The following is a 576,716-nucleotide window of genomic DNA, read 5'->3' on the forward strand; positions in this document are numbered from 1 at the left end:
CCTTACCCCTCTCAGACCTTACTTTGGCATTCCTGAGCTGCAGTGATCCTGCCCTGCTCACTTTCGCACGGCTGCTGCTGTACCACTGGTTTTGGGGGATCATTTTTGTTGTTCTGGTTTTGATGACAGGTTTTGTCCCATGCAAGAGGACCTCTTTGGCTGCAGAAATGCACAGCTCCTCTCTGTCTGTCAAGAAGATGCATGAGGAATAGGCAAGACTACTAAATACAGTTTACTACCTGTAGTGACTAAATGCCAAATGCAGATATAAATTGTAGTGCACTTGGAAAGGTGGTTAATTAAAAAAAAAAAAAAAAAAAAAAAAAAAAACACAGACAAATGCTCTAGTTTCGAATGTTACTTTATCAGCATCATCTTAGTCTTTATAGACTCAGGGCAGATTACCATCAGGTATTTTCCTGCCTCTTCTAGTGAAGCTCTCTTTACCATTTTGATACCTTGAAACAATTCTCTTTCTTCAGCTCTGTTTTCTAACTGTACCAACACTTAGTCATGATTTTCCGTGGTGTTGTATAAAATTTCCCCCTAAAGAAGACTAAAAGGGAGTAAGAAAAAGTAATATACATCTTCATACACTATTATATTCCATGCTTTGTATTGTGAAGCGAAGGCCGCGTGATGAATGATACCACACGGCTGTGCAGTTTATCATTTTACCACAAACCTGCACAGCTAACGTTTGTACTGCAGCACACCTCTGGGCCTCTGGCGGGCCCGGCCCCCTGCGCTAAGTGCTGTACACATACAGTGAATGGCAGGCCATTCTTCAAAGGCCTTACGAGCTAGAGACACGAGAGAGATTCCTGCTGACCAACGTCTCCTACCTCCAGAGGGACAAGCAGCACATTTTGTTTCTGTGGCTTTTGTAGCCACAGATAAGCTGGGAAGGAAAGCAGGGTAATTCTTATGATGCCATTTGTAGCAGCCAAAGAAAGAAGCCTTCTTTCACTCCCAGATGTAATTTCGAAGAATCTGGAAATATTCAAAGGCAACCTTCCTGGGCTGTATGTAGCACACAAACTTCCATAGTGCTGCAGTGGGATTTTACTGGCCTTCACTTGGGATAACTTACTTGCCTGCCTCTACCGCTCATAAATAATTTTGTCCTGAAGGTTCCAGCTGATAAATGTATGATATATGTCGAGAGGTACAGGATCGAATATACAACATACAAACAGCTGTTTGAGTACTACACATTCTTTTCATATAAATAGTTACTATGATATGGTAATTTATGCAAGATGGATGAAAATACATAGCTGTGTAGCATGTGCATTGACTAATTAATGTTAGAATATAACACTTGATCTCAGCTCCAACATTGTCTTTTAAAAGTTTGACCAAATCTGATGCAATTTGGTACTTTCCTCTTGATTAAAGTACATCATAACCTCCTCTGGAATGAATGGAAAAATTTGGAAGACTGTCAGAAGGTTCTTGTTACATGTAATTTATACATCTAGTTGAAATCCAGGCCACTTTCCATTCAAGGCAACGTGGACGCTGTCATTGATTTCAAAATGGATAATATAACCTCCAAACAGAGCATTACTGAATGGTTAAGCAAGTGACAGATACAAATAGGTGGGCTGAAAATTAATCATTGGACGGTTCTTCTGGGGATATACTTCAGATTTTCTTTTTTTACACCTTGAAGTACTGCGCTGTAATGAGAAAACCATCCTTACTCCGAGGATTTTGCTCATACACAAAGCACAAGGCATGGGAAGATGCACACGTAACAATAGCAGGTCATGTCAGGAGCTGGCGTAAATGTCATGCGTACTTTGGCTTCAGATGCTTCTAGCTTCCATGGCTTCATTTGAGCAATGAGAATTTCTACCACCAAAATGTTGCTCATTACATTTTTGTGAACAATACTGGATACAGTAAAGTTACGAGATCTGGCAAAAAAAAATAACGTGGCATTTTGGAGAAAGAAGCTGATAACAGGAGCCATTTAGATGTCTAAATATGAATGTCTGGTGCCACTTCAGAATACTTTAGGAATCTGAGATGTTTCACAAGATGATGGCCAATGTGACTTAAGTGATCTATATCCGTTTAGAAGGGATGTAAAGGGAGGACAGGCGATGTCTCTTATCTACATTAGCACTCAATAGCTGCCACTAAGAAACAAAAACCTACTGCTCACCTCTCATGGAGAAGAAAGAAGAAGGTTTCTAAATGTTAAGCAGGAGCTCAGCAAAAGCATGCAAACACGAGCAGCAAGAAATGATATATAGGAGGAATATTTAAGTTGAAAGAACAAAGACTGAGAGCGGGAGGAAATGAGAGAGGTGGTTTGGGGGAGGAGGGAATATCGTGGAGCAAATGTTTCCTTTGTGGTGCAATACCACCACTAAAAATCTGTTTCAGAGAGGGCCATGGCCTGGCACTAACAGGGAGCTGCTGCTGTTGCTGCTGCTGATAGCAGTGGCTAGCAAATAAAGTGTGGTAAGGGGGCAGAGCACAAGGAAATGAAGCAGCAGCAAGGAATGAGATACGGTTGGAGAATGAGATATAAGAGGTTTAAGTCCATCTCATTTTGTACAGATTGCAGTGGGAGCATGGTGTTTTCTGATGATATGAGCCAGTACCCAACAGTCTTGCCTGATGGACACCAGCCCACTGTCGCTGAGGGGGGAAAAAAAAAAATAACAGCCTGACCTTCTGCCTGTGCTTACTCCTATGATTCCTGGTCACTTGTATCAGTTCTCTTCATTACTTTCCAGGCAGGAGACAGCAACATGAAGGTGACCATCACTTTTTAAAAGTTTTTAAACTGAGATCTCTTCTATTAATTTCAGGGAGTGCATGTGCATATTGCTTTAGACAGAGATGCTCCGTACCATGTAGGACCATTCACACCCGTGAATCACAGGCTCCCTGTGAAGCAAGGCAACCGAACATGCTAATAACAGCAAGTATCCAGCACCACAAAACATTACCTGAGACTCGTACCTCACTTCTAACTGTATTACCACTAAGCTCTGTAAAGGCTACTGCAAGGTCCAAGATGATATAAAAATCTTCTGACATGGTTTTACTAAAAATATTAAATCTTTTGTACTGCTACAACATTTGCCTATGAACTAGAAAATTGTAGGTCAGCTTAGCACAGGGTGATTATATACAATAATTAACATTTTTACCAGAGCATGTCAGAGACTGATAAATAGGAGTGAAATCCTGATCCTACTGAAACCAGTGGCAATATTCTCAGGGACTTACAGGGTTGGCTTTTGACGTTCTACATTCTGCATCATTTTGATAAATAATTTCCAATATGATTGCATTAACCATATAACTGTATTGTTCTTGTGGCAAAAAAAAAAAGTGTTTGTTTATACAAATCACCGTTGAAAGAGTCAATAGTAGATGTTACAAACAACACACAACTGTTCTGCAACAGCAAACCTGTTTTAATATCCCACTTCCTATTAAGCAACCGTATTTTTTCCACCCTTACTGTTTATGATTGTTTTCCAATTCATTTGGTTTCTAAAACTGCTTTGAAACCAGTCTCAGGACTTCAACAATGTATAGTTAGTTGTTGTGGCTGGATCTTATTCGGTCTGGTGAGAAGGTTTCAGAGAGCTGGACCCTACCAGTGACCTCAGCAGTATGGGCACCACTGTTGAAATTCTGCAGTCTGGCATGACACAGCCTAGCATTTGTACTCCTGGCCCAGGTTTCCCCCAGAGGCTCATCTTCTTATGTTCTTCTGAGATGTGGCTTGCTGAGACGCTCAGTAGAAACCAGCCAGAATCAATGTATCTGGAAAATTCCTAATAGCAACACTCCCCACACACAGACATATCTCATCCCACCAGGAAAAAAAAAAAAAAAAAAAGAAGAAGAAGGAAAAAAAAGACTGAAGTGAATCACAGAATCATAGAATGGCTCGGGTTGGAAGGAACCTTAAAGATCACCCACTTCCAACCCCCCTGCCATAGGCAGGGATGCCACCCACTAGATCAGGTTGCTCAGGGCCTCATCTAACCTGGCCTTGAACACCTCCAGGGATGAGGCATCCACAACCTCTCTGAGCAGCCTGTGCCAGTGCCTCACCACCCTCTGAGTGAAGAATTTCCTCCTAAAGTGGGCAGCAAAGCACTCTTACAGCTCAAATACAAGCAGACAAATTGGGCTCCAGTGTAAATACAAACTGACAAGACAGAAAACTATTTTAGAAATAGCTTCCAACAGCAAACCTCTACCAGCAGGGAAAAGTCATTTGTAAGGTTTGTTTAGAGCAGTGCAAGACTAAACATTATGCAAAGTCCTTTGGCTTTCTGAGACAAAGAGGTTTTCTGCAGGCCATGGATTCCTTCTTTGGGAAACACAGACGAGATATTTCAGCAGTCCTGTCTAAACACCTGCAGTGAAGGATGTAGGACGTAACACAACAATGTATAGAGTCAAAGATGGGTTGTAACAGGAAAATTTCATCACCTTCCTCAGCAATAAAATAGATAAATATATCTACAAAAGGGATCTTAGAGACATCTCACACATTTTGAGAACTGCAAAACCAAGCTGGCTTTTTTAGCGTGTCTTTGCCAAGTACATGGATGGGGCTCTAGCTCTGTGTTTTTACTCCATATTCTGGAATTAGGAAGCCTCTTCAGCAGCTGCCTCTTTTGAAGAAGAGTTTCCTTTCCTCCCCGAAGCAGGTTCTGCAAACACAGGGAAGAAACATCCAAATGTCATCTTGCAGCCCCTCCGCAGCCATTCATCGCTCCCATTGTGCCCCTGCCACACTTCCCTCACCTGCCCGGGGCTCCGGGGCTCCCCTCCAGCACAGCATCCCCTCTGTGAGCACATTGGCAAACACAAGAGCTTACTATGAGGGACATAGCTGGCATGGGTTGTAACGTGACAACTGCTACCTGATGCCATCTTTTTGTGTTGCAGAATATATACCTAAAGCACTGATAAAGCATGCTATCTCTCTGCTGGGGGGCAGTACTCAAATACCACTCAAAGCAGTCTGTGCTGTGCAGTGCATATAGCCAAGGCCTTAATTTTTTAATCCCTCCTCCATAGACTCCAGTACACAAGATACGTAACACAGATCATTATTTTTTCCACTCAGTGCTCAGCCAATTTCAGCTCATTTTTGTTCCTGGAGATCTCTAGTGTGCGTCTTATAAGTTTAAAATAAATACACCATGTGTAATTGGATCTTGACCAGACAGCATTAAACAAACATATTTTTCGTTGATATTTGATGGTTGTATCTAATATGAGTGGAAGGCTCTTCTGTATGTTTTAGCCAACAATTAATAGAAGGCAGAGGACTATTTGTAGCCTCATTCCTCAGACTCCCCTTTCTGTGTGAATTGTAGATGTATTATAAACATGTAACAAGCAAACCTTACCAAGAAAAATAACTTTCATTTCCACTGTAACCCAGCTGGAGAAGCTACAAATAAGCCATGCCAAGAAAATGTTCAGAAAAAATAGCTACTCAATAATTTCCCATTTATCATTTACTTAGGCACATTAAAAAAAATGAAATCTGTAATATCTTTTGCTTTAGTTGAAGTGCCACATTTTTCTAAAAGGCTCCTCGTTTGCTCAGGAGGGCAAAGCCATTGTATTGTTAGCCAGTTGGTTTACAGTGGCCTCATGTTTCAGGATATAAGTTCAAATAGGGAAAAAAACAATTACCTGGGCTAAGATGCAGCAGATTTGGAACCTGTTCTCACCTACTATTTCTCCTTCTCTTAGATGAATGATGAAAATGGACAAACCAGCTTTGTGCTCTGCTTATTTGCACAGAAGGAAAACTACCCAAGTTGAATTCACAAATTTTCTGAGCAGGCTGCAAATGGTAAAATATCCTCTAGCCCGTTTTTGCCCCTGGTCTTTGACAACCAGATTAATGAATTAGAAATACATGTAGGTGTTTCTGGTTATTTCATGGACATTTCTGAATTCATATTCTGGACATTTCATGCAATTATTATTTTCTATTATATAAGAACAGGAAGACTATGTTATGTACCATGCTATGTAAATTAGTCACCCAATGGCTTGACTGACCTGTTGTATTTCTCCTTTCTATTCTGTTTTTTTCTGTATTGCACTTATATGATTTTTTTTTCTCTATTTTTGCTTTCTATATATTTTGTGTACAAACAGGCCTCATTGCACAGAGGCCTGCCACCTTCCCCTGTGGATAGTACCACACCACCTTTGTGCAGGTCTACAGGAAGAGATGGGGGCTGCATTTCATCAAGAATACCTTGTGCTCAGGTATCCCCTAGTAACTCTGTCTTTCTTACTGGACATCCTCTTCCATGGAATAAAAGTCTTTTAATTTCCTTATCAGGATGTAGACTTTGGTTAATTCTTCCTATATGCATATTAACTCCATTAGGAGAAAGCAGGTTAGGATGACTGGGGAAATAAAATCTTGAGAAATAGACTGAGGAAAGCATCTGAGCTGGAACAATGCAAAGAGGTGCTCTGGACAGAGGGGTTGTTAGGACACTTGTGACATCTATAGATGATGCTTATCTTCAGCCAGAATCCAGCACCTGGTCTTCCAGTGGACGCCACAGTCATCCCGCCTGGATGCTGTCCTGCACAAAGTGCTTTAGGTGATCCTGCTCGGCAGGGGGTTGGACTAGATGATCTTCAGAGGTCCCTTCCAGCCTCAGCCATCCTGTGATTCTGTGATTCAGTGCTAGAGAAAGAGGGTGAGGTTCCCCTGCTGGCTGGCTGCTGTTGAGCAGGGAAGGAATCATTTGCCACCTACTCATGTTTTAGACCCCTGTGAGCACCAAGTTCCAGCATGGAGACCAGGAGAAAAATCCGTCATCTCTCATGACAGAAAGAGAAGAAAGACTTTCTCAACACATGGTCCAGTCACATCACCAGCAAACCAACATGGACACGTGGTACTGGGAAGAGTATGTTATATTTTCTGTTTGGGTTTGGAAACTTGTCAGCCTAAGTATTTAATTCTGTCTCACAACACTTTTATGCATACTTTTTAAATAAGTTTTATCAGAAGCCAGGCTAATTTCAAATGACCTTTCCTCTTGCGTTTTTTGTTGGTTTGTTTGTTTTCTTGTTTATAAGCATTAGAACTTTTGTATGAAAGCAGACGGCCAGAAGGAATAATAATAATAATAATATTAATAATAATAATAAAGCTATAGATTAGCATGCCATTTACCCTCCAAAGAACTTAAAAAAATTCCCTTGTGCAAAGTTAAAAAGAGGAGGGAGCCAGACAAGCAGAAAGACTTCAGTATTTTTCTTTTCCTTTTCCCTCTGCATAGTCAGAGAAATAAAAGAGGTTGTTTGTGAAAAGCCACCATGGACTGAGCCTGCAGTCTGATAAACAACAATAACCTTTTTCTTGACACTAATTCCTTTATTATATTTTTAGAAGAATTTAAAAGCCACTTATTTTTGAAAACTATGATTTCAGAAAAAAGTATAATTTTCACATTTCCTCTGATGTGTTGTGTGCCCTGCTGTGTTATGACATTTCAAGTTTCATCAAGTCACATTAATTTACATTCTCACATGTTTTCTCAGTGGAACCTGCTCTTTGGGTCAATTTTCATTCATTGCTTGATCACTTTAATGTATTTGTATTACTGAATACTTGGGCCATATTAACTGATCTTCCCATACCCCATGCTTGCAATTCATTAGCAATCATTTCTCCTCTCTGCACGAAGAAAGGAAAAGCGAAATGAGAGCGAGAGAGGACATGAGAGGAAGAAAAAGGCTTGGAAAGAAAGTGAACATCAAATTAGTACAGAGCCGGGGATGCAGCCTGCTCTGTCGCTCAGAATTTGTTTATATTAGGGAATTTTCTCTGTACTGATGTAGGTTGGTGACCCAGTAGAAACCTGTATAATAAAAAGAGTTGACTGGTTTTAAACCTTCCTTGATTTTGACCTTCTGCGCTTTGGCAAGTGTTTAAAGCAGCGGAAGCAAACCTGTTTTAGAGATTTGTATTGGCATTAGGTAAACCAGAGTGTTGGATCCCACCAGTGCAGGAAGCACCTACTGGGCACCCCGTCACGTCTGTGGTGGTGCAGCCCGCAGTGCCGCTTGGGGTACCTGTGCCTCTCTCACTGACTGAGGCACGGCGAGTGCAGGCAGGGCTCGGAAAGCAGTCGGGGACACTCGCTGTGACCCTGACACAACCCATGGAGCCCCGCTGCAGCTGGTGGTTATGGTCTGGGGTTAGAAGTTCCTTCTGTCTGGGTTAACGTCCAAGTCCAGGCAGTCAGATGTCTGCTGCCCCTCCACAATTCCCCAGGTTGAGCTTGAAAAGAGGCCCCAATACCCAAATACAACCCCCCTAAATTCCCAAGGGGAACTGGCATGGGAAGTGTGCCCAGAGCCACCAGCACAGCTGAGGCACAGTATCACTTTTCTCCATTTCCTCACATAGACAAAGGTCAAGTGATAAAATATTAAGGCAGGAAACAGCCAATTTTGTCTACCCTTTCCCTGTATTTATTAAACTAGCTGAACTAACCCTGGTGTTCCCCACCCTCTGCTGGAAGGCTGGGTGCAAGCACTCAGGAGGCTTTCCAGCCTCTTGGGCAGTGCCTGTTCTCTCCTCCATATGGGACCAGTACCTCCTGTACTGGTCACAAGCCCTCACTGCGTGCCGCAGTGGAAATGAGGTAAAACAGGCTCTTGCGGACTGTGCAGGCAGCTGCTAATCACCTCGTACATAAAACTGGGGCGTGGGTTTCAGTTACTGTCCAAAGTTTGAGCCTTTTTCAGCCATTCTGCAGCCCAAACAGTGAGGTTTGGAAAGCCTCCAGCTTGGGTGGAAGGGGGCAACCTGCACTTGAAGTCGTGCTCCCTGCAGCTTTCCATCAGCAAGAAGTCACACACGTCTGACATGGTCACGCATCCTATCTGTCCGCTCTGCTATTAATACCCTCCCGACTTACCCCACACCAAGCTCTTGCCAGAAGCCCCATCTCTCAGTTTGCAGCCAAGCCATGGGATCTACAGGAAAGAGAAGCCTGCAGCATCACAGCAAATCGCAGCTCGCATCCCCCCTCTGTGTCCCTGTGGATACACACCTCCTCCCCACTTACCCCTGGCAGTGGAACACCACTCAGAGCCCAATAATCTCAAACTGTAAAATTCCTTTTCCTGTCCTAGAAGCAGCTCCACCTGTGGAAGGAAAAAAAGCTGGGGATGGGGACTGGTCCAAGGCAAGTCTTGACCAGAGGCACAGAGAAGCCAGCCTGCCCAGTGCAACAGTCTCCTCTCCCCGAATGAGCCCGATGATAAAGCTTCCCCTGGAGAGCTGGCTGAGCAGCCTGAGTTATCACAGCCATGGGAAGGGGGCAGGGAAGGCTCTTCCTGGCCTTTATATCACTGATGGCAAATGAGCCAGCGCCACGTGCTCCGCAGGAGAGCGATCGGCGCAGCGGAGGGAAAGCAGCACAGCACGCCCGCTATCCGCCGGGCGCTGGTGACAGCGAGGAATGTAATCTGCACGGCTCTGCTCGGGGATTAAAGACACCAGCCGGCTCCAGCAGGACGCGCTGGCCTGATACGGAGAGCAGAAAAGGATGCTTACGTAAAATGGCCTGGCAGCGGTGCGCCAGAGGTAGAAGCGGGCTCATTTTCTCCTGCGGGCAGCACAGGAAGGGATTACTCTTTGGTGGGGGCAGGGGAAACAGGGAGAGTGAAATTAGGAGTCCAGATGTTTATCTATATATAGATTTCAAGAGCTTTGGAAATAAACTAGAAAAAAAACGCTGTGCCACAAAGTCAGAAATGCATGGAGGGAGTCCCCGTGTACTTGGCACTGAGGTTGTGTTACATGACCTTAAGCAAATCTAGTCAGCTGGACTGCATCTCCTCAGTCTTCTCCAGCCCCTGTGGATGTGAAGGGCAGACTTTGCAGAGCTAGCTTCCAGTCAGGCTACTGGGATGCAAATGTCTTGGTCCTTCTTAAGAGATCCTGAAGTAGAGGGTGGGTGGGAGGACTGCACGGACAGCTAGGGCTGCTGTGATCCCCTCATTCACGTTTTTGGCAGCTAAGGCCAGTATTAACCCTGCTTCAGAAATCAGTGGCCATGAATAACTCAACACATGCTGGAACCTAAGCGTTAAAAAAAAAAAAAAAAAAAAGGTTTGCCACGATATAGTCAATCAGAATATAAATTGTACTGTAAATAGTATTCAGGCTTAATTAGGACTGAGGGAAGGGATGTCAAAATGCCAGAGGATGCTTGCCCCTTCATGACACACACGATTTCTGGCACCAGAAGACCAGAAGAAAGCAATAACTTAGAAACATGATGCTTTCCAAACACCAGGTGCAGCACCACCAGTATCTCACCTACACCACACAATTGGCCTTTTTGCTCTTTTTTGTGTCTTTTCTCACTAGTTACGGGAGGTAACAGCTATCCCTGCCATGGTGAAAATAGAGAAGCTGCATGCGACCAACCATTTATGAAATAGAGAAGCGTATAAAGCCCACACCTCTGTTCTTGCTGTCACCCTCCTGCCCCGTGTCTGCACCCGTACAGTCGCTGCCCTCCTGATGCGGCCGAGAGTGGTAAGCAACGAGGTGGGAGTTTTTGGGGGGAGCCAGGCAGGAAGGTGTGCCCAAGTTCCCTATTTTGCTCACTGCCAGTTGGCAGCATGACCAAAAATCACCCCCAGCCCGCCAGCAGAGGTGAGTTATGTTTTAAGTGATGTGCACCACACAGTACAGGGAGACCGAGATCAGTGGAGGACAGCAGAAATCTCAATTGGCAGTACCCTAATAGTTGTGGACATTAACTAATCAGATGGGGTTTTAAAGTTCACACTGTGAACACTGATATTTGCTGTGAAATGGGAAGACAGTTTGAACTGATATTTTTCCTATTAGTAAGTGTCTGAAAGGATGTTAGAAGAAATTATTGCTGTAGCAATCAGAGCTCTCTGTGTGAAATCGCTTCACGGGCTTTGAGTTCAGGGCAAGGCTGCTGAATAAATTTTGGGAGCTATCTGGAGAGGACCCAATGCAACCAGCACTGTGCCTGGGCGCAGAATTGTTATCATGGGAGTATTTCTTAGGTCTGTGTCTTGCACAGTTTTAAATTCACTCCGATGGCATTGTCTGCACAGCAAGACACAGGCGAGGCAACAGGACTCCGCACCGCCCTGCCCGCGGGTAGCCTCCGCCTGGGTGCTCCTACCTGCTTTTCTTTCAGACACTATCCATCCCTTGCCAATCTGGCAGCACGCTGGAAGCCATCCGACATCCTCTGGCTGTTTGCCTGCCCCTCTGCCACCCTCCAGTGACCAGGATCGCCCTGTTCTCCTGCCCAGCCCCCTGCACACACTTCCCCAGTCCAGGTTGGGGCAGCCCGTGCCGAGTGCCCCCAGCACGTCTGCTGGGACGAGGGGAGCAGAGGACACCAGCCATGTGTCTCCCACAGAGCTGCCAGATGCCATCAGCTTGCATGCCTGCAGCCCTGAGGAAATCCCAGTCAGCACGGAAGTGGGTGCAGTGATGTTTGTTTAACCACTTTTCTCACTAATGAGGGTCAAACCATACCAGATTTGGTGGCATTTTTGGAACACAGAGCGCTTTGGGTTAGACATTTCCCTGTGTTTCCTTGGGTGTTCAGTACATCCCCTCGGGTGTATTGGTTCTTACGTACACGTGGTTTGTAAAGGTGAGGCTGTTCTTCACAGTTTCTTCTGTTTCTTAAGCATGCATCAGCTTTGTGATTAGTGCACATAACTTAGCATCAGGTGGCTACACACAGTGGCTTCTCTCTCTTGCTTGGGCAGGGAAAAATGTTATTCCCTTTTCCCAGGATGGAACTGAGACAAAGACTGCAACTTGTACTGATGCTAAACAATGCTATGCTAGCTCCTGCATATGAGAGCCAAACCAACCTTCCTTTAGCCAAATAATTATATTTATGACATAATACACCTACAATACTACACAAGAAAGAGTCTGGCAACAAGCATTTGACACTCAGTCCAAACCAGAAAAACCTTCAGTCAAGGAAAAAAAAGCAACTGTTAAAACCTTCTGATATTCCTTCCCATCAGCCTGCTGCAGGGGGAAACAGATTCACTCTTCCTTCAAATCAAAGCCTTTTGTTTTCTTCCTGCGTTTCCCGCTCTCCTTTCTGCCTTTACATCATAATCAATACCGTCTAAGCTTAGGGAATATTATCAGAGCCATGATTGCAGCCTCTAACATTATAATCCATAGGGTTGCTGGGAGCATTAAAACATCCAGGATAAATTAATTCAGTGTAAGTAAAAGCTTTGAAGCTAGGAGCATCACCAGGCTTTTGAAGCTTAAGCCCTGTTTAGATTACTTGATTAAAGTAGGTCCAAAGCTTCACCAATCAATATATTTTGCTTAGGAGCAGTGTTGATACAGAAGCATATTTAATTGGATCTGCAGCACCCCGCCCAGAAGATAGTCCTTGAGAACAAGATAACGTGCTGGGGAGGAGAGGGGCAAAATCCTCCCCATGCGCTGTGCACGCCCGCACAGCTCACTCGCAGCGGTGGTACGGAACAGCCTGGGTAAGGGAAAAGGGAATGACTAGGGAAATGACTAGGGAATGGCAGGGAATGACTAGGAAATTACAAGCTTGGAAAAGTAACTGAACCTTCTGCTAGCCTAAAATACTAAAAAGTGACCTAATGTAGGCAGATGTACCTACATCCACGCGTTAATAAAGGCACAGCCCTGCTCTGCAGCCAAGGTTTGCCTCCACCTTCAGAGGAGGCAAGGCAGGTGGTTTGGGTACGTGGCTGGCAGCATCTCTGACACCATTACCAACATCACACCTGCTGGCCAAGGCGGACCAAAAGGCAATTCTTCGTGCTAAAATGAAGAAAACGGTTACAAATGCTACCTGGTATTTATGGAGTATTATGGGTCCCATAAAATTATAATATTATCGTTGCCTGTTTAAAATACTACAGTTTTAACAGACTAGTGAACTCTGCTGGGCTTTTCACAAAACTGAGAGAAGAGGGTACAGACATTGAATTTTGCCACCAAAATCTAAAACCTTGTACCTGTCATAAATAAAACTTTTCAGCAGTTCAAGGTCTGGCCTTTAACCTTATTATCTGTGAACAGGTCATCTGGAAAAGCCCTTAGCCTGAACATTAGCTCCTGCTTTAGAAAAGCCAAAATAACATTTTATTTTTTTTTTTGGTCACCTGAGAATATGAATATGCTACAGGTACTCCCTATTCAGACTTACAGTAAGGGGGAGAGCACACTTACTTTTGCTCCTCTTGCGTTACCTCCTGAGTTAGTTACACTTGTCGAATGTAAATTCAAAATTTCCTTCAAGTGAGGATCAAGGAAGGACAAAGGAGGAGGTCAAGATAAAGCAAAGAACACCCACAAAAATGCTTTGATTTCTTCGGAGAAGGGAATAATAGCGTTGCAGTCGGCAGAACTCAGGGCAGCTCTCTGCTTAAGGGTTGCTGAAGTCCCAGTTGTGTGGGGAATGGTTTGGCAGAAGTGCTTGAGGTCCTAAGGCCACGTAGCAGAGATTCGAGCTCACCCCGGCTCTGGGCAGCCCTGCAAGGAGCCGGCAGGAGGTGGTCCCAGCACGGAGCTGCTCTGGTTAGAAAGAAGCAGTGAGCGCGCGAGGTGCTCAGTCCTGGCTGCGGGGAGCACCAGGCGATGGCTTCAGCGCCAGCACTGGTGATTGGAAACAAGGCTGCCTTCTGTACCCCGATGGAAAACATGATCCATTTAGATTTCTAATTGGACCTGATTAGACATTTGGACAACTTATTTGCAGCAGCAATTTAAATGAATTAGTTGTATTTTCCAGCCTATTGAGTAGCCGTGTCACTGCATGGCACAGCGCGCCCCACCTGCAGTTCTTAGGAGTCCTGGAGCTCTTTAGGGGTCTCCGTGACGTGCTGAAGTATTTCCACAGGTAGCTCATTTGGCACCATGTGTGCTTGCACCCAGGTCTCACAGCCCCCTATTCTCCCCACAGCTCGAGCAGGGTTAGCTCCAGCAGGCTGAAGGTTTTCTCACATATTTCCGTCAGTCAACAGCAGAAAATGGTTTGCGTGTTGTCCCATGTCCCCACATGTCTCGCTGGCTGTGCAGCCAGCTCCACATTCAGACTTTGGGTAAGAGTGAGCCACAGCACAAGAGAAATCACAAGTTTCTTTTGCCAGAGGTGACTAAAATGCAGCTGTGAAAAACTCTAAGGGGGATGAACATTTTGCAGCCTGCCCCTTCCTTTGGCAGCCACTTTTGAGCTTCTCGTTTGTCCCAAAATCTATATTTCATAGTCAGTGCCTTAAAATTAAATATGCGTTTGTCTTTTTACTTCAATGTACATCAGACGGTTATCCTGATAGTGAGCTCTCGTGTATTTCAGTGGCATCTGCACTCTGCATGAATAAACAACTGGAGGCACTGTGAGGGATACAAGCTTTTCCTGCCTCTGAGCACATCTTTTCTTCCGCCCCTGAACCCTGAACCAGAAATGATTGTAATTTTTCCTTACAAATACAGATAGGCACAAGTGATTACTTGTCTGTTTCAAGATGAATTGCCTTAAACATAATAATAATAAAATTCTCCCAAGTCTCCAAGTCTAGGAAACAATTAATCCACTTTTTTTTTTTTAACTTCCACTGCCACTAAGCCCTGAAAAGAGACCACTCGGTGTGGCCTTCAGAGCCTGGGCACCCCGTGAGGAAGTGAGGCCATGGCAAGGCCTTGCTTCATGGCCAGCGCGTTGCTCCACAGAGTGGGGTCCCCTGTGATCCTCCCGGTTGCTGTGAACACCACCGGGGATTGGGATGACATTATCCGCCTGATGGAGATGAGTGATTTGCTTCCAGTTAGATCCATTGTCACAGGCTGTTAATTTTACTGTGGGCTCATTTGAAGGGAGTGGCGAAGCAGCACGGCAAGCAAACAGCTACTGCCTGTGTGGAGCACCGGATGCCCAGGCAATTAGGCCTCCCGTGCATCGGATTTAAGCAGCCCCCTGTTTTCACAATTGTTTATGCTCCAGCTTACTAAAGCAAACACAACGCCTATGCAAGGCTAGACGTTTCTAAGGGGTCAGACTGGGTTAAGTCGGATGGCTCTCTGTGTAAATAGCTGGTGTTATAAAAAGAGAGATAAGAAAAAGCCATGAAAGGTACTTGGTACTCAAATTCTGTATCAGAGGCTGTCAGCCTGCCACCACACAGAGTATGGTTCAGTTGCCTGAAATGAAGAAAAACAGGGCAGTGAGGAAGAAGAAAGGAGGATGGAGACGTGGCTTTGCAGAAGCAGAGATGCATCCTGACATGGTACCCAGGAATCGGTTGGTAATTCTCTTCCAAGTCATTTAACAAGTGGAATAATTTCAAGGCAGTGATTTTGTTCTCACTCACATCAGCATTCATCAGCCTCCAGTCCACTAGATGAAGTGACGTTTAGGCTAACTGGTTCAGGAAAAGCCCTCCAGGCACTATTTTAATATTATTTAACTTTGGTACCTGGGTGAGCAACTCAGCCTCCCTGAGCATCCCCAGAGCCTCCAGATGGTGATGGAGAAGAGCCAGGTCACCCCTATGGAGGCTCCTCCACCATCCAGGGAGCCTTTCCTCCTCATGCAAGCACCAGTTTTAGATGTTTAAAGTTAGGAGATGTTAAAATGGCTCTCACTTCTCCCTGTAGAAAGTTAATACTAAAATTGGTCCTGTGCGTTGTCATTTGGGGAATAGTCTAGCAGAAATATTAAGGGATGCCCTGTCACTGTAATTGCATGTTACTGTTCAGACAGTGGCACTTCATTACTCAGGACAAAGACAAGGCAGCAGGGGCCTGGATCACCAGGAGCAGCTGCAGTGCTAAGACAGTGGCTGTGGTGGCACAGAACAGGCAGCCACAATGCTTTAGAGCAGATAAAATGCAGTGAGAAGTGGTGAAATCAAACAGGAATGCCTGTCTTGCCTGGGGTGCCTGGGCTCTACCTGTATTCACCTTTGTCCTCAGAAATCCCTAGCTTGATGAGGAGTGACATCAATGGAGTCCCTGCATGGAGAAGGGTTTGTAGCCAACACTGGCCAGGCAAACCTCCTCAGGGTACATTTGCACGGCTTCAGGCAGCCTGAAATGTGGTTCACGTCACCATTCCTGCCATTAGGGAAGTCTCTCAAAAGCAAAGGGTCTAGCAGAGACAAAGCCATGTTGGTTTCCTGTATGAGATCCTCAGTACTTGCTTCTGACAGGGCTTCCTTTCCCCAGGGCTCCTGGATGTCTCAGCACCAGGAACCTCTCGTGCTGCCACCTTTTCCTTCTTAGCAGTTGGCGAGCACTTTCCTTTCCCTCCTCTTCCCCCACCTTGCTTGCAAACCTCAGCAATTCAAAGCAGCTGACCGGCTGCTGTTTGCAGTCTTTTAGATAATATTCCCCAAATCCGTTTTATGCATGGTGGATCAACAGCTCTGTCTCACTGCAGGCACGGCTCCTCCCCACCGCTGTGCAGGAGGGGACAGAAGGCAGTGCCCACCAGGAAGAGGTCAGGTCTCCTCCTGGAGGCTGGAGGTCTCTTCCTCCAGTTGAGGAGGATTACTGTACTGCATTACACAAACCCCATTGTATTTGATTACACCCCAGGTAGCGTGGCTTCTGTAACTGAGATGGTGAATGAACTAGGTTGGAATAAGCAAGTGTATTAATTAGTATGCCGATAGCAGAATAAAGCTATTTTTAAAATCACTGAACAGCACTGCTCTTTACTATGATTGCAGAGATTATGTAAGATGATGATTAAAATCAGGTCCCTGCATCGCAGACTGATCCTCGCTTTAGAGATGCAAAAACAAAGCTGCAGAAGAATGAGGAGACCGCATTATTTTATATGTCTCTCTCTGTTTGCATCTCCTAACAAAGGGCAAAGCAGTTATGTCATCAACCTCCAAGTCATCATCCTAACTCATCCTACTTTCTATAAGCAATATTTTGCCAATAAGCCACTTATTTTTTAAGAATGGGTGTGTATATATGGGAATGTCGGCGCGGGAGAAAACTGCTGTGTCACCCACCAGCACACAGCGGAGTTCAGGGCGTCCCCAGTGCACAGCGCCTGACTTGTGCAGTGCATCTAGCAGAAGGGTTTCTCGTGTTCGTACATCACTCTGTTGATGTACTAACATTAATTAAAAAAGAAAAAAAAAGAAAAAAAAAAGCAGGAGAAGAAAAATGTCTGCACTATCTTTGTGTATTTTCTAACTCATTGAAAATAGACAGAAAACAAGAAGCATCTCAGCAGTAGGAAGATACTACACTTCAGGACCAAGAAAAGATGCTCTTGTTTTCAATCATGGTTACTTGGGAAAAGCCTCTAGAAATTGATTGTCATTAAAGACTTGGCGAGAACATTGCTTATGATGATAAGCAGAGATTTAAAAATTTTGTGTTTACAGCCTCCTGCACTGTAATGCTTAGATTGTTATATATACAATAATTATTTGATTTCTTACACCACAGTGGAGAGCAGCACTGCTGATCAAATATAAAGAGGCAGCCAATCCTAACACAAATAGAAATATAACAAAGCCTGCAGATTTATAAGCAATCAGAACTATGTCAAAAAGCATAAGATAAAAAGCACGGTATATGTTTGTTGTTAACTCTGACAAATGTTTGCCTTACAATGTTTTCCACAGAGTTTCTCACTATTGTTAATCAATCATCAGCTGTATTTTTAGATGAAGTTTTAAAATGCTTTAATTATCTTGTGTGGGGAACATGCCCAGTCACGGCATCACATTGTACTAAAGCTGAATATTTAGTCATTCATAGTAGTCCTTTAAAGAAGCAGATGTCACAGAAAACATCATTATTTGATTTCCTGGCATAATGAAGGATCTCCAGTTCATACCTTGAAGCCATTTGCCATTACTTACATTCTCTTCTTTCTTTCTAGTCACCTCCACCAGACAACGTACACAGGCAAGCACAAGCGTCGAATGCAGCCTTCTCTGCCGGGGTGTCGGTAGTAGCAGATACTGTTGTAGAAAGAAAGAAATTTAACATGGAGACCATATTGGCTTAGGCATTTTGGGCTTATCCATTTTGTGAAAGACATCCTCCTCCTGCAAACAGCCCAGGCGAGCCTGGGCTCCCACGATCTCCCACCAGCACCTGACCACTGAGGCCTGTGTTGTTCTTATGAGGGCCCCCTCAGCCTCGTGCAGGAGCTCAGCTCCAGTGAGGGCCAGAGGGCCTGGATGAGGACATGCTGCAGCTCTGCAGTCTCAGTGGAAAAAGTAGGAAGTGCCCAGCCTGTGCTATCTGGGTTGTTTGGATGTTTTTAGCTAAAACTGGCAATATAAAAGCTCGAAGTCCTACACATGCCTCACATCCACTCTCACTGTCTCTTCACAAAGTCCCTGAAGGACCCTGCCGCCATGCAGGGAGCAGTGGGCAGCAAGGGCCCCCCTGGAGGCTTTTGGTGGGCAGGTGCCCCTGCGTGGAGCAAGGCCCAGAGGGCACTGATGGCACTTCATTCAGCCTGCAGACATGGCCAGGCCTGGCACCCTCAGGTGGCCAGGAGGGCCCAGGTTTCAGCATGGGGGTGGTGGCACCAGCACCCGCTGAGCTGGTCGCAGCCAGATCTGGTCAGCACAAGGCTGAGGTCGACAACAGGGAGGAACCTGCTGGGCACCACCACTGTGGGCGGGCAGAGGAGGACAGGGTACTTCTGCTTGAGTGTATTTATTAAAGGATCCAGCAAATAGGGGGCTGGAGACCCACTTCATGTCAAAAGGGGCATGTGCACTTCCTAAGGAGGGACTGCAGCCTGTGGGCCACCCATGATGGAGCATGGGCACCTCTCAGGGTCTGCATCCCGTAGTAGCCCTTGCTGGAGCAGTGACAGCCCTGAAGAAAGGGCAGCAGAGGAACTGGGTAGGCCCAAAGCAGCAGGACAACCAGTAAGCACCAAAGAGCAGCAAAAGAGCCCCACACAAGTCATTTGGACTGCTCATGCTGCCCAGTGGCTTGCTAGAGGCATTTCAACAAACTGATTGTAACCTGTGGTGAAAACAGGGATGTTGAGGCTGGAGAGGAGGTAGGGCAGGTGTTTATGCAAGTGGTTGATTGTTTGTGTCCTTTCTAAATACCCGAATAAGCAATCAGCAGCTTGTGTTAATTGGCAATAAAGTAAAATTTGTAACTGGAGACCGTTTTGCCCATGACAGGCAAATTTCAAGGTTGCACAAAAAGCTGCAGCACAGCTGGGATTCTGCCTGCCTCAGGGTGCCTGAGGTGAACCAGTTAAGGCCTTCTTGCAATTCCCCTGCAAAGCAAGCCCAAGACCACGCATTTGGCACGCCTGCATCTAAAGGCTAAAATCTCCTGTGCCGTGGCCGGGTGGGCTGGGTTCCTCTTGTCCAGCAGCTCCCCAAATGCCCCGAGGTGTTGCAGGGCGCGACATGAGGGGGAGCAGGACAGGGAGCTGCAGGCCTCCTGTCCATGGCACACAGCACTGCCGGCCATCCGCAGAGCGTGGCACGGTGGTGGCTGTGCGGGGAGCCACCAGAGGATGGCCCAGAGCAGTTACATGTTTTTTCATTCCCGCCAGTCTCCTCTCCTCTCATCGCCTTGTCTGAGCTATTTTGTCCTCGCCTTCATTCTGTCACAGCAGCAGCAAATGCTGAGAGCAGGTTTCAAAACAAAACTTTGGTGGGCAATACGTTAAAGCACCAATTGCCTGTTCTGACATCAGATCTGGGCATTTTCATGCTCTTCTACACCTATCTCAGAAACTCGTTTCTTCTGCCCTGTGCCCCCAGGTGTCCACATCTACCTGGTCCTTGAGATGCCTGCAGTGGGGTACCCAGCACCAACCGCAGGGCAGCGAGGACTGAGGGGTATTTCTGCAGCACGGCCTCAGCCGCCAGTGCACGGAGCTGCGGGGAACCACCCTCCTCTGCCAGCACCGGCTCCACCCAGCCACAGAAAAGATTTCCATTTGACAGAAAAACAGTGGAGCTTTTCTTCTTTTTCTGCTTAGCCCTATTACAAGTTAAATCTATAAATACACAGGGCTCGTCACAGAGCCCATGTTCAAACCACAGTACTTGGGGAATAATTTGTAAGATTTTGCTCCTCAGATGCAAAGTGGAGACAGCTATGAGGCAACTACATTGTTTTATATACCCTTTATTATTCACCCTCTGAAGAGACGACTTTTGCACTGTTTCCCCTGCTCTAGCCTTGTGTTTTATTGCTTGGACTATACAGAAAGGCATCAACCAGGTTGGGTTTTAGCAGCACTGGTCCCTGTGGCAGCCTGGGGCGGCTCCAAGGACTTGAAGAGTAGGACATCTACTAGACGGTGAAGGACTGATTCGCTTTAGGCAACTGGCTTTCAAGTTCTCAGCTTTACACTATTTCTTCCTACAGAGTCTCTTCATACAGCAATGCACAGGAGTAACTTGGCAGAAGAACTGGGAGTCCTGTTGCTGCAGAAATAAGAATAAAGCCTGAGAAGGGCTGATGCAAAGATTAGAAAGCAAGGTTTTTTGGACTCTTATATGCATCCTGTTATACCCGTATGATTACTGAATCTCTTCTGATAGCTGATAAAAAAAAAAAAAAAGAAAAAGATACAATTCCCAGTGAAATCAGCTTTGTTTCCAGGCTGTGAAACTGATGACAAAGGAAAATCAGACCCTAACTTTAACAGCAATTTAATATTGTCTACTCATTTGCATATGACAGCAAATTAACATGAGTTGATACCTACTGCAGTGAAGATACAGGTAACGTCCCACTGGGGCTAGAACTATTTAAAAATGAAACAATTAATTTGTAAAAGAAAATCACTGTTGTTCCTTCTTAGTATCTGAGCATATTTTGAAGCCAATATTCACAAAACTACAATTGTTCAATTGATGCAACTCAGTAATTTTTATTGCAACTGGAAGACAATACATCACAGAAACTTTATGGTAGGTTTTGGGAAAGTGTTATTTACAATAATAATTGATGAAATAGTTTGTCTTTGGCAATATGATTACACATCAAGAAAATGTAAAATGCAAGTATGCCTCTAAATCAACATTTTCATATTTCCTAAAGATCAGCTGATTGCACTTGCCTTCGGACTGCTCATTTAGGTAAACACAAATACAACTTAACATCACTGTTCATTCCCCATCACAGTTCGTATTTTAATATTGATGAAATTGGCAGTTTCAGACGCCAAGTACAGGAAAAAAAATTGGCTTATCACTGTACTAAATTAACTTATTGGCCAGTTAAGGTCCTGTGACCCTTAAGCATCGATATTAAATCTCTTGGTCTTTTGATTGCTTTATCACTTTTTTTCTGTAAAACAAAATATTTCAGAAATTACAGATCAGAGTATAAAAAAATGTACAAGTCCATAATGCTTTTCATACACACACAAGTCATTCCCCCCAACATTTTACATCATGGCAGTTTTAAGTAGTGAGTGTGAATGATGCAGGCATGGAACTGGTTATCAGATACAGGTATTACTTTCAGTTGTTGAAAAATCCCACACACATACTCAAGAAATGTACAATGCTCTCAACTTAAAAATGTACTGAAGTTTAATGTCATCTGAATGAAAAAAGAAAGTCTTGGGATTTTAGGCCACAGTAAACGAAAGAGAAAGAATCCCATTTCTAGATGATGGCCGTCATAGAGCACAACACGTCATTTTAGCACAAGTTGTCATTTATCCCTTAAACCCTCAGACAATGAGCTCTCGTAACTGCTGGCCTCATCCAAAGCTCAGTGAAATCAACTGAAAATGAAAAAGTGAAACAAAAAAAAAAGCCTTCCATTGACTGTGAGAGGCTGTTACATCAGGTCATTTTCCCCCCTCTGCAAAACGAAATGTGATACAGTAGAAAAACCATTACATAGCTTCAGATAAATATTCCTTGTTTCAATGCTAAAACAAAAACAAAACCCAAGCTCCCAAAACCAGGAAAGGCTACTTATTAGAACAACTCAAAGTGACCTTTAGATCATTTCTGGTTTTAAATGTACACCAGCAAAATACAGCACCATAGACACATTAGGTTGAGACTTCTTTTTGGTCAGTGAAGCTAGTACTTGTTGGCTGAACTGTGGAAGAATCGTAAGGTCATATACATGATAAAGCAACCCAGCTGACAAGTCTCTGCTTAATTCAAGAATAACCAGTACTAAAAATAAAAATGCAAAAATAAAAAACCCTAATAAACCACCATCAATTAATACTTTCTAAATAAAAGGGGGTTAACAGATGAATTCACAAATGTATGCAGATTTATACAGAACACCGAATGTTGTGTGTAAATCCTTATAAACTCCAGCTTAAAACAGAAACACACAAATGTATAGTTCGACTTACACATTCCATTTCAAAGGAAAAGAGACATCATTACAACTCGGTAACTGTGCTAACTGCAATATAAACCAAACAGAAAGTCAGAGTTTGGCAGATAACTAAGAAGAGGGTTATCACTTAGGTTATATAGCAAAGTGTTGATGTATATTACATAGAGTAGTATAAATAATAAAAAAGTATTATTTAAATTAGATCACAGTGCTGCATTATGTGCATAACAGTGTTTGATATATTACTGGAGGGCTGTGAAGAACACTAAAACTTAACTGGTCAAACAGTCAACACTGATACTCTGTTACAATCAAGAGGATGTATGGTTCAAATGCTCTTTTGGTGGCAAAGTCAAGAAAAAGTTTTAAAACATTTCCTACAAAGTACGCCAATGAGCTCTTGAGGCAGCAGTGGCATACCTGAAGGAACCTGTCTGCATTCTCCATGAAGTGAAGTAAGTCGCGTTGCCTCTGAAATTGTAAATGCACTCTCTCTGTAGTTTTCTTCTAATCCTGGAGGTATAGGAGAGGAATGTTTTAAAAAATGCCTAGGGCCAGATCAAAGGAAAAATGGCAATAATACTAAAATAGATTTTCAAGAGCACTTGGGTGTCCATAGCTCCACCGACTGCAATGGAGATGAGACACCCAGAGGTTCTAGAAAATCTCAGACCACGCCTATCTACACCTTTAGATACAGAAATACTTCAAGAAAAATCAGGGCCTCAATGATCTGGGAGCCAATATCAACTGTGGCTGCCGAGAAAATAGGACGAAGTGTTGTTTTGGTTATTTTATCCGTATGCTGTTTGGCATACACTTTGGGATTTCGTTCTTTGCTCAAGTACATTGACATCCCACTACCTCACTCCAGTGAAGAATGCAGCCCACAGGGTTTCATTGTATATTTTGCAAAGGTAGACGGCAATTCAGTTGAACACTGGGAGCTGATGCACCTCCTTTGGGACTCCTTTTTCCCATTTTAAGGTAAGACAGGAGTCAGCCTATGGACATCAACTGAATTACCAGTGAGAATACAGTCACAGGCTAGTTCTGTAGTCCTAAACAGCACGTCTCATCACTCCGCAAAACTCTAGTGACCTCGACAGAACTACTGCTGGTTTTGCCAGGAAAAGATCAGCATCAGATTGCTTTCAGAAACAGCTACAGATGATGCATTAAAGCTGTTCAAGACCTGTGCTTGAATTTCTAAATGCAGGCAAAATCTGCATCAAAATGACTTCTCAGTAGAACATCCACCTGCTTGCAGCATGCAAGCACGACTGACAGACTTCACCTCCCTGCAGACTCCAGTGAAATCTGCTTGTGGCATTACCTCTGGCCTGCAAGAGCCTCTCGCTGCAGAAGGCATATTCCAAAGGAACGCGTGGTGAAGTCTGAGCGACCCTTAAAACGCACGCCCGTGTGAAACCTGCCACTAAACGCTTGCTGACCTACTGGGATTCCCCGAGCCCCCACCTGTTTTGGAGAACCATGAATTTGGCAATACTGATAGGATGAGGAAAATCGAAAGTTAGAGATTCTATGACTTCTCACCTAAAAATGGCTTAGTAAGGAAAGCAAACAAGCAAAACCAAACCACCTCATGTCTGGCAAGTGAGAGAGTTCGTAATACAGTGCAATTACCACTCAGTTTTTGGCATGACTTGGTGAAAGGAGAGACACATGCATTGAGAGGCTGACCACATACTTTTTTTTGGGGGGGGAAAAAAGTCTCAATTCTTATTAAAAAAGAGAACTTTTCTGATGGAGCATTATTACCAATTCTGACAAAGCTGACATTGTTAGCCAGGCACAAAACGTTTTAAAAGGTGACTCATAAATATTTTATACAACTCCCAATCATATACTTCTCATCAATAGTTAGAGGAAGGGTCGGTAGGGACAAGTTGTTTTAAACTCCAGAAATCATCTGTTGATGGCATGAGCACTCAGCCAAACTGCTGGTTCCTGAACAAAACTGTGTAAATTCCTACTGAACACCACCTCCTCAGCAGATCAGACTAGGAACAACACATTTTACATGAAAATAGATGTTTGCCAACATTTTAAGTTTACCAGCAAGTATATAAAGGAGGTGTTGAAGTTGTAGATAGATTATATATGTGTATATATATAAAAATAACCTGCCTAATTAGATATTTATGCAAAATGACCATTTTCTAAGATAATACTAGAGGTAATTATATATCTAGCCACCAAGAGTCCACATTAATGTATGGTATGTGTACAGCAGATACTGATCTCACCTGCACTGCAATCAGTGAGGTTGCTCTGGAATTAGTGTTGTGTGTGACTGGGCAGGAGCTGGCCACTGACACACCAGCACATCGCTTTCTCTGGAGGAAAGAAATGGCTGAGCCCCGTTTTAAGTGTATTTTCTGCCACTGAATTTGAGTTTTAAATGTGGCTTTTTGATAAATATTAGAGGAGCTCCTCAATGGAACAACTTACGCATTGAGTGAAGGTGGCAGCAAGCTGGTACTGTGCTGTCTGTATTTCCAATGACTCTCCCAAAGTCCGTAACAGAAAGGACCAAGCCGACTGACCCAGTGCAATCACACCGGGAGGGCTCTGGCCAGAGGGAAGGATATGGCTCATTCATCTCCGTGCTGCCTGGCCGACGGAAAGCTTCCCGTTTTCCCCAACTTTATCTCAAGGGCCGTTGGCAGCCAATGGATTTAGTATCTACGTACTCCAGCTTTAGCTTATGCTGGCCATCAGCCCCAGGACCAGCAAAGAGGGGAGCACACAGCTGCTCCTTCCACCGTCCTTGGCTCTCTCCTTCCTGATCTGCATAGCTGGCAGTTGTGCTGGGCTCCAGCAGCTGTCAGGCAGCTCCTGGATGCCGGGACACACGGGTGAGATGGGAGGAGAGGCACAATGTTGTGTGCTGCCCCCAGCGTGGTCCTGGTCTTTGCATTACAGAATGTCTGTGGAGCACGGGAAGGCTGGCAGGCCCAGCCCAGCCTGCCCTTCAGTCTTCCCACTTCCTAACTGCACATACAACAATTGCAGTTTTGATTTCACTTCACAGAGTGGGAAGTCAGACCCTTCTCTAACTCACTCTCCATAAACTAGCTCCACCTTGGTGATGCTGCTGCCTGGAACAGCTGTCAGAGCTATAAACCTGTGTTCTTTTACAGAAACAGACCGTTTCATTCCGTTAAGTGGTAGGGTTTTTCAGTCCCTGGGATTTTCTTTTTGCCTCTAGGATATTCTACATGTGGAATTTTTCATGCCAAACTGACGAATCCAGGTGAGAGACTGTATTATTTATTTCACAGCTTCTCTCGGCTGTAGGGGTCTCCAATCTAACAGTCGTCATGTCAGGAGAGGAGCACTATACCTGAATCACACCCTCTGTAGCACTGGTTTTTCTCGGGACACCTCAGTAAGGCTCTTTACTAACTTCATTTTCTCATGGCAAATTAGCAAAGCTATTTTCTTGTCTACTTATTCCTGAATCAAATCAGCGAGTCTTCCTCAATTAATCTCCCATTATTCTCTTGATTCTGTCATACACACTCACTACTAAACTTGCCCTCAGATTATTGCGTCATGTTACACATGTACAGACGAAGAAAGGACACACTTTTAACTTTTTTTTTTCTTTTTTTTTTTTTTTTTTTTAAACAGAAGTAGGGAGAGGGGGGCTGAATGTGCAGACAAGGCAGTATAATTCAACCATCCAAGCCCTACCAGAGCATGAAGATTTTATTTTTTAATATTGCAGAGTAAGTTCCCCAACAGTCAGTGTTTGTCCCTGAAGAAGGTTAAACCTTAAACACCTGCTTCAAAAAAACCCCAACAACAAAAAAGAACCAAAACAAAACAAAAAACAAAACAAAAACAAAACAAAAAAAAACAACAACAAAAAAAAATCAAACTCTAAGCCTAAGGGCTTAAAAATTAGAGGCATAGCCTTTTTCTCTATTTTCTATATTTATATGAAAATAATTCATGCTTCATGCTAAATACATTATTTACCTTACAAGAACTTTGTCATCTTTGAATAAAAAAACATTGTTTGCTTTTTGTGTTCCCCCCCCCTCCCAAAAGGAATCCATGCAATGTGGATCAAATTTTTTCTGCTGGCTTACGCTGGTTGAATCTGGAAATCTGCTGTTATTTTTGCACAGACGAATCCTGACTGACATTAACTGCACACTCACTTCTGAGGGCAGTGTTGGAGCTGTTTTGTTGAGCTTAATTTCACTGCTCACCAATATGCTGTCTTGTTTTGTGAATTACAGAATAATACTAATGGCAGGTTTTGTAGCTTTTTTCCCCCAGTTAGATCAAGTATTTGATCCACAGAAAAAGATTCGGATTTATTTCCTTCCTTAATATAGCTGTAATTTCTTAGACTTGATTGCTTTTCACTCAGGCAGTTTAGAAGACATAGCTTGTTTTTCCCTATCACTATTATTTTTTGCACGCAGTGCCGATTTTCAGGCTTATGGCTTTTTGAATACTTAATTTAATATAGAAGACATAATTCAATGATTAGCGATGCTATTGACAGTGCCCCTCCATTTCTTCTCATCGTTTCACTGAAACCCATTGCATACATAGTTTCACTTTCCCCAAACTTAAGGCTACCAGTCTGCACGTTATGAGCCACGTATAATACATGAAGCACTACAAGTGCATTACGGTATGCGCAGTTGCCACCAGTGGCTGTCCAAAGACTTCTACGGCACAGTATCCGAGTGCCTCTAGATGGTTCTTGGTTTGGTGTTGAGAAGTACGTGCCTCCTCTTTCCCCCAAATCTCTTTATTCACATTCACTTATAACCCAATTGTAAGGCCGTTAAAAAAAATTCTTAAGGGCCAGGCCTGAATGACTACTAAATTATGCACATCTCTTCTAGTGTAAGAGGGATTTCCAAGTGCCCAATTTCACTCCCATCACAATAATGTTGATGTCACTGCGTATTCAACCATGCATTTTTTTGACAAGCCGGAGAAAGCAATGGCAATTTTGGCTTTTTCTTGTTGTTAACTTTTTGTCTTCAGGTAATGAAAAGCTTTTGTAAATTAGCTGAGTGTCAGTATGAGTTCTATGGCTTCAATCTCCTTTAAAATTAAAAATCTTAAGGGTCCAAAAAAAAAAAAAGAAAGAAAAAAAACAAAACCAAAAACAAATAGAAAGAAAAAAAAAGGAAAAAATTTCTGATATTGCCACAAATCATTAGAATTCACCTGACGTGCTGAAACAAAACTTTGTAAGTTCAAACAAATCATTGATTTGTTCTAATTTTTTGTGGTTTCCTTTTGCTCTTTCTGCCCCTTTGCCGTCCGATTGGTGATGTTGTTCAAACAGGATCGAATTCCTGCTAAATGCAGGAGAGATCCTGCCGCTTCTTTCATCTCCTCATCGTCACTCTCAGGGGGCTTTTCCGTACGTCTCTTTTTAAGAGGCAGTGTGTCACTTGGTACTTTTTTCGCCTTCATTAAATGTTGCCTTTTCTTGTGCTGGGATGCATACCCACTGTCAGCTAAAGAATCCTTGGTCTCCTTCCGATTTTGCTTTTTGTCCTCCTCTTCCGTTTCACTATGGCTCTCGTGGCTCTGGAAGCTAACTTCACTTCCTTCACTGCTGTCTTGGCTACCTTTAGTTGCAAATTCATACTGGTCATCAGCAGAGGAAGAGGAAACGGAGTCACTGGCAGGTGATGTGCTCCTGTGGTTGGAAGATTTGGCACTGCTGTAGTTGTGATCCTCCTTCGGGTCACCGCTAACAACTGGAGAGCCACACGACTGTTCGCTTTCTGTCCGCATCCGGCAGTTTGTTATCCCATTCCTGTAACAACAAATCGAAGCGGTCTTAAAAACCACACGGAAGTAATCCTGCTTCCGAGCAAAAGATACCAAGGTAAAACCAACTGACAGAGAAGCTAAAATTATGACCATCAAAGTAACGCCCATGCAGGCCACTTTCAGAGCCTGGCTTTTTACAGACTCCAGTTGCTTGCAGACTGGACTCTACACGTGTAACAAGGCAAGAGAAAGGCAGCAGCAGTACAAGAGATGGGAGCAAGGAGGACGGCCACAATAAACAATGACTGAACAGTTCTGCTCTAAGTTTAAAAAAAAATAAAGAAAAAAACAACAACATTGTTTTATCTACTAGTTATTAAACAAGCTCTGATGAGTTGCATCCTTTTCCCTCCACCCTTTCCATATAAAATTACACTTCAAAAAATGTGGGGAAAAGACAACACCGTTCTGGTGTACTGCTTTTGCCTCCTCTCAAAGACTCTTCCTACTGTTCCTGGGGTAGCAAATGTTTCAGCTGGAATTAGCGTGGCTCCCAGACAGGACTTCTCCTGACAGTGTGTGCACCCGAGTACAGCTCTCAGGTAGTACCCCAGTTGTGTTTCTGACTGAGATCCGTTTACTGACAATCTTAAAAACAATATAATATTAAGACAATAGCTGTCAACAAAATATTATGATGTGCTTAAAACAAACAGTAGAAAAAAATCTGGGTTTGCTCTAGAAGTTGTCATTTTCCACTTTGGTTTTATGGTGCTCAGCGCTGCGGGAGCTACTGCAGCACGATATATTAAAACTAATAGTGTCCCCTTCTGCACTGGAAAATATTAGAGCATTGCCACTGACTTTACAGTACAGAACACAATGCCTGAAAGGCTGTTGCAGAATGGACTGACCCTGTGCAGTGCATAACTCCTACCGAAAAAACGAGAGGAGGATGCTCATCACTGAGTAAAGGCATCGTCACTGCCCCTGCCAGTTCACTAGCCTTGAACCTCTCCATCAATAAAAAGAAAAAAAACAAAACAAAACAAAACCAAGCAAGACTGTTGTCTGTTAAACTATCACATGACGAACTGCTTTAAAATCTGGTCCTACTGCCTCCATGCTATCGCCACGGTGCCTTCACACATTTACAACTGTGTTGGATAAGAACCTTTTCTTAAATGCACGCTGAACACAGGTATTTCTTAGGAGGAATGGCACAGTGGCAAGCCCAGAGTATTACTGTGCCTCTACTTAAAACACGGGAAAGTGCTTTAAGGTTCAGGGGGTGGACCTCGGGTCTGGTTTCTTTACAGAAGAAACAGCAGAGTATTACCCATTTCAGAAAGGTAAGGCTGAAAGGTGGGAAATATAAGAATGGTAGGTAATCCCACAGCTCCTAGTCATCTCAATGCTCTTGTCTGTGGAGCTTACTGAAATAAGAAAGAGGCTTTTGAGAACCAGTGACAGGACAATGCTAAAAGGCAGTGCATTAATCAGTTTCTCCAAATGTTCTTATTTACAGTATTTTCAAATAAATGTATATAATGGAAGGGCTGGTTATTAGCAAAGAAAGTCTCTTGCCAACCTCTTCTGCTCAATAGAATTATTTTCCCCTAGATTTTCAAGTAGCTTTATGATCCATAAATTATATACAGAACCCAGAAGGAATACACAAAGCTCCTTCAATTATTAATAGCTAAATGCAATGTCATTCATGATTGTGCAGCAAGCCAGCTGCATTTACTCTGTGATGGTTTGCCACTGCAGGGGTTGTCATTAGAGGATGCCAAATGCTTAAAAGAAGAAATCATCCGTACTAAACTAGTTGTAAGGTGAATTTATAACCAGCTCCTTAAGATCAGTCATTACGAAAAAGCATGTGATGCATTTTAAGTGACAGATTCTTCATTTTTAGGGTAAATTTACATTTAAAGATGTTCAAAATTATCATAAATTATCATAAAATTAAAGTGACTTGATTTTACTAGGCATCTAATAGTCAGAGCTATGTGGCTCAGTAAAAATCACATGCCACTGATTTTCCATACAAAACCACCAATAAATTCTTGCTCCAAGGGAAAAAACACAGGACAAAATAGGCAGGAACTCAAATGGGATTCTTACTGACTTGGTTATTAGTGAATGAGACTTCTGACAGATGGGATTTAAAGCAAGATGCCCATTTTCATGTGATTCAATCTACCCCTATTTGTTCCCAGAGAGGATCAATAAAAGAAAAGCAACAGTTCCATGGAGCAGAGCAACCATGTGCCAAAAGGCCTCCCTGGTTTGCCCCCCTCGAGTCTTCAGTGTTTGCTTTTCCATAAAGGGGATATAATTTGGATTCAAAAGCTCTGCCCAAGGGACTTACTCCAGATCCCAATCCTTTCAAAAAAGCACAAAAACAGAATGAAAAGGCCTGGGGATTACAGAAGCAACGTCCTGGGGGAAGGTGTAGTACTATGGGGTTAGGATCCCACAGAGAGTGACTGCAAATAGGTATGATGGCAAAGGAAGACAGAAAGGTGAAAAAAAACCCACAAACTTAATCACCTAAAAAATGGGAGGAAATAGGAAATACCAATACACTTCAAAAGAAAGGGATCTATGGTGGAACTGGTCAGGAAATGGACAGCATTTGCATCTCAGAAAAATCTTTGTTTTTCACTTACATTTTGAAAGATTTCCAACCAGTTCTGCTTGGGGAAATAAAAAAGGAAGAGAAAGCAGGTCAAGGAGAGAATTAGCAAAGGATATCCACAGAAATGAAAATGAATTATACAGGGTTTTAGGATATACATCAGGTCAAAATTCATGTAGCCTGGAAGTAAATTAATCTGATAGGCAATAGCTCAAACATAAGATATGAAGAATTAGTTATAATTGATATTACTACATAAATAAGAGTTGAATAAACTAATATCTAAACCATTCATGTTCCACACATGCTTCTGAGACATTCTAAAGCTTTATATTGCTCTTATACAGTTACACGCTCACTAACAAATTAACCTGGTGATCTACAAAGTTCAACATACATCATCAGGAGACAGAACTCCCCTGTGTTTCGAGGGATAGATTTTGGCCAGCTAAATCCATTATTGCTCGTAATTCTGGTTGTAATTCTAACTTTATCACTACAACAATAGTGATAAACAATAGATTAACAATCTATATCACTACAGTAAGAGTGATAAACAATAGATTAACAATCTAACAATAATAGAGTTTTAAAACCGGCAACTGCTCTGATGTTTGGATTATTTTTAAATTACGTAGGGGAAGAAAAAGCATTTCAAATGCTGTGCTTAGTATAACAGTGAGGGAAAAATTATTTAAAATACCTTACTTTCTTCCCATTTTCTAGTTCAGCATTTCATTTCAAAATTTCCAGAAACTGACATTTTCAAATATTTTAAAGCAGTGGCTTCCTCTGTCAGGAAAGGCCAGGGGACAGTCGCTAGAGCTTTTCATCCTATACACATGGACTATTTTATTTGCTTGACGGACCTTAACCACAGTTACACAACCGAAAGTACCAAGCACAGCTTCTTTTAAAAATATTTCAATTTGGCTGTAGCACAATTACACAACTCTCAAGCACTTCAGGGATAAGTTTGGCCTTTTGAAAGCCTGATTCCGTTCCCATTGTTAATTGATAAGAGTTCTGTTACTAATTTCATCGGGAGCCAGATGGAGCCCACAGGAGCTAGATCTCAAGTTAGCCATGAAGCAATTTCCTTTGCACCATGGTACCACCTTTGCCTTTTAAAGGAGTTTTCCTCAGGATTAGACAGGAATAAGTCTCCATCCTTCTACCAAGGGCAGACATATCTTCCTTAAATTTCTCTGCTGTCTTTAAAAAAATGATATGTAACCACATTCTGTTTGCAAAATGGCAAGAAGTTTTGCTGAAAATACTTACTGTATTCCACACCAGAGGCAGGTACATTCCTTTGATGAACAACACAAACCTATGTAGAGTTTAAGTACCAGCTTAACTACCTGCAGTCCTTCTGGATGACAGATATTGTATACACGTAGGTGACAGTTTTGGAAACTGTCAGTTAAAAGATATGAAGAAAGCAATACAGTTTGGTAGTGTAAGTGTGGTTTATGCATTTTGACAGGTTCCAGGTTTGCTAAAACAGTAAAGCACTCTTTTACTGTATAGGTAGTGTAATTCCAGACGAAAAATCAGGAAAGCGAGAAGTTTTAGATACAGGTAGTTGAACTGTTATTTAAAAATACTACACAGGAGCAGATAGGCTGATGAGCAAGCACATAGAAGATAACTGATGCTCACTTGCTGCATGATGAGATTCTATCAGTGGTTATTGAGTCAAAAGTCAACAAGCTGGTTACACTATTGATAGAAGCTCTTAGAGAGAGACTTTACAGCATAATCCTATGCAAAGGACCACAACAAATATGAGTCATGAGCTGTTAGCAGAAAGAGCACTTTGTCAATATCAACAGCAAATCTGAAGTTCAGACAAATGCAGTGCTCTTTTCTTTGCAGGAAAAGTCATTGTCAGACAGTTCTTCTGTCCTTTAGTTACTAAAAAAAACCCTTCAGCTAGCAAGGATCCTGCCTATTACAGGTGGAAAGGGGAATGCAATGCAACAAGGGTGACTTGGGGCTTGTTAAGCTGATCACACCAGTAATAAACAAGAACATGAAGAATATACAAGTAAGAATTTATGAAAGGAAGCATCTACCAGTTATTTTACCTAAGCTGAAGTAAACATTCATAAATAATGACGGTATGTAATTCTACTTATGCTTTGGCATCTATGCTGCCCATGTTACTTATGTTTGGTTTATTTAATCACTGCTTGAATGGCTGACTTGAGGGAGAAAAAAACAAAAAAAAACAACACAAAAATAATGCCAGCATGAGGAACAAAGCCACCATAATGGAAGTTAGGCCTGAGGTACACTCTTGTAATTGCCCTATAAATTTGAAGTTAAAATAATCATATATAACAATCTTGTCCCTTCAAATAAAGTTAGGCACAAAACCCATTGTTGTCACACACCAATAATGAAGAGCTACAGAGGAACTGTAGCATTAATGGTGAACAAAGAACAAATATTTTAAAATCTAATCATGCTGAAGTAGCTTGTTAGTGTTGTATTTTTGTGTGTTGTGGTTTTTTTTCCAAAATAAAGGAAGTGCAGTAGCTCTATTTGTGTGGATGCACTTGCTTTCTCTAGGAAAAGGGAACATACTGCATTGCATTCCCTGGGAAACTGTGCTTGCAATTTGAAGATAACTGTGAAATTCCTTCAGAAACTAGAAATATTCTGTGAGAAAAGAGAATTTAAAACAAAAAAATCTTATTAATTTCCCACTAGATTTTATTTTTAACCTGTATTAATGTAAATAATTGAGTTTTTTTTTTCTAAAAAACACTACCAAAAGCAATTTAACCTGTTACCTAGGCATAAGTGGCATATAAAACAGTTTTGCTTAAGTTTTCACCTAGCCTGAAACATACCTTGTATTCATCCTAGTGAAATATCAGCTAAAAAACCCCAAATAGTTAAGCAAAGATGATCAATACTCTCCTCCAACCTGAAATTTCTGACTGTATCAACAAGGGCAATGCCAAGTTCAGCCACAGCATCTTTACTAGGACTGTCCCAAATCCTAGTGGTTTTACCTGCTCCTTAAGATTTCCCACTGAGCTAGCTATGAACTCTGCTTGCCTCTTTTCTACCTGCATCTCATGTGAATTTGCTAGCTAGTGCTGTGGGATGGGGCTGTCATTCGGCCTTCCCATCAGAACAGGCTGTTGAACAGACCATGAAGCCCTGTGCACCAGGATGAACAACAAACTGTCCATACAGTGCTACAGCTCCAAAGGTAAAAAGAAATCAGTGGGAGTTAAAAGCACCTGCTTTCCTCAGCTATCTAATTCAGTGGGAGAAGCAGGATTAGGGCAACAGGTTAGGAATTAAGAATTCAGACCCACCCTGGACACCCTGGGAGCCCGTCTGAACACTGTTCAACAGCCTCTGTAGCACAGTGAACATTCAGGGCAGGGGAAAAGAAAAAAAGGCCTATTACAGAAACATTACCAAGGATATTTTGTAAAACACCTTTTGCAGACTACCCTGGACCGAGTAACAAGGCCTATGCCACACAGCTGGTGAGGTTCTCTGTGGAGAGAAACTCCACCAACCTCACCTCGGTGGGCCTGCCCACTTCAGGCAGACACAGACACGAACCACTCGTGCACTGAGGAAAACCAAAGAAAATTACAAACGTCGTGGTGAGAGGCTTCCTGCTGACTGCTCTGAAAGCACAGTGCAAAGAGCTCTTCCAAGCTCGTGCTCTTCCACAGGGTCTGTGTAACTGGTAACGCCTAACTAATTTGGAAGGTGATTATATAGATAGAGCTTCTTGCATCTTGCCATGATGCACACTGCAGATGCACCGGCCATTTTGATAAAGACTACGCCTGCTAAACTGTCTACGGAAGTCCTCCTAAGTAAACACCTAAAGGGTATTTTCCAACTGTATACAGAAGAGCAAAAGCTCACCTTTGAAGCACAGCCAACTCCTTGCTGCATGGAAGGCACTGCTGGCTTTGCTGGCTTCCACTGAATACCTTTTTAACTCAGTATTTTATTTTCTACATATTCAGACTATCACTGCATTTGCTTTTAGATTCACTCAGGGAACTGGATAGGGATATGGTCTGCCAAAAATATCTATGATGGATCTCGTGTAAGAGACATGCTACACGCTGTGCAGCTTTGAAGCGTTATTTTCCCCTGCTGTCTTCGGGTGGGTCTTAGACTTGTCAGCCACAACATGGAAAGTATGGATGATAAACAAGCTAAAAGTGGTGGGAATAAAGTAAATAAAAAGCTACTGTCAAAACACATCCAATTATGCTCTGCTGTGGAGATTTAACACCAGAGGATGATTTCAAAGTAAAAAATAGTGTGGGATGCCTTTTCCATTTGTAGATTAGTTTGGAACGAAAGGTCTTATTTGTGCAGTTTAAGCCAAATGCACTACAACATAATGATGCTCTCCTCAATTGCTATTCTTTCTTTGTGGAAATGGGTGGATTTGTTGTTTTTAAATACTTTTCAGTAGGTTTTTTAAATTCATCCCACTTAAATCCACTGTATTTTACTTTATATATAAAAGATAACATAATTGCACGTAATTACATAGGAACAACAACACATCAATACCTTGTGCAGGAACAAGGTGTGCTAATACATTGTCACACTGTTGAAAAGAATAGCACAGCAAACTTTCCACCTAATGGGAGCTAACATAACGGAAATCACTGATTTCAACATCTTAGTTCTGTGTTGTGGCCTCCCTTCTGAATAACAGAATACCACCTAATTACAACTGCAAATTTAACCCAAGACCAACCTTTTTGTTACTTTATTTTGACAAGAAGAGCAGTCTGCACGACAGGGTAACGTACTGCAAGTTATTTGCACAGTCTGCTTGATAACAAATCTTTCGGCTGGCTGCACAGACATTTATGTTTCACTTTGCTGCATTCTCCAGCATGTGACATGGACCTGAACTGTAAGTGCAAGCGATGGGCAGTGTAACAGAACTAACATGCTAGACCTGCAGAGGGGAAATGAGAGGGTTCATCAGGACAGAGAAATACAGCAACTTTTATGTCTGCAGAGACTCAGTAGCAGCAGTACCAGAGTATGTCCTAGGGCACTAAAAGGAAAAAAGTAGCACAAAAAAAGAAAAAAAATAACTTTATACAGTCCCCAAACTGAGGAACTCCAATGATGGTACAGAAAACAGCATCTCCTTCAGGGAGGGAGCTGGCAGACTCCATCTGCAGCACGCCACTTGCTTTAGTTACCTAACTGCCAGCAAGAAAAAAAATACACGACCTGATAGCACACGTAGATACAGACACTGTGCAAAGAGTGTCTGAAAATGTTCTCAGGCATTTCTGTTTCACAGCCTATATGAAAACTAACAGGAAAGTGGTGGTCTGTGGTCTGGCCTGGTTTTTGAGAGAAACTAGTGGTTTGCCTGACAACCACGGAAGAGGCTGGGTACTAAATAACTCTAGGATCCTAAATATTTCCCAAAGCATTGAATGCATGAGGTGAAAAAGGGGAAAATACATGCTGTATCTGTGAATCATCCAGGCAATCCTATAGAGCAAGAGACTTCACAAGCATGGACTGTGGTTTGAGGACAGGCTCTCACAAGCAAACAGTATTTCCCCAGTTTGGGGGACAGCAAGCCCAAAGACCATTAAGATACTGAGGAAATAAACACAAAATGAAATAAACCCCTCAGACAGCAAGGAAGGGCCAACTGAACACCAGCACCTTAGAGAAGAACCAGTAACTTCTACATTATGTACAGTAATAAAGAAAAACAGTAAGAGGTTTAATTTGATATGCAAGGATCCACGACCAAGAAAATGCCAGAGGTCCCCTAAGTTAAAATGAGAAACACATCGTTTTAGGCCTTTCACTTAGGACACCAGAGGAACTCTCAAATACCTATTGTAATAAAATCTTGGAAAGAAGCTGTCTGGCTCTTCCTGAGTATACAGGCTGAGGGACATAACTTCTGCAGATAACTGGAACAAGAGCCTGCACCACTCCTGGTGAAAGCTGGAAGGGGAAACTGACCTGAACATGCCTGAAAATGTCCCCTGCCAGCCTGACTGGAGCATCTCCCTCTGTGCAGGGATGACAGCTCTGTGTGAGCAGTACTCCTACTCGTACTGCAACACAGGAAGGCTGCGTGGACACTGTGATAAACTCCCTCTGCTGTACACGATAAGCAGAAGCTGTATGGATTTTCATGAGATGCCATGAAAGCTCTACAGGACAGGCCCCATTTAGCTCTGCGTATGTGAGGAGAGAAGCAAGCACGAATAAACAGGATCTCATTTTCACAATAACAGGTAACAGAAGTATCCAGTTTTGAGAAGACCAGATGATGGACTAAAACGTACTGTGCCTCCAGGCTGAGCTTCCCAAAGAAATTCTGAATTTTAATATCCCCAGCAGGCACAAGACAAAACTGCCTTCTGAACTTGCTCTACTGAAGAGAGCCCCCTAACTTCTCAAAATCACTTCTCAAATTCACAGCCTCCCTGTCCATGTTTTTTTCCAAGAATTAGGAGAGGGGATATTGCAGGAGCCCTTAAATATGAGCAGACATCACGCAGACCAGCAATATATTCATAGCAAGCTATTTCTAATACTGCCTAAGGCTGGAGAAGAGAATAAAAAGAATTAGAAATATGTCTGCATTAACGAATTATAAATGCTTTTCTCTGAGACAGAGCAAGAAGCACATAGGCAAGGGAGGTGTAAAATCCCTTATTTCCCGAATTTACATTAGGAAGTAGCTGGCAAAGATCCTGTTCTACCTGCTGAAAAAAAACACAAGAGAAGAGTCCTCAGAAAATGAAGGTTAACTAGGCTGTGTAAGTTAACTAAGGCTGTAAAAGTTAACTATATACAGCCTTACAGCAGCATAGCAGTTTGGAGATGTCTACATAGAAGGAAGTTTCTGAGTGGCCTGGAAGGAAGAGCAGACCTATCTCCATCCTAAGTCAACCCTGATTACAAAACAGTCTCCTCTGCTTAAGAAATGGCCCTGAGCTGGAAATGCAGATAAGCTCAAGAGAGAATATTCAGACCATTGTGTCCTCCATTTAGCTTGGACACTTCATAAATATAAATATATAAATACATATATATGTAGAGAGAGAATTAATGATCCAATAGTCCCACAGCACTGCAATCCCCACTGGAGCAGAATGCAAGTCCTGGCCAAGCCAGCGGCAAAGCTAGTGAAGAGGGCTGACCTCCACTGCTAGCAAGGCCAGGCTGGGGAAAAGCGAGACGGAAACAAACGGCAGACTTCTGGAGGATGACCCTCAGGGTTGTATCCCTACAGCGCAGCAAATGTGAAAAACAGTTGAAACAGCTGCCATCAAAAATCTGGATTTTATCCCAATTAGTGTCTTCCCCTCTATGCATTTTTAAGCATCAAGATTACATGAATGTCATAGGTTGTCTCTCTCTCCCTCAATTTATTGGATGTAAAAACTATCCAAAGGGCTAGACACTAATTCTAAAAAGGGATAAAAACTAAAGTGCAAATGGAAAAAAATCCCAAGCAAATAATGATGGAATAAGTAGCTAGCAAGCTACTTTATTTCACTGCTCTGCAGCCACTTGCTGAGATCAGAGGCTGCAATTGGAGCAGCCCAGCAAAGCAGGGGCAGTGCTGATTATGAAACCCCACCCAGAACACCCAACTGCTTGAGCTGAAATGGCTTTTACTGATTCTGAGAGCTGTGAAAGAAAAGAGCACTGGCAGCACACTTGACCAAATTAATCTCTGTTGTGACTGACTGCAAATGGAGCTACACCTAAGGCAAATTGTTCTTGCAACAAGAAACCATCACGGCTTCAAGTGAAGCAAAGCACTGACGCACAGTTCTTATTACCATCACTAGATGTCCCTTACTGCCCTGCTTTCTGAAAAAAGTTGAGGATCTTCAAACAACATTTTACCCTTGAATGTTGCAGTATAACCTTGAAATAGAACCTGTAATGAAAGAAACCACCTCACGAAGACCTACATTAATAACAAAATGACAGCTATATGTTTAGATATCTTTCAGAAATTGCTTTAAAATTACTGATATGCTTCTCTCTCATATTTAATCCCTGGAAAAGGTTCAGGAAATTGTCTTTAAAAAAGTGGCAGAGGCAGGGGGGGAGCAGGAAAACACATCTGCACTTAGAAAAACAGGTCACCCAAGGAGCTTCTCACCGTAAACTGCCTGCAATTTGCTAGTGAAAACAAAACTACGTTTTTTATAAGCCACTATGCAACAGACAGATATGCTATGACTATCCTGCAAAGAATGATAAACCACACATTTTAGATGGCAGAGGTTTTTTTTCATTTATAATCTCTGAAGTATTAGCAAGCAGTAAAGCTTCTACTGATGTGAGCTTACATATACTTTTACTTTCTCTGCAAAACACTAATTTATTTCACAAAGATCTCACAATGAACCACTCTTACCTTACTGCAACAGCCATGCTTCCTATAGGGTTGATTGGCAATGGCCTGGCTCCAGGAAATATTCCTCTACTCAGAACTCGAGCTCCATTTTGTATCACTCCTGGAGGAACTAAGAAGAAGGAAAAAAAAAAAAAGAACATTTTTCCTTTTAAAGAAAACATCAGAAAAGCGCGTGAGCAAAACGTGGAAGTTAAGCTTCTCAAAGAATTGAGAAAACATCAGAGAAGTAATACACTTCGTGTAGTACGCTGCTTACCTTTTAGCTTCTCAGTCTCAACTCTTGTGAATGTCATCCTATTTTCAATGCTATTTTCATGGCAACAAGTTTAACAGCAACCAGTGGTAACGTGGCTTGTGAAAGCCACTGCCTGACCTAGCTGCTGCTGACCATTCCCTGCACAATTGAATCACTGGTTTTATAATCACAGTTCTGCTGGGAAGGTATGTGCTTAGCGTCAAAACCAGCTATGAGCATGGATGTAATTGTTTCATCTACAATAAGAAAGAATGACCCTTTGCAGATAAACAGAATATAAACAATTTACTCGCAAGGACATAAGTCACAGCTTGTTATCATCCTGGCTCACTTTCTGAGCAACAATCTCTTGGCCTCTGTCTCCTGCAAGATAAAATATTAACTACAAATGCGGATTTACGAGGCAAAGAGAAGAGGCTGAAAAGGCGTCAGCTCCACACCACTTCTTAGCTCCCCTCTTCTGCACCCAGCGACCTCTGTCACCCCACCTGACAGCAGCAAAGTGCCCCCAGCAGGCAGCCCGGGGACAGCCTGCTCGCCCCCGCTCACCGTGCTGGGCTGATGCCCCCAGCACCCGGAGGTGCTGCGCACGGGAGGCTTCACGGGGACTTTTACCTTGGCTGCATATCAAAAACTGCAGCTCTGCCCAATAAGATTTTAACCAAGAACTGAGTACTCTGTTTGCATCCAGGCACTTTTCTGTGTCCTCAGCATTTTCTTCCTCCACCCAGGGCTGCAGGACTACCGAGTGCAGCACTGAGCAGTGACTTAGGCACAACGCCCTTGGTCTGCACAACTGTTACGTCCCTGCAGGCTGCATTGACAACGTCCAGCAGCCTCCACCTGAATGTCCACAGCTAGCCAGTTTGCTCGTTTTTGCTTTACCCTCGCAACAAGTCAACATTTCTACCATACCCTCCCCCGGTGGGGAGTGTCCAAAAAGACAGTGATTACCGTTACTCTGTGTGTCATTTTTAAACATCCAGGTATTATAAAAATACATATGAGATATATACAAACCCCGTCACTTCATATACAGCTACAGATTTTTACTTTTAAAGGTTGTACCTAAGCAAATTACAGAGAGACTGGGAAACTCATTCACCCTAAGAACCAAAGCATACCCAGCTTCAAATGCTGACCCCTAAAACTGTTAGTGTATTCCGAGGCAGAGAAATACAGGCTTAGAAGTACATTATTTTTAAGCTGCTGAGGTACATTGCTATCAACACCAAGCCAGATCCACGCTCGCCTTCTTGCCATCCTGATGCTCACCTTGCTTCACTCCAGACCACAAAGATTAGTTCTGGGAAAATAATCTTCTTTCTGCTGCTGGTGAGAGCACATCACCCCTAATCAAATCCTGCCGCCGCGTGATACCCACCCTTGCATTTGAGCACCTCTTAAGAACAGGTCATTTATATTTAGGTGCTTAAGTACAGCCTAAAATGGCTAAAATTACAGAATCTACTTTATAACAACTAGGGTCAGCTTTCAATGACCAAAATAATTTAAAAAATTGCTTTTTACTATTTATACTTCACTGCTTTGTGCATTTTCTTCCAGCACTAGATTATGAGAAATCGATTGTGGCCATTTCACTCAAGGGACACTATAAGGCTTTAAATGCTCCAATGTTTGGGTTCGTAGGTAGTACAGAGGAATGTTCTCTTGCTAAGAAATTCAGACTTTGGAGTTTTTATTATATTTGTTTCAACACCATGGCCTTAAGAAGGCCAAAATAACACTGCCATAAAAGTGAAGTACTCTGCTCAAGGATATGGCTAACCAAATGCACAGGTAACAGGCAAACTCAAAGCTACAGATAGATAAACCTGCTAAACATCGAAAGATCAATAAAAAGACATCATTTCCAATGGCATGGTTTTTCCATCAGGCTTACAAGAGGGATAGATATCATTTTACACTACACAGTACAGTTTCTTTGTATTTACAAAGCTCCCTTAGAAGAAATGAACCAAGAAATTTGACCTAGAGAGATATGGTAATTTCATCTTTACTCAGATACAAACCATAGGGTTTTATTCTGAAATAAAACATTTATGCATAAACGCACACAGTCACTTGTCAATTAGTTATGTGTGTTGCTTAAATAAATATACATACACAACTTCAAAGCAAACACACTGACAATTCTACTCCAAAAAAAGAGCAACAGGCTCCTTGATGCCCAAAGTCTTCTCTCCATAGTTACCTAATTATCCTGGTCTGTTGGCAAAGTCAGCTGATGCTTATCTTACCCTGGCTTCTCTCCTCCTGCTCTCTCTTTCTGCCTTACTGACAACTCTGTTGCTTCTTTAAAAAAAGCCTGATCACTCTTCCGAATCAATTCTCCCAAAATCTTGGCTCATTTCCTTCCATCTTGACTTTCTCCGAGTTTCATTTTTCTGCACTGCTATGTATATAAAATACACCGTAAAGTTTCATAGCTTGGACTTTCTATGTATCAACATCCCCACTCAAACCATTCCTCCATCTTCCACCACCCCTTGCTCTTTGCAGGTTTTTAACTCATGGTGCTCTACTTGGAAGCATTCTCTTCAAAAGCTTCATGTTTAGAAATATCCCCACCTCGACACACACACACAGATCCCACCTCTGCCCTTCAGGAATGTACAGACCTTATAGAGAAGAAGGAAGAGAAGGGGGAGGAGAGGGAAGGGGAGGGAAGGGGAGGGAAGGGAAGGGGAGGAAGGGAAGGGAAGGGAAGGGAAGGGAAGGGAAGGGAAGGGAAGGGAAGGGAAGGGAAGGGAAGGGAAGGGAAGGGAAGGGAAGGGAAGGGAAGGGAAGGGAAGGGAAGGGAAGGGAAGGGAAGGGAAGGGAAGGGAAGGGAAGGGAAGGGAAGGGAAGGGAAGGGAAGGGAAGGGAAGGGAAGGGAAGGGAAGGGAAGGGAAGGGAAGGGAAGGGAAGGGAAGGGAAGGGAAGGGAAGGGAAGGGAAGGGAAGGGAAGGGAAGGGAAGGGAAGGGAAGGGAAGGGAAGGGAAGGGAAGGGAAGGTAGAAGTTTGTTATCCGATGAAATTATCCCCAAAGAGACACCTTGACTGTCCAGTACCTATGTTCCCACCTACGAAACTCACTTCAATTATGCCTAGTCTGTTCAGTGTGCCACCACTCATTCAAAGACTTCAGTTAGTGCCAAAAGAAGCCTTCATTTTTTTCTGAAGTACGCCACAGCTTTGTATATTGAAATCAACACTCAGAATCCGGTAACTATTTCAGCTTGCAACAGCAGTGGTTTTGGAACCCGTTTTTCTTTTTGTTTGCCAACACAGCAGTACCACTACATAGGTAGTTAAGCCATGCAGACAGAAATACGGAAAGGTTGTATGCAAGAGATCTGCTGAAGGAGGACACTGGACATGGCAGTGTATCCTTTCCGCAAACATCTGGAACCAGCATGAGAAAAACACAGCTTACTGGTAAATGAGCTCCTGTAGCATCATAACCTCACATGAAAAGCAGCGGTGATCAAAATAATTCAGTGGTAAACGTTATTTATTTCTAGATTATGCACAGAGCCGGTGTGCCACTGTAAGACTGATACCTATTCGTCACGCGTCTCTGCTTACAAACTAGCATTTCAAGCAGCAATACCCATCCCTCCCCAGATGACAGTAACTAATTTATATTACAATTTTTGTATCTAGAAACTGCTAATATGCATGTTATCCCGGGTTCCTAGATACTATCCCTGCCTTTGTGCAGGCTGTATGAAGAAGGTTACTGATTATCCAAAGAACTGTTTTCCAGCGTTGGTACTTTTGAAGGGCTGTGGATTATTTACTGGAAAAGATGTAGTACTTTTATTCCAAAGATACAGTTGTGCCTTTCCAGCTTTAATTAAGTTTTGAAACCATACTTTGAGGTTAGGTGCTTACACTTTAGATTGAAGATTCACGGTGTGGAGGTAAAATAATTTAACCTAAACCGTATCAAAAATCAGTGCCAGTCTGGACTAACACCTTACAGCCCAGACTCCTCTTTTCTAATGCTGCTTTAACCAGTAGCACAGGCAGGTTACATGGTTCCCCATTCCTAGGCAGAAGTGTGAAATGCAATTTACACCTTTTCTGTGCAAGTGCCTACAGACATTTATGTCTGAGAAACTCAGCTCTAGAGTACAATGCAAAAAGATCAGTGCACCTCTTTGATAAAGGTTTCCTCTTTCATAAAACGTTCTTAGTGAAACTTGAAGAGTCTGAAACAACAAACCCATTACTCACCTTTCAGCTTCTATCACTGCTATGTTTTGAAAGAGACAATGGATCTCGTTTCTCTCTCAGAAAGCTTAAAACCCAAGAAATACTTCAACTGCAGTAAACAGAGGTAAAAAATCTAGAGAGAATCTGCCTTTAATCTTTTGCATTAAGAAGGAAATGATTTGGGGATCTTACACTGCTCTGATGAAATTCCACAACTGGAATAGGATTTGATGGAATTTCAAGCCTCTGGTGATTAACTGTGGAGAGAAGCAACGCACATAACATCAAAAAATCAAAACTACATCTCTGAAATTCTCCAAGGGGGAGAATAATCCATCTTTTATACTCTATAGCAAGCTTTTACATTACAGTTTAACAGACAATAAAGTGAATGCCATGTTGTAGAACACACCATAATCTGAATCCATTAAAGCATTGTGTTCGGATAATGTTAGAAAGATCCAAGAGAAGCCTACAAAGATCCAGTGTTGCACTGCAGCCTGCACGCAGCAGCTGGGGGTGGAAGGTAACTAGAAGGCCATATGACCATCTGACATCTGATGCAGGACTATCTGAGTTCAGAGCATATTCTCGAGTAGAGTATCCCTAACTATGGGGCTTCTTTCATCACAGCCCTTGGCACATGGCATCCATAACCTCTTCCTCTCAAGCGTGCGTGTGGCGGTGAAGCAAACTTCACCCAACCAGCTAAGCTAACAACCTTGTCCAAGATTTTTTGTAAATCAAGGAAATTAAAAAGAAAGGGAGTAACGAACGAGTACCTTATGCCATCTGGGAAAGCAGCATACTCTATAAAACTGTCTAGGTCAAGATAACCAAGATTTAGACCAGTGAGGAAGAATGAATATTTACTGAAAATGAACTTCTCAAAAGTGAAATATTAAGAGCGTGAAGGTATCCCATAGGGACAGACTGGTCCTCTGCCTCTCTGTCACCATGTGGCACATGCATTTATGTCAGGGCTCTCTTCTGTGACCCATCACGTGTAGCACAGAACAAATCATTGCAGGCAAGAGAAAATTGAGTTTCTGCTAATATCTGTCAGCTTTAGCTTCTTTTTGCCAATTCCTCTTCCAGGACAGTGTTTAGCAGAATACTTTCTCTCAGGCTACAAGGACTGAAAATAGGAAATTGTTGATGATGTGTAATTGATGGGACATGAGAGGTTGCCAAAAGCAAATGTTTTCTGCCAAATGTGTAACTTTATTCATTTCAACTCTCTTATCTCAGCCATAAATTTGATACCATCTGCCTAACTTCTTCAATTTTACTGTTCAAGAGTAATTTCACAATTACTCTTTTAATTTTCTTAAATTCCATAGTCTGCAGCCCTAACAAGCTGCAAATCAAGAATGCATCCGACAAGCTATTTACCCTAAGCAAAAATTTGAGAGGGGAGGGAAAAGTATATCCTGATAATCCCACCCCACTCATACCCAGTATGGACATTTTATAAAAACAGTGTGATCTTCAGAGTTATTTTTTTGCATTAAGTAAAAAGCCAGCGTTGCTTATTTTGGAGAACCCAGTAGTAAAATATCTTGTGTTCAGAAAGAGAATGAAAATTAACAACCCCCAATCCCAAACTTCCCCCCAAAAACCAAACAAAACCATACTGCTAAATCAGAATACAAGGAATAGGGAGAAGGAAGTAGAAAGTATTTCAGAACAGTAAGTTTTCTCTCCAATTTCATTTCTTCACTTTAATGACATAATACTGAAAAACTGAAGTTAAAAAAAAATCCACTTAAATACAAGTTGAGGATGCCATTCCCTGCAAATCGCCAACAAATGGAATGGAAAGTTTCAACCCAATGAAAATGTTTTTCCAATTTTCACTTTGCTACAGAATTGTCAGCAAAAATAGCTTTATGAAACATTTCACTGTCAATGATTTATCATTTTCTGATATAGAACGTTAGGCTGGAAGCCGCTTCATCAGGATAGTAAATAATTTGTGCACAAGCAGTACAAACACAATACTGCACTTAACAAATTTCACTTACAATAAAAATGCACCAGGAAGCAGCATTTTCTATTTGGTCTGTTTTTAAGGCAGCTTTTTGCCTTCATTTCTCCAAATATATCTCCAATGCGTACAATCCACCTGCATTCACTTAAAATGTAAATTTCATTGGGGTACAGTTTTAGAAGCATAGAAGTAATAGTAGATCTCTTTCAGGAATTTCTTCTTATCCCACCAAATTTAAAACATACGAAATGTATGTATTCCGCATTATACATAACTTGAGAAAAGAAAGACTTCCAAAACAGAGATGCTGGTCGCACCCTTGAAAAGCCTGCTCTTTAAGAAGCACCCAGAAAAACTCCATTCTCCTGTCTTCCCAAACATCCTTACCACAGGGCTTCAGTCTCCTATACGGAATGATCCCCCAAAACAGCGTTGCAAAGTATCCTGAAGGCCACCACTTTCCAGCTCATCTGGAGGAGTAGTAACAGAAACTGAAGAAAAATTTGGGGAGCTGAGGAGACTTTCCTGGACTTTCCCGGTTTCCACCCAAATCCCTTCTGCAAGCATTGTTTACAGCCAATGCTAGTCTTAAACTTCAGCTTGAGCAACACACACACGGTTGTGTGCAATTCCCAAATTATATAGCAACGGGCACAGGCCTCCTCATGAATGTGAAGCTATGTGTAAGATCTCTGAGTTAGGAGCTTCTGACATTAAATCAAGGTTTCCAGCACACTGCTTTGACCACAGCGTATTTCACCAGCGTTTGCATCAACAACAGGCTGTACGGGCTCCCTTCACGCCCGTTCTTGCAAATAGTTTCAGGTTCACTACGATCTCACTAAGCAGAAAGGTATTGCTACCTAAAATGCCAACAGCGACTTGGACCTCTGGAAGTCCAAACACACTGTGAAACCACCAAATTCAATCCCCAGTTTGCTCATGGCAAAACTACGGCTAAATGACGTGCCCAGGACCATACCACTCTGGAGTCAGGAATGCTCTGCTGGTGTGAGTACCAGCTAGTAACATTCACATTATCACTGGTAAGAAGCAAAGTACTGAGAATCTTAACAATCGTACAAAATAACCCATGGGCTTGACTGAGTGAGTAGCCATGACCTCAAAGCAGAGCGTTACCACGTATTTGGCATCTTTTGCTTTCTCCTCTCTGCGAGCTGGGTTCCACCAGAGCAAACGGGCCCAGCCACTGGACACGACTTGCCCATGATGGCCCAGCCACCATGCAGTCCCCTACAGGTAAAAATGCAGCTTTCAATGGAAGTCACGTATTTTGGAATGAATATTCATGTACTGCTACTATTGAAATCTGAAGTATTCATAAGCTCTGATAGTTTTGACTACAGAAAGCAGGTGTTCCAGGTTGTTTTTTTTTTTTTAACATAATCAAACAATACAAAACTTGATGAAATGCAAGGACTTCCACAAACTCAAATAAATAAACCTTTAAATCTATGTCTATGCCTGCCCTTAGCATATCACAGTATTTTAATGCTTTATTCTTGGTGCCAGCTGGTGTGTTTCAACAGAGTCCTGCACAGACCTGGCAACTCTTTAACTTCTGCATTTAGTTACACTCTCGAAATATTTAGTCTGTGAAAATAGTGCAAAGTGTTAATATTTGGAAATTGTTTAGAAATTTCTGACGTCACCAACCCAACTATAATTGCACTATTTCCAACCTTTAGTGACAAAATGAACAATCAATTTAATGAGTCTATAAAGTAACCCCCCCCCTCAATATCCAAATCATGGTATTTTATTATTTTGTGATTTTTTGCATGAAAATTAAAGCATGGTGTGATTCGAGCGAATGGTAAGCAATGCTTGTGCCAGTTCAGACACCATTTCATGATTTCATATAAAAGCAAAAGCTGATTTTAAAATTCATGTGCGGCTGTTAGCAGCATTGAAGATGTCGGTATGGAATTTTAAATGGCCATTTAGAAATGTAAAGCTAATTAATCAGTCTGTTATAAGGAAGGACTAGTTTATTCTGGATTTTCTCATGCCACTGAGATGGGATTCCTTTCTGACAGACAATACTAAAAACAAAACAAAACAAATTTTAGTAGGACTTTGAATGATGGCTGTAGCTAACTTTTATCCTGAAGATGCTTTTAGCATCCACATTGCCCAGACAAGCACAGATTTTCACCCTGTTGGAAAGGCAGCTTTTAATTCAAGAAGATGCCTTCAAAGTAAAAAGCCAGCGTGTGCAACCATCCACACAAGCATGAGTTTGGACTGTGCCATAACCTCCTTGGGATATATCCATGGTTCACAGTGATGTTTACATACTTTCAGGACATTTTGCAACCCCGATGGCTTGAGCGCATGCTTGATACCACAGTGTGATACGACGAACAGAATCCTAAATCTTCAAGGCGCCAAACAATATCAGCATGCTTACTGCACTGATAATTTACAGGTTGATTTACAGAGCACTGCAGTCACTAACAGAGAAAGAATGAATTGTGAGCTTCCATATGATGCTCAGGATTGCTGTGAAACTTTTATAGCCCACTTGCCTTTTATTCCAAAATGAATTTAAAATGTGATTTTTCATGCAATTGTTTCTTAATGTGCACTAGTAATTAATTTGCTTTAAGTTGTCTAAGATTTTCCTAACATGGTAAATAAACTAGACTCTACTGCAATTTGTACAATAGGCTGATTTATTTCCTCAAGGGTCCATTCTCACACACACAGAAATATTTCTCCTTCATAATTCAGAGGACCTCTGATGTTATGATCAACCCTCCCGCCTTTTCTCATGGCTCCAGCCAATTCTACCCAACATTTGGAAGGATTCATGAACTTCTGAGTAGACTCAGCACGTCATTGTAAAGGCACAGAAGAAGACCTCGTTACTATTCGCTGGCATCGAGGAGGGAGCAAGATGAGCGAAGGAGCCACCTTCCTGCTCTCATCTCCCTCTCACTTCTGACGTTCTGACACAACAGCCCGTGGGGAAGGTGACATGGAGGAGAGACATGCCAAACTCACAAAAGGTTACAATTTCCTTCCTCAGAATGACCTCTACAAACTGAAATGGCAATAAGCCATTTGCCAGTCCACACTCTAAGATCCCCATGACATGAAAGTGTCCAGGTCACTTCCATGCAAACAGCTACAGTACTGGGAAACATGTACGTGACACAAAAATCTGCCGTGTGTGTTTAGCATGTGCAGCTTACTATGCATTCTCTCCCTTCCACGGCTCTCCAGCTCCTCCAGAAGTCTGGATTACTGTGTTCTCTCCCCATGCTTTTCTGTGCACATACTGCTGCATTTCTTGTTTGGTCTCTCACACACCCTGTCTTGCACTCTTATTCTATGCCACTCTCTTCCTCTTTCTTTTTTTTGCCCACAACTCTGACATACTGAAATTTCTGATCCTCTAAAGACCTCTCATTTCGTTCTTCCCCCTAACCCCACCAATAACCTCCTCTCCCCGATAAAATCCTTCCTTTTTCCTATCCACACATTGCGGGAATTGCTCACTCTTTTACTGCCCACAGCTCCTGAAGGCTGTGTAGGAAAGGAGGGCAGAGACCAGCCTCTCTGGTACGGACTGTTTCTTGGTACATCACACTTTCCCCCCACAGGAGCTTCTCAACCGATATTTCTCTGGCAGGGTCACAAAGCAGGCTGACAATAGCTTTCCTCGGCTGCGCAGGAGATGCTTTGATGGTAATTGACTCTTCCCCAGGCAGAGTATCAAAGCGCGAATCAAGGCTTCCCTGGAATTTGGATTTGGTTGCCTGAGCTAGAACAATAGCAGTGAGGCTAGACAGGCTTCGTAATGGCTTCTTCTTTAACTTCTGCCTTGATTTTTTAGAGCTGCCTGTCACTTGGCATTACTACCATGCTTGCTGACCAGTGATATGTTTGTTTTCTTGCACTCCCTGCTTTTGTGCAGCTGTATTCCTCCATGGATTCCTCTAATATCTCCGCTGTAAGCTCTCTGGGGCAGGACGATTCTCCCACCATGTGCGCAGCTCAGTACAGTGGGGGCCAGAGCCTCTTCAGAGCTCTGCTAATGCGCAGCATCAAACCCTCAGGTCTGGTCCCAGAACAAGAAGGGCTGTATTGGCAAGAAATCAGACTTTTCCTTACTCCCTGTTGCCTGCCTACCGCCTTGCATCAGACAGTGCAAAAAAGGGAAGTGGGCAGGATGCGTGCAAGGAAGGAGTTGAAATGGTGCCCAAGTGAATGGAAAGTATCCAGATGGCTGTGGTAACTCACACGATGGGAGTCAAATCAAAACAAAATGAAAACAAAACCATATGCTGTGTACCCTCCGCTCTCTTGCTCTCTTTCTCTCTCTGCCTTTCTCCTGGCTGTTGCCCCAGGTCTTGCCATCAGTACGGATAATAGTGTGTTACTCAATTACGTGTATGTCATGAATAACAATAACCCCTCTTTTACATTAGAGATTAAGGATTACTATTATTCATGTAACAATGACTGTAACATGAACCACAAAATTATACTCATGTAAGGGTCAAGAAAGTGTAAGGGTCTAAAAGGGAAGTTGTATTTCTTCATAAAATCCTTCTTTTTATCTGGTACGCTGTATACTTATAAAAGAGAATATTAACTTTACATGTCTATGTTGCTATATGCTATAGAAATATCTACTCACAACCTGCTTGTATCTCAGGGGGAGTATTCAAAAGCATCATGGCAGTGGCAGCATCAATGTCAGGATCTGGAAAATCAACCAATAAATACATTATTTACAACTGGGCTAATCTTTTCGCCCCCGTTGCTAAACTATAGGTTCAATCGAATCTCTGCAGTGAAAAGGTGTAAGAGTTCATTATTCAGATGGCTCTTTGATCCCACATTGCATTCACCCCCAAACTTCCATGTGATCCCAATACTGCTGCTGAGCAGAGCACAGTGATGAACTTCACCACACCATCCTTGTGCGTGCACGATAGCACATCAGCCTCTGTTAGCCTCACGAATTCGCTGTTTAATTTTGTGACGAGTATTTAGATTTCATTACACAGGATCTGTGAAAGCAGGCACAACATCACAATTTGGAATCAGCACAACGGGATGAGTCGACAGAAGAGAGGGAAAGCGTAAGGACACACCTTCACCTGAGCAAGTACAGAAGACGATGCTTGGTCTTTTTCATTTGTCAGTAAGGATTTCAGTGATGTCTGAGAAAGTGTTGGGAGCAAAACTGCTACGATTTAGAGAGAGAGAGAAAAAAAGAAGCTAGCATTTCATTGAAGCACCAACTTACTTGCATCCTTATCCATTGTCACTTTAATATAAGCAAAAATCATCAGCCGGCTGCTGTTACTCTTAAATTGGTTTCTGAATCCATCTCCAACAGTCAGTTGACAGATGGCAAGTTATAGAGACAGAACAAAATATGATCCTTTTATAACTATATTCACTTGCTTCACACACAGCAGCACGGCTGCTATGGAAATGTGGGTAGCTATGACAACAGTAAACAACCCAAGAACGGCCACTGAATAAGCTGAAAAGAACATCTGCCCCAGCAAAGCGTCCCAGCTGCCCTGGGGCGCAACTCGCTAATCGTGCCGCGATGCCGTGTGACAGAGAAAGCCGCCTATGCCATGTCCAAATAAATGAAGTGTGCAATTGAAGCAGACATAAAAACGCACACCCTTGCCGACTGCTGCCTCCGTGCTGCTAAACTGAATGACTAATGAGTACGGGTTTGTTGTTTTTATTTTTATTTTTTTCAGCTTGTTATATTTATGCTAAATTGCATACCAAAAAATTCAATTTACTGCTAATAGCTTCGTGGCACTTTATTTTGGCTATTATGTCAGAAAATTACTTTTCACTGTTAAAAAAAAACCACCATATTTTGTACATCTATATATTTCAAATCTGTTTCCAGGAGAGTAACAGGATGTGGAGCAAAAACCTTGCAAGTTATTAACAATACAAACGGTGTAGAGAGGATTTCACCCATTAAGAATAAAAAGGGATTTTTTTACTAGTTTAAGTATGTACTATTTTGCTGTGATAACACAGCTGGAAATACAATCCTAATACGGCTAACTCTATTATTTAATTGCTAAAACAGTAAACAGCAACACTGTAGTACATGGAAAACTAAAGTCAGAGTAGCAGCAGACTACCAGTATAAAAGGTGCAAAAATACTGAGGAGCAGATGCCTGTCTGTGTCCTGGACAGCTGAGCATATTCTTTTCCAAAAGTCACCAGCAGACTCCTCAGAAAGGCAGCTTTACCGACTTACGTTAGTTTTCAACTCTGAAGATACATCAAAAGCAATATTCCTGCTGCAAGCATCTGTGCTGCAAGTGTACTCCCGAACAGTTTAACCCCTGAACGCGTGCCATTTTGCAGCACTGGGTCCAGACACCACACAGACCACACAGCAAAAGTTTCCCTTCAGTCAAACTGAAGAGGGATAATTTGCCTAAATTAAAAATAAAAGGGAAAAAAAAACCAACAACACAAAGAAGCCCAAGATAGCAACGCCAAACTAAACCAGAATTCTTCCATCCCTTTCACAACATAAAGGACAGCTAGAAGTTGAATTTACTGTCATAATTTGTACAGCCAACTTCAGCATTTGTTTATAGACCGTTCCTGGATTTTAATTTTTTGTTTTACTTTAAATAAAGTCCCACTACTTGCTAACACTGTAGCATAAAGTTAGTTTTGCTGCTGAAAGAATAAAAGGGCACAGCAGAAAAACAACAACAACAACATTTCCTATTGACTTCGGGTTTTGTTTGTGCAACAAGCTTCTGTGTTTTCAGATAAAATTGATGCAACCAGTCTATCTTGAAATGTGTATTCTTAGCCTTCGGACCACTAATGGCACCACCAGGTTTCTGTAATGACTTCATGACACTAATACGAGCTGTTTACAACACACCACTGCATCCAGAGCAGCTGCTTTCCAAAGCACACCCGTGATTCAAGCCCTTCCGCACGTGCTGTGGTGCCTAGCTATGTTTATATCGGTATGCTCCGGAGGACACCAGACAGCTCCATGAAGCCTCAGCAGAGCCAGGCACCTGTGGTGGTGTCAGCAGGACCGAGGACAAGGTGTTTTGGGTCGTCCTTCCACAGACAGAGGAGAGAGGAGGGCCTGGCTGCACAGGAGGAGGCCTCAGCCAGGTCGGAGAACGAATGCACCAGATTTGCTCAGGGAAGAAACTCGGGCACTAGCTGAGGCCGAAGACAAGGGCCAAGGCCGAAGAGAGGGGCTGAGGTCAGGCACAGCACTCAGCAGCCACAGACCATACCAAGAGGTGCAGGAGTAAAGTCCGAGGGCAAACTGAAGGGCCAGTTCATTCTCACACAGCAGTTACGCCCGCAGTCTGGAGACGCGCTTCTGAGAGGGATGCCAAGAAGACCAGAAAAGATGCGGTCATGAGGAGCAGCACTGAAGGAAGGCGAGGGCACGGTGCCCTTCCTCAGACTGCTGCTTCCCGCTCAGCCCCGACCCCCACCAGTGCCCTCAAGCCACCAGCCCCTTCCCCACAGGTGGGGTCTCCATGAAGTCCCTTCCAGGCCGACCATCCTGCTTCTAGTAGCAAGGGCTGCCCTCGGGGGGCACCCTGACCAGCACGGTGACGAGGGTCCCTCTCTGCATTGCTGAAGCCCTGGATTTCCTAGCTGACTTCCCTACCCCACCTGAAATGTCTGGGATCAGCACGAAGGCTTTTGAAGTTATTAACAGTGGGTGGTGAGTGAAAAATGATTGCAGGAACAGCTTTCCCTAGGAAACCGGGTTAAAAATAACTACATCCAAAGTTTTGGAGTTTAGAAAATTAAATAAATATTTAAATGAATGCATTTGGGTTTCTTTTTGCTAATTAAAATAAGTGGAGAGACGACTCGGTACACAAACTGCGTTTTCACTTTTTGCTAGTGGCAAACAGAAGAGGCCCAACTTTCCCAGTGAAAAAGGGAAGTAAAGAACAAAGAAGAAGGACTGGGGATGTTTTATGAAGAATGAAGAGTCAAAGTCTCAAACAGGCAACATCAGATAGTGACAAAAATATAGTGACAAAAATTTGCCAGCAGCCACATCCTCCCTAACAGACAACTGCTGTCTCATCTCCTCAGTGCTTCGCGCTACACCCTGAAGTTTCAGAGCTCGGTGCCCCATCCCCAACGTGCCCTTTACAGGCTATCAGAAAGAACCTGGAAGAAACCTTAAGCACTTACATGAACTCGTAAGGCATGAAAGCATACATCCCAAGGCGGTTCAAAGCCAACGTGGTGCAGGAACTCCGATACAGATGTAATACCCCCACTAGCAGTGGAAGCCTAGCATTACTTTTGCTAGCATTGCTTTCAAAGACAAAGCTTCCTTTGATGAAGACAACATCAAAAACGGGTAAGACACAAACCTCATAGCAAGTGCATTTGTTGCATTTTAGGTTCAAGGCCCTATTTGGCGAGGTGTTGAAAAGTGAACACCAAACCTGTAAGCAGCATGCAGTTCTTTTTACTGAGGAAAATGCATCACTTCGTGGAATTACGATCCAGTGCATGTTGTCAAGAGGTGTTTTGAGCCAAATCTACACATTACCTGTAAAGATTAGAATCTGTCCTGCACTGACATGAGTGGCAAAATAGTAGGCCTGAATTATTTTGGCACGAGGTTATATAAAAACATCCAGCAACACAGAGGATAACCTTTGGGTAACAGACTGTTTATTCTGGAATTGACAAAAAATAATTAAAAACAAATAGGGTACCTGAGAAAGTTGGATGTGACAGCTGTCCATCTATTATGTTTGTGATCTCTGATTTGAGTTCATTTCATAGAGAGAGGAAGTGTTTTATAAGAATTAATATGATTTTCATTATTTGGTGTTTTTTTATTTCAAGCTTTTATCTGATTTCACTGAATGCTTCAAATCCAGCCCCTTCCAACTAAGCCACAATAAAAATTAGAGTAACACGGTCCCTCTTGATTTTGCTAGAAGGTATTTATTTTTACAGCTATACTATATGGTTTTAAAGAAAATAGCAGTTAAGGCAATTCAAAGCAACCACGACCTGAATTTTCAAGCACAGATGCCTACTGAGAGACACTTAAGATGCATATTTAGGTAGTACTAAAATGTTACTGCCAACTGATGTAAAAAATACAGTTAGTAAACAAACTGCACCATCTGTACACCGCAACCATTGCCATGTTATCTCATCAGGAAGGAATTTATAAGATCTTCTTTTAATTTAAGGTTACTATATCTAAAATAGAACTATTTTTGTAAAGAATTTCACTTCACCGTTCAGTATTGTAGCTTTCAACCCCTTCTGTTTCTGCAACAGCATCCTCCACTGCTTTTTTTCAATTCAAATCCTCTACTCTAGCTGGCATGCATAATAGTTACAGCCACTCTATTCAGAATATAAAAGTCCAGTTTATTCCTTTTCTACAAGATCAGTCTCTTTATTCCCTGCCTCAATTCCTAGTACAGCCCACTCCTATACCTTTTTTTGTGGTCTGATTCTTTGATATTTTCAGTTTTCACCGGCAGGAAAATGTTGCAACAGCAACACTGTCTCCCACCTTTTACCTTCGGGCTTATTAAATTGCAGCAGAGTGAAAAGCAGCTTGGCTCTATTAAACTTGTCTGTTAATAGATGTGCCTATTCCCTTCCCACATCATGATGGTTAACCTTGGTATTAGTCAGGTTAGGTCAAAGATATGGAGATAATTAATAGGGTGAAGGCTTTTTATATATATATAAATTTTTATATATATATATTTTCTCCGGACACCCAGTGCCCTGAGCTGGTGGAAGGGGATGGGGAGCAGGATGTGGCCTTCGCTATCCATGAGGAAATGGTTGGCGACCTGCTACGGAGCTTGGATGTGCGCAAGTCGATGGGGCCGGATGGGATCCACCCAAGGGTACTGAGAGAACTGGCGGAGGAGCTGGCCGAGCCGCTTTCCATCATTTCTCGGCAGTCCTGGCTATCGGGGGAGGTCCCGGTTGACTGGCGGCTAGCCAATGTGACGCCCATCTATAAGAAGGGCCGGAGGGCAGACCCGGGGAACTATAGGCCTGTCAGTTTGACCTCAGTGCCGGGGAAGCTCATGGAGCAGATTATCTTGAGGGTCATCACGCGGCACTTGCAGGGCAAGCAGGCGATCAGGCCCAGTCAGCATGGGTTTATGAAAGGCAGGTCCTGCTTGACGAACCTGATCTCCTTCTATGACCAAGTGACGCGCTTGGTGGATGAGGGAAAGGCTGTGGATGCGGTTTACCTTGACCTCAGTAAGGCTTTTGACACCGTTCCCCACAACATTCTCCTCGAGAAACTGGCTGCTCGGGGCTTGGACTGGCATACGCTTCGCTGGGTTAGAAACTGGCTGGATGGCCGGGCCCAGAGAGTTGTGGTGAATGGAGTCAAATCTGGTTGGAGGCCGGTCACTAGTGGAGTCCCCCAGGGCTCGGTACTGGGGCCGGTCCTCTTTAATATCTTTATCGATGATCTGGATGAGGGCGTCCAGTGCACCCTCAGTAAGTTTGCAGACGACACCAAGCTAAGTGCGTGTGTCGATCTGCTCGAGGGCAGGAAGGCTCTGCAGGAGGATCTGGATAGGCTGGAGCGATGGGCTGAGGTCAACTGCATGAAGTTCAACAAGGCCAAGTGCCGGGTCCTGCACCTGGGCTGCAACAACCCCAAGCAGAGCTACAGGCTGGGAGATGAGTGGCTGGAAAGCTGCCTGGCCGAGAAGGACCTGGAGTATTGGTGGATAGTCGGCTGAATATGAGCCAGCAGTGTGCCCAGGTGGCCAAGAAGGCCAACAGCATCCTGGCCTGTATAAGAAGCAGTGTGGCCAGCAGGTCGAGGGAAGTGATTGTGCCCCTGTACTCGGCTCTGGTGAGGCCGCACCTTGAGTACTGTGTTCAGTTTTGGGCCCCTCGCTACAGGAAGGACATGGACGTGCTCGAGCGAGTCCAGAGAAGGGCGACCAAGCTGGTGAGGGGTCTGGAGAACAAGTCTTACGAGGAGCGGCTGAGGGAGCTGGGCTTGTTCAGCCTGGAGAAGAGGAGGCTCAGGGGCGACCTCATCGCTCTCTACAGTTACCTTAAAGGAGGCTGTAGAGAGGTGGGGGTTGGTCTATTCTCCCACGTGCCTGGTGACAGGACGAGGGGGAATGGGCTAAAGTTGCGACAGGGGAGTTTTAGGTTGGATGTTAGGAAGTACTTCTTTACCGAAAGGGTTATTAAGCATTGGAACGGGCTGCCCAGGGAGGTGGTGGAGTCACCATCCCTGGAGGTCTTTAAAAGACGTTTAGATGTAGAGCTTAGCGATATGGTTTAGTGGAGTACTTAGTGTTAGGTCGGAGGTTGGACTCGATGATCTTGAGGTCTCTTCCAACCTAGAGAAATCTGTGAATCTGTGAATATATATTTATATTTCTGATTTTTTATTTATTTTGCTTAATGACAGAATAAGAACTTAGTTATTAAAATAGAACAGCACAGTACAAGATAGATAGAAAGAAATACCTGAAGAGAACTGTAAATACAGTAACTGTAAATCTCCTTGGTGTAGGATGCCATTGAGTCCACTTCTGTGTTATTTAAATAAGGTTAAGCAGCACTCTTATAACAGAGTACTTGTGGCAGCATACTGTAAAACAATAGGATTCAGAACCAAGAGCTTGGGAAGAAACATGAAATTATATTCATACCTCAACAACAGTGCACGAAAAGAGCAAGAACAGGAATTGTGAAAGCTTACAGTAGAGGCCAGGAGGAAGTTATTTCACTAGTAATGCAAAACTGGTCTGGCAGTTAGTGGTTCTCCCTCTCCTTTGAAAGGATCTAGTATGAAGCACAGAAGACAAAAGGTATGGGTCTAAATGAACCATTATTTTTTCCTGTTTTAAGTTCATTTCTGGCACTGCCAAGTAAGCTACTACATAAAGAAACCTGAGAAGACAGATAAAGTCCAATTTTAAACAATACAGCGCATTTAAAACAGAAACCTTCTTCCTGCTCCTCTATTTTGTTGAATTTATATCATCACAGATCTACTGAGGCAATTTCCATTTTCTAACAATACCATTTTATCAGCTGAAAAACTTTACAAACAGTTACCACATATATTCTCATTAAAAACACTAGTTTAGTATAAAGAAAGATACGAGAAAGAGTTAAAGGTCTTACAAATGCCCAAATTCAGCAAAAGGTTCATCTATCGCTTTGAAAGCTGTATGAAAGCAAAACACATCATCATAACTTTTCATCTCTGCACTAAAGATTAAGATCAATTAACTGCTAAAAGAAAGACTAACAACACTGATACGTATATTACCAGTGCAAGATAAACATCTTCTTAGAGACAGCTGACTATGGAGATATGAGAAATACATTTTCTATATAAAAATGGCACATTACAATACATCCTCTGCTTAAAAACAGGAGAGATGTTTGCTTTGTTTTTATTTCTTTAATTTTAAAAGCACTTTTCCTTTTGCTGTGCATTACTGCAAGCTTCTTTTTCTACACTGAAGGATGTGAAAGTAAAATCTACCCATTGCAAAGGCAACAGTAAAGACTTAGTTGACTCCATGCGGCCTGTGCAGCTGGTGGGACTGAAGAGAAAACATCAGCTGGAGAAAGCACTAGCCATGAGCCTAGCACAGAAGAGAAGAGAAACAATTTGCTGTTCCATCATGTACTTACCTAATTCGTGATCAGGAATTTCAACCATCTTCTTAACTGATTGCTGCAGCCTCAGCTTCTACAGTAGAATACGGGATTGTGAGGGCTTCCAGCTCCTTGCAGCCTTACAGGTTGCACACACATTTTTTTTTCATCAAAGGATACACACACACGCACACTCTTTGTCCCCAGTTATACAGATGTGTTATCTCTAACTGGGACATCAAAGTGATCAGTGCTCGAGCTTTCATAATGTCCCTGCTGCTAACAATGTTTTTTTCTTCCAGCAAAGCTGGAAGACAGATGGCAGGAAGAAGCCCTCTACAGAACTCAGACCATTTAAAACCAAATAAACCATACCTTACTGTCACAGACAAGTGTTTTTTGTAAGCACCCATTTTCCTCTCATGCTATTTCAAAATCACGTCCGTCCCAAGCCAGCCACTGACCTTGAGAACCGCTCATGCCTTCCAGCCCTGCAAGTGCAAGGCATGCCGGCTGGGAAAGAACCGCCACTTCTTGCACAGCTGGAGAGACCCTCAGGGAAATGCTTGTGAACTCCCTCCCCCCCCTCAGCCAACAGTTGTGCAGGAAAAGGTGGCTTTTGGGTACTTCTCAGCAAGGCACGTCTGCAGGAGGGCTTCACCCAAGCATCCCACCTACTGGAATCATGAGGGTGCAACCCATGAACACAGCAGAAGAGGCAGATATAAATTCCACATGGGATTCAGGATCCACTGAGCAAACAGAAAAACATCAAATCAACACGAAAACAACAATGAGAAAGGTTTTGCAGTGATTTGAAGGAAAAAAAATGCTACTAATGATGAGGAAAGGGGTCAGACATGTGACACTGTCAGCGAAAGGACTGAATATATTGTAACTAGGGAGCCAAATGCGCCAAAAACAACAGCAAAATGATGAAAAAAACCCAACAGCTAAAATAGCGGTGTGCTAATAAAGCGGGCAGACTGACAATAAAAGAGGAACTCAAGGTACTAGTGTTGTTACAGGAAAATTCACAAACAGGGTGGAATAGCAATTACTATTGAAACAGGTGTCAAAAGGTCTGCGCTTTTCAGGGAAAAGAAATGCAGGTTTTATACGGTAGGATACTGTCATGCAATAATGAAACTGCAGACTTCTGAAAAAAAACAGAAGAAAATGGGAAACATTGAGATTAAAATCAGGCTGTTGCAAGATGGTCAAAGAAGTTTTCTAAGAGAGTGACGCTGGGCCTACTCTTGACTTTTTGCACCAGATCTAGATGTGGATAGAGCTCTGCATCATTAACGAAATGGGAATTATGTCAGCACGGGAGACTAACTCCTCAGTACAGAGTAGAGAACAAATGCTATTAGCAATGGTAAGGCCAGTTATTCCTGAATGTGACAGCTGACAAGTTTCTTTATCCATGTTGCTGAATGAACAAGAATAGATTCTTTTCTGCTCATTTTCTTAGGTAATAAGGACAACTTTGGAACAAGGGACCACAAATTGATTCAGCTTATATTAAGTGGGAAGAATAACAGCGAGCCTAATTTTGCTGCACAGCTATGATTGCAAGAGAAAGTTTTGCTGAAGTAAAAATGGCTCCTCTGGAACCTCTGGAAGACACTGGCTGAGGAACCCTCAGCGTGGAGGAGATCTGCAATTTCCGAAAGTCAGTGTACAAAGACCTTGCTCAAACTTGTATCCTGAAAAAAGTTGGCAAGATTCATTCATTCAAAAAAAAGAAAAAAAAAAAAAGCTGGACAACTGAAGTGACTTGGAAACCGACTTGAGGAGAGAAAATAGAGCTTGGCTTCCTTCCTTACCTAAGCAAAACAAGCAGAAAAAAAGTAAGGCTCTATCAATACAATGAGGTGAACAAGGAATGCAGGGGGAGGAAGCTAGGAAGAAGAAAAACTATTAAGTTTAAAGATAACATCAGTGAAGCAACTTCAGTGCTGAAGAGAAACTGATAATTGGAACGTTTCTAGACATCAGAGCAATGACATTCTGGAAAACTCTTCTAATGTGAGCTTGAACAAGGTAAAAAGATTGAATGTGAGCTTTCATAAGTATTTATGCAGTGATAGGGCTTAGAGTGTGACCCAGGGAACGGGACTCACCAAAAGCAGCCTTCCAGAAAGTGCTTCTCTACAGCACCTCAGCCGTGACACTACGAAGGAAAGCCAGCGAGCAAGCTGTGTGAGATCTGGCTTCCAACAGGTCTCACCTCTCCCACTGTGCACCCATGCCTGCAGAAAAGCTTCTGTGCAGACTCTCTCGCCTTCTCTCTTCTGCTTTCCTCAGCAGGGCAGTGGAGCAGGTCCAGGCAGGAGGTGCTGGGAGGTGCCAGCAGGCACAGCCTCGTATGCAGGGGACGTGGAGAATCGAAGGTTTGGCTCGGTGACCTGCAGCTTAGGTAAGTCTGCGCAGAGTGGCTTCTTCAAGAACCTAAGAAAGGCTGGGAAAATTGGCTGCAAGCCCAGGAGTTCCCTCTCTGGTATACACTGTGCAGGCCTGGGCTACGAGGTGTGGATGCAGACAGCTAGAATTGCCACCAGAAGTATGTTTAAAATAGCACACAACAATAAGCAGAACCGACAAGCAGGTACACAGAGGGGTGGGCGTGCAGTCTGCCTGGGCTCAACTCACAGAATCGTGAATCCAACCCAGGTTTGCCCTCTAGCTCTAGATTAGATGTCTTTTCTTATTTTTTTTTCCCCCGGGGAGGGTTAAGAGAGGATAAACGGAGGTTAGTTAGCGCTAGTTCTTGAGAAGTGTCACACCTTAGAGAGCCGATCACTTTCTGTTTGTAGAATCTATGTCCAAGACAGGCACAGTATAAATAAATCAAATCCTAGTCAGTACCATTTACTTCCCTTCTTCCTCAGATTATGATCAATGAGCGGCCATGACTGTGACTCAATCAATAAATAAATACATCAAATTACTAGTTCTGAAAAATGATTACTAAACACACTGAAAACCCTGCTTGGGTAACTCTTTCTCCCTTGTGATTGTTTTCAAGTGTATCCCCATTAAAGACCAACAGGACTAGACATCCAGCCACACCGAAGCAGACTAAGGCCGATTTTCCACTAGAGCACTTGACAATCGATAGCTTGCACTGCTGCAAGCCAGCCCCAGCCCGCGTGTGCAGACACTACAGACTCGCACAGGTCCCCGGTGACGACTGCGCGCTCCCTGCAGGGAGCCATGTCCAACACGGCTCCAACAAGCTGCTCGTCTGCCCCTCAGAGGTAAATCGATGGAGGAGGGAAGGCAGTCCCAGCAGCAATGCCATCCTCTGACAAAACCGCTTCCACTCTTCCTGCGATACTTGCTCTTCTACAACTCGTCCATTTTGAAATAAAGGGAATAAGAGAAGAGCGGGAACCTGGTGTTTAGGACCTCTTAACGTTTTTGGCTGCATACCCAGGGGAGTTCAGGGAAGAAATGCAGATCAATGGGAAGACAAATGTGTTTCCTGACAATAATTTTGAAGAATTATTGTCATGAAACATGAAAACAAAGCCTTTGAAGATATCGACATCTCTGTTGTTGCAATATGATGTAATATAACCAATGAATTAGCAGCAGTATTATTTTCTAATTCCAACAGTGAATATTCTGACACCATATTAGCCTTTTTTTAATGAAAGCTCCTACTGAAAGCAACGCACTGAACACAGGCTGGCTGAACAGTGAAGAGACTTTAGGAGTGCAATTAGTCAGCCTTATGTAGGGCTTTAACTTATCTTAATTAGCATACATAATAATAGTTTTTATTCGAAACAACTGCAACACATTTTGTTCAGACTAAACATTACAGCGTAGTTACTCGTTTTTTGTGTTTCTTACTTTCAGTACTTCGTAGATTAGGTTTTGTAGAAGATGCACTACAAACCTGAAAAAACTATAAAACTTGCTTTCGCTTGTATTTTTAATTCAGTTGCTTGTGCATCTTGTATCTTCCAGTAAACACTTTGCTAATGCAAAGATCTAGTACCATCTGTGCTATACAATATCAAACACGTAAGTGAAAATTGGCTTTGCTGGAATACTTTATGTAAACATTTCAAAACTAGAGGAAATAAGAAACGCTATGAACCAAACCGTTGTGAGAGAAGAATTCACTTGAGTCACTAGAGAGATGCGAGGCATGGCTTTGCATCTAAGTTGCATTTACAGGCCCTGGGATGGTTCCAGCAGGCCAAACTGCTACCAAGGAGCTCCTTTCTAACCAAAGGGGTTGAAACAACCTTCTACTGATCACTGAGAAGGGGAGGCACATGAGCCCACTTCTGCCAGCCGCCGGTTTGCTGTGAATGGTCCTGCTCAAACTCCTTGGGCTTTCTGAACTGCTGCTAGCTGACAGGCGAGGCTGTCAGAGGGGTAAGTAATGGGCAGAAAACAACACAAAGTCCTTTGCAAGCTTTCAGATCTTCAGTGGAGAGACGTAAAGCGTATTTACTTCACAAAATGGAGTGGGTAAGCTAAGGGGCCTTACTTCACAAAATGGGTAAGCTAAGGGGCTCTTGTCCCGTTCTCTTTGTATAAAGAATGGAGAACCAAACTGACCACGTACACTGGCTGTGCCTGAAAAAAGGTGCTGGATGTTTAAAAAAACACACCTGAAATGAAGCTTTATCCAAATAGTAGCAAGAGCTGTGCCTGTAATCGAGGAACGCACTCAGATGTGTATATGAGCCAGAGGAGGAGCAGTCCCTGTGGAAGAGGAGCGCAGTGCCAGCATCCTGCAGGGCCGAACCTGGGACTGGAACAGCTGTGCAGCTTAGCTACAGCTCAGGACAGTTTTGTAAAATATTAGAGCTTCATTAACAAGAGTCACAAATGTGTTTCTGCACCATTCTCATGAGAATACAGCAAGGCTGGAGAGGAAACAACCGCTTAAATTGTACTAGGTCTCATTACCACTGCAGCTCTACCACGTAGCCCCTGACCTGGGCTGGAGGGACGGCCACTGCCACAGCACAGCGGGTGGGTGACGAGAGCTGCTACGAAGAAAGAGGCAATTTTCTTTTAGCAAATATCAAGTCTTCTCATCGATATTATTTTTACAACTGAACAGGAAAATGCCCTGCTCCAAAATTTTTGTACTCCAAAATTTCAGCAAATTTCAGTGAGGCCGTGGTTTATTGATTTAGCCATAGATCTCTGTAATGTCTGTCGGTAGTATAGCATACAAGTACCTCTGGCCTTTTAGAGAGTTCTTCACATACATACAAGTAAACAGTTCACAGCAACTTCAACTTAAATTTACTAGCATGATCGCTGTGTCAATGCGTGTGTTTGTGAGAGCAAAGCACTGTCTGAGGAAATAAACCTTAATAAAGTTTGGCAATCGTACTGATTAAATCAAAATAAACCAGAACACATTCATCTTGCCCCGCTCCCCATCTCTGCGTCTCTGAACACCGACCTTCACTGATCACCTGCCCTCTCAAAGGAGAGCCACATGGACTCAGTAATGACCAACATAAAAGGCTCCCTGGACTCATCTCCCAACCCTTCCACAACCAGAAGATGCAAAGTGTCTATGTACCCCAGCATCTCATAGAAGATCGCCCTCCCCACTGTTCATCTTCCTGTTTCTCTTCTTTTTGTGTCCAGTAGGGGGTAGAAAAATCTTAAAGTATATGGCTGGCAGACCTCAAAAAAAGCATACTCAAAAAGAAAAAAGCTTCTATTTATTTTTCGTTTTAATTTCATCATTTATAAGCAAACATCTGTCTTGCACACAGTCAAGAATAGAACTGAAAACCTTATGGGGATTCTCTTCTCTTCCTTCCCATAGCACATTCCCGATGCCCTGGTTTGAAAATCATTTTTCATAAATCTAGCGCAACACTTCATCTGCTACAAGAAACATGCTAATGGCGTGCATTATAGTCTTTGTAGAACCTTAGTTATAAAAGCCACTAATATCCTTGCATTGGTAATATACCAATGAAAATACTTCTATTTCATGCAAAATTGTCAGTGAAATTCCAGTAAAACCAGAGACCTGGGAGTTATAGGTAACCAAGGTAGGTAACCAAGTGCTAGATTTCACAATAACACAGTAACAGAAAACAGTATAAAGCCTTAAAATGGCTAGAGGTAAGTTGTCTCTCTCCCTTGTTTCACAGACCAACCAGGGGCAGCTATTGTCAGATCAACAATCAGCGTCACTGGACTTGATGCTGGCCGGGAAGGGCCTCCTTTCTCAGGGATACATCTAGGCACCTACCTTCATTTCAGTTTCAAGGCAAAATATTGGCAAACACATTTGAGGTTTATTTCCGTGTCATTATTGGACATTTTGGAAGAAGTGTGGGGATGTATTTGCAGTTTATTTATAAAGTTAGTTTTAGAAGTGGGAAAACTTCCTTTTCTTCTCCTCCTGTCTCAGACAGAAACATCAAATCTGGTCCGGTCCTCAATCATGATAATGTAACACAGCTTGCTTAGGACTTTTACTGATGGGACTGCTTTGAGATTGCTAGAAAGGATGCTGATGAGTATTAACTATGATGTCTGTCATTTTGTATCTCTGGGTAATCCTACAGTTCTAGCATTATAATAGCAGAGTGCCTCTCAAGAATTTAAACACAGAAATTCCCCTTTCTCATTCCAAACTTTCAGATTAAGTAGTTTGATTAGGAGTATATGTGTACAAAGAAAGACAGGACAGACAGATGTGCATGTACAAGGTAATGGAGAAAAAGGGCAAAAGGTAGAAAAATGAATTTTGTAGCAAAACCTCAAGTAAAACTCTGACTTGGCACGTATCCAATGTAAAATCCACCTTTTATGGCCTTCAAAGTCAAGGCAGCAATTGGATGTAATTGCTGATGGAGGTCACAATTTTTCAGGGACAAAACTGGAAGAAATCTCTTGGAAAGCTTTGACTAGGCTTTCCAGGCTGGAAAGTTAAGTAGATACAGTCACAAGAAGCTCTATACATCACAGAAGGGAATTTTCTTTTAAAATCAGCAGAAAGATTCTCTCCGAGTAGCAAATTTTCGGATGTACTAACAAGTTATGTGAGAGTTTACATTTTAGACCAGAAGAGAGGTTGAAAGTCCACTGGTACAGATGGATGACAGCAGATACTTCTTGCTGGTGTAGTAAAATGGCGAATCAGGATCTCTGAAAAACTGACAGGTCCCCAGAGCAGAGGCAGAAACAACTGGTCTGCTGCAGGAATGACATTGCTTTGTGGCTGTCCCATCTTCTCCACTGCCCACTTTTGTCTCTTGCTCACAGAAACTTGGATTTCCTAACACAGACCAAAGCACAGATCTGAAAGAGCTGAAGGCTCTGTGCCATGTTGGCTGATGCCATCACCTCCACGAGAAGAGACACACAAATCTTACATCTCCACAGTGCCACCAGCTGACCAAATCCAGAGGAAGCTCCTCGCTGACCCTGCATGGTTATTTGGTCTTCCCTAATTTTGCCTATTTTCACATGTTCTTAACACGCTAAACCTCATCTTGCTTTACAAATCTGGCTAGGGAAGAGCAGTTGACTGTAATCACCTCCGAATTTCACAAGCTGGCCAAATGTTTTTCCTTTCCGATGCCCTAAATGTATTGACAGCTGTTGTCATTAGTGACTTCCCCTGCTCACCCTGCAGAACAAAACTGAAAACAAGTTACTAGTCAAAAGCTTTCCTAATTCTTAAAATATGATTCCCTTCCAATTTTCCTTTCCGTCTTCCTGTTCCTCTTTGTCACACGTTAGTCCTCCCAACACTTTTTTTGTCCTTTTTCTATGTGGTGCCTGTCGCCATGGCACCAAATCTCCTCACCACTGCCAGCTCCAGCCCCAGGCCTGCCCAGACACAGCCATCACTTGTGCTTCCCAAAAGCAGGACTCAAGGCCAGGCCTGCAAAATGACTTTTCCCAGGAAGCTGGTGCTGGAGTTTAGGTGGGGTCAGAAACGAGCTCCACACTCGGCAGACAGCGATAGCTGAACACTGAAATCCAATGCTGTAATAAGTAGGTCAGCTTGTTCCTATAAAAGCAAAGGGTTTAACGCTGACCGTGCCTGCCAGCAGGAGTAGGAAATGACTGCAGCCTCCCACTGCCCATGTTCACCCCCTTCAGCGCCACGGCTCTCCTCCTCCTCTTCTTCCTCCTGCTCTTCCTCCTGTTCCTGCTCCTCCTGGGCCGCTGCGTGCAGGTGCCGGGCCTGGCGAACCTTGGCCGAGCGACTCCTCCTGCGCAGGGCTGCGGCCGGAGCCACCCCTGAAACCTGGCAGCAAATTCCAAGAAAACAAACACCATCGCTAGGCAATTGAAACGGGGTTGGTAGCAACAAACAAAACCCGGTGCAATGAGGATCCAGGGCTCTGTTTTTGCCAACAGGTTCAACAGGTTTTGAGTATGAAGTCACAACGAGCTTTATTAGTGCCTAGAAGGGAAACGCCGCAAAGATCTCGTTATCTGGGGTTTCACCTCTGTCCTTGCTCGCTGCCTTGGCACACACTTCAGTGCTTCAGTGCTTTGCAGCTCTGCTGCTCTGTCCCCACTGCAGGCCTGGCCCCGGCAGCCTCAGCCCCTGCTGCCTGTCCCCCTCCCTGCCTCCCGCAGCACAAAACCCCAAGACCCTTCCCAGTACAAAACCCCAACAGCCTTCCCATTTCCTTGCACGAGTTTCCAGTTGTGTAAGGAAGCGGTGCTGAGACAGCAAACTCACACTTCACACAGCAGGACTGAAACTGAACTGCTCCTGGTGAGCACTGCTGCTGGCCCTTCTGAGGAGACTGCTGCAACCTCAGGGGAGAGAGCTCCATAAACCCGCGGCAGGATCACACCCACATACCTTCTTAACATCCCCACAACTGACAGAGAAAGCTCGTCTCGGTGGTAGGATATCGCTTGCAAGGGACGCCAGGTTATTCCAATAAAGGCTCCGATCTACCCTTTGCCATTTTTCTTTAAATAGAACAACAGTCAATGGTGTTTACTAAGTATAGCACAAAAGGCAAGAAAGTTCATTCAAACATTTCTTTTCCTCTCAATGAAAAAGACCACGATGGTGCCTCTGGAAATGTTTCTATGAATCAGACCAGCATGGCACTGCACGGACTGGGAGAGCACAACACGATGCCAAACACCACCTACTCCTCCCACGAGCTGCCCTGGAAAGCCTTCAGCTTTTGTCAATAACCGCCGGTCCATTTTATTTTGAGATGCTGCACAATGTAGCAGAACACACAAGCTGGCTGTAATCAAAAGCTTTATAGTCTGCTAAACTTGTTTTAAATAATGCATAAATACCAAAAAAGACACACTGTACTCTTCATCCATTTTCACGTGAACTCAGTTCCCTGTTTGTTGCATTTTCTGTTTTTAGCAGCGTGGCTTTAAACCACAGAATAAATAAAATTACTTTCCACCCCATTTTAGCTCTATTCCAGAAACGTACGCTACATTTAATTACTGTTTTGGTAGAGTCCACCTACACAGATGAGCTGTGCCTGCGTGAGTCAACCGGTGTGTCTGCATGCAAAGCACAGAAGAGGTTAAAAAAATGAGGGCACTTATGTCAGCCCCTCCTTCCTCTCCCCTGCATTTCATCACACTGAAAGGGTTTAAAAGTAAAAAATTCCTTCCACATCATATAATCCTGGCATCTGCTGTGCAGCAAATCAAGCTCACTCATTTTGCGATGTTATTCCCAAAAGTAGCTGTACAGATTCAGGTCTAGAACTCCATTTTCCATTCCCCGAAGTTTCTGAATACCTGCTTTTCCTATTTAGGCACATCAGAAAAAGCAGTAAACACAGCTAGTAAATACAAAGCAATCTTCTCTGTCTAAGTGCAATTCTGACTGCATTACTTAAGAAATATAATTTCCTGAGGCTTTTTACTACCTTGCTTTATGATACACATGATATGGTATCAATCTACCAACTTCCTTCTGCTGCCCCTTTCTTCAGCAGCTCGCAGCTCACCCATGACATTATTTAGTTCAAATACTAAGCCATTACTGAGATTAAGGCACAGAAGGAATGCAGTCTAGAGAGCGAGTAGGTCGCTGTGGTCATGTTTATTATTTAATAACAGTGGGAATAATTCATATCACAGCAACAATTCTCTGTGACTCCATTTATCAACTTCAAAGCAAAGCACATCAGACCGCCAGGCAGGGACAGGAGACCAAGAGGCTCAGCTCAGCTGCACTCCCTCTGCCAAGCCCTGGGCCCACATTCAAGGTTGGACTCCAGAGGAAGACTTTCGGGATCAGTCCTTCATCCCATGCCCAGCAAAGCTGTGTCAACAGAATCCTGAGAGTAGCACAGCCTCAAATAAATATCCCAGTTCACTTCCATGCAGCCACTGTGGTTTCAGGTGAGGAGTTCCATTTTCCCTTCTAAATGGATGAAGTTTAATTTCTCAACATTGCATGGGCTGCCTGTATTCTGTAGTTACTCGGCAAGCTGTTTGAGGTAAAGACTCTCTTACTACATGCGTCTTTGATGGCAGTAATTGCTGCATTTGTCCTGAAGTGCACAGTTTCTCAGAGTTTTAATGTGATTGAACAAGAAACCTAATGTCCTCACTAACAACTTTCTGATACATCTCTGCCACACAGGGCAACGTCTCAGTCACCGAGCTAAGATAACCATTAATTTCCTACTTTAACATACTTTTCTCCACACTCGCTATTTGTTGGATGGGATTTTCAACATATATTGAAGCTACAATGAAACAGAAACAGGAAAGGAAAGGAAGAGAAGACAATAAAACTCAAAACTTTATTCCAAGAATTCCCTGATTCCTAGAGACGGCACAGATGAGGTATTTTATTTTCAGCTTGCTTTTTCTTAAATGCCTTTATTCTGAAGCCTCAACAATTGATGAACTACTAGCTGTGTTTCCAAATCCTTACAACAGGGCCAAGGTTTTTGCCTTTTTGTTTGGCTAATCTTTTCACACATCTATTTGCCTTGCTGCCACGACAACTAAACAGCAAATAAGTGATTTGGGTTCATTCAAAAGATTCCAAATTGGGAGCCTGCCTATTTTGTTTGCTTTAGGGCAAAAGGAGGGAGCAAACAGCAGCTTTGTAAGTGAAGTTGCTGATATTCTTCTCTCAATTATGGCTCTGAAAAGATATAGAAATGCAAAGTACTCTTTACAAACAGAGTTGGTTCATGCTGATCCAACTTGTTTCAATTCACTTTAATTTGATTCTGCCTCTAGAGGTAGTTTAACTGTGATACCTACCATGGATTTTTGCATTTAGACAGATTGTTTTCAACTCAGCAGGACAAAATAATGTTAATAAGTTCCATTTAGTTTTGAGTATTTGCTTAAAAGGAGGGTGGAGACTCAAAAGCAACAAACTCCGAGGCCATAACCAGCGTTCAGGGTGCATGATCCCATTTTCTGATTTGTTTCATCTTACCATTTCCCAGGGCTGACATCGTTTAATATTTTTCCCTCTAAGGTGGAAAAGAAAAGCTACTTTATAAAGTTAAAAACAAAACAAAACACTAAAAACAAAAACAAAACAAAACAAAATAAGCAAGCATTTTTGAATAACTGCTTGCCAAGGATGTAATGCTGCATAATACTTTTGCAGAGTAGCTGCAGCAGGAGTCAGGTCTGGCACATGGCATTTGAGCTGCAGTTTGAAACAGGTACGGTTGTTTTGCTTTGAAGCACAACTTTACTGCTCTATGACTTTATGGCAGTAATTTGAAGACTTCTTATCCAACTTAAAAAAAAAAATCAAGAACCCACTGGAGTCAACATATTCTTTAATAAAATTAAGGCAATTTTAAACTTTCAAAGTTCATTCAGCTTCTTCCCAGCCTGGCCTGGCAACTAAACAAGTACAACACACACCATGGCAAGAGGCCAGAGTAATATCACAGCTAGGAATCTCCTTTCTTTAAAAGTCCGCAAAATGTCATGAATGAGATTTGGCATTTTTTTTTACACGGATTTTAAAAAAACAAACAATTCCTGCATCTTCACTGAAAGGGAGCCCTCTCATGCTATTCTGCAAGGAGCAGAGAACAAAAGCAAGGGACACAAAGAGCATAACCCACTGGGCTCTGCCAGCAGAGCAGGGGCATCTCCGCTTCCAGCTACTCCTTAAGCACCACAGGCAATCACAGAAAACCGTTTATTCAGCAACATCATGCTGGGAAGTAAATCCCCAATGCTCCCAACGCACAACTTTCAGAAAGTCCCCAGTGGTGCTTTACTATTCCAGTCCCTATTTACTGTGTGCTCAACAGAAGTCACATGTATGATTAAAAGTAAAGCTGCTCCCAGTCAGGGTGATCTACTGAGTAGAGAAGAATAACTTCACTCAAGAAGTGAGATTGTTGTTGGGTGGGGGGAGGATGGAGGAATGAAAGGGGAGAGGAGGAACAACAAATTCCTCACCTGGTTACCCCACCTGGAGACACGTGAGAAAGGAACCAAAAAGATGTTACCTCAGAGGCACAAGAAATTCAAAAACATATGACTGCTACAAGATTCACAGACCTGGAGAAGGATGGAAATCTGCTCCTTTGTCAACTGAAGGTAGAAAGTCAACCAGAAAGATGTGAACAGCTCTCCACAAAGTTCACAGAAGCACATAAAACCCCAAGTTGGAAGGGACCCACATGGATCAATGAGTCCAGCTCCTGGACTCGATGTTGACCCAGCTGTAGTTTCTGCTGGCATTTACAGCCCCATAGACATCCACATCCCCCCTCCCTCTCCCATGTGAAGGTTCTCGCTTTACACAAACTCTACAAATGATTAAAAATTACACAAAATTTTATAAAATTACACGGTATGCTTCTGCTTCTGCTGCCAGCCCCGAAGTGCCGAGCACACTGTTATGCTATCAAGTTCTGTACTCTGTGCCAGTCACTCCCCAAGGTGTTTATGTGAAGCACTCAGGCAAAATGAACAGAACATCTGTATTCTATTTGCTAATGAGCAATCATCATTTCTACAATTCTCCAGCCAGGGATTTTGCTGTTTGGAATACTAATGCCATTTAAAAAAATTAAAGGAAAAAAAAAAATGTTCTGCTCATTAGTACTACAGTTACTAAAATACTTTTGCACCATTTACAGTGCAACCAGGCTTCTACTGGAGTTGCTTTCCAGTATTTTTAACAAAATAAGAGCTTTCAGAAATAAAAACTTTGATGATATGTACTTAATGTATTTTCAGAATTAACATCATTTGCAATGTAGTTCTTGCTTTAATTACTTTTCACCCACACAGAGGTAAGAATTTAAAATAAACTATTATAAAAGCTTTTCAAACACACCCGTCTGAAGATCCCCTTCATTGCTTGCTTTTTGTATTCTGGCAGCACCCACAGCAGGCTAGAACAGGTTAAAAAAAATAAAGTTATAAAAATACAGGCCAAGGTCTACCAACTTAATTATCTGAGACTCTGGGTGTGCAGAGACAGTGAGGGAAGACAATAGCTTTGAAACGTGGGACACGTTTTGTCTGTGGGCAGAAATGTCTGGCAGTTTCCCTGCTAACCATGGGTGTTTGCACCACATGAGGGCCTGGCTGCTGCTCTGACAGAAAGGCCATATCCTAAAATCACGCAGCACTCGGGCGTTTCAGTGACTGGGTGCAATCCTCCTTTATCATGCCGGGCATCAGAAGTAGTCCTGCTGAAGTCAGTGAAGAGCAGCAAATGAGATCAGAATAGGATATTAAAGTTGACAAACATAATTAAAGTGGCTTATGTAAGAATTGTCTGTGTATTTGCTCATGGCTTACTGAAAAATAACTTAGCAATCAAGAGAAAAAAGACTAAATACAGGGTTTGATCAACCTAAGAAAGCCCAATGTGGTACTCGTGCTGTGGTGTGGCAGCAGGGGAGGGGAACACAGCCCTGCGAGGCACATGGAGCACAGCACCTCAGAAACGTCTGGTTTCCTACACCGGGGCACAGATGTATTTCAATATGCTGTCATGCCCTAAAAATAACCACCCTTATCACACGACCCACCACGGCACGGGGCACGGTCAGGACATTTCAGTCACTGACAAGACTGCCAGCAGCAGCTCTGCTCCCGAGAGGGACGAGGTCCCTGCCGCCGCCACAGGGTCCCCTGGCAAGGCCGCCCTGAGGTGTGCATCCCGTCCATTGCCATAGCAGCCATGGCAGCCGGCAGCACCCGCAGCCCCTGTCACACGGAAGAGGGAACGCCATACCACGCTTAAAAGCCACCTTCCTTGGAGGCAGAATGAAACGAAAGACAGCAAGCAGACCCTCACTCCTGCGGATGCTGGGTGAAACCATCTGTTCAGCACAAGCCTCGCCCTCGCCGCGCATCCTCGGCTTCGCATCGCTTCAGAGGTGTTTTGTTTGCACACAGCTGGCCGCATTTCCTGTGTTTCATCCGGTCAGGCAGGAGGAAGTCTTTGCTCTTCAGCATTTACCTGTGATTTTAAGCAGTAACCAACCAATTCCGACAATATGTCTCTCCTTCTTACAGGTCTTCCAGCTCCTGACAAAACCAGAACCAGAGCCTGAACCGAGAAGCCTGCCCCAGCTCTCGAAGCAAAAGGCCCACCAAATGTCCTCATCTGAGCCAAGTATTAGGACAACCAAAATTAAGGCTACATGACACGCAGAAGTGAGTAACTGCTTCTTGTGCCATGACAGTAACTTCTCGTCTGCCTTCAGTGCACAGTCTGCTCTTCCCACCGAAGGAAAAACACAGCGCAAGGCCTGCTGCCATTCTGCAGCCTTCTAGGTCTGCTTAAGGAAACAACAAAACCCTATTCTAATACACAGATGACCACAAATCATAACTCTGCCTCACTTCCCCAAAACTAATTATATACATGTCACCAGAATGTCATACATCTCCCTCCTTCCACCTAAAGACCACATTTCTTCTTGTCACAGCCTAACACATTATATACCGAACACTATTCTCCATGCAACAGTTTAGGGGAAAAAAGCCCTAATCCTTCAAGTGATGTGTGTTCTTTTATAAACTTACCTAAAAATAACACTGGAGTACAGCAGTTATTATTTAACAACACATCCAATGGGGAAAAATAAACCACACACCTTATATAAATATCGATAAAAACCTTTCTTCTTACTGTGTTACTAGTAGCCCGTACCCACACCAACAGCAAACATAAAGAAACAAGGTGTACTTGCACTGAAATATCCAGCACGCCTTTACTGTGAAAGTAAAGCATGAACCACTTTTAAAGGCAAACTAAATAAAAATCTGTTACATGCTGAACACAAGTTGCAGTTCGCTTTAAGGTGCAGAATTTGCTACATCTTAGTTTGAGCAAAGCTGCAAAATTACCTGTGGAGGGACAGAAGATTCTTTTAAAGGGAAATAAAAGAATAAGAACCAAAAGGAAGCAGGAAAACCTCAGAAAGTACAAAAGGAAACCGTTAAACTGAGCAAGTATCAGTGCCTGTGGTAAAATAACAGAGGTGGGTTGTGGGAAACACAAGGCTGAAAGACCTGAAAAGTTCACACAAATACAGAGCGACCGTCATTTGCACGTCAGGATTCCCTGTTTCAGTGTGAATCAACTGGAAACTCAGAGGCAACATTAATTACCCTCATCATGCAATGCCTACACATTTTTGCTAGAATATACTAGCAAACAAACAGGCCAATTGTTTCAAAATCTATCAGAATCACAAATATTGATGTGTTTCTTTGACTTGAAGAAAAGGAAGACAAACAAAAAAAAAACAAACAAGCAGTGGAAGTTGAATGGCCCACACTTACTAAAAAGCAATGAATTAGAACTGAACAAAAAAATCCCATACAAACATGAAAGAGTACAGAGACCTTTGTCTCCTCAAATCTCCAAACGCCCCCCTCCACTAGTACAAGAGCACACAGCACTGGGCAACGTACCAGCGACACACTGCAAACAGAGCAGGCTGCATTACTGAACCAGCAGCAAGACACGAGCTCTTAAAACTAGATTTTAAAGGAAGTACTTTCATGAAAATTGAAAAATAGAAGGACACCAAGAAATCTGATGGAATTCAGTGTAACACAAGTAAGTCTGATAAAATTTTCAGTTTCTGTTTTAAGTCAAAAAGCCAGCTCTAGAGGATGTTCTCACAGTAATCCCACTAATGAGGAAGTTTGATATTTTGAGCATAAAAAGATAACATATTCAAATGTTAAGCACGGGAATAAAGTCACCTACCTTCAAAGTACTTGTGACCAGCAGAAGGCAAGGGAGTTGGATCTTACTTTCTTCTTACACATTAATGGAGTCATGGTCACTCTCATCATTAATAAACTAGTTTTAGCAGTGCAAGATTGTAATTAGAGGAGAAAATTCATATGCCAGTCCCAAAAGGAGATGCATACAAAGAGCATCAAGCAGCAGGACTGTAGGAAACATCTGATAACCAAATGTGTGCACACAACATAAAACAGAGACATTTGTTTATCGACAGTTTCAAACTAGGTTGAACATTTTATTTACTGTTATCTCATTTTCAGTATTACACAACTCATTTGGGAGAGGGCAACCAGGATGCGAGTTTAACAAGCATGAATCACATTCTTATGCATGTGCTTGTGCTAACAACTGTGGGGAACATCAGCTCTTTACCTTCTGCTTTTCCCTATGCGGGGCTACGGCAGCAGAACAACTTCGAGGCACATCAAGCACACGGCACGCAGCATCGTCCCTCGTACCAGTGTCTTCGGGCAGCTGCTGAGCTAGGTGACCCGCTGCCAGCCGGGCCGTTCCCTCCTTGGCAGCAGCACTGCCTGCTCTAGATGGGGTTTAGAGCTCTCTAGCTTCCTCCCTCCACACCCCGCTGATGTGAGTCCAACTCTTTTTCCCAGCCAAATCTTGTCTCCTGGTGCAGAGATCTGGCAAATGCCACTTCTAGCAGGAGAAGACAGAGCCAAGCACTTGGTGGTTTACAGTCAGACTTTTCGGGATGGGACAATGTTCTGGTGGGACATCTGCTATGGATGAAACGGTTGAAGTAAGAAGTCCCTGAAACATCCAGCCCTACCACACTGTTTGGATTCCTTTTGGGATGGTGCATTCAACTAGGTTACTGGGTGTAAGTTCAAGGAAAGAAAAACCAACCACATTTTAAACTACCAGGGTTTCGATACAGACATGCTGACAAAATCACAAGATAAAGTCTACAGGAGTGCCGTGCAAGTTATTTCTCTTACTCCTTCCTCTGAGGCAGCACACAGCTGCACAGACCCAAACAGACAGACAGACAGACAGCCCTGGTCCTTCCAAGCAGCTCTGTGCTAGGTTAGCCTCATCCTCTAAGTGCACGTTAATGTTAAATGATGCCATTTGAGAACTACCCACTAAAGCAATTCTTGCTTCACAATTCACACCAGCGTGAGTACAGAAAATCAGACCTAGGGCTTTAGCCCAGTTCCAGTCCTCCTGTACTGAGTCCGGGACAACGATTTCATAAAGCACTGCAGTATCCTGTACAGCTGTGTCAAAATGGCGTAACACTGATCGCCTGTGACAGGAGGCATTTGTACTAAGAGATTTCTGAAAGCAGTACAGTATTTCTTTGTGTGAAGTAGCTGAGAAATCATACTCGCCACCCCCCCAAACCTTCTTTGCCTTTGTGCACTGCCAAGCAAAACGGGCCCAAAAACATGCTCTCTTTATTCTTTAACTGATGGAAATTACATTAGAGAGAAGCCCAGCACAAAGGAAGTTTTGGCAACGAATATGCCTTTTATGTTACGTTCCATGAAACACTCAGAGATGTATCGACTGATATTTACAAAAGATGTTCTTCATACAGCTATACGTGGTCGCTGCTGCAATGCTGACTTGATCTCCACTTCAAACTGGCAATATAAAACAAAACATTCGGTATAAGCACTTTTTAAAGAAAGCAAGACCTGAAAAACAAAACTCCTATTCCTTTATGCCAATTTTTTAAACTAATGTGTGCTGCACATAGGAAAGAAATTCCAACTTACCATGCATTTCTGAATATTACACAAAATAGAAGTGACCTGCATTATAAGCAATTGGTAACAAATGTATATGGAGTCTTTGTTCCTACTTGAAAATAACCCTAACTAATTTCACAATCCAAGCAATCTCCTCTTCTGAGCCTTCGAGCCAGTGTTATTCCCCATTTTGTTCTTTCCCACTGGCAGCACTGATTTCCTGCCTTCCTCTGTGACTGCTACAACTTGAAAACCAGGAAGACTTCTAGTTTCAAACTTGTGCTCCATTTCCAGTGGTAGCAACAGTGGTCTGGAATAGTTTTTGTTGGGAGACAGCAAAGAGTCAACCAACCACACGAATGTGGGCAAGGTGTGCAGCATGGTGCCAGAATAAACAGTCCTTCCCGGCAAAACCTTTCCATCACAGAGGTGTGCTCCAGTTTTTAGCTACAGAGTTTTGCTTAGCATTGATGCTGTCACTGTGCTCTGAAATGCTTTATTAGTGGCAATTCTTCCCCAAAAGGCACTCTTATCTGCACAACCGTGAAGCTGTTTAGCAGTAACAACGCTAAGAAATTTTCCAGTTTTGATAAGGATAAATAACACGCTGAAACAGTCTCCAGTTTCAACTTCTTGCCCAAATACTGCCAGAACATGATTTGAAACACATGAGAGAGGTTAGGGGGTGGGAGGGTGAAGACTGCTTTGAATACAGCAGAGTTCATTTTTGTAGCCACAGCCCACGCTTGCCCATACCACCGTGTCCATGTAGAACCACGAGGAAAGCTGCCTTGGTTTGCTCTGACTTGAAAGAGCAACAAACCATTGTGGTGGCAGAGGTAACACACGCCTTGAGGTGCACGAAAGCCATCTCTAAATAACCGCTGGGGCCTTTCTTGTACCTGAGGAGGCCAACTGGCAGCGGAGCTTGGAGGTCTCTTCTACGCCCAGGGCCTCTGGGGCAAGGGGAGCACTCAGCAGCGGTGCTGGAGGGGTCCCCTGGGGTGACACTCGCCCACCCCGCACGTCCCATCGCAGCAGCATCCTGCTCCTCCACCATCCGGACCGGCAGGTCCACGTTTCAAGAAACCAGCGGCTGGCAGAGCACAGCTGGGATGATGCTGGTGTGCACAGCCTCACACTTCCAGGGAAGCAGATCACAGCCCGAGCAGGTACCAGAGACCTGCTCTCACCAAGCCCAGGTACAACACTCATAGAGCCAACGGGGGCAGAGCTTTTCATGGACACAGCTGTACAACTCTTCTCCATGACAATAAGCTGTCGTTGCTCTTCTGAGTTCCCAGAGCTGCAGCTGCCGTGCAGTGAGGAATTCAGCTGGGAGCACTGGTTTCTCCTTGTGAGAGGATGATGAGGCTGAACTGGCAAAACTTGCTGGTGTAAACCAGAGCTAGGTAACATTTGAGCCAGGTCTGCACAAGGAATTCACTGACACAGCGATGCTGACAGCTGGAATTGGTGATGCCTCAAAAGAAATACTTCAGTTAATAGGAGCAACTATGCCAACAAAAATGCTTTCGAGTGGCCCGCCGTGTTATTAAGAAGAGAGTTTACCTGTAAAATCATATTAACAAACCCTCCTCAACAAGAAGTTCACCCAAATTTAATGCTCAGGAGGTAGAGCCTTAGTTCTGCATTTCTGGTCGAACGAAACACACCACAGCCCGTCAGGCAAGGAAAAGCTCTCTCCATTGTTTCTAAATAAATACTACTTTTAAATACAGTACTTGCAGCAAAGCTCTCAAAATTTACTTGTATTTCAAGATCTTGCTGTTTTTCATATAAAGTCATTTTCACTGCACTTCTAAGAGTTAGACGCTTAAATGTCTGGAAGGTCTTAAAAGAAACGAGTTTTCAAAACACTATAGAAACTTAATTTTCTTTATTTCTTTTGGCAAATTGAATCAGAACTGTAATATACTCTCTGTAACTTTGGTAAATTACTCGTTTCCCTGAACAAAAGAATATAACTGGCCCAACATTTGGGAGGAGTTTTAGGTTACAGACAAAATAAACATTTCACAATACAGAAACTGAGCTGAAGCAATGACTCAACACCCATTGTATCTCCTTAAATTTACTTCCCAAATTCTATTACTTCAGTTTTTGCCCGTCATTTCTGGAAGGAAGGGAAGTGCTTAATTGAAAACTTCAACTAAGAGCCACAGGAGTCTGTCCTGTTACTGCGCACGTGTTGCTCTCATTAACGTGATCATCCCTCAGACACGTGAACCCGGATGAGAGAATTGTATTCAAAGAACATATTTTAAGTTGATTAGTAATCAAAACGCCCCTTGAATAGCATGGTAGCATTACTGCCAGCTTTTCAGAGGTTCAGTCTATTTACTTTTGAACATGTCAAAGCCATGCCCAAGCTGTAAAACGTACCTGTGTCTATGTGTGCCGCATGAAGGTCCATGAGTCACTGAGCAGAAAAGCTAGACTGATAGGAATCTCATTTCTTTGATGTCGTCCAAAACCACAATAAAAGCTACACTTCTTGAAGTGAAGTTGAGTTACATTCAGTAAGCACCGTGTATGTAATGAAGCACTCGTCAATACCGTGGGCAAAGCCAAGCCACCGGGGAAGGCAGAGCTCACGAACACCACGCTGCCACAGGATTTGCCTGGCACAAAAAGGCCCACAGAAATTCAGGCGACGCATGAGCTGCTTCCCTACACATCCCCCGAACATTAAACTGCTAGAGCAAGATCATTTCACTTCCAATTGCTCGCCTCCTCCCCCGTTTATCACTCCGTACACCTCTCGGTGTTAATTGCTTTTTAAACAGTGCTCACACTTAAAATTCAGACTCAGCCTATACCATTTATTTCCCAATGTAACACGATGTTCAGAGTAAAACACGTAATTACTGCATAAAAAGTTGTACAAATATAATTAAAAATAAGGCGGCAACTTTTTTCCCGTTGCAACTCACTTTACAACATCCGTCCCCTAACTGAGACTAAAGCTCCCAATTCATGCGGGTGTTCTGGTAGGAACACGCGCAGTCCGAGCCGCCCGGTGAAGGCCACCCTGACTCCACAGACTTGCAGAGCTGCACGTGGCGGAATCGGGAGCCCCCGCTGGGGTCTGCCTGCAGCAGCTCAGCCTCCTGCCACCAGCCCCGGCACCACACGTGCGGTTTGGGGCCAAGCCGCCACACACGGGTGACAAAGGATCACAGAAATCATTAAGGCTGGAAAAGAAGTGGCGTTAGCATGAGCACTCATAGCCAGCACATGTGGGAGCCTTTATGAGGCTGTATCTGCTGATACGCTGCTCCCTTAAGCTCCACTCTACAAGGAGAACAATTCAAACCTAGATTCAGGCATGGCAACATAAGAACCCTGTTCTCTGCATCAGTGCTAGTAAATACACACTGCGCATTTTTTTTTTCTTTATTCTGGTGTGAAATCAGGATTACCAAACTACGCAAACTGTCAAAAGGCTAGGTGGGAAAACGTCGGATTTTCCTCCTAAAAAGAAATGCTAAACATGTGCCCCAAGACTACTGATATCAACACCCAATATTACTTGCCATGAATGCTTGCTCTTGCCACAGGCTCAGGTAAGAGGAACCTGTTTGGTTTTATCCACTAATGGACACAGGAGAAAATGACTGCAGGAATTAGCATTGACCCTGGAGCATCCTTATCCCCAGCTTACTTAACCTCTCACGAAATGTAAACTTTCATTCATACCTCTGACCAACAAGAAGCTCTGGTCTTCACTGCCAAGTTTGGGATCAATTATTCTTGCAAAATGAAGATTTTCAGGAAGAACTGAGGTTCTAAGATGTGCTGGTTTGGGTCCTACAGGATGGATAGTAGTGAATCTCCTTCCTTTTTAATTCTCTCCCATGTAATGTTTTTGGGTCATTGCTGGTTTTTGTTTTTTACCTCGCAGCTCAATTACTAACTCCTCCTTCTCCACAACACTTGCATCTGTTCCCACAACCTCTTTTCCAGGACAGGGCTTGGAAAGTGTAAATACAAAAAGCCCATTCTCCTGTCTTGAGTCACAGGCAGTGGTTGCTGCAGCAATGGAGGCAATTCAAAAGTTTGTGCTTTTTGGAAGTACAAGCCTACTTCTTGCTTTGGAGCAACAGCTTCCCTGCGGATAAGGCTGCCACAGTGCACGGCAGATTCATATGCACAGCAGACAGGTGGTCCCAAACTTCAAGTCGCCGGTACCTTACTGAAGCTTTTTATTGGAGATCTTGATAGCTACTGATGGAGCACTCTGACAGCTACAGCAGAGCAAATTAAAGTATAAATGACCTACAGAATCATCTTTTTATAACGCCGGTACAATTACGTGTGCCTTCTCTACAATTGCTTGATTTAATTGGTAGGGATAGGATAGAGAGAAGAAAAGGAAAAGCGTGGCTAGGAAACCATCATCAAGACCAGCGACGGTGGATCAGTCCTTCAGCTCGTCCTGAGCGAAGGGGTCGGTGTCTCATGGAGTGGGCACACACCGATCCCCCCCAACAAACAACCAAGCTGGGCTGAAACATTGCCAATAATACGCATGTAGCATCAGTGCAGCAAAATACTCCAGCAGGGAAGAGAAACTTATGCTTGCAACAGATGTTGTGATTAAAATGAAAAGGGCTGCACAGCTACTCCTCATTTTGCCCCAGAAGCAAATTACCGAACTGTAATTAACGATTGGTTTATTAAATAAACACAGGGCTTTTACGTCATAATTCTCCTAAAATCCTCAGCCGTTACATAACACGTAAGGCTGAATTTACACGGGCTACTTTGATTCTGAAACATCAGTGTTCATTCATCCCGCAGAGGCGCAGCAGGACAGAGTTTACCATCCCTTTTAAAGTCAAACACAATGTGATTTTACCTGCTCTTCAAGATTAGCTCAGTGTTTGCACTTTTGTGTGTCAAATCAGTTTTAAAGGCTCCCTTTCAGAAGTTCCTGGAACCCACTGTATTTATCACAGCGACAAAGCCACAGGAAAGGTCTCTTTGTTTTTGTTTTTTTTTGTTTATGTTTGCTTTGTTTTCCTTTGTAAAAGTACAGTACTTTCTGGTATCCTTTTCTTTTCACAGGCACTTTTAACAGGCCAGCACTGCCAACAAAGGCAATCTGTTTCATCAGATTTACTGAGTCCATATTGTGAAGAGACTACAGATTTGTCAGGGCAATGCTGAAGTTGTTATCCTCTGCTAATAAAACTTGCTGTAATATGCTGCAATGCAAACAGTTAATTCTAGAAGCTACTTCACAGAAAACAGTAAAAATATCAAAGTTCCTGGAGGCGACATCATTATGCTTTCTAGGTGCTACCAGACATCTCAGCCTCAATACTACTAGAGAGAAAAAATCTCCAGGTTATGCTTGAAAACCCCTAATCCATCGTGGAGCAAAGAATCACAGGTTTTATAGCCCTTTCCACTACCTCCAGAGAACACGAGCAAAGAACAAAATACCATGCTGTCAGCTTGGAGAGAGCCGTTCTGCTCCGCTGCCCATCAATGCGGGGCATGATTAAGCCTTGATTCCTGGTGCCAAAGACTTCAGATACAGAAGTGAGCCATTCATTTCCAACCATGATCGCACTTAGCAGAGAAAGCGAGGGAACCAACAGTGAACTCTGCTCGGCTACTGAAGTGTATTCTGAATCACTTGGAAGTAAGATTTCTTTCTACACTGATGTATAAAACTCCATTACGTGGAGGCACCAGCAGATGCTTATTTATCGAAGGGCAGGCTTCACGAAGAAGCAAGAAATACTTGGTTTGGACAACAAATCATTCCGCAAACATTATTAATCCTTAGAGCGGTAAATATTTCAGGTTTCAAGAGCCAATTAGAAAGGTCAGCATTCATCTTTTTCTGTTTCTAGCCTTAATAACTTTTGCACTCTGCCTGTAGATTAATCATTGAAGGAAAAGTTACAGAGTTTTACAAATAGGAAAAATAACCTAGGCATAATAAGAGGGTCCATACTGGATACAAATTCTCTCTACCTGTTTTGGTTCTGATGACTGTAGCCTACCTTAATCCAAAATCTAATTATTTGGATTAGATTAGGAGAGTGGATTTTCCTGAAATGCCCAGGCAAACCACATGCAATTTCATATTTGGGGCACAGGGTTACATTTCATTTCCAAATCCCTTTTAATTCCACACAGGCATCTGTAACTTCTTTTTTTTCCATTTCCAAACAGGAAATATTTGTTCTTCTGCAAAAGTATAAAAACCAAAATCCATGTCTCTAAACCCTGCAGAAGACTGTTATTTGGCTTTCATTACTATTCATTTGCTACACCTGAGGTCATTGCTATTACTACGAATCCAATAAATTCGACAGTTTTTCAAGTGAGAAATGTCTTACGGGGGATTGGCTTGTTGTTGGTTTTTGAGGTGGTATGTGCTTATGTTCCAGAAAAAGGCGAAGTAGCAAATAAAATACCAACACTACCCATGTCTGCCAGTGCATGAGATCATTCCACCCGAGATGCAAAATATGGGATGTTTCGCAGAAGCAAGGATGCAAACAAATCAGTCATGAATGCACAATAAGACAGCAAAGAAAGCAAAAGTGACATGGTAACGAAAAGCATGCCTCCCATGTAAACACTTTCTGATTACAAAATGGGAACCTTGTTTCCACGCTTAAAATAAATACAAAACCGGCCCCACCTATAACTAGCTTAACTCATCCAAACTGGTTCCTGGCTATGTTCAAGTAGTCTTCATGAAGAAGCATCATTAAGAAACAAGTAAAATCTCTTCCCTTAACTGCTGAGTGAATCAGGATCCCAAAAATGCATTAGTAAGTACAAAACAAAAAAAGACTCCTCCAAAACTATCCACGTACGTACAAACCTCTTGCTTGAACAGGGCACATAATTTGGATCGCCTGCTTCTGCGCCGTTCTTGGAGGCTGCACTGAGTAGACATGTACAACTCGCAATTTACTTCCAAAACACCCCCTTAGGAAAAGATCCTCCAAAAGATTTCCTAAACGCTCGTTTGTACACTATGTGTTTTAATTAACGTACAGAATAGAAATTACCATTTAGATAAGATAATGCTCCCCAGCCACCCCACCCTTGCTTTCTGAAACTCTGCCAGGTTTATCAGCCCCTCATCTGCTCGTATTTGCTAGCAATCCTCAGGCCCCAGTTAGCATTAATTCAGCTGCAGTTTGAGAGTTTCTCCAAGGCACTCTCTTCAATTCCAAAGTGCATGAACTGCTTAATTTGAGTGCTCTGTGATTCCAGTACTTTAAATAGAAAAAAATACTGCAGGAAATTACTGACTGACTTATGTGACTGCTCCAATAGCTGTGCAGATGAAGTGAGCTACATGCATATGTGCAGCTCCAGCCAGCAGTAAGGAATGCAAAGATACCCAGTAAATCTTCAGTCTCCTGGCTGAATTTCGGAGTTCATGTGCATGAGTTGTGGAACCCAAAATGGACAGGGTCAGGGGGGGTTGTTACATGAGAGCAGGCCCAAATCTTGCACAGCAGCCATACCTGCAGTGAAGAGTCACGAAGATCATCAGAGATAGAAAGATGCTGTCTGGCCGTGGAAGTACTAATGGGATTTATAACCACCTCACCCGGCCAATCTTTTTCCCAGTTCCTTTCCCCACTCCTTGTTTGGGATGGTGGCCAAGTGCTGAATGCCTCTGCATCCCCTTAACCACCTCCTCTGTCTAGCCTCTTGTGAAGCAACCTCGGTGTGTAAATGTCCACCACAGACAACAAAAGCCTATGGCAGTTTTCTTACCATGCAATTTTTAATTCAGGTCTCCAAACCTCATTGTCCAAAACAAAGAGGAAGATACGTAACCATTCTTCAGCATGTTTCTTGACTATGTTGGGAATCTCTTATGAGATGGATTCTAAAAAAGGACCAAGGAATCACAGTGGGATCAGGGATCCTGAGGCTCTTGCCAAACCTGATGGGCTCAAACTCTCCATTTAAGTTTGTGGTGCTGGTACTCACCCAAACCTGCTAAAAAGGATGCTGGGCAAATTAACTAGATAATGCTTCAAAGTACTTTGAAGATGAGAAGTGTTGTATGTGGTAACTGCCAAGTTATTAGCAAAATCCAAGTAATTCCATAGTTTCATAGAAAATATTTGGTAGTTTTTGAAGGCTAGACATGCTGCATGTATACATGAACATGTCATGTTAGATGTTGCCTATCGTAGATCTTTTGATTTTCTTTTTGGCCTTTTGGTTTTCTGCAAAGTACCATGCACACCAGAAGTATGGGCTTAGTTATAAACTTAGTTATCATATAACGTATTTCTATTACAGTGAGCAGGTTGTGAATTCCTAAAAAATGCAAGTTTTCACTGACAGCAGAAATTTACCCAGAATTTCAATTTCATCAAATGAAATAATAAATTATGAAGCCAGCGTGCATAATGGGCAGAGGCAAGGGGAATAAACTCCTGACTAAACAACTAAGTAAAAGAATAAATTTGTGTTAATTGGAAGCCTTAGTCCCTAACTGAGAAAATTCAAACTTTTACAATGGCTGCGCAAAAGTTTCTTTTTTTTATTTTTTGAACAACCCTGATAATAAAATAAGCAAACTAATTCCATCCCATGCAGAACTGGCATGCAGCATGCAAAAACATGGCATAACCAACAGTCTAGATTTGCTTATATACACAAATAACTAACTTAAACAAAAGTCACAAAGGTGGCTGAATCCCCTCTCCCCACCCAAAACAAACAAATAATAAGAAAAAAAAAAAACACAAAACCAAACACAAATCCCACTATGAAAAGGCGAAGCACTTAAAAGCTAGGAAGAGCTAGGAAATGCTAAATTTAGCTAGATTTACAGTAACTCACCAAATCTGTTTCCACAATTAATTCACAGAATAGAGGAGGAGAACAATGCAAACACACATATCTACATATAAAGTGATTACAAAATAAGAGGAACTGCATCCTAAAGTAAACAGGAGAGATGAATTAAAATTATATGGAGAGACATAAAGACGTAAGTTGTTTTTTTATAAAAAAACTGTCCTCTGCTTATAGTAGACACATCACTACCAATAGCTAATTAACGTAACTGACAGTCAGCTTTGTAAGGAGAATATATTGTGGCAGAAAAGCAGTCTGACGTGGTTCAGCAAGTGCAGAAGAAATACGACTTGTGAAACCACCACTACACAGCAGGCCAGCGAAAGCCGGGTTGACTCTTTGTGTTGGTATAATAAGAACAGCATGTCAAAATCTTCCCCAACCTCAGCATTTGTCCTGAGTTCATTAGAATCAGCTAAATTGTGAGTCATTTTGCAAACTTAGTACTCCATGTAAAACTGTTCCCTTCCACCTCGCAGAACCCAAGCAGAGGAAAACGTACATTGACGTTCTCAGCCAGGTGAGTCGGATGCAATGGGGCATTTCTAAAGATGTGTTTAATACCAACCATAATTGACCCCAACTAGGTTTCTCCTTTCACGTGTCCAAATGTTTTTCAAATTGCCTGAAGCGGGGAGGCTGTTTCCTTTTGACGAGGCCACCTCGCTCTGCTCTTCGCAGGGGCCTCCTAGCACTGGGCACAACCACTGTCCCCAAGCAAGGCTGACCGCAGCTCCCAGCTGAAGCTGCCAGGCTCCTGCCCAGGGCAGCCTCTGCTTTGGAACCAGCGAGAGGACATGGGAAACTCTACATCATTATTTTGCAAACAGTTTGCATACCTGGAGCGACTTACTGCAGGGGCTTTTTTGCTTTGGGAGGACCAAGCGCCTACAGGGAAGAAGTTCCGCAGGTGTCGGCTTGTTGGTTTCCTGTGTAAATCCAACCACATTTCGCTTCCCGATTTTTAGTTAATAAATACTGAGGGAACATCTACATGAAGACTCCAAGGAAGCTGAGGTGTTGAAAAAGACACCTGTACTAAGACAATGCCCAAAGAGCATTGCGTGCTGCACACTACCACGACAGGCAGCCCCACAGAGCAGTACAGGGTATTATTTTAACTGGCACAGGCATACAAGCAGAGACTCATGATGCTAATTACAGCTGCCACACAGCGATTCACACAATGCGGGTACTTTGAAAATAAAAACTCGGATTTTCATCAAATTATTTTTGATATAACTTGAATAACCTACAGTGTGTGAAAAGAGAGGTGGAGGGGTTATTAAACATTTACAGATATGGTTGCTCATGTGAGTTAGCATTTAACACAAACCCACAGATAGCCATTTTCAAATCAGAGTGTTTAAAGAAGTCATAGAAGCAGAACAAACTACTGAAGCTCACAGCTCCTCTTTCCTCTTGGGTCCTTGGCCAGCCTCCGCAGCACCCAGGTGTGCCCCAAATTGCAGGTTGCAGACTGCTCCGAGAAGCAGCTTTAGGATTCTTGCGTATTGTCTCGAGTCTGTAAAGCTGCACCTCCTCCTGTCAGGCTTACAGAGTGCTCTCCCCTAGGATATTATCTGGAAAAGAATTTCAGCTTATAAAACAGGTTAACCAGCTGAATAATACATCTAGAGGAACTGTATACTTTAGGATTTGTTTTCACATAACAGATCTGCTCTAAGGTACATTTTTTTCTCTTATTATTATTTTAAACCAATCTTCTGTGGAAAAGATTATTTTTGAAGTGCTCTAAGTACTGCCACAACATCTCCATTTGTTCAAATAAACTCAAATAAAAAGTGAGAGAAGCCTGTAGTTAGGCTGGTAGTTCACTATCATCATCTTAAGCCATTATACTCCATCTGTGGATTGCTAAAGAGCTGCTTAACGGCCTTGTATACTAGCACATTTCATTCGGGCCCCTTACATTTCATTTTCCTCCTCTTGCACAATAAATACTTAAGATCTCTTGTCGCAGTTAATCATGGAGAAAGTAAAATATCAGTCAAAAACTCCGCAATGTTTGTTGTATAATTTTTGCTCGCTGTCCTCCCAAGAGTAGAAACTAAGGGCTACCTGGGAGAGTTTAATGTGTGCTGGAGTTCATGAAAGTATCTGCACACAGGCAGAAGGGGCATCTCTACAGACAGCTGGCAAATCATCAAATGTTACAACATAAATTACCATGCCACCGACCTATTTGCATTTGCAACTCCGATAAGAGAGTAGCTGTTGATCCTGGCAACACAATTTCAGAAGATTCATTTCAGAATCTGCTAGCAACTTTGGACCCTGTTCTTTAGCTGTAACTGGAGCTCTGCTAGTCCGTGGTGACTGAACAGAAAAGCCACGGAGTCATGACCTTGGAGTACTGCCTGTTCGCTAGATTTTGTAGCCACCAAGTTCTGCCCCTTGTCATTTCTGCCTTCAAGCATTAAGCTGTTCAGATGGTACTGGGAAGTCAAGGGTCTGCTGGGTGTCTAAAGTATTAATTTGAGCAGACAGTACCAAGCTGCTTCTCTTGTCTTCTGGTACGAAACTGCACTCTGAGCACTCGCTTGTACTCAGGTTGCCTTTGCAGGGATTAATTCTGGTCAAAGCATTAAGAACAAACATCACTGTTGTTCACCAGACCTGGCCACATTAAACCCTTCCTCAGACGTCAGGTCACATCCTTCAGGCCTCGTTTTCTTACAGCTACTAGGTAGGCTTCCTGTGCAAGTAACAGCAGAAACAGCAAGATACTGTAACCTAATAAAAGCAGCAAAGTTACTGACACAGTGAGAACTATATCAAAAAGCCAAAAAGCTAGAACAAATAGATCACCTCAGAGACCTGACTGGATGCCAAACTAAAACAAACAAACAAAACCAAAACAAAACAAACAAAAGAAATGTACTCACATTCTTAAATGATCATGCATCTTGGACAGCATTTGCTATTTTCCAACTTTAAGCAACTAATTTGATTCTACTACAAAGAGTTTGAAAATGCAGACCTAGTAATGCTTCTGGTCCATCAGTGTGACCAAGACAGGTTGTGATACTATTAGAAACAAAAAATACCTCATCTCTCACTAGCCACTGTAGCAAAACCTCAACAGACAGATCCAGAAGTATACCTTCACCTCGCTAAGGATCATGCAGTCTTCTCCCTTAGACACATAGGGAAATATACCCTGGTTTGGTAACAGAGTAAGTTGTTATTGACATAATGACATTGAGAGGAATTAGGGGGGAAAAAACAACACAAACTGATGGTAGGGTAAGAATAACAAAAGCAAGTAAACAAATAAAATGAAACAAAACCCAAACAACTTGATCCTACACCTAAGTTTTTTTTAACCCCAAACTGCGTTGAGCATTAGCAATGTCAGATGCAGTGATCAAAACTGGAACTGCTTGAAGAGGTTAAAACAAACAGGGGAAAACTACTAAGGGAACAATCAGAAGACCTGCTCCAAAGGACCAAAAGGGATAACTGTCAGAAACATGAGGTACTATAAAGAAGAAAATATGTATAGAGAAAAAAATAGGGAAAAAAGGAGAACCATGATATACAGTGGTGGGAAGGGCAGTATTTGTCACAAAAAATTGTGAAATGTACGATTTTGCCATATTCATACCTCAAGTCTAGCATCTGGCTGACACAGAAACCACTGCCTATCAAGAGTGGAAATAGCTGGGTTTCCCAGAACAACATTAGATTACAAAGGTAATTTTTCCCCTGTGATTGGGTTTCACAATTTATGAGAACAGGGCAGATGACCAAATCTACAGCACAAAAAGGGGGAGTTCTCTATGTAAATGCGTATTTATTTGTACATGTTCAATATATTTGATAATATACATTTATATTTAAAGGTAATTGTTTAAATATACAGACACATGTATTTGTGCACACAGTTATCGGGCTGTCTGGCCTTAGCTATTTTATCTTTTCATCCCAGGAGAAACATTTTATTGTTCTTATTTCAGGAGGAACAACTTATATGTTAGTACCATAAACTGAATGATGAAACTCAACACGTGTTTCACAAAGCAACATCTCCTATTATAAAGAAAAACAATGCATTCATTCACATGAAATAAAGAACCTCTGTTAAAAAGCTGCAGTGCAAGGACGTACTGTATATATAATGAAAATAAAAGACATGCAGCAAGTGTTCTTAGCATCTACATTCAAATTGTGCATGTATGTAAAATTCAGGACTGGAGTTTCCCATTATTCTGTGAGAAATTTTTATTTTATTTCACCTTATCCTTTTTGTGCACTAGAGAGCAGTATGATGGGCCAGACAAAGAAATAAATATTGTCAGAGAGAAAGTGAACGTACTTCGTTTATTTTATGCAATTGCAACTACTGTGAGACTTTGACATTTAAAGAGAAGGAAAACCTGAGAGAAAAAAGCACGTGAGATGAAGCCAAGGATCTTATAATGGTACTTCCAAACTGATGGAAGCTGTCCCAGAATAGTTCAAATATAAACTCATAGTTTTCTTTGCTAATTTGTGGTCAGTATTAAATGCATTAACAAGACCAGATCAATTCTTTCACCAGCTTAAAAGTCTTAAGGACTTCTGCCAAAGATCACTTTTGTAAGAAAATGTGAGTTTATCTCATTCTGCTGATCTGAGAGGATTGTTCAAAAAAGTTCTCGTCCAGGATCCAAATGCTACTTATCTTTCCTTTAAAAGGGAGGGGAATGGGAAGAAGTGCTGTATCTACAGCAGGCTCATGTTCACAGTCTTCTACCCTGGCAGGTGCAACTTCAAGTAGATGGACATGGACAGCATGAATGCCTACTCACCCCAAAAAGAGTCCCAGTTTTGTTTCTAGGGAGTTGTGAACACACTGTACTTCTACTGATAAAGGAAAAAAATCCTTCTTTCCTTCTTAAAGTCCTAATTCGGTTTGAAGTCTGTTATAAATTGCAGCAAAATAAAGCGATGTGTTCATAGCCGTAAGAACGAACTTCAGCTATCCCAGAGCTCTGCATACTCTCAAGTGTACAGCTGAAGAATTCCTAGTGGTTCCGTTTTATTCCAATGTCTGAAACCAAATTTTTTTTTTCAACATTTAGCTTAAATAACACTCAGCATGAAATGTGCGTACTGCTAACCTCCCTTCCAATTTAAGATACCCTCTAGTTTTCTCAAGTATTCAAACAACGTTAGGCTCACTTAGTAATATGCCCTTTCCATTAATTTGCCATTTCTTGTAGATGTTTAAGAAATGCCTTTTATGGAACCAAAAACTTACCAGTCTTTAACCAGCAACACAGGGATCTGCTCTGACCAGCAGGGAGAAATTCTTTGTGTGTTAGAGAGGAACAATTATTGCCAATGTTAACCACAGACACCGCTAACACAGCATACAAAAAACGCAAGACATGAACATCTCTCAGACTTCATCACCATTGCTGTTTTTCCCATAATTTTCCTCTGTTTGCTAGTTTGGAAGCTTTGGTCTGCCCAGGGATCCAAAAATGTGTTGCTGCCCATCACACAAGCAGAGTCAAAGCGAGAGAGCTTCTTGAAAATTCTCAGAGCTTCTGCTTTAATTCTCCCAACGCAGTTCTGTTTCAACAAGCCTGACACGTCCTCGAGGATCAGCCCAACGTGACAACAGCTTTCCTTGTTCGTGGCAACCTATACACCACCACAACTGCTCAGAGCAAAACAACTGCAAAATTGTTCTGATTTAGCAACCTCCACGTAAGGCACAGACGTACGCCTCTCTTGTGGCTGTACTCTTTAACAGAATCTACAATTATGAAAGCCAAGATTACTTCTGATATGAACCACCTTCAGATTTTAGGAACGCCAAACAGTCGCAGGCTCTCAGCATGGAGCATATGCTGCAGCTCATCAGCCCAGAGATCCTGATGGCAACAATCACAGTAATTTTACAGTTACGGAAAAGAAATCTTCGCATACTCCACTGTTTTCCACATTACTGCTCCCATCTTACTGCCAGTTTCTAACCAGGACCTGTCAGAGTACTGCCGTAAAACTGGTGGGATGTTATGTCCCTGGTGTAGGCCGCCGAGCTTTCCTGCTCCAAGCCCAGCCCAGCCAGAGGGGGACTGGGCCCAGGGGCCACAAGATGGACACGCACTGCTGCCAGACGTCTCGCTGTGCCTACAGGGCTCGTGTCCAGCCACCCGACAGCCCCTCAGAAGCCCCACCAGGCCCATGGAGATGCTGGGCATGGGCACACAACCCCTGTGCTCTCGACAGACAGCAGCTCTTGTCAGGGAACGGGAAACACTGGATGAGCCCTGGGTGTATGGCAGTGCTGGCACAAGAGAAAGGCACTGCGCAGGAGCTTGCCAAGAACACATTAAGCCATTTCGGGGTATCCCTGGGGCAGAGCTACCTGTGGGTGACCTCAGCACTGAGCGGGGCAAGGACCAGCTGCTCCTCGCCTCCTCCAGGCTTTGGGCAGCCTCCCCCTGTCCCTTCCTACATGGGGCTGTCGGGCCAGCACTGTGGGGACTCGCAGCGGAGTTACCTCTCCCCTCAGCGTGCACTGCAAAGCGCCTTCTCACCACCACTGGGCATGCTGCAGGCGGGCAGGGGCAGGCAGGCCCTCTCCAGTGCCCAAGGTTTGCCTCACAGCAGGCACCCACACCCTCTGTTTGCCAAGGAAAGCAAACAGCAGCGGTACGCTCTGTCCTGAGGCGCCCAGGAGCTTTAGCTTCCACGGAAGTCACTCTGAGGGACGGTTACAAGACTTATCTGCAAAGATAGCACGAATGTCTATGCGGGTCTAAAGTCACCGAGTTTAAACAGGGCGGGAATTAAACTTATCTCGGTATGCTCCGCAACTTGAGCTAACACGAACGCGACCTGCCTGCTGCACTTCAGCCTTCCTCCTCCTCAACGCCAGGAGCCAAAGGTAGCTCGGGCATCTTGGTCACTGGGAGTACAAGCAGCCAGCGGTCACACTTCCCTCCCAGTGGCTCTAACATCAATGTTAACATGACCACGCTTCAGGCACTTAATAAATTACAGCTTTTGCTACCATCTTACATACTGAACTAGAAAAATAGGAATAAAAAGACTACATCCGTAGTGTAGATAAAAGATCCATACTGTACAGCCAACGCATAGCACCCTGTATACAGCCGTGCCACACAGAGCACAGAGCTAAAAACATCATGCCAAAGTGACCATTTCTGTCAGAATCTCTTCAAAATGCTGTCTATGGCTGGTATCTTTTATTGAAAGCACACAGTGTTTCAAAACCCTCTCACAAACACGAGCCCCCACCAGCACCCTCAGGACTCTGGCAGCCCAGCTAGGGCTCTACCCACTTTACCAAACAAAGGCGAGCTCTGCTGTTCAAATTACTCCCTCAGGGACACGTTGTACAACCCCTCCGACTTCATTTTACTTCTTCAGTAATACCACTGCAAACACACTGAATGCTAATAATAAATAAATTATTCAAATATTCTGTCTCCACAGAGGCAGCACGTGAATCATCTTCCTGAAAGGAAACTCCTGAAGAGACTGTCAGGTACCCTTCATGTGTGGGGGGGAGCCAATTTAAATAATAATGCAATATGAATGAAAAGTGATTTATCATAACAAGATAGCAGCTTTGCTTTTAATTCAATGGGTTGACTGAAGTCAAGTCATCAGCAAATGCAGAGCATGGCTGTTAGTACATTTTCAAGAAGGGTGGGACAGGTCCTCGGAGAAGCAAAATTTGTGAAGACAACAAGGTGAAGTCAAAACATTTGATGCTCTTCTGATGAAGGCAGTAAGCTGGTGAACTCAGCTGGACACTCAAAACCACCAGATCTTTACAAAACAGTTATTTATGGAGTTAAAAATCAATTTCCAGATGTACCTTTAAAAGTAAGTAGCGTGACTGAAACTTCAAGAGAAAAAACAACACTAAAATACACTTTTTGTTAGTAAGAGCTAACAAACAGCACCATTGCTTTTTACAATTAGATTCCTCTCTGTTTAAGGTTATCCCATTAGTGGAGCATCAAAATATGATACAGAGACAGTATTTTGTAGACTGACAGCTCTGGGCAGTGAGAAGCACTGTTATCATCATTCACGTTTCAGAGCAGAAAACCAAGGAATTATAACCCCAAAGCAAAAAAGAGTCGTCATTCTTGGGGAACATGAGACTCCCAAATATGTGTTAGGAAATGACTGTTCAGTTAGATTAGGGCATTAGGGTCTTGCCCAAGGTTGTATTATAGATCAGAGCACCTAAATCAACCTATTCTAAGGCTGGACTATCTTGCATCCCTTTTATACTCCTGTGTGCCTCTCTTCTTCTGGTCATCATTACATTCAAGCATTATACGACATTAAAATATTTGTAATATAAATGCTACCTTGCCTTGTTTTTTGTTTTCTTTGCACATCTAGGTAGTAGAAGAAAACAGAGTGATTCTCTCAGAACTGGTTTTCTTATGAGATGTAAAGACATACAATTCTGAAAACTACATGTACATTAGACTTACTGACTTCTCTTACTGACTGCCTATGCAGTGGAAGGAGCAGATGAAATGAATTTCCACCTCTACAAGAAGCCCACTGTGCCTGCAGTGGCCCTCTGGTATTTGCTGGTGGATGCTGACCCACGCATCCCAGTTTTTCACAGTATCAGAGGGAGAACGTGGGCACACGCATGCACACTGGCACCTCCTCTGTGAGCCTGTTGCCAGCTCCCATCCTGAAGGCACAGAGAACAATTCCCCCCACACCACTCCAGAGGAAAGACCAAGCAGAGCGTGTTGGCAGTACATCTCCAGAGAAACTGGTCCCTACTTCTGCTGTATTTGTACTTCGGTGTCACTACTAACACAAAAAGCAGGCTGAACATCTTGATTTATAAGCATGGACAATTCTAATTTAGCCTTTATAAGGGAAACCAGTAACAGTTGCACCCCTTCTCCCTCCTCCCTGCTGGCTTATTTCCACCTCCGCAAGTGCTTCTATTAATAGCCAATACTTGGAAACGTGAAGTCCCAAATCTGCTCTCTCATTTCTTACAATCAATCACTCAACGGACAATGGATTAAGTGGACTGTTTGCTCATGTCAAGGATTCTCATGCTTATTAAAGGAAAACATCTCTGTGTGAATGTGTGCCTGTTCATAAATGAGCTGACTCCCATCTTTAACACAGGACTTCTCAGGCCTGGTTTGTACACTTATTGCACAAAATAAACTTTCTAAATAAGGGATACAGTTCTTTTTGTTCTCTCAAATAAATTCCAATTCTTATCCAAGAATAAAGTGAGCTGCAGGCTTTGGCCATCTCCTGAAAATCTCATGTTATGGTCAGCTACCAGATGGCAGTACACTGAAATGTGAAATCCACCATCTCGGACTGACGGCATCACGGGCTGGTATCTTGCCTGCAGCAGTAGTGCCCAGATTCATCATATCCACTCTGCAACAAATTCCAGTCACTGTCTCCTACCAGTCTTGGCGATTGATAGCTGACCCTGTGAAGACAGAGTCATCCAGCTCTTTCCTGCAAGAGCTCATCACAGGCGGTGCCTGCCACCTCCAGCTACAGCAGGGGCAGCTGGACCACGGCAGATTATGCCCACGTGGTCAGAAGCATCAGTGAGAGATGGAAGGGTCTTACAAAACGCCTTCTCAGAGAAGAGGCTGAGCCATCCCCATGTGAGCATCGTATCTCTTGCTCTGTTCTTGAGAATGAGGATGCCTGTTCCCCAGGGCTGATGGTACAGAGCAAACAAAGCAACGTGTGAGCTCCAGGAAAGACAATCCCTCCTTTCTAGGGCTTCCCCAGCCAACTGGGACCAGAGGCCGTGCAAGACTCCTCACTCCTCCTCTCCCATCCTCTGCAAATGGGAGGGGATTTTTGCCAATCTTTTTTTTCCCCTTTCATTAAAAGGGAATCACGACTTTAAAGGAAAGCTGGGCAGTCTAAAGTCAGTTCACTGACTGCAGCACAAATGCAAGTCCAGGTCTGCAAGAAACATTTTTCACATCTCTGGGGTAACAGTTCATACCTTTAACATCTGCAGGCAGCAGATTTAAACTGCACTGATCATCAGCGAAGCAAGCAGAGGAGCTTGCCCACAGAAGAAAGGAGGCTGTACGGCAGAGATCACGGCTGTACCTCTGGCTGACCAGGAACTGCTGGAAGCAGTAATCCCAGGTGGACTATCCAGTCACACTGAGGAGGATCATCTCCATCTTTAGCTACAACCGCAATAGCAGCCAGATGACCCAGGCTCATTTTCCTTCCCTGGATGACAAAGAATCACTCACCATGCTATCGCAAGGGTCTTCTTCTGCTGGGCTTTGACAACAAGCTCGGAAAGCTTACCCAAGAACCCCATTATGCCTGGCAGACATGCACTTGCCTTAAAACACAGGGAAGACACTGTGTTATGTCAGCGCTGTCCTGTCAGTCATGGGGCTCCTGCATCTTCTGGGGCAGCTTCCGCATCTCCTACACTCCTATTTCAGTCCCCACTGGAGCAGGAACAGCATACGCAAATCTCTGCTTTCACAGTACAGCGTTCTGTTATCTTGCCAGCTTATATACCCACAAGCACCATCTATGTACACTTCCTTGAAACTCAAGACCGAATAAATTCGATACAAGAAGACATAGTAATATGTTGCATTTAGTTTTATTGAAGTGTGAGGGCAAATAAAAAAACAAAGAAGTGTTTTTTTGTTTTTCTCAAAAAGAAAGTTTTATCTTTAAGAAACAAAACAAAACACCTCCACAGTCCAGTTACATCTTACAGGTGGTACGTGGCAGCTGAAATTTATATATGACTGCTGCTAAAAGTTAATTGGAAGATGTATTTTTAATTTATTCAAGGAGAATGATAGATATATCGCAAAAAACCTTTTGTTATTGCAACTGATTTGTGAGCAACTGCATCCTCAAGACAATATCATAAGCTTAATACTCAAGAGCAGTGCAGAAGAAACAACACAGATTTTATTTGAACATGATGCATTAGTTTCAAAGCTTTGAAGTTAATGTGAATGTGTCCCCACCTATCTCACCCAGCACAAGGTCCTGAAGAGTTTTGTATTATGTCCACCTTAAAGACTTTTTCCCGTCATGCATTTTATTAAATGAAAATGCATGTGAGAAGAGAGCTGAAAACAGAAAGAAAGAAAAAAACAAACACAGTGGGAACAAAGGCTCTCAATACAGAAGGTGTATTAAGCAATGATTTTGAAACAAACAATACAATATGTACAATAATGAGTTACAGACACCTACGTAGCAAAGGTAAAGCAGTAAGAGCAGAACACTGTATTTTTGTCCTGGGAATCCTGAAGGCTAGAACGCAGCAGTCTCCTTGGATATAAAAATTAGTTTTGAGAGAAGGTATCCAAACCTGGTAAGGCTGAAGGTCCTACCCATTTCACATTCTGAATGGGATTTCATTAGAAGACCGAAGAGCACAAGGATATAAGGTGCAATCCTCACCTAACAGAGGGAGCTCAACATTTTAAAAAGCACCCGTGTAAGTGACTTACTCAGCCTCAAAATTAAATTCATCGTTTGTTTGTTTTAATCAGAAAGTTAATGCTAGAAGCCACAGTACCGCAATCCTCAAAAAAGAAACTGAGGTAGCCATCTTGTATCTAATAAAACAATACGTAAAAGGAATAGAGCATAGATATTTTAGGAGGTAAGTTCAAAATTCTTCAACAAAGTACAAGCAAAGACGGAAAGGAACAGAGAATTAATCCCACTCACGTCAAAGACATTAAGGACATAGAATAGCTACAATTAATTTTAACTTCCCTTTCTCTTCCTCTGCTATTTTGAGGTACACAGATAACTGGTTTCTCAGTTGCTCTTTCTCTGGAGAGGTACGTTAAATGCTTTACAATGGTTAAGATCACTTTGCCAAACAGTTCAGGTATAAAATGAATGGAAACCAGGAGCACTTGCTAGTCTTTCTTGGCTCAAAGTAGTACTACTTACATTGCAAAATTTTTTCCTCTTCATTCCCCAAACCAAAAAAAAAGAACATTATCTTTAACAACTCAGAAGAAATGAGGTGTGACAAGTGCACACAAATATTACATTTACTAAAATTCCAGAACCATTCAGTATTATTGTCTGTAACACGCACTGAACATTCTTTTCACGTATAGCAAAATATTCATCAAGTAAAGACAGTTTAAAATCTCTTTGTTACGTACACTTTTGCCAATTAAATGGCAGTGTTATAACCAGCAACAGATATTTGAGTCAATTTTTCATTCCCTCATTTGAATTAAGCTGGATATAGGCACTGGCAGAAGGCACTTAAGATGGTCATGTAAGGTAGGACTTGATAAACCTCTCCACCCCCTCACCTCCAACCTCCCTGCAGCTGCTAGCATTCCTCCACACAGGTCTTATGGAAAAGAAAGAAGCAGCAAAGAGGTGGATACACTATTTCCATGCAACCTGCTGAAGCCTGTGCATGAAAGAGCTCATTGTCGGGAAAAACAAAAGAAAGAAAGGAAGAAAGAAAGGCTTTGTTATTTTGTTGTCTTAAAATCAAAACCAGTAAGTGTTAGAAGATAACCTTAAGAAGTTTTTCTTCACACTCTCATCCTTCAAACCTCATTGCTGGATCGTGTATATTAGAGTTCAATTTGGCTGGCTTTTCCTCTTGTAATAGCAACACAGGATGCCAACTCAGTTAAAGGTCTGTTAGGCTTTATTAGCTGCTTGAAAAGGCAGTCATCTCTCTTTTTTTCTCTATTTCTTTAATATGAAGAAATGTTTTGCATTTTTAAAATTTTTTTAGCCCCCCCCCCCCCCCCCCCCCCCCCCCAAATTGGAAGCCAGAGGAGGACAGAGGAGAAGAGAGTGGAGAACAGTGCACTTTTCTTTATTGGCAGAAGGTTTTAAGCCAAGGCAGGGAGGACTACAAAATAGTTGATTTTAGTTCCTGGATATCTTGCATGAAAGGAAGACATAAAACATTTACGCCATACAGACTTGACAAAATATTTTACATTCCATAAACTAAATTACAAAAACTTTATATGTGCAGGTAAACGTTTAAAAACTGAACTCTTGAACAAATGAAAATGAATCAAGCCTATCTATTCACAACAGTGTTAAAAACAACAACATTCCCAGACTGCAAAGACTGCAGATCTACCCTACTGAGACCAAATTCAAAAGCTGCCAAGCTCTACAATTTATATTGTCTCTGACTGTTAAGAAATAATCTAAATGCTTTAATGTATTTAAAACGTGTATGAGCAAATCTCAGCAAAGGTATTAGATAACAGAATGATGCAAACTCTCGTATGTGCAAGGAATCAGTTGAAAAACATTCTCAGGTAAACTACAGATGTTGTGTTACATTGGTGGGTGGTAGGTGAGCACTACTGACTGCCAATTATTCACTTGTGGGCCTAGCTGTGAGTAAGGCTTCAACCGAGGTAATTTGGATAAATGTTCTGGAGGATGTTACACAGCATTTTCTGCCAGAAAGAAAGCCATAGAACTCTTGGTACCACGTGAATGAACACAAAACTAAGACACTTCATGGACAACTGATTGCAAAGACCATAAAATCATCTTAAATGACTTAAGTTACTTCTGCACCATACACAAACATATAGAGTCTGGGCAAACAGCTTTCTGTGCTCTCAAGACACTTCCCTTAAGAATGACGGCAGTTCCATGTGCACAACAGCAGAAACATAAATACATTTAGCAGTCAACGATGATTGCAAAAAGTCCGCTAAGACAGACTGAAAATCTTCACATATCAAAACTGCAAACCTGTTTATATTGTCCATCTAAAGTAAAGAAAATATCTCAAGTTCCTCTGTGAAGATAGGCACCCTTAAACACCATTTACCTGTTATAGCTCTGCTACCTACCTTTGGGTACACTTAGGTATCAGCACAATTAGGGAGCAAAAGAAAGGACATCTCACAAAGAACAACCCTGCTTCATCTGCACAGCTAAAAGCAGTGTTACTGGAACATTTTGTTCTAGGCACACTTTATTCCACACATAGGGGAAAAAAAACCCACACTTTTGTCATAATTTACTGTAAGCAAATTAATAATCTGAGAAAAGAAAAAAGAAGCAGCAACTTTTATAGACTACACTCACTTTATGCAGTAAATCGTCATTTTCAAGGCACCAGATGCGCAATAAAGGAAACAGATTAAAGGAAACAAAAACACTTGGTTACTTCTTGCCCAGTGAATATTACAAAAGCTGTGCAATTTGCAAGAGGTATTTGTTAAGTAGAACAGTTACTCCGAGATGTAGCATCCATCACCTACCTTGTAGAAGGGCTCCATTTCTCTTGAAAAAGGTGCTTCCTGGCCAAATGGGTGGACCTGATGTGCTAAAGGTAATAAGAAATAAGTGTAAAGAAAATCTCATTTACATTAAATAATTGTAAATTACTATTTATATGAATGCTATTTTGTTTTTAAAGCTAATGCTACTTCATGGCATTTTTGCCTTCAAGCAAGAGTCTCAAATCTCACTTTAAAAATAGGTTAATTTGATTCAAGATGCATTCTCTTCACAAGAAGAACAACTCCTCAGCACAGCACACACCCACACTCTCATTTAGAGGAAGAGAGAAAAAAGCAATTTGGCATAAATAATAATATACAAAACGCAAATCAACGTCAAAAATATTTACTGAATTCTCGGTACAGCAAAATATATGCCTTTTTTCAAAGCCATCTGCTAAAAACCCAAGCGCTTCATGGCTGTTACTCAGTCATAACCACCCACCGTTCCAGCTAAAGTACTGACATGAAGAAACCCTTGGCCAAGCACCACCCGGCTCCTGTACCTACACACGACTACAGCCACCAGCGTGCCCTGTGTGAAGAGATTCACCCACTGCACCAGGAACCACTGCAGCAAACAAGTTGTCCTGGGAGCGCCAGAAGGAACCAAGCTTGGTTTTGCTATACACACGGGCTAGTGACCAGGGCTGCCCGCTCTCGCCTTTTCAGCAGTCGTGCCCATGGCAGACCCTCGGGTACCCAACGGGTCCTTCCCTGAGCTCCCAGCTCGCCTCTGACTCCCAACAGCGCTGTCCGCGGAGATGCACGGCCAGCACCTCTCCCGCAGCAGCCCCGCTGCTCCAGAAGGGCCGCTCTCTTCCACCACGTGCCACGCGTTTGGCAGAAGGATGGGTGGTTGTTTCTTAACAACAGGCTGCTCCTTAATGAAACAGGCTCCAACATAGGCCCTCTAAGACAATCATACGCGCTTCTACTATGCAAGGATTTTATTGAAATTACTATCACAAAAATAAGCTGTATCAGTAATAGCTGTACATCCAAATTCTAGCACAAATTAAAAGCAAGAGACTAAATATCCTTTGGTAAGGCAACTCTGCCTTTGTAGGTAACCCATCTTCCTCTTCGGATGCAAGACGTGAACCAAACCCCACACGCCATTCTTGTTCAAAGTTACCTTTGTCCTGTTTGAGTTGACTGCTGCTACAATGCAATGAAATGGAAAACAGATGCTGTTACATTTACAGCAGGAGCAAAGTTTTGATAAAATGCCATATATAAAAGAAAAAAACGAACACCTACTTTTACAATTATTCTGCAGAGACTCTTGTGCTAACATATAAAAACTTCACTGTGTGGCTTATTTAAATAAAGTGTTAAAATACAGACCATAAAAGGATCCAAGGCAATTACACAAGTAATAAAAGCCTTCAATACTCCTAAACAAAAAGGGGAGTTGAGAGACACAGAGACCAAACCGACCAAAAAGAAGTTAAGTACGTCTACATTCATAAGTGCTCGAGTGCACTGGGGCATGCACTTGTCTGAATACACACGCTCACTTCATACGGCTTAATATAACCAATTGTTTGCATTTCCTATAGCAAGCGCCAGCTCCTCAAGTGTAGCTCCTCAGCTCAGATGAAGGTCAAGGGCTGTTGAGGGCATTCACACTCCTGTCAAACAGGCTCGCCTCTTTGTATCGCGGCACAGTCCAGGTCAACCTGTAGGACAGGAGCCATGAGGCTGCGAGGGGAAAGCCGCGGTGCAGCCCTCATACTGCACCGCATTGCTGCCACAGGAATCGGGATCCGCAGTGTGGCAACTCCGGGCGTCTCAAAAACCCAAGGAAAAAGGTGGAGCTGAGAGATGGCGCTGTAGCAAAATGGCACTGCCGGGCTGCTGTACGCTTCTGTCTGGGTGAAAGAGGGCTATAAAGGGAAGAGAGGGAAAAACTTATATATATTTGAATAGACCAAATGTCTCCACTAAAGAAACAAAGCAATAGTGATTTATCTTATTTTCCAACTTGAATAAAAGCCCAAGGCTCTCATAAAAAACTCCATCTGATTCAGCACAAACCCACAAGAACTGAGAAAATTAACTGTGCCTTCCCAGGGAAGGAAGCTGAAGAATTCAAGCATGTAAATAATGTACCACAGCGACCGGTCAAGCCTTTCAAACAACAAACTTCTGTGCTTGCGGGGCTTTGCTGGAGCTTAGTTAAGCCTGATCAGTATTGGAGAAATTGTCTTTCTGTTCCCAAACTTTTGCCTGTGAAGTTTCAGATGGTATTAATTATTAAAACATGTTTCAAGTTAAGAAATGAGAGAGTTAAACTATCATCTCTCACTTTAAAGTGTTCAAAAGCTGCTTCTCCCAGCTCCAGATTAGGAAACCATTTTTAAAAGTTCATTCTTCTAAAGATCGTCCATAAAAAAAAAAAAAAAATTTGGCCCATCTCAGGCATTTTCTCAAAGGAATCGTTTCTTCAGTTTAGTCTGTAACAGACTGGAGAACAGTGACTGGTTCTCCTATAAAACAAAAATAGGAAATCTGTTTTATGAACTAGCATTTGTAATCAATACATGTTGTAAGATTAACGTTTATGCAATTAGAATTATTAACAGCAGAGTTTCTCCCTAACTTATGAACTAAGCACACTGACTAAGGTCAAATTTCATTTCCAATAAATCCCCACACAACTACTGAAGAAAAATGGAAACTAGTTTGAGCTCTTGTATCACTCACTGCGAGAACGCTAGTGACCTGATATATCGCTGCCATGCACAGGTCTGGTTTGACTTAACCTCCCAGCAGCAGACAAGCACAGAGTACTTTTTCTGGGTGTGGATCACCAGTAAAGAGCTGAAATTTCAAACGATCGTATTGAAAGAACACTAACTAGCACAGTTTTTGGATAAGAAGATGCGAAAACCTCAACGGTTACCCATCTGTCAAGGGCCACTGGTTTGATTTGCAGAAAACACGGTCATTTCAAGCACACCTTTAGCCAAAGGGATATCCAGAGTGCAACAGTATTTGTTGCAAACTCATCGAATTTGTTGCACATGCATCAAGTGACAAGTGGGACTGGATTTCCCCTGGAGCCAGCTTTTCTTCTGGCGACACGGCCGGCAGGAAACTTCGCTGTGCTGGGCCCTGGGCATGGGAAACTGCATGACCCAGGAGGGGAAGCAGGGGTCTTTCGGAGGGAAGGCTTTTCCCCAGGAAAATGCTGCTTTGCTGAAATCTAAAACATTCCCTGGGAATGTGTGGATTTGGACACCGCAGTGCTGGAAGCCAGAGCTGTGGGACAGCCAGCGCGGCGTCCTGGTGGCCGGCCAGCCCCAGAGGCCAGCCCATGCCCAAGCCCCCTTCAATTACTGCTACCAAAACACATGCCACGTGTTTTACAAGGTCTTTAAAATGTGCACAGGCTTCGAGAGACTTAAAAAAAGGAAATGTAAAGCCTTTGTCTTCTGGAATTCACATCGGAGCAAAGAGACTGCAGTTCCTAAAGCCAAGCACTAAAACAAACAAAAAAAAAGCCAGGGGCTTTCACAGTTGCAGTATTTCGCAACTATGCCAAAAACTCTCACAGGCCTCTTTGTCAGAAAGGCCTGATTAATAGATTTAAAAAACCCAAACAACTGAAAATTCAAAACAAACTCAATTGTGTGGGCCGGCACACCACAATTAAGGGCTGATGAAAACAGAGAGGAAAGGCAGTAAACAGAGGCCAATGACTGCGTTATCCGATGTGCCCAGAGGCTGAGGGCAGGCAGGAGGACGCAGGCAAGGGGGGAAACAACCAACCTGCCCAGCAGATCCCCCACAAGGGGGGCTTCCCAGGCCCCTGAGGTGGGAAGCTGCTCTGCCCCCTGCCGGAGGGCAGCTGGTGCCAAAGCATGGCCTGGCCTGGCCCTCGCAGCAGCACCAGGAGCGCGGGGCAGGACACTTGGGAAGGGGATGAAGGATGCGTGGTGCCAGCTGTGAGCCAAGAGCTGCTGTACACTAGGCTCCCACACCAGGCACGCAGCAGCAAATGGCTGCGGGACTGCAGATGGGCTGCAGCGACATGGGGTGCTGTATCCAGCCCCTACTAGCGGCCAACACGATGGGCAAAGGCAGCAGTGATGACTGAACGAAGAACCTCTTTTGCAGAAAGCTGGAGGAGGAAGAAATGCAGCTCTTTGCCCCAAGACCAGCACAGGCAGTTCCCAGGGATATGAGGAGTGGCTGGGAAGGCACCAACCCCTGGCGAATGCTGCCCTTGTGCTGGGGCCACTGGCATTTTTCAGGACAGCAACGATGCAACAAACTCCAGGAGCTGCAGATGTCAGGTGAAGGGACAATAGGCATCATTGCCCCATGCTGCAGGTCCACCCTCACCAGCCCATCCCACAGCGTAAAATTCCTCACCCACACCTCCGACCAACAGTGAACTAACTGAAGGATACATCGAGAAGGACATCAAACCTGGAAACTGCAAACCACTTGTCAAAGAGCAACCAGCAGAGCATCTTGTGGGTAGAGAAACCCACCTCCAGAAGTTCTGAAAAGCAATAGCAACACCACCATTTTTACATTCAAAGGTGTGGAGATAACAATAGCAATAGGTGCTTTCATCTGGCTGCGGTCCATGAAACCCTGCATCTAGTGGCAGCAGGGAACGGTGCCCCTGAAAAGTGCACGCAGCTCCTGAGGTAAGCTGGACGCAGCCTGCTGCCAGAAGGTGCTAATGGATGCCCAGCTAAGCTGGAAGACTGCAATTTTTACTGTTCCTTGAAAAATAATTTAGGATGGGGTGGTAACTGAGAAAAAACTTTGGTAGTGTATTTGCTGGGAATGCGGTATCTTTCGATGCTGGAAGATGAACAGCACGTCCTTATGCCGGCCACCTCGGGTCCTCACGTGAAAACAGCCAGAGCGTGGCGGGGGGCCTGGAGTGCGCACACAGCCTTAACCTGAGGCAGCTGCCACCACACACTGGCCGAGGGCTCTTCCAGCGCTGCTCAGCCCTCCTGCGGTCAGCCCTCCTGCTCAGCCTCCTGCTGAGCCCTACACTGCTCAGATCCCTCTGCCACCGACCGAGCTCGGCTCTCTGGCCTCGACCCGAGCGCCATCGCCGGGCCTCCGGGCCTAGAGTAACATGGCGACCGCACCGCCGAGCGCCTGCCCACAGTACCACAGCCGCACTAACGAAATTGGTCCCTCGCGTTACAGATTTGGAGCGACATGGAAGCATTTATATACTGCTGTACCTCCAGCACATGCGTTTTGTTAACAAGGAGAAAAAAAAAAACACACACACAATCCCTGCCAGCAGTTTGCTGGCAGTTAATATCACAATTAGCTATCACCTAGCAACAGTCAAGCAAGCTTCCTCTCAAATCAAAGGAGAAAAAAAAAAAAAAGCTCTACTAAATTGGCTAATGACAATACATAAAAAATATCTGGAAGGTACGTGTTAAGGTATTTCCTGATTTTAATGAAATCTGATTACTTTAGAGATTTTAAAAATACAAAACCATTACTCTATCTGCTCAGATTTTCCATAACTGACACAACATTATTCTTAAAAAGATTTATGAATTCACAATACTAGTTTCTAATTTATGAAGACTGATCTAATATTCTGGTAATGCTCCTCTTTCCTCTGCAGTTCAGGCTTTTATTGTCTCTCGGTATCTCTCACTTACTGCGACACGGGGGATGGAGACTTTAAGCTCCTGGATGGAGTCTTTGCTGGTTCCTCTAGGGTGCCTAACACATTTTCGGGCAAGTAATATCATTCTGATCTCCTGCGCACTCTAAATGAGTTTTCTATATGTCATGACCGCCAGAGGGATTACATCTGAATTTTTATTAAAGACAAAAGGAAAGTTGCACAGGAAAGCTATTCATGAACAGAACACCAGAAAAAAAAAATTGTGGAAAAAAAAAGTGGAAAGTTGGCCAGATCTTTGTATTCTCCAAATAGCCAAAGCCATTTTCCTGCCACTGTCTTCACTTAAAAGAAGAAATTATGCAAATAAATAAATAGAAAGGGAAAGAAATTGGGATCTAAAAAAAAAAAGAAAAAAACAAACACAACACTCATATCTCCAGAATTTGGGATAAAAACGGTGATTCCTATTCTCAAGAAAAACATGGCCATGTGTCCTTCGGAGCCCATCAATGACTCTGCTGTGGTGTTTAAAGACCGTTCTCACTGCTGAAGTGATATATGAAGCCTTCTTGTCCCCTGGTGAGACGCTGTAGCCTTCAGCAAGAATTTCAGTCTTTGCCAAGAGCTGAATATATACTTGTGGACAACAATGAAGGAATTGTTCTTTAAATAAATTTTACAAATCCTGATTTCTATGGAGTTGTTTCAAAAGAAATGGCTATTTGAAGTATGACACATGGAGAAAATGCAAACTTGCCACTAATCTGCTTTTAAATGTTTTAACATTTATTGTGAGCACATTATAATTCTAGGCTGAACATTGAAATAGGAAAAAGTCCATATATAGCTAGAAGTTTATGGTGAGACAACTGTCCCACATTACTTTTAATTAAAAAAGATTTGTCTCCAGTGGAATCAGGAGATGCTGGCTATCGGCCTCAAATTCTCATTCTGCCTCTACCAGTCAGTGAATCACACTGTGACTGCAGGCAAGTCACTTCTTCCTTCCTCAGTTTCATTTTTGTTCTTTTGTGGTAAGTACAGGAATATGTTCTTACCGACATAGTCTACATATCTCTGGGAGGAATAAAGAATCGTTAAGTAACAACACATCAGATGAGGAAAAGGTGTTTTGAAGCACATGCAGTTAGAGAAGGAACACCACAGTACACTTCTACTAGAGGACGGGTTGTTATTTTTCCTGATTTTGAAGGAAGGAAAAACACCGCAGGTCACTTCACACACCGTAGTGCTGTCTCTCCTTAATCCACAGCTGTTATTACCTGGCTCCTAGGCTATATATCACTGGATGAAAAACTGGTGCTAGTCAGGCTGGGGACACTTCAGAGTTGTCTGAACTTGCTCATGTGCTACGAAGCACATCCGTGCCAGCTCCTGCAGGCACCACAGGCCAGTCCCCTGCTGCCCAGATGAGCAGACGATCCTGTCCAGGGCCGGCCAGCAGCCTTGAAGACCACAGAGGGCCGTGGCCTCTTTTGGACTATAGCAGCATCAAACGCTGACCTGGCCAGCTGGGAGAAGTTTGGTTCTCTTCTGTTCTACAAAATTAGAAACGGAGCACTCCAGTTTGCTGATGATAGCCTCTGTTGCAAAACAAGTCAGGGGGAAGAAGAGCTTCATTTCAGTTTTGTTTTTACTTGAGTAGAATTGGAAGAAGGAAGTCTTTAATCTCAGATTCAAGAAAATAAAGCAAGTCCTAACAATCGCCTATACCTAGGCACACCTTAATTTTCAACTTGATGTAAACAAAGAGTCTACTCTGATAGTTAACGCTAAGAAAACAGACAAAGCTTTGGAGAACTTTGATGCTGAGCACCTGGTTCACTATGAACCACCACAGAACAGCAGAGCCACCAGCTAGGCACAGTGCTGTAAAGTTGTACCAAAACCACCGTTTCTCCCAAACTGAAACCCATCAACAATTTAAAAAGCCCAAGGTGACCCGATTTACTTCTGCTACTCTAGTGCTGAATTCTCCATTTATTCTTTCTGCAGCAGTCCAGGAAGCCCTGCTGGTACACTTGGCTGGATCTCACAAACGCTTTCTGCACAACGCTCCCGCGACATTTCTAACCATGGCCCGTCAGACTTCAGATAAACGATATGCACGTCTCTGCTAGAAATCCATTAGGGAGAACACGTTGCTGGTTAAAGACACTGATGTACCGTGAACATGCACGAAGTTATAAACATGTGCGCACACAACAGAGCAAATCTGATCTCCAGCAAAACAGAAATAAATGGCAAAAAGGAAGACGGAGTCTTCAAGTCACCCCCCTCCCCAAAATGTTTCATGTCACTTGCTGAAATTTTTATTTATCCGGTGTGGTGTGACTCCTCATTTCATGAATTTCAGTACCAGCAAGACTCAAAGCCAAGCATGACCCGCAGGCGGCTGCCAATATGAACTCCTCCTCTATTACTTGCTTAAAGCCAAGGCGCTTACCAGCTAAAATTTTCCATACTTGGTTTTTCTCATTAATCTTGAATGAATGTGGTTCAGATGATTCAGAACTAATCTGGCTTCTGGAATTACAGAAGCAGAGGACAAAACGAATGTTTAACCTCTCCCCTGGAACGTTTAACCTCTCCCAGATGCCGAGGGTATTTTTCCCTGGGAAGCTTAATGTGCTCACAGGCTCGGCAGTGCTGCACACCCCTCTGCAGCGGGGACTTGCAGGCACTGGGCTGTACAACACACTGATGCACACATCACAAAGTTAGGCAAACACAGAAAATGGGATGATAATAATAAAACAGAAGCCAGGTAGTCACATATTTGGAGATGTGATGATGATAATAAAACAGAAGCCAGGTACTCACATATTTGGAGAGTCCCAATTACATTTTTTGATTCTACCTCTTCACACACATCGGCTACAAGAACCCTGCGTTCAATGGTCACAGACCCTTCCTATCCCCAAAGAGATCAGTGCCTGAGGACTGTACTGCACGGTGTGAAAGGTGCTTAAAAGGCAACAGATACAGAGTCTGTGTGTGCATCTAACACCAGCACAGAAGTTTAATGTATAAAGATCAAGTTATTGTTAGAGTTACAGTTTTAGAAATGAACTGCTAAGGCATTAAAAAAAAAAAGTATCAAAATCTGTCTGGTTTCACTCATTCACAATGCTCAGTTCGAAGAATCCAGAGCTCTGTCTTAGGGCCAGGGAAGGGACAGACCAACACACACACCCCGAGGCTACAGCACCTGATGGTGGGCTGTTCCACCCCACGGACTGGGTCTACAGATCTATCAGAAGAGGAGAGAGGTCTACAATCTACCAGAAGATGAAAGAGAAGACTATTTTTTGCATTCAAAGGGATTCTCGAAACCTCAACTAAATTGATCCTCCCACCCACAGAACTACAGAGATACCATCTACATGCATAGAAAGGAAAACACACCCTCAGAGGTGATAAGGTACCCCCAAAAGTGCCAGCAAGCCCGAGGCAGCCCAGGACCAGCCTGCGGACACCCCAGCTCTGGCTTCGGGCCGCTCTGTGCTGCCCTACGAGGGCTCCTTATCACCAACTGGTGGTGTTTGCACCCATGAGAGCTCAACGCTTCCCGTAAATGGATCCCAAATGCCTCAGGTCAGGACACAGAGGAAATTAAAACAATTATCACATGCTCACCACTGTGCAGTCAGTTTAAACCAAGTGGCACCAGTCTGACCGAATTCAGTCCTATCAGTCCAAACCAATCAGGAGAAGATGGGAATTATCCTTTTATTCCAGAAAAGCCTCAAAGTTAAGGGCCGGGGCAGGTGAGACCTCGCATGTAATTTTACTTCCTCTTTACAGCCTCTTTCAAAAAGAAGAACCAGAACTGAGCTCTGGTTAGGAGCTGTAGGCAATAGCCACAGCGCCCAACTCCCAGTATCTTCTACTGGAGATTTTCAAAGCAGAGCTATGAAATAATGAATTTCACACGTTCTGCAAATCTAACTGTAAACAAATACTCAGAGGACTTCATTTTTACTCATTTTTAAATTATCTTTAGCCACTTTCATCCTAGGAGAAAAATAAACCTCCCACCTGTAATGGGAAACACCATTCAGGGTGCGCCTTTATCCCTAACTCTTAGCTCTGAGAACAGCTGTTCTGCCTGTCAAGAACACTAACATTGTACTTAATAGCATTATAATAATTTTCTCGAGTTACAGTATTACCTGCACGAATGAAGAACGTGAAGAAAGTGTGAAGGAAAAGAAAAGCTGACCTTTCCATAATTTATAACAAGAAGTCACCCTTCTACTTTTAAGTCAGCAATTTTTCATATGACTGATGAAGTTGCATCCTTACCAAAAAGGAGACTACCTTTCCAGAAAATGTCTTGTAGCATTGTTATTTCAACAAATCTCAGCTTCCACAGTGGAATCTGTGATCTGGTCTATGCTTCCCTTCGTTTGTTGCTGCTTCTCAGGTGTTTGTACAGAAATTGAATGTGACCCGGTAAGAAACGGCTTAAACCCCGTTCTTCGCTCCGGGATTTGCAGCAGACAAAGCAGAGGTACAGAAACGAAGGCTGTATGAGGAAAGGCGAAGGTGGGCAGGCAATTGCTTGTGCTCTCAGGTGCAGGTTTCTATGAGATACTGGTTTCTACATCTCTGCTTTATCAGCTGCAACTTCATGTAGGGAAGGTTGAAAAAAACTGTTGCAAACATGAAAAAAGCAACAAAGCTGCAAATATCTAAATTTACTATTTCTGCGTGGTATATTGAGACAGCAGTTTGGTAATAACCTTGTGTGAAGACACAGAAGCTTAGAGAGAGAGAGTCTAGGCCATTTAACTCTCTCTTGATAAAGCTCGAGAAAGCTACACAAGAAAACCGACATGACAGTTCAGCCACCCACTGTGCCCCTTGCTGAACAGCTCTTGTTTAACAGCCAGGAGAGGAGACCGCAAGCTCTCTCCTCGATGAGCCAAGAGGCCCTGGAAGCTCCACCTGCTTGTGGGCAACCCCAAACCAGAGGTATTTCACTAACGACGAGCACCAAAAGCAGCTGTTAGGACGGGCATGGCTATCTGTCAGATACTGTAAAATTCCCCTTCCAGTTGACTCGGGATCTGCCATGCGGTTGCAGAAAAAATCCTCATTAGAATTAACTAGCAAAAATATGTTCCTAAGTGTATGTGCACTCTCAGTCTCTCTCTGTAATTAATCCCTGGAGTAAAGCTGTTCCTCGGATCACCTCAAATATAGAAAATCAATGAGTTAGATTACAGGAAACAATTAATTATGGTTCACTGGTGTTTAGAAAGTGACACTGACACCCTGACATCTCCAGATAGCATTCGTGCCCTCTAAAGCAGCAAATCACAGAAAGTAACAAACTGTGCTGCTCAAACACCAGATGACCTCAAGCTTGCTCATTCTAGTGAAATGATCCTAATCAGTCATAAAACGAACGGGACATAACCTCTTAAACATTAAAGACACGATTAATTTACAGAGCATCCGTTTACTACAACCAATTAGGCAGAAATATTTTCTTCACGTGCTGAAGTAACTTCTGACAAGTCACGGGGGGAACTGGAACAAGTCGCTCTGCAACACCTTGCCAGCTGACTCTCGTGTTAGTGGCCTCACTGACAGCTGAGGCTCTTTTTTCAGCGTCATATACAGCACATCGCTGCATTTCCCAGCCAACACACAGATGACTGAAAGCAAACACACACAGACTGGAGCAGCACATCCAGCTGTTGGTAGCACCGACCCCTCAGCCACCCACCTACACCAGGTGCAGCCGGCACCGCCTGTGGCTCTCCGTCAGCCACAACGCACTGCAACACCAACTCCTGGTCAGAAATAATGCACCTAACGTTTGCACCACAGAGAAGCATGAAGGGATGCGGGGTATTAGCAGGAATTGTTGTCATCTCACAGCACCCGTTGCCCTTTTCAAAGCGTTTTGCTCTCCTCCTTGTAAGAGGCCTTGCCATTCTCTTGTCATTGCTAACCCCTGCCTCAATGGTCTCCTCCTCCGTGTTATCTCCTCTCCTGAATTGCTTTTTTACATCTTTATCTTATTTCAGAAAGTTTGTGGTACTGTGTGCCACAAGATGCCTTTAGCATCATCAGCTTTACCATGGAAGCCTTATTAAGCCAATTAGGCAAATCCCATGGGCAGTACGAGAGCCTGTGTTCCCTCACCAATCCCCGTTCTCACTGTCCGTGTGGGAGCTCTGCTGGTGGGCTCCTCCCTCAGTCCCCTTCCCTCTTTTCTTGGAGGGACCCTACAACAGGTGTTGAGGGCTAGCCTGAGTGGCGAGAAGCTGCCCACAGAACTCGGTGCCACACAGGATGACAGCTTTAAGTATTTGCCTATGAAAGCAGATCTAACACGGGCTGCTGTGAAACCCAGCAAGTAAGGGAAATCGAGAGCACGGCAGCACCCACTGCTTCATGCCGAGAGACTCCCCAGGACTAGCGGGCACAGGGAACTCGAAGCAGGGCTTCCAAGCATGCCTGCATTGGTTTATCACACTGAGAAGTTCTACTGGAAAAGGAAAGGAAAAAGGCTGGTAACAGATAAATTCATGATCTCTACAGGCCTTTTGTGTTTAAGCCAGCCCAAGAGAAACATCCTCCTTCTTGGGAAGGGCAGAAAACGTTTCAGCACTTCACCCAGTCTTGCAGCCATTTAATATACTAAGCCAAAACACTTCACATTAAACCCACAACGCCTGCAATTCTCCCTTTTGTCATTCTCTTTCTGGAAGGGGAGGGAGGGGACAGAGCCCTCTTTTTCTGCTGCCTCCAAGCAAGCTCCAGCCTCCAGTCCCAGAGACTCACGTGTATCGTGGGCGCTTTGAGCAGGGCAGGAAAGCTTCGCGCCCTTTCCTCCTGGAGGAGGAGGACTACACGCACCGCTACTGTGCCGACAGGAGGCTGCTTGGAAGGCGAGCAGGAGCTACAGGACCCGCATCTCTGAGCAAGCCAACAAGCGGCACCGCCACTCATCTCCGCTATGGGTGGCGAGAGGGCGACCGGTGCCGGTCTCGTGGTAACCACCGGGAAAAGTTTTCCCAAAGAAAAAAGGAGTTCAATCTGCCTCCTTCCCTTGGCTCCCCTTTCAAAGAATACAAATAAGCTTCCTGAAAAACAACAGGCCTTTTGATGAGCCAGTAGCTTTCCTCCGTTTTTGTTTGTTTGTTGAAAACACTTTGATTTTGCAGGAAGCGCTAACAAATGCGACTGGGGATCAACTTAGCTAAAGAACCTTAAAAAGCAACGGGACACAGCTCCCCTACTTCAGCCACGAAACGGGATTGTCTCACTGGCTCCAGCAAAACTGTTGAATTATTTCCGTAACAAAAGAAAGGCGCTTTTAGGTCCCATAATCTCATTTCAAATCCTTTTACCCACTCCCTACTCCTTTTGGCCTTGAAATTGCAATCCTCTTTCAGTAATCTGAGGACTAATTGGTGCCAGCGCTCCAGTTCCTCTTGCCATTTCTTCCCCCTCCCTCCCGCATTATTCAGGTGCTGAAAAGGACGGCGGGCCAGGGCTCAGCGCCCCTATAATGAGTCTGTTCCTACAGAGTAACTGCTCATAATTAGCAGGAAGCATTTTGCCTTTAAACCGCACAGCGTGCGCGGCAAGGTCTTGCAGAGCCAAGGAACCACCCCGGCGTTGCTCGAGGAGCTCCAGAAGCTTGCAGGCCATCTGCACGCCGGGCACGCCGAGGGCTTCGGGGCTCAGCCGGGAGCAGCAGCGGCCCCGAGAGCCGCGTGTCGACGGCACGGGATTTAGCTGGGGTGGTGCAAAGGCAGCCTTTGTTTAAGAAACGTTCGAGAATAGGAGTCCCTGAATAATAATAAGCAAAGAAGAGATTTAAGCAAGCCTGCTACTTTTCAGCTAATGACTGTCTTTGCAGGTAGTGCCAGAAAGGAACAAAGACTTCTCTTACCAAGGTACTATCAGTGTTGACCGTTTCCCAGCCAGATTTGGAAGCAAAATTAGTTTTTCTGTAATTGGAAACTTCAGCCTAGCAAGGGCATTAAAAACAAACACACAAAAAAGCTGGCTCCAACTGATATTCATTTCCAGCAAACCTCGGGCTAACCTTAAGCTTTGATTCAGGAAAAATAAACCAAAGGCTTCAAAAGTTTTTCAAGCTGGCAGGATTACATCGCTGAGAGTCTGCATCTAGTTTTGACACTGGGATTGTAATACAGTGTTGTGTACTGTATGGAAGCTGAAGGACAGCAAGAAACTCATCGTCTGATGGGATGTACATCGCCTCCGTCACACCCCCAAGGAGTGCTCTGAAGTACGAATGCAATTGCCAGGCTACATCCATCCTCACGCTCACTAGTACGCGTCCTTAGGCATCGGCAAAGAGGTACGCTATGAGGAATCCATTAGCGTCAAAAACCAGAGGACACAACCCAACACCCTCCTAAAGGAGGAGCCCTTCGCATGGAGCACCAACAAGTGGGTGGCCGGGGGCCGAGCCTCCTACAGAAGATAGCGCAGGGCCACATCATCTCACTCCATTTTGGGAACCTGCCAGCGCAGAAAGGCAACCCCGGCGGTTTCTGTGCAAAAAGGCTTACACTCGAGCATCCTCCTCACATACAGCCAGCATCGGACTGGCACTGGGGGAAAAAGCACAAGTTGTTACTTCAAGTATCCCCTGGGGACGGTGTGGGTACACAACAACCGCACAAAAAGAACTCATGATTTATTTCCAGCCACGGAAATCGATAGCAGGCTTGCACACAAAGCTGAAGTTACTGATGATTTTTCTTCCTTCGCACCAAAGTGAGATCAGCCGGTGTCTCAGTGGCCTGTGATTTAAGGAGTATGCTCAGCTTCGTGCATACTACTGCCTTCTGAACATTAGGATCCCCCACCAAAAAAGCAACCCCCAGCGCGACACCTCGCTGAGGGAATCGTGCTCCACCTCGGCTGCAACAAGCGCATTTAAATTCTCATCCCCTGGAAATGCCATTTGCAACCCCATGCGCAGGGTCTGCCGCCGATTTCTGTTTGCCTCTGTGTCAGAAATTCAAGACAGAAAGACTCTCCTCGGGTCATCCAATTCTGCCTTCTGCCAACAGAAAACTGCTTCCTACAGTCAATTTCCTAGGATTTTATTGAGTCTGCTTTTCAGTACTCTACCAGATGGATTTCAAACCATTTCCTTTAAGAGATTAATTCAGTCTAATAAGTTCATTATTTGCGCCTGGTCAGTGACCAAGACAGGCCAGAGCCTGTGTGCTTGTTTCTTCCCCACAAGCTATTAAAGCGGCAAGTTTTCCATCCAGGTGTCAATGTCTGTGCACAACAGCAATACAGCAGGCCCAGAGAGACATCCCCATGAAAACTGGGCTCCTGCCTTCACAGAGGGATTACTGTTAACTTGTTTGTTCCCTCCAAATCACCCCCCTTTTCTGCCTTGCAGTTTGAGGACTGGAGATCAGAAGGCAGGCAGCGAGGAGCAGCCCGTGCCACCAGCTGCCTCTCCCCGGGCCCGAGTCCCCAGGTAGCATTTGCCCGCTTGGTGCAGTTCAAACTCCCATGCCAGCCCAGGATTAGCGAGGAATTAAGTTACAGATTAATTAGATTAGGAATAACCCTACTGATACCGCATCTGAGTACAGGCAAAGATGCAGCAGGCTGCTAAACTGTGCCATGCGAATTACCCTACCTCCACAGGCTCACCAAGACTGGGGAACCGCAACGTTGTGGTAAGGCTCCTCTTTCCCCAGCTGCTGCTTTCCCCAGCACTGGGAAACTTCCCTGTGGCATGGAAGTGACTTGAGAACACGGGTTTGCAAGTCAGGAAACCTTTAAGGCAGCTGTAGAGCACTAACCTCCAGAATACACCGAAGTACGATGATGCCTCCATGCTCTTCTGCGCTTTGGGAGCTAGACTTGAGCATTATTTTCCTATCACAGCACTGTGCCATCCAACCAGCCTCAGGGACATTGTGGTTCGGTGGCACGTTCTCTCTGGTAGGAATGTTTTAAGAAAGCCCACATCCCTCCTTGACAAGCCCCAATCCCTGAAAAATAAACAAACAACCAGGACCGAATTTATGGTGTGGCTCCACGAGCTTCATCCGCACAACTGAGAGGACAGCTTGCTACCGTGCAAGGGCAGTGAGAGCATCTTAAAATGACGTGGCAAAGGACAAAAAGGAAACACAAGAAGAAGAAAAAACACCACAAAAACCAACCCTCTGCTGAGCAATCAGGAGATGCTGCTCCCAGGACCATGTGGCCAAAACCTAAGCATGCTTTTGTTGTGTTAGGTTAGCCCTAAGGCAAACTCGGTAACAAATCCAAACAGCTCGTCACGAAGTGTCCCCTGTTAGTCCGGGGGGCTTTAATGATCAGGCACAACTCTAAGTGGGGCTTTTAACTGTAGACCTTGAGAGTGCCACCCGTGGAGTGCTGGCCGCCCGTCTTCAGGGGCATCCCAACCCCCACAGAACAGAGAATGGCAAAGGACATGGAAATAAGCAAAATGTTTCTTTTGTTGTTGTGGTTGTTTGGCTGTGTTTTTTTTTGGCAGTGCCACTCAACAAATTCAACTCCTGAACCTCTTGCTCCAGAGCTCATCAATGCAACTTGCTGCCGTGCCTTTTCAAAGCAGAGTTTGGATGGTAATATCCCCAGGGAGATGGAAAAAGACCAGTTCTAGCATTTCCAGCAGAATTTTCCGTTCTCTTTTTCCCCAAATCTCAGCAATTCTATTTCTACATCTGAAGCCAAAAGCAGCAAAAAGAAAAAAAAAAGGCAGCAAAAGAAAGATCTGCATTACTTTAGCAATACATCTGATTACGGCTCTTCAGCTACCATGGAAAGAATGCGTTTGTCTAAAGTCTTCCTTTTACATTATGTTATACTTGCAAGTAGGAAAATAAAAGCTGGCTGCTCCAGAAGCTTTGTTTGTTATTCATTCCCTTAAGTATAGAAAATGATTTCATTTTAATTAATTGTTTTATTTTTTTTTAATCTCACGAGAAAAATGGTTGTCTTCATCTTTCATATGCAAAACAGCTAACCAAGGAACAATGTTTCATACAGAGAAGGAACTCCAATTAATAGAGATCTTAAATACTTGGGGAGCTGCTATGAATTTTGCCACTGATCAGACAGCTGGCTGGAAAAAAAAGCCTTTTCAGGAAAGTTACATAATTAAAACTAACCTAATTTATTATTACTATTATTGTATATTACTTTTATTTTTTTACTTTTTTTTTTCTCCATCTGCTAATCCCGATTAAACAGTGAAATGAATGAAACCCAAAGAAACCCCAATTTGCTAAGTTTACATCTCTTTTTTATATACTGGGACCTGCATCCAGCCTAACCGTCTGATACGAATTCCCAACGCTGCTTGGACATTTTAAAGAATCACTGCATTTTTATTAGCTCAATCCTTGTTATCTGCATTATTATGCTATTAGTTTTGCAAATTTCACATACTCTGGCTTAAGAAACAACAACAACAACCACACACTAAACCCGAGAATTATATACACTTTTAGACACTGAAGTTAAAGTGACCAAAAAAGAGTCTATTCTGATCATCTGAGTTTTTCAAACTAATCTTAGGAAGTTTCCCAAGCAGTCTATAACTACTGTTTGAACAGGATTTCTTTTAGTAGGGTATTTAATAAAATCCTGATAAAAATAGCCACAGAAAAAAATAGTGAGAGGTGTAGAGCTCTGCAAAATGTGTAGGCAGACAACACAGACAGCCGTCGGCGAAGTCAAAAACTGCAGCATGGACAAACACGGACAAGAGCAGTCAGGGGAAAGGGGCCACAAGCAACAAATAGAAACATCAACCACCAGCTGTAGGGAGCTGGACACCGGCTATTACCTTCGGAAAGGGCTGAACAATAAACTGCAGTTATTCCACGTTCACAAATAGAGTCCATGTAGCACCAATTCCAATACCAAAAATATGTCATACAAGCTAATGAAAAGAAAATTTAACAACTGCACGCATGCCACAGCAAGCCAAGAAAGAAATAAATTTACATTTGTATTAGAGAGACCCTTTGGCTGTGCAATCCTGGATGCCTGACGAGGGGAGCACTGAAAAATTACGGTACGTAACTGAGGCACGACACGAGCCTACGGAGAGCGCTCTGCCAGGTAGCGGGAGGAGAGTGCCAACAGGGCAGAAGTGAGTCCGAGCGGAAGGAAAGGAACGAGACAGCTCCGATCCACGCTGGTATTGGGCCGGCCCACTGCTCACTCACTCCCCTTTCACGAGGAAGACACGATCCTGAGGCACGGAGGGTTAAGTCCTGTGCCTTTGTGCCCTCGAGAGCCGAGCCAACTGAGCCGGTTCTCCTCTCCTGCTCCCCGCCAGTCACCGCGCAGCACAACCAAGTCCCCCGGTGTGTTTGCCGGGACCAACTGCCTGGACAAACCCACCGCAGGCTAGTTTGCTCAGGCCACCCGCCTATTGCTGTTGCGCTGGGTTTCTGTAATGGAAATAGTTCACCTTCGGTAAACCAGCACGTTTTGTTTCCAGGCGCAGAAGAGAGCAGCAGCCTGGCAGCCGCAATGCCTTTCGACATAAAAGGCACCCGGTACACACAGACACACACACACACACGTGCACTCAAACCCCCAGAGCTTTACACATTTATCACTAAAATACGGCCATAGGGAAAAAAAAAAAAAAGCCTCAGACTGAAAACATGGAATCTCCCCAAAAGCCTAACGACATCAACCCCACCAACCTGGCTGAAACCAGCAGCCCGCTGGGGACAGAGCCCCCACGAACAGATGCCAGAGAGGGAAGTTTCACAGAAAACCTGAGAACGGCACAGCAAGGTACACCTGTGCTTGTTACCACAGCACGTGCTGGCTTGAATTATTGGCAAGAGGGGTTCCAACCTAGAAAGCCCATGGGGTCCAGCATCCTCGTCCAGGCTGCATCTGTAGGAGCTCTGGAAATGGCAGCTGAACAGAAGCCCTCTTTCTGAGGCCTATTGCTTAACATCCCCCTTTCCCCCCGACCTTTAACTCATAGCAAAAACAAACTAACGAACCAAACCAAACCAAAACCAACTCCCAGATTAGGTATTTTACAAAGCAGTTTTATGATTTAGAAATGGAACGAATTCCCCCAACAACCAAGCATACACATACACCCCCACACATGCACACTGCCTTCAGGGCCACCTGGAATTTAAGGAAACCGAACAATACAATTTTTCAAAACATACCTAAAACAACCCATTAATTCTCATTTATGTTTAGATGTACCAAAATTGCTTGCCAGATTTTCTTTGAATGGCTACGGGGTTGCCAAAATTAAGTTCAAGTATCTGTGAAATGTGGTACAGATAGCCAACCTATCACCTTCACAGCTTCATTGTAGCTTTTTCACCACAGAAAAAGAACAAAATGAGCCCTTCTGATTTCACGAAGGGAAAGAACGTTTTACCAGGCCACCGTAGCACAAAACACATTAGCCAAGCAAAAAGCAGCAACTCTCAGCTCAGGTGAATGTGCGGGGAAGGCGGCCTCTCTTTTCAGCCGTACACGGCCCTGCTGAGGATGGAAATTCCTCAACTAAGGACCCCCCACGGCCTCCTGCAAAAGGGGTTTTTAGATAAGTAAACTTAGTTCTGATGAAGCTAGCAGCTTCATTTTCCAAGTCAAAATTCAAAACACAAAAGTGCAAAAAAGTTTTGGTAAGAAAAAGGACTCCATACTTTTTGTTGCAAAACTTCAAAATGAGACATTTTAATACACTTCAAGCTCTTTTAGTTTTTATTCCTCTGAGCCATGGAAGTTCCTATGAAATGAAGCAACTCTATCACAATATTTTTATTTGAGCAAAAAACAGCCCCATGAAAATCAGAGGAAGAGGATCCACTTTTACATAGCAGGATCCTACAATCAGGTGTCGTGGTGATGAGCCACAAGAGCCACAGGAAACGTGGTCACGGATCACCACCGGCAAGCCCCGAGCTGAGTTGTGTGACACCAGAAATCAAGTCACAACTGGCAAAGGTGGTGATAAAAATCATAATTCAAGCTTTCACAGATTAACAGACAATCCCCAAGCTTCCTTTCTTGCAACAAATAAACAAACCTTCTTCTCCAAAATATACACAGAGACTATAAATGGCACGTACACGTATCCATATGCTGGGATACCACATGCATCCCTGAAAAAGCCTGCCAGCTAATAAAGATTCAAAAAGCCTAACCCTCTGAAACTTGTTTTGAGCTTTTTATCTGAAAATAAATATTTACTAAAGAAATAGCTTTGAAGGGAAACTTTGCCTTTCATTTTAAGATTTATGGCCATGGGTACTGCAACGTGATACTGGAAATGCTCTGAACATTTAGGATGTTTTTTAAAAAAACATTTGCAGAAACACCGATTGATACCTTGGGAAATACTGGCTCAGATACACAGGCAAGGATTACATGGATACACGACACAGGTACAAAATGCAACTGCACCTCTCATACTTTAAATGGGATCTTTATTCCCCAATATTCATTCAAAAATTAGGCAAAAAGGAGAAAAGGTCCACACAGTTGCTTGACAGCAAATACTGCAATTCTTGGAAATGGTCAGTGCACCTTACTTGGAGTCTAACACAAATATTAAGTAATTATTGAAGACTTAAACTACAGAATTCCTTAGAATCACAGCAGTAACTGTTACAGAAAAACCATCCCTTCCCCATTGTTTGAAAGCCTCTGAAAAGATCTTCATTGCTTTTTTCCTCATAGAAGGTCTGTTACTATTAATATGACATTAGAAACTGTCCTAAGAATGTCGGGCTAACAGCAGAGCCACAAATAAAGTGACTTTCCCTAAAATCATTCTTACTAAAAGAACCAAAGGAAAAAAGTTCAACAGCTACTGGAGAGTGAAGTAAAGAAAATCTAAAGAAAAAGGAATAATTAAATATAAAGTTTAAAATTTAACGTAATTTATGGAAAACCTTTATTAATATATGGAAATTAGGAACCTTTTCTGAATATAATATCAATAAAATACAAGACACTATGCTACTATTTGCAGTCTCCCAAGCTTCGTGAATCTGTTTTCATATGCAGAATTCAAATCATTTCCATTGCTGTAATACTGTATGATTAACAAACACAATAACTCATGTCGGCCACTGTTCATCACACAGACACTCGCTCCCAACTCCTAATTTTCAGTTCCTAACAATCCAGTGAACTGTTATTGAATTGCACGACCCAGGCTTCCCCACCCACGCAAGCGCCGCAGTTGTAGTAGTGATGCAACGGCTGCTAATGGGGTGACGGGTGAGAGATGAACCGAACGCCACCGAGTGACCAAGGGAGAGGGGAGCCCCATGCCCTCTGCTTTCTGCACCACCACACGGCCCTGCGCCGCACCAGGCGTGCCCTAAGTGCACAGCTACACAACGGGGACAGCCCAGGGAGGGATGGGGAGTCGCAGGCGACCACCTCGGAAGCACAGCACCCATGTGCGGCCCAGTTCCTGCAGTCACCAATTCACAGCTCTGTCAGAGGCTACTGTAACCATTATTCATAGCCACGGAGCTAGAGCTAGAGAGGGATTTACAAACAAGCTAAAAAAAATGTTAAGACACATCCACAGACTTTCCTTTTCCCATGAACTTAAGTGGAAATATCTATAGTACCATTTCAAGCTATCTTTGGAAGATGGCTATATTTATCTACAGAACAGGGGAAGGAAAAAAAGCCTAAAAAGCCAAGTAACTGGGAAGACTGCTCAGCAAATGAGGCTGTGAATAACAACAACTTAATGAAAGGAGTTGGTATTTGCCCAGCATCTACTAGAGAAGAATGACAGGCCAAGGATGCTGCTTTACAGTTCTTCACCAAAGGCCTTCAAACATGCAGCCAAAACAAAGATGTAAAGAACCAAATCTGCATGTATGTAGCAAGTGGGAAACGACATTTGTGCTATTTTGGGGGTACAGGTGAGAAAATTTAAAACACCTCAGCTGAGAAGGCTCAGAAGCATTAATCTGATTTTGAGAGGTACAAAGATGCATTTAAAGGGTTATTTGTATTTCCACCAGTCGTTCTTGCTGAGCACAAGGGTGCCACAGCAAGAATTCATGGAACTCTGTTGTACGAAGGAGGACACACTTCATTTTCTATTCTTCTTTTTCTGTCCATGATCTGCTGCCTGCTTCCCCCATTCATCTCCCTCCCCTCGACATCCCTTATACTGTACAGGACGAGAAAATTCCATTTAAAAGGTAAGAGCTGATCTTATTTGTTTTATAAAGCCATAGCCAACAGGATACTTCCCATACCACAGAAGTCTACTGGCTAGAGAACTGATAAGAATATAATAGAAAATCGGTCCTGGACCAGCAAATCCTCAAATATTTATGCATTGATAGCATTAGAGGCATTCACTCAAGCAAAAGTTATTTTCCTTGCTATTCCTACCTGGCATCAGACAGAACCAATGTTCTTTCATTTGCCAGAAAACAGAAAGCAGCATAGTCTCAGAATACAGATGACGTTCAAATCAAGACATATTACTGTGTCAGAGGGCACAGTTTGGAAGAACTTGTTTTCCTTGTGATCTCTGAACTACAGAAACAGCAGAACAAAATTCCCCAAAGACTCCGCCTTGACACCATACCAAGGGAAGAAAACTCATTCTGACTCTACCCACAAAGTAAAATATTGAGATCAATCTTGATAAAGGGGGTTGTAGCATGCACAGAAATAGTAGACTGCCCTATGGTCAGTTTCATATCCTACCAAAAGCAGAAAAAGTGATACAGAATTAAAGCTGTGCTTCTAGATTGCAGAAGACAACCAATTAATTTCTTCTCTAAGTCCCTTTCTGCAGGCAGATACCCCACAGTGTCTGTCAGTGTTTCAAAGTACTCAATGAATAGAAAAAGTTTATTTCACCAGCTTCACCAAATGGCCAGAAAAGATCATTTCTGATCTCAACACATAAAGCACTACAGATAAAAAGAGTGCTTATACACTGTCCAGAACAATAACCTTCAACATGGTCACTTCGATGCAGGTTTAGTTTCAATAGGCAACAGGGAAAGTCTGAAGCTTGTGACAGTTTTAGGGAGGAAGCAGTGAAGCCAAAACCAGCAAAAAAAATTGAACGAGTTGTTCCAAATCCAGTAGTTTTGTAAGTGGCTAATCTACAATAGCAGTCCTTGTGGTGAGGGGAAACTATTTCCACAGCAAGGTGACAAACTACCCTGTGCAGAGAGTTAATGATTGAACTGTCCCGACTGTACCAGCACGGCTTCAGACCCGCTATTTGCACTGTAGGACAGGCCCAAACCTGAGGTGGGAATGGCTGAAGAACCTTCTCCCTCAAAGAGCAGAGGAAAAACAGAGGCACTTTTAAGGGTCCCCTAAATGAGACATGAATATGGGTGCATGCTGTAACAGAGCAGCACTGAAACTGACCCATCACATCGTGGGTGTTCAACAAATACCGACCACAAAGCTTGCTAACAGCAGCCAACAAATAAAAGCTGGGAGCTGGGTATCACAAGGAAAACAGAACATTTGTTCATTTAGCATTTGTGCAACAGCTTCAAAGTGTCCCATCCTTAGCAGGCTGTATGCAGACTATGCACACAGTGACTGCTCAAGTCTCTTTTTTTTTTTTTTCTTTTCTGTAGCAGTGTCCTGGGTGTCCCGACGAGAGCTGGGGCCACCAGAGCAGCAAGCGCTGCGCACGCGCTGCTGCCTGGGGAGCAACCTGGGCACCGATCAGAGCCACCGCTCTGCCTCCTCCAGGTGCGGCAGGAGGCTTTAAACCAGGGAAATGGAAGCAGAAAGCTGGGATTAAGAGTGGCAGGACTGCACGTTTTCAGTCTCGAAACAGGAAAATGTGATTTTTTTTTTAGTTCAAATGCAAAATGAACAAGCAACGTCAGTGTCCCCCAGCCACCATGCTCCCTGTTCACCACACAGCTTGCAGTGACAGGTATCACAGAAGCTTGATATCCAATTTTCACCAACTTTTGCATCTTACTAATAAATTTCAGAAGTCAAACAGGGGCTCACGATCACAAAGAGCCCTCTCCTGTGCTACCCATCTGAACAGGGAGCAGGGGCCACTGCGTGCACCCAGTGCTACCAGGAAGTCGCGCATGAAGCAAACCTGTGTGGCCACAAACTCAGCACGCCGTAGTCAGCTCCTTGTTCAGCCTAGGAAGAGACGTGTATATGGGAGCATGGTTATCTTAACCTGATTACCTCGCAAGAAAACCTGTAACACGCACCACTCCTTTTACAGCAGCAGAAAGAAATGCGGCGTGCCACAAACACGCGTCCCCATGGAGACGGGCCACCACCAAAATGGAGGCCGCGGGAGGCCCCTCAGGAGGGCCGCCCTCCTGAGCCCGCTTCAGACCTTTGGCCAAAATGCGCGAAAAGTGCTGCTTTGCAGTGGGCTTCTTCATAATTTAGTCTTCATAAAACGCCTACGCTTGGGACAGGTCGCTGGCTGAAATGGTATGAATTAAGGGCAGAAAGAAAGAAAAACATTTTTAGCAGAAACAGATATTGAAGGACATGACACCGGGGAGAGAAGTGATTAAAATTTAAGGAGCTCATAGCACTTCTAGAAAGCCAGCAGCTGCACGGAAGGCAATAGTGATAAGAGACACTAAATTCAATAAAACAGAAGCCACTCCTCATTTTTCAAATTCCCCACCAGTAAAGTTTCATAAAATATTTGGTCACTAACATACCCCCTCCTACATCATGCACTTCCAAGAAAGGAAGGGAAAAGGAAGACCAGGTCAAGCAGCAGTGCCATTTAAATGAAATACGCTCTGAAAAGGGACTTTACACAGAAGGCGGTCGCTGCAGAGGTGGCTCTGTGACTTGTTGAGCCTGGACTTCCCCAGCTGCTGAGCCGGGAACCCAAGAGCCCCACTAACACACAACGCATCAACCAAGCTCACCCAAGCTGCTCCTACAGGAGAGGTGCAAACAAACCAGGGACCAGATGCAGCCTTTCTGAACAGGTGGGCTGGGGCAACGCAAGAAAGAAACCTCTCTTCGGTTTCTATTTCAGGTCAATTTGCAATTTCGTCAGCTACACGGCAGCTTAGCCCAGATGTGCCAATGTTCACCACTGGTTTAGCAAACTACAATTAGCAAAATACACTGGAAAAATGAAAAGCAGAAAAAAATAACACTCTACACATCATATAGTCTATAAAGTGGTCTAGCCAAGATTCCCAGGTCACCCAGATCTCCAAAACATTCTTAGCCATCTGTGAAACTACTAATTTCTGTTATTTTACATTACATTTCTTGATAGCATTTCTCCTTCTGCTGATGAAAATAATTGAGAACTATACTGATATGTCACATTCAGAGAAAAGAAAAATCCATTTCAAGACCTCCTCAAAGCACTACCGGAAGAGAAAAATCACACCTATAGTTCAGTTAGAGTCAGAAAACTGAAGGTAAAGCATGCAGATAAAATATCAGGGCACTGACTTACATAGTTACTTAACAAAGTTTGTGTCTGTAAATACATCTCAAGGTTGCTATTGCCAACACAACTGTAAATATTTAAAAAGAAACACACCGTAGCCCTTGGACTAAAGCACTCATTTTTCCACACCCAGGAGAGTTTTTTCTTTATCACACTGTGTATCACTGTTAGTTAACCCTTGAAATTCATCATAAATGACATGATATATGCCTCCATCAGAAGAATTAGAAAAAAAAGGTTTCTTTGTCAGGCATGAGTGTTGTTTTTAAGAACACGTATCCAACCCAATTAAAATTAAGTAATTTGCATTACTATATACTTCCTCTTAAAGCTTACGGATAATCTTCTTCACATTCAAAGAAGCAGTAGCAATTCAGATAATAGTAGTCTGAAGTTCCTTCTTGTGTACAAACACTGCAACTTGTTTTTCCCCCAAAACTACGGTCTTGTATACATGGATCCCAGTGTAATCCAAACTTCCTGGTTTGAGTCAGACGTCTAATCTAAAATGATACTAGTGTAATACTGAGTCAGTCATCTAAACGTGTGGGTTCACATTATAAAACTCCTTCATAAAAAGTCTTCCCTGTTATGTTTATGCAGCATGTTCTGTTGGAGTTGTAAAGCTAAATTATCTGCTGGAATTAACTCTGCTCAGAAAAGGAGCATTTGTACGTTCAGTGATCATCTTGCTTGGGATATTTTTACAATACATTCCTCCACTCCATGCTCAATTCACCCCTAAGCTGCTTACGCAGATACTAAACTGAACATGTGATTCATTTGTGTATCCTTATTCTTCCAAAACATCTGATAAAGACAAGCAATAGGTCAATTTGCCCCCTGTGGAATCGCCGCAACTGATCCTTTTAAACCTTACAATTCCTCCGATTAACCCAGTTCCTACAGGCGTTCTAATATTGGTGAATTATCTTGTTCCAGATGTATTTCATTAATATCAGGTGACATAGTTTCTCTTAGTTGTGGGCTTCAGTTATGTAAGGCTGACGGACAGCGACAAAACTCTGCCATCCAAGGATTTTTTCTAAACATATCATCTCCACCATCAGAAGAATTTCCCTTGGAATTTGTTACTATGACAATGTATTGCTCGGGAGATATGGCGATGGCAGAGCGGATTTACATTTTTCTACCCGCTACCAAAGTCTTTGTACACATGAGAAAGCAATCACATACATATGGGATTAATGTTTTTCCAAACGCACAGGGAATGTTCAACTACTTGCGAATGTATCAGAAATATATCCAAAAACTGACTTGGCCATGTAACTGCCAATGCATAATGAAATTAATTCAACAGTCACTGATGGCCTAGATAAGCCTTATGCTGATGTTCCGTCAGTCAGTAGCAGGTGACTAAATGAATATTTTAGAAGACCACAGGAAGATTAAGTTTTATTTGACAGTGGAAGTGCTGAAAGACACCCAGCTGAAAATAAGAGCAAGACCACAATATTTTCATGCAAAGCCCAGCCTCCTTCGGGCGTCTATTTGTGAGCTGTTTGCTCCTGCAGCCCTGCAAGCTCTTTGTTTTATGATGCAGCCATTATCAGAAGACTCGATGCTACTGCGCGAGCGCTTGGCAGCAAAAGTGGCGTAGCAGCAGCTCTGCCATCTCCCTCTTTCCGGGAAAGGCAAGTTTCCCTTTCGGTCTGGGGACTTCCTTGAGGGTGTTTTGGTGGCACCCTCCCACCCCTCGCTCAGAGGACAGCTCTGCCATTTGCCCAGCTACATCTGGACATGGGTGAAGGCCGACCTGGAAAAGCCATCATGAGCCCCTGCAGGTGACAGCTGCCAGCAACACCACCGGTTCTGGCCAAGCCGCCCCGCTGAGCGAATACCTGCTTCGGGCATCAAACATCGGGGCTCCTGCTTGCGGCTGCGTGCGTTTGCCGGAATGTTTTGCTCGTGGGGATTAGAAGGGATCAAAATCCCTCCAGTTGTGTGTCAAATGTGCTGTACACTTTCACTTGATACGAGAATCTCTGCATAAATCTATACGGGCATAATTAAAATACTCTTAAAAATGCAACAGAGACAATAAAATGAGGCTCTGGAAGCAAACCTCGTTCAAACACACGAATTACCGTTGTAATGCCATCACTCAAATTATTCATCTGTCCTTCTACAAAGCGCAGTAGCGGAGGAATTGCTGGGAGCAGGGGGAGCGTAAAAGCAAAAAAATCCCACGGAACAGTGGCACTACGGACCATATTTCTCTAAAGCTCCACAGGAAAGATAGGATGCAGCGAGGCCGTACGGTGGATGCTGCACGGCTTGTGGGAGGCCCGTGCTCCTGTCACCTCCCGGCGCCGGCTCGCCACAAGTCAGCAGCTCATTTCGTAACAGGGGAAGGGGAAAAAAAAAAAACACATGAAAATAAAAATAAATAAACGCCACAACCCTCCTGCCCCAGGCGGAGGATGCCGATTCCCCCAAAAGTTGCGGGCCGGCTGCGGTTGCTATGCAGGATTCCCCGTCGCCACGGCAACGGCGCGGCTGCGCCCCAGCGGGCTGTCCCCGCGGCAGGCAGCGCAGGCCCTGTGCCGCCATGCCATGCCATGCCATGCCATGCCGTGCCGCCATGCCCTGTGCCGCCGTGCCCTGTGCCGCTGCACCTGCCGGGCTACGCGGTGCCATGGTGACGCCCGTTGCCATAGCGGCCGTCAGGCCAATCCGGCACCCGGGGCAGGCGGCCGCTGCTCCCGCACCAGCATCACCGGGCCCAGCGCTAAGCGCAGGATCCGCTCTGGAAAAATCCGCCCCCCCGCCCCAAAAAGCACTGAAATCCACAGGGCGTCGAGAGCTGCCGCTGTCACGGCTCGGTCGTGGTGATGCCGCTGGACGGGTGGTTTTGTAGGGTGGGCTGCAGGCGGCTGGCGTTTCCGACCCAGCCTTTGGGGAAAGCGAAGCGAGCGAGCTCCACGTCAGCAGCGAGCAGAGAGCAGCTGTGTCCAAACCCAGTGCCTGCGTCTCTGCTTGGCGGTTGTAGGTTTCCCTCTGCTTTTGCTAAGGTTCGGCATAAGCACCGGCCCGCGTGAGAACAAACGCAGAGCACACGGATGGCCACCACCCCACGCCGATGTCGGCGGAGCGAGGAAGGCAGGGGCTGCTGCTCACCCACCCGGGGGCTGCGCGGGCACAACGCAGCACACCCCGGGGAAAACAAACCCGCGTCCTCCGAGTGCGGGTACCCTGCTGGCCCCTAGGGAGAACGGGGCGAGCCCTCCGTTCGCCGTCATCGCGTGGGTCAGGCGGAGCAGGGCCGCCACCAAGGCACGGCGTCCCGACGTCCCGGCCCCGCGCACATCTGGCTCCTGGCTGCCCGGCTTCACCACGCTTCGCGGCTCAACCAAGGCTCATACGCAACGCTGGAGGAAAACATTTAGAGTTGTAAAATGCATCTAGTGCTTACCTTTGATATGCCTGAGGAGATGTGGGAGGTGTATTGAACACATGCGAATATGGGTGATAGGGTGTCTTTTTCAAAGCCTGAATAAGATTTTGTCTATATTCTGGGTCTATACACCACAAGGACCCCTTTCCAATACTCTGCAAAGAAAAAAGAATTAAAAAAAAAATCAAATATTTGATCTAATGGCATAGCCTTATTTATTCAGCAGTATTTGTCAGGAAAAGCAGTGGGTTTGGGTTTTTTGTCTGACAGAAGTGAACACAGCTTGCTTGCCAGAGATTATTGCTCCATTAATAACGTACTGCGACTGTATGATTTAAATCACACTTTCGGGGAAAAAAAAGTAAGAATGCACGTTCAGTTGCTCTTTTCCCCCCCTCTCTCAATACTAGTTAATACAATTTAATATCTGGCAACGTCCCCATCACCCCACACTGGAAAAATAAGAAGCTACAGTTACTGTTAAATGGAAACTCTGAAGAAAGCTAGGTTCTTTTTGAAAGTGCTTTTCTTTTCCTCTTGCTGTTACGCTAACAAGAAACAGGGCTAAAAAGGAGGGGTTTAAACACCCTAGCAACTGTTTTAAAAATAAAAGGATTTAGTCCCTCAACCACATGACATCAGTGCCATTATACTACAAGAGAAAATTAATCATCTTTTCTCCCCGAAGGGGAAAAAAGAAAAACAACAACACGAACCAAAAACCACAGTAAAATCAGAGTTTAAACCATTTCAGGGTGTTGTGAAATTGTGATCGGTTGAAACAACAGTTACCCTTTCTGGACACACAGAGCAGCTCAAGCAGTCGATCTGTAATGGGAAAACTACACTGAAATTCAGCGTTATTCTGCGGTTACGAGCAGCACGATTTCGGTTCTTGTCTCAGGATGCAGACACTTGGAACTGTTCTGCGCGAGGTCCACAGCAAGCAGACGCACAGCCCTCCCTCGGCCCCACTAAGAGCGCACGCAGAGCGACCCAAGAGCAGCCTCGGTCTGCACCAGTCCTCGTTATCGACTGCGCTGCACTGGCAGGCTTTCAAGGCATTAGGACGAGCTTTTTGGTAAACGCTGAGGCTTTCTGGAAGCGGCGGGGAGGCGGTGCTACCACCTCTGGCCGCCCCTTCTCCGAACTCCCCTCCTCAGCAGTGGAGCAGGGCCCTCGGGGTCACGCAGCAAACGCATACGGACAGAGTCAGGCTGACGGGGAGACTGCTTCCTAAAGCCACACGGAAGACCAAAGCCAGACACTTGGTTCCTTTCGGAAACTTGTCATCTCTGAGGAGCCCCACCAGCTCCTACGTGCTCCTCTGCCTTACGGCAGCTTTAGGATGTGTGTACAAGACACTAAGTGCTTGCAGAGCTCCTTCTCTAACCTGCACTGAAGCCTCTCCCAAGAAAACAGAAAAATAGAAAAAAGGCTTCCCTAACGTCACTGGATTGCAGTGCGGGAGCACCCAACAAGCTGGCAGCACCGCCTGAGACTTGGTGGAAAGAAAAGGAGAGGAGCTGGCAGGACCCGCAGCAGCCAGGACCGCTTCTCTTCAGACATGAACCCGTCGGCTGGAGGGACGACGGGGAGCCATCTTCTGCACGGCGCTCCTGTGGGACCACGCCATCCCTCCCTGCCCACACGGCCACTTGTGAACCAGAAGGCTGCTGAGCAGCCTCGGGGGAGACAGCCGCCAGCTCCTGGGCTGAGGCTGGGCCCCTGCACGGCCACAAGGCCCAAGGGGCTCGAGGGAGGCAGCCAGGCCCCTGGCTCTCCTCCAGGCACGGCGCAGAGCAGATGACCCAACGCCCGCTGCTGGTGTCACCGGGGAAAGCTGTGTGCCGTACATCCCAAACCGGTTTGCACCAAGGAGGCTGTGAGGTTTAGCTTCCAAATCCGGGACAATACGCCAGAGCCTTCACATGACAGGGCTAGTAAGTGACTTTTTAGGCAAAGGACAGAGTCAAAAATAGAATCCAAACCTCTCAAATTCCACTTCCACACTCCATCCAAGAGCCAGAGCAAGAACACCACAAATTTCCTTTTAAGCAAGCAACATGCAAGGCTAGGAACATTCTTCAGGAGAAAACCTTTGCTGGATTCCTTACTCTTGACAACATGGGACAAGGTTTAAAAAATGCTGCACTTAAACACTATGCATCTTACTTGTTCTTGCTGGAACACAACATACTGCTTCCAAACTTCAGGGTTTTTTCCTTCACATGCAAGAAAGAGTTTTCATCTAACCTGGAGGAGATCAGCCCCTAAAACCCTCAGAGCTAGTACAAGTTGAGGGGCTTACAAGAGGAAGTCACTGCTGAAGACTAACTTCAAAACCTTGCATAGCTGTTAAACTACATTTGTTTCACTTGCAGATACTCTCGTGAAAGCCAAAAATAATCTCACTGGAAAACAGAAACTCTCACACAAAAGGTACTGAGAAGAGTTAGACTCCTTGTTAAAATAAAGGCTGGGAAGGCAGATTTGCTGTATTTTCACTGGAAGTGAGCTGACTTATACTTTAGCAACAATAACAAACACAATTTAAGGCAAAGCTCTCCAACCACGCGAAGTTCTTTTTTTTTTTTTTTTTTAAGATATTTACCTTTGTTTTTCCACAATCACACAACAGAACAGAAATAAAAAGAAAACCGAAGTGTCATCGGTTAAGAATCCTTCCTGACAGCCAGAGGTGTGAAGAGCTTCGTTAACTGTTTAGATGTGTCATTACTCTTCCCATATACAGAGCAATCACAGGAAAGAAAATCTTTGGAACTCAGACCAATCGGTTAGTGATTAATTTCCATCTTATGACACTTGGCGTGCTGCTTCACTACCTCCTCCAAGCCAAAAGTCAATAGTGTCTCCAATCAAAAACCAGCAAGAAAGGAAAAAAAAAAAAATCCTTGGATTACATCTGTCTCCCAGGCAACAAGTGACTGAGGAGTAGATAACAGCCCCTGATAATCTCGGCACTGGAGTGCTTTCAGACTTCACGACAATGCCTCCTCCTCCCCGGCCTGAGCACTGATCTCCCTCGCTCCTGCGGTTCAGTCCGTGCTGCTTCTGTATTGGCATTTGAGGTTATTAAAAAAAAAAAAAAAGAGTATTACAACGAGTCCCCTTCACCTTCTCCAAGAGCAGACTATAACCCCAGGCAAGCTATTTCAAAGGTACTAACAGGGAGAGAAACCAACATGTAGAAGTTACCCCATAAAAATTTACGACTGAGTACTTTTTCTTCAAAAGGCTTCCTGATTATGCTTTCTACTATCATTAAGATATTGTTATGCCTTTTTTCTGTCATCTAATACACACGCAAGCTGTACCTGGACATTGTGTGCTACATTCCAACCTTTCAATTCATTCTTTCTTTCTGATATCTCAAGTACACAAAGCTGATTTCCCCCAGCAATTAACACTGGTGCACTACCATGAAAAAGGTTTAAGATATTCGCTGTCCAATTTCTTCTCCCTCTCAGAACGAACTGGATATTGAAGTTTTAAAATCCTATTTACACAACCTAGCAGGATCCAAACCAAAAAAATGTTTGGCCATCTTTTAGTAGAGTGGAAAAAGATGCTTGAAATTTAAAAACAAACAAACAAAAAATGCTGCTTACAATTGTTATAGTCAGGAATAACAGCATTATCCACATTAAAACTCCTCATTATAAAGATTCTGCTTCCATATACCTCACCACTGACTGTCTGGCCCTACACGTTACTTACTGTCTGCCCAAAGCTCAATAAAAAAAAATGTGTTGAGCTCCTTCCAAGACCGACGGCTGGGAAAAATACATACCCTGTCTATATAAAAATTCTGGCAAATGCTTATTTGAGGAATTTCGTTCCCTGGTTATTTTAGCACTGACTTGAAATTTGCTAGGAACGCAGCTTGTTTCCAGGGTGGTTCTTTTCACCGCCGCACAAACAGTCTGCCCAAAATACAGCTTTGGGAAGAGAGTAGATGCAGGAGCCACAAAACACACGGGCTCAGAGAGACTTGGGCAAATTGCTGCTGCACCTTCTGCAGCTCCAGCCCCACAGTCGCTCGGAGCCAGCACAGGACTGCGCTGAAAGCAGGGAGCAGCATCTCTAGGTCACCCATTTTGTGGAGCAGTGCCTAGGTACCCCAGGAGCAGACCTGCCTTGCTGCGTTGTCCTCCCTCACCTCTTGCATGTGCCAGGCGCTTCTTCCACAAGCCTATGAAAGCAGAAATCTGGCTGGGAATGGGAAACCAGGCGTGACAGCGAGTAGGCACACGGGGGAGAAAGGGGATGAGCTGGGCAGTTGACTCCTTTGAGTTGAGGAGCCTGCTGCTTCAAACAAATAAGTAAAGCTAAGCCAACAACTCCCCGCTGAGTAGACCTGCCAAAACAGAAAGGGATGAATGCCCGGAGTTAGACACTCCTAAACTAAAATTATCAACAATATGAATTAGGAATGTGGCTGTTACCCAAACTGAAACAGCGTGCACATACACCATCCTTGAGAATTATTCCGCACTGATTACTGGGGCACTTCAGGAACTATTAAAAGCAAGCAAAGAAAACAGAAAATTCCTGTGACTCGAAAAAGGAAATGTCCAACTAGCAACTGCAGTCCCAAGTTCTCACACCTTGAAATCACACCACTGTGACACATCACTCCCCGACTAGGTCAGCTTAAGTCGGTGCAGTCATTAACACAGGACCTGTGAATAACACTAATGACTCTTTCTAGCAACGAGGAGGAACCTTTTGGTGTCAGCAGTCCCCATTACCCATGTAATGGTTTGTTCTCAGCAGGGATGAAACCTACTATTGTTACAGCAAATGACCTCTCTGCAAGTAATAGTAGAGAGATTATTGGCTATCAAAGGTTCTTATTCTAAAGAAATATTTAGCCTGTTCTCATCATGCCCAGTTACCTTGCAATAGCCAACTCCAAGCAAATCTTCACACAGATTTGCCAACGCGTTCACCCACAGGAATGCTGTACAGCTTTTCTATAGGTGTCCGAGTGTGCCACGCCAGCAGAGGTGTTCCTACAGGATCAAGCTTTAGTCAACCCGTTTTTGTGAAGCTTCAATTAAAGTTTCAGTTAAAGAACTGGAAGACAGAAGTACCACACGATGCCACCACAGAATTTAAAGCAATCACTTGAGCAGCCACAGCCATGACCAGAATCTGAAAAAGTAACTGTTTTTCAGACCAGAAACAGACCTCTGTGCTCAAGGCATGAGAGGGAACAGTGTTTCTCAGCTTTTACACCTAACGTCTCAGCCTCCTCCTCACAGAGGCCACATCCCAGGAGCCACCGCTGACCGCGCACAGCGGTATGAAGAGCCCGGCCGTGCGGGTCTGTGGAGAGCATGTCCCGAGTGGTCAGGCTGTGAGGGCCCGTACGAGCTCCCAGAAGAATAGGATGATGGAGACTTTGAGGACTCCAGAGCCCCTGGAAAGAGCAGGCAGGTGCACTCACCACCCAAAACACACAGCAGTTCTGGAAACCTTACCTAAACCAGCTTTCTGGTGAGATCCTGCGGAGAGCAAACTAACACCAGGAAACACAAATGCCCCTCTTCTCACCTTACGAAAAAATCTACTTCATAAGGAAAGTGAGGGATTTTTGTGAGGAGATGTAATGACAGGAGGAAGGGAAGTAAAGCACTTTGGGAATGGCTCCTCGTGACACCTTTAGCTCCGAAAAGCACAAAGAGAAACCAAATCATCACTCCAAAACGCACCTCAGCAGAGAATGATTTGTTTAAATAACTTTTTTTTTTTGCACTAAGCAGAGATGCCTGCCAAGTGAGTTAAAAACCATCCTGCAGTACAATGTAATCACAGATCCTTCACGAAATGCGCCGCTGCTCTTGAAGCTTTGCAAATGTAGCTGCAGACACAATGGGAAATAAGCAGCTCACGCTACAGAATTCAGCCCAACTAGGGAACTGAAGCCTACAGCGACCATCGGTGTACCTTAGGCTTCTCAGCACTCCCGAGAATTTGAGCAACCTCCAACGCTACCCACAGGCCAGCTCTGTGCCACCCACCTGGACAGAGCGCTGCCGAGCAGCACCTTGCCTTGCTCCCTCTGCCAGCAGCCCGTCCCTCGCCTCGTGCCACCCTCCTCTGCACCACGGGCTGCCCTGCTGGCGCGGGACCAGCTCAGGATTGTAGTTCCCTCGTTTACACGAGGTAGAAGCAGCATACTAATGCCAAGATTGGGGAAGAGATTGGGGAAAGATTGAGGAAAAAATACTATATAAAATAAAAATTCTAAACCGTTGACCTGGAAAATGCTCAGGAAGATTTAGCTTTAAGACGCCGAAGTTGGTCTGCTGGTCTTTTTAAAACTCCGTTGGTTATTCTTTACTCATCAGTATTTAAAGTTATCAGGACAGACTCAATGTTGCTTGCTCTGGTCACCTACCAGAGTTCTCTAGTTTTAAATAGTTTTTATGAGTGGTCACAAATAATAGTAAACCTTTATGCTCTTTATCAGCTCTGTACCTTGCAGATGAGGTTGGTGAGTTCTCCAGTTACTTCACTGTTAAACAAATGAAGTAATTCGCAGAAAGACACAGAGCATTAGAATCATCTGAGGTCAGCTAGTTTAAAAAAAAAAAAAGAATAAAGAAAGAAAGAAACACAACTGCTAAGGAATTCTTAAAGAAAGAAAAACAAACCCACTGCCAATGATTGCTATTATTATAAAAAACATTCCTTAGATCTACTGTAATCTCACATAAAAATTACAAATAACTATTCATGCAGTCTAAGGGTAAATTTTCTTCATTCTTTTCAAGCATTTCTAGCACAGACTAGTGAAACTCTATATGGCCAGCTTTAGAAAACTGCACTACAGACCTTAACAGCAATTTTAATGACAGTAACAACTGCATGGTAAGCATTTAATTTTCATAAAACCTCACACAAAATCCCCCCAAACCTACAAACTCAGAGGAGTTAGAAACTTCCCTTGCCCTTCAGAGGAAAGTTCGGCATTGTTATACGACAGTTTGACACAACACAGAGAAAACTGAAGTCATATCTGCATGCAACATGACAAAACCCTCACACCCATTTCTCCTGCATGTTTTCAACTCTTTTCCACTAAACACACCACCACAGCTTGGATCAAACACAAAGCTGAAAAAGAGCTTTGACTAGTTACACAACCATAAATATGTGCTCATTTAATATGTGAAACTAAATGTTTGATGGGAAGGTTTGCTGAAGCACAGTGTTCAACTCTGAGTAAACCAGTTACATGGAGAAATCACCAGCTGTTCTCAAGAAAACAAAAGGTTGGTGCTTTTCAGGTCTTATTTTGCTCCGAGTAAAAACATCCATTAGTTCAAATCACTGAAGTCCAGGTCTCTGCTGGCATGCTCATCTCATGATATTTTAGCTTATATGCTCAGTGAACTACCAGAGACACCAACACGGCCATCAGTTGTTAAATTCCTGGCCTGCCTTTAGGAAAGCGGCCTGCTTCTTCCCCTGGTAAAAAAACATCTCCGTATCTGGCGTCCCGTCCACAACATGGGCAATCTCTTTCAGACGGGAGAGGTAGGTGGGTATATCTCCACCAGCCAGCAGCTTCACTTCAATGAGAAGCATGACTACAGCGAGAAAGGGCCACTTAGCCTTGAAGTAACATAAAACAACGCCCCCCCAACTAGATGACACCACGGGCGCAGCAGAGCCGGTGCTCCTCCTGAAGGCCCTCCATGGCTCCTCCAGCCTGCAGGCACCCGTGTCCCGCTGGTACAGCCTCACTGTCACCAACCACAGCCGCAGCAGACTGCTACGCCACACCACCTTCCCACTGCCCTCCCAACAAAATGGCTGCTCCAGCAGGCTTACGGGTGTCGCGTGGTGCCACCCAACTCTGGAGTCATACTGCACCTCACCACCGCCTCGCTGGGTTCATATGCAAACCACCCTATAAAGCTACTACACGGCCATATGGAAATCTTGCAAGCTAACGAAGAAGCGCCGTCGTTAGCCGCCCCTGAACAATGCCTCCCTCACGCAGGGTCCGTGCTGCTCCATGGCAGCGCCTAGCAACCCCAGGCCTTCCCAAAGCCTCCCCCGGCCCGGCAAAGCGCAGGCACCAAAGAAGAAAGCCCGTGACACCGTTAGGGAGGAACAAAGCCCGAGATCAAACAGGCGCGGGGAGACTGGGCTGGGAAGTCAGGAGAGCCCAGCAGACAAGCCTGTCAGCGTGAAGGGCCATCACACGGCACACTTGAGGGGGATTAGGTAGCAGGTAGCATTAATAATGCTGTTTCAGCCTATAGAATTTCCGTGTATACACGGAAAGCGTAATTAGCCCTACTCTGTTGAAAGGAAAATTGAGGAGACACAGAAACAAAAGAATAAAAAAGAAGTTAACTGCTCAAGGTCACCTATAAAGTCAACGGCATAAGAGAAGAAAAAAAACCACCCTGAGGCTGCAGACCAGTAGCTGTTTTAGTGGGACGTGCTTTCATGTCAGAGGGGCACTGGTGTAACACCCACCGGCCATCCGATACTCTTCATGGCTTGTACAGCTGGGGACAACACGAACTGTCTTTTCTTACAAATAGATAGTTACACAGTACGTGAAAACCCAGGACAATTTTAAAACACAACCCTTCACCCGACAGATACTCAAAAAATTATCCAACACTTATATCCGTGCTAAAGGTTTGGGGGTCATTTCATGTCTGCCAGCGCATTAATGATGAAATAAGCCAGGGAGAGGATTTCCAGGGGAAGGGGTTAACAGCCAGCAGAGATGGGTGGGAGGGAGTAGGTTGAACTAAATCCATTAGCAGTGACAAATAAAAATAGAAATAAGGAAGACCTGACAAAAGCTAATGGATTGTCACCATTTTCCCATATAACTGTTTGTTTAATGTAGGGTTTTTCCTTGCTTAGTACTTAATACTGTTTCACACGATGAATTGAGGGGAAAAACCAGGCACTTTGACAAATGTTTTGAGAGGCTGCCTAGATGTGGTGTTTTGAAGTGTCCCCGTGCTCTGTAAAGGACCGCAGCTGTGCTTCTCCCTGCGCCCCGCTCATCCCGGGCACCTGCAGTGGGCACGCACTGACCCCGGGCCCTTCTCCGCTGACAGAGCCCGCTCTGTTGTGGTGCATGCATCAACATGCACGTTGTTTCTGCTGCTCACACACATACCCTGATCTTTCCTTTGTCCCACTGCTACACCAAGTCCAAAGACACTGATTTTCTGCCACCATTTATCTTTTTCTCTCCTCTTTCTCATGGCTGGATGATGAACCCCAGAAAGCAAAACAAAGCACTCCCCCCGGCACTGCAAACATCCTCCAAAACAGGGCCGCTTTTCAGCTGCCCCAGAAGCCTTCACCTCACTTGCCTAGCACAGATCAGCACCAACTCACGGGGGCAGGGCCTGGCTTTAGGAGCGTCAGCAGTGGACGTGCCGTAAGCCCACACTGCGCCACCCGCTGAAGTTTGGGGATTTCACCGCGACCGAGGAGCTTGTTGACAGCCCATACAAACCCTTGTTCCTCCCAACCACCAGCCACGAGGCTCTGGAGAAGCACCTCATCCATGAGCTAGTGAGGGTGGGAGCAGGGCAGGGTCGCCGCAGCGGCGGGCATCGCCAGCTGGAGGGGGGGCGTCCGCAGAAACCGGGCGCCGTGCCCTCAGCAGGACCGCTCAACCTCAAGGAGCAGCCAGGCCACTACTGGGAACCTTCTGCGTCCATCCAGGAGGTGGGAACCCACCCTGCCCTGCAGGCACGCTCCCTGGCAGCAAGGATGGCTCCCTCCTGGGTCCTGGGGCTGCTCCACACCTCCTCACGGGGCCTGCGCAGCGGCACTCTCTCGCCCTCCATCCCCAGCTCACCAGCACCAGGCTTGTAAAAACACCAAGAGGAGACAAGAGAGGCTTAGTCTTCAAAGTTTTGTTGACAGTGAGATTAATGAGAACTGCAAGAAGACAGATATCATTTAGGTTTCAGTTGCCTAGGGTTTTCAGGTGCCTGTATTTTTATGAGCAGGGCTACATGGGTTGCAAATGGAAAAACGCGAAAAGCAGCAGATGCAGCAACGCTTGGCATGAGGGACTTTGCAGCATGAGCCACTCAATCAAGCGTGTTTCAGAGTGGATTATTAATACTGCATTTCAGCTTCCCTGAGCACCTCCACCAGTAAAACAGATTTGAAAAGTGTGCAGATAGTTTATTAAACATGGCAAAGTGATTACATTAGACAAATAAGACAGACTCGCCGGTGTGTGTGGATTTAAAGCAAGAAGATGAATATTTAAATCCAGATTTTTTCCAAGGAAGGTGGCAAGTCCTTGATCAAAACCTACAGCTTGGCAAGAGCAGGGCTCGCAGGCTTATTCACGGTATTTCCCGGGCAGACTAGTTCTGCATTAGCACAACATTCATCAAAGTCCAAATAATTAAGGATCCTGACTCAATATATGTTCTTCCTCCATTTAGAGTCCACTTCATTTTATTTCAAATCCCACAGTGGTTTTGCTATGTCACACAAAAAGTAAAGGAAAAGCAGGTTTCCTCTAATTCACAAAAGAGAATCGGAAGACATGCAACACAGGCAGCAGCAGCGAGCCAGCCTGCGAGCTGTGTGAAACAAAACCCAACAGAAATAGAAACGTCACTTTTCAGGGCGCTCTTTTGGCTAAGATGGTAGAAAACAGGATGTGAGCATCAGTTGCTGTGTGCAGAAGAGAGGTTATTCAGAATAGCAAGTTCACGCGCAGACTGGGTCTTTTACCCTGTAAGGAAAGAGTGGGAGGAAGGGGGAAAAAGCTTTCAACCCACGCACCACTGCCCTGCCTACTTGGGTTTTCCCCGGTCTTTTTTTAACACAACTCGCAAGCAGTCGTTTTAAAGCGCGATGCTCACACACAGCCACCCATGAAACAGGACCGCGTGGGAAGCCCGCGCATGCTTCGAGTGTGCCAAGGAGGAGGAGAAGGACACCTTCCTTGGGAAGAGGATCCGCGGGCAGCCAAAGGAGTGCCCGCAGCCCCAGCAGAGGGACTGGTGCAGCTGCCGATGGGACAGGAGCCCATCTGCAGGAAGGGAGGGCTTGAACACCAGAACAAGAAGAAAAGTAGAGCCTGAGGCAGGGGAGGGGAAAGAGAGAAACCGATGGAGCCTAGAAACCTCTGGAAATTAGAAAAGCAGCATCAACTGCGAGACAGGGCTAACCCACCGCCTCCACCCCTCCTGCCCCGTGGTATTCACTAGCGAGCTATCACTCATTCTAATCATAGTATACAAAAAGGCTGCTGATCAATATTGCACAAGGGTGATTAGTGCTCAGTGATTAAACATCACTGTATGAATTTATCTGACTCAACGTGCCTGAAGTGGAAGGAAACAGGGAGAAACACTTTCTGAGCGGACTCCAGTAATGAAAATTGACAATTCATCCACCATCAGATGTTAATGCTGCGAAGAGTTCAGAAGTAGCAAGGCGGAGAAGATTTATGATATTCTCAGAAGGACAGAAAATTGTTTTCCTCCAAATTATTCAAGATGAAATGTACCTTTGAACAAATCTACCCTCTAAAGGAAAAGAAAATCTCATTTAAGGATGCCGAAGTGAGGCTATTTTGATGACACAGGTGTCACGCAAACCGGCCTGCTGTGACCTGAGTCACTGCTCCAGGTCCCCTGTGATCTTTTTCTCTATCGGTTTCACACAGGAAGCCTTCATGTTTGACGCACCAAAAATAGCAGACGTTTTACAAATGAAAATCTTGGTTCAAAAAAGCTTGCAACTTTTTTTCTTTTCTAAAATGCAAATGCACTCTCAGCACAGCGCGACGATGAATTAAAGCCCTCCACCCGGCCATGCTGTCCTCGGCCAGACGTACGCGAACGGCTCCCCTGCTACATCATGCAAGTTAGAGACGGCTAAGAGAAAAAGAAACAAAACTATCATTAGGAAACGAATACCTAAATGTGAAATGCAACCAAAAATAACACACACACTCCCTTGCAGAGAAAGACATCCAGCTAGAGAACAAGGTCCAAATCGCTGAAGGCCCTATGCAAAGGCTGAGCAAAAAGGAAGGGGCACCTAAAAATTAACTGCATTGATCCAAAGGACAACTAAAAACTTCTGAGAGCACGCATCTCACATTTCCGATCTGCGTAGCAACCCAAGCCCTGCTGAAAAAGCAATGGCTGGCCCTCCAGCATGGGGGCGGTGTGAAAATCTACCCGCAGCTCCCGCCAATGCTGCAAAGCACAGGATTTCTCCAATTGCGGTGTTTTCTCTGCAAAAGGGTCTCCAGGGAAATGCCAAACATACCACCAACAAAAGTTTGAAAGAAGCTCGACATATTACAGCTTTATCGTAACCTCCAGAATCTGGCTTTAATGCTGCTAATTCATGGCATTTTACCATACTGGGATTTTAGGTGTTTTTATTAGAAAAGTCATGAGATGGTGCAAAATCATGAAAACAAACTGAAAGAAACCAAAATGTTTCCAGCTGTCTTCATGTCTGTAAAGAGCCTGGAAAGGGATCTAAGAGGTTCTAAAATAAGACATCCCCCATTACTTCAAATAACATCACGATTTTTAAGCCAATTTCATAAATGTCAGGGCCTAAATCTCTGCCTAAATAATCCCCCCCAAACCCATCGTATGCATCCACACCTTTACACACACCCCCACCTGGACACCAGCACTACTTCACCTAACTGAAAAGCCACCCGACACTCATTTGGATAATTACAGAAATCCCTTCCTTTACAAAAAGAAGTGTCTATCTGTATGAAGGGTGAGAAGGAATCCCACCCCATTAACAGAGCTCAAGTTACACATGGCTTGAATTGAAAAGCCACTCAAACAAGCTGCGGCACCATCCTATTGTTTAAACTGATGCCAAACAACAGGAATCGACTGTCAAAACAGGAAAAAACAGAGCTGCCTGATGAAGCAGGCTCTTTCCCTTTTTAATGCATGCCTGAATTAGAGATTCAGAGTGCAAATCCAAAATCAAGACGGTGACCCCTGCTTTATAAATTGTGGGGGAAATAAGTCGAGGCTGACGTGACACACACATGGGTAAGTCCACCGCAACGAAGCCGCGGCCGCCTGTCCCGTCAGCTCAAGCCCAGCCAAACAGATTTTTGGCATACTCGACACTGAAGGGTGAGAGGGACTCGAGTGGTGGTGAAGGAGCAGATGTTAATTAGCAAAAGTGGGCAGATCACAAGCATGTTTACTTTGAAACTAAAATAATGCAAATATTTTAGCTGGGGGAAGGGGGCCACATTTTCCTATTTTTTCCCCAAGTCAGCAGAAAAACAGGATGAGAAAGCAAAATCTTTCCTTCGATTTCAATACTACCAATTAAAATCAAAGCTTTCTAAATGAAAATTTTGTATTTCATCTCAAACAAGAGGAGTGACAGAGAAGCTTGTCTCTTCGTGGAAACGGTCATAATTACATTTCTGGTTTTCCAAATTCACAACTGCTCAGCTCTGAAAGCCAACAGCAAATGACACATCAAAGCAGACTTGTTAAGCCAAGAACAAGGAACTTTATCCCTCCAAACAAAAGCAGCGCTGCCTAAAAAGGCACCCAAGTCTTACAGGTGTTTTAGCAAGACCCGGCAGAACAACTAACAGAACTGGAGGCTTTTTACTAAATTTTAAGGGCCGGTTTGTTTGGGGAAAAAGAAAAAAGAAGAAAAAAAAAAGCAAAAAAAACCACAACCACAAACAAATGAGAGAGACAGTTCAGGTTAGTATCGTGATTTACTGATCTGTTCAGACTAACTGGTAACCATTTGTGGCAAGAGAACACTTCTGTCCTAAGGAAATTTTGCCCAGCCATGCCACTACAAGCAGCATATTGGTTCCTAATGCAGAAATACAAGGAGGTAGGAAGCTCTGTGTGACAATCCAAATCCATGCTGCTTTTTGCTCCCATTTTACCTTAAAAGCGTTTTGATGATCTAAAAACCAAAGTGGCTATGTAGTGTTTATATACATACACACACATGCTCACAAAGGGATAGAGAGATACAAAAATAAATTAATTTAAGCAGAAGAGGAAGTACAGCCTGAACAATAAAATCCCATTTGTCTCAATAGCTGGGAGCTAGCACTGTGCTGAGTCTTCAGTGCAATTTGTCTCTTTATGACAGCTTCTTTCCTCTTTCTCTGCCATGCATCCAAACGTCTAAAAAGCATTAGAACTTGATATATAATTGGAAAACAAAACAAAAAAAAAACACCTACCCTTTTACAACAGCGAGGTTTGCATATTTAGCACTGAGGGAAAACACTGATCTTTAGAGATGGGGGTAGGAGAGAGAAGAGCCGAATTAATTAGTGCAGCAAGGTAATTAGGTAACAATAAACACATTATATCAGCTGCCAAAACAAGAAGAACATTTTGGACAGGTTCGTTCGACTACTTCAAAGCAAAGAAGCTCAATGCTAGAACTGCCAGCGTTTGTCGGGCGCCCAACCAGCTCAGCCCCGTAGCGACCCCCGAACTTCCCTCCTGCCCAACAAAGTGCCCCAAACCTGCAGCTCCCGGGGCACGCCCTGGCTATGCGGGAAACCAGTGAATCATTTACAGTCCTCCTCTGCTGAAGTACCTCAGGAAGGGTGGAACCATTCGGGCTCCTGTCACCACCTTCCCTTACGTTCATATGTGACTGTAGTCTATGAAGGTGAGCCCTGCAGGACCAAATGCCTCTTGACCCAGGAGCTCCCTACCATTTTCTCTGAAAGCCTTGGTGCAGCTGCGGCTCAGCCAGCTGCATCTAATTCTTACATCCCTCCAACATCCCTCTCCAAAGTGCTGCACGTGGTCAGTAGGATCAGGAGCAGTAGGATCCCCGGACGTGCAGCGTTCCTCTCGTGCAGCAGGGCCGGAGGAGGCTGCACACGGACAGGCAGTACAGGACAGGGGTACTGAAGAGAATCTTTGCAAACAGTTTTTCTGCATGGCAAGGACTTTATTCCAAAGATGAACCACGTGAAATATTTAGCTCTACCCAAAAATTTAAGAACAGACCTAATGGCAAAACTGCTACTTCTATTACATTCTCTGTTGCCCATAACCGTGATGTTCATCCCCTTCCTCCTAACCTAAAAGCATTTCAAAATTTTTTTTTTTTTTCCGAATTTAAACGGAACCACGTAACCTTCGGAGACGTGTGTTCCCACTCTCCACCCTTCAAATAAAAGGGTGAGGAAAAGAGTAGGAAATACGGAAATGAAAGCTTGAGATAAGGTGTGTCAGTACCTAACCCCAGTCTTGCACTAACCCCTCATCCCCTGCGTGTCACACTGTAGGCATTTTCTGCCCACTGTAAAATCAGAAGACCATTTACAATAGCTGCCTCATCCCAGTGAGCACCCTCCCACATTAGGCAGCGTTGGGATCTCATAAATACAGCTCTGGAGCAGAGCCTAATTTTCTGCTGATAGCTTGAATGAGCGTGAATTCTACTGGTAGCATTAAGCCTGCTTCTCTTATGCAAAGTCCCATAAGCAAGTTCCTGCTCCGTGCGCTGCCACAGACACTTCTCCCCGCTATTCAGACTTCCCCATCCAGACGCCCATTCACTCCTCCGCCTACCAACAGGCGTCTTTCTGCAAGGTACACTGGTGTTTCAGCATCCTGGTAGTACTCAGCTAGTGGCAAATTGCTGCCGTTCACCGCTGCATTGAAGCACAGCAATTCGGCGTGCTGGAGATAGAGTTTTGGTATCATAAGTCACTGGTCGAGGACAGCAATTTGGGCTCTTTTCTACTGTAGGAAGGAAAAACCCACTCGCATTTAAGATCCTTGGAATGAGTCCTCTCACAAATTCCTACAGCAGTTCCCAGGGCAAAGTTTCCATAACACCCAGCATGGAATTTGAAGAACATAACTAACAAATTAAAATGTACCGTCTCCAAAATGACCTATGGATAACTGAGTAAGAGCCACAGACATCATTTATGGCTACAACTGCTACTTTCCACACAGCCCCCAGTCCCAATCCTGCTGTACCCAAGAGTAAATCCAAAGCAGCTCCTCTGAAGTCACGAGTCCAGCCTGGTGTGAGAACAGAAGGAAAACAAGTAATATTGCAGGGCAAAAGGGGCCAATAAGTGACCTACCAAAAATTCAGGAGGAATAAAAACCCTAAAGCCGAAGTAGTCACCCCGCTTCTTCCTCCCTGCCGGTCTGCACCTTACGTGACCTCCGTCACCGATGAGCCTGAGACCACTTGAGCCACAGGAAATTTAGGGCTTGGGGAAGCAAGCTGAGCTGCCAGTGACTATATATAGATCCTGTCCGCGTCCAGACTCTTACAAAATGCTTATTCTCCAAAAAAGATAGCCGCATTTCTATTGCCATTGCAATAACCTTTACTAGATGTCCAGATACTGCAGCGAGGAGCATGGACACTGGTTTTGCTCCAAGGGAAAATACCTCGGGAGCCTCTCGCTCACAGCGGCACAGCCGAGGAAGGTGCTCCTTGCCCTCAGCCCCGAGGCCAGGCAGACTGCTGGAGTCAGAGCGTCCCAGCAGCAGGTCACAGGCCCCTCTCCAGCAGCAAGAGCACTGCTGCACTCCTAGGGCAGCACAACCTTCCTCTCCGCGATTTAAGATGCACGCTATTCCCTCCATGCCCGAATTCTTCCAGTGCAGAGAAAATACACAGAAGTTAAACCAGAAAAACTAAGGCATAAACTGTTACAAACATTCAAGCAGACGCACAGGATCTATTTAACCTTCAAAGACTTCATAATGCAAGCTTCAAGGACAGGGACTCCTAAGTGCGCCTGGACAGACTGCCTGGGTTTTTCTGCTGCTTGTCAATTAAGCACTGACAGGCGATCGATTCTGGCACCTCCTCTCCTACCTGTAATAATTTCCAGTCCCTGAAACTGAGCAGGTATCCAGCCCATTTTTGGCTAGCTCTGAGGCACCAGAGGAAGCAGGGAACAGCTGGGCAAGGGGCTGAAACTTACTGGGAATTAAATCGAGTGACAGGTGTTAGCAAGGCAAAATTAGCCATTGTTTTTTTACTTGAGAACTAAAACTGAAGGGCTGAATCATGACAAACCAGTTGCCGCTGGTGAAGAACGCAAAGTCTCATAGTTCTCAGCAAATTTCTTCTTTGTAACAAACTGACTTAAGCTACAAGTGCCAACAAACAAGCAAGATCTATTCATGCTTCATTAAAGCAAACTTTCTTCACTATCTTCTTTACATAGAAAGCAGAAGACTTAACGCTGCTTCAGAACACCATATGATGAATCAAGTAAGAGCAAATACTTTTACAGGGAGGGAAATCTTCATGAGCTTAAAAAACTCAAACAAGCGTGCAGCGCAGCCTTTCCCTAGGTGCTTACTGAGCAATACCTCACCAGAGGTAGCTATATGGCTTTTTCTTGAAGGAAATCTGTGTCCACAAGTCTAGCTGCATCGTAACGCGTTGCTTTGTTAGAGCTACAGGCGGTGTTTGCATGACACCCTTATCTAGCAGTGCTCTGCCCAGTCTCTAAATGACACAAGTCACTTACTGCTGAACACTAAGCCACCACCCATCAACACACAAACACCAAAAAATTTAAAAACAGAGTCCCGCTGGGCTTCTTTTTCATAAGGATTTTAGCCTGTGTTACCCTGGCCCATTCGTTTAACTACATTTATCATGAAGACGCAGCAATAAGACAGCAGAAAATGATCCAGGAGGCGCAGGTACGAGCAGCCAGAGGCCGCTCCGCAGACCCCGGCGGGCCAGACGTCTGAGTAACGTGCGGAGGAACGCGGAGCTGCCGCAGCGCTTTGCTGCGATCCCGGCCGCCCGGGTCAGCGAGCGGCGCGCAGCATCTGCGTGGCACCGCGGCGAGGGGAGGCAGGTCCCTCGGCAGCTCAGAGGCTACTCCCGGCTGCCAGAAGGGTCTCTGCGACTGCCGCTCGGTTACGGCCGGGCCTCTGAGCGCTCTGTCAAGAGGTCCTTGCCCAGGAAGCGACGGCGCGCAGCACGACTCGCTGCTCGGTTTCAGCCAACCTAAAAGGCTTCGCTTCCCCTCGAGGAAAGGAAGGAGGAAGTCTAAAGGACACGCGTTTTGTAATTAAAACGGATGCTTCGATGTGTTGGTGAAGAACTGAAGCGCGAGACAAAAGCAGCGAATGCTGGGCAGGACGAGCAAACCCCCCAGATCCGCAGGTCTCCTCTAACTCCCCACGGAGCAGCCTTCGTTAGCGACACGTAACGCGCCTCTCCTCAGCCGTCCCCTTCCCTAACTGCTCTTCGGAGCATCCCCAGCACAGCTCCCCTCGGAGCCACCTCTGCTGCTCGTATTAAGGCCTTCGGGCAAAAGAAACGAACAAACCTTACAAAGGTGAGAAAACATCTATGCGTGTGTGCCCACGCTCCGCACTGCAGTTTTCTTAGGACCATTTTCAGCCCAAGACCCGTGCTGCCGCTGGCACCCGCCTGACCCCGACGGCCATGAGCTAAGCAGGGAGCTAAAAATGAACCCAACTGAATTAGCCCACTGAAAAATAACCCAACTGAAAATGAAGTTTTCAGCCAGCTCGCCGTGCAGTGACACGTGCTGGTAAGAGCTGGAGAGGGGCTTGCAAGGCAGCCCCGGGGCCATTTAATCCCCCAGCAGAGGGAAGGTGGCCAGGCCGCGGAGGGGCCGTGCCTGGTGCTGGCAGCCCAGGCTTTGACCAGGTTAACCAGCCATAAAGCACCCCAAAAAGCTGCTAAGCACAGGCCGCTTGAGCAACAAAGACAACAGCCCTGCTCCTGGAGAAAACCGAAAGCCAACTTCTTCAGCAGAAGAAAGCCTCCAGCTGTATTTGAACTTCTCTCCTTTCATCCCAGCTGTACCTGGGGGAAGCGTCTGGTGCTCCAGCCTCCAGCAGGTCTCTCCCCTCTGGCACTGCCCCTCGGGCAACCCAACCGAGGGCATTCCCCATCCATCCTGTCACCTGTGGGCTGTCAGCTGGACTGTGCTGTGGCCTGAGCCGGGGAATCAGGCTGAAAAGCAACTCAAGAATTAAAAAAGAGGGGGGAAGATCTAAGAGCAGATCCACAGTTTGCCACTGGAACGCAAAGTGCGTGTGTCAGCAAGGTGCTGGAGCAAACAGCCACCAGCAAGGGAGGAGCGACCGCGGCGAGAAATGGCAGCGCTGCTTACCACGCTTCTTGTCGTGTCAGCAAAGGGTGAGGAGCACACACGCGGCCAGTTACTCCAGTTTATTTAGCCCAAGCAACCAGTCTGCTCTGGGAGGTCAGAGCCTGCCAACGTGGTTAGCCATCCATCACAGAGCTCTTCCCCGCGAGCAAGGTACGGCAACCACCCGAGATCCAGGTTCAGAGGACTCTCCGGTACTGCCAGCTCTTCACGATCATTGGGAGGAGAACCGATGATGCACTGCACAGCTCCAAACCGGTTCATGCACCCAGTCACTACCGCAAAGAGTGAGCTACGGTGTAAAGTCAACCAGTTGGTGGAAGCCAGTCAAATGGAAGAATATTATTTCCATGCAGAGCTTAGGAAATATATTATTTACATGTTCTGTATGATTTCTTGGTTTTGCACTTCAAAACCAAAACTGAAAGGGTTCAAGAAAGCTCTCCACGAATTGTGTGATATCTGGAAATCCCGTATTAGGGGAAGGTTCTAGAGACCGCTATGACTTCTCTGGAAGGAAATGACCCTCATTTCTTCAAAAAACAATTTGAGGAGAAAATTTCTGAGAACTAGACAGCTTTTTAATACGACAGACCGAGGTAAAAGAAAATGGACTTCAAGTTCAACAAGACTTAGAAAAACACATTTCCTTTTAACAATTTGGGAAATTAACAGCTGGATCAGTTTATTTAGGACATTATTTTACTAATGGAGCCAACATCATCTGAAGTCCTTGACGTGAGTCTGAGGGTTTTCTTTAACACTTTAGCTCCACCAGATGTTACAAACCTAGTGAAATTCTGACATCTGTGCTATTTGGGTCAGTGCAGGTGACAATATCAGAACTGGAGGAGATCATTTCTATCCCCAGCGTGCCACACAGCTCTCACAGGAGATCTTCCTGAATAAGGTTAGAAGAGGGAGGAGACCATCACCGTTGTGTATATGCAGACTGGATTAAGAGATCTCAATAAAGAACAACCAGGCTCATTCACCTCTTGCTCCAGCTGGCTCTTTTCTTTCTGCAGGACTTTAGCTGTCAAAAGCCCGGCGGTTACCACCTCGGAGGAGAGATGCTCGCAGGAGGGGTTCCTTACTGGGAAGTCCCCCGCGGCTCTCACCGCACACCCAGCCACAGTGTGATGCGGCGTGTAGGAAAGGTGTGCGTGAGCCGGGGACAACTTAGAGGCCGGCTCCCTCGGAGCCCTACAACCACTCAGGAGCCCTCAGACCTCAGAGCCCGCTCCAGACGGAGGAGGAGCCTGGCTGGATCTCCATGACCCAGTTATGGTCCACGGACTTCTAAGAATAACTCCTACATCAAGCGAGGAGAATTTTCTTCTCCCGTCCCCATAAACATATCCCTTACCCTCATTACATTTTTATTGAGACGTCCCTCAGCACAAGTGCCAAACAAACCTTTAAGTCTTGAATTTCTTCGGCGTGCACGCGGCCGGGGGCACATGCGTGTTTCCCTGCCTCGGACAGCACAGGGCGCTCACAAAGAGGAGCCCGCTGCGAGGAGGGGTGCAAGGAGCACGGGGCGAGAGCCTCAGCTTCTGCAACTGGGTGCTGCTGTGACAAAACAGATCGCAGAGAAGCCAGCGCTGTCCCTTCCCCTCCTTTCACAGTAACGATTGAGAAAGTTTGCGTTCACAGAAGGCACAGACGGATCGCATGCCCTGAAAACACACCCTCACCCGCCTTTGTTCAAAGCGGGAATCCCTACGCGGGTAACACAAACCTTCAAGGGGGGGAAAAAAATAAAAATGGGGCTTTAACAAAATTTTTCAGCAGACCCTTAGCTCCAGCAGCACTAGTGGGCGCAGCTATAATTACAGCAAACCTACATAATGCGTCTGAACTAGCTGAGCCCTTTCCCTGCGAGCAGAGGAGCTGCCACATCAGTAACTCTGTTGCTAGGGCAACTGCTTACTTTCCATATCAACTGCACACTCGTTGCTGTGGAGACACATATACAAGAAAAATTCCTCTCCATAGCCAAGGACCAGATGGTAGGGAAGTCAGGGAAGTCATGGGCTAGCGGGCTGTACTAAATGGGACGTACGCTAGAGGACATTCAGATCCCTGCGCTCACAAAGGGATTACTCTGAATGGCTGGGCTCACAAGTCCGGCAGGACAAACAAAGGCGGGGAACCCCGCTTCTGCCCCCATCGCGTGACACTTCACACCCTGGCCAACTGTTATTAGACCGCTGAGCTCAAGGCAGAGAGGTGTGCACAGGCGAGGGCTCAGCATTTTCCCCTCTCCGGCCCTTCTGCCCGTCTGCACCCCGAGGTCGGCCTCGTGGCCGAGCCCCGCGCACAGCCGCCCTGCCGGGTGAGCCCCACAGCTCCGCAGCCGAAGGGGATGGTGGTGGTGCCCCCATAAACCTGGGGGACGTCCACAGGCCTGGGGGGACATCCACAGGCCTGGGGGGACGTCCACAGGCCTGCGGGGACGTCCCTTCCCAGCATCGGGCCCAAGAGCACCAGAAGAGGCAGGCGGAGCGACGCAGCCTGCGAGCCCTTCTTTCCGTGACAGGGATCTCAGGCCAGGAAACGCACGCAGGAAAAGCTGCATGTATTAAATACATATTTAGCCCCATGAATACAAATCAGGGGAGCCCAAGACTGAGAAAACTACCAGGCGGAGGGAATTCGAGAAAGAATTAAGTGTTCAGCAGAACTTTTTTTAGAAAAACGATTACTGAAAGGCTACGCAAACAAACACTGGAAAGCACAACTATGAGAGGAAAAGCTTCTAGCTTTTCACAATGTGTCAGCGCACATCAACTAGCAAATGCCTGCAATTCCCAGCACCGATTAACTCCTTCCCCCCATCCCGCACGTTTCAGAGCCTCGCTTGCTGGCGTTTCAGAGCAAGCCGTGTGCTAAATGCTCTTTACCCTCACATAAAAGCAGAAGGACAGGCAGACTCCGAGCCTGTAGTCTGCAGAACCTGGCTGCAAACTGGGAGAAGCAGCATGAAATGGTTCCTTGTAACGGGGTCACCCCTTCCCCCCCGGTCCCAGGGACCCCGCTCAGATTTACAAGCCACCTTCTGAACACGGGAGATGCTTGCTGTAAGGCACTCGAATCAAACCTCAGGGTGCAGGCACGCACATGAACATATTTCAACGCCAGCAGTTGAGGTTTACTGCTTTCCAAGTCCACAATTAGCTGTCAGGCACCTGATTCAGCAATCCTGACCGAGCGCCAGCTCTGCGCCCAGGTCTCTGCCGGCCGTCCCTCAGCCAGGACACGAGATAAAAGCAGCAGGGCACTTAAACGGCCCGAGTCTGTGCTTTCTAACTTTCAGATTTTCATCTCAATTACATTAATGCTGCCAACCAGCAGGGTGACCGGGTAGTTATTAAGGGCTCAGGAGCAGGAAAAGATGGAAGAAAATCCCTCTCATAACCTGGGCTTTTCCAGGGAAGCACAAACCCCACCTTGTCACTGCTATAGGCAAGGACTCCCACCACACCTTATCGTCGCGCTAGGTAACCATGGATCTAATCGTGGATTCGCGACGTAGGTGACTAGTCATGCATTGTGCTCCTCCACTTCCCCGTGGAGAAGCGCTTCGTGGTATTGTTCATATGATCTCGGAAGGCTGCCGGATATTTGACAGATATACATGAAGACAAGTTCCTCATAGGAAGGAAGCTGTAATCTAAATAGACAACTTGTAAACAGAGGAAGAGGGATAGAACAAACGGCAATGCTAAGCATACGCCTTGCTGGTTACAATATTTTTTTTTTTTTTAAGAGTATTGTGTTAAGGCTTCTTATGGTCTGGGGCAGGGTCATAAAAGCCTGGTGTGGCACTTATTATTACAGTCTCACTTCCAAACAAGAATTTAAGACTGGTTTGCATGAAACAAGATCCAGTCCAGGCACAAGTTTTTTAATCTCATACGCAATCATTCACAGCAACTGATTTGTAAAATTACCAACGTACAGTGTGTCAACTCCAACATGTGGACAGTGGATTTCAGGGAACGACATTAAAAATAAATAAAGTCAATCATTTAAAACGGCAAAACTGCTGAGAAAAGAAAGTTAATTAACCTAAAATGGAAAGCTGTTAGCTTAGGGTAATGTAAGATTCTTCCTCTAGAAGAAGAAAGCTTCTATTCCACGGCATTTAAAGTTAAATCGCACCCAAAATAGGGAGAACAGCACCACCAACAGAAGTCTAGCTTCAGGGTAGCCAGTGACGAGACAATCACAGCATTTACTTAACCGAAATACAAAAGCAGAGTGCATCTATTATTTCTGCCAGCAGAAAGCCTTCACTTTCTGATCTTCAGCCAGCTGCAGAGACAGACTGTCAGCAGTGTGATTCTACCTGCTATTTATTCCGCCAACCTGTGAGAAGGACTGTGAAATTAATCTGCACGCTGGGGTTTTTATCGGAATACTCGTACTTGGCCAAAGGTTCACCCAGACCACTGCTTCTGGAGGCCGTCCCCTTCCGAAAACGGTATCTGCTCCCAGTCAGATTTATGCAATAGAAGGTTATGCAAAGCACTGCCTCCGCCGCTCGGCTCGTTTCCCCATTCCCTCACACACAGCCTCTTCCTGCAGATGCAGTTGAGGATCCAGCAGTGAAACCAGACAGCAACTACAGAGACCCGAAAGCAAAAAATCTGTTCCCCAGACTTCTGCCACTGCACTGTTCCCAGAAGCTGCAAACGTCCAGAGAGAGAACAACCGAATTTTCGGTAACTTTCACCTGCGATGCCAGACCTATCTCCTCTGTTTGAAGAGTTTCTCTAAAACCTGCCTGAAACAGACTAAAGCTTCATCACCAAAATTCAGAACTACTTCTGCTTGGTTAAAAAAAAAATTAAAAAAAAAAGAAAGTTTTTTTTCTGATTACAACACAGAGCAGTAAAAAAAGAGATGGACTCTTACATAAGGCATACCCTTTCACTATACATTTGTATAAGCCAAGAACAGCAAGCGGCCTATTTATAACATGATTACATTCATCTAGTATAGCTGGAAACCATTACCACAGCATGGTAACTAAAAACAATATTTAACCACTATGCATGAAGACACCAGCTGGGGGGAAAAGAAAAAACACACACACCGAGTACTTTCTTACAGATGTCTAGACAATGAATTTAATAAAATCAGAATGAGCCATGCTAAAGAAATGTTGGCTCTCTGAATTTAATGAACTACGTTACCAGGGACAGCATTGCGTATTCTCCATTTTACTATTACGAATTTATTTTAGGACTAGCAGGTGAATTTTATCAGAGCCAGACAGGTTTCCACAGTTCCGAACTTACCTGACTTCTGTCTTTGTCCACTTTCTTAAAACACTTATTCAAGGATAGATTATGTCTCACAGAATTTTTCCATCCAGTGGGCGCGTTTGCAAAATATGGAAAGTGTTCTAAGATCCAGTTGTATATATCCTTTACAGGCAGTCTTTTGGTTGGCGAGTCCTCGATGGCCATAAATATGAGGCAGCTAAAGGAGTAAGGAGGTTTGCAGTTGGGGTTCTGCTTGGCATCGTAGGGCATGTCAGAGTGGGCAGGAGACGGAGGCGTGTCGTCACCGATGTCCTGAACGGGGCTAACGCTTCTTAAGACCGAGTCCCCAAAGCTTTTCAGCAAGTTCTTGCTCTCGTGTAACCAGTTCAAATTAGTTAGTTCTTCATCTTCCATGGCCCCTTTATCTAATCTGATGGCAGGCAAAGAGAAATCTAGGTCCTCGTCATCGTGAAGTGCCTTTGATAAATCGCTATCTTGGTAACGTTGGCTCAGTCCGCTGGGCACGCTAATTCCTGAGCCCTCTGGCTTCTTACTGGGCGGCATGACTGGACCCATTTAGGCAGAGACTCCTGGGAGAGCGAATCCAACGCAAGGGGAAAAAAGAAACAGAGAAAAAAGTTAGCTCATACGAAGATACTGCATAACATGTTGACAGCTTTTCCCCAACCAGTCACTTGGCCTTTTGCGATCTGTATTAAAAATGACAGACTCACATAAACTGGCATCCCCAAACGTTGAGTAAAATAATCTAAAGTCAGGAAAAGGAAAGAAATTTCAGTGAACGGAGTAAGATGATAACCTTGATATGCCTCAGTCCTGCGTGTACTTGACGCCCCACACAGAAAATCCTAAAGGCACATTCCTCTAATGATGAATACGTGTATCAAATCATCGAGTACTCTGAACATATCACTTTAATAGGCATGTAAACTTAAAAAAAAGAAAAAAAAAAAGAAAAAGAAGGGGGGGGCTTACGGCAGTTGCTTCAGATTAAGTTCAGCTGTTTCACTTTTGAGGACAATACAACAGCATTGTGAGTAAAGGCGCTCTGGCTGAAGGCTCAGGCAGCCGAGCATCCGACCCAACTACAGTCACCATTGCAACAGAACTCCAAAATTACAGCAGAGCTCCCAAAACAGAACGGGCGAGAGCAGGGAAGGAGGCAAGCAACGCACAGTAGTTTTGGGAGCGGGGCCAAGACACGGGGAAACAAGCGCCAGAGGAATAGAGCACTTTAAAAATGTATGTAAACAGAGACAGCTCTAACACAAGCTGAGCTGTCTCTCAAACATGGCAGAAAATAGAGTCGGGAGGGAGGCACGCTGCGATCCTCAGCCGCGGCCTGGGAGAGGCGGGACGGGGAGAGGGGAGCGCTCAGCAGGCCCCCGGGGATAGGGGCGAGCCGGGGGGCTCGGGGGGCCCTGGGTGATTCGGATGGCGGGTGAAGGAAGCTGTGGATGGTGGGTGAAGGAAGCTGTGTGAGCACTCAGCAGAAGCAGGCAGGAGTGAAACAGCTCTGCAAAAGCAGAGACAGACTCCCTTGGCTTTTCCGTACAGTAAAACTGCCAGCGTTTAGGTCTGGAGAGGCGAGCAGAAGCAAAATAGAATCGGTAAGGGTTAGCAGCGTACTTGAAGAACAGGCAGCCTCCTGCACAAACGCCGAGAGCGGGAGCGGAGGTTCCCTGCGCTGGGGGGCTGCCGGAGACACATTTACACGTCACGCGGGCACTCGGCACCGCAAGCGACGGGCCAAGAGACCAGGGGATGAAGCGCACAGAGGAAAAAAGGCAGGCCAGCCATGCTGGCGGAGAGCAGCCGGGGTTATTTTAGGTGCTGCGGGGGGGCAGCAACGCAAAGGGACGGCTCCGCGCACGCCCGCCAGCTGCGGCCGCTGCTCAGAGTCACGGCGCGCGGGGCCGCCACGCAGGAAGCCCGGCAGCGCTCACGGTCACCGAGGTGCCCGAGCGCCTGCGGGCTCGGACGAACGGGCGCGCGGAAGGGGAAAAGGCACGGGGCGGGCCGCGGGCAGCACGGGGCCAGGCTCCCCGGGCAGGGGCCGGGCGCGGGGCGCTGCCGCCGGCCCAAGTTCGCCTCCCGCGGCAAGTTGCGTCCCGGAGCCGGGCGGCTGCCGGCGCTCCCTTCATGGCGCTGTTGCCATGGCGACACGCTGCTGCTCCCCGGGCACCGGGCGCTCCGCAGCCCGCCCCGCCGGGCCCTCGCCCCGCGGCGCTGCCGGGGCTCGGCGCGGTGCTGCCGGCCCGGGGGGGGGGGGGGGGGGGGGGCGTGGGATGGGGGGCACTGCCCCACGGGGAGGGGTTCGGCCGCTGCCCGCCGCCAGACAAAGGCGCGGTGGCCACACGGGGCCGGTGACCCGCGGCCGGGCTCCGGGCGCGGAGCGGGCAGGGGGGCGCGGGGCTCCCGCAGCGCGGCCGGGCCGGGCCGGCACAGCCCGGGGGGGGGGGGGGGGGGGGCGGCACCGGCCCCCCCGCCCCGCTCCCTCCGTACTCGCCGCGCGGCCGGGGCGGCGGAGGGGGCCGCGCGCCCATTGGCCAGCGGCGCTGCCGATCGGCGCGGTTGCCAGGAGACCGGCGGTGCCCGGGGCGGGCGGGGGCGGCCGGCGGCGCGCACCCCGCCGCTGCCGCCCAGATGTCAGCGGCCGGGCCCGCGGCGCCGCTCCCGGCCGGGCTCCGGCCTCACCCCCCCCCCCCCCCTCCGCCGGCCCCGCACCCCCCGCGGCAACTCCCGGCCAAGTTGCGGCCGGGCACGGCCGGGCCGGACCCCCCCGGTGCCCTCCGTCCCCTCTCAGCCCCGCCGGTGCCGCGCGCGACCCCCGCTGGCGGCGGGGGCTGGGACTCACCTGGCGGGGGGCGGCCTCGGCGCGGCCCCTCGGCGGCTGGCAGCGGCCCCGGCCCCGCGCTGCCCCCCCCCCCCCCGCCGCCCGCCGCCTCAGCCCGAGCCCCGGGGGTGCCGCGGGGGTCCCGGCGCAGGGGGCGCCGCCGGCAGCATCGGGGCCCGGGCCGCGGGGCCGCCCCGCAGCGGGTCCGCCTGCGTGCGAGCCGGAGAGCGAGAAATTGTTTCCACCGCAAACAAAAAAAGGCGACACATGACCAGGGGAGGGAGGGGAGAGAGGGAAAACGTGGGCTGGGCCAGCCCGGGCGGGAGAGCCGCGGAAGGGAGGGAGGGAGGCAGGGAGGAGGGCCGCCGGCGGGCGGGGGGGGGGGCTGGGAGGGCGGCGGCGCTCCTCGGGGCCGGGCTCGGGCACTCGGCACCCCGGGCGGCAGGGGCGCGATCCCCCCGCAGGGCCCGCGGGCCGTGCCGCCTCCCCGCGCCGCCGCGCACCGCAGGGGCCGCCCGCCGCTGTGACACCCGGCGTGGCGCCTCCGCTGCGGGACCGTGCGGGGGAAGCCGCGGCGGCTTCCCAGATAAAACGACCCAACGGTCAGCCCTTAGCCTAAGGAGACGTCCTTTGAAATCAGGCCTGACTTCAGTTAGGAAGAACGGTGCCTTTTCTCCCCCGTTAACATATCTTGACATAGCTGGTGTTGACTTAATTAAAAAAATAAGAAAACCCTCACCATCAGTTGAGTTAGATTAATTGGAGTGAGCTAACTTGATTTAAACACCAGAGAGAAGTTGCCCGGTCTAGGCAGCTCCGGTTAAATGGGATCCCCTCCTATGTGCAAAGTGTTTGATCTTGGGTAGCTTCTGTGATCCACAGCACAGAATGAAGGTACAGCTGTCTGCCTTCGAAACAAGTACAAGAAATTGTTCTGTGGCTCAGCCCAGGATTTTCTACTCTGAGGAAGCAAGGCTTGCACCTTTAGCGTACTTCCAAAATTAGTTTGCCTTCAGTATAGAAAAGGTCTGCTGCAGGAATCTATAAGCAACATAATACGTGTTAGAAATACAGGAATGTTGGTAGAGCCCTGGACACAGAAATTATCCCTAAGCCAAGAAGAAAAGTATTTTAGCAATTTTATTTAGAAAAGTTAGGACAGCTGTCTCAAGACCTTGCAGGAATTCTCTCCTGGCCCACACAGTCAATATTATCCTGCTTAAGCAGGATCACCACTGTATTGTACCACGTTTCTGTGCCCGTATTTAGCCATTTTCTGAGGCATCGGTTACCTTTTTTAATCTCTACAACATCTGCCAAATTCTCATTTTTAGGCAGGAGAGTAGCGACGACTTAGTTCTCAAAGTGCAGGGCTGAGAAGTGTTTCGCTTATTCTCTCAAACAAGAAATTCCTGTCATAACTCGCTAAGACCTCCTTTTGCCGATAGCTTTCCCTCCCCTACCCAGTGAACTGCTATTTCACATTCTTGCATTTTTCAAAAAGACACGCCAGCAGGATTTCAGGGCGAAGACAGTACCTGTCAGGCAGCAGGACTGCGCTGTTGCCGCTGGTAGCCGTGCCCTGTGACCGTGCTGCTTCCAGCGCTAAACCAGTCAGCAGACCATTAGTTTACACAGTTCTTATCTCATGGCCATTTTGTTCCAGACCCAAACTAAATTAGCAAGTCATAACTCCACCCACCTAAGTTTACTCCAAATGCTGCAGACGTTTCTCTTTGTGAATCAACACGTCTCTTTGCCAGACACCGAGGAGATTTATCACATTTATCTTCACTTGTAAAAGTCAAGTGTCTTCGGATTTGGAGAATCCAGCTAATGAGAAGTATTCCTGAAGTGAGAAGGGGGAAGCCTGGCGAGACACAGGGGGGTATATAGACAATATTGCACCTTGAGTAGTGCCTTACTCCGTGTGTATCCTATTCAGGTACACAGCACAGGTCTGCTCAGAATTAGGGGAAAGATTCCCCGTTAGTACTGGGAGAACAAGGTCGGTTTTACCCCCTCCCCGTGGCAGGGAGGAACTTCCCCAGCGCACACAGTACGGATTACAGCAAAGCACCGACGTGAGGCATTTGACGAGCACACAGAAAAGCCAGCGCAGGGGTCCGCCGCTGGGGACCGAGAGGCCTCGGGGAGCAGGGGGACGGATCCTGCAGCCCCGGCCGGAGGGCTGGCACGGGGCTACGGGCTGAGGCACCCTGCGGGAGGCAGCGGCGTGGGTGCCTCCTGCTGCCTCCCCCTCACCCTGAGCTCAGCAGCAAGGAGCCGCTGGCTGGCTCCTCCAGTGAGACAACTCTGATACCTTGCCTCTTGGGATGAGGGCGTCCCCCAGCTTCTCCTGACTCGTTAATGAGATGGTTAACTAACTTAAGAGGGCCTGCCGCTCTCTCCAAGCCATACAGTTGGCTTAGAAACTAGCAGCATCAGCACATCCAATACACGGCCATCGAGTAACTCACCAGTCTTAGGCAAGCCACCAAATTTACTTGGGTGTTGATGCCTCCATTTGTGAGCCAGGAATAACACGAACTCGTTTCGCAAAAGATTGGCAACACTGAAAGATGAAAACTATTTGTACATCAAGACCAAAGCATATGCAGCACTAAAGGCTGACGAGAAGTACCAACAGTGCAGAGCTGCACTTTAGCCCTGTGGGCTAATATACAACAGCCTAATCTTTCCACTCAGATTTCAGAATACCAACCGCAGATGTTTCAGTATCTTATTTAATGAGGATTTCCACCCATCTCCCTGCACTCCTTCATCTCTTATCCTCCTCTAGATTGGAATCCCTGATAACCCCCTACAAGCAAACGTTGCAAAATGAGCACAGCAAGGGTCACAGGCTCTTTACCAACCCTCCGAAGCTCAGCTACCCGCCTCCATTCTCCATCTCAGCTGCGAACACCTTCCTTTGCTACTATTCCAACCATGCCCCATGACCTCGCTAAATATTTCCATCTGCTGCCATCTGACCCCACCAATCTCACCATTCAAGAGACCTGCACTTCTTACACTCATCCTTAAGCCCCCGTTCCTGACCTGATCTCCAACTGCAACGTCCTCACTGACTGGGATCCCTGTCAGTGTTTCTTCTCCCTGCATCACAGTCAAGTTTCTTACCTGAAGTCTGCTGCAAGTTTGCTAATTGTTCATTTGGATTTGTAATTGGATGTAGAGCTGTGCCCAAAAACCACCCAATTCTGAAAGGCCCCTGATGCGCATGTACCTAGCAAAGACAAGCGGACAGGGCTGCTGCCCTGGCTTCCCTGTGACCGTTGCGATCAGCCTCTTGTACAGGGACCTCTCAGAGTCATAACATCATCCGCTGACCATCTCATTTGTTCCCATTCTTCCTCCATGCTGGCTTCCCCTATCAGTCTTGCCACTTCCAAGTTTCTGTTATCTCTGAGGCAATGGATTTAATCTTGCATGGAGCTGCTGAACACCTTCAGGCACCTTTAAAAACTAAATCATGAATACAATATGTGTTTGCTTGTTTCCTCTTTCACAACTCCCATTACCAGCGCCCTTCTCCAGTTACCGTTCTGCAGCCTTGGACCCTTCCTTCATGCCACCAGCGCTGCCCAGCATTGCCGTTTGTTGTTCGCCGCCCACCATTCAAATACATGTTAATGCCTCCGTCTGCCCCAGCTGTAACTGGGTCCCCTCGTTCCAGGAGCAGACACTCGAAACTCTCACCGATGGCATACCAATGAGTAGTCTCATACAGAGATCCTGATCCCGCAGTATCAACACTTTGTTATTTTTGACCGTGGCAGACCAACCTGGTTTTGTTGTTTGCACCCATGCCCACTTCTGGGGCAGAGAAACAGCTGTATCCGAATTCCCACATGAAGTCACTGCCCCCCGCAGAGGTAGGAGAGCTAACTGCCTGCCTGCTCCAGTGCAGCTGCACCCTGCCTCCGTGCCCCGTGTCCCCTGGCTTCTCCCACTTCAAGCACTAGCTAAGGATGCAAGCTGCACACACAATGGAGACCAACCTTACTCCAGCTTCCTGAGAGGAGATCTATCTTTTGCTTATTCACTTGAGACATGCGGAATCAGATTTAGAAGGCATTTCCCAACCTTTCATTTAATTATCCCTCTAGTTCTCATTTGCCCCAGCTGGAGAAATCCAACAGAAACAGAAGTGAATCGGTGAGAAAAGGCGCACCGAAATGGAGCTTCGTCAGAAGTGAGAGGAAACAAAAATATTTACAGCATTTCTGCTTCACAGTCTGAAATACACTGACTTTATTATAAAATGCACAGCTTTTATGAAATAGTTCCTTTATAAAATAATGTATGCACATTTACGATGTTATTGTAGTAACACTTGCAGCTTCTGAGAAAATGAGTATGCTTAGCACTAAAATTATATACAGCTGACAAGCTACCAGCAAGTGTGTTTCTGTACATGAGTGCAGTGGGAGGAGAATATCACGCATGCTAGTTTGTCCTACACACATTTATTAAAACAGGTCCATATGAGAGATGCTTTACCAGTGTAATTACACCAACACACAAGGATCCCAAGCGTAAACCTAGCTTTTACTGGTAAAGGCAAGCTCCTGCCAGTGCGGCTTATTTTAGTAGCCCAGCCAGTGGGAACCAAAATGTTGCTGGGATAAACATAACTAACTGGAGTCGTCAGCTGCAATGGCTATAGCGCTCTGAAATCACATCTAACATAGCTGGTAAATTAACTGCAATATAAGACAGTACTTCTACTATTGTTGTGGTGTTTGCAGAGGCTGAAAAAAAAAAAAAACTAAAATAAAGAGCTGTTTTCTGGGATTCATTGCACAGACTCTGCTATCTGCTGCACAGGTGTAATGCAGCAAAATTTGGCCTGGAGTTATCTCAACATCAGTATTTACCACGTGGCAGCTGAAGTCAAACATACAAGTAATCAGCAAAACCAGAAATCAACTGAATTTCTATTCTTAAAAGCAAGGTGGAAGAAAAGCAGCAGCCAACATTGCATAGAAGTAAAGATCACAATCTGGGGGGGAAACTATAATGGAGGACTAAGTTCTTTTATAAAGTTTCTAAATTGTATTGCCAACAAAATTTCTGAAACTGAGACAGAATTATTTCTGGACATCTTGAGTCCTGCCTCAGTTTTTTCTGAATACAAGCTGTTAATTTCATCAAAGACTTCAGGATTTTGTCCTTTATTTGTGTACCTATACATGCAAAATTAAGTTCCATCAAGACTTCACTGATCGTGAAGTTTGTGTTCACAACTCACAAATTGAGGACCTCATGAACTGACATTAAACTCAGTTTGCTATCACTGGTGTTGTAAGCTAGGAGGTGATTACTCTCCTCTGACCACTTGCTTGCACTGGGTGGATTTCCTAGCCATGATTGCATTGATTCCCAGCTTGATTTCCAGCTCATTGTACAACAGGATATTCCAGAGTGCTTTCCTCTGCTCACCACTCAGCACTACTCTTCCTGTACATTTCTTGAACACCGTTCCCAGAGGAAATCCTGTGAGATGCAGGTCCAGATTCCCAGACTGCATCAACACGGAGATAGCCTCTATTAGGTGATGCAGTGCTGAAGTACAAGCAAGGATGACCTACAGTTGTGCCTGCCAAGCGCTGCTGTGAGGACGCAGGTTGGGTAAACAAGCAACGTGACATAAAATTATCAAGCAGACCTCTATCCTTGATGTGTTTTCAACGCTACGTACCAGTGCACCAAACACATCAGGGAGCAGAACAGAAAGCAATGAAAGATTGCAGTGGAAGGAATGAAAAAAGAAACAAATGATCAAACAAACAAACAAAAAGAAACAAAAAATTAACAAGCAAACAGACAAAACAAACAAAAAAACTAAAAACAACCTAAATCACCCACATCTCACGAGAAATTTCTGTTTCCAGCAATGGCAAGAGAACCACTCCCTGGCCGCAGCACTGATGTTCGGTTAGGTGGGCTTCCCTGCAAGCAGCTTTTGGCTGCTCCCCAGTGACAAGGGATCATTATGGTGTGGGCTGACGTAGCACTGGGTCCTTAACATACTGGGTCCCTCAGCACTGCTCCGGTCTTTCTGGCAACAAGTAATGTCAGCTAGCAGAGGTAGTGAGCCACTAGATACGGCACGTCTGACGCCTCGCAGATTTTTGCAGACAAATTTCTCATTCCACAGGTTTTGCACAACCATGAGGATAAAACGGGCCTGGATAGCCAAAGCAGTCGCAAATAATGCTGGGGATTTTGTTTCTTTAAATCCCCGGCCCTGTAAAGGGGGATAGTTATGGTTACTTCTAAGGTTCAGGCAGTCCCAGCGCAGTGCAGCACTTCCACAAGCATTTCGAGGACCAGAGACAAAGAATGCAATGGCCATAACAAGTTTTGAAGCATGTTAGAGGAGAAAAGTCATTTTTATTGTTTGTATGCATGTGTAGGGTTTCACTTATTCCTCTTATCATCGGACCAATAATTTCAGTGCTTTTTTCCATAAAGGAAAAAAGAAATACAACAGGAAAACAGAACAGTGTCAAACCAAATGTAACGTATAACCCCCAAAAGCAGAGGCTGTCACCAAAGAAGGCCCTGAAGGCTACAGGCCAGCACTGGGCAGCAGAAGGGGGGTTTCGGCAGAGCACAAAAGCCAGCCCGGCCGTGACAGGAGACGGGCTGTCCTGCGACCGCGCGGCCAACCGCCAAGCTGCCATCTCGCTGTGCCGCTGAACAGAAGGCCTGTGTAATGACAACCGCAAAACTCATTTAAGCTCTGAAAAGGTGACTAATGAGCTCATTCATGCTGCCTATAAATTATTCACTACAACACTGACCCCACTTAAGACAAACGGCAAAGTAAACTTTAAACACCGGGATGCGGAGCCTGCTGTGCCGCCGGCTTCGGCCTGTACAGCCTCACGCCGCCGAGCGGGCACCTCACTATGGCGCCCGGGCCTCTCCTCTCACTGCCCTCACAAGAGCGGCCGCAGCTGCAGCAGATACGTGTTTATTTCTCTGCTGCCCGATCTTTTTCGTTAGTAGTTACAGGTGATCATGAAGCGCTACAAATAGCTTTAAATTATAATCTTCAGAAACTAAAGTCTGACCTCAAAAGGAAGGCCAGGTCTAACAAAATAAGAGCACAACAGCAAGCCATCTCCAGAGGCTGTTGATACTCCTACGAACATTCAGGATTCATGCCAAAATAAAACTTGAAAAACACTTTCTTTTTTTTTTTCTTTGTTTTTAGGTGCTGGACGTGCCTCTGATATGTTTAGAAACATTGCATTTCTAAGAATACTTCTGTTATCCTGTTTAGCATGAAACAGGAGACAGGCCACGGTTCAACGTCCCCGGTGCGAGCGGTGTGTTTGCTGCTGCTCACAGCGCTGCAACAGGCACTGGCTCTCTTCACGTGGTGCTCTTCTCTGCGAGATAAATTGCTCACAGTATCTACGAGTACCAGCTTAGTATCTTGCAACGTGCTGAACCAGCAACTACAAAGTGACATTAAAGACACTGTCTTTATATACGACACGTGTCTCATCTTCAGTGGAAAAAAACGTTACTCGCACCTCTGGTTACACAACCCAATTCCAAAGGTCAAAAACAACTAGATAAAAGTGAAAGCCGGGAGTTACATAGCTGTGTAAGGTATATGGCACGGTAATCTGTAAAGTGTGGGAGACACAAAGCAACTTCATAGCAATACTAAATGTGAAAATAAGGGGGCTGGCAAGGAAAGTTCACAAATGAAATAACCATTGCAATTTTAATGATCACTCTTTCAAACTGGAAATGTTACAACTCAGCAGAGTAAGAACTTGTGTACTGCTTAAAGCAAAGGGCTTTACTACCTACCGACAACTGCATGGTTATTCTTCATTTATTTACATCCACAATTCTGAATTTACAAGAGACATGCTGAATCCCCGCTGCCCTGCTAGTACCGCTCTTTAAAATGACTAAAAGAAAACAACCCAACAACCTAAATCCCCTAACAAACACTAAGAGAGCACTGGAGCAGCCTACACCACATAGCATGCAAGTCTTAACTTATCAGCAGCTCTCCACCTGACAAGATTCCTGAGCCTCTCATAGCTGAAGGGTGTTGGCAAAGGGCTGCTTTGAAACCGTGTCACATGCCGGACCCCACCAACCTGTCTGGCAAGTGGAGTTCACCTCCCAGTTCAGTGGTGGGAAATGGAGGCACTTCCTGCACCCGCCTCCCTGCTCCTCATTTCCCTAACAACACCCAGCGGTGATGTCAGTTTTGCCCCAAGACATGATCCGGTCCAAATAAAAACAACCCACAGCTGGCTGCAAAATCAGAGGAATACCGAATCCGGGGGAGGAAGAGCAAACAAACTGACAGTACAACTTTTAACTTCATGGAACAAAGCCAACACTTAGCTATGACTGGAAATTAATCTCTTGACTGGTTGATGCCACTCATCTGGTTGAGGGTGCCTCTTCAGTGGTCAACGCCACTCATCTGATCGAGGGTGCTGTGGATGGCTTTGGCCTGAGAAGTCACCTGCAGGTCTTGTGACGTTCCTCTTAGCAAATTCAGATGAGACTGCCATGCCCTGGGTACATCAGACAGTCAGCACCAACCAGCTGGGTAATCCACACCACCACCGGGTGCCAGCTGGTGTCGCTGAGGTGAAGGTGCCTGGATCACACTGTGGACAAGCCCAGCCCAACCCAACAACATGTGCAGCTGTTATCTCTACTGGAAAACTGCTCCTGCAGCTCCTCAGCTCTCCAAAGCACATAATCTCATGGCTCTCAAGACCTTAGTATGTGCTTATCTGTCAGGAAGGTTGGGTTCCTCTGTGCTTTGGTTGTATTGTTAAAACAAAGTATATACCCTTATCAGAAATCAGTAAGTTCAGACGCTCATAAAGCAAAAAACTCATGTATTAAACTCAAAGGAAAAGCTATGTCCCTTTTGAATTGCATAACGCTCACCTCCTTGTATATGAAATTGGCCTTTACTCATCCATTACCACATGCCAGTTCCAACCCAAAGGTAGTTAGCATTTATACACTCCCCAAGCTACAGGATAATTAGTGGGAGAGCACAACTTCGCACAGTGAGAAAGTCCTTAAGTGTTGTCCAGATGAGGCTGGAGATTACATGTATTATCCTGACTCTCACTCATTTCTGGTTATTGTCACAACTATAGTGACAATAGTGGAAAATGCAAAACAAATGCTCTGGAACAAGCACTGACATCAGTGACACGCTGCTTGCTCTTCTGCCACCACACCGGGACTCGCACGCTCCCTGTACAAAGCCACGACTGACTGGGGACTCTCACAGACAACCATCAGATTTAGGGAGCCACACACAACCCTCAACCTGCAATTGGGGCTTAAAGATACTCTGGTTGCAGTCTTCCCACAAATCCAACGTGGGGAAGGGTCCCTGGTACACAATGTGCTCTGGGAAGGTAATTCTGGCCCATGGCCCCTAGCTACGGACCAAGAGCCTGTGGTGTAAGGTAATGCGCAAGCAAAGGGAGAACATCTGTCCCTGCATCAAAACACTTCATCGGCCAAGTTCAGCAGACAACAGGGAAACAAGGGGACAGTAAGGGAAATTTGGTCATTTTGGTGCACACCACTGGATTTGGAGGACTGTGTACAGGAATTTGTTGATGGCTTTCCTAACATGAAGTAAAGTCTGATTTGGCATCTATGAATCCCTCCAGACTTGCAGAACTGCCCCTGTGAGCGCTCCGATAGCTGTCAAGCAGCTGATCACTGAGTGAGCGAGCACGTGTGCAGGGCGGTGCATGTGTGCATCCAGGCCATGGCAAGTATCTGGTCAAGTCTCCTCAAGACTGGGGTTTTGGTTGTCGAGTACCCAAAGGGAGCCCTTACTGAAGCTAACAGGTTCCACTTAAGCAGGGTTTCTTCTTTGGCAGGTCAGACAGAGTAAGATCTTGAAGGTGTCCAGGTGAAAACGTATGCCTGCATTGCCTTATTGAGCAGCAAGTGCAATACTGGTGCCTGCAGAGCCCTCGGGGAGGTGCGCTGAAGCCCCTCTCAGGTACCCAGTGCACTGTGGCTCCTGTGCTCTGCTTCACTGCATCCTTGGATTTATGCTAGCACTAACTAAATTGGCATCCAACCCTCTACCTTTATTTCTCCCTTTCCATCCCTGTCACATAACTCCACTGAGCCTTTACCGCCAGAGCTGAGAAGCTGGTCAGCCCAAAGCTCCTCTCGCCCACGTCCTGGTTCCTGTCACATCCTGAGGAAGAGCAGGGCAAACGTACAGCGACACGCTGCAGTGTACTACCGTACTGCCAGGAACCTGTTGCTTAGGAGCTTCTTCAACTAAAGATGTTATCAGATGCTATGTTATGCTCTAAACCCAAAGATTTTTATTTTTTTTAATCAATTTGTCTAAAACAGGTTCATGTGAGCTTCAGCATCAACAAAATCTTGTAGCAAGGAGTTCTGTTTTAATTATTGACTGTGGAAAAAGTTCTTCCTCTGCTTTAAACCTGCCACCTGAGAGTTTTAGTTGGAGCCCCCAGTTCCTTGTAGTAAGTGAACAGTAAGGAATTATCGCGCACCTAGAACACATGGCTCGTGTCTGTGGAGACTCCCCTTGATTTTATAGATGCTTCTTACTGCTCAGACTGCTACTAGTACACTTACTCCTACATTTTTCAAAGTAACTGAAGTTATACATAAACAATAAAACACAACATATAAACATACCCATCAATGACCATCTAAACATACCGCCATAATTATCAATATTGTGTCTACCCAGATGTGAGAAAAGGGTGCTCTGTTTCTACAAACCAGCCCTAACAACATGCTTTCCCTTGTAGTCACATCTTGCTTCCGAGTCTCACTTGAAGCACTTGGAGCTTTTCCAAGCACTTAATACGTCCATACAAAATGTGGAAGCAGATCGTTCCAGCTGACAGTATCTTTATCCACGGAGAGAACAGCAGCTGGGAGCCTCATCCAGGCTCAGGCTGTACCGGATCAGGCCCCATGCAGGTGCAGTCCTTTAAAAAAGCTGCAGCTTCAGAGTTACCGAGTTCCTCAGTGGGGTGCTCCAGTGCAGGTCGCAGCCTCCTGGCTTACACCTGGTGTCTGCAGGTGGTCTGGGGGATACGGAAGGGTCATGGAGCCTGTAGGGAGGGCTACGGGGAAGGGACAGAGACGTGGTTTCACAGAGTGGCATGAGTCAGGTCAAGTCTGGGGTGGTGAAAGCAGGAAGGGATGTCCTTGGGACATCTTATACTCATGTTTCAGCTCTGGCTCCACGTGAAAAGGACAACCCCCCTTCAACAACCTTACACATGATCACTTGGATTTGGATCGATACATCAATAATAAGTGATAAATAAGGGTAAACATGCATCCAGAAATTCCTTCATTTCCACTCGGAGTGTCCCAAGTTCTTCACCTGCACGTCCAGCTCCTCTGGAGCACTTCCTAACAGCCACAGCCGGTGTGGGCCAGGAGAGCTCTCCATTTTGAGGCAAAAACCAGCGGTGTTTTGTGGATCAGCTGGCAGGATGTTTCTGAAAGCAGCTCAGTTCAGTCAACAATCTCCCCCTGAAGTCCAAGTACATCACCTCAAAAATATGTCTCAGCTCTTCTGGCGCAGGGCCTGGGAACCCAAATTTGTTTCTGATCCAGGTTGTCCAGCTGGCAGCGTAACAAATTGCTGTCCTGCCATCAGGATGGATAAATTCATTTTTCACTCATTATGTTATTCCAAAATAGAGCAGGAGCTTTATTTAAAACAAGAAAGCAATACACTGTGCTCCAGGAAATTAACAGGACAAAAAAAAGCTCTTTTGCTTTATAAACCACATGGAGAAGAGCTTGAGTTAGAACAATGTAAGTTAATATCCCAAGAAGGTTGATGAAAAAAAAACACACACTGATTGCAAATTCTGTTGCTCCCAGTCTTGTGGCTAAGCCTAACGTTACATCCGTGTCAGGCAGCCCGGCTTTCCCTGCAGATCACTAATACTTCGCGCTGTAGTCTCCAGGTCGGCTTCAGGCAAAATGGTGTAGATCCGTATCAGCCGCGAGATGGGGTAACCTGTGGACACCTTCCTGCATGTGCACAGGATCGGCGAAGCACGCTGCAGTTCGCTACTCCTCTGTTGTTCGGATCCCACCTTCCTCGGGTGTGAGGCGCCGTGCTGTTCTCCAGCCTGGGGGGCAGCCCCACAGCCGCTCGCACAGCGACAGGTAGCCCTGAGGAACTGCACTGTGGGCACAAACCCTGCTCACCCAACAGGCTGCAAGGCCTCTGCTGGACTTCTGTCAGCGGCTTGTCGCAGCGATGGAAGCAGTCCCCTTAAAACCAAGCTGTTACTTAACCGATACACAAACGGGCACCGTGGCTACGGCCGGCCCGTTCACAAGCTCCCAAGGAGACCCTGGTCACCCCAAGCACTTCTGTTGGACTCTCCCCTGCCACGATGGGCAAGGACTTCCTACATAAGCCGCTCACGCTGAACTTGCTGACCTTTCGTGTACAGGAGCCGTCTGTCCTCAACCGTTTTCATGGAAAAGTGATTTACCCTGAGCTTTTATTACTGACTTGGTTATTTTTCCTATTAACCTAAATCAATATACTCATCCAGTAAACATCCCAAAACTCAAGTCAATATAGGGAATTCATAAGGTATTACAGATTTATAGATATTTACAGCTTTGATTAGAGATCCTTAGATGGATGGTGCAATGGAGGTGCAGCCAACAGATTAGATTTCAAGTACTGATGGTAACTTGTAAGAAAAGCACTGGAAAGATTTAAGAGCCCAGGCCTCAGTGACTTTTAATTGACTTTCAGTGAAGTTAATATTGACAAAGCCTCCAGGTACTTTCAGAAGCGTCATCTCAAAGACGACACTGCGTGCCTGTGAGCAGGGAGGGCAGCTACAGCAGGGGATTCGTCTCACCAGGGTCCTGACTGAAGGTTACCCCTGCTCCATTGCATCTTCTCCCCGGTTAGCTTCTTTCAGCGCCCTCACAGAGCTGTTTGGGAGCCCAGCGTCAGCAGCACGTTAGCAGCAGAGGGAAGGGACAGGTCTGTTTTCCCCCAGCACACTCCCCCAGCCCTCGCCGTCACCATTTCACTTCCAGAGGAATGAAAGCCACCGAAATGCCCAGGACATTGCAGCGGTGGTACAGAACAGCCAGGGGCACGGCACTCTCTAGAAAAGCAAAGTAGCATATCCCTGTTAGACAGTTCTCAAAGTGGATCAGAAATCCTACATATGGAGAGATTTCTGTATTTAGCTCCAATTAACTTGACTTCAGTGCAGATATGCCGGAGCCAAAAATAGATCCTCGACTGTTTGACTCCCATTTTCTGTTCTAGCCACTACACAGTGCTTTGACAATGACTGGTACTTTACATAAATGTTGGTTTCTCTTGGTATTACATGTTTTCTGTTGCCCTTTCAAATGCACTCCACTTCAAGTGGGCTGTCACATACACATATTCCCTGAATCAAAGAGTTTGGTTTGACGCTCTGCAGAACTATTCACTACAGCCCTTGTGATATACCAGCTAATTGCTAGGAATTACATATATATCTTTTATCAGAATACATCTACGGGAGTTCACTCCCCTGCTGATTGCTGCCAGCTGAGCGTAGCACCAGGTATAGACACAGCAAATCCAGAAACAATTGCATCAGAGCATAGAAATAGGAACAGGAATTCAGCGAGAGGTAAGTCCAGGGCAAACGTCCACACCAAACATCCCAGTATTGCTACCACCAGGTCTCGCCATCAAGTGTGTCAATTTAAAGGTTTTGGAAGAAAAAATAAAAAAAGAATGACCTTATGTGGATTCCAGCCTGAGGGCCCCGCAAGGTCTTTCCGAATTGGCACCAAATCCTACACTCGTTATTCTTGGAAAGGTTTTATTTACATTATTGCAGTTCTGGGTAAGGATTGCAAGATACAGCTCCGAGATCAGACCTCTAATCCTGCCTCTCTGTTTACTGCATTGATTGTGCTCTCGTAGACTCTGATCTCACCACTCCTGCGCAGTGCGGGCTCCCCTCCGTCAGCGGGCAAAAGAAGAATTACGGGACGGGGAATTAAACTGGGATTCAACTGAAAAGCTGAGACAGAGCAGAGAATGATGAAAACGCATCATCTGCCACGAGCAGTCTTTGCCACGGTTAAATTTAGAATGTAGGCTCCTCAAGCAGAGAGATGATCCTCGCTCCCTGTGGCGCACCAGCCACACAGTGCTACATAAATATTAAAATAATAATTGATGATTAATTAATAATGGCTTCCTTGTCCTCATGACCACCTCACAGCTTCCATAAGAAATATTCATTTCCTTTCTTCTAGATGCAGACACAAACAATCATTCAGAAACTTATCTCCCCAGAGAAAATTCCCTTTCACTAAAATATTATTTTCTGCTGCTTCGGACATGACATTCTGCACCACTCACAAGCGCTCTGCCTAAGAAATAAACACTAATTAAAAAAGCCTCACAAGCCACAATAACCAGAATAAACATCACAAAGGCAAAGTTGAGCTACAGGAAAAGAAAAAAAAAAAAAAGTGAATCTATTCATTCTCTCTCGCTCTACAACCACATCCTCTACAAAGACAGAAGTCTGTCGGTAAAAGCATTTCAGATGCTGTAAGAAGTATCTAGGGATACCTGTAGTCCTTTGGTGACTGTAGAGATGGACATCCGACTCTGATCTTACAGCTTCCGTGTACCAGTGAATTGTTCTTGCTTTTCATCTGCACTAAATCGAGTTTCTGTAGAAATTCAGCAGCCATCCATTCCTTTTGCTCACCCTTTTGCACTGCCCATCTCCTCCTATGCCGAGGCATCTACCAGCTTCTCTTCTGCCACCAGCAAGCCATCTACTGAGCCATCACACAACCTTCTGGCAAACCTTCTAGCTACCAAGCCTTCTTGTAACCAATCCACTTAAAAAATAAAAAATAAAAGCAAAATACAAAAGAAACCTTTGTTCCCCATCTCCCAGCATTCAACCCTCGAGCTCCCAAGCTGGTTTCTGCCGCCTGATTTCACTTCCCTCCAACTTAGCCTGCTTCCTAGATGTCACATCCTACCGAAACCTTGCCTTGCCTCCTCTTCTCAAAGCTTCCTCTTCCTCCTCATACTTTTTTTCTGACTTTTCTTTCTGGTTCTCTCCCCCAAAACAACCAGCCTTCGACTTTCCCAGCTGCTAAGCTCTGCAGGTGCCAGCCACCTAGAAATCGCAGACCTTTCTAAGGATTAAAATCCAATTTAGCTTTCAAGATAATTATTAAGATAGTTATGCTTTTTAAATAAAATTCTGTTTCCTTGTGGAAAAAATTAACATCATGCAGGACATCAACATTTGTCTAGGAAATTTCTTCGTGGTATTTTTACTGATAATGAATGCCATCTCTTAATAATCCCCCAGCTCCTCTTTAGAGACAATTATTATAAAAACAGATCTTCCTAATGAAGATAGAGTTACCGAGTCCAGAAGTTTTAAATCACTAATCAGGATGGCTGTGAGACTCCATGCAGCAATTAGTTTTAAAACCAGCTCAGAGATGAGGTTGGATCGCTTTATGAAAGGGATGCTACAGCACGGTGACTGTGTGCCTACATCCGTGCAGCAGTCATTTCCTTGGTCCTGATTAAGTCATATGCAGTGCGTGCACTGACATGCGTGTGTCATGTAAGCACAAAAGGACTAACAGCACATTAAAACCTTGTCGGAGAAATTCAAACAACCAGAGGCCCACATGCACTGGCATACTGCAGGAAACACCACAAGGAACAAGTGGGGGCATGCACGGGCAGTGAGATAAATGGGAAAAAAATGTGTTCTGCACCAAAAAAAACCCTTTGTGGCTGTAAACACGGGAGCTGCTGGCCTTCACCTGGTTGTCCTGCACGTGCAAAACGGCAGCCTGGGTGTGAGGAGCTCCCTCCGTAGCGGTGTCACCCCATGAAATGACTTCTGCACACCTTGTAAGCGCGCAGTGCAAGGTCAGTACCTTCCTCCAGGAATCTCATCGCACCACAACAGACAACGTTCACCACGATGCTAAAAACAGGTTATAAGAATTTGGAAGAGCAATTGTAAACTCCCGATCTGGGCAAATGAGCAAGGGCCCAGCCCTTCACCTGACATCCTGCAGCTCCCACAGCCCTTGGTTCAGGCTGAGGGCTGCTGCCTCGTTACGGGATGGGGCTCTAAACAAACGAGCACCATTGAAGCACGGATAATGCCTCTGAACATAGGCATTGTTCGTGTATTTAACAAGCACAGTTTAGCTTTAATTATTTATGATAACACTTCAGAAGAAACTAGTAAACATAGCGCACTATATTCTACAAAAGCAGTAAAGCCTTTGCTGTGGGAGACTGCTCGGTGGCTTCATAAATGCTTCGTCAAATTAGGAAATGGAGGTTGTAACTGACTAATATCCTCTCATCTCGGCTACCTGAAAAGGATGTTAGGTAGGTGTGAGTGACTCCATGAACTCTTAGAAATCCTTCTCCTCCCTCTTACAGCAGCAAAACCAGGTGTTGCTGCACATCAGTGTGCCTACCACACAAGTACCTAAGAGGAACAGAGGCCCTGGTCCATCCGAGCCAGGCGGTGTGGGATCAGACGCTGTTCCCCAAAAGCCCTGCAGCACCGTGCAGGAGCAGACCGACAGCCTCCTGAGGTCCTGACAGAGCCAGCAATTCCTTACCATGGCTGGGAGGAGCTGCTGGGGAACACAGAAGAAGGAAAGGGGTCCATAAAAGAAAAAAGAGAGGGAGAGAAGTCATGGGAAGCGGGACAGGAGCACAAACAGGGTGTCGCATGTCTGCCACTGCCCCTCCAGCACTCTGGCTGCGGCAGCTCCAGGCACTTGCTTCTGCTGCTCTCAACTTCGGTTATCCAGCTAAAAAGAAGACCTTCATTAGAAGAGAACACAAGTTAGTTCATACCACAGGAGAGATCTGAGTCATGCCGCTAAGCTAATAATAATCTCAGCATTTCTTTTCAATAAGGCCATCACTCCAGCACACCTCTTGCTATTAATGGTTTCTCTCCATTAACCTACGGCTGCAGGACTTGTGCTCCTTCACTTGGCTACGGGGGGCTGGCAATGCCGACAGCCCTTCTGCAGCTGCAGTCCGGCCAGGAGGCACCGGCAGAGGAGGGCAGAAGGCTAGAGCTGCTGCCACAATGTGATGCACCTCTCCGGGCTTTTGCCATCCTCCCAAATGCAGCTCTCTGGAAAGGAAACGGAGCTTTCCTGGCTATCCCCCTCCTGGTTACCAAAGCCCTTTTCCCCAGTACGTGTGGCTCACAGTCGCTGCGTTCACAGATCACTTGAAATTTCAGTGGAAAATGACGACCACTTCAGCAGGAGGGCCGTGCCAATGCTGAGGGCCAATTCCCATTGCACAGCTGCCTGTTATGTCCATCGGATATGCTGCAATCCCTTAGTCTGGGTTAGTGCATCCGAGGGGGTAGAGCAGAATGGCTTGGGGCTGGTAATATTCCAAAGCTCTGTTCTTTGCCTTCTTGAGAAAACTGCAGCGTGTAAAGAATCTGTGTTGTCTACCGAAATCCAAAAATACCTGCTAATAAAGATCGCCACACCGAGCACTGCCAGGCAGTTTCAGGACACTTGCCCTGTATGTGTGCTAAGCCATCTTGCGCGGATCTTCGGCGAGCAGATGAACAGCCTGTCGGCAGGCGCTCACACCTAACTGCAAACTGCCCTGCCCCACGGACAGACAGGAGGACCGTGTAAACCCCTTACCGACAGCCACGTGCCAGCGCAGTGATGTCCGAGCCTCATGCCAATTCGGGATTGTTATTCACCAGGGAAACCTGAAACTAAGTTTAGCTCTTATCTGGAATCAATTCTTTTGCCCTCACTCTATAAAAGTCAGGCCTCTCCCTTAATGAAAAAGGTGATATTCACTCCGGCTTTGCCTTTTCTGTGTTTCGACTTAAGATATCACTGGCTGTGTTTAATAGTTTCGCTCCTGCAGAGCAACCTTCTGAAAAGGTCAAAACAAAACACTAGGAGCCAAATTCATCGCTGGTACAACTCCATTGACTTCAGCAGCATTACACCTGGGAAAGATTCAGCCATAACTGCTTCCATTAAGGTAAGTGGAAAAGAAGTGTACTTGCTGTCTTAACTTTACTTTTCAATTGATCTGTTCTGTTCTACTCTGTATGTCTCATTGCAATCAATAGGAATATATCTATTAGAGAAAGTTACAGCAGAAAACATCTAAATAGCTTTTAAAAAAACCCTTGGCTTCTCAGTTTATAATGAATGTCAGGGAGATGAGAAGGCAGCAGACATTCAGTGAGCACTGAAGTGCTTTATCTTTTGAAAGCGGACAGCTGTAAGAAGCTACCGTAAATATTTTTCTGTATAAGCTACATCATAGCAGAGATCTTTCTTACAGATCTGGTCTTGATAGGAGACTCGAGCTGCCATTCCTGAACAACAATGGCAAATATAGCTCAGATATTACAGGAACAGACGCTGCAAACACCTAACACGGAGTAGGTTGGGGAAAACAAACTTCTCTGGGATTGCGGTCATGTTCATTGTGTTCTGCTCTGTACCACAGCAGCCATGCCGACAGACCCCTACTTCCAGGCAGAGGCAAGATCATGGCAATCTTACTGGTATTTCAAGTGCTTGTTTTCTTTTCTGACCTTGTAATGCTTCTTGCTTCAGATCTCTGCCTGCCATCAAGGCACCCTGCCGCTACACCAGTGTCCATTTCTCTGGCTGAAACACCACCCAAAGCACCACTAACTGAGCAATTTTTAACAAGTGATCTCAGAAAAATACAACAAATCAATCTTCTGGATCAGCTTTAGTCACTGAGGATGTCTGTCATGAAATGAGATGACACTACCAGGCCAGCCAGCTCCCAGAATTAAACTGTAGTCATGTGTCTCTTGTCATTTGAAATTTAAAATTTCATTCAGATCTTTACTCAGCACTACAGAAATAGCTATTAATGCCTGCCATTACTCCAGGTTTTAATTTTTCTTGCATTTCAGTGGCACTGAAAGCTTCAGAAAGGCGCTGCAGATGGCGCCCAGCAGCGTACAGCACCTCCCAAAGTGGGACGTGGGACGGGCGATGGGGAGCCCAAGAGAGAGAGCAAGCCAAACTAAATTAGTCGCATCCCTCCTGTGCACGTATGCTACTTACTGCTTTTAGATGTGGGATGTGGATACTCAGTTCACTGACAGAAGGGCTCACCTGTTGCTGGGATGCAGCCGTGCTCACCTACAGCCACAGCACTCGTTTGAACATGGCTGTAACAAAGCCAGGCACTGCCTGAGGTGCTCTACGTGCCCAGAGGATGAGGCACTACAGTACGTCCGCATCCTACCTCTTCCACAGCATCGGGGCCGCAGTACCCTCTGTCCCTCTCTGGCAGTCGCCCACTCCCCCCTCGTAGGCTCTGTGATGAAACCCAGCAGGATTACACCAACTCTGACAATTACACGGACCCCTCGCCATTGATCTCACATCAGCGCAGTCAGCTCCAGTGACCAGGTCTCAGGTGCTAATGGCCATCATCGAAAGGTTGCTCTTAATGCACAATCAGTCAGGGGAGAAGCAATCATTTTACAGAATGCTGCTGTATTGATTCCGTTTGCATCGCTGGAATGCCTTACCGTAACGGATGAGGTGCTCACGGCCAGCGTGCTACACGGCTCCCTGTAAAACGCTGTGAAGATGTAAATCATGAGGACAGAGGGATTTGGGGAAGGCCTTTTTCTGCTCTTCATATTTGCTTGCTCTCCTTTTAAACTGAGGATCATTCACTTTACCTCACGTGCTCTGAGCAGCTACGCAGCTGAGAGTAATTCGATTTTCCCACCACGATCAACAAAGCCTTCTTCCCTTCATCACCCCACTCCTCTCATTGCTTTGTGGCCACTTCAGTGTCAAACCTGGTTGTCCCCGCAATACGCCAACGCTCCTAACGCAATTTGCAGCCTACTCGGAGAGCACCTTCTTGGAAATAATGTTAATCAGGATAATTTCTCCTCTTCCTTTAAAGAGCTCTTGATTGGGTGCTTTCAATCAGCTGTTGGCCAGAGCTACCTCAGGATTTCCGTAGTTCTCATGGTGAAACGGGACAATGCCACTGAGCAGCCAGGGAGCATGCTTAATGCATCACGCTAATCTCAAGGAGGGCCTATGAAACTCTAATTTGTCAGGTTTCATTACATTCAATAATGACTGTAATTTTCCTGAAGCGTTCTGCTCACTAGAAAATTATGTACCAGAGTTTTGCTCCCCACTTTGTCTAATGCTGCATTCAGAACAACCGAAGGCATCTACTTCTCCCCTGCCACTACTCAGAGGAGGCCCGCGAAAGAGGGGTTAAGAGTTCACTGCCAAATGTATTTATCTCAAAAGCAAGTATAATTCTTTTGCAAACAGCTAAGTGTCAGTGCAAAGCCGAGCTGATTCAGGGTAATAAAAGCACTTCTGTAAAGCTTTTAGGTGACACTATATCCCTCGCAAGCTTTCTCCATCCTCGCTTCTACTTTATCATCCAATGCCATCATTACCTTGACCAATCTGCACATTATTTCCTTTCCAAATGGATCGATTTCAAAACGGCTCATCTGCTAATGCTCAGCACAGGTTTGGGCGATTCTCCTATTGTTTCAATTATTTCTTTGAGGAAAATTCGATCCCGTTAAGCAAACAAAGCTTTTATCTTGGCTAAGGACAGCCAAGCTATGGTCACTGCTGACAGACCAAGAGCTTCTACTGAAAGCCTGCCAGCAGCTGCAGCACCCTCAGGTGGCACATGTGTCCCGGTTCAGTTCACGGCACCTCACAGACAACGTCAGCCATACCCTGAACGTTAAATAGGTGAGCTACTAACACAACTGAGTCCTGGACGTTTCTGAAGGAAGATGTGCAACCTCAGTAAACGACACGGTGATCTCCCTGGTTTTGGTCTGCCGTGGCAAAGGGAGGGCTTCCCAAAGACACTAGGGAGCAAAGGGAACAGTGCATGTGGCTTCAACCCAATTTCCAGGGCCTCTTGTTCATGCAGTTAATTCCAACTGATCCGAAAGGCAGAACTGCAGGAATCAACATTTGAACACGAGCCTGCTGTACTTTCTCTGATGCCTTCAGAGGTTTGGCCTGGCAGTCCACAAGTAACGCAGTGTGCAGATCAGAAAGCCCCAGGCAAAAAGAGAGTGGTCACAAAGGAACAAATAGAGCAAAACAGACCATCTTCCAGCTGCAGCTTGCGGAGCAGGTCTGCTGTCCCCTTCCACCTCCTCACTTTAAGGTAACGGGGCCCATTTAAGCAAGCCAGGACCACAGAGCAGCTCTGTCCACAACAGTTTGAAATCCTCTTTTTAAGGCAGTACACAACGAATGAGCGCAAAGTGATTTGATTATGAATGTCCACCATTCAATTTTCAACACTACCATCATCTCCCAGGATCATTTTGGGTAAAATGTTGCCAGCCACACTACAGAAGGGTGTTTACCAGGGTCTGCCTTTCATACAGCCTAATGTAATGTCATCAGAAAAACATCAGCTTGGCCAGACTCTCACCTGCAGATACATCACATTGGCATTTATATGATTTTTCTAACCTCATTCCAACTTTCATGAAGGGCCCATGAGAACGGTTTGTAAGCATGAGCCCAGAGAGTTACTTTTCATCACTGCCTTTAAAACGCCGCTCTGGTCCCCACAAACCATCCTGTCGCCACCACCGAGCGCCCCAGCAGCAGCTGCAGCTTTCTTACACAGGGAGGTCAGCTCTGGTCCACAGCAAACTGGGAGGAACTCGGCTCTGCAAAGATGCTGCCTCAACCCCGATCAGGCAACAGAGCACTATTTTACTTTAATCCCTCTAGGATCCCAACGGGCACGATTTTGCACACAGATTTTTCTGTTCTCGTACCAATCTTCACAGGGTGCTCACCTGAATTGACTTTCGGAGTGACCGATTTCCCCAGGAGAGTAGTTGCTGGGGACTAGGAAATCTGCCCTGTTCAAAGCAAGCGATTCAAACGTCTCTTAAACTTGTAAATGGCTGGATGCAAACTTTGTGGCTCAGCCCATCACCAGGTATCTACAGACACTTTGGCACGCTAAGGCAAATACAGCAAGTAACCCTATTATTTCTACACGCCATTCTCCGTCCTGATTTGAAAGAGCTTTTCAGTGAAAGATGCTTTGCATTATGCCGAATGCAGAAGCAGCTCCCTGTCCTGCAGCACCTTGTTAAAATGCTTCAAATGGCCCTTAGTCTTCTCTGCTTCAGGCTGATGTGCACACTTATAAGAGCAAGTGGTAGGCTTAAGTCCTCATTGATGCAAAAGTCAATTTCTTGTCCAGTGCTTTCACATGCATGAGCATAGCAAGAACCTGAACATTTCTGAAATATCCCCGTTGATCACATTTGTGACCTGGCCACTTGGGAAATTCAAGCCGCTCTGAATGATGTTCATCAGCATCGGCCAGCTCAGACCTTGTGCGGGGTGTCATTTTATTGGTAGGACATCAGAACTAGCAGGACGTCTCAAATTGACATATTGGTTTCACTTTGCTAGACATAAGGGATCAAAGTCATCCCTGGCATAACTCCATAACCTTCAACAGACGGGATATATTTGGCCCCATATGCCTGTAGCAGCTGGGGACTACAATTGTTTTTCTCTTTTCATCCATGTTTTGAGGATACGCAGCCTGGTTTCCTGCTCGCAAAGCAACTTGAAATTTTTCCCTATACGAGTTGTAAGCAAACAATCAGAATTATCATACATGGCCCTGCTATGACTGTTGTGGTCATCTGTGGCACATATCTAAATTTTAAATTAAACACATGCTCTAAATAGCCTGTAGAATAATCTCCAGCTTGACTCTTTATCAGACACACAGCAATCTGTTCAACTGGCCTTCCTGCTTACTAAACATGGCATCAGACTCCATTTTGAATGTACAATTATGTTTCCTTTATGTAGCATCTCCTACCGTCTATTGTATTCGTATAGAGAGAAGCAGCTCATAAATACCATTTCATATTCCAAACAATTTGCTATAGGCAACTACACCATTACTTTGTTCAAATAAATTTACATAAATCATTATTAGAATGTTTTATCTTAGCAACTTTATTTTGTTCCCGGAGCACAAATTAAATGCATGCTTAAAGCAGAGTATTTTAGCAGGAGCTATTCGTGAGCTGTTTATGAGACAGGATTAGACGCTTCCATCTATTTTTTTCATTCCAAATGTAATTTCTGTAGCTTTCTCTGTACATTTAAAAACCACACATCTAATTTGCAGGGGTTTTCCTTGAAGTGCGCAGCAGAATAGATGACTGTGCCACAATCTGTTCGTGCATCAGCCGGTGCTTCCCTTGACTCACTCCGCATTCTGCTCTAAACACCTCTTGGGAAAGGCCAGGAACAACACTAAGTCCCACTCGCTGCTTGACATGATTATACCACAAGCAAACTGTTGTTGTTAACCAAAATTTGCAAATAGTCACTAGAAGATATATCTATTTCTAGTAAATATTTCCGTGTTTAGATTAATTGAGCAGAGCTAGTCCTCGCTAGCTCAGATTTACAGACCTGCACCCACCGATACATCTTGTAACGAGACATGTTGTTCTTGCATTATTCAATTACGAACGCGTACATCCTAATTGTGCTTGGCTCACACACCGCAACGAGTGACACTGAGAATAAAACCAGAGGCTGGTTACCCAGTTACTATCGCCCCAGCCAAGCTCCTGCACCTGGCCAGGCCCGAAGGAATGATGGCCCACGGCTGCCCGTGCTGTGTGACGGGCTCACCGGTGTCACCCATGGGACATGGAGCACAGCAAGTGCCTGGCAGCTCCCAGCACCACGAGAGATGTCCCGTTGCAGGCATCTCTGGTACACCTCAGCTGCCAGCTGGTCACTTATAGATCAGTTCAAACGCAGCAAAAGCAGGGACAAAGCTGAGAAGGCCAGAGTAAGGTTCAATGCAAACACCAGCTGCAGCGTGGTGCTTCACCTCGGTCTTGATCTCGAAGATAACCAGGAGTTGTGCAACCGGCAGCGACAGCTGGGTCAGGCCGAGGGTCGGGGAGAGGAGCAGGCCAGAGGATCACAGAACCACAGAATATCCCGAGTTGGAAGGGACCCACAAGGATTATCGAGTCCAGCTCCTGGCTCCACACAGGTCTACCCAAAAATTCAGACCATATGACTAAGAGCACAGTCCAAATGCTTCTTAAACCCTGACAGGCTTGGTGCCGTGACTACTTCAAAGGGGAGCCTGTTCCAGTGTGCAACCACCCTCCCAGTGAAGAACCTCTTCCTGATACCCAGCCTAAACTTCCCCTGTCACAGCTCGGCACCATTCCCATGGGTCCTATCGCTGGTCACTAAAGAGAATAGATCGGCGCCTGCCCCTCCACTCCCCCTCGTGAGGAAACTGCAGACCGCAATGAGGTCCCCCCTCAGCCTCCTCTTCTCCAGGCTGAACAGGCCCAGTGACCTCAGCCGCTCCTCACACGTCTTCCCCTCTGGGCCCTTCACCATCTTTGTAGCCCTTCTCTGGACACTCTCCAACAGTTTCACGTCCTGTTTGTACTGTGGTGCCCAGAGCTGCCCCAGTACTCAAGGATGCTCTCTTGCAGGCTCCCCCAGCTCCGTGCCAGTGCAGCTTGGTGTGAGGGGTGGGTGGTGATGGCAGGTAAAGGGAAACGCTCCTGCAGGCCCCTGCCTTTCCCACTCCTGAGCATTCCCAGCCCCCGGCACTTCATTCACAGAAGATGGCCCAAATCAAATCTCTTCGTTTATGCTTAATTTAAGGGTACTGCATAACCTCATAGGCCTGGCCAGACCTCTTCCAAAACCAGCATGTCATTGAAAATTGCTTCAGCTGCAGAGGCTTTCCACCCCACAGCCACGGCGATACCATGTGAATAGCAAGTAACCGAGTGCTAGCAGCCCGGTGAAGCTTCAGTAACACAGCCATAGAAGATGGCCATAATTTATCATCTCTGCGGTAGTTTAATCCCAGATGCACCATTTGCTAATTTATTTCCATATGTACCTGGCAGACAGATTAATCAGCCATCTCTCTCTGAAACCTAGATTGCACTTTATCCCTTTAGTAAGCAAGAGAAAACAAATGTATGCAGCAAAATAAGAGCCCCTTGCAGGGGATCTCCGTCAACCTTTATGGCTTGCGGTTTTCTTTTTTGGCTTAACAATGGCTTTTCAAGAGCGTCCCACCCACATCTGCTTTCACATCAGTGCATTTCTCCACCTTTTGGAAGTGCCTAATGCTCGTGAGGAGGAAGGCAGAGGGAGGGAGGGGACTCCCCTACTACTTCTGGGGTCAGCTGGAGAGCTCAAGGTGCTGTAAGGAAAGGGGCAGCAGCCCCGCACCCGGAGCCGGAGCCTTCCCTGACTCCGGCAGCAGCTCCTCCGGTTGTTCCTTCATGCCATGGTTTGCAGACTTGCAACACTGGGATAATAATATTTTACAAAACATTTTGAGCTCTACTGATCATCTGAGCTAATTACTATTATCAGCAGTAATGTGCTTCCGATGCACTTAGCCCTTCTTCTGGAAAACTCCGCGTATCCCTGGGAAGGGGCCGCACCAGCCAGAGCTGAGCAGCTGCTACCACTTCAGTGGTGCCAGTGGTAATAAAAACAGCGTCACTTCTGTGCCTGGTGCCCTTTAAGGATCTGTTTGCAATCCACTCTTTATTTTGATTATACGACATTATCTGCATTAAACATAATTAGTCATATTATAGCCTTTGCCAATCTAAGTGTAGTCACTCCACAAGGCCGGGTGGAGCTGAGTGAGAGCGCGGCACGGGCTGAAACTGAACGGGAAGAAGTAGCTGGAGTCAGTGCAGCCCCTGGAGGGGACCCGGCCTTGGGCACCTCCTGGCCGCAGACTTTTCGTGTGAAGCGTGTCCCTTGCATAATCACGCCGTGACTCCGGTCCCCGTGTCAGAGCCTTAGCGGGGACACGCAAGACGTCACTATTAAAACACGGAGAGGTAACGAAACGATTGCTGAATTTGAAATGATTTATGAACTTCAGTATCCTCGTAACAGTTACAAGAATCCAAACACATAAATATTTGGATACGCCACTGACAGATGGTGCATACCGGAATAATCATACAGAATATGTCACTTTTCAGAACGTGCTTATTCCAGCGTTGGCATGTTTCAAGGGCTTTCTGCTACTAAAATAAGCATCTTGTATTTGACTCTCCAAAAACATATTTTCACAAATACACCGGTGTCTTTTGATAGAAAAGCTACTGCCTTGTCACCGTGCACACACCATACCCAAAGAGCCGTATGCCGCACCTGGCTTCCTTTGCTGTGCCTGCCAGTTGGTCCCAAACACGGCAGCCACCCTTCTCATTAAACTCAGGTTTTCAGCCTCAGTGACAGCCTCTTGCTGAAGCGTATCTGCAGTTTGGATTTGATCCACAAGTTACCTGCGATACCAACTTTTGCGTTTGCAAAATCAGAAAGAACAACCTAGCTTCTTTTACCTCTGTTCCTCCTTCAACAAGTGTGAAAAAATCAGGGCTTAAGAGAACACTGGTCCATTTTACTTCAAAACCAGTGCCAAAACAACACGTGCTGTAAGCTCACGCGGGCTGGAAGAAGAACTGCCAGCAGAAACGCCATTATGATACAGCCTTCCTTGGGGCAGACGGGGGATTTCTGAGCTTGCTGGAAGGCACCCAAGTGAGCACGGCCATGAGACAGAAGACACGACCCTTGTCTCACAGGTGATGCACTGGTTCTGCTTACACTGATGGCAACCACCCATCTCTTACCCACGCCACTGGAAATAATTTTTGTTAATTAATAATGATTACATCAATTACAGTGGAAAAATGCACCTATTTGTGTCAGGCGTCAGTGAAGCGGTAGCAAAAGCAATGTCACTGGCAGCTGCTCGTCCATCCCCACACCCAGGACAGCGGGAAGGGGGACGCGGTGCCGTCACCCCGCAGGGTTATTATCGAACAGCACCCTCCACCCACCATAGGAGGGGGCATCCTGGAGGACATCGCCCTTGGTGATGGTCCTGGGAGGTTTCCTGAGGGTCCCACCCTCCCCTCAGCGAGTTCCCAGTGCACCAGCTACGGTCCTCTCCGCAAGTGACAGCACTGCTGGGGAGCTGCTTACGACGCGCCACGCACCAAGCTGCCTTAGCTGCTGGTAAACAGACAAATTTAAAAGATTAATAGGCACTCGTTTATTTTGTTACACTCTCTCCCATTTTTCCAGACAATCAAATTGGTAAATTAGAGGCATAATTTTCCACCAATTAATACCAGATGTGACACATTTTTGACATTAAAATGGTAAATATAAAAGAACTGTCAAATACTTCATATCCCTAATACATTGTCTGAACGAGAAAGCTAAAATCCTCGCACCTCAGACCTACGCTGACATGCAGGCACAAAGGATGTTGATGTTTCCAATCACTACACGTCCGCATGCCGAGCACTGACCCTTCTTCAGTCACCAGCGCCTTTCCCAAACGTGTATCGTCTACAAAGCCCAAACCCTGAAGCAATATTTATGCCTGTAATTCAGTATAGAATGTACCGTCATAACATAAAGGTAGATGCCAATAAAAAGTAATAGAAAAAGTCAAAGACAAACCAGGGTCACCACATGTTTTCAGCGCAGCTCGGGAAAACGATAGTTACGAAAGCTTTTAGGAAAGAAAATGGAATCTGAAATCTCAATTTGGCTGCATGTATAATCAGCTGACCCGGTGCTTCTCTTTTGCAACCGTTCCTACATTAAGACATCAAAGCGCTGGTTACTGCACGGTCTGTAGCGTGCTACGATCCAGGAGCCTGTAAGACTGTGTGTTAAAACAGCTATTTGCAGTCTCTGTGTAATAAAAAGCCCAGCCCTACGGGTGGCTGAACACATCCTTAAGATATTACCGGAAAGTTTCTTCCCCCCTCTTTACTCCTTCACATTTCAGCACATTTGACCACGCTGAGGGAACCTGCCTGGCACAGCATGTGTCCTGCGCCCAAGCCCTGTGCTCCCCTGCAGGCTGCCCCCCTCCTGCAGGTGCTGGTGTCCACAAACACATCCCCTGGGGGGACAGCAGCGGTGCCACGGCATCCCTCTGCCTCACCGTGGCATGCTCCTGTCCCCAGCACCGTCGGGTGACCCGCTCGAGGCCTGTGGCAGCCCAATGCTTCCTCCCCGGCAGTGAAACAGCCCCAAGACGTGAGGCTGGCCCTGCGGGGACCTCTCTGCCCACGCTGGGCAGCCGCTGAGCCCACCTACCCCGTGCTGGGCTGCCCGCACACTGCAGCCACAGCACCTGCAGCGGCACGAGCCTCTGCCCTCGTCCCAGCACAAAGAGCCTAAGAGCCTACAGCGGGGGTTGCAGCAGGTGCCCCTGCCTGCACGGTCTGCCAGCTCTGCATCGGCGGCGGGTTTGGGGAGCAGGGAGCACTGAACAGTAGCACCCCTCCGCTCAGTTATAGCCATACCCCTTTTTCCACATAGGCCCAGATGGAGGGGATTTTTGGCGAAGGCTGAAGGTGCCTTTGCAAAGCAGGAGGTATCCCCCACCCCCCAGCAAACCTCCCGGTGAATTCTCCCCGCGGGTGCTGTGGAGCTGAACTGGAACCGCAGCGCGCGTTACCAGCGTCACACAGCACCCCTCCGCCAGCTCCCTGCCACAGACTCCAGCACCGCTTCCCGAATTCACCGGGCGGTCACTGCTGCAGACTTCGGGTTTCACCACAACAAAGGGGAGCGGACAAGGAGGACGCCTGGAAAACAGGAGGCTTTTCCCATCAGTGGCTGCTTTCCGTCATGGGACATGTGTCCCAGCGGGCACGTGCCCCACCGCAGTTACCCTCGCAGGCAAAGGCATTTCAGGAAAACGTGTCTGGGAGGAAGGCACTCTGCCTCTCGTGTCTTGTCACGCGCACAGGGAACATGCTCCGCAGCCAGGACCACATCTCGTGCCTTGCCAATACAGACAGGTACCCGACACATCTTCCAGCGGCCAGACTCACCTCATCAAACCTCTTACTCACGGGAGGCTGCCATGGCCATCAGCAGAAGCTTTCTCCTGATTAGAAGTCAGAGGCTGTGCTGCCTTCTGACCCAAATTACCTGTCTCCATCAGGATTCACTGTCTCCATCAGGTCTCCCAAACCTGCAGGGGCATCCAGCCACAGCAGGAAGGAGCTGGACCGAGAAGGAGCTCAGCCACGTCTGCAGCAACACCCAGGGAGCCTGCCAAAGGGTCCCCGGGTCCTGGACCCAAAGCGAGGGCCAACCGGCAGGTGGGAGCAGCTGATGGGGACCTTCCCTGCTGGAGCTACGACATCTGCGGTAGGACAAAATCCAGTCTGAGGCTGCAGAGCAGCTACTAAGCCTGCCCCAGCCCCTGCCCAGGCTCTTTGCTGGGAGAGATGTGAGAACGGGGCACAGAGCAGGATCGGAGCCCGGGCAGAAATATCTCCCTTTCAGTCCTTTCTCACAGAAGGGCGGTGGGGGGCAGAGGGGAATGGACTTTAAATGGCTTTGCAAGAGGAGCCTAGATGAAAGCAAATCAGCTACAACTGAGAAAATCCAATCTACTTAACTGTCCTGCACAGAACTAATTTTGCCCGGTGCAGCTGTGACCTTCACGAGCATCAGGTCAGCGGCAGCCTTACTATCTCCAAATGAAGGTGGAAGATAGCGTCCCTTAGCCGGCCACCACGATGTCAGGCAGAAAAGAGCCCTTTTTATAAAGCGTGGTCTCTGGATCAAGAGGAATGTTACTGGAAGATTACACTGCAAATCTAATCCCTTATCCCTAATGCTCAACAATCTGATACATGAACTTGCCTTTCATCCAAGAGGCCGGCAATTGCGGCATTAGGCAACTCGAGCAATGGGCAGGGAATGAGGTTGTCAGCTTTATCAGCCCGCTCAGGCGCAGGTGAATGGTCACACCGGCTCCTCCCGATGAGGAGTCCTTACACGTGTTTATCCAGCTACAGGTTTAAAAAGGGCCTTACGTTTTCCGTAATGCTGGTACGAATGCTCTCCTGACCATCCCGCCTCGTCTCTAAGTATCTGCAGACTGCCCATCGAGGTGGTGTCTGACAGCTTTCAGTCTGTAACGCTTTTATGTTCAAAACCTCACTGACTTTCGGCAATCTCATTCACTCCTCCCAGAAAGGGGGGCACCAGGCGAGCCGCCTACAAAGAGTCACATCCACTAACCTCGGCTACCCAAGGGCAGGCACGTAGCGCAGGTACACCTCCAGGTCCCACCCGCACAATGCAAAGGAGCAAACGGTCCAAGGACGATCGCCAGCACGTACTGGTCAATCGGTGCAGCTCAGCTAGTGACTTGTTACTAACAGAGATTACTGGAGCTACCCCTGCCTCTTCAAATAAGCGCCATGCGGTGGAGCAGGGGACAAGGTTCATATTTCTAATCTCAATAAATGAAAAAAACAACATCTTACTTTCATGGCCTTAAATTGGAAATAATCTTATCGCAAGCCAATATATAAACACTACTTTGAAATCCGAATCAAGTCCATAAGCCACAAGAAGTTGCTTAAAGCTACTCAGAGCACATAGGCCAGAAAAAGTGTTCTACGTCTATGTCTTCCCTAGAGAAGTGACCTCGGAGAGCACAAAAACTGCCTCTGTCACTGGTTTTCAGCCAGTGAAAACAGGTATCTTCAGTGAATGACATCTGCAACTGGTAACGAGGAGGAGCAGACCTCTCGTCAGTAGGTTTGCGTTCCCTATACAAGAAATCCACGTTGCCAGTAAAAAAATTTTAAGTGGTCCGCAGCAGAAGGAGGTGTACAACCCCTGCTGGAGGTGTCTCTGTAGTTAGCTACAGGACAGAGATTGCCATCTCTCTCCACAGCTGATAACTTCACCTGCATGTTGAAAAAATAATTTGGCCAAAGGGAGAAAGATGCCAAAAAAACTTTTCATCTTAATTTTACTCATTTTGTTCCTGCCCCTCAAATAGGAACAAGCAGCAAGTTCAGTTGCAACCATGAATACACGGCACACGTAAGCACAGTGCGTAACAGCACTCACCAACAGCACTGCTGGAACAGCTCGCACCTTAGCCGTAACGTGATCTGCTCTACCCCAGATCTTTCCTGTTACAGGATTTGCTATCATGTGCTCTCTTTCTACCCCACTCAGCACCTCAGGCTCCTTTATAGTCAAACAGACACATGAAACAATCGGCAGTTGAAGGATCCAACAAGCACTATTTGCTTAAAGGAGTCAATCAAGAAGGATACAAAACGTACTGGAAGTCACAGAGCTTCGACTTTCATCAAATTAACCAGAGGAGCTCAGTAACCAAAGCCCCAGCTCTGTGGCAGGCTTTGTGATTACAGAATCAGCCTGACATCCAGGCAGATGGCCAGGCTCTTGCTTGTCCACAGTGGGGTCTTAGCCTCACACTACTGCAGCCACTCCAGGAACCGCCTCCGATGCCAGGAAGGACAGGACCGCTCTCCTGCCCTCTGCAGACCAGTCCCCGGCTGTCATCATGAGAGAAGGGGGCACCGCAAAGCTCGGGTCTCGCGGCTGCGCAGGGATGTGCGTGAACTGAGGGCTGGAAGTGAGAACTAAGCTGATGAAACTCCTACCAATTTACCAAAGGAACAAGCTACTAAGGGAAGCAGGGATCTGCATCTCGCAGTCTTCATCATGGCAGGATACGAACCCGAACAGCGTTTAATAAAAGCCCAGTGACTGGGTGGACAACGTTATATAGGACGTGATGCTACCCAGCGTATTGAGATCGTCTTCACCTAAAAACTGGGACTCTACGAGTCCTGGTCCATGTATGTGACAGAATGACGGATGTACAAGAAACACGAACCATTCTCGGCTTTTTCCAAATCAGCAAACATTTGTGTGTTGTTTTTGTTGTTTTTTTTCCTGTAGCGATCGCAAGCATCGACTTCCTCTATTTTTGTCAGAGGAGCTCTTGGTGACTCACACGTGGATTGGGAGCTTTCTCAGCCCACAGCTGAAGGCAAGGGTGTTAAATATTTCATAGAGAGACAGCTTTTCTCCCAAATGTTTGGGATAAATAGCTTAACCAGAAACCAAAATACAAAAGGGTTTTAGCTGCTGGAAAAAAATATGCCTTCTTCCCTTCTGAGCAACCCGTCTCCCACAGCCTGCGTCCCTCTCTGGTGTCCCCCAGCTGCCACCACCGCGGACCCTCACCTGTGCTCTGTGGCTGTGTCCTTCTCGCAGCCAAACTGGGCTCCTGTTTAACCAGCAGGGTACCCAAAAACCAGCCTGGCCTCAGGAGCCTGGTGCTCCCAGCTGAGCCCGGCTGGTACTAACACTTGTCACGGAGATGACAGCGGTGGTAGGAAGGTTTTGGAGGTTTCTGTAAAATAACTGTGTCCAGGTAGCAGAGCAGGGGAGGGGGGCACCCTCACACGGTCTCGTGGTTGTCTGACCGCTGGGGAGAGCAGTGACCACTCAGGAGTTCTGCTTTTTAATGTCCAACAAACCATCTGTATTAGGCAAGTCACCGGACCTTCCTAGGTCCATGGTTTCTAACACCTTATTATCTGCTGACTTTATTCTGTGCAAATACTGTGTGACTGCGTCCTTTGTTTCCTTGTTTTCTATGCAGCTATATACCACAAGCTGGAATGCAAAACAAAGTGAAAGAAAGGATCGAATTCTTGGGCAGCAAATTATAAACTCTCTCTGGTATCTGCCTACAGGCAAGCAGGATGAAATCTTTAACTAAGCATCAAACAGGATATTTACTTAGGCATTGTTATCTCTGTTGAAGTATTAAAAGAGCACATTATCAGTGTAATGTACCCTCATCTGAGAGCAAAATGAAGATTTGCACCGTGCAATCCAGAGCACTGACTTTAATCTCACCAATTTATTTGCTGGGAACATGAAAACCGAGGAAATTCAGCTTGCACAGCCACGAGCAAGGACCTTCTCAGCGGGAAACCCTTGGCTTCAGGGTGGACTGTCACCTGCAATGTGCCGTTATAAAGGTCAGCTTTGGCATTTATCATCTGCAGGGCGAGAGGCAAGGCTCGTCTGTTTTGGTGAACCTTCTGCTAAGCCAGAGGCATCGCTGGGATGCCACATCCCCAGGTCCTGCGCTGTTCCGAAGCTCTGACATCTGCTAGGAGCAGTAAATTTTACTCTCTCTAAGTGAAACAGGCTTCCATTAAAAATTATGTAAATACTGCTAAGAATAATAGAGAAAATTAGTTGAAACAGCACGGCAGCAATTAGTCACAGGTCCTACAGGGACCGGGCAAGCACTGCAGCAACACGCTGAGCACAGACGCAGCCCGAGCCTGCTGCCCACCGCAGGGAGGTGGCGGGGGGGAGGCTGCGTGGCAGCGCTCAGCACCCCGCAGGATGGGACCTGCACCTAAAATAACCCTCCCTGCCAGAACGCAGGTTTTAACATTCAAACTTTATGCAAACTTGAGGGGAAAAAAAATGAAGATGCCAACTTGAAAGCTTGCTGCTGACACAAACTGAACAGAGGAAAAACAACTAACCGAGAAACATCAAGTGGAGGCCAATGTCTGCCTGCCTCTGTGCCTCACATAAATGCACGGCCCTTTCTACCCACTTCAACGGCCACTTCAAAAGCAGCAAGCTCTTTGAGATATTTCACTAGACTAAAATCAAATTCTGATTTTGCTTATGCCTCTCTTTTTTTTTCTAACCTGCAGTCTCCCCGTCCTATGTTATTAAAGGATGTAACTGTGAGCAGAATGGGTCCAGCACTTCAACACTTCTCCGCTGGTACCTGACAAGACGGGACTGAAGCCCTGGGATGGAGCGGGTCAGCAGAGATGGCTGGCAGTGCTTAAACCCAGAGCGGGGCTGCTGCCTGTCAGCAACCAGCAGGCAGGAGCCGAGCATTAAAATCACCGGAACAGTTAACATGCCACACATAGAAGAAATGCCTTATTTTAAGGACTTGTATGCATGAATGGCTCACCTTCCTATAACCCCTCAGAAGACTAAAATAATAGATTATTTTTCCCCAAAATACCACTAGTTTTTGCCTACTTGACTCAGAGGAGGAGACTTTGCTTGTATTGCCTTCAAATATTAATAGTGAACTGCCAAGGCACATTTCTTATTGAGATGCACTTGTATTTCTCTGAGTAATTCCCAGTGGCATTAATGAGAATCGCTTATATAAATCTCCGTGCACCAGGTTAAGAACCTCATCCCATAACCATGACCGTGGCTTTAAAGCAAGCAATACCCGATTTCTTTCTCTCCCTGTTACAGCACAGTTCATATTTTGAAGTCCTCTGTACCCCCCAGCACTGTGCTATTCCATCTCCAAGTTAAGGCACCATCCAGCTCCCCATCCCATATGGAGCCAAACCAAGTGTACTTTCCTCTGTCCTTGCCTGGACACAGTGAGTCATCCGTGCCATCAGTGCTTCTACTTCGGGATCACAAATTCCTGCCGCAAAGAAGAGCAGGACCTTCCTTGAGCCATGCTGGGAAACCTCTTTGATGGCCAGGTTTCCCTGGTGCCACGCGGCGGCTGCAGCGTCGCCAGCCTCGTTGTGTAACCACTCGATGCTCACGCAGCGAGGATGCCAGCTCATCTGAGCCCAATTAAACCCCCAAAGAATGATTCATATCAAACTGAACCGTATTTACTTTCAGTTCATTATCACACTCCCAACTTGTAATTTGGGGGAATTTTATATTCTGAGTGCAGCAGCAGGCTGCGGGCTGAGCACCTCTTGCTGCTCATTAAGAGGCATGCATAAGAGAGACGCCTTTCCTTTTTTTCCCTCCTCTCCTTAGAGGGGAATTAAGGCAGCAGAGAGCTTTAAAAAGCCTGCATCTATTCATTGTATCAATGATACAAAATTCTAGGTAACAGACGAACCAGAGGAAACTTCACGTTTAACCTGCTGGACCAGTACCAGGATGAAGGTTTGCTCTGGGCAAGGACAAGACAAGAAGGTTCTTTATTTTTTTTTAATAGCCCCTTCACACGAGCCTGGGCTGGTGCACAAATGAGCACGACTGCTCGAATGAGCCACGCTCCTTTTTTAGGGCCCTGATCTGGCAAATCTCCCACCGAACCCAGCAGGGGCTTGGCAGAGCAGAACCAGGCGGGCAGCACAGGACCCAGCCCCGCAGGATGTTACATGGTCACGGGGCAGCATTTAATTAACTACGTCCAAGTTCTCCGGCGTGCTAACATTTGTAATCTCCGTAAATGGCAAGACAATACTATTAAAGCCAAAACGCTCAGCTCGAAGACAACACAAACCTTGTACTGAGGTGCCAGATTGCATCGTTATCAATTCTTCAAGCTCGTGGTACCTTAAGTGCATTTAAAGGATCGTAACTATTAAAGCCCAATTACCGCTGGGTCTCCAGAGCAGGTGCGCTCCTCCAAACAGCAGCCTCAGAGAAAGCGATTCAAATTGAAATCACCACAGGATTTTCAAAATGTGAAAGGGACTTGTTGAGAGTAATTAAAGGCTCCAGAACGCAGTACAAAGGACATACCCCATCTGGGTACACGGGAGCAAAACCACCAGCTCCAGCTATGTGAATTGATGGCAGGAGATCAGCTCCTGACCGGCAGCTTGAGCGGGAACGTGTGTGGTGCCAGGGCAGACACTGGTGGGACAACCGGGCAATCCCTCTGTGAGAACCCTGCTTGATACCAGGAAGATATCACGAAATGATTAGCGTGACAATCTTGACAATTTCTGGCTAACAACTGCACTGTCTCTAATTAAACATGGTATCCACCATGAGCTGGCATGGCCAAGGCAAGACCTTGCCAAGCCAGGGACCATGGTGGCTCATAGGAAGATCCCAGCCACGCACGTAGGGTGAGGCACTTCAGTAACAACAGCTGGAAGTGCTGGGACGTTCCAGAGGTGCGATTACAATCAGGGAATCACAGGATTCAGAGAATCATGAGTGGAGAAGACCTTCAAGATACCAAGTCCAACCAGCAGAACAAAACCCACGGTGATGCCCAGCTGCAGGCCAGGCCCGGGCCCCCGGGACGCGCTGCTCTGAAGCACGCTAGCTGGGGGACAACCACACAGGGGGGCACGGCTGAGCCACAGAAGCCCCCACCCACCTTGTGAGGCACCACGGCCAGAGCTACCTTGCTATCAGTGCCCAGAGATGCTGAGGACACCTTTTAAAATAAATAACAGTCACGTGGCCAGCTGTGAAGACCAGAGCAGGCACAGCCCCTGCTTTGGGTTACACCTCGGTCCCCTCCCCGCCCTGGGAGCTGCGGCTGGGAAAATGAGCCAAAGAAAATGCAGGAGAAACCTGCACCTCCCTTGCTGTCCTCCTCCTTCGGAGCCTGTGACAAGCCTGCTTGGGGATTTCAGTGGCCAGACAGGATGCTCCAGCTGAATCCCCGCAGTTGCAAAGGAACTTTAAAATGTTTAAATAAATAAACTGCAGCACTGTCTTGCAGAGGTTACTAAAGCATTAATTTCAGCAGACAGACAGTATGGGGAGAGAAGGGTTGTGCTCTAAAGACCGGAGCGAGGAGCTGGATGTGAGTTTTTGCCCCTGACATTTCCACCCTCTCAAATACATCCCTCTCCCCTCGTGGAGAAAAAAGAAGAGAGTACAAAAAGCCGCAGACCAAAAACCCCCATGCCCCACCGACTCTGCGGCAGCAACGCAGGGCTGGAAGAAGCGCTGCTGCTGGGCAGCGCGCACCGAGGTGTGCCATGGGGCAGCTGAACATCGCCTTTCAGAGGAGGTGCAGCTTCCTTCCCGCTGTCAAAACACACACAAAGCCTCCTTTGTTTTTTGGCATCCCTGTAACGCCCCCAGAGTCAGGAGGGAGCCCTTCCAGCAGGAGGGAGCAGTAAGTGCAGCATAACCCACGTCCCCTGCAGCTCATTTTGGTTTATGTGCCGCCTAACCCGGACAACACGCAGAAGCACATAAAAGTTAGAGACACGTGCCTGGACCTTCGACTGCTGTAAATTTCTGATTTTATTGCAGCAATGTGTCTGTCATAACAGTGATTTTCCTGCAGCTATTCTACCTCATGCCATGATCCCAAAAGACAGGAAAACCTGCCAGAGGCAGAGGGTGATAGCAGCAGGCACCCCACTTCAGACCCCACTCTGCACCCCAAAACTAGGGCTGGGAAAGGACAGCACAAGGACATGCCACCTGAGGGACCCACTTCGTCAGGGGGGCTGCTGGTGTTCCTTGTCCCCTGGCCCTGAGAGGAAGGGGCCAGCGCTGGTACCAGCCTGGCAGCCACAGGGAGTCGAAATCCAGTTTTGCCAAAGCTGCTGAAATCACTGGAATCATCTCTGGGCATATGGCTGCATCTTCAGGGAGAGAGGAAGCCGCGGCTGCCTCCCTGCCAAATTCCCGGTATTTATGGAATATTTACATGTTGTGCATCTCAGATGTCTCTCCTTGCTCGTGCTGCTTGCTGTGGAGGAGTGACGCAGCCCAGCCCAGCGGGGACCGAGGATATCCTGTCCACGGCCCCCGCGAGGGTAACTGCACAAAGACAGTTTTAGCTGCCTCAACCCACTGCACTCTCCTCTCAGCTTTAACTGAAATAACCTACAAAAAATAGAATTGTTTCAAATGCATCCATAAAACACCATGGCCTCCCCCTCACAACCACAACCCGGTCAGGGAATGGGAGAGAGCTCCAGAGGAGCCCACCACCATGGCGGGTCCCTCATCCCTGCTCAGAGGTGGCTCTGAGACAGCTCTGGAGGATCGTGATGGACACACAATGAAAGCACAGCGATGACTCTTTAACATGGAAAATATGTTTTCCAAGAGGTGCCAGCTTCACTTCTTAAGAGCAGAAAAGCTGGAAAGGGGTAAAATCACCTCTGGCTCCACAAGGCCCCTAGCCCTGGGGTGCTCCTGCAGGAAGGACGATACAGAGAAGGCTCCCAGCTTCCACTGAAAAACACATCGCCACTTCTCTCAGAAAGAAGCTGCAAAAGCTAACATCCCAAACTGAGCAGCCAAGGGGACGAAGTGACTGACCGCCAGCGCCCAGAGGCTGGGAGCGGTGACGATTCCTTACAGACGACAGCTTTGGTGAGGACCTCACCAGAAGAAGCTCTCGCGCAGCCACAGCAGGCCATGGCCCACCAGGAACGGGCTACGCCGGCAGGAGGACAACCTGCAGGAGCCGACCAGGAGAGGAGCTCAGCTTCGCCCTCACAGCCCTGGGCTTCCTTCGCAAGGATGATTACACACAGACCGAGTTATACCCCAGAGTCACTCTTCCCTCCCCAGTCCCAGCCCTGCGTTTAAACACAAACGTCAAAAACGTCACATCTCCTCCAATGCTCAAAGCCTCAAGCACGGCACACGCAGTTTGCTGCGCCCCTGGAGGGAGAGCCAGACCCAGAGGTCGCAGTGTGGTAAAGAGAAAGGAGCCAGCAAGGCCACGGGGCGCCTGCTCGGCCCCAAAACGAGCCGGGTTTGGCTTCAAACTCCACCCGCCCTACAGTCGCGCCCCAGGATCCACGGCCCGTTCAAAGCCCCGATTTCAGACGTGAAGATATTACAGCTTACGTATGTTCTAGGCAAAATGAACAATGCTGTGTTGATGTAACCATTGGCAAGCAAAACTATGTTACTTTGAATTGGGAGGAAAAAATCATTTGCATGCCCAAACCGAAGCCAAGAACAATTTTGCCAATACATTCAGAAAAATCACAGTCTCTTATGTTTCACAAATATTTCCAGAAGATATTATGGAAGGGTAGAATCTCCCTCAAAGCATGACAACAACATTAAAATACACCACCACATTAAAAAATATCCGTTCCATAGTACATTTTTGAAAGGAAGCCAGCTGGCAAATAAATAGGTGATGTATTGAACAGGTTACAAACAAATACATGTTCTAACAAAAATGTTTGTAACTTTTTCCACTCAGCAGTTAAAAGATACAGTAATACCTACAATATTATTTGAATACTTAACAAAGAGATGACCGCATTTCAAAAAAATCAATTTTCCAAAAGATCACGTGTAATTCCGTGTACCAGGAGGCTATCTCAGTGCAACAACTGCACACTTTTTCATATAACTAGAAATACATTTAAGAACGTATGTATTTGTTTATAATCCTATATATACACGCTTTATACATATGTTATATATATACATGTAAGGCATATATATAGAAACAAGTCTGGTTTAAAGTTAAGAAGCAGAATGATATCACATCAGAAATAGAACAAATAACAGATTAAATTCCAGAACAATGACTGTAATGACCTACGGATGAGAAAAGCAGCCCCAAGTATTACTGTTCCAGATTTTTCTTTTCCATCAAAGCCTGCACATGCTCAGTGGTGCAGGGCCCTGTCTGAATTTCTGTTAATTGTTTTCAGGATTAGTATTTCACTCTCACTATCATAATTCGAAAAGCAAGGTTTATGGCCTTGGCAGTGGGAAGTTAGTGAGGAACGAAATCTCCCAAGCTCCCCTCAGCGGGCCGGTGGCTGGGCCTTACAAGCCCTCATGCCCCATCAGGTAATGTCAGACTGTGAAGCCTCAATATGCACAGAGTAGCTGATAAAGTTCAGTAAAGAGACTAACCTTTATGTGTACTTCCTTTAGTTTCAGTCACAGTTCAGAGAAGGAAGTGCCTCTTCTAACGGAAAATCTTCTAAAACATTCCAGGGAATTCCAACAAAACAACTTTAATATTTTTTTCTCCTCAGACATGCTTTTCCTCATCTACACTTCACAGTCACCTTCAGCCTCCCAAAGGGAATCAAACATTACTCCTAGGGGTTTTCATGAACTACTCCTAGGTGTCTTCATGAACTGACTGCCATTTCTAAGCTATTAGGGATGTGCTTCTTGGCCACTCTCATCCCACACCGGCTTTTGGTATCAAGAGACAGGTGACATTTTACTACTTGGAAGGAGCTGTGGAAATAGGTATATTTAGACAAAAATAACACTTCCTGTTGAAGACAGTTGTATTAACATTTCCACTTCATGCAGCCCAGAGTAATTCTAAAAGGACTAACTTTTGCCTTTCTGCAAAATCAAACTGTTCCCTGGAGCACACATCCCTGCTGCACAACACCCCCATGCTTGCCAAGGTATTTCCTACCCCCTTGCTACTGTCCAGATTTACTCAAGAAAGAGGGAGATACAAGAGCTTCAGCATCAAGCATCCATCACAAATTCTCATCTATATCACGGCACAGCTCCCCTGCTCCCCTCCCCTTTAACTTTCTCTCCCCTACCAGGATGGTGGAGATTTCAGACTTACGCTGACTAGCAGAGCTCAGTGGCTACCACCAAAGGCTCAGGAGAAATGCACGACTTACCCCTGCCTCGATTTCATTCCAACATCTGCAACGTCCTTCAGTCAACAGAAATAGCCCAGAAGCAGCTAAATTATAAAAGGGATATGATAGACTTTTCTGGAGCAGGGAAAATGAATTAAGGAGTCCCTCCTTCTCCTTGCAGCAGCTCTCTGTGGATGTTCATGAGAATTTGCAAATGATTCAGACAGCATTCACTGGCAAGATCAGCTCTGCCAATTATTCCTGGACCTATCTATTAAATTTAAGAAACCCCTGAGAGGCTGAGCCTGTCACAGACTGGGAGCCGAAATTAATTCACCAAGCAAGGAAAGTTTTTAAGAAACTCTTGCCACAGATTGCTGGCTTGGGCTCTCACTGGAGAGGGGATGTGGCTTCCATCAGCAAGAACAAAACCTAGCAGACCTGTCTGTTTTCCTCAGTGGAGCACGGCACAATTAGCAGCATTAATGGATAGAGCATTCATTTAATTCAGCTTTTTGTTCCACAAATAAAGTCTTCTGTCTGTTTTTTATTTGGTTTATAAATTAACCTCCTTCTTTTCTCATTAAGTAAACAATGAATGAAAGATTACTCTGTGGGAAAGATGCAAGTGCAAAGGGCAGCGGTTTTGTACTGATGCAGCCATTTCCTTCCATGCTTCCAAATAACTCTAGGAGGCAGAAAATCATTGATGTCTAATCATTTATTTACTAAGATACACTGTTTTCTTTTAGCTGAGGGGAACTTGTGCCTGGAAAGCCACACAAAAAGTTGGTCTGTCTATGAACGGCCCCACTCCTTCAAAACAGTGACGGTGAAAACGTTAGGGCGCATCGGTGCGGTACAGGGAAGGGAGGGCCACGGCCTCATGCACCTTGTTATTTGGACCTGGAGTACCCTCCAGTCTCATCACGGGCATCTCTGTCTTCACTGTGCCTCTGGGGCAAGGTGGTGCTCAGCTGAGGATCACAGACGCCTTGCTGAGGCAGACCTCTCCAGGGGACACGGTGCTGGCTTGTCCGCTCCATGGCTCCTCTTGTTGTGGTCTGACTGAATCCCTCTTTCCATCTGTGGGCTTTAAAACAACAGCCAGACGCTGGGATCCTCTCAGCAAATGCTGACACATTTTTGCTTTGATTTCTGCCCTCCAGAAATGGCCGTTCCCCTCTGCCCAGCACCTGAGCCACAACCCCTGAGCCCTGTGTGCAGCTGTGGGCTCCCTGGTGCGAGGGAGGACACAAGAGCCTTCTTCAGCCTACACAAGAGAAGGCTCTGGGGAAGCTTTATCACGGTCTGTAACTACCTAATGGGAAAGGTAACAGAAGACGGAGCCAGACAGAGGTGTACAGGAACAGGGCAAGAAGCAACAGACAAGTTTAACATAAAAAGTTCCATCTGGATCATGTTTTTTTATTTATTTATTTTTTACAACGAGGACAGTCAAGTATTTGAGCAAACTGCCCAGAGAGGCTGCAATGTTTCCATCTTAGAGCAACTGTCTCCCGTTGGCCCAGGGCAGGTTGTTGGAGCCATTGACCACCACAAGCCCCTCCCAGTCTAAATTCTGAGTCTGTAATTCTGTGACGATATGAGATGCTCACGTTTTGAAACTACGAAGCATACTGGCACTACAAGCACAAGCAGACCTGTCTCAGTCAAAGACAAAAGCAGTAGCAGAAGAGTTGTTACCTCCTCTGCCATTTCAAAACTTTTTAACATAACAAACCTGAAGATGTTTCTAGAATCCTATTCTGCACTTACTGCTTGTCGTTGCTGAAGGCCCTTGGCACTAGACTAGTAAGGCCCTCTGCAGGATTTGGTACCTTATGCCCTCGTTGCCAAAGGGGTGCACCCCATTTCTCAGGAGAGGCCAGCAGACTGAAGGGATGGAAGGGGAACTCAAACCTTCTGTTTTCCAGGCTGGGGCAAAACTCTGCACTGCATTCCTCTTCTCCAGATGCATAAAAAGTTCCTCATTTAATTGGATTTAAAGAACTTTCATAATTTTGTTTCCACAGGGACAATTAACCAAGTGACCAAGAGCACTGCATCCTCCTGCCCTTATTCCCACTTCATCAATCTTTGTGCCACCCACAAATTTTATCAGAAATAATTTTATGTTTACTTCCAGATCACTGCCAAAAATGATGAATAGCATGGGGGCTCCGACTGATCCCTGCAGAGCTACATTAAAAATGTTCCCATTCAGTGACGATTCCCTATTGACAACTACTTTTTGAGATCTGTCAGTTACCCAGTTCTTAATACATTTAACATGTACTTCAGTGAAAGTATATAGTGCTAATATTTTAATCATAATGTCATGTGGAATAAAATCAAACGCCTTACACAAGTTTAAGTATATTATATCTACACAGTTATCTTATCCCCCAAACTTGCAATCTCATCAGATAAATCAGGTTTGTTTGACAAGACACATTCTCCAAAAAAGACTGTTGAATGGCATTAATTATATTCCCTACCTTTAATTCCCTAAATCCTCTATCAGTTCTTCTATTCTTTTGCCCAGGATTGATGTCAGGCTAAGCTGCCTGCAGTTACCCTGGATCTTCCTCTCGCGCATGTTCAATGTACGCAAAATGTTATCACTCATTGTGAATTTCTAAGAGCGCTGTGAAAGACCAAATCCTTTATATACTTTACTTACACTGGAAAAGACTTCATTTTATCTACCTTAAATACAGTAAGACACTGTGGCTGCTCCTTCCACTCTGGCCAGGCACTTGCAGTGGGGAGGCGTTCCTGGCAATTTGCCTTCAGCTCGCAACTGCATGGCCCCACACTTCTCCTCTTGAATGGCCACAAGCTACCAGTGGATGAAGTGCCTGGATTCTAGGGACTAAACTGATGATGCTATGAACGTGACACATAGCCCTATCTAGCCTTCGCTACGGGCAGTGGTATCAGTCCAGTGACAAAGACCATCCGGCCAAGGATCTGTGAAGGCAAAGACAGACTTGGTGGGAGAAGGAAGGTGCTCTGAGGAGGCTGCTCACGCTGAGCAGGTCCCTTCACTTGAAGGTATGCCCTCCCTTGGTCCCTACACCTTCCCTGACAGTCAACTCATCCTGTAGTCAGGCTTACATTTCACACAGAGACCAAGCTATCCTAGTCTATCAGCAGCAAAATACTCTCTATCAACTTTGGGTAGGGATCTCCACCGCGTTCTAGTAGATGATGACCCTGTTGTAGCTATTTGTGTTTTATCATCCCTCTATCAGCAATAGCCATGCAATCTACCCTGTCATGAAGCTTTCAGTGCTATGGATACTGCTGCTACTTGTACAAAATGCCTTGGAGCATCTCTTCAGTGATAGAGGATATAGTTCTTTGCATGCTTTATAACACTGACCTACATCAAATCAAGACCAGCGTCTTGTCCTGTTCACCCAAGTCCCCCACAGAACGTGTCCGAGCTGTCTAGAATATCTCCAACAGTACCAAGCTGAGGAATGCGACCAGCAGTTTGGGTCTTTAAGCACAGCAGAGCTTTCCACTGCATGGGGAAAGCACTGCCAGAAACAGCATAGGCCTCAGAGCTGGGGTGCTTCTGGAGCAAACCTCCTAGGAACTAAGGGAATCTAATCTAGTAACACACAAAGCAATATACAACATCCACCTACCATGAAAGACCTAGCATGGCAACCCCAAAATGGACCCAGGGCAGCCAGATCAATGAATTGCACTGAAACATCCTCCTCTGCCTTGGGGTAATTTGTCTGACGGTAGGAAGTGCTGCTCCAGAGAGCTAGGACACACACCAGGCAGGGAACTTTATAAACACCATCAGCGTGATGTGCATTCAGAAGGGAATACACAACCAGTGTGTTCACTCCAGTCAGTACTGTTAAAGGGAGAAAAGTATGCATTTAAATAAAACTCTTCTAGCAGGAGGTACAGCGGCAGTTCAGTGGGAAGCATTAAATACGCTTATTCCACTTCAGCCATTAACTATTTTTAATTTTTAAGCAAGTTATCACAGCTACTATAATATTATAAATATTATATTACTCATTCAAAAAGATTAAATATCTTTAGTAAGAGAAGATATTCTTGTGGCTGCCTTAGTAGCTCTTTGTGAACTGCTACCTAGCTCCTCTGCCCTTCCTCCATGCTTCTCTGGGACTCCATCCTAGAAGGTACTGGGTCACCTCGATTCCTCCTCATCCTGAGGAGAAGTAGGAGCACCTCGCGTCAAGCAGAATCAAGCTCCGGATATATCCCAGGTAAGTGAAACTATGCTGTGAGGCTGGCAACAGAGGGGTGCTGGCATCCTGGGCCACGTACGGTATCCACACCATGCCGGCCAGGTGAGTCCCACCACACAGGACAAATGCACCTCCTTGGTCTTTAATAAAGACCGTACTCTAACAGTTAAGCTGCCTGTATTATATTGTGGGGTATTTTCTTGTAATATAAACCGTTTAATGTGGGAAATGGCTCTTTCTGGTTTGTTTATGCAGCACCAAGTAACAGGTACATAGGTAAGAACAGGCCCATCAGGAGTCATTACAAATTAACGACGTGCTCGCTATGACTGGTGAGCGGGCTCCTTTTTGCAGAGCCTGGCAGACACTCTTGTCAGGATGCAGCTTACAGCACATACACATCTGACTCGCCCGTAGAGGAAAACACAGTTGGCCTAACCGTGGGAAGGAGTATCTTTCTTCGACCTTTCACTGAGATGGGAACCCACAAGCAGTAACCCACTGTCTCTGTCAACGGGAGGAGGACCCACCCCGCTGGACTTGGCTCAGACACCAATCTGTCATCACAAAAATGTATTAGGGACAAAGGTTTGCTTGGGACTGGGACAGGAGCAGGACTGCTTGCCCTCTGATCCTACTTTCTACTCTAAGAAATGATTCTGACTAACAACCAGCAATTCATTCAGTTAAAACCTTAATATGTAGCCTTTTGCTGTCACCCAGTCTTCCACCTGGTAAACACGTTAGCTTTCCACAGCCCTTACTCACTTCCCACCAAACAGGCAGCCAGGCTCTCTGAAAACATTCTTCCTTTTGAATTCCAGGCCCCTGATGTTTTGCTTCCAGGTACTCCTCTCTGCCACCCTCTCTCTGCACAGCCATTTTAGAAATAACACGGACAAAAACAATAGCATTGTCTCCGAGCACAGCTCCACCATCTAGCTGGTGGACGCTATCATTCTAGAGCTGAAGGACTTTAGCAAAACAAGCAGGGAGGAATCTCCGTACGGCTGAATAACAAGGAGGCAGAACAGCAGCTTTTCAATCACAAGGAACATGCCATATGCTTTAGGAAATAACAAGTTCAACAGCCGGTTGATAAATAGCTTGCCACCAGAAAACGCATTCCAAAAGGCACCCAACTGCTGCACACACAGGCGCAGCACGAGCAAGAGTCGCGCCGAACCGCTCCACAGTCCCCGAGCAGCTCTGAGCGCGCCGACAGGGGCGGCGGAGGGAGGCTCGCAGATGGAACCGGAGTCGTGCTCCTTGGGCTGGGGGGGGGTTCGTCTCACCCTAAGGGGCTGCACCGCGTGGCTGCAGCATTGTTTCTCCTTAGGACAGCCTCTGCTTTCCCTGGTACCCCGTTTGTGCGTCTGTACCCCAGTCTGCAGAGAAGGATCGTGGGCTGAACACTCACACAGCCCCAGGTCCAGCACAGCCCGTGTTCAAGCTTAAACCCGACAGGAGGTTCATTAGCTTCAATGGCACTATTAAAAACTCAAAGTTAAGCACATTCCCAAGAGCTTTCCTGAATCAAGCCCCAAGTAAAGAGCTTGTCATTAACAAAGGCACCAGGGGCAGGACATGAAAGATGTCTGCGATCGCACAGGTAGGGTTTTGTGTGAGCTTTTCAGCACAGTTTAGCTCCAGCCGTTGTAAATGTACATGAATTTTAAGTTCACCCTGGAGCACAAGAAGGGTACATCTTCTAAAGGCATCCAAAGAGTGGAAAAAAATGTGTTGCATAATAATTAAATATTCTATAAAACTAAAGTGACACTGTCAAATCCTGTTTGGCTCCAAGACCTGGCCATTACGCAGCTCAGTTCAACAGCAACTGCCCTTTTATTTCCCCAGAGACTTCTCTAACTGCATCCTGACCCCCTGGCACGGACTCCTAGGGCTGGAAAACCAAAGGGAAGCGCAGCAGAAGCGGAGGTCAGATGTCTCAGCCCGAGCCATGAACCAGAGAAACCACCAAAGGGCAAGAGGTCAGTGGCGAGCGCCACGTTCACCGAGCTCCTCTGACCTGCGGCGGGATGTGGCATTACGGGCTGGGGCCTTTCAGAAAGGGAGCAGCGATGCTGATAGCGTGCCTTTAAGAGTCCTGCCTCAATGGGACGAAGCCAACCCAATGAGAGGTTTTAATGAGGATGGCATGGGGTGCATTCCCATCCAGCCCCAGAGCCCCTGAAAAAGGCAGCAGCATGGCAGGGGAGCAGCAGGGGCATTCGTGGCACCTGAGCTAGAAGCGGAGCAGCGGCAGGACATCCATCCGTCTGTCCGTCTGTCCCTCCGTCCCTCCATCTTCCTCCACGGAGGTTGCTGGGCAACCGGCAAGCTTTCGGCTGGCCGCTGACGTCCGCCGCCGCGCAACTAACTTGATTTTGATGGATTAGGATAGGGTGCAATCCGCCGCACAGCTCTCTCCCCGACACACGGGGATCATTAGGATACAAAGGAAAATACGATAAAGCGCCGACTTACCACGCGTGCAGAAGACTGAGAGAAGGAAAAGGCAGGCACTAATGAGATTAAAGCCCTGAAGCGATCCCTTATTTCACAATAGAAAAAAAATATTTAGTTAATAAAGCCTCACGATAAGCAGAACAGAGATACACACCCAAATCGTGACTCTCTTGCATCCTTAACTCCTGTGCGTCCTTCAGAAACGCCATTTATCCTTTCACTGCTCCTCGTCAGATGATGCTTAAGATTATTTCCCTTCACCTGCTGGAGACACACCGCTGGGACACACAAGTTCCCTCTAATCCAATCCAGCCAGGCATTTATACCGCTCTTATTAGCTCGGTATCCGAACACCCTGCTGAGCCGCATTACCATTAATTGTTTCTCAAGTGTCAGCTACAGACTCCACTTCATCCAGTACAAAGCAAAGATCCGATCCCTGCCCCGAGGAGTTTTACATGCTAAGCAGATGGTTAATGACACCAGAGCAGTAACAGCGCTGGTACTGGTAGGGGATAACATTTAAGGAATGTCGAACAAATTAACCGGGATTCATTATAAACTGCATTTGCCTTTCCTGGAGAACTTTGAAAATCTGGCCATGGCTGCTTTTCTTGAAGACCTGAAAATTTGTATCGGGCTTGTGACCTAAAAAACAGAACCTCAGGTTGTTTGTGGTTTTTTTTTTTTGCAGACTAAAAGCTGTTTGCTAACTGGATTTTTTACTGAAAAACTGACCATCCATCTTCCACCAAGCACACACACACGGTGTTTTGTCAGACAGGGGGAGAACGCATTCTTGGGTTCGATAACGTAAGAGGACTATCAGCTCTCACAGCTATGAGACCACAAACCCACAGAGCCCAACTTCTGCAGGACAACATGCACAGCTGATGCACTTGGTTGGGACAAGCAAGGTCAAAGATGATCTCAATTCTAATTCAACAGATTCCAGCCCATTCTGCTTTATTGCTATTGATAACTAGTTTTAGTATCTTCAGTGCTGGGAAGCTCACAATTTGGGTAACAGTGCAGGGTATTTCTACAGGATCTCTAGAAGTCAGTTCTTTATTCTGAAATACAAGATATTTAAAAATATATTTTCCACCCAACTTTGCAGTGTAATGCACAAAATGGTTGAACTTTTCCTCTTAGTCTTATTATGCCCTTCTCTGTCAATTGCCCAGGACACACCGGACAGCTCTTCCCCAAACACCAAGCCCTTGTTGCATTCTAGAAGCACATTTCCAGTTTCTTACTCTACAGTGACTCACTCTGTATTTCCTTATGGACTCCACAGATCTTTAGATAAGACCCTGAAGTGGGAATTGACTACACAGAGGCTTCTCGTGGGTGGTGGAGCATGCAGGTCTCGCTAGCTTTCAGTCATGGACCCACATGCTAAAATCAGAACACCCCACCCTACCTCTTGCCCCAGTTCTACCTCACCAAGTAAAATTTTCTAAAGCCGTTAAAAGGCAAGGTCCTTTCTCCATTGGGACTCAAGAACTTCAGGTCTTGTAGCTCACTGGAAACCACAGAAATCCAAGCATTCACGCCATTTTTACACAGATCTGTAATATTATTTCTGTGTGGGCAGCTAAAAGTTTGCATATGCAAGGTACATAAAACACTTGCAAGAAAACAAAGCCACAGAAGACAAAACAGATCCCCAGCAACTACGTTCAGACCAAAAACATGCAGCCATTGAGTATTTAAAGGAGGCAATACAACCTCCTCCCCATTTAGATGAAAACCTTTATACTTCCTCAATGTAAATTCAACTTAGGACAGCTCTGAGACTACCTGAAAATGAATTTGCGAATAGAATAATTGATAAGACTCCTGGGTCCTTATTTCTGTGTGCTCACATAATGGCAATTAAAGCTAAGCACCTTTGAACAGCCTCTAAACAAGCACATGGAAATCTAGGAGAACCTCTGAGTGGGGATTATGCATTAACCTAATGTTCATAATCATGCTCAGAAAGTTTGCTCTTTCAAAGCTTGAAACAGAAATGTTAATATTCTGAAGCAAATAGAAAAACCTTGAGCTATTGCGAAAGGCAAATTTGGAATTATGTATATAATAGGTAATAAAACTTCAAAAGACTCATCACGTACTGCAATTAAAATGCCCCAAACAGATTTCGAATAGCCTTCTCATTTCTGAGGAAACTTTTTTCTTCCCCCGGGTAAACGGCTGAACTCAGGTGAGCACCAGACTATTATTTATTTTAGGAATACTCTTTCATCCACACTGCAGTGAAAGGAGTACAGCATCACAGACCAAACTGGCAAACAAAGCCAGTTCCACCTCATCTAATCTTGTTCTTTAAAGGTTCACATTATCAATCCCCTTCTCAGAAATCTTCAAGTATGAACGGCCAATGCAAAAGAATGAGTTGCTGTACACAACAGAGTACCAACATAAGACAAGGAAAAAAATCCACTCCTTCCTATTTCCAGACAATAAACTGGAAATCTTCCATTTTTCGGAAGAGGAGAAGATGTCTGTCTACAGTGTGATGATAGTTACGAGCCATGAATAGGAGCAGGCTCCAACAATTACTTAGCTTGCCTAGGAGAAGCAAGAAGCGTCCCTGTGGAAGGTGAAACTTCACAATGAATCGCCAAACAAAAAGAAAGCAGCAGACAACTCACTACCAGGGCTGACAATACACCTAAAGCTCTTCCTCTCATCACCACGACTGCCAGTTGGATTTTAACCTAAGTCAACGTACAACCAGAGACCCAGCTGGGTGAAGTCACCCTCTTTGATTGCAGTCCCCACGTTACAGGCACTGGGGACACATCCTTGGGAGTCTTTGGTCTTGCCCTAACAGCAGGAATGGCTGTGGCATGAGGGCAGGCCTTGAGCACCAAGTTGGTATGGTACCGTCCTGCGAAGCAAGGTAAAGGATGCTCCTTCATACAACACGCAAAGAAATCAAAGAAGGGCAGGTAGATATTAGTGGAAATTTTGTACTGAAATCAGTCCACATAAAATAGAAACAGCATGGTATTCATGACACAAAGCTACTGACATTAGCCTACAGGACTTTATAATAGAGTGGTCCAAATAACAGCTGAACTAGCTTGGATTCTTACACCCACACTACATGACTTAGGTACTTGTTACTCCCATCCAATATTGGTTCAAAAACTGACTCTTCTGTAGCACAGAACTGAAGAGCTAGAAAAAAAATCCCAAGCACCACAGCAAAAAACACTTTGCCTTATTTGGTGCTTTTAATTTTCATAGGAAGAAAAACAAATTTATTTCCAAATCATTTTACACTTAGTAAACTCTGAGTATGATAACATCCCTTTATTCTCAGACAAGTTCAACTTTATCCCCTGAAGCCTGTCCAAAAACATAATAAAATCAAGATGCTCTTGTTTTCCTAAAGACTGAAATCTGAGTGTGACCGTTTCCTTTCCTTCATTAGCAGAAGAATGCATGTGTGGGACATAGGATGAGAACACAACAATGCCTAGATGGAGGGAAAGCAAAAAACAAAACCAAGACAACAAGAGCAATAAATAAAAAAGTTAAGAGATCTCCATTCCTGTGGCCTGACAGAGTCTCATTCAGTTTCTCTAACAGAGATGATGAGGACAGCCTACTGTAGATGATCTCACTACCCTCAAAAGTCATTGAAATCCTTCGTTAGGATCAGAATTTTATCCCAGTCCCTGATAATTAACATTTTTTCTGCAGATGGCCTGACCTGAGGCTAAAGTTGCTACTCTACCTCCTCAATTGCTATTTCAGCTAGGACAAAATCACACAAACTAATAAAATGAACAGGACAAATCTGAAAGCAAAGGCTCTTACAGCCAGGCACAGCAACCCCAAGAGTTCCCAGATATGCTCTCTCCTGCTTCTGCTCAGCCGAGTGATGGTTTGAGTGATCTCAGTCTCTCACCCGGACACACACGGCCTGTCAGTGGGTTTGTGCTCTGGTATTACCTACACACCAGCTGCGAAGCCAGAGCGGGACGTGCCTCCAGCTGTGGGCAGCTTCCTGAGGGAAGGGTGAGCCTTGCAGGGGCAACACCTCGCACGTCTGGATTTTGCCCCAGGTGTGCCACGGGCTGCGAGGTGATATTCAGCCACCTGGAGCTTCGCTGTACCCATCTACTGAACTAGGGCAATTGCTTCACAGTAAGCAACAAATCCGATAGACATCAGGACAATAAATAACTTCCTAATTTTTCTATTTTCCTACCGGTAATTATGTCATTGCTTTTCTCACAAAAACAAAACCCCCGAAGCCCCCACGGTGCAGCACTGTTAAAGGACCACATTTAAAACCTGAGGACTCCACCAACTTCAAAGACCCACAGCAAAGACACGAGGTGTAAATGAGGAAAGCACACCATGTCAGGGGATGCAGTACGTCAACAGATACACACCAGCTGAGGAACTGATATAAGCATATGTTTAAATCTCAGAAGAGAGAGACCTAGACGAAAACAGACCTGGAGGAGAAGCTGTTCTCTCTCTGAAATGGCACTGTGTAGGAAGAAAATGCTTTTTACTGTGTTAAAACATCTCAACATTCTCCCTTCCTGTTTTTCTTTTACTTTCAAAACAAGACTTCCACACAGATCGGTGGGAGCAGAACTTAATGTATTAAAGCATAAACAGTTTTCACCTCGGGAGCAGCAGCAGATCAATATGTGTACTGTGGAACTGAGCCTGCAAAACTTGCTCAGACAAACTCCCGACTACGGGTACCAGCAGTTTGCCAGAGAAAGGCTATTGAAGCCTTTTATAGCAATTCAAGCTACAAAAGGATGTCCCTCTATACACAATCATCACAGCCTGGCATATCAAAGCACTGCCTAAGTCTTGGTGCTCAGCATCGTAGTGTTTTGGTTTTTTTTTTCTTTTCTGTAGCAATTTTTGTTCTGCCGAGGAACCCTTGGGCAATGTCCAAGAATAAGGGGAATTTCTGCCACAGGATGCCCGGAGCACTCCTCCTCCACAAAAGAAGGCAATAAAAGCAGCGCGGGGATGCGCACAGAAGCCATGCCACCCACCGCCACCGGGCTCCTTGGGGTGCCGGGCAGGGGACCCAGCAGGGCCCCGGCTCTCAGGCAGCCACCAGCACACGGGCAAAGGAGCCCTTAGGGGATGAACCAAAGCTGAGCCCCAGCTCTGGCGTGGTGCCTGACGAAATTCGAATCTGTCTACGCGGCTGCAAACACTGCTAACAGGTGTCATGTCTGCGCTGACAGCTAAACCTCTGCTTGGCCCTGGATTAATGAACACAGTACCTGACAAGAGCAATTGAGGATTAATGGCCTGTAACTGCTCGGCCACCTCACGCTCTATAGGGTCAAGCACATAAACATCGGGATGGAAACAGTTTCTCTCAGCCCGGTGCTGGCACTACAAGGACCCCATGAACCCTCAGGGCCATGCGGGCCGGGCGCTCGGGCCCACCTCACATCGCCACGCTCAGTGGCGGCCCACCCCGGCCCCGGCCGGACCTGGGGAAGGGTCCCCGCATGAGGCACTGGCGGCTCCCCACCGAGGGACACCTCAGTCAGTCACTGCCCACAGGCTGCCCCACAGGAGCGTGACTGAGGCACCAAGCCCAAGTGAATGCAGGTCCCTTTGTGTCCACACAGCGCTGGGACACGGGCGGTCCCCGGCCTCCACCAGACCCTTCCTTGCTGGCAACGTCTCGGTACAGGAGAGAAAGACATAAGGGCCCTCCTCTCGCTCTTGGATGCTGCATTGAAATTGCAAGAAGCTGACTGTTATGTCAACTGTGGAAACACACCTTTCGCTCAGCTTTCCAAATCAGAGGTGTCTCCAGGGGGCTCAGGTCACCCTGTGCAGTGGCCAGGCTCCCAGAGCACCTGCACTCGCCTCCAAAGAAACCACCACACTCAGGCTATACGAACAAAACTGCAGCCTAAAGCAACAGCATTCCTCCAGTCTGGATCCCTACGTATGTGCCCATACATAGTCCTCAGCCCTGCCTGAATTAGGGTTAGCTGATTATTCAGCTGCTTTACCCTGGGGGAAAAACAAACAAACAAAGAAACAGATCATCTGGAGATTAAACTGGAATGACTTCCTGAGAAATTGCTTTCTGTGAAGAAAAAAAAAAGGTACCTTACACAGCTCCCAAGGGAAAGACAAATATTCCAGTTGCCCTTAGAAGAGTCTAATAGAAGTGCTGAGTAAATTTGTAACCACATGATGCTGATCCTCCTTCAAACACCTTCAGATGAACCTTCCAGGGGACAGAAGTAATGCTTGTAAGACCATGTTGTTCATGTTGTTCATGTGCAACTTCTGGGTGCATACAAGGGCACATTACTACCACGTAAGGCTGTATTACTCTATGGTTCGCCTTCAAACACAACAGTGGCAGTAGCCGAGAAAACCCCTCTCTCCATTCCTCAGTTTCTCACATGCAGGTGGAAGGAAGGAGCTGGTGGAGGGAGGGAGGACGGCACTGTGGTGCTGCAGGCATGACAGGAGATAAGCACATGATGGCCCACAAGCTGCTCTGATACGATGGCAGCAGGAGCCACACCGATAGGGACATCTCCAATGCTGGGGACATGCTTGGGAAGTGTGTTTGGGTCACAGAGCTTGGGCAGGCTTCAGAGGCACTCCTGGCACTTGCAGAGGGGACGCCCGGCATCCCAGGCTGACACCCAGCTGACACCAGCCAGGCTGCTGGTGCGGTTATCCACTGCCTTGGGGCTTCCCCTCCCCAAATTATAACTCAAAATGCCCCTGGCCAGCTCCTTGCCCCTGCTCCTGAGTTTCCTGCAGGGCCAGCAGCGACCACAGCTCTCCTGCAATGCCACCATCCCTGGATCCTCCCTGCTTGCTGGGTCCTGCAGCATCCCTTATAGAGGATCCAGAAGGAGCAGAGGATATACATGATCTATAGGTACCAGCCCCTGAAACGGTATTATGGAACACAGTGGAGCCAAAATACACTAGAGCACTGTGAAAAGATTAACCTACAAATGCACCTTCTGACCATTTTTACCATTTTATACCATTTATATGCAGCGCAGCCCAGCCCTGAGCCTTGCAGTGCTTCAACACCACCAGTGCCACAGCAAGGTTCACCAAGGCTGCGGGGCTCTGAAGCTCAAAGCCAGCTCTGCCCAGCCAGAGACTACGAAAAAGAGACCACAACCACCCCTGAGCATTGTAGTCACTGATAACTCTTCTCTCCAGAAACATAATATTGAGAGTATTTCACGTATTTGTTGGTGGGGAGATTACATGTTGCTTTTTAAAAATGGATTATTAGTGAGATGTAAATGCCCATTGAGATCAGCAAGAAAACACATATATATACGCATTAAACCTGGAGAATTTTACCTTTCCCTAGAAAAGCAATTGCTGCTGTCAAGTACACCCTTCTATTATAGCCACATGTTCTTTTTAAGAATAGCTAATCAGAAAAGCATACAGAAGTATTTAATCATTTTTTTTTTCTTTAATGACCTAATGTTTTGGTTTGCAACTGCTGCCAACTCACGCTGGGTGGAAATTTAGTACTGTCAGCATTTAATTATTATTTTATCACAGATTTCTCTACCTTCCTACGGTGAGGAAATAGCTAGGAAAAAAAAAAAAGAAAAAAAAACACAGCAACGAACAGCTTTTCTAGCCATTAGACCCTGTCCTCGCCACGTGGCTGTACTGGAAGCAACCACTTTAGGACACCCAGAAGCCGGCCCTGCAATCCCCCTGGAGCAGAGCTAGGTAACAGGGGGGACAGGGGCTGAAATATCGAAATACCTGCCAAAGGACCCAAACGCAGAGCACCTGGGTTTTGTTGTACCTGGGGCCAGTGGCAACAAATTGGACTGGTTCTTTTTGTCAGCTTAAAACCCGTTTTTGTAATTTTTCCCCTCACCTTCTGCATGAACTCAATTCTGCAACCTGTAACAAGCTACAGGGGAAATATGTGCGTTGATGTGCTGCAGACTATAAGACAGGTTTATTTGATCCACACAGTGGGAAGAAACAAAAAAAAAAATTAAACAGGCTGTGTGCTTTTGAAGAAATCCAGGTCCTGCCGTGCTGCTTGTGGTCAGCTCCCAGCCCAGGCATGCCTCGCCAGAGCCTGGATGGGGCTGCAGGCAGCTTGGCCAGAGCTGGACCCCACTCCCTTACAAAAAGCAAGATTTTGGGTTCAGCCTTGGCTGAAAGCCGTGGAGGAATGGGGTTGCAGCAAGCCCAGCTCATGACAGCACAGAGCAGGAGGCACTCTGAGGATGCAGGTTGGTAACTTCATCTTCCAGAGCAGAGGAGTAGTCAGCCACACACTTATTAAAACACGTATTAGTTTGTGATAGCAATCTAAGATAAAGCTAAGAGGTTTGTCACCCAAAATAAGAGAGACAGAAAAAGAGATGCTATTGCTGGAGCTGCGTCCACAGAAATTACTTTTAATCCTAACAGAAGATCCCACCTCATACGTGACTCTTTCCCAGAGAAACACAAGCACCCTGCTCAGTGTACAATGACCCCTGCATATGGCAATAATCACATTTAAAAGAGAAACAAATGTATAGAGGCACAAAAAATGGAGATTAGGAACAGCAAGGTGACATTTTATTCCTCTGATGGCAGGGCTCTCTCACCAGGAATGAAGCACTGCTCTCCTCTACCTGGAAAAAGCAGTCATGGGCATGGGATCCACCAACCAGACGGTCAATACAACCTGTGGCAGACACAGGGAGCTATTCTGTCTGCTCAATACCTTCTCACATTGCACTTTGCACAGTTCCTCACAAGCCACATTCCTGGAGCGAAGGGTGTGTGCTGAAGAAGCCACGCATAATTCCAGTTGTGCAGAGTGAAAGAGAGGGAAATGGCTTTGGTCACTGGGAGTATTTGAATGTCACTTTGTTAGGCTGTGCATTGCATTTGACAGAGCTAGCAAAGGAAATGAGAAGCGATAACTGATAGTGCCGTGATTAGATCAGCCACCTTGGGAAAGGTGCTGAAGCAGAGATATTTCACTAAAATAAGGAGAAACCTGGGAATAGATTTCTGGCAAGTGATCGCAAAGGAGATATGGCCAGAATTAGAAATGGATTTTGCAGGCAGATAAAACGTAATAGATAGAAGGTAGCTCAAAATGATAGATCATGAGGCCCTATAGAGTGACTATAAAGTCTGCCTGCAGTTATTTAACATATAGAGATCCTAGAAATACTTCAAAATACACTTGCTGTGTTATTAACTTTAACGTGCAGAAATAAAACTATGTTGCATTCAAGCTTTCTAGGAAAAAAAAGAAGCGGTCTTCTCCCCAGCTCTCTAGGCCCTGGCTTCAGTAGAGCGGCATCACTTTAAACAAGATAGAAAAGGGACAGGAACCTCTTTTGGGGCTTCTGTCTTAAAGAAAGTTGCTTCAGCAATGAAGGGTGTTTATTGGCAGTGAAAATTAAAACACTGTATTTCAACTCATTGCATGCACTTCTGTAATCCAACCATGTCTCCTTCTGCAGCTCACAGGTGAAGCAGTTCTTTAGGCTACTACAAAAGCATTTTGGGGGAAGAGGGTTAGCTTTATTATTTATTACAAAAGCCTTCAGTCATCCTGCTGCCCACATCTGTGTGTCTGTCTACTCCTTAACTGCTAAATTTGAACATAAGAACAACTACCTTCCTGCAACTCCACAGAGCAAGGTGGCCAAGAGACCGGTGAATATAATGCCTGGGGGAAAGGCTGCGACCTGGGTTGAGTCATTAGACATCAGAGTTAATCACCACAAGAGAGAGGTGTGTTGACAACCCATCTTCACTCACCCCAGTAGTCATCAGATGTGGAGATGAGCCCATGGGCTTAGGGGCTCCAAAAAGCCTTATGTGCATCACTCGCACTGGCCACAGGGATGCTCGCATAAATCACCTTACATATCAACGGAGGACACGCTTCAGAGGATTCTGACAGGATCTCTGGGGAAGAGCACAATATTAACACTGTTTATCTACCACTGGAATAAAAAATGTATAATGATAACCATTACCACTGTATCGGTAACAGCAACAGAGCACCAAATTCTGCATTCACAAAATCAGATGCAACCGTCACTGCATCCCACAGGAGCTTCCCACAAATACCCAAAAGTGGACTTTAAACATGAACCATCTACCTTGACCAGATGCTGAGCTATTTGTTCAGGCAAAATTTTCACTGAAATCATCTAAGACAAGCAGAGAGAGTAGATTTTGGCATGGAAAGGGACAAGCTCCGTTTTTTGCCAGCAGTTGTGCCCATGCTGGCACCAGAGGAAAGGCTGGCTAGGTTTTTCAAAGTGCCACACTGCTGGCTTCAACACCTGTAGAAGTCAAGCCACTTCCTTGCTCACAGATGTGGCAGACCGCCTTTTGGCACCCGGATGAAGCTCCTTTTCCTTGGGTTTGGACAGAAAAGCTTGATTCCCAGGGAGTCTCCACAAAACAAAACTCTACTTTTGAAATAAAACATGCCATGGGCTGACTCCTGCTGCCTTTTTTGTCATTGCTGTTTTGTCTGAGCAAGAGGTGGGAGGCCAGTTTCTGTCTATATTAATCAATATTCATGTGGTTGCCTGCCCATTCGTTCATGTGCTCTAACTGTTTTTGACAGCATAAAATCTGCTGAACGTAGGCAGGCTAGTAGCAGCTGCCGAAGAAATGCCAATAATCCTGTGCGTACCCTCCAAATCTCCCCCATGTTCATATGTTACTAGCAGGCAACGGGAACTTAAAGTGCATGAAACATTAAAGCAAGGTAAATAATTATATTGGTGTTGGGACTTCTATACTGGAGGAATTTTTGCTCCAAATACGTTATTCAGGCTTCTGGTTTTTAGGATAAGGAAGAACATTTTTTTTCCCCACTATGCCCAGGATTGGGATCTCTGCTGTTCTGCGGTCCCAGCTCTTACCCCCAAACTAACAGTATAAAGCATGACAGTAAACAATTTCAGAATTAAAATTACTATGAGGGTTAGGGGGGATAAAAAAAGCTCCAGATTTCAAAATGAGTCCTGAGCTGCCCACATCACACTGTGAACAGGCATCCCCATTTGGGTGGAAAGGAATTCATGCTAAAAAAGCGAGAGGGCAGGCTGGCTGGCACACGCTGCGCACAACCAGCGCAGGGAGCAGGCAGAGTCCACCGGCTGGGGATGTAACGCTCCCGTGGAACTGGGCAAGTGGGAAACAGCGATACTACTATCACCAGCATAGTAATGGCCTTGTCACGGAGCCCCTCGATGGAAGATAATACTGTCTTGCTGTGTAAAAAATAAAAAAGCCTACACTGAAAGTACTACCCTGAAACCCCTGATGAGGGGTTCAAGGCCTATATGACTGTATTTGGCCTTTTTCTCATTCATCAGGGAGGCTGCACAGGACCAGGGGCAGGCAGGAGCCCCTTGGCTCCACACTAGCTGTGCAGCTGTACGTGCACCACCACAACCAACTCTGTACCCCAAATCCTGCGAGCTGTGCAGGCCGCATGGTGCTGGGGCAACCAGGAGAAGCCCCAGGAAAGCACCCCACCAGCAAGCAAGGTTATCTTTCTCATTTTAGCAGGCAGCCTCAGCCTGGGGGACCAAGACAACGTTTGGGAGTCAGGAAATGCAACTACAACAAGGCATACTTTTGATGTAACTAGGAAATAAATAAATCCATGTATTTTGGTAGACTGACTTTCCGACCCAGGCTGTTTCCGAGGTACCAAAAAAAGATGCCAAAAAAGTAAATGAAAGGACTTTTAAATGCACTGCACTTTTCACGCTGTTCTTATATTTTTCTTGTCTTTCCTGCTATTTCAGGTCCCTCCAGCGTGCTCCAGGACCAGCTGCAAACGGGCTGCTCTCACGCCTGCAGAGACCTGTTTGTGAAGAAGGGTGACAAACGTAGCACACATGCCTAATTTCTACAAATCTCATTTTTCCACTCTGCATTTTCCTCCTCCTTGAGGACAGTTACTCCATGGCAAAATATATTCAGAAGATGATCTCATTTGGGAAAGTGCAAGCAGAGTTAGGCCCCCAAAAGCCATCTCACAGTTCATGCACTCAAATTACACAAAAGATGGGGTGGCCCAGTGCAGAGAGCCAGAAAGCTCTCTGCAAAGAAGAAGGTGACTTCCAGAGCACTGAATTAGATGAAGGAAGCTCATACTCAAAAGCAAGCTGAAGGTGGACAATACAGAGATGCGGTGAAACCATTTGCAGTCACAAAACCACCACAAGCAGATCATGGTTCCCTCAAGAAGGTGACACAGAGGAGTCCCAAGGCCTACGAGACCTCGAGCATGCCACACAGCCACTGCCACCCTCCTCGGCAAGTGGCACACTACATTGCAACAGCAGGAGACAGGAAAAAAAAAATAGATGCAGCAGTTATAATGCAGTTTATTTACAGCTCAGCTTTTCAAAGTTTACTAACTGTAGTGGAGATTGTTCACGGCTCATGCCTCTAAAGAAGCTGGGGTCATTCCCTTTCTCTTCTCAGCTCCACATGCAGTTTGTAAGTTTGTTCTGTTCCTCCACCCAGGCTGGCTTTTTGCCCTGCCTTGGCTCTGTCAGATACCATTCTCTGGCCCTCCTCGTCCTGATCTTGCTGCTCCTCCGCACCTCCGCATCCTCTCCCCTGGCTCCTGCTGCAGCCTTGGCCGTACTTTTCCCCTCTCCTCACCCTGTGGGTGATGTTGCTCACTCCCACACCAGCCACTGCTGTGCCAATGAGAAAGGTGCTTTCTGTTGCTGACTCGGCTCCAGCCAAGCCCATCTCTCAGCCTGCCCTGCTGACAGCTCTTGGCTGGGCGTCTCGCCGTCAGATCAGACCCGATATAGCAGCACTGGACCTGCCGCCAGCCCGCCTCCCTTCACGGCCTGAACCAGCTCCCCCCTTGCTGTTGCTCAGGCCTACAAGGCATTCCAGCTCCCCCCGCTTCACATCCTTCCTCTTCTTGTGACACCTCTGCACAGACCTTCGGCGGCTGTAAATCCGAGGAATCCCACTCATCTCCACAGCATCATACCAATTTATAAGAGACGAGTTTCTGCCCTGCTGCTTCTATAAGCAAATATACCGTTGGACAAATGAAAACCCTCAGCCAGGCCCCTCAGCACCTCCTGTGTTTACAACTGTGCTCTCTCGTCCTCTGGTCCCCCAACAGCCGCACTCTTTGACATACACAGCCTCCTGAAGCTCCTAGCCGGCCCTTCGCTCTCCACCACCCACGACTCAGAAGTTTTCTTGCCACTCTCGAGCCTCTCGTACCTACGCACTGCCCAGCCTCCAGCTATGCTGAGCTTCTCCTGCCTTCTGAATAGGCCTGCCATAATTTAGAATCACAGAATCACCTGGGTTGAAAAACACCATCAAGATCATCGTCCAACCATTCAGCTGACCTACCAAACGCCATCACTAAACCATATCCCTTAGTGCCACGTCCACACATTTCTTGAATACCTCCAGAGATGGGGACTCCACCACCTCCCTGGGCAGCCCGTTCCAACGCTTGACCAGCCTCTCCATGAAGAAATTCCTCCTGATTTCCAATCCAAACCTCCCCTGGCACATTGGTGTGCTAACAGTATTTAATCGGCAGTAATAAATGAGGCACTGATTCAGAGGTTTATTTTATGCTAAAGGAAAAAAAAAAAAGGGGGTGGGAGGAACGTTGCCACAGAGCTCAACAGCCAATTTCAGATTTGGGCACGATTAAAAAGCAACTGTCTAACACAACACAGGCATGCACCTGCAAACTGACATATTTCAGCACCCGTTTGTGATTATGAGATGTGTAAAGAGTTATTTGCGTCCTCTTGTCACTAAACACTGCGCTATCCCAGTGAAGGTACCCAGAATTTTCACGAACATTTTAACACTTTAACATTATAAAACTCACTTAAACCAAACACGACGCTATATCAAACAATGCGGATGACACCACAGCAAGGCCCCATGTTTTTACATTCCCCAGACCACACCGGTGAATTCTGCAACGGCTGGAGGCTTGGCACCCAGCAGCTCCACCTAAACATCACTATCTTTGTACGTAGGCCTCCATTTTGTGGGGAACCAACCAACCAAACAAACAAAAAACCTGCATACTTTGTTTAATTTAATATCTATTAAGAAAACAAACAAACAAACTTTCCAAAAGTCAGAATAGTACCTGTGTTTGGGCTTTCATATACCTGGAGGGATGTGAGACTACGGAGGCAAGATCAGGGCCTTAATGAGAATACAAGAGAGTTCACCCCATGCACAATGCCAGAATGATGAAATGTTAATGAAGTGAAAGTGTATTAGTGAATTATTAAAATTTTGTTCCTCTCAGCAAAGTGCAGAGTGAGAAAAACCCAGTGAAGATAATGATAAAAATAGGATCAAAACATTTGGATCCCTTTCTCTACCTCCAGTAACAACAACAACAAAAAGCTTTAGAAAATCTGCTGTTAAAATTAGCATACTTATTGGCAGCTGCTGCAAATGATCTACTGTAAGACCCAGATCAAAACAAGACGGATTTGGGGGTACAGTGAGATTTAACCCAGTTCTGGGTTAAACTTCAGCTCTCTCCCATCTTCAACGACCCCTCTCACACCTCTGCTCCTGCTCAGAGCGAGCCTGGGCGGCCACCACGCAGCTGACTTGAGGATCCCACCACAGCGAGCGGCGCCATGCAGGCTCTGCAGGAAGGCTCGGGCCTGGCCACCAGCACGTGCCCGCTGTGCTGAGCACTGGCTTCATCCGAGAAAGGGCTTCATCTCTACCAAGCCCAAGGGAGAAACCTGACCAGAAGCGCAGAGCTGTGGTTGGAAAGCCCGGCTCTAGCAAAGAGGCTGCCCAACTACAGGCAGCGAGGTAACAGGAACAAGCGACAAAATACCATCCAGGACAAGGGGCAGAAGTTTCACCCCCAGCCTGTCCAGTTCCTGCAGAGATCAGGGAATACGTGAGTTTTAGGGAGAGGTCTGAAAGAGCACAGGACGATGCTTTCTCCCACATCTGGGCCAAACTCCTCTCAGGAACGACAGACAGAATAAAACAAATTACAATTGTTGTAAAATCTCAAGAGGGCTATACAGACTGGCCTCCTCCTTTGATTATCAGTGGCTGCGTATAATATGAGAGGAAACGAGAGCAAGCTCTGAGAGGCTGTTCAGTGTGACAGAGGCAGAGGTGCTGGCACAGGGAAGACGCCGGGAAAGCGACCTTGTCCAGAGCAGCCCAGGCAGTGCACAGCTGCACTCGTCAAAGTCACGCTGAAGGAGGTTGCTGTAGAGAAACACTGAAGGCCGAAAGCACCACCACCTCCGGTCCTCCCCGAGACGAACCGAAGTACCATACCAGTAAAGGATGAGAAGAACGCAGCTTGTAAATATTCCTTTTCACCAATTAACCCGAAGTGCTACAGGTGTGCTTTCCACCCATTTAGCCCTTTGTGGTACAACACATCACCTGCGTTGAGGAAGCAGGAGCCCACGCCGCACCAGATGCATTCCCACCATGCGGAATCCCAGGGCCCACACGGCAAAACACACATCAGACACTTTGTGAGATAATTTAGGGATGGTGGGAAGGAAAAAAAGCTGTTGTTGCCTCTTATTTACAAAACACATGAGGTACAAATAGGTCCCAAAGAAAGACCCAGCTATCATCTGTCCCATCATCGCCTGCCAGGGCTTACCAGCCTACTGCTGCTCGTGGAGCATCCCGGCTGAAGCCCAGGGGACTGTTCCCACTACCTGATCATAAAAAGTAAGCCTTTTGCTCAGGAAAAAAATAAAAAATAGATACAAGAGAGCAGCAACCCCTGTTAGGGACCATCCCTGAGCACTATGGTGTCCCCACCACGGAAGGACACAGAGGTGGGAAAAACCTGACTGTCAGCAAGCAAGCATTCAGCAGCAGCTGAGCTAACACCAGGGCAGACCGACATGACATTACCCACCTAAAAGCCTCAGCCAGCTTTATCCATCTCCCATACCCACCATCAGGCCCCTCCAGAGTGGGGCTATCCCATCACTTTATGCCCACCCACAGCCAGCCCTGCTCCTTCATGGGCTGCCCAGGAAGCCAAGGTGCCAACCTCAGGCTAGACTGCCAACTTCAGCCCAAAGCAGAAGTCTCAACACTGACAAAGGCACCTGAAGTGAAGGAAGGGAGGGTCTGAGCTGCCCTGGATCCTGACAGCTGGACTTCTGGCACCGTGAGCGGAGGAGGACTTCCAAGGCCCACAGAAGAGCCACTCTCTGAACACTGTCTCTCCTTCCAGAGCTCCACGCTGGTTTCCCAGAATCAGCTGATCACTTCTGAAAAAAACACAGCCATAATTTTTACATTTAAACAAAACGCTGTTTTGTTGGATTCCTTTTTTATTATGATTTCTGCTGCAGTTTGACTTTGGCTTGGCTGCGAGAGCAGGTAACAAGCCAAGTGCGGTTTCATCAGACATATTTCAGAACTGCGGCCAAAGCCGTGCTGCGCCGCGTTACGTCTCAAGTCACGAACTGGCAAATTCCAGTATCGGCCAGGACGGTCCCATTCCAGCCCAGTTTCGGCTTTTGGAGAGCCCTCAGCCCTGGCTGCCTCTTCTGCCAGCAACGACTCCTAATTCCAGGACATTCCCTATGCCAAAAATCACTACGTCAAGCGAGCCAGGCAGTCTCTTACAAGTTTATGCAACTGTTCCATGCTTCCCCCCTCAAAACCCTCTATGAAAGTTCAGCCTAACGCCATAAATACTCTGTTGTGAGCTGACAGCGGAGAAATACCGTTTATTGCCCTGAATCTCCCCGCCTGTAGGAACACAATGAACCAAACCACAGCCCCTGCCTCTCGCCTGGACCTTCACCCACAGCCACGTCCCGTCTCGAGAGCCACACCAAGTTGGACGGGACCAGCATGGACTGGCATTTCTGGGGTCACTGTCGAAATTCCCAGCCCCAGCCCCAAATCCACGCGTTCCATACGGGCACACCAGCCTCAGCACACTTGTGAAAGGCAGCTGATTTTCATAGTTTTAATCCATTAGCAACAGCTAATCCAGGGGCAATTAATTTGACTGCCAGCCCTGCCCCATAACTTTGGGCTGCCCATGTGAAACGCTACCTTTTGGTTTCCTATGCTCACTGAATTTCTGCGGATGTCAAAGAAATGGACTTCGGTAAGGTGATTTATGATCCAGGATGAAAAGCAGTTTGGAAGCATAAGGACTGCTCCTACTAGTAAAATAACGTGTACTTCTGATCTTTCTTTTTAAGGGAAAAAAAACATCTGTTGAGTATCCACACTGAATATTCAAATCATTAATTAGGCTCAAAAGGCATAAGGTGCAAATTGCATAGATTTGAAAACGCGGCCCAGAGAGCCTCTGGGTTTGTTCGGTTTGTTTGTGTTAAACAAGAGCAGGAAAAAGAGGCAGGACAACGCAAGAATTCTACTTCTTGCATCTCGCCCGGGACCAGCTGGCATCACAAAACTTTTACAAACCAAAACCGCCAGAGACAAACACGGCAGCCGAGACACCGAGGACCACGAAGGGTAAATCTAGAAAGTACCTAATCCAGTCCGTTTCCTTCGCTTTGTAAAAACAAGTAACCGACACGCTTCCTGCCGGCGAACCTTCCTGCAGATAAGGGTGCTCCCGACAACAGGAAATTCTTTTCTAGAAGCAAGCACACTTTCGCTCCGAAGCCAAACTTTCTCCACTTGCACTCCAAAACAACTGGAGGCAGCACCTGGATGATGAGAGGCAAGCAGGACAAGAGTCGATGCACGACCGCCGGCACCGTGTGCCCACGGCGTGGTGCAAGGGGAGGGTGCTGAGCCCCTTGCCTGCACCTGGGGGCTCAGCCCCGCGCCGTCCGGCCTGAACAGCCACAGCTGGAGCTCTCAAGAAGCAACAACCAAAGAGCAGAGCACGTAAGCCAGGGATGCCGAAGGTGGCGGTGGTCCCTGAAGGTTCCCAAGCAGCGACCGGCACAGCGGTGATGTGCTCGGTGCTTCTCTCGGCTTGGTCGCTGCAAAACTACGATTAAAGAGGGCAAGAAAATGAAATGCTTCAAGAAAACGCGGGGGTTACTCAGTTCTCAAAGATGTCTCTCCATCAAAAACATCCAAGATCAACGTTTGCTACCCAAGAAAATAAGTAAAAGCATTAAAGCCCTTCTTGCGAGTTCCCTGACAAACACTTCTCTGCTGCTCTAAGAGCAAAACCACTCTCCTCTCACACCCAACAAACTTTCAGTAGTCCGGCAAAGTAAAACTTCAGCCCTGTTTTCTCACGTTGCATTCATCAGTAATGAAGTACATTTTGTTCCCTCTCTGGTTTCATCCCCAAGCAGCACTCCACAACCAAGCGGTGACTTTTATTAGAAACCATCGCACAGCGCTTCCCACAGCCTCCCATTTTTTCCCCAGGTGAGGCTGGGGTCGAGGCCTCAACGCTCAAGTTCACACCACTTTGCTCGAGTATAGTTTTGTACTGAGGAGGACCAAAGGCAGACCCCACCAGCCCCGGCCGTCCCTCCCGAGTCCCAAGAGGCACCACAGGACGGAGGCCGGCCGAGCGAGGCCAGCACCCCGCTGCCTCCCCAGCCTGCGCTCGTCCTTCGGTGGGAGCCCGGGACGGCCGGCAGGAGAGGAGAGGAGAGGAGAGGAGCCGTGGAGGCAGCGCAGTTTTTACTGCGAGTGACCTTGGTTTGACAGGCACGTTCTCAGGTTTCAACAGATGCTGTGGGAAAGGCACCAGAAGCCAACACGTTTCTGCAGGCATTTCTGATGATATGCAGACTTTTTTTTTTTTTAAATAAACGGAGGGGGGGGGGGGGGGGGGGGGGGGAAGTCTTCTCAGTTTCCATGACAACAGTGTCTCCACTTGTCTGTTATTAGATACCATCCGCTTCCTGTGTCTAAATTTTTAAACCAATCAGAAAAGTGTTTATAGATGTTGCACTCCTGGGACAGTCCCTCTCCTACCCCAGAGCTGCCCCACGGCCGGGCGGCCTCACGCCCTCGCAGCAAGGCCACTGGGCGCTGGCCTCCGCCGGGCACCGGGCACAGCGGGGCTCCTGCCACCCCACTACCGCACCCACACCCTGCCCGGGGGACGGACGGGCAGAATTTAATAGTGCACGGACTCATTTCACCGTTCGATATACGTGTATAAATATATTTTAGTACCGCACAAACTCATTTTCACGGTTTGCTTGGTTTTGTGTGTTATTGATATATATATATATATATATACAGGTACCAAACAAACTCACTTTCATGGTTTGATCATTTTCATGTGTTATGGATATATATATATATTTGGTATCAAGCAAACTCATTTTTACGGTTTGATCATTTTCGTGTGTTATGGAGATATATTTGGTATCAAACAAACTCATTTTCATGGTTTGCTCATTTTTGTGTGTGTTGGTATCAAACAAACTCATTTTCATGGTTTGCTCATTTTTGTGTGTGTCATGGATATATACACATGGTTTGCTCATTTTTGTGTGTGTTATGGATATATACAGGTACCAAACAAACTCATTTTCATGGTTTTTTGCTCGGTTTTGTGCGTTATGGATATATATACACACACGTACATATTTTGGTACCAAACAAACTCATTTCCACGGCTTGCTCATTTGTGTGTGTTACGGATATACACATATACACGCACACGTACATATTTTGGTACCAAACAAACTCATTTCCACGGTTTGCCCGTTTCTGCGCAATATTCAGCCTGGGGAACACCACGCCCCCCCCCCCCAGCCCCCCCGGCTCGAGGAGCAGGAGCCCAGATCCCCCTCGCCCCGCCGCCCCCGGGCGCAGCGCCGCTCCGTGCCGCCCAGCTGGGAGCCGGCCCCGGCGGCCCGCGAGCGGAGCGAAGCGGCCGGAAGATGCGAGAGCGCCCGGGGCAGCCCGCCGGCGGTGCCCTTGTCCGGCCGCGGGGCCGCGCCGGGAGCCCCGGGGGGCGCTGGGGGGGGGGGGGGGGGGACGACCCCGCGGGGCCGGGCCGGGGCAGAGCGGCCCCAAAAGTTTGGCCGGGGCAGCGCCACGCAGCGCCCGGGACCGCGCGGATCGCCAGCGCCGTTACCTCCTCGCCTCGCTCCCTCGCCGGCTGGGTGCGGTGGGGTGGGGTGGGGTGGGGCGAGGTGGGTGCGGTGCGGTGCGGTGGGAGCTCCCCGCGGCCGCCCCGCTCCGCGCCCCCGGCGGGAGGCAGCCGCAGCCCGCGCCGCCCCCTCCGGCCGCCCGCCGGGCCCCGGGCCCGCCCCGGCACCGGCACCGCCCCGGCACCGCCCCGGGCGCCGCCCCGGCACCGCCCCGGACCCCGACACCGCCCCGGTACCGCCCCGGTACCGCCCCGACACCGCCCCGGTGCCGCCCCGGCCCGGCCCCGCCGCCGCCTCCCTGCCCGCCGTGGAGCGACGGGGGCCCCGGGCCGGTGCCGGGCTGGAGGGAGGCGGCGAAGGCCCGGGGCGACCTTTGGAGGTCAGAAGGATGCGGAAAGTTGTAGCTCGTGAATTCTTGGTGATAAGATTCGGAAAAAAAAAAAAAAGTGGATTTTTTTTGTGTGTGTTTGTGTAATATACGGTTATGTGGGTGGAGGGGAACAGAAGGACGGCTCCTCTGCCCATTTTTCTGGCCCTCGGTGGATGTTGAAAGGAGCAGCCCGGCCCTTTTGCTCGTGAAAATCACAAAAACCACCCCCGCCTCTGGGGGTCCCAGTTGTGTCCCTGGTGCCCCTGTGTCTGCGCAGAAGGCCGTGACCTCGGCTGCTTCCCCGAAACTCACTCTTCACTGTGCGGACAGGCTGGGTTTGTCCCATGGGGCATACACAGCCCTGGGAGCCCCCAAGGCAAAGTTCACAGGTTTGTTTTTCCAGGCTTTGCTCCTAGCCCAGGTAGGCGCTGTCGGCATGGCAGCTGCTGGCGGTGCTCACCGTGTAGAAACACCCGGTGTAGTCTTAATGAAAACACCCCGAGAGGTGGGAGCGGAGCATTTTGGCTCAGCTGTCAGCACAGCTAATGCAGGGGGCCCTGGGCACCACGTCAATAACAAGGCGTCTGCAAATTGCTTGTGAAAGTGTAATTATCTGTTTGCAGTATCGCCACATCTGGAAATCCCACGAATGCCAAGGGGAGTCTCCGTGAATGGCAAAGTCCTGGCCCCACTCAAGGAATCCCCAAATCACAGTCATTGTAGACACTGCAGGTGCTGATTACCCTTCACAGGTCTACTCCGTGTCAACGCTATAAAGAAAGCACTTTTTCCTGTACATACCCATTAACTCCAAGCCAGGTAATTTTCCTAATGAAAGCAGCAGCAGCGTTTCTTTGTCCTTTGATCAGGTCGTCTGAATTGCTCTGCGCCTGTATCTGTGCTAACCACAGCAGCTTTAAACCTCAGCCTAAGTTCCTGCAGAATTTAGCCACAAGTATGTGCATTTCCCTTCCTCTGTTTGCTCCCAGTGATGCAAGCTTCATTATTCTTTCATTTCTTCTTCCTTCCTCCCACTCAGATATTTGAGGCTTTCTTAGGTGCTTTGTAACTCTGCTTCCCACCTCCTCTTCATTTGGATCCTTCCTAAAGAAAAGAGTGTTTTAGAAGACCCACATTTGCAAGGGAAAAATATTAATAGTGGAAACTTTCTCAGCAACGTATTTTTCCTGTCTCCAAGTGCATCTTGTCTCTTTGCATCAGCCTTAGCGATGTTCACTCTCCCATACAGTGGGCTGCTTTGTTATCTGTATCTGCCAGATGAAATTAATGAAGATGAAATTCTTACCTCTCTCCAAACGGGGAAGAATTTATGATTTATGTTGCAGAACGTTTTCCCATGTCCAAGTCAGCCCGTTTCATCTAATTCTCCTTCGCGTTTTTCATTAAGCCTTGTTCTCCTGGAGAGCCTGCAAACCCGGGCACCCAGCTGGCAGCTGCTGGGTTATTCCTGGCCACTGGCACCCAGAGCACCGGGGTCTCCTCTCCCACCCCAAGAAAACCATTCTAGCGTAGGGGTGCTTTGCCACAGGGACGCCTCTTGGGAACATCTCCATGGTGCTGTAGCACCAGGCGGTTATTTACCGAGGAGCAATACGAGGAGCTGTTGCAGGAGATGAGCACCGTAGGCCCGTGCTTGCCCAGCCCTCAGCTCTGTTGCAGCACATCCTTTCCCATTCCCTTTTTGCACTTCCAAGGTTGTTTGCCAAGACCGAGCTGGCTGGGGAGCGCAGAGACCAGGTATCGTGCTTAATGGGAGCCACATGAGAATGAACGTATCTGCAGGAGGAAATTGGTGGCCATACAAATGCTCACTCGTCACTTCCGATACGGCATGTTATAGCTGTGCTGCTTACCCTTTTCGTTTCTGGAGTGTGTTTAGTCTCTTCACTTGGAAACAAAGATAAAAACGGCAGTGTTTTAGCCACATCATTTGTTTTCAAGAGTAGGAAGATGTCAGTGACTTTTATTCCATCTACCCATTTGCCATTAGTATCTGACTGCAAAACAAGGAGACAATTAAAAATATACTGCATTTTCAGACACTCTTAATGACTTTTTGTAGTGCCTCAGTTGTTTGGCTGCCTGACTTGAGTTCCACTGAAGATTTTCATAGAACAAATACTCACATATGCAGCTCCAGGTCATTTCCCTATTGCCTCTCAGACGCACAGAGCACACAGCTGGCCCCCGCTGGTAGGCCTTTGTGCCCGACCACTCCACCGCGTGGGCCCGAGCCCCGGACAACGCGGTGAAATACAGGGGGATTACGGTAATGACATCCTCTCTTTCATGCTTATGAATCAAGTCCCACTCGCATTCCCCGTGGACAGCCAGGCAGACCGGTTATGGCCACAAAGGGGTACTTAATTATGCACATCTATGTGTTCTCGTACAACTTTAATAACAGCGTAAGAGTCACTTGAGCAATAGACTTGGTTTTATGAACTGAAAGGATAAGACTCAGGTTCTCTGGTGGACAATGAAACTGGATTTCTTCTGCTCTTCCTTATTTTATTTTTGTTAATATCACCCTTAAACTTTGAATTATCCTGCAAGTATTAGGGCTCATTAACTTTGTTTCAGCTTGTACTTTGTGCTAATGGGACGGTTTTTTGTAACAAATATGAATCACTTGAAGGCTAAGGCTTAAATGTTTAATAAAAGTCATTAGCAGAATTACGTGCTAGGACTTACAAGAAAGATGATGGTGTTGTTATGGTTACTGCTGTATCTCTGGCTGTCAGTGGTCTTTCTGACTTACCCTCTGCTTATGCCAGGCCTTGAGTTTTTACATTTCCACAGATGGGATAACATGGTCGTGGCACGCTCACAGCAAGCTCCAGCCCATGTACCTCGTACATTCTCCAAGCTCACAGGTGTACATGGGAACAGAGACCTTCATCCTTCCTGCATGACCCAAACAACACTGGTAAAACAGAAGAGCCTTTTAACCACTGAAATAAAGCATATTGGTTAAAAAAAAAAGTATCACATCCACTTTATCTTGCACTCTTATCAACATCTACAGAATTAGCCATCTGCAGATCTGAGCTCTCTCAATCCCTTTTGGGTTCTCGTTCTCCAACGCGTCCATTTAAATGGTTCTCAGTAAATTCTCGGGGCTTTTCGTGTCTTCCTTCGCAGGCACCCGCATCCTCCCAGGGAAATCTCCTGTGAGCCTAGCAGGGCCCAACCAAAATGTCACAGTGAAGGGCGCTTGCTTCATTTCCAAAGTGTTTCCTCAAAAATGCGTGCCTAGATTCATCTCCCCTCTCCTGGGTACACTGCTTGACAATCCAGCTATTGAAGTAGCTCAGTGTATGCACACAGTAAACATGTCAACACATCACGTTCATAAATTATTACAGGCAATGCCAAATCTGCCACAAAGATTTTTCAACTTTAGGCTGTAGAAGAGGATCTTCAGTGGCAGAAATGCTGAAAGACTGAAAGCGAAAAATAAGCAGAAGGATTTCTCTTAACCTCATGGAACTAGGATCCAAAACAGCACACACTTTACTGCCAGAGGGAAGAAGACTGATGACTACTCAGCGGTGACCGAGGCAGATTTTAGAATAACATAAAACTACAAGAAAACATTCATAAAGCTGTTCTGGTACTGCCAAACTCAGTCCGATGTGCCTGTCTGAGACGATCACTGGGAAGCAAGGTAGTCTGTGATGTTTTGTAAAACCAGTTCTCTTTTTCCTTTCTGTTCTTTTAACATCCTAAAGTGTACACAATAGTTACAGGCATTATTTTGGGTGCAACCAGTGAGATGCAGTCAGTTTTTCTAGCTATTCTAGGTGTAGCCTGAGGCAAAGGGATGCTCACTCTCCCTCATCATTCACATCAGTGCCTGCTCCCCGGCCTGTCCCTCTCTCCCCCAGCATCCCACAGCTCCCTGTCCTTCTCAGGCCGCCCCCATGCAGATGTGCTTTCCTGCATCTCTTGGAGGTAAGAATTTTGCTCCCTGTTTTTTTGTTTTGTTTTGTTTTCTTTTTTTGAGCAAATCCAGTTTATTTAGCATAGAAATGAATTAAAAGTACGGAGCATCCTAGTCCGCTAGGGCATCCATCTGCCTATGCCTTCCTCCTCTGACTGCCCCATCCCCAAATCCGTGCCAGCAGCTCTGGGCTGCTGCAGCCCGGGAAGGTCAGCACATGCATGAAGGCACAGGAGCAGCCAGCAGACATTCAACCTGAGTCTCCAGGCTTGCAGGTTCATCATTTTTGTCTCCAGGCTTGATGCAGGTAAACCCTCTCTCTCGTCACCATTAACAACTCCCGTCCCAGCCATGTGCACGGGCTCCCTCACTGCCCTGCCCCTTTGAAGGCAGCTATAGGGCATTGTGTATTTACCTTGTTTTTCCCCCAAAAGAGAACCTCACAGTTCTCAGCCCGCACGCTTGACACAAGCAACAGGACCGCAGTGCTGTGCAGCGAGGGGACCAGAGCCTCTCGGCAGTTCTGCCTTGATAGGGACCAAGAAACCTGGCCACAGATTTCCTCCTCATCCTCCCCTTTCTCACTTGCCATGGTCTGTGCTCTGTTCTGTTAATCTCACCTGGGCTGATATTAGTAACATGGTTTAGCTGGATCACGTTTAATTATTTGTATATTTGGATTAATTTAACATGAGCTTTACCAGGAGGGGCTTTACTTCTGCAGGCTGTTTTCTGTTTCTAATAAGCACAGCCACTTTATTATTTTATGGTTACCTCATTATCCCCGAGAAAACAAAAATTCCAAATTTTATTGGGATGAATCTAAGCCGGTGATCAAACTATCTTGTGAACCAGCTTTATGTGCATCTCATTAAATAATGTAAGCCATAATACTGCAATTAATCAGAAAACAGACCTTTTTCTGCCAGTTTTTTTGCTTTTTTGCTTAAATATTTATGCTGGGAGAGTAGCCCATCTGGTTTAGATTGTAGCATGGAATCACAAGACTTACCCACCATCCCCTGACTTGTAATTCTGGAAAAGACTGGAAGTAGTTCGGCAACATAATATGTTTCCCTGTCTCCTGTAGAAATAAATCTCCAGCTTCAGAGTAGATTGCAGCTGACAACTGGGTAATTTCGAGACCTAGGCCCGAGTTACAAAATGGGGAACCAAATCCAGATTCAGATTTCTGGTAACTCGGTGGCTGGATTTCATGTTTAGGTTCGGGCTACTATGAGTTAAGCAGGGATTAGCTGTGCTGTCTGTATTCAAGCCCAGGTTTGGACTCGGCACCCTGTGATGTTCAGTGACATCTGGGGCTGCCCTGGCTCTCCAGGCATTTCCCACTACAGTTGAGGTGCTCATAGTTCCGTTCCTCCAATAGGTCAGTGAACACAAATGAAAAAAAACTACGGTATTTGCATGGTGATTGTCTCAGTACCATTAATGCACTACCTCTCAGCACTCATGTAACCAAAGGAACGTCACCATCCCCGTTGTACAGGAGAGGCATGAAGGCACAGAAGGACTAAGTTGCACGTGGGGTGTTAATACACCCGGGAGCTGGTCCCAAACAAGTGCTGCAGTGACAGAGCCAGCCCTTCTCCAGCTAATTCGATGCCACTTGCTACTGCAGGCATCTGATCCCTGACAGCACCCTTCTTGCAGAGCTCCCCAAGCCCTTCTCAGAGGTGGCCAAATACCTTTCTTCCCAGTTTGCAGGTGGAAAACACAGGCAAATTCCTATGGAAAGGACTTACCCACCGCAGTGAGCAACTGAGTCAGGAAAAGGACTGAAACGCTTTGAGGTGTCAGGGTGGGACATTTACCCAACGCTAAGGCCTTTCTAAATACAGCCGCTGTTTGTTCCGGAACTGTTCCAGGATGCTGTGTGATCACTGGGGAAACTCAGAGATCCTCACGTGCCCTTGCTGGGCGGGCCGCAGCCGGGCTGGGACATGCCAGGGTGACAAACCGCTGCGTGCCGGCCCCTCCGACCACGCCGGATGTGCCCAGCCACCTGGAACCGACACGGACTCTGAAGCGATCTGGCTGATTTGTACAGGGCGCGGAGCACCTGGGCTTTTACACACAGCTGGGACTGAAACGGAGCCTGGGATGTGAACTGCTTCCTGCTGCAAGAAATGGCACGGCCAGGGCAGGAGCATCGCAGCCTGGATCTTTCTCTGTGGTGGGTCAGCTTGGGACATGGAGGTACAATTTTTCCTCTTTTTTTTCAGTTACTATGCGTCTGGCTTGATGCTACCAAGAGCCACACAGCTGCCCCATGTTACAGAGATATCTGTGTCCCCGTGCTGGGGGGGATGCTCTGGGAACAACAAAATTTGTCAGCGCTTTCCCCTGCAGAGTACAACTCTCAAGAGCAAGCGGGACCATTATTTAGACTAGGCAAGATAACACTATGATAAAATATTTGAAACAAAAGGAATTCTTCACCACGTTGCTATTTCCCATAGATGAAAATACAAATGTTGAAGGAGGTGGGAGGTTGCAGCCCGTGGATCTAGCAGGTGCTGGGACTGACTTACCCATGAAATTCTGGCTCCGTAACATATTCTGTCCCTACAGGAAAATGAACCAGCAGTGAGGTTACAAGCCTCAGGTGTGGGAGACCCAGGCTAAAAACTTATTCTTCAGAAAGGTTTTTTCTGAGCCACAGGGCTGTGTCATTTCCGGCAGGGACGCTTGAGGAGCACGCAGGTGGTCAGACCCAGGGAGAGCACCCTGGCCTGCCCAAGCACACCTCAGCAAGAGCCAGCAGCGCTCCCAAGGCTTCCCCCAGGCGCTGCTGTGTCCGTGACTTCGGGCACAGGGTACTGCCCTGCACTCCCCTTTCAAGGACAGGACGTCATGGGGACAATACTGCTCCGGCACTGAGCTATGCACAGGTACGAGGGGCACACAGCACTGCTGTGGATGTAATTCGCTCACTGTGAATTAAGTCTCTCAGCATCGCTATGGATACGCTGGCATTGCTTGGCGGGCAAGACACTGAGCAAATCACGTCACAGTGCCCAGAGATGCAGAGGAGCAGAGAGTTCAGCTTCCATCCTCCTTGCCCAAACTCCCTCCTCTACACACCGTTGTGTCTCCACCAACACACCTGAGATGCCTCTGTTCGTGAAGCTTCTGTTGTGCCACTGGTTTCCATTGGGATTAGCTGTTTAAAATATTCAGATGCAGCTCCCACCTTCCTTTTGTTTTTCCTCTGACCCTAGAAGTAAAGATGGCATCCCTGGGCAGCCAGGCTTATCAGTCGGGAGGGTTTGTGGTGGCTGTGAAGAGCGGCAGACTCACCAGTTGTTAGAAAAATCCTCTAATGTTTTCATAGCCTTGTTCAGAGGTGTGCGAAGACACAACACGTTATGGCTCATTACAGGAAAACCACTGAAAAGAACAACTGCATACGGACACTGCATTTAAACCTCCTTGCTGGGGGAATTATCAAGCAAAAATGAAGAGAGATTTGCAAAGGCAGAGCAGCACTTTGCTTTGAAAACAGGCTCGCTGGCCTCAGCCTAAACAATTTGGGAGCAAGGTCATGTCACTGCAGGAGAGGTTCGCGGATTGCAGGGGGGCAGTGCCCGAGGCTCTGCCGGGAGAAAGGCTCAGGCTTTGCCCTGGCAGCAGAGGTGGCCCTGGGTCACCTGCCCCCAGCCCCTGCGAGGGGAGGTGGCATCGGTGAGGCTGGTGGCACAGCCCAGGGAGCAGGAAGAGGGCTGGGAGCCAAGATACGACATTGATCCTTTTTCCTCCCTCTTCCAAGCCCTGCCTGGGTAATGAAACGAAGAGGACACGGGGCCATCAAAGAAATCTGAATGCTACCACCTACCACTTGCCAGAGACACTAAAAGCAATAGGGAAGAAAAAAAAACATTATCTCCTGGGAGGTTAAATCAGCAAGCCATTACTAAAAAAAGATAAAGGGAGACAACTTTCCTCAGGAAGCAGCAAGAACAGTGTCCTCAGAGGGATCAAGCAATCAAAAAGGCTCTCTTGCCTTTGTTTCTTGAAGTCAGGAATGAACCAGATGCATATGAAATATTTGAAAAAAACTTGCATTACTTAGTATGCTGTGTTACTGCATGATGAAAAAAGAGCATTGTAACCAATTACATGCTTTAATGAGAAATGGGGCTGTCTCTCCTCACCCCTCTTCCCTGCAGAAGAGATCAGCCTGCTCAGATCTGTTTATTCCCTGGATTATACACTGGCATTTCCTCTCATCGCTGCAGCAGTGCGTTTCACAGCTCCTCCTCCTTTACTCCATCTGAAACAAACTCCTGGAAGCTGAAGGAAGGGCCTTGCTTGCTGCCACATCTCATGATGAATGGCTGAAGCTATCTGAAGTCACACAAAGGTGCAACTGCCTTGCTTCAAAAGGAAGTTATAACAGAAATGAATGTGCCTCTTCTCTGTAGAATAGTAAAAAGACAGATAGTGTAAATGGTAAATCTGGCCTCGTTTCTGCACGTTTTGTCCTGAGATGTGATTTGGTGGTAATCTGGCTGGTTCGCATCCTCCCCGGAAAGTGCATTTTAGGGCCCTTTGCTCAGGCAGTGAGTCAAGGTTGGCTCCGTTTTCTCTGACGCGCTAAACAAGTCGGGGTGTCTCCTGCTGAGGCTGTGCTCTGCCTTCCACACAGGAGGGACGTGGGGAGGAGAAGCGAGGGGCTGCCAGTCGGGCTGGGATCCTCACATGCTGCAGATACACACGCAGATGTCCAAGGAGAAACAACCTTGAACTACAAAACTCCAAACCAGAGACCGAATACTTCTAAAGCGAAGTAAAATATTTTGAATTTCCAATACTGCCCACTGTGATAACACCCTGTATCGAAGTATCTGTGGTTTCTCTGGAATGCAGGGTGGCTACATATTTGCAAAATAATGGGTGAAAGACTCTGTTTGTGATGATATGAGCAATCGCAGGAGCCGTGACGGAATCTCTCTGACCAGTATCTGTTCTGTCACTCATCTGCTAGCAGTAATAAATGATGGGTCTAATTCAACAACATTCACATCTAGTTTTTATCTATATAGAAGTCTCAGAAAGTAATCTTCCATTGCCCTGCAATGAAACTGGCTATAATTTTTGATGAACTGTGCTCTAAAAATGTGTCTGTACTTGTTATCACCATGCCTCGGTTATGAAAGCCTAATGCCAAAAAAATGAACTTGCTTACTACATTATCAGGACACGCTCGGATTTTTTTCTGCTCTCACCATCTGCTTGCTTTCATATGCTTTCCATTACTGAGACAGTGTATTACACTGCTAGCAGAATTAGTAAGAATAATTTAGCTCCCCCAACAAACATGATAGTAAATACAATGGGCAACACTCTGCTCGCTCCTTACTCTGTGCAATCCACCCGCGTCTGTTCTGTGCCACCTAAATGGGTCAAGTTATTTTCTTAACCCTACAGGCCCAGCTCCTACTGACTTCACCGAGGAAATCTGAGTGTAGATGATGGAGGAATGCAGCTCACATTATGCCTGACACCTAATTTAATGGAATAAGGGTTTTTCTTCATTACTGTGGGATGCTACACTTCTGAGCTACTTACTGAAGTAGGTGCAAACTATTTAAGGCTTGTCTGACATATACCATGCATGCAAGGAAAAGGAAAGGTCTTGCTAGGCTGGTGTGCCCACAGGGCGAGGACAGCCACCAGCACCAGCCCTTTGAGAAGCCAGAGGGGTGGCTGAGGAGGGGCTGTGCTCTGCGGGCAGGCTGGGGGAAGGAGGCATACCAGGGACCAGGGACCGTGGCCACCTCACCCTCTTACGAAGAGGGCTTGGACCCGGCAGGCTCTGCTGACTGGCTCTGATACTCAGCCCCCTTCAGTGAGCAGTTCCGGGCTTTGGGGTTATACCCTAAGGGAGAGAAGTGCTGATGCCAGAAAATGAGACTTACTGGGCCTTCCTGTGGGGTTGTTACTCGTTTCGTGGATTTGAGATGAGAGGCACCTTTTGAGCATATAGCCTAATAAAACTAAAGTTTTGCAAGAACCATGAGCAAAAGTGCAGGCTTCTGATTACAAAATACAAAATGACAATACTTTTATGTACTACATCATGAAAAATCCAAGCATGCTAGCAATCTGTAATGACACGGCCATTCCTGTTTTTCTCACAGATGAATTTTTTTTAAGCTGTGTACTCTTCTCTCATTCTGCTGGGAAGTCAGGCACTCACCTTCCATGAATGCTCTTCAGCATCAAGATGATGCTACACCCCTTCGTCTCAATCACTTGCAGTAGTGCCTCCACAAGGAGACGATTAGCCTGAATAAAAAGAAAGCAGCAAAGTGAAGAGGTTAACTCTAGCACATAGGAAGAGCAATGCGGGGGAAGGGCTCGGAGGTGAATCTGAACATCTTCTCTTTATTGCATAATTACAGAGAACAGAGAAGCACCACTTGTCACCGGCTTATGCACTCTCCTTTCTGCTGCATTGACTAAAGCTTGTTTTCAGGTTATATCATAAAAGAAAATGAATGGAAGCAGGTTTATCTCTGAAATGAATTGAGCACATGGCCACTGAATCTCTTCACCCATACAACACTATTTTGAATACTCTGAATTAAATCACTGCATAACAAAATAAACAGTAGTATATAAACATTAATTAATATTCATAGTAAGTGAACTTCCTCCCAGATTTACTTCTGGTGAATAGCTCTTGGCTCTAGTCCTTGAAAACCAGTGCTGAAAGAGCAGAGCTAAAGCTGTTATAAATTATCATTTGTGATGGCAGTGTCACAGACTAGAAGTCTATCAATGTGAATCATAGTAAATCAGGAAGGAACTCACACAAAACCTGCTGCTGCAATAAACAACAGGCTTCCACAACTGAAAAGCACTATTGACATCAAGTTCTCAATTCAGTAAAAACATTACTTTCTTTACAGCACATGAACTTCATTTTCATAATATGGCCCTGCACCCTCTTGAATTAAGATGTTAAAAACGTTACTTCCTTTAGCTGTTTGACTCACTCTCCCCTCAGCTGGAGGAGCTGCAGGGAAATGGAGCTTAATAGGAAATTTAAGATATTGATGTACTGTTATTGTTTTAACAGGTTTACTTTGACTTCCTAACACAAGGAAAACAATTTATCTGAGCTATACGTGGCTAATAGCTCTAGGAAACTTGGTTATCTGATGTAGCATCTAGCTTACTTGCAGAAACTTTAACAGATTCTTCTCCATGACACTGTAAATCATAACAATTGCATAAACAGGTAGATCTGAAGATGAGAAGCACTGTTGAGGATCCACCTCACAACAGACTCCCATTACAAATGAAATGGCCATTTCAACTGCCAACATGGTATAAATCTTTTGTTATTGGGTTGCTCGGTTGTGGTTACTTGCAAATGAATTTGATTATTAGAAAAGGAAGATAATAACCAGGAAACACTTGAGCTCTGCAAGTTGCATATACTTCCCTGTTGACTTCAAAATGTGTCTAAACATATACAAATCAAATCAAGTCTGGCATCAGTGCCTTCATTATTCAACCCAATTCAGTTCATCTTGTGAACTGCAAATTAGTTCTTCACATATTTGTCATGATTAGGCTAGGTTTATGAGTGATTCATAACAGATGGATAGTGGAATACACAATAAAGGATGGGAAAAAAATCAAGGAGGCTGATGTTTCTGGCACGCCTCCGACGGGGATGATATGTGATGAACGTGCTAAGAGCACTGGCTTCCTTTAAAGGGGCTGTGAATGTTAGCATAGTATTTGTACAGCTCAGATATTCCCAATAAAGGCCCCGAAATACCTGTTCCTCAGACAAGGCAAACAGGTTTCCGAGGGAAGATTTTACTGCTTTTTTTTTTTTGTGTGTGTGTGTGTGTGTGTGTGCACGTGTGCCTCTGGAAAGCAAGCCGTTAAAAAAGAGAAATAGTATTGTTATTATTGTTGGGATCTCACAGTAAAATTCAGCACAAAAAAAAAAAGAAGAAAGGGCATGACTGAAATTCCACATGATTATTTAACATGCAGGTGGAAGTATTTGCCTCCATTCTCTGTCAGGCTAAGGCAGAAGATAAGGTTAAGAAAAGTTAGAGAAAGGGCTACTTATACTTTACTAGCGCAGAATAAAGGATGTGAAAGTCACACGGAAAGCACGGTCATAAAAACTAATCTATTTCCTTGTGTTCTGCAAATCCTTGAAAGGTACATGCTGTTCAGGAAAGATGGAAATAGAGATTATCTTGGCAAATTGATGTTGTAGTGCCATGACATGGTAGCTTATAAAGGAAAGACAAGACAGCATGGGCAGAAGACTGTTCAAGACGTAATAATTCTGCAGAAGGACAATAAAAGTTGACTCTACTGCATCTCCAACAGCCTAAGGAACAGCATCAGGAAAGGCTATAGTTCTCCATAATGCTCTCACAGAAATCTCACATCCAATGCCTAGAACAAATACTGCCAGCAATATTATGGTCTAGATACTCAATCTAGATACTCACTGGGAAAGTCAGATTTCTTCACCAGAGTCAATATGTAGAGCTCCAGTTAAGACCTGGTTTCGGTGAGCAGGGAATACATCATGCAAGAGCTAATCATAGACAAGAATCCTGCAGTGAGCAGGCATGGGCTGGCTCAGTTAAAATTAAATCAAAGAATAAACAAAAATAGATCTGTTACTATTTATTGAACTACCAGGAAACAACTAGTGAAAATAAGTTGACCAAATAATTCAAGGACTTCAATTTAGAAAGGGCGTGACATTCAGATCAAAGAAACCTTCAAGTAAGCTGGGAGGGGGGAAAAACAACAATTTTAGTGAAATGCTTCAGATCTAACATGATGAATAATCCCTTCAAAATGGCTATTACTCACAGGGAGATCAGACATCGCAGGTTGCCAGTGCAGTCCTGAAATACAGATTGTCCTATATACCTCTTGGCAACAATCTCTGAGGCGGTGCTGAGCTCTGGGTTCCCTCTGTCCCTCCTCCAAGCAGGAGCCTGCTCCCAGTTCCACAGCGATGGAGGGACCAGGCCAGCTTCAGCTCCACACCCAGTCACACGCCCCAACGCGTGGGATGTGCCTCTCGCCACAAGACCCCACATCTCTTTTAAAACAAAGCAAAGTTAATCACTCTAAGTCCAAGTAATCAGAGCACTTAGAAGACATGGAAAAAGAGACAGATCAGCAATGAAAACTGACTTGGAAGTCAGAAAGTGCAGAAATACAGTGGAGACTGCTAAAAGTGAAGCATTGGAAAGGAAATTAAAATGACAAATGGTACCTCAGCTATATAAATAAAAGGAGAACAAGGAAAAAATGGAACCGCTCTGAAATGGGAATGATGTAAAGATCAGAGATAATTCAAGTACGGCTCCAAATCTAAATGAGTACTTTACTTCAGTTTTCTATAATGACAGTGACACTGAATTTAATGGAAGAAAGCATATATATATATATATATATATTATGATGGATAACAGGAGAGAAAGAAGGGAGTGGAAATGCGAGGTGGTGTGTTCAGATGGGGACGGAAGGAACAGGAGGGGGTGAGCTTCCTCCCGGTTCTGAGTGACCAGAACACCGAGCAATGCTGTCGAGGGGCACTGGCTCCCCAGAGAACAGCACAGGGAAAACAAAAAGTGATCTGGGTAACTATATGTCCTGTTGCCTGAGCGCAGTTCTCCGCAATTTGTTAAGAACATTTTTGAATACAGACATACACACACATATAGAGATATATATATATGTATATCAAAAACATGAAAGTAAATGGGGAAAAACAGTCTGAGCTAACCAAAGGTTATCTGCTATTTATGCCCGAGGTAATTGACTTTTCTGAAGAATAAAAAAGACAAAATTATAACTATCTGGACTTTGGTAAAGCATTTACAATCGTGTCAATTGGGAAATTACTGTGTAAGTCAGCATGTGCGATTCACAGCACAAACGTGGCAGCGATCAGGCCAGTGCAACAGGACAGAGGCTTTACTGGAAAAGGAGGGACCATGCCAACAGAGTATCCTACACAGGGAGGAACCACAAATACTGTCCATGAACTGCTCTAATTTCATTAGAGGTATTCGCAAAAAGGAAGTTACATAAATATGACATTTAAATATATATATAAGAAAATTTTTCTTATGTCACAGACTGAGGAAGTATTACTAGTGTGACAAAGCGTAGGAATATCATGCAGAAAGACCTCAGTAACTTTGAAAAACTGACATAGGCTGTATTTATACAAAAAAAGAAAGGCTGGTAACAGAATTATTGCAGTAAGATGGAAAGTTGAAAAATATAGAAGATAAAATCACAAGGTACTCAACTGCAGGATAAGTACTTCTAGAAAGTGATCATATGTACTCCTAAACTGTGCTCAGGGCATCCCCTGTGGACCTCTGCACCATTCCGGTGGTGGGACACACAAAGAGGAACTCTTACTGTGCATACTTCCATGTATGCATTGTCCTCCAGCTCAAACGACATACCGGTGGCTGAACAAGGCATTTCATTTCTGCTGAATGAGAGTTACATTCTCAGCTCCAAATCAGCAAAGCTCTGCTGAAACAGGCAGAACTACAGTAGGTTGGCCCTGGCTGGAGATCTAGCCAAGGATATCTAAGGGAGAGAAAATACATGGGGAAAAAAAAATCACAGATTTTAAGCAGGGCTTTGTGCTACTGCTAGCAAGGATGCCCTGAAGACTCTGGTTCACTGAGGGGTCCTGGCACAGGGAAGGGGGTAGCACTTGCCAAAGGAAATGCTTTTTGCAATTTTAGCTTCCTTCCTGCTTCGCAGCGCTCCAAAGGTCAGCCCCCTGAATTTCCGTACCTGCCCCAAGACGTGGCTGCGCTGGAGGCATAGGTGGGTCCCTCTGGTATTGCAAAGAGTATGAGACTACATGAAAGCAGAAGGCCAGCTACGCAGGTGAAACAATCCCAGCTTGTTTTCTGCTACTTCAGCGGGACCTGAAATACGCACATTTTAAAGAGAGCCTATAAATCTAGCTGTACACGCATACACGTGTATTCATTTAATTTCACTGTTATGAGCAGCTATATAAAAGTCCACAAAAATTATTTGCCAGACTTCCCCCTCCTCTTTTGCTGCGTTATAACAGCTGGTATATGGATTTACATTATGAACCTAATACAGTAATCGCAACTTTAATAGTGTATTATCCTTTTCCCTCTGATGGGACCTGGCTAAGAGTGTCCCTTAAATTAACTGTGTAGGTATAGAGATGGATGCTTAGTCTAACAGCCACATCATTTCTGATCTTTAAGAAAAGCTCGGCGCAGGAAGGATAGTGCAACTCTAATGAAGTGATTGTAAAACATCTTCCCCCCCCCCCCCCCAAAAGGGTTGCAATTTATAAAGTTTTACCACCCTATCTTCAGCGTAAGATGCCAGGCAGTCAGGAAAAAATATGCAAAGTTACACTGCTTGCAGGGAGAGCAGTGAGGGTGAGCTCTTCACCTCCCTCCCTGGGGGAGCAGCCTTATGAATGCCCCGGGATGCCCTCATCCTCTGGCCAAGTGGGGTGGAGATGAGGCCAGTCTCATAGGCTGGAGGATGATAAAACAGATTGGGAAGATCTTAACTGACAATGCAGACTGGCATTTTTCCTCTTACAGCTCTTTTCTTTAGTAACAGCTTTCATTGTTGCCAACCTACATTTTTGGCCCTTGTCTTGCCTGGATAAAACAAACATATGCCTTTCTTGAAGGAGTTTGTCACTGCCAAGAGCCACAGTGAGGGCTCAGTTGTCGGCATCTCGTGTCCCTGCCTCCCCAGATGCAGACAAGAAAGATCCTGAGCAGATGAGAACACACAGGAGAAGTGTTTGTGCACGCATACCTGAGCAGTCAGAGATTGAGCATGAGGGACTGGCAATAGATTTGTTTAAAATAAAATCACCTTCCCTTCATAAGGTCTTACACTGTTAAGAATACATTCATTTCCTGCAACACACAGCAACAAATGATGTAAGGAGGAGCATTCTTCAGAGCCTCTTTGGAAAGCACTGGGGAAGTGGGAGAAACACCTCAAACTTTGAGGTTACTCCCTCTTGTCAATATTCCCTCTACTTTTCCCCAAATACCAAATTTTCTGGTCACCAGCCATCATTTTCCTTTTAATTAAACAACTTGCCCTCTCCCTTACAGTGATTTCCCTCCATCCACCCCACCTTTTCCCCCACATTTTCTTTGTCAAAACGTACCTTTACTTTTACTTGGAAATCAAGATTGGTCAAATTCCAGCCACTCAGCAGTGTAACCCCTTTTGGCTAGGCTCAGGGTATTGGTAACAAATGACATACTTCTGCATATTGTGTCTCGCTAATCAGTTTGTTTTGTCTTTCTGCAAAGGACTACTTGTATTTCAATTAGAATTGCATTACTTACTTTCTGAAGGAGCAAAAATTAAGGTCTGATAACATAATTCCATCTCCTACTGACTTGCATGTGACCTTTGTCTTTCTGTTAAATATCCTGAACTCCCCTTTTTCTACAGTTTATCATGACTCACCCATTACAGTGTTTGTTTCACTTGGTGGAGTCCTGAGTATATTCATTTTGGAATGAGTTTTCTGATACAGCTGTGATATCATCCCTAGTGCTGCTGCATTTTAGCATTACTAAATTAGGAAGACAGAGGAGTGAGAAGTGATTTCTTAACCGAGGTAAGTCTCCTTCACTACTACAGTTGACATAATGAAAGAGGTAAGAACACAAACTAGGATGGCAAATGTACCAGGATGGTAAGTGTACCATTGAAATGTTTTCTGGATCCCTGCTGCAGACTGGGAAATGCTGTCCCCCCCCTTGACTCATGGGTCTGTGCCCGTCCCAGGCCCCCAGTAAGTGCCGACACACCCAAAAAGCAGAGACCTCCCAGGGGGTAATCTTAAAAACATGAGGTAATTGTGCTTGCTGGCTCAGCAATGGTGAGGTCACATCTCCAGTATGTCCCGAGGTAGACATGGAACAACCCGGGACATAGCAGATGGGATGAACAAGAGATCAGCCATCCAGAAAATACAGCTAAACAAACCGGGGCTGTTTAAACTAAAGGGAAGTCTGAGTGAGGGCACAACACCATCCTTTAAGTGGAACCAGGCTGTTGCAAAGAGAAAGTAATTTCCATGTCTGTGATGGATTGGGCAGGAAGTAATTGCCGAGAAGTAACAGATGAGGATGTAATTGCAACAGTGACAATTTGAGAGATTTAGGTCAGATATTAGGAAAACCATAAACGGGATAGAGACACACGAGAGAAGATTCACTGAGGTGACAGTGGAACCACCATTAGAGAAGGTCTTTAACATCAGGCTAAAACAAACAGCCTTTAGGATGCATAGTCTGACTTTCAGTGGTACAGAAAAACGATGCCTTGCAGCCACTTCTAGCTCTGCTTCAACAGCCACATCTCCTGGAACAACCTCCATGCAGGTCCCCATGTTCCCAGTGCTGTCTCAGTCCGAGTAACAAGTCCAGAAAGCACTGTGCCTTATTTGGATTTATCACCCACAGAGAAAACAGATCTCCATACGGAATTTGCCCTCTAGGAGCAAGCAGCACGGTTTTTATTGACTGAAGGATTTAACAAATGCATGTCAAACCTCTAGGTACCCCACGCAGAGGGCTGTGATGTCCAAGCATCAGCTGGCTTGCAGCAGGACGCGTACTGCCACACACGCTCTCCCTGAGCCACGTTAGTTAGATGAACCATTGCATTCGGCTTCGTTTTACTCAAGTGGGGAGAACTACAAACCACAGCGAGTTCAAAGGGAGCACTATCATGAGCCTGAACAGCATGAGACACCAAAGAAAGTGCGGCCTTAATATCCTGGGAGGTTCCTAAATGTTATCTCACTTCAGCCATGCACAGATGGCCCTTATCTATGCTAAGGAGGAGCATATTTTCTTTCTATCAGAGCAGCAAGATGCGCGAGGCTGCTGCTTCACCCCAGTAATATGGCTCTGGAAGATGAAGCAAGAGAGGCAGGAGAGGGCTGCAGCTTCTGTAGAGCTACCACAACACTGCTCAGTCTGTGTCACTGCCATGGATCTACTTCTGAGTTTCACTGGGACGTGCAGGTGAAACATCCGTGCTGTAGCCTGGCTCTGGCAGTGCAGGAGCTGGGTCTCCAGGAATTTGACTGTACAGCCCCAACGGAGGCTCGGTGCCCCAGCTCCCCAGCCCAAAGCCCACTGGCCAAAAGACGCTGGCTGCAGCTGGTGGCACTGCACCAGGCTGGTTAGATGCAGCCCAGCTTGGCTTTGCATCCCAGGTCCTGCACCACTGTGGAGAGTCTCGCTGAACCACCGCTTGCTGGGGGATGAAAGGAGATTGCCTTTTAGTTTTAGAAGACCTTAATCTCTGCCCTGGCTGATGCCAGCAGTAGCCACAGCATGAGGCAAGGTGACAACTGAAGTCCTTTGTTGGCCCATGGCTTATAACAATACATACATAACTCCCCCAGGCTCTGTGGGGATTAACTAGCTAGTGTTTGTGAAGCTTTGAAGATAAAAAACCACTCTGTAAGTGTTAAAGGATTGCTGTCCCAGTGTGTCAGCAGGATATCACAAAATTTCTTGCTCTTTGAGGTGCAGTTGCTTCAGGTGATCCTACAAGCAAGATATTTTTTCCCACTGCTTGCACTAAACTTAAAACTTGACGGGGGAATTATTGCAGTGAAAGATGCAAGAGTCTTCTTTCCACTACCCCTCAGTTATGTGGGCTGTGCCCCCACTGCTCCTTGACTGTGACATGCTCCTCAAAGGTTTATTTAAGCTTTCCAACACGCTCTCTTGCAGGAGAAATCACGCTGCTGGGATGCCAAGAAGAGCAGATGCAGCACACCAAGCCCTGCCATCCTCTTCCGCAGTGACAACATGCTGTATTGGTCCAAACACACACCTCCACAGAGCAGCTTCTGGGGAGCTGGGTTGCAATTGCAACAGCTTTGGAGCTCAGCTTGCAGCTGACTGCTCAGTTCCAGCCACACGTAATACACCAGCAATTTGCTTTCAGTTGTCCCTGGTATCTCTTCCACAGCAGTGAGGGAAGACAAGAGAGACCGTCATGTTTGGGAACCAATTCTCCTATAAAGACATATATGAATTTCAGAGAACGATAAGGGTACGTATCTGCAGTACTCCTTCCTAGCCACATACAATCACAAAGGATCGTAACACAAGCTGCAACTCCGACACCAGCGGTCTGTCACACCGGGGCTGGACACAGTTCACTGCCTGCTGGAGACTCACTTGGCTCATCTCTTAGCTGAAATCCCTTTCTCATAGAAAGAACAAACTCTTATTCAATGCTGGATGCTTACATGCTTACAGTTGGTTGGTTGTAACTCCAAAATAACTGTCAGTTCCAAAGCATGTTAGAAGAAAAAAAAAAAAAAAAAAAGCTTTCCTAAGCTCTCTGGGAGAAGAAAGCCAATTCCTTGACTGACAGTGCAACGGAGGGCTTTCAAGTACTCCACTTAGTCTTAACATTTAGGGGGCTAGATTTTAAGCAGCTAAGCAGGATCTGAAAGCAGACATCAGGTGGTATATTTGGAAGTCTCCTGGTACTCGGTTTCTATCAATGTCATCACAAATCAGAAAGCTACACTCCAGCCCTGACTTAAGCACCTAAATCCCTTTTGTTTTCCTTGGTTACCCTGAACCAAAATTGATTAGTAGATTTAGAAGTGTCAGAAAAATGAAACACGTGGAACATTTTTCTAAAATACCCTGTGCTCTAGTTGAACACGCCAGCGTTTTCTAAGGCAGAAGCTGATTCATTAGGGTATTACAATCCTTCCAGGTGGACATACTTGAAAAACCTTGGAAGAAGCTTTTCAGTTCCCATCCTCTGGAAAGAAGGGTGGGGCTCCGCAAAATTCAAGATAGAGCATAAAATTTAATGTGATGTAGGCAAACGTGTTCCATCCTCCAAACAAAGGTCCACACAAACTTTGGTGTAGATCTGAGGTGGTGCATGTGATATAGTCTCAAAATGTTGTGCATCTTGAACCTGAAACAAAACCTGAATTTTTGGAAGTCTCCTGGTTTGTGTCTTTGTCACCCAGAATTTCCTGTTCTACGCAAAGCCAAAGGTGCTGGTCTCAACACGCTGTGTGTTCCAAGTCACAGGTGGCAGCATCACCTCACATGGCTGCTGAAAGCAGTAATTTCCTTAGACCGCATTCATACACTCATGCTGGAGGACTTCTGAGACTTGTGAAGCACATCTGTTCAAAAATGAGACGAGTCTGTTTTCTGCCTTTTTTCCAGCCAATTTTCTTGCTTAGCCTAAAGGAGATATCTCTGTTTTTTCTAAGGGACCTCTTCAGAAAAGATGCTGAATGGGGACTTCAGGCAAAATATTCTGCAGTCTTCTCTGGAGAGGAGGTTAATGCATAAGCATAAGGTTTCATATTTTGATCCAGATAAGAGCCTCTTGACTTTCTCATTCTGGAAAAGCAAGCCATGCTGCAGCAACACTAACTGAAAACCAGAGACTCCCACAGTTGTGTAAAAACTTTCCCAGAAATAAAACCTTCCTGCTACTAATAAATAGCTGCACAAATATCTTGACATGCACAAAAAAGAAAAAAAGAGGAATAGCTCTAGCTACAGAAACATTAATTTTGTAGGAACAGGATGGGAAAATTCTTGCCTTTCACGAGAAATCAAAAGCCTCTGGGTTTTTGATTTTGAAAGCAGTGGGGCCAGAGTGCCCACATTCTAGCTGTGGCTGGGAGGAGAAGACCTGCCCCAGGCACCTTTCAATGCTCCACATGCCTTGCAGTTGGACAAGACAGTCATTGCTGCAGCACCCATGCATGACCACGAAGGTGAAGAAGTTCTGTCACACAGGTTCCTCCTTCCTATTTTTAGTGTGCAACACTGATTTTTTTTTTAATATATTTTTAAGTCAACATTTTATTCTTAATTTTGATCTGTCAAATCCGATTTGGCCCAAAATCAAGGTAATAAACCAAAGCTTCCATATGTGTCCATAGTCAAAAAAAATATTGCTGTAAAAAAAAATTTTAAAAATAATGTTAAAAAATTCCAGTTAAAACAACTTATAAACATGCAGAAGCACATTTGGAACATTCCTGCAGCACATAAATATGCCCATGCTACCTGTGGCGATTTACTTATGCTTTCAGGTTCTCATGCACTCTCAGAAGTTGCAGCTGAGCGATGTTTCTGCTGTTCAAAGAGAAATATAACTACCAATTTAACTATCCAATTTTCATATGCATTGGGCCAGAGTTAGGCTGAGCACCACTAGCTAAGGCTTATCATTTATTTTACAGAGGGACTACCATGGGGTCTCTCAGCTACAATGGCCCAGATAAGGCAAGTGTGCATTTTGAAACTGTGACTGACTGAGACAAAGCTAGAAATCCCAGCAGGGCTGTTTCAGCTACAGCAGCATTCCTCCCACAATTTCTGTTTTTTTCTCCCTATGCCCCTCACATCTTTTCAGCTCTAAAATGCTCCCTATTTTTAGCACACAATTTGAATTAAAAATTAAACAAAATGGGAAATAGCAGACTGGCAATGGCTGTCCCAAAGCACTGTATGCTAATTGCAGACATGTTGCATGTCTTGGCCCCATTTTCTTTCCACTGAGTTGAATGCAAGTTTAACAAATCCTCCGTCCTTGCTCCCATACTCATCTGTTTTCCTTGTTTTGCTCAGTATATGCTTGGTTCCTTCTTCCCTCCATTTTCTGATAGATGCTATTATCTTCTCTCAGGAAATAATAGGAAACTCTCATAGCATACTTGCTCTCAGGCCAATTCCTCGCATGCTTGCACCAATGAAGCTCCCATTGACTAAAATGCTAAGGAGCAGCTTAGGGCAGGAGATGACCGGGAAGGACTGGAGAGGAACAAGGACTTCGCATAGATGAAAAATTTAAGTGGTATAAAAAAAAAGTAAATCTGAAGCATAAGGCTTTTACCTATCCAGAACTGCTCAGAATTTAATAGAAAATAAAGTCCTCATAAGAGGGCACAAGGAGACAATCACTGCCTGTTACACACTCTTCCTTATAAAGCACAGTAGCATTGCCTTGTGATGCATCCATGAATGGAAAGAGAAGAGTTTAAATGGAGATGTAGAGTAACTTCCCAGAGCAAACAGTTATTCTATCAGCATACATATCTTTGAAATTGGGTCCCTATTTTAAGGGATTAATAGTATTACAGTCTGCTCCAGAGACCTCTGAAATCAGCAGAGATCTTTCAGTCTACTTTACCTGGCTTTTGATTGGCTTCTTAGCTTAGACTAAAAGCATGACGAGGTACAATAGAGCTGAGAAACAAGGAACAGGGAAGGCAAGGTTTGCCAAAATATTACAGACAGCCCTTTTTATTCCAGAAAAATTATGATATCAAGTCCCAAATAGCTGCGAAGTGTTTGAACTAATATCTTCTTTCTAATCCATACATTATTTTTAAAGTGGAATCATTATGCAAGTGTCACCTGAAAGATCTTCACTGCTCACACTTACTGCATTAGCCTTAAATACATGGTGTTATGAGAACCCAAGATTACGAAGGTAAGCCTGCACACAGCTCTGCCCAGAAACACTACAGGTTACATCTCTCCTAGTTATAAAAGTCATCAAAATTCATACTGAGACTCAGTGGACCACAGGGTCCCAGCCCACGGCAGCCACACTGCTTGTCTCTGGCAGCAGCTGCATGCAGCATTTCATCAGGCTAGCCCCCATCTCCCAGACAGCTCAGCTATCCTCAGCTTGGCAAAACTCAGCATGGAGAGAAGCAGCCCATCACAACTGCAAGAGATGTAGTTGAAAACCTTGGTTACACCATCTCATCCAGCTTTTCCAAATTGCTAAAAACATAGTGCCTTCACTTAGCACGGCTTTACAAGCCACCCAAGCAGCAGCATACACATAGCAGTGACCTGTTCCAGTCCTAGAGGAATCTAGTGCTAGATGTATGCAGAAAACCCCAATAAATAAATAATATCTCTTGCTTTGTCCCAGTTCAAGGAGTCTAGAGAACACCCTGACTATTTTACATATTCTAATACAATCAAGACATTATTTGGCAGTATGTTTAGGCCTCTTTGCTAGAAGTCAGCTCTTATTCCTGCTGCATGTGACATCATGAACAGGACCAGATCACCAGCCTACCTAGCTCCTCACAACAGAGGTGGTCACAGTCACCTTACCCAGACCTTAGAGCACTATCTAAGTGAGAACCCTTACACATTTAACATCTCACAAGCAGGGCAGGTGTTTCTGGTCGCCTCTGAAGGCACATTTGGAAGGTGTGGATCAGCTGGGTCAAGCCTGCTGGGTGCTGCTGACACCTGTATCACTTTCAGGGCTGGGAACCTGCATGCTGGCCAGATTCTTCACACCACCACAGGTTTAACTGCTTCCAAACGTACTGCAATGAACAACCAAACATGCAGAAATGATGAAGTGGGATGTGGGGAAAGCATGGGCTCAACTGCAAACTGATAAGAAAGTCTAAAGGTAGCCAGAGAGACCGTTCATCTGCTTAGTTTTCTGAAGATCAAGCATTTGGCCTATAAATTCCTGCCAGGTATGAAGATCCCTTTTATTGCAGTCAGCTTGTGCACATCACTGCATTAATGAAGTGACCTACTTTGCACACTCAGTGGCTATTTTCCAAACTTGAGTATCTTAGCCACATAAAAAAAAATCAAGATATAACAACCTGCACAAGCTGTTTAGGGAGTGTTCCCAGGGCATTGCCCAGTCCAGCACTCCTTCACACGTGAACTTTTCCATGAGCCCACAGCTAGGCCTTTTATGTGAAGAAGTAGCACAGGATAATATTGCATGCAAATAACTCCTCTATTTTTGACAAATAATTTAAACTGTGAAGAAGATTCAAGGAAGGAAAAAGAGGGTTAGAGGCTGTTCAAGGAGAGGAATGACCAGAGCTCCTCCCTCGGAAATGGGGGGCTATTGCCAAGTTATTTTAGGGCATGTGTCTTTCAACAAAGTACAGTAATGGTGTGAGAAGCTCACTATTTATGCAAGCAAAAAAAATGTGTTTCCAAATGTTGGCTCCTAAGGCCACTTCAGTGCATAAGTAACCTCTATGTTGTGGGCATGAGTAATTCACAGTGAGCCCTGCCATCTGGTCCCTGGGTTACTGGTTCAGGGACCTGGTGGAAACTCCACACAACCCTGTCTGGCCTCCTACTTGCCTGGTTTTCTTTCCATGGACAGAGTCATGCAAGAGAGGAGGAGGTGGTGTATCTGCAGCTTGTACCTGGGTGTGGGGCTCGAATGGTCCTCCCAGTTCAGTGGACTGGCCTGGGGAGCGCGGTATGCAGGAGGTGCTGACATCATGGCTCAGAGTACTTCTGGAGCTATGGAAACAACAGGAAAAGTTGAACAGAAACAGTTCAATGCATGATTGTATACGCTGGTATTCAAAACTTGATTTATATTGCTTGACAGAAGTGTACTGCGGTCACTCTAAAACTGCTAGTTACAAAATCACCTGAGCTTGAAGCACTTCAGAAACACAAGCACAGGGAAAGGCTTTCATCTTTCTGCTCATCTTTCACCAAGCAACACATGGAGGTATACAAAAGCAAGTGATCCTGTCACGGTGTGGACTTCAGGCTTGTATTTTACCTGTACATAACATTTTGGACCGTATCAGAGCAGATAAAATCACATTTTGCCTAAGGAACTAAATAAAGAAGGAGGCTACTTTACAGCTGAGTGATGGAGAGACAGCAGTGTGTTTGCTTTAGCATCTTCTGTAGAGGGCTAGCACATGGGTACTGCAAGACAGGGCTCCACAGTTGTTTCAGTCTGTTCAGCCCTAAAAGTAGGGGCACAGCTTCTACAGGGTGTCCAGTTTGCATTTCTTGTGTTCAGTATCACTGCCATTGCTGTCAGGCCATGCCTTGGGCTATCTCTTTTCTGCGCCTTTTCTTATGGTATGCACTCACAGGTGGCATTAGAAATTGGAGTGCATGGATGGCCTTCCTGGGGCAGGGAGGAGGTCATTTTTCCAGGGCTTGGAGAAGAAATGTGAAGGGGTGGCACTAACCTCCAACTGCACTGTGGCACCGAGGTGTCAGGGAGCTTTTCTGGGGTTCGTGGTGGCCTCCGGTTTCACTCCCATGGCACAGGGACCCACAGCTGCTGGCACACAACCCATGGTGCTGCTGCCAAGGGGCGAAGGGCAGTCAAAGCACCAAGTCTCAGCCTTGTTCCCAAGGAAAAGACAGGCACACGATCATGGGAAAGAAAAGGCATAGGACACCAAAGCGTTAATTAGGGCTGCTCCCCCAAGGCACGTTCTGGTGCATTGACTGAACTTCAATGCTTTACTGCTGAGCTGCCAAAGGCGTCTGACTGTATTTAAGAACCAAATCCACATCTAGGTATTTAGGCTAAACTTCTCTGGTCCGATTTTCACAAATGGGAAGGATCTGGGACTTTCACTTCACTTCAACTCAGCACATAGGACCATTTAAAACATAAAGAGAAAATCTTTCTGTGCTTTTCAAGCTATTCAATCACTTCACCTTTTGTTTTATGCTTAAGACATCACTTCAATAATAAGTGAATATATCAGCTCTTACCCTATTCTTTAATGTGTTTTGAAATCTGGCATACAATTGAGTTAGAAGATGTTTTACAGAATCATAGATCAACAGGCATGTTTTAAGTGTTTTCTGTTTTAATTCTTTCAACTGAAATATGTTTAAATACAAGTAAGTATGCCCTGACAGTATTTACTAACTAAACACTGAAATATTCAAACATCAAAGCCTAAAAGCAACATTGACAGGAAACCAATAAAAAAAGCAAAGAGCTATGTTACTAAATGCTAAAACCTAAAAAGGAAACACACTGGCAAAGTAAAAGGGAATTAAGATATGGTCTCAGTTTTCTGTTGTGGTGTGACAAGAAACAGAGAATAGAAGCTCTTAAAACATAGTAACCAATATGATTATATATCATAGTATAAAAATGCAGAGAAATCTTTATTTTAGAAATCATCTGTTAGAAATTCAGTACTCTGGAATTCTGCTTCATGGTACCAACTCATTTTTTGTCTTTTTAAAATACATACACTTCTTGTTCAGTATCTTTTTTTTTAATTTTCATTGCATATACTGTAAGAAATTGCTTCTTTTGATGTATTTTATGTAAAAACTTTTTTTTTTTTTCAATTCAAAACCAGAAGGTAATACCTCTGAAGGATATGTACATGCATGAGCAATGGCCACATAGCAGCAATGTGCACTTCTATTAGTCTGACTGGAGGTATGGTCACAAATCACTCAGATGAGTTCATTGTCCATATTCAGTTTATTCACAGAATTATTGTTTGAGGTGCTTTGGCCAAGAACTGTAAGGCCTTCCTGTCAGTGTCAGAAAAATAACCAAGACAAATTATACAGTAGATGTAAGTAGTTCACCAGCATCGAGTAAATATTCATCTGTATGTCTGCAGGTGACATTACCCACATGGCTTTTCAGTAGAGCAGAGGGAATCACATCTATTCACCAGCTTGCAGTCACTTCAGAAATAAGAAGTATGCCCGCTGGGCTCTCCTAACATACCTTAGCAGAGGTATAATAAAGTGTTATGTGGCCAGACATTGTTACTGACTGACCTAGAGCACAAGTGCTCATGAGTTTTAAGGAGAGCCGAGCTGGTATGTGCTGGAGGAACTTTTGAAATTCCCACCTATATTTCTCAGTAGTGCCTAAATCTTACAATTTGCCACTGGAACTGAATCAAACCACAGAAAGCAATATGGGCTCATTGCGGTAACAGACAAATTGATGTTGCCTGAGGACAGCAAATGCTCCAACTGCCCAGCAACGCAGGCAACATCTCACACTTGCTGTGAGAAGCTGAAGTGTGGATTTTTAAGCCGTGCTGCTTGGCAAACTTTGAAGAGATTTGAAAATTAGATTGATTGAGCATCACAGACAAGACCATCATTCTTATAAAACTCTTTCACTGTTCCCAATAAAAAGATTGTTGTAAGCACAGAAATGTAAAGTGCTTTGACAAGAAAAAGCAACAGCAAGGAGTAGACATTGGCTGACTTCTGTAAACCTGAAAAGAATTAATCTTTTGAAAACAGAAGTCGGGTTCTCAGCTGTGGAATAAAAAAGGCTCAATTCCACCGCCTTCAACATAATTGTACTGTCTGAACCGTCTACCACTGTGTCATAGTCGCGAGACACTGTTGTTGTACAATTGTCACGGATTTCTCCTTTCTCTAGCATAGGCAAGGAAACCATAGGGCTGGATAATGCGGGAAGAGAAGTACCAAGCAGAGAGGAAAAAAATAAAAAAACCTATAGGGAAAAAAAGAAATGCAATGAAATAGTCAAAGCAACTGCAGTGTTAGCCACAGTCTAGGTGCAAGTACTCAGGGTTGTCATGAATTTTAGAGGAGCCCCACTGCACACTGAAGTGTCCACCTGGAATAGGTCCACCCTCAGACCAGCTTTCACCAGGGCAGGGCAGTGGGAAGCCAGTCTACCCAGAAACCCCGCAGTTTCAGAGAACACAGACAGGAGCTGGATAAACCAAAGACAAGTTCTCATTCTAGAGGGAACCAGAGATGGTGAGGAGGAAGATGGACACAGCATTGCTCATATTGTGGGGAAGAGTAAACCAGGCTTGACTCATACAACAAATGGGATTTTAGAAATTAATTAGAGGAAAACAGCTTGGCTCAGTGGGATTCAAGGGCTGCCTGCAGGAAAGGCCAGAGCCAGGACATAGTGCCAGGAGGAAGGGTGCAGAGGAGGCCCAACCTATGGCCACCCCTGGCCCCAGGCTCAGCGCTGGGACCCCACGGTGCCCATGTGGCCATGGGGGCAGCAGCTGAGGGGCACTGGGAGTGGCTGCAGGCACCGCAGCAGCGGCCTTCCCTGCGCTCAGGTGCCCTGTGCTCTGAACGGACATTCTTCCCCCATCCTTGCTGCCCTTTTCCCCAGCCGGTCCCCTCCCAGCCACCAACTGCCTGTATTCAATGCCTCACCACAGTGCACGTTCCCCCCGTCTCCCCTAATTTTACAGCCCCTTTACTGCTCCTTCGCCCATTGCTTTTCCTTTCCAGCCTCCCTCACCTCTCCTCACAGGGGGAACACCATTGGACTGGTGGTGTCTGCGCTGCCTGGGCACCCGCACGGCCCATGCCATGGGCCTGCCCTGCTGGTTTTGACCACAGGCTCCTTAGGAGCAGGCACCGTCACCAGCTGGAGTCCCAGCGTGTCAGCCTAGCAAACCATGTTTTGTGTATTGGGCAAGCACCTATAAAATGAGGAGTGGGCACAAGGGGGAGAGACTTTTCATGGAATAGGAAGAGGAGGAAACCATGATGGTGTCTGCGATGCTGTAGGCCTGAAGTGGGCAGCGGAGAATTTGTCTGAGAAGGACTGCAACGTGCCTGTTGGTGTTAGCCCAAGGAAACCGGGGGGGCTGAGGTCTGGAGCAAACCAACGCTCTCGCTGGCTGCCGAGGATCAGTTAGAGGACCAGCACGTCTGTGCAGCCAGAAAGAACTGGGGGCTGCAGCTTGTCGGCCATCTGTGCCTGCCAGGCTCATGCCAAAGTGCCTCCTCACAGGTCCCTGTGCTGACACTCACTCACATTTTGGCAGGCAAGGAGAGGGAGATGAGGGAGGAAAGGTACAGAGCTCTGTCTTAAAGGGGATTATTAGTATTAACAAATCCCTGTTTTCCTGTAAGAACTGTGACTGATTGCACCAAACTCCTCTTGCAGACAAAATCTGAAGAGATGAAGAGTATAATATAAAAAATGCATGTGTTATGCAAAGCCACACTTGTGTTACTGCTCTCCTACCTGCGGCACATCCTGTGTGCCACTGACTTCATTTAAGCTTTGTTAGATTGAGGACTTATTTTAAAGAAACACCCACTGTCTAACTGAGAAGCATCAATTCATGTGGATACATACACTCTGCATCAAATATTGAACCCTTCATCCACAGAATTCAATGCCTGAGTTAAGGCGAATTCATATTTGAATAAAAACGTCTTGCATATTTACCTCACATTTCTCCATGAAATACTCATGTACTTAACTATCTACTGACACACTAAAACTTCACATTAGCTCTCCTAATGTATATGGCTGGACTTTAGGAGCAGCAGCTTCTAACTAGTTCTCAGTTCTCAGGGCAGCAAGTATCTGTGAGCATTTTTACTTTTCAAGCGTAATATCCTATACACATCCCAAGCCGTGTATGATTTACTTGAACCCTTGTCTTTGCCTTAAACATCTGAGAGAAAACAAAGGTGAAGAAAGATAACTGGCTGAAGTGTACTCAGTATGCCTCTGGCTCTTAGCTGTGAATCACTGTGTGTGCCGTTGGTTCTATTTTTGACAGGCCTTCAGATACAGCGAATCTCCCCCAGCATGTCTCCATGCTGTCGGGAACATAGTCCGATCACAGGGTCTCCACTTCCCTCACTCAGGAAAACCTCTTGGCCATTTCAGCAGGAACTTGAGGAAATGCCGCAGGCTTCCCCACCTGCAGGCTGCAATGCTGTGGCCATGTGGAGTTGCTCATAGCTATACTTGCTATGTCAGAGGCAGACCAGATGACACAGTCAGAATATCATTTTGAATCTGTAGATATTTTTAAATGAGATTGCACTGAATGAAGCACTAGCTTCATCAAAAAGCCAAATTCCACCAGAGTTATCAAACATCACTCAGCTGTGAAAAAAAAGTTCTGGTATTCCTTCTTTCTGCTTATTTGCTCTTTTCATGTCCTCAGCATTAATTTCCCTTGGGTTTCCTACCCCTAAGTACTGTCTGATGAGGAGATTCTTTCATTTGGCCCCCGTTACATGGTCCTCCAGCTGCCTGGTGACAACAGATATAATTAGCCTGAACAGGAGGGAACAGCAAAAGATAATCCAGCGAAATGACAGCTGCGAACATCCTGTTTGATACTCTTCATTGTGTGCTAATGACTGTTTTCAACACATGCCAGTGAGACACACTGTGAACATGACTGTGGAGTGGGCACGCATGAGAGCTGAAGAAAGTAACACAAAATCTTCTATCAAAAGATAAATGGGCAAAGAATCATTATAGATAATCCCTTGCTGACATATCCAAGCAGACAACGATCTTGGTCCATTTCTACCCTCAATTACACAGTGCAATGACCAGGCAATTTAAGGGGAGTGGCACCTGTGTTAGTGATGGCACCATGGATCTTCCACATACTATAATTACAGGAGGCAGGGAAAGTTATCAAACATGCATAAGCACAGCTTACACCTAGTTTTGTGAATGGAGCACATTAAGCATGCTGGTATGTCTTCATTGTTCTAGTTTTATATCTAATAATTATATCTAATGAAATCCATCTAGTAATTATGCTACTATTACTAGTAAAGCAGATACAAAGCACTTAGAATTCTGCTACAGAAACATTATTTTTTGAGTTTCGCATTCCTTGGAGCACTTACCATAGTCTAGTGAATCATGTCTTTCATCTTCTCAGCCTTTCAGAGGATGCATCAGATTAGAAGAAACTGTAAGTAACTTATTTTTACTGTAAAACCATTGAAGTGACTCAGGTTTCTTTGGAGATCAGCCTGTTCAGCTACTTGTACTAGCCTTAAGATAGAGAACAGACTTCTGGATATAAAAACATTCTGCATCTTGGAATACACTTCTACATCAATGTATGTGTTCAAAAATGTATGTCTTCATTGTCAGGTAGGACAAGATCTGTTATTTTAAAATCCATTGATAATGTTTTCTGCTTATTATCATTAATAATAATAAAAAATATGAAACCATAATTCTAAAAGCCAAAACTATGCAGAGGAGTGAAGATGTACGGGTTTTAAATGGACAACAAGCAAAGAACAAGTCAGACTATTAAGGGGGCAGCTCAAATCCAAGGTCTTTCTATGTGCTGTGGAAAAAGGAATTTGTTAATGACACACCAATGCTTTTACATGTATTATGTACATCAGCCTACAAGATTCACTCTGAGACTTGCACATTCTTTAAGTATTAATTTTCATCTTTTTAAGTCATTGTTTTGTAAATGCTGTGATGGATAATTATCTGTAGTCATTTTACAAATTTGGCTTTTGTGAAAAATCTCTTTCCTACATCTTCTGGCTCTTCAGATGTATTTTTCAGATTTTACTTTCCCGATAGATGGGTAAAATAATAAAATAAATAAATGGAGTCACCAAGGTCACTAGATAATTAAAAAAGAGTGAAGATAGCTGTGGCTGGAACTGGATATTGATGTCCCATTGTAATTATATCTGGAAAGCATCAGACAGCAAAAACGCACTGTCTGCACAGAATATGTGTTGTCAATACATTTGCAAAGGCAGGGGCACCATGACTGTTGGCTAGCACCCTGCATGCCAGCAGCACCCTGACAGACTTGCCACTTTCCTCATGGATAGCATGGAACAAGGACACACAGTGCTGTGCAAAGTGCGCTCTGCTTCGCTCTCCACTTCGCCATAGAGATGTACACCCAGTTCCCAAATAAGGGCAATCCTCTATCCACTGTACTGTTTCTCACCTTGAATACTACATGACTGACTATCAAAAGCCTATCTAGCTATTGTCATCTCTAGAGCACTTACGTATGATACCATAGCACTGTACATGGAGAAAAGCAATTACAGCAAGACTGCTTATTGGTAGCCTGAAATAATGGCAAGTATTTTCATTTACATTACTCTTTCTACAGGTAGTTTGAAATAAACAATATGTACTTGCTCAGCTTCCTCTGAAAAGGTGTGTTAGATTTTTTTCCATTTCCCATTTATTTGTTTCTCCTCAGCTTCTTCCTTTTTTTTCTTCCTGCACCTGAATCTCCGTATTTCTTTCACATGCCCCTAGAAGAGATGAGAACAAAAATGTCAGAACCTTTTAAAAGAACATTTCAAAAAAGTTTTCTAAAGAAAATGATTGTTCTGTCTAAAAGAATGTGAATTGCATCTGCTGCTTAACTCACAAAGAAAACCTATCTATTTTAATTTGTAGTAAAGCATAGGATTGGATGAAGCTAAATAGGTATGTGAGCTCTTTTGTTGTTTGAGCTCGTATTGCCTAGGGCTTAGTTCCATCAGCTAATAAACAGAACTGCTTTTACTATATTACTGTTTCTGGTGACAAGATCAAATAAACACCCAAATAAAGTCGGGTCTATTTAAAGTAATGATTAGAAGACAGAAACTGAGAAAACCATGGGTTTTCATCCTATGACAAGCGAGATACAAGACCCCCTGTTTGAGGGACAGCACTCACATCAGGAAAGAGGTTCAGGCACAGTTAAGCAGAAAGGACATTCCACTGATATTAAACATCTATCTATATATAAAATATTTAAATCTCAATTTATTTACACTTTTTTCCAGTAAGTTCTTGCTGTAATACAGCTTATTTCTAAAAAATATAGTTTCCTATCTTCTATTTGTGTACTTTCTATAGCCCTTTACTGTAATCAGCTTGGCCCTTAGAACAAGGTATTTTACCATATATAATTTAATAATCTCCCAAAGCTTTCTGGGGTTCTTAACAACACTTAACAGTTTCAACAGATAAATAAATATCATGCAAATATCATTTTGTATTGTTATTGACCACTGGGTAACAACCAAAACTGCCAGCCATCTTACATCTCCAAAGAAAAAACAAAATTCATCAGAGATCACTGGGCAAAAAGAGGTAACTTGAACAGACAGCTGAGTTTACCCATTGAAGAGAAGTTATCTGATGTAGCTTAATATTATAGCATATAAATACAACAAAGCCCTAAGGACTGGACAGTGCTGCTGTCTTTCCACATGCTCACCTCAAAGACGGGGGGATGCCCCTGGCCCAGGGTCACATCTCAGGTAGGCACTAGCTCCTAAAGCGCTGCTCTGCGTGGAGGGGACAGACTTTGGCTTGTGGTGGAGCAAAAGCAGAAATGCAAAGCAGAGACAATTGGATAAAATTTACTTCTCTTAATTTTTTTCTTTATTCTTCACTGTGTTACATTCTTAATGCATGTGGAATTCAGAAACAATTTCATTGTTAATAGAGGGAAAGGTGAGATTTTCAGCCATTGGTATAAAACCAGGACATAGATCTGTCTTTGAGGTACTGCCCAGCAAATGTTATTCTTTTTGTAATCATGACAGATGGAGGAGGATTTCCAGGGATCCAGAGATCAGTTCAGTCTATCAAAATTCTGCCCTGCAAATGAGGTAATGCACCACGTGGCGCTGCCCTGAGCCCAGCAGCTTAGATATGCTTGTAGCTGGCAGCACATCATTGGCAAATTCTGCTCTTTTTTTTTTTTTCTCCCTATATAAGAAGGGGCAGAAGAAATTTTCTGAAGAGCAGGTGCCAAACTACTTTCAGAAAGCCAGGGGTGGTTTCGGGGAACAGTCCATGGGTTTCCATCAGCTCAGCAGTGCTGCAAACAAGAGCAACATCGCATCCCCCCCCCTCCCTCCAGTTCCAGAGCACGTTTGATCGCTATCAAGGCGGTCAGACATCTATTTCCTTCACTAAGCACCTCACTTCAAACAGCGTGATTTTCAAAATGCTGAGCAGCCACAGCTCCCACTGAGATCACTAAGGGTTGTAGCAACTCAGCATGTGTGAAACATTGGGGGATTTCCATTGCCACATTTAAATATCACCTTTGGTGTCTGATTTCAGGTGTCCAACACTTACAATGGGTGGCCAAAGCAATGAGCATCTCTGCTCCTGTCTAATTCTTTTTGGAAAGCTGAGCACAGGAGAAAATAATCACGAGACTGAAGGCTTCTTTCAGTAAAATTGTTTTCATGTTAAAAAAAAAAAGGAAAAAAGGAACAAATCTTTTTACTTATTTATTGTTATTTATTTACGTATTTCTTAATGTATTTACTCATACAACATAACAATCATTTCTAATGTACATTTCTAATTTAGCACATCTACAGAATAAATAATGGAATGGACTGGAGCTTTCTCTAGCATGTCTTTTCATATCCTCACTTCTGCTTCTGATTAGGTTGGAAGCACAGTGCTGGGATGGAGTAATGAACATCCAGCCAGTAATTTATGTGACAGGAAATTGAACAACCAGCTCCTCAGCCATTATTTCTGTGAATTTCCCAAGCTGTAAATGCATCAAATAGTAACAGAGAAACATAAATTTTATTAAACAAAAGGCCCCATTTTTCTAGGTATGTCTACAGGCTTTAGGGGAGAAGAAAAATTAAAAAAATCGAACTAACCTGTTGACAGAAAACCTGTAAGACCAAATTTTGACTCATTTGTTAATGAATTACCATGGTGGCCTAAATTGTATGAAAGGATTAGTGATTTTAGATGCCCTGGAATATGTGATCCTAAGACCTTAAAAAAAGATATTGGTTTCAGAAAAAGCCACACATTTGCCACCCAAACTTCAGACCTTTTCTAAACTGCTCAACAGCCAAAACAGCTCAGTATTTTTACCAAATACTAGCCTGTAATTTTGGAAATGGAGTAAGACAATATTCCTGGTGAGTAACATTACTCTGACAAATAGACACTAAAGTACCATATTTCTGATGTGCTACAAATATAGGACTTAATTTTACTTCCTCAAAATTAGGATTAATACCGTTAAGAGTTTATAGAACTAGTTTTGAAAAAATGGAAAGAGAGCATGAATAACTTTGTGATCTTGTCAGCCATAAATTTGTAATCTGATAAAATATATTTGAACAAGGAAAACTCTGTGGATTCCTTAGTAACTAAAACTTCAGTGAAGTTTCATTCTTATGTGTGTTTAAATTGTCTGAAATATACAACATCAAAACCCTCAGCAGCAAAGAGCAAGGTGCCTGTGTCCATTGAGTAATACAAGTATAACATTCAATTCTATTTTTTCACTTTGACTGCCAATTTTATGGCACTTCATTTAAGCCCGAATCTCCAAAGAATCAATTCAAATTAGCTTTATAATTTTCCCCAAAGAATCTGCTTTAAAATAAATTGAATTGGAACATAAGACTTAGTAAATGAGTATAAAATTCAAGTGAACTTCTCTGAAGAAAAACCTCTATTAATCAGAAGACAAATAAAGCTCAGGTGCAATAATATATGACAGCTCTAAAAATAGTTTGTCCTTGCTGGTGGTTTAACATTGGACAAACCATACTTTGTGTAGTTGTGATGTCTAAGGGTTTCATGTAATGTTTCTGTGAATATAAATTGTTATATAAGATGGTGTCTTAAGGCAGACATCAGAATCCCTTTTTTCTAAAAGAACTGTCATTTCATCAAATCTCAGTGATGCTCTTGCAGAGAACCAGTGCTTTTTGACTCATTTTCATACAGTTGTGGTCCAGAATGAGATATATGAAGTTTTCCATCACCAACGGTGGCATTATTTGCTACAAATTTGAATGTTGTCTGGCACAGTTGTTAACGTTTATCCTCCCTAAGCAGCACAGTGTTGATAGGAAGCTGGAGAGGCTCACACTCCTGACTGCATACCTTGATGGCTGGTGGTGGGCACTGGCCCTTGGGAACAGAGCAAGGGGGTGAGACAGTCGCAGCAGTCAACTGCCAATTCAGCTCAGCCTTCTCCCCAGGAAAGAGGAGAAGAGCATGCTTGGCACTGGCCTGAAATGAAGGCACAAAACCATAGCTAACTGCCAGAGGAGTTGTCAGAAAAAAGCCGAGGATGCTCATCTATGGTGATATTAACAGATTTTAACCAATGACTGGATATTCTGCAGAGCACTGAGCCCAGATGTCAACAGCTCTTCTGAGTCCTATCCCCGTCATTAATTTTCACTATGTCTCCTTGGCAATTCATTTAGCTTCCCTTTACAGTTTTGAATAGCAAATGCTGAGAAAGTGCTAAGTTTAATCATCATATCACATACGCATAAAAATCACTTTGCCTTCTACTTATGTGCAGCTCTGCTCAAGGTGGAAAGCTGGCATTGAGATAATATTAATTCCAGCCGCAGCTTCAAGCAGCCCCAGTGTTGGGCGTCCCCGGTAATCTCCCTTCAGAAGGACGATCGGGGGACGGGACGTGCTCCTGCGGACTCCTGCGGCACTGTGCCCGCCGCAGCCTGCAGCGAGCTGACTCCATGCCCAGCCACATGAGGTGGCTCCTGATGCCTCACCGTGGCACCGGCCTGGGTCTTGGTCTCAGCTCTAAGCACAAGCAGTTAATAAAGTGGTCAAATAAAACAATCATGCGTGCACTCTGACACCACATGTTTATAAAGGTACTGAGTAGTCATTTGTGTTGTCACCTTTCTGTCCTGTCCCTTACTCTGTCCTTACACTGCTGCGTGGACTGTGAGCAGAGCCGCCCTTCGTGCCACGCACAAGCCACATGCATTTGAACACTTCCTCCTACCATCCACTGCAAAGTCTGGCCACTTGTTATGGCGAGGTGGAAGATGGCATGTACGTCCAATATGTCCCCAAAGAAATTGAGAATTCCATTCTGTACCAGGACAGACCATACAATACCTTCAGTGTTGCTCTTCTGTATTTCTTCTAAACTCAAAGAAACAGAAAACCACCTCACAACCTATTGAGGCAGCACAGGCCTGCAGCCTGGTCCCACCACCCCAGCCAGGAGCGGAGCAGCCGGGGGCACCAGGCACCCCCCAGGGATGGGGATGGGCTGGAACATGGGCCCACACGTGGGCCCACTCTTTGAGGCCCATGTCCGGGCAGGGCCAGGCTGTGAGGAGCTGGAGCCCAGTCCTGCTGCGGCCGGGGCTGAGGGCCGCAGGGTGACATGGGGGCCTGAGCCTGGGCAGGTCACGGGAGGTTGGGCTGAAGCAGTACGGCCCAGACATCTCCTCAGGGCCATAACACGATTTCTAATATTCTCATGTTTTACCCTTTATAATACAGATACAGTACTGAAGAGCAAAAGTCCCTCCATTTTATCCAGTAGCCTTCGTTAATACTATTTCAAGTTTCTGCTTGACAAAATATATTGCCAATATCCATATAGGCAATGACAAGCCCAAGATGCCCAACAGAGCAAAAACTACAGGAGTACAAATGCACTTTTGATTTTCCATGGATACAGTCAGAGAAGTCATCATTCAGGACACCTCATTATTCACTTAATTATTCATTTTGTTTATTTACAGTAGAGATATTACACATAATATGGTGTAAATCCCTAGCATCCTCAAACACCAGATGCTGGTTTTTCTCTGCAGTCCCAAAAGGAAAAACCAAAGCATCACTGTGAGAATTAACAAAAAAGCCCAATTAAATTCCTTGCCAGAATGTTAATTTCCCAAAGATAAAAGCAGCAAATTAATAATAAGCTTCTAGTCACCTCCCTTATCACTTTTGCACACATTTGAAATGACAATAATCTGTGTTTAAAATGGAAGTTATCAGGTAGGGAAGCAAATTTTTAAACTGATTTAAGAACTCCAAATATATAATGTTTCATCATTTGCTCATCTCAAACACGGGTCATCAGGAAGAACTGCTAAGGACATGGCTCAGCTGAACAACAACTATACAAAAACGGTGGTATTAAGGCATGGGAGATGAGAAGTATTCAAGCAGGATACAGAGAACCACAGCAGGGGCTGGATGGGTCTCAAAGGTCATTCTCTCATTTCCCTGCCTCCTGGCAGAACTGACTATACCTAAGTTTTTCCTGGCAGGTATACGTTCAGCCTGTCCTTAGGCAACCCCTCTTAACGGGCACTTGACAGTGTCTCCAGGTAATAGATCCTTACCAGTCACTCCCTGATCACTGAAGAGTTTTTCCTGCTTTAAAGAAAAATCTCACTTGCTGCAGTTCTGTCACACTAGGTTTTGTACCATCAATGAATGTGAAGAAAAGTATTAGTATCTTCAAGTCTTCTGTGCATTTGAATAATGTTACTACGTCCCTGCTCAGTTTTCACTCCTCTTTGAACAATCATAGCTCATTCAGTCTTTCTGCAAAGATCGAGTCCTCCACAGTCCTCACAGTTTTTGGGGCTCTTGCTAAAAGACCTCCATCTTCAGGCAGTGGTTTTGACAAATGTCAATATACTGCTCTATAGAGCATGTATTCATATTCATGTTTAGGAAGGAACACACAAGAATGAGTAATATAAGCAAGCCTAGAAGAGCTTTCTTGATCCCATTCCACTGCCCAGCATTGCTGGAGGTCAAAGCACTGTCCACTGGTCTTTTTCTACCTGCCCTGACTTTTAAAGCAAGCTAAAGATGGCTCTGGCACCACCCACTGTTTTGGAGGGACAAGGGTGATGCCATCGATGGTTATGGCAAAGGGAGTTTTCCCATTTACTGTCACAGAAACTGGCTTGAGCTGTGACGACCTTTGAACGCAACTACTCCCTAATATTTCCCTTGTGTCAGGGAAGCCCTAGTAGTATATGTAAAATTGGGTGAAGGCTTCATACTGACACTTAATGCTTATAATAAATATTACATTTTTCAAGCCTCAAACAATCAGGTATCTTCCAGTCACATTTTCATTCCATTTGGGAAAACTGTTATTAAATGCACACTTCTTTAAAGGTTTTGACAAGACATTCCTCGTTTTTTTTGTTTGTTTGTTTTTTGTTTTTTAATATCAGGGTCCTACCAAATCAAGCAGGCTCATATTAAACACTCTTGTAGTTCATGTGTGGGACCAAATCAGTGCTTTCATTATCAATAAGCAACACATCTTAAGTTGCAACCAGACGGTACTTGAGCAATTATGCACATATATTATCTGGCACATGGAGGCAAAACATCAAACATAGCGTGCCAACCTACTGCTGCCCCTGTGATTTCTTTGATAATACCAGAGACTATTTCACAGAGGTGAAATATTTAGGTTATCTGTTGATTAATTCAGGAAGGGGCATTAGTGGGTTTTGCAAAACCTGCAAAAAGTTCAGCATGCATGTAGCTGGAGATAAGTAAAATCAGTCAGAAAACAGTGGAGTAGGAGGTTATCTCAGCAGGAAGAAAGATGGACTGAGTGTGCACCTGTTTCTTAGAGACTCTTTATAGACGTTTGTGGAGTACTTTGCCTAATGGGATCCTGTGCAAGGATAGATGCTGTTGCAGTAAATATTCCTGAAATAGTGACCACGAGTGCTGAAAGGAAAGAAAAGCTTTTATACTGGATTGCATGCAGTTTACAGGATGGAGGCTTTAAACATCATAAAAATACAAAGTTTAACATAACCCTATCCCTATATTGCAGGTAAGTGAATATAACATATATTTTATACTATACAGTAACAGTGTAACTGTAGAGTTAGATTAACTGTTATGCTCTGAAAAGTGACAATAAAATGATATTGCAGTGTTTCTTGTTTACTGGGCACCAATGGTTTTTCTAATCAAATATATGTTGTAAGTAAAAAGATGCTTTGTGTAGCTGCAAATCTTCCAACAAAACTTCCAGACCTGACGTGTAACTAGATTACTGTTTTCATGCACTACCATCAGAATTCAAGATTGTGCAGACAAAATAAAATCTTCACTGACATCTCTAATTCCACTGACTATGGGTGGGATATTAAAAATGTCCAGGGGTATTTCTCTGTTGTGGAGCACAATACAGAGACCTCCCCAGTTAGAAATCGATGAAGTAGCTCAGATATTGAAAGCAGTTTAGCTTCAACTACTTTTCACTGACATGAATTAGCTCACACATCATTTTACGTGCTGTGTCAAGCCCCAAGGTATTCAGCAACATGTGGAATGACTTCAGTGAGGCATGAAACTTATTTTCATAGACACTTTTGAAAATCCCGCGTTTACCTTCACTGGTCCCTACGTAGTCCTCCTGCATATACTGACTTTGCATCAGGTGAAACGGATTACAAAAAAAAAGTAGAAAAATAAAAAAATACACAATTAATAATCTATTATAACTATGCCCATGGAATAAAAACATATCAAAGGAGAAAACATAACTATTTTCGTATGAAAACCACACTTTGTTTGTATATTTCCTCCAATACTTTAAGTTCATTTCTAGTGTAATTTTCCAAGGTTTTCTCAATTCTAGTGACATCCTCTGGTCAGTCTGACACAACACTGAAAGCTTGGCGTTGTTTTGAATCACAGACTGGTTTGGGTTGGAAGGGCTCTCTAATCCCTCTTGATACTCCTCAGACTGCTCCTGGCTGCATCACTGGTGCCCATGTGAGACAGCAGCAGCGGGTAACAGTCCTTAGGCTGTACGAGGCTTGGAGGTCTCCAGGGAACATCCCTGATACGAACCCCTGGTAAGCGGCAGACTTCCCCCAAGAGCAGATCAGGCTGGCAGATGGGTGCCTCCGTACCTCTCAGAAGACAGTCTCCTACCATCGTCACCCATTGCCTTTTCTTAGTGGGACTAGTTGTTACGTGGGGAGCAGGCCGGGCTGTCTCACTCAGCTCCATGCCCCTGCAACAGTACTTTCCTTTCCCGTCTGCAGAGGGGTGAAGCAGTCTGCTTCTGGACCTGCTTCAGTTCTGTCGTTCAAAACAGTGTCTTTACTAAGTCCCCATCAATATTTCTATTATACAGTCAGCAGGACTGTTTAAATATGGTAATCTATTTAAAACTTCTTCTTGTATGTAACAATTTTATTAATAGAAGTCTAAATCTTGTTTTATATAAACTAAATTCATACTGTTGGAAAGTAAACAGAAAAGTTAAGTCAAGAAGAAATTGAAGTAGCTCATTTACAGTATGAAGATTCAGTGTTTCTCTGGAAAACAAGACAAAACAGAACAAAAAATACAATCTGCTTAACTTGGCTTCAGATTCTCCTTCAGGGGAATTTTTAGGTACACTTCCCAGAGATATACATTCAAAGGGTCCTTACATTAACTGAGATTTAATCTCCTGGAAATCTCCCCTTTTTCTTGTAATAACAGGATGTCATGTCCATATCCATTGTGTAACAGAAGGAGTGAAGAAAACCTCTAAAGTGAGAGATGGAAGATAGGTACTTCAATTATGGTCAGGCACTTTGGAAGAAGTAATATTTGCAGGAATCTGAGATGTTCTGCAAAGGCTCTCAGAGAAGCCCACAACTTAAAACACAGAGAAAGTTACATAAAAATAACCATGCCTATGATCTTCATTTGTTCATTTTATACCATTTGAGAAATATAAAGGGATGTTCAAAAGAGTATAAATTACATTTACACTCATTCTAAAATCCCTTTGCAGTGTGAGAATGACATGAAAAGGCCTAAATAAAAATAAGAATTGCAGATCATGCAGGAGATAATACAGTACTCAGGCAATAAGGAATCACAGGATGGCACTATACTTACGTCAATCAACACATTTTTAAAAATCAGATCTTATTAAATAAACTTGATATGATTTTCCTATGAGATTACAAGTCTGGTATGTCAATGTTGTTCTGATATGACAGTCTCTGTGAGGCATTTCACTCAGTACTAAACAGCATTTGGATTTTGAAATTACTGTATAAAAGCAGTACAGCGTATTCTAAAGGGATTCAAGTGCCCAAAAAACCTCATTGACGAGCTTATGAGAAATCTTTGCTGAATATATGTGTTCAATTATTTTCTGCATTGTGTATTTCTATTTTCTGGAAGACTAGTTTTGTGATCTTTTTTATTAATATGCTATTCTTTAATGATTGTGTTCATTCATTAGTTAGGTCATTTTCTTCACCATGTTTAAAATGATGCAATACATGAACCACATCAAGCACATCTTTGTGAGATCCAGGGATATGACATTGAGAAAAACAATTTCCTTATTTTCAGCCCAACTAAACAGAGGTGTTGAAGTAAAATCTAACTGAAGGATTTGTCCAACTCTTCTTCTGCATGAAAACACATCCTTGGATCTTTCCAACTTTTATACCAACGTCCCTGTTAAGAGCTATAGCCGTGCTGGAAGTGCTAGAAAAGTCATTTAAAAGACAGCAGGTGTAAGTGATAGCAGAGTTGCCTCTGAAGAATTTCCTCTGTTAGCACAAGACTGTGGCACACCATTAATTAGCAGTTAAAATCTAATCTTATTTGTACGCTTCCTAGCAAAAAAAGACCTGTATAAGAACAGCAAATGACATATCTATATGAAGGATCTACACTATGAAAGCCTTGGACTGTTTACATTTTCTCATGACACAGTCTAGGTATTGTTTTGTCAGTGATGATTGGAAGGGTCTAAGTCATTTCAAGTTTAGCACTAGTCTGTGCTTAACAGTTCCTGTAAAGTAAATGTTCCGTTTTCTCACAAGTCTTCAAGACAAGTAGTGTCCCCTCCAGCTTTCTTAATCCAGTGCCTCTGGGGCAGCATGAGGGGACTGAACTGCAGGTAGTGTCCTGGCTTGTGCACTCTTTCTGAATAACATCTCCTGTCGACACAGCTGGAGATAGGCTACGGAACTAGGTGGACCATGGACCTCACCTCATCGGGTATTTCTTATTCAGCAGGACTAAGCTGCCTGAATTTCTTTATGTCCTTTGGTCTATGTACACCATTTCTCAACTTTTTAGTTCCATACTGTAGTTAAAGAATTGCCACAGAGGACAGGGAACTGCAATAATGAATCACTGCAGTGGAGAACTGGCACAAATCAGAGAGCTACAAATGTTTTCTTTGTGATCCTACTGTTCTTTTTGCCATGACTGGCTCTCAGCAATAGATCCAATGTGATTTCTCACCCTTGACTTACAGTCCTCAGTTCTGTACACCTGAGAATGTCTTTTCCTGATCTAAGTTTTATTATATCATACCAGCTTGTAGACTGTGACAGTTTTCATAATTATGAGCAAATTATTATAATCATGTCAACAATGTAATCATAGTATCTGACTAGTCTTTGTCAGAGGCACCTAATAAGTTTCAGTATTATTTTTTTTTATAAATCCAGATGAGTCACTTTTCTTAAGCCCCAGTAAATTTAGGTGATTTGCTAAGTTTAGAAATCTGCAGCTGTTTGCATGGGTTGCTGCGAATGGAGAAAATCTTTCTAAGTAGTAGTCTCCGTCTCATTATATGTCGATCATATGATCAACATATACCCAGGTTGTGGCCCTGCATAAAGCTTGGAACTGCTTGCATAACAAGGCAGGAGACACTGCTGCAATCTATGACTTGTCTCATTTTTAAAGCTCTTCGCTTTAGTATTTATTCACATGAGGTGTCCACTTTTAAAATCTTAAAAATACAGGCTGACTCCTTCAGGATTTTCAAAGCCCCGTAAGTAGTTAGTGTAAGGACTGTTAGATTCCAGAAGCTAAGAGTTAGGAGCCTCAACAGTTTTGCAGATTGCAAGAGCCATCTTCCTATTTATGTAGGTGCTTAAACATTGCAAAAAATACGACTTCTATTTTTTATTTATTATTCATGATATATATTTTTTATGATAGCAAAGTTACATAATGTATGACTGAAGATAATGGAAAAAAATAAAAAGAAATCTAACCGGTTCCTAATATAATTTCTGAATTAGCTGCGCTTCACTACTGAATCTTCAACTTACTGTTATGAAAGCTATAGAACATAAAATGGGAAATATCATTATGTTGCTATATAAAGCCTCAGTTATTTCCACAATTTCAGCACTGAGTGCAGTTCTAATCATCTAAAAAAGACTATAGCAGGACTGGAAAAAAAAAAAAAAAAAAGAAAAAAAAGACAAAGAAAAGAGCAAGTATGATTCAAGATGAAATCACTTCTATAATACAGGATGTAATAGCAAGGAGTTGTAAACCTCTGACTGATGGACACACAGACTGTGCTGGGGAAGCAGCACTCTCCGCAGCCCTGTTGCTATATGGTTAATCATCACTACTGCCAACTGTCCAAGGCTGGACATTGAGATAGGGGGACCTTAGGTCTGTCCTGTACAACAGTTACAATTTTCTGGCACTGAGTTTAAGATTCAGGACTCTGCTTTCCATCTTCTACACAGTGAAATCCTGGGTCTCTGTCCAGATGGGGCTTCTGGGCTCCACCGCCTGCACTATTCTGCAGTTGTCTCTGTAGGTCTGTAGGTCTGACTTCAGGGCAGTATTAAAATCTTCAGTAACTCTGTCCACTTCCAAAAAAAAAAAAAAAGTGGAAAAAGACCAAACAAAAAAAGCAAGCAGCCCTCTCCCAACACTCTCCATTTAATTAATTAAGATTCTTTCTGAGAAAAGAAGGTTTAAAGCATAGAAGGCTTAATAAAGCTGCTAATATATCTGCTAGTTCATCAGGGGGTGACCTATCTTTGAAATGGGGCCTTGGAAAATCTGGGATACTTGGTGTCTTTCTTCAGGGCTGCTCTGTTTGGGTGCAGCATATCAGTTCTGGAATAATGCATCCCTCTTCCAAAACAACACTGTCAAAATACAGAATTTCAAGTTCTTCAACCAAGGCCTTCTTAGACAGTTAAACATATCTGTGTGCTGCTTCCCCAACAGAGAGAGTAAGTAGAGCTTCAACTGACGTGTTATTTGTACTCTTTTAACACTAGAATTTCATATTACTAACTCTCAAAATTGCCCTTAGCCAGGAATAGGAATGTTAACAAATATATGACACAAAATTAGTACAGTGTTTGACTATGACATGATGCCATAGCATCTGTTACCTCTCAATATGTCACCGAGTATTTCACAATTATTTAACATCTCTCACAGCTTTCTTCTCCAAGAAAGATTAAGTATTCAAAGTTCTTTCCTTTCCAGCATAAATGTTCTGCAGCTTCTAAGGTTTTCTCAGTAGACCCACCTTACATCTTTTAATGCAGCAATTCATCCTAAGATGTACTGTTGTAAATGTCTTACTTTTCTATGAAAAAAAAAAACTAGTTTGTAAGCCATATTTATCTACATTCTTCAACATTCTCTTGTATTTAGTAAAGCTAATAGTAAAAGAAACAAAAAATTCACTTTACGTATTAAATCTACTTATGTTAGAATGACTTTAACAGAATTATATATCTAAATGCAAACTCAACTGGACATTTTGCAGTGCACACAGAAGTACTCCTCCTTGCTGTCAGTGAGGTTTCATCTGACTAAGGCTGAGACTTTCACTGTAGCACAGGTATCAAAGCAGTTTTAAACATCCGACTCTTTCTGGCTAAATCTATATTAGCAAATACTTCAGTGCAGAAGCAGTTTAGTATTTTGCTGACATTGGTGTTGAGGCTCTTACAAAGTGGTTCTCTATTGGTTTAATCAGAGTTCTTTATGATGAGTTCTCTACTGGCCAGGTTGTGATCAAGAACTCTGAATCCTTCCTCCTAATACTGATTGACAGTCAACTGCGAATTTAAAGTTTTGTAGGCCATTTCATCATTCATACAGCATGAGAAGCCCTGCAGAGCATGGTAGAAGGTCTTGACCATTCTGCACGTCTGCTTGATATATGCTGGAGGACATGGGGGACTTCATGGTGGTGCAAGTTAGTCACTCATTCAGACCCATGTATCTCCATTAGGTATTGAAGCATGTTTAGGGGGTGCCCAGAGTGGACTCCTAGTTTATTTTCCATCAGAATGAGTCTTATTTGGATGCACTATAACGGCTCTGCAAATTGGAGGAATGTACAGAAAGTGGGGAATTTCAAGGGACTCACTTCAGAACTACTCCATGTTAACACGTGCAACCTATATGGACTGTTTTAAAATTAATCACTAATTTTTAATTTCTTGCAAATAAGAGGTTCAGATAAGAGTCCTTGAAGAACTATGATTAAACCAACCAACCAACCAAACAAACAAACAAAACAACAACTTTTCCCTTATATTTCTTGTGGGAAAATGGTGCAATGTATTTTCTGAAATCGTTATTGGCTAAAAACAGGTCTTATTCTTTTTCCATTTGGGTAGCTGTCCACTCAAAGAACAGTGTTAAGGAACTAAAGCAGGGATGGAGCTGTAATTCATACTAATTTTAAGACAGCATTTCATTGCCAGAGAAGTATAAAGCTAATATCTTATAGTAAATAAGAGTCATACCAAAGCTTTTCTTTGAACTGAGACATTTTGTGTGTCAGTTAGTTACTGGGTTTGACTTGTCAGACACCACCCACTCAGCTGATTAAAGATAGAAGACACAGCAACACTGCCACAAACCTAATGTACTATCTTTGAACTAAGTTCTATTTTGGGAACCTTATAGGGACATATTGCATATTCTATGACGTACTGCACATATTTACTTTTGGAGTCTTCTGATTACTGAATATACGGATGAAATATTCATTATCTGATACACCGGAAAAGGAAACAAACACAAAAACAAACAAACAAACAAACAAAAAAACACATTTCAGTGAGGAAAATCTTCGTAGCTGGCTCAGTCCTCTGAATTCTTTTTCAGTCAAATCTCTCCTGCATTTCAGTATGCTACACTACCAGAAACATCAGGTTGCCCAAAGACCATAGTTCAACACCTGCTCATTTCATCAATAAAATCATCCAAATCCTTTAAATAGAAATTACTGATTACTAGACTTCAAGAGCTCTAGTGACTTATAGAAGCCCCAGTAGAACAAAACAAATATATTTTGAAAGTATGGTTATATAATCTATTTATTATAAAGTGGCAGCAATAAACTAAGTGCACAAAGTATCCATTTGCAAGTAATTTGAACAGATGATCCCTCATTTGAAAACTCAAGAAAAGTAAATATTCTTTTCATGGGTATTTTTAACAAGCAAATCCTGCTTGTTAAGTAACTGAGGTGTCAGAAAACAAACAAAAAAAATCTACATAATAGGAAACCAAATGTGCTTATAAACTTGAAATACAGTACAGCATTCTGTTAAGTAAGTCCTCAAGATTCACCTCTGTGCTGTTCCATTGCATATATGAATAATTACTTGTTCCTTTTAAAGCTAGGGCTCTTTAGCTACTGCAACTCATTTTTCCAGTGCTGGAGATTCGGTCCCAATTTGGTTCCCAGGATTCTGCCAAAGAGGGTAGCCATCAAACAAAACTTTTTTTTTTTTTTTTCAGGGTTCATATTATCATTGTCCTTACAGGCTTGGAAGTGTTACAAATAAGAATGTAGCCTGTTAGTGAGTGTATAGTCCCTTTTATGTCACTCTGGAGCTGCCATGAGTTGTCACTGACATGAGTTGCAGCTTGCGATCTAATGCTGATCATAGCTCTTAGCTCTGCCAGTCCTTTCATGTGGACCAAAAAGGGAGCTGTTACATCAGCAATAGAACACCTACAAAAATGCAAAGAGTATGGTCTCTTTCATCTGATAGTTGAGTAGCTACTGCTTTTATTGTTTCCCAAATCATTAGTGAGAATAATCCACCACCTAACACACCTACTAAATGTCATTCCTAATTTTATCAGTTTGTAGTGACAGCTGAAGTATTTCTGCAGTTCACTAGTCACAACCCTGATAAACAGTAGCTAGCAATTAGTCTTTATTCGACTGTTCAGTAGGGAGAGCATCACCAGAGCCTACTCAGTTCCACTCAGCTGTGATCATCTGCAATTTCTTTCCATGGGTTCTCATGGGAGGATAAACAAGAACACTTACGAACCTTTAATAAGTTCCGTTCTTTCCTAAAAAAGAAAAATAAAAGCCCTTTTGCGACATTCTAAAATAATTTTGTTGGCCTTTGCTGGAGATAATTCAAGTTAACAGTAACTTCTGAGGTCCTTGAGAAAATAAGTATTGAGAGCATATGGACAAAAAGGAAACACCTTTCCCTCTAGAGTTCCTTCCCACATATACATATATATACAAGACATATGTTTCTTAGAAGGAAAAGCATACAAATACTTTAATAATCTTCAATGGTCTGTAATAATCTTTAACAGAAGATTATTCTTGTATGGTACAGAGTTTATAAACTGAAAATATTGTCAGATATTTAGATAGCAAACCACAGTCAGCCTACAAAGACAAACAAGAGGCTATTGACTTTTTAATGTCTGAATGGAAGCTAGTAGTAAAAATAAGATTTCCAGCAGCTGGAAACTTCTCAGATCAGTGGCTCCTTATGAACTAAATAATTACTTTGAAATAAATAAAACAATAAAACGATATATGTAATAATAACATAATACTGCATGGAATTAGCATTTAGGAAAAGTGCAGGGACTGGATACCATGGTCAGTAGACTGAAGTCTACTGACAAAAAAAAAAGAGAATATAAGTAATAGCACAGCAACCCGTCATACATTTTTTCGTGAATGTGTCTAGACCGGTAGCAACTGTCCCTCTGGGATAATAATTCAATCTTTTGTGTCTCAGCAGAGACGGTGATGATACTGCTAATTAACATCCATGATGACGGTTCTATTATGAAAACGTTCGTCTATTGGGAAATAGCATTTCTAAGGCAAACCCCCAATCTATTAGCATGTCTTGCCCTCACCTTTCAAAGGTAACACCAGTCCTCTTGCACTGATTAGCACATAAAGCACGCTACTTGAGTTACAGCTCATTTCATCTAATGGATATCTGCTTCTTATACATAGAATCAGATACATCTGCTGATATATTCAGCGCCTCCAATTTCCTCCCATTATTTATGTACTATCTGCCTTGGAATTAAAAAAGAGAAAGATTTCACTTTATGTGTATGTAGTAAGGTGCATATATGTAATGGGAACAGAAAACACAGACATTATTTTATAAATACTTTGCCCGTGTATTATATTCTGGCATGTCTCACTAAAGCTAGGAAGAAATTGAAGACTTCTCTTTTAATTTAAGAGTAGAATTGATACTCTCTTCCTCTTATTGATCATTATTATTTGTTATTTATTTACAGTGGTATTAAGTGCATGCTGCAGTCCATAAGGTCTCATGAGGAGGGGATTGCTTCTGGACAGTTTCAGCAGAAATCTCTAATCCAAGCAATTTAACGACTGGCAGGTAAACAGAAATAGAGCAACAGAGTGGAACATATGATCAGAGATCAGTGCCCATAATGAAATCTCTACTATCTATTACTACTAATATGAAAACAGAAAGGCAGTAGGAAGTAAAGGATCACAGATAAAATAAATTGAATAAGAAGGATTTATCTCACTACAGCACAGCTTGGATGGGTGTACATAAACTTAGAGCAGGCAAGAACATCTCCATAAGCAGTTACTGGATGAGAAAGACAGAGAGAGGGAGGGAAGGAGGAAGGGAGAGAAAAGGGAAGATAGTTGTGTGTACACCGTGACAGATTCTACCTTATTTTTCTCCTCAACTCTTGGAAAATTCTGATATTACTAAAGCATATACATTGAAATTCTTCACTAAGAGTCAGCTGAAGGTTTGAATACCTACTATTTTCAGCCTGCCAGATTGAGGTCCATGACATACACTTCCAGATTTATTTTTATCTCCATTTAAAAAAAAAATTCAAGAGAAAATAATATTCATGTTTACTTTACTTCATTATTTTTATTATACCCACACAGTTCTCCATAATTGCTCAGAAGTAAATTTGATAGACAATTAACAAATAAATGCTAAATTAAAAATGAGGTGTAATATTAAAAATAAAGAACAATATAAGAAGGGGAAACAATAAAGGAAAGAAAAATATACTATGGATTTTTTAAAAAACAGGCATTATCCACCATAAATTTATTTGCTTCTACATGTGTGAGGCATTGTGGTCTGTCAACAAAGGACTTTGAAAAACCATACAAATAAATTTCACAGTAATTGGAAATTAGTCAGTCCTTTTCCATATGTTGTCAAAACCAAAAAGTAAAGAGTTGCAATTCCTAGCTAGGGTGACTGGGAATCAACTGAGTTTTCAAATATTTTAAGTATTCTACACACACATACACATGTAAATTAATACACCCAACTTGTCAACAGTAAAGCTTCAAAGGCTGTTCTTCAGAGCTACACTTACAGTCAAAGTTCTTAAAATGCTGGCTGAAACAAATGAAGTTTCATTGATTTTTAAATAACTTGAGATCTAAAGTTTTCACTTTGTCTCTTCACTAGAGACTATACTTTAAGCAAAGTACAATGGTGATCCTTCATCTTGTCCATACTTCATTGCAGATTCAAAGTCTTTGAAGCTTATGCGACCATCAGAATCCTGATCAACTTCTCTATAAGAGAAAAGAGATCTGGTATCTAAAACCTAAAAGACATTATGTAAAACAGACATTATACTTAGTTGTAGATATTCAACACCAATATTGTTTTGAAGAGCTCAAATCCTACCCATTTGAATTCTATAAAAAGAATTAATTAACTAAAAATGCTTTTTGTGTAGTACGTCTCATATATAGATCTCAAAGCTTTTTAAAAAGAACAAGTATCATTATGTTTATTCAACATTCACCATTAGTGGTAGTACGGCAGTATTCTTACGATACTGCAGTATGCAAAGTGGGATGCATCTCCTACATAGATTACATTGAAAATTCCAAAATAATCCATGCTGTTTAGCAGAGGCACATTTTATTATCCTCTGAATGCCCTGGAAATTTCAAAGGGATTCTAGACCCTGCAGAAGTAGTATACTGTCTCAGTTTTAAAGAAAGCCTCACACAAAGGGATGAGATGTTCTATTCTATATGATGTCCGTATTCTAAACACACTCTTGAGAGAACTCTATTAAAGGTAAAAGAAAATTTATTTACAACACCTTCAAATATGAAAACAGTTCAAAGGCTACAAGGGCTGATAAAAGAAAACAGAATACTGCTTACATCTGTCTATCCTCACTTCAACTGCAAGAATCTCCTCTATAATATCCAGCTTTCAATGTATCAGTAACTATCAAACCACGTGAATGAAAAAAGATTTCTTCTGAAGAAAATACTGCATCTTTGTCTTCACAAAGGAGGGTCTTGATTTAGAATATGTACTTTTTATTTCCATCTCCCTGAAGAAGTACTATTTAGATTAAAATATTATCATTCTCCCCTTCAATAAAAAATAGTAATCTGCAATTTATTCAAGAATCCTCCAGTCTGCTAACTTGCCACCTCTTTGCAACTTTTAACATTGTTCGATAAGATTCTTCTCCTTTCTTGGTAATAAACAATTTGTACTATGTTGAACTATGCTACAAGCAAACTATTAACCTCTCGTGTTATTAAACGTTTTCTGAACTTGGTCAGCCTCATGGTGCAATGATGAACCTCACATGACCATAAACACATGAAATGACACCCTACCATTGAGGAAATATTTAAACAAAATTAATTCCTTCAGCTCATTGTTAGCTCTAGATCAAGACCAAAACATGTTCGCATTCTACTGCTTTTCAAGTAATGACAAGTTTTGGATTATCATCACCTATGTGTTTTTATGGACAATATGACAGCTGATCATAACTCAATCTGATGAATTTCTTGGTAAAAAGGATCTTTTCAGACATGGTATGTTATAATATAAGCAAATGCAAAGTTATTCACCAGTAGGGGATGAATTCAGATCATAATTACAAAATGGAGATGCCGTCCTGGAAAGCAGTGACTGAAAAGGGCGGAGGAGTCATAAAAAGTAATCAGATGAAGATTATCTCCTACTGTGATGCTTTACATAAGAGGGTGAATATGATCCTTGAATGTATAAGCAGGATAATATCTAAAACAAATACAAGACTGATTTTATTTCAGAGTATGGCACTAGGAAAATTATTAGGGAAATACTGTGTCTAATTTCTGGTGTCCAGGCTCCAAAAAGGATAGTGAGGAACTAAAAAGAACTGAGAAAATAACTGCTATAAAAACAAGCTCTGGAAATGACGCCTTATAATGAGACATTAAAATCATCTGTTCAAAAAAAAGATTAGAGAATGGATTCAATCAAATCAAGACAACAAGTATATATCTAGAGAGGATATTTCAGATAGTAAATATCTTTTTAAGCAGCAAGGAAAGGCATGATGGTAGACAAAATTTGGAAGACAAAGCTAGACAAATGTATAACTTACTTAAAATTTATTTTTTTAATGGTGCCGACAAGCTGTTGAGATAACTTACCTACGGATATGGGACAGTTGCTATCGTGTTAAAATCAAGACTACGTAACTTGCTATAGCATATGTTCTAGCCAAAAGGAAGAATACTAGGTTTAAATATTTCCTTACTGGCTCACTCTGTGGTGGTAATCATACCCATTGATCTGCACTGTATGTAAGTACCTTAACTATCTCATATAAGGTATTATTTAGACAGTCTCCATCAGTAACAGAGCAGAAGAGGCATTTTTAGAGAACAATGGATAGAGATAAATAAAATGAAGCTCACCCTGAAATTTTAAGCAAGATTTAAGAACCTGATGAAAGGAATAATACCACCATCTTTCTCCACTGATACAGACTTATAAAAAAGACAATGTAGATGGTGAACGATGATCCATGCTTGTCTCGTCTTGTTTTCACTTATACATCCCTATTTGTATACAGATGCTTTTTGAATAAACAGGAACCACAGAATAAAAAGAATAGTTTTACCGTCCCAGACAATCAGTTCATTTACCCAAATGGCTTGTCTCTCACAGCAGCCATCAGTGTATGGAAGAAAGGATGAGTGTAGTGATACTTCCTCAGGTTATTGTCCCTTGGAGTATTCTCTACATTCAGGGGTTTCCTAAATGAGACATGCATGTTTGTATGTAATTATTCTTGATGCATGTTTATTGCATGAATTTTTCTAACAGTTTTTCAAAGCCATGTGAAGCCCACAACCTGAACACCTGCTCAGTGAATAAGTACTTCATCTTATTTGTTTTGAACCTGCTATTCATTTGACATTCCCATTTTTTTTGAAGTCAACAATTGCAGCATTTTTTGTAACAAAAAGCCTATTTTAATGACAGTAATTATTACTATAATCTGTGTTATTTGCAAGTAAATTAGTTTATTTAAAGAAAATGTACAGATTCGAATAACTGAGAGAAAGTTTAATAATCAATTAGCAAAATCTATTTTTTTCTTAATACTGCAAGGTATTCTCAAACTTTAATTCTGAAAGATCAATTCACAAGCATTTCAGAAGGTAATGCTGACAATCTGGCTAAACTAAATTTAATAGGAGTTTTGTCATTAATTTTCAGGAGGCAAGTATTTCACCCCATATATCTGAGTTACGTGCACAGTCACGTATTTAATGTTTACATTAATTACGTGTACCTGTATGGAAGCTTGTCTTGAAAAATGGCCCTCAACTTTATATGGTGTTTGTTCTACATTGCAAAAGCCACCAAATGAGTCTGAATTGTGCATCACCATCTGACCAACCTTTAAGCAGAGATTAGCAGATATGTTGGCTGATAAATAAATGACTAATAAACTGGTAAGTAGTTAACTGTTGTAATCTGAAGAAATACTGCGTTTATTTAAATGTTACAGATTTCTGAAACCTTGCCAAAAGTAATCTAAAAGCTAGAATGGTCTTGGAGTGTTAAATTTTCATTTTCATCTAGCAGAAGCAAATGATATATTCATTCTTATGATTCTAAAAATACTATGTCACAGTATATTGATCTTTATTTCATAGACCAGTACTCATTTAACATTCTTAGTAAAATATATATAGATGTTTCAAGGTATGCAGTGCTGTGGGTAGACTACGATTTCTCACTGAAAATTGAGTAATAATCAGCATCACAAGTTACTGACTGTGAGGTATAAATTATTCTCTTATACAATTAAGTAGTTGAAGACTCCCCAAATCACCTAAGTGTATTTTCATAGCAAACTAGATTAGATAAATGGCACTTTCCTTCTGACAGGAATATTTTAACCATAAATCTGAGTATAGTAAATGAATAGCTTAAAAGACTAACATCAGTATAAGTTCCCTCTGTAAGATTTGTGTTTATTAATTCACTGAAATGAGTACTTATCATAAAAGTATCCACATGCAAATACAGCTTACCCTTTTATTTTTTAAATATATTAAGCAGACACTCAATCTTTTTTCCCACTATCCCCAAAACAATTCACTTACAATCAGATCTTGCAGTTCCTAAGACAAAAGCATTCACTAAAAGTAACAAATACAGAATACGGCCACAATATTCCTTCGTTTTGGATGGACTCTCACATAAGCACTACCTCTTAAAGTAGGCACAAGATTTGAAATATTCTTTATCTGATTCATATATGATTTCTCATCATATCTATCCAAAGCATGTAAAAATATAGATTAAAAATTTTAATTTTACCCTGTATTTTTCTAGATAATTCAGTATCTGACCTAAGTGGTAAATCAGAAATAAATAAATAAATAATAATAATAAAAAAATGAGCAAGCATTTCTGTTACTTAAAACATAGAATAAAGTATGTCAAAGCCAGCAGAGACTGGTGTTGAGTTGGCTTTCACTGGTTAGCTCAGAAGAAGAAGCTCCAAAGTCACATATGAGCCAGGATAAATTAAACTCTGCTCAGATCTCTGATGCCATGGCCATACATCATATATATGCAAGTGAGGAAGGTGGCTTAAAACTAGCATAGATTTCTCCACTATGCAAACATAGTTAAAGATCATTAATTATACAGGTAAGGATGGATGGTCCTCGCTTTGACTTTGAAAGAACTGAAGTTAACCCATAGGCAGGAAGTTTTCATTTACTCTATTTCATGCAGGCAGCGGTTTTCATAGATAGAGATCAGTGAGGAGAAAACAGCAGATCTATCATGTAAACCAAATATAGGTAGAGAAATATATGGGAGGTACCACTGAAAATAAAATAAAATAAAATAAAATAAAATAAAATAAAATAAAATAAAATAAAATAAAATAAAATAAAATAAAATAAAATAAATAAATAAAATAAAATAAAATGTTCCTTCTCACAACAGTCTGCATGAATAGAGGTTTACTTTGGTTACTGGTCAACAAACAAACAAAAAATATATTATTTTAAAAGTGACAGAAATGGTCACTTGATTTTCCAAATTAGCTAATGTATGACTTAAAAATGTTACTCATTTAAATTTGGGTAAAACAGCACTAACAGTTGCCATAACTAAATATGAAAAGACAGCTTCCTGTTTACAAATAGATATAAAATTGGACATTTGAGAAGTTTTTACTACCTATTTCCAAAAACTTTTAGTTTCACCAGTTTACTAGGTGCTTTATAGCTGAGGTATTATGAGAAACAACAAATTAAAAGGCCTCTACTTTGCAAACACAGTTGCAATTTATCAAATGACTACGTGTGGTGACTTAATAGATGGCTTTTTATGTATTGCTATGTAACAACCTTTTTCTCAGAACAGATGAAGTTATAATGAGATATACCATGTATTGAAGTAACTTATTTCTGTAATAGTCCGTGATCTACTGTAATTTTTTTATTGTCCCTATTTTTTCTTCCACACTGAAGTATTAGTTCTAAATTAGAGGCAGAAGCACGCTAGGCACACAGGGCTGGATACAGTGTCTTCAAATCTCAACTTCTCTGCAGTTTCACTGGTTTTAGGATATTCCAAGAATAGTGGTGGTCTTTAACCATTTATTGTAGCCAAACCTCACTTCTATCTCAAGTCTCCAAAATAAATAAAAAGTAATAATAATAAAAAATGTTCCCTGCTATTTCATTATTTAGGTTTACAGCATGAATAAGTAGAAGTTTTATACTTCTTTTAAATTACTTCAGAGAAGTGCTAAAAAGTGCAGTTTTCTGAATTAACAAACTACATTGTATCTAAACTGCATTTAAGTACTGTACCATATTTAATTACAGCTCAGTGGTCCTGCCTTGCAACTCTCATGATACACTTATTGCCTCATTAAATATTTTCTACATTTCAAATGCTCTGTCATACTTACAGATCAGAGGCCAGCAGGATTGTTGGCTATGAATGATTTAGGCCTGGAGTCATTTTTGCAAGTGTGTCTGGGCGTGGTTCTTTCGTGCTTAAAGTCCCAGCACCATTCAGATCTAACAATGTCTGCCTTACCTTCATTCTTCTGACCTAGCTGTGATAATCCAAAGCCCATTTTCTATTAAAATAACTTTTCCCTTTGTATTCTTTAAGGAAATCTAATATGAACATCACAGGGAGCCAGCCTACTCAGGAAACCCACAGTGATTTTACAAGGAGAAGGCACTCTTAAAACTCGACTGCCTTTTTCTCTAATAACAAAAGATGTTACAGTTTGATCTAACTTGTGTTTTCAAGGAAGTAGCAGCAGTGAAGAAATGCAACTTACGATGTGATCCAGGAATTTTCCTTTACAGCTATTCCTCCACTACTTCTGACACTAGCCTCTGCCAGAGTCAGAAAATCTGGATTCGATTTCCAAGGGAACCCCTTTCCCATCAAAACATAATCATCCATTGTATGTGCCCAATGATAAAATTTTCCAAATTCTGTTTGTCTACTGTATGCAAATTATATTTAACTCCATTACTGACATCCCTTTTTTCTGCTTTCATTTGCTCTGCACAGACACTTGTGCTTCTGTGCATCTTCTCCCAGCCTTCCTTGATCCACTGTTTCTAAAGCAATACGGGTAAATGACACTTGGCTGTCATCCTGTCGTCCCTCACTTTAGCTTATTCCTTGTGACCTGAAGAACATCAGAAGATCAATATGGTTACTTGTTGCCTGTCTGCCATGAGCTGGAAATGACTGATTTACTGTCTTTTGCCTCAGATTATATTTTAGGAGCACTGGGCTCAGAATTGTCTTTTATTTCACTATCTGACTGAAAATTTCAACCTTGAGTTCTTCCTTTTGGAATTACAATACAAATAATAATTTTTAAAGCTTAAAAGTAAGGCAATTTACAAATACAGGTCTGTTAAATGCATTTGCCTACTATTTGGTAACAGGTTTATAAATTAATATTGGCTTCAACAGCCACCTATTATAAAGTAGAAAAACGCCTTTTAAAATGGAAAAGGTCTTTTGGCCTTTTTTTTCCCCACCTCTCCTATACAAATTGTTTATGGAAAGAGAAATGTAAAGAACAGAACCTTTTCTTAGACTTTCTGAAGTACCGGCCTGTGAAACAGATTCATAAAAATATTCCATATGATTACAATATAATTTCAGGGACTATGCAGAAATATTACTCAAGCATGTACTAAACTACACAGAGATCATATAGACTTTTGGGACTACAATAGCTGAAATCTTGTATTTCTCAGTTTTAATTGCTTTGAATAAGTAACTCATTACTTGACAGATATTCAGAAAAACAAAACCAACCCCAACCTGAAAATGCTAGAAACTGTGTAAATAGACCACATGTATATAATCTCAACAGTTATATGAAGAATAAAGTTTTCACAACCAGAATTTTAAATTGATTATATCTTTTACATTCAAATTTTATTGCTACTATGTTTATCTGATATTCTTACAAAAAACCATCAGGGAATAATTTAAGCCAGAGTCAATACTTTCACTGGATTAGAACCAAAGCTGTCATACTGATTGAGCAGCAAGAGTAAAAATTACACATCACACAATGAATCCCTGCCGAGGATAAAATGACCCACCAACTGAAGATTCAAGGATGACGGCTTCTTCAACAAGCTGCCTTCTCTTCTGATTAACCAGCTGGTTCTTCCTTCTTATAGTGCTTGCCTCTTTGTTGATGGGATTCCTGCAGAGCTCCACAGCTGTTTTGTTACTAATGTGTATATTAATTTCACTTCTTTAAAACCCAAGTGTTGAGAAAAGCCATTCTGATCTTTGGTAAATGCAGAAGAATTATGAAGAAACTTCTGGTTTTGCTTCCTGAAACAGGACAGGCAAAGTACATACAGTAGAGGATGCAAAAGTACACAAAGTACAGGATGTGGAACACTAGCAGTCAGAAGTTTCAATCATATAGGAGAACTTAAAGAATCATGCTTCACCTTCAATGCTGTTCAGTTTTTAGAAATATGATTTTAAAGTAGAGAGCAAACAAATTACTATCTGGTGAGAACTTGTTCCAACAGTATATTGCATTCAGTTGTTTCTTCTCTGGGATAAATGCTGTCCTGTTTTTTCTGAGTGCACTACCTGACTGCTGCTGTCAATAATTGTAAAGTACTTTATTCTTGATGCCAATTCTCTACCTGCAATATTCTTTATCCATTTTTCTATGCTTTCCTTGATTTTCTTCTCCATGAACAGTGGAAATAGTCTTGGGCACACTGGTTCTGCCAATTTTTGTCCCTTCTTTCTTAAACGGTTGTCTTTTCTGAAGCCTTTATCACTCATGCCATGTTTGATCCCATAGGGCCAGTAGTGTACTTGTGTAGAGAGAGTAACTCTTCATTTTACATCTCTGAACACTTCCCAGAGAAAGAAATACCCCAGATCCTCTTCTCGTGATCAGTTCTGCCTTCTTTTTCCGCTGGCATTCCACAGAAGAACCTCTGAGCTTCTACTTCTTTTCATGTGCAACTGCACACTGCAGCTTGTCCTCACGTCTTCTCACTCTCTTTCACTTAGTAAAAAAAGTTACCCCCGAATGTAAATGACCCTGCTTATGTCAGTCTTTTTTACTTCTTTTTCTTGTTCTTAAGCCTCTGCCCCTTAGAAAAGATCTACTGAGACCTACACGGATCTACAGGTTTTATAAAAGAATTAAGAAATGCCTCACAGAGCTCAAGAAAGAACTAGCATTTGTAATCACTATTAAATGCATGTGTTTCTAGTGTAATTACTTACTGAGCAGCTATAGGAACAAAATTAATAAATACTTTCATCCCTGACTTAGAATTAAGTATAATTTATAATATATGATATTATAATAATATATACTATTATAGTGATATCCTGCATAGTATAATATATAATAATATATAACATATAATAGATAATATGTAACATATAATACATAACATGTATTATGTAATATGTAATGGTTATATAGGATACTATGTTGTATAATATCATTTTATTTATTATAATAAGTACTATATAATTTGTGGATTATTCAGAGAATGAAGTAATAGTATATAATGTGGAAGACACAGTGGTTGGATACAACAATCTGAATCACGCGTCAAGGTTGCCTGTTCAAACAAAATCAGGTTTTACAGAATCAAAACTAGAAGCCTGGGAAAAAGAAATGCAGATAATATCCCCAATGGGAGGCTTATCATAGAAAGAAGATCATAAACAGCCTAGGAATCTTAGTGGAAAAGCAACCCAGTGTGAGCTTTTAAGGAGCAGTCAAGATATAAAGAGTGAACTCATTTTTTGTTACATAAATAAGGGAGCAGCATTGTATTTGCTGTAGATGCGAAATGCCATGGTTGACACCAGTACTGGAATGCTGGAACTCTTCTCTCTGCTTTGGTGGTTTGTTTTTTTGTTTGTTTTATAGAATACTTAAAATGTTAGATGACGTAGACACCTAACCTGCCAAAAATAATTTGGAAACAGAAATTGCCTAAAGGAAATCAGTTCCTCCATTTCCATCAGATGCTGTTGACATGACAAAAGAGTACCTACATCCAGAGAATACTTCATAACAAAGAGATGGTGAACAAAACCAGTTACAAGGGCTAAGGAGTGACAAAGTGAAGAATAAAACAAAAGTGTTTAGAAAAATATGAGTCTAATTATATAGCCTGTAATGTACAAATTGTCAGGCTAATTTTTATTTTAGTTTTTTAATCTTAATCACTATACTTAATCACTATACTTATGTCAAAAGAGTTCAGACAATCCCTCATCTCTTCCCATTTTACTGTTTTACTCCCATTTTACTATTTTACTTCACTTAAACCATCATCCTTGCTGGGGACTATATACCTAACTTTAGATCCTACTAATTCGGCCTTAAATTACTCAGTGAAAGCACTGAGACTGACTTAGAGATTGTCTATTGTCCCCACAGCACTCATCAGCTGAGAAAAAAAAGGAGTTTAAAAATCAAGTCTTTAGATAAATCTAATGTATTTAATGTTTTCATCCGTTTATCACCTTCTTGCAGGTCTGAACAGATTCATTTGAAAACACGAAATACCTTACTTCATGGCTAACATATGTAACTATTTTTATCACCAGTATTCATCTTCTTCTCTTGCCTAAAAGTCCCAGTCAGGCTTGAGGTCTCATTTAACAAGGAACTATAAAATACAGAAGACAAAGTCTGGAAAAAAATGAACTTATACTTGAAAAAGAACACATGGAAAAAAAAAAAAGTAGATGAGAACTAGTCCTAAACGCTTCATAAATTGGAACTTAGGTTAAAACCTTCCTAAACTCTATGTGGCAAATGGAGAGCCCACTTTCCAGAGCTGCCAGTTCATTGAGATGGCTTGTTAGGCATCACCAAAAGATTCCCTGTGTGATGAGTGCTTAACCTTGCTCACCCAGAGATGGCAGAAGCAGAGGAGGGGCACCTACCTACACCAAAGCTCCAGTTCAAGCAGGTGACCAGCTGCATTCTCTCTATTTTTCCTGGAGACGTGTAAATAGTTAAACAGCATCGAGCAACTCTATCATTGTATACTACAACTACAACAATACTACAACTACAACAACTTTTGCCTCCTCCATATCCTAGCATTATTGATTCTAATACTGAAAAAGAACAATACTAGTCCCTAGTTAGGTCGCAGATTGCATGGAAAAAAAAAAACACCACACATCCATATATATATATATTTATTTTTTTTTAGTATTTAAAGCTGCACATGCAGATCTTGCAAGCTGGATAGGGTCAGATCTGAAAAGTTTCAAATCAAAGGCATAGGTCAGAAAAGAAGACTAGCGCAGTATCAGTGTTTCAGTACTCATTCCTCTAAGTCACTCTTGAAACAATGTTCTAGCATGGACAAAGCAGATACCCTGTGCCATGAGATGTTATCTTTCTAAAAAGATTAAAAGTTGAGTATTGAAGGTCATGGACATGTGAATAGGCTAAAAGGTGGCAAGTTAAGCTCTCCTATTTGTCCAAAGTTGCAAACCCATGATGCAAACTTTGAAAGTAGAGGAAAATGTTCTCCTTGATGAACGATGCAATTTTCTCACACTCTTAGATGTTTAACTTCCATGAATGGCCGGCTTGTTTCTCATGCTTTCAAATGCACATCTGTTCATTTGTGTGCAGCTGCCCTAGCACAGTTTGCTCTAAGTTCATTCTTTGCACTTCACAAGTTAAGACAGCAACTTGATGTGGTAGCACTACTTGCACAAATCTGAGTCCAATGTCACATTCAAAAGATATTCTTGCTAAACCTTGATTATTATATTCTTGTTCCCTACGCTTTCAACTGGATACTACCAATCACTTAGACCTGCCATAATCTGAATTTATTGCAGGACATGGGATAAAAAGAGCATTACTGTCTCTGTCAGACAATCCACACTACAAACACAGTAGACATCCCTGCTCTTTCTTTTCAACCTCTACAGCATTTGACATAGCTAATGAACTATGAACTGTGTGTGGAAGAGGCTGACTGTTCTGAAACAGTTTATTTCAAGAGAGCCATAACCAGAGAGGAGCAGTAGAAAAATGGACCTCAGTTCCCTTTTTCTTCAATCCTATTTAAAGTACAGACACAGAGACTTAAAGAACTGGAAGGATGTCATGAACTCCAGTGAAAACACTATGTAGGTATTACAAAATTCCCTCCTTTTATCATATTGTATTGCATACAATAACACAGTGTCACCAAACTGCCTTGGTACTTGAGCTCATGGATAAAAAGCAGAAGGTGGAAGCAGAAACTGAGAAAAAGAGAAGTTACACTGGTGGCAGGAAGAAACACTTTAAGGAGCTTGTGGCACCATGAAGTACCTTCTGGCTGATGTTACACAGCTCCATTTAGGTGAGCTGGTCTATAATTTAGAACTGATCCTGGACCTCTCTCTGACAATAACCCTAAACCAGGTACAAGAATTCATCCTGTCTTTGCTGTTGATGATTTGGCCTCTGTGATACATGCCTTTGTCACCTTTCAGCTGGACTACAGCAATGCAGTATCCTGGGCACGAAGCCATTAGCCCTTAGGAAACTCAAAATAGCACAGAACACAGCAGCACATTTCTGCTGCAGCCCGGGGAACTATAAGCACATCAAATCTGCTTTCATCTCCCACACTAGCTCCTATAAAATAGTGAGCCAAGTTCGATGTCTTTATCATTATCCTTAAGGTGTCCAATAGTCTAGGCTCAAAATACCTAAATGATTAACTGAGAATCTGCAGCTCTGCCCCGTTAAGGACAAAGTGTGTTTTGTGCTGTAGATCGAGTTTTGACAGAGAATAGTCTAAAGAAGTTGAACAAATTCTCATCACATCTAAAGCATCAGAACTTGCTATTGAGTAAAAGATGTACTTTTTGGATCTTAACCTCACTAACAATTTCTTTTGTAATAATAACACAAGTCAGAAATAAATTCATAAAAATCTAAGTTTTTTTCTTCTTTGCTGTAAAAGGAGACAATGAAGGAAAGTAGAAGCTCACTTAGGTGTTATCTGTATGCTCTGGAAATGACTCAGCTACAATGATAATGAAGTATGTATGAATACATGAGGAAAGCATTGGCTTTATTTTTCCAAATGCAATGGCACTGCATGTCTTACATGAACCAGGATATTTAATGTTAGCGACAACTAATTTAATTGTTAAAGAAAAAATAGATCAGAGCAATGCATTTTAGAAACCTTTAAGGAAAAAAAAATATTAAGAGGTGTGCACTTAAAAAGTTTGAGTACCTAACTGTAACTTATTTTCAGTAAGACAGACTTGTAAGTGCCTAACAGACCCAAAAGTAAGACTTAGACACTTTTAATGATTTCATTTAAATTTTATTAGACAGTAATATATTTAAGGTGATGTAAAAAAAATGAAACTCATGCCACATCTCACATGCAAGGATTAAATTTAAAAATGGACTGAAATTCCAGAAACACTCTATTCAACAAAGGACCAATATAAATGAATATTTCTTCACAGAGGTAATAATCTTAGTCTGTCTGTAAAACTATCAAAATGGATGCCATATAATATTAACAAAAATACTGGTTTTATCAACAGAAACTGTTCAGAAACCTTAGGAATACTAACAACTATATAATCATCACATAACAAAAGCTTTCGAGAACTGATGACTGTTCAAATGAGAGGTCCTGCCCCCCACTTAGCTTTCTTGGAGGTGTCAAGTTCCCATTCTCTACACCTAATTTGGCTAAAGAAATACTTTAAGTGGAATGACATTTTTCTTAATTGTATTTATTAGTGCCAATGTAGATAAGAGAGCTTGAAATCTTACTTCTAGCATATCAGTTCCTGCTAGACAGATTTATACTCTAAATGTCACTCGAATCTTCAAGTAAGTGGACAGTTGCAAGGAACCACAGATACACTAACATTAATAAAAAGAAATCCATCTGTCTTACAGAGTGTGATACCATAAAGGACATCAAATAATTTCTATTTCAAATATATAATCACTTCAACTGAGCTATCTAGTACTATCTTGAACTTGATTATGAGATGAAAGAAATTGGACAGAGATGATAACCATTTAATCCCTTAAGAACAACTATTCTGAAGAGCTTTTCACTTTGTGCTCAACGATCTTCTAGTATGTTATGATTCAGCTCAAAAAGAAGTATAATGATGAGGAAAATTATGTTTCCAGTAACAGAGAATTTTCTCAGCAATGGGAAGTCCTATAAAAGAAACAACAAAGGAAAAGCGACCACTTCAACTGATGGTGTCATCGATGAGTTGCACCAATGTACTTGTGACAGCAATGAGTTCATATCTTAAGATTTGGCGAGGATTTGTAAACTTCAGAATTGATGTAGCAGTGATTGCACCCATTGGCCAAGTGTGGCCAATTGCTGATTCACTACTTTATGAGAGACTTCATGGTTCTGACTATACATTCACTGATGATACATTCAAAATGAAATCTAGTCATGATTCCCAAGCAGAGGGCCCGGAAAGGTGAGGTGACAAATACCCAAGCAGCTTCTACATGGACTGTCAGTAAAGGAAGCATGGCTGCTCAAGAGAGAGTTTCCAGGAACCCTTGAGGATGGTTGACCAAGTACAACCAATTTGTCAACCTGCTGCAGAGAGGCAGTTACAGAGCACAAAGGTAAGAGAAAGAGGCACCTTTGGGGTGTCCTGAGGGCTGCAGGAACTGGTGGTGGTGTTCTCATGGAACACTAATGCCATCCTTCTCCAGGGTGAGTAGCAGAATGCCACCTCAAAAATAACGCACTGCAGAGGGTTCCCTTTCTACCATATACAAAAAGAGCATGAAAATGACTCTAAAATCTTCCTCCCATCAGGTAATTTTTGCTGAACCTCCTTTTGCATTCTCAGTTACTCCAACATTTGAAATACTTCGGAGAGCCTGTGTTTATTACTGCAAAATATTTTAAAATGTTTTAAGCAGATGCTCCTTAGTGGCTGAGTAAACACAAAACTGTGTTGTAATGTCAATCAAATTTGAATGCAGTCTAAATGACTAGTTTGAAAGAAGAAAACTAGTAAAAATATCACTAAAGCAGAGCATGGCAGTATTTGATTAAACTTTATACATAAAATATATATATTCTGCTTACAGGTTACCAAGTATTTATTTATAAATTTTTTAAAGAATATTGTTCATGTCCTATGAAACACAGCATCTAATGTAAGTTATCCTTTTCAAACCATGACACAATCTCATTAAAGAACAAAACAAAAACATAGGAGAAGAGAAACTAATATCAGTTACTGTGCTACATAAAGGGAGTAGTTTATGGAGTGCTTATTTTTATTAATTAGAGAAATTCAGTAAACAGGAACAGAATCAATCTACGCTGTTGATATGCGAAACAAAATGCAGCAAGAAGTTTCAACCTTGTGATAGCTATCACGTGATCATATACTGAGGTAGCCAAAGTTTTCAATATTGTAAGATTTGAAAACATCGCTTCAGGCACTAAAGACACAAAAAAGATACTTAAAAGAATACTTTGTCCCATAATGGCAAGATATTTCAGTAAGTGTGAAATCAACTTCTCTCCCTTGGAAAAATTATTTTCTAAATGTTTGGGCAGCATATAAAATTAAAATTTCAACAATTTTAAGGAGAGACTATCTCTTATAATGTTATCAATTTGATTTGGAAAAATATTGAGTATTCTTACTCGTAATATGCAGTCGGTTCAATTTCTTTAAAATTTCAATACAAACCAACATCACCTCTTTGTTATCTACTTATAAACAAATCTAGTGCAATAAAAACAAAACTAGAAGGGCTCAGGAAACTGTTAAATGGAAAAATGCCTGTAAAGGCAGAAAGTATCTGATCAAAAGTAATGCCCAAGTTACTTAATTAATTAGTTATTAATGCTAAAGTTATTTAGGGAGAAAAACAATGTAAATCACTACAGAAAAATAACAGCCACTTTTATCATGCTTTCAGTAGAGGAATTTAGAAGAAACCCAACTGTTATTTAAAAAATATTCACTAAATTTGCAGTAAAACATAAATCTTTCTGTTGACATGTGACCGTAACGAGTCAAATACAAATGATAGCACATGCAATATGCAAAAGACACTGACAAGTTTTCACATATTAGTATACATCATAGAGCTCTAGTTCTTAATATTGCCATGTGTTAATAGCATCTGGAATTGATACTTATCCCGACTTACTGATGCACAGAGATACGGTTATAATAGACTTGCATTAATACTTCACTAGGTAGTCCTATCACACTGCAGATTCATATAATTGATCTCTTAAACTATGCATGAACTGTAATATTATTTTAAAGATTAAATTTTTGAGGTAATTTCAGATCCACAACTTCTCCATAATATTTTATAGAAAAAGGAAGAATATTTAGTTACATTTACTACTGGAAAAATGGTAAAATGACAGCAAAACCTCTTTTTAAAATATTGGCATTCATATGAGATTTTGTTATTTGTATGGGTTTGGTTTTTAATAAAACATTTCTACACTTCAGTGAAAAATGAGTATCTTTCAATTCATTTTATTTTCATCAGAACGTGTTCTTGTGATCACCTATTGATATTAATTAATCAAAACAGACTTCTTATCCCTCTGTGTCCTTAAGAAATATAGTTACTATGGTTTCTGTGACTAGTATTACATGAAAGATAACTCCCTTATAAGATATATCACAATTACTGAAGCACGTAGTCAACCCAACACCTTCAATTATTACATTCTGCCTACCTAAACGACTCTCTGTAATTCTATATGTTAGGCCTTATGTCTTGATTCCAACTTGTTTCTTGCATTACCTTACATTTCTGTCACATATCGCCTCAGATGTGACTTTACTCCAGTGATGAGTTAATGAGTTTGCATATCTGATCGGGAAATACATAAAGTGATGCAAAAAAGCAACTTTCTCAGATTACTCATATTCCATTCTGTAAATCACAAATTTTCTTTCAGTACCAACGGGCCAGGTGATATTATTTGTTTTGAGGCAGATATCTCAAGGAGCTTCAATTAAGAGGTAATAGTAAATTCTGAAAATGGTATCAGGAATTTCCACTTTTCAACAATGCTATTTGCACTCTGATTTTATTAAATACCACGAATGACGACATACTATAAAAACTTTTATTCAAAGATTTGGTATTTTTGTGTCCTCTCATCTCCCACATTTTTCCTATATACTTTAGGCTCAATTTGAGATCACAGCAAATTAATTTTTCTAGAAAGAAAGAGGAGGTTTAAGAAATTCTTTTAGGAAACTACATTAGAAAAAAGTGAATAAAAAAAACTGTTAGCTACAATGAAGCTGAAATCACTTTTGTGCTTCCTTTTTTTTTTTTTTCCTATTTATTTACCTAGCTATTATCAAAAATATATGAGGTAAAAAATAGCATTAACTGTGCGTCAAAAGTTTTTCACTTAAAGGTTTTCAGATTTTTATGCCTTCCAATTAATTCTCATTTTTTCTCCCTACTCAGCAACTGGATTTACCATCTGTTTGAGTATTAAAACAGCACGTAAGGGTAGCATAGAGCTGGATAACTGGATATATAGCTGGATAAACTGCCTCAAAAGCTGCCTTGATAAAAACAGATGGAATCATACAAGCATAATCTTTAAATGTGCAGTTGCTGAAGTTGTACTTTTTCTGTAAAAAGGGAGCTTTTTGTATTTATTTAAAGAAAACTAGGCCAGCTAGCTAGACTATTTCAGTAAAAGGTATGTTACTATATACTTTAAACGTTGAACTAAACTATTATTAAACCTGCATGCATCACAAGCAAAGATATGCATCAACACATAAAAATACAAAAACATGCTATTGGGCAGGTTTACAATGAAAACAGTAGAGGTGAGAAAATCTCTCTTTAGATTTATATAAATCATAGATTTAGAAAAAAATTCTAGTCATTTACTAAACATACTAAATAAATGTATTATATAATCCATTATTCTACGTTGGCCAAATCATATTTTCATTAAACTGTCTTTATTTATATACAAAAAAATACAGTTTGTAGAAGTACTAAAGAAGAACATGCTTTTCCCAGTATCATATTAAAGTTCTTTCAACATGTACAACACCAGCGTATGCGATGCCTCAGAAAAAGAAGCAACATATTTATAATTCAAAATTCTTAAAGGAAAAGGCCGATATTTATCAGTCTCTGGAGCTAGGGTATGCTGTTTCTGCAAATCCCCACTACTGGCAAGTGCACTACTGAAAGCAGAGGTCAGTGAACCAGGTGTGCACTCCATCATGAATACAAGACTCTGTAATGAGTTTCACTGAGACATATATTTCTTTCTGTCTTAAGGGACTTCCATAGATGAATTAATTTAAAAAGCCACAAAGAAGTGAGAAAATTTGAGAATTTACACTGAAATTCTGCCACTCACTTGCAAACTTCCTTTTTCTTTCAGGAATCAGTTCTATAGATTCCCTTCTGGTATTGAGATACAACTGTATTAGATATGAAAGGTAGTAGAGAAGCGTAAATAGAAGGCTATGTTTTCAAAACAAGAATCTGATTAGGCTCAGTTCAAGTTTTCATTGGCACTTCACAATTGTTCAAAAAATATATGTTTCTACTGCAATCTATAGACAGACACTTCATGTACTATGGATAAATGCTCTGGTACAACTGCACCCTCTAACACCATAAGAGGATTTAACACAAAAGCTAATGCATTTGCATACTATCCGAAATGAACTAGCTTTCCCTATAACCTGATATACGCATATTAGAAACAACCTAAGAAAAGTAAAGAATATAAACACAAAAATGATCACACTAGCTCAAACCATTGGTTTTATCTTGTATCCAGCCTTTGACAGTTATCTATAGGAGATACTTTTGGAAAAAATACTAGTACTTGCTCATAGTTCTAAGTACTGAACTAAGGCCATGGAGGACTGTTCTTCCCAGTGCTCACTGCTATGTGGCTGCCTACATTCTCAGAGTTCATATTTCATCACCTAAAATACCCATCAACTTAATATAACTTTCTGTATTTTTACTCCTCACATAAATGCTTAAGCCTTTTCTGAATACTATTTTATATTGAGATTTATGTAACAGTTTTTGTGTTCATGCAATCCTCGTTGCATTTTTTTCAAATGTTTTTTCTTTTATTACAACAGAGGATAAGTACTAGCTTGTAGTTACTTACCTTTTAACCATCCTTTTTTGTTTGTTTCTTTCACTCATATATTTTCACATATATTTTTATTCCTCTCTCATCCAAGCTGATCCAAATCTTTCCAATTTCTTCTAACATACAAATTTGCCCTTATCTGTAACACTTTTTGCCCATTTCTGGAATTTTTCCATTAAAAACAAATCCCTTCTGAGTCAGGAGGTAGGATTTAAGTGGTCTAACTTGTCATCTAAAAATCCTATCCAGTGTAACTAGTTACCTTGGTTTCATCTAGCCACTGGAGAGAGGGAGAGGCACTTGCTGACAGGAAAGCATCCCATTCTACCGCAGGCATGTAACATAGGTGGGATAAATCATGCCCTGTAAGAAATCCTTTGAAGATGAGACCATCTGTTTCCACTGAGTCACATGGAGCAAACAAGGGAAAGGAATACCACCAGTTTACAACAGTATATTACAAATATTCCAATATTGCCTTTTTTTTTTCTTGCTCCTTTTACTTCCCAACACTACCTCATATGCTTTTGACTATTGATTAATATAAGCTGAGATATTCATCGACATGCTCACGACAGTATTCAGGTTACTTCCTTGAGTAGTTGCTAAGTAAATTTAGAATTGAGAATGCATGTGATTATTGCGAACCATTCCTTTGGATATATATAACCTCAATTCTTTAGATAATGGTTTTTATCTCCTATTGAGCTACCAATTTACTTGGCATTGAATGTTCCATTAGATACTCTGGTAAGCACCCTCAGTCCCTACCAACATAAATAATCTGACATTCTTTATTGAATAGTGACTTTGTTAATCACACACCCTTTTGGATAGTTAATAAATATCCTAAGAATTGTTGGGTACAGTCAAGCCCCATCCTGCTATTCAAGACTCGTGTTTGAAGCTACTCTTTATTTTATGTGTGCTTTTCTGTTTTACAGACATACCCATAGTCCTCATCCTGAAATCGCCCAAGTCTCTCATCAGCATGGAAGTTTGTATGAAGCAAAAAGCAAAATGTCCACAGAGGACTCATAGTGTCTTCATGGAGAGAAATGTATTTTTCTTCACCCTAAACTCTCTGAAAATAAATGTGCTTTTCCTCCCACCTCCTAAACTTATCCACCCCAGCCAAGGCTAGGTAAAAACAATTTAAATTAAACACATAGGAGCAGTTAGGTAAACTGGATCCCTTATACCCATAAATCCCAAGGAAATTAATGAGATCCCATTATTTAGCAGTGTAGAATACGTTAAAAGATCACGGAAAAAAGCAGCCAACCTTCAATGACGAATGAATATGTTAGAAAAATTAGTAAATCTTCTACCAAATGATATTACTACTTTAGACGTAAATTTATTTATAATTATCTTTATTTCTTAGAATTCTGTTTTCTCAATGACAAAAAAAAATCTCTGTGATCAGATGCAACTGTTTATTTTATTCTGAAATACTGCAAACATTCTGTCAACAGCTTTACAAACAAAACAGAAAGACAAATGAAAGCAGAGTAGTAAGTAATGTCTATTTCGCTATTTAGATATAAATACTATATTCTTTCCCACGAAGGCTTGTAGTTGCTCTGCAAATAAGTGACATTTCTTTTCCTCAGAGGAAATCATATACAATTGGAAAGGCACTGCATACACAATGGAATGAGTTGTTCCACTTTAAAAAAATGATATATGAATTTAATAACCAATCATAGACAGAATCATAAAGAAGAAATATATCTGGCAGACAGATGGACTAGTCTAGAATTGGAGGCCTGTGTTCAGTTACTGAACCAGCCAAGCCATTTCATCTACTGTGTGCTTCAGCTGTGTTTACAACATGGAGGGAATGCACCTCTTCACCCTGTGAAAGCATACACTTTAAAAGTGGTTGTAAGGTGCTCGTATCTTAGTTTGAGGATGTAAAAGTTCCTAACATATTTACTACAGACATCACTAAGGTAATTCATAATTTTGACACAATATCCAACACAAGAAGACCTTTTTATCACCATTTTGTCCAACACAGATAAAATCACAGCTGCTTAGTAGTTTAATCATGAGCCAGTCACAGTGTCTTTATTTCTCTTTTCATTCCTACCTGCACTTCTTTCTCCTTGCTTTCATTCTTTTTTTCTCTCTTTTACATTGCAACTATTGAAAAAGAAGTAAAGAATTTGTATTTTGGTCCTAAACACAATAAGACAAAGTCTATCTTCTCTCTTCTGGTAAGAAACGTAATGATCTTTTCCTTGTATTGAGGAAACTCACCTTTGCAGTTCCTGATGGATTTATGTGCTGAAAAGAAATTACTGGAATTTGGGAAGCACTGGCTCCTGCACCTTGTACCAATACCTTTAAAGGTCTTTAGTATGAACAGTAAAACACCTATTTCAGCTACGCATAACAGAAAACTTAATTGTTGGGTGGGATGGTGTTGCTAGGTGCCATTGGTCATGCTAGGTACCATTGACAGTATTAAACAGCTTATCTGAGCACATGACTTGCTACAGCAAGGACTAACAGATTGGAATTGCAGCAAATAATTTCATTAGTTCATGAAGGCAAGTATCACTGTAGCACAGCCCAAATGTTGTAACACAGAATGCAGTCTTCTATTTATTTGCATATGCACAAGAAAGATGTGTTCTTGCATATTTCTGGCTCACACAGTAAATTTGTGGATTCTGAAAGGATATCAGGTGCAGTCTAGCAACTGGACAACTTGAAGAAAAAGATGAGATCCACCCTTGAAGTGACACAAATATTACTAACTTGAAGTGCTTCTTCCTACTAATGCTATTTCTGTCTCACCTGGTCTTTTTTTTGTGTCTCAATAGCTGATAATAGCCTTATCTTAGCATCAAAAATGAGACAAAAACTAACTTTCTGAATACCATGGGCAAATTTTCTGTGAACACAGAAGAACTTGCTCATTACTATGTTTAATGACAAAAGGAGAAATATTTAGAAAAGCAGTTAGTGCAGCTTCTGGAACTGGGAAAAATCCCAATTTTTCTCTTCAGTGCTGATCAGTTGCTAAGAAGGTAGAAAATATGGCATGACCAGACTGCTCAATTCTCTTACTTTGAATAGTAGGAGACATACTGTGAAGGGAATTTCATGTCTCTTTCTATAGGAATAAGAGTAGCTCTCCATCTACTTCCAAATAAATAGATATTTCTTTAATTTGGAAATCCAACATCCAGTTTCTGTAAGACAAAGGACTCTTAGATTCAGAATATCAGTTATGATAAAATTAGTGTAATGTTACAATTGAGATAGTCCAAGAACTGAAAAATTCATTAGACCATTGGATAAATCAGGCAAGAGAGATGGCTAAATCAAGCAAGATTTCAGGCATTCAAGTTCTTCAAATTTTATATCTTTTAAATTGATTTTTTTGGGGGTGGAAACAATACTTTAAATGCAATACTGAATTTTAAATGGCAGTAAAATAAAGGCAGTTTTAACAAAAACAAGAATTTTGAAAAACAAAATGCTACCACATGCTAGTATTTCATGACGTTTGGATGCTACCCCTGAAAGGGGTATTTACTGTATTACATCAAAACAGCTAAGATGAGTAAAGCTCTTAGCTGCAGTGGAAAACAGTGAGAAATAATGGTCTAAATATTAAAAGATAAACCATAGTTGACTTACTCAGCTCTTACTAGAGTTGGTAAAGATACCACCAATTTCTATGAATATGAATTAAGTTTACATTTCTAATTTTGTAAATATCTGTCAACAGGGGTGGGATTTGGGGAGGAAAAAAAATTTGCTGACCATCATTCTCCACAAGTAATTTTCTTCATTGCATCTGACCAGCTTTATCCATTTGTGCAGAACATAGTGCATTTAGTGTTTTAGAAATTACACTTTCAATCATCAGCAGTCCAACAGAACAAAATATTAAAGTTAAGTGCTTAAAAGAATATAGCTGTCTTTGAATTCTGGTGCATAATTATGCAAGACAAACATTATACATTTGTAGTAAGTGATATTTACCTTCCTTACATCCAACTACTTTTTTGTTATAGAGGAAAGTCATGATTTTAATTTGTAGCTCCTCACATTTTTACTATGCAAGCCAATGAAGCAATAAATTTGTTCGTAATGAAGGAATATTGCTGCATATTGAAATTTTAATGATAGTGCCATCACAATACAGATTTAACCTGATAACTATGAAAGAGAACAATATAAGCAAATTCATATACACCTTTACATCCACAAAGAAAATATAGTTCTGAAAGGTACAAAATACTATTATCCCTAAATATGACTTTACTGATTGGTAGGTTTTTCATAGCTCACAAGTTAACCATATTTTCAAATAGATTACTCATTTACTAAATACTTACTTGCAGGTATCATTTTGTTTTAATAATAATTTTTGACTTTTTAAGTATGAAATGTTTTAGAGAAAGAAAAACAATCTTTCTCACATATGAATGGGCCAGAAAGCAGATATGCAAACCAATAAAAAAAGAAGAAATTAGTTTTATATCTCTACATAGTGTGAATCTGTATGCTACCTGCTTCTCCTCCATTAACACAGTAGCATTTACAGCCTAATTCTCCTGTTACCATTCTTGAATTTTCTCCTTTCAACAGAAACCCTAAATTCATATTCAACCTTCCAGGCTATCTTACTTTTCTTTCTATTGTTTAAATCTTCAATGCCTGTAAAGAAAACATGCCCCCCTTTATTACTCTCTATTTCCTACCAGCTTCTTCCTAAATTCCTAATAAGCATTAGAGTTATATTCAGGAACAGTAGCACATATATCCACTTATCTTTGTTCCTCCAGTTGAAAACATATTATAAAAATTGTTATTAAATCATTAATGTACTGGCTTGAAAAAGAAAAAAAAAAAGCTAAATGGTCTGAGTCAAATAATGAACATTTTGGATGTATAGCAACAATTTTCTTTATCAATGTTTTCACAGGGGTGTGAGAAATTGCTGAATGGATTGACATGAATACCATTCCAAGTGAATTGTTATAGGAGCAATACAAACTCTATATTTCCATATCAGCAGATTCTTATGGAGGGTATTTTAAAAAGGACTGTAATACTGGGAAAATTAGCAGTTCCTAATGCAATGTGCAGCAATCATTAACACATACTGAACAGTCACTATATGGCATTATACATAAGTTTGAGCAAGAAATAAAGCATAGTGCCATAGTAGTTCAATCTAGGACACATGCTATGCCAGAACTGAGGGTCGTAACACTCACAGACAGGATTGTTAAGTAGATTGAAGAGAAACTAACAGCAGAACTGAGATTTGCAATAAGGAGGGATAAGGAAATTTAAAACATTCAGATAGAAAACTGAGAAACCAAGTTATCGAGGCTTTGTGCCTCGCTACTGAAGAATGTTATCTGCTGAATTCTAACTGATTTGCTATTGAACAATTCTATAGCTTTAAGCAGATGATTTGGCTCCTTTATTTGTCATTTGTTACCCTGTCTGCTTACCTTTGTGGACAGGCCATTTAGAAAGTTCATACTAAAACATATGTCTCATTTTGATACAATCCAAAATTCAAATAAGAGCAAAGTGATAAATACTTAGTATTAAATAATGAAATCGTTCAAATACAAAATTAGAATGACAAGGAAGGTCCAAAGAAGACTATTATCTCTCAAAGTAGGACTTCTGGAACATCTTTATTTAGAACAACCAGGATTTAAAAGCATTTTCAAAAGTAAATAAGGATCATTATTTCATAGAGGTATAATGCCTACAGGTTGCAAAAAACATTTTTTACTGTATCAAAATGAAACATTTCTTACTATAGCACTAGTGAAAAGAAAATAGAGCATTTTTTCAAAATTCAGAAACATGCAGTGTTTCTAATGAGTCTCCATCTGACAGCAATGAAATGGTCCTCTTACCTTATGGTGGGTTAAACTTTCTACAATTCAACAGATTACAGTAAGATGATTAATAAGTTCATGGGATTAAAACTCAGATGGGTTGCTGTAACCATCTAGTTATTCCTTATACATGAGGCCACAAAATTTCCAATCAATAATGCCTCTGATGAATTAAATTATTCAGTTCTGCTTTACAGCTAGTCAATCTAGTTTTTTAACTTAGATATAGATAAAACTGCATTATTTTCAGCAACCTTTGAAGAAATAAGAGCTGCTTTCTAGGGGATAGGTATCTACATATTTGTTAAATGTTTTTAATGAGCTGACTTAGATAAATGGATGAGAGGCAACAGCTTTGATTATAAAATACTATTTTACTCTTGGAAATCCTTCACTATAACCTTGAATTATATAGTTACGGAATATCAGTGCATGATTTCATACTGTTTATGTCTGAAATATTTGCAAAACATCAAAATTTTACATGAAATACAATTAAAAAAAATCATTAGGCTCATTTATTTGAATATTTTTGACAAAGATAAAAGATTAGCTTAATTTATGAAAATCCACTCCTGGGATGCAATACCATTCTGTGGGGGAGCTAAAATGATATCTCTCAAATCTCGGATCTCAGCTGTATTAAATTGTAATTTTTACCTCTCTGAAGAAATAAGAAGTCTTTTGCTCCTGTCCATGCACCTCAACTATACCATTTAGGAATGCTTTAATTTTTAGGAATATTAGGCCTGCTCAAGGCAATGGAAAACAAACAAACAAAAAAAGATTTTTACATGAGCCTGAACAAATCATAATACAACAGACTTCAACAGTGATGGAATTCTTTCTATCTGTCTAAGGACCTTGGCACTCTGTATCTGAGCAATCTAAAGTTAACAAAAAGGCTACCTATAAAAATAGCATTTTCTTAACGTATACAATGCTCACATATGTTCACATTTGAAGAGCTGAAGATACCTTTCCAAAATCTTTATGAACCATGTAGAAATAAAACAAAACAGAACAAAACAAAAAGACAACCAAAGTAGCATTATACATCAATCTGTCCAGTGCTCACCATCAAAACTTGCTACTTGGAGAAAAGCTAGTAGGTCATCAGACTGGATTCTGTTTGCATATGTTGCATAAAAAACTATTTTATTTGACAGTTCTCCTCACCAGTCCTACTTGCCTAAAGCCATGGAGGCAACGTCTGTGATGGAAAGATGCAAATTATGTTATTGATTTCATTCAGCATGGAATGATGCTTCTTGCATTATGTTTCTCATATGGTAAATTGAAGTGAAAGTTAATTATTCTGCCTGATTAACAAAGAAAATAGAATAAACCATAAATTCAGAAAAAAGTTTTAAGTCATAAAAAAAAAATTGCCAAGATTATCAAAGATTTGGCACAGTCCCAGATCATCCTAAGAATGGAACTAAATGTGTACAAAGCCAACACACACAAAGAGAATGATTCCTAGAATAGCAGAAACTCACTAATCAAAAGATTTGCATAATAATCATCCATCTGTATGAAGCACCATATGGCAAACACAACTATAATTTCACTAAATATGCTTTCTAGGAGAAACATGTTGCTTGTGTTTTCAACTAAGTAAAAAGACAAAACCTAGTCATAACTGGCTGATACACCCAAGTGAGGGGAAACTTTTGATGTAAATATGAGCAAGGCATTGAAGGCAGCATGCTGTAATAATCACACACCTGAAAAATGTATTTCAAGTGTATAACAGAGTATGTAACAAAACAGTCTAGAGAAGAAGAAAAGCAGTGGGCTACTGGCAATAAATTACATGTTCAAATCTTCATACAATTTATTACATAATTTCAAATCACTAACATATCAAAAGCTGAATTCCAGCTTAGCTTGCAAGAGTTGTGTATTCAAAAAAAAAAAAAAAAAAACCTTCAAAATTACACATGCATTGCACATTAATATTGACATAAGAGAAAGTGAGTCATCTGTAGGAATACTTCCTTTCTGAACCCACTGACAAAGCTTCTACCAGCTTCTTCAAGAAAAGATTCAAATTGTAATATAACTGTACAAATTACTTTCCAGTTTATCTTTGTAATATTATATATCTGTGCTTCATCAGAAATGAGTTCACTGATTTTATAGTAAACCACAACTTTAGCAAAGCAACTTCATTTGGTAAGTATTTTAGGAATGCTGTGGAACTGCACGTGCGCTTGGAGGTATTAATAAATAAGCTAGCACTTGGTTTTAACCACTGTTGAGGCAGCTTTTTAGAAAAAGTATTTAAATAGACTACCCTTGCCATTATGGTATATACATTGCTTGCCTTTTACAAATCCAGGAGTGTAAAGAAATGTCAAATCGAGGAAGAAACAGGATCTGTGTCTTATTGCTGAATGGGGCTCCCTCATGCATATCTTTTTATAAACATGGTAAGTGTACTGAGGAATTCCAGTCTCTTGCCTTTGAAGAGGAGGGCAGACAAATCTATTTTTGTAGGCATGTATTCTTAGCTATTTGGATCTAGCTACATCAGCAGAAGACCACTCAGTCAGAAGACAACAGTAAAAGGACTAATTTTCAAGGAAGAAAAAGGTTAAATCTCAATCAATCTATGGGAAAACAAAGTAAATCATAGAAAATGAAGGGAGTAAAAGATGGGAGAAACTAGATCAACTGATTGGATCTATATAGTAGAAATACATAGAATTATTTTATTAATCCAAGCTTATATAAGGCAATGTCAAACTGGAATTTCCACCACAGGGAAGTACCTTATGAAATGTCATTTTCATATTTTTCAATCAACAGAAACTGCCACAGAAATTAAAACCAAGTTAAATTGCAGTGATCTTCAAATTAATTTACTGTAAAGAGATGTTACTGAGAACACAAGTGACCAAACTAAAACTTTATTTCATCTCTTTGGATGACACCCTACCCCAAAAAACTGGGACAGTTACAGCTGTTTAGATATGTTTTTTAAAGGGGTGAGGAAGATAGTTAGTATTGGCTGGTAATCACAAAAAATACAAGCAGAGAGCAGGTCGGAGCCTCTATTTAAAGAAAGTCTCTTTACTAGCGGAGTCTTCCCAACTTCATATATAGTTGCACATTATCTGTCATGTTCATTTTAATGAGCTCTACACTGAAGTCACATCTTTGACCTCTGGAGTGCAAAGATCAAGTTATCGCAGTTTTACTTCTTGTCAAAAGCTCTGGAATCTATTCATATCATGGGCTTTATACGACCAATTGTTTTAATGAAACTTGGCCAAATAATGAAGTGAGAGTCAAACTGATGTGTTGCCTACAGCCTTTAAATAATTATCATTTCACCTATAAACCTGCCAAAGCATGTTTTAAGACTCAGGACTCCCTGGAGAGAATGTAGTTTGATTACTAATTGGTATTGTGCTAGAGAAGATGGAAGGAGAGGGGAGCTAGGTTTAATGCTATTTCTTCTTCAGTGTTAGCATAACAAGCTAGTAATTATTTCTTTTTATGCTGGTCTTTGGTGTTTCTATGTTTGTGCAGTCGTCACCTATATAACTGGGGACCTAGTATATGAATATACTATATGAATATACTATATGAAAGCTGTATGTAACTGCAGGCTAGTACTGGTTCTCCAATGACAAAACTGCCAACCTCACCTAATTTTTCAGCTGTGGTGAATCACAGAATCATATATCAACTTGGGTTGGAAAGGACCTTAAGATCACCCAGTTCCAGCCCCCCTTCTATGGGCAGGGATGCCACCCACTAGATCAGGTTGCCCAGGGCCTCATCCAACCTGCAGTAATTTCAGTTTGCACTTTACCTTGTTTTCTGAGGAGAGTTAATGAAGGTGAGGCACACACTGAACCTGAAGCAAAACATAAAAGTCAAAAAAGGTCTGCTTTTTCACGGTTCTTTACGCTGTAAATAAAACAATAATTTCAGAAAGATGGCAACTGCCATGCAGTGGCTCTGAATTTTAATTTTGCCACAGTGAATACACCTATACACATTCATCAAGAGAACTATGACACTGAATGTCTTTCTCACGATATTAGAAAATGGACATTGAAATGGTTGGTAAAACAGTTGCGACTGGAATCAGTGAGGGAAAAAAGAACCTTTCCAAGAAAAGAATGACTTTGGAGTCACCATAACTGCCTACACTCATAAACTCTGGTGTCAGTTTCTGTTTCATCTACAGATTTTGTGCAGTTTCTTCTGTAAGTCTCGTTTCCATGATCCAGTTTTTGCTCTGTCAAATGTGAATTAAAAAATATTTATTTCACTTCCCACTTCCCTCAGAAAACATAGAATTACATTTGAGAATATAGCAATGGGAAGAGCCTGGAAATATTGTTTGATAGCTAAGATTGCCTCTAGATGGTAACTGTAAAAAGCCGTCTAAAGACTGTAACTTACAAGGAAACCCTAACAGCACATCGTAATGGTTTAGACATCTCAGTTTTGAACCAAAGAAGAATACCAGGCATTTCAGAAACTTGTAAACCAAACAGTATTATTAAAACATTCAGTAAATTTCACTCCTTTTGTGCAAGCTAGATGAGATGTGAGCTTTCAGTGGCAATTATGCCTCATTGTTCACATTGGACCTTGAATTTTAAGCATATTGATGTTTTTGACCCGGATCTAGAAATGATATGTTCTGCATCTCACTAGACTGACCCACTAGAGTCATTTACAGGGCTGCTGCTAGTAAAGGTCTTAGCTATGTTTGTTTACATTGTCCTGTGAGCCTATTGTCCTAAGGCCAACAATGGCCTTAGGAATAACCTGAAGACATTCTCTGAGAATGGTGGACCATCCACATGGATGTGCTTAGTAACTGGGTACATTGCATACCTGCATAGGCTGTCTAAGGTTTATCACAGAGATTCATAAATAATCCAACTGTCATGTTGGATCACTGGGTGTTGGATCATTAGGTGATCCAATGTGATCATTATCACCTAACCTTGCATCACCTAACCTTACATCTAACCTAACCTTATCACCTAATCTTTCATCTCACAGAACAAAATCAAGTATTATCCAAAATCTGCCTTGCAGGGGGCAGTACGGGAAAACTAATAAAGAGTGTGTCGTACCTACTCATTTGTACCATCAGATGGGACCCTAAAAGGCACAGGGAACTCACATAGCTTAGAAAATAGCTATCATAGCTTAGCAAAAGTTCTTCAGCTTGTATTCTTGATTTGCATGGACAATATAGTGACAACCACATTTAACTCTCTCTTAAAAGCAATATTTCTGAAAGATGATGGAATAAAAGACAATTCGAACTACGATATTCAAAAACAGTAGATTCAAATATGACAGTGTGAATTTCAACATAATACTATCTTCATAAAGATAATTATAGTAGATCTAGTAATTCTCTGGGACTTTAACATTATTTGCAAAAAAAATTAGTTACCTGTTTTATCAGTTAATTTTTCTATTATATTTATAGGATGTTATTGAATATTATGCTCATAAAGACATTTTACCAATTCTGCTGTACATTTTCGACTGCCAGCCTTCTACTTCTAAACAATACAGACAATGTAATTTTTAAAATGGGACAAAAATACTAAGTTGAGCTTATTCAAAAAGAAAAAATGAAAAAATCCTTATCCTTTTCCAGAATCCATCCAATGCCTAGTGGAGGCAGGAGAATAGATACAGACCTTTTAATACTAATGAGAAAAGTGCTCTTGTGTGAAGAGCAACAATTAATGCTAAGCAAGATAACAATAAACAGCAACAAGGTCAGAAATAGCACTAACTGTAAAGTACACCATTGATCTTGGGGTAACAAAAGAGATCCATTAAAACTGCAAATAATTTGTGGCTGTGCATGTCCTCTATACAAGTACATTTCCCATGCACATGGTAGAGTTCTTTATGATAATACTAATTAAATAGAAATGACTCTCAGTGAGTAACATAGAGTTGGGGCTCCACCCGAAACCCAACACTTCACTGATAGCATCCTACCCAACAAGAGAAGAAGAGGTCATCACCTCCGAGCTCCAAGGCAAGTGGCCCATAATAATTACAGCAGTAGGTGCACACTCCTGAAACATCATAGCTCTACCTATTAAGCCTTTGCTCAGGACTTTTATCATCTATTACTATCACAAAATTGATTCGTACCCTCCAAGCCAAGCACATTGCTGTGTCTGCTTTAACAAACACATTTTTAAGAGAGCTCTTTCTTCTCAGAATAGATCTTCTGTTTCTACAGAGGAAGCTTGTTACTATGAGGAAGATCTTTACTAGAAGAGAAGGGGAAAAAAAAAGGCAAAAAAAAAAAAAAGGCAAAAAAAAGCATTACCAAGGAAGTGAAATGAAATAGAATGTGAGGATTTGGAAAATGCTTTAAGTCTAAATTCTTATCTACTCTATAGCATAAATATCTTACTGAATTTTTACATTAAATCTAAGTCAAAGTTTTGGATATTTTATCGTGTACTTGTTAAAACGGAGTCTCGTGTGTTTCTTAACTTCCCATTAACCAACTGATTCTTGTGCATATGCTGAAGTACCAGAACAGCCATTAAAGTCAACAGATCACAGTCAGGAATAAGTGCATTACTGATTTATCTCTGTATTTGTAGAAGACTTAAATAAAGATTGAAGAGTCAAGATCAAAGGCCAAATCCAACCTATATATTCATTATGCTAGAACAGTTTGTTTGCTATTTTCTGTAGCCAACAGGGCACAAAGAGTGAAGCAGTCAGGGTTTGATTCCTCAGCCCAGGCAACTAGATAACTATTTACAACTGATGAACTCTGGCACAAATCCAGGTAAAGACTGAATTTATACTCCAAACTTTTAAACAAAAGGCTTAACTTTTTGACCTCAATAAATGTTGGTACATCTGAAAACTTCTCCAGTTTTTCCAGCTGCATCAGTTGGTCTAATACAAAATATTAACTTGCAAACCCTTCCTCGTCTATATCAATGCCATTATTTATCCATTCTTTTACTACATCCATGAAAACTGAAGGCCAGCTCCCAACTCAAAGAGCTTTCGTGGTCCGTAAAATACGTTACTGTGTAAGAAACTCACAAAACAGAAAATGATCCTTTTAACTGATAATTATCATCTTTGTCTTTCTTTTACTCTACTAATCTAACAGAGAAAATGCATTTCAAGATGCAAAGTGTAACATTCTCATATATTTCAAAAAAATAAACAACTAAGAAAAAAATTGAAAGAAAATATGTTTTTTATCTAAAGAATACTTAACAAATAACAGATTTTACCATGTTTCATTCAGAGAAAACAGCATTAATAGAAAAAAAAATTATCTAATATGCCTTGATTATGCCTGATATTATTAGTTTTCTGGTCAGTCGTGATGAGGTCACTATATTTGGCTTCTGTGAAATGGAATAATGACACTATCTTCTATGCAAAGAGCTTTTTCGTGTGCTGATGAGTACTATACACTAATCAGGTATTTATGAAGTTTCCACTGCTTGAACTCTCCAGAACTACTCTTTATCTACCTTGTTTGATTAAAAAATGTTCTGTCTTCAATCAGTTTTTAAAGGCCTTTTGGCCAGTACAAGGGCAGCTATGACAAACATCACCTTACTTGCTATAAATTCTATTTTTGCTATGCCCATTTCCATCCTGTTTCTTCAGTTCCAGTTTTCCCCTTGGTTTTCTCAGTAGAGTTCTCTGCAAAGTCTGGGGGAAATAACACTCACATGACGGAAGCAGCTTCAAAGCCACCAAGTAAGAACTGACAAAAATAAATTAAAAAAAAAAAAAGCTTCTAAACTTTAAAAGTGGATTCTTTATAATTACAAATGCAGGATCATTTTCAAAATGAAGCATAATTTTCAGATTGACAGTACATCTTTCTCTTTACCTCAGCGTCTGTTTGTAACATGGTGGTTGTAACAGTCAACTGTTTCCGAAATATTTTGTCTGGTGTTGGTCCTGAAAAAGTGAATCAACTGAATATCTCTTTAATTCAGTTTCTGTTCCTTTCCAACCATTTTTCCTAGACCCTTCATAGACGGGTACCTGAAACTTCATTGTAGCAAAGCATTAAATAGATTGTACGCAGACAAATTTTCTTATTGAAATTTATCTGCAGCTGGCAACTGGTTGTAATGTCATTGTCAATGTAATGTAATTAAAAACTGTCAATATAACTGCAATGTACTGTCAATGTAACTGCAAATAACCAATGTAACTACAAATATTCTTATTATTCATAGAACACTTCTTGAATGCAGCTAGGCTTTAGAGTATTGGTTACATTTTATGGGATGTATTTTATAGTCTGGGCCAAAATGAATACCAAAAAATACATCATTTCATCAAAAGGAAATTTCTTCATTCAGTTCTATTACTATCCCTTTGCTTTACTACTCCCATCAGATGACAAATTGAATTATTTTACCTCCGTAATAGGAACTGATATTATGTATCCTAATACTTATCTGCTTCCTAAATTAAAGTGTCCCCAACTTTGCAGTCTCCTCTCATTTTATTCTAAAATGCCTTCAATAACGTTGGAAGCTTGCCTTCAGTCAATATTTATGAAATACTTTGGAACAGTAATCTCTTTTGAGAACAGACACACCTATCTTTTAATTCAACATCAACACAGAATCGTTAAGGTTGGAAGGAACCTCTCGAGATAATCTAGTCCAACCCCCTTGCTCAAGCAGGGTCAGCTGGAGAAGGTTGTCCAGGATCATCTCGACTTAGGTTTTGAATGGAGACTTCACAAACTCTCTGTGAAACCTGTCCTAGTGTTTGACAACAACGGCAGTAAAAAAGTGTTTTCTTGACTTTTTACCAACTTCATAGATGGCAAGTTGCATATGAAAATAATTTTCCCATACAAATAGAGCACAAAAGCAAAAATGGAGACATACATGCTAAGATTAATCTCAACATCTTGAGGCAGAATGCAATCATTTTCTGATGAAAAATATTTTGAAGCATACTGGATCTGTTTTTCCTGTTTTCTTGCATTCTCATCCAGTTATTCTGCAAGCCTGAGCTGTCTCCTCTGGGAGACTCGTTGCTACGTCTATACACAGAGTTCATTGTTTCAAGTACTCTGCAAGTCAGATTAATTAAAGTATTCACTTTGTTTATTTCACTGCTGCTGAATCAAGGCAGACCTATATCTTGTAAGAACAGAAGAACTTTACACTTCTACTTTAAAAGCACATTCCACACAAAGTAATTGATTTTCCTCATGGGTACCAATTACAAAATATGAAGGAAAATGACACTGATACGGCACCTACAAAACCACCAGCAGAAGTAGTAACAGAGGAAAGATACTTATCAGTTATTTTTGGCTCCTTGCAGAAGTCAATAATGATATATATATATTAATCATGTTTTTGTTAGGACACTGATACACATTGAAGAGCTTCAGTAGTCTTCAAATGTTCATTTAAACCTGTTTCCTTTCTCTGTATAAACTAGCAGCGAACTGTGACCAGAAAGCCTTGGACCTTCTTCAGCTTGTTCTTCCATTCTTTCCTCTTTTGCTTCCAAGGTAGAAAAGATGAACAAAAACTTTGCTGTTGCTGAACTGCTCCTGTTCCTGACAGGCTCACAGAACAGGTGCTCACAGTGACCCAGCCAAGTGAAAGACAGACAAAGAGGCAAAGGCAAACACTGCAGTGAAGAAACCACTTGCACAGCCACAAGAAGCTATTGGGTAAATAAACTCATGTGCAACCTGGGACTAAGCTTTAAATGGCCCCCTTAGGTAACGATGGGATCTTCCTGCAAATTTGGACTTGAATATGCTTCTATTACATACCTTCAAAGATACACGTTAACCCTCATACCTTTTGCTGTCACAAAGATGCTCCTGTCAGCAACCAAGGGTTGGCTTTTTTGTTTCTTTGTGCCTTTTTTTTTTTTTTTTTTTTTTTTTTTTTAAGGCAGATACACTTTCCACAGTCTATGACTGTAAGTCTCAATACTTACTGGTGGTATACAGGATACCAGAGGATACAGTAACATGAAAATAGTGTACAGGTTGATTAACCACACCTGAATTACCTTAGCAGATACTACTCTTTGTAAAGTATGGATTAAACTAGGTACAAGGCCTCACACTCAACAGTAAGAATAAAACAAACTATTGCACAGATGCTCATTAATTGAACAGTTTCACTTGATGACTCTGAGTTAAACAATGAAACAGGAATTCCTTCTTTAAAAAAGAAAGGAAAGCAATATGTGGGCACATAACTAAAGCCTGTTACAAAATGCATATTCTCAAAGCAGCTCAAAAATGCTGCAGAAAGCACATCTTTGATTCTGCAACCTTCATGTTCTTCTAAAATAAATTCTATAAACGTACTGTTTTACAGGTTTTATACCAAGTAAAGGTATTGTATTCAAATAGCTTTTTATTAAAGTTGGAATGTATCTCACATCTTCTTGAGCTAACAGAATATATATATATTTATATCTATTAACAATTTTTATGTATGTGGAACTCCTTGTATGTGGAATTGGAGCATTGTAATGATGTTACAAAATCCTGCTGGGAGTCTGGAATACAGCATCTCAAGATTATTGAGATTCCAAATTATTGCATACTTTTGGCTTCAAATTTCCAAAGGCCTCCATCAGAGCCCTTCCTACTAACTTTAGATTTCAGCCTCTTGTTACAACTTAACTTTCATTCAAGTCATTATTCAAATTTGTCACAATAAATTTAGAAAACTACAGTTGAGCAACAGACTATAAATTTAGGTTTTTAATAACTCTTACTGATTATGTACATTATGAGAATAAAATTCATGTAACAACAGGTATATATTACAATAGAAAATATATTGCATATCTTTTGCAGTCCTCCATTATGGCCTAACCACTACAAATAGTCAAACTTTGTAAAAGCATTAGGGATTATGACGTTAAGGTGCTCAGTGTGGCTGGTGAGAAACGCCATTTTGTAATGAGGAAACTGAGGCACAACCAGCACAGCAATTTTCAGAAGAGAAGGCAATAACCTCTGGCATGTATGCAAACCACAGATCCTCTTCCCACTTCTCTTACAAGTCAGTCATTATAAGCATATTCATTGATCTCTGCATGTTAACACACCCTTAGCATAGCTTTCTAAATCACGAGTCCAGAGAAAAAAAGCCTAAAATGTATCTTGATAGATTTTTATTTAAAAATCTTCATAAATTCAAAATCATATATGAAGACGCAAGTGCAAAACTACTGCAGGGAATTTTATCTAAGCATTAGAAGATGAAGCCTTAAAAGCAACAGCAAGAACACACTTTCGAGAACTGAGTCAGAGGTAGAAGCTATGGGCAAACTGGATTCTTGCTGAAAGAGGGTGGTACTACTTCGAATGTTCATTTTCTAATTGAAATTATTAAAAACCCATGCTAATTCTATGTTGCAAAGTACACTTAAATATATATATATTACTTTGATGTCCTTTTTTTAAAACATTTATATTTAAATTCAATTTCAATTCACATTTTGAAAATCATATTTCCTTAGGGTAATCTATATTATATTAAGGCATTCTTACAGAGAAAGTTGCTGCCTATCTTTTCCAGCTAACATTGCAGGGAAAAAAAAGTCTCCAGAGAATAAACGAATTTCAATATTTATCCTAACATTCTTTAAATCTGTTTTTCTTCCATCTTTGCTTTTCTCATCTTTTTTGTATTCCTGATTATTATACTGTACCATGCCACGCATATGCCTCTTTCCTTTAATTACTTTTCGTACTTACTTGTTCATCCACGTTTTTACTGCTTGTCGCTAAGCAACATGCATAACATTAGGACATACATTCATTTATCTTCGAACACATTCTACTTCCTATTTGTGTCATTCTTTTCCAATACTTTATCCCATTCAATTTTTGCCATTGATTTCCACATTCTTTCATGTCTTGTTCACAGTAACTGGCCTAAAAATACCTATTCAATTTTTAATATAATTCCTAAGCAGCCCATATAGTTTTAAATACTCAATGTTGATGCTCCTCCTTCATTTTTATCACTATCCAATTACAAAAAATAAAAATAAAAACAGTTGATACAGAAGACATTCCATGGTAAAAAGAAAGGTATCTGTTAACTTGCACAGAGGTATGAAGTCATGGATAGAAGAGAGAAAGGCTACCAAGAATGGACCCCCTGGAAGGGCAAAAGACCACATGAGTTAGCGTCTAAGATTCACCTGGTCTCATTATGTGGCAGGGTCTTGGAGGTAGAGAAAATTGTAAATTAGATGCAGCTATGAAAAAGGAGCTAATGTGGGATTTAAAAAGCAGAATGTCTTGGATAAACCAATTACTTTGGCAATTAGGAAATGGAAAGCTTTGGTCGTGTATCTGTTTCTTGAAATCTGTACAGAATAGGAAGCAGGTTAAATTTAGTAAACTCTCTCCGAAAGATTTTTAAGACTATATAGACATCACAGGTGTCTTCTTGTAAGAATTCTTATTTACTTTAACAAAAATCAAAAATCTTGGTTATAAACTATTATAGCATATGAAAGAAATTCAACCACCTGCCATTCTTTCTAGTCAAGGAATATTCAAAAACCCAGATGGGTTACAGTAGGGTAAAAAGTGGTTAATAAAATCCTAAGAAATTAGTTTTGCGAAATAACAGAAGCTGCCAGCATCAATCCAATTTTCTCTTTTAGAAAAAAAAATAAGATGAGCAGAAACAAGATATTTAATGTGTACGGAAATAATGAAATCTATCCTCCTATAGATTTCCTACATCTCCCTACCACAATAACCTGATTCCCCAGTGATTTCTCGCTTTACAATACTTCCAAATCTTTTCATGTTTCTCACCCTTTTCCTTTTTCTCGCATAGCTTCCCGTGTGTTTGGCTGTGTAAGAGGCAGTATCTGCCACAGCTGATTGAAGCTATATTTATGTTTAAAAACTACCTATATGTAGGCAGGAAGGAACCAGAATGGTAGATGGTAGTATTGGTCAAAAGTCACGATACGGAATGAGGAGTCAAGGTGTTTGCCTACTCCAGAGTAGGCAGCATTTTGTATTTTTCTTCTAATTTTTGTAATTTTCTTCTATTTTCAGCTAACCTTGTCTTTAAATGTTTCTTGTACATGTCAGCATATGTATGATCACTTTAAAAGGCCTCTGATTAACTTTGCATTAAACTGTGCAATCGAGTGTCCTCTTAAGCCAAAACTGTATTTGAGCACAGACAAAACTTTATCTAGTTTTCCCATTTACTCCAAAAATCTTGCTCCATTCTTTGACTTTCATAGAACTAAAAGATATTAAGAGGGGTGAGGAGGAAGGGAGGAGAAATCAACAGATCCATCAACATAATTTCTACTAGCATTTTCTTTACTACATGGTATCATTCTTACACCAGCATGATTTAGTCCATGTCAATGTTAAACTGACTGCCCTACTTTCTTCAAGTTCTCAATAAATCTATAATGTCAACAAACTTGGCTTAAAATAAAACATTCTATTTTCCCCATCTTGCATATTAGGCTTCTGGGACTTATTTAAAAAGCACAGATGTAAATGGTTTTTGTTGTTGTTTTTTTTAATGTATTTCTTTGCAGCCTGTTTAAATGTGTACTTTTCTCCACTGCTGTTCCTGCAAAGTAGGCCCTGCATAAACTGGCCAACAAAGTTCTCCTAGACCATCAGGGACCATAGGCAGCATCAGCCTTGCAAACAAGCCAATCAGATCAGAGAAGCCATATCTCTCTGGTCACCAAAGAATAAAACAGACTAAAAGACAAAAATGTCCAAATTTTACAACCCGTTAGCATGGAGAACAGTTACCATGTAAGAACAGTGCTTTTCAAACCCATTGAATTCTAACTACTAACACTGCCTAGGGGAATTACCAACAGTATTAGTCACTTGACTTCAGAAGCTACAGACACTAAAATTCATACCCTCCTCTGTTATCTTTACGTGTATATGTGACGTATGATCGCTGTTTACTTTCTACCATATGAAGGACATCAACAACTGCAAAAGGAAATTTTGCAGAAGAGGCCAACTATGAAAAGCTTCCAGTCCTGAACAGTCATGATTTAAAGTGTGAAAAACAGGAATGCGTCTGTACAAGAGAACTGCTGTGCTGTACACACATAGGAAAATAAGTATAATACACCCTAAAATCTATCTTCAGAAAAAAAACAACACTTAAGTGAGGGCAGGAGAACAAATTAGTTAATTATAGTCTCGTTAATTAAATGCATTAGTGACTCCTTACTGACCTTTTTTACTAGACAACTCCACATCAGACTCCATTTGAAGTGCTTATGAAGCACAGTTTGTCAGCATGAAAAAGCCTGAAGAATTTATTAACCTTCCAACACAAGAAGCCAAGAGGAAAAGAGTAAATCGTTGAGAAAATTCTTTCAAATAAAACTTGAAATGCTCTTTGAATTACACTTTTTTTCAGAATTGTTAGTTTTTCAATATAGAATTAGTATAAGAAACGAATTATTAGGTTCTTCTACTGGAATAACAGTTGTGCTGAAAAATTCCAGTCATGACGTTATGCATGTTTATGTCTAAATAGATGACCATGCCCCATGTATATTTGCTAACTTAGGGAAAGTATTCACATCACATTTGGCATTGTATTGCATATACCATATTTGTGTTACTCGTGGGAAAAAAGCAGTCGATAAAGACCTACAGAAAGAAGAAGAGAATGTTCTGCCAAGTTTGCTATTTAGAAGTGTGAGACAAACAGCGGAGTATTTATTAGATGAATCAGGAGACACTGAGTTACAGTAGACAAGATGAATCAAAATTATCAAGCAAGAAAACAAGTGTTGCTCATTCACCCATGTCCTACAATTTTTTGATTTCAAAAGTGATTAACAATACTAGAAGTTTATAAACAATGGACAAAGAAAGACACATAAAACACAGTAGGCATGGCACTGGTTAACTAGGAATATCCTAAAAAATAAAATAAATCCTTAACACAAGGTAGTTATAAGAGGATCATTATTTTTGCTTTGCTAACTGTACTTACCAGTTAAATTACAGAGATCACCAATCCATTTCTCAACAGCAAAACTGCATTCTACCTGTGGAATTTGGCTTACTTTCAGCAAGGCTCAAAACTTTCGCAGAAAATAAGACTTCAAATGAAGGAGGACTTGAAATAATTTCTTTACCTGTTTCTGAAGGCTATTTTACAATAGGGAGTGATGCATTACCTTGAGAGGAAGATCTGAATGTGTTCCCCTATGCTTTTTGTGGTGCAAGAAATACGACCTTTGTCTGGAATGTACTCTCCTGCTTGCGAAGTGAACACATATTCTGATGCCCTCTACTTACATAATTCTGACAAAGGGCTTTCAGTAGGCAATCAACTAATTGATTGAAACATCATAATGCTGCAAAATTTTGGTTTTGCTGAAATTGATTTGCAGCTTCCAAATCAATTCTTTCATACTTCCTGTAAGATGCAAATACTTAATCAAACTTTGTAAACACAGCACGTTAACTGGTATAAGAGAAGGGAAAAAAACACTACCCTAACTAAATAGGAAGACCTGGTGAGTTCTAGGTTGTTAGAAGAAATTTGCAATTGGGGAAGGAAAAGAGCAAGGGAATCTCTTCTTCTGAGCTGCCCAACAGTCTTAGGACATAAGGAATGTGCTTCAAAGCTCTAAAGCCTACTGGCACTATATTATTAACTTGGCAGAAAAGTTCCACAAGAGAAAAAAAACATTTCCTAAGTTGTCAAAAGAATTTTTCAGAAGTTCAGTGTTTGTTAAACACGTGAGAATTGGGAGCAGATTGAATACATCTGTAATACAGATATACATATATCCACAGAATATACATAGCATTTTCCATATCAAGATGAAGAGACTGTGTCATGCCAAGTACACCTAGCAGAGGACATAGAGTATTGGTGGTACATCATATGGCAAAAGAACCTTCTGCTCATTTTTTCTTGTTTATAACTGTATCCCGCTATAAATGATAATGAAAAGATACCACATCAAGTTACTCAGATGACACGTCACCTGATGATAGAATTGGAAACTGTAAACTTCAACAGCCTTGGCTTGGCTGTGAAAACAAATAAATTAAAATAATTCAGTTAGAAGAGTCTGTGTACAATGCAGAGAATGAAATTACAGCTGTTGCACAATTCTAAGACACAGAGCCTGGATAGGGACATTTCAAAGTAGAAATGGATCTATGAGTTTCATGTGGGAAACTGTAACCATTCATATTAGTGAAAAGTTCCAAAAAAGTATGAGAAAATTCCTAGGAAAAAGGTTGCTGTTCTACAGAAACATGGGAATAAAAATAGCCTATCTGACAAATAAGCAATCTCCTCCCCCAGGTCACTGCCTCTCACAGTGGTCATCATCACATTCCAAATAAAAAAATATTATGGAGCACTTTACCCAATAAAAACAGGTGTGTTTTTTGTTGTTGTTGTTGTTTTTCCTTTACCTAGTTAATAACCAACATAGACAAAGAAAGAAAAATAGGAAAAAAATGTGAATTCTTAGGGGTGGGGTGGGATGGGATGAAAGAACTAGAAATGAAAGGATTGAGATTCTACAAACCACTTACCAACAGTGTAAGAAAATGCCATGGAAGGTTATTTTTCGAAAGGAAAATACCATTTAGTGTGACTGTTACCTTTCGTATCACTGCTACAGAACAGAAACACAGCATTAAGAATTCTGAAGCCACAATTTCTGATCAGGTCTGAGAGAGGAAGTCTAGAGTGGGGCAGCAAAGGCCTTTTTGTAGAAAGCTCTTTTCAAACAAAATAGTAACACAAGAGGGTATGTTTCTTCAGGATATGTGGCAGGTAAGTACTGCTCAAGGATGATACTAACAAAGGTTCACAACTGACTAGCATTTTATTGGGAATATCTAAAATTGTTCACAATGAGAGGAAACTGAATCCTCTTGACTCCACTGAATCAATGGACTGAATAGAGCTTTCTCTGTACCATCTCACCGGTAATGACACTGAAGTTCCGTGAGAAAGCCACATATGCTCTTTCTTATGTTTAGATGCACTGTATTTGTAAGAGAAAAAGCTAGGAAAGGCACACAGACCCCAGATGCACAGAAAGAGATCATTAAAAGAACTGGTAACAAAGTTAACAAAATTTGTTATTCAAATTACCAATAAATACATCAACACTTGGAATTTTTACCTGCAGCACATCAGTGAAGCACCCTCAATCATTCTTTTAGCTATTTTGCTCGATCACTAGATAGTCACAATAGACAATCTTTGTTGGGAGAAAAAAACACCATTTATTGTTATCTTTTTGGCATAGGATACATCTTCCCTAACATAGCCTCAGGCCTGATGCAGACTACTGAGCACCATGACAATAGTAATCCAACTCCATCTTACTGCAGAACAATCTTTTGTTGTGGCACACTGACTTCTTTTTAACCATTCCAGGTTGTGTTCTATGACAGGTGGATACATTTCTGAGCCTTAAGATCATTTTCCAAATCATTAAGGATAGTCAGGTCCATATGTCTGTCTAACTCGATATATGCCACAGTTCTTAAGACTGTGAAGGTTTTGGATGCTCAAAATGTTCTCATTACCCAGAGAAAGAGCTCATTTCTCAAAGATGAGATTCCAGGTTCTGGAATCTGTTGTTTCACACATGCGTTACGATTTGCTCAGCGGTAACTCATAAAGTCTCTGGGAAAGAAATAGTACTTTTGCTAAGTGCTTTTGCTAAGTACTACAACTACTAAGTACTATAAGTACTTTTGCTTACTATAAGTGCTTTTGCTAAGTGTAGTGCCTGGTATAATGTGACCCTAGACCTTAACCAACTCCCTCAAGTGTTACTGTGACTTCTGAGCTTCTTGTGCTGTAGCAGAAATCTTAGAAGCACTGAATCATCTGATCCAACCTTATTGTTGAAAGTAGGGCCTTAGATATCCACGGCCCTGTGAAGCTGAGCATTCAATATTTCCAGGGAGAGAGATTCCACCACTTCTCTGTAATTTAATCCAGTGTTAATTCTTCACACAATGAAGATTTTTTTTCCCTATATTCAGACAGAATTTCCCCTGAAGCAACTTGTACACATTACCTCATGTCATGGTACAGCCTCGTGCTATACTGGGGTCTTTTTAATGATTGTATGACTTCTGGTACTGAAGAATCCTCTTCTCTAACATCATCAGTGTACCAAAATACAAGACACAGCACGTGTTCAGGGGTATCTGCAATCTTATTTTTTCAAGGATTCCATGATTAAAAGGTGCTCTTTTTATCAAACTTATTTTAAGAGAATTTGCACAATATACAAAATATTTGGAGGAATAAGATCAGTGGCTAAATTTTAAACATAGAGAAATCATCTGAAACTATTTAATCGGGATTTATCGCATTATGCCTTTCAAGTTTCTGAGAGAAATATTACAACAAAAGAATCCAATAGATATCAATCTCATTAAGCAAATAATTCTGTGAATAGTTGTACTTTTGATGCGTGATTTCCTGCAGATTTGCATCTTATGACTAACTGACTTTAGAGTCTATGATGAAATCTTTGTCTGAGGCTTCTCTGCAGCTAGGCCTTTATTGGGTCTTACTTCCTTGTAGACTCTCCAGTTAAGATTCAATATCTCACGTAAACGGCCCTTTCTTCTGCTGGGGGCACTCACATTATCTCTCTCTTCTTCTTTGTTCCCCTATTTTTATGAATTTTGTGGAAATCCAATTATTTATTTGATCTCGGCTCTTTGTGATATTTTGCTGAAACCAACCTGTAGGTTCCAAAGGTATCAGTGAGAGGACGCCCATCATCATGCTAGCCTTAAAGAAGTCAGTTAAAAACTCACAGAAATTCTTTTAAAGCTGAAACATGAAGACTTTTATAAACCTAGTCAAATTCAGAAATATAGGGATTACTGGGAGTCATTTAAATGCTATTATTAATATTTTACTCTTAATTTAAACAAAATACCAAAGATGTAGTAAAAGGTCACTGTGCAGCTACCTCAGAAACAGCACATGATGCCAATTAACATGTGAGTAGTTATTAAATCAAGTTTTAACTTAGTCTGTCACACTAAAAACAAGTGTTGTCATCAGGTATTTTTTAAAGTTGCTATTAATTTAAGCTTTTTTAGAATTCAGTATTACAATATCCTCTTTTTAATTCTGATGCTGATTAGTTTTCTTATAATGCAGCAGAGTTTGTAAGAAAAAAAAAAGAACTAAAAAAGAAAACTAAGATAACTGGCTGACAATTTGACACAAGGGCTGTTCTTTTATTATGCTGCAGACAGGCTCATTTTTATTTTTTGTCACACTTTTTTCTACCATAAAGGGACCCTAGACTTTACAAAAACGTCTTTGCTGCAAAGTTGTTGCTATTAATATTGCCTGATATTGATTAAAAAAAAAAACATCTGGTTTTCAGTCTGACAGCATACATCACAGATCACACTCCAAATACAAGGTGTCATTTATTTTGGTAAAAATCTTTTATTCTCAACTCTGGAGAAAAAAAATCTACTTTTATTAAAAAGTATGCTCTGAAAGAGCTTAAGAAACATTTTTGCCTATAGTGTAGAGGTGCAGCTCTAGTTCAAAATGAACAAGAATAGTAGTAAACTACTAAACAGTTATTAGATTACAAATGAGTTTGTCAGGGTCAGTCTTTTTGCCAGTTTCTACCATCCAATGCAATCAAGCAAACTGAACAAATAGAAGCTACTGCTAAAAGACCTGCTTCTCAGCTGAAGGTGAGACAAAAAATATCTGTGCTGCTGCTAACCCAGATGTTACTCCTTCAAAAAAAATCAACCTCTGATGTTGTGAATTTGGTCTATTTTATAGCTGACACGCTTTAATATTTTTAATTGTATATCATAGTTTTATCCTATCAGAAAGAAAATGTCTTAAAAGAGAGCCCTGAGGATATTACCAGCCAAGCACTTACTGTGGCATTAGCACATCTTAATAAGTTGTAGTACCATGGATTTAATATCATAACTGACCATGTGCATATTCCTACTCCACAGCAATGCAATACAGTGACTTATTTAAATTTGCTAGTGCAATTGCGAATATTTGTTTGGACATATCCTCAAAATAGAAAAAGCATAATTTTTTAATTTAAATACTATTTTTATTTCACAGGTTTAGCTTTAAAAATATTTTAATATTTATTTTATGCCGTATTTTTTCTCAAATGAGAAAAAAGTATGCTGAATTATTCAGAATGAATGAGTGTGTAAACATGCAGCATTTTGTATGCTGCATGAAACACTCACATGCTCGGTCTCGAACCTGCAAAAATTCGTGTGTGTGATTATTTCAGTTATTTTAGAAGTCCCTGTCTCTTCAGTTATACAGGAAATTCAGTATACAGGAAATTTTACACAAAATTTTCAATGAATTTTCTGAAGGATTAGGAAAATAAACAAACTTGGGTCATGACAGCTAAAAATTTTCTTTAAAATTTTTGTTAGGATGGCCTGGTGTCAGATTTAATTATAGTGCGAGCTCCATACTTTCAGTAGATGTGAAATTATTGTATATCGGTACAAAAGGAACAGTATGCCCAGTTCCTGTTAGATTTAGCTAGACGTGATTTTAATAGACAAATGTTAGGATTAATGAAAAGTTTGAATTTACAGTAGTATACTGGGTCTGGCTGGGATGGAATTGATTTATATCATAGCAGGCTCTGTGGTGCTGTGTTCTGGATTTGACTAAAACAGTGTTGGCAACATACCAGTATTTTGGCTACTGCTGAGCGGTACTTGCCCAGCATCCAGGCTTTCTTTTTCCCACTCTCCCTACCTTGTGAGTAGTCTGGAGGTGGCCAAGAAATTGGGAGAGGACACAGCTGAGACAGCTGACCCAAAATGACCAAAGGGATATTCTATATATATAGGGGGAATATTTTTGATTGTGGTGTTTATCTTCCCAAGTAACCATTATGTGTGCTGAGGCCCTGCTTTTCAGAAGTGGCTAACACACCTACTGGGGGAAGTAGTGCATGAATACCTTATTCTTCTCTGCTTGCTTGTTCAACTTGGTTTCATTTGTTAGTGTCTTTATCTTAACCCATGAGTTTTCTCACTTTTGCTCCTCTGATTCTCTCCCCCATCCCATTGTGAGAGGAGTGAGCAACTGACTGAGCAGGTGGGTGCTTAGTTGCCGGTCAGGGTCAACCCACCACAAGTAGCAAAGTTGTAAGTAACTGGATTACAAAAACAGTAACATATTTACAGATAGGAAAACAAAACACATTATTAATAATTACCAAAAAGATGTATCTATCAATAGGTGTTGTTCAGGATTTTCTACAAAATATTTTCGACCATACATGTTTTCTTGAAAAGTATCAACCCACCAAGGCAGAGCTTGAGACTCATACAGTCTTAACTGTGTGTATCACCTGTGTAATCAATAATCAAACAGGTACTGCCTTGAAAAACAACAACTTGTGTTAGGATACATCTTCTGAGTATAAAACACATTCAATTTCCTTGCAGTATGGAAGGCTAAGCGTGCTCTAGTGTTTTAATTAGTCCATTCTCTATTGGTTTAACTGGCCAGATTAGGCAAATCCTTTTACACCACTCAAAAAACCACACATCATAGAAAACAATTATTTAAAAAAATCTTGTTAACACTACAATCAACTCATTTCATAATGATCTAACTGGACACAGAAATACAGTAAGTTACAATACTGGAAAAGCGGATTTCCACATCCCATTATTAAGGAGAAACTCTATGATGCAGTCACACAGATCAAAAACGGACCAAGAAAAATTGCTGAGAAAAATAATTAAATGAACTGCTTTGTATGAAGTAACTCTCCTGAGATGAGCATTCCTTTTCTTTTCACTATTAGTTACTTACAAAGTGGTATTTCAATGCATACACAGCACTGCTGTGCAGCTATTATAAATATTAGGCCTTACCCTCTACTCTTATGAGTGAGAGATGCAAGACAACATCTTCTGATTTATTTCACAGTCCATACCAGCAAGATCCTTGAGCTCCTAAATAAGTACTATAATCTCTATACCTGCTCTGCCTGGGGAGAAACTCTTTTACTCCTCCTTTCCCCCTGAACATCCTTAGTACCTTTTTAGATTAATTGTGAGGATCTCTTTTTTTTTTTTTTCCTCCTTCCTTTGGCTTTATATCTCACAAGGGTGAAAGACAGTGGATATTACTACAGCTGTTGCGTTCTTCTCCACCTCACAAATGCCAGTTAAGGACAGGTAGGAGAATCTGTTGGCTTATTTTTACTTCATGTCTTCCTGGAATGACACACTGGTTATAGAAAAACAGTCTTAACTCCAGGCCCTGATAGGAGATAATAAGATGCTGAGCCAGGTTCTTTCCACTTTGATGTTCAATCTGGCTTACCATCTTGTCTTACCAGTTTTAGGGCAATAGTTAATTATTTGTGGGCATGGGAAAAGCTTTTAACTGCTGATTTGAAAAAAAAAATGTATATATACAGATATGCATGGGTAGACAAAAAAATTTGATCTTTTCTATTAGAAATGGCTCTCAGGAGGTAAAGAAAAAGATGTGTGTAGGTGATGAAGTGTGATAATATGAAAGGCTGCAAGACAGTTGCTTAAGAAACAAGAACAACAAAGGAATAAACTACTGCAGGCATCACCAGAGCTGGAATGACATTGTACTGTGTACTACGTTTCCACGGCAACTAGCCATAGGAAGATGAATGTTTCATATTCACCGTGCTCTGCAGTACATGTCTATAAATCAAACTTGCATAAAAGAGCATAAGATTTCTTCCGTGGGGTGGCTCTGAAAACCAGGTTATTTTCTCATTATTAGATAATTACATGAAAGAAAAACGAGACAATTAGGTCATTTTTTCGTATGGAAAGTACCAATACACACAGAAGTACTAATATACCTCTAGCGTGCCATCCTATCAATCTAAGAGTACAGCAGCATAACATGCAGATCACAAACGCCTTCATTTCTTCCTTGAGATCTGCTTTATGCTTGCCACCTTTAAAAGCTGTAGGAGACTTTTCTGTCCACTTTTGTATTTGAGGACATTTTTCATCGTTTATAGGCTCACTCACATTCACGTGTGATTGGCTGTCAGCTTATTTCTGTTACCACTTCCATTATCAGAGCCTGAGGATTTAGCACACAAATACCGACTTTCTCTAAACAAATGATACAGCTAAGACAAACATTTTCTTAGCAGTCATAATTAATAATATTGTATATTTCTAATTCATATTCACCTTACTTGTTTTTTTTAAGAATTCGGGTCCTGCTTTAAAAGACATGTTCACTTACACCCAGCAGTTTATCACAAATCATTATTGCAAAGGACGTGTCACGTTTCATATCCATGTTGCAAAATGCAGAACAACAGCATTATTATATTCTGTGCTACCCATTAAAAAGAGCCCCGCCATGAAAGAACAGATCATCACATCATTTACCTCGCAAGGTACTTTTGCAACTCAACAAAGAATGTTGAGTTTTCACGGTACGATGGCATTTCAATCAGGTGCACACCAGGTGCGTGATAAGCATTTGAGTGTTTTGTTCAATATAAATGCTGTATTAACACAGAAAAAAAGAAATATTACACTACTGTAAACCTAAAATTCAGGCAAGACTAGGGTCAGTTAATAAAATAAACAGAAAATTCAACCACATTTTGTGAAACTTTAGCAACAACTAACTGCAGAATATTACTGACATTTGTAAGAAAACAATCTATCAGGAGAAAGAATATCTATATTAAAACTGTTTTATCAGGAAGAGATGAAAATATATTTGGTCTTATTCCCATGGAATTAAAAGTAAAAAATAAAAATGCCCACTTATTATACTCAGAAACAATGCCAATTTTTTTTCTTTTATAAAACAGAGCACTTAATACCACCCCATCCTGAAATGCTATTACCAATTCAATACATCTTTATACATTAATAAAAGAATATACAGTGTTAAAGTAAAGCAGACGTATTAACTGTGTATTTCATAGCTCTGTGTTCCAGCAAACACAGTACAGTAACAGATCACAAACTCTGTACTGAGTGTGCAAGGCCTGAGGACTAAAACTTGTCAGACTTGGTCTGAGCTTGCTTGACCTGCCCAAAGCTTTTACTTGCTTTATCTCTAACATCAGTTCTTTTAAAAATCAGGTGGCTACGCCTAATTTGTTCTTATGTTTATACAGTATAAACATAGTTTTATAGAGACGGTAGTAACAAGAATTTATTCTATGTAAAATGAAATATTTATGAGTTTAAGATAATGATGTACAGTAGAGAAATACAGACCTGGCTTGATAGCAGAAACCTTCAGAAGTAAGACAGCATATAGAGCAGAAGAATATAGGCCTAGGATGTTAAGATGCAGGGCACAAGCTAACACTGGAGGACCAAGACTATAAACAACTCACCAACAGTCAGTTAAAGAAACGCAGACAGGAGCTGTACAAAACCAGCTTCACAGATGGGAAAGAGAGCAAAGAAGAAGTATCTAAAATACGTAATATGTGCCATATATAATAAATTTGGATGCAACGTGGGTTTGCAGACCAATGCAAAAAGAGGAAGGTGTAAAAGTCTGTCAGCAAACATATTAAAATGACCCTAAGTGCATGATAGCGTGAGAGAGAAGAAATCACCAAAATGAGTACCATACTTTTTGTGAAGAAGTCAGAATAACAGCAATTCACCATGTCCTGCCCACCTTGAACCTGTCACCACAGAACCAAAAGGGGCAGTGAAAGACTTGGAACAATACCAAAAAGGAGTAGATGTTAGGAAATGTGTATAATATATTTAACTGTATTGTTATTGAGATTTTTTTTTAATACAGTCTTCTTTAGTTATATTTTTCTGTAAATATTAAATTTGTACTAATAATTATTCTTTGACTAGATTGCTACGATTTCAATTTATTAACAATAATTTTTTGCTTTATGTATCAGGGGCATATCCTGTTAGCCATAACATGATTTTGAGTGTTAGAGTTGCTGAACAGGTAAGATAGGAACAAGTACATTGATTCTTCTGACAAATACCTATGCCCCAAATATTTCCTCTGGCTTTCTTTTTCATACAGTTTTAACCCAATTGTACAATTTAAGGCAAAAGTCTTGGTTCTGTTTCCCTACATAAAGTTCAAGATACACACTGAGAGTTACGAGAAACATCCAAAAGGGGTGTGTATCTGAAAGAGAATTTAGAAGAACTCTCATTCCAAATTACTGTTTTGAAGAGTTCCATGCAGATTTGACCAGTTCAATCCTATGGAAATGTGTATTACACAACACTATTGAGCAATTTCTTTCAGGAGTAGCCAAACAAACATGCAAATTTCTGTTTGAAAAAGAATTTTTTCTATGTTTCTTTTCCTGTTTCAAACCTCATCCATAAATATGCAATCCCAAGTTGCATTTGCTGGACTGTGTTACTCACTGAGTAATATGCTAATATTAGAACTGCTGGTGATTGTGACATGTCTTCTTCCCTAGTTGTATGGTATACTGCAACATTTGTGGTATACTTCATTTAATAAATTCATCATGATTATGATTGAAATTCAAAATTGGGAAATTTCATGGAAAACTGCACATAACCTATTTTAAAGATCGTCCTCAGTAAGCTACCTGATGCCATGCCTTCAAAAGTGTAGCACTTCTTTCAATGCCTGAGTTACTACCAAACAAATCATTCATATCACAAAAAGAAAGTTTTACACTTTGCAATGCAATGTTTTCCAAAACGCTTTTGAAATAATGCTTACTTGCAACTGCTGCAGTAAGATTTTTTTTTTTTTATGATCCACAAATAACTCTCAAAATTTTATCCTTTCACTCCTCAGCCAAATCTTACAAGATACAGATGCACTAGTTTTAACTCTAATGTTTTCAAGAGACAGCTCCTGAATGCAGATTTCCTGATTACAGGAGCAAAATGTAAAAGTAAATAACTAGGTTTCTTAAGAAACAGTTCAGGCAACAATTTACTTCCTGTATTTAATAGTATCTATTATTTTATTGTATGTATCATATATGTTATTTCTATTTATTGTTATTTTTATATTAAAGAATATTGTTTACATGTATAATATTCATTATTAAAGGCATTTACATAAAAATGTGCTGAAGCCTGTATCTTCAGTTGCACAACAAAATCTAATCATTTCAATTTACTGAAACATATATAACAAAAAGACTGCTAATCAGGAAAAAGGATCTCTCTGTTAGTCTTACCTGAAGGCTTCAGGTACGATTCTTTTAGATAATTTTGGAGAAACAGAATTGAAGGTTTTCTTGAAGCCTTTAAAAGTCAAAAACCCTCTAACTTTTAAATTAAGATTAGACATGAGAAAAATAATATAAATTAACTTAAAAAAAAAACCAACTTCTTAATACAATTATGTTTGCACAGGAGCTAAACAATTCACATTTCTGAAATGATTATACACTTTAAGTTATTGTACTTGCAGAAATATTTTAGGATGGCTACGTCATATTGATAAGCAGTTTCAGAAAGATTTTATACTCATAAAGGATTTTAAAATTCCTTTGTGCCAGTGTGAACTCTGTTCGAAAGTACTACCTACAATAACCACAACTCTCTTATTAAAAATCTTTAATTTTAAAAGTAGACATTTTGAATTAAAAATTCAGACTTGTGAAACTTTGAAAATATATACTCTCAAATATGTCAAATCATATTTGAAATCTATCATTTTCATTGACATGCTAGTCACTATGAGCACTGTGTTTCAAAAAAACACACTTTCTTCCATAAAACCTTTCTCCTCCAGTTCAATCCTGCTGAAGCTCCTGAAACATATCATTGATATCAACTGATCAGTCACTTAGGTTATAAATTCACTTCCAGATCCAACTGGAAAATAAAGCACCTTAAACCGTGCTATCACAGATGGTGTGCAGCAGATAGCAAGACAAACAAAAGCACAGTGCTTGAAACAGTTAAGTCCTTTGAAATAACTCACTAAAAATAACACTTCAAAAGCTACTTTCAGTTCACAGCAAAAAGCTGCAGTGAATGCTCATCTGATCATCCCAACATCTGATCTGCCATATGTTTCACTTTCACTTGTTTCAAGGGCCATAGTCCTATCTCAGGTCAGGAAGAAACCTGGAAAGGATCACCTCAATGTCTATTTGCTCAGAGGCTTTTTTCCTTTTTTCAGTTTGGTGATGGGACATCCTCTTTGTTGTCTAACAGGAACAAAAAAGAATCACCACATCTACTTCACAAAAAGAACTAGAGGAAATTCATGTTGCTTTGGTTTCCCTTCCTTGATCTATCATGAGAAGTGAAAACGATCTACAGCCATCACCAAGGACAGATATGTCTAAAATGTGTGGCATAAATATGAAGGTGACACATGAGTGGGAGTAACAGAGAAATAATGAGAGGTAGTAACAGCAAGTAGGGAGGGTGAGTGCCTAGAGGTTTCTTTCAACAGCTGGAGGAGCTCAGTACAACAGACAACCCAGAGATACCAACTAGAACGTTGCAGCATACTGACCCTGAGTTTATTTAATAGTAATATTATCACCATCTTTGTTACTCTGGTACTTTTTCACTTCATGTGGCAACATCCATGACACCCCACCTTAATCTCTTCTTCTTTCCTTCAGATGTTTTGTTTTGCTTTATTATTTTAGAATTAACACTCAAAATGTTTCAGAGAAGAAACTTACTTTGCACATCAAAAGCTGTGAATATTTGCCTTGTTTCAGTTGTATAGTTGTGCAGCTTTCCTTGCGCTCATGAGATCTAAAAACTTTTCAAATAATATACCTGGAAAAATGGAAATAAATCTCCTTGAAAAATGTCAGTTTTATTTTTTCCCCTTTAAAATATGTATTACTATGGTCTAATAATGACGATTCATTTTAATTACAAGAATAAATACAGAAATAAAAATGGAAATAAATGTCTTCAAAGTTGGCTCATACAAACATTTCAACGTCTTTTTTAATTTCTTATGTATTTTCTGTATTTGACTATAATGCAGCTGTTTACTTCTACTAAGTTCTTGTAATCTGTCATCTCATCTTGCCTTGAACTGGAAAGAAACAGGGACTTTTCTCAGTCCAAAGCACTTGCATGCCATGGATAAAGTTCCATAGATGCTGCATAAACAATGTATCTGGCATCATTCCCAGCACTGAGAGAACTCTGAAATAATCAGATATAGATTCCTATGAGAGTCACACTAAAATTGAGCGTAAGCATGGATTGTTTATTCCTCCTGTGTACTATATTGAAGTCTTTACTTGTAAATTTATCTTATCCTTTTAATGAATGAAAACTGAAAGAAATATAAAAAGCAAACCTACTTTGCAAGTACTGTTTGAATTGACCGTTTGTTCTAAAATCGAACTAAAACATAAAATTCAGGAACAAAATTCCACCCCCCAAACTTTAGGCCTCCTCATGAAATATGCAGATAAGTGCATATAAAAATTTCTGCAATACATTTTTTGGCAAACAAAACAACACTTCGGCTCAAAATTCAAACACAGTCTAATATTTTTCTCATATCCTTCTAATATATGCCTTACGCTCATTTTTAACAATTTAATTTTCATAAGAAGGTGACATGACTGTATTCTGCAGGATTTTGTAATTCATTTTTTTTAATCTAATAACATAACAAAAGCTGTGCACTTCTCTTTCTTTTGATTCATTCAGATTCTATTCTTTCTGCAGTGCCTCAAAAGCACAGCTCCTTCAGCTCCACCTGCCGTCTCAATTCAAATCTTAGACTCCAAGCCTATGGCTTTCTGGTGTTTCTTCCCTTATTTCTTCTTGAAAAATCATACATTAAGAACTATTATAGTCTCAGTTTCCAGGATTACAAAGACATGCTGATTTCAACTGCTAGGCTCTGTACATGCACAATTTCTTTAATAACAGAGGTTGCCTAAACATACTGAACTTGCCTGCATGAACAGCTTTCCATTCAATTGGATAACTATGGAAGTGAAACCATGAAAAGCAATATGAGATTTCCATCCATTTATTTTTTTTCTCTTTCAGAGTAACATACAAGCCCAGAAAATTATAGTATACAATTTTCCTTTTATAGAATGACTCCTATAATAGAGTGCCGCCTATTCATTGATCTTGAGAGTTGGCAATTTACGTGCTACTATAGCAGGCTGTAAAGCTATCTCAAACCCACAAAAAGGTCATGTTAACGGAATATTCAAACCATTTAGACATTGACAAATCCATAGTCTATCTTTATGTATTTATTCGCTTATTTTGGTTCAGGCATTCATGTGTGGGTTTTATCTTGAAAAAATCCAAGTTAATCTTTATTATCTATTTTTGCTTAAACTAAAAATTTGAAAGTAAGGGTGTGATTTAATGAACACGGGTTTTGGCATCAATACAGAATACAGAGACACAGCCCTCACAACACCCTTCAAATGTATTGATACAAATTCTTGTGGGCCATGTGGAGAATTGGATGAGGGAACTTCTTGATGAAAGCAACCATTTCTTTCACTACTTTTATTTTTTACAAGAATCTGTACAATCTCTATAATCTCTACAATTTGCCACATTGCTCCACTGGCACAACTGATAGGGTTGAGGACCAGAGGGAAAAAAAAAAAAAAAGCAGAACTATATGAATGGGGGTGTTGTTAGAGAAAGAAACACTTACTGAACTGTGCTGTAAGACTTGTGTGTTTGCTCAGGTGAACAGTGGAACAGTATCAAAAGAAAAGATATTTTTTTAATGAATTTTTTTTCATTACTTACCAACTCACACACCAATATTTTAATTATTTTTCTCTGTCACTGATCTAGATAATATTAAGAAATGCTACTTTGAGAAGCAAGTGAATTCCGAGTTAAATTTAACACATAAGCACTAAAAATATTCCAAAACTAAGTGAAATCCTATAATCCTCTTTAATAGCTACGGTCAGCTCCTTTATCATTAATCAACCTCAGGTTTTTCAAAACTCTAGAGACCAAGCGTCAGATTTTTATTTTATTTTTTAAATTTATGAATGAAAAATGAGTGGAGATCATTGACTGGTTAGTGTTTGTATATTACCTGAATTTTCTGGTTTCACAGAAGACGTTACTGCATCCTCCTCCACCCAGAATAAAGAAGATATAACACACTGGTTTTCTACAAGTGATAAATCTGAATGATTCCTGTATGATTTCCATTTTATATCAACAGTATATGACTTCTCTAAATGTTGATGTCATAGTAATACATATTGTACTCCAGTGTTATCATCTATGTCATTTAAGAAAAGATTTAAAGCTAAGATTTTAAAGCTAAATGACCTGATGAAGACAAAAAGACTGACTTTTCAGAACTGTATTAGAAACTGACTGAGAGATTACTGGCAAACGTGTTTGAACAATTTAAGGAACAAAAAGGGAGTGTATATCTCAAAAAGCACAGACATCCACTTTGGGCTGTATCTATACTGCTTTTTAGCATGACTGTGTTCATGAATCCAAGCTCTTGCATCTATGCTATTAGAATAGCAGACTGCACATACTTGCAGCACTGAAACACTTCAATGGGAGTAGACGAGGCTTTGGCAGCTTTCTAAGTACAGTCCATTCTGGAGAACGGACAAGCCAAACATGCTGTGACCAGTTAACCTAAGCCTATAGTCCATTTGGCCTGCAATACTTTTCACAGCCTGTGTTGGGCAAATAGACGTGGGAGTCCTTTTCAGAAAGCTTTAATAAGATGTGCCAGAAGAGCAGCTGGAGTTAGTGAGCAGCCCTGAGCTCAGATTGCCTTTCTGTACTCTGGATGCCAAGGTGTCCTGCTGTTGGCTTCTTGATCAGCAGCAGATGCTCAGCTACAGGTGCCCTGATGTGAAGGTATGGAGTTCGGTCAGGGAAAACAGTGGGCGTTTTTTTGGACACTGGACACTGTGGCACAGTGTAGAGTTCTTTTAGTTAGATCTGAGTGTAACATGTAATACGGTGAGTGAAACTTCAGCTTGGAAAACAAAATGCTTTCATGGCTACTATTCCTGCAGTACCCTCTTTTCATTTGAAACAATGCCTGAATGTGCAGTTAGCTAGCTGAATGGGTGTTGAAACATGGCAGTACCCTAGATCAGTTAAAATATTCTGGGGGAAAAGGGGATGACTGAACCAAGCATTCAGAGATAAAAAACAAGTATTATGTCACCCAAGCATGACCCCCAAAATGCTACTAGTTACCAGAAACGATGATTCCTAGGTGCTGATAAATATATCAGATGTACATTTAGTATCAGTCAAAAAATCAGTCTCACCTTGTTTCATTTTTAAATATTCCTAGTTACCTGTCTCAGAAGGCTTAACTTTAACAGTAGACAGCTCAGAATCTCTTTGAATAAGCACACAATTACAGTATTTTATAAAAAATAAAATAGAATTTTGTTAAATTATAATGAATGATTTTGAAAAAGCAAGTGAAGTATGAATGTGATTCTTATTTTTAGGTCCTACTTCCTCCAGTAAAGAGTTCATTGCTGACATCTTGTGGGTAATGTTAGAATAACTTTTAATTTATAGAATAAATGAAAACATGACCAAAAAAGCTGAAGCAACAATTTACTAAAAATGTGGTTGATTGATTGCAGTTAATGATGCTAAATAAATGCTATTTCTATTGAAAAGAATTACATTAGTATGAAGCGTAGTCGAGTAAACAGTTTTGCCTCAACTTAACAAGTAACATATGCACACCGTTCCCTTTTTCTTGGAAAAGCTGTTGGAAGTACTCTACTTGTCAGGGCTATTCTTTGTGACTTCTAAAGAAATATAAGGGCTGTTATTTAGTCCTTGATTTCAATCATTTTGACAATAAGGTAAAATGCACAATAATATACTCAAGAACTGGATACTAACAACCAATTTTTAGGGCCATGACCTGCATTTGGTTCCTATCTGGTGCACAGAAAAAGTTGCGTTTCTCATAAGGATATTAAAGACAACCAAAATGTTGCAGAGACCACTCACAATGCATAGCCATCAGCAAAAAGTATGGCACAGCCATGAACCATAGTTAACCATAGATAGTGAAAGGCACAAAGAGAAGTACCTGCCTATCCAGGGCTTTTAGTGTTTTACACTAAACAGTTTCTGGATAAAGAGCAACAGTTGCTGGAACTGTGACCACTTAAGGAGCTAGCAAAACCACTTGAGGACAGAATCACGCCTGGAACAAGTGTTTTTAATTAATTTTTGTGCAGCTGCACAGACAGAATAGTTTACAGCCAGGTGGCCATAGCACTGTCTAGAGACATAGCAGGTGTAACTTGGCACCTTTACAAGAAGAAATAACTAAACCTACACCTCATTTCTTCCTGGGAGTCCTCCACTTCTATTCTCTTCCTATAAAGGAGCCATCAGTGACTTATGCACAGAAACTCCTCTTGTTTGAATGCCTTAATCAAGCTTTGAGTATTCCTACTGGAAGAAACATTCAGAGAATATAACAGAAGAAGAGCATCTTACATCTTACATCTTTTAACACAGATGTAAGAACAGACAGTGGAATATAGATAAGGGGAAACTGAGCATTTTCAGATTCAGAATCCAGCAGTTAAGGCTCACTTTAGAAGCCTAAATTATTTTTAGATCTGACCCTAGCACTCTGGGAAAATATTTACTCATAGTTGAAATGTATCAGAGATGATTGCTTTCACAGTTAAATAAAACATTTCTATGGTTTTTACATTAACTGATCATATGCAAGATTTTATCTATGACCTTGTTAGGCTATTTTCTGAAAATATGTATGTGAAGAAAAAAGAAATACATAATTATTCACAAGTAACCCCTTGAATATTGCTGACGCTGCAGAAGAAAGATGAATCATAATTTCTATGCTAAATATATATGAAAACATACTGGCCAAGATTGCATTGTCATGGCATGAGAAAGACAAACTCATTGATATACATGTATTTATTTCAAAGTCTTGTATGTGTTCTTTATATTCTTTTTGAGATCACTTACAGTACTAGAGTAGAAATGTAATTTCCAGAACTGCATTAAGCCATACAATTTATCATGTACCTTCCTATGAGTACGGAGTACTGAACACATGGTTTCTCTCAATAAACCTTTCTTTTGTTAAGATTTTCATACAGAGGAAGATATAAATTAGAGAAGTCAAGATTAAACACATCCAACTTTCACTTGAATCCAAAAACAGGTGTTTTTGAGAATAGGGGTTTATTATTAAGATATACACATCTTCACATCTAGTGAAACTATTGAGTAAAGAAATGGAGAGTACCACTCATAAAACACAATAATTTTGACTTAATCTCTTGATCAATAAATATAATGCATCCCTCTGCTCATCACAGTCTACAGGATACCTTATCAGTAGGAAAGTGCTTTATTATTTTCTTTTGAAATAAATATCCCCAGATAACAAAATCACTTTAAAAATCTATAGGTGTTTCTGTTTACCCCAATTAAATTGTACAGACCCTTCAGGAAACAGTGTTCTCAGTAGTAAGACATCTACACATGCTGGATCTTACATAGACCGGATCTTCAAAACATAAAAGATAAAAGTATATATACCTTTGAGGGCTTGTAACCAAACAACAGTACTCCTGCAACTTTAAAGTCCTCTCTGCTTAAACAGCCTTTGTTATCTTCATCACACACTTCAAAAACCTGCAGAAAGAAATTGATTTGGGTTAAAAACCAATAAACCTGACCATTTTTATTTTTTTTTTACTTAGAATAATTGTTATGGGAAAAATAGAATAGTTCACTTAGTTCACTTGCTGAATGAACTATGCTATTAAAAAAAAAAAAAAAAAGTGAAGATTAGTCCCATCTCTGCCAGAACTCTGTTATGGAACCTGAAGTACTAAAAGTAGTCAATTTAATTTAAAATTTTTGTTGAAATAAATTTTCCTTATTCTTTATGTGCTTAATAAAAGCCTTTTTGTAAACTTAGAAGATATTGGTACAGACTTCTAGAAACCAAATCATATTAAAGTTGTTTCAGTAGGATGTTTTCTCTTGAAATATGCATGCATGCTTAATTTCTCACCGAAGTTCCTGTACAGACAGGAACTATAGGACTGAGAGACTGGAACACAAGCATAGTTAGGAGCCATCAAATTTTCTGAAGAACTTTTAGAAAAGAATACTGTTTCCATATTCTATGCTTAGCTAAGAGATTAAGCACAAAACGTGTAGAAATGGGCATTTTTCCTAAGAGCTTTTCCCCCAGAAGAGCTTCAGCCAGGGTTGATAATAATACATTGGATCTTCTGGTACTGAAGGATATAAACATAAGTTGTTTGGGGAAGAAATGCCACACACAGTATTACATTTGAAGTCTGTAGAAAAGTCGTAGTAAAATTACCTAAACGAGTTGAAACTTCACTACTATTTTTCGAACTGTAGCTTGCTGATTTTATTACATGCGGATGAAAGACACATGCATTATTTGTTAACTGCAGTCACAAGCCTCTAATAAATTAGAGTAATGAGAGCCAAATGCTGGGACAGTTCATTTCGTTAGGCGGAGCACGCTTTGATGTAGTCCAGGCTCTCGCTTTGATTAATTTTACACCTGCTTTCCTCCCACTCCCTCCTTGAAGTCGCCGTGCAGTTATCTCATTAGCAGGGCACTTCAGCTGCAGTAATTAACACCGAGCTGAATGAACGATTATGCAAATCCCGCACCTGCCCTAAGCCGGCACGGAGCTCAAATGACGATTTACGAGGTTAATTCAGCTGGCTGGGACGTGCCCGGTTTGTGGGGTGGGCAGCACCAGGGGGCATGGCGGAGGTGGGAAGGGCCCTCGGGGGCTCCCGGCGGGGCTGACAAGAGGCATAGCACCTCTAGTGGGCTGGGGCCAGGCTTCTTCCTCATCCTCCATCTCCTCCTCCTCCTTCTCCTCTCAGGCCCAGGCGCTAGGGCCCGGGGGAAGCGCCGCGCTCCCGGAACGGGAAGGGGCGGGCGGTGGCTGTGAGGCGCCGCGGCCGGTGTCGGGGTGAGCGAGGCTGTGGGGGTCCGTGAGGGTCCGCGTGGTGCGGGGGCGCCTCCTCCTGCTTCCTAAATGCGTCCCGGGGGGCGCCCCTATTCCGTCCCCTTTTCCACGTGTGGGTTTCCCCCTTCGGCTCTTGCTTGGCAGCCGCCGCCGTTCCCGCCTTTCTTTGTGTCCTGGGGAGCAGGGCAAGCGAGCCAGGTACGAGGTTAGGAATTATGCGAGCTTTCTGCCAAATAAAACCAAAACAAAGGTCGTGGTAACGGGCCGGTGGAGGCTAGGAAGGGAAGCAGCCTTGAGCACAGCAGAAATGCACCGATTTCTCTTTCTTTTCTTAATTCCTAGGACCATGCTTCAGGAGGGTGCGCACGGAAAATGGACAGTCTCGAGCAGCGATGAGAGTACCGAGGAGAACTCGGACAGCGAGAAGCCGTCCACGTCTTCGCTGCTCGGCGCCGCTCAGGGCAAAGCCAGCGGGCCCCAGTACCCCTGCTCCGAAGCCAGGAAGGCTGCTCTCAAGAGAAAAGCTTCTCCGGTGAAGTTCGGTGATAAAAGTCTTGCTCCAGAAACACCTCCAGCAGAAAAACAGAGAGCGAGCCAAGAAGGCTTAGGCTGGTGTCTTTCCAGTAGTGATGAAGAGCCCGAGGACCGAGAAAAGAGTTTCCCCAAAGAAAGGCTGAGAGAAGAGAAGTGTGATGCGCCCAAAGAGCCACCTCTGAATCATAGCAAAGATGAGCGCTTGGGCAATCATAAAGCAGAGGACTATAACGAAGCACCTAGCAAAGCCCAGGATACCTGGGATTTGTTGAACGGAGGGAACCCTTTCAGGTTTTTTCTCACTAAAGTCACAGGAATTGAACAGAGCTATAATTCTGGAGCCCTGCACATAAAAGGTGAGCGAGTGACTTTTGCGGGAGTGGGCTTTTTGGGGGTGCTTGTGTGCATGAGAACAATTCCTTATAGTCTGTGGCTATTTTTAAATGCCCAAATCCCTCGTTGTAACTGAGGCTTCATATTCTGAATGTGAATGTTGTAGGAACTGGTTCTGTTACCTGCCTTTTGTGCTTGTATTTATGCTGCCGAGTTGTTTGGACCTACTAATTCACTGTTACTTGATACAGCAGAAGGTACCACTAGTGGGTTTTTGTGGCTAGGGTTCCAGTTTCAGCACAACTGGAAGTGAGCATAAGTCAAAATAGAGCAGTCTTCAGTGATGTGATACTGATGCTTTATGCTGTGTAACTAAAATTAGTTATATAGCTGATAAGTGGGGAAAAAAGCAATGTGCACCTGCAACCATCCCCTTATTCTGGAAAAATCTCTTGGATCACCAGGCTGAATCAAATGCAATCTTAAAAGGGGGTTGTGCACAGAGGTAGTAAAATTGGGTAGGAAAGTTCTGTAATACCTCATATGGGTCCTTAATCGTTTGTTCGCATATAACTGGACTGTAGCTGTGCCTCAACCTTAGCTGCCCCTTCTGAGCATCAGTTATTACTGAAGGCAGCCAGGTGTCTGAGACCTCAGTTGCATTACTGTTGTACATCTTTGCCTACCTCGTGAACACATTGTGGCTTTTGGCCAGTCTTAAGAGTAGTTATCTTGTTAGGTGATTGTTTGAGCTGGTGGAGAGGCTGTTTTTTTCAGTTTAACCTGTAAAACCATTTCTGTAGAGATAGTTTATGAAATATTATGTATTTACTAGAACGTATTTGTAGTATACATTTTCAAGTTGATGCTGTGCTTCAGTTTTTCAGGTTTTCAGTGCTCAATCTGATCAGTATTCTGTGCTCCTATTAATAAAACACAGTAAGGATACGTGTCCTGCAATTAGTCTGCTGTGTAGCCCTCATGTAGTTCAAGTTTCTAGTCTATCTACCTGTGTTGATTGACAGGGTATCAGACAAAGCTGTGGGCAGTTGTATTCTTCTCCTTTACCCTTTAAAAAGAATTAAAAAAAATAAAAGCGAGGAGGACTGGAACTGCTGTCAGTACTAGTACAAAGAGCCTGCAACAGATAAGGGCACAGTTAAGTCTTAAGACTTATGGTTTCTACCCTGCCACAGTTTTAAAGGCCTCTGTACAGGGGAGAGAGGAGTGTAATGTTCCTTTCTCCATCTGATCTTAGTCTTACTCCTGCTGAGTTTTTGCACTTGGTTTCCTACTTTGGAGGGATAATGCTATTTAAAACTGTAAGACTGTAGTCATTTCACAGCAGAACCAGGAACTTGAATATTCACATCAGTAAACTTAATTGTGAATGTCTGCTGCACAAAGTGTGAACAATCGGGCACTCATGTTGTAGTAGTTATGCTGGTCAAGATGCAGGATGTTCACTTGAACTCTTTTACTCAGTTATGTCTTAATGTTTTTAATAGATATCTTGTCTCCTCTTTTTGGGACTCTCATATCTTCTGCTCAGGTGAGTTTCTTGTTTGTCAGATTGACTTTGCTTGCTTATTTCACTTTGTTAACCTCAAACCCGATAACCCATGTTTGTCATGAAGCTGATGCAAGTAGGGAACCTCGTTAAAATATAGAGGGAACCCTAAATGTTTTTCAACTGTCTTGTGACTGGTACTGTTCAATATGTTTATCAGTGACACAAATCCCACAGACAGTGGGATTGAATGCACCCTCAGCAAGTTCGCAGATAACGCTAAGCCGAGTGGTGCAGTCGATACAACAGAAGGAAGAGATGCCATCCAAAGGGACATGGATAAGCTAGAAAAGTGGGTCCGTGTGAACCTAATGAGATGCAAGGTGCTGCACCTGAGTTGGGGCTGTCCCATGAAGGAGTACAGACTGGGAGAATTCACTGAGAGCAGCCCTGCAGAGAAGGACTTGGGGGTTCTGGTGGACAAAAAACTTGACATGAGCCAGCAGTGTGTGCTTGCAGCCCAGAGAGTCAGTTGTGTCCTGGGCTGCATCAAAAATGGCCAGCAGGTGGAGGGAGGTGATTGACCCCCCCCCCACTCTGCCTTTGTGAGGTCCCGCTTGTACCTAGGGTCCCCAGCACAAGAAAGATGTAGATATGTTAAAGCAAGCCCAGAGAAGGGCAATGAAGTTGATCAGAAGGCTGGAGCACCTCTCCTATGGAGACAGGCTGAGAGGGCTGGGGATCTTCATCCTGGAGAAGAGAAGGCTCTGGGGAGACCTTACTGCAGTTTTTGAATACTTAATTGGCACTTATAAAAGAGATGGTGAGCAACTTTTTGTTTGGGCAGACAATGACAGGACAAGGGGGAATGGTTTTAAACTAAAAGGGGAGATTTAGATCAGGGATTAGGAGGAAGTTCTTCACTCAGGGTGGTGAGGCACTGGGACAGGCTGCTCAGAGAGGCTGTGGATGCCCCATCCCTGGAGGTGTTCAAGACCAGGTTGTATGAGGTCCTGGGCAGCCTGGTCCAGTAGGTGGCATCCCTGCCCATGGCAGGGGGATTGGAACTGGGTGATCTTTAAGTTCCCTTCCAAACCAAGCCATTCTAGGAAATACAAAAATAATCCCATGTTCTTCTTAGAATTCAAGTGTTTATAAGACCATCTCATATGCAACTGAAAAATGCATCTTTATGTAATTGTAAGTGGTTAAAAGAAAAAATGTGAGTGTTGCAATCTACGAATACTTTTGTTACTGCATGGAAGCTCTTCCTATTCTTATCATTCATGGTGTAAACATGATAAAGAGATGATTCTTGCACTGCAGCTTTTACAGCATGCAAATGTGATTCTTTTTGTCTGCATGCTAAACTTTATGAACAGTAACAAGTTCTTTTGAAAAACTCAAATTCATCCTTGAATTAAGAGACGTGAAAGAAATCAGTTGAAATTCAAAAATGTACTTGTTCTTAAAACATTCTGCTTGAAATTTTTATACTGTCATTCTGTGATGATGCATCATGGTGCATTCATATGATGTAAGTGGTAATAAGCAATAACATGCATTTTTATTCCATTGTTTCAACAAATAGCTGTTTTCTTTTTAATGAGCTTGTTTTCTTTTTATATGCACAAGTTTAACTACTGCATAGACGTGGAATGGCTCGTTAGACAGTATCCACAGGAATTCAGGTATGTTTATTTTCCAAAGATGAAATAGTAAGTTTTCAAGTAATTCTGTCCATGCGAGTTCATCTTACAATTGAATGATAAACTTTTGCTTACCCTGGGAAGTTACTTTTACTGTTTGTATATGTGTAGGCTATTGTTTTTTCCTTTCACACTTACTCCACAGTTGTGTTTCTCTATTGATTTCTTGCATTTTTTTGAGAAGTATTAAATGGACAGAGTTCAGTATGGCTGGTTTCTGATTTTTATTAGTCACCATTTAAAAGACCCCACTGTGCACCAATACTGCACTGTAGTAGATGACCTATGAAGATGGAACAAGAAGCCTTGTGCCATGCAATTCACAGACCCAAGAAAAAGATAATGCATGAGGAAGGAGGGAATGTAGGAGGAGCATAAGAAAACTGTGAAAATGATTGGGATGTTATGTAATGGCTGGAGTTGCTGGATATTGTCATGAAAGTAGTTCTTATTTCCTTGAAGTTACATTCTGAAAATGGCAACCTGCAACACAAAGTGAACTTAAGTTTTCTTTCCTGTTTTGCATTTTCTACAAATTCAGTAGAACAGAGTATTAGGAAGTAAATATGAAACTGCTGCTAAAATAGACCTAGCTTCTCCTTTCTTTTGATCTTTTCTGTAAAGAAACAATATTTAAATTCTTATATATCCACATTTCCTATATCAGTACTTGAGATTTTGTCTATTTCCAGCTATACAGATGAGAGTTCCTTACAAGATCCTGTATTACTAGTTTTTATTTTCAAGTTTGATTTTGTCCATATATCTCCTGTTTTTTCTACTAAAATTTTCTAACATCTTTCTCTTAGAGAATTATATAGTAGTTAATGGTTTTTTTTGAGTTAGTAAGGCATGTAGACTTTAGTGTCATCTTGCTGATGGGCCATTGGATTTAAGAGCCAGAAGTCATAGCTACATCAAAAGCTGGTTTGCGCTGATTACTAATTTGATGTTTTAATAGTGATCTCATTTTGTTTCAGGAAGAAGCCATTGTTGATAGTTCATGGTGAGAAGAGGGAATCCAAAGCTGAACTGCTTGCACAAGCACGCCCTTTTGACAACATTAGTTTCTGTCAGGTAATTGGCATTTTTAAAATCCTTTGGTTGAAATTAACCCATCTATTGCACTCAGTATTGCTGTTTCTCTTTCCATCCACAACTTGTATGGGAAGTCAAGAATTTTATCCTTCAAGGAATATCCTTGTCAGGACCATAGGGACATGTAAACTATGGTTGTAGTGGTCTGTGATTACAGTAGGCTGCCACCCACAAAAAGTTTGCACAGGATGGCTGTCCTAAAAAATGTTATGTGGCTCACAGAGGAGGTGTGGACCTTCTCTGCTAACATACCGTGCTCAAATTCTTGGTATGGCTGAAAAAGGAAGCACTGACTTAGTCCTAGTGTTACTGTAAACTTAAGCTTAATCAAGGAATTATTTTTAGTCCAAATATGTCTTACACAAGAAAATACTATTACAAATAGTTTATGTAACACTGTTAAAACTGCTGTCTGCATGCTGCCTCATGTCTGCTATTTTCCCTCTGATGTTACACTCCTTTGTGTGTGAGTCCTAAAGTTACTGGTTTCAGCCTGCATGGGAGGGGTGGTTGTAGCAACTTGACAGTGGTCCAGGATTTTGCTGAGAGGACAGCATCATAAATGGCGGGGGTATCTTTGAGATGGTGATGTTGAATTTTTTTTTCTCAGGCATTCTGGCAGCCACAAGTTTTCTTGAAATTACTATATTGATGCCAAACATAGTGAGTTCTCAGGGGCAGGTTCTCTGGGCTGCTGTGCACTGTACTAATCAGGTGTTTACACTAAGGGGTGGACTAGCAACCAACTTTTTATTACATTCAGAGTTTAAATATGCTAACAATAAATCCATGGTTTTGCGTATAACTTTTTCGCACATAAGAATTCAGATGTAATGTATCCCATATGATAGACTTGGCAGTGTAGTCATTAGCAAATAGTAGGGACAAATTGTGTTTGCGATGGCTTTCCTGTTTGGTTATACTGCTTCACATTCTTCCAGCAGCCCATGCATTCCATTATGCCAGTACCACAAAATGAAATGTAAATACTTATATCTGCTCCACTCCCATGTTAACGAGGCACAATGTTGGAGCCATCACTGACTAAAAGTCCTCTCAACATCTGTAACTTGTGTTTTATCCTTTTCCTAGAAATTGTTTTAAATGTTCTTAATAATAGCAAAAAAAAAAAGAAAGTATTTCTGTCCCTGGCTTCTGGCCTGTTCTTTGCCAGGTTAGCCACTAAGCTGCTTGTGACAGTTACCATATGCTTCAGAATGGCTGAGGTAGGAAGGCACCCCTGGAGGCCGTCTGACTCCACCCCCCTGCTCAAACAGGGCCACCCAGAGCAGGCTGCCCAGGACTATGTCCAGATGGCTCTGAAGGTCTCCCAGGAGGGAGACTCCACAACCTCTCTGGGCAGTCTGTGCCAGTGCTCAGTCACCTGCGCTTCCTGGTGTTCAGACAGAACCACGTGTTCTGGTTTGTGCCGGTTGTCTCTTATCTGGTCCATGGGCACCACTGAAAAGAGCCTGCCTCCATCCTCTTTGCACCTTCCCTTCAGGTATTTAAGGATCCCCCTGTGAGTCTTTACTTCTCTAGGCTGAACAGTACCAGCTCTCAGCTTCTCCTCACAGGAGAGATGCTTCAGTCCCGTAATCATCTTCATGGCCCTCTGTTGGACTCTCAGCATGTCCAGGAAGGATCAGCAGAGGAAGGATCGCTTCCCTCAACCTGCTAGCAGTGCTCCTACTAATGCAGCCTATCATTAGTTGCCTTTTCTGCAAGGGCAGGCTACTGGTTCCTGGATCCCTAGGTCTGTTCCTACAAGGCTGACTGTTTCTGAAAATATTGCTGGTTGAAGGAATTTTGTAGTAGCAGATCCAGCAAACAATTACATGGCAATTTAAAGTACAGTTTCTAGCAATTAGTATATTTAAAGATGATGGGGGGTAATGTATTTTGTGATCTGTCCACTAGAGAGCAGTGAAATGAAAGAAAATAAAGGTGAAGCACCCTTCTTCCTTTAACGTTTTTGCATATGAGGTGTGCACAATAGTAGTTTTTAATGATTGTCTCTTTCATTTTATAGGCTAAACTGGATATTGCATTTGGAACTCACCACACGTAAGTAGCAGCTGTGAAGCGGAATGCTTCTCTTCTAAAGATAACCCCAGACCTGGTACATGCAGTTACTGTGTTTGGTCTAGTAACCAGTAACTAATGTCAGGAAGTATTTAGGGAACAGAAAGATAGATTATTACTATATGTGAAGACAGAATTCTGAAGGAAAGGCCTAATATATATTGGTCCAATTTGAAAGTAATGTCTTTCATGTTGTATATGTCTACTTCATGGATCTGCAAGTTATTTTAAAGCCAAAAAATGGGGTTTCATAGAAAAACTGTTGACTCTTAGAAATTTCCTTCATTGTGTTGTATTTATAGGTGATTGGTTTGTTCTCCTTTAAGGAAACAAATGAAATAATAAGTAGATGTGAGGTGTGCTGGTTACACAACTGGAGTCAGTGAACTGTAGGTACCAGCTGTTAACTCACGCCTTGATACTAAAACTATAATGTGGACTTGATCAGTCATTGGCAGGTTGGACAGAACACTAATTTACAGCTCTGTGTCCGTGTCAACTGCAAAAAATCCAGAAGCAATTACTGAATTTTGGGATCTCTTCAAAGAAAAACTTGAGTTTGATATTGTGGGAGTGTCATAGATTGCAAGCAATAGATAAGAACAGATTCAATCCATATTCCATATGGATTTGGTGAAGGTCTTTGGTTTTAGGGCAATTCAGTGTTTTTTAATCATTTATCATTTTGACAATTCTTTTATAAAACATGGCTCTTTTATCTGCAAAGTAATAAGTTTATTTGAAAGAGCATAGCAAATCTGAAAGGATTCATCATTGCTTTTGGAAGTCAGTCACTGGAGATATGAAGCTGTACTCTGGAATAAATCATGATGTTGACAAAATGCACAGCAATAGTTTAATGACTGTCATGCAAGTCTGGCATGCACATAGGGCAAAACACTTCAACTTCAATCTATAGAGAACAGAACAAGTCTTTTGAAAATTATTTTCTTGGAGCATTTTAAAGAGTTATTAGGTTATTTCCCACTCTGTATGCTTGAAACAAATGAAGCGTTATATTCTATTTTTAAGGAAAATGATGCTGTTGTTATATGAAGAAGGTCTTCGAGTTGTGATACATACATCCAATCTTATTGCTGATGACTGGCATCAGAAAACTCAGGGGTAAGCAACAATCTCTAGCAGGTCTTTTGATTACCTGCTATTAAGTTGTGAATTTGTATGATTTGTTTTGTGTTAGAGGTCTGTTCTCTTGATTGTGCTAGGTATGCAAGTACTCCTATCATTAAACACCCAAATATGCTGAAAATCAGGCTTTACGTAAGTACTAAAGAGAATTTAAATGTCATTTCAAATCATTTTGATCTGATGTGTCAAAACAATTGGAAATATGTAATTTGGGCCTTATTGTCTTTACTGAAAAATAATCAGCATTTGGAGCATATGAACCTCAGCTGACCTGGTGACATAATAAACACGTGATAATCCTTGTACTTTTAAATTGTTCAAAGATCTGTTACATAGTAGGCAATAGAGAATTCTCCCCAGGGGAGTTCTGAGGATGTGAGAGATGAGGGACAGCCTTACAGTCATCGGAGCACTTCTGGTGCAAATTAGAAATATACCTATGTGCTCAAGACTGCTTATTTTGAGATACCAGAAGTGTTCGTTGGGAAAATGAGATGCCTGCAGTGGAGACTCAAACTTTTTTTGCTCATGCTATCACTGGCAACAACAATTCTTAGCTCTGTGCCAGACTGATACTGTGAAATGTATCAGTACTGTTACAGGAATCACATTGTCAGGGCTAAGGATCTGTCAGTTTTAGATCATCAAATCTAGCTAAGATCTGTCAATCTATTCAGTTTTGCAAGTGCAACCATTTTTTTTAGCTTGCATAAAAGGCTGTTCATCAAAATCAGTTTTGAGGTACACACACAACAATCTTGAGGCTTTCTTTTTTTATTCCTTCATGTAAATAAACTACAAGATATAAAGCATTGAATGGCATGGAAGAGGCTGAGGACAGTTTTTCAATAGACATCAGGTTTCATGAAATAAAATTTTCACTTAAGAAAAGGATTTCTTTGCAACATGCAGTTGGTCTGTGAGCTCCTTGCAAAAGGATACTCTAGATAATTAAAAATTTTCAATGGGTTTGGAGGGAAATGTAGTCAAAATCCATGCAATACTATCGAGAAATAGGTAGAAGCTTCCTGAGTTGGGGTAGTTACCTTTGAACATCTGAAGTCTTGGACAGTCCCAGGGGAGGTGTAAGTTTAATACTTTTCATAGGTATCTTCTACTTCTGGAGACAGGACAGTAGATCTGATGATCCAGTGATACAAGTCTTAACACTGTTAAGATTTAAAAAAAAACAAGACCTAGAATGGTGGTAGCTGTCAAGGCCTGATCTCTGGTTGCTTTCTACTATAAATAAAATTTATGTACTGAGCTGGCTGTTACCTTAAACTTAGGCTAGTATCAGATCTCTTACTATGCTAGGACAAGGTGAAATATTAATATACTATTATAACCTTAATATAACCTTCTGTTCTCTAGGCTGTTTTTCTGGGAGCATTTTTTTAGTTAACTCTCCACAGTAGCTTAGGATTTAAGATTTCTTAGTCAAATGACTTGAAATTGGCCTTTCAGATGTCACTGTCATCTTGATGTCATATTCAATGGTAGTAAGATGGATAAGGTTTTGAGGCTTTTCACCTGTCTGAAGCAAGTTCTCACAAGATTTGAGTGGCAAAAGTACAGCCACTGATTTCTTGACTTTAATTTTTTTTACTTTGGGATTATTTTGGGCTTTAGTATTTTTGACAGCCAGCTTTTCAGAAAGCTAAGAAGGCATGAAAATACTTATATGGGGTGCTTAACATTGTCCTACTTGTCAAACATTAAAATATTTTTTTAGCTTATGCACACTGCAATAATATGCAATGTTACCAATATGATGGGTCCACGGGCTTCTCTATGTTTTATTGACTTCTGAATTACGAAGGATAATATTAATGTTTTTGTGGAGTTGATGCTGCAGAACCTTTGGCTTCCATGGCTATAATAATGTGTGACTGGGAAGAACTGCTAGCTGTTCTTGCCTTGCATAGTACCCATCCCATTTTATTCTGAGGGAAATCCTGGAGAGGCAAGTTATCATAAGCTACTTTTAAAACTATATAGAACTTTCAGACTCTAATAGGATTTTTTCTGTCTCTACACAAACCAGTAACTTAGTAGAATGTGTTGCAGTGTTCTATTCATATTGAAAGTATTGATGAAAGGCGAACTGGTCAGTAAGTCTAAGCCTGGCCTCTAAGAGTAGAGAAATCTGTAAGCATCTGCATGGATAAATGTGTTTACATTTGTTGTCTTTGTTTGAAATTACTGATGTTATGGTACCGAGCAGAAGACTTGATGGTTCTGTAGTTGTAAAGCAATGGTAAGTTGTGTTATCTTCAGTAGCATTACACTAAACTAAATCTGTCAAGTAGTAATTTAGGACCTTCAGATCTGCTTTAATCACTTACTAAAACCTTGTGATAATGTGTGGTGTCCTTCTTTTTGTGCCTTTGTTTTTAGAATATGGCTAAGCCCTTTATACCCAAGGCTACCTCAGGGAACAGCTGGTTCTGCTGGTGAATCTGAAACTAATTTTAAATCTGACCTAATAAGTTACTTGATAGCTTACAATGCTCCTACACTCACAGAATGGATAGATGTGATTCAACAACATGACTTATCAGAGACAAGGTATATCTTGTATTTTTTGTTGTTTGCATGATTTCTTCCTCCAAATTAAGGCTCAGTGTGGTTAACATCTATTAGACGAGTTTGTTCTGTAACCTCAGCTGTTTTCAGGCTTAACAGTTCAAATATGGGTCTAACTGTAGGCAGTTGTCAATGGAGCAACAGACTTCCTGAGCTGCTCATTCTGGAATTTGAAGACCACGTAGTCCAAAACAGATATTTTCAGCTTTAAAAAAAAGTCACTCTTATTTCTGGATAAACTATTGCTTAAGTATTTATGTGATAATGTTTCTGTCATTTTGCTTTGTAAGGAGGAGTTCCCTTTAAATCTTTTATGCAGATTGTGTTGAATTAACCAACTTCTAGTTTAATAAACATACTTTTTAAAGAAATGAAAAAAGTGCATCAATAGTAACTTGACAGAGGTGGCCCTAAGTGATAGGGACACGGGGTTTCTTTTGAGTTGGTGTGGGTTAAGTATTAGCTCCATTAAATTTAACAGTGGGGGGAAAAAAAGAGTTGTATTAAGTTCCTCATGAGAGATCATGTGAGCAAAGGTTATTGTAATGAGGACTGTATTAAGAATAGGCTTCTGCACTTTAAGGCAGAGCTCAATTCATATATGTATGTGTAGAATTTGACCCATTACAGTAATAGGTTTTGTCCAATATGCAACATTATGTTGAGCAATAGCATAGCTTGTCTTGAAACAGTCTTCTCTAATATTACACTGTTGATATTACTTAAAAAAAAAAAAAAAGGCATTCACTTAATTCACAGCTAATAGATACATCCAGCATTTCTACAGAAAGATGGTAGTTATTTCAGAAAGAATAAATTTCCTTGGCAACTTAATAGCACTTCTGCAAGCCAGCAGAAATGTTCAGAAAAAGCTGAAAATGACCTTTGGGGCATAGAGACTGAAACTACATCTAGCTCAATATGTAAAATGATGTGCCTTTTTAATTCAGATGAAGTTTTACAAGATTATTAAAAAAGAAAGATATAGCTTATAGTGAGCTGAGCTAACTTGAGCCTGAGCTTCTGTTTTTATCCACTTGATGAGCTTGAGCTTGGACAGGTCAGGTAGGCCCTAGCTGATGTGAGTTTATGCATGGTTTAGGAAAGAGGCACTTCCTTGGATGTGGATCAGTTCCTTGCTGTTTAAAATATATAGGGATATTCCTGGATAGAACTAGGATTGAGATGCAATGAGGAACAGCTTCTTAAACTGAGATTCTGGGCAAGTTTCTGTTCTCAGGACAAAGTCAAAAAGATTACTAAACCATTATTAGAAAGTTTTAAAAGCTGCACTTAGCTTCTGAGCTGTTAAGTACCCAGATGAAATCTGTACCTAAACCTGTTGATTTGTATGTAACAGTAGATTGGCTTTACTCAAAATTACATGCCCAGTCAAGTGCAAATAATTCTCATCTGGCAAAGATTTCTGACTATACCCGTCTCTTGCGGTTTTGTGCACAGAACCAGGTACAGTTCATGTCTATGCTATAGATCCACCTGGTGGTGCATGACAGCCATGTAGGATTCTAATAGTTAAATACCTGGAAATCTACTTCTCTTCATATTGTAAATCTTGAGTGACGTATTAAATACTACTTGAACTATGGAAGGAAAACCTATCAGCATACCTTGAAATTTCACACACCAAAATACTCCAAAATCTGTTATATGGTACTTAATTGTTTGCTGTTCTTATTTTTGTGATCTTAAACAGAAGTCATGGTCTTCTGCTGGGATGTGCAGTACCTTCCACTTCGTGGTGTTAAAGTAGTTCTTCCCATTGACTTGATTTCCACTGATTGTATGTTCTTTTTCTGGGGTAGCAAAGCTGCAAATAACTTGGTGTTTTTTCCTTTCTGTAGAGTGTATCTGCTTGGTTCTACCCCCGGACGATATCAAGGTATTGATAAAGAAAAGTGGGGTCATCTTAGGCTCAGAAAGGTACTAAAACTAACCTTTTTTTGTCAATGTGTTAACTGTAAATGTAATTTCAGAGTTCTTTAGTTCCTTTTAGTTTTTCCAGCTATGCTCTGTAATATTTTAATACGTTGATACAGTTTAAATGATCAAAAAACATAAGCTTGCAACTTATGGCAGTGTAGATCTTGCACGTTATGTTTGAGCTCTGTTATTAAGTTCAGCTTGCTGCCTGAAGCCTCTTAGAGATATCTGAGTCACCATCACTCAAATGACTTTCTATCTGCTCTTGACATTTCTAACAAGTTTGACACTATCAAGATCCAGTCTTCTGTGACTGAGTATCAAACATGGCCTTTTTCAGAGGCTTTTGCTGAGGAATGAGGTGTTGATAAAGACTTCTCTGTGTATAGGGATCAGGCTTGTTTTATTTACTTAACTGTTAAAGGCTATTAAAGTGTTCTTGTTTAACTATCTAGCCAAAACCATTGAATTAAAAAAACATTTTTGTGTATAGCTGATGTTATCCTTTCAGTCAGATTTTCAGCATTGTTCGATGTTTAAGATCTTGACTTTTATTTTAATCAATAATTAGTTTTTTTTAACCCCCCTACGTTATTTAAATAAGCCACAATAGTAATTCTTTGTACAATATTGCATGTCAAGACTTTCTAGGGTCCCTTCTTTTTCAGTCTTCCTTACTAAGTAAGGTATTTCATGTCACCTGTTAAATGCTTCTGATAGCTGGGGAATTTCCAATCTGCATCTCCTGCTGAAGTGGCATTGTATAAAATTCCTTGCTGAACTTTTTGTTGGTATTACCCAGAAATACTAATACTGCCCGTGGCAAACTTCAGTGATGTATAAAATGGCTATCACATTTTTTTTATTGAAAATCAAACTCTTTTAGACCTCCTCTTGCAGGTATAGAGTACATCCTCTCCACTGTATGTCATCTGCCTAGGTTTTCTTGCCAGTAAGACACTGAAAATGAAATAAACCAGAAAAAAACTGTAAAGGATAAAATTACTCTTGTTGCTGTTGTTTGTGTTCTTAGGTTAATTTCTTTAATAACAATGTAGGTATATCTGGTAATGCTACACTGACTGAATCCCTTTGGTCATAGGTGCCCTTCCCGGGGGGGAAGAGGTTGCTACTACATAAAACTTAGTATGTGCTTATACCCATCTGGTTTTAATGTGACTTTAAATTTCATTCACAGCTTAAGAACAATTTGAAAAGAAAACTGAAATAATTCTTTTAAATTGTTCTGGTTTTCCTCTCATTATATCTGGGGCTTTAGGATATGAGAGGAATTTTAAGGTCAACAACCACCATATGTAAAAAAAAGTTTAACTTCTTATGACTTCATATTTTGTGTTTTTAGGAAAAGCTCCCAGCATTCTTTTTACCAGTCATTTAAGGGTTGGCTCTAATGCTTCTGGATAAAACTTGCAATGTTTGGTCTTCTCTTAAATAAGCAGTGGGTTTACTTGGAGATCCTGATGACTTTTTTTAATTGCCAAGTTAGTTAGTATGAATGTTAATCTTCTTTGTTGTCACAAGTGAATAGAAGCTCTTAAGGTTTTCTTCCTGTTGAATGTGTTACTGTTTTAATTTTCCTCACTAGCTTTTGAAAGAGCATGCTTCATCAGTACCAGCGCAGGAGTCGTGGCCAGTTGTTGGACAGTTCTCAAGCATTGGTTCAATGGGAGCTGATGAGTCCAAATGGCTGTGCTCTGAGTTCCAGGAGAGTCTGGTGGCTGCAGGCAGCAGAGCAACAACTCTCCTTAAATGTGATGTTCCAGTTCATTTGGTATGTCTCTTAGGTGCTGATTTTCAAGTTCAGTGCAACTTGATTCATTCTGAAAAATGAAGCTTTTAGTATTTTGTAACATTGGAAATAAGTAGCATATAATAAGTTTACTTTAAGACGATTTTTTTACTTGAAAATTGACAGCATATGTATTTAAAGCTGCATTATTAAAGCTAACTTTTTTCTCTATGAAGGTTTATCCTACTGTGAACAATGTGAGGCAAAGTCTGGAAGGCTATCCCGGTAAGCAGATGAGCAAAAGGAATTACATTTAGCTTTTTGTGGTCAGTGTCTTGCACAATCATTTCAGTGGCTGCTACTTGCGTGAATTTGAAGTTGTCATCTTGCTGATAACTTGGTTGAACAGCTGGCAGTACTATCCTTATAGTATTTCAGTATTACTGGGTTTCTGACTCTGGACTTTCTGTTGTGATTGAATAGAAAAACCTTTGTGGGCATTGGTGTATTTGAGTAAATCTGTATAGTTATGTTAATATTATTGTATAGGAGAACAGCTCTTGACTGGAGTTATAACAGTGGGCATGCTTTGATTTTTGGCAGAAAATTCAGATTTGAGTGTTTGTACTTCAAATTCACCTTGCCTTCTGTGCTGTGTTCTGCGCATCAGGTAGAATGTGTTTTACTGCTTATTAGTCAATTTTAATACTGCAATATGCAATTGGTGTCAGTCTTCCCACATTTATCTTCATTAAATCTTCATTACATATTTGTGCAGAAAGCATAGCCTCAGCCAACCTGAAAGAGGAAGAGGTACTGTCTGTAGTGTTCTGATTCTGTAAAGCTCCTGTTTCTTGAAAGCCAACGCTTGTGGGTTACACACGTGCATGCCAGAGTTGATGTCATCACAAGGCCACTGATTAGTCTTCAGAAGGTCATGGCAAGTGGATGAGATTCCTGAGGGCTGAAAGGAAGGAATTCTTTCCCATCTTCAGGAAGGGTAAGAAAGAAGTATCTGAGGACATATCGGCAGGCCAGCCAGTCTCCCAGTGATCCCTGGGAAGGTGATTCAGAAAGAAATTGATTGGGAGTAGTCAGCATGGTTTTTTAAAGGAGGGATTTTTAAAGGAGAAATGATATTTAACCAAGCTGTTGTCTTTCTGTGATGACTAGCTTGATGAAGGAGAGGAGTGCACTGGATGTTGTTTATCTCAACTTCATTAAGGCTTTCAGCATGATCTCCTATAATATCCCTACAGATAACCTGATGAAGTAAAAGCTAGATGAGTGGAGGCTGAGGTGGACTGGAAACTAGCTGAGCTACCAGGCCCAAAATGTTGTGATTAATGGCATGAAGCGCAGCTGGAGGTCAGCCACTAGTGGTGTGTGCCAAGCATTGATACTGGGGCCAAGTATTTAGTATCTCCATTAAGTGCCAGGATGGTGGGGCAGAGTGCCCCCTCAGTAAGTTTGCAAATAATATGCAAATGATATAAATCAGAGGAGTGGTTGATGGATCAGTTAATTATGCTGCCCTTCAGAGGGACCTGTACAGGCTGGAGATCTGTGCTGACAGGAACTTGATTAAGTTCAGTGAAGGGCAACACAGAGTCTTGTACTGGGTAGGAGTAACACCAGGTACCAGGACGTGCTGGGGGCTGGCCAGTAGAAAGCAGTGAGCACCAGGTCTTCTCCAAAGCTAAGCTGAAGATTAGACAGCAATTCACCCTCACGGCAAGAAAGTCAGCAGCATCCTGGGCTGCATTAAGAGGAGCATTGTCAGCAGCCTGAGGAAAGTGAACCTTCCTCTCTGCTCAGCACTGGTGAGACCACACCTGGAGCACTATGTCCAGTCTGTGACTTTCCAGTTCAAGATATACATATGGAAGCAAGTCCAGCAAAAGGCCACAAAGATGAATAAGGGATTGGAGCATTTGTCATTCAAGGAGAGGTTGAGGTAGCTGGAATTTTTCAGATGGGAGAAGAGAACTTTCCTGGGAAGTCTTATGCGTATACCTGAGTGCAAAGTGGAGGCAGGCTCTTTGCATTGGTGCCCAATGAAGGAACAAGAGGGAATGGGGATAAATGGAAATGCAGGAAATTCCAGAGTATCCTTACAGGGGGAAAAAAAAAGTTTTGATGTTTAAATGGAACAGATTCACAAAAGAGGCTGTGAAGTCTTCATTCTTTCAAAACTTGACAGGTCACTGTCCTGAGCAACCTGCTGTAGTTGAGGCTACTTTGTGTGAGGAGGTTGAGCTAGATGGTCTCCAGAGAGCACTTCCAGCTTCTACAATTTGCTGATTCATTGTTGAATCCATGAACATGTTTCTCTTCCAAGTCAGATACCTCTGCACTTAGGTATGAAGTGATTAGCTGCTGAGCCCTTACAATGGTAGGGAAATTCTAAACACAGGGCTAGCAGGAATGTTTTCTTCAGCTCTCTGGATCTCTTTCCTGAACTGAGCAATGTTTGGGTGTATGTAGAAACTGCAAACTTTGAACTTATAGATATGTGGTTTCCAGAAGCAAGTTAATCTCTTCTCATGTCTAGTTGTCTACAGCATTTGTGGAGGAAAGTTCATGTCTTTCAGAGTCAAATACAGTGTATGCAACGATTCCTTACTTACTGTCATTCTCATATTTTGAAATAACTTGGTGAATTGCATAGCTCTGCATTTTTGCAAATAAACAGGTCCTTGGATTCCTGCATCCCTGAAAATAGCAGAGATTCTGTGAGAAGTCCTTATGGCTTCTTGAAGGACAAGTTGAATGCATTAGGTTCTGCATCATGTTTCTAATACACAGCACTAATGTAACTCAGTATGCCACAACTGATTTGTCTATCTTAAATTCACTTCAAGAAATTACAATGCGTGTTATCCAAAGACCAGATCCAATACAAATACAATTTCAACTAAAGAGATTTTGCTTTTTAAAATGTTTTTTCTGAATGCTGCTTGCTTTATTCCCTATTGCTTCTGTGAGTAATGATTGTTGATATCAAGTGGTATCATTAAAAAAAATACCAATACGCATTTCTTTTAAGAGGGCTTAATTCTAGAACCTGTGTTCTAGGAAAAAAGAACCGGTGTAAATCTGCTACTTTCTTTGGGGACTTGCTTCATTTTAAGAATTTTTAAAAAAAAAAAATCCTATTTTTTTGGAGCATTTAAGTTTTCCGAAAGTAAGTCATGAGGACAGAGATAACATCCCCCAAGTCCCTTGTTGCTTTCAGAATGTCTTTCAAAATGTCAATATACGTGTTCTGTATGTTTTTTTATCTTTCAGCTGGTGGCTCCCTTCCATACAGTATACAGACAGCACAGAAACAGCTGTGGTTGCATACTTATTTTCAGTAAGTTAAACTGTTCTTTGCTTTTGTTTTAGACTTCATCTTTAAACCAAAACTGCTGTATATTTGAGTGTTAAAAGCAAATTAAGTGGCAGTGATAAGAAGCATGATATCCTTAAACTCCTTAAAATAAAAGCCTCTAAGTACTTATCTGCTGGTCTTGTCTCCAACGTGTGGTTAAAACATGTTCTTATACCTGTAAAAATGATATAGATTACTGTTGCTAATGAAATAAATAGTCAGACTCGGGGTTCTATAATCTTCTATTTAGGCTTTCCTTCTCTGTATTGGAATCAAGTTACTTTTTTAGTACAATTGTGCTTCACTTTTCTATTTGTGCCTTACTGTTAATAGGAGTTCAGCTGAGGCACAGCAGGGTTAGGCTTTTTTGTTTCAAGTGTGGCAGTCTTGCTGTAAAAATTCTTAGTTCCTTATGGTAATGCCATCTTTTGTTAAAGGTGCCTGACGTTTTCCATTAAAAGCTTCTATTTTCACTTGCTACTAATTTTTGCCAAATTCTAACCATCTGACAAACCCATGCCAGATGTCTCCCTCAGGCTGAATCTTTTTAAAATTTTAATTGTTTTTTTGAGAACAATGGGAGAAGTTGTTTTGTGCAGATCAAAAAAAAAAAAATTGAAAAATCTGGTAACCTCTTACAAGACCACTGGTTTCCATTCATTTCACCAGAAACTTTAACTCTTCCAGGTGGAAGCTGTTCCAAGATACTTAGCCCACATTAAAGTACAGCCAGAATTGATAGAGATATTGTAAATATTCAGAGGGCTGGGAATACGATTGCTAGTTGCAGAGAGCGTACCCCATTCTGGAGTGAGCATGATTGCTACTGTGAGCCTTGCTGGCCAGTGTCCAGCCTCGGTTCTCCTTCTGTAAGCATATACCTCATAAGAATCCTACTGGAAGAAAAACAATTCTGTTCAGTTAGTCTCTTTAGTGCACAGAACATTCCTTGGTAATAAGACCATTCATTGTATTATTCCTGTTCAATAAGAACGCTCCACATACCTGTCTCATTGAATATATTCATGACATTCTCTGGCAACAAAAGAGCTGTTTTAAATTCATCTGTTGAAGTGGATGCAAATGACAAGTGGCCCTGCATAATTGGCTCTGTAGTGACTGTCCAGATGTAGATTCTTACCCTGCAGTAGTAATACAACACACTGGCACTTGAGGAGAGCCTGCATGTAATCTGTCAACACAGTGGATGACATACAACAGCTTCTTATCCACGGTAGTAACCTGAGAGAGATAAAAAATGGTAGGTCCTTTTTCAGTAGCATTAAATGTAAGATGAGCTATTTTGAAGACTTGATGTAATAAGAAGGCTTTGAGCAGTAGAGGAAATAGAGGAATTTGTCTTTACTTCACTGGAACATAATGCAAAACCATTGTGAAAGTAGGGAACCTACCAGGGTTGAAAGAAGAGACATACATCATGCTTAAAGCAAGAGTGAAGGAATAGCTCCTTTTTAGAAGCACTGAGACATTTATGGAGTAAGAAAATGGTGGTCTATGTTCTTCTCTAAACAGGTAGAGCCTATGCAAATTATGTCTATGGACTGCTTTTCTTAATTCTTCTAGCAGTTGAGTGTAGTTAACCTGTAATGTAGCTCTGAATTGTGACTTCTCAGAAGTAATTTCTCAAAAGAACAAGATGACTAAACTTAGTATCGATTGCATTTTTCTTACCAGAACAGAACAAATGAAAACTAGACTACTCTGTTAAATTAGCTAGTGCATAAGTGGTGCAATTGCTCAATTTTCTCTCTGATAGAGTAGCTGTCTTTTCCATTCAGTATTACTCATTGATAAGGAGAAACATATAATCCTCAATGATTTCATTACTACTTTTTGAAACAGTTGATTTTCTTAAGAGTATATAAAACATTGCATTTTAATGCTAATTTTAATTGATTAACATTTAATAGCATGTGTTATGTTTATGCAGTTACCTTGTCAAATACTTATTTTCAAAACATGAAAGTTGGCTTGACAAGACCTTGTTTGACTTGTCAGTGACAAGTCTGTAATTGGTTATTGTCTGTTTATAGAGCATTGTGTATTCTTTAGGCCTTTAGAGTTCTGAAGAAGAATAATCTCTTCTCAATTTGAAGAACCACACTCGTTCCCTTAACACCATAAAAGATGAGAGATGAAGCATTTACACAGAGGACCTACTGTTCTCTTGTGGAGACTAATGGTATGAGCTCTCTTCACTATGATCAAGCCTTGTTGCCAGTATTTCAAGATAGAAAGCCCATTCAGTATTTGAAGTTGAGAACTAAATGATGGAGGTGATGTAGAAAATTAGTTATTCCTCATTCTGCTTCTGCGTTGAATGTGTTTGCATTGGATTTATTTTCAGGATGTTAGGATTATCTGGCTTCCCTGTCTCAGTAGCTCTACTTGAAAAGGTGGGGTGGAGGCAGGCTGTGTTTGCTCCTTTACATCATTTGTGCCAGAAATGTCAGGGATTAGTGGTGAGTGATACTTTCTGTATGTCTTCCAGCTAAATGCACTACAATTGCAGTGTCTCTTATTTTCAAACTCAGAAATTTATTGGAGAGTAAAATGTTTTTAAAAATAGTTTTAATATTTTTGATAAAAATCATACTTCTGAAATATTGCAAGTAGATAAAAAAGCAACAATCTGAGCGTTCTTATCTGTAGTGCTGCACAAATATCTTTTGCAATATAGAATACTTGCCTTATTCAAAGTAGAGAATTCACATGGTTACCCATATTCCTCGCCCCCCTAAAAACCAATTATGTGAAACTCAAAGGCAGCTATTGGAAAAAGAGAGGAACAGGGCAGGTGAAAACTGTTGTGTTTTAAGACTAGGAAAGTAGAGTGGCCCTTCAATTCAATGCTTCGACTCATAGTTACACCTAGTGATAAATGTGTAATTTAAAAAAAAAAAAAAACTTTGGGCTGAAATGACACAAGACTGAGGGAATAGTAGTAAGTTAGTGGTAAAAATTTCAGGAATAGTGGTCTGAGGTCAGTTAAGCTAGTAAGTATAAAATCTTAAAATAGCAAAAAGCTCTCGTGTTTTACTGGTCAAATAGTTGATTGATATCTACCCATACAACTTTTCCTTACTCACACTTGTGCCTTCAGTTTACACTATACCGTGACCCATCTAACTGTCAAGAAAATAACTACTTTAAGCTGTGGTTTTGCTCCATAAAGTACCTCAAAGCTAGTTTCATTTAACTTACTGTATTTACTGTGAGACTGAATTTTGAGAGATTGAATATGCCTGAAATTTACTGCAAGATGATATCAGCCCTTTGTACAACCTCTGCCAGCTACACTGATGGAAAGTTTACAAATCAAAATGTGTTAAGTCAGTTTTACTAGAATTAGCCTGAATTTGTTATATTATCATATGCTTTCTTTTTTGCGCTCTTCTAAACAACTGATCTCATATCTTCAGGCTTCTTGTAATCTTTCAGCTATTTTTTCTGAAACATGCCAGGACAGTTTCATGATGAAGTTTAGCTGTATTAAAAATCAGAAATGCCTGACTGAAACCCCTTCCAATTCATTCAATTTGTCATTCTGTTAAGCAGTTCAGTTACGTGCTTGCTTTTAGGCTGAAGTGAAAACACTTCTTAACTACCTCTTTGCTAATAGCGGTTTTATTAAAAGCATCTGAGATTTTCAGTGAGGTATTAAATAGTATATTACTAAAAAGAGCATAATCGCTTTCCCCTTCTTTTTATCCTTATGTATTAGAGCTGCCCTACTGAAGGAAGCATGGCCAAAATATATGTTCAGTTTATTTCTTTCTGGAATACTAGTTTCAATCACTTGTAGTTACTACAGTAATCTAAATGCAGTTAGTATTATAATCTAAATGCAGTTAGTATTATGTAGGTGGAAGAGAAGCAGTAGTACTGCTAAAATGCAGTACTTAATTATATCTCAGAGATAAGGAGGCAAGAAGGAAGTAGACAGATACTGACTGCAAAAACTTTGAGATACTCAGAGATAAGTTTGTGTTCAAGTAAGGCATTGAGATAAAAGATTTTAAAAAAAGTGTTCCATTCCTGATTTTATTTCTTCTTGTTTTTCACTTATATAATCTTACTGGAGCATCTTAACTTCCTTTGTGTGCCTTAAGTTTTCTTCTGCAAAGATGAGACAACGTTTGCCTGAACTGTTAGTTGTGAGATAAAAGATGTTAACAATTACTCATGGTATTATTACATAACATACATGATGTGTAATAATATAATACTTATATAGAAGTTTGAGTTCTGTAGGGGAACACTAGTTAGCTATTTTTGTTTTATGTATCTTAGCCTACTCTTTGAAAAACAACTTCAATGTGGTATGTATTAAAATAGAAAGATGTCTAGTTTGCATTCATGTTTTGAGCAGTGTTTCAACTCTTGCCCTTTCAGAATACTGTACCAGTTCTGAGAAACGGTAGGTTTTCATCTGAGGATAGGCATGTTAAAGTAACCAAATCTGAACTGCTGAACTGCAAAGCCTCTTGACTTACTCATGTGGAAATTACGTCCTGAAAGTCAGCTTGAGTAAATCAATAATTCCAGGCCTCCCAGTTCCTGAATTTTCTTAGGCTTTTAAATGAACAAAGCTCACTTGAGGTTTTTCAGAGCTGATAAATTCTTTTTGATCAACCTTTTAGAAAAGAATGCCAAATTAGGGAAAGAAGATTGTGACAACCAAAACCAGAGCATATTAGTATTACATTCCAAACCTAGGGAAGACAGGTCTCTGGTTTAATGTGGGTGTATTTGGAAGCCCCCTTACTTCCTGATTTTGAGTGAGGGCCAACAGTTATGAGTGGAAAACGCTTGTAGACACCATGGTTACACACCTGTAGTTCTGTACATACCTTTTACTGATTACTTGCACTTGAGTTCTGACAATCAACAATTGATGTTGAATTACCCCAGCAATGGTTTATTGTTTTAAACTAGTTATTGTGTGTGTGTGTGTGTATATACATGACCTCTACTGCCTTAAGTCCTCAAGTTTCTCAGTGGCTTAGGGGCATAGGGAAGGGAAGAGGAAGGATAGTGTCATTGCTCTGCTCCCACTTTGTGTTTAATATATTGTAATAACTTTGGGGAATTTTGCAAGGCTTAATTTGGTGCCAAGACAAAGCTCATTTGTTTAAAGGCATAACCATTGATTGTCTTCAAAGAAGAAAAATTGGCTGGAAGTTTGGATTTGGTTTCTTGAATGCTGTCTGGAGTGGAAGAATGGAAAACTCTTTAGGGGATTCTAATACGCTGAGGAGAATGTCTGTCTGGGTTGTTTGTAGTGAGAAGAATTATCCTGCCTATCTGGCTTGCATTAAGGCTGTGGATTTCAAGATTAAAAATTAAGTTTAATGAAGTATTTTTAACTTTTCTGTAAGGTGTACAAGTATTAGATGTGATAAAGACAGTACCAAAAACATGGCATTGTAGCATGGTGAGTATGTGTGGGTTTTGTTTTTTAATCAAAATAAAAATATCTGAAAAACATTCATTTTCTTCTGTTTCTCTAGCAAATGGTCGGCAGAAGTCTCAGGTCGAAGTCATGCTATGCCTCACATTAAGACGTATATGAGACCCTCTCCTGACTTCAAAAAGATTGCATGGTTTTTAGTTACAAGGTAAATAACTAAATAATAAATGAATAAATAACAAAAAAAATGAATTCTCATAAATTGCAGGTACAGGTGAGTTACTACCATAATCCCCATACTTCTATAATTAGTATTAAGAATTTTTGTCCATATATAATGTTTCTTCGTTATACTTTTAGGGACTTTCTTTTTAGAAAGTCTCATTCTTTTTACAGGTGATTTAAATGAAAGTCTTTAGGGGAAATGGAACTGACCTTAAAATAGTTAAGTGTGTATGTACACTTGTATATCTGCATCCATATATATACACACAAATTAGGAATATAAACTTTCCATTGTTAGGAAAATGCTTGTAAGAAACAAGGTAGTCTAGCTTTTCTAAGTAGCATAAAGAATCAGTTGTGTGTTGTGAGAACTTAAATGTTAGAATTGCTTTAACTTTGTTCTTGGCATGCGCTTTCAGGAAATGCTAAATCTTACATATTTAGAAGACATGTAAGAAACTCTTAAAATTAATTCCTTAATGGTGACATGATACAACCCAAATTCTTCTCTGCGCTGTAACTTCCAGTTTCAGGGTCCAGCATCAACTGAAGTAATAAATACTTTCTAAACCTTAGGTCGAGTTTCTCTAAAACATGCTGTATATGGACATGCTGGATGTGCTGGCTTGTCCATTGACTGCTACAAAATAGAATGGGTTAAGGTTAAGTTTATCCTTGTGCTGGCTTATTGTCACAAAACATAGACATCTAATATTTAGAATCTGGCCTCTTGTCAGATTGAGTTGCTCAGCTGTTTAACATCAAGTACAGACCATATTCTTATTGCATCTTTTTAAGGAATTTTTTGCTCCTTCTTTGGATTCCTTAACACGAGGAGAAGATGTGTTACTGTGAATGAAAAAGTAGATTTGTTTCATTTCTGGAAAAAAGTGATTTTTGTGTAACTATATATACTAAAGCTTATGATGTTTGTATTATTCCTCTTAAAATGTTCAGTTACTTTGATTTTTTTTTTTGTTCTGGCTTCTTAAATTTGCTTCTTAAATTTCATTGGTCACTGCTACTATTGTAGGTAGTAGTAGTATCAGTGATTACGGTGGTAGTTAAAGGATATAGATGTGTCATTCAAATGTGATGCTAGTCTACCTAATATAGAAATTCATGGCTATTTTGACTTTTCCTCTTCATGTCTTTTCCCTTCCACCATATGCTAACTATCAAAAAACATCCAGTATATTTGTTGGTTGAAACATAATGTTTAGGCTTTGTATTATTCTGTAAAAGTAGGTTACAAGAACAGTTCTGTAGTTTTTGACTCTCACTTGATCTACTTCATAGCTGATACTGATGCAGGATTAACAATGAGCTGCTGCTGAATAGCACGTTAAAACAAAGATATTCTTCTTTGATAATACTTGTGTTTATGAATGTGTCAAAGTACCTTTTGCTCCTAACATTTTGTTCTATGTTTTAACACTTGAAAAAATGTTCTATGCTAAGTATCTTATAACTAGTCATAATTTAGTTAGCCTTTAATCTTCTAATGTTGTTAAGTTGAAGCTATTTACCAATTTTCAGTTCCTTTCTGAAATGTGCGGAGAAGATTCCAAAGGCTGAATCTCTTTATAGATCTGCATGATATAAGCAGGCTTGTATAATTATCTGCATGCATTCCATCAGTTCTCTTTTGATTATTGCCCCTGCTGTTCCCACTGTGCTATAAAAATAACGGTAAAGAATAACACCCAAATCACTTTTTAGTGAAGATTGGTGTGACTGAAGTGAAGTCCTCCTGCTACAAGTGTGTTGCTACAGCTGTAGTGCATTGCTACAGCTTCAGCATTTTTTGCTCTGAAGATTGTTCCTTGCTGAAATGCTTTCTCTTTTCAGTGCCAATCTATCTAAAGCAGCATGGGGAGCTTTGGAGAAAAATGGCACCCAACTGATGATCCGCTCATATGAACTTGGAGTCCTTTTCTTGCCTTCAGCATTTGTAAGTTCATAGTTCAAGTACAAATACTGGGATGTGCTGAGAATGTGACTGAATAATCTAGTTACTAGTTCCTGTGTTTCCAAGTTAGAAAGCCTGTAGCAAATGGAGTTTGTACAAGTTATTCTTTCAAATGGTAATAAGCTGTTTTCCTGCACAGCAAGTATGGATTTAGTATTGATGTGACTTTTGTCATGTTGTTAAAAGGCAATAATACTTTAAAATGCTAATTAATGTTGCTGGTGAAGATGATCAAATCCCTTTCATACTTAAAGCTCTCCTGAGTGCATATTCACACTGAAGTGATGTATATGGATTGTAACTTCAAAAACAAATCCTAATTTTAAACCGATTGTTCATGCTTTCTGACATACTTGTGAAGGCACATGACTGTTTCTTCTCATACTTTCTGCTTTGAAGAAAAAATTCTCAGATGTGTTATCTTAGATTCCTATGTAGATTTTAGAACATCCTTATAAGAGTCTAAACGCTGAAGGATTTTACCCTCCAAACCTGTGACAGCAGTCTCAGTATATAGAAAACAAGCTTTGCCCAAAATACACACTATTTTAGCATGTGGACCAGAGGACTGGGAGATGTGAAAATGTTTTAGTGAGACCCAAGATCTATCCAGCTTGTATCCAGTCTGATAGCATTAACATGCTATGGGGGATTAGCACAATAAACAGTATCTGTTATCTCTTTAGTGTGTGTTCCCTATGATTTATTTTAAGACTTTCAAGGCCAGAAATTGTCCAGACTAAGTTAGTGACCACAACTTGGATTATCTATTAACACATCAGGTTCGTTACTGAGCTAATTTTGTTGGGTTTTATTCCCCCCACAGAATCCTGTGGTACTGAGTTCTGTGACTTTAATTGTGCATTGTACTTAACCAAAAAATGGATGATTTTTTTTCTTAAATGTGGTGCCTCATAGTAGGGAGATAGGAGTTTGTTCCTGTTGCTTATTGCTTCTTTGTTGTGAACCTACTGGTACCAAAATGTTATTAACAGCAGTTAATCTATGATCAGAAACCATTCAAACTTCCTCTGTAAAACTTGTACTTTTCCAGAGAAGGAATTGCAAGTTTCTCTGAAAGAGTTTGTATGCCAAAAATCCTTAGAAACGTTTTTCTGAAGAATACATATTTCTTAAATGTTCACAGGCAAATAGTGTTTGATCGCTTCTGTTGATCAGTAATGTACTCCCAAATGAGTATCTGCTAATATTGTAACTTCATAAAAATATTTACTTACCATAACTATATAATTACTGTCTCCTAAATTTGTCATGCCATTGTCATTTGGTAGCTTCTGACTGTAGTTCCCTTGACACTTAAGGCATGTATGTAGTAGTGTGGTCTTTGTCTCTGATACTGAATCTTACATTCTCAAGCTTGGTTTCTGTGGAATACAACTTTTAGATAAAGTGGATTGATTAGAGACTGAAACAAGAAAATCCTATGACTTCCTATAGCAGGAAGCATTGGTAACATAATAATGAAAAGTTGTGCAAAAAAATTGTGCAGAGACTTACTGCACAAAAGCAACTGACATCAAGGGATAAAATAATCTTCTAAGAAGTTGGCTGCGGTTATCTCCAGATGCTGCTGAGCAAACAACTTGCTTGTGGCAGTGGAATGATTGTACTTCTGTGGATTTTTTAATTTAATGATGATAACTGATCAGCAGATCGAGCAGTCATTTTTAATTTAAAATTAACATTCCTGTTCTGACTCATGTTTTCCATGCATTGTTAGCTTTTTGAAAACATACTTCAAATGGGTAGAAAGTCAGTAATAATTGAGTTAACATAAGTCTTTTTGCCAAGAATGACTGTACCTGTAGGCTTTAAAAAACAAATCTGAGAATATTTGGCTTGTGTGCCATCCCGAACCTTCAGTTGTATATGGAATTTCTTGCACATGGATCAGGACAGGGAGGATCACCAGAATATCTTTCAGAGGGCTAAAATTTATGGAGAAAGATCTTGAATTTTCTTCCCTACTCCTAAAATCATAGTAGTTTTAATGCCTACGATCTTCTTTTCGTGAGTTTTTTCTATAACTCAGTTTCATTCAAAAATCAAGTTCTTTTTGTTGAAAAGAAATGTATGTTCAGGGTCATTTAATAATCAGATAAATATTTTGAAGCACTCAAATATTACAATATTTCAGCAATCTGAAGTTAACAATTTACTTTCTTTGCGAGTTAGTTTGACCTTTCTACTATTAAACACCAAGAAGGATGAAAAAGTCATTATTTAAACCAAAATTATTAAAGCTTTTGTTTCTGCTTGCAGGCCAGTCTTAGCAGTTGGAACAAACGTTATTTAGCCATTTGTTAAGAGACTGAAACTTACTAAAAATAGAAGTGTATTTTTATTCTTACGTTGCATCAAAAAGATATTGGATTTAAGTTTGTCAAAGTGAAGTTTACTGATGATTAAAATACACTGAATATTCATTAAGATCTGCTCCAGCCTTTAGCAGAAGCCTATGGGCCTGTTTACACAGAAAACTCAGTTATTTCACTATAAATCCCATGTGAGCACTCTACTAGTAATGACAACTAGAGGAAGAACTGTTTCAATAAATATTCATGGATAAGCAATTCATAACGAAGCCCAAGTTTTGTGGTCATTGGGATGGGAGGAGAGAGAAGACATTGGGACTGCTTTCTCTCTGTTTTTTGCCAAACCACTTCCCTCTCTGTTTAGGAACAGGAGAGAATTCTGTTCAGTTGTGGAATTTTGCTTTGAATTTTCTGTGAAGGCTTTCCATTAGTTTTGGTCATATTCTTTGTCCATGTACACTCTAAACTTGTTTATAAAATGAACCCAGGAGAACACTGTAGAATCTTCAAGCCCAGATACAGACTGGGCTGAGACTGGATTGAAAGCGGCCCTGAGGAGGAGGACCTGGTGGTGTTTGAGAAGCTCAACATGAGCCGGCAATGTGTGTTTGCATCCCATAAAGCCAACTGTATCCTGGGCTGCATCCAAAGGAGTGTGGCCAGCAGGGTGAGGGAAGTGACTGTCCACCTCTGCTCTTGTGAGACCCCACCTGGAGCCCTGCGCTCAGCTCTTGGGCCCCCAGCACCAGAAGGACATGGACCTACTAGGATGAGCCCAGAGGAGGGCCACAGAGATGATCAAGGGGCTGGAGCACCTCTCCTGTGAAGACAGGCTGAGAGTTGGGGTTGTTGAGCCTGGAAAACTGAAGGCTCTGGGAAGACCTTAGAGCAGCCTTTCAGTACCTAAAGGGGGTCTATGGGAAAGCTAGAGAGGGACTCTGTAAGGGAGTGCAGTGATAGGACAAGGAGTAATGGCTTTAAACTAAAAGAGGGCAGGTTTAGATTAGATGTTAGGAGGAAGCTTTTCACTGAGAGGGTGGTGAGGCACTGGCACAGGTTGCCCAGAGAAGCTGTGGATGTCTCATCCCTGGAGGTGTTCAAGGCTGGGCTGTATGGGGCTTTGGGCAGCCTGGTCCTAGTGGTAGTTATCACTGCCTATCGCAGGGATTTGGAATTAGATGATCTTTAAGGTCCCTTCCAAACCATTCTCTGATTCTGTGTGTAAAAGTCCTTGATTTAAGATAACGTGTATTCTGTTTTTCGATCAGCTTTTTGGAAAAGGCAATGTGGTGTTCCTGTTCCCCCAGTTCCAATCACCACTATGTTCAAAAGATCATGTTTTCCTACTGTTATATTGCTCTGATTTTTTTTTTGCTATTAGTTGAAGCAGCAAGCAGCGTGAAGACTTCCTGCGGTATGGGAGAGTCACTGCTGAAATTTCAGGTTGGACCAATAAATAAGGGGTTGCAAAATGTTTGTCTTGTGATGTTTGTAGTAGCAAAAGGGAGGGAGAATTAATAACTGTACTGGAGCAATAACTAGAGTCTCATAGTATGCCTGTAAGGTTCTATCAGATTGATCAGATAAGTGGGATTTGTCCATTAAAAATCCACTCCACTGCTCCTAGTATCTGATTGTTGCTTTAAGGCTGTAGTAGTTATGCTGCTGCTTTATCTAACACCCTTGGAACTTTGTCAACCTTACTTCCATAATGAAGTTCTAGTTTTCATCTTGGGAGCATCCACCTTCTCTGCCCTTAAGAGAAATTGTCATGAAAAATGCAGCTTCTGTGTTTTGTTGTGATTTCTTTTTAAAGTGGAAAATAAATGTCAAATTTAGTATAGACAGTGTCAAATTGTGAAATTTAGGGGCCAGTATATTTAAAACTGAACTTTCACTTGTATACTATACATGACTTGTATACCGTACATGGAAGTATAAACAAGCTGCCTTTGGGGAGAGGTAGGAGTGGGTGGGAATGAAGGGGGGTTGTTTAGGAACCTGCTAGCTTTCCAAGAGTGCTAAAACAGATACTGGGAGGATGAGTCACTACCAACAAGTGAATGAGTACTGCTGGAAACAAATCTAACTGTAGGCATCAAGGATTTGAATCCTTGGCTGATGGTTTTTTATTATTGCAGTGTGAATTTATCCTTACGATGCGTGCATAACACAATCTCATATCTGAAAACCAAGCATAGTTTAATGCATACAAGATGTTTCTTGAGAATTCCCAGCTGACAGTTATAGCAGCGGAGTTCTGTAAAACACTGGAACTGTCCAAGAACTGGAGTTAATGCAGAGCCACGGTAAGTATTAAGATTACTGTGCTAGCAGTGTACACGCTAGTTTAAGGCTTCCTCAGGCATACCTGTACAAGTTGCTGCTGCTATGGTGACATGCCATTCAGTAAGTGCATTTGTAATATTTCAGTAGATAGTGATGCTTTTGGCTACTGTTTTCCTTTCATGCATCTTCAGGAGTCAGCATTTCAAGATGTTTCCAAATATCTCTAAGTTAGAGCTAATGTAGTATCTGTAACTTGAAAAACAGCCTTGAAGTAAGTTATTTCAGTCAAGTAATGCTGGATTCTCTAAGAGAATCTGACCCTTGTGATCCACATCTGTCAAAAATCACTTACTTCAATGACTTCAATGGTATCGTTAACCTTTAGAGATGAGAATGATGACAAAGAATGGGGCCAATAGACAAAGTTTGTGGGAGGTTTATGGAAGTTTTGTAACTATATTCAATAAAAGAGTAAGACTAGTACATCTCAAAACTCAGTGGCCAAAAGCAGATGTTTATGGAAACATATAATGGGTATGTATGTAGTAGCTTTTCTGAAAATTTCTTGAGTTAGAGGCAATATAACATCTTCTGTTAAATGCCTGTAAGCTCCTGGTGTTCACAGCATGCTGTAGCTGAGTTTAACACTGTCACAGGAAGCACAGTGTCTTGAAACTGTTTTCAACTGATGGCTTTCCCATCTTATACTGGAAGAGGCAATAAATATGTGATCCCTATTCACTTTTTCCTTGCCACTCCTTCTGTAGGCCTTTATATCCTTCTAGGATGAAGAGTCCTAAACCTGCTCAACTGCTTTCTTAAGTGGAGCTTTGATCATTCTTACTGTGTTTCTGTAATTTTTCTACACCATTTGAGTGGGTAGTGAATGGAGGGACCAAAGATGCACGTGAGATGCAGATAAAAATCTGTGGTACAACGATGATGTCAAAAATCTGGTACAATGATGATGTCAAAGTTCTTCTCGCTCATTGAAACTGCTTAGCTTGTTGTGCTTTATACAGATTGCTATGTAATAAGTTAGCCTTTGATTGTTGTTCAAGCAAATGAGAGAGCTGTTCATCCAAAATTGACAGAAATGTGTATACATGAGAAACGTATTTCTAATATATCATACTTCATTACAAATTCTGGTTTGATTTTATGTTGAGTAGTGTGGTTAAAATATATGCAATATAAAGATGCTTCATGCAAGCAAATACAATGCTTCCTCTACAGACCTCTCAGCTTTTTTCTTAAATTGTACAGGAGCATGTTTGCTTTTTGCAGGTGGCTTTACTAAAATCTGTCAGCATTCGTGAGATAGTTTCATGTTTGAGTTTCAGACCTCAGAATATAACTTCATTGCAGTTGTCTTTTCCTTTCCTTACTGGGAAACACCAGTGGAGACACCTTGATAACGAGGAGGTAGCTGTGGAATCAAATATCTATCTATACTCGTCTTTATGCACATGAAATCATCTGATATTCAAGTTGCTATGCTTAATTTGTTAATCTATTGTATGTACATGCTCTGCAGTTAACTCTGCACTATAGAGTTTCTTAGATAACTTTGTTGTGAAGACTTCTGTCGGTTCAGTATGGTTGTAACATACTATGTGTTAGAATAGTCTGATTTAGGTGAAGATAATGGAGAGATAGAAATAGACTAACACATTTCTAGAAACTTTTTAAAGTTTATCATTAAAAATATGTAGAATACAAATGGGACTAAGTGCTTTGAAACAACTAGAGCATTCCTACATCAAGAGACTCAATACACTCTAGCTATTGGAATGCCAATTTAATACTGCCAGTTCCTGATAATTCTGTTTCTTCAGGCTGTTTCACGCAGTTTGATTATAGTTAGTGACACCGATTTTGATAGAAGCTTGCATACCACACGCTTAATGTTCTTAACCTTAAAATCGTTGCTAGCTGTCCAATCTCTACCTTCTGTTTTCTGCTGAATACAAGCTTGGAAGTAGATTGTTTCTTCCTTGCCATCTTTTTGACTGCCAGCATTTGTGTTCTTTTGTCTTCTTCCAAATGCTTTCCAGCACTTATGCTTTGAGGTTGGGTATTGGCCTGGTGTGCTAATCCAGATTTACAGAAATATGTTGAATGGTTGTTCTCAACATAGCTACAGCTGTCATCATTTACAATTTTAGTGTTTAGTGAAAAATCAGCTGAAGTAGTCATTAGATCATAACTTTCTATTGATTAAAAAGTAGTGTTTATAGAGTCACAGGTCGTGTCTTCTATTGGAACTGCATTTCTTCTGCATTTCCCTTATCTCTGTTTCTTGCCTCATATCTTCATTGTCATTCGTGTTCAAGGTTGCTTTTTCAGCTGCTTGAAGTTCTTTTACAAAGGTTGGAATAACTCAGATCTTTAACACACAAAATGTTGAAAGAACCCCTTCACCTAATGGTATGGAGTTGTTCTGAGAAGCATGTTAAAATCCTCTAAGGATTGGAAAAGCAGAATCTTCCACAGTTGTAGCTTCTGTGTCTGATAAGGTTGTACGACAAACTGAGCTTAACTAGCCTAAAAATGTTTGTGGAATACTTAAATATTTTAAAATGACTGTTAAAGAATGTGGTGCTAGCCAGGGAACTTCTGGAAATAAAACCTCAAAGAAATACCGTAGTTGCGATTAAACTGAGAGGTTACCTGTTACTGCTACCTACTGGTATCAGATGCTACAATTATAGATAAAAGATCAGTACAGACATCTAACAATAATACTTCAGATTCTGAAATGCCATATTGATGGCAAATATTGACTGACTGGTAAATAATAAAATACTGTTTCATAGTTCTCTGCAGAGAGAATTATGAGCTCAATCTGGATTAGACAGTGGTCAATCATGTTTGTGTGTGAGCAGAACTGAAATGCTTTTGCTAAATTCAGGCTGAACTAAAGCAACCTCAGTCATTGCTTGATTTAGACCAAGTTTAATTTGCAAAGTAACATAGTAGTACCATTTCCCCCTTCAGTTTCTGTTTTCAAGTGAAGTATTGTTCCATATAGAATGAAATAAAATTCTTAATACAATTAAGATTAATTAAATATGTTCAATATAGAATTAAATATAAAATCTTGTTTTACCTACGTTGTATGTGGAATTTAGGATATTAAAACTTGGTACTTCATTCTCCATTTTCCCATTCTTCTTCCCAGTGCCTACTTCATCAACGTATGATGTTAAGGTACTAGGAAAACCCACAGCAGTATCTGAAGTTCTGTAACTACAAAAAACTCATGCTTTCTCAACTGAGAAATGCATCTCTTAACATTTCAAAACTTATTGCTTTGAGCAGCAGTGTCAGAGAACAAAATATAGCTGTGGAGGAAACATTCTGGAAGAATAGAGTATGTCTGAGGGGAAAAACGTAGAAGCAAGGCAGCCTATTTTTTTAGGCAAGATCCTGCTGGTTGGTTTTTGGAAGCAGCAATGAGAGCTGTCAACATCCAGGAAATGCTCAAAAGAGACAATGTGTGAATAGTTTTAATTTCTGTGTGATCTTCTGTGTGAAGATAGACGTATGATTGTTGTTTTTTGAAAGCATGTGAATCTTCTCAGAGTGCCTTGTTGAGGAATGTATTCTGTAACCTAGACTTTTACTCCAGGATGTTTTTGAGGAAAACTTTTAGATATCTTAGAGAGAGATCTTCCATTCAGAAGACACATGGGTTAAGTTCTGATAGAATGGTTTTATGGTGGAGTCTAATGGGGGTGCAGGATGGTATCAGAAAAATAAGACACTCGGAAGTGGAGAAAATATAGCTGGTGACTGAGGAAGAGCAAGGAAGAGGAAAGTGAAGGTGTAGAACAAGAATAAAGCAAAAAGCTTGAAAAGAAACACTTAAGTAATAACAGAACAAAGAGGGTAGAAGAAATGTAGCAGAAACAAAAACAATGTGTTGGGAGCGAGGGAGGCAACAAAAGAAATCTGGATAACAAAAGGAAGTGAGATTACAAATGTACTGCAAATTTGCTATATGTTCTGTGGCGTATTTTCTTTCATGTTGTGTGAAAAACACCCAATACAGTGAACTTCAGAGTGGAATAGATGTGGCATTGCTCTTGATACTTGAAGTGGCTGAGATTACCAAGTGTGTCTGTGGAGTCCAAGTAGCTGTTCACTCTGCTTTCATGGCAATGATTATAAAAATTTCAAACTCATGGTACCTGGCAATGCTTGTCTAGCTTCAGTGCTCTTGGTCAGACATGTATAAAGTTCATTGTAGAAAAAGGACCAACTCATGAAACCCCAAAGAGGTGTTGTCTACTATTCCATATTTCTCTATTAGCTGTACATGGAAAATGAGAGAGCTTACAGATAACTGGTTTCTATGACTTGTTTTCCCCATTTTAGTTTGCAATTAAAATGTCAACTTATGAATAGTTTACAAGGCTGCCCACCACCAACCTCCTCCACCAAATGAAGCCTAGCTACTGTGGGTTGTACAAAAATGCTGTTCCCCTACCACCTCACTTATACAATTCTTGCACTTTATGACCTATAGCATCCTTTGTGTATTTCATATTTTCTACTACAGAAGATGGTAAACATGGTTATTTGCACTTTATATGAGATTTCTATATTTTATATGAAATTTCTATCAGTCCCTGAGTGACTGGAACATTGAAGGTAAAGCTGTACAACTTGATTGTTGCATTTTTTAAGTTTTGAATTTTTTTTACTATTCAGTCAATCCCTTATGATTTGTGAGCTTTTAAAAATAATTTTACGCATCTCTGTATTGGTATATTTTGAACATACTACTTTTATGTAAAAGCTAATCTCTACAAGAGCCTGGTTTTAAATAAGAAGATTTTATCAAAATTTCACTGACTTGAAAGGCATAAGAAAGGGAAGTTAAAACAGATTTTGGTTCGCACAGTCCTTTAGAATGGTCCTTTCTTTTTTTTCTGTTCTTTCATTGAAAATGAAATGGTTTTTTTACCTAGTCCTTGAAGTAATGCATAGTGTTTCTTTATAACTAGTGATTTCCTGTTGCTTTAGGTCATAAGGCAAAATAAGCATCTATATTCTAAGGGAATTTCTTTGAATTACAAAAACTGCTGTAGTGTGGCTTGACATTGTCTTTGGAAGCTCTCCCTTTTGTATGCTGCTATGCTTCTAGAGTATCAAAGGAAAGGTGAAAGGCTGCTTTGTTTCCCTTGCTTTCGGTGGGGTCATGTGAATGTTGTTTCCTCTGACTTATTTACAATGCTAACTTTAGCTAAAATAAAACTTTTATTTTGTACAATATATAGGTGGGGCTATAAATTCAGTCATCATTTATACTTGAATAAAATAGAATTACATAGTGGTAATTAAGAATCTTGCTTGTACTTTAACAACCTTAGTCTAGTAAAACTTGAACTAATGGATCCTGTGGCTCAAGAGTATAAGTTGATACTCAGACTTTCGTAGAGGGAAAAATACACTTGTTTAGGAATGCATTTGAAATACTTCTTAAAAAAGCTTTATAGCCTTTAAACTTCTGGTCTATTCTAATTGAATTGTACTTGATTGGCAATATACTAATAGAATCTCAATATTAGAGATTGCTTTTAATTCATTACAACTGATGAATGGGCTCCTATTCCTATCAAAAAGTGGCTAAGAGATACCATGTGCCAAAGTTACTTGAATTGCTTTAAATCCATCTGCCCTTGTACCATGTTTCATTGTAGCATGTTCTTTTGTGGTTCTTAACCTGTAATCTCACTTTGAAATCTGCTGTCAAACTCTAATAGGGGCGTAGTATGAAATCTTTGTGCAAGCAGTTTTAAATCTGCACGAAGTTTTTTGCTGCTTGTGGATGGTGTTATGCAACCTAACTGAAAAGCATGAAGTTTGAAGACTTTTCTATCTCAAGTTGAATCTTAATTTGGTTAACAAAATTTTGAATCTTAATTTGGTTAACATCGAGCATCTAACCAATAGGTTAGTGATGAAACTAAACAGCAAAGAGAATTTTTAAAGCTCTTCACTTTAGTTAAATATTAAAGACTAAATGTGTAACAGTCTTGATTAAAATTCAGTTCCGATGTCCATAAGCATGTTTGTGAAAGCAGCAACATTTTGTGTTAGGATATGTTGCCCCTGTGGAGCTAGGAAAGACTTTATCCAGTTTGGGGGATGGAACTGCTCATACAGGCAAGACCACAAGCCAAAAACAAATTGGTAGATATATATGGGACTGAGAAGGTAGAGTATATCCACCACTGAGTTCTTAGGATAAAGTGCTTTACTAAGCATCTTATCTCAGTAATGGAAGCAAAACTTTTTGTTCATTGAAGTCTTTTTATTGAGAAAGACAAACCTAATTAACAGTAGATTCTTTTTCCCCCCAAAAAAGCATGTCTTTTTTCCATATGTTTCCCTTCTTATATAGGGTTTGGACAAAGGTTACTTCCGTGTGAGAGGGAAAATGCTTTCAGGAGGTAATGATTCAGCAACATCTTTTCCTGTACCTTTTGACCTGCCACCAGAACGGTATGGAAGCAAAGGTAAGATGTGACTTCAGAAGAAAAGTAGGTGTATTATATAGGGGCACACTAATCTGAGTAACTCTTAAGTCATTTTAACTTATGTTATATTCCAGAGCTTTATTTCAACATTATTGTGGTTTGACTTTGTATTTGAAATGTTATCACTCCCACATTCTGGGTAAAACTTCAAAGCAAGCAGCTAGAAAGCAGTTTACAGTCTTTTGGTTCCAAATTTTCTTTATTATTATTTAGGTTTTGGATGGATCAATCTTGTCTTTTGTCATGCTAGTAGAGGTAGTCATACCTGCATTAACTAGTTTAGTGGGTGGTCTTGTCTCTTTCTGTTTTACCTTCAGTAGGACGTTAGATCTGCTCTTGTAAGACTTGCAGGAATATGATGCATGTTATTTTTATAATTTGCAAAGATGGTTTGTCTGCTTTAAGAGCTTCCTGCATTCTTTTATTAAGTAAAAGAATTAATCTAAAAGTTTTAAGTGGTAGTCTAGCTTTCCCAGGGGAGAGGGGAAGGCTCAATGTAGAAATGATAATCTATTTAATACTGTTTTTTATCTATTATAAAACACACTGTACATTTAAGTACTATCAATGTTTTGTTGGGGGGAGACGACATGGGGTTGTGCCTGAGTTACTTGCTAATAAAGGGGAAGAATTTACTGCATATTATCACTGTTAGTGACCCAGCTTTCAACTCTTTCTAAGAATGGAAGTGGTCAGATTATCTGCTGATGTTCCATTAAGTGCTGTGAACATGTACACTTGTGGGTGATTTCTCATGTAGTGCTAAGGACATGAAACACTGATATCTGGTTGGTACCTAATGCTTAAACTGATGTATTTTGAAAGATTTTTCTTAATCTTCATACTTAAATAAAACTTCATACTTAAATTCTTGAAAACTTTACAACGAAGATTAAAATTAGAATCTATTCCCAAATGTTATATTTATTAGTTTGCTCCTACAAAAATGTAATTGTATACTATATATATTTTTAATTCCTGCATTTGACTGTCATTGTAGACAGTCATCAGTGATTTTCATGTATACTTTGTCTAAACAGTTTTTTCTAAAAACCCTTTTTCACTTTTTGCATGGAAAACTTAATTCTGTGGAGAATTTGTTTTTCTTTAGTTCAGCTTTTGGGTCTCAGCCTTCTCCTGTGAAATGAATAGATGTCAGAACTTAAGTTCTCTAGGCTTTGGCAGTAGACACAGTCAGCTGCCCATGCCTTCTCACATCTTTTCCCTAAACATTCTTTTCCACCAAGAGGCAGAAGAATTGAAACAGATATCTAAAGAACATTCATGTTATGGGATGGACTTGTAAAATCTGTCTGTAACAACACAGTTATCAACTCCCAAGGTCTCTAGTCAGTAGTATAAATTTATTTTAATGAAGTCTTGAGAAGCAGAAACGCAAGTAATTATCCTTTCCTTAAAGAAACCGTTTTGACTGATCCCTATAATTGAAGGAGAAAAGGCTCCAGGGGTTTTTCCATGAACTCAGATTCTCTGAACATGGGAAAGCGAATTATAGATCACTTTCATATGATCAGAAAACTTGTATTAGCAGCAGGAAGGAAGAGAAGCAAGTAGACTAGTGAACAGATGGTCAGGAGCAGGGCCATACATATGCAATCTAATATGCAATCTAAAGCTCAGAGTAGATCTGTATACAAAAATACACTTTTCCTGTGCTCATACAAATTCCAATCTTTGATCAGACATGCTTAATGTTACAGAATTACATTATATAATATAACAGTGAAAGAAAAGCAATTCCTTAGTCTGTGGAAATCTATTTGCAAAGATCCTTCTTTGGCCAAGCCACTATGACAGAATGACATATTAATTGGGGTTTCAGATGGGATTTGGCTTCCAGTGTGAGAATTCTTTAAGTTGCGACTGGGTTACAAGATAGGAATTTAATGTTTGAACTGTTCAAACCCTCTGGGGGGAAAAACCTACAAAATAGGGGGATTTCTGATAAACAAGTTCTTTCCCATTCAGTTTTCTTTTCAGTGTATGTATTTAAATCAAGGAAACATGCAAGCTGTTCAGCTGACAAACAGTACACAGAAAATTGTGTGTGTGTGAGAAGATGGGTTCCAGTATTACATTTCTTTTGGTTATTTTGCTTTTTTGTTGAGCACTTCTTTCCTGAGCCATTCGAATAATTTATGAAAATGTATTAATATATTTCATTATTTCCCAGAAGAAATCAAATTTATCCTTGTTAACTGTGGGCTAAAGGTATCAAACCTCATACTCTGAGAAGGTGGAAGAATGGTAGGCAAATGAGATGGAAATTGGATTTAATGCAAGTTAAAGCATTGTGGAAAAATGAACAGTCCACTTAACCATTCATTAGTTCTCCTAGCTAAAGTTTGCAACCTCTGACAGTTGTGATTTCATTTTGTTAAGAATGCACAAAAATGCATGTCATATCTCACATGAACAGGTTTCTCCTTCGTGGCAGGCCCTTTTTTCTTCTTGACTTTTTTCCATTGCCACGCTGTGGAAGAGGGAATTGTCCTTTTCCTTGTAATACCAGATATACAGTGTTTGTTACTCTGTCCTATTTTCAATAAGTGGGAATTAGGAGTATGGTGGAATTACATTTAGTGGATATTTGTAGTGATTTCAGGAAATGAGTAACACCATCTTTTTTTGTTACAGACAAGTTGGTGTTCAGTGTTGGGTAAAAATAAATTTCGCAGCATATTTGCCTGCAGTCTGGTGCTTTTAGTTATTTATGACTAGAAAAAAAATATTTCAGGAGTAGGGATAACTTTCACTTATCCTGTCTAGTGACAGTACCTAAACAAGGAGATCAGGGTCTTCTCCAGGTAAGCTTAAAGTAATTAGTACTCTGAGCTCCTGTACAAGGACCTGCTATATCGTTAGAAATGCAGATGTCCTGGGAGAATGTCACCTTATTTGGACTCTGCTGTTCTCCCACCTTGCTTCATTCTTAGAATTCTCTATTTTCTCTACCAAGTAGTTAAAATATCTGGGAAGGAAATTAAGAAAGAAGATTTGTGGGGAAGTCATTCCTATTCTTCAATAACCTCCATTTTTCATATTAATACTGCATAGCTACATGGGACCTGTGTACTTCCTAGAATTTGCAAGAACTTGACTTGCAGCATCCTTTCAAATTTTTAGAGAACTTCAAGTCTTCTCAGCATGCTTAATATTGTACAAACTCTTAAGACAATGTTCCTTCTGAGGAGATGACAACTAGAAGCTAGTCCTGTTTCTAGTGTTACTAATAGATTCAATAGACAGTATTTCACTTACTAGATTAAACATTAGCAGCAGTGGTAAATAAAATAAATCTGAGTATATCTAGAAGTTTAATTTTTCAACTTGTGAAGTAGTGAGTGCACATTATCACTGTAGTTCGTATATCAGAGTAGTCTTCTTGGGAGAAGTTGGAACCAATCTCAGGTAGTGTTGTCATCTATTTCCTTCCTGGGTGTAACCAAAAGCATTATTGTTGGTTGGTGAACCTGCCGTATGAGGTTGCAGCTCTCTTCAGACTGGCCAACTTACTCAGATGGCCATTCAGAGTCCACATATAACACTTGGTAACATGGCAAAGCCTGTTTTTTGTCAAGGTCTTTTTAATGGTCATAAAGAAATGAGCACTTTGTAGAGGAAATTTGAGTTAGTCAATATTTAATTTTACCACTTCGGTGTATTGCCTTATAGTAGGGTTACAGTCTTGAAGACCAGGATGGGCCGCCACTAGATTCTCTGGTCTTATCACATGCTGCTAGCCAATTTCTTTGAGCTCAAATCTTGTGTTTGGCTGAGAGAGCGCTTCTAGAATATGCTTCAGGTCGTTAATTGAGAGCATCATGAGATGGCAAATTCATTGGACGGTCAATAGTTTGCTTCAGTAGTTGGTCAACCCAAGAGTCTAAAATAAGCATTTTAGTTTGTTTATTCTTTTTCAGAGTAGATGTATGATGCCCAGTCTAGTTGTTGCACTTGCGTGGGATTGATCCATCTTGTGCAGACTGCAAGGTTTTTAGCTGAAGTATGATGAAATTTAACAATGTCATCCTAACAAATCAGAGTTAGTTGCACATAGAGCCTTTACTTGAGCATCTTTCCTTTAGACTATTTCTCCCCAGACGCTTTAAATTGCCAGCGCAAACCAGAAGAAATGGAGTTGCAGGGAGAAGCTATCAGTTTTGCCATGTATGATATACATAGCTTGCATCTTTTCTATTGCTGCAGAGAATAACATGCACGTTTAACATCTGGCAGTTTTAAAATAGAGTAGGAATGATCTTACTCTTTGAAGTGTTGAAGGACCTTATTAGTTTTTAGCAGATAACATTTGTTACATGTAACTTGTACATTATTAACTCTTTGCAAATTGCTGTTTTGAACAATGGCAGCTGTTCACCTCCAATTGTCAGCTGAACAACAGAAGCCTATTTGTAGGCAGCAGATGCATCTTCAGGGCAAAACAGAATTAAGAAAAATAATCATCTGGTAGATGATAGAACTACTTCGTATCTTTAACGATAAACTATATAGTTTATAAACTATATACAATGATCTGTTAGTCAATGACAGGAGTTCACATTGCTGTGACAGCCTGAAAAAGCCCAGAAAAGGCTATGATAAAGCTGAATGTGTTGATGATACTAAGATTTTATTTATATATATATATATAGGCAAGGAATATAATTTAATAGTTCCTTGGAAGTAAAACAGATAACGATTCAGTCTAGTATTTGGGAAATGAGCCAACAGCAGCCTGTCTCAGCTAGGCATATTTATAGATTAAATTTCTTTCTGCTTTGCTGATAACATTCAGACTTTTTTTCCCTCTTGAATCTTTTTGATGAGTACTGCTATTTTGCTGGATAAAATTTTCTTCTCATCAAGCTCCTTTGTCCCATCTGACTTGAAATATTCCTATTATTTCTATTTGTGGCTGGACCCAAAGAGTTGGGAAGAGTTGATCCAGTTGGAGGCTGGTCACAAGTGGAGTCCCCCAGGGCTCAGTACTGGGCCCAGTTCTCTTTAATATCTCTATCAACGATCAGGACGAGGGGATTGAGTGCACCCTCAGTAAGTTTGCAGATAACGCCAAGTTGTGTTGGTCTGCTCAAGGGTAGGAGGCTCTACAGAGGGATCTGGATAGGCTGGACCGATGGGCTGAGACACACTGTATGAGGTTCAGCAAGGCCAAGAGCCGGGTCCTGCACTTGGGGCACAACAACCCCATGCAGTGCTACAGGCTGGGGGAAGAGTGGCTGGAAAGCTGCCTGTCAAAAAAAGCCTGGGTGTGTTGGTCGATAGCCATCTGCATATGAGCCAGCAGTGTGCTCAGGTGGACAAGAAGGCCAATGGCATCCTGGTTGTATCAGGAATAGCGTAGCCAGCAGGAGCAGGGAGATGATTGCCCCCTGTACTCAGCTCTGGTGAGGTCACACCTCGAGTACTCTGTTCAGTTCTGGGCCCCTCACTACAGGAAGGACATTAAGGTGCTGGAGTGTGTCCAAGGAAGGGCAGTGAAGCTGGTGAAGGGTCTAGAGAGCAAGTCTTATGAACGGCTGAAGGAACTGGGGTTATTTAGCCTGGAGAAAAGGATGCTCAAGGGTGACCCACAACGTTTGTCCGATATGCCATCATGTACAAATAGTACAGAAATCTGGCTAAAACTACTGTGTAGTTCTCAGAGACCTTATCATGCTCTATAACTACCTCAAAGGAGGTTGTAGTGGGGTGGGGGGGTGGTCAGTGTCTTCTGCCAAGCAACAAGTGATAGGACAAGAGGAAATGGCCTCAAGTTGTGCCGGGAATGTTTAGGTTGGATATTAGGAGAAGTTTCTTCACTTGAAGGGTTGTGAGGCATTGGAACAGGCTGCCAGTGGAAGAAGTTAAGTCACCATCCCTGAAGGTATTCAGAACAGGTGTAGATGTGGTGCTTAGGGACATGATATAGTGGTAGACTTGGCAGTGCTAGGTTAATGGTTGGGCTAGATGATCTTGGAGGTCTTTTTCAGCCTGAATGATTCCATGATTATGTTACGTCTTTCACCGGTACAGGTTGGCCTGATCCTATTGTGAAAGCATAGCACTTGATTTAGAGTGCTTCTAAGTGATTCTCACATCACTTCTGTTTCAATGCATAGAGAAGTTCCTTGTACCAGCCTCACCTTGCACAAAGGGATACAGCTCTAGCTTTTAGCACGGGCAAAGGCAGAAGCTTTGGATCGTGCTTGTGGATGTCTTGATACAACTTGACTGCCAGCTGTGCCCAGTTTATCTCCCCTCCTTTTTCAGGAAATTTTCTCTTAAAGTCCTAGTGTTAGGAAGCTGGTGCCAAAAGTCTGTTAAGAGCAGCAATACAGCACTGAGACACTAACCATAATAGCCATTTCTTTGTGCCCAAGTAGGAGGCACTGTAGCTTAGCTTGGTGTGTACCAAGTAAAGTCCTGCAGGTACAAATTCATAGTGGCTGTGAGGAAAATATTACTGATCTTGAAGGGAAAGATGTTTTAACCTGCAGGACACTTAGTATAGTTGCCAGACTGACCTGCCGTCTTCCCTGATTCATGGCTGACCATGGCCTCAGTGTGTTTTGTTTATCAGGATTTGTACTAACATTGTGCATGGGATCGTGTGATAACCAGTGGAAGCTTTGAGCTTTCTTCCTCCTCCAAAGGCAGGGGAAGAGGAAGAAGATCAAACTTTTATGTTTAATAACAGAACTTTCCTCAGCATTATTTTTGTTTTGGTTTACAGATCAACCATGGATTTGGAATATTCCTTACACTGATGCCCCTGATACACATGGAAACATGTGGGTTCCATCGTGAACGTTACCGGTGTTCTGTGATGTTTCACTGACTGACACTGAGCCTGCTATGCTAGATGCAAGACTGCTTATTTGTGTTTTTAAGCTACGATGTCTGCTGTAATGGCTAAGTTCTAGTTGAAAGATATCTGTTGATACTGGACAGAGTCTTAGAGAATCTGTAACTATATTACTATAAATGAACTCGTAACACTGCATTTTTTAAATACCTTTTTGTATGTTTTTTCATTACTGCTGTTTCCAGTATGTTTTTCAAGATTTTTTTCAAGATTTAAAACAAGTGTAAGACTGTTCTCAGAGATCCTCTCTGCAGTTTTTAGCTGTAGTGGATTTGAATTGTATTGTTCTGGGAGACTGTCAGTTGGCCCCAGTAGCTCTAATAAAAGCTATTGTATGTAAAACTTAAATGAAAATAAAGTTAATCTTGTTTGTATATCTTTGGTTCCATCTTCTAAGTGTGTACATATTAAATTGGATTGAACATTTCCTTTGGTAACTCACTTCTAATGCAAGCTTTATTTGCTGTTTTGGCTTCTGGCAGTACATCACATAAGTTATTTCCTAAGCCCCCCTTTTTACCTCCACTTGCAGACACTCAAGTACTGTCAAAAACACTAAATTGGGTGGGTGGGGGTGCTGAGAAGTAGTCCTAAATATACTATAGGATGTATAAACAGGTCCTGTAATCCAAAAATCTTATTATGTAGTGCAGTATTCCACTCATACTTCCCTCTGGATCCCAAATAATCAGACTGGGTAGCAGTTCCAGTACTGCTGCTTTCATTTTGCAGTGTCGTTCCCCAAGATGGCTTGGACTACACTGGGGAAGCACGTCTTCCCAATGTTTGCCTAATGTATATCCTTGTTTCATTCAGAAGTTGCTGTGAAAAAGGCATGTCTTTAGGTTGTCATGGCATCTGACTAGCAAGGAGTTGTTTTCCTTCCTATGGTGTCACATACCAATCCATAAAGAAACACTGTAAAGCACTGCTGCTTTGCTGTCTTTCTTAGCCTTTTCCTGTTGGTGGACCCTCTTTAGTTAACTTCAGTTTCTCTCCTGCAGTTACGATTTACAAACCAAAAAGGTTACAAATCAAAAGGGTTGTTGTGAAGTTTTTGTTCAGGAAACCATTGTACAGTCTCTTATGCAAAAGGTAAATAGATAACCTTGCCTATAGCACAGAGGAATTTTACACTCACTTTACACAGCATATACCAGGAACGTAAGTATTTAGGCTGCTCATTTCTTTTATACTGTTGGCAATTTACAGGCCCATTGATCATTGTTTTTTCCAGTTGAGACCTTTGCACGTAATGTACATTGCATATGAATCAGTGCTTCAGGGATGTCTGTGGAACAGATTGGAAGATGGCTTTCTGGTTTCTATCTTTCCTTGATTCTATGTGCAGAATCTTTACTATTTATACTACTTGCAGTAACAGTTTGATTTTTATCCCTGATGCGCTTGAAAATGCGTGGAGGATCAGGGAAAGTAACTTGTAAACGGAGCACTGTTCTGAAAACTGAGATAACTTGGTAGCCTTTCTATTAATTTTTAAGAGTATGATTACATCTTAATTATTTCCATCTGTGAGAATTCAAGAAGCTCTGAGTGGAGAAGTCCTATATGAAGACAACTTTAAGACTCCTAGAAGGTAGGCTAAAAATTAATAGATGTTCATCTATTGTGAATGAATAATGTTGCAATTTACTAATGCTACATCTATGGCTATTTCTGTTTTTGGCATAGAGTGGTTTAACAGGCTGAGGCGTTCCTGGTTAAATTCCAGCTGGAATATTGTGGTCTCCAGTAACTTGGCATGATTTAACTTCAGCTCTCCAGGGCTCACATTAATCCACTGACAGAAGATCATTCCAAGGTTCATCAGTGTGAACAAATAAACCAAGTGATCAGTTCTGCTAGAAAACACATGAAATCTTTCCACCACATGACTGTGACCCAAAGCAATTTTGTGACATAATGTGTGAACTGAGGCACTGATGGGTGGTGGAGGTGAAAGAGAGAAAAGGCTTTTGACTTGGCTTGCTTAACAGTACGTGGTTTAAGGCTAACGTTTCAAGTAAAAGTTGGAGCTTGGTAGACATAGTTCTAGTACATAGTACATAGTTCTTAGTACATAGTAGTACATAGTACATAGTTCTTTTTTAAATTCCACTGTCCTGTAACAGTAAGGAAAACCTGTTTTGAAGAAACTGTCCAAAGATGACCAAAGCTACCAGCATGGTAACGAGCTTCTGCATCCAGCTGGGCTTGATGACATACTAGAGCTGAACAGAAAGCTCCTGAAAACACCTTTGGCCAGAAAATGCTGTTTAATCACTATTTTGTAGACTGTTTACAAGCTCTCAGGAGCCAGGACAGATTTGAATGCTTCTTAATTCCTCGTAGGCAGAATACTTTAAAATTCCATTTTTTATACCATCCTAATTGTTTGTTTCATGTCTTCTTGCACAATTTTCCTGTTTTCATTCCTATGTCACTTAGTTCTGGTAAGTAGTTGAATCATAGGTAATACTTTTTTCTAGATAACTTCTAGATAAACTTCTGGATTTCAGAATTGTCTTTAGAAGATAGGGGCCCTAATATTTGGAAAGTGAAAGCAAAGGAGAAAACAGACAAATGAAATATCTGTTTTCAGACGCTGTTTTCCTTCTGTTATGACATACCACAGAATGTCTGATGTATGTAACTAGATTTGCCTGAGCATGTAAGACTATAGTCGGCTCCTGCTGAGAATGGATCTGTCCTGGTGCCCCCTCAAAATGAAGTGCTTTTCCTTACAACAGTGCAAGAATTCATTGTTAATCCATATCGATACATACTGGTGCAAATAACATGCATACATTTTTGCAGTGTTGCTAATAAGGCTGTAAAGGAGAACGTAATGCTTTTATTTTCCCTTGTAAGTAAGTGGATAAAATTGGTTAGGGTCTGATCAAACTGTTTTAATGGCTAATACAATTGGTTGTTTTCTAAAAGCTCAACTGACCGAACCCTCCAACCGTACAAGGTTCCGTACTGATTTTATAAGCCATCTATCACAGAGGTCATGTTGTGGAAGGGAAGCAAACTGCAGAGCTGCCGAACATCCAGAGATCAAGGTGGACAACTGGAAATCTAGTTTCATAGTTGCGTGTCACTATTGGCCTGTGTCGCTGTATCCTCTAACATAATGTGATAGTCCCAGTTTACTCCCTTCAGGGACAAAACAGGAAACTTCGTTGCTTGTGACTTTTGAACAGATGAAATTTGTCAGGAGCAACATAAGACTCTAGTTTCTTACTGGAGTTGCACAGTAAACCAATGACCTAATTTTGGCTTAAGACAAATACAGTGATCTAGCTAGTTTTTTCACTGCTACTGAGATTAAATCCAGTGCTATAAATGTAACAAGGTGTGAAAGGTTCCATGTGGTTTGTTCCATGTTAGGTGTGCAAATGTGCAATGATATTATAGCTGCCTCCTTTGGTGGACTTTTTAGATGTGTCAATGTGCTTTTTCAGTGATGAGTAATACGTTAATTCCTTGTACTTTCTGCTGTTAAGACTTTCTATGATTTCAATATTCCAGCCTGTCTCTGAGTAATGTAAATATAAACAAATGTGAAGAAAGTAACAAATAACTGCACATAAAATCCCAAGTAAATAAGCAAATATAGATGTAATGCCAAGAACTGAATATGGAGACCAGTAAACTCATGTAGTGTGCGGATGTTCACTTTGGTATCTTACCTACCCCATGCACGTGTTTGAAAAAGCTCAAATGGATTTTCGTGTTCTTTATAATGCTAGACACCACCTAATTCCACAGATATTTCTATTCATATTGGTGAAGCTGATGAGATCTCACAGCTCTAGAATAAATCACCATGACCAAGGTTGTCAGAATTTTAGCCATACAATGATGTTAGCCCTACCATTTCCTTTCTTACTTTTGAATTTCTTTTTAATCTGAGCAACTGTAACTGGTATCCTGAAGGACAAAAGCAAGAAACATGGTGAGAATTATTGAAGATGCTGAAGATGCCAAAATGAGCTCAGTAAGATCAGAGAAATAATTTCCTATTTTAATTTAATCTTTATACCTTGGCTTTTTTCTTTTTTCCTTTCTCCCTTTTTTAATATATTGCCTTTTCTGCTTCTTCATTTATCAAAATTGACTCTACTTACTCGTTTTCGAATTCCATTCTGACTATATACAAGTTGATTCGTGTGTCTAGGTTTCTCCCTTAATGTGCAATTCACTACCATGCACAGTTCCAGTGCCAATCTGGGAACTTAATGTTTTGGTTTAGTTTACATGGTCTCTGGGAATTGTGTGTCGACTAATTCTCTTTAATTTCTTCTAAATTGCCTGTTTTGTTTTTTTTTTTTCAACTACTACTGTAACAGCTCTGGACCCTTTATTTGCATTTGATTTTTAACCATCTGTATTTTAAAATAAGTTATTAAAACAGCATCCTGCTTTGTGGAAGTCTCGACTATACTGAAACAAATAGAAGTTCTGGCGCTGACTCCATTCGTTATCTCTCCTCCTGTGACTTCTCTTCTGTTCTTTTGGAAATGGAAAGGGTAAAGCTGAAGTGATTATTTTTTTTGGTGCTTTTTTAAAAATCTATTTAACACGTATATGCAAACTATTACACTGCTACAAATAACATTATAGTCCACACTTTCTGAAAAATCCTCCATGGAAGTGCCTGTAGAGATGCATCCTTCTCATGACACTTTGTGTGACCCCCATTTTGCTCTTTTTGAGGAAATAAATATATTGTATATGACTGTCTTTTTATTTTGTTTACTTAGAATTCCCCTGAATTCTACTTTCTTCCTTTCTTGCTAGGCTATGGGTAGGAAAGGGGTAAGTAAGCCAACACTTTCTTGATTGGTTCTGCTACTGCTATGCAGATTAAAAAAGGTACTGCTTTTTCTTATGTATAGCATGAAAAAGTAGTCATATTTCTCTGGAGATATCACCAGTGAAAATCTCAATCTAGGATACAATTTTCCAACACAATTCTCATGTCTTTTGCTCACAGAAAGTTGAACATCTAGACACTTCCTTGTTCTATAGGTTCATTGCAATGGTATGTATGTGGGTAAAGGAAGAACTTTGTCATCTATTAAAAAAAAACAACAAACTTTTGGATGTTTTTTCTTCTATTTTGATGCTTTTATCTCTGCAAAGGAAGGAAGCCATCATATAGTAGTAAAAGGAATGCAAACCTGTAGGGTTGTCCATTGCTCTGCCCAAGTCAATTTTTGTTCTTACCAAACGTATTGTTTTTCTTACAAATATTGTCTTAAAGTAAGATGAAGGCAGCTCCTTTTAGTCAACTGAGATCAGAGAAGGCAGCTCCCAGGCATGCAAGCGTACGTTGAAGAAGATACAAATATTACCCTATCTCCAGGCCTTGCTTTTACAAAGTGCATTCCACATGGATAAAGCTCATCTCCACGTACAGTTGCAGCTTAGGCATTTCCTTATGTTGACTAAAGTTTGCTCCCATGTCATGCAAACATTAGATGTGGGTTACAGCTCTGCCACACGTAGAACGAAAAGCAGTAGGAGGAACTTGAAGGAAGGCCGCCAAAGCCCTACAGGACACAGCCTGGTGCTTTGAAAACCCCAGAGGAAGATGAGTGGCATGCTCATACACGAGTAGCTTGGGAAAAGCTACTTTACTGCAGATAATAAAAGTAGAGGAAAAAAGAAAAAGCATAATCAGTGGCCTTGTTACACAGAAATGAGAGACAAAATATATTACACAGCAGATGTACTGCAGGCACAGAAAACTGTGAAATGACTTTTCCAATTATGTGCCTATATATATGGAAACATTAAAAAAAAAAAAAAAAGTATAAACAAAGAAAAACCCGCTCTGAATGGTGTTGGTTTGTTATGCGGTTTGGAAAACTAAGCTATCAACTTCAGGTTTTTTACCTGTTGAAATGAGAGAAGTTAAACAGCATGCAGCTGTAAATTGGCTTCCAGAAGTGGTGGTAGTTCTTGAGATCTCTTGAGGAGTCCCTTGTAGGGACTATTAAGTCCTGAATCTCTCTGTCTCTCATTTACAACAGCAAAATTTAATCTTCAAATAAAAATACCCTCTATAGGGTATGCTCTAAGTATAAATGAAACAGTCATCCCTAAGAAGTCTAGAATATGATGATCCTTCCATTTTAATAACTGATGTGGAAAAGATGGAAAATGTAGTCGTTTTTCTCATTTCTGTAAATCTTTTTCATACAAGCAGATTCAGTGATCTTTCTGCTTTGTGAGAGATGCAAATAGATGGGTAAAGGCAAGATGTGACATTCCTTACTTCGTGTTCAGTAGAACTCCACCAGAGATGTAATCTCTTTGGAAATCTTAATAATGGAACAGGGAAGTTGAAAATTTTAGCCTATTCTAAATGCCCAAAGTGTCGCATGTTTATGAAGGTGTTTTATTTTTTTTTATTGATTTTTTTCCAGATGTTTGTTAATTTCAAGTTTATTAAGTTTCAGAAGAAACTTCATTGTGTATAAAACTTGCTTGGAAGTAAATTGCAGCTCTCTCACAGCTTCTCCAAAGACAAGCAATGCATTTCAGTTAAGCGTACCAGCTTATCGCTTCCAAATGTGATAAATGCTTAATTAAAAAATATCCCATCAGTGAGATACAGAAACCAAATCTCTTTGTGAATCTTCCAAGTTACTTGTTGACACAATAATAGCTCTGTTCTGATCAGACATTTATTAGTAATCGTTATTAGGGAAGGCTGAGAGACCTGGGTCTGTTCAGCCTGGAGAAAAGAAGACTGAGAGGGGATCTTATCAATGTCTATAAATACCTTAAGTGAGGGATTTGGCCAACCTCTTTTCAGTGGTTTGTGGGGACAGGACAAGGGGCAATGGCCACAAAATGGATCACAGGAAGTTCCGCACCAACATGTGAAAGAACTTCTTCACGGTGAGGGTGACAGAGTGCTGGAACAGGCTGCCCAGGGAGGTTGTGGAGTCTCCTTCTCTGGAGATGCTCAAGGCCCGTCTGGACGCCTACCTGGGCAGCCTGCTCTAGGGAACCTGCTTTGGCAGGGGGGTTGGACCCGATGATCTCTGGAGGTCCCTTCCAACCCCTACAATTCTGTGATTATTAGGGTACTCAGTGACTGCGTTTTTCTTATTTACAGGGTTATTGTTTAACAATGTCAATAGAACCAGAAAATACATTGATTTATTATTTTTTTTTTTTACTATTTACAATCATGCTCAACCTCACTACCACAAATTCCTTTGACCCTAATAACATGCACAGAAAAAACACAATGGAACTGTGTGCTTGTGGTTCTGAGGTGTAAGGCAAATGTAGCAAATTTCCTGATGACAATACCACAAGTGAACATGCTGAGGTTAATGGCAATGCACTCAGTGTTCAGGCTCAAAAGGTGTTAATTTGGGTTTAGGGTTAATTTAAATATCACCAATACGTTTAAACGTGTTTTTTTTTTCACCTGAAACTTTTTTCCAGCTGTCTACACAACAGCGATGGGATTAGTGACCTTTTTTACAAGAAAGTATTATTTAGAGTAAGTACCTTAATTAGAAATAGGGGAACTAAAGGAAGAAAAAGGAGCTTAAAACAATAAAAGGTACCATACCTGTGGTATTTGCCAGCCATTTTTTCATTTTCCGCTTCAGGATTCCAGTCAATATAAACTCAAATTTGTTCTGTCCCTTAATAGGAAGCATCAATAAGCTGCTTTCTCAAGAGATTAAATTACTGCACATCCTTTGTAATGCTTTCGTTTGGTGAAGATCAGATTTGACAAATTAGGATCACTTGCAATTTTTGATGCCCCATGACAGTTGTATGCTTCATTGTTTCTCAGGAGCATGCCAGATGTTCTGTACCTGTATTAATAATCATGCTCACGCTACACATAAAACCGACACAAAAACTATTTCATACTAAAAACAAACAAAAAAAACAGTAAGAACTCTAAATCCCTGGCTATTTTTCCTTGGATAACTCTTTGGATAACGTGATTGTTCTTCACATTCCTGTGGCAATCACAGCGACGTCATGGTTACAAGCAGGTGAAGGCTCCTGTGCCCACTGTGCCAATCCAAGCCACTGAAGAACAACTTTGATGGACAGAAGCTTCAGAGCAGGCTGAGGGCGCTCTTTGCAAGAGAACTGATTTAGATCCATCTTCTTTCTCACTGTCAAAGCAGGGGATAAAGTTTTTTTGTTTTGTTTTTCTTCTAATAGAAACTGTTGATAATTTTAAAGATAGAGCAGCATTTTTAATGGCAGTATGTGGTTACCTTTGCACGTGGCACAGTCTGGTTAGTTTGACTGGCATCTAAGTCTTCTTTTTTGGCTGTTCAATGTCTTCCAGCATCGCTGCTAATTTTATTTGCAATATGCCAGTGTATGCTGAAGAGGAATGAAGAGGGAACAAAACCACAACATAATGTGTTACTTTTCACCTACGAATAACAATAAACAGGAAAAACAAAGAGGGAGCGTGAGTCTCATTCATCCTCATCTGCTGGTTTCCTGTGTGATGTGGGGAGTAACTTGGCTGCCCTCAGTGCCGTGCTGGCCAAGCAGATCCCTTGCCATGCCATCCTTGGTGATCCTCTCTTGGAAACCAGCACAGAGTTGCACGCGCTCAGCCCCCAGGACTCAGATCCATGCCTGAGATGTAAACACGTCTCAGGCTACGAGGCGGCCCGTGGCTCTCACGCTAGGTGTTCTTTATTTGACATGAAGGGAGATTGACATTAAGGGGATAATTATTAAGAATATCTTAGTTCCCATTGCATTTTTGCTGCAACATAATTAATAGAAGGGAGGGGGGGATGTTGCAGTAATACCTCACTAACCATATTTCTAAAATAAGATGTGTGTAACTTGTCTTTCGCCGGAAAGAAAAAGCGTTGCTGTGTGAATATGTTGTACAGAGGTGAATTCTAACCCACGGTCTTTTGAAGTAGAATCCAGCACTGCGGTAATTGCCGGATATCGCTGTCTTCAGCTTTTTCTTTTTATAGTAACTTATCTTTCCAGAAAGTTTCCATCGAGAGCGCTTCGTGGCCGCACACAGCCCGGCGCGGAGGCACCCCGCAGCCCGGGCGCGGCACCTGCCTCACGCACGGCCCCTGGGTGCCGGGCGCGGAGCCGATAACGCCTCGCTGAGGCGAGAGCACCAGACCCGCAAAGAAAGCGGTGCCCTCTTTTGGCAGCGAGCAGTAACTCCTCCTGCGCTGTGGCAGCGCGGGCACAACCGCGCCGGAGCCCTCGCACGTGAGGGCGCCCAGCCGCCGAGCCGCCCGCCTCTGCCAGGGGGCTCTGAGGGGCTCTGAGGAGCCCCTGGGAGGGCGGGGAGGCCGCGGAGCCGCCGCCCGCAGCCCCTCGGAGGGCCTCGGTGCCGCGTCGGCTGAGGGGAGCTGCCCTCGGGGCGCCGGCTCCTCACATGGCGGCGCCCCGGGGCGGCGGGGCGAGCCGTGCTGCCGCTGCCCCCGCCGGGCCCGCCTCAACCCCCCCGGCGGCGGGCGGGCGGGCAGGAGGCGCTTGGCGGTGCCTGTCCCTGCGCCCCTCTCCGACGTGCTCGGGGCGGGGGAAGGAAGGGGATATGAAACTCGCCCAGACGGCGGCCGCGGGGGCGGCCCGAGGGGGCTGAGGGGCTCCGCGGCACGGGACGGGACGGGACGGGGCGGGGAGGAGGGGACGGCACGGGACGGCCGGTGACCGCCACCGCCGGGACGCCCCGAGCCGTCGTCCGCGCTCACGCGTGGCGGGCGGCGCCGCCGTGATGCCGGGCGGCGGCCGCGGGAGGGCCCCGAGGTAGCGGCGCGGCGCGGCGGGCCGGTGCCGCCCGGCGGAGGATGGCGTGCGGCGGCGGCGGCTGCTGCTGCTCCAGCGCGGGCCGCCTGAACGCGGACAACGCGCGGTTCCTCCTGCTGGCGGTGCTGATCGTGCTGTACATGCTGTGCGGCGCCGCCGTCTTCTCGGCCATCGAGCTGCCCACCGAGCGGCAGGCCAAGGAGCGCTGGGAGGAGCGGCTGGAGAACTTCACCCAGCGCCACAACCTCAGCCGCGCCGAGCTCCGCCACTTCCTCCGCGAGTACGAGGAGGCCACCGTGGCCGGCATCCGCGTCGATGACATCCGGCCCCGGTGGGATTTCACCGGCGCTTTCTACTTCGTGGGCACCGTCGTTTCCACCATCGGTGAGTGCCCGGACTCGACGGGGTCCCGGGGGGTGGGGGTGCCGCCGTCGTGCCGGTGCCCGGGGGTCCCTGCGTGCCCCAGCCCGGCTGTGGAGGGGCGCCCGAGCCGGGCCGGCGGCAGGTGGGCTGCCCGCGGGCTGTGCTCGCCTCCCCGGAGGGACGGGGGAGCCTCAGGGTGCAGGGACGGGCTCCTGGGATCACTGCTCACACCCGAAGCCGAAAGGATTTGAAGAGCCGCCACACCGTCCCGATTTTTGCGGCGTCTTTCTGGAGCGAGTCTTCGGTCCGGAGTTGGGGAGGGTCGGTAGGCTGCGAGCTCTGAGGGGACTTTGCTGCTGGGCTGATCTTTTACAGACCAAAAGTCATGAAACCGGCTCTGTGGTGCCCAGCTGCCAGGTGCAGTGCCTGGGAAGGTTGGGTTTCAAACCACCCAGCTCTCCGTCGCGCTGGCTTTCCGTGGCAGAATCAACAGGTCGGTGGGCGCTGCCTGCTTCGTTGGTGAACAAACCCGAGTTTATCCGGGCTGAAGGAGCTGCAGGGGAGGGTGGCACTGAATAGATACATTCAGGGGGGCTGAGAAGAGTACATGAAGATGGAAAGGGACAGAGCCGGGAGCTGACATCAGCGCCCCAGGGTGCCTGTGGGTGTCAACAGAAAGGCTGCGTTAGCTGCTGTGGGCAGCCAAGAGCCCCGGAGAAACAGAGCTTGCTTTAGTGAAAGGCAATCTTCTGCGCATTTACCACTGTGATAAATGGGGTCACTACGTCTTAGTAATGGGATTTCCAATTCAAATCAGTTTCACTCCACATGGGAAACACACCGAGGAATGATTATTTAATTACTAAGGGCAATTCTTCAAGAAATCGCCATTAACACTTGCTCCCTGAACACGGGCTTTGAGATGTCTTGGTTTCTGTTGGACGTGTGAGCTGTCTGCCAGTTTGTTGAACACTTGACGCTTCCAAGTGGCTGATTCCCCAGCACCGAGTTGCTTAGGTCTTTAGTTAATTTTGTGATGACAGGTGTCATTGGACTGGTTTTATATTACCTCAGGGCATCAGGGTTTGGGTGTTCTGTGTCCTTAGACCTGGAGAAGTATGCTTAAATGTTCTGCTGAACTGGTGCTTTAAAGTAACTTACAACATTTCTAAAACCGTTTCTGAGAACTGATATTGTTTGTTTGCCATTGTAACATCTCCCTTCAGGTGTGTTTCCTGTATGATCAAAATATGGTGTTGATCCTAACCTTTGCTACTGCCCTAAAATCACAGGAAACAGAGCTGGGACCAGATCTCCAAAGTTCACCAGGTCCACCTCTGTTCCTAGAGGAGGTATCTTGTGTGCAATTACTTTCCTGATAGACATTTGTCCAAGCTGATGTTTTGAACCTGCAGTGCTGGAGATTCCACAGCTCCCACAAGGAATCCAGCCTAGTGTGTTATCATCCTCACTAGAAAAAAAGTTTATCCCAATGTCTATCTTACTGCAGTTTAGTGACTTTCCTAATTTTTGTCTTATCCTCAGACACAGAGAATGGCCTCTTAGGTACTCAAAATACTGTTCTGTGTCCCTTCAGTCCTTTCCCAACTTAGAAAGCCACATCATTATAAAACCCCTTTGCAGTGATTCAGTTAATTCTTACCTGTAATAACTGATGCCAGTAGTTCTTAATGTTAATATTTATCTTATATAAATGAGATTGTTAGAGGGAGAAGAATATCTGTGGTCTTATTAGCTGTAATTACTTACAAGCACAAATATCCACTTAGCCACTCATACTTCCTGGTAATTTCTTTGGTTTGCTGATTTCCGTTGCCCGCAATTGAGAACTCAATCAGCATTTCTTCAGAAAATGCCCTGGAGAACCCTTTTTCCTTCAGATGGTCTGTAGTCTTTGAAGATTTACATCCTACCCCTTCTTTTGACTTGACATTTCTCATTCTTAGTCGTATCAATAGTGTCACTTTCTCAGTTTTATCAACAGCATCATTCTTTCTTAATCTGGTCAGTGGCATTCCATGTTTTCAGTCTTATCAATGTCATCACTCTTCCTTAATCTCCTCAGTAGCATGGCTTCTCTGTGAGGCTGCTGGTGTGTTTCAGCTCTTTATCTTAGTGCGTGCCGCAGGCTGGGCTCTCTGGATGGTCACAAGACGATGGTGACTTGGCCACATCCCCGGGGCCACACCATGCAGGAGCGTTCTCCTGCATGCCCTGCAAGCACATTTGTTTTTATCAACCAAATTGTGGCTCATCCTAACACTAGATTGTTTTAAACATCTCTGATCAGCGGTTTTACTCTCTTCTTGACCCTTTCTGGATGGTCTTCATTTCTTTCATGCCCCAGTAGAGTGTCCCCAAATCAATGTATTACTCCAGCTGTGACCTCGCTACTCTGAGGAAAGCAGAAAAATTATGTCTTGTGTTTTTCATTCTATACTTCTGGTGGCCACATACATTTCTACAGCTAAATAAAGTTTGTTGCCTTCAGTTAAAGACACTTTTTTGGGGATTGGTGCTTTTATGGCATATTCCCTGTATAAACTATTCACACTCAGTAATACATACTGGTGTCAAAGGTTTTGATTTAATAGGTAAATTGTTGACAAAGTAGCTGTTTTCTATTTCTCTTATAAACTTTATGTTTTATATTTTTTTCTCTTCCACATGGTGGAAATTGTTTTGCTACTGTACTCGAGTAAATGTATTTCTTCTGCAGTAAATAATGGAAACCCAACCACTTTGATGTACTGCTAAAGCATCACTGAAGTGTTGCCGGTAGTATCAACTGCCTACCCGTACTTTAGCTCAAAAGATTTACCATCATGTATTTTGGGCTCTGAGAGGAAAGAAGAGAGGTTTACAATATCTAAGGGGATAGTACTGTCTTTTTAATTAAGATTCATATAGGACGTTTGTCACCCAGATACCAGACTGTGATATCAGTGTGTGGAGTCAAGAGGTTGAAACAAAATATAACCAACCTCTTTTCATTTGTCAAGAAAATACAAAGCTAAACTAATAAAAAAAGCCTTTTTTTTTCAGTTTAATAATTTAGAGTTTGTTCTGTCAAAGGATGTATTCATATCAATGCTCAGCCTGTAATTCCTAATTTTGATGTGTCTTTTGCTTAGTGTGATCCAGCATTATGAGGCTACCTATGTAGTGGAAACAGCAGAGGCGTAAGAAGGCAGCCACAAGCACCTGCCCAACTGGCAGATTACCTAGTTTTGCCAGGAGGTCAACCCAGGGAAGAAGATGGGGTCAAAGCCCCTCTATCCTATGAAGGCAGTTGCCTAACCCTAACCTGTGGGGTGGAGCCTACCTGTGTAGGATCATAGAAGCACAGAATATCCCGAGTTGGAAAGGACCCCCAAGGATCACTGAGTCCAACACCTGGCTCCACACAGGGCCATGTCTGTAGGAGAAGCCTTCATACACCCCCTTTGTTTTCTGAGTTAGATCGTCTGTTTGCCACATAATGCACTAGTATTTGGTAGGCTCTGGATGCTCAGCAGCGTCGGACTGTAAGGTCACGGCCGTCAGCAGGCACTCTGATGCCTAACGAGCTCTGTGGTACCTTGGGACAGCAGTGCCTCCAGGAGCTGGGGAGCTGCTGCCCAGGTGCTTGAAGAGCTATGGATTGGATCGCTGCTTGTCTTTTGTGATAGACACCTCGACACCCTCTATTCCGCTTGCAATAGGTGGATGCTGCTGCCCAGAGGGTTAACATAATGGGGTATTTGCAGCACATAGGTCCTCCTCCTTCTCTGCTTTTTGAAACCACTGAAAAAAAAGTTACTGACTTCAGTTGCATCAAAGGAAGGACTTACCATTACTGCCTCCTTATCTCAGGTACATCTGTATTTCTGTGAATAACTTAACAAAATTGAAAGGACTTTGTTTCCTTTTTAAAAAACAAACAAACAAAACCTGTGCCCGTCCCAGGCAGTATCATGGTCTTGATTAAAAGCGGTTTATTTTTAATTCTAAATGATGTGAAATGTGCCTTGTCACAAAGGCATAGCCTAAAGAAAGTAACTCATCAAACTGACGTATGATGTAGCGTGTGTGTGGTGTTTGACCAGGCTCACAGCAAAAGAGTTTTTTTATCTCCTGTTGAAGTAGAATTTCTTGTATTTCAATTTGTGCCCATTGCCTCTTGTCTTTTCTGTGTGAACTGCTTGTAAGTAGTGAGGCAGAGGAGGAAGTTATATCATTTTCACAAAATGAGGTACATTTTGTGGAGAAATTGCCAAAACTTTCTCTCTGCCAGAAGCTGCCGCGTGTTGTTCTGGAGGTGCACAGCCTTGGTGCAAGGTGAGAAAAGAGCTTTGTCCCCCTGCTGCCTTAGCTGAGGCCCAGGAGCCAACATGTGCTGGCAGAAGGGTGGGCTTCGTGCAGTAGAGAGCAAGGGGCAACCAGGTGGTGGTGTGCACGGACGCGGGCACGGGGAGTCAGAGCATCTCCTCTGAGCACCTAGACGGGGCTGTGAGGGGAACATTGCTGGCTGACTGGGGGGAACCCCCACACAGGGCTGTTCCCTGGCAAGGCAGCCATGCTGCCAGTCGTGGAGTGAAGGAGGGAGCGTGGCCAGGTGCCAGACGAAATGCTGGTGTCCTTGTTTTCACCTGTGTAAACGCAGCACCTGCTTCTGAGGAGAGTTACAGCTTGAGCGGGGGAACCAAAAGGAGGGGGAGGAATAATGCCCAGCAAAACACCAAGGTCGTTAAAAAGAGAGAACTGGGTGTTTGTAGCCTTCAGATCGCCCTGTCTTTACCATCCGTCAGGTGAGCAAAGGGTGGCGGCTGCACCGAGTGCCCCCCCGGTGGCCAAGGGCCTGGTGTCACAGAGACCAAGGGACAGGCCGTTACCCAACTGAACGCGATCTGCATGTTGGAACTTGTACAACACAAGGTACATTGTTCTCCTGGCTAATGTTATTCTTCTTTAAATTCTGTTTATGCTGCAAGCAGCCCTAATAATTCAAAACAGTGGCCTGCTCTAGCCACTGGGCCGTGACCGAGACTCAGTAATCCCGGGTGGGACAATGAGGTAAGCTCACAGGAGCCAGCGTTTTCTTTTCAGTATGTTCATTCAGGTTCTGGATGTTTCTTGTCGTAGATTCTGGAGTACTTTTTCTTCTTGGTGAGCTGACACTAGGCTAAGCTTGTTTTTATGTTCATAAAGTCTGTTGTGGTTCTTGTTCCTGAATGTCAGTTGAACTTGTCCCTGGATGTCATGAACTTCAGAAAACGTCATCTGACCCCGAATCCTGTCTGAATGTAAACCCTTACACATTTTCCTTTAAAGAGATCCCTCTTCTCCTTATAAACAGTGGCATATGGCTGCTGCGTAAAAGCATCATGTTTAAAATTCTACCACAAGAAGGGAGTTTGGGTTTCAGTTCCCTGCTTTGTCCCCTCCCATATTCTGACTATTCTTGCTAAGGGCGTAGCCCACATGCCTGTTCACCTGTGTTTAGTGGAGGGTGATGTGTACATAGCTGTTTTCTGGATCTTTACTGACTCTGAAATGCTTTTCACCAAGGTTGCTGTCAGTAATGGAGACTCCTATCAATAACTTTGTGCTGTGGGGACTGTTTCAGGTGTCCTTCTGAGGTTTTGAACTTCTCCCGGGTCTGACATACGGAACTAGTGTGCAAGGACTGGATTACACTATCTGGAGCCACTGAGCCTCTTAGTCCTTTCCTGGGTGTAAAGTGCGTTTTGCCATCTTGCCATACTCATCAGCAGAAGCCCTAAAGATTGCACCAGGCCGCTTAGGTTCTCCTTCAGATTAAAAACAAAACAAAACATAAAAACAAAACAACAACAACAACAACAAAACAAAACCAAAACAAAACAGAAACAAAACAAAGCAAAAACAAAATGAACAAAAAAAAAAAAAACAAGATATAAAACATTTAGTTCCAACAAGCTTTGTTAAAGGTAACAAATGATTTCCCTGCTTTCCTCTATTGTAGAGCTGCCTGAAGGATGAGAATGCCCCAAATCTCAGTGCAGGTTATGGCTACTTGAGTTAGTATGACACCCGCTCTCTCTTTCCCTTTGAATCTACCATATCCTGCGGTCTCTGACTCGAAAAGCATATTCCACTTATACCCTGTAAAAGCAGAATGTGGGGAACTGAGTGTCATGTCTGATGTCCTTTTCCTGTCAGCAGACGTTAAAAATAGTAATTAGTTTCCGTGAAGGCAAAAGGTAGGTATTCAAAGATCTCAGACTTTCAGTGTAGAAAACCTGGAATTCTGATAAGCAGAAATAGTAGAGAAAGGGCTTCATAAAAGTATTATTGCAGTAATAATAATAATAATGTATTAATTAGTATATGGTGATAATTAAAAATGAAAAGTGTGTCTGGTTAAGTAAGATTAAGCAAGGAGATGATGTTTAGATTTTCTTTGAAATATTTCACAAATGCAAAAGAAACAAAATGCAAAAATATTGTCACACGGATCATTTTGGAGGCTGTTATTTTCTGAAGGTATTGAAACAATCCTACTGGCCTTTGTTGTGTAAATAGAACAGACCTTTTTTTTTCTTTTGTTTTTCAAATAATATTGCATTTGCATTAAGAGGAGTGCAAAGAGGATTTAATTAAATATTAAAAAACTCACTTAATGCATTTCTTAAAAATGGAGCTACTAAAGAAAGAGGAACAACAAGGTTTGCCCAGTGCCAACTAGGGGAAACAGCAGCCAAAAAGATGAAATTAGAAGCAGCAAAAAACAAGGTTTATTTGACATTCAGGCAATTAGAAGCAGCAAAAAACAAGGAGGTTTATTTGACATGCAGGCAACTGGTAGAGTGAAAAAAAGGGAAGAATCTTTCCTCTATCTCATCCTGATACTTTAATAAGAAAGTTTTTTTCCTACTGTATATAAAAAAGGTTTTCATTAGTTGTAGGTCATCTTTAAAAATGCATTCTAATGCTACTGATCCGATAGCTCTAAGAGCCTGAAAGATGTGTGCCCTTAGAGGATGACTACAAGATTGATTCCCTTCCTTTGGGCTTGGGGGGACAGTTCAGGAAAGTCATGTCTGGAACTAAAGGCTCTTCACTTTACATTCCCATCTTTCATCTCTCTCTCTCTCTGATCCATGTTTGCCAATACGGAGAGCTTAGGCTAAAGCTTTAGGGAAGATGCAGGTAAACTGAGGCTGTTTATTTGCTTTACAGAGATTACCAAGTAGTCCTCCATTTACTTAACTTTTATTTGGTCCTAGAACTGCATCTGTTTGTATAACTAGTACATTCCCCACCTTTGAAGGACTTATTTGCCCAAGTAAATGATTGGTTCACTGTAATAGTTACTGATGAATATACAACAGATCAGTATAAAGCAAAGATGTAAAAAAAATGAAAAGGAGAATGGTGGTTATGATGACAGAATGGCCATCAGTCTATACGCAGAACAAAGCAGAAATTTTTAAGTTAAGCAAACCATGCAATAGGAAAGTATGAAATTAAATGGATCTGGAATTTCTTTTTTGTGACATTTACAAACAAGATCTAAAAAACCACAGGAGTGGTAGCCTCGCATGTTCTCTCTTGGACAGAGGTTAAAACACAAGGTTAAACCACACAAGAGTAACCCACAAGATTAGGAAAAGGCCAGGTGAGTTCTCCTGTGTACATTTTATTATTTCTCTTAATGTCAGAGTCTTCAAGTGATCTTCAAGTCATCCAGCTTTCCAGTACATATCTTAACTAGGTCAGATGAATTAATGTGTCCTAATATGTCTGTTTCTCTTCCCTGACCAGAAAAAAACAGCTGAGGTTCCAAATGCAAAAGTTGATAATGATTCTAACGGTGTTGAAAATGAGGTGAAATAAATCCCACCCTAGCAATCTGATGATGGGCACCCAGAAAGCAGCCGAATCAAGACACTGACTGTTAATTTCTCTGCCACAGGTTCTCTCTTCCTTAAATTAGATCAGTAAATATTTAAAAGCACTCTGAAATCCGCAGAGGCAATAATTTTATCAGTAACTCTCTTTCAGGAAGGTTGGGATGAGGCTTTTTGTCCAGGGCATAGAGCTTAATCATAATGGGGGATTTATCTATTCACAAGTTTATATGCTGGGAGATTAGCACAAATTCTTCTACAAGTTTTTCAAACATAAATGCAACTTAAGAGGAAACCCTCTAGATTCGTCTCTAACTTAGCTGCAGTGTAAACGTAGAAGGCAGCTTCTGTGACCACAAAGTGGCAGAGTTCATTAATCTTTAGAGGAGAAGGAGGAAGAGAAAACTGGGGGATTTCAAGAGCAAAAGTTTTAATAATGCAGAGATTTGCAGCATACAATCTCAGAGGAACCAAAACTAAAGAAAAGTTAAGGCAGGCTAGCAGTCTCTCAGACAAAATATACTAATGATGCTGGCTCAAATGATCCACGTGTAGAAAGAGGACAAGAACTGCAGTCAAAGACCAGCATGTCTAAATTTTCAGTTAGTTATAGATTTCAATCACAAGAAGGAAGCATATAGGAAATGGTTGTGTGGTCGTGATGAAATAGGGTAGGGCCCAGTTGGAAACGGTGTTCTTTGAACAGTTTTCACTGGATCCCTGTCAGAATGTATCAAATGGGGCTCTGCAGGGGCCTGCCTGCAGTCCGGAATTGCTGCTATGCCAGTGGAAAAAAAAATCACATTGAAATGTATGAAGAAGCTTGCAGTGTTATGCTTCCACTATATTCTTTTCTGGGAAGCATTATCCAGAACACAGTTTTCATGTTTGGCTGCTGCACTTCTAGAAATAGAGTCTACCAGGAAGTACTTGGTATGACCAGGCATCTAGAAAAAAGATCATATGCCAAAATTAGAAGAAATCAAGGAATTTGAATAGCCAAGAGAAGAGAATTTGTGTGGAAGAACACAATATGTGAAAAATCTGATGCAAGATGGATTTAATACTCTGTTCTCTAAGTGCGCGGCAGCTAGGACAAAAGTTAATGGGGCTTAACTTACAACAACGACAGTTCAGGTTACACACAAGAAAAAGTTTCCTAACCCCGAGTATAAAGCGAACCAGTTGTGCAGTGTCCCTGGGACTGCCATAGAGAATCCAGCACTGTAGTCCTTGAAAGCAGGTTAACCAGATATCCCTGGTGTCATCCCAAGAATGACACCAGAAACTGTAATTCCGTCACTGGGCAGTGAATGGACAGGATGACCTTTTTATGCCCCTGCCAGAGCTTTTTTTTTTTTTTCTCCCCAGGTTCTGTAATAGTATGTACTCATTATCCCCATTAGCCTCCAAAAATAAAGATTATATGTTCAGCACACTGTATATAAAACTTTGTTCTTCGGCAGTTTTCACTTGTATTTTTAGGATGCAGATAAAAAGCATTTTGTGACAAATTTACAGGGAAAATATAGATTAAAAAAAATGTTAAACCCTCAGGAAATCAAAGCAAGATTTTAATATTAGAACGAAACAGGCTTTGACAAGTGCAATTGTGTTACCCTACTTAGTATACATCTCAAATTAAATAAACTTTAAAACAGCCTAAAATAGAACTGATCATGCACTGAGAAGCACTTAATTAAAGCAGTGAAATCAGATACAACAATATCTTTACTGCTGTTAGAATGAAAAGAGAAAAATGGATGGAAAGAGATTAATCAAAACCACAGCTTAATATAAACAGATCTTTACTTTGAAGAACTTGGTCCTGTAAGGAGCTAAGTACTTTGCTGGAAGATGCTCTTCTGTCAGCTGTAATTAAGTGTACCTCCTTCTGTAGTGTTATATATATCCCTGTGACTTAGAGACAAAGAGCAGGAGGAAAGTGCGATTGTTCCTATTCAACAGCTGGAGAATTATATTTAAAGTGAGCAGTGGGTATCTTCCTCTGTGCCTTCCACTGCTCCTTGCATCTCCCACTTGTTCTAAAGAGAGACCTTGCAAAACACGCCGCTGTTCACTTGCAGTGCTTCCCTGCAGAAACCAGAGGAGGGAAGGAAAGGGAGGAAGGGTGGCTGTGCACGCCCAGAGCTTGCCTTCATGTACGGGTGGGGCATGGCTGGGGCCACAGCTGAGTGGTTTTTAGAATAGTTTTTGGGTAAATGCTGGAGAGAGAGGAGAGGAGAGGAGAGGAGAGGAGAGGAGAGGAGAGGAGAAAGGATTGAGACATTTGGGAAAGCTAAAACTATATCCTCTTTAAATGATGTAAAACTTCGGGCCCTACATGACTTTGTAGCTGGATCAGATCCTAGAAGTTTAAAACATTTGTAGTTTGCTTCTGAACTCACCTGGATGTTTCTGGTGGCAATACTCTCCTTATGAGGAGCCTAACTAGCAAACTCCCTGAAGTGGACACTGAATAATGTTGCGGAGTGTGAACTCTGCGTGGTTAAAGCAAAGGATTTAAATCTGCAGAACAATATTTCCGAAATACTAAAGCTGTGCCTCAGGGAAATGGGATTTTTGACATGGAGGAACTCATCTGAACTGCTCCCAGCAGTAGCTGTTGCAGGTACTGACTGCTGTGTAATGGGAGATTCTCTCAAGGCTGCCTACCGTGTCGTTCAAAAACTCACCTCCAGTTGTTCATCCAGCCCAAATACAACAAAACCTGCAGGTATGCATGCAAGGAGAGATAGACAACTTCACTCACAGCATAGGGGAACATTGAACCATGGGTCTGAACACGTTTAATAGCTTGAGGTACCCCAAAGAGTTCAGCACATTGCAAGGAACGTCACAAGTGTGGCTGGCTTGCCCAGCATCCATCCCAAAGCTGTTTACAGTGCAGTCCTTTATAGGAAAGTGAATAGTCCAGGAAATGCAGCATGCTCATGGCTGCTTCTGTGGCTCCCTGTCAATGACCAAGCACACCAGTTTCAGGCCAAGGAAGGTTCCGGTAGATGCTCGCTTTTTCCAGAAGGGCCAAATGGAGAGTGGGCCTGTTCTCCTGTCCCATGTGCAAAGATCTTTCCCTGCTGTAATTCCTCCCTCTCTTCCCTGAGCTTTTGTGGTGGCTCTGCCTGAACTCATACAGGAAACATTTTTGTCCTTCATGCTACACTTATGATGGGATATCTAAAAAGAGTAAGAAAATCCATACCTCCCTGGGTTATCTAGTCCATTTGTTTGACTGAGAAGGGATGCTTCTCTGAAAGACCTGAGGTTTTGGCTTTGTGCATAACACTTTCCAGTGTAATGGTGAGCCCTTATTAAATTGTTCATTACATGGTGACCTGAAAAAACAAGATATCAAAACAAGGACTAAATCTGCATAATTTTCTAAGCCAGAAGTTTCCCGAGGAGCATGCTGCAGGCTGAGCTGGAGATAATTCTACATGTTGGAGCACACAGCAAATGAGGGGTTTCTGAGGGGAGTGGTGACACATGCAATACTGTGTTTTCCTATTTCCTGGAGAGAAAATTACTTTTTTAATTGAAAGTAAAAGCCTAATCAGAGCTGAGAACATTAGACATGCTATGAAGTGGGATAAGTTGGATGGAGAAAAGAAAAACACCAATTTAAACCAACTACTTGCTGGTTATGGGAGCTGTCTTAATTTGTGCAATGGATGAGTGCTAAGAGTAGGGCAGGAGTATGTACACCAAACATTGAGATGGTATTGACTTAAAATAAGTGATTAAAACTGGTCAGTTCAGATAATTTTTTATATAATAGCTATTCATAGAAAATAGTTGCTTTAGCTTGGATGAGACCGCTTATATAAAGATGTATATACAAATTTTGCTATTGCAAATTTGTAGTTAAATGAATGCTGGGGAGGTGGGTTGCAAACTCTAATTCCAATATTAGCTGACTCAACTGAATTTTAGAATAGTTTATTCAAGTTATAAAACACTGAAAATAAAGGCTTTGGTGACTGTTTATCATTACTCATGAATAGTTCTGCCTACTACAGTGGAATTATTTCTGCTGATAAACTGAAGCATTTGTTCACATAGTTGATGCACGAACAGTTAATACGTTAAAGCCTTTTCAAAGCAGTATAAAATACTTCAAAACAAAATTGTTTCAATATTAAAACTGAAAAAAAAATCATCCCTGAACAGTATTCTTTGAAATATTATTATATATCTTAGATTTCCGGGGAAAAAATTAGGATTATAAAGTAGGGATTTTTAAAGCATTCATGTGGCTTAAGGGTTCTGCTGAATTCACAGTGCCATCCCTGACGGAGGGCTATAGCTTGTGGAAGCATTTCAGTTTTCTTGACTTGTGAAAATTCAATATATCGGAAGATGGTGTTGATTGTAAATATAACCCAGGCTTCTTGCAACCTCAAACCAATTTTGAGTTTGAGGTGGTTTTGTTCTCACAATAAGAATGTTAACGAGACTGTTAATGTGTTTCTATCCACACAGGAGAAGTGGTGAGCATTTTAAATGTGACACTTTTTAGTAGAAAGCTATTCTGTTGAAAATCTGATAGTCCTCAGTCATTAGGAAGATAAAGAAATGGGAAGTACTTATTGCTTCACTTTAGAACATTGTAAAAAAAGGCAAAAAAATAGTAAGAGGTGATAAAACATTGAATATAAATGTACCAAAGTAAACTAAAAAAAAAAAAAGTTTTCTATTTTAAGCACGTATTTATATCCATTTTATACTTTTTTCAACAGTTCTTTTGCAGTAGTCAGAACTTCACAGCAACAGCTGTGCAGCCTTCGTACTAAAAAGGCTGTTCCTTGTGTGCATCTGTACTTGTGATTCTCTTATTCATGTCAGCAACGTATATGCAGCCTATACGCACAGCTGAGCTTTGCTGCTTCCCATGATAATGAATTCTGTGCTCTTAAGCACACACATCAAGTTAATAATATAGTCAAGCTCAAACATCTTAAAGCTGGTTGGAGCAAAATGGTTGTGTTCCATAAGATGCTTTGAAAATAACAAGATGTTATAGTTCAGTTAGAAGCAGAAACTGATGGTTTATGAAGTTATTTCTACCAAAATATAAATGGGGTAGTGCTGTTGGGACAGAACCTTCTCTTTAAATGCAACTTTTTTTTTCTTTTTTTTTTGTTTTTTGATTCCCTCCTTTTGTTATTCTCCCTACATCCCATCTCTTTTCCATTCTCTATATGCTCTGCAGTGGCACTGTGGTGCTGTTTGTTGTCAGAAAAATTATATTCTGTAATGGCCAATTTCTCTCTTTTTGTAAGTAGGAGTTAATTTTGTTATACAGGCTGCCCTTCCTCCTTTCATCTTTTATGTATAATGCTTTAAATAGGAATTTTCATCTGTCCAGAGAGCCAGAGTCTGCATCACCCACCTGCGGCTGTAGTATTCCTGTTTCACAGAGTAAGCAGCGACAAGCCCGGTTTGTAGCACGATGAGCAAGTTCTTAAGACTGTCCTATGTGCTTCAGTGAGTAATGGTGGCTGTTCCTGCCTCTAAGGTGCCATTTCAACGCAACGTTGTGCTGTTAGAGACACTGCATTCCAGAGGAGCTGTAAGCCGAATCCCCTTATTATTAAAACTGCCCTGGTACCCTCCGTAAGAATTCAGTCTTGCCCATATTTCAGTGGGGATGGATGCTTTCAGAACAGGTACGTAAAAGGAATTCGCCCCACATTTACAACTGACACGCTGTTCTGACTGTTCCCTCATCCCCCGTGTGTTTTTTTTAATTTGCGATTATATTCCGTCACAAACTTGTTTCATGACAGAATTGCTATCGTTCAGTGCCATGACAAGACACCACTATCTAATCTAAAAAAATCATTTTGGAAGGATTTTTTTTTTCACAAGTTAGTAGTATTTTAAGTATTTAAGTGTAAGTGGATGAATAAAACATTTACTCTGAGGGTCAGATTTTTGTCCCATTAATGACAGATTCAAGGCTTCCTACATCTGTTCGTTCCAATTTCTTTCTTTGGAATCCAAAGGAGCAGAGGAGTAGAAGGTGGCATGTAACAATTTTGTCAAAACTCGATAGTAAATGCTTTGTAATTTATGCAGCAGGGGATGGATTACTGCTTTGCAAATTGTCCTTTGATAGGAGAAATGCTCCTGTTAGCAGTGCTTTTTCTCTGATGCTTCCCCAGAAAGAATTATCTCCCACTTAGTGAACAGATTCAGGGGAGTACTGGAAAAAGCAAATTAGCGGGATGAGGTTTTACTGCAGAAACTTTGGAACTGTTTTCCTGATGTGGTTAGAGTTGATCATGTAAATAACAAGGTAGGTGAGTCTGCAATCAGTTTAAAAGCTGTCTTTTGCAGTGTTACTTCTACACAGACTGTAAAGTGTTTGTCTACTCAAATCAAGGACAAAATACTGGTTTTTGAAAAAGCGTTTTATTTAGTTTACAAGCCTATGCCATATCTTGGAGAGGCTGTTAGACTGAAAGGCAGATGATTTTAAGATTCGTTTTTATCTTACCAGTGTTCAAGGGACTAAATTCAGTGTTTTACAGAAGCTGTCTGCAAAGCCTTTTCACCCTAAAGAAAACATTGGCATGACTCAAAATACACAGAAAACAGATCTGCTCAGTTTACTAGGTGATTTTACTGTCGTCTCAGAACAGACTTGCACTTTAAAAATCAAATTTTGCCTCCGTTGAATAAAAATAAATAAATACCATTCATTAGTGCTAGTTTATGTATTTTCTCTTCCTAAAGTTCTTTGTCATTAATTCTGAGGGCTATTAACATAAATGACTGCATCAGAAAGGAAGGTGGAAATCCTACTTTTAATCTGCTCAAGGGAAGATCTGCAGTCAGCTGGGTATCGACACTGTTTAAAGCAGGTGCATGGGGAGCGAGCAGCAGATGTGAGTAGAGGGTTGCCAGGGGAAGCGATCATGGCAGTTGCAGAGAAAAAGGGGCTCACTGTGGAGGGCCAGTGGGGAAGCAGGTGAGGATCACGGGCTTAGAGTCACCAGCTGAGCTTCAGCAGCAGCACGGGTACTCCATCCCCCTTGCTCAAACACAATTATCCAGCTGTCTTCTAGTGGCAATGACTATTACCCATACCAAATGCCCTGTCCCTCATTTGCAGATGTTACAGATGTTTTGAAGACACAAGTCTGGCTAAAGAACATGCTTAATATTGACATCTGTCTTTTTAGCAGTGGAGCTATGCTCCAAAATCTTTTGGCTTGCATGTTCCTGGACTGCCTGCTATAATGAGCCCTAAAATAGATTTTGTTGCTTGTACTTGACAATTACTGCATCACACTGGTGCTTCCTCCTACAGCTGATAACTGGCATGTCTGTAGCTCCTGAAGAGGAAGGACCTTTAACATGATGAAAGGATCTGTTTGGTTTGTGTCTATCCATTTCTTCCACATGTGGAATGCTTGTTTTTCTTCGCACCACTTTAGTCGGGAGCATTTAGAACATATGTAGAAAATATAGTCACTTGGAGTAGGTACAGTTAGTGTTTTCTTTCACCTGGGGCAAGGGCTTAAAGTTTGTTTAATCTCATCCTAAAAAGAGATGTGCTCCTATCTCAATCTCATTATTGAGCACAGACATTCAAACTTCACATATAGTTATCGACAGGGGTGGGGCCTGTCAAACGACCATTTGAAGAATTTCTTGAACAAGGAACTAACATGAACCAGAAACCTAAATAGAGTAAAAATGATCTCTCTGTATATACATAGCTTCCCTCTTCTGCAGCATCAGCCTGGCAGTCCTGTTCAAACCTCTTCTAGTGCTGTCCCAGCACGCCGGGAGCCTTCCTAAGTATTTTAAAAGTGACACAGATTTCTGTACAATCCGTGCTGCAGAGATTTAGATCACATAGCTATGGCTGTGCCCAGTGCCACTGGTGTCAGAAAGTTCTCCTGCAGGATAAGGGGGTCTGAGACAGCGAGGCTGGTATTTTAGAAATCACCAAAGTTGACTGAGGAGAGGGCAGAACAAGTGCGTTAACTGTCACCGAGTCTGCACACTTTGGGGGCATTCTTTCTCCGAGTCTCTTGTGCTATCATAGCTGGAATTCAAAGCTGCTCTGGTTCAGTGGGATCCCTGGGGTGATCCAGCTGCCAGTCACCCCCCACCCCAGCTGCTCAGGAGAAAGTACCCAAGGTGTAATGAGCTCTCTGACTCTCTGGGGTGTAACTGGCCCCTCTGTCCATAGTAGGGTAAATCGAATGCTGGGTAGAATAAACAACTTAAAATAGCTTCTTCTTTTTTTTTTTTTTAATCTATGGTGTTTTGTTTTTTTTTTTTCTTAGAGCAATGCATTATACAAACAGATCATTTTTTCCATGACAGAACATGTTGCACAAGAAGGAAGTAGTAGGGAGTAGCCCAAATCTAGCATGAAAATGAACATCTCTGGAGCATACAAAAATATCAGCTCGGTTTCTGATGTGTTTGTTTGCTGCTAGAGCTGTGAGTTACAACAGGCTCCTACCTAGAATTGCGTTGCTGGCAGATTAAAGGGGGAGCACTGGCAAGCATTTACAATCCTGACAAAATCATGTCAGCTCTTGATATAATGAGTAACAAACAAAAAGTGTGAAACGTTTAAGTATTAGTTTGAGATATCTTAGTGTTGACATAGAATCAACACTTGGTCGGCATAGAGAAAAAGGAAAGCAAGAAATCTGGGTAAGAGTGAGAGCCGCTCTGAAACTCCTGAGCTGAGTCCCGCTGCCGGTGCTGGCCGCGATGCTGGCGCAGCTGGCTGCAGCTGGGCGCTGCGCTGCTCAGGGGCTGGCGTGTGCCTTGCCGCAGTGTTAGGAAGAGTGGGTGACCCAGCTGTAAGCTGGAATAGCTGTGGAAGAAAGGAATAAATGTGAGGGGCTGTGAATTTGCAGGAAAACAGTAAGTATCCACAGCAGGAGAGTCTCATCTGAAATATTAAAATCACATCAGTTTCTTTCATATTGAATGGAGTTTCATCACCAAATACATTCCCTTTTTTCTCCCCCCATCTTGCTTTGACTGTTATCCTACCTATTGACAGGAGCTGGGCCCAAATTGTGTAACTGGAAAAACTGAAACCTCATACCTTGACTGATTCCTGTGGTTTTTTTAGAAGAAAGATGCTCTTAGGAAAGCATCATGTAGAAACCTTTATCTAATACTGGCTGCTCTGACAGCCTCCTGTAGGCAGGGGTATAGGGTCTGTCTTACTAGCCCACAGCATCAGGCCCACCAGTCCACCTCTGTCATGGCATAATAATGCCTCGTGTAGCAGAGGAAAGACTTGTTTTCTGCAAGAATATATTCTTCCTCACTCTTCCTTTCTATTCTGTGTGTCTTTTTTTTTTTTCATGTAATGCCTCGTGGGCCCTGGTTCTGATCTTATGCCAAAATCATGGGGAGCAGATAACCAGCTGTGAGGAGGTGGATATTAGGGGGCAAATCTCTTCCTGACTCCAGCAGAATATCAGCTTCTGACCGGGAATAATGAGTATTCCTCTTTATCTGAGCTCTTGTAAATTCAAACGTGCTCATAATTTTATCTGCCCATTAACAATAAATCAGGACTGTAGGATAATTCAGAGTTACAGACTAAATTGTACAATGAAAATGTGTTCCTTAGCAGAACTGTTTACAAAACAAATGCTCAACTTTATTAAGAAAGGAGTTAGCTGGAAATTGGTTATCGGCCCACCAGACACTTGAGCTCTGGAACTGTCCCAGGACACGGCTTTAGTGCTCAGCTACATTTCCAGAGGGCAGTACGCAATAAAAGCGTGTTTGAAGGAGTTCGGGGAGGCAGGTGACCTGCTGGAGCTAGACCAGGCTCAGGATTTCCTTTATACAGGAGATGCCATTTGCATGAGACTCCAAAATTTTCCATAGATGATATACAAAATTGTCTGCAGGAACCCTTTTTTTTCCCTCCTCATTTTTCCAAGCAACATGGAGCAGCCACGTCTGAAGTGTCAGGGATTCTGCACACTGCCAGGTGCACCGGGGGCTCCACTTGCTGGACCTAAAAAGGAGGCGGTTGCTTTTGGGGTGACGAGTTACCTGTCACTTGGCAGCCCGCACAGTGGGGACGTCTCACAGCCACACACGTGGAAGCCAGGCTGCTCAGCGAGATGGCTTCTCAATTGTCAGAACGCTCTTTCTGTTTTGGGAAAAATATGTCAAAACCAAAATGTTTCTGTGAACCACTTGGGTTTGCTGCTTTGTTATTTCCCCATGAAAAAATGTTTTGTCAGAAAATTCCTACTTAATTCCACTACACAGAAACAATTAGAATACAAGTAATTTTCCTTCTTTGTTCCCTTATTGTTTTTATTTTTTACAGATATTCTATTTTTAAAATTAGAAATGAACCGAGTATCTGGCAACAAGGGCTTTTTTTCAGTTCAAGTAACTATTATGGGACTTGGTAAAAAGTCAGCTTGTTCTGCCTGGTGAAGTTCAGCTACAGTGGCCAACAGAATTTTGCTGGAATCCAGAGAAAACAAACTTTTTTTTTGTTCCACAGAGGATGTCAGAAACCTCTGCCCTAACTACAGGGCCAAATTCAAATTTTCTTTGGCAAAAACTCTGCAGTACTAATGAACATGAACAGAAGAAAGTGAACAGGGCCTTCCTCTCCTTTTCTGAGGCTCGTGTGCTTGCAGGGCTCTGGCTCAGTGATCAGTTAACTCAAATCGCTGATAAAACATGGATTTAGACTCCTCACTTTAGGCAACTTGGTCTGAGTCCATGACAGAACTTCACAGGGTCCCCAAGTTTTCAGGAACTACATAATATTTTTTCTAACTTACTTATCGCCCACAGAATCCTGAGGTGTTTGAAGGCTTTTGTAGACTTTACTTGCAAGCATCCTGTGAGACATAAGTTACGTAGACATTTCAGGTCATCGTATTCGACTGCCACTTAATTAAAATGTTGAAGTGGAATAATTTTGCTGATTAATGCACCAGGCAGCAGTGAGACAGAAAGGCAGAAAAAGTTAAGATTGCAACGTTGTGTTAACAAGTGAGAAAGGAAGGTTAAGTGGGTGTAACAACCTTCGATACGCTTTGTGTTAGATGCAAATATAATTGGTTGTCATTATTTCATTAATTAGGAGGCAATCAAAGGACCTATAGATAGAGAAAAGAAGCAAAAGGCTCAATTACATAAAAAACCAATTTCCGAGTACTTAGAATAACAGGTGTTTCAAAAGAATGGGAAAGATTTCTGACTGTAACATCTTCAAATGGGACTACTGATTTCCTAGCAATGTACTGTCCTTAGTGATTACCCTTTTAGAGGACATCCAGAAAAGTAACATGTTTTATTTTCTAAAATCGTGAATTTGGCTTTGGCCAAATAGAAGCAGTACCAGAGTGGTTTTTAATTTAAGAATTTTGTATCTAACATGGAAAATGTAGTGCTTACAACAATCCAGTCAGAGAAGTGAAGCCCCCTCAGAGCCTCTCTGGGTCTTGGTGTTAGTTTCAGGGCCCAGTAAAGCTGTGGGGTCTGATGACAGCAGCAGACACTGCTGCAGATGGTTTCATTGGTATGCTTTGTCCACTTTTTTTTTTCTCTTTCTCTTTCTCTCTTCACTGTGTGGTTTTTCCTTCATTCCTGACCATTGCCTTGTCCCTGATGATAACACAGGCATGACTGAGGCGTTCCAGCTGCTTTAGACCAGACCTTGTCTTTTCTGAAGAGTGCTCTCCTAGGACAGAGCTCTGGAGGAGCCCCACGGTGCCTTTACCTGAGCCTGCTGTCTGGTGTGATAAGCTCAGGGACTGACAGGAGAGCTTTTTCTAGGAGCAGTTTCCTCTGAAGAATCTCATTTTCCTAGGGCAGGGTGGAAAGATGATCCCTTGGCTACATTCGTTAGTGATGGCAGTGTCAGAACTTTGCTGCACTAGTAAAATGAAAAGCAGAGGTGATAAAATCATTAGGTCATTTGTCCTGTAAAATGTTATTTTCCATCACTGATCTCAATCAGCTCAGCCTCAAAGACCAAAATTAAGGGACAGCCGTGCAGCTGCTTTCTGTACAGAAGCCAGTGGCATTGGGCAGTGAGCCTCTGGTCATGACAATATCAGTCAGCTGAGATGGAGGCTTACAGCAGGATCAAGATAATTAGGTGAAATCGGGGAGGTATTTTTTTTTTATGGTGTTTTAGCCTACCCTGAATTCATACCTCAGATCTTTGCTGTGTTTACATTTTTCCTGGCTGTATTAGGCGTCTTTGGTGGCTTTGTCAACTGTTTCTTGTCCAATAAACAGAATGACAAAATTTTAAAATTACCTTTAAGTCTCTTTGAAGTTCATCTGCATTTCCATAGCCAATATTCCTGTCACTGGTATTCATCTCTTTAAAATAGTAGAAGGCTATATAGCCAGAACGATTTTTTTAGGTTGCTAATTTACATTAAAAGGTAATATGTTTAGCCTTGCAGGGGGACTTAGATGAGCCTACATAGTTACTGAAGTGCCTTTATACAGTCAGCTAGTGTATCTATGGAGTGGTTCAGCACACCCAAATGAGATACATACTGCTCTCCTTGGCTGGAAAGAGGCGGCCAGGCACTTCTGTAGGGCAGTGCTGTGCTCCATTTGTTCGCCTGGGTCCTGGAGAAGCCAGGTAAGGAGTCTATCTGAACCAGCCTGGGACATGTGACTGGGCAGTCCCATTCCCATCTGTTCAGGAGTCTTGACCCAGATGTACTCCAAAAGTGTTTTTGTATTTCCTTCAGTGAAGCTCATAATGCAAAAGCCATAAGCAGTCCGAGAGCTGGAACTGGAACCTCCGAGCTGCCATCCAGGTGGTTTCTACACTGGCAGCTGTTTGTCACGCTCCCTTTCTCCTTCTGCTGTAGTCCACACAGCGGCCCAGTTTCCCTAGGAGGGGACTTTTCTGTCTCAGCTTTGTGTTCAAGTTGGTGGGTTCAAGCAATGTTCAAGCATTCCACCTGGGGAATGAGGGCAATGCTTGAAACCTCCCCATGGCTGATAGGATTTAGAGCTGAAGCTCCTGACTTCCTAGGTAATCGATCACTTCAGTCATTGCCCTCTGTATGCAATAAACTTAGGTACCACCACTGGTGATTTTGAACATAATTCATAATTGCCAATGCCTAGCAAAGCCAATGAGTATCAGTCAGGAGATGTAAAGACAGTTTAGACATCTCTCTCTATGACTCCTGGAACACCGAGTCTGGATATTCAGGCTGTGTTCCCGCAGAGTATTCATGGCAACTCAGGTGCTTAGGGACCTTTGTGGAGGAGCAACCAGGCTCCAGGAATTTCGAGTCAGATATCTGCAGAGGAAAGAGAGTCTGAATAGCGCTCTTGAATTTGTGTTGAAAGTGTGCCTAAAACCGATGATGCTGTATACAGGTGTCTGAAATACAATCCAGAGTTGTGCAGATGCTTCATCTTACACATGCTCAATAATCTCCCTGAAGTAACTGAATTATGTGTTCTCCTGTTCAGGACAAGTAACATGTATAAACAGCTCTCTGCAGAAGTGAGTTTTAAGTTTTCCTTCTGCAATTATATGTAAAACGTGTAACTGATGTAGTTGAAATGTCTTGTTTGTTTGTTTGTTTGTTTATTCACAGGACAGCAAAGTATAGCTAGCTTTCTCTGTGCTGGCATTTCTTAAAGTAAGGTGAAACAAAATAGTAAGTGAAGTCTTCTCTAAAAACACAGAAAGCTCTTATAAGGAAGGAGCTATTTTTAAAATAGATTAGAATTCAGGTTTTTAGTGTCCATTCACTTTTACATTTTACATTTCATTTTAAGATAGGAGAAAAATATGTAGGCCTGAAGCTCTGATGTGTGAAGTACAAGAACAAATCCAATACTTGCTGTTGCATAAATCCTCCTGTTGTTCATCTGAGGACTGCAGAATCTGCCAAAACTTCTCATAACAGCACCATGGGAACCTCTGGAAACTTCAAAGAGTTCAGTGATTACTGTCAAAACATGCACAAAGTAGCAATAAAAAACAACAACCCTGCAGGATTTTAGAGATATTCATCTCCATTGAACCCTTCTGGATTGTAATTGATACCAGTTTAGTTTCACTAAATTAAGTGCATTTTTGTTGGAAAACAGTCATTGTCCCCTTTGACATAACATAATGAACCATGGCAATAACAGTTTCATGGTCATTAGTCGACTGTATGCGTGAAGTGTGAAGCCTAAACTGTGGCTTTTCGCTCTTAAATCACAAGGTCTCGGCACAAGATGCTGCACTGCCAAAGATTGCCTTGACGTGCCGCCAGCAGCCTGACTTCAGGGCTGCTGAGCCTATGAACCATGCTAATCTGCAAGTGCAGGCCTGTGATGTTATCTTAGACTTGGGTAGAAATTACTTTTTTATTTTTTTTAGGGCATCAACAATTAGAAATGAAGGTTTCTAATCCTACAAAATGCTTCCTTCCAGAAGTTACAGAGAAGGGCTGTTGGGACACCTCTTCATGAATGTGTGTGTGACATTTGCGATGCCTCAGAAGACCTGCATTCATTTACATGTCTACACACAAGCAAGTGTAATAATAAATAGAAATGAACTGAATCCTCAAAGTTTTCCCCAGTTTTTCGGTGTTTGATTTGGCATTCTCATGTTTTCAGACCTGTAGCAACTTTGTATCATTTAGCTGACTTCTGTGTTTCAGAGGCGCTTGAAATGCATCCAGTTTCTCCTGTACTGAACAGCAAAGATTGCTTATCTATTCAAAGTCAGAGAGGAGACCGGTGAAGACTGCGCAGTCCAGGCAGAGGAAATGAGCTTAGGGATGGTTTTGGAGATGGTTTTAGCAGTGTCTGGGGTACTCGTACATCTGGTAATAACCTCAGGAAACAAGGCTGAGGATATAACGTAGGTTTCAGCTGAACTGTGAGTGTGTAACACCCAAACTGACTTAGATGTTTGTGAAGATATATTGAAATTTTGTTAAGATTGTATCAGTTCTATCACTTTTTTTATTTTAATCTTTTTTACTTTAACTCAGTTTCCTTTAATTTGTTCCTTTTATTCCCTCAGCCAACAACTCTACAGTAATCATACGTGTCCTCACAAAATCATGAAATCATTTAGGTTTGAAAAGACCCTTGAGATCATCAAGTCCAACCATCAACCTAACACTAGCTAGTCCCATCACTAAACCATGTCCCTTAGTGCCACGTTCCCATGTCTCTTGAATACCTCTGGGGATGGGGACTCCACCACCTCCCTGGGCAACCCGTCCCAATGCCTAACCACCCTTTCCATGAAGAAATTGTTCAGGATATCCAATCTAAACCTCCCTTGGCACAACCTGAGGCCAGTTCCTTGCGTTCTATCACTTGTCACCTGAGAAAAGAGAATAACACCCTCCTCCTTATAGCCTTCTTTCAGGTAGCTGTAGAGAGCTATGAGGTCTCCCCTCAGCCTCCTTTTCTCCAGACTAAACTTGTATCTTCTGGCCCCCCGTGTACTGCAAAAACCAGCACATGCTGTTTCTTACCAAGGGCTACATTGTTAGATGTCTGGACAATGTATATATGCTGATTGCTGCCAAACAAAGCATAAAAAAGTTTATCCAGACTGCTCTTGTTTTAGGATAACGTGAATTATGGTCTCTGTCTGCCACGCAAACTCCTATTATCAGAAAATCTGTGGGATCATAATTATTTTGGCAACTTGTAGCCCTGTTTCAGATCTGACTGAGTCTAATCGACTGCTCCAAAAATTGCTCAGGCAGAGTGATTCTCTGACTGACAGGGAATCAGGAGGATGGGCTGGTGGGCATATACACTCCATCTTATTGCAGACCTCAGCTGAAACTATACGTATGTTTATTTTTTCCGATACTGTCACTACTAGACTTTCCTATGCCAAACTTTTCTTCAGATTTCTGAAAGCTCTGAGCTTTGCAATGTATCTGTGGGCGAGTAATGAATTCCTGGCTAGGCATGGTAAGAATGTCTTTGCATTTACATGTTCTGAGCGTACATATTAAATTCAACAGAGCATGAATTAGGCATGGAACCTATGAGCCCTACACCTTTACAAGTTCACATGCTCTTTGCCTAAAAAAGTTTTTTGCTTTGTAAATGATCTCTTAATAACCTAGAATATAAGGAGTGAGCAGGAGGTATATGCAATGTGGAAGCTCACACACAGATTAAAACTTGAGCAACTTTTGAGCAGCAAATGAAAATGACTAAGACAAAACTTTACTTTCATCTTTCAAACACTATCATCTGAAATCATTATTGTTACCTCCACCATTTTTTCTGCTGAAGAGTTCCATTTCTCCTCCCCCTCATTGCCATGGGACTGTGAAAAAACTTGCTGGGTAAAAATAGCACGACTGTAGTTTTTCCCCCAGTAAAGTCCAGTCAATCAACTTTACAGCTCTTACACATTCCTCATGATAACATTAAATGAAGATCAGAGCAGTGTGGATCTTCCTCAGCAGGCATTAAGACACAAGTTACTGTAGAAAGCAGCCTTTGTGTCAGCTGAGGAACAATGCTAGGCGAATTCTTTGGGAGGATTTTCACTGTTCCATTCCCCAGTATAATCCTGGGGCTCATACATTGTCAGAGCTCTCAGCACCCTGTAGGGAAAATCCAGGACAAATAATCAACCTTGAAATGTAAACAATGGAAAACGTTCATTGGTTCACATGGGGATTTACAACTTAGGAATATGGAACCATCATTTTGAACAAACGTGTAGTGCCAGCTAGAAAGATTATCACTAGCATAGACAAGAAAGCCAGCTGTCCTGATAATGTTTGTTAGTTACAAGGAAAATATTACTGCTAATGCAGTCTTGTACCCATGACAATATGAGTTTATGAATCTGAATTTGCAGCTCTCAGGTCCTTCTGGTTTCCGTACAGAAATGCAAATCATCCTAAGACTTCTGTCCTCACTTCAGGAGCCTTATAGCGATGAAAGTAGCAGCTCTGCCACTGGGAAAGAGGCTGGTGATTGCACATTTTACAATGCTAATGTACATACTTAGCACATTGGGATATGAAACTCACTGTTAATGTTGATTTAGTTCCTCACGGATAGAGGCTGTGCCACTGATTATTGCTGGGAACTGAATGTGCTTTGAGCCACGGGTCTACTGTCTTAGATTAGAGCCTGATGGTAATTATCTAAGCCCAGAAACTTCTGAACTTGGAAACTCAGCAATACTTTTATTTCTCAGCAGTCAATTTGCAATATGGAAAGGAAGAAAGGAGAAGGAAATTATATTATAATTTCTTACCTAGACAGATTTGGACTGGATTTTTTTTTTTATTCCAAACTGTGCATTACTGGATATATTCCTTGAGAAGTGGTCTTTTGTTCTTAAAAATAAAGGTGTGATCTGGAAGGAAATAAATGTCGTTAAAAAATGGATGTTTTCATGTTTTCATGGTGCATCCATTTGTGTTAGCTCTAGTGATTTGTATTTGATTCTGGCATATTGTGAGATTGTATCAGTGCTTTGGAATGGGAAATGTGCTAAAAAGTAGCAAGCTACACTTGCCAGGTAATGCTCAATGATATGACCTGACCTAGATCTTTATGATACAGAAAAAAGCATCATCTTTCAAATATACCTCCCTTGACAAAGTATTCTAAGAAGAACATTAGAATGAAATTGTCCTTTGGGGCTCTACGGACAGAGTTCCCATTTATATAAATCATCAGGGATGATTTGCAGTGTACTGAACACGGGTGTTTAGGTAGCTCAGAAGCAATGTTTTCCTGTAGATCTTTCTGTCTTTCAGAATATGGTTTCATACTGTGGGTATATTCTGGGCTTCCCCTTCTAAGAAATAAAGTGAGCAGTGCCTCAGCTCAAGTGAATATGGAAAGATGTAAAGATGGTTAGGACTATGGGACTTCCCCACGCTTTTTAAGTGCTGTGGGGTCTTCACATCCCACCTCTACAGCACCCATGTATGGATAGAAGACACACTGGCTTAATGTCTGAGCATGAGGAGAAGCATTTGATGCCTTCTGGTCTTAGAGAAGCACTGCTTATCTTTCCGTGTGGGAATAATTCAAAATAAGAACAGAATTAGGGGCAGTCTGACCTCACTGAAAGTACACATCTTGTTTGCTTAAAGATGTCAGAACATCTCTTTGCTATTATACAATGTCAGCTGGCCATACCATAGAGATCTTGCGTACTGCATCGTACAATCCGTCCCCACCTATGTGAGCAGGAAAAAGAAAGAAAATTGAGTGTGTTCCATGCAATAATATCACTGAAAAAAAAGGACTAAGTTTAGCTCATATTTTGTGGGCTGAAGATGCAGCTGAATAAATTTAGGTTTATTAGCAAAATGATCCTTCAATTACAAATAATGTCAGAGCTAAAATACTCAGTAATTATGCCCTGTTAATACTGCTGAAACAAAAATTTCAATGCAAAATTTGGCTAGCATGGAATCCCAGTGGGTTAAATAAACTAAGAAGAAAGTACAAAGTCCACTGTCAGTGAGAGGTGAAGATGAGTATGCAGAAGAAGATGCCATAGAAATTTAAGGAGACATAAGAGGGTGTTTCACCAGAAGTGAAAAACAGGAACCATTCTCAGATACATATTTGTTTGCCCTGTACCTCTGGTGAAAATGAAGAAAGGAATTTTTGTTATGGTCTTGATAGGAAACACTGCTCCCAGGGTTCTGGAGCAGCAGCATGGGCTGGGGGAGCTGTAAGTCTCCCAGAGGACAGAGGCAGAGGCTCAGGATCTGGCTCCGGCTCTGGCTCTGCGCTGGGGCAAGACCCTGGCTGCTGATGGAGTGGTGCTGCACGTCCCATGAGCTCACCCGAGACATCACTGCAGAGCGTCTTAGAGATGGTCAGGGAATGTATTTGATGTATTTGAGCGAAGTAGGTAATGCAAATACGAAGAAAAAAGGCCTACATGCTTTTAAGATGTACTACATGTATATGTATTCTAAGATACATGTATATGTTCACATATATATGTATGTATGTATATATAGTGCTTATGAGCTGAATGTGAGGGTGAACTCCTTGGTGTTACACACATTCTTCCCATTGCTTTGGAACTTGCATAAGTGCTGCTGGTTTGAGAAACTAGACCTTTTCTGAAACGGAAATCTGCGGATGTTAGCTTTCTCTGCTTCCCTTAGAAGCTCTGTAACCAAAAAGGAATCATTAGTGATACTCTGCTAGGGTGACAAACACTCAGGAAGACTTTACATCCATCAGGAGGACAGAGCTGGCCTTTATGAAGTTGTCCCCATACCACTCCACATGTACTGATGAAGCATTTTGCTTTACACTTTACCCATAAGCAACAGGTAAGCAAACAAAGGGGAGCATTAGGAGGTTTGCTCCTCGCTGGTATTTATAACCTCCTGTGAAGACTTTGCTGCTCTCTGTGTGTGATATGCCCACTTATTCACTTGGAACCTAAATATAACAGAAAGATGATAAAAGAGCATGAAGTCATCTGCTGAAAATGACCAGATAGTGTTTTAGAAGAAGACCAGGATATTTCAGGAAAAATACTTTGTGGTTGCTTTCCTAGGAAGAGGAAGCGTGGCATTTAACTGAACAAATTGTCAGGGAACAGCTGGAGGCATAGTTTGCTGAAGAAATCATTAGCTAGTTAAGAGCCATGCAATAAGCAGCTTAGATGAGCTTTTGGGTCCTGCCAGTCCTATCTTCTCTTCTTCAATGAGTCAATGAGTGATTTTGCTTGTGCCTCAAAGCATGGAAATTTATATATCCTTTACGTTTTTTATCAACTTCTTCATAAGAGAGGATATTTGTTTCAGTAAAATTACAAATTGTGGATTCTTGCTAGCCTCCTGTTATCATAAATCAACGAGTCCTGCAGCAGTATTGCCAGAGTGACTGTTATTTGTTTTAATGATATTGTTCTGTGATATATTGTTGCTATTGTTGCTGATTAGGTTTATTCATATTTAAATTGCAGTAGTGCACAGAGCTCTCATACCCAGAGGACGCACCTGCTTCTGGGTTGCATTGTGCAACTGCGTGGTAGTGTGCAACCCCTGCCTCAGGTTGGTCTTTATCATATGAACATATTTACTTGTCTTCATCAGTATTTGAGGATGCATTTGTTTTCAAATACTCCCATATTCCTAGGTTAGAAGAAAACATAAGCAAGAGCGCTCACTTTCTTTAAGCCATTTAGTCTTTTTTCACTGTCATAGTGTATCTTCCCTTTGAATTTAACAGCCAGAGCCTTTTCAATCTCTCTTTGTTCAGTGGTTTCCCTTGCTTTTTGTCATTATCATTATTAGCTCAAATCCTCTTTCTCCTACACTGAGAGCAGCTTACAGCTGAAGATGATGGCTGTGATGAGAGCACACCAGTGATGTGGGGTATGGCTTTTCCCCGTGCTGCCCGCACTGACTCCAGCAGGGTATTTGCCTAAGTGCTTAACTTTAATCGCATATGTGGTACCTTAGCCTTTGCTGTATTTAAGATTAATTTTAGCTCCAGTTCTTTATGTTCTATCTTTTGTTGGCTATTTTGATGGTCACTAATCTCTACATCTTTTTAATGGTAAAATAGTTTGCTGTGGCCAGTCAGCATCTCTTTTTTTTTTGTGGAAACCTATGTCCTCTCTTGCGTTTCCTTCCAGAGATGAGTATTTGACCAGTATTAGACAGGTTTGTATTAGACTAATTTAGTTAATTAAAAGTTATTTTCCTATTTTACTTTATGCCTCTTTTTCATTATTTTTTTTGCACAGCCTGATTTTTTTTCCTGTTTTTGTGGGTTTTGTTTGTTTGTTTGTTTTTGGTTTTGTTTCCCTGGGGGGACTCTTCACTGAACTACTCCCTGGGCAAAATTTAGGGCCTGATTGTGGTCTCTTGACTGTGAATTAAATCAGGAGGAAAGCCAGTGAGTGCATGGAGATGGCTTTAGACAACATCAGATCCAGATGTTGTGTTGAAGCTGTCATGAAAGCCCCAGATCTGTGACCAATGTGTAGAACACAGGCTGACAATGTTCTTCAACAATAAAAAAGCTAGAGGTGAATGTAGAATGGGTTTGCATGTGAAACAGGGGGTTTAAGTATCTCAGGGGTGGTTTGCTCTTCCCTAATTGGGTGGCAAACAGCGTGAGGATACTTAAAGCACTGTACAACTCTGCCTTCAGTGATGGGAATGCTTTCACACTTGCCATAGTAACAGCAAAATTGCTGGTGGTAAAATTAACTTAGTCTCTCTATGCTTTCTGACATTGCTATTTTAGCACTTGGTATGCATTTTAACTTTGCCCATGGCCAGGATATATAATGAAATCAGTAGGGCTACAGTCTATTCAATTAGCCCTTAATAGTGGCTGCAGTGCGTACGTATGAATGGTGGTTTAAAATCGATGCCTGAAAGTAAAGTTTTGGTTCAGAACCTGTCTTCATCGGAGAAAACATGGAAAACAAACAAACAAGCAAACAAACAAAAAAAGTCATTTCATATAAATCACGGGCCACCCTGAATTAGGGATAAATTTACTGCTGACTGTGTATTTTAGCACCAAGGCTGAGTATTGATTTTGGGGATTCAGCCCAGCTTTAATGGGGATCTGCATACAGACTTTTCTCCTAAGTGCTCATTAGAGCTGCCCTGAGCTAACTCTGCTAATAGATGGTTGTTCAGAACATGAATGCCGGTGGAAATTGAGTTTTAGAGCAAATGGCAGTATTAGTCTGCAGACAGCATGAGTTTCCCAATAAATACATTCATGCAATTGATGTAGGTATAAATATATCACAGATTTCAGTAATTCTGGAAGAACGCTGAGGAAACTATGTGACTTTCATGGACTTTTTAAAATAAACCCTCCTACTTATAAGAAAGTAATCCAGGAATATTTTCTTTAAAAACAAACAAACAAACAAAACAATTCTCTTTAACAGTAAAACAGTAGTATCATGTCCTTGTGATAAATACATGGGTGCCAATAAAAATACACCAATCTTTTGCAAGTCAGGTTATGCATTTCCATTGTACTTCCAGAAACTGGGAAACTCAGTTGTCATTTAGCCAATTCACCGAGTTTTGTGGAGGTGACAATATTCCCCGTCTGCCGGTTTCTGCAGTCATGAGCTCTTCCTAGAGCACCCCTGATGCTCCCTGACTTGGGTGACGGGGTACTGCCAGCTCCTGGACGGCCTCTCAAGCACCGAGCTTCTAAAGAAAATCCTCAAGTCAATGCCTTTTGAAACCTCCTAGAAACATATATCAGTATCGGTGGGCTCCATAGGGACGGCAGCAGAGCAAACTGATCATCTGCCATCGTCCTTGTCCGTGGCCAGGTAGAGGAAACACAAATGGTGCCAGAGGGTGGGCAGGAACTGTGGCAGCTCCTGAAACAGTCCTGCTGCGCCTCTGGGGAGCAGGAGTGCCAATGCACAGCTTCATCTGGGGAAAGCATACGTAGCTGTTTGGACCCTTTTTATTCCTTTTCTTTTTTTTTTCCTCCTTTGAGCGAAGTTTTTACAGAATAAAGGAGAGCCTCACAAATTTCCTGAGAGTCAAGGTGTGGAAAGATGAGAGAAGATTAAAAAAAAAAAGGCAAATACTAATCACTTGATAAGAAGCAGTAAAGTAACAGCCTGTAAATGTTTGGTAGTACAGGATAAATTGGTAATGATCTCTAAATATTTGAAAACATAAACATATGGGAGGAGTAGATTTACTTAGTATAAAAAGAGTATGATTAATAGCAATGGGATAAAATTTAGCAGAAAGTAAGTTTAGGATGAATATCAGAAAAAAAATTGGAAATTTTATTAACCGCTGTCAGATTGTGCTTTTGAATCAGTAGTGGTCTACAAGATGCTTGCTGCTAAGCGTTCTAGCTTTTTTGATCTGTTAAGTGGTTTTCAAGGAGACTAAAAGTACCGTGAATCTTCTCCTATTATTTCCTTCCAAGTTTGTGCTTGTGCCAGGTTTGGCAGGGGGTATACTATGACTGCAAATGCCAAGGGAATCGATGTGCTCAGTCACAAGTAGAAGAGGTACCTATGAAGCATCCCTTGTAATACGATGTGGGGTTTTGCACAGGAAAAGCTTTTAGAATCCATTATAAGTCTATTTGGAATATTTTATTAGTATGCTTTGTGTGGATCCTACTACCTGATCTATTTTAGCCAATTCAATAAGTTCAGTGGGCTAGAATTCTTGATTTAATAAGAACCCCACTTTAGATTCTGGAATGCCGTGCAACTTCATTTTAATGGAAAAGCTATGCCCAACAATAGCTTTCAGAACACCAAATCTTTTCATATTTTTTCTATGTAACTTAGAAGTAACATAGCTGAAATATTAGGTAGCTGAGTACTCAACGAAGCTATTAAAATGACGTTGAGGTTTTGATGTTTTCCCCCTCAATTTTTGTCATTCCTATCAGATAATATTTATTTTATTTGCTAGATGGTGAGTCATTTGTGCAAAGTTTTACATCTGTTGTTTACAGAACATTTATATGTCACTGAATTTGCTATCTTGGTGTCTGACTCATCATTGTGTTGCCCCAGTGTAAACAGACTTTTTGTAATGGAGTTACAAAGGCGTACAAAAGGAGTAACGTAGCACTAGACCAAACTTTTGGCTGCTGTAAAATTTTCCCAGGTGAATACCTGTGAATCACTAATGCGAATATCCACAAACAGAGACAATTTTTTTGACTTTTTGGGGAGGTAAGATGTGTAAATCATTATGCTTTGGAGTCTAAACTGATCTCCAGCTGACACAGACAGAAGGAAACTTTCCAGGATACACTGCATTAGGCACTCAGATGCCTATAAACATGTATATATATATAGTGCTGTATCTGTATTCCTCGGGAAAACAAACAGTACAAACAGTAGCACAAGAGTAGCGAGGTGAATGACATTTTAAAAACATGGTCTCGCCTGTATTTAATGCCATTTACAATCACTCCCAGGTTGTGCAGCGCAGGGCTCCCAGGCGATGCGTACTGCCTCGTACTGTGTGCAGGGGCAGAAGATCTGAGCACAAGTGCCTGTGTCTCTTCTAAAACTGTTGGTGTGATCGCAGAACAATAACATGGGAACAGCACACAAGGGTGAGGGCAGCCAAGGAAGCTGTTCCTGAACCTGGGCAGGTAGAAATCCTACCTGTGCTACAGGATTAACGTGCTGCTTTGTCAGGGAGGCTGGAAATGGGGGAATATCACAGTGTACAGCCTAGATGTGAGGCTGTTGGTGTTTTTGTCCTTTTGCATCCTCAGTCATCATCCTTTCTGTCACAGGTCCCACGTACTAAAGCTTTAGAAATGGAAGCACCACACAGGGTCGAATGTAGAATAACTTAGCTGCGGTAAGTCAGGTGAAGGTCAGCTGTGCACCGCCATGAGATACCTTATACCAGTGTGACTGGTGTTAGATGGTAGCAGTTGCAGGGTCGTCCTGTTGTATTTGCTTTAACATGTTCAGCCGATAAGCATTCATTTTGTACTCATGTGACATCTGCTTAGACAAGGAATTTGTGCCATAAGTTGTTTAAAGAACTGAGTCAAAAACCTTCAGCATGAGTGTGAAGGTCTGCCACTAACGGGCTTTGCCTCTCCTGTGCCTCAGTCTAAACATCTGGAAAACTAGGCACGAATGCTTGCCTATCTAATACAAGTGCAGTGAGATTCAGTTTAATCATATACATGATGTAATATTTGGGTTTATGAGTTCTGAAAAAGACAAATACCAGCGTTAAAAACATCATTGACTTTAGCTTCTTCAGTTTTCAAGGTGATGCTTTGCCATTGATTTTGGTCAAGATTTTATTCCAAGTGCAGGGCTTTTTGCACATTCTAACACAATGTGAGAGTTTCTTTAGCTTACCCCATTCAGCTTTGTGATTATAGAGAGAAGTATTTTGTAAATTCTGTGCCCACGGCCTCCCCTGGTTTGTGAGTAAGTAATGTCAGGGCACTGCTGGTCATTTCTGAGACACTTCCTTCAGTGTCCTGCTTCATTACCTGGGATTTTTCAATTTATTTTTTTTTTCTGTGTGTGCGTTTGTTCTTTTTATATATGACACCAGAGATGTATTAGCAAAGTCCTCTCCAAGTTTCTGTCTCGTCTCTGGGACAAGTCTATGCTCTGTCTTTCTTGCTTCAAAAATACACAAAAAACATGGGGAAATTGCAAGAGGAGGGCAGGCTTCTGCTTTGGTGTAGGAAATAAGCATGATCCTAGAAGGATATGCAAACCTGCATGGCTGGGTTAGTTCCTGGGCATCTGACGGTGTCACTGGGTGAGGAGCACAAGCAGTTTCCAGAATTTTCAGCAGGGCCAAAAGGGCTATGTTGTGCATTTTATGACAAAGATTGCAACTCATAATTGCAGGGTGGGAGATGCTCCTAAGCAGTTCTGGGGGTTATCATGGTCAGCAACTCAGCAAGCAGCCTGCAGAGCATGTGGCTCTGTAGCTGAAAGAGCCAGGGTTTCTCTCTAACATCTCTGCAAGATGAAAGTAAACAACTATGTGTTATTTTCTTAATTTAAATGCTTTAATTGCTTTAAACAGTCTTCTACCTCACATAACACATCCCCTTTCAGACATGAACAACAAAGCAAAATACTTTAAAAGTTCAAAAGTTTTTCCTTTTTTTTTGTTTGTTTGTTTGTTTGCCATGTTTTCTCAGTTGCATGTGATATACGGGAAAAAAACTAACTCCTCGTGTATTTCTCTGCATTCTAGGCATCATAATACAGGAAAAGATGCTGTATGGAAGGCATTTCTCTCCAGGGACAGTCTAAATCTTAAAAAGAACACTAATTTAATATTTTCTTCTGTCCTCAAATTACCATTCCACATGCTGATGAACACATTATTGTCGCAGACAGCATGATTACTTAATGGAAATACTTACTTCCATTAAAACACAGATTTATTTCTTTTTTATGTAGTGTTTGCAGCCAAAATATGTGGCATTGTATATTGCTGCCTGAGAATCTGTCCAGATATAAAAGCAGAACTCGTACCTGTTTTTGCTAGCTGCAAAATAACTGGAAAAACAACAACAACAACAAACTCAGAATGGCCACAGCTGGCAATTACTGAAATGCTTTATTGTTGTTGCCTTTCTCACTTTCAGTAGTCTATCACTGTGTTATTAACAATGAACAAGAAATAGAAATGCTTGACTTTTGAGTTGTTTTTTTTTTTGAATTGTGAAGATAAAATTCATCTCTGGGAGAACCAGTGGTGATCTCCACAGAGTTTTATCAGGATCAATGTAATACATTTAAAAAAAATGAAAAAAAAAGAAAGTACAGTCTCAGACTTCTTTATCAGTGAAAGAAAATTCCAGACCCATCCACTGTAACTGAAACTGTGCTGAAAATCGTCCCTGGGATTGAATAGCCATGCATTAGTTTATTCATCTGTCTTTCACAGATATCCCCATGCACTTCAATTTCTCATGACTTAAAGCCAGTAATTCCTCACCAAAGGATAAATAAGCAAATGTGTACGTTTTTTGATGACAATATTTTCAGTCATTCACCTTTTGGTGAGAAACTCAATGGGAAGTTTGAGAATCAACCTCATTGCACACATTGCACGCTCATTTTTTATCGGAATGTGCCATCAACAATTGTTTTTCTTTTTAAAAGAGTTGAAGTTCCTGTTTCCTGTCACCACTTCACTTTTTTCAAGGCACAAGCCCCACACCATCTGTGCACATTTCACAGTAAGGCTTTAATTTCTAAGGAAGCATCTTTTCATAGCAGTTCAATATTGCTCATTGACATTCTGTGGGATTCATCTTGAAAGACAGTAAAAGACATTGTCAGAAACAGGAGGTTTAGGGGTCCATTGCCTATCCAGATATGCTTAACTTTCTGTGAGGAGCTAACATGGCAGTATCCTGCATCTCAATACTTTAAATCGTCGAGAGTCAGCTTGTACCAATGGAGTCGTTCACTTGTTCTACAATGTCTAATGTTAGATTCCCCTGCTAGAAATTGTTCCTTAATTATTGGTGGCAGCAATTGCATCCTATCCGGTGTGCCAAATCCAAATACAGCTCTTTTAAGGAGGCATATAAAGGATAAATTCATTTCTCAATTTTTATTGTACTTTAATTTAATTAATTTCTTCAACACTTTCCCGTGTTGCAGGCTGAGGATGGGGAGGGGGAGAGTGTTTCATAAACACAGTGCTTCATCTGTGTGTGCATGCATTGTACATCTGCTTTAAAGTGAGATCTTCTCCTGTTCTGTATTTCCCATATAGAGCTATAATTCTCTCGCAGTGCTCCAGTTAGTCTACGTGCACATAAGTAGCAGGAAGAGAAGATTAAAATCTTAAGAAAGTGAGACTGCTGTTTTCTACCATGCTATGTCTGTATCAAATGTGAGAAGAGAAGAAAAACGGGGCAGGAAAGTTGAATGTTGTCTTTAGGTAGAATTGTGTTTAATTAGAAGATGTTTTAGGGTTTTCCATCAGGTGCTAGCAGATTTCTCATAGTACCTGCTTAATGATGCTAGAGAAAATTGGGCACTTGAAGATGTGAAAATTCCTGGTATGTTTTAGTTCACTTTATTAAAGTTGGGCTTGCAGAAAATCATCCTTCTTTGAAAAAAATGGCAATGAGGTATAAATTGTGTAAGACTATTTCTCTGTCACTTCTTCATAGAGCTTGTCTGTCTCGGACTCCTAAATGCAATTGCAGATCAACTGGAGGTGAAAGTCAGCTTTTAAATGCAGGTGTGTAATAGCAGTTTCTGTTACTTCTGATGTTAATGGAAAGAAAATGTTTTTTTCTACTGGAGGGTTGCATGGAGGTTACCTGTGCTACTCTGGGATGAGTAAACTCTGATTAAGCCGGCTGAAGCTGGTAAGTGCCTGTCAGACACTCCGCAAGTGCCTGAAGAAAAATTAAGCATGAATTTCCCTGACGGTTCCAAATAAAAAATACTACTATTACTAATAAATGTGTTCAGCTAAGCGTGAGGAAGGTTTATAATTATTTATCAACTTATTGATCAGGATGGACAGCAGATGCCAGCTCCTCCTCGTCTTTCTGAAGAGGAGGGGTGGCAGGGGAGCAAGGTGCAGAGCTGAGTGCTTTGCTGAGTCCCTGCACTCTCCGTCCGCTCCCCGGCCTCCGAGGAACAGGCTCCTCACCTGGGGGGGCACGGGAACTCATGTGCTGCCGGCAGTGTCCACTGGTGTATTGGTTGTGATTTTGTGCTGGCAGACACTTGAGTTGCCATTATATCAGTGTTTATACCCGTCCTCGTGGGCTGTTTCCTCTCCATCCCCCTGGCTTTCCCTGCCTTTAGCCTACGTTCTCCTACGGACAGGTGCCCGTAGCAACACCCATCTGAAAAGGCCCGGTGCCATCTCTCGGGCCCTCGGAGGGGAGCTCAGCGGTGCCAGCCGTAGTACTGGAGGAGCTCAGCTCTGAGCCGCCCTTCAGATACATTCCTTCAGAAAACAGCAGCTTGCAGGAGCGAGAGGACAGCACACCCCAAACCAAAAGCATTTGACAAAATGCTTACTAGGGGTTGTCCTGCGTGAGTAGCCACGCTGGCGTTTTCCTGGTGGAAGCATCACATCGCTGATGTTGTGCAGCTTCCTTCAGGGCAGCGCTGCACCCAGCAGCCCCAAATCCTGTCCACATCCAGCAGCCAGCACCACCCCTCCTCTCCCATCCACCTACTTCTTGTGGGGCTGTGCCACTAGTTGGGGCAAGGAACTGACCTGGTTAAAAAAAAAAAACAACACTGTAAAAAAGGGTTATTTTTAACCGTTCCTGTGAATCAAGGTGTGGCCACAGATAATTACACTGGCACAAGGAAGCTGACTCTGGGGATCAGTGGACAAGAGCTGGTTCTGCTTCCATTGCCGCTGAGGTAAATGCTTATTGAATCTCATTGTAAATTGAGAAAGCTGCTTATTTTTGTTAGTATAGCAGACAACTTCTCTAGTTGTGCTGGTGTGACTACAGCAACAGAGCTCAGACAGAACTAGGTAGCGTGGAACCCACCTGCACTGGAGTCTCACACTCAAATCTGCCATCAGCTGGAAGTATAAAGGGTTTGGTAAAAGATTCCCAATGCTGATACAGCTCCAGCATCTGCCGAGTCTGTGTTCCTGGAAATCCAAGTCCTGGTCTTCTTGGCATTAATGTCGGGGATGTTTGGACTCAGATCTAAGCTTTCCACATCAGGTCATTTGTCCTCGTACCAAGCTCTTTTTTTCTTGCTTCCCCTACATCTGCCACCACCAGACAGCTTTGTGTAACCATGGATCTGTAGCTTTTAACCCATCAGATTACACAAATTCAATTTACTGAAATAGCAAAACTGCAACAGCATTGATTGAGGCTTGACACAGTGAGGTCTCTGAACATGAACTACTGAAGTTGGTATGTGGAAGCTCAGAATAGCAGTGCAGCTCCAAACTGGGCAACTAAAACCTGCCCCTGATCAATGCTAATAATGCCTTCATTTTCTTATTTGGTATGCTGAATTTCTTTTAGTAGGTAATGATTTCCTGAGGGAGTTTATTTCTGTTCTTACAGCTATAGCTGTTCTTATGTCCAAATACAAATCAGAAAAGAAATGTATGTGGCTGACCTCTAATAACCATGATGAAATAGAAGTATCTTACAGAATTTCAAAATGAAAGTGAATTTCTATTGTTATGTAAAGCCTGTAGTTTAACAGTGCTTGGAAAATACACAGTGGGCGTGTAAATCCTGATGAGAAGCTTATGGAAACTGTAGTGGGAACCTAGACCTTAGCTAGGACAGTGGGTAGAGAAGCTCAAATACTCATAGATACCATCCTACTCAAAGCATTTAACCCATGCTTTAGGTTTTTAAATCGTTTCAGCCTGATGTATGCCTGATGTATGTATCTTTTCAGCTGTATGCCTGATCCAGCTGTCAGTGGACTGGTACAGGCAGCACTGTATGCTTCGTCTCCCTCCAAGCAGAGCTTTGCTGCAGCAAAAAGTTGAGTAAAATGGAGGATTCAGAGGTCTTTAAATTACATATGAGCATCTCGCAAGCAAAAGCATTAAAGGATGTTTCATTTTAAATGCATCTATACTTCACTAGTTGGTATTGTTACATTGTGGAAGACAAGATCCTTTAGCAGGATGCTTTAGTGTCTGCTTACCCTTACAGTGCTGGAATAAATCTATCATTTCCTCACACCTGCTCACATCATTAAGTTATAACTATCCTGAATTACTGCCTTCACACTGCTGAGTTTAAAACAGCCGCTTCAAGCTATTTAAAGCAGAATTAATTGGAGAACGCCATAATAAGGACTCCCAATTTACTAATCTGAGTAGAACAAGTAAAGCAATACTCATTTGTAATATATGAAGCATAACTGTACAATTTCCTTAAAAGGATGAACTCATTTCATCCTATGTTTTTTATGGGGATATATAAAAGCTGGCAGGGTTGTGGGGTTTTTTTTAGTTAGTTTGTTTGTTCTTAATTTACCTTTTGTCATGTACCAAAGTAAGAGAATACCATAACATTGGCACTTTCAATAAATTTGCAGTGAGCAAAGTCCCTGAAAAAAAAAAAGCAGTTATTGTTTGTCATGCCAAGTGGACTGTAAAGCAAATGGTGTCTTTGCCTGAATCATCAGAGCATCAGAGATCTCCTTAGACTCAATTGTTGCAAGGTAAAAATAGAACAGTATTCAACCGAAATTGTGAATGTTCTGTGGAAAGACAAGAATGCAAGAACTGAACATCCTCTTTCTTGCAAGCTCCAAGGCCTTGGCTGTCAAGAGACACGGGAGGTCATCCACGTAGTGCTGTGTACTTTTGCTGTTGAACAAAAATTGAAACGTGTGTATTCATGATTATTCTCTGCTGAAAGGAAATATGTTCCTTAATAATGTACAGAGACACTACGGTGATTTGCAAATCAAACTATATATTTTTAGCCATAGAGTCTTGTGCTCAAATTTAAATTGACTTGTGGTAAAATAAACCTAGCTTGCTAGTATCCCTTAATAATTTTATTAACAATTTATTTTTCACATTAAAACTTGTTTGGAGAGAGTTTCCTAAAATATAATTGTGTATGATGTCAGTCAGCCCAGCCTCTCAGTTTTTTTGGTTGGTTGGTTGGTTGTTTTTTTTAATTATCTGTAGTAAGTCTGTTATATTTGATCTGTATGAAATGCTGGAAGACGATTAATTAAATGTTTCTAAGATGTTTTCACAGAAGACACTTTCTAAGACATGTGCTTCATTAAGTAATGAAGCAAGATAAAAAGGGTTTTCTGAACTCTAATTAATACTTTTGCTAAGGAAAAACGCAGTAGAAATGTGACATATAACCCAAAACTAAAAGAGAAGGGAGAGTGGGGACAGAGACAACCTTCCTATGAAATTTGCAGCACAGTGGAGTTACTTCCAAACCCTGACTGGGCAAGCAGGAAAGCAAGGCTCCTATAAAAGCATGAGAAATTCCTGATGAGGCCAGACCAATGGTCCCTTTAGTCCAGCGCTGTGTTCCAGCAGCAGGAGGTGATGCTATTTGGGTAAGTGAGCCTGGACAGAGTCACAGGTCCATCCCCCTTGTACTTCCTCAGCATCCAGAACTGTTGGACATGGTTGTTAAAGGATAGGTTCTGACCTTTTCCTCCTATTGTCCGCTCACAGACCCGTTGTCCATCCATTTGTCCAATTCTTTATTGAGCTTGCTAATACGGTCTGCCTCTACAGTCTCTTTTGGAGACAAATTGTAGACACTCAAAACGCCTGTTGTTTAAAGGACTTTCTTTAAGTTTTAGAGTAATTTCTTGTTTTATTGAGCGATGTGCTAGTTCTGGTATTTCAGAATCCGAGAAACAACTTATCCCAATTCAGTTTGTTGTTGCTATTTGTTTGGTTGGTTTCGTTTTTTTTTCTGCATGGAATTTGCATTTGTGGAATTTCATTACCCAGACAAACTTAGCATCATCTGCAGACCCATGCATCTCACAGCGCGCACTCTTCTTGCAGTCATTGATGAAGATGCTAAATAAAACTGGTCCCAGTACCAATTCCTGGGAAACCACCACATTTAGAAGAACTCCTGTCAATGTCAATCTACAGAATTCCTCTTCTACATTTTTGATGACAGTGATTAAAAAAAGATGAAGCAAGACAGCTTCACTTTGACGTTTCAGATGGATCTCATGGATATTTAGTGAAGAGGGGGTATAAGAAGAAGAGAAAGTTTGGTCTGTGAAGTAAATCTCAGGGCAGACCATTTCTGAAGCTGCATCCGCAGCTCTGACTCCTAAAGTGAAACCCTGAGTTAGAGTCTGAACAGAGAAATTTTTAGGCAGATTTTTTTTTTATTTTTGATTTTGTTTCCAGTACACTAATCAGGCGTGGAAACTTGTACTTTTGTTAGAATAATTTTGATTTATTCTTTCCCTGTTCTTGGCTTGCATTAAATCCATGGTAATTTGATAGACACCTGGCATGCTGCTCTTCATGAAAGCTCTCTAGGTGGTGTGCAGATTTATCAGATGGCATCTTATATTCAAAGACATGTTCAGGGAATGTCAGGAGCCTGACACATTTCTTACAATGCTGTAAGTGACAGCATAAAGGTGGGAAGCACAGGGGGCCAAATTCATCTAGAGAAGCCTCATCTGACAGCACCCACTCACCAACAAAACCCCTGGAATTTGCTCGCCAGGCACTGGCCGCAAGCAGGAGGAACACACAGGTTTCCTTGATTTTGAGCAGCAGGAGCTGCCCGTCTGTGTGTGCTCCACGACTACATGCAGGCAGAGGAGGAAGGAGCCACAGTGGTGCAATTTAGGACAAATTTCTTTACTGGAAGGGTTGTGCGGCACTGGAACAGGCTGCCCAGGGAAGTGGTTGAGTCGCCATCCCTGGAGTTCTTCAAGAAACGTGTGGGTGTAGAACTTAGCAGCATGGTTTTGTGGTGGACTTGTCAGAACTAGGTTAAAGGTTGGACTAGATGCTCTCAGAGGTCTTTTCCAACCGGAATGATTTTATGATTCTGTAATCGCAGAGCTCAGCGCTGCAAGGTGCTCAGTAGCTGTGCTGGATAGCAGTGCGCCCGGGTGCCCTGCCTCCTTACGCCAGCTCTCCTCCACCTGGCATGGAGGAGTCCCTTACTGTGTTTTACACAAACTCCGCATTTGTTTGCTCAACCCCAGTGCTCTCTGCACAAGGGATCAATGTCAAAAGGACTGAACCCGGATCTCAAACTCCCCCTAGCAGGCAGGCATCACCAGCTGGGCTTTTAAGTGGACGGAGGTGCAGCTGTTGTGCTTTGTGCTAAGCGCAGCCCCGTGGCTGCACGTGAGCCATGCTTAGACTGCAGCCAGACAGGCTCAAGCATCGTGGGGACCTCAGCAGAGGACTGCCGAGCTTGTACAGCTCTGGAATGCTCAGGCCAGTGAAGGTAACAGCATCTATGGGCATGCACAGGCAAAAGTAAGCATCTAGAGAAGTAACAAGGGGAGAAGACAAGGATCCATGGGCTTTTCAATACCTAAGGGAAAGCTGGCTTTTTGTGCATCATGTTCTTAGACTTTGTCACGTACATTTTTCATGAAACACATTTTAGGTACTTTTGTACCATTTTTGTTTTGGTCTTCGTAAGTATTTAAGGATTTTATTTGCAATCAATCTTGTCTTCAATCTTCTTGTCTTCAGCCGCTAATTTTGACATGCAGCCAGCTAGGTGCTCTTCACACACTTTTACTTCAGCAAGTTAATTCCTAGCTGTGTTTACTTCCAGAGAACGTTAATTAAAAGGTGATTAGGTGATTGTTTGATTGATTGATTGATTGTGTTTGTTTTGTATGTTTGTTTTTTAACCAAGAAAAATCATCAATCTGTGTAGTCTCTCTTTAAATGATCTCTTTTGTACTCTCACCAAATTGCTGTGCTTGGACCCAACTTCATGGACATTGTGCTTTAGCTTTTTGAGCTAAAGTTTGAAACCTTTCTGGTCTCTCTAGCCCATTTTGAGGAAAAGACTGATTTTGATTTTGATTTTTTTCCATTTCATGGCTCTCTCTGTTCATCTGCCATGGCTTACAGGACTGGTACTCATCCCATAAGACACCCTGTCCGCTTAAGCACCACCTTCCCAGAGCCCTGGGCCCCAGGGAGCTCAGACGTGTGGTTTACCTCTTCAGGACCACACATTGAAGCTTATCACACACAAACTCTTCAAATATTCAGCTCAACCATAGCTTTCTCTGAGGAGTTAAAGAAATACTCAAACTGAGCTGAAATGTCTGTTTGCTGAGATGGACTGCACCATCTTACGAAGTCTTACGAGGAGCGGCTGAGGGAGCTGGGCTTGTTCAGCCTGGAGAAGAGGAGGCTCAGGGGCGACCTCATCGCTCTCTATAGGTACCTTAAAGGAGGCTGTAGAGAGGTGGGGGTTGGTCTATTCTCCCACGTGCCTGGTGACAGGACGAGGGGGAATGGGTGAAAGTTGCGACAGGGGAGTTTTAGGTTGGATGTTAGGAAGTACTTCTTTACCGAAAGGGTTATTAAGCATTGGAACGGGCTGCCCAGGGAGGTGGTGGAGTCACCATCCCTGGAGGTCTTTAAAAGATGTTTAGATGTAGAGCTTAGGGATATGGTTTAGTGGAGTACTTAGTGTTAGGTCGGAGGTTGGACTCGATGATCTTGAGGTCTCTTCCAACCTAGAGAAATCTGTGAATCTGTGAATCTGTGAATCTTTCCAGAATTCCCCATCTTTTCACTTAGACTCCTTTCATTGTGCCTTCTCCTGCAGAAGAAACATGGCTCCTTCTGTCCCCTAGAAAGTCCCCTTCTCTAAGGATGCAAAAAACTTTCTTCTGACTGCCCTTGGCTTCCTTTTCCTCTTTAAAACATTTATGTTTGTTCCTTTGCATGACCTACCGTTAAACATTGTTCCTTCCCTGAGAATGAAAGGAATCAAATTTATTGTTTTCTGGCTCTACACCCTTCTTGGCATTTTCATCAGCTATCCAGAATTTGGTTACTGAAGTCAAATTCTTTGTTTTATTCTGTTTATTTACTCCAGAGAGGAGGTTGACATGTCAGCCCTAGGCTGAGTTACTACATATTGAGCCAGATAATTTGATACAATTGCAAACGTATCTATTTACTTACTTACCTTGTTCTACACAAAGTCCTCAACTCATCACAAGATGTCACGCAGCTTTCTCATTCACTCCTCAGAATCACTTGTCAGTTGTTAAGAAGTAATGATCTTGAGCAGTGCTATACAAATGTAGGGAAAGACAAAAGTAGCGTGCTACATGAATATATATGGTTTTCAGTCTACATTGTTCTTCTGCGTTTCAGAGTTTGTTTCTGTAATGCAATATCCACTCTCATCACACAAAAATTAATGGCAAAACTTCATTTCTTAAGATGAGAGTAGCAATTTCCAGGAATTCCACATCAACAGCAGCAGGCAAAACCTCAATTTCTTGACAAGATAAAATGCTGGCAAAAGTAAACAACTGTATTTTTAGTATTTATGCTTCTAAGATATTTTTATTATAAATAGCTAGCTCCCACTGAACCCCAAATCAGTGTGGGCTGTGGATCAAATTTTACCTCACCCTTATTGGTGCAAAACCAATATAATTCCAATGATTGTAGTAGATTTATGTCTAATTTGTAACATATGGTTTGTATCAAGCCAAAATCTGATTGCCCACTATATTTGTCTGAGATGCAATCATGTACAAATAGTACAGAAATCTGCCTAAACCTCTGTAGTTACTACTTGGTCAACTGGATTTTTCTGCCCTCTAGTAATAAAAGTAGTGAGCAGCTAAATTCAAGCATTTAACATGATTCTAAGAAACATATTTTCAGCCTCAGCTGATTAAATGCAATTTGATTAACTCTGTCTTACTTCCATCTACTGAAATGGAAAGGCTTTTCTTGCAAGGATAGGGAGGAGATGGCAAGGACAATTTATATGGCAGTGCTTCAGTTATGAAGGCGTTGCAGATTTGATAGGAGCTGCTAATAATTCAGAATTCTCCTTGGTTAATACTGAGCAAATACTTGCTAATGTCAGAGTTTCTTGTTTAATTGAAAGATTTAACCAGCTTCTTCCCTTGCTTAATTCCACAAAGTTTGGGGGGAAATGTTTGCACATGCATATAGTCATATTGACCCGTGCTCTGTCTTCCTATTCAATTCACTTATCTTTCCCATGACATTGGCATCTCTATTGAATTGAATCTAGGAAGCATGTACCTATCAAATTATGTTCTTTATCTAGAAAGTAAGAACTGTGTGAAACTTTATGCGCAGAAACAAGGTAGGAGTTCCCAGCATGTTGTTCTGTCTTTATGCTCTCTTTTAGGTATGAATAAGGAGTAGGTCTGATTTCCAAGAGAAAAGGAAATGCATTTATTTACATTGTGGAAAATAACACGAACATTTTTCAGTCAGCAAGTTTTCCCTTCTTGTGTGATCACTTGGAAGAGAAGGCAGCGATAGTTTGCCCAGGCTGGGGCTGTACTCAAAAGCATCAGCTTTCAAAGAGAAGAACAAACTATTCTCGCCAGGAGGTGGAATGTCATGTGGAAACGTGGATGTCCAGAAAGCAGCCCCTGAAAAACAATTCCTCTCCCTAGAATTTTTGCAAAGCCCTGCACATGACTTCTCTGCTCCCCGTCTGTAGCCCGGAGCACTGTCGTGGCTCAGGAGAGCCAGGCAGGGCACTGCCTGCTTCATGCAGAAAGTTGCTAAGAAACTAAAAAAGTTGCTCTGACTTTGAAACCATTAATTTCTTCAGCTCCTGGCTGGGTAAAAGAAAAAAAATAATACAAAAAGTGTAGCTGACAAGCCTTGTTTTCAGAAGAAAACAAGCCTCTAATGGAAGTGTGATAAACTCCCTTCCTTCAACTATTTCACTAACAGCCTTTTTATTCTAAAAGAGATTCTTTTGTGACACAGGCTTTTGCACCTATTTTTCAGCGTGTGCATTATATGCTATATCAAAGCACTATTTCCTTTTCATGTATGGCAAACTGTTTGGGACATGGCTGCCAGGAAGCCATTATAGAGAGACAAAAGGCTGCATGGGTTCCTTTTTGTACAGAAAGGACTTGATAAATAGCTTCAAAACTTCCAGATTTGTTTTCACACAGTTAGCCATGACATTGGTCACTTACACTCCCGAGAGATCCCATTATTTAATTCTGTGCTTCTTTTCCAAATTAAAACGTGCTTTTCAGAGCTGTGAATGATGAAACTGGAAACATTTAAACCTATTACCAGTACAGGTGACATCTTCAAAACTTCTGGAAAGAGCCAGGACTTTGCTTTGCTGTTTCATAACATTTTTTTGACTTTTTTTTTAAATGAGCGACATGTTTGGTTTTGAGAGTTATTCAAACATTTCTTCTTCTCCTAGCAGAATACATTTTTAACTAGTGATACTTCAGTTCTTGTGTTAAACATATATAGTGAAAGCTTTTTCAGGTTCACTACTTTCATAAGCAGAATCTGTAAAATCATTTTCATTAACTATAGTTATTTAATTGATCAGCATTAAATGTATCAAGTAAATAGCGTTAAGTATTTACAGAGCAGCTGTATACAGGCTGACAGCAGCTGAACCTCTCTGCTTCCAGGTGTAACAGCTTCTGAAAGACTGGGAAAAGCTACCTTCCAAAATAATCTTAAGTCATCTCTGGGATGATTCGTGTGAGAAATTTCTCTTTATGCTTTTTAAAACGTTTTAATTTCATTTAACACCAATGTTTGAAATGATGGACCTTTCTTATGTGACTGTCTTAGCACAGAGACCAGGAAATAGCCCTCAATTACATCTTGCAAACTTCCAGAAAGATAGTTCATGTGCTGCACTCCAAATCCACTGCAATCTCTTTAAAGTTCAGACAGGCATTCACCCCCCAGAGTTTTCACTCTTATAGTTTTCAGCTGTATGATTTCAACTGATCGTCATGTCTTCGAGTAATCACTCAGAAGAAAAGAGTTCACTTTTCCTTGAGGCGCACAAATATCGAACTCTGGTAGGTATCTAATTTGTTGGACTAGGCAGCTATAGATACCTGTGGGCAGAGGTGAGCGATTCTTTAAAATGTTTTATGTTTCCAGCAACAGTGCAGTGCTTCCTCATGAACAAAAGCTGTTAATTCACTTAACAAACTTGCAGAGAGAAACCTGCCAAAGCAGAGGAAAATCAAGTAAAGAGTTTCTGAGGGTCTCTCTTCTGAGGCTTCTGCAAGGTGTATTTAACCTTTGATCAAAAGTACTTCAGAAATGTTTTTGCAATTTTCCTTCTAAAAGGATTCACCCTGGTTTTATCTTTCATAAATGGGTGTCTCTTTTTCTAGACATAATTAAAGTATGATTTTGTTTCCATAAATCTGTAAATATCTGTCTGGAAGACCTTACCATCCCTGTTATCCTCCAGATAGTTTCACGTCCCACTGGACACACACTATAGCCAATCTCCAGAGGCGCCTTCCAACCTCAGCCAGCCTCTGATTTGGGATGTCCTCAGTAACTTGTCCATTTATAACAGAAAATGCCTGACTTTGTAGCTTTTCACCACTCTTTAACATCCCTTAATCTCATTCAATTCTACTCTCTCTGCATGCTTGTGGTGGTGCTTAATAATTGCTTGTGTGGGTAAGGCAGCTGATGCTTAGATTTAGGATGTAGCTGATGCACAGAGAGCAGGAGTTGGTCATCACCCAGAAAGGTAGGAAAAGAGAGAATCAGTCCCTGCAAGAGGCATTGTTTTGTGGTTGTAGTTTTTTGGTTGGTTGGTTGGTTGGTTGGTTTTTTAATGTTTGCAATGGCACAATGTCTTATTTTACATATAGGTTATTTTTAATGTAAAAGTTTGCACCTGTAAAGCCATATGAGTAGGCTGTGTTGCTGGGCTTTGGGTTTGTCTTACAGACCCACACCACTAGTCCTGTCACTAGCAGAGCATCTGTCTCAGGCTTTGCAGGCAGGGGCAGGTGCTTTTCATTTAGGAAACCCATGAGAAAAGTGCCAGCAGCTCTCACAGCCACCCAGTGGCTTAGCAAGTCCTTGCCTTTTGAACCAGGTGGACATAAACTGCAGACATAAACTAAGCTATATGTTTTGCTGTTGTGCAGGTAGAAGCCAGCACACTGTCACACAGTCCAGACTTACTCTTTCCTCCAAACCAAAATTCACTGTGCTGTCTATTGCTGCCATTAATGTTTGTTTGTTGTTGGTTGTTCTTTTTTTAATTTATTTTTTCTTCTGTATAGAATCTTAAGTTTGTCTTGACATTTTGCATCTGGTGGCAACAATGCTTCAAAGCTTCTTTTGTAGGGGATGTATCCTTTGGAATAGCCTGGAACTGTTTCACAAAACTAGCTTGTTTATTCAAGTGTCCAACTATCAGTCCCCCCAGCATAACTTCTTGCTTTTAAAATGTTTAAAAGGGTGGAAAATAGCCTTTGTCTCCTTTCTAAATTCTAGTCTTTGATCTATCTTATGCATGTTAATGGGTAGGAAATTCAAAGCTGATAAAACACATGTTCAAGCTCTTCATCATATGCTCATAGCAAGTGCTCAGAGAAATGCCAGTGCTACATCACCAGCTCTCCAGTGGCAAATATTCGTCACAGTCTCTGTTAACATAGCTGTCATCATTGTCTGCCAGTTTTCATAATTTTAATCAGAATATTCATATTTTCTTCTTCTTTTATACAGAATATTTCAAGAATCTTACTACATACCATACCAACAGCTTTTTCTGTATGGTGTGAGCTCATGCTCTTTGCTTTTTATTTGTAGCCCCTGAAGCACCTGCTTTGTAATTCTGATTTTTTTTGTCATTTTCTTAGCTTTTTGGGGGCTGTCTGCCAGTCTCTGAGGAACTAAAGTGGTGTTTGTGCTGTCTTTTATACTTGCTCCTTTGATCTGTCCTTCAGCTCAATGTATCCAAGTGTCAGGCTAACTTCATTTTCTGGCTGAGATTTTCTGTTACATTGAGGTGGCAATGCCAAGGCCCTTGACATGTGATGTTTTTGGTAGTGATGCCTCCCAGGCAGAGATGCCTCTCTGTCATCAAGATAAAGCTTGAAATTGGTTAGGAAGATGTAATCACACACAAACACACATGCTCATAAACTGTTTATTCACATCACCAAAAATCATCTTTCCTTATCTGAGTCCAGCTTCATTTCAGCCTATGCAAAAGATCTCCTCCTCTCCTCTCCTCTCCTCTCCTCTCCTCTCTCCTCTCCTCTCCTCTCCTCTCCTCTCCTCTCCTCTCCTCTCCTCTCCTCTCCTCTCCTCTCCTCTCCTCTCCTCTCCTCTCCTCTCCTCTCCTCTCCTCTCCTCTCCTCTCCTCTCCTCTCCTCTCCTCTCCTCTCCTCTCCTCTCCTCTCCTCTCCTCTCCTCTCCTCTCCTCTCCTCTCCTCTCCTCTCCTCTCCTCTCCTCTCCTCTCCTCTCCTCTCCTCTCCTCTCCTCTCCTCTCCTCTCCTCTCCTCTCCTCTCCTCTCCTCTCCTCTCCTCTCCTCCTCTCCTCTCCTCTCCTCTCCTCTCCTCTCCTCTCCTCTCCTCTCCTCTCCTCTCCTCTCCCTCTCCCTCTCCCTCTCCCTCTCCCTCTCCCCTCCCCTCCCCTCCCCTCCCCTCCCCTCCCCTCCCCTCCCCTCCCCTCCCCTCCCCTCCCCTCCCCTCCCCTCTCCTCCACTCTGCTCTCCACTGCTCTTCCCCTTCCCCTTCCTCTTCCCATAATGATCACAGCAGAGATCTTCTTCCTTTAGCTGAAATGCAGGTGACACTGTTACATAAAATTGCTCCGTGTCTATATCTAGAGACAGGAAAGAGCATTAATTTTATAAAATCCACTTCACCAAAAAGCCATTGATGTGATTTTCTGAGTCTCATATTGCCAAGATACAAACACATACCACATATTCTCACTTGTTTTTTTCCGACTGTCGAAAACCAAAAAAACTTGCCTTATTGTCAGTAGCTTTACCTCTAAATGAGAAAAAATACTAAAGCTGTACAGCAGAGGAAAGATGTATTAATACATCTTGGCCTGACAAAGCAAATCACAAAAGCTACAGACGTACATACCTTTCCTACAGTATTATGTGAAAAAATCCCTCCAGGAGATACATAAACACTTTTTTCCTCCAAGAAAAATAAGGTCCGTTGTGTATACATGCCAAGAATGAAAGTTAAAAAAGAAAATTTAAACTAACCTTGGAAAACCCTTAAAATACACACAAATTTGTACTGTTTAGAAGGAAAATTTTAGTGTAGATAAACCCGTAACTTAATTAACACACAACATTTTGTTCCTATTCTTTAATAGCTCAAGTTACTGTATTTACTCAGACTGGCTGCTTGAAAACATACCCTTGAAGCAGTGTTCATTACAATCATGATTCCGATAAAGTACTATTGGGCCAAGACAAATTATGGCTTGACGTTACTATTTGCTGTTAGCAAGGTATACTATTCAACAGAAGAAAAGGTTTATATACATATATATATACATATTCATCATACATGCATATGCTTATCTGATGCAGATATAACTGTGTGCATTTTTCAGTTTTGCATGTAAATAAATCTGTTTTATCTTCTCTTAAGTTCTTTCAGATGTATTGAGGCTGTCAAAAATTAGTTTTTTAATATCTGTTTCAGTCACACTTCAAGATCTCTAGGTCTGATTTTGATTCTTCAAACATTACAGACACTTCATATATACGGTGTATACAGTATATAGTATATACTTGTCTGCTGAACGTATTCTGCTGGGATTGGTAAGAAAAGGCCAATATTTTAAGGAGTTATTTTCCTATAAATACGTCTTTATGGGGACCTCCTGGTGCTATGTGTTAACCAAACATGCATAGCAAATCTGCCATTTGCTACATTTCCTTTATCAAGGACTTTAAATCCAAATGTGTATGCATTTGTTTTTCAATTTGAAAATATTTGAAAATATTTCTGTTGTGATTAAAATTAAAACTGATGAGAATGCTATTCTTTTATTAGTTATTTATTACATAAAACATCTCTTCAGCCGTGGCATTTTTAACTATGGAAAGGATCAACAAGTTCTACCACATTTTCTTATTGTTCCTTTGACAAATGTGTTTATATCTTGGAGTTCAGGATATTGTACCTATTATAGCTGTAAGGAAAACATTTCAGAACAGTGCATATTTTACTTCTGGAAAGATATTATTTAGGTAACACTTGATGGTAAATTATCCAGAAATATTATGACCATCTAATTATTTTCAGTCAGTGGTAAGCAATCTGCTGCCCCGCTGTGGGAGTTGAACACTGCTGTAGCTTGAGCTTGGCTCACATCTCCGTACCACAGTTTTGCCAAATTCTTTGGGATGTGCTGGCTCCCCCCTCCAGGGAGATGGGGAGAGGACTTAGGCGATGGGCTGGGTGTGTGGCAGGGCAGAGCCGTCCCCTGGCCATGGGTGAACAGGCACACCAGCACCTCCAGGCACCCTCTGGTGCACCTTTGGGCCTTTGGGGCCCGCCATGTGCTCCGCGGGGAGAGGGAGGCCGCCAAACTACTGACGGCTTTGGTGAGCAATCAGGCTAGGCCAGATACGGTGTCCCACCCACACGTACATCTTGACTACCTGTTGATATGAAATATTAAAATTCATAGCTAATGAAATAGTGAATACAGCCGTGTTAATAACATCGAGATGATGTAATTAAAATCAACGATTCTGTGTTTTAAGAATACATAAAAATTACACAAGCCTTTAAATGACTGTTATACAGGTCATAAAAAGTAACCATAAAAAAAAATAGTAACAATGCTTTCTCAAAATTTAGCTGTGCTTTAGTCCTGTAGTAACACAGGGTGTACTAACTTACAAATCTATCACGGGATGATGGAAATTCATTGGGCATAGCACCTCAGGCTTCAAAACCTACATAAAAATTATAAAGGGAAACCAGAAGGTAGGTATAAAATATTTATAAGTGGAATTTATGATTGCAATGGAGCTGTTACAAGGCTGTGTGTACTTGTTACACAAGACCTGGCATGAACCTTAAATAAAATATAAACTTAATTACATAAAGGAGAATGGCAAATTTCCCATGAATTATCTTACACCAAAAAAAAAAAAAGCACCCTTAAAATAATGAAAATTACAGATGCTGTCTCTCACAGAGTCATGTATTATTTAAGGACTTTGTAACTGAGGTATCAACAGACCCATAAAGACAGTGTCTATTAATATTGAATTTTTATTTTACATCCACTGTTGTCCCTTTAGCATTTTTTTCATATAAGCCTCTTAGATTTCTTAAAAGTGGAAGCTTTTCTTAAGCTGTGTTTCTGTTCAGTGCAGAACGTGTAGTTTTTATATTTGAAATGAGAGAAGAATGGCAATAACAGGTACCCAACTCTCCAGACAGGTTTCAACAGTGACTCACTGTGAGCTAAACTCCACTGTGTTAAATACAGACATTGTATCGTACACACTAACAAAACAAAACAAAACAAAACAAAAAAAGCTTTCCTTCTGTTCTCCAAAACAAAATCACTGAAAACCCCAAGGTTTTGCTATTTTTGCCCTCAAAGTCCCATTCACACACTCATCCTGACACTGATCTTCTACGTCTGTGTTACAAGATTCGGTTTTCAGAAGGCTTTTCTCAGAGGCAAAGAAATGTTATGCACAGTCACTTACACAAGTCTTTTATATCCTTGGTGTGTCACAGGCTGAACGTGAGACTGGCACCATCCTCAAAGCATATCTCCCTCCTTTCAGTTCTGCTGTTTTTGCACACTGGCACTGGTTTAAGAGCAAGCACGTTTGCCATACTCATCTCTGTCTGCAGAACTACTGCTGGTGTTGTGTTCTTCAAAGGTTTTGGAAAATTATCATTTGATTGTTGAGAGACAAAAAAGAAATGCCACTGAATCACAATTTTAGGGCTTTATATAGTCACAGGCAATTCATTTTTCTGTTTTATTTTGCCTATGTTATCCAAACCAGCCAACATTCTTCCTCTGTTTTTGTTTTTGGTTTTGTTTTGATTTGTTTTTTGGATTTGTACATGATAGTTGTTCCCATTTCATAGTAACCTAGAATTTGAGTAATCATCTTCCAGTTTTGATATGTGTTTGGTCCAGGGAAGACACCAAGCCACACAGGCCCCCTGACCTGCTCATTGAAAAAACCTGGGATGCCCTTTTCAGTCTTCACATCCAGGTCCATCTGTTCATCCTGTATGCACAGAAGACTGCCCAAGGAAGGTGTAGTTTGAATAGCTGTACTGGAAAGTTGGTGCGTGGATCGGTAAAGATGAGGAATTACAAAGCAGAAGAAAGTATGGTTTGGGCCATACCATAACCATATATATGGTTTGGGAGTATAGTCTGAAAGCCCCTGCTTTATCCCTGTCTAAATTTTTCTGAGCCTTTTTAGAATATGCATTGGTGTGGATGTTTTGCGGGGGACACACAGGTCTAGTGCATTAGCTGCACGGCAGGGTCCCTGGGGTCAAGCTTGTGTCCTGGGTCTTTGTTCTCTTGTGCCTGGGTGTAAGGGGCAGAGCTGCCCTCATGCTGCCACAGGAAGGTTTTGAAACGTAGAATCATAGAATGGTTTGGGTTGGAAGAGACCTTAAATATAGTCTAATTCCAATACACATACACATGCATATGTGTACCTAAGTGTGCATTTGTGCACACACGTGTGCATGGAGTGCACATCTTGAGGAAAGGCAGTCACTCTGAAGAGAAACCACTTTCTCTACCTCTCAAAGACAAGAAGAGAGTAAAGACATTAAAAGTTGTCTTTTAATCCTACCAAAATCTCATACAGCAGAGGAGCAGCAGATTCCTATTGACTTCAGAGAGAAGGGGGAGTTGAAGACAGAGAGGTCTGGGCCTAGTTTGAGTTTGGAAGGTGGTGGGGACATCTTGAGATCCCACCTTCTTCTGTTGGAATCAGGCAGGGCATGCAGGTGGGTCTCAGGATAACCTGGCATTGTTGGCTTCACAGATCCAAGGACTCTGGTTACCCAAAACCTCAAGGTGCTGACCTTGAGTCTCCTGAGCTCCAGGTGTGAGAGCCACACCAGAAGCTCCTGCATGCCATGAGTGTCTCAGGAACATGTATGAACCAACCTAATAGAACCACAAGAAGGACCATTAAAACCAAGCTTCAATGTTCTAGTTCTTTCCCATAGTAATTTTCCATGATTGTGGACAGCTAAGAATGATGTTTGAATAAGATAGGACAGTACAGTTACTGGAATGAGTCAGACTCATTTACTGGTTTTACTGGTTGAACTCTTGTTGCCATGAGTTGAAGGAAAAATCTTTTCTACCATATGGTTTGGCCTCACTTCTTTGGAAGTAATTCAGTAGTCTTTGAAACAGTGGCAGTAGTGCTCTCTGCCAGGTTTGATGACTCTCCAGGTAAGCTCAAGAAGGAAGAAATCTCAAGATATATGAGAAAGTGTAGCTTGTACTTGGGTAACTATATTTACAGCTTCATCAAAACATCTTATATCATTAATTTCAGCTTCAGTATTGCCCTTTAGGAATGGACTTACTCCTGCTAGGAGCTCTGCAGAAGGTCACAATCTCTGTAAGTCTGCCTGAGCTGGATGCATGACACTGCAGATGTAGCCTGGCCCAGAATGAAGCAGCAGCCATGCCACTCAGGGCAGGGTACCAGGTCACGAAGCAGCCGGTCACTCAGCATAGTGGTATATCTGCAGATATGACTCAGCCCTAACAGCCCTGCAGGCATTTCCAGCTTTTACAGCTCCCCAGAGCGCTCAGGATGCCCAGACAGGAGGTGCAGCACTCACAGGCACCAGGCACATCACGAAACAGAAGAACAGATAGCACAGAGCAGTGCTGCTATAGCCATACGTGCCCTGCGTTCCCAGCAGGCTGAGCCCTTCTCCACCATGTAGCTGCCTGCACAAGAGAATACCATCGCCAATGAAATACATGCCATGGCACACCAGGCTGTCCCTGAGAAAATATTATTTCGTTAAATAATTATTGCAGTAGCAGAAGGTTTCAGGACTCAGCTAGCTCATTTTTCCCCCTGTATTTAGAGAGAAGGTCAAGAAGTTGAAACGAGTGTTTCTGACAACACGTGTGACTGTAGGTGTGTCACCACAGAAATGTATCTTTTTCTTCTCTTTTTGGGAAGGACTTTTTGTCCTCCTTCCTTTACAATACAGGACTCTGTTCTAAGCTTGCTGTCATAAGGGGAGTGATGTGAGATGGGTTGAGAGTGCTTTAGCTGTTCCTAGAAGAGTTCCTGCTGGTGACAGGATTACTCCAGCAGAACCAGAGTTTTGCTAGGACTACTTATCCTGCTCAGAGAGCATAAGAACAAACTATTATGGTAGAAGTGAATTTTGCCACATTATTAGTGTCTTGACACTGTAGGAACAGTACAGGACATTTTCTCAATAAAGTCTTTCAAGTACAGCTTCTCTTAGAGTTGTTTTTCCTGCCTCTCTTTTAGAAGCACACCATATCCTTACAGAAATAGCTCAGCACAGAATGTGTACTGGAAGAAAGGGGGTCAGCGTCTTTGCAGTTATCCAGGACTTCCTATATTTCTCTTATCTAATTACAGTTTTCTTAATCTCCTCATTGTAGTTGAATATCTTGGTCATATTTAGTTTGGTTTACACCTTTCCTGATCTTCAATCATTTCCTTGTGAAATTCAGCATTTCCCCAGTGAGTCATGACCAAAGTAGAGCTGATAAAGTAAAACAAGAAAGAGAGTTAATCAAATAAACAGAAAATGCAATAGGAATATAGCCACAACACAAAGAGCTCTGATTGTAGGTTAAACTGGAAAGCCATTTCATGATGATATTTTTATTTCTAGCATCGCAATGACTCATTATTGTTGCTATAGCGTTACCCCCTCTTTCTACCCACTTCCTCTTTGTGGGGAAGGCAGTATCAGCAAGCTGTACTTCTGAGAGCACACATTCAAAAAGGAAATGAAACCTCTCAGAAAAAAAAGAGGTATTTTGCAAGACAATAGAAAGACCCGATCTCATGATCCAAAGTGAAGTATAAAATCTATATGTCTGTCCTAGCCTTCCTACACACAAATTATATTTGGTGCGCCAGGCTTCATTCATGAAGGATTAGGACCGATGAACAGTTTCTCATAGTCTTTCATAGCACCACGAGTGCCAGGAAATGAAAACTGAAAGTTTAACTGGTATAACCTGTGAATGTCAGAAAATCCAGAATTAACACGTGCCAAACTGTGCACCACCAGGCAGAGGAAGCAAGTGTGGTAATGACCTAGAGAAAAAATGCTTGCAGCAGTTGGTAGCTCTGGAGTAGTTTGCAACAGAAAAGATGAGATGAACCCACACTGGAGTAGAAATCTGGATTCACCAAGGCCGTTTGCTGTGGCCTCCTGAGGACACCAGGGCAAGGGTGGCACAAGTCCCCTGGGCTGTGCCCTGTCAGGGGAACGGGATGGGATGGGGCTGGGTGGGACCACTGCATAGCCTTGTCCTTGCGCCCAGCTTCTGGAGGTTGGTGCTTGTTATAATTTAGCTTTTCCAGATTTTCAAAGGCTGATAAACCAGGATATTGAAGAAAGAAAGTAGAGAAACTGGATATTTTGTAGGGTTGATTAATTATAGAAAGATAATGCCTGGTTCCTCTTGTATTTTGATATAAACCTGTTACTGTTAGATTGAGAACAACATTTGCTTAATATTGGTCAATATTCACCTTCTGTCAGATTATTAATCTTTAGGAGAGCTTCCTGTTGGACACAAGTCAAACTGACTATTGATAAGAATTACAGCTGCTTGCTTTTCTTTGGTTATCCTTATTACTCGCTTCAGGAAACCATGGAATATGATTATATTACACTGTCGATAGGTTTACAATTCTTCTATCATTCTTTTTCTTAAGTATCCCTATATCCTTTTGGAAAAGGCACACAATATACTCTGAACTTACAGGTGGATTTTAGAGCACTTTGAAATAACAATTTTCAAGACAGAATTTTTGCTGCCAAGATGAAATCTGCAAAATTGTTTTGCGTAGGAGGTGTGTGGTGCTTTAGAAAATTTTTATTGACTCTGCTTGGAGTTTGAATTCCTTCCAACTTCTGCAAACGTAGCTCTGCTACAGAGAAATTCAGAATTAGCGTGTATATTCAGCAAACAAAACTGAATTCTTTTTAAAGCACTATTAAAAAAACAATAATTGAAGGAAAATTGAAACTACAAGGAATGTAGTTGCTCAGTCTAGCTGAATAACATGAAATATAATATCAGGTTATAGTAATCAATGGATCATGGGACACAGGCAAATCGGTACTGTGCTGATTTCAGAATAGAAATTTGAAATTTGTACTTCTTCATTGCCATGCTGCCATACTTAGGATTTGTCATGCATATCTATCAATGTTAATAACAGTGCCATATCCACAGATACATCCAACAAATCCATTGAAACACTCTTCAGTAGTATAAAAACATTTGTTTCTTCCAACTCAAAATGATGTGGTTTTCTCTTGATTGACTATAATCTTGATTTCCACATGAAATAACTCTTTCAAGAAATGTCACTCAACTTGTAAAATAAAGTTCATGAAATTTCATCAGCATCCCTCATACTATAAAAAATGTTTATCATTAGTAGTTTTTTTCCTGTGGTTGTTTCCTGTTTTTATTTCTTCATCACAAGTAATCTCGTGTTTTCAAATAATCTCCAAGTGTCAGCCACTGCTTTTGTTTCCTCTTTTATCTGATTTCATAATTTCATTCTGTATTTGCTTCTCAGTCTGCAGTTTAGGTTATTGCTCTTTCCCGGTTCAGCTGTATGGTTCAGACTGCTGTTCTAATTGCTCTCTAGGGCATTTCCCATCTATATATTTACCACTGGTTTCTCCTCTATGTCTCATATCGGAATAATCTCTTACAAACTCTTAGGAGTGAAGTATTTCTTGCAGGACTTATAAAAGAACTCAGACATGAAATTGCTGCTTAACTAAGTGTGATTTATAACTTAAAATCATTTTTGGTGCAAGGAAAATAAAAAATAGCAAACACGACAACGGTTTTTAGAAAAGGCTAGAAAGCTATTCCTGGGAGCCATAAGCCAGTAAGTCTGTCTTCCATAGGGGCACATTAGGATACTGTAAAGAAGAACATAGTTAGCAGGGATGTTCGTAGAGATGATGGAGCTTTTCAAGAGGGAAGTCAGGTCTCACAAAAATTGCAGGTTACCTGGGCATTCAAAAAGCAGTCTCACAAATGTCCTCAGCAAAGTCTCTAAAGAAATAAAATTCTACTGGGATAAAAAGTCGATTCCTATCATTGATAAATAACCATTAAAAAAAAGAAGAAGAAAAGTCTAGGTAACGATATTAAGTTTTTGAAACGGAAGCACATTAACAGCAGGGTCTTTGAGGCTCTATGCTGCTACCTTTACATTTCAACAATCACAAACAATGTAAGACGAGATAATTAGATAACATTTACATAAGATAGAGAAGTATTCAGGATAGGCAGCTATAAACTTGACTGTAAAGAACTGCAGGTGGATATCATATTACTGAATAACTAAGTAATAAAATGACAGATGAAATTCAGTGGTGACAAACACACAATAACGCACATGGAAAAAAATGCCTAATAGCAGCCAAACACCCATCACTTGTTGAGCAAGAAGTCTCATCCTCTGTCGGTAGGCCTCTAAAAATATCAGTTTGGTGGTTAACAGCAATTAAACGGACAAACAGGAATTACAGAGAAAAAACAGAGAGCAAAGCAGGACACATCAGTATGCCCTGCATGAATTCACAGAACTTTTACGTTGCAAGTACTGTGTATAGCCCTTGTCCTGCTCCGTTATCTCTGAAGGACTGTACTAAGGTAGAAAGAAACAAGCAAGGCAATGGGACCAGTAAGATGTCTTAGCAGACAGAAGCTAAGGACTAAATACTATAGAAGTCCTCAGACTGGAGAAGAAGTGGGAAAGAAAGAAACAACAGAAGTCTATAAACTCGGGTGGTGAAGGGAGAAAATGAGCAGAGAGTGATTACAGCTAACAATGCAAAAGGTAGGAAGCCTGAAATGGATTGTCAGGTAGGAGGTTAGACAAAGATTTCTCTTCCACAAACCATAATTAAATTGTGGAACTTATTGCCTCAGGAGACCCAAAGTGTAAATGATTTGAAAAAGAATTTGACAAGATTGATGGAGAAATTATTAAATGTGATGTCCTTGAAAGCCTCTAAATTGCTGATTCTTGGGAGGATATGCCAGGGGAAGATGACGCTATTCATACTTTCTTCTTTATTCACGCTTTCTTATATCCTTTCTCTGAGCATCACGCACCCAGCGCTGTCGGAGGCAGGGGTCTGACCCAATTCTGTGGCCCTGCAGCTTGGTGCTGCTCGCCCAGGCTCCCGCTGAAGTCCCCAGCCCCGGTGCAGCTGGCACCCCTCAGCTGACAGCCACGGCCTCGCAATGGCGAAGAAATGCAACAGCAGACCTGTGGGCTTCCTGGGACGGCACAGGGACCTGGGAAAGACAGCAGGCAGATCAATGGGTGTCCTACCCTTGTGCCGAGACTTCAGTTCCAAGTTGATGTATTTCAGCTGCACAATTAATTATTTTGGCTTAGAAGTGCTGCCTCAATCAAGTGTGCCAGTCGTACTTCAGACACCTCGCAGCCCGTGCCCCTCTGGCTCAGTTTGGCACGCAGGCAGCGCGCACAGCGAGTGTCACAGAGAGCCTCGCTTCTAGGGAGGCACCTGCCAGGCATTTTTTTTTTGCATTACATTTTGGAAAAAGAACAAAACAAAATTGCAGTATTTCAGTTTTAATTGCTGTAGTGTTGCCCCAGATCTCATTCTCCTGGTCTATAACCAAATTGCCAAAAAGGCATTTTGCAAGCAAAGCAGGGAATCAACACCTTTGGACCATTGCACTGTAGGGTATCTGAGGCAGAAGAGAGAGGATACATACGTTTTTGCTCGCATCTCAGTGAGCAGAGGTGGTGGATGGAGACACCTGCCTCAGGGCAGGCATCACTCCTCTCAGAGACGAACTTGCAGCCCCTCCGATGCTGAGTAACATGCATGGCCCCAGCACGCAGCCAACAGGCTTATTTTGGTGTCTTTTGGTTAGAGGGCAGGGTCTGATGTGAGAGCTTTCGCTGACCTAATGAAGGAACTCATTTAAGCCACAGGTCTTCATGCCTGGCACAGCACAGTATTGTCAGTAGTTTTACTACAACAAGAACGACTCCCATTCTCACGCCTTTTTGTCCGTGAATGAGCTTTATTTTTCCTTATACAAATTTGGAAACAAAAAAGAGGGAAGAAAAGCAAGGAAAGCAATTTATTTCCAGGTAGTGTTTGCAGAGCTGTTGTATTAAAAGGATTTGTGAAAACATTCATTTATTTAGTAGAGATTAGTGAGATTTCTGGCTTGATGGCCAGTGGAAAAATTGGGAAAAAATTTGACCTGAAGTTGTATTGGAAAAGATAATGAAACAAATAATGAAAGTTTTGATAAGTTTAATTTGACACAGTGAAATGCTGCATTACATTTTAAGATTATTAAGCTTTTAAAACTCTGAAATGTATTGCAATTACTTTTTTCCATTTGTTTTACTTCAAACTGAGAAATTCTAACCAAAAGGTGAACTATCTTTCGAAATGAAAAGTTTTACCACAAAAATACCAAAAGAAAACAGTCCCTTTCATTTCAACTAGTTCAGCCTTTTACCATTTTGCACTCTTGCATTTCTTTGTTGAAACAATTCACCAAATTTACTTGGATTTATGAATAATTTCAAACACCCCAAGAGTCTGTTTGGAGAAAAAATCACTTATTGCGAGGCAAGTCCTAGTCTATAATACAATATACCAGATTAATCTTAGCTGTGATAGTCAACATTGAACAGACTTAGTGTCGTCCAGTACTTGTAAATACAAGACATTTCAAGAATTAACATTATTTCTGTGACTAAAAGCTTTTGACAAATGGTCTTAAAAGGGAAGTGCTTCTAAAATTGGTATCTTTATTGTAATACTGCTTTTAGGTTTTCCGTTGTAGTGCTTCTTTGGAAATGTTAGCATTGATTGCTCCATATTGAGATTTGTAAACAGAGAAGTGAACTTAAAAAATACATTTTCTCCAGAAGGTCAAAGCAGCTGAAGAGGAGGAACTGGCACCGGACAGAGCCGCGCTCAGGCTCACTGTCTCTCTGGATCAATGTTCTGCATTTTGGCGTATTTATAGCGCACTGTGCCTTTCTTCCCGTGCCTGTTTGGGTGCCTTTGTGAAGCCTTTGCTGGTGGGTCTTTGCCCAGGCAGATCTGAGCTCAGAGACGACTGAACCCGAGCCCCTGCTGAGAGGTGCCCACGGGTGGGGACGAAGCAGCCGAAGGCATAACGCCACGCTGCAGGCGTGAGCACCGTTTGCCATAAATGCAGCTCTCTTGCCAGGGCTTTTACTGTACAACATCTGGCACGCACGCTGGTCCCTGCTGCTGGTCACCTTGTGCCAGAGGCTGCCCAGCTTTCCATCTCTGCCCAGCCTGGATGTGGCAGTGCTCCCCTACCTCCCCGCCGCCGCTTTGGGCAGATCCCGCCGGCTGCAGAGGTTCCCCTTGTCTGTCAGTCTTTGCGTGTCTGTCCACAGGGTGGAGGTCATGACTTGCATATAACAGGCTGCAGAGAAAATAAGGCAGCATCAGAACTAGGATTAGAGGCAGATCAGTTCAAGGAGAAGGAGGGGAAAGCAGGTGGATGGAAAGATCTGTGTGCCAGGAGGAACAACAGCAAAAAGCTGTCATGAAGAACATTTTGTCGGGGTGATTTCCCTATTGCCCTGTTTCCCACAACACAGAGCAGCAGCCCAGCTCCCTCCAGCAGAGAGATTTGACAAGGAGGCCGGAGTCTCCTCCAGGTCCCCTGGAAGCAGGGGTTTGGGGAGCGTGTCTCAGAGGGACACTGCTCGGCAGGACAGGAGTCGTGCAGAGGGGTGAGGACAGGGGCTGTCACTTAGACATGCAGGAGCAGAAGCAGCATCTGAGAGGGATCTGTGCTGGTAGCAGGTCTCCAGTGGTGGGAGGAGGAGTGCAGTTTGGAGCTTTGGGAAACATGGCCTCTTCACACTGCACTTGTCTATCTTCCAAGCACAAACGTGTCACACTTCAAATACAATTTCCTTTATTTCCCAGAGCTTAATTTCTTTTTTTTTTTATAATTAGCATCTCACAATTGCAAAGAGAGGGAAACAAATAACTCTGTCTCTTGTCCAACATGATTTTGCTGTTCTCTACCTGATTGGCTTAATTGATGAGTTATTTCATCCCTTATTAATCTTCTCCAGACCCCAATAAAACAGCAGCAAACTTATTTATCATGCATATTACTCTAATTTGCTCAGTGTTGTTCTGGACATACTTGTTCGCTTTTTATTCTTTAGTAATCTCCTGGTAAAACAAGTAGGTCTTATCAATAGTTTTAACCAAAACAAAGTTGCTATTTGCAAGCTGTAGGAAGGAAGGGAGATAAGGGAAACCTCCTCTGACCTGAGAAATCCCTCGACAGGGAATGAAACCAGAGGAGATATTTGTTAAGTCCCAAATACAGATTTGAGCTGTGGAGCAGGATACAGACAAACAAGAAAACTTCATCAGTGCTGACTTAAAAGAGGCCGATAATGGGCAATCAGCACTAGGGTCAGATGTGGTGCTGGATGCCCACGTCCCATCCACGCCCACAGCTAGCTCAGTGAGGCACAGAAAGGCTTTGTCTCGGGTTGTACGGCTCTGGTGGGGACAGACCCCTGTGCCTGTGAGGTGACAGTCACCCTTGGATCGGATCCCCTGTGCAGAACAGCATCAGAGAGAAGGAGCGAATGTGATAACCCTGAGCCTAGAAATGAACCAAGCTACAATGGGGAACGGAGTGAGCCTACCAACCAGATGAAAATCCAGACCTTCACTAACCTCTGTTTTGTTTCCTTTGTGTTTTCTCTTGCTTTTTGTTTCATTCTGCATGAACTTCCTTCCCCTTGCTGCAGGGAAAAGGTGAGCCTCAAGCAGGTAACAGTCTAGGAGAAAGACCTCTATCTCCTCCCGAGCTGAGCTGTGCCACAGGGATTTGATGCCCGTTCCTCTGACTAGCCTGTGACAAAACTTCTGACGTGATAACTAAAGGCTTATTTTTTAAAAACCCTTCTGTTTTGTCTTCCAGGGTTTGGCATGACCACCCCAGCCACTGTCGGAGGCAAAATTTTTCTGATATTTTATGGCCTTATAGGATGTGCAGGGACCATCTTGTTCTTTAACCTGTTCCTGGAGCGCCTGATCACCGTCATAGCCTATGTCATGAAGTCCTGCCACGAGAGACAGCTGAGGAGGAAGGGCGTCCTCCCTCACGACGGCCGGCGGGGCTCGGGGACCTCGGAGGCGGACAGCCTGGCAGGCTGGAAGCCCTCGGTGTACTACGTCATGCTGATTTTATGTGTAGCATCACTCATCATCTCCTGCTGTGCCTCTGCAATGTACACACCAATTGAAGGGTGGAGTTACTTTGACTCGCTTTACTTCTGCTTCGTGGCCTTCAGCACCATCGGTTTTGGTGATCTGGTCAGCAGCCAAAACACCCAGTATGAGAGCCAGGGCCTTTACCGCTTTGGCAATTTTGTCTTCATACTCATGGGGGTTTGCTGCATCTATTCCTTATTTAACGTGATCTCTATTGTCATCAAACAATCCATAAACTGGATACTGAAGAAGCTGGACTGCAGGTGCTGCCATAGATGCCAAAGGAAATTATTTCGGTCACGGAGGAACGTGGTAATGCCGGGGAACATGCGCAGCCGGAGAAACATCTCCATTGAGACTGACATTGTCAACGAGAGCGACACAGATGGGCGCCGGCTGTCAGGAGAGATGATCTCCATGAAAGACTTCCTGGCCTCCAATAAAGTGTCACTGGCCATCATGCAGAAACAGCTGTCGGAAACTGCCAATGGCTACCCGAGGCAAATGAGCACTAATTCAAAGCAAAATGGATTCTCTGGTGGGGTTGGAGCCCTAGCAATTATGAATAACAGACTGGCAGAGACAAGCGTGGACAGGTAAAACAGTAACAGAAATACCAGTGACACAGCGTGAAGCATTTCAGCACATACAGAAACAACATGCATCGAATGGAAGTAGCGAGGGAGAGTGTCGCCAGAGGGTGGGCTGCACGTGAAGAGCTTACCTTCTGTAGGCAGACCTCTCACACACATTTTTTGGGCTGCCACTTAATATCTTGGCTCTTTGAATTGCACCAGTCTCGGCCTTCCTTCTTCCCTTTCTTTCCCTTCTTTCCATGCCTCAAACAGACTACTGCAGGAGAAATTCTGTTTAGCCTTCAGATCAATTTTCCATGTCCTGTGCTTCTCCGTTTATGTGAAATACAGATTTCAGGATAAAAAATCTGTGGTACTGGAAGAAATCAAGAGTGTCTTCTGGACACATACTTAATTCAATGATTGTTTTGAGCTTTCTCTCTTACACTTTTCATAAGTGTTTTCTGAAGGTAGCTTATCTGAGACCAAAAGAGGAATCATTATGAGCCTTTTTCTGTCCTTCTACAGATTTAATTTAATGGAATAGAAAAACAAACTATTTTCTTTTAAATATCACTCCTTAACATGTATTCCTGTTGTGAAACATCTAGGCATGAAAAGCCAGGTTCTGCTGCTCTAAAAATGTATAGATCTGGAGCGATTCTCTGACAGTCAGTAGAAGAACTCTGGAGCTATTGTGATGTGAATGAGAGGAGAATTTGACCTTTAGAATTTAATTTAGTCTTCCCTTTAAAAGGATACTGTCAAAAGAGATAGAATAAAAAATTACCTTACTTTTGTTTTCTTCTATTTGCAAAACATGATTTTTTTTTCTAGGCTACTTTTCCTTCTAGAATTGAATCACTGTGGTTTTCTGTTTCAAAAATTGAAAAAATCATCATACTGACAAGTTGTATGAATTATTCCACAATAAAGACCATGGACTTTTACAAATTTCTGTCCATATTATGCTCAACTTTGACTGAAGCAGTTCAACATCAACATTATGTAATGCAACTAGTAACTGGGTTTACAGAGCAGGCTTTTTAGCAGGCGATTAGATTGCCATGCCAACATTCAGCACGTTATTATAAGTGACTGTGATCACAAAATCACTTTGGCAATGTCCTTTTTACCTCTCATGTAATTCTTCACCTGTTTTCTGGCATTCATTAATGATAATGACAGGGTCTTGATTAGGGAAATAAAAAATGTTTAACTCCTCGTTTTTCTCAGTGAAATGCTCTGAGTGTTCATTATGACTAGAAAGGAGACTTCAATGAGAAGCATAATAACAGCACGAAGAAAATGAAAACAGGAGACTAGGTGATCTTTAATGACAGTGAAATCACGCTTTCTATTAGATAACTGGAGAAAAAAGGGATGAAATTAACATAAACTCTAGCAAGAATTTAAGGAAGTCTGGGCTGAATTCCAGTTTCTTCTTTTACCATGCAGTGCATTAAAGCTGAGCACTATATGAGAGTGTAAACAAGCAGAATGGGTCACAAAGGACCTGAGCCAATTCTCCCTAAAGAGAATAGTACATGCATCAGGACTGGATGTTTTCTCACTTCTGTTAGCAAGAAAACGTTTCAGAATACTACAGTTTTAGGCAACACCCCTATCTAGTTCTTAATTTCTCTCATGTGGAACAATGCGGATAGCTTCTTCAGTTTAACTTGTATTACAAAATAATATCATATTCTTTTTCTTCATTCTGCCCAGAAACTCTTTTATTTAGGTTCCTAATACTACAGGATAACATTTTAACACTCGTTTTAAGCAATATTTGAATTTGAAAAGAAAAACATACCTCTTGGAATCCTTTCCTGTGATAAAGCAAAACCAGAGATTAGATTAAGAAACTGCACTTAATGAGTGAAAGGAATTGCAAGCTCTTCCGGACATGTTACAGTTAAAATATCCTGATTAAAGGTCAAGTCCTGCTGTCCTTAGTTGCAAGGAGAGCTTCAAGCTGCAGTCAGTAGTCAAAAGTCTGGTATCAACTCAACTGTGCAGCAGCAAAATACCCCTGATGGTACCCCCCACATTAGCATTCATGTGAAATTGAAATCAGCTCACAAACCTTAACTTTGGTGAGAAGAGCAGTCTGATTTGTCACTGGAGGGAGGGGAAGTGTTACATATTTTCAAAAAAATGCCACTGTTTTAGGCATACTATAGTACCCAAGATCTATTATGTTGTTACAATTTTTTTTTATCCCAAAATTTTCTGTCTCAACCTTACTGAATAAAAAGACTTGCATATAAAAAGAAAAAAGTTCTGCTCTGAAGTCTTCTTTCTGATTTCATTCAGCAATGCCTCTGTTCACTGCCTGCACCCTACAATTTCATTGTTACAGAAGTATTTCTCATGCTGCCAACTATCAGATATAATTTAGGACTTGGCCCATTGCTTAAGCAGAGATCTCATCCTGCTCAGAACAGCCACGGTCTTGAAAAGTGCAGCTTACTTCTCCATTTGTGCTAGTTGTAAGTTCTTAGTTGCAAATGTCAGATTTTGCTGAGCACTGTAGATAGAAGTTAATCCCTTTCCCTGACGATCAAGGCAATACCCCATTAGCCTCTTAGACAAATAACCAAAACATGCAAGCTTCCTGAGTCCATTTATTCTATCGTTCTGTGTCATCATTAATGAAAGATCTGGCTTTCATATAGGATTTTAGCCTACATCCTTCCATACCTAATTAGCTTTCAAATTTGGTTCTGGAAGTCTAAGCAGTACATAGTGAGACAACTAAAATAATACTTGAGGCAACATTCATAGCAAATAGGTGAAAAAAATTGAAGGAGAGAGGAATACATATATACTGATGGAAACAGGTAAAACATTAAAATCTGCACCATCAATTCTGCAGAGATATTCAACTTTCAGAATATGACACATCCCAGGAGTGGATCATTAGGAGGTGGTTTCCATTGCTGCCAAGACCAATTATACTGCTCCTTTCCATTCTTCGTGACACTGACCCCTGGTTGCCCATCACCACAGAGGAATCTTTATCGGATTCAATAGATCTGAAAACATCTATGGTTATGAAAGCAAGGCAATAAAATGCAGTCTCCACCAAATGGCTTGGTCAAGGCTGAGTGAGATTTTTGGTGTGCACAAGCTCTGCCTTTCTTCATCAGCCCCAGCCTTCTGCTCTCTCTAGCTCTGGCTTTCTCATGACCAGAGCCTGCCAGTTGCAAGACAATCTATAGTTGTTTTGTGGTCTGGTTTCATGTCCACTGAAGATAAAGAGGGAATAAGTGCGCTAATTTTGTCTAATCACCTCTGTTCAGATGTGAATTGCCGTTCCAGAGATGAAGGGCCGGTACATTCTGTGACCATGCCATCTTCTATCATGAAGTCATGCTGTCCCCGAAACACCTCTGACTTTGTAAGAAGCCATGCAGAATGCTTTCCTTGGATGGCCAGAGGAATTCCAGGAGAATATTAGGGATTTAAAAAGAAGACCTCAAGGCTGGAAAGGGAAAATTTTGACTCTGGTCCAATGGTACTACTACAGTTGTTTTTCTAAAGGTATTGGACAGAAATCCTCAAAAGCTCAGTTCATAATGTAGCATCAGGATTTTAAAGATATCGAATATGTGGAGATGTAAGCATACATGTGCCAAGAAAGCAAAATTTGTTACAAGAGTGCCAAATGCCCATCCTGTGTAAAAAATAAAATACAACAAATATACGGGAAACATCACATTTCTTGCAAATGAAAGCAGTGATGAGGAATTAAAGGAAATAATGTCAAGTAGCCAAGGATCTATTTTCAAAGCTGTCTAATTTAAATATTAATTCTGTATTGCTTAGAACTAAAATATCAGTTGGCAAGACATAAACCCTTCAAAATTACCGAGTTTCCTCATTGCCTGATATGAATTTGCATTACGGCTAATGAGATGTGGGCTTTATTTTTTTAATGCAAAAATGTTTCTCTGAAAATCTTGGATGTACCGAGGCTCTGAATCTGCAATTAAAAGGTCAGGAGTACCTCTAAAGCCACTGGATTAAATAGCAAGTTGCAGGCTAGAAGATTGAAACTGATACTCCTTAATAAATTAACTTTTTTTGAAAGTTGGGGTTATAGTTATGCCACACTGTAATAATATTAGTATTGTAAATTATCATTATTGCACAGTAAAAGGAAATATTTAATGCTAAAGAAAATATGATCAAATAGCTTAAGTAAAGGTAGCTCTCAGGTTTTTTTTGGACAGTCTTAGGTTTTGTAAAATGTTTTCATTGATTGCTTTGCTGTGTGGGTAGGTAGGCATTGAAAGAGTTACACTTATTTATCTCTGCAAAGGGCACAGTCCTGTGTTTACAAGGATATGAATAGGCTTTTCAAAGGCATCTAGTTCCTGCTGAAAGTCAACTCACCTCCTGCCACGCTTTGACTTTCAGCAGAAGTTAGGTACCCGGTTCCCCTAGGCAATTTCAGAACCTCAGCCATGTTTTAGGTCTTGAATCTAAGCTGCCCTGACAGTGTCCCTGAAAAGTTCAGACACTCGGAGCAAGGTTTCGGTGCTGCTGCACAGTAATAGCTGAATTCATTTATTTAAAAGCCTTTTATGGTGAATGCTTTGCATCTACCCAACAGCACAAGCAATGTTTACAGTTTGCTTGATTTAATCTTGGCCTCTGCCAGTTTTAATTACATTTGACACATTTAGAAATTGAATAGGAAATAGGAGGTTGGGCTGGGCACGAAGAACAAACTGGCTCCATTTCTCAGACTGAATTAATCAAGAGAAAGAGGTCAGGTTGGGGGAGAAGCTTTCTGATTAACACTGCATTTGAATAAATTTCCTCTAGAGGTGGAGGGTGTTAAGTTGTTTGGATGACTCCTCTCCTACAGCTGCGGAAGGGGAGCTGTTTGCTGTGACCTGCCAATGCCTCCACTTGTGGAACAGCAGCTCAGCTTACATCTTGTCTTATTTTGACTTAGTTTACTAAAAATTGGCTAGAGCTGTAATTCCTTGGACTCCTTCAAGAAGTAGTAAAATTACTTTGTAAAATTCTGTGTACAACCGTGGAGAATCACCAAGTGTTGTCTTTCCACTGGGCAGAAAATACTGCTAAATATACCAGAGCAATCTGTCTATTTGAGAGCTTTCATGGTAGTGTTTTGCTTAATCCAGGAAATAAGAATACAATTCCTTCCCTCTTCCCTATTTTCTAAGCATCTCTTGGCAACAATGCCTACACAATACTCTGTGCTTACTGCCTAAAAGGTCATATTTCACTAGGAAAATTAAAGCCATTGCCCATCAAGGTAGAACAACACAGCCCTATTCTTTATCAGATTCAACAGGCGCACAGCGTAAACACAAGGAATGACTCTTCAGGCCCAGGTAGACAGAAGCTTTTTGAAACGACCCATGTTTACACAACTGTTTCATGTGACACCAGAGAAAAACCCAGTCACTGCAGACATTTGAAAGCTTAAAGAAATATAAGAACAATATTACGGAATAGAAACACTAATTTATATTTTGTTTTTCTTAGTTCTGCTCTAATATTTTCCTACAGTTTTCATGATTTGTAAATTATTTACGATAACATAGAAGAATATACGTTCACTAAGATTTTGAGGCAAGTGAGATTTGTTTAAAATGAAATATCCTTTCTCTCAGTCTGCCTAGCATTTTATAAAGGGAAAGGTTGATTAAAAGAAGAATTAATGGGTTTACTTTCCAAGCAAGTGTGCCAGTTTCTGGATTCCAGATGGATTTCCTATTAGGTGTCCATGCAGAAGCTACTAGAGAGAGGCAAGGTGCCCTAGATTTCAAACTTTATCGTGGGGAAATACCTTTCAAAGCTAGTCTGCCTTTCAAAGCAATGAAATGCTGCCCGTCCTTTCTGTTTGTGGTCTTATCTGAGACAACTTAACCTTGCACTTTATTACCTTTAGAAGGAAAGGATGTACATGAAGAAAAATTAAAATAACCTTAAATAACCTTAAAATGTACATGCTTGGAGCTGCTAAAATCCTCTCCATTTTGTTAATTTGACATTCCTGTCAGAGTTTAATTTCTCCAGCTCACCAAAGAGGTTTGGTCTTAGTAGTGAATAGTCACAGTTCAAATCAACTTTCAAGTTGCATTTTCCCATCTGTTCTAAATGCTGGAAATGAGACGGTGATCTGAAGAGTGGGCACTGTGCTACGCCTGTTAGAATTAAAAAGGCCGGGGTCCCCAGTGCTCTGATCCACGTGGCAGGCAGGAGACACCCTGGGACCATTACAGACCAAATTGCTGCAGCAGAGGCGATCGCTGGCTGCTAGCCCCCGGGTGTTGTATCGTCTGCATCCTGTGCATGGGGCCAGAGTAAACAGAGATAATGCTCTCCAGAAGCACCAGTTCAGAAATTCACTGGATAATTTAGGCTGGTAGGGGCCTCTGGATACCATCCGGCCCAAACCCCTGTTCAAAGCAGGTCCAGATAGCTCCTGCCCATCTCACTGCCCATCTCGCCTGTTACGCAGCTGGGCGATCCTGCTTCTGCATGTAGCACTTAGTGTGTCCTGGAAGTGCCCTTCTCCGTGAAAAATTGACCACCTTCCCCTCGAAAAGGAAGTGACAACCCTTCCTCTGTTGCTATTCCATTTGGGAAAATGCTTAGCTCTAGGTTAAACACATTTCTTTGTAAATAGCATCTAGGCAGCTGTTTTTCTCAGCCTAATACAAAGCAGATGGGTATTTTGATCCCTAGATATCATTATTGTTGGCGGTCTTATTAGAGATGGCAAGGACTGAAAAGGTCAATCAGTCTCTGTCAGCCCTAAACTTCTAGGCAGGGTATTACCCCTCTGGCAGGCAGCACAGAAGATCTCGGCTTGCTCTGTGCATTGGGTTTGGTTGCATTCTCAGCTCCAAAACTGATTCAGCTCCACTGAAATCAATGGAGACTTTGCTCAATGGAGACTGGGCTCTTTATCTAGCATTTTTCACAAGAAGTATTTTCACTTTACTAATAATCCAGAGAAATGTTGACTAGCCTTTTGCTTTGCTTTTATTACCAGCTGTGCAAATGTTAACTCTGCTCATGCCTTGCTGTGTTGTGCATCAGCTTTCTACCTAGCGACCATTATTTGGTCTGAAAATAATAGTCTAATTACAAGGAGTCATAGAATCATCTAGGATGGAAAAGACTGTCAAGATCAACAAGTCCAACCATCAACCCGACCTAGAATCTCAGCTGAAAGTATCTTGATTATTATCTCTAAGGATTGTTTGGTAGTTACTCAGTTCCTTGCCTGGAAAACTAACAAATTTTACATTTTTCCCTGGCACTGTCTGCAGTTCTGCAAGGGCAGGTTTAGCTCTGTCTTGGCTGCCCATGTGAGTTTGTTCTTGCCTTCACCTTTCTTCCCTCAGCCAATACCTGCCAGGGCTTCTACCCTTCATTTTTTTCTTTCCATTCATCTTTACCTCAGTTCAATAAAGCCTTCCCCTACCCAAATATACCACGGGTTTTCCCTCTCTTGAACATTGCACTTGAAAGTGGACTCACTGTCAAAAAAGGATTTTGGAAAACAAAACCAAAACGAAACAAAAGCCACCTCTTTAATCAATATGAATTCAGAGCCATATGTTGTCCATTAAAAATAAAATAAAAATAAAAATGTGTTCTTAATCATTAATCCACTTGCTCCAGACTGTCTGATTGATCCACTTTTTTTTGTAGCATGGCGCCCAAAATCAGACACAATGACTCAGAAAATGTGCTAATATAGCACGCAGAGCAGCATGATTATTTTCCTCATCTTACATAAGAATCTCCTGTGCATTTAGGTTCTAGACAGGTGCTTGCTATTTTAAAGCACCGTTGATTCATGTTCGGCTTGTCACGTGCTATTAATGTCAAATTATTTTCTGCAAAACTGTTACTTAAACTTTAGTGCTTCCAGTCTATGCTGGTGGTTATTTCTATGTACCATTTACGTGTATTGTTGTTGAATTGCTCCTATTTTTTTTCAGATCCCTTTCCCATAGCCATTTCATTTTGAATGCTAGTCCTTCCACATCTACTCCACCACCCCTGTAATTAACAAAAATACTGACCCCATGCAGGTCTTGCAGAACCCAACAGATACCTTCTTGCACTTTGATACTTAACCATCACTCTGTACATACTGTGGCCTGAATACTGCTTCTCAGTCAATTCTGCACTCATCACGTGTTAGTTTCATCAAGTGTGAGTGACAGTAACCTGCATCTGCAATATTTTTATCCTGGGTCATGAGCCCTGAGCCAGAAAAGATTTAGCTTTCAGATCTCTAAGTGAATTTGCACAACTGATTAGTAGGGAAAAAAATAATAATAATAAAATGAAATAAATGCAAATCTTGATTTACTAAGCCTCCAGCACAAAACTCCACCCTTTTCTTTTACAGTTAATTCTTATGAAATAATTGTGTTCCAAGAGTTAGTGAAACAGATTAAACTACTTGAAAGATTACCTGGAAGAATTCACTCCGAAAAATAAAAATGTACTTTGGCAATACCTTGGAGGATTTGGGTTGTTATTCCCGCCCATCCCATGCATTTCTGTTCTAAAAGTTGCAATCCATAAAAACAAAGTCATACATGAGCATGGACCATTTTTCTATAAATATGAGCTCAATAGCTCAATTTTAGTTTAAATTTGTATATCAAATCCAATTCTATGTGAGATTATATTAGATATTTATTTAATCTTGTTGGTTAAAAGTACTGAGACACAGAATGCCTTTTTTATGATAAAAAGATTTTTCAGGAACCATTTTCCCTCAATGTGTCAAGCTGTTGGATTATCTTTTTGAAACATTGGTCTCTGTGAGCATTACAGGATTAGTGCTATGCAACCAACAAATCATGGAAACACCCTTGTATCATTGCCCAGACAAAACTTATGGACTTAGAATGAATGTGCAGCACATGAGGAGTATGTTGTTCACTCGTCTAAACCATCTCAGCTCCTGGTTCACTACCAAATGCTTGGCTGACAGAAAAAATAATAATAATAAAAAAAAAAAGTGGAACATATACTTTGCCTTCCCATCAGATACCAATCATAAGGAAATCTCCTTGCAGAGAAGCTGGCCTTAGGTAAGACTTGCTGAAGGGAAGTTGTGCTCCTCCCTCTCAGACCCATGGAGGGTTACATATCAAATGTATGAAATCCATTTGTCAAGAATTTGCCCTATGTGTGTAAGCAAAAGTGCCTCCTGCATGCAGCAATCTTGTAATCCTATTGTCATGGTGAGAAGGACATAAACAGACCAGGTTCCTCCCAGATAATAAAATTTCTAATATACCTAGATGATTTGGGTGCCTGAGCCTCCGTATTAGAGATATTTTCATTCAAGTTCCATAAGCCACTTAAAAAGAGTGGCTGTGTTGTCAACACTAGTCTTCTTTGTCCATCTCCTTACACCACAGCTCTGCAGAAAGTGAGCGATGTGGCCTTATCACCTCAAATGCCTCCTTCGACGAGAAGCCAGCCCACTTGTCATGCAAAGGCTGCACATCAGGCTGTCTGCCCAGCCACTGCCAGAGGTTTCACTGCCCATAATCCCAATAAGCAAGTTTTTCCATGAGCAGTGGAACTAGTAGTTTTTATACAAATTTATATCTAATGTCCCCTATACTCATTCCCTGCAATGACTTTAACATCCACGTATTCCCTGAACAACCAGCAAAGCAATCCAGCCTCTCTCTTTCTATTCCCAATGACGCCCTACCCCAATTCTCGGACAGTTTCAGCTCCTTCCTGTATCCATTGCAAGCCCACTGTAGTACCCAAATTATTTTCCACATTTTTAATACCCCTGCCTCCTGCATTGCCCCCTCCCCTGGCCAGCAGGACCTAAGCTGGGCAGGCTGCTGACAGGCCAGGGAACAGCTTGCCCCTGCCTTTCCCTCAGGCACACTTGTCTCCTGGTCACTTATATTCACAAAAATCTGTAGAAATTTAATATATTTCAGATTTCTACCCCTGCATTAAATGTGGTTGAAAAAAGACGAGAGATTCAAATGTTATTTCAGGACAAACTGCCAGATAAATCAATGAAAAGGGAGACATCAGGAGTATGGGGCTATTTCACCTCATCTCTGGAAGCCTGGTCAGTTCTGAAGGGAACTGCATTTCCATGGTTTCTAATGCTCCTTTCAGACCACAGGACTTTAATTACTGGCAACACAACACTGATCAGATTTACAAAGGTATTTTTATACCTTTGTATAGAAGACCCTGGCAGACTAAAAAAGAATAAGTACCCAACTCCCACTGAAATAATGTATTTGCAAAGCTCTGTAGGCAGGGCTGAGCTTACATTCAGTCCAAACAGTTGTGTTCCCAGCTCATTACTAAAAAAAAAGCGTGAGCAGGAGCGGGTAAACATGGTAAACCTCTAAACTAAACAGGTATTGTGATGGAGGGAAGGGAATCTGCATCTGACGCAGTCCAGCTGCCAGCACAAATACTCTAATAACTAATCAGAATCTGAGTATTCCAGGAATTAAGATCGGAACATTTCAAGGAGAACAGTTAGTGGAAAATCTGAACAAAGAATAATACTTCACATATGTAGAGACAGAGACAACTCTGAGGCACTCCAGAAATACTGTGTTAATAGCAGATGTAATAGCACAAACCATCTGAGTATATTCTATTTTAAAGGAAGAATATTAAACTGCTTGAAATGGATTCTGAATTTATAGAGGCAAGTATAAAAGCTATTGTCTGTATCTCCAAAGGCAGTTGAATGATGACATCTACTCAAGGTGCAACATCAATCAAAAAAACAAGTAGCATATGAAACTGTATTAAGATTCTGTTATTGCACTATATAGATTAGATATATGTCCTCATCCTAGCTATTATTGTAATAGTTTGAACAAAAGATGATTACAAATGTAAAAAGATAAAGCCCAGGTAAAAGCAATTACAAATACCCAAATCAGAGGTCCCTACATGCTAACCCCTAAGGCACACACATATAAAAACAAAGTCAGAACTATCTGCAGATCTGACTCTTGAAATAAGTGTGAGTCTCACTTTTATCATGACTGGACAGTAGAGGAAAACCAAGGAGCACAAGGAAACACACAGCTGAGAAAAGGCAACCCTTCAAAAGGAGCGATGCTGGGGGGTGAGGAGGACAGCTCTTCTCTCCTGTGCAAGGCTCACGTGTCTCACTGGAGTCCTGGGTGTGCAGCAGCAAGACAACCTGCAGAGCAAAAAGAACAGAACAGGTAACTATCAGGACCCATTTGGTTTTCTCCACTGAAAGAATTGAAATGACTGAATTGGATTAAAATGAAAATAAATAAAAAGTAGGCAAAAGGAAAAAATGCACTTATAAGGTTGTGTTTAGATGATGATGAGCAATATCCATGTAAAGAACACAGCAGAATTTAGAAAATGGATGGTTAAATAAATAATAATTGTGTGATATGGTATAAAATAATGTTTCTGAATCTTCGCTCTTCTGTGCTAATAATGCTAAGAAAAAAATTGTCTTTTCCTGCAACATGTACATTTCAAGACATACTGCCTGTGAAGGTTTTACACTTTTCTCTTTAAGCAGGTGTCATTAAGGACTTGTAACAAGACCAATAAACCTCTGCAGTTCTCATAAATACTGTTTCCCATATTATTAAACTGCTCAGGAAGTATATGAGCAAAGCAAATGTAATTTAGAAATATGACTGTGGTAAGGGCAATATAGATCCCATATCAGAATATTTATTGAAAAGAAAAATGTATGTTTATATACTACAGCCATATCATACATATATAAATTTTCCTCTACTGATGAATGCCCTCAAAAGCAACAGGCTTGTTACAAACTGATGCAAAACACCAAGCCCCTTTTCAGCTGTGGTAAATGCTGAAATGTTGGGTGGACTGTTTAAGGGAGAAGCAGTTACACAGATTACCAGGTGGGTTAAATTGAGAGTGTTTAATTTATTTAGATTTACACCAGAGAAAGATTTGGCCTTTGGCACTGGTTGGTAGAAACATTAGGCCAGTTGTCTCCTATTACATTTCAGCTTTCTCTGAGGACATGTGGAGGGCCCACGTTTATGATCAATGCAGCAGTTAAATACTAGAATAACAATAGTGGTACAATGTAGAAGTATATTTACATTATAAGACATGTAAGGAAATAAATAGTAAAGTGCTAATATATGTAGCTGTATGAATCTTTTGACTTCATTTTAAGCATTGCATTTCATCATCATATTCTACTTTAACAGCTATTTTCTTTTACAGAGGTTGGGAATTGGTGTATAAGCTTAACATAAAGGACCAGGCTAATGTTCCATGAGGTCAGGCAGCTGTGATACCATTCAAAACTCATATTTTATCAGATTCAAGTCTTTTGAAATGGTTTTTCCTGTTTCTTGAATGACCTATTAATTTGATAACGTTTTCTCACTGAGATATTCAGTTATCAACCAGCTATTAGAAAGACTGGTGCAGCACGCTGCAAGCAATAAGGAAGTACGAAATCTGAACCTACAAAAGGTCTACCGTCACCATGTTTGGTTCCCACAGATGATAAGATGTTAAAGGACCTGATAGCATGTAGTCCATTTATTTTCATGCCCAGAAATGGTTTGTAAGTGTTTTAAAAACTAGAATACTGATATTTTTCTATTCAATAAAAGATAGCAATGTCATCACGTGCACGAGTGGCTTTTTTCAGGTAACACGGACCAAGATGACTACAGACATTAAGAAATGTTTTGTTTTTGTTTGTTTATTTGTTTGTTTGTTCCTAATAGCATTTTAGAGTGCAAAAAAGGGTGGGGAAAGCAACACAGAAATTGATGGTGGGTGGTTTGGGGTCACATTAGGATTTGGCACTTTGCAACACAAAACAAAAGCATTTCTACAAGTCAAATGTGTTAAAGTGGCAAGGAGCAGAGGCAGTGCAGGGGTCAGGGTGAGGTGGGTCTGGATGAGACCCTGTGGATGGGAACTGAAGTCAGACACAGCCCTGGGGGTGGCCATGGTCGGGCTGAGCCCAGGCTGGGACGTGAGCCCATGGGTGGGCCTGGCTCAGCAGGGCCCATGGCTGGCAGGGCCGGGCAGCAGGGATCTGGAACCTAGCCCTGCTGGTAGCCTCAATGGGACAGGGGCTGAAGGCCCTGGGGTTGATGTGAGGTCCTGGGACTTGGGCAGGGTCAGTCACTTTGGGGCAGAAGTTTCTCGAGGGGTGATGAGAGCATGGTGAGGTTCGTGGTTTGCTTGAGGCCTGTCTTGTTGCCCCAGCCTGTGATACAGCCCAGCAAGGCCCTGCCACCCCTGTGGAGGGGACAGGCAGCCAGCACTCCCTGCCAAAACAAAACGGGAGTGGGCCAAATGAATGCTCTCATTTAATCTGCCTGTCACAGGCTGGAGCCATTTTGTAAGACCCTGTCTATTAGTACGTTAACACAGCTTTTGAAACACTCTCATGGTTTAAGCAGAGCGCTGAGGGAATGACAGTAAACAGTTAGATGAGACACTCCTCCCTTCTATTGCAATGTGCCAAATCCACACATACAGCTCTTGTGTTTGCTGAAAGGCAGATGTTTTTGTTCGCTGAAAGTCACTTTCTGTAATTTAGATGATTTTTATGTCTTCAGTTCTATTTTCAGGAAGTTCATCTTGTGGCTGTGTTTGTGCTCCTGACAAGTACATGGTGAGCAGGGAGAGAACTCAGTTCTAACGTGAAATAAATGATCTTCGCTGTTCTCAGAGCATAACCTGGGGTGTGTGTTGTATAGATTCCTGAAGGCTTCTCCTGCCTCTTTGCTTGGTGTAAGATAACAAATGCTGCAAGAGAATTCATTGTGTAAGTGCAGGACAAATATTGGAATCCCTTTTGGAAACAAATGATCAGACCTGATTTGTGTTATTTTAAAGAGCAGTTTCCTATATCCCAGGTTAGTGCCTCAGTCACCAAGCCATTGAATGTTTTCTTTGGGAAATATCCATCTCAGAAAAAAAAAAATGTTACTATAAGCCTTGGAAAGTTGTCCAATTAGTGAGTGACAAAAAATTTCAAATTACTTCAAAGGAGAATTAGGCATGCTGATGAAGAAATTGTTAAGGGTGCTTCCAGGCAATTATTTGTTTGAAAACTAACCTCTGTGATACTGCTGTGGTCATTGCTGAGGTTGAGTCTTTGTGGTGGGAAGAGTTCTCCCTAGTATGTTCCTAGTATGCTCAGGTTGCCCTTTCCTCCATACCAGGCCTAGCTGGAGGCTTGTTGGAGATCAGATCAGATCATCCCCTTCACTTGTGCTACCACTTACTTTTGAAAGAAACCTGGAGATGAGTGCAAATCAAGCTCCGCTTATGGATGAGCCACTGATGCATGGCCAGGGAAAGCCTGGGGACCAGAGCTGCAGCAGAGAGCTCAGTCCTGCAGCCTCAGCTCAGCATGTTTCACACCTCCACTTTCTTCATCTTCCTAACATGCTTAGACAGAGGAGATGCGATAACTAATGTCACAGCTGAGACATTGCTCCACTGCCTTTTTTTTTTTATTTTTGACAAAGAGAGGGTTTGTTCCAAGGCAAAAAAAAATCTGTGATCTATTTTAGTGAATAAGTAGGGTGATGAAGGACACTGCTGTGCCAGCTGAAAAAAAACAAAACACCATTTTCGTCTTCACTGTAGACCACTACCTGTGGCATGATGATGGAGCAGGCCTGATAAGCACAGAAAGACAAATGCATGTAGATGTCAATGTGCATTTGGTTGTTCCTTATTCATTGGCTGACAGTATCTTTGAACTGAATATTATTTCCATTTCCTTTTGTTGTTCCTCATTTCCAGTGCAATCAATATCAACCAACAAGCACTCTGTTAGGAATGCGTGGGGCTTTACTGTGACCAGTAGGGTTGTTTGATGTTAATAGTTTTGAGTACAAGACAATGGCTTGTCATTACCTGACATTACTCTTGTTTTACATCAATGCTAATGAGACTAGAGAGCTTCTGGGAAGCTAGGGATATTGAAGATTAGTGCCCTGCCCCTTCTCTCTTTTGGTGTGTTCACATCCCAAGCTTAGGATCTTGTCTTCCAGCCACTGAATATTCATCACATACAGTGAAATTTACAGTGGGAATTGAAAGCCTGTCCAAAAGATTATATCTTTGGAAACGGCCAATGCACTAACAAGATAAGATAATATAAGAGCCTATGAAATGGTTTTTGTTTGCATTTGTATTGGGCTTACATGGCAAAGTTTTGGTAGCAGGGGGCTGCAGGGTGGCTTCAGTTAGCAGATCCCAGCAGCTGCCCCGTGTCAGATCAGAGCCAGCTCCAGCTGGCTCCAAAAGGGACCTGCTGCTGGTCAGAGCCCAGCCATGAGTTACACTGGTTGGGCCTCTGGGAGAGCAGATTTAAGAAAGGGAAATAAACTGCTACACAACAGCAGCTGGTGGGAGAAAGGAGTGAGAAATAAGAGAGAGACAGCCCTGCAGCCCCCCAGGTCAGTGCAGAAGGAGGGCAGGAGGTGCCCCAGGCACGGAGCAGAAGTTCCCACGCAGCCTGTGGAGAGGCCCCTGGTGGAGCAGGCTGTCCCCCTGCAGCCCATGGGTCCCACACGGAGCAGATCTCCACGCTGCAGCCCGTGGAGGAGCCCCCGGTGGAGCAGGTGGATGTGGCCTGGAGGAGGCTGCGGCCCATGGAGAGCCCCCTCAGGAGCAGGCCCCGGGCCGGAGCTGCAGCCCGTGGAGAGGAGCCCACGCAGGAGCAGGGGTCTGGGGGGAGCTGCCGCCCGTGGGGGACCCGTGCGGGAGCAGTTTGCTCCTGGGGGATGGACCCCGTGGTACGGAGCCATGTTGGGGCAGTTCTTGAAGAGCTGCTGCCTGTGGGCAGCCCCTGCAGGCTCAGTTCAGGAAGGACGGCATCCTGTGGGAGGGACCCCACACAGGAGCAAGAGAGTGAGGAGGAAGGAGCAGCAGATGATGAAGTGTTACAGGCTGACTGCAGACCCCATTCCCCTGTGCCGCACAGAGGGAGAAGGTATTGGTGGGTAGATTGGGGGGAAGGAGTTTTTTGTTGGCTTCGAGTTCTCACTGCTCTAGCCTTTTATCAATAGGTAATAAATTACATTAGTCTCCCTTATGCTGAGACTGTTTTGCCCATGACGGTAATTGGTGAGTGATCTCCCTGTCCTTATCTCAACCCACAAGCTTTTTTTTTAGCAATTTTTTTTCCTTGTTAAGGAGGGAGAGTGAGAGAGCACCATGATGGTGCCTAGCTGCCCAGCCATGTTAAACCACCACGGCATTCTAACTTGCCTTTCGTTAATGAGTAATCCTTTGTTCTTTTTTGGTCTTTTGAGTTCTTAGAATCTCAGTCTTCAGATAAAATAACCACAAGTTCTGTCATTTTTTTTTCCAATTAAAAATGTTACTTCTGACATTTATTGGGTGACTGGTTTCTCTTACCATTTATTAGCGTACTTCTACTGAAGTGTTGAGGTAGATTTTGGCTGTTTGTTTTCTCTGTTTGTACTTTTTCTGCTTTGTTTATTCTAATCCTTTCTGAAAGTCTTGTTCCTGCTGTGAGGGGCAGCCAAGGGGGGGATGATTATCCTTCACCATGTCAAGTTCCGTGGACCTTCCTGCTAAACTCATTCTCGTTTATTTTTTTCATTTTTAAGACTCCCAGAATTTACTGATTATTTCCTGCTTCTTCCTGATTGACTCTGAGGCTTTCATCACATGCCAATGCCACTGTGGTAATTTAAAGCCACTTGTTGCTGATGAAAATAAATGTAAATGGTCTCTTGACCATTATTTTGGATCTGAATGTCAGAAGCTGTGCTCAGAGGAAGTCTGCATTTGCAGACTGATAGAAATATGTGGACACTCACGGAAATTTGCTACTTAGTACGCTGGCAGTTCCCTCTGCATTTATGTCCCATCTTTTCCCCCTGCATATAGCAGATGTAGCACCCTTATGAGCTAGTTATCTGATATGCAGGAGCAGAATTTCCATATCTTCCTATACTGCAGTTTTCTACTTTTGAATTAAAATGTTTGATTGAAATGGGGATGATTGTCGGTTCCATTTCTTTCTGGTTGTTACACCAGGGTTCTCATAGCCTGTTTAAATGGAATTTGTGATGGGACAGATGACCTTAAAAGAACAAGAAAACATTTATCTGCTTTCCAGTCTTAATTTGCAGAAAATACAGAATACTTCATTCTGTCTTCTTTGCTAACAATACAGAAAAAAATGATAGTGAATCGAGTGATCATACTTCATCTTCTATCTTAGACAAAAGTTTAGAATTTTTCTTTGGAATTGACGATTTTACAGGTAAGGATGTCTGTGCAGTCTTGGAGTACAAATATGTGCAAATCTATGAGCACATAGTTCAAGACCCTGGATATGTTTAATTACCCCACAAAAGGCAGTAACTGTAAAATTAACAACACTGAGGTGATCCAGAGTATGCTCAGATAAGAAGTATCAGGTATGAATGCAACAGGAGAAACAACTGAGTAAAGGTCTGGCAGCCTGGTTTTTATTGTGAGCTGAGAACCAGAGCACCTAGGGACTGTGATGATGTGATTGCTGTATGTACATGCAATCTGCTAATGTGCTGAAGGGTTGCGTTTTCATTGCCATTGTTGTCCAGATAGCTAATGAAAAAACTTGCACTGGGTTTATTTGCACATGCTACTATTGTACCTAAAGTAAAAACATCCAGCCAGATCCTAAGCATTAAAGTTGTCTGAATTTATACAGGCAGAGTTTCTTAGATTCTTGCAGAAGAGAATTCGGTTTAGCTTGTTTGAATCAACTCCTCCAAGGTTTCTCCGTTATTTTGCAAATGTTTCCCATATCTATGTGCTTTTCCTGGGATGGTAGCCAAATGCTAAAAGAAAGATAGTACTTCATAGATTAAATGGCAGCACTATGTAAGGCAATGCTTTTTCATATCATATCTGTAACAGTCTGGGAAATGAGATTGAACTGAAATCCCCAGTAAAACTCCACCCAGACTGTGCAAGAGGAATGACTGAGATATGTCCCAGAGACATATTCAGTTAAACATCCTATGAAAAATGCATTTTTATCTCATTTGTGTGCATGCACCTTGTATTACCTCTACACAAATCTTAATATGTTGGGTTTGCCTAATCCTTTTTCATGCTTTCACCATTGTTACTTCTATGCTGCTCTCTTCCCAGTTTTCAGAACTGTTTGCCTCATGGTAGCAGACAAGTATTTTTGTAAAAATATTTAAAATTATCATTTCATCTGCTGGAGATAGAGGTAGCAGAAGTATCTGTAGTAGGAAAAGGAAGGACAGTTTCATTTAACTGTCATCCTGTTAACAAACCCACGTCCAGCTAGCACTTTGTGGTTATCACCACACAGCATGTCATGGTCACCTGAAAACTCTCACTGACGGTGGACAAAAATCCAATCACTCTACTCCAAGAGCAGCTTACTGTTTGTTTAAGCAATAGGAGTTAATTTTGCTCCAGCTTTAGCAATATAGCGCACAGTCAAGCAATTCCATTTGCAGCAAAAAGGTAAGAGCAAGCCCAGCGCATTTTCCAATGTTACATGACTACCTGTATTAAGTATCTAATCAGACATACCTATTGTACTTGTACAATTATCCCCAAAGCAGCACTAGTTTAGGCACACATTTTGTTAAAATATCTTTGATCTATAATAAGTCTAATACTCTGAGGATATGTCACAAAGCTGCGAGGTAATTCAGATATTCTGGTTCTTGACAAGTTGGTTTAGACACCTTACTAGCACTTGCTGTAATAAAGCACCACAGTGCAGGTGGTTCCCTGGTGTATTTAAGACACTTTCCTTTGTTGTCACCAGTGATTATCTTGATGAATCTCCTCTGAGAACATTGGTTTCCAGTTCTCTTTACCTCACTCTTCTATGGGAGGAGGATTAAATTTAACTACATGCAGTAATGAGTTACATGCATAGTGGGATAAAGTATGTTAAGTGTTTTGCATTTACATCATATTTACTGGTGTTTCTTTGGAGTGTGCTGTGTTCAGATTTGGCAAGGAACCATTCAAGCCAACTGATCAGAGAGAAGTAGAAATTATATCACACTTCTTCATTTTTGGCAGATATACTGAACTTGGGCTATGGGTAGGGGCACTGAACAAGGCTCTGGGTGTTGGCTTGTGGGGAGGAAAAAGGAAAATCCTTCTAGGACAAGGAAAATGAAGGTCACTGCTCCAAGAATCAGAACTCAAAATGGCCACATGGCTCTGCATTAATTGTTACCCTAGTGCAAATGTTGTGGTAAAGACAGAGCCCAGTTAAACATCCATAGGCCTTGCCAGCCATCTGTTCTGATTATGAAACGAGTAAAATTCAGATCTATATTCATTAGTGAAGCGTTTTTAAGCCAATGAGCTATGGAAATTATTTTTTCTCAGCAGCCTGGACTACCTTTGCTTATCAAAGTCAGATCCTCCAATTTCTGTTCACCAAGTACAGCAGCTGCATCTCTTCAGGACAAGACTCAGAAATCTCATCAATCTCAAGTGGCTTGGCTGAATATTTTCTTGGCTAAAATTATCTGGGTCCAGAGAAAAAGACACAATGGTACTTTGAGCCTTCAGAGAGCCACTGGCTCTGACAATTACAAAATGGGGCCCATAAGGGGAAAGAGGTAATTCCACTTCTCACTAAATCACTCATTTGTGTTCTCTTTTCCTCACGTAAACACTTCAGAAGGAAACTGTTACTTCCCTCTTCCTCTTGTCTGTGAATGCCCTATTAACTAACAGGACTTTGCAAATATGCATTCATAGAGAGGCAACTGAAACATGGTGGTGAGTGCTGCATTGCCTATAGTTAGCACACAGTACTTAGAACTGCAGATATGAAAATCTGTTTTATTGTGTTATAACATTTCTTCTTTAATGTCACTTGAAAACACCTTCTTCTGCTAATTGTGGTGAAAGAGCAGCAGCTGTAAGCTTCAGTGCCATTTTGTTCCAAGGGCTAGACATGCCCTCTCCTCTCCTGCAAGTGCTCTGTGTTTGTCCCAGTGTTTCATAATGGATGTGAAAACACTTCTGCAGTGTTTGGGCTCAGTGAGACATTTTGAGTTTGGGATTATGCAGAAGTAAACAAATGTTTCCTGGCCTTACCAGCTACAGACAAGATCTGCAAAAGCACTTTAATCCAGCTCTGTTCTCACCGTATCACTCCCAATCCTTTCTCTGTCACTCCCTGTATGGCTATGGCAGGCCTAGGTGTCTTGTCTGGACCAGATGATCTCGAAGGTCTTTTCCAGCCTTAATGATTCCATGATTCTCTGTTCACAGCTGTGTAGGTGTGCTACACTGCCCTCATTTCTCATATGCAGCCTCCAGCCCTGCCAGCTTCGTTGCCCATTTGGGCCCTTGTGCCGCTGTCTTTCTGCACTCCCCGCACAGCTCCACGTGGGTGGGATGCTCTTCCTGGGCCTGCCTCTGCTCCAAGCCAGCTCCTGGTATTATCATCATAATGATTTATTGCTTGGCACTTAGATTTTTTCCTTAATTGTCTCCTCAGATGATGGAAGTTTAACAGAACAGTACACTGACGAAAAAAAAAAATTAATTGTCTCAGTCATAAAATTCAGATGTTGGCCAAATCTAACAACAAAGCAAGAAAAAAACTTATTACTAGCCTGGGTACTGATCTTACGGCTCCTATGGTTGCAGTGTATGTTTAGTTTGCAAGAGATCTAGCTTCAACTTGCACCTGTACCTGAGTGTTCAAGCTGGTCTCTTCCTTCTCCCAAGCAGTACCCAAGCTATTGCACTGTAACTGTTTAAATATTCTATACAAATATTGATATATAATACATCTACAATAAAAGAGAGGAAGGAAAAGACCTACCCTAGAGTAGCCTGTCATCTGGTAATTAGACTAGGCTCCAACAGATGGGATATCTCAGGCCTCTGATTCTTCAGAACCTGTAACTCTTTCTGAAGTTCCTCATTTGGTTATCGAAAGGCATGAAAAACAGATTTACATTTTGTCTGTGTTTTTCTTTTCTTTCATTCATTCCTAGGCATGATGGGCTCATGCGTAAAGGAATGCAGTTTGTTGATTCTGGAATCCGCTACCAATTCCGTCATTGCCATCACAGTATTAACCCCAATTCCCCTCAGCCCAGTGAGTTTGAATAACAACGTCAGTATAAGCATTGTGGCATGCCCTAGGTACAAAGGTTAATATCAAATTTTTCTGGCAGGCTTCTACAGTCAGTCCTGGTGCCTGTCATGGATTTGCTTCTGTTGTTACTCAATTAAGCAGTATAAAGACATTCTGGGCATGGTGATGCCATCCAGCTCTGACATACATGTGTCTGGCTCCAAAATCTGTATTCAAGTCACTCTCTCTTTTGAAACAATGCCTTCCAAAATCAGTATTTTCAAGGCTGCATAGGCAAAGCACTGTCACAATGTAATCCTTTTCTTTTGATGTACTTAAATTCCAAATTCCAATGCTTTAAGCCTGGCATAACTTTGGATGTGGTTATATTTTTTTTTTCCTGAAGTGCAGTTAATATCTTTAAACTATTTGTGTTTTAAAAGTAATGCATTTGATGTTAAGAAATAGTAGGGAGCATCTTGGGGCAAAAAGTTCAAAAACATAAATCCTCTAACTCCTTGGCTCATTCCATACACCTACCCACCCCCAAAATCCCAGAATAAACAACTAGGACTTTATTTATCTTTATGGGAAGAGAAGAATATAATACTGCATCACATGAATGGTGTATTCAAATCTGTGTCTGCAAGTAGCCAGTGCAAGATGTCTTAGGGAAGACTGCCTGAATTCTGTTAATGGAGGATTATGAAATGATCTGCCTATCTGGGAAAGTTCTCTCTAATGTCTTTCACTTAACTTGTAGCTTACGTCCAGAAATAGTACAATTCATATTGCTTAAAAAACTAGCATGTCTAATATTGAGTGTTCCTGTCCAGATGGACATTATTTTCTCACTTTGTTCTGTGTAAGAGATCATGCATTACACTTCCATAAGTTGAATGTAACATTTTAAACATCTACAAAAAGAGCATAAGAGAAAATCAGTGAAGAATTAGGCCAATGTTATTAAAACTGGGATGTTTCTCGAGAAAAGTTTCCTAATCAAAACTCTCCAAGACCTTCAGCACTGACCTATCTTCACCACCTTCACCATCTTCACTCTCATCATACAATATTCTAGCTGACCTGGAAAAGTCTCACTGGCTTGCCTGTTTCCCATCCTTCCAAATTTACAGGGAAAATACGTTTTCACTTCTAATAAATTGCTCTCTGTTGCACCTATTTAAACACTTATATCTCTTTCAGCTACACAGTTTGCAAAGTTGGTGGAAAAGTACTCATTTTTCTTGCAAAGTAAGATGACATATGACACTGCAGCAATAAAATGACAATAGCAGTAGTAAAAAGAGCAAAGATATTTTTGTCTTCTGATAAAGCATTCTTCATATGAAAAACTAGCTAAGATTAGTTAGCTCTGACTAAATTATTAATCATTTCATTTTAAAGTGTCTGACTGTACAGTGGATTTGTTATTGCTTTCTGTTTTCTTGTAGTATAATAGATTCACATCCTTCATCCAAATGATAGTTTTATTGCTTTGAAACAGTAATTTTTCCCATTCTGCCCCATCTTAGCTCACTGAGAGGTGTTAGCAGGCCTAAAATGAGTAGCAGAGAGGACATTAAACCATTAGATCCAGGTATAAGGGCAATATACTGATCAGCAGTATACTGACGTATGGAATTTCACAAGTGGCTAGGGAAAGCTAGGACTTGATTTTAATGTGCATACACATTCTCCATGCCTTGATTTATGGTTTGGTTGCTTGGTGGCAATTGCCACCACAGTGTTTGAGAGGGTGAAGAAGCGTCCTCCTCCACCGCTGTGAACAGGGCCGTCAGTGCACTGGTGAGCCAGGTCGTAGCAGTCTGAGGCTAGCAAGACTTGAATGTGAAAAAATATTCATCTTAAAAACTGTTCTTTGCATTACAAAGCTGTATGGCAAATCCATACATTGAGTAACAGCAGGACATAGCTACCTGCATACAGCAAGGGTGCAGGTGGCCCATTCAGAGGGATGAGGAGGTGTCTGCTGCTCCTGGAGGGGCTTATGTGTAACCTGACAAAGATCAAAAGCCAAGCTTTCCCAATATTACTCTGAAATAGTAAAAAATAAATAAAATAAAAAATAAAAACAACTAAGTAGCTTCTGAGCAATATTAACAGGTACAAAATGTGTCAGTTCTCCTGCAACACATTGTATGGGTGATTTGAGGTCTGAAAGGCTGACACTGTGAGATGAGACACTCCAAGGCACCACGGGATCGCTTTGGAAATTGTGTCTGCCTCCAACAGGGGTTCTCGCTGTGCTGGTGTGCTCCAGTCAGTCTGATGTCAGTACTTGGTTTCAGGCAAGTTTTCTCAGCTTTGGATCTTGTTCTGAAAAGTTCTTAACAAAAATACTTGTAGATCAATACTGCATTATTGGTTCTGTGCTATAAACACTCCTTATATTACTGCCCGAACTGCACGCACAGTCCAAAATTTTGCTCGCGGGTGATGAAATCGACAGATGACTAATGGAAGCTGAACAGGGAGAATTTAAGCTCATGGGGAAAAGACGTAGTGTTATATATTCCCCCCAAGCCCTAGCCGTGATATAGTCAGTGCTTATTGCTTCAGCTTTCTGTTTTTAACATGAGGGAAGGGGGAGGTTTTGGCACTTCTTCATTAAAATTTAGTCCCATGTTTGCCATATGTTGTAGTTTACTGTAGGCAAAATGATAGAGTGAGAAGTGTTAATGAGCATCATTAGTGTTACAGACTGTTACTCTGGACTTCTACTCCTTAATTTTACACCAGGGGTTCCCAAACTGTATTTGCTGTACACCACCATGAACAGAAGCTCTGTGGTGTGGGGCCAGCCGTGTACCACTGTGAAGTGTTCTGCGCACTTTATAATGTTACATGCACAGCTCGCTGTACATCATAAACTTGGCACTCCAAAACGGTCCGTGCTAGATGATCTCACCTAATTTTAAGATCTTTGGATAGGCTCCAACCCCCTAAGCTTAAGGAATTTAGTTACATAAAATATCAGATATGTTTTTGAAGCCGAATGGAGGAAAATTAGGTTGAAAATTCATTCCATTTAATCAGTAATGCAGCTAGATGAGTGAGCTGCTCTGAATCCCTTTGCAATCATTGATCTGACCTAATCATTCATGTAATTAACATAACCACTCCTGACATCTGATGCACACATTTTCTTATATTCAAAGAAAAGTATAAACTAATGGTCTTGCAATTACTTCTGCAATGCAGGTCTGTCCTGTTTGGGCAGCAGCTCCCTTTGCTCTCAGTAAGATGGAAAGCCTCATGGTGTCCTTTCCAGAGAGCTTAACAGTTGCACCCCTCTTTGTGCCTCTACCCTCAGCTCCTGCCTTCTGCCATGCACTATTCAGAAACATCCCATGACATCCGTGGGACTCATCCCAGAAAACAGACTAATTCTGACCTGTTCACTGGTGAAAATACAGAATAATACCAAGCCTTTATTATTTTTTTTTTGGGCCTGTTGTCATTTTTTTGACAATGAACTATAATTAGTTTCTGACGCAGTTTTCAGTCAGTTCTGATTCACCTTTAACCAGTTTCATTTATGCCGTATCGCCCTGGATTGCCTGTGAAAATATTGTGTAAACATGTCATCAGAGCTTTAGAAGGAGAAGATGTAAGATCTCTACATCTTCTCCCTTAGCTAGAAGCTACGTCTTCTCCTTAGCTTGACTTGGGTCAAGCACAGTAGGTATTCAGTTAGGCATTTTTAAATTTCATTACAAGGAAATCACATTCAATTGCATTGCCCTGAGGGGACATCTAGCGCTGTCCCCGGACTAAATTGGTGAGCAAACACCTCCAGAGCCCCCTCCAGCTCTGGCTGGTGAGGCAAGCCGGTTGCTCTGCTCCACGGCCCCACGAAGGGTCCTTCCTCATTCGGCTGCACCCAGTGCAGAGGCAACCAGAGACAGCCCTGCTGCACAGACACCCTGTCCCAGCGGCTGACAACCCATGGAGGAGCTGTGGCAAGAAGGAATTGACCAGGGCTGTGCCGCAGGTGAGTCGCAGCGGGCATCACCTGGCTCTCCTGGCTCCTGGACCACTGCCCTCTCTGCTCTGCTGCCATGCCAGAAACCGCCCTGCTGTCTCGGGCACGTTGTGACTGAAAGATGGAGATGGGAAAGACTTTCAGAGAGCCCTGGGGCAACCTTTGTCCAGCTGCAGATGATGCTTACAACGATTTCCTTCTGAGTCTACAAAGTGAACTATTCACCCTGTGAGGTGTGAATAAACAGGACAAGTGGTTTTTACACCAGGAAGTATTTTGATTTGAGTCGAGAAGCTGTTAATGTAAGGAAGGCAAGTGGGCAGGTCCAGAGACAGAAAACCGCTTTAGTTGTTTGTTGGATACTTATCCAATAAAATTATTTGTCCCTGCTGTAGCTTTATTATCCTAAAGCTAGATTAAAAATATATATATACATATATATATCGCTTCCCTAGGGTTAACTGGAGAAAGAGCCAGATTTAAGAAAGAGCACACCTTTCCTCTGCAGCCCAATTATACCAGCCCTTCCTGGGAGGGGGCCAGAGAATGGATTTTCACTTTTTGCTAGCTATAGCCAGGCTTCCACAGGGGATTCAGCTGCAGTTGAATTGGATTTTGAATAAAACACCACATAAAGTTGTAGAAAAGATAATACTGGTTTCAGCCCCCCTCCCTCTCTAATAGAGGTGTTAGGAAATGAATTAATCCAAAATCAAAGTTACTTTCTGCTCTGCTCCATCATCCTGCATAAATTTAATATTAATTATGCTTCAAATCATGATGTAAACAGTTTTAAAGCATCTTCTTCCTATGTATTTTAAATACAATGATGATTTTTTTTTAAAATGTGCAGGAAAGAAGCCAGAGTTTGTGCATGCTCAGGATTAGGGACAAGCAAGTCTTTCAGCACTAAGCAAGCAATTGGGGGCCCAGTCCTGTAAATCAGTTATGCAGGGGTTTATACAACTCAGCAGCTGTATACCTCAGTAATCACTTGTGCTACAAAATGTATGTGACTCTTAGGAGCCGGATCCTGCTGCTCAGACATCCTATTGGCTTTTTGTCCTGTGCGTCACCAGTTCCTGAGGCTGACATGGTGTTGCCCTGTGAGCAGCAGACAGCTTCACGCCTGGATTGCTGGATGTATTTGGGCAGGCACAGATGCAAATAGGAGCTCGCAAATCCCCCTCGGCACCCACAGCCCTAATGTTTTTTTGTCAGCCTTGTCTTAGAAGTTAGATTCGGTTACGTCAGGAGCTGCCCAGGAGCAGCCCCAGGTTTGGATCATGCAGGGCTGACATTTCAGTGCAGCCACCACAGCAGCTGGTGAGGAGAGCAGGAATTACCAGGGCTTACCCCCTCAGATACACCAGCCAATGCCTCGGGAGTGCTTGGCAGTTTTGGTGTTGATGTTTCCATATGCTTTACAGCTTGTGTTAAGTACACTCGTACAGGATGTAGGAAATCTTTATGGAGACTGCTCAAAGCACTGCACAAAAAGGATGGCACTACTTTTCCCCAAATGCATGCTGTTTTGACGTTTTAATGCTAAGAAGCTTGCTGGAGGAACCCCAGAGTCTCCCACAACGTACTCACTGATTTAGGGTCCCTGAGGCTGTAGGGAACACACCACACCTGCTTCTCCTTATGGCTTCCAGACACGTTGCTTCATTACAAGATGCCTCACGCTCAGTCCTGATTCGTAATCTTGATAGTGTGGATGAAGAAAATGACATGCACAGACACCTCTGCCTCTGCTCTCTGCTCCCTTCTCACTGACGTCAAGGGCTATCAGTGGCACTAGGGAAGGTACATAGCCTTCGTGATACTGCCAGTAAACACAGGCAGACCCTCTCTCATCAGGGATCAGCTAGTTTAGACATTATCTCTTCCTATCACAAGAGATGGCTAAGACCGGCTGAGACGTTTGTGCTGTCAATACAGAGGACTAAAACTCCCGATATCAGCAGCTGGAAGTTGTAAGCTGAAATATGAATCACTCCTTGTAAAACGTGGCCCAGTCTCTCGGGATTTGGGGCTCGTCTGTCTGCCGATTTTTAAGCTGATGATGAGGTGCTCAGATGACTTGGCAGCGGGCAACCTGCCATACAAGCAACTGAAGCAGCTAAATAAATGGTGAGTCAAAGATTCTCAATAAAAATGAAACATAATGGCTTAAATCCAATTTAACATCAAAATACTTCCTGCAAACTGGAGCAATTGAAGCATGACACAGAAACAGGAATGACTTTGTCGGATATGGGATGCATCAGGTCCTGAAACTACACAGACTGGACTGTAGGCAGCTAATGAGGCGACGCTGGTGAAAGCTATGTGAGGCTGGCAAGAAGCAAGTCTTCCCCTCCCGAGAAAAGCCTCCAATACCTCTTGTTTTGTGCAGGCTGCTCTATGAATATTTGGAAAAGGGGAAGACTTGTCCTCAGACAAATACATCAGAGTGCCCTGTACTGGTCGCAGCAATGCCCACTTCCCTTCAGAGGGGTGCTCTGGCCAGGTCCCGTTCCCTGCCATATACACACCTCTGCTTGCTGGAGTCTTTTTTTGGCTCTTAGCTGTGGAAGATCTCTCCTAAAACGTACAATAAATGCAAAACCAAAGCTGATGGCCCCAAAAGTACACAAACTGCTGGGTTGAGTGAGGTGGAGAGTGAAGGCAATCTGGGACGCCGGGGGAGATCTTGTATAGCAGAGATGCGCAGGAAGGGAGGCAGCAGGAGCAGGTGCCAGATTGCACAGGTCAGATCGCATCGTGCTGGCGAAGGGTTCAAGGGCAGCAGCCTCCTCATGCGGGCCAGGTGAGAGGCCAAGGTGCTGCAGATGTGTTCATCTTGTGCAAAAAACTTAGTTGATGCAAAAAGCAAGCATACTTGGGCTTCTGAGAAGTGGGACAATGAGGCTTGCTGGCAGCAGGTACCATAGGAGAAGGGAGGTTTTGAGAGAGCTCATTCTGTGCTGCTAGCTTTAATCAGGGTGCCGGTGTGGGGAGATGAGGCTCTACCCACTGTTTAAATATAGAATAATTACAGAACGTACCCAGTGATATAATGGCTGTTGCATTGATCCAAACCACTGGGCCTGTCTGGGCAATTATTTCCTACAATACCAATAATACTGGATGTTCTTTAAACAGAAAGGTTCAATTTTTTCCTAACAAATAGACAAATGAGTCACCCGTTGGGTCCCATTTTATGAGCCTCAGAATCCTCTTCTCGGCGTCTATATTTGGGCATATCCATGACTGAGTCGAGATTTTATTGGGACTGACAGAACTAATCTCCAATTGTAAAAACAAGTGTTGCCCAACAAGATGTCTCTAATCAAGCCAATATCCTTGGAATTGACATCTTACTTACGTAGCCAAAACATATGTATCTGGTCAGCTCTCTCTGTATCTCCACCTTGTCAACTCTCTCGGTACCTCCATCTTCCACATTTACCACCGGGGAAAAAGCGACGTGTGTGGCCAGCAGCGATGGGTGGCTGTCCCACCATCAGCACACGCTCCAGCTTGTGCAGAATTTAGTTGCTTGGCTGGTTTGTTGCCTGTGCAGAAGAAGAAAGCAACCCTATTTGCTTTCCACTCGCTGTTGTACTTTGCAAAGGTTCACAGTAATTGTGGGATTCTTGACCCCTCACCATCAGAGCAATAGTCAGAAACAAAACTCCCTGCCATCTGTTCAAGAGCGAGCCATATGCAGTAAACAATTTCAGACAAGTACAGAAATGATAACGCTAAATACCAGAATATATCAGAGTATTTCAGCAACTAAAGATCACAGCTAATATTTCCCTTCAGCAATTTAAGGCTACCATGGTTTGTTTGAAAAGCAAGAATAATATAATGTAATCCCCAATTAGTCATCAGAGAATATGATCACGATTAATTATAGCTTTGCTGACTGACAATGGCTTTTACACCTCCCTTGAAGTACACTGACTCTTTTGAGTCTATAGCTTGCTATGAGCTGTGAATAGACTTCTAATGAGGCTTGTTGTGCTCGAGATATAGAAGTAGATGAGTATTTATCTTCCCACCATACAATGAATAAATCAGTGTACGTTTTGACTATGTGGCTTTTCCATGGTTCTCTTTTATGAGTTAATTGAGTTCTGTCCTCAATGAGAGTGAAACAGTATGTTACATTTTTTGTGGTTATCTGAGTTCATAATAGCTCTCCTAGTTGAACAGCTTAGCTGTTAAATATCCTTTACTGAGCAACTGGAAGAGGCTGGAGGCAGTATTCTTGCGATCAAACCCACCATCACTGTCTGTGAACATTAACACCAGATCCATATACCTCACAACCATACTTCAGCCCTGGACTGACCGAGACATGTAAGGCTTGGGAGGGTGGGCTCCAAATGGAGATGTGAACTTTGTGACTTGGAGCACAGCTCTACTCCTTTTCTATATGTGATTAGTGCGTCATGCACTACGGTGTATCAGATACAGAATTTTGAAGCCTGGACTTTATCTAGGTGATGTTACTTCAGAGCAGTGGTTTGAGAAAGTTACCTAAGCTCTCTATAATTCAATTTCTCCATCTGTAGAATGGTTTGCAATAACTTATTTTGTAGGATTCACTGAGACCTACAGAATAAAAGCCCTGGTAATAAACAGCATTTATGCACTAAGCATTAAGTGCTTTTGATTTATCTTTATGGACCTGAAAGTAATTACAAATTCTGGGACAGGGAAATTATCTTCCTAAATGAGTATAACTGTTGAGACAGTATAGTAACTTCTACTCCCTTCCCGTGTGTTCTTGCACCTTTGCCTGATGACTTGAAGACTTCGAGTCTCTTAAAACTAATAAATACAAAAGATGAAGAGAGTAGACCATAGATTTTTTTTGATTTATTTTTTTTCAGGGAAAACTCTGGTAATACAGCCCAACATGACTCAATAGCAGAGTGCATTTCACTTCGGAATGAATGTGCTGAGCTGTTGAAGCACTGGAGGCACAAACTCTTCTCATTGTAGCTGTTATTTTAATGTTACTTTTGAAAGGCCCTGAACAAAACCAAAAACCCTCCAGAAAGGGTTGTTCTGATCTTCAGGAGCAGCACGCTGACACACTGATTATAACCAAACAGAAGTCAGAGCAATTTGCTCCCAAACAGTTGCTCCCAAATGAATCTCGCTGCCTTGGTGGCACTGTGTCAGGGCTCTTCTCTTTACCAAGTGCTCTGATTCATCAAATGAGGGGAATTAAGTCAGACCAATGAAGCCAAGACCTGTGAAAGGCTCACAGTGGAGTCCAAGTGATAAGACTTTTTTCCCTAAATTTGCCTCTGGCATGATTCCTTTGAGAGTTTTATGAATCGAGAATCTCCGCAAGCTGTAGGAGCACTTGGTGTCCTTGCGGGATCTGGCTCAGGACACAGTGTGTTAAAGGAGCATCTTGTGCGTCTGGCTGTAATCCTGTAGGCACAAGAACACTTGTATGGGGGCAACAAGCTCACAAAGCACACCGTGATCCTTGGAGCCGAGAGAATTTTACAGGAGAGGTCAAGCTGAGACCCATAGGGATGAAATCATGGACCAGTGTTTGGTCTGCTTTTATAGCCATACTAGTAACTTCGTGAATGGAAAAAAAGTAGTTTCCTTTTCTTGATGGAATATTTGCCCATGGTCATTAGATATCATTAGGGATATCTAACCAAATATAAGCTGATTCTGTAATGCTCTGCTACTACAGTACCTGCTGGCAAGTTTGAGAGAGGAGTATGAGAGAGGAGTGATGAAAGAAAGGAAGAAAGGAAGGAAGGAAGGGGGGGAGGGAGGGAGGGAGGGAGAAAGAAAGAAAGAAAGAAAGAAAGAAAGAAAGAAAGAAAGAAAGAAAGAAAGGAAGGAAGGAAGGAAGGAAGGAAGGAAGGAAGAAAGCAAAAGAAAGAAAGGAAGAAAGGAAGAAAGGAAGAAAGGAAGAAAGGAAGAAAGGAAGGAAGGAAGGAAGGAAGGAAGGAAGGAAGGAAGGAAGGAAGGAAGGAAGAAAGAAAGAAAGAAAGAAAGAAAGAAAGAAAGAAAGAAAGAAAGAAAGAAAGAAAGATAAAGAACGAACGAACAAACCATTCTGCTCCTTCTCTCAGAAGATCACTTTCTCTCCTCCCTGACCTGAAGGGAAGAATTGCCGGGAGATCAGGTGTGAGACCTGGTAGTTCCCAGCTTGCTCCCAGGACACAAGCACCACTCCTGTTCCTTCCCAGCTCAGCCGTGCAGAAGACGCAGATTGCCAGGGAGCGCTGGGGTGCCAGTGTGCCACCGCTTGGCTCTCCGCCCCAGCTTCCATGTTGCAAACTCGCACGGCACCTTGCTTTTCAGTAACTCATCCGCAATGTAGAAATGGAATTTGGGGATTTTAATTTGATGATAGCATTTTAGTCTCCTGAAGTCTACCGACTGAAAGGTATCGAGTAAGTATTGAGGATTATAAGTGTTAATAAAACAGTGAGTTAATTTGGCTGGCATAACTGAATGTCTTACAGCTTGCCGCAGCCAGATGTAGGGTTTGGGTGGCATTTGCTACCTTTTGGCATGGAGGAGGTTTTGCACACCTTGCCAGTCCCCAGCTGATCCCCTGCACCCTGACTTGCAGGGCTACACCTCGCTTGGGCAGTGCCAAAAGCGGCTCTGAGTGGCTCTCCCTTCCTCCTTCGAAACAGAAAGCCAGCGAGGCAAATGTTTTTTTCTGAAAAAATGTGTTAAGATTGCCTGCCGTAAGGTAGGCGTGAGCTGCTACGGCACCACAGGGCTCCTGCTGCAGCGTGGAGGGGAGCAGCCGCACGGCCCCGGGGGGCTGCGGTGGGAGGCGGCAGCGGCAGCGGCAGCTGGCGTGCGCCTTCAGCTCCGGGTCATCTCTTACCTGCAGCGGGACTTCTGCAGGTGCTCTCTCTGCCCTTCAGGAACATGACCCAGATGAAGCTGCCACTGACTCTTCCAGCATCCCCAACTCCTGCAGCGAGCAGCTGTGTAATGCTTGTACGATAAGCAGCCTTGCTGGAGGCGCGGCGTGGCTCTCCTGTGGAAAGGTGCAGCGATGCTACCTTCATCCAGCTGAGCTCCTCCGGGTCGTGCCCTGGGACAGCAGCGCACCATTCGCCTGCTGAAACACATGCTGGGGCCCGGTGACCCCCTAGGCCCTTAGCATGGGCTTAAATGCTCTGTTGAGCCGGGACCAAAATGATGCCATTGAAATACAAAATGTTTTCTCTTCCTGATGGGTATCAAAGTGAATGAGCCCCGAGTGATAGATGCACGGCAGCGATGCGGAGCCGCTCTGTAACAACCGGGCGTTACGGGAATTGTGGGCTGTGAAATGAATCGAACGGTTTGCAAGCCTGATAAATGGAGAAATTGAAAATGTGATTTGTAATTCAGAAAATAACTGGATTAATTAAAGAGGCACGTACAACCGAAGATTCTTTGAGTGGTAAGGAACTGAGCAGAGACCCACAATCATAACAGAAGAGGGGGGAAAAGCTGACTGGCGGTCACGTTACCATCTGTTGTTCCAAAATTTACTTGAACAGTGTGGTGAGAAAATACACCAAGAAAAGAGTGACTGCAGTGAGCCACGGTACAAACCCAGGCAGTAGCTGTGTTATTTCCTCCAAAAACAGTCCCAAATCACGAGATTTGATTCCAGCTGCTCAGCTCTGGCAGATGACCAGAGGCTAATGTCTATTTTGTATTTACTTTGGGATGTTTCCTGCACCGTACCAACATCACTACTGATCCATACACGTACGTGGCACTAAAAGCAAGGCCACAGTTGCTAACTGGGCTATGAACGGGACTTTGATCTAGGGGAGTAGCAACATATCCATCATCTGCAGACCATGAACACCAGGATTCTGGGTAGCTTCGGTGAGGGACTGTTTTTAGCTGTTCTTATCCTACCGTCTCCTCTGGGAGTACAGATTTGCTTCTGGGCAGAAAAAGAACAGGTCTGTTTGCCATCCTAGGGAAACCTGAGTTAACAGCATGTCTGCTGGGTGCTGCAGCCTCAGCACCACGGGAGGAAGGGTAGCTGGCTGTTCCCAGGTCTGCTCTGTCCAGAGTCCAACCAGGTGTGCTCCCAATACACCTGCAGGCCAAACAGCAGCATCCGGGTGCCCCATGGCATCAACCAAGCTGCTCAGCCCCAAATCAGCTGCTGCTGACCCACTTTGAGGAGGCCACCATGGGAATGACTCCAGGCACCTTCAGGGCTGAGCAGCAACTGTGTTTAAAGCTCGGTGTCTCAGACTTTATCAACTCTCTGTATGGACGTGCCATGGCTATCTGCGTGACCCTGGGCATGTGAATCCTTTGTGGATCTAACTGTTCATGCTTGCTTGTGCCGGCAAGTCTTGCCCTGTGGAGGAAGCCTAAGAGGAAAGTTGGGACCAGAGGGCCTGTGTGAGCAAGATAACCTTCAGTGGGCAAAAGTAAGGGTCAGACCTCACTCTGTTGCGAGTTTCCATGGGGGGGGGGCAGAGTGAGACCCTGACCAGGTGTTAAGGGGAAGGAGGGCCATTTTTCTCTCCTTCATTTTCAGAGAATGCAAACAACAGTTTATTAACCTATTCAATTTTAAAACTCTGAATTTTGGGGAGAGAAGCTGTTTTGCCAGGAAGGTTAGTTCTACCAAACCCTCACAACAAAGGCTCTGATATGCCACGTGTAATGGCGTGACACTGGAAGGAAAGGGAAATCCCAGGGGAGAGAAGAGGCAGCTAGAGAAGTGCTAGCAGGACGCCAGCCACTCTGCCCTGCTCACCTTCCCCAGGGAATTCATGTAAATATCCGTCCCATGGTCACTTTTGCAATGCACAGAATAACCACAGCTCTTGATTAGCCTGGCATCATCTGTAGCTTTCCTCTCCATCCCATGAGGCTGCCGCAGTGTACAATGCGTGTCTCTCTCTCCTCCCACTGCTGTAAGACTATTTATTTCAGCAGAAGTCACGCATTCAGCTCCATTAAACATAATGGCATCAGATTGACATGAATGCTCTTTTTAGTTATCTAAGTAAGTGCTAATGCCTTTGAGCAGGGAAATCCTCTCTCTAAAAGCCTGCCTTCTCCACACCGTGCCAATGGATGGCACCATTAGCTGCAGATTGCCATGTAGCTACAGTCTGGGGGGGCAGCTGTGCCCTCCTGATCCCTTTTTGGCATTGCTGTCCCCACCCAGCTCCAGAGCTCTGTACCAGCATGTAAGACTTCCTCCAACTTTTAAGAAGGAGACCTACAAGCGTGGTAATGTTATGGAAGACACAGCTACCTTTCCAGCTTCAGTCACCTATTCTTCGAGCTCTTTATCTCTGCAAAAATAGAGCAATAAAAATCGACACCACAGCGTGTTGTGAGAATTAACAGATGTTGCAGAGCGGCTGGGGGCCTTGGGTGCAAGATGTTCGCAGCACGGCTGTCCCAGTTCGGTGACTCAGCGCCGTCCTTCCGAGATGCTTCACATCCAACTGCTCTCCCCAGCTGGCATCACAAGTGGTGGCAGTGCGCACGCCTGCTGGGATGTACTTGTGCTGACTTCTGTGGAGGTGTGAAAAAGACATAAGGTGTTTCACTGCGGTTAAGCTCAAAGTGCTCTCACATCTCCCACGTACGGACGTCTTGTGCTACAAAATCCTGGAAGCAGCTGCGCTGCATCATGCTCCTTCCTTTGTGCCTCTCTCCATACTGGAGGCCGGGAGGTTTTTGCTAGGGGAAGGAGTTGTTCCTCCAGCTTTTGTCTTAAGTTCATACCTCCGTGCTAGGACAGCAGCAGCAGCTGCTGCAAAGTCAGGGGACAGCAAAACACACAAGTCCTGGTGTTAGCACAGCTGTGCTTTTCTTCCTAACCCGAAGACACCCAGCTGCTGCAGGGGGATGCCACCTGCCTGTCCCCAGCTTAGGAAAGACAGCGCTGCCTGGCGAGCTCAGGCTGATCTCTGCGGGGCAGCGTACAGAGCAGAAAGGCAACTGGGAGGTTGGGAGCACTGGTGCTGCCCTTGTCACGCCGCATCACTGTCTTACGGCTTCCTTTGGGCGCTCAGCCATACAGACACTGCTCGTCACGGGCTCTCTGCCCTCCCTGCACGTGCCTTCTGGCTGGGCCCCTGCCAAAAACCAGCATCAGCTGCCTGTGCGATGGGTGCCCCTGGGGTTTGCTTGCCGTGCTGGAGGAGCCGGGGCTGATGCTCATCTGCCCATCGCTTGGCCTCGCCACAGGTCAGTTCCCTCCCGACAGACTTCAGACTCGCTCTGTGCCGTGGCTTAGACGTGCTGCATGCACTCGAGATGAATCAATAGGAATAATGGACTGTTAAGTGCAACAAAGGACCTCAGAGTATCTTTGACATTTGCTTTAATTTTAATTTTCTCTTTTCTAAAAAAGAACCAGTGTAGTTTCCATTTGTTCTCCTGGGCAAATTTAGAGCAGAGTGCAACATGTGGCCACTTGTGCTGGGAGCTTAGGCTTGGTATGATAAATTGGCAGGGCATTAATTAGCAGCACAACCCTGTTCTCTCATCTGGGGATGTGGTTTCTGGCTGTGGCTTCATGTGAGAAACCAAAATTAAATGTAAGTAAACTATCTGGAATTTGCAATCCGAAGTGCTTGAGTAAGAAGCTGTTAGACACAACCAGAGGCAAAAAGAGGGCACCAGGCACGCTGCAGTAACAAAACCACCCAGGCAGTTTGCAGAGAGAAAACAACCACTGAAATTCCTTGTTCCCAAGGGGCAAAAGGAAGGCTCTGCAGACTGAAACACAAACTGCAGGGTAGCTGAGCTGCTGCCAGCTTCTAGATCAGATGAGCATGTCTCCCCACCAAAGCCCCACTGCTGCTCCGGTGGCTGCGGTGACTCTTTGCATCTCCTGTGCCTTTTTGCTTGGCACGTTCATCTTGTGTATTTTTGGTGTCGTGTACAACAGAGGTTACACCCATCACAGGCTATGGGGAAATATTCCCATCACAGAGCTCTGGCATGGAGGGGATGCTCTGGAGGATGCAGTGTGTTAAATGCCTGTTGTGTGGCTGCTCGGGATCATAGGGACTGTGTTCCATGACCTGAACAACCCCTGCCAGCTTTTCAGACTTTTTGAAATACATGGTTGTGTGGGAGCTCTTTGATTTTCATACAGAAGGCGAAGTTTTGCTTGGCTCCAGAGCTAAAATTTCATGAGGACAGAGGCAGCTGAGCCCCAGCTGTGCCTGGCCAGGGCTGACGGGTGCTGCAGTTGCCCACCAGGAGCCAGGAGCTGCGAGCACGGGCGGCTCTGCTTGGCACAGGCTCTTGCAACTTTGGGGAGCGTGTGCCTCACTCACCAGTGCTAGCAGGGAAGGATTGCATCGCTGCAGCCCCTTCTCCTCCCCCTCATGAGCCTGCATGGCACAGGCAGGTGGTGTTTTCCCTCTTTCCTCCTGCATTAGTACAGACTTTCTGTAGGAAACCAAGCCATCACGCACATTTCCACAAATGCGCTTGTCTCCTACAAACCAAAGGCCTCTCGAGGCAGAATTTGATTGTTCAGAGTTTCACTAAACAGGTAATGCTCAGACAGGGATCTCTGCTGTCTGATTTAGCCTGCCAAAACAAAGCTGCCAATCGAACAAAAAAGGCTTCTTCATTACATAGTGCTATGCTTCTTGTGGCTAGAAATGAGCTTTCATCTCTCAAGGAGCACAAAGGAATAGATGCGAGCATCTTGTGGCTGTACTACCTGCTAATTTCAATGTTTTTCTGTATACAAACTGTCCTCTATATTGGAATATGCTAGAAGGTAATTAAAAAGCATTCATGGAAAAAGCCTTAATGAAGCTGTACCAGATCAGATCGAGTCAAAGACCTGATTCTGCTTCCCGCAGCAGCCAATAGCAGAAGTCCAGGGGACTTCATGCAACAGTATTTCCGTGCAGCCTTTCAGCCTCTAGTGATTTTTCTGCTTAAGGATTCCCCACACCAACTGTGAGGGAAGAGAAACCACAAAGAGACACCCTGTGTCCCTGTAATCAGGAAAAGTAGCAAAGAAATGGAGTCCGACAGCGTAACTTAGAGGGGCAGTGAGCAGTGGAAAGGCAAGTGTCAAATGCTATCTGCTGGCTCGCACATCAACCTCAGTCTTGCAAATCCTCCTATACTTCCCGAACATTGTCATCTTGCAGTTAGGAGAAACACTTGCATTGCTGCTAAGTGAATCCAGTCTCAAAGCTAACGTGGTGTTTTTATTCTCTGGGGAGGCTGCTAATGAAGGTACTCGCTGCACTAGTGTTTGCCAAGCAGCACCAGGCTGGCTGCAGTGAAAGCAGGGCTGTGTGCCGGAAAGTAACATCTAGCACCTTGCAAGATGGGGTCACCACTGTTTGCTTGCACCTGCACTCCCAGCTGCAGAGAACTGGGCAGGCAATCCAGGCAAGTAAATTAATGACCTGTCCTTAACAAACTGCCCCAGCTGAATTCCTGAAGCAATTTACACGTTAGGTATATAGCAGCAGGGAAGTAAAATTTCAGACTCTTTATCAGGGGTAAGATAGTAGGGGATTTGTAGCAGAGAGGAAATATGACTTGGTAATTAGATAGGAAATGAATAACTGAGCTAAAGGCAGAGTTCAGACAATGAACTGAAATATGTTCAAAGAGGATTTTATCTATTATGGCTAGTTATAACAATAGCTGTTCAATAACATAATCCTCAAGGAACATGAAATGCTTCTGGTCCCATGAGCCTAAGCCTAACAAAAAGAATTTATAGCCATTAACAGGCTTCCACTTTTTTAATTGAGGAAACTTGAAATATTTGTGTTAGTGCTGCTTCTGGACTTTCATTGGAGCTGGCCACAGCTTACTGCAGGCAGGGCTCTTACAGTCAGCCCTGGTGTAGACTTACTTTCACCAAACTTAATCAACCTAATGACTAAAACCAGTTCTGGTCCTAAGCATTGCATTCATGCTCAGGCAGTGGTAGTTTCTTTCCAATTAACCTGTGCAGACAAAGGACTTGAGAGCTTCTCCACTGTACCAGGGATAACACAGAGGTGACTAAAACCAGCGAGTTGTGCCTGTGGCCTGCTCCTCTGGGGCTGATGCTCCTGCCTCAGGGTACTTTGCCGGTGGGGTGCCTGGCCACCACGTGCACTGAGGGGAGAGTTTAAAGAGAGACGCGGTCAAGAAAACTGAGCTCTTCTGCATGTTTGAAAGTGTATCCCTCCCCTAAGGTGGACAGGTAAGGATGAAATCTAGGCTGCCCTTGGCATGTATAGAAATTTTCAGTCACCAGGTTGTCAGCGAGTATCTCCAGCCATGATGCATGGGGAATGGAAAGGAGAAGGAAGCAAGAAGCCTTCCTGGGCCTCCTGACCACTTGGCCTCTCAGGTTGCTGTGTAATGCTGTCCTTCAGGGGCCAGCAGTGAGCTCTCCAGCAGGTCTGAGTCTCTGGGAAGCCTGGCTGGGCTGGGTCCAAAAGACGTGTGGCATTATCAGGATATCTCACCGTAGAAATGAAACTCTGGGCTTCGTTTTCCTCCCTTACATCTCTTTTATCATGGGAGGAATAGAACAGTTTACAAACCCAAGACACTATAATGTGAGTTAAGGTTAAGGGTTTGCCCTGAAATTTTATCCTCCTCCAAGGAGTCTGGCAGCACAGCCTGAGACATCATATTCCTGCTGGTTTCAGTTTTAATTGAGGACATGTCAGACCCAACACTCCTTTTTTTAGTTTGGAGTGTATGTAAACTGTGACTTGCCAATGTTCTTAACACAGCTGATGAGAAAGAAATGATGAGATGATGAGAAAAAAATGACAGTCCCATCTTTTTCTATTCACTGTTACACACCTCCAGACTCTCCCTGTCCCCTTCTGGAAATCCCTTCTCTGGCGTTAAGTGACAGGAATCAGCTGAAATCCATTCATATGTCAGGCAGCAGGCCACTGTGAAGCTCTGCTCCCCCTCCTCTCCCTTCATCACTTCAGCTATTGCCACCATCCGTCCAGCCAAAATGTTCTTACTGTTTTATCATTGCCTTGCAAGGTCTCCACTCTGCTCCTGGAGTGATTAGCAGTACTCATTGTCGCTGTCAGCACTGTTAGTTTTATTGGAGTATTGAGGATATTGAAAACTTTCCTTGGAAGTCCCAGTCCCTGCATTACTGTGGTCCAGGAGCACCTCAGCTTCCTTTTATAAAAGACAGTATGCTCTCATGGTCACAAAGGAAAGCCCGAACATAAGGTTCAGGTGCACTCTGTAAGGCAGTAAGGCTGAGGGCAGAGGGACCATTAAAATATTATTTTTTAAAATTTATACAGAAATTCATGATTCTTGTTTTGGTGCTTACAGCGTGGCTGGAGATTTGGGGTTGGCATTTCTGTGAATGTTGCACAGAGGCACTGCAGCCAGCAGTAGTTAGCAAGGGGTTGGATTATCAACGGCATCCATACAAAAATCATTAGGAGAAGGTAGCAGAAAGCTTTGAGAAGAACCTCTTTAAAGGGATTTAGCATCCCTAAGGGGGAGAATGTTTGGACTCTGCACCAGCAGGAATGGAAGGTACCCAGCGTGGTGAACACACAGAGTCTCAAGTAAAAGGTGCTGGCTGCCCTTCTCAGCAGCTGCACTGCCTTTGTCCAGAATCTTTGCCTGCTTGGCCTGGGATGTTGGTGACTTCTAGATACTGCAATTCAGATCTGGCCGCTGCCCAGAACTGCACTCGCACCAGCCCCCCGCTGCTTGCCCAGTACCCGAGCGAGTTGCCTTGCTCCAGAGTCAGTTGAGGTGCCTCACCTAGCAGCGATCCAGCTCTGCCTCTCTACCTGCCAGGTCTGGATTGCTCATTGAACCTGGCTGTCATTCCGCATTGCCCGAGTCTACAGAACAAACTGCCAGGGGAACATCACACATTGACCTATTCAGAGAAAGAAAAACAGATGAAATGATCGTTTTCTTGGAACTGCTATTTCAGGATGCCTTGTAGCCTTTTTGTTTGACAAGCTTAATAAAGAATGCTTATGTCGTACAGGAAATCTGGTTAGTCTCCATGAGTGGACTTCTCAATTGTTAATCTCATTTGTGCCAGAGACTAAAATCTGGCTACCATGATTATTGTCAGCCTGTTGATCTAATATTCGTAATCATATCCGTAATTACATAGCCAATCACTTTTTAACTGGCAGTAGGATCGCTGGAAAATACATCTGGTTGGAGTAGTAAATCCACCTGCTTTAGAGATTCCTGCTTCTAGTTTGTCTTGCAGATGATGTTGAACTACCTGCAGACTTTCAATGAAGTCCACACAAGCCATAATTGGCAGTGCTGCCATTCACTGTACAAATTTGTCATTTGCCTACCATTTATTCTGATGCTATTTATCCTGCTGTGATATAACCAATAACCCAGTCATGAATTGAAAGGCAGATCAGCCACTCCAATTACCCTGGGGAGACACAGTTTGCAGTTAGTCAATAAAAAGAGAGACAGTCTCCTTACAGGCAATGAGTCATATTAAGTTCTTTTAGGATTTTGTTGTATTTTAAAGGCAGTATATTAATAGTTTAGGGTCTAGTATAAGTGAAAAAGACACCAGCTGTACTGGCTACAGACTATTCTGGCTAAAAAACAGATATTCTGTATTATGAGTTTTAGCTGATTATCATAATTATTTACTATAACATGTCTAGTTCTCCCTCTACCTGGGTATGGTTCGTATTGGTACAGGGCAGTTTTTAGTTACCGTAGGGGTGAAGGCCATGAATTTAGAACCACAAATGGGCAAATGCTCAGCAGGGCTACAAACACCCACCGAAATCTTCAGGAATCGCATGGCTGTGTATTGTTCCTCTTGTCATCTGTCAGAAATCGTGACCCTAAAGTGGGTGCATGGGCTCCCTTGGGAAACGCACGGAAAAGACAGGATCTTGGAAAAAGCTTCACAGGTGTTCTGCTGTGTTTGAGACACACTGTGTCTTATCTGTTAGCCAAGAAGTGTGGCATCATTAAAGAACAGACCAGATAAAAAACTGGAGACGCTTTCACTCTCTTTGATTAGAGCTGATTATTGAGGATATCTGGCTTTCTGGAAACACGCTGTTGGTGCCTAGGTTTCAGACATTCTTAGCCACCTCTAGTGTGAAATCAGTTTGCATGTAGATACTAAGGTTTGCATTTATCTGAGCTCCAGACCAGAAATTTTGTCTTTGCTGAGATGATCGCTTCTAAGGGCTCAGGAGTTGCTCCAGAGGAACAACACTTATATCAGGGAAAAAGAAAAAAAAATTACAGATGTAATGAAGAGATAGATGAATGCAATTTGTCACCTATGTTGTAAAGAAGAAAACCAGTCCATCTCCATGCCAAGTCCTACTTTCAGAGCAGAGTGGAGGTGGAGTAACAATGGAAGACAAAACCAATGAGAGAGAGCTCTTGTCTAGCTTGTGAGGAAACTCTGATACTTCCCATTTAACTGCTATAACACAAACTTGACTAATTTACAAAGTAGTAACCGTGCTCTGGTATGACTAGCCAAAAGCCTGGATTTACTACTGAAAATGCCCTGAAGTCCTGAAGCTTCAAAGCTTAAGTTGAACAGAACAAAGTATGAAACAGGCTGCCAGAGCTGCTAAGGAACAAACAAAAAATTCAGTAGGTTCGCCTGGACTGTTTTCTGTCACCCTGCCCCAAGAAGCCAGCAAGACTCTGCCCCCAGCAGAGCTGCTGCACGTCCAGGGACAACGCTGAGCAGATGGGCAGGGACTCTTGGGCCTGGCCATGGCCCTACACACATAGGCCTTGCTGCCGGGCCTTGGTAGCTGGCTGCAGGACAGGAGGGAGGAGGAACAGTGTCTTGAGGGGGACTCCGAGTTCTGTGTAAACAAAATAACACCAGCCCTTGACGGCTCCATGTCGGGCAGGTCTTCATGCATGTATTCTGCATCCCACGTGAACCTGAAAGCGCGTCTGTTTAGTCTGGAGAAGAGGAAGCTGAGGGGAGACCTTATCGCTCTCTAAAACTAGGAGAGGTTGTAGAGTGGTGGGTGTTGGTCTCTTTCTCAGGTGATAACTGGTAGGACACAAGGAATTGGCCTCAGGTTGTGCTAGGGGAGGCTTAGATCAGATATCAGGAAGAATTTCTTCATGGAGAGTCTGGTCAAGCATTGGAACGGGCTGCACAGGGCGGTAGTGGAGTCCCCATTCCTGGAGGTATTCAAGAGACGTGTGGACGTGGCACTAAGGGACATGGTTCAGTGAGAGGACTCAGAAGGTCAGGTTGATGGTTAGACTTGGTGATCTTGAAGATCTTCTCCAACCCAGATGATTCTCTGATTCTTATATCTGGAGTCAGTCAGAGCAGGGGGACCCTACAGGCAACAGGAGGAGGGATCTGCATGCTCCGAAGGTGCTTCCGGAGAAAACTCCACAGCCATTATGTAAATAGCTGTGCCCAGAGCCATTCATAATTGTTTTCAGGGAGTTTACGGAGCCATTGGCAATACAGTTGTCCAGAATAACTTTAATATAGTATCAGCAGTTTCCTCTAACCATCTAAATGCAGAAAAGGGGGAGGGGAAACTCTGAAACTATGAGACCTAAACCTCCAGTGTTCTTGCCTATTCACGGCTGAACTGAATTTATTTCACTGCAACGGTGCTGCATTCAGTTTCAATTAAATGTGCTCAAGACATCCCCTTTCAAACTTTATTCGTACTTTATGACCAGTTCTTCATTTACAGAAGGAGCATCCTGAGCTAAAACGACCACAAAGTAATTCTTCTTGACATGGGAGTCCCAACAAAGCAGGCTTCAGCAGAAGGAAGCAAGGTGCTACATACTGCTGGGAAGCAGAAAGTCCCTGCCTCATGTACAGAAACACTCAGTGCCAGGGTGAGACAGTGCCAACAGTGTGTGCCCAAATATTTGGCTCATTGTCTTTCCAGATGTCTTTTGGATTTAAATTTCCAATACTCTGTCTAGAAGGATACTTCACAAACTCACCTCTACCTTTATTTATTTATTTATTTATTTATTTATTTTTCTTTTTTTCTGGGCAGTAAAATTGTGTTCTGCTTCTTTCTGTCATTCTAGTATTCCTAATTACATACTACCTGTCCCTTCCCAGTGGCTACATTCTTCAAGTGTTTACAAACTGTTTTACCATTCTTCCCAAGCCCTGCTGTATATATGTCCTGATATGTGTTTGGATTTGCTTAGCTATTTTTTCTTTTCTATTTATTATTGGTTTTGCAATGGTAAAATATTTCCCTGTTGGTGATTTGCATTAACACATCCCATTCTGTCATTGTTTGGCTCTCTCACTTTATCATTTAGCTAGGATGAAGCTAAATTGGCCTATATTTTATAAGTGTCTCACTTATTTTTCTCTGCAGCTGTGACCTTTCTGTTTAGGGAGACAGTTGACTTAGATTGTATGACCACTGCATAGATATGTACCATCAATAAGAGCAACGGCAAACAATAAATGAGTAATACTGGGGAAAACCATAAAAACCCAGAGCAAAGTGCATCTCTTCATGATGAGAAAAGCACACATAGACCTCTGCTGGCAAGCTCTATTTGAGAATCACTGAAATGCGAAAAAGCATCTAAAAATATTAAACTGTTTAATGAATTTTATTTCTAAATGTAAGACCTCACTTGTGTGTCTGTGGAGGAATATTGTCATGTTGTTCTGGCACTCTTTCTCACAATGCATGATTTGTTTTTAATTTGTATTTCCCACCAAATATACTACTAATCTAGTCTGAAAACCCAGGTGGCTGTTTTCCACTACTTTCCTTGCAATCCATAGACTGGTTATTGGTAGCCTTTCCCCCAGCCTTTCCTGCCATAAGCCCCCCTCAAATCTCATCCCTGGACTCACAGTTGCACAGTTACCGTATCCTTTGCACATAAGTGCACACAGCACACTTAGGTGAACTGAGTTGTTAATCTTTTTTCAAATAAAGGGGTTTGTCTCTGTCATCATAATTGACTTTAGCATGCTAAATATATGTTAAACAATGTTGTTGTCTTTCAGCTCTACCTGATGAAGGTACAAAATTAATCTTAAAGGCTTGCCCTGTCCTTGATAGTTCCAGATATTGGTGTGGGTTTTTTTGTTTGTTTGTTTGTTTTCTACAGCATAAACAGAAAATATATGCTGGGTCAGCGAAGGTTTTCATGACAGACTGCGTTTGAGAGAGAAGTAGAGAAATATGCTACTTATTTTACTTTTAGCTCTGAGTTGAGTTTGAAGCCAGACCTCCAGGAAATCATGATAAACAACTTAACCCTGCAATTTTTGAAATTGCAATTGTTTTTCTACTCTGAATTCTTCATCACCAGGTTGGCAATATATGGTAAACATGCTATCTCTAAAACTGACCTCAGGGAAGCACAGGTGGATATAGCACATGCACTCACAAAAACAGATATTGATAATAAATAGATACAGATAGATATTGGTTATATCTAGTGAATAAATAGATATGATAGATATTGATACAATTGGTGATGGGAAGACATTAATTTCTCAAATTAAATTACACTCTTAGATCCAGTGACAGCTACAGTTCTGCGTAATATTGCCAGTGGTGCAACACATGTTTAGCACACCCTTTTAGCTGGAATTCTTTTAGTTTCACAAAAGGACCATTGTTCCTCTGAATGGACATCCACTTTTTTCATCCTCAGGCTGGGAAGGTTTGGTTTGCCATAAGCTGACATGCTTTTGAGAGCTGACAGCAGAATATGTTGACATTGCTGTTTCATATCCCTGTTTCATATCTGATTAACTGCAACACTTCCTCAACTTCCACTTCCATGAGGTGCCTGCAGCCATGACTGTGCCATGATCCCATCACATGTCATGTATAAATGCATGTGGGCTGGATCATTATTTGGATATTAGACCTGGCAGCAACATACTGCCACTGCAGAGAGTTATATCTAGGTGTTCAAAGTGTGATGAAGGCAGGAGGATAATGAACCAGAAAACTGTACCTTGCTGTTGATCCACATATAGCCTGTGTCAGTAGTGGATGAAACACTTCACAAATGGATGCTGGCTTGGATATCAGTTAAGATATACATTTCCCACTGTCAAGATAAGAACAACAGCCTACTGCAACAAGCTCTGACTGGAGAAATGTAGCCTGTAGCTACAGTGTAGTACTGTAGGTACGTAAACTCCAGAGATAGGTCATGTCAGACCTCTCATAGGTTACACCAGTTTCTGCAGATTGAGAAATTTATTCCGCAAAAAATGAAGTCTCTTCTACCTCTAACTTGTATAATTTTACAAATCTTTGGCTTAAGCCCTTCTCTTGTGTTAGCAGAGACATAGACAAGTCCTACCAAATGCTCACAGCACAGTTGCAGTCTGTGCACTGATGCAGTGTAATACTTCTGACATGAAGAGCTCTTCGCATCAGCCTGTTTCCAAGGGATTACAACCTCTTCATGTTAACATTCAAGAAATTATTAACACAGATGATTGTATGTTTCAAGAGCAGATAAAAGTAAATTGCATACCTTCTAAAACAAAAGATTATGAAAGAAGGTGACATCCAAAATGTCAGAGTATGACCCCAGAGCAGTTTGATGTTAATGGAAAACAGTATAATCCTAAAAATCAGCCCTATGTGTCTCTAAATACTTCACATGAAATTATGGAATATATTATCCTGATAGATGTAACATTACAGTGTGAGGGAAACTGCAGTGAGTAAAAAGAAGGAAACTGAAGAGGAGAGCTATTTTTTACAGCAGAGAGTATGGACAGTTACACTACCTGTAAACCCAGATCTGAAAATCTTTGCCAAGGCTGACTATATATGAGATTGGTATAGGGGAGAATTTGTATCAGAGGGACAAAGGATTTTCAACAGGCTTCCACAGAAGATAAAATACAATTTCAGAGCAACAGCACCACTATAGCTACTTCTGTTTCTCTTAAGCTTTTACAGAGGAGACTAGCACCTCCAAATAGTCATGGATTCATCACCCTGCCCATTTTTTCAGAAAGGCCCATATAAAACAATATCCAAACAGGAATTCTTGCACTTCTCATTTCTCAGTCCACATGCCAGAACCATACTCACTCCACTGTATTCAGGGCCTTCTCCATTTTATTTATTTATTGTTTTTAATTGACTAATTTATTTATTTTTTTTGGATAGACAAGAGTTCTGTACAGCCTATATGTGGAAGTGCTGACACTTCCGCAACAGGGCTTTGGCTCTTATTTTCAGCTATCTTTCAGTAAGAGTATCCTTTGTGTGAGTGAGCAGAGGAGAACTAGAAAAAGCAGTCTCTCAGCAGCTGAAGAAATCATCTGTAGAAACTTTTTCTTGCAAGTGAGGATGACTGATTTGTATAACTCAACAGATTCAATTTGCATTATTAACAGTAAACATAATTACATAGGTATATCAACCATACCTCCAGATAGTGCTGCAATTACAGGCTGATTGAGCAGACTATGCATCACGGAACTGAAGCCACAATTATTCAATAGAGGATGTGAACATGGTGAGACGCTTGTGCAGCATTAGATTACAGGGCTGCAGGAAATGACAGAGAGGAGTGATTACATTAGAGCCAACAGATTAATGCAGAACCAGTACTTCAGTGAGAAGCAATTAAAACCAACATATCTTCATCTTAATTACAGTGGCAAGGTGGTGAAGCTAGTGACTCCTGGGTTATTAGGGACATTAGGACTTTTCCGCTTGTTTTTCTTGTGTCTCGGCGACTTCCTGTTCTCATACACCGACAATAGCTCTCTCTGCTCTCTCCTCCTTCTGCTTCCCTTTAATGGCCTGGTGCATTCAGTCCACTTAGGCTTTCATTGTTAGATTCAGCCTTTCTTTCCATCCACTTCAGTGGTCTCCAGGACTGTCCCTAACTGCTTTCCAGCTTCAAGCCTCTCCTCCGAACTCCTGCCTTTAATGAATCCTTCACTGGCACACCCGCGCTGATGGGCTTTGCCCTCTGGCCTCCCTCCTGCGTCGCATGGGCTGTGAGGAGAGAAGCCCTGCAGAGCAGGCACAGAGCTTCTGTTGGGTTTTGCAAAGCATGAACACTCACAGCTTTAAATAAAAGTAATTATAACAACTCGGCCCTTTCATGGGGAAAAACACACAAATCACCAGCAGTTACTAATTGGATGGAGCACGCAGGCTTGGCAAACATCTGATGCCGTCTAAGAATGTCATACTGACACCCTAGGTAGTGAACTCAATTTTTAGAAAGTATTTCTATGTGTCACTAGAAATATTACTGTCTGTCTGAGAAATGAGAGGAAAAGCCTGTTTCATGTTTTCCTCTTTCCTTGAAAATTATTCCAGTGTTTCTTCATCAGTTGACTGAGTCCTGCAGAGCGGCTCTGGAACAAACTTAGTTTATGTGAACATTGATGGAATTGATGATAAAGTATTCAGTTTGTTTAAACCATCCTAGACTATTAGTATATCAATAGATTGAATCCAAAGCGTGTTGGGTGATTGTATCTTTCCAACAGCAGGAACTATTGGTAGGCCAGGTGAAGATCCCTGTATCCCATTCAGATGACATCTCCGTATTTCATCACCTTCCCTTTTCGTCGTTCCCCCAAATTTAGTAATTTCCTCATCAGGCAGTCTGCTGTATTCACTTTCACAAAGCTACCAGAAGCCCTACAAAATACAGACTGGCTAGTATGTTAGCCCTTACGAACAAATGAACTAATTATTACATTTGCCGGCCACACAACAAAAAGTCACCATAACAACTTCATTCTTTGCTTGCTGCTGAGTTACTAAAGGATCTTTTCTTACAGAAATGCAGTGCCTCGTATTTTGCCAACCACTGTTTCAAAAACAGGGAGAAAAGACATTTGCTTCTTCCACTCACTTTCAGCTGGGTTTAGGATGCCACTTTGCTTTTACACAGCTGTCACTCACTGGAGCCCCCTGGGCCGGACTCAGCTATCGCTCTGGGGAATGTATTTGCCACCAGAGCCAATGAGGTGAATCTGATGCTGCTTACACTAAGGGAGAAGTGAGTTCCCTCAGCTGTTGGATGATACGCCTGAGGCAGTCTCCTCCACCTACCTGCCTGCCTACTAGGCTCTGAGATTTAGCTGAGGACAATGGTGTGTTTTTCTGAGACTTCCAAATGAGACCATATGAAGACACAGTATATTACAAACATTATTTTTTAACATAATGGCTTGTTCTGCTGTATTCCAAAACCATGTATAAGCAATTCTTCAAGCAAGTAACTTTCCTGAAGCACTGAAAAAATCCTAAAGCTTTTATTATCAAAATTTTCAAAAGTACCCATAGACTTCAGATGCTTTGATTTCTGCTTCTCCAGCTCCAAATAATTCCTGCCCCAAGAAGTTTGGCTTTCGGTGGCACTCTGAAACAACACAACACAGATCAGTGGGAGCTGTTGTGCAGAGGAATGAGTACCTGAAGATAAAGTGATGCAGATGAGTCTGTGGCTGGAAGCTCAAGTGAGCTATCCGCATGAATAGATACTGCAGAAAAATAAGTTTAAACACAACAGTTGTGTCACTGATCAGCACAGCCAGCAGGGAAATGGGATGGGATGGATATTTTACAACATGCCATCGCGCCTCGACTCCTAGAACAAAAAGGGGCAATCAAAATTATGGCATCCTGTTTACACTGCTATTAAGTGTGGTGTAATTAATCAGGCTCCTGAGGGTGAACATTTGCTGTACTGCTCAGATATCTCCTATTAAGCTAAAAAGGAAACACATATTTATATTTGAAATCCTGCTATTCAGCTGTTGATAATTTTTCCTCATTTCCTGATCTCTCTCTCCCAAATGTACACACGTAAGTAGAACACCTTCCAACTGCGATGCGTTGGAATGAACTGTGTCCTCTGCAGATTAGAAATGCTTTCCTCTACTTGATTCAACTTGGCTTCAAGTAGATGCTGCCCTTCAAATAAATCTTTGATGTATTAAATTTATTTTTGGGGGGGGGCTACTGGATCAAAACCCAGCATTGCTCAGCTTTATTTAAAGGTATTGTTGATCTGGAAAAACAAGAAACTAGTAAATTATTCCTGAGTCTAGCTAGGAATATCTGGTTAGATATTTTTCTTTGGAAAGTGTTTGTTTTTTTCCAAAAGTAAGACAGCAGAAAGGGTTTATGACAATTAATTACTCAATAAAAGTTTTGGGGAAAAGTTTCAACATTGTCAACCCATTCCACTTGGCTTTTTAAAATAAGAAGGGTTTTGTTATTGTCTTTGTATTTCTAAATTTTACTTAACTTATACTTTAAGAAGTTAAAAAAAAAAAGTTAAAATGAAATAAATGCTTCAGAATTTTTCTAAATTTCCATTCAAGTTTTTTTAATTTATTCTCTATCACTGGTTTTGTTAGAAACAGGAAATAATCTGAAACCTCTCATATTTCAAAAGCATAAGTACCCTGGAAATGTAAATTTTAACTAGGTCTTTAGACTTCATAACAACATGAAATAGATCTTCTTTGACTATTAAGTGTTTAAAAAAAAGACTTAAAACTTCCTAATGAAGAGGAATTTTTGATTAGCTGGTAACCTCTTAATCTAAAAGAATGAGACACATTAAAGCATGCTATCAGGCAATTTTGTTAGCACAAAGAAATTTTTTGAATAACAGACGCAAAGACTAACATATGAAGTTTGATGGTGATAGTGGAAATAATTTTCATGGGTTAGGAAGCCTTCCCCAGAGAGTTGCTGGGTATGTGTGTCTGCCTTGCCTGCTCAAGTTAGGAGGGAGGAAAGGTCAGTCTGGTAATTATTATAAGAGACCCTGCTGTAAGCAGCAGCATGTCAGGACCAGAAAACCAGCTGCAGGTGCAAGAGGTGTCCCCAGGCTCCTAGGGGAAAGCCAGCAGGTATCAGGGAACGTGCTGGCAGCTGCCGCAGGTTCGTTCGCTGTGGTGTGTGAGTTAATCTGGCTGCTGAGAGCACCTCAGCCTGCCCCTGGCAGAAGGACCCTGCCCTGCCTGCGCCCACTTGCCCCTCTGCAGCCCCACAGACTTCTAGAGACCTGGTCCAAGGTGTTTTCACACAATCTGTTTAGACAGTTGGTGAAGTTTAACAATCTGTTAGGTAGCCCTGTAGCCCTTCATGACGCTCCCTCCCAGTGGAGAGTTAAGATTCATGTGCCCAGTACATTAAGATGGGTTAAGATTCATTTGCTCCTTTCCTCAAGGATTAAAAAAAAAAAAAAAAAACTTAGTTCTGTCTTCACATAAAATTTTATGGAATACTCCCAGCTTATATAAATCTAAGTTGCAAAAATCAAGTGCATAAAACCTTACTTACGCCTTTTAAAGAATGCTCCCTGTAACATTTCTCATGTGTCCGTCTTTTAAAGAGAACATCAGTGATCAAAAATTCAAATCAAGACTATATGTAGTGGTGTCAAAACATTTACCTTTTAGTACACCTAAACATTCCTTTAATGTAGTTGCAGCCAAGAAATAAAATTTCACAACAGTAATCTAAGCATAAGGTTGTTTATGAATACAATAAACGTCAACTGAGGTTGTGTGAATGGAGGACTTCATGTTCAAGGACATGAAGTTCACCCAGATTATTCCTAACCATGCAGAGAAAATGTGGCTTTCCCGTTCTTCTGGAAGTCCCGCTGCTGAGGATTTCTCTTCTGTTTTATCATCTCCTTTCCGTCATGTAGCAGAGTCTATCCACTTCGGCTACTTCAGTTGGAGCAGGTAAACGTTCTCACAGGAGTCTTTGGGAGCACTGGTGGGAACATGCGTTGATGTTTCAGGGGGCTAAGCCTGTAGCTGCAGCCCTAACCCTCCATTCTCTGACACCTGCTTGATGCTAATTCACGCAACATAAAGCTGCGCTAAAGCTGGGGAGCCACCTCGGGGCTCTCCACTCAAACGAGCAATCTGCAGGTGGCTGTTAGCTGCTGTTTAGTCTTTCCTCCTGAGTAATAGCATGGTGACTATGTGCAGGGAAAGAAAGGCAGGGCAAGAGCTCCTGACACCTTGGGGATGCAGCAGTCCCTGCAGACCAGAGCAGGCTGAGAGCTGCTCTCACCCACACTGAGAGCAAGGCAGCTGCAGAATATCCCGGGGATGGGGAAGGCACAAGGACCACCACCGTTAGCAGTTTGGAAACACAGTGCCGTGGCAAGGAAGAGCACAGACGTTCTGACTAACGAGACAAGTCATGGAAGATTGAGTGAATCTGTTCTAAGGGAATGTTATCTTCATTTGTACATACCCAATAATCCATACCCGATAATTCATACCAAACAGGCTTTAGCTAAGAGCCAGGATGGGGGTAGGGACAAAACTAACAGGCTTCCACTCCTTTTTAAAATGAACAATGTCCAATGAATTGTACATTGCACATGTGTAATGTGGATGTCAGGAAAAGAATGGACGTGAAGGTGACATTCCCATTTTTAAAATTATAATATTAGCCTTGGTGATGGGAGAAGGACAAGGTAATCACACTGCCTAATGTAAGGCACTTACGTGAGCAGCTTGGTTAAAAAAAGCCATCTCCCTAGTTCGCTGGATGGGCAATGTCAAGTAAAAGACTCTATAAAAGACTCTCCCTGAAGGTGATGGTTCTGAACTGGTGGAGAAACTTCTTGGCTAATTCGGAGGGGAGCCTACAGGGAGTCAGCACCCTGCCTATAACTACCCTTCATGTAGTCACGTGCCAGTCAGCAGGTGGTGGGAATATCTTCCAAACCCACTACATGTAGCTGCAATAACAAGAGTGATCTTTTTCTTATCTGGAGGTTTGTTTACATCTATGGAAACATTTAAAAAAGCTTTAGGTGCCTTGACATGTATTAAGAAATCCAGATTAACCTCAACAGTACAAGCAATCCTAGCGATTTCCTCAATGTACAAAGGGAAAATAAACCTCCCTGCTAGCTACTAATCCCTGCCCTAATATTCCCCCAGACCTCAACTGCCCTCTTCTTCCCCAAATGCTTGGGAATAAAGATGTGGGCTTTAAAATATGCCTAGAAAATCAGCAGTAAGCTTATTGCAGAATAAAGAAGAGGGAATAAAAAACACTGTAAGAAAAACACATTGCAAAAATAAAATAAAATAAAATAAAATAAAATAAAATAAAATAAATCACCCTCTCTGAACAATGCTCAACATTTTTTGATATGAAGGGGCAGCTTTTTGATGCTCCTAAGGCTATGTTCATTTTTAGCAAACAAAGGACTTTATGTTTTTTTGGTTACCCCTGCTTGTTCACTTTTTTTTCTTTCTAGTGAGGGCAACACAAAAATCAGAGGCACTTTGATCATTAAACGTATTTATTCTTCACATTTCCTAATTTGTTATTATCCATGCTCTGCATCTAAACCAAAAATCTGGATGTTGATAGCTAAGACATGCAGCCAGGTTACATAAGTGAATTTCTGTAGCACTCACAGTTAATCAGCATTGACAACCCCAAGAATTCAAAACCATTAACCAGATCACCCCAAATCAGGAAATTAGTTTAAAAAACACAGTATTTCCCTTCTGATTCTTGTTTTCTGCCACAACTGTTTCATAGTGTGTGTTTAAGTTAATGACAATCTTGACAACATCCTTTTAATGTAGCTCTCATATATAATTTCCTAATATTTATAAAAGCTACAAAAACAGATTGCTGTCATAGATGTGTCTTGTGAGTTCAGAAACGCAAAGCTGAGCCTTTAGGTTCACCCCACACTCCTACCATTCTGGTGAGCTTATGAAATAATTATCCCACTTCAAATGACTGCTAAGCTACAAGCGACTAAAATGTTTTATAAGAAGTAGTGACAAGAAATCTGAATCAAAGCTGCACCGCTGGTGTAGTGGTATCATGCAAGATTCCCATTCTTGCGACCCGGGTTCGATTCCCGGGCGGTGCACGGTAATTTTTCGAGTTCAGTTTTGGGCCCCTCAGTACAGGAAGGACATGGAGGCCCTGGAGCACGTCCAGAGAAGGGCTACGGAGCTGCTGAAGGGCCTGGAACACACAAGTCCTGTGAGGAGCGGCTGAGGGACCTGAGGTTGTTTAGTCTGGAGAAGAGGAGGCTCAGGGGAGACCTTATTGCTCTCTACAGCTACCTGAAAGGAAGGTGTGGGGAGCTGGGGGTCGGCCTCTTCTCACAGATAACTAGTGATAGGACTAGAGAAAATGGCCTCAAGTTGTGCCAGGCGAGGTTCAGGTGGGAAATGAGGAGACATTTCTCCTCAGAAAGAGCAGTGAGGCATTGGGACGGGTTGCCTGGGGAGGTGGTGGAGTCACCGTCCCTTGGGGGTGTTCAAGGAAAGGTTGGACATGGTGCTTAGGGACATGGGTTAGTGGGTGGCGTTGGTGGTAGGGTGATGGTTGGACGAGATGATCTTGGAGGGCTTTTCCAGCCTTAGTGATTCTATGATTCTGTGAAACCAGTCCTACCAATTGCAGGTATAATTGTAAATAAATATGGGTATACCTGAATCAAAAGAGAGATTGAAGAGAGGACAAGTGTATATATTTTAGTGAGAGGATAGTCTTTTAGCTATACAGTGTAAGGTTAAATAAATAAATAAACATATATGATCCTGTAAGACAGTAAATTCCATAAAGTATGTGTTACAAAAGCACAGTGACTGCTCCAGCAAAGAAGGCAGGCACTTGGGTGCTGCAGGGGACAGGTGGGGAGCAAATTTGGCGGGCCCGAAACAGGGACAGGGCTCCTGTGCCCAGCTCTGTGCGTGCAAGCAGTGGGAAACAGGCTCAACCCCAAACAGGTGTTTGGTTCTGGGCTGGGCACACGTTTGTGTTCAGTCTGTGCTTTACTGTTGAGAATGTCAGTGGAAACACTGGAAGTTTCTACAGCTGTTCCCCAGGAATGTTGCAGACAGGTAGTACGTTTACTTGGGGGATTTCTGGAAAACTTTACTAGTGTTCTTTCAGGGCTGCTTGTAGGAAAAGCAATTATTACAAGAAAAAAACTCTGTGCTTTTATACTGAGTAGCTGATGGAAGAGATGAAAGGAAGCACCAGGTCTAGGGGAAAAAAAAAAAAAGTAACTTTGAATACAAATTCAAAGAATATTTACCACTCTTTCTCCTCTGCTGATGCATTCCCACACAGATCTGCTCACAGCAAGGAGTCCTACCAGAAAACTCACCACAATGTCTCTTTATTGGCAATTAAAACTCCTGAAATTTAGATTTCATTCCTAGACGTACATTTAAAAAACAACTCACTTTCTTTGATTTGTATTTCCATTCTTTCATTACTGAGGTTTTCTAGTTACTCTCTCTGCAAATAACTGTAAAACAAGGTCGGATGCCTTCATTTATTTTGAAAACACAGATGGAAAAAATCTTACAGGAAAACAAACTTTTGGAAGAAGAGCTGCTAGGTTTTTATACACAAAGTTAATTCCCATTTATATTGTTGGAACAATCAAAACACACGGTAGCTCACACTACAGGTAGAGAACAACCAGTACCAGTAGCACTCTGGAAACATTTGCTGCAGGCAGTACTCAGTGTGCTAGTCCAGACACGGTTTCAGTAGAAGATCCTTCCATCAATATTGCAAAACTTTACCTCTGGTTTTGTTCCTTTTTTTTTTTTTTTTTTTCCTTCTATTTATTTATTCATTTATGGGGGAACTGGGGAAAAAAATATTTATTTATGGGGAAAAGCTTTGGGGACCCAGGATTTGGACTTGATGATCCTTGCGGGTCCCTTCCAACTTGGATGTTCCATGATTCTTTCCATATTTCAGGCTAGTCTCTAGTGTTCACATATCTGTTTTCACAGTACCGGGCCACACATTGAGAGCAGACTTCGCAGTATGTCTGCAAAGGCTAAGATGTGACCGATGACTTCGTCATGATGGTGTATTTTAAAGCACCTCCCGTGACACCGACCCGGGCAGGTGTGGACTGCAGGGAGGAGCTGCAAACACAAAGCTTTCCACTTGTGGCACAACACTACCAGAGTGCTTTGAACTTCCAAAAAAGACCCCTCTGGTAGTGGTTAGAGGAGGTAACAACTAACACGACTAAGACATGCTTTTCCAACACATTCAGAAGATTTAATATAATTTTATAAGATTTAGTGTCATTTTTATGGATATTAACATTGTGGCAGCTGGTTGATGATGAGATGCAATTAAGTATCGTGAGCTTCTTGTTCTGATGTGAATTAAATTGTAGGAATTTCTGAAAAATATCTCATGGGGGAAGAGAGTTGAAAGCTCGTCTGATTTCTGGCACTGAGGGGCAGAGCACACCGTTTCACACGATTTAATCAAAAGCTGCCGCCCCCAGCCTGCTCAGAATGTCACGTTTGTCCGTTACGGGATGTTTCTTCTGTTAGGAAAACCAGAAAGCGTAACTCGGCAGCAGCGCCTAAAAGGGCGGCCGGGAGCAGCCCAGCGCCCCCCCGGCGGGCACCACACGGCGCGCTCCCGCCGGCGGCGGGCGGGCAAATGGCGGCCCCGCCCCCCCCGCCCCGCCCCCCCGCCCCGCCCCGCCGGCGGGTTCTGGCCCTCTCCGCGCACCGTAGCGCCACCGCCGCCCTGTCCCCTGCCGGCTGCCGTCGGGCGCGGCGCTTCCGGTGCGGCGCGGAGGGAAGATGGTGAGGGGGGGACGGGGACGGGAGCGGGAGCGGGAGCGGGAACGGGAACGGGCGGCCGCGGCGGGGCTGGGGCGGGGGCGGGCGGTGGGGGGGGGGCCGGGCCGGGCCGGGCCGGGCCCGGCCCTCGGCGCCCCTCAGCGCCCTGGCGGGACCCCGGAGCCCTCAGGAGCCCCTGGGCGCGTTTTGCCGAGTCACGGCGCTGTGAGCGGGGCTGCGCCGAGGGGCCGGCCCGGCGCGGTGCTGTGAGGGTCAGGGCCGCCCGTAGCGGCGGCGTGCCGCGCCGCCTGGAGCCCTCCGTCCGCCTCTGGCAGGCGGCTGGGGGCTTGTTTGGGTAGGGGGGTCTGAGCCGGCCTTCTGCTTACGCGGAGCTGCGCTTAGGCTTCAGGATCGCTGCGTTTCCACGTTTATATGGCTCTCGTGATTTTCTGCTTTATCTTACTTTATTCAGGGTCAAAGTCAAAGTGGTGGACACGGTCCTGGTGGTGGCAAGAAGGATGACAAGGTAACTAAACCCAAACAAGCGCCTTTTCTTACAGCTGTGCTACTGCAGAGGCTGGCTGCAGCGGGTTGTAAGTCACTTTTTTTCTTCTCTGCTCCCAGAGCTACGTTATTTCCTCTGGATGCGCGCAGAAGAAAATAGGTTGCCGTTCAAAAATACAGAAGGGGACTTTGGTGCAAAGGAAAACTGAAAATATTTGGCAGTAGAAATTTACTTATAAAAGTAAAAAATAAAAATAAAAGCCCTGTAAATCTGCCTGGGTTAGGAAAGCCTTTAAGGTGGCAGTTAAGTAACTGGTTTTGATTTGAAAATGGCACTGTACGGGTATTTGCGTGAGGTCTTTACATAACGTTGTGGAACCTTAGAGGTCAGTTTCCTTAGGAAATGGAAGCATAATACTGTATATTGCGAGCTATATATAAGCTGGCAAACTGAAGTCATGTTATGTGTAGATTAAAAACAACAGAAGTGTTCAGCTTCAGTGTTTTCTTCATTCTCTCGTGTACGAGTGGTTTGTGGTTTAGTTCAGGTTTCAGCCTTCTGTGTTCTATATTCACTGAAAATGGAAGAAATCTAAAATAAGCGGGAGAAGAAATTTTAAAATCTTCTTGAAAATAAGGTTAATACTTCTTTTGGGCTTGTCTCTCTATATTGTAAAGGAAACAATTTTGTTACGTAGTCGTTCAGGTGAAGTTGAGCTCTCAGTCTGTGTACCTAACCTCTGTGTGTGTTTCTTCATTGCTTTTATTCTGATATTTTTTTTTCCCATGAAATTCCTTTTATGGATAAGGACAAGAAGAAGAAATATGAACCTCCAGTTCCAACCAGAGTGGGGAAAAAGAAGAAGAAAACAAAGGGACCAGATGCTGCCAGCAAACTCCCTCTAGGTGAGCATTCTGCCTGCCCCAGCAGTCCTGTCCCCGAGATGTGGCCGGATGTACAGCCCGAGACATAAATGATTAAACCACAAGGCCAAATGCAGTTTCATTTCGTATAAACTTAAAAATACAAAATAAGATTGTTGTTATGCAAGATGCATCCCATGGATTCCCATTTAAGAGACAGACATTGAAATTAGGAGAAAAGTAGGGGAAATAGCATTTAAAAGATTTTTTGACCAAAACTTAGTGGGGCAAGATTTACACAGTGATGTTACTTAGTGATTGCTGCTTGTATAGAAAGTATTGTCAGAAAATAAAGCAGAAATTCTGGTAATGAATTAACAGTTGGTACCATGTCAGTCTTGACCTAAAATATTGTGATTGTACTTGTGATTACAGTGACTCCTCACACACAGTGCAGACTCAAACTATTGAAATTAGAGAGGATTAAAGATTACCTGTTAATGGAGGAAGAATTTATCAGAAATCAAGAACAAATGAAACCTTTGGAAGAGAAACAAGAGGTGAGTTTTGAGTGAACTGTTAATGTTAAAATGAGTGCTCTAATGTAAGCTACTTAATACAGAAGCAATGGAAAGAAAGTGTCGTGAATGTGTAAGTCATTCTAAATGTTACGTGTATTAAAATTTTTCATTATATCTCAATTACTGTTTGGAAAGTAGGGTATTTTTCTAGTGGTTTAATGCGTTTAGTCCAAGCATAGGTTATTACAGATGAGTCAGTAGTTGGTTTTGGTTTTGTTCGTTTTTTTTTTTTTTTTTTTTGCTTCTTAGTGGTCTGTGAAAGTGCGGGTCCCATATGAGAAAGAAAGAATATTTTAGCTAGGCATATCCATATGCTAGTGTCCGTAGAACTAAAATAATAGTGAGTTATGTTACTGGCCTGTGCTTTTATGCCTTTTGGGGCAGTGAAACAATAGCAAAAAATGTTTGTCATTTGGCTTGTAAAGTGAACTGAGAAATACAATGAATCTCCCAAATGTGCTGTCAGCTTTTAGCTGTGCTGTAGTTAAGATGAAGGTAACACTCAAAATTCTGGCCCAACCCATTAATAGTAATGTTTTTGTCTGTGTTCTTAAGTTGTTTCTTGAATTCTCCTTGACAACAGGAGGAAAGATCAAAGGTGGATGATCTGAGGGGAACACCGATGTCTGTGGGTACCTTGGAGGAGATCATTGATGATAACCACGCTATTGTGTCCACCTCAGTGGGATCAGAACACTACGTCAGCATTCTGTCGTTTGTGGACAAGGATTTGCTGGAGCCCGGCTGCTCTGTTTTGCTAAATCATAAGGTGAGTTATGCGAGCTGCTAAAAGAAGCACACGCTCTTCTGCTGTTCTGACTGGCCTCTGTTCTGAGAATCTCAGGGTCGCAGGGTCTGAGGCTAGTGCCATTTATTCACACACCTAAATGTATGGGTGTTGGGTTTCGGTTTGATCTTGTATCAATGCTGCTTGCTTTCTTTAACAACTCTTAATGCTTGCATTAGGTTCATGCTGTGATAGGAGTCCTGATGGATGACACAGATCCCCTAGTTACTGTGATGAAAGTTGAGAAAGCTCCTCAAGAAACGTATGCTGACATTGGTGGCCTTGACAACCAGATTCAGGAAATCAAGGTATTCTGATGGGCTAATTTGTGCTGTTAAGTAAACTATAAACATAGCTGTTAGGCCAGGAGCCTGAAGCAATAACAGCAGAACCAACTGCTGTTCGTGTGGTGGTGGTTTGTATCTTGCAAGTGCATTTCTTGGTTCAGTTTCACTACAGACACGCATGGACCTAAACAAACCTTTTAAGTTTGTAGTATACCCATGCACAAACCGTATGCACAGAAACATTCCACAGTTTCTGTGGAATGTATAAAGCACTGAGCTCATAATCTGTGCGATAATTTATTGGTTTGCAGTGTGTAAGTTGTAAAGTTATTGATTATTGAAAGATAAGGGGGTGCCTTCTGAAAAGTGCAGATGACATGTAATTGAAGGATTTGAAGGGTGGGGTTTTTTGTTTGTTCGTTTGTGGGGTTTGGTGTATTTTTTGTTTTCCTACCATCAGAGCTTAGAGCGAACCCTGTGAAAACTCATAGAATCATAGAACGGTTTGGATTGGAAGGGTCCTTAAGGACCATCTGGTTCCAACCCCCCTGCCGTGGGCAGGGACACCTCCCACCAGAGCAGGCTGCCCAAAGCCCCATCCAGCCTGGCCTTGAGCACCTCCAGGGATGGGGCAGCCACAGCTTCTCTGGGCAACCTGTGCCAGTGCCTCACCACCCTCTGAGTAAAGAATTTCCTCCTTACATCTAATCTAAGCCTGCCTTCTTTTAGTTTAAAGCTGTTACCCCTTGTTCTGTCACTGAACTCCTTGAAAAAAAAGCCCCTCCCCAGCTTTCCTGTACGGTCCCTTCAGGGGCTGGAAGGTTGCTCTAAGGTCTTCCCAGAGCCTTCTCTTCTCCAGGCTGAAGAACCCCAACTCTCAGCCTCTCTTCACAGGAGGGGTGCTCCAGCCCTCTGGCATCCTTGTGTCCCTCCTCTGGGCTCACTCCAACAGGTCCGTGCCCTTTGTGTGCTGGGGGCCCCAGAGCTGAGCGCAGGGCTCCTGGTGGGGTCTCACAAGAGCAAGTAGAGGGGCAGAATCACCTCCCTCGACCTGCTGACCACACTGCTTTGATGCAGCAGGGTACGGTTGGCTTTCTGGGCTGCAAGTGCACATTGCTGGCTTGTGTTGAGCTTCTCATCAACCACCACCCTCAGTCAAACAGCCAACTCAACTCTTTTGCTTTGGATACACATCCAAAATCATAAATGCACTTAAAACATTCATCCGTAGCGTCTGGTAGCTCATACTGGAAAGCATTCTTAAAGGAAAGCCTCCCCCCGAAGTACTGTATGAGTGTTTGGGAGCCAGGGTCTGAGTTCTAAATTCAGCCTGTTGTGTTTAGATTGAAGGAGGGGGGGACTCTCACTGTTTCAGCTTGACACGTGGAAGAGAAGCAATAGGAAGACCTGTTTGGGTAGAATAGTTGCCTGCCTTAGAATTGCAGGCAACCGAGATGCATGTTTTTTCAAGGTCTGCCTTGCAATTACTTGTGTTCTTTTTGCCTTTTATTAATGCAGTCCTGAAGAACCCCACAGATCTTCTGTGGAGAGTGCTCACTGTTTATAAAAACACATTTGTTTTTGTCATGATGCAGGAGTCTGTGGAGCTTCCCCTCACCCATCCTGAGTATTACGAAGAGATGGGGATAAAGCCGCCCAAAGGAGTCATTCTGTATGGCCCGCCTGGCACAGGTATCTTAGAGTTCTGTACCAAGCTAGCACAAGAAAAATAAATTTTACTTGGGTAGCGTTAAACCACTGCCACGTCTGTCACAAATTTGATATGACTCTTTTATTTTGCCTGCAGACTAATTACAGTATTTCTTTGCAATTAGGTAAAACTTTACTGGCCAAAGCAGTAGCAAACCAAACTTCAGCGACCTTCCTGCGAGTTGTTGGTTCAGAACTTATACAGAAGTACTTGGGTGATGGTCCAAAGCTCGTGCGAGAACTGTTCCGTGTGGCTGAAGAGCATGCTCCGTCCATTGTCTTCATTGATGAAATCGATGCCATTGGTACAAAGAGGTACGGTGTTGTAGCTTCCACTTCGCACAGAGGTATTGCCAAGGACAATAAAAGGCTTACCGGAAAGTCATCTTTTGCAACCGTACTGATACCCTGTTTCTTAGCTCTGCTACCATTTCTGTAATATTTTTGATTTAAGCAATTTTCTGCAGGTAAGAAGTCAACTATTCAGACTAACATAAACACCACAACGTTTTTGTGTTAAATAGGTGTGACCAGAGATTTAACCTCTTTTCTCTTGCTACCTGGTTCCATGACACAGCGTCTTGCACTGGAAGAGGCACCGTGCAAGTGTCTATGGCATGCTTTCAGTGCAAGTGCAAACACAGGAACTGGCTTCAGTGATTCAAGAGTAAAGCAGTGTATTTAACACTGAGTACATCTGTGTGTTGTGTGCCTTTCTAAATAGGTAGCTGAACAGTTACAACTAAGTTTTTAGAATGTTCTGTGGGAAGTTACAGAGTGTAATGTCATGGATGTGGAATTTGATCAGCATTGCTTATGTCAAGCTAAGCTGTTGTTCAGCCTGTAGCCAAGCTGTGTTTGAAAACTCCGTAGGCTGCTTGGAGCTGTCCAATCAGATAGGCTTTAAAGCAGTTATACGTTCTCCTTTAAATAAACAAAATGATGCTCATATATCTTACTACGCAGCTGCCAGCCTGAATCTCCAGTATAAAGGAGCTTCTGCCCCCCGTATTTCAGCATATGTAGAACAGATGGGGCTGATGGGGAATTGTGTAACACTCACAAGTCTTCATAACTGCTACGTTGCTTCAGACTGTTCCTAAACATGGATGAGGCTTTTTGTATGGAGTACCTAGTCTGGTATTTGCAAAGTGAAGTGACTAAAGCACAGAACTCTATCCCCTGGTACCTGTGTTTTAGGAAGGGCAGAGTAAAACCAGGAGCCACATTAGTAAGGCTGAAAAGCATACAGTTGTGCCTGTGTGCATAAGGGGAAAAAAACAACTGTCCGGCTTTATTTTCTTCCAAGTTGGATGCGTGTCCTTTTACGAACTAGTTTTGTGTTTTTTGTTTTTTTTTTTACATTTTTGTTCATGTGTTAAGGAGAGATGAGATTTCCAACTATATTACAGACATAGGAAAAGAACAGACTTCCTTCATGTAACTGCTGTTATTGTGCACAGCTACAAGAATAGTTCAGTGCCTCTGTACTTACCTAGATGTCACAATGAGATTGTGAAAACCTGCTTTTTGCTTTCTATAGGCGAATGTTTAAAATTCTGTTGTAACACGGGCATTTTAAAAAGACTGTTTTGTGTATTTGTGGCAGTTAATGTGAAGTATGTTCTTAAATTTGCATAGTGCTTTTTCTGACTATTTTCTTGTCTTAAAGGTATGACTCAAATTCAGGCGGTGAGAGAGAGATCCAGCGCACAATGCTGGAGCTGCTGAACCAGCTGGATGGGTTTGACTCTCGAGGGGACGTTAAAGTTATCATGGCCACAAACAGAATAGAAACGCTGGATCCAGCTCTAATTAGGCCAGGTAAGAGACTGCCCAGCGTGTATGCTTAAGGCACTTCCCCCTGTGGAAGGACTTGTCACACAGCTTATTAAACACATGGGCTGGTCAGAAGAATGCATGTCAGTGGTTTGTCTCTATTCACCATCTCATCTATGCTGGTGTGTCTGTTAAAAATCAGAACCCATTCACGAGTTTCTAAATGGAAGAAAAACCTGGGCAGGAGAAGAAATGTGTTAACTCCTCTTATACGTATAAATAATTAAAACATTCTTCCTTTGTATTTTGGGAAGTGATTGTTAATGTGGGTACGTAGTGGAGCAGCAGCATTTTGTTAACACCTTCAGCAGCTGGGGAAAGTAGGGCGTTCCCATTTGAATTCAATAGGCGAGACCTTAAGTTGAACAGTGGGTGGATTTTGATGCAGTGATACCGGTCTGCTTCTTTAGTGATCTGTCATTTCGGGGATGAGTGAGGGAGAAATAGTATCTTATTTTTATATGTGTGTTACATGTTGAGCCAAGAGCTTGAACAGACACAAATAATATTTTTAAATGGCCAGCAAAACTGTACCAAAACCTGCATAAATACATGTGGTGTCTTTTAAACGAGAAGTTTGAAAGCAACAGAGAGATCAAGGGAATAAGCTTCCTGGTAGAGTCCTTGAGTAAATCTGAAGTATTGAAGGAGTTGTAAAGATATTTTTCTTAAGTAACACAGATAAAATAGAGAGCAAAATAATTCTAGATGAATGCATCTGAGTGGTCAATAGACTGTATGGAACCAAGGAGTTTAGAGAGGACCTCCACCATATGAAGTTGTGATTTTTCAATAAGCTGGTTTTGTCTCCATCTTAGGCTTACCTCTCCAACTCAAAAGCAGTTGTTGTTTGAGAACTGAGCAGAAAATACTGTACTGATGTTAAAAGCCAAGTTAGGGTGTTCTGAAATTAAATGGAAAGAAACCTCCTATGCCTATCATGTATTTAAATTACCAGTGCTTGAGCAACTGTGGCATGAGCTTGGTAAACTGTTACCAGTCTGTTTTACTCTGGAATACTGTATGTGGTACCATCAACCCCTTGAAGTAAATACTGTAAAACTAGAGGATAATGAGCGTGATCTGGAGATGGAAAATATCTTTAAAAGGAATGCTTATTAAGTAAGTTGGAACCATAGGAGCTGGAACAGCTTTCTGGCAGTAGGGACTTCAGGAAATATCTGGTAGGAACTTCCAGCAGAACTTATGCAAAGCCTTATTTCTTCATATAGGTTTTTACAGTACTACATAACACTTCTAACATTTTTTTTGAGAAGTTAATTATATAGGAAGGGTTCATCTTGCCACAGTAACTTCTTTTTGTGTGTATGTGGCAGAGTTAAATGAAGCTAAATTACTTCATTTAAAAATTAAATTTAAAAAAAATAAAAAAAATAAAAAATTAATTTAAAAAATTAAATTTAATTTAAATTTAGCTTCAGAGTTAAATGTAATCTCAGAGTAAAATGAAGTGTGTTACTAGAGTATAGGTACTGGATTAACACTTCTCTGTGGTATGATGAATTACTCTTATATTTACACGACTCGAGGAAGCTAGGGTTTTTGATGCCTCCCAGGTAAGATGCCTTTTACTTGCAGTTACACAGGCTTTTACAAAGCAGCAGTGCATCTCTTTTCAGCTCCACCTTTGTGTTCATTACAAACAGAACTGTCTGATCTCACTTTCTACTCTTAAGACATGATTGATTCTGGCATGAAGATAGTTACCATCAGTATAAATTTGAAATGTTCTTCCTGCTCTTTTTCCAGTAGATGCACACAAAAAAACAATCAAACAACTAAGCATGAACTTTTCTTTTGTGCAGGACGTATTGACAGGAAAATAGAGTTCCCTCTACCTGATGAGAAGACCAAGAAACGAATCTTTCAGATTCACACAAGCAGGATGACGCTGGCAGACGATGTGACGTTGGATGAGCTGATTATGGCAAAAGATGATCTCAGTGGTGCAGATATTAAGGTGTGTACACCACCACTGTTCATAGTTCAAAACCTAAGTCCCAAGTTTAACTGTATCCAAAACGTCATAAATTAGAAAAGGAATATGGAATCATGAAGAAGCATCCAAGATATTGTTAATCATGCAAAACAGTCCAGGATAAGAAGCATACTATGGCTGAAGTAAACAAAGGTCTTGCTAGAGTTACCACATGGTATTAACTTTCCTTTGTCACCCCACTGCAGAAGTGTAACAGTCTACAGTTACGAGCTGGATGCCTTTGTTCTGTGGGGAGGAGGGAAATGGGAATTATTGTGAAGCTGCATTTCTTTTGTCATGCAACCACTACTTTATGGAAAGACATCTGGCTTTATCCAGATGGTGTTACATGCTTCAGTGCTACTAAACAGTAGCGAAAACTGAATTTTAATTTTGCTAACAATCTTCACCACTACAGCCTGAGCAGAATTTTTGTATAGCTCTAGCTATCTTCTGAGGTGTTGTTTGAAGTAGCTGCAGAATCAGTAACTTACTTTTGCTTTCTCTGCTGTAGGCAATTTGTACAGAAGCTGGGTTGATGGCATTGAGGGAACGGCGAATGAAAGTAACAAATGAAGACTTCAAAAATCAAAAGAGAACGTTCTCTATAAGAAGCAAGAGGGAACCCCAGAGGGACTGTATCTTTAAGTTATCTCTGCATGTTCAGGAACTTTTGGGAACTCTTTCCTGGTTGAGATGACTGTTGTGTGTAAAACCAGAGAGTCTAGCTAATTCTCGTTCCTGAAGAGGTTAAGTTCTGGTGGATCATGGTTTTCAGTCAGTGTAACACTTTGTTTCCCAATAAAACATTTACTTGAACTGAACTGCTTTGGTGATAATTAAGAGTTACTTACACTGTTGTTGCTTTAGTCAGACTTGTTTCCAACAAGAAGTGCTGCCACACCCCATGCATAGTGAAGAGCACATCAGTAGGTTCCCCACTGCTCGGTCCTTGTTAGGCAGGGTCATCTTACACAAGTACTGCATCTTGCCTCTATTCTTAGAGCTAGAGTACCTTTTTTTCCCCTGGGGCAGTGGGGGGCAGGTCATGCCTGCCTAACTAGTACAAAAGTCACCTCCAAGTACCTCACTTTCCTAAGTAATATATACGTAAAAAATAATGAAAATATTAAACCCTTGAAGTGTATTGTATGTTACGGAAAAGTACCCTGTATCTAGCATTTGTGCTTCCAAGAAGCAAGACAGATTACTCAGTGATATTAGTGTAAAGACCTAAATATGTTTGGTTAAAAGCACTTGTAACATTAACAAAGGGCAGTTCTAACTCATTCATTTCTAAACACTATATGCTTGATTTTAAAAGTTATTTATATATATATATACATAATACATATAAATAAAAGCTGTTAGTTTGGTATACAGAATGCAATTAAGTAGTGCAGTCTTTGCTGTGGAAACTTTCTGTGGGAAGAAAATCTGGACAGTAACAGAAATTTGGAAGTCACACATAAAGCAATCCCTTTGATAACTGCCAGTGCTGTTAACAACAATGGCAGCAGCAAGGCCAAGAGATGTTGTTTTTCCATGTTAAAATTGTGGTTCATTGTTAAAAACAAATCCTACATATGAAGGGAATGTTTATCTGGATGACAGGAACCCTGAAATAGAGCTGGTTTTCATCTGGAGAAAGGGAAAAAAACAGCAACGTTTATTACCCATTCCTGTAAATCTTATGAGATCTGTCTCCCTGGAAAAGTCACCAAGCCAGCACTTTTTTAGGCAAGCACTTTCTAATCATGACAGTGGGCCTCATCTCTACTTGATGGGCTCAAGAGCTTTAGAACATGCAGTAAACAAGGCTTTCTTTTTTTATCTGGGACACAGCTGGTAAGGCAGGCAAGAAGCAACAACCACAGAGGCTGGTGGAACTGACAAGGAAAGCTGCAAGGTATTAAACAAGATCAAGAACTGTGTTCTAGTATATTGACTACCACATTAACTGAAGAAGAAACATATTTGACAAATGTTTAGCTTTTACAGCAGAATTTAACTTCTGCCACTTTCTCCAACATTTCTAAAATCAAATCAAAAAAAATGAAGACAAAAGCAACAGAGCCAGCATATTCACCACAGAGACAAAAAAATCTCACGGGGTCTGAATTAAAAGGCAAGACTTGCTCCAGGAGCACCACTAGGTGAGCAGCCCCTGACCACCCCAAGTGAAGGAAGCAGCTGCAGTGATGCACCAGGAAAAGCTGTGCAAGAGAGGAAGGGCCCCAGAGGAGGGATCACATGGAATACAAAGGTGATCAAAGAAGAGACACACACACAGGAACAGAAACATGCTGCCCCTCATCCCTACCTCCATGTCCCTTCCAGGTCTTTAGAGGAAGTGGCATTCTGCTTTGACAGGAGAGCAAAAGCAAATTAAAAAAAAATCACTTTTTGATGTCGCCATTCAATACACAAAGTAACTCCTACCTCCAATTCAGAAGGTCTCTCATATTGGAAAGAAGCATGGATTTTAAAGATAATTCATCTTTGGAAAAAAAAAAAAGTTATTTTATAGAAAAAACAGCATCACCTACGATCACCAGGATATTATAAGGCTCTTAGAATATGCTCTATTACCATTTTAAAATTTTGCATATTCCCTGTAACATTTAAAATACTTTAACAAAGATGAATAAATGAAGTGCAGCCTAAACTAACATGTCTATCTTGTGCTATGCTGCTATTAGGCAAAAATGAGCTAGAGGTTGTGTGACTTTCTCCAGCCACAGTCTTCTATGTAATCACATCTCACCAGCTGGATGACCCACAACTGTTTTAGTGCTGTTAGTGACAGTTGCTTGTTTTCTTCTAAAACCAAAACAGAACAAAAACCTCTGAAACAGATTCAGGTACTCAGTAGCTCTATTTCAGATGAGGATCTAGTTTTTGAGTTCTTCAGTGTCTCAAGTAGGAACACTAAATACAGTCTTTTACATATTTCAGTATCTTCTGTCTTACAAAATAAATATACAACAATTATATTGCTAAATTGTTACCATATTTCATGTTATTTCTCTAGAAGCTGGCCTAGAGATTCTTGGAATTGAAGCTACTAATGAGAGAGTCATGCTTTGACTATTCTGCCTTCTTTGGTGAGGATTAAATACAGAACAGACCTCTACTTCTCTCATGATGATTGCCTATATTTGGGTCAAAATAGAGTAATCAATTACAAAAACTTTTTTTAAATTGGGCTGCTTAGAGATGCACTATGGATAAAATTTCATTGTTGATACATTAACAATCTTATTAAATTAAGAAAGAAAATAATTCAAGTTCCATTTGAATTTTAAAAATTAAGGTATATTTTTCATAAATATTCATATTAAAATGGTCATCTGTCAAAACATACAAATACAAGTCCAAAATAGGTGCCTGCACAAGCAAAGATTTGGCCTTCGCTGTTTATGAACAGATGTAACTGTTGTTTGACTTGGTAGTTATATATACACACGCATACCAAGCTGAAGGAAATTACTGAAGTCTGCCAGCTGGAGGACAGTGGAGCATCCACTTGGCAGATGTTTATTTCCTGTGCTGTTCACCAAACCATAATTGGCATGTACTGAATCTCTATTGAACTCCAGGGAATGTAATTTCAAACAATAGAATAAGAAATGTGGGCAACATTCAACAGGAGGATATTTGCGAGAGGGTATCCTTCTGTGGGAGTCAGCAATACCTCAGAGAAATGGATGCATTTCTGTGGGCAAAATGCAGTACTTGATCCCAGAATACTCACAGCTAGTAGAACTCCATTTTGATAGCAATTTGTACAAAAGCTTTAAAAAAAAAAAAAGTACATAGTACCCAAGTCCCAACAGAGCTCCAGCTTGTAGAGAGACAGTTCTAAGTGTTAGTTTTGGAACTAGCTTGTGTACTTTTTTCACTCTTACACAATCTTCTCTTAGACTTCTAACAGTAGATCCAGCTCTTCCACTGGTACCCGCACTCTTAATTCTTTTTCAGTCATTAGATCAAGTGTCTCTTGCAGCTGATCAGGGAAGTACTCTATTGCATCCATATACAGTACCTGGAAAGGCAACATTAATTTTTTTTTATCTGCCACTTTTCTATCATAGCAAGACACAATAGAAAGGTTATGTAGACATGCAAACAACCCTGCAGCAAGAACACAGGAAATATCATACACTTCTTAAGAATAATACAAACAGAACTAGAATTTCTACCTTCACAGCAATGTAGATGTTTAACCAAAGCCTTTTCCAACTGTTACTAAATAGTTGTATTCAAAAAGATAAAACATAGATCAAGAGGTGCTGGAGCATTTGCAGCATACTCGGACATCATTTGGGGGAGTTGTGGGTGCTCCTGAATAACTTCTCTTACAATTAGTTAAACACATCCAACTTGCCTGTGTATTTCTGCTACCAACACAGTGATGATGAAACACGGTCTGCAAGACACAACTAATCCTAGATCTATGAATTTGGTATCTCATTTTTTCATGCAATATAACACCTTTCTGTTCTCAAATGCAAACAGCACTGACCAGTATGTTTGTCTCCATTTCAGATCTCTCTTTTTCTGCAGAAAATCTTACATCTGCTTTTCGGAAAGCTCTACTTTCATTTCATGTAACTCATTATGATAACTACTAAATTGAAACTTTTTTTTAAAATACAGAACTTCAAAAAATAGAGTACTGATGACAGGCTTGTTTTTTTCAGTGCTTACCTTTGTCCAAGGACAGTTCTGAATGGCTTTATAAAACAATCCTTTACTTTTTTCTTTTTTTCCTACTGAAACCTGTGTGAGAAAAAAAACGTTCACAATTCAACACAGTAATAGCTGAAATAATAAAACAATTGTATGTGAAACAACAAAATTCCCAATGCAAAGCTCAGTGTTTCTCTGTTGAGGAGTCCTTCCAATGATACCCTGTGATGGCTATACAGTTTGATAGGTTACACTGATGATTCCCTGCATAATCAGAGATGTCCTTAGGGGGTTTCAGGGACCTTACTCCCAAGACAAATAGGAGAATAAAGAGCACCAGAAGGAGCTTCTACTGAATATTTCAGTTGAAGTCAGCGCTTTTGCCTGTATTTGACAGTAATACCACAATGGGCAAGAGTGTGAATCACTACCCAAAAGTTACACACCACACAAGAGCATCTCTGGTACTGTGAATATATCATTTTTATGCACTGAAGAGACTATACACATATGCTTTCTCACTCAGGATAAGCTTGTTAAGGTTGGAACCCCTTATATACAAAAATGGACATGTTACATTAGCATCCGTCCCTTCCAACCCCTACAGTTCTGTGATTCTCCCTCAAAGTACTCATTCAACCATTTGATACAAGTACAGAGCACACAGCTATCAAAGTTAAAAAAAAAAAAAAAAAAGGAGGGGTATCAGAGGTCAGAGTGCTGAACAGTCTGCTTAGCTTCAGTCGTCCTGGTTACAGATAAAAGTAACTACCATTTCTGGTGAAGAAATCTTTTGAATCGGGTTGCTTTAAAAAACACTTTACAAACACAGGATTTCACAGTCATTCCAAAAAAGCAGTAATTCCAAGATACCAAAAATATATTAAATGTGTCGAGATGTGCAGAGAAGAGATCTTCAGCCACAAAAATCACATTTTCTCTTGTTCTGACTATTGTTAAAAATCAGCAGGTTCCCTTGTCAATTCTTAAAATCCAGAAATTTTTTTTCGTATTATTGTGACATTGGTTGTAGAAACTGTTTGGGTGTCCTGATCTCCCTTTGCTGAATAGTGATACATCTCACTTACTGGAAACCCCCCTACCACAGCTGTGCTGAAATCTGGCTCAGCGCTGGTGAGGCCACGCCTGGAGTACTACGTCCAGGTCTGGGCTCCCCTGCCCAGGAGAGGCATGGACACAGTGAAGGAAGTGCAACGAAGGAGCACAAAGATGGTTAAGAGGTGGGAGCATCGCTCCTATGAGGAGAGGCTGAGAGAGCTGGGACTGTGCAGCTGGGAGCAGCGCCCAGTGCCAGGACAAGAGGCGAGGGGCACAATCTGGAACGCAGGAGGTTTCATCTGAACGTCAGGAAGCACTTTACTGTGCGGGTGACTGAGCACTGGCACAGGTTGCCCAAAAAGGCTGCAGAGTCTCCCTCCCAGGAGATCTTCAGAAGCCATCTGGACACGGTCCTGGGCAGCCTGCTCTGGCAAGTCCTGCTGGAGCAGGGGGGCTGGACCAGATGGCCTCCAGAGGTGCCTTCCAGCCTCAGCCATTCTGTGATCCCGTGAAGTTGTACAAAATCAGGATCCTGCTTTGACTGAAATATCAAAGTCCTTACAATCTCCATACAGAACACTAAAGTAGGTCTAAAACAGGAATTCAAGTCATCACTGCTTATTTACATAAAAATCATAAAATCCTACATCCCTTCCTTAGATTTGCTTCCTTTTTTTCTTAAATTTTGCTCCCCTGCCCACTTGCCTTTATATTGTGAGACAGACCAGGGGGGATCCATCTATTGGTATCTCATGACATAACTTTTATCTGTGTGAGACGGCAGCCACAATAACTTACGTGCACCTGTATTAAAAGCACACTGTCAGAAGCTATCACTCCTCCTGATCTGCATGAATTAAATTTTCCCTGATATGCCAAAAAAAAAAACCACCATTACAATTCACAAACGTATCACCTTGAAAATCATATAGCTATGGCACCATTTAGTGTTTTTTTTTTTTTAATGCAGCATTGCAGCTGTGCTCATAGAAAGTTCCAGATATGGTAGATGTAGTAAAATTGATATGCTCTTCTTACCAGAAAGTTCAAATACATTCTCCACAGCAGCGGACAATGGGTACCATTCTCACTCTGAATTGCATGTTCAAATAGAGCTATAATCCTATTCGTTAACCCAGTTTCAGGAATAGTGGAATATATTTCACCAACATCTGCCCTGAAACAGAGAGGGGAAAAAAGAAAAACACAATCACTTAAACACAAGCTAAAGGACCACATTCAGATGTAAGAGGGTAGAGATCAACATACTGCCTTCTGTTCACACAGCACTGTATATGGGCAATTCTGCACTTCATGCTGCGAACTCTGAATGTTATAAAACTGATTTTTAGCACTTCCTAATCTAATGCACAATTTTCTAAACAGGAAATTCCATTTAAAGTAGATAAATGAGATATTTTGCGGAAATTACAGCATGTTGAAAAATTAACCCTGTTCAACTGGAGGAGATGATTTTTCTGAGAACAATAATCTGCTATCATATGATCTTAAAACCCTTTGTGTTCATTCAAGATGACGTATCGTTCAAAACTTGGCAGAGCAGCCCAAACCAAATCTGAGTCTAGGTCAGGAAGCCTTCTTTTGGCACCCAGGCAAGTCTGCTCAAGTTTACCCCTGGTACCTTTGTAACACCATTTGTAGGTCTTGTATCAAGCCCTAGGTTACAGCTCTGGATGTCAACTGTGACTGAAATAGAAAACCATTTTATTTTTGACCCAGAGTTTTGAACCTCACAAGTTCCAGGCAGAACACAAAACGAGGTGCGTGTTTTTTGATGCTTGTGTTGGAAGAAAGAGCCTGGAGCACTCATGGCAGCATCACCTCTCTCTCTGCATTTTCCTATCCTGCCAGCTTGCTCCACTCAAGCTTAGTGCTCCTCATTTGCCTCTTTCTTCAAGGGTCTTTAAGGTCATGTTTCCTCTCATCGTAACCTTAGCCATGGCAGAATATGATGTAATGTACTCTGCATGGAGTCAGACATCTGGAGCATTGTATCTCACCTTGATATATGTATGCTACTGTTTCACCCTTGATGTTCATTTCATTAATGAATTCCATGCATTTAAACACGCAGAAATAAGAAGCGGAATAGGAAACAGTCACGCATACTACAGACCTTTGCTTAGTTTATCACAACATCATAAAATATTATTTTTAATTCATGACTCACAGGCCATTTATCTCTTTTGCAGTAGTTCAGCTGCACTCTTGCAACATCCAGCTTGTCCCTATACAAATGTAATTTACAGGAACAGCTATGCTAGCAGAAAATCTGGAAAGGGACTAAATGTCACAGAGAAAATCACCACTCTGGAATTTTAACATGGGTTTCCAGTAACAAGAATGAAAACCCATCATATTGTCAGTCTGTAATTAACAGTAAATCAAATCACAATCCTCCTTTACATTTGATGGCAGTAGAATTTTTATTACAATTTAGGATCACAAACCCTGACAGCTCAGGAATGTCACTGCCATGAGTACATGCCTGTTGCCAGACTGTGGCAATCAAAGCAGTGGGCACATCATCATTTTAAAGTATACTGATAATTTCATCAAGTGCTAATATCATATGCTTACAGCTATGTAAAGCTTCCAGATAACGTTTTCCTAGAAACCTCTGTCGGTACATGCAGACACAAAGAACCAAGCTGCCAGTATTGTAGATACATAGGTAGCACGGCATAGGTAGCTCCTAGCAATGGGTAGACAAGTTAAAAAGACTAAGCTTTACGAATAATCATATACCTCTAATTCCTCACATCTCCTACCCTTTTTTCCTTTCCTGGGAGCATAATATCTGAGCTCGGACCATACCACAAATTCAAGAAATTTCCAGCCTCTTCTACCTAGCAACAGCCCCGTATAAAAACCAAACCCTCAAGTACTCACTATGGAAACAGATCTGCCACCACTGTATTCTGCGACACAAGCGTAAAGTAGGGCAGTGAGCTCAGCCAGAAACTGATGTAGCTCTGTTTTACACTCCTTTTTGCTGTATGTATTAAAATGCAGCAGTGTCTAGGCTCATCATGTCTACTCTAGCCATCTAGGCAGGCTCTTAGTCATTTAAAAATCATGTACAGAAATATGTACCATCCTGATGAAAGAGCTGAGCAATCAAACACAAGCAATGCACAACCTGAGCCAGCAGAAAGGACATGAGACTACAACCTAGGCCTTTAATTTTGTTCAGGATTCTGTCACCATCTCACTGTCTGGTCTCGAACAGACAACTCTCCCTAGTCATAGCATCTTCATCTGCAAAATAAGAACAATGATAGCATTTTCTCTCCTCTGTTAAGTGATCAGACAGAAAAAAAAGGGTCATCATAAGGAGCTGCAAGATATTACCTCTGGACGTGCTCAGTAAGTTTTTTTCTCAACTGCTCTGCTTGGATTGCAAACAGCCACGGCTCTAAAGAGTTGGTAGACCTTGTGACACCATCAAAAAACCTTCGTGCTTTGCTAGCAGTGTGAGACTTCCCTTGGACCTGGATGTACGACCTCCAGAGGGACTGGTTGCTAGGATATCGCCTCAGCGCCTCCGTTAGGGCCTCTCGCAAAGGATTCAAAGGATAAACACTAATTTTCATGTGGAACCTGAGTAAATTTGTGTGCAGCAGTGTGACAGCTTCAAGAGCACTGGGAAGATTTTGAACGCCAGAATTCGCTCCGGTATTTTCACATTCCTCTGGAGCAGGAACTTGAAGCTTTTCCAAAGCCTGTGCATATATCAATACCGCAGCATCGATCCCAACAGTCAAGTACTGGAACACTGCGTAACAACCAACCAAGTTCACCAGCTGGTTAGACTCACCGACCTGATCCCGATCAGAAACTGGTGCTTTACTTAAATAATCTTGCACTGCATGCTCATACGTCTTACGAGCTTTCAAGACATTAACAGATAACACTTGTCCATTATAGGGCACATATGGTCCACTTTCAGTCAATTTAGTCAATATATGAACAGCACGTGACGTGACAGCTCCTTCCAGGCTTTTCAGTAGTTCCACTTCCAGCTGAGCATAAAGCAGACTGAGGCTGCACAGCTTGGGACTCTTCAATCCTCCCGTCTCTGCTGTGCTAAGAGCTGTATCAAATACCTTCCTAGCATCATCGATGTTACCAAGCAGCCACTCTAGGTAGGCATACAGTTTCCAGAGAGAAAGGTCATTTCGGTTGTCAGGTGCTTTAAGGAGATTCTTGGCCAATTTTTTACTTTTCCTCCCTTGTGCTTTCAGCTTCTTCTTGTTTTTTGTTTGGAGACACTGAACTACCTGCAAGGAAGAATAAACAGAACACATTTTGAGAGAGGTGAGAAAAAAGAAAAGAAAGAAAAAAAGCCAAACCTCACAGCCTTTGTTTTCATATTGTTCCATATTTCACCACTGGCCAGGGCTGTTGCTACTGAGTACTGTAAGTTGTCAGAGCTGCCCGTTGTCAGCCTCCTCCAACATACCCAAAATTGCACAGGCTTATCATCCTCATGCCTGGCACTGCCATTAAATAGTATCAAATTCCACTTGTTCAAAAGGCCAACTGATCCAAAAAAGGAGTTGCTAACCTGTAATGATTGAGAAGAACTAAATAAAAATTCCTATCTGGCTAGATGCAGCTTATGACCAGCACAATTAAACCTCCAAGTAGCTTTCACAGCAGCAATCTGCTGGGGAGAAAAATCTGGAGATTTCACGGGAGACCTTCTGGTTAGGTGGTGCTTGGGCAAAAGGCAGGGAACTTTTCCATAAGGAAACACAACACTAAACTTTCTGAAGTGCTAAGACAAACTTCAGTCTTGTGGGCATCTATTAGAACAGTTTCACTTAAATCCATATTCAAGTGATAAGGTGTTATTTCCTTCAATAACACTGCAAAAGTAACTTGTAAAGGAAGTAGGGGGTTTCTTGATAAGGTGCTCCTATCATGGTATGGGGGATTATGCGCTTTGTAGAATATATTGATGAAAGTTCTTGGCACATTCACTTTGCCTTGTAAAAAAATGACTTGTATCCATTCCTGTCTAGCATACGAAGTATCATACAGCAGTAGACAACATGTTAACATTTAACTAAGACTGCAAGAAATACTTTACTACATGAAAATATGCTTCTGCATAAAATGTACTGAAGAACAGGGTTTGCCCTGGGGGCAAAAGAAAAAAGGGTAAAAAGCAATCTTAATTGACACTTATTGCTTAGAATATTCAGTCCTGTAAGACATAATTTTCCTGAGAAGTTATTCTAGTTATACATAAACACACAAGAAAGTCACACATCACAAAAGCAGTTATATGCAGATTTCTCGTTACCTTAGATATTTCATACTGTAACCAACAAATGGACAGGTGAGATTTTTCCTTTCCTGAAAATAGCAGATATAGAGCATGAAAAACGTTCTGTATGAACTCCTCTCCATCTTTATAGTGGCCTATATGCTGTCTGCCTCTTAGCATCGTGTCCATATGACCAATACTGTTGAATCCAGACAGTGGCACATCAACAGAAGTCAGCGGCTTTTCATCGGAAAGTACATTGTCAAAGATGTTATTTTCATCCATGGCAATATAGAGGTTGGGAGGAAAGAGTTTATTTATACATGGCACTCCCAGGAATTGCAAAAATGAGTACAACAGTTGATGTTGAAGGTCTGGATTAGAAAGCTGGATCATAGATGGTCCAAGATCATCAAATAATACCTTTAAAACAAAAAAACAAATCAAAACTCAATTTATGCGATCAAGTAAAATCAACAAACCTGTAACTTATGTAAGTAAAGAAACTTTTGAAACCAATAAAGATTTATAATTACTGTTAAATGGTAAGGGAATTTGATTCAAACTAAAACCAGACAAGTTAAACAAGCAATGCATTTTTCCAGTCAGATGGTAAATTTGCTCTCAAGGGATTTCTTTGCTCTAGATTATCAGAGACCTGTACAGAAAACTTACACAATGGAAGTCTAAAAAAGTATTATTGATTTTTCAAATAAAAATGTGTTAGAAGGCCCGATCAATGCCTGACTTGACCTATCTCCCAAGAAAAAACAAAGTCCAAATATCTGACTTGAAGCTAAATTCAGGCAACAAAACCTTTGTTTATTTAATGCAGGTATCATCATAAATACACTCTGTGATACTTCCATATACAGATGAGAGAAACCACAGAACAGCAAGGATAGGCTATTCACCTACAGCCCTTTCCAAAGTTTACCATGAGGTTCCTATGGATTTCAGTAGTCTCAGCACAAAACCTCAGGTGAATTTTGGATTCCAAACAAATGAAAAAAAGAATTACTCCTCTGAAAATATCTGTTGGCAATGAATCCAAACATAAAGCTAATTTTATCATCTCCCCTTGTTTTATTATATTAGAGTGACCTGTCTTTCTGGATCTTCACAGTCTTCTTCAGTTTGCTTTTTGGTTTTGTCTGGCCTCCAGGGTAACCAATGTCTTGCTTCACGAGAATATTCAATATCCAGCCAAATGTGCCACTTGGGGAGAGTTTTATCCTTTATTTCTTCATCTTCATCTATCTCTTCTTCATCATCATCATCTAAAACAGATCAAAACACCCACACAATTATTAAAGAAAAATTAATCTACCACATCCAAAGACCAGACTTGACATATAATTTAACTATTTTTAAAATGTCTGTTTTTATTAACATTGCATCTGTTTCCAAGACAAAGCTGAAAATTTCCACATCACAGTTTTGGGTTTTGCCACCATCTCTGTACGTGCAGGCTTCCAAACTGTTTGAACCAGTGAATCAGTGTCAGCACCCGAACTTTATCACAGAGGAAAAAATAAAACCTCAGCAGGCTGTGGGGCACTTAACAAGAACAGTTTACAAGCCACAGCCAAGGGCCAGTAGCTACCTTTTTATGCAGTTTAGTTTCTTCACTTCATATCTGGGCATGCTATCTCAAATGTACTCTATGAACATTCATGTGCATAAAACATTTTACTTACAATGTTTTTCTCAAAAAGTATTATCATGATGCTTAAACATTGCAAACTAAGATTGCCAATGTTGCTTTAGAACACCTGGTATTTTTCAAAATTTTAAGCAACACGCAACAGAAACAACCAACGTAGTTAAACCCATGCAGAAAGAAGTGTTTAATCTCATCCTACTTTTCTGATAATCCTTTTTGATACTTAGATGTTATTAGCATATTCTTCCTGTGACAGCTATATATTAATTCCTTGCTGTAACTGATAAACGCTTCTAAGTTAACATTAAGGGAAAGCTTGTAGAGACTTCCTTGTGGCTCAGAAAAAAAAAAAAAAGAAATCCTCAAAATTTATGGTTACCTGCACTATTTTTTTGGTAATTAATCATGCTATTTTTACACCATCTCCAAATTCTTGTTCCTGATTTTTGCCATTAACTATGTGAAACATTCCCAATTCACAACACATAAATTTCAGGTAAAATAAACTGCTGACAGCAACGTTTTTACTCACTGTGCATTTTTTTTTTTTTTTTTTGCTGGGGATTTATGGCCACTCCTTTAGCCAACTCCTCTATGAAAAATGACAGCATTTCCACAATCTAACCAATGATTCAGCTGTAATCTTTAATTAGGTCTGTGAGACTGTCAGTTTTTTTTTCAAACTTCTGAGCTAGATACCAAGGGAGAAAAGCACTGATATCACAGAATCACAGAATCATTTAGGTTGGAAGAGACCTCCAGAATCACCTAGTCCAACCTATCACCTAACACTAACAAGTCCTCCACTAAACTATAGCACTAAGCTCTACATCTAAATATCTTTTAATATCATACATGCTGGACCTGCCCAAGACCAACAACTCTCCTCTATAATGAGTCTTCTCAGTTTGTGAGCAAAATGGCCACAGTCGTTCGTAGTGGAAATGCTGACCTCAGTTTGGGGGCAGGTAAATTCCATCTCAACCCAGGGACACGGGAAGCACAGGGTCATTTCTCACTTCCTTTATTAAAAGCAGAGCCAAACTTGCTTCATTAGAGTTGCTGCTTCAGCAGGAGCAGCAAAACAGGGCCAGCTCATCTTTGGTCAGACCTTGTTTCAACCCCCTGCTTCCCTTCAAGATGCATCTGTTTGATAAATAGTTCTTGACATTAGGAGAAGCATTGTAGAAGAGAGGACAGGGTGGCACTAAGCAGCAAAGAGGTGTTTTCTGCATCCCTTGCTGAGACAACTGCCTTCAGGTTTGCATGTTCTCTATCCAAGAAGCACTCCAGCCAGATGAAGAAGCAATTCCTTCATTCTGTGTCAAAAATGAGAGAAGGGGAAAGTTTTCCTCTTACTGCTACTATATTATTTGCTATAAGAAACTGAACTCTTTCAGATATATGCTCCTAGAAACAGAATTATTAAGTTTGGAAACTTTTAGGCAACTATCATCTAAAATACTACAATCCCACCTGCTGTATCAACATACAGAACGGGTCTTAAGGAAGGTAGTTTCCTTCCACGTGAATAAATGGGCATGGGTCTCAACCAAGTACTTGCACTTGTAGCCTTTCCAGAGCAGAGTGGAGGATGTGCCATCCTCTCCCTCAATTCTAATCCCTAGGAAAGACGACAATATTCCATAAACAACACGGTACATAGAACACTCAAACACATGCTTTTCCCTGTCAAGTGTGATATAGTTTACCTTGATCTTGGTAAATATTTTGGAAAACTTGTATGCAAAAAACATGAGAAGAAACAGCTTCTATCATTCGAAACAAACTGGTTAGAAGAAAGAATACATGGACACAGAACTACACATATTGACATGGGCATACCAGGCTTGTCAACAGCAATCCAGCCACCCTTTTCTTCTTGGTGCATCCATGCCCTCCAGCCTCTTGCTCCTTTTTCTCCAATTCGTGGTTCTCCACTATCCCAAAAGGGTTCAAAGAACTCCACCTGTTGTTTTTGGGCAGGGGAAACCAAAACAAAACATATTTACAATAATTTTTGCTGTTGTACAGACACTGATTGGATCAATACTGGTTTTCCAGACCCCTACAATCGCTTATTGGGGAGCAGCTTCTGTATCTAAAGATTTTGTTAGATGCTACTTAAGAAGCTGCAGCAGCACCTGAGTACCTTGTTATGCCTGTGGCATAGCACAACAGTCATCAGCTCTTCTACTTAATATAAGGATTGTTTTTAAAACAAACAAAAATTAAAATTGTATTAAGCTTTTACAGAATGTGGAAGACTCTTGTGCCAAATATCCTATACAGCTTCTTCAAGGGTAAGGATATGAAGTCCCCAAGATGTGGCTTTCAGAACCCAAATCTCCCTTCCTCACCACCTTTTTTGGGACCATGAAGAATGTGGTTAATGGAACGATGATTCAGACAATCATACTCCCATGATCAAATCAAAATGCTACACTTGGACATAAACATGAGTGGACTGAGGACAAGAGGAAAAGATCAGTAAGGCCTTTTATTTCTCAGATTTCAGGTGATCAACAATCTCAGGGCACCTTCCAGTGAATCAGAAGTTCAGGGTTGTAGTTCTGAGTTTGTCACTGCTTGTATGCAATCTATCATCTTTAGACTCATCAATTCCTCCCCTGTATTGTGTATACTTAACTCAAATAACCATCTCTCTCCTACTTTATGCTTCTGCTGTGTACCAAACCTTGACTTGGACATCGAGATGTGACTCTCATACAAATATTAACAATAAAATTTACTCTAAGAAAAATCAGCTTCACTGTATGAGAAAATGCAGGGTTTACAGCAACTGCAAAATCTAATTTTACTCCTTATGGATTTATTCTTTGCACAAAGTGAGAAAGTAAACTGTGAAAACAGTATGGAAACAACTAATTCAAGACTGAGTCATGATTCTGTAAGAGGGCAGAATTAAAGATGTTCCACCAGCTGTAAATCTGGCATTTTACTATTTTCAAGAACTGCACTTTCCAACTAGACTTTGTCCTTTTAATTTAGGTTCCTTTCCATCCTGTCTTCTTAATAGATTTAAACACTACAGGTAATCTTACACTTCTAATCATTTGCGAAGACTGTAACATAGGTTTTTTTGTTTGGTTGGGTTTTTTGTGCAACTATGCACAGTCTTCCATCCTGCATGATAATTAAAGTCTAAACTTTTGGCATTTTAAGAGGACACTGGTATTATTTATACTATAAGATTGCTCCATTGGTGGGCAACAGCATCTAGAGGGCAAAAAATAATGTCTTAGTAGTGGATGCTGGAGAAGGTGGGGATAATAAAAGGATTTTTAACATTGGGGAAAACTTATAACTTTGGGGAAAAGAAGCAGGAAAGCACTAACTACGCAGACTTTGGTCAGCCAGCTGAATTTTCTCTGCCATTTTAGTAAGAAAGAAGACAAGAAATGACTGGTCATTGCACTTCCATTATATACAGAAGCAGCAGCAATTTGGCATGTAGTTCCAAAGGACCCACAGCTATTTTTCCAACACAGGCACCACCTTGAAGAGCCACAAAGTCAGTTGCAATTCAAAATATTTTCCTTTTGTCCTTAAAATTCATCAGTATTTTTCTGCTGCAGCATTCTCTGTAATGCACAAGGACATAAACCCATTTAAATGGAAATTGCTACCTGTCCCTTTGTTGGCAGATCTTTTACACTGTCAGGTTTAAAGAAGGTGAAGTCAATCAGAGCCTGAAATAAAGACACCGCTTTCTCAGAATGGCCAGCCTGTCTCAGGAAGTGGCATTGCTGAATAAATATAGCTGTAAAGGAAAGGAAAGAACATTTTATTATTTCAAAGAAATTTTGTTGTTAAGTATTTTAATAAAGCCCACAAATACACAAAAGACATACATGAAGTGCTGTGGAGCATAATTGTTCTGGAGCAGTGTCAAAATCCAAAACATAGGAGTAACTGACATAACAGCACGTCATAACTGTTGTAGTCTGCAGTTAACTTCAAGTCCTCCCACTTTAAATGTGCCTAACAGATGCCATTTTATTTTTCTTTATGAAAGTGAAGTCTGGTCTTTTGGCCAAAGCATTACTGCCTGAGATTAGAGAATCATCCTGTCCCTTGCTCTTCAACAAATTATTTCTGTAATCATCGTCATACCCCTACTACACACTGAGCCTCAAATCCCAGCTTACACAGGAAAGAATAACCGCAGATTTTCTATTCATATGTTTGCAATGACAATTTTAGGACAAAAGAAAAGAGCTAGAGAAATAACATTGTTAAAAAAACATTCCCCTACTAGACAATTCAAGGACATTTCAGAGCTATTCTGTTACTCCAAATTACATTAAAGTCTTAACAGAACAGCAGCTGCTTTAAATTATAATCTTAATTTTTGCAACAAATAAGACTTAGATAACTCATTGATAGTTTTGAAAACAGTTACTCAAATGCTGCTTTGTTTTGGTTTTGAAGGTTTTTAAACAAAGTATGCATGTGTCTAGATATACACGTGCAACTACATAGGTTTATATAAATTGATCATGACGATTTTATCTCTTAATATTGAGTGGCAAACACTTTACTCCTCATATTCAGATTTACATCAGATATATGCACACAAAAATTTGAATTCAGCTAAAATATACAAACTAAGCGTTTCATTAATCTTCCTGCAAGGTCATTCTTTCTGACAACAAAGACTTAAATACCTTCAGAAATCTCATTAAACAACAAGAAGTGTGCTAAGTGTCTAACAGAATCTTCCAAAGTATTTTAATCAGTTTAGGCACTTATTCCATCAATTTTGGTATCCAATTGCCACTGAAAAAAATTGTTGCTTCCCAGGTCATCAGATTCCAACTAATGAACATTGATTAAAATGTTCTGAATAAAGAGAATATCTCATCAGGACTTGCTGTCAAACTGGAGCCAAAAATAATTAATAGCATAAGACTTTCTGCATGACAAAAAAGAAAACTATTTGAAGAAATGCAAAGATCAGTGTTTTCTTTGTGATAAAAGCTGAAAACAACATGCATACATATTTTATTTGGTCCCTGATGCTAGGACACTTCTGGAGCTGAACCTAGAAGGTATGGACATTTCTCCCCAACCGGTATGTATAATTTGAAAAACAGGACTGCCCTTCCACAGCAGGACTTGAGGATGCTTATTTTCACTTGCTTTACATTAACAGATCCTAGTAAATTTAAAATATTACAAAATAAAAATATTTGAAGACTGATCTATAGTTTTAAATACATTTTTACCTTTCTTAAACTTCATATTTAAAACATATATTGATACTATTTTGAAGCAGATAGTATCATGCACATAACTGAACACTAGATGGCACAGTCCTCCACTACTTAAACTTAGCTCTTACACTTTATCATTATCAAAGGTTGATAATAGAAGCCCACAAACATCTACAGTGCTACCCCTAATTTGTGAAACTCTCAGTATATTAATGTTAATTTATGTTAACAAAAAAAATTGTAATTTTTCTTAGTTCAAACTTACCTCAAGAATTACAAATATAGTTGAACAAAAAAAAAAAAAAAAAACTTTCAGGACAAGAAGACCCCCCTGGAAGTTTCTCCACTCCTATTATTTGAATTCCAAAGTATGTGTATGGGTGGGGTGGGGTGTGTGTGGGGGAACATATGATAGGAAAAAAAAAAAAAGTTCTTGACAGTGCTTGTAAACAATTCATTATAGTGCTAATACAGGACAAGAAGAAATTAAGAGTGAACAGAAACACAAGAAAAGTTGAGTTGTTTTTTCAGCCTATATATATGGGTAGACTTGCCAACAAGCATGTTTTCTGAAAAATGTCTACCTACGTAACGTATTAAACTAGTTAAAGGGACCCTACTGAAAAACAATTTTTCACAAAATTAAGTATGTTCTGTGCACCAAAAAAAAAAGAAAAGAAAAGAAACCTTCCTGTTTGGAAAAAAAAAATACAGAGGCCAAATAAAACATTTGTCCTGAAAAACATCCATTGTGGTTGATGTACAAAGTGACTGAAGCATTAGAAGTCAAAGACAGTAATTAGAAGATTAGAAGATACCAGGCAGTACAACAGCCACCTGCCAGCAGGGGACTTTTCCTTTACGGAACATTTTCCAGTGCTTGATCCAAAATGAATCAGAAGACCACCATAAAAGATCTGAACAATTTAAATTATTTTGTAACGTAGTATTGGCATCATAATCTTAAAGTCGAGACTGCACGCTGCTTAACAGATAGCATTATTGCTCCAACTGCACTTTCAAGATTTGGACAAAAATAGAAATTTCTTGGACTATGCCACAGATGAAGCATGAGCTAAAGCGTAATAGTCTCTTCTAGCTTTAAAATGTATTTTAAAAGAAAAATAATCCAGATTCATACTGACACTAATATTTTCCTCCTCAGCATATCCATAGATTAATGATCACAATGACCCTTTGAGGTAGAGAAGCATAATTGAAACGGGATATGGCTTTCATTTGGCTCCAAATAAATTTAAAGCCTGTGCCAGAACTGAGCACAAACCTGTTTCTTGCCTGGATCCTGTCCAGCATCCTAACCATCTGACTAACTTTCCTTCCAGGCATAATTATATAATAAATTTTAACTTGCAGATAAATGCATACAATAATTGCAAATGGCATGATTGTATAGTTTTACAGTTTAGAATTCTGAATCCATTAATCGGGACTCTCAGGAAAATTTCACATTACCCTTTTCTTTTCTGGATAAAAGTAATTAAAAATAAAACTTCTGAACAAGAGATAATTTTTTTCACAACCAAACTTTTTTTTTTTTTGATTTTTTTAAACACTGTTCAAAGATAAAAGCACCTCTCTTGGCTGCTGGCTGCAATTCTTAAGCCTTGCCATTTGTACTGTAAACCACTCAGGACATTACACTTGGATGTTATATCACAAACTCATCTGAGGAAGGGAAGCATCTGCCGTATCCATATTTGGTTGGAATGTCTGCTTCAATTCTCAGCTAAGAAAACAAGATGCCAGCATTCTGAAGAGAATAAAATTTTCCTATAATAGATAGGAAAGTCTGTTCTTACAGAGAATGCAGTCGACTCCTACGAAGACCTTTCTGACCATACCACAAAAGAGAGAAAGAATCTTTCTTACCTAGCATAGCTTCTTCTGTGCCTGGCAGTGGAGGATGTGACACCATGCTGCCATCCTGTACGGCTGCCAGAGTAGTCAAACATTTTCCATAGAGCCCATTGATTTTTGAAACAGAAAAGGTACTGAACTGACTTTGACAGAACAGAAGATATTTCTTCCACAGTTCTGGGTTATTGGGATGTATGAAGATTAGCTTCTGCCATTCTTTGATCAAAGCTGGTGGTTCCCAGAACTCTGCGCAAACCTTCAACCTGGCGAGTTTCAGGTCAACATTGCTTGGATTGCTTTCAATTGCCCTCTCTAAAATAGCTAGTTTCTTTTCTAAGATTAACTTCAGTGATTTTCTTCTTACTTCCTGCTCTCCCATACTTGCATAGGGGCTAGGTCCTCTCATTAATTCATCCTTTAAACAAAACAAAGATCATAACAACATTAGGAACAATCATCATGAGAAGAACGCTGACATTTGTGAAAAGGAATTAACAGCTCATTCTTTCCAGTAAAAGATATATAGTCCTAAACAAAGAAAACTGAAATATAATGTTTATTTATTACTTAATAACGAGCAATCAAGTCTGTCAAAAAACATACCTGAAAAGAAACAAATTCCATCCAAGCATTAATATCTCTTGGGTTTTCTCTTACTTTCTTGTTATATTCTTCCACTTTTGTCATTAGAATGGGGTTAACATTTATCCCAGACTCCTGAAATGGCTGCTGTGTATTTACAGGCTCATGTTCTGCACCTTTGTATCCTTTTCCTTGCAGCCACACTGTAGTTGATGGATCATAAATCCCAAGAGGGTTTACCTCTGTTGTGTCAGAAGGATCACTGCTTTCCGTTTGGAAAACTGGTATAAAAGCAGCTGAGTCAGATGGAGAACTTTTATTGCAAACAGGAATCCCATCTGTGTTCAATGTCTTCACATTGTTCTTTGAGAAGTAGCGCTCAGGTCGCCTCTGCAATTGCTTCTTTTGGGATGCAGGACTGTCCCAAGTTATACATTGTTTCTTTGCATCTATGCCAAGACAGGACTCTCCTTTCCTTTTATATCTTAAAAGGAAAAATACAATTAAACATGTTCTAAAACACATGTAAGCAAGGATAACTCCTTTTTGAAAGAAAGTATGAAACTATGAAACAAGTACTTTAATTCAAATTGACCCAAATAGCATATGCAGAGAGCTTCAAAAGTTTAAGAACTTGGGAACTCTCTCTTTATTTAAGTCTTTAATTTATTTATTTTTGCAGTGCCATCAGAACTTCTATCATTTTAAGCTTTCTCTAAGTTCAACAATGGCCGTCCTACTTCCAGAAGAAAAATTATTTTTTCCTCCTATCACTTTAAACCATGTAGACATACCTGGACAAAGATCAGACAACATTATTTAACGGTATTTAGATTAGATTATTTTAAAGTGAATAATTAGACAACAGCAGTTCATCTGGCAATTTTTCTTTTGCATCCCTAAGCCTTTCTCCATCTTATATGCCAACAAGAGAGGGGAAAAAAACAGGTTCATAAAGGCCACAATAATCCTACGGACTAACAAAAAAAATGCCATTTTAAAATATTACTAAGACTGTCATTTCAGTGGCAGATGCAGTGATGTGCAATGCTGAAATAACATTTTTCATCTCAAACAATAGCTGACAACCCAAAGTTGGCAGAAAAGTGGAGTGGATTGTAACCAGGCAATTTTACTGCACAGGTATACATACTACAAAAATAAAACCCATAAATCCCTCTTCCTCCACAAATAGTTACATCATACACAGTAAGCACTTTTCCTTGAAAACATGAAGAAAAAAGTATACATGCATAATACATAAGCCCAGCGTGAGCTCCCTTGGATGGACTTCTCTGTTAATGCAGGGAAAAGCTCTGAAGGGTTAGCATAATACCAGTAACCCACTAAGGATGTTGAATATGCATTTTCACCTACAGCCATTTGAAAAGTAGCAATGCATCAAACAGATACCCTTTGGTATAATGTCTGTGCGATCTAACACAGAATCCATTTGCTAAGAAAGTATTTGCACTTTTTGCAAAGACCTCAAACTACTCAAGTAAGTAAATTTCTTGACATTTCTAATATGAGAAACATAGTACCTTCATTTCCCTTTTAGACACAGAAAAAGAGCAATAAAGAGATCAAAATGTCCAATGACACAGAGATCATCTAGAACAGAACCTGGGATTTCTGAACTTGAATCCATGCTTTTGCATCTGCCCCTTTTGCATGATGTCACCCTCAGATGGCAGTTCTACAAGTTCACGTGCCTGCGGTCTACTGCATAAAGAATGTTTTATAAAAGTATTTTATTCCCATTATTTCATGGCATCTTTTGTCTTCAGTGATATTTCCATCCAGTACAAAGTTAAATTTTTAAATATGCTATTCAGGTATTTTCTCACCTTCTTCATAAAAATTTGAAATGTCAACCATTTCACAATCAGCCTCAATTTAATGAATCTTGAGTTAGTGATTCCATGATACCTTGCAAACCAATACAAACCAACATATTGTACCTTGCAATGTCCCCTCGATACAGGGATTTGTAGGCCCAGTTTGCAGGATCTGATTTCTTGTCTATCCTGAAGGTTTCTGCTGTGAAAGCCTGGATATCATCAAGCCAAACAAAGCGGTTGTTGGTAAGATTTGATGTTGTATCACCTAGACTGAAGAAAACAAGAAGTATATTCTAATTATTTGTGCACATATTCAGCATTTACAAAACCAGGGAACATTGTGTGCGTGTGTATATATATATATATATATATACACACACACACACACACACACGATGTATATATACATACGATGTATATATACAGCATATACAGGTGCTTATGAACCTGTGCTATCTGCTCTTGCAAAATCTGACTCGGAAAAGTAGAAAATACAGGAAAAGTCAAAGATGGCCTGGAGCACACCCCGCTGTAACAGTAATTCCTCAGTGTCACCACATCCTCACTCCTTCCCCAGGAGCAGCTGCAGAACCAGAGAGGCAAAATGGCTGCTCAAGCTGACAAACATGATGAGAAACAGGGAGACGTGACTTACACAGCCAGTTAGACTGAGCCACTTAGATTGAAAAGATCAAAAACCAAGAGACTGAGAAAAACGCATGACTATGTATGTGGTTTGCCAAAGCAGAATACTCAATGTGTTCATAGAAACTTTTACTGCTCAAGGATCATGCTAGTTACTAGACACCTACTGTTTCATGCAAAAATGACACCTCCACTAATTACACAGTACTTTAGAGCTCCTAGAATTAACAAAAAAGATCTGGTAAAACAATTTCAATTGTTCAAATACTCACCCAGATACACTATGAGTAAGAAGTATGAAGCACATGGCATATAGCAATAAATGGATGGACATTAAAGAAATACTAAATTAAGCTTTGTCTTAATATGAAGAAAAAAGGAAAATGTGAACTCTGAGGAAGAAGTTATATTACAAGACAAATACAGCTGTATTATTGCACTAATTAAGAATAATGTTTAATGCAATCACTCTCCAAGCTCTACAAGTAAAGCTAAGACCCATGACAGGAAACAAGATGCTTACAAATACACAAAATGAGCCTTTAAACACCTTTTAAAATATTTCATTACACCCATACCATGTTTTGTTCTGAAGAACAGTATTTTGCAGAGTATTTTAGTCACAGTTTTTCAGAAGTGATTAAACAGGTGTTTGTAATTCTAACCTTTTTCATTGTTTTGAACACAGGTTTGATCATCTAAAGCTTAGAAAAAAACCAACACACCAGGGGCAAGAATCTCATTCATAAAGTTGAAGAGACAAATAAAAAAAAACCAACAAATTTACATTTTGCATAGTATTAATAAGTACATACTTCGCTGCTGCTTCCTTTTCACGATTTCTGCCACTTGCTGTAGCTCTGTCCTTGACGTGCTTAGTGTCCAAGTCTGATTCGCTGCTACTGGAGTCCCCTTTGGCTTTCTTTTTTGTCTTATAGTGGTGATGCTTTTTCTTCTTCTTTCTCCTTTTCTTACTTGACTTTTTCAGATTCTCATCTGAATCACTTTCCCCTGACAGCTCTGATCTTGAAGTAGTCCTGCTTGGAAACAAGTATATATATCTATATATACTTAGATATCTGAGTAGTAGAACTGTAAAAGGATATCACTGTAAGAAAGCTCATACCCTTTTTTTTACCCTTTACCCCGCCTGTCTTTCTGGACAACAGAGTTAACGGCAACCCATACAATGAAATATATAGTAGAACTGCAGTAAATAACAACTATATTTTTCTCAGCTTCTGGAATTGCTGAAAAACAGTATTAAATTTTTAATTGTCAGAGACATTCTGATGTGGGATCTATACAAGTATCCATCTGTTATCACCACCAAATTAAAGAAAATAAGTGAGCTGATAAAATTTTATAACAACTTTGCGGAGAAAACTTAGGTCAAGGTAAAAAGATGGTCACCTTTCATGGTGACCTGAAAAGAAAAAAAAAAATCTGTACCTTTTCCTTGTTTCATTATGATTTACATAAAAAAATCAAAACAGTATTGTCAAAATCACTTCCAGATTAGAAATTCAAATCTTACTTCTTAAGGAACAATTTTTGGTGACTACTGAATTAATGCTATCATATAATAAAATGTAATAACATCATATAAATATTATATAATAAAATGTAATAACAAATACTACATGTGGCAGATAACTGACTTACTTAGAGATCACACTAAGACAGGAGCAACAAAGCTCGGTGTTCTTAATGAGTCAATAAAAGGAAATGCATTGTTTCAGAAGCAAGGCACCTCCAAAAAGAACCAGTGCCTTTATATAAAAGTATAAAGAAAAAAGAATCCATGGGAGAACCCATCAAAATGTCTTAAAACAAACAAAAATGAAAAAAACACAATCAACTATCTTAACTATGTTAATTAGTTTTTATTGAAACGAGAGTGTACCCCAGTAATAGGTAAGAAAGAATTTTTTGACATTCTTTTTCAAAAGTTAATTAAATACAGTGGGTTTATTAGATCATTCTATCTGAAGGGTAATTTGTAACAATTAGTGACAATAAAATGAAAGTAGAATATATGACTAATAAATAGAACAGTGATGGCATTTCATTTAAACAGTATATGTAAATGTAAACATAAGTATATGAAAGGATGTATTCAACTATGATTTTTATTACAAAGACATTCTGTCTCGCTGCCACCAACAATCAACATAAACACTGGAGCTTGTTTCAAATTAAACATGACTAAGTTTTCAAACTTGGCAACTGCAACTGGATTCTATTAATTATTCAGTTTTAGTTATAGTCTAGATATGTCAACTACAGCAACTGTTCTAGTGAAGGTATTAAAATCAACCAGTTCTTCAGCAAATGTGGTGCTCAGAACACATATTTGTAAAAAGAATATAATCAGCCTCTTCAGCGATCAGCACGTTCTACACTGCTGCAAAACTTGATACAGGTATTATCTCATTAATTGACATCTTCAACTGGTTTTTAAAAAGTAAAAAAAAAAAAAAAAAAAAATCCTGTACTTGACTGTGAAATGGCTGATTTAAATGGTTTTCACAGAGAAATCACAAAGATGACGCTTAATCTTTACGTTATTTCAAGGGTCACTAAGGACATTCAAAAGCTAATGAAGAATCATCATCACTCAGCTCCATTTCCCTGCCAAAATAACAATGATTTAAATGTAGCTGTGAGAAAAAGAAAATTGGAATGTAATTATATAATTTCTCATTATTTTAAGTTAAAGGACATGGAAGCATTATTCATACTTTTATATATGACTCAGCTCAGGCCTTTATAAATAGTGAACAGTGGAATGAAAAGCAGCACTAAAAGCTCCTGATTTTCGTCTCACATAACAAAAGATAAGCAGGACATAAAAAAGAGGCTAAAGAGATACTGAAGTATATTCTACCTTATTAGTGGTGATTTTTCAGGGGTAGAATTTGCAGCTTCTGTAGTGCGTTGATGCACTAACAGTGCATCTTCTGTAGAGAAGCTTGGGTTACTCAGCCAGTCCAGGTCTGCAGGTGAAGAGAAGTGTGAGATCAGTACAAATAAGCTTGCTGTGTTTTTTTAAAGTTAGGGATTAATCTAGCCAGCAGACAGTTAAATTTGCAGCAAATGTCACTAAGTCATGCGTAATAGTTGAGCACACTAGAGAGCAGTCCATGAAATTTCCATTTAGCAGAACAATAGGTTTCAACTGGGTAAAATATTTAAGAGTTGGGATTTTCTTGTGACATCAATCGAAGCTTTTAAAGAGACACTGTGTAGCAATACGTAGAAGTTCTTTCTGAAAGCAGGTAGTATGTTTCATATCCTGCTATATACTTTAAAAAAATTATCTTCCCAATATTAATTTTTAACATTTAAGGATTCTAACTTAGTAAAATTGGAAAAAAAGACAGGATAAATTACTTAAGAAACGTAGTTAATAAATGAAATGCAACTTACGCAAATTTAGAAAATTACAGAATGTACTTTACTTGCTGTATGGAAAATATTTTAAACACAATTTTATTGATAGGGATACCCATTACTGATAAGAATACTCAAGTGCTTTATACAAGGTCAAAACACGGCACTGGATTCTCAGTTCTCTAACCACTGAGATACCATTACCCTTGGATACAGCGTGAGAAAAGGCTAATTGATGCTCATGTTGATGCATTAATCAGCATTTAGCATTGAGACCGCAACCATTTCAGCTATCAGATCAGGTCAGATGTTGACAGGCTGTAGAAAGTGGACTTTCTGACCTAATTTTACTGATATTAAAACTTCTATGAAAGAATTCTAGAAATGAAATCTCTATGAAAACTGTTAAGTGTGTGAACTTTTCTAACATTAAACAGAAATTGTTACTTAGCATAAGCACAGAATTTATCAGCAGCCTTTCTGGTGCCATTCCATGGGAGATAACGAAAGGAACAAATTTTGTCTCCCTGCCTGTTCTCTATGCTCTTCACAACCATTTTTGCCTCAGCGTTCTTCCTGTCACATTCTTGTCTTTGTGCTTTTGACCATGCTGACCTCTAATCCTTAAATAGCATGAACTCATTGTCTGCCAAGCCATACATCTCTCCTCCTTCAAAAGTATTTCTTTCAGAAATATCTCTTCATACCAAAATTCTTTCTTCTGTCTCGTGTCTCTGTTGTCCACAAAAGGATTTAAAATGGAGCAGGCTGCAGAACAGTTTGCTAACCTAAGATAAACTCATCAAGTACATATAATCAAGCAAAGCTCCAGTTGTCACTTCCCAAGAGTTGGCCCCAGCCAGTGAAGAACAAGCACCCCTGGGGAGGGCTGCCCTCCCTGGGCCATGCCAAGCCTCCATCCATCTCCACGCAGAGAAGAGCCCCAGGCAGCACACTGCAGAGCACTGCCGAGCATCATGCTTTCCATCACCAAAGCACAAGACAGAGTGAAAGATAAAAATTCAGCTGTCTAATCTGTATGCATACGATTGTATCCGTGTGCCTGGCAATGGAACTGCCACACCTATGGCAAATGCTACCACACTTCGTTGCAAATCCGCACCAAAATCCTTTTTTTTTTTTCCTCCTCCAGGGAAATACTTAAAATACATTAACACAAAGTTACAATAACAATCAAGACCTTAAAACCATTATTACTTATTTAAAACATGCTAAAAACCTATTACTTAATTCAATTGAATTTAAATTAATCCACTGTGGCAGAAGCCACATCTTAAATATGTGTGTCTGATTCTAAACCTATAAATCTACCAAAAAGCATTCAACCAAAACTTTTGGTGAGCTTAAAGGGGAAAGACTTATGCTGGCTAATATCCAAGCAACATGTGACTTGCCTATCAAAATAATTATTCCCCCTGCTGGGGAATAAAGTGTTCTGCAATAATAAGTTCGCATTTCAATCCTGCAAGAGATGTATTAAGAAACAACCAAGAATCAGAATTACTTCTTAGAATAATTTTATTCAGCTTTTTTTTATGAAATCCCAGAATGTTTCTCAGGGATAATTCTGTAACCATACCATATGCGAAACACACAAGACTTACATAACTTCCTACACCTGATAACTGCATACCCAAATTGAGTTAATTCAATAAATGTCACATGCTAGGGTGCTGCCTTATGCCTGAGATTCCTGAAGTATATTTATTAAATATGATGCCGATTTAAAAATGGGTATCTTCCATATATTCAATTATTTCTGCTCATTTTGGTTTTGAAGAAGTGATGTAAAGGAACGCAGGAACAAACTGTACTACCACATCTTTCCACTGGTCATGCTCTGTCTTCCTTATACACAGACAAATTCAGAGATTAATCAGTCCCGAGCACTCCTCTTTTAGGTAAACACAACCAATTTGTGCATAAGGTTTTTTATTCGTTTACAGAAATAAAGGAGAGATTCGACGCCCTTAAAAAAAAAATCCATCTTTGTTTTGATCTGCATAGTATCACCCAGAAGCCTTTAAGCTTCTTCTTGATAAATTACTGTTTCACTTTGCAATGTGTAATAAGTCATTTACTAGCGTTATTTATTTTGGCATAAATTAATTTATTGTAAGGTAGCTCTGTATTGATTTGAATGAAGAACTATGCTTCAAAACCACTTGAAATATATTAATACCAATACTCGTGACATTTCTTAATAACACACTGGCTTAAGCTTTTCAGGAAAAAGAATTAAGCTAAGACAGGATGGTTAAATAAATTGTTTTAAGCATACAGAGTTGTTGGTGATGAAATTCAGATTTCAAGACTTATGAGATCCAGACCATTAGTCTAAGTCTAAGACATGTTTAAGATCTTGACCTAACATCTTCTAACATGCTGTACATCTCAAAATAAGCTTTTCGTCAATTTTGAGAGCATAGTATCTGGTCCTCCAAAGATTAACGCAGATAATGCATTTTACAAAATTACTTGACCATGTAAACACTTTAGATACAGAGCAGCCCAAAATAGGAAAAAAATGTCTGCATACAACAAGTATGCTAAATTTTATAACCTCGAGCATTAAGGCACTACGTTCCAAGCAATTTCCAAATGGAGATATGGATCTTTAGCAGGACTAGGAGCTTCGGTCTTAAAAACTGAAAAATAAAAACCCTCTGATACATTACTTCTTAAAATGGCATTATTGGCATTATTGATTACATTGACAAAATGAACAGAGAAGAAATTAAACAAAGAAAGTAGTAAAGCTTCCGCTGCTTTAGAAGACACAATAGAAGCAGGAGCTGATCAAACATACAAATTTCCTTGAGGCACAAAACACGCTTGGAGTCTACAAGTCAGTTTAAACAGAGCTTATACCTGATTTGGCAGAAGAGTGGAAAACAGTTATCTTTATATTTCTCTGCTTAAAAGGCTGTTCTAAGAGAGGAACCACATTTTTAAATAAAGAGGGAGTTGGCAAAATTTTCACTTTCCTCCCTTGAAGTCAATAAATTAATTTTGCAGCTTACAAAAGAATGAAGCCTGGGTTTCTGAGCTGTCCCCTAAATCCCTTACACTCTCCCCCACTGCTGCAGCTCCAGGAACTATCGGAGCTCTCCAGACCCTCCTGCTTTCCCACATCCCCTCACTATCAGCTGGGCAAGAGGCAGCCTGTGCTGTATCACTAATCTCTGAAGATGTTTATTAGTTGGCTAATGTGCATATGCTCAGTGCCAAGTAGTTCAATTCATGTTACAGCCTCTCTCTCAACAGTGCCACTTGCCTAGATTTATGTTTTCTAAGCAAGTGCAGATTTTCACAGATCCCTATTTTTGTGACTTTTCTCTCCCGTTCACAATGAATTTTATTGAAAGGGTTAAAACTCCTGAGGGGGAAGAGAGATATTGAGGAAGCAGGCTGGCAGATAGGTGCAGAGCAAGCATGTATGAGAATGATTTCCATAGGAAATTTGCATTAAATATAGCAAAATAACATTTACTATCACCATTAACTTTTATTAACAAACTTCTAAGATGTTATTTTGACTTAACTTTACCTGCAAGTATCTGTTATTCCCCTACAGATGTGAAGTCCCTCACTAAACCTGGTACAGCATGCTTATGGCAGTAAGCACAAGCAGAGTAACATTTATTTTTCATAGGTCAAATTATTGTTTTAGTGCCTCACAGGAAATCTCACCTTGAGAACTGGAGTCATAAACATTAATCCCCTGACGGTCTAAGCTTGATTCTACCTGAACAGATGAGATCAAATTGTGTTTTTAAAATACTGAAGAATCACACTGCAAGAACAAACTCCCCCTAGCACAGTCAATATGCCTCTGTGGACACACCAGTGCAATGTTCAGAATTCTCCAACTACAGTGTCTTCTGAACAATTCAATCAAACTGACCTGATACTCTGGAAAGAACTGAACAAATTTTTCCATTACGCAACATGCAAGTCCAAACCTCCTTGTAAATCTCCAGTTAATCAGTTAGGTGGATACAAATATTTCAAACTTTAAAACTCTACCACTTCATTCCTTTTTTGTCAGACATCTAAAAAGTTCAGTATTTTCACAGACCAGATCTATGCTCTTACAGAAAATAAAATAAAAGACAATTTTTTGGTGATAATATGCATGCACTTACTATTCTTCCATTCCACCATCTATATGCTTGAGCACAAGAGTAGAAGTAAACCAATGGCACTTTTTTAAACCTTCCCAAGTTACATATATATATTTACATGCATAATATATATGTAGTGTGTGTATATATATAAACTATATATATAGTGTGTATATATATATATATATATAGTGCATGTCTAAGGGGCATTTTTAAGAGTTTTATGAAGACCTTCAGTTGCCTTTCCAAATGCTGAAAATGTGCTTTCGGCAAAAATCACTGTATCATAGTAACTACAGAATACTTTAGATTGTAAACAACGCAGTGCATAATGCTTACTACTGTCAGGGGGTTAATTATTACCACTGCTCTGTTCAGTATGGCTACTGATAAATTTGTGGTCTACCTTTTACCAAAAAGTAATTAAACCTGATAATATAATTGTAAGAAACCATATACAAAATTACTTTTGCAGCTCAGCATTCTAGCAGGATAGGATGAGTGTACAGCAATACTTCTGTTTCAGGCAGCACATATATTTATAAATGATTTATGAAAGTTTGTAAGAATATCAGACAGAGGTCAGAAGAATGAAATATGATGACAGTGTTTACATTACCACCTAATTTCTTATGATGAAACTATAAAGCTGTCCTAAATGACCGCTAAAGACACCCCAGTTTTGCATATCATGTTAAAAAACACATATTCGGTGATCTCGGTATCATGATGGACTTTGGCTTCATCTCAGCTCTGAGGAAAGAGAATCATCTAACAGACAGATACCAAAGTTGCCTGTCAAGTTCTCAAGTTCTCACAAGCTGAACGTGTGAAATTTGATATATGCCACCATTAATGTGGTTCTGAGTTAATACTTAATTTTTATAACTCATACTGAAATGCGATAGTTGAAGTACAAAATTGCGTAAAACAGAGTGAACAAAAGATGGTCCTTAAAGTTTTGTCAATAATTCTGATACAAAAAGCTTCTAGTAGACTATAACATATCTCCTAAACAATGCTAAAACCGAAATGTAGATCTGAAAGTACGTCTTAACATCTTTTTCTGTGTGACTTGATCTTCCAGACAGGTGGTCTGCAGTGACACAGACTGCATAACAAACCTGAAGGCTCTGTTCCCAGGGTTTTAAAATGTAAGCAAAGGCCTCCCTGCTAGCGCAATATTACTGTACATCTGCTTGGCACAGCAGCTCCTCTCTTCCTAGAAGCTATAATTTGGGATATTATGCCCCCTGTTCCCTGCACCAAGTGCCGTTACCAGAAAGGCTCGCCAACATGGCTGAAGCATCTCTGTACTGGCAGGCTGAGTATCAACAGGTGCAATGCCATCAGGGCAAAATGCAGAACTTGCTAGGAGGTGGGAAGAATATACCCCAGCATTTATTCCTAAAAGCTCCTAAAACTCACCATAATGACTGGACCAAACGTACAAGAAATTCACGCCAGGAATTATCTTAGAGTTTTCTCTTGCTGTGGTGTCTAGAGGACAGGCAAGGGCAGTGGAAGATAGCAAACAAAAAGCATAGTTCAAAACACCTCCCAGGAGAACTAAAGCATGTTGTGACAGTGCATACTTCATAGAGTTTCACAATACACCACGTAGCGTTCTTTGCTCATTTAATAAAACTCATTAGACAGCAACCATGGCAGTCAAAAGATCAAGCTGAATCACATTTTCAGTCATAAAGTTCCCAAAACGATCCATTACAACTAAAACTTAATAAGGAAACTGAGGAAACAGTATTCTTTTTTAAATTCTCTAAGGCTAGCGGGGGGGGGGTAAAAAAACAAACAAGCTCATTTGCTGCATGAAATAAACCCCACCTTCCCCACCACCCCCGCGGCCGTGCGCACCCTTCCCCAGGTGAGCGTTTCCCCAGCCACGCCTCCAGCAGACAACTGGAAACAAACCTGCGCGCACCCCGCCCACACCTCAGGTGCCCCTACTTCAGGCTCTCTCCAAATTTACACCGCACAAGGGAACTTTGTTCACCAGTACGATAACTTTATTCAAAGCGGCACCGCGTGCTAAGTTTTCTCGCAGTCTCCCCTCGGACCGCGCAGCCCCACGCAGCGGAGGGAGGAGCCGGCGGCGAGGGCACCCCGCCCCGTGCAGCAGAGCGCCCAGAGGCGGGCCTGGCAGGCGGGGACCTGCTCTGCCGAGCTCCCGGCTCCCCGGGGACCCCACACGCAGCCCGGTCCCGCCGCGGTGCCGCTCACGGCCGGCGCAGGAAGCTCCGTGCGGCGGCCACTGGAAGCGGAAGGGCTTCTCCGCGGAGCGCTGCCGGGAGGAAGGGTTCCCCGAGGGTTTTACCTTTCCTGGAGCCCTCGCTTCTGCCGGCTGGGGTCTCCCCGGGCTCGGCGGCACCGGCAAAGGCCGGGAACAGCGCCATAGCCCCGCTCACCGCCCGCGCTGCCTGCCAGAGCTGCCCCGCGGAGCGAAGGGGCAAGATGGCGCCGCGGCGCCGGGCCTGCTGGGAGATGTAGTTCGCCTGCCCCGGCTCCCAAAATGGCGGGCGGCCCGCGGTGGGCGTTGAGCGAGGAAGGTGTCTGCGCTGGGGGCGTCGTATATTCTCCGGGCCTCCGCTGACGGGACTGAAGGAGGGGATTACTCTTCAGCCCGCGGGGAAAAGATGGAGATGGGGTTTCCATAGCCAAAAGCAGCCTTTTCTTCCTTGCTACCCCGTTTTCCGTCATGCACCACGCTGGGAGTGAAGCCCCAACTGAAGGTCCGTCTGGCCAGAGAGCCTGCCTCAAATGGTGGTAGTGCAGGCTTAAGGAAGAAATAAACTCCTGCAATCAGCAATTTTTAAGTCCCCTGACCAGTGGGGACACCATTCACATTTAATAGAATCATTGAATATGCCCTCCGTAAAGGAACTGGGAAAATAATGAACAGTCTTATGGTTTTGACTACTTGGGCAGGATGTTACACTTGAGTTACATATTGTATAAAATAGTAATTCCTTTTTTTTTTTTTTTCTTCCCTCAGGCTTAATTCTTGAATTGTAAGACAAACAAACAAACAAACAAAGTCTGCATGGTCTTATACACCGTTATGATAACTCACTTTAGTTTTCATACTTCAGTCATCTGAGGAGACAAGCTTGCTTTTTTTCTTTGCATACCAAAACCGTTCCACAATGCCCTTGTTGAATTTTTCTGGGTTTTCTAACTGATACTATAGTACCACTGCATGACCAGAATTTCATGTAGTAATCAAGTGTACAAACAATGTACACTTGTACATCGTAGTTTGTACACACTGTAGTGTACAAACAATGCAAGTATTGTATTACTTGAAATTATAATGACTGGTTTGGTTTTGGCTCCTTTCCCAATGCCTTGTACCAATTCTGTTTCTCTTTTTGACTCTTCTGAGCTACAATGTCTTTTAGGAGCCTATTCCTGAGTGGCAAAAGATTCTCCCTTACCATATGTATCGCTATTAGGATTAGTTTCCTACAAACACTAGACACAAGCACTTTGCATTAACTAAGTTACTTCTTTTCCTGTCATTTTATAATTTATTTGTGCAATACTTAAGCAACCTTCCTCAGTCAGCTTTCCAGCTGATTATCCTGAATACTTTGTGCCAACTGCAGACTTCGTCAACTCTACATTCACTGCCTTTTGCAGCCTTTTTGTAATGTTGAACTGTCAGATCCCACAGAATTCTCTGAGTGACTTCTTCCTTTGGAAAACTAGAAAACTCTTTCTTAATCATTGTTTCCTACCTTTAATTTATTTTTAATCTATAAAGTATTATTCATTTGCTAACAACAGAAGAGAAGAATGTGAGACAGAGGGAGAAGAGGATTCAGAACAAAATAGTAGTCATCATCACTGATAGTCTGGAAGTCATCAAACGTGTGTGGTTAAGAAGAGCAGGGCCTGACTGCCAACTTGGAAAGAACTGACTTTAAAATTTATGTTCACATAATGATGTTTAGCAATGCTTTTGTTCAAGTGTATTAACATCTGTCACGTTTTGAAGTAAAATATTAGAATGTGCAAATGCAGTGAGTAATATATAGAAACATATATCTGCCTAAAACCGATACAGAAGATAGAAGGAAAAATCTAAAATAATCACATTACCAATTTGTGACTAAACTCTGAAGAGACAATTTCAAAAAGAATTATCTTGTCACGCGCAATTTCTAGCCTTTTTCCTGAGAACAGAAAGTCTATGTAATTATGCTACTTGAACAAGCATTTGTCCTCTGTCTGCCTGGCACAATTTCTCCAGGTAGTTTTAGAACTCATGACCAATTTCAACCAAATTTAACAGGATGTTACAGATTATTACGTTTCTGCAAATTGCATGACAACAGGTGGCAATCTAGAGCAGGGTTTTCAATGGTAGGAAAACTCCAATGTGCACAGAGCTCTTAATGCGAGTCTAAACTACTGGGAAAGTTCAGTCAGAACTCTCCTGGTCATGGAAATATTTGTTATAATCTTATTTGGGTAGGTAATGAAATATGTAAAAATTCACTCTGTAAACTTCAGTACTAGGAAAACTACCACTTTTTTATAGAAAATTGATTACTTACCTGTTTTCTTAAGGACCAGACTCAAAGCCCATTCAAGATACTGATGTTCTAGATGCCAAATAAACTAAACTGATTTCATAATAAAAGCATTCAGTTTATTTGCCAAAATGTTGTTATTCATATTGTCTCTCAGATGTTCATAATGATTGTAATTTATAACTTCTCGGCAAAGCAAATACAGAAAGAGATTTATTTTTTTTTTCTGTGAGTAAATTAAATGCCCAGAGAATAAAAATCCGAAATACAAATTTATGAACGGATTCCCTAGAAATCAGCCATAATTATGGATAAAGAGAGGGATAAATTAACTAAGGGTGTTGTTATTATACATGTATTTCTATGACATCACAAATCAAAGACTCATTTAACACTACTACAAACATATTTAACACTACCACATCAATGTGGGCAACATTTCCCATTATCACAAGTGGAAATTAAACTTGTGTGAACTTTGCTTTTAGATTATCCTATTTATTTATATATGTAGTTCCTATTTACTATTGGTAACAATTGATTTTGTAGTAAAATCTTTTATCTTGACATTTCCTTGACCTACTGAGTAAGCAATGGCAATCTTGATAAAATGCAGTCTTTTTCAGCATATTTAGCCCTGCATTTAACAAGTTTTTGCAGCTTTTGTCTTAAAAACCCTGCAAAAATGCATTTCAATAGCATTATACAAATACCTTACTAAGCTGTTATAGGCAAAAAGTACAACTATAAATACATTAATGAAAATGTTGTTTTCCTCAACTAAGTTGAGCCAAGTCTTTTCTTAGGATTTGGTGGAGAAACCGACCAAAACACCTCTTGATATTGAACACCTAAAATAAAAAGTTACTTGAGCCACTCAGGATTGTTATTTCAGTTCTATCCCAGTAACAGCAGATCAGCAAACTTTTTACAACATGGACAAAAACACAACATCTGTCCTCAACAGGAGTTCCTTGTTAATAATAACTAACTAACTAGAGGAATTAGTAAGTTCCTCTTTGTATTTTCAGTCTGCTTTTTACATTGTGCCCACCTATTTAACATATTGAAGTGTGGTATAGTTAATGCTTTTATTAATAATACTTTTTAAGGATTTTTATTATAATTATTTGAAAAGCCTTAGGGTGGATAATGTACTGAGATGCCAAAGAGATGTAACAGTTTTCAGTAGATTTGGATTTTGAGTTCTTTTGTATATTTTGACAAAAATCATAACATTTAAGGGAAAGACCTCTCATCATCTCCATAATATTTTCATTATTCCAATAAGATTGTAATAGATATTTGTGAATCCGACTTCTGGGAAATGGGTGCCATGTGAAGCAGTAACTCAGGGCCTGGAAGGCCACAGCAGGCCAGTTTGGTTCTTGGCTTCACATATTCACAGTTTGCTCCGTCGCACTCTCCACACTCTAACTTTATAGTCCGTGACATCATTTCTCTTACATCTTTCATATTTTCTCTGGCTTTCTCTACACTTTCTGCTTCCTCTATAGTAAACCCTGTGGTTAGGTCTTCCTTTCACCCTGATGACTGAGGAATCCCTGTAAGGATTAGGTTACTCTCTCTAGACAACACAGAGACTGTTTTCTTTACAGAGGTGGGTTTGTTCCCATATGTAAAAACTTACAGAACAAGCCTTAGAGTACAGCACTATAAACAGTGTAATTTAAACCACACCCAGTGGGTGTCTTGAATAAAGGCATTAGAAATAAAGCCAACCATTTGGAATAAAGGCCACACTGCACTTATTTAAAGAAATAAACATCCCTAAAATACTGTAAAATTTGCTAAGACTGTAAAAGCAGAGGTCAAATCAGGGAGGACACAAAATGAATTCTGACCAGAGTGAGAGGGATAATTGGGTTTATTTACATGCACTCTCTTCACCTTCCCTGAATGACTCCTGCATTGATAGACTGGCAGCTTCCAGCTCTGTGCTCCAGCAGCCTTCCCAAACCTCATTTACACAGCACTGAGTTCTGCTAGCATCGTTTGATCATGCTCTTCTATCATTGTAAGGATGCTCATGCAGTCTACTCCAGTAAGAAAATGCCTGTTTTTAATGACACTTTTACAATTTTCCAACAGTGAGCAAAACAGGGCAAATGTAAAACAAGGGTGTTTTAATTGTATCTCCCTGCAGTGAGACCTATGGAACACAGTGAGGTTTCTAATAACACAAGTTCCTTTTCTGATGGTGTGCCAAGTTTCCAGCCTTCCTCTACATTTTCCCAATCTCTTCTCAGGTTTCTTTCACCGAGAAATCCTTTTGTCTATGCCAACACTACTTAGATGTATTGAGATCCACTGCGTATTTTTACCAAGGGCTGATTTTTTATTGAGACCCACCCAGCACGCAGGAATGCGACAGCTCCCATTTCAGCTCCGCCAGGTGCTGTGCACGGCCGCCAGGCTATGACCCCAGCACCATCCCGTGGCGGGTCTTGCCAGGAGAACAAGATGGAAGAGATCACCTCCTGCAGGAGCATCAGGTGTTTGGGACTTGAGTGATGTCCTGATAAGGTCCCCACAGCTATTTTATTTCTTCAGGAAGAGCATTCTGTCTGCCCTTCTCTCTGGGTGCTGTGTGGGCTGGGAGAGCTATGGGGGCCCCCTGGGGTGCAGGGCAGGGTCTGGCAGCCAGGGCCTGTCCCACTGCCCCAGTCAGGAGCAGGGCAGCTGGGGGCTCTGGGACAGCCCCAGCCCTGGGAACGAGACATCTCCCTGGGGACAGGATGGGCTGAGGCCAGGCTGGGATGTGGGCCCGCAGGTGGGCCTGGCTCAGCCGTGTCCATGGCCAGGCAGGGCTGGGCTGTGGGGAGATGGAACTTGGCCCTGCTGGGGCCTTGCTGGGGCAGGGGCTGCCAGCCCTGGAGTGATGTGGGGTCCTGGGACAGGGGCCGGTGGGAGAGCCCCGCTGGGGATAAGCAGGGGTAGTGTGGCCTGGTGGTGCCCTCAGGCCCCTGACACCTTCACCCCACCCCATTCCTCTTCAGAGCTGCTGTCATACTCCCCACCTTCTTGCTGCCTCTTCTGGCTGCTCACGTGAAGGGGGAGAGGAGTGGACTTCCATGAGCTTGGATGCAGCCTGGCAGCATCCAGCTCTCTCCCCACCCATTTCTTTCCCGGGTAACCCAACTCCTGCCGTGAGCATCCTGCAGCTCTCACATCTCACACTGGTTTTTAATGATGACAGCTCCAGAATACATCTTCTAGGAAGTAATTCTTCTTAAATGTTTTGATATTATTCTTCCAGTCCCCAAAACTGACACATCAAAACTCAATGTAGTTTGATGCAAAGGCATAATAATTTTACATCTTTCAAAAACACTTTTACTGTATTTTTAAAAGGAAAAGAGCTGACTCATGTTTAGCAACAGATTCCAATTACTAACTTTCTCTTCAGATTTTAATTATATAGTGTGTTATATGTGCAGTTAGTATCCTAGGTGAGAATACTTTATAATACTGTTATTAAATTTGATGTATCATATTTTAACCACAAAATACCTATTTTGCAGGTCAGTATGTATATGCTTTTTAGAGTCTTTTATACACAGATTTTAAAAATCATGCTACTGCTCATTAAAAATATACAATTCTACCTCCTTTCCTCTTACAATGAATTCAATAATACATGAATAAAATCTTAGCAGTTTACATTATTAATAAAGCAGGGATATAAAACTACATGGAAGTGGTGCAAACATTTTTCCTTCAACAGAGAAAATTAAATAGAAAATAGGCATATATAAGTTGATCTTATTCGTACACACGTTATTGCTAATATTTATACAAAAGCTGTCAGGCCATCTTTCTAATGCTTTATTTTAACAAATCTGGTGATTTATATATTTACTGTTCCAGATTTTTCTATGTTTCTATTCTACTGTTTCATATTTTTCTATCTGTAAAATCTTCAGTTATGATAAGCATTGTTATCAGATACTTGCTTGGGTAGATCAGCTTTAAAATGTATGTTTGTGATAATTGGTTCAGTGCAGCAATACATTCTGATTCTACTCTTAAAAACCCTAAATGAGGCTTTTGCACTTGATTATTCAAATTGCAAAGCTGTGCTGGCATTGAGCTCTGAACTAATGCCATGGTCAGACTGACCCTGTATGCATATATGAAACACAGTGTTACATCATACAAAACAGAAATAGCAACCAAATTATGCTGAAAAACTTTTCTTTCAAAGCCATACTCTAAAAAGGCCAATTAGGTTTTTAGGCATAAATGTCAGACTTGTCAAGTTGTAAGTGCACATATGCATATGTGAATATAAATCTATATTTCTAAATAGATTACAAAACATTAGGATCTTGATATCATTCCCTCTACATTTACTGAGAATTTTGTAGTGAACAAAACTATGCCCAGAAGAAGAAGGAGGCATTTTGCAAACATAAGCAGAAAATTCTGCTCATGAGCATTTTACACAAGCTTTCTCAGGGCAAAGACTGGAAAACTAGGTTCAGTTCTTCCTATAGAGTCAGACATGCAGTTTTATCCATTTTCTTTTTGTAGAGAAACAGAGGCAAGGAGTTTGATTCCTGAAAAAAAAATCCGTTGGGGGTGGTTGGGTATTTTTCTGCATTGTACCCTGGAGGCCCACTATCCTTCTTTCTAAGACAACAGAGTTATAGATCTTCCTGTAAGAAAAATGCATTTCACATACTTCTTTTACTCTCAAATCAAAACAAGTAAGTGTCACATGCCATGCAGACAGGAAACATCCAACTTATTGCAGCATTTTAAGGTGGCTTTGTGGCTTTCACAGATGAAGCTTCCAGTTATTGAAATGGTTTGTTTGTTTGGTTGGTTAGTTGGTTTTTTTTTTTTTTTTTTTTTGTCGTTGTTTATTTCTTTTTGGTGTCTTGGAATCTTAGCATCATATTTTTTAATTTGAGGGAGTGGTAATATCCCTGATGGACTATTCAAAATGCAGCCTACAAAACAATTAACATGCTTAAATAATTAATATTTTAAAAGTAAAGAAGCTACACTGTCTACATGAAGGGATTTCCATGTTCTCTTACCCATTCCTGCAGAAGCAGTTTGCAATTCTCTTAGATTACTCATGGGTTTCATGATTTCTCAGGTAAATCCCTTGCTAATTTGTCATTAGCCTGTCCCCCAAACAAAACTGATCTGGCCATTTACCCCTGGTCTCTAACCTTTTGTGAATATATGTGTGGAAGGCATCATCTAAATCACTGAGTTCAACCCCTGCAGAAATCCCTACCATTTAAGTCTGTTCTTGGATTCCACCTTGAAATTTGGGCTTTTTCTACCCAAAACTCCTGTTGCAAGACCATTCCAGAACCTTGACTTTCTGATGCTTAGACACATCCTGATTTCCTCCTTAGTCTCATTCATGCTCTGTTTATATCCATCTGCTTCTGGGCCAGTATTGTGCTATGACTTAAAATAACTCTTCCTTCACCAGGGTGCTAACCTGGGTGTAATTTATGCACAGACAGTAATCATATGCCTCTCAACCTTTCTTCCTTTAAGCATTTTTTAAATCTATCTTCATAAGATTGGTTGTTCAGTCCACTTTTTGCACACCATGACCAATTACTACACTTGGGCATTTCAAACCTATCACTTCCTCTGGATGAATCCCCTATTATACCAGAAAATCTTGTTATTAATCCTTAAGGACATGGCCTTGTATTTTATATTAAACTTAATTTTACTCCTATTATTCCAGCCTGCTAGGTCACCTGTTTTCTAGGAATGGCATTCTTGATACAGCTCTTTTTGAGCAAGGCCTCTCAGTTTTTGTCATCAGCAAGTTTAATTAGCACATTCTTATTTTTGTGCCACTGCCTTTATTAAATAAGATTGAGCTAAATGCTGGTATAAAGATCCCCACTTGAAATTTCTCTCTGGTTTCATAGTGCCCTTTTCAGCACAGAGCTATTGTCATCCCTCTTTTAGCAGTTCTTTACCTAAGCTACATTTCTTGTGCTATTTCCTATTTCAGCTAAGAACTTAACAAGTACTGCATTTTCAAGGGCTTTACTGAGAAGGAAATCAATTGGATCTATGAGGTTTCTGTCCATAAAATTTCTGCTGTTATTAAAGTACACTCCTGATCTACCTTTAGTAAACTTGGACTACATCTTATCCTGTCTTCCCTTTATATCCATGTTGTTCACTTTTTCAAATTTTATTTTAAGGCCTCGTGCGTTATTGTAGACTAACAAAATAACTGCAAATACATCAAATGTATCAAGGCAAGTGAAGCCTGCTATATAGCACCACCACATTGCAACAGATGGATTGAAATTTCTGCCACAAGCCATAAAATTTCAAGCACAGGTTCTTTCATTAGTCAGTGATACTTCCCCAGCTGAGCAAATTCAACTCTTATAGCTTAGTTTCTATCTCATGGTTCTTTTCATTTGTGTCTATGCTTATCTAAAAGCAAACTTATCTTTGACCTTACTTTCTACATTTTTGTACCTCCTGAAAACTGCAAAATATACTCTTTAGGTTGGGGAATGTAGCTAGACTATATGTAACCTCAGTGCTTTGTGGATCTCCCTTCTTGTGCTAGTTATCATGTGCTATCTGCATTGCTAAATAGTCCTTTGGTTTTTGCTTTACTCTTTGGAAAGATCTAGCCTTGGGTTAGGTTTGGCGAATCCTTTATTTCTGTACCTCCAAGCCTCCCAGTCATAGGTTTTTTACATTCATTCATTTCCCCTCTCCACCCCATATAGACCCTTCCCTTGTTTTTACCCTCACTGCTGAGGTGGTTGCTCCTCCAGCCTCCATACATGGAATGTAAATTCCAGACGGTTTTTGCATCTCTGAGTTAGATAAATTCCAGATCTCTGTCATATTTAAGCCACTGATTTATTCAGTCCATACAAATACCTCTACAAATTACCAAAAATTGTTGTTCTGGTATTAAAAAAGCCCTCAAAAACTTTAATCATTGAAACAGCTTTGTTTATTCTTCCATTCTATTTGGACTTTTCATGCAGGCGGGGATGGAGAGGAGACTGCTCTGTTTTTACTTCAAATGCAACCAGCTCTCTCTGCACCATTACTACCTACCTAAAATTAGTCTGAAATAGCACCAGTTTGTGCACAGTAAAAAAAATGATTGGTTGCCACTTAAACATCTGGTCTGTACTGGTATTAGTAGTGCATGTTTTCTATTGTACATCTTCATTTTTGTATCTCTTTTCAACCTCATCAGAAATATCCCTCATCCCCATGTTTCACCAGCCACTGAACTGTGATATTTGCAGGAGATTTTCCATTCCCCAGTTTCCATTTGTGCTGCAAAATCCAATTAATTTACCTGCCAGCAAGACTGCAAACTTTTCTCCAGACTTATCTAGAAAACTTCAATTTCTAAATAATTTCACATAGGTGTCCATTATTGGTATTGAGAAGTTTTATCACCAGACAATATGTATAATGCTTGAGTTGTATGCAATGCCATCTGTCTGACAGAATGCTGACTGCTGTCACTAGAAAATCAATATGACCAGAATTGAAACTGGTTGATATACACACAGTAAAAACAATCTACAATGTAATGAACTGAAATCCTGCTGTCCTGAACTATTACCGTGCTCTTTCAGCACACTGAGAATTATTATGCCTACAAAAACAGCAGTTTAACATACCTACATTATGGATATCATCGCTAAGTCACAATAATATATTAACTGGGACTAATCAACTATATATTTATTAAAATGAAAAACTCTATTTTATAAGCAGTGAAAGTCTTTTTATACAAACTGCAATTATTCTACTGAAGTGTTGTTACTTTTGACCTGAAAAACAGCAATGTGCTGCACAACCTTGAGAAGAGAATGCATAGGCAAGTACACTCAGTAAGCACTATAACAACATTAGGATATTTAATTTTCATGTAGAGAAGAAAGGACATTAATTTTATTTTTATGGTCCTCCTTCAAAGGTACAACCATGCTTCTTCCATACAATTCTTTTTCACCTTACCTGTCCTTCAGTGTTTTTCTACACCAATTAAATTACATAAAAGCAGCTCTTTTGGCTTAGAAGGCTAGGAAAAAACAAAACAAAACACATGCACAAAAACAAACAGCTGTACATGCATCAAATGTACTAAGAGGAGAAATAATGGTGATGGTAATTCAAGCCTAGTTCTTAGGGCAATAAAATAACCTAGGACAGAATAATATGAATATGCATGTATCTTCATCAGGGTATGAGTGGAAATGTATGTCTATACAATTTTGTATTTGATAGCTTATTTTATACACACATACATGAGTACAGCAGCTTGAATTTTGCAGATTTCCAAGAAAATTAATGATGTCTCAAATCTGCTACTCAGTCTGTACCGCAAACATGTATGTACACAACTTCATCGTAATGTTTGCCACAGTCTTCTTCCCTACATGAGCAGGAGACTGGAGCAGCTTCTGAAGCTGCTTCCAATCTGACTTGTGCTACAACCCGGTATGTATTCTCTCTCCCTCCAGAATTTTCTCTCTCACACACTATTTCATATCCAAACATGCACAAAAATGGAAGATAATCCTTTGTCAAATAGCTTGCAGTATAAATCTGTCTCCCATATATACATATGTCCTTTTTGGTACACAAACTCAGGATGACCATCACCACACATGACCAGTTGCTTACAGATGCCCAGTCACAGGGGTTCTCTTTCTTTTTCCACTCACTCAGCATTGTACGATGCTCATTTACCTCACTTTCCATCCCACATATTCTCCTCCCCCTCAATAAATGTTACTTTCTTTTTTTCCTCCCCTTGGATTCATCATCACTTTCTCTCAGCTCATCTATTTTGTTCAAAGCTGCTGGGCTTCCGTGAAGCCTGAGCCTATATTCACAAGTGCACCCATTATCTGAAATACTCTTTACCCTTCTGGCCATAAGTAAGTCCTTTTTGGTCAGAGGACTTCTCACCTATTTTTATGACTTCACTTTTGGCAGCATATGAAATCCACCCCCAGAAATACAAGGTTGGACTTATCACTGGGATGGAACTATGGGATTACTAAGACAAAGGAAACCACCACTTGAGCAGTACAGGCTAGACCTTGCAAAAGAAGCATTACGTGTACATCAGGTGGGTGAGGGAATGTGATAAATACATGGAATGTGAAAGGGTATCTTCTTCTTCATTTTTATCTGTCTATCGGTCTGGCTGTGTTTACTCTGCTTCCCAAATACTGTGTGCCTCTCTGCAAAAGGAGCAAGGTGGGAGACGTTCGAATTGGCCTTGAGAGATAAGACCTCTCTAAATATCTAATCATTCCTGAGCGGTCAAGCATTGGAAACTTAAAGCCCATAGCCAACAAAGAAGTGCAGCAGAGCTTGTAATGAGTGACTCCATGAATGAAGAAGCCAGATGATTGATGCCTATACTAGTGTTGTTTGCTTAAAAATGGCTTGAAGTTATACTTCAAATAATGTGGATCATTGTTACTCAAATTCTGCTAAGTCAATGTGTCTTAAATACATGAAGCATACTGCTGACCCATCTCTAATAACAGTCTCCGTTGTGTTTTGAGGTGACTGGAGTGGTTCCAGCATTTCTTTTCACAGTATAGATTAAAACACTATCAATCTTTCCTCTTCGATTTATTGTGCTGGTCTCGTTTGTTAACAAATTTAGTATACAAAGTGGTAGAGTCAACCTACAGCATTTATTATTCACTTAAGTGGAAAAGAACATAAGCAGAAAGTCCCAATTCTCTTCTAGATGGTCTGTAAAGGTCCCTGCTAACCCAAACCATTCTTTGACTGTATGATTTACAGATCATATTAACAAACTAAATATTAAAAACAAAACAAAAACTAAACAAACAAACAAACAAAACACCATTCTTCTGTAATATACAATCTGATGTATAGTGTGATTTGGTGTAGCTTTTTCTAAACATGTAGCTTACAGGCAGCACACTCCCTGCAAGACTGACATTGTTCAAGGCCTTAAAAAACTAGTGCCTTGACTAAGGTCCAGGCTGATAGAGACCAGAACAAGTGTTACCCCTAGAATATTAGTTGCCATTGGAGAACAATACTTAGATAGCAAAGCTTAGGCACACAGTCCATTTTGTTGTCCTCCACTGTTGATTTTCATCGTTGATGTTGTTTTCATAGGTTATTTTGCTCCTGACTAAAGATCTGAAGATAAATAGGTCACTTTGCTATTTGAGATGTTATAGTGGGGATAGGTTAAAATACAAAAGGAAGGAAACAGTAAAATTTACTCTACTAAAGGTTAAAAACCTCCGAAAACCTATGTGGCTTGATCCCAGATTATTATAGGACTGAAGTTTTTCGTATTTTAGACTACTAGACCAGAAAAATAATTAAAAGGTCCTTTTAGTATTGGGTCTATTTTCTTTTTTTTAAACAAATGAAAAGCTTTGCTTTTCTGAGGAAGAAGTATAGGGAAAATTACCCAGTACCCCAAGTATATTATTCCTCTTGATCATAAGTCACCAGAGAAAGAATTGAGTTGTGAGGGGCATATAGAAATTGTGAGAAAGTGAGACTATGTGAAAAATAATTACAGCACAGAAAAGAGTAAGAGTCAGAAAAATGTAAAAATCAACTGCATTATTTATACTGTATAATTTAGTATTATTTGTCCAAAGTATCTTGTACCATTGGAAGAATACCATTTAAATACAGAAAACCTCTAAAATGTTTCTATGACAGTTTATTATTCTTCTTATTTTACTTTGATAAACAGACATAGTCCATTAATTTCTATCTGCTCTTTTCATTATGATCTGTACTAAGTATGAGCTGTTCTCTGTATAATTTAGCCTAGCAATTACATTAGGTGGTTATTCCAAAATAGAAGTCATATATTAAAGAAAACCAGAAAATCCATACAAAACTAAGTAGAAATTCAACTAACACTGAAATACTTAGCTGACCATATTTAAGCAATTTATTAATGACTAAGAAATTATTATTACTGTTTATCAGCATATCCAGAACAACTTAATTAACCTTTAAAGCACAGCCAGCCATGGCAGACAAACTTTGCACTTGAATCAATGTATCTCCCACTCATACCCTTTGATTCCTAATATTTAGGACTGCTCAAAGTCCTGATATCCAAATAACACTGTAACAATATTGCACCACCTTTGCTATCACAAGGGTGACAGTGAGTTTCAGGATGAAGTACTCCTTTTGAGCTAAGCGCAATGCCATTCTAACGAAGAAACCATAGTGCATGCTTAAATCAAAAGCTTTCTGGCACCTGCACAGTGAAACAGGGAAGCTGCACTCCACCCCAAACTATGTTAGGGCCCTTGGCAGATGCACGGCGAGCTGTGTAGTCTCGTATGAACCGAGGAATCTCTAAACATTGTCAAAGCAGCCCGCATTTGGGAAGAGCTGCAAAGCAGGCTCTGTGACATTCATCCTGGTTAGTTTATAGAAAAACTACACCTTGGGGTTTTGAGTTGGTATCCCAAATTTCTTAGCAAACAAATCAGTAGCAATATACTGGAGAGGAAAAAACTCCAATGTTTTCATTACAGACGTGCTTCAACAGCTGTAATCATCAACTGATTTTTATTTCTACTCGGTAAATAACTACTTGAGAAAGGTAAATTAATAGGATTAGCAGTTGCAGACAAGCCTGGAGATAAGCACATGCAGATAATCAGCATAATATGCTCAGTGGGTTGTCGGGAGCACAGGCAAGTTGGGGGGAGCAGGGAGAAACTAAAAAGAAGGAACAGGAGGGAGGAAAGAAATAGGAAGGGCTAGAGTTAGAAAATGAGAGCTGCTGAATGCCATTTGTAAATTAATAGCTGTAGCCCAGCAGTGAGTTTCCTGGTAATAGAATTTGTTCTTCTCAGGTCAGGAGAAATATGATCTTTTCAGGTGATCTCTGTTGCTCAGGGATCTCTTTCCCTGGGGTTGCCAGCCGCGTTTTGATAGCCAGATTGGCTGGGAGATGTCTCCAGCGGCAGAGATATCTTTCTGACATCTTTTTTTCCTGTCTAGGAAACAGCTCGACAGCCATCAGTTCCTCTACTTGTCAAGGGAATTTCTTTGCTCCTTGGCAAAGTGCCTGCTCTCTATTTACTCCCTGTGTTTGGATTTCTTTCCTTTTTTTTCAATGAAGTTTTCTGCTCACAAGCATTCTCACCCTCTAAAGCAAAATCACAGATAAAGCTATCATATGCCACTCCTAGAACTGACTTTGGAAATGACCTTTCTCCCTCCCACCCCCAAATACCATTTTTTCCCCCCACAAGGGTACTAGATCAAGAGGAGGCACCAGCAAGGACAAAGCAGAGATTTCTCTGCAATTTCTAGCCTCCTGACACTGTGGCTGTGGGACAGAGAGGCCCCTGAGGCCATTTTGTTTGTAGGCTTTTCCTCATTGCAGGCACTGACAAGGTCCCTGGGACCCCCAAGGCTCTATTGTTTCCCATTCCAAACGAGCCATGAAGTGTACGGCCTCATGTGGCTTGGTGAAGCCACTTCGTTTTCACAGAGTGCTGTGTGGTTTGTAATTTTGCAACCCTGAAGTATTCTAAGTGGTGATTAAGTACTAAAACAAAAAGATTATAGTTTTCATGTGCTAAAATGAAATCTTTCTATTTGTTAATGCTATTCCTAAAATATTTTATTTGCAGGGGAGAAAAAGCCTTCCCTCAAATCTCCACTTAACCTACCACCATTTTTCGTTTTTTAACATTTCACCTTCTCATAGCAAAGACGTTTGGTGCTCTTGGAGGCATTGCTTTTACTTGAGATTACTCCTAATTTACAATGGTATAGCTATTAGTGGAATTAGAGGAGTATAGCTGCCCTGTGGCTGCTGTTTCACAATAAAAAATTGCAATAGTAGCTTAAAGCCTCCTAACACTCCCTCTGCTCTTCAGCTGTGGCAACATAATGTTTTTTGGGCTTCTTAAATAAGGCTCATTAAAAAGTTGTCAGCACTAAGCCAGGGAACTAACTGTATTTTAAAAAAATTATTGCTTTTGACAAGGTATGCTAGCACAACTGAATGGGTGGCATGCCACAGACTGAAGAGGGAGCAAAAAAAAAAGGAAGCAGGAATACCTCAAGCTGACACCGCTGCTTGAAGAGCAGTAAAATCACAGGCCAAGTGAGATCAAAAGCAAGAGCAGGCTTGTAATACCCACGGAGCCAATACTCAATTCTCTATGATTACATTATCTGCGTTGCAGATTATCCGTGCCACAGATGTGAAAGCACCTCGCATCCAGCACAGTTATTAGCTGAGGCCCAGCACGATACAAACGCTGCTCGCATTTGTTCCTGGTCTGGGAACAACACAGGCACCTCCATGCAGGACAAAGGCAGGGAGGATAAATCCAGCTGAACCAAAGTTGCCTCCATGGAGAAACAGCTGAGGCTTCTCCCCAGCACGTCCCCAGACTGAGGAGTGACAGACAGCGTGCTGCAGGCACACCTCGCTGCTTCCCCTCACAAACAGCTCCAATCCAGCCGGGCTTCAGGCCAGCTGCAGCCGACTTCACAGGGAGACAGCTGAAATGAGCCCCAGCACGCGGGGCTGTGGGAGGCCTTGGAGGTCAGGTGAACATGATACACGCGCACGGATCCAGTTTGGAAATCTGACCCTGCGAACTCTCCTACAGGGAAGGAAGGAGATAGCACTGAAACATCAGCAACGAGAAGCCCGGCCATTTTCTGGAGGAAAGTATGGGAGCAGAATGAAAAGGCCAAAATGTCACAGGTGACACCATTAGTGCGGCATTTACACTGCAAAGTATTACTTGCAAAAGAAAACAGGAAACATGGCAATTACGAGTAGGATGTTCAGAAGCATTCCCTCTGTGGCTCAGCTCCAACCCTACCGAGCTCAATGACACAGAGGGTCCGGCTGAAGCTATTTTTTTGTTGTCTGTTCTGGTGCTTACACAAAGCCTACATGGTGTGGAAGTACATTTTTGCGCCAAATAGTAGCTCTGCAGCTGATTATTCTGTATTATTTATATTGCACCATAAATGTGCTTACCTTTTGGGATCATTTTAAAAGAGTATAAATTGCCGTAGAAAAGCTAGCCAACTTCCAGGTGGGCAGAGGTATTTTTAATCTAATCTAATAGCTATCACATTGCCCTTAATAGCTCATCAGAAATTCAAAACTAATGATTTTAATTCTTCACAAATACTCAGAAAAGGTGCGCAATTCTAATTAAACAGTTAGCTTTGGGACTTTCACTTTTGTGTGTATTTTTTCTGCCTCATGTAAGCAATACCATTGAAGCCAAACAGGCTTTTGGTCTGGTCCTATGTTGCAATTTTGTGTCATATTATATTGTCTAATAATGCCAATTCTTTTTGGCCCAGAGTTGCCCAGCTTTCCTCATCTTTAAGGTTGTTTCCACTAGAAAAATTCGGTACAATCACCTTTACTCCTGAAGAATGGGCACAGCATCCTGTTTTATGGAGCACAAAGGAATTCAGAGGAGTAGGAGCAATTTATCTACCTGTAGTTCCCAGACTCTCTGTAGGCAGCTGTATTCAAAAAATCTTCCATCCAGCATTTCTGATGCCACACAGACAGACTTATAGCTGCTTTCAGATCACTGCCCCAGTTCTGAAATTATTTCTAAATCCTCAGAAAACCACTTCAACTGTCTGACCCTCCTATTGTCTGCACCTACATGTGACCCAGTGTTAGTACAACACTTTATTTTGCCTCTATCTAAATTGAAGTAAATTTTATTTTTTCCTTGTGTATTCTGGATGGAACAAAATGGTTGAAGTGTCCAACGCCCAACACAGTGGTATGTTCTTCAGACTTCATTTTTTTGTATTGTCAAACAAATCCCCTTAGAATTGCACAGAATCTCTTGGCTTAGCCAGATATCACAGGCAATCCCATGTGGCCATCCACTGAAGCCAAGAGAATTACTGCAGGGATGGATTTGGCAGTATAGCATTTTGAACTGAGTTCCCTTAAGCAAGAAATCAGCACAAATGTACAAATCTGGCTGTGTTTGAAGGTTCTGTTTTGCAGCCATCTGTGCAGGCTTCTATTGTTAAACAGGAGTAAAACAAATTCTGGACTAAATGATACTCATTTATACATGCGTTTAGGTAAAAAAAATAATACACAGAATTAGAAAAGATGAAAATAACAAGAAAAAGCTGTTTTGAATTATTAGAAAATCCACAAAACAATACGCTTGAGTAAAACACCAAGCACGCAGCTTAAGACACATTGACACTGCAAATTAACATCGGAATCCCAATGATTTCTTAAGCTAAAAGATGCAGTCAGCTGAAGGCAGTTTATTGTGTGTTGGTTTTTTAGACAAAACATTAAAAAGCTGAAACATTGTCCCTTTGTAATGCTACATAAAATCTTGTACATTTTTGTAGAAGTAATGTACTTGATTACTGTTTGCCAAATCAGTGAGTAATTACATGGTGAAACATACTGCTGCAGAAACACACTGAGGTCAAGAACAAAATAAATTCTAAAAATGTACATGAATAACAAACTACTCCGAGCTGCAGTTGTTAACAATAATTCTGGAAGCGTTATTACATTTCATGCTTCAAGTTTAAGAAAATCACTTACTGTTTAAATCTCTGCAATCAGAAGAGTTTTTTAAACACCACTTTGTACACAAACTTGATCCACACACTGCTCTCACTCCTATTTGGGACCAGCTTCTGATCAATTTAAGCAGGGGAACACAGTGAGTATTTAAGCAGTGAGCGTTCTCAGATTCAGACATGATCAATAATGCTGTTGACTAGCATTAAACATACTTAACCATTATTTTTGCTTTTTTAACACTCTTTAACTTGCGAGGAATGACACAAGTGGCAGAGACATACTGGAGCTGTGGAGCAATCCCCACCACAAAAGCAGCTCCAAGCAGTCTCTAACCACTCCTACTGCAAAGCCTCCCTAGGTCTCCGGGATGGTCTGGCATAGCGCAGTTATTCTGAACCAACAAGTGTAACCCAGGGGTAAGCTACTCTACACCCGGAGCAGCGTAACGTTAGCAGCTAACGCTGGCCAAGATGGGCAGTGACTTGCTGCTGTCCAGGCCAGCAGCTCTTGCCTCTCCAGCGTCACCGCCCCTGCTGCAGGAACCTAGTGAGGGCCACCTTTTCCTAGACTGGGAGAACGATAAGGTAGGAAACGTGACGTGGGTGGAGTGGAGATGGGTGAGGGAATGGAACTGGCCTCTTATTACGGAGATAAGAGAAGCAAGTTAAAGTTCAGGGATGGGGCTTCAATATGTGATGGACATAGGTCCAGAAATGGCTTAAGCAGGCTGGTAGGGAAGCAGGTATCTTCCTGCACATCCACGTAGACCGGCCTGGGGACAGCAATTTGATGCTACTCGTTGCACCAAAGGCTTGCCCCTGTCCAATGGGTTAAGCCTGCTCTGCGTCTCTGTCTGTGTTGTTGTCATGGAATCTGTGCCAGGACTGATAACAAACAAGTTGTAATTTACACCCAGGAAGTTAGTCATTTGTTGTGGCCAACCAACACACCCCCACAATGGAAGAAGGCTTAGAGCCATCAGCTCCTGCCGTCAAACTTGTGACAGAATTAGTCAAGCCATCAGAGCAATGGGGTGTAACAGAAAAAAAAGCCACCCACCACATAGCAGCCTGGTCTTCCTGAAACCAGGCAGGACCTGGCGCAGGACTACTGACCATAGGGCATTAAATAAAGCAACTGGCCTTTTAGCAGCCCTTGTTCCCAGCATGGTAGATAGGGACATGATTTTCCATGGATGGGAGTGTTACTTATAAAAGGCATGTTCTTTATGGTCCTGATACAAGAGCAAGAAAAAACATCATGCATTTACTTGGAGTGGAAGACAATACGCCCTTAATCACTTACACCAAGGTGTTAAACATGGCTCCACTATTGCCCGTGACATGCTAGCTAAAGAGTTAAAATCAATCATTCTCCCATCCGAAGTAACAAGTTTACAATATATAGATGTTACTCGAGTTGGAGGAACAGAGGAGAAAATGGTTCACCAAAGTATGCATGCTATCATCCAGCATCTGCTAGAATTGAATATTAGCGTTCCTGACTTTAAACAGCAAGGACCAAGTCAAGAAGCTACGTTTTCAGGTACACAGTGGATAGGAGGACAGAAGACTGTTCCAGAATCTGTATTAATTGAGATGCAAAGCATTCAAGCACCTCCTGATAAAAAGGAGTTACGACCTTTATTAGGAACTTTGGGGGCTTGGAAGTCACACACTCCTGGATTCCATATTTTAGAGAAACCTGTGTACAATTTGCTGAAGAAAAACACAGGGGGGGATTGGGAACAAAATCACCATGAAACACTAAATGCTTTAAATAATGAAATTTTACTTACCAGCCAATGGGACCCATTCACCCCACATGCTCCTTTACATTTCATAAAGGCACAAGTGATGAGGAATGAGGGGTATCAATGGGGCTTATGGCAACAAGATGTGCAAGGTAAAAAAGATTCCTATTACTTTTGGCTCTAAATTGTGTCAAGGCTCCTAACTACACTGAATTTGAGAAAGCGCTGTCAGCTGAATATGAAGGGCTGCTAACTGCCAAGCTCTTAACTCAAGAAAAGGAAATCAAGTTACTTGCACCCATTCCTATCTTAAAACCAATTTTAACTACCCTTAGTGGTAGCACAGGAAACTGCTGTGCAGTAATGGATTGTGTATATACGTCACTGGGTGACACGAGATGGGCCAAATGATTCTGTGAGTCTATGAGTCTATCAGAGAGCATAGAACAAATTACATAAAGAACATCCTATGCTTGTATTCTTAAGCACCACTGTACTGTTACTTGTTGTAACCTTGATATTGACCTGTTACCCTAAAAATTGAATAGCACACATGAATGAAACATGAACTCAAATCACATACTAAGCTTATAAATAATGGTTTTCCCATATACGTATATGCTCTCACCCTCACCTTGAACAGGCAGAGGGCTAACTGTTCATATAATGTATGTATTATGCTCACTCGTAACACCAGCAATTGTTGAATGCTGGTCAGAGCCAAAGGGAGGAATGTGACCGACCAACACACCCCCACAATGGAACAAGGCTCAGAGGAGATGAGGAAAAAAAATAATTACCTCGGGGCAGAACATTAAGTATGACCAGCAATTATCATAAAGAAAGCCAAACTTATCTCAAGACAAAGGGGACCGGAGGGTAAGCTTTGTTTTAGAGATACAACTGTACCAGTGGGTCATCAGGTTGTATAAACAGCCTTCCCTGAGATAACTCAGGGAAGAGAGTAATGTCTTCCTGAGCTAGCCAAGCGAACATGGCACAGGGGAAGTGCATACATGGCTCAGCCAAACATAGAATATAAACACTCAACCAACATAATGAACTTTGGAGAAAACAATGGGCTGGAGCTGGCTTCAAACCACGTATTCCTTCCCGCTGACTGGGGATGCCCAGAGTTGTGATGGTGAACATGCAGACTGAAAACAGGAGTCGTGTTTTTATTGGGATCCATCTGTATATTGCAACTACAACTTTATCCTTGTGTTGTGATTTCAGTAGATTGCTATACCACTCTTCTAAATCAAAATCCCATGTAACACCAAGTATATCATATAAGTGAATTTAGTACTATACAGAGGAGAGGAGAGGAGAGGAGAGGAGAGGAGAGGAGAGGAGAGGACAGGACAGGACAGGACAGGACAGGACAGGACAGGACTTTTTTTATAAGTAGGACATAACTGAAAAGGTGAAGGCTCAGTTTGTTCTTACACAAAATAGATTATGCTAAGATTTTTATTGTGATGGTAGGTAGTATTTCACATCATCAACATTCAGTTGACAGTAATCTAAACAGCAGTTTGTGCTCAGTGTCCGTTCCTAGTAAAAGTATCAGGATCGATGTGAATGTTTGCAAACGAGACTGAATGCAGAAAAAATAATAAAGAGAGTTCTTCTTAGCACAGGTGCATGGAAGTACAGTCAGACATCTTCCTTAGTTTCCAGGTTCTACCAGTTTTTCTAACAACCAGAAAAACTCTGTGAAACTTTATTGAGTGCTGGATAGTTTGATTACCTTAAGTGCTCAACTACAATATCCGCCGGTATTACCGTAACATAGAACAACCACTTTCCAAACTCACCTCAAACTTTTCAAAAGCAAAGTAATAAGGTCTTCCTGAGGAATCCTTTTCAAACTAAAAATAAATTTGCACCAGTTAAAGAGAAAATAATGTATAATAATACATACTTGATGTACTAATTATAACACAAGAAGCATTTGTTCTTGGCTGTCCCAAAAGTCACTTATCAAGTTTATGACATCAGCTTTTATAGAAACAGAAAATAAAAACAGATCATTTTAGCAGCTTTAATAGCTTTGCCAAACTTTAATCACTCGGGCTGAAAATTTCCATGATGATTGTCTGCCTTGGCCTGTATAAAGTTCAATCAAAATTGTTCATAATAATACTCTAATAATAACAGATACAGAAAAGTCCATATAGCAATTAATAATTTTGACTTCAGAAGAGGGCTTGACTAGATTGCAGCACATACAGCAGAGTCACACTCTGAACAATGAGGCTAAAGCAAAATTCTGAATAGCTATTTACCAGACAGCATCTTCTAACCTGAACACTGAATCAGACAAAGGTCTGAGGGAAAAAATAGCATATGATGATGTTGTTCAAAGCTGTCATATAATGTAAACAACCAGCTTCAACTTTAGTGCTTCTCAGCTTTTCCATGCTTGCACTTGCAACTGCAATGCCTTTATATCACTGTGCGTGTTTATACGTGTACACTTTCATACATACATAAATGCAGTAAATATACATATCAAAAAGAAACAATAAGTCAAAATGGTGCAAGTTTTAGAAGAAATAACACATTACTTGAAAAGGAAAAAATTCAAACTATTTTCCTAATATGAACATGTAGTTCCATATTCTGTTATTTGGCAGTACCATTCAGGCTCCATAAGATGGCAGACCTGCATATATTTAACAGATGTTAGTGTAATGACACTGCTGTAAATACATTGGTTTAAAATGGTTGCTCTAAATGGATGGTGCATGCTTTTATTCAGACTGTTTTGACTGTGATATATTTAGAATTACAATTGAGCGTTGGTTATTATGCTGTATTACCTTTCCCATAATTATTGATGGCTTTGGACATGACCCACAAAGGCAAAAGAAAGGTACCACCATCACCCAGAGTTGGTTTATTTGAAATTACCTGAACTTGCTCACTGTAACCCTTCCTAATAAACATGTAATTGATATTTATTCCAATGATTCATTCTAGCAACCTGTGCTCAAAGTAAACTAATTCTTGGAATATAATTACCATCCTGAACACACTAAAGCTTGAGTTTATCTTCTGAATAGTTACTTTCACAAGAGACTGGGGCAACAATGATTTAAATGTCAACCCTGAAATTGGTATATTTATTCCCCATTAAATGATCGTGTCACTTTAAAAAACTTTTTTCAGGTTCTCTGACATTAATGTAGTTCTATAATTTGCACAGTCATTATAATAAATTAATACTACAAATTTGTTTTATGACTAATATACAATGTTTAAGGTTGTTCTGGAGCATAGTGTGTCATCACACTTTACCAGTGCTTTATACCCATTTCCTTTCCATTTGTTAAGACCTCAAACTGTTTTAAACCTAAGATTTTCAAAAATGATTTTTTCAAAAATGCTAGCATACTTTAAATGACCAGGTAAGGAATGGAATGAGCTTGCAATCTCGCTTTTATGTTTCACTTTAGCAAACCCTCACTCATAAATGTTATAATTATAATTACATAGGGATATAATTTTCCCATAAAGGTTTCATTCCATTTGTTCCACTTGGCTGGGACTACAAGTGAAAGTGCCTAGATTGTTTTTAATATTTTGAAAGAATTCTTTTGGAAAAAGACAGTAAGAAGTGTTCATGCCAGCAGGAAGGCAGTTTGTACTCAGCAAGGCTGTGAAAAGGAAATCATGATAATTTTAAAATAAAAAGTGTTCTACTTCCTAGTGAGCAAATGGAATAAAGGAAACAAATTAACATGGACTTCAACTCAAAATTCTTCCAATAGCACATCAAGAATGTTATCCTGAAAACTGTAGTTAGGAAGAAAACTTTCACTAGAGTCAAGAAATTGGGCCATTATGTTCATATTCAAATCTGCAAATTTTCATATGTAAACATGTTCTTTAATAATTGCTTAGCAATGAAACCTTATTTAAAATACTGTTCCCCGACACATTCACAGACTTCTTGCTGACTCACTCTTCAAGAATGGGATTTTGAAAGAGAGCAACGAAACACTCCAGTAACAAAAACTGAAGAATTTAGATAGTATTATGAGCGTCTGTAACCTACTTCCATGTTTAGATGGTTATTGTATCTAGCCCTGCAGATGTGCCAGGAATCTTTTACTGGTTTGAAACACCCATCATTTTTAAAGCTGTCTTGTAAGCCTCCTATTCATGCAGAGAAGGCTTTGCTGTTCATTCGCTTGGGTTTGGTGTATTGATGCTTATTTCAATTAGACACGAACAGAAATCCCACTGAGTGGTGACAGTGTGTCCGCCCCAAACTGCAGCTCGTGAGGCAAGCAGGCTGAGGGGCTCCTGGCCAGGGCTGAGGGGCTCCTGCCAAGGGCTGAGGGGCTCCAGGCCAGGACTGAGGGGCTTCTGGCCAAGGCTGAGGGGCTCCTGGCCAAGGCCGAGGAGCCCAAAGCACCCAGCAGCATCCAGAAGTCTCAGGCAGGGCAGGGCAACGCCACATGCCCCTGCACAGCTCTTCACTTCGGGTCTAATTTTACAGAAGCATCTCCTTGTGCTGAAAGATTTTGCAGCGTTTCAGCAAGATATTTAAGAGATCACTCGTCACTTTATCGTGCATATCCTCCTCCAACTGTCACTCAAACTGTCGCTTTGAGCAGCAGTCCAAGAAACACTTCTCGTACTGATAGTGGAAGGGCAGAATAAGCAGATTTGTTCTGCCACGTTTTGTACCTCCGGCACCCCGTGTGCCAGAGAAGCAACGAGAAACGAGGCTTTGTCTTTCTGCTGCCTTTTGATACAGAAACCCGGCCCTGAAGAGATAACCGACGGAGGAAAAGCGCCTTCCTGCCAGTTCTGGCTCAGCTGAGCCAAGCAAGGGCTATTGCTGCGAGCAGCAGCAGCAGGAACGGGCGGGAGACATATCGCTAGGGCTGCTGATACTGCCAGGGAGGGTGGAGAGCGCCACGGGCCTCGCAAGGCTCTGGGACTTGGGCTGGGGCAGTGACAGGGGCTGGGGCACTGACTGGAGCACTGACAGGACCGCCATTCCCGCCGCCGCTCCCCCAGAAGCCCGCCAGTCCACGCACTCCAGCATCTTCACTTGACGCATTGCAGGTACAGCGCGGCCAATCGGAGGGCTCGGCTCTTCCCAGCTAACCATTGCAGAGCCCCGCTAGCCAATCGGGCATCCCCTGACAAACTGCTGCCTCAGGAGCCTCAGCACCGCTTCCGTCGGGAGGCGCCGTGCCGGAGCATGGTAACCTTCCGCGGAGGGATATAGGCCCTGCCGCCGGGGAGGGCGCGGGGAGCGGCTGGCAGTGGTCGGCTGCCCGCTGCCCCTGGAGCCAGCCGCGGCGGCCCTGGCGGCGATCCCGGTGCCGTGGCCGCTGCCTTTCCCTGCCTGGCGCTGTGGGAGCCGGCAGGGCGTGGGGTGCTGCCGCCGGGCCGGCTGACCTCTTTTCCCCCGGGCAGCTAACGCCCTGTGCCCCGGCACAGAGTCCTTCCCGCTGTCTGCAGGGAGGAAAAAAAAATAAAAGTAAAAAAAAAAAATTCCTCACAATTCCCCTCGGGAGGTTGCAGGGCGTTTTGGAAAAAGCAAAGGGTGCTGCGCTGTGCTGCCCGGGCCCCTGCTGCGAGCTGAATTGCTGACGGCCAGCGGCGGTCCCCGTGTGGAGACGAGGAGCCTGGGGAGCCCCCAGCACCGCGCCGAGCCACAGCCTCGCTTCAGACAAATGTTAAAGTGGCTTCAGAGGCGCTGCAGGGCTGCCGGTGCCCAGCCGGCAAAGGGCATGCTGTGGGGAGGCAGCTGGGAGCCGCGCAGTTTACTCCACACACCGGGCCCAGCACCTCTGGGCAGGGCCTGCCGTGGTCCCCTCACACCGGGCAGGTGCTGAGGGACCTCCCATATCTAGCTTTGGTCACCTGCAGCGTGTGGAAGTCCCCCGTACATCCACCATGTCTCCTCTGTAGCCTTCCTTTGGGGTGTCTGGTTAAAAATCCAGCCCCCCCACCGTACCCGCAGCTCAAATAATAAAAAGGCTGTATTTTGATGCACACGTTCAGATGCAGCTGAGCCTCCGTGCCAGCGCAACGCTGCGGTTGTGGCCTGGGATGGCGGTGCCAGACCCCTCATAACCTGCACAATATATCTAATATCCCGCACAAGGGCCCAGCGAGGGTGGCTAAAGGGGCTCTCTCCCTGCAGGACCCTCCTGGCCATGCTGGAGGCTGAGGGAGCAATGCGAGGATCTCGGGACAGCCGAAATTCGAACGATAACGTTTTTGTGAGAATTAAGCTAGATGAATACTTGGCACCCATGGACCCATCGCAGAACAGAGTTCATTTTTTTTTTTTTCAGAAGCCTGTGGGCCAGCAGTACGTCCCTGAGAACAAGATGAGACAAACTAAAGAAAGAAGTGGGAGGAGGAGTAGGAAGATACGTGTTTAAGTGATTTAACCCCATAATAATAATAACAAAATAGTCTATTTTGAGTCTTTTGCTTTTTTGCTTATTTGATGCTGAATATCTTGTTTCAGTTGCATATTAGTTAAGGAGATTGGTGCTCTGTAAGCACCTAAAATAGAATATGGAGATAGAGACAGCAGAAGCAGAGTGGATGCCAAAGTGAAATGATCTGGAGTGCTGAGCACTGCATCAGCCCACACACAGGCCCACCCCAAGGATAGTGATGCAGAGAAGTCTTAGATGGTGCTCCCTGCTTGGAAAAATGATGTCAGTATTGGCAGACCCAAAACTAAACTGAAGGCTAACCAAAATAAACTCATTAAATGTACTTCCCTTCTATATAGCATAAAAATCCCATTCTCGGTGCAATGCACCTTTGTGTTAGGCTTGTGCTCTGTAACAACGCTGCTGACAGCTTCACAGCCAGCACATAACAGTGCACTTACTAAATATAAGTACTTCATTAGCATCTAGCATACTTCTGCTACCACAAAAATAATAACAAATAGCCATACTGGGGGAAGGCCAATGCCGCTTGCCAGGAAAGGTGTGCACACAGTGCAGACCTGGGACAGACCAGAGTTTTTGGCATATTCTTATTTCACAGAGGCTGACGGCCTCAGAATAAGGCAGGCAGAACAGAGATTTAATTAGGCAGCTGATGTGAACTGTGCCCTCACAAAAACGTTGGGAAGAACAGCAGGCCCCATGACACAGCTCAATTTTGCTGGCTTACAAAGAAAAACAGGCTTTCTCTTTTGGTACCATTATCTGGAATTTCAGCGACGAGCTGGGGCCCTTTAGGATAGAGGCTCATGCATACTTTGAGGATCAGACATTTTAGAAGGCTGGACTTCACATGTGCTAATGCCCCCAAATGTAGAACCCCAAGTTCTAGAAAAAGAACTGAATTAAGGAGAAGTATCAAAGAAAAACCTTAACATGGAAGAAAGAGCCTGCATTCTGGAGGCATCCTATATTCCTGCCATTTTAAAAAATCTCTTCATTAAAAGACTTTAAAGAAAATGAGCCTGCAGCAGAGGATTTCCTAGGCCATGCCAGGTTCCCAGGGGAGAGGCAGTCTGTTGGCTCTCCAGCAATAGGTTGCAGAGATTAGAATTTATTTTTACAGTTTCTCAGAACTGATAGTAGAAATACATTTTCTCTTCAAGGTCCTTGAAAAACTTTGTTCTTTCTCCCCCCTAAAAATAATGACTGATCAGTTGGAGAAGTCATTTCATTATCAGGTGGGTTTATTAGCGATGCAGGCACAAACAACATAAAATAGTTAACCAAAGAAGTGTAGGGATTCCACAGCTTTCTCCATGTACTTAAACAAATGAAGAGCACGCTTGTCAAGGATGCTGGCTTCCAGCATCTGCCTTTGAGGAGGTACGTATGATACTTCTCACCTTAGGCCAGCTCCATGCTGTGGTGGATGACAACACTGGATATCTCCTGGATGGCAGTAGCTGACATCCTTAAGGCAGGTGGGTTTGATCTCATAGATGCTTAACGCAAGGAGTCTGACAAACTGTGTTTCAGATGCATGAGAGAAAGGAAAGGAGGAATAAATCCCTAACTGATGTGAATTAACACAGATTTATTAACCTCAGGGCGTGTTTGTAGTTGCTGAAAATCTGTACTGGAAACTACGATTCTGATCGCCCTTGAACTCTGTATTTGCAGTTATTGATTTTTTTACTCTAGCTGTGGCCATGAAGGTGTGTAACCACCTGTATGCCAGATAGGTGTGTCCTATCTGACCCAAAGAAAATATATTGACACGGAGCTACTGCAGAAGTACGATTTGGGGTTAAGTAAGGGAGACGTGGCCATCAGAAGTATCTGTGGATTTTACATACTTGCCTGCCTGTGCCATATATCTTTGTACTTGTTTATCAGCAAAGATCAGAAACAAGCAAAATTCAAAACAACACTTTTGCTTCCTGCTTTACAATACCAGGGCCTGATTCTGCGACTGTTTAGTTCTATATCTATGCTAAATGTTTTCTGAAAGTTTTCTGAAATGCTCCTATATTTAAGCAAAATTGTTTGCTAAATTTAGTTGGGATTTTTATTGCAAAATTAATGTCCCAGCTTGCCCCATGGGAATATTCAGATGAAAATAAATTACTCATGAACAAAAGAGAGGTGTAAAAATCATATAAACAGAGAATCCGATCACTTCTGTTGTGTAAAAAAGCAATCTCAAGTAACTTTGAAGGTTTTTGTTTGTTTTGTTGTCATGTGTTAAATAGAACAAACTGAAATAAGAAAGCTAGGTACTGGAGTTGAACAAACTGATTTCCAACCTTTCTTCAGGCCTTAAGTTTTGAAATGTACTTGTTTATCACTGTTTATCATGCCATGTTAACCTATATGTTGGTTAAAATTCTGTAGCTAACGGCAACAACTGCTTGGCTTTTATCTGTTAGTTTTCACAGAAATCTGAACTTATAACGTAAATCAGGTTTTGGCTCGCTCAGTTTTTCAGCATGTTCTTCAAAAACTAAATGCAAGCTCAGGCCATTCCTAGTAAGGTGAGTTTGACTAAGAATTGTTTTAATGTTTGTTATATTTTCATTTAAAATTTTGAGTAATCAGTGTCTACTGAAATTAGAAACAGAATTTTTCCTGTCATTAGAATGACTGTTCCCATACATATCTTTCCATACAGGATATTTCAAAATACATTTGCAGTTTAAAAAAAAAACACTTTTCTTTGGCAGATATATCAACTACAATCGTTGTCAGGGACTCTAGTACATATAAATGTAGCCAACAGTGAAGAAACATTACCTAGGAAATATGTTATGTTTGACAATGTTACGTAAAAATACTAAATTCTTATCAAACATGCATTTATAAATATTCTGTCCTCTCCCGCATTTGATTCTTGAAAAATAGCAAATACAATTTGGCTTTTATCCATAAAAACGCAAATAATAACAAAACATAAACAATAGAACAAATGGAACGAGTAACTTCTGTTTATATCATGAATCATCCAAATGTTTACCTTTCTATGAAACTGGCAATTACAAAACCTGAGAAGGAAAATCCTGTTTTCAGATACTCTGTTTCTAGCAAACTCTTCATAGTGCTATGAAGAAATGTTGTTTTTTAAGACTGTGTGAAAAAGTTGTTTTTTTTTTTTTTAAATTCCTTGTACATTTCAAATGTAAGAAGTAGGGAAAAGTACTTTGGTTTAAAATAATTACTTCATAATGTTTAACCTGCAAAATACATGGCTGAGTTTATGTATGGGAGCAGCTCTGTAACTCCCATCTGTGCAAATCTTTTTAAGATAGGATCTTTATGGTTCCCCACTCAAACTTCCCTAAGTTTAGAACATGAAACTTCTTAAATTATTGGGCCCCGAGGGTGCCAATTTACATAGCTACGTAGAAAAGTGCTCACTAATTTAATTACAATGTGTAAATAATTTAGTTCTAACCAACGGCTAAATCAGTTTTATATCACCACCTAAAACTTTACAAGACAATGGACTCTCAGCATAAGGAACAACTACTATTATTCAATTATACAGATGGTCTTTCGACTCTTAATGCTCAGAGGAGATCCGTATTATGTGTGATTTTAATATACGTCAGTGGGAATGAGGCAAATATAAAGAAATTATGAACGTATAAAATATTGAGGAGTTCCCCCCCCTTTCAGAAAAGAAACAGTAGCCTACAGGAACATGTATGTTCCCATTGAAAA

At 42.1% G+C, this 576,716-nt stretch overlaps 6 protein-coding genes, 2 long non-coding RNA genes and 1 other non-coding gene across 29 annotated transcripts; 4 read left to right on the forward strand and 5 right to left on the reverse strand.

The window, feature by feature from the left end:
• Window positions 1-4,059: 4,059 nt before the first annotated feature.
• LOC136790963 (uncharacterized) lies at window positions 4,060-9,554 on the reverse strand. The gene is made up of 3 exons (XR_010831962.1): window positions 9,120-9,554; window positions 8,970-9,027; window positions 4,060-4,703 (listed from the first exon to the last, which is right to left on the reverse strand). It is a non-coding gene; the product is annotated as an uncharacterized lncRNA (long non-coding RNA).
• An 11,402-nt stretch (window positions 9,555-20,956) lies between these two features.
• FOXN3 (forkhead box N3) lies at window positions 20,957-222,999 on the reverse strand. 10 transcript variants are annotated; one of them, XM_066998246.1, is made up of 8 exons: window positions 222,849-222,999; window positions 152,724-153,280; window positions 128,232-128,368; window positions 99,627-99,691; window positions 50,440-50,505; window positions 39,295-39,403; window positions 30,883-30,906; window positions 20,957-28,247 (listed from the first exon to the last, which is right to left on the reverse strand). In XM_066998246.1, the coding sequence occupies exons 2-8, from the start codon at window positions 153,264-153,266 to the stop codon at window positions 27,698-27,700; spliced, it is 1,494 nt and encodes a 497-aa protein (XP_066854347.1). In that variant the 5' UTR covers window positions 153,267-153,280; window positions 222,849-222,999; the 3' UTR covers window positions 20,957-27,697. The 10 variants fall into 10 exon arrangements, with proteins under 10 accessions (XP_066854347.1, XP_013037879.1, XP_013037871.1 ...); XM_013182425.3 differs by lacking the exon at window positions 222,849-222,999 and adding an exon at window positions 218,899-218,922; XM_013182417.3 differs by lacking the exon at window positions 222,849-222,999 and adding an exon at window positions 170,246-170,266.
• A 159-nt stretch (window positions 223,000-223,158) lies between these two features.
• LOC106036795 (uncharacterized) lies at window positions 223,159-253,845 on the reverse strand. 7 transcript variants are annotated; one of them, XR_010831964.1, is made up of 6 exons: window positions 248,323-249,970; window positions 247,528-247,627; window positions 233,425-233,513; window positions 226,017-226,162; window positions 225,109-225,252; window positions 223,160-225,031 (listed from the first exon to the last, which is right to left on the reverse strand). It is a non-coding gene; the product is annotated as an uncharacterized lncRNA (long non-coding RNA). The 7 variants fall into 7 exon arrangements; XR_010831963.1 differs by having other exon boundaries at window positions 223,161-224,338; window positions 224,541-225,252; window positions 248,323-253,844; XR_007165726.2 differs by having other exon boundaries at window positions 223,159-225,252; window positions 226,017-226,181; window positions 248,323-253,845.
• An 18,552-nt stretch (window positions 253,846-272,397) lies between these two features.
• Window positions 272,398-332,717, reverse strand: EFCAB11 (EF-hand calcium binding domain 11). The gene is made up of 5 exons (XM_066998315.1): window positions 332,633-332,717; window positions 331,331-331,449; window positions 329,094-329,137; window positions 323,997-324,087; window positions 272,398-273,327 (listed from the first exon to the last, which is right to left on the reverse strand). Exons 1-5 carry the CDS (start codon window positions 332,663-332,665, stop codon window positions 273,228-273,230), a joined length of 387 nt encoding a protein of 128 aa, XP_066854416.1. The 5' UTR covers window positions 332,666-332,717; the 3' UTR covers window positions 272,398-273,227.
• TDP1 (tyrosyl-DNA phosphodiesterase 1) lies at window positions 332,392-376,927 on the forward strand. Of its 4 annotated transcripts, none has more exons than XM_013182363.3 (16): window positions 332,392-332,516; window positions 333,126-333,673; window positions 335,159-335,202; window positions 336,796-336,851; window positions 337,850-337,946; window positions 340,000-340,034; window positions 341,085-341,177; window positions 343,602-343,772; window positions 345,653-345,731; window positions 347,338-347,523; window positions 347,718-347,766; window positions 350,773-350,839; window positions 356,392-356,499; window positions 358,368-358,470; window positions 369,529-369,643; window positions 376,422-376,927. In XM_013182363.3, the coding sequence occupies exons 2-16, from the start codon at window positions 333,130-333,132 to the stop codon at window positions 376,493-376,495; spliced, it is 1,821 nt and encodes a 606-aa protein (XP_013037817.3). In that variant the 5' UTR covers window positions 332,392-332,516; window positions 333,126-333,129; the 3' UTR covers window positions 376,496-376,927. The 4 variants fall into 4 exon arrangements, with proteins under 4 accessions (XP_013037817.3, XP_013037800.3, XP_013037815.3 ...); XM_013182346.3 differs by lacking the exon at window positions 332,392-332,516 and adding an exon at window positions 332,656-332,786; XM_013182361.3 differs by lacking the exon at window positions 332,392-332,516 and adding an exon at window positions 332,793-332,988.
• A 7,847-nt stretch (window positions 376,928-384,774) lies between these two features.
• On the forward strand, window positions 384,775-457,631 carry KCNK13 (potassium two pore domain channel subfamily K member 13). Its single transcript, XM_066998253.1, has 2 exons — window positions 384,775-386,738; window positions 448,923-457,631. Exons 1-2 carry the CDS (start codon window positions 386,396-386,398, stop codon window positions 449,813-449,815), a joined length of 1,236 nt encoding a protein of 411 aa, XP_066854354.1. The 5' UTR covers window positions 384,775-386,395; the 3' UTR covers window positions 449,816-457,631.
• A 45,196-nt stretch (window positions 457,632-502,827) lies between these two features.
• TRNAG-CCC (transfer RNA glycine (anticodon CCC)) lies at window positions 502,828-502,898 on the forward strand. Its single transcript has one exon. It is a non-coding gene; the product is annotated as a tRNA-Gly (tRNA).
• A 2,610-nt stretch (window positions 502,899-505,508) lies between these two features.
• On the forward strand, window positions 505,509-514,985 carry PSMC1 (proteasome 26S subunit, ATPase 1). Its single transcript, XM_066998252.1, is given in 12 exon segments — window positions 505,509-505,614; window positions 506,063-506,116; window positions 506,904-507,000; window positions 507,394-507,518; window positions 508,123-508,308; window positions 508,506-508,634; window positions 510,209-510,305; window positions 510,449-510,638; window positions 511,996-512,147; window positions 513,989-514,143; window positions 514,676-514,742; window positions 514,745-514,985. Coding segments are annotated over 12 exon segments (1,320 nt in total). The 5' UTR covers window positions 505,509-505,611; the 3' UTR covers window positions 514,810-514,985.
• Window positions 514,986-517,020: 2,035 nt separating this feature from the next.
• Window positions 517,021-547,544, reverse strand: NRDE2 (NRDE-2, necessary for RNA interference, domain containing). Of its 3 annotated transcripts, XM_048070435.2 has the most exons (14): window positions 546,949-547,542; window positions 539,960-540,068; window positions 537,885-538,106; window positions 536,545-536,694; window positions 534,602-535,064; window positions 534,011-534,413; window positions 530,531-530,664; window positions 528,726-528,849; window positions 526,319-526,494; window positions 525,251-525,637; window positions 523,291-524,219; window positions 520,954-521,092; window positions 518,875-518,946; window positions 517,021-518,209 (listed from the first exon to the last, which is right to left on the reverse strand). In XM_048070435.2, exons 1-14 carry the CDS (start codon window positions 547,025-547,027, stop codon window positions 518,084-518,086), a joined length of 3,513 nt encoding a protein of 1,170 aa, XP_047926392.2. In that variant the 5' UTR covers window positions 547,028-547,542; the 3' UTR covers window positions 517,021-518,083. The 3 variants fall into 3 exon arrangements, 2 of the variants coding, with proteins under 2 accessions (XP_047926392.2, XP_047926393.2); XR_007165733.2 differs by lacking the exon at window positions 517,021-518,209 and having other exon boundaries at window positions 520,954-521,087; window positions 546,949-547,544; XM_048070436.2 differs by lacking the exons at window positions 517,021-518,209; window positions 518,875-518,946; window positions 520,954-521,092 and adding an exon at window positions 521,121-523,197 and having other exon boundaries at window positions 546,949-547,544.
• Window positions 547,545-576,716: the final 29,172 nt, after the last annotated feature.

This window comes from Anser cygnoides, chromosome 5, assembly GCF_040182565.1.
Source record: "Anser cygnoides isolate HZ-2024a breed goose chromosome 5, Taihu_goose_T2T_genome, whole genome shotgun sequence".
NCBI lineage: Eukaryota > Metazoa > Chordata > Aves > Anseriformes > Anatidae > Anser > Anser cygnoides.

Coding starts and splice junctions, on each gene's coding strand:
- EFCAB11 (XM_066998315.1), bottom strand. CDS start 332,665: ATGAGGAAGAAGCCTGGCCCCAGCCCACTAGAG. Junction 329,138..331,330: donor TATATACTTTTATCTTTTAT/GTTTTGAAGATC, acceptor GCTTATTCAAAG/AGATTCTGAGCTGTCTACTG. Junction 324,088..329,093: donor AGTTAAGCCTTCTGAGACAG/GTAACTAGGAAT, acceptor TTAATTTAAAAG/TTAGAGGGTTTTTGACTTTT.
- KCNK13 (XM_066998253.1), top strand. CDS start 386,396: ATGGCGTGCGGCGGCGGCGGCTGCTGCTGCTCCAGCGCGGGCCGCCTG. Junction 386,739..448,922: donor CACCGTCGTTTCCACCATCG/GTGAGTGCCCGG, acceptor TTTGTCTTCCAG/GGTTTGGCATGACCACCCCA.
- FOXN3 (XM_066998246.1), bottom strand. CDS start 153,266: ATGGGTCCAGTCATGCCGCCCAGTAAGAAGCCAGAGGGCTCAGGAATT. Junction 50,506..99,626: donor AAATGGAGCCCTTCTACAAG/GTAGGTGATGGA, acceptor TTGATTTTCCAG/ATCCTGACATTGATGCTGCC. Junction 30,907..39,294: donor AGCATGGCTGTTGCAGTAAG/GTAAGAGTGGTT, acceptor TTCCCCAAGCAG/AACTGGTTGGAAATCTTTCA.
- NRDE2 (XM_048070435.2), bottom strand. CDS start 547,027: ATGGCGCTGTTCCCGGCCTTTGCCGGTGCCGCCGAGCCCGGGGAGACC. Junction 536,695..537,884: donor GAAAAGGAAGCAGCAGCGAA/GTATGTACTTAT, acceptor TGTTTTCTTCAG/TCTAGGTGATACAACATCAA. Junction 534,414..534,601: donor TGGAATTTGTTTCTTTTCAG/GTATGTTTTTTG, acceptor TTTTGTTTAAAG/GATGAATTAATGAGAGGACC.
- TDP1 (XM_013182363.3), top strand. CDS start 333,130: ATGCTTCAGGAGGGTGCGCACGGAAAATGGACAGTCTCGAGCAGCGAT. Junction 340,035..341,084: donor GCATTTGGAACTCACCACAC/GTAAGTAGCAGC, acceptor TCTATTTTTAAG/GAAAATGATGCTGTTGTTAT. Junction 345,732..347,337: donor GTCATCTTAGGCTCAGAAAG/GTACTAAAACTA, acceptor TTTCCTCACTAG/CTTTTGAAAGAGCATGCTTC.